General features: G+C 33.5%; 73 protein-coding genes, 2 long non-coding RNA genes and 3 other non-coding genes across 141 annotated transcripts; 44 read left to right on the forward strand and 34 right to left on the reverse strand.

Moving 5' to 3' along the window:
- Nucleotides 1–4381: 4381 nt before the first annotated feature.
- On the reverse strand, nt 4382–5156 carry LOC127150596 (uncharacterized). The gene is made up of 2 exons (XR_007823082.1): nt 4784–5156; nt 4382–4670 (listed from the first exon to the last, which is right to left on the reverse strand). It is a non-coding gene; the product is annotated as an uncharacterized LOC127150596 (long non-coding RNA).
- Nucleotides 5157–8039: 2883 nt separating this feature from the next.
- On the forward strand, nt 8040–11108 carry LOC103484438 (uncharacterized). 2 transcript variants are annotated; one of them, XM_008441502.3, is made up of 2 exons: nt 8040–10130; nt 10216–11108. In XM_008441502.3, the coding sequence occupies exon 2, from the start codon at nt 10254–10256 to the stop codon at nt 10890–10892; it is 639 nt and encodes a 212-aa protein (XP_008439724.1). In that variant the 5' UTR covers nt 8040–10130; nt 10216–10253; the 3' UTR covers nt 10893–11108. The 2 variants fall into 2 exon arrangements, with proteins under 2 accessions (XP_008439724.1, XP_050944526.1); XM_051088569.1 differs by having other exon boundaries at nt 8077–8395.
- On the forward strand, nt 8170–8280 carry MIR399A (microRNA MIR399a). The gene has a single exon (NR_120767.1). It is a non-coding gene; the product is annotated as a microRNA MIR399a (primary transcript).
- Nucleotides 11109–11767: 659 nt separating the features above from the next.
- On the forward strand, nt 11768–14379 carry LOC103484441 (receptor-like protein 51). The gene has a single exon (XM_008441504.3). It carries the CDS (start codon nt 12417–12419, stop codon nt 13713–13715), a length of 1299 nt encoding a protein of 432 aa, XP_008439726.1. The 5' UTR covers nt 11768–12416; the 3' UTR covers nt 13716–14379.
- A 799-nt stretch (nt 14380–15178) lies between these two features.
- Nucleotides 15179–17306, reverse strand: LOC103484439 (60S ribosomal protein L11-1-like). The gene is made up of 5 exons (XM_008441503.3): nt 17188–17306; nt 16975–17082; nt 16836–16878; nt 16553–16748; nt 15179–15556 (listed from the first exon to the last, which is right to left on the reverse strand). Exons 1-5 carry the CDS (start codon nt 17188–17190, stop codon nt 15361–15363), a joined length of 546 nt encoding a protein of 181 aa, XP_008439725.1. The 5' UTR covers nt 17191–17306; the 3' UTR covers nt 15179–15360.
- Nucleotides 17307–17381: 75 nt separating this feature from the next.
- TRNAE-CUC (transfer RNA glutamic acid (anticodon CUC)) lies at nt 17382–17454 on the reverse strand. Its single transcript has one exon. It is a non-coding gene; the product is annotated as a tRNA-Glu (tRNA).
- Nucleotides 17455–18689: 1235 nt separating this feature from the next.
- Nucleotides 18690–21602, reverse strand: LOC103484442 (uncharacterized). The gene is made up of 2 exons (XM_008441505.3): nt 20231–21602; nt 18690–19140 (listed from the first exon to the last, which is right to left on the reverse strand). The coding sequence occupies exons 1-2, from the start codon at nt 20833–20835 to the stop codon at nt 18921–18923; spliced, it is 825 nt and encodes a 274-aa protein (XP_008439727.1). The 5' UTR covers nt 20836–21602; the 3' UTR covers nt 18690–18920.
- A 2895-nt stretch (nt 21603–24497) lies between these two features.
- LOC103484443 (probable LRR receptor-like serine/threonine-protein kinase At5g45780) lies at nt 24498–29107 on the reverse strand. Of its 4 annotated transcripts, XM_051088570.1 has the most exons (13): nt 28901–29096; nt 28650–28777; nt 28256–28437; nt 28033–28165; nt 27826–27897; nt 27473–27616; nt 27292–27363; nt 27164–27223; nt 26850–26923; nt 26617–26763; nt 26155–26493; nt 25407–25798; nt 24498–25270 (listed from the first exon to the last, which is right to left on the reverse strand). In XM_051088570.1, the coding sequence occupies exons 3-13, from the start codon at nt 28350–28352 to the stop codon at nt 24950–24952; spliced, it is 1851 nt and encodes a 616-aa protein (XP_050944527.1). In that variant the 5' UTR covers nt 28353–28437; nt 28650–28777; nt 28901–29096; the 3' UTR covers nt 24498–24949. The 4 variants fall into 4 exon arrangements, with proteins under 4 accessions (XP_050944527.1, XP_050944528.1, XP_008439728.1 ...); XM_051088571.1 differs by having other exon boundaries at nt 24498–25283; nt 28256–28777; nt 28901–29107; XM_008441506.3 differs by having other exon boundaries at nt 28256–28777.
- Nucleotides 29108–29380: 273 nt separating this feature from the next.
- LOC103484444 (shaggy-related protein kinase eta) lies at nt 29381–34311 on the reverse strand. Its single transcript, XM_008441508.3, has 12 exons — nt 34047–34311; nt 33014–33106; nt 32804–32863; nt 32436–32708; nt 32279–32353; nt 32099–32155; nt 31136–31276; nt 31014–31064; nt 30839–30934; nt 30640–30723; nt 30357–30458; nt 29381–30006 (listed from the first exon to the last, which is right to left on the reverse strand). Exons 1-12 carry the CDS (start codon nt 34059–34061, stop codon nt 29914–29916), a joined length of 1140 nt encoding a protein of 379 aa, XP_008439730.1. The 5' UTR covers nt 34062–34311; the 3' UTR covers nt 29381–29913.
- Nucleotides 34312–41551: 7240 nt separating this feature from the next.
- On the forward strand, nt 41552–43807 carry LOC103484445 (CBL-interacting serine/threonine-protein kinase 12-like). The gene has a single exon (XM_008441509.3). It carries the CDS (start codon nt 41910–41912, stop codon nt 43311–43313), a length of 1404 nt encoding a protein of 467 aa, XP_008439731.1. The 5' UTR covers nt 41552–41909; the 3' UTR covers nt 43314–43807.
- Nucleotides 43808–47119: 3312 nt separating this feature from the next.
- LOC103484446 (protein DELAY OF GERMINATION 1) lies at nt 47120–49206 on the forward strand. Of its 4 annotated transcripts, none has more exons than XM_051088572.1 (3): nt 47120–47625; nt 47829–47880; nt 48118–49206. In XM_051088572.1, the coding sequence occupies exon 3, from the start codon at nt 48158–48160 to the stop codon at nt 48947–48949; it is 792 nt and encodes a 263-aa protein (XP_050944529.1). In that variant the 5' UTR covers nt 47120–47625; nt 47829–47880; nt 48118–48157; the 3' UTR covers nt 48950–49206. The 4 variants fall into 4 exon arrangements, with proteins under 4 accessions (XP_050944529.1, XP_050944530.1, XP_008439733.1 ...); XM_051088573.1 differs by having other exon boundaries at nt 47121–47625; nt 48158–49206; XM_008441511.3 differs by having other exon boundaries at nt 47122–47625; nt 48154–49206.
- Nucleotides 49207–55034: 5828 nt separating this feature from the next.
- Nucleotides 55035–57798, forward strand: LOC103484447 (transcription repressor KAN1-like). Of its 3 annotated transcripts, none has more exons than XM_008441515.3 (6): nt 55035–55398; nt 56050–56428; nt 56629–56705; nt 56802–56838; nt 56956–57181; nt 57264–57798. In XM_008441515.3, exons 1-6 carry the CDS (start codon nt 55369–55371, stop codon nt 57550–57552), a joined length of 1038 nt encoding a protein of 345 aa, XP_008439737.1. In that variant the 5' UTR covers nt 55035–55368; the 3' UTR covers nt 57553–57798. The 3 variants fall into 3 exon arrangements, with proteins under 3 accessions (XP_008439737.1, XP_008439740.1, XP_008439738.1); XM_008441518.3 differs by having other exon boundaries at nt 55150–55398; nt 57251–57798; XM_008441516.3 differs by having other exon boundaries at nt 55152–55398; nt 56088–56428.
- A 3190-nt stretch (nt 57799–60988) lies between these two features.
- On the reverse strand, nt 60989–62367 carry LOC103484448 (peroxisome biogenesis protein 7). Its single transcript, XM_008441519.3, has one exon. It carries the CDS (start codon nt 62169–62171, stop codon nt 61221–61223), a length of 951 nt encoding a protein of 316 aa, XP_008439741.1. The 5' UTR covers nt 62172–62367; the 3' UTR covers nt 60989–61220.
- Nucleotides 62368–65931: 3564 nt separating this feature from the next.
- LOC127150597 (uncharacterized) lies at nt 65932–67144 on the forward strand. Its single transcript, XM_051088574.1, has one exon. The coding sequence runs from the start codon at nt 66173–66175 to the stop codon at nt 66674–66676; it is 504 nt and encodes a 167-aa protein (XP_050944531.1). The 5' UTR covers nt 65932–66172; the 3' UTR covers nt 66677–67144.
- A 4274-nt stretch (nt 67145–71418) lies between these two features.
- On the reverse strand, nt 71419–75190 carry LOC103503153 (protein LIGHT-DEPENDENT SHORT HYPOCOTYLS 10-like). Its single transcript, XM_051088575.1, has 2 exons — nt 74330–75190; nt 71419–71674 (listed from the first exon to the last, which is right to left on the reverse strand). The coding sequence occupies exon 1, from the start codon at nt 74980–74982 to the stop codon at nt 74350–74352; it is 633 nt and encodes a 210-aa protein (XP_050944532.1). The 5' UTR covers nt 74983–75190; the 3' UTR covers nt 71419–71674; nt 74330–74349.
- A 10985-nt stretch (nt 75191–86175) lies between these two features.
- LOC103504446 (dof zinc finger protein DOF1.5) lies at nt 86176–87070 on the forward strand. The gene has a single exon (XM_008468802.3). The coding sequence runs from the start codon at nt 86409–86411 to the stop codon at nt 86928–86930; it is 522 nt and encodes a 173-aa protein (XP_008467024.1). The 5' UTR covers nt 86176–86408; the 3' UTR covers nt 86931–87070.
- Nucleotides 87071–88104: 1034 nt separating this feature from the next.
- On the reverse strand, nt 88105–91733 carry LOC103484449 (olee1-like protein). Of its 3 annotated transcripts, none has more exons than XM_008441522.3 (2): nt 91499–91733; nt 88105–88610 (listed from the first exon to the last, which is right to left on the reverse strand). In XM_008441522.3, the coding sequence occupies exons 1-2, from the start codon at nt 91656–91658 to the stop codon at nt 88264–88266; spliced, it is 507 nt and encodes a 168-aa protein (XP_008439744.1). In that variant the 5' UTR covers nt 91659–91733; the 3' UTR covers nt 88105–88263. The 3 variants fall into 3 exon arrangements, with proteins under 3 accessions (XP_008439744.1, XP_008439742.1, XP_008439743.1); XM_008441520.3 differs by lacking the exon at nt 91499–91733 and adding an exon at nt 88708–88904; XM_008441521.3 differs by lacking the exon at nt 88105–88610 and adding an exon at nt 90893–91407 and having other exon boundaries at nt 91499–91731.
- Nucleotides 91734–92465: 732 nt separating this feature from the next.
- On the forward strand, nt 92466–97020 carry LOC103484451 (ubiquitin-like modifier-activating enzyme atg7). The gene is made up of 14 exons (XM_008441524.3): nt 92466–92859; nt 93252–93469; nt 93573–93764; nt 93852–93906; nt 93995–94089; nt 94236–94425; nt 94523–94628; nt 94706–94850; nt 94915–95073; nt 95180–95368; nt 95449–95631; nt 95716–95831; nt 96004–96163; nt 96740–97020. Exons 1-14 carry the CDS (start codon nt 92724–92726, stop codon nt 96917–96919), a joined length of 2124 nt encoding a protein of 707 aa, XP_008439746.1. The 5' UTR covers nt 92466–92723; the 3' UTR covers nt 96920–97020.
- Nucleotides 97021–100219: 3199 nt separating this feature from the next.
- Nucleotides 100220–103387, forward strand: LOC103484450 (U-box domain-containing protein 7). The gene is made up of 2 exons (XM_008441523.3): nt 100220–101277; nt 101994–103387. The coding sequence occupies exons 1-2, from the start codon at nt 100787–100789 to the stop codon at nt 102844–102846; spliced, it is 1344 nt and encodes a 447-aa protein (XP_008439745.1). The 5' UTR covers nt 100220–100786; the 3' UTR covers nt 102847–103387.
- Nucleotides 103388–106235: 2848 nt separating this feature from the next.
- On the reverse strand, nt 106236–112340 carry LOC103484454 (uncharacterized). Its single transcript, XM_051088577.1, has 2 exons — nt 111450–112340; nt 106236–106678 (listed from the first exon to the last, which is right to left on the reverse strand). The coding sequence occupies exons 1-2, from the start codon at nt 111650–111652 to the stop codon at nt 106408–106410; spliced, it is 474 nt and encodes a 157-aa protein (XP_050944534.1). The 5' UTR covers nt 111653–112340; the 3' UTR covers nt 106236–106407.
- Nucleotides 112341–114769: 2429 nt separating this feature from the next.
- Nucleotides 114770–116046, reverse strand: LOC103484452 (50S ribosomal protein L34, chloroplastic). The gene is made up of 2 exons (XM_008441526.3): nt 115654–116046; nt 114770–115289 (listed from the first exon to the last, which is right to left on the reverse strand). Exons 1-2 carry the CDS (start codon nt 115862–115864, stop codon nt 115033–115035), a joined length of 468 nt encoding a protein of 155 aa, XP_008439748.1. The 5' UTR covers nt 115865–116046; the 3' UTR covers nt 114770–115032.
- A 4351-nt stretch (nt 116047–120397) lies between these two features.
- LOC103484456 (protein trichome birefringence-like 38) lies at nt 120398–123585 on the forward strand. 4 transcript variants are annotated; one of them, XM_051088578.1, is made up of 6 exons: nt 120398–121088; nt 121273–121444; nt 121852–122027; nt 122116–122274; nt 122411–122493; nt 122984–123123. In XM_051088578.1, the coding sequence occupies exons 1-5, from the start codon at nt 120796–120798 to the stop codon at nt 122454–122456; spliced, it is 846 nt and encodes a 281-aa protein (XP_050944535.1). In that variant the 5' UTR covers nt 120398–120795; the 3' UTR covers nt 122457–122493; nt 122984–123123. The 4 variants fall into 4 exon arrangements, with proteins under 4 accessions (XP_050944535.1, XP_008439751.1, XP_050944537.1 ...); XM_008441529.3 differs by lacking the exon at nt 122411–122493 and having other exon boundaries at nt 122984–123585; XM_051088580.1 differs by lacking the exon at nt 122411–122493 and having other exon boundaries at nt 122116–122315; nt 122984–123117.
- A 234-nt stretch (nt 123586–123819) lies between these two features.
- Nucleotides 123820–127001, reverse strand: LOC103484457 (uncharacterized). 5 transcript variants are annotated; one of them, XM_008441533.3, is made up of 5 exons: nt 126816–126983; nt 126606–126723; nt 126422–126498; nt 126049–126160; nt 123820–124191 (listed from the first exon to the last, which is right to left on the reverse strand). In XM_008441533.3, exons 2-5 carry the CDS (start codon nt 126704–126706, stop codon nt 124062–124064), a joined length of 420 nt encoding a protein of 139 aa, XP_008439755.1. In that variant the 5' UTR covers nt 126707–126723; nt 126816–126983; the 3' UTR covers nt 123820–124061. The 5 variants fall into 5 exon arrangements, 4 of the variants coding, with proteins under 4 accessions (XP_008439755.1, XP_008439752.1, XP_050944538.1 ...); XR_536746.3 differs by adding an exon at nt 124417–124555 and having other exon boundaries at nt 123939–124191; nt 126606–127001; XM_051088581.1 differs by adding an exon at nt 124924–124972 and having other exon boundaries at nt 123979–124191; nt 126606–127001.
- A 1004-nt stretch (nt 127002–128005) lies between these two features.
- Nucleotides 128006–132158, reverse strand: LOC103484458 (protein CHUP1, chloroplastic). Of its 2 annotated transcripts, XM_051088583.1 has the most exons (6): nt 131779–132158; nt 130338–131660; nt 129515–129828; nt 129314–129425; nt 128442–128576; nt 128006–128360 (listed from the first exon to the last, which is right to left on the reverse strand). In XM_051088583.1, the coding sequence occupies exons 2-6, from the start codon at nt 131496–131498 to the stop codon at nt 128226–128228; spliced, it is 1857 nt and encodes a 618-aa protein (XP_050944540.1). In that variant the 5' UTR covers nt 131499–131660; nt 131779–132158; the 3' UTR covers nt 128006–128225. The 2 variants fall into 2 exon arrangements, with proteins under 2 accessions (XP_050944540.1, XP_008439756.2); XM_008441534.3 differs by having other exon boundaries at nt 130338–131799.
- A 6633-nt stretch (nt 132159–138791) lies between these two features.
- On the forward strand, nt 138792–140848 carry LOC103484459 (phospholipase A1-IIgamma). Its single transcript, XM_008441535.3, has 2 exons — nt 138792–139774; nt 140018–140848. The coding sequence occupies exons 1-2, from the start codon at nt 139061–139063 to the stop codon at nt 140645–140647; spliced, it is 1344 nt and encodes a 447-aa protein (XP_008439757.1). The 5' UTR covers nt 138792–139060; the 3' UTR covers nt 140648–140848.
- A 4086-nt stretch (nt 140849–144934) lies between these two features.
- On the forward strand, nt 144935–146655 carry LOC103484460 (adenylate-forming reductase 06235). The gene has a single exon (XM_008441536.3). The coding sequence runs from the start codon at nt 144998–145000 to the stop codon at nt 146618–146620; it is 1623 nt and encodes a 540-aa protein (XP_008439758.2). The 5' UTR covers nt 144935–144997; the 3' UTR covers nt 146621–146655.
- A 1605-nt stretch (nt 146656–148260) lies between these two features.
- On the reverse strand, nt 148261–150259 carry LOC103484462 (GDSL esterase/lipase At1g28570-like). Its single transcript, XM_008441539.3, has 5 exons — nt 149910–150259; nt 149595–149828; nt 149171–149319; nt 148800–149079; nt 148261–148710 (listed from the first exon to the last, which is right to left on the reverse strand). Exons 1-5 carry the CDS (start codon nt 150145–150147, stop codon nt 148457–148459), a joined length of 1155 nt encoding a protein of 384 aa, XP_008439761.2. The 5' UTR covers nt 150148–150259; the 3' UTR covers nt 148261–148456.
- A 303-nt stretch (nt 150260–150562) lies between these two features.
- Nucleotides 150563–152476, forward strand: LOC103484461 (pentatricopeptide repeat-containing protein At4g21065-like). The gene has a single exon (XM_008441538.3). The coding sequence runs from the start codon at nt 150563–150565 to the stop codon at nt 152474–152476; it is 1914 nt and encodes a 637-aa protein (XP_008439760.2).
- A 2182-nt stretch (nt 152477–154658) lies between these two features.
- Nucleotides 154659–156771, reverse strand: LOC103484464 (GDSL esterase/lipase At1g28570-like). Its single transcript, XM_008441541.3, has 5 exons — nt 156185–156771; nt 155875–156111; nt 155469–155617; nt 155111–155378; nt 154659–155014 (listed from the first exon to the last, which is right to left on the reverse strand). Exons 1-5 carry the CDS (start codon nt 156444–156446, stop codon nt 154734–154736), a joined length of 1197 nt encoding a protein of 398 aa, XP_008439763.1. The 5' UTR covers nt 156447–156771; the 3' UTR covers nt 154659–154733.
- Nucleotides 156772–157006: 235 nt separating this feature from the next.
- PDC2 (pyruvate decarboxylase) lies at nt 157007–159598 on the reverse strand. Its single transcript, NM_001297477.1, is given in 7 exon segments — nt 157007–157177; nt 157262–157450; nt 157540–157660; nt 157856–157944; nt 158042–158603; nt 158782–158945; nt 159122–159598. Coding segments are annotated over 7 exon segments (1773 nt in total).
- A 1805-nt stretch (nt 159599–161403) lies between these two features.
- LOC103484466 (GDSL esterase/lipase At5g45920) lies at nt 161404–164872 on the forward strand. The gene is made up of 5 exons (XM_008441542.3): nt 161404–161713; nt 161846–162073; nt 162790–162857; nt 162974–163138; nt 164495–164872. The coding sequence occupies exons 1-5, from the start codon at nt 161615–161617 to the stop codon at nt 164655–164657; spliced, it is 723 nt and encodes a 240-aa protein (XP_008439764.1). The 5' UTR covers nt 161404–161614; the 3' UTR covers nt 164658–164872.
- A 3944-nt stretch (nt 164873–168816) lies between these two features.
- Nucleotides 168817–177157, reverse strand: LOC103484467 (uncharacterized protein At4g18490). Its single transcript, XM_051088371.1, has 14 exons — nt 177082–177157; nt 176825–176951; nt 176418–176606; nt 176006–176293; nt 175135–175881; nt 174663–174839; nt 174196–174285; nt 173871–174056; nt 173615–173780; nt 173402–173469; nt 173277–173313; nt 173032–173184; nt 172508–172790; nt 168817–169198 (listed from the first exon to the last, which is right to left on the reverse strand). Exons 1-13 carry the CDS (start codon nt 177143–177145, stop codon nt 172614–172616), a joined length of 2469 nt encoding a protein of 822 aa, XP_050944328.1. The 5' UTR covers nt 177146–177157; the 3' UTR covers nt 168817–169198; nt 172508–172613.
- Nucleotides 177158–178830: 1673 nt separating this feature from the next.
- LOC103484468 (spermidine coumaroyl-CoA acyltransferase) lies at nt 178831–180560 on the forward strand. The gene is made up of 2 exons (XM_008441546.3): nt 178831–179735; nt 179833–180560. The coding sequence occupies exons 1-2, from the start codon at nt 178930–178932 to the stop codon at nt 180380–180382; spliced, it is 1356 nt and encodes a 451-aa protein (XP_008439768.2). The 5' UTR covers nt 178831–178929; the 3' UTR covers nt 180383–180560.
- Nucleotides 180561–181586: 1026 nt separating this feature from the next.
- LOC103484469 (magnesium-chelatase subunit ChlI, chloroplastic-like) lies at nt 181587–183644 on the forward strand. The gene is made up of 3 exons (XM_008441547.3): nt 181587–181859; nt 182054–182160; nt 182479–183644. The coding sequence occupies exons 1-3, from the start codon at nt 181754–181756 to the stop codon at nt 183526–183528; spliced, it is 1263 nt and encodes a 420-aa protein (XP_008439769.1). The 5' UTR covers nt 181587–181753; the 3' UTR covers nt 183529–183644.
- A 178-nt stretch (nt 183645–183822) lies between these two features.
- LOC103484470 (nudix hydrolase 15, mitochondrial) lies at nt 183823–186534 on the reverse strand. Of its 3 annotated transcripts, none has more exons than XM_008441549.3 (6): nt 185949–186532; nt 185608–185750; nt 184759–184878; nt 184463–184648; nt 184172–184307; nt 183823–184072 (listed from the first exon to the last, which is right to left on the reverse strand). In XM_008441549.3, exons 1-6 carry the CDS (start codon nt 186307–186309, stop codon nt 183939–183941), a joined length of 1080 nt encoding a protein of 359 aa, XP_008439771.1. In that variant the 5' UTR covers nt 186310–186532; the 3' UTR covers nt 183823–183938. The 3 variants fall into 3 exon arrangements, with proteins under 3 accessions (XP_008439771.1, XP_008439772.1, XP_008439770.1); XM_008441550.3 differs by having other exon boundaries at nt 184155–184307; nt 185949–186529; XM_008441548.3 differs by having other exon boundaries at nt 183823–184307; nt 185949–186534.
- Nucleotides 186535–186783: 249 nt separating this feature from the next.
- LOC103484471 (protein IQ-DOMAIN 9) lies at nt 186784–191690 on the reverse strand. Of its 5 annotated transcripts, XM_051088585.1 has the most exons (7): nt 191267–191690; nt 190994–191139; nt 190265–190370; nt 189493–189627; nt 188274–188501; nt 187578–187691; nt 186784–187471 (listed from the first exon to the last, which is right to left on the reverse strand). In XM_051088585.1, the coding sequence occupies exons 3-7, from the start codon at nt 190337–190339 to the stop codon at nt 187091–187093; spliced, it is 933 nt and encodes a 310-aa protein (XP_050944542.1). In that variant the 5' UTR covers nt 190340–190370; nt 190994–191139; nt 191267–191690; the 3' UTR covers nt 186784–187090. The 5 variants fall into 5 exon arrangements, with proteins under 5 accessions (XP_050944542.1, XP_008439777.1, XP_008439774.1 ...); XM_008441555.3 differs by having other exon boundaries at nt 190265–190361; nt 190994–191690; XM_008441552.3 differs by having other exon boundaries at nt 190994–191690.
- A 2314-nt stretch (nt 191691–194004) lies between these two features.
- LOC103484472 (E3 ubiquitin-protein ligase ATL41-like) lies at nt 194005–195029 on the forward strand. The gene has a single exon (XM_008441558.3). The coding sequence runs from the start codon at nt 194171–194173 to the stop codon at nt 194906–194908; it is 738 nt and encodes a 245-aa protein (XP_008439780.1). The 5' UTR covers nt 194005–194170; the 3' UTR covers nt 194909–195029.
- A 1833-nt stretch (nt 195030–196862) lies between these two features.
- On the reverse strand, nt 196863–205206 carry LOC103484473 (apoptosis inhibitor 5-like protein API5). The gene is made up of 16 exons (XM_051088586.1): nt 204877–205206; nt 204606–204767; nt 204246–204345; nt 204089–204154; nt 203524–203621; nt 203342–203416; nt 203048–203197; nt 202039–202104; nt 201881–201946; nt 200585–200695; nt 198936–199025; nt 198696–198802; nt 198050–198164; nt 197903–197968; nt 197714–197817; nt 196863–197470 (listed from the first exon to the last, which is right to left on the reverse strand). Exons 1-16 carry the CDS (start codon nt 204961–204963, stop codon nt 197269–197271), a joined length of 1665 nt encoding a protein of 554 aa, XP_050944543.1. The 5' UTR covers nt 204964–205206; the 3' UTR covers nt 196863–197268.
- Nucleotides 205207–206361: 1155 nt separating this feature from the next.
- On the reverse strand, nt 206362–209908 carry LOC103484474 (uncharacterized). Its single transcript, XM_008441560.3, has 4 exons — nt 209357–209908; nt 208631–208710; nt 208494–208552; nt 206362–206997 (listed from the first exon to the last, which is right to left on the reverse strand). The coding sequence occupies exons 1-4, from the start codon at nt 209657–209659 to the stop codon at nt 206693–206695; spliced, it is 747 nt and encodes a 248-aa protein (XP_008439782.1). The 5' UTR covers nt 209660–209908; the 3' UTR covers nt 206362–206692.
- Nucleotides 209909–222167: 12259 nt separating this feature from the next.
- LOC103484475 (GDSL esterase/lipase At5g45950) lies at nt 222168–225291 on the forward strand. Its single transcript, XM_008441561.3, has 5 exons — nt 222168–222736; nt 222871–223001; nt 223111–223344; nt 224281–224530; nt 224954–225291. The coding sequence occupies exons 1-5, from the start codon at nt 222418–222420 to the stop codon at nt 225145–225147; spliced, it is 1128 nt and encodes a 375-aa protein (XP_008439783.1). The 5' UTR covers nt 222168–222417; the 3' UTR covers nt 225148–225291.
- A 653-nt stretch (nt 225292–225944) lies between these two features.
- On the reverse strand, nt 225945–229682 carry LOC103484476 (GDSL esterase/lipase At5g45960). Its single transcript, XM_008441563.3, has 5 exons — nt 229225–229682; nt 228968–229098; nt 228363–228596; nt 226834–227104; nt 225945–226398 (listed from the first exon to the last, which is right to left on the reverse strand). The coding sequence occupies exons 1-5, from the start codon at nt 229523–229525 to the stop codon at nt 226211–226213; spliced, it is 1125 nt and encodes a 374-aa protein (XP_008439785.1). The 5' UTR covers nt 229526–229682; the 3' UTR covers nt 225945–226210.
- A 3147-nt stretch (nt 229683–232829) lies between these two features.
- On the forward strand, nt 232830–234742 carry LOC103484477 (ethylene-response factor C3). The gene has a single exon (XM_008441564.3). It carries the CDS (start codon nt 233711–233713, stop codon nt 234554–234556), a length of 846 nt encoding a protein of 281 aa, XP_008439786.1. The 5' UTR covers nt 232830–233710; the 3' UTR covers nt 234557–234742.
- A 29-nt stretch (nt 234743–234771) lies between these two features.
- LOC103484478 (pathogenesis-related genes transcriptional activator PTI5-like) lies at nt 234772–235580 on the reverse strand. The gene has a single exon (XM_008441565.3). The coding sequence runs from the start codon at nt 235452–235454 to the stop codon at nt 234936–234938; it is 519 nt and encodes a 172-aa protein (XP_008439787.1). The 5' UTR covers nt 235455–235580; the 3' UTR covers nt 234772–234935.
- A 3783-nt stretch (nt 235581–239363) lies between these two features.
- LOC103484479 (rac-like GTP-binding protein RAC13) lies at nt 239364–241244 on the forward strand. The gene is made up of 7 exons (XM_008441566.3): nt 239364–239707; nt 239820–239907; nt 239994–240103; nt 240194–240257; nt 240362–240426; nt 240521–240586; nt 240907–241244. The coding sequence occupies exons 1-7, from the start codon at nt 239609–239611 to the stop codon at nt 241006–241008; spliced, it is 594 nt and encodes a 197-aa protein (XP_008439788.1). The 5' UTR covers nt 239364–239608; the 3' UTR covers nt 241009–241244.
- Nucleotides 241245–249680: 8436 nt separating this feature from the next.
- Nucleotides 249681–251815, forward strand: LOC103484481 (WUSCHEL-related homeobox 9-like). 2 transcript variants are annotated; one of them, XM_008441568.3, is made up of 5 exons: nt 249696–249916; nt 250009–250643; nt 250722–250779; nt 251122–251321; nt 251564–251815. In XM_008441568.3, exons 1-5 carry the CDS (start codon nt 249772–249774, stop codon nt 251567–251569), a joined length of 1044 nt encoding a protein of 347 aa, XP_008439790.1. In that variant the 5' UTR covers nt 249696–249771; the 3' UTR covers nt 251570–251815. The 2 variants fall into 2 exon arrangements, with proteins under 2 accessions (XP_008439789.1, XP_008439790.1); XM_008441567.3 differs by having other exon boundaries at nt 249681–249916; nt 250009–250779.
- A 4347-nt stretch (nt 251816–256162) lies between these two features.
- On the reverse strand, nt 256163–259270 carry LOC103484482 (uncharacterized). The gene is made up of 2 exons (XM_008441569.3): nt 257781–259270; nt 256163–256453 (listed from the first exon to the last, which is right to left on the reverse strand). The coding sequence occupies exon 1, from the start codon at nt 258149–258151 to the stop codon at nt 257801–257803; it is 351 nt and encodes a 116-aa protein (XP_008439791.1). The 5' UTR covers nt 258152–259270; the 3' UTR covers nt 256163–256453; nt 257781–257800.
- A 212-nt stretch (nt 259271–259482) lies between these two features.
- LOC103484483 (uncharacterized) lies at nt 259483–262450 on the reverse strand. The gene is made up of 8 exons (XM_008441571.3): nt 262089–262450; nt 261128–261165; nt 260825–260917; nt 260629–260709; nt 260510–260544; nt 260274–260359; nt 259829–259894; nt 259483–259730 (listed from the first exon to the last, which is right to left on the reverse strand). The coding sequence occupies exons 1-8, from the start codon at nt 262153–262155 to the stop codon at nt 259696–259698; spliced, it is 501 nt and encodes a 166-aa protein (XP_008439793.1). The 5' UTR covers nt 262156–262450; the 3' UTR covers nt 259483–259695.
- Nucleotides 262451–262609: 159 nt separating this feature from the next.
- On the forward strand, nt 262610–268486 carry LOC103484484 (uncharacterized). Of its 3 annotated transcripts, XR_001761941.2 has the most exons (9): nt 262610–263201; nt 263750–263953; nt 264101–264592; nt 265284–265394; nt 265582–265770; nt 265850–266074; nt 266405–266538; nt 267855–267975; nt 268060–268088. XR_001761941.2 is itself a non-coding variant. In XM_008441572.3 (8 exons), the coding sequence occupies exons 1-8, from the start codon at nt 262773–262775 to the stop codon at nt 268182–268184; spliced, it is 1896 nt and encodes a 631-aa protein (XP_008439794.1). In that variant the 5' UTR covers nt 262653–262772; the 3' UTR covers nt 268185–268486. The 3 variants fall into 3 exon arrangements, 2 of the variants coding, with proteins under 2 accessions (XP_008439794.1, XP_008439795.1); XM_008441572.3 differs by lacking the exon at nt 266405–266538 and having other exon boundaries at nt 262653–263201; nt 268060–268486; XM_008441573.3 differs by lacking the exon at nt 266405–266538 and having other exon boundaries at nt 262654–263201; nt 264104–264592; nt 268060–268486.
- A 1239-nt stretch (nt 268487–269725) lies between these two features.
- Nucleotides 269726–273652, reverse strand: LOC103484485 (transcription factor VOZ1). 2 transcript variants are annotated; one of them, XM_051088587.1, is made up of 6 exons: nt 273310–273622; nt 272585–272834; nt 272235–272384; nt 270999–271521; nt 270612–270858; nt 269726–270511 (listed from the first exon to the last, which is right to left on the reverse strand). In XM_051088587.1, the coding sequence occupies exons 2-6, from the start codon at nt 272810–272812 to the stop codon at nt 270493–270495; spliced, it is 1167 nt and encodes a 388-aa protein (XP_050944544.1). In that variant the 5' UTR covers nt 272813–272834; nt 273310–273622; the 3' UTR covers nt 269726–270492. The 2 variants fall into 2 exon arrangements, with proteins under 2 accessions (XP_050944544.1, XP_008439796.1); XM_008441574.3 differs by having other exon boundaries at nt 269726–270858; nt 273310–273652.
- A 940-nt stretch (nt 273653–274592) lies between these two features.
- Nucleotides 274593–280306, reverse strand: LOC103484486 (OPA3-like protein). 2 transcript variants are annotated; one of them, XR_536752.3, is made up of 5 exons: nt 279791–280296; nt 277382–277516; nt 276841–276927; nt 275509–275729; nt 274593–274855 (listed from the first exon to the last, which is right to left on the reverse strand). XR_536752.3 is itself a non-coding variant. In XM_008441575.3 (4 exons), exons 1-4 carry the CDS (start codon nt 279917–279919, stop codon nt 275571–275573), a joined length of 510 nt encoding a protein of 169 aa, XP_008439797.1. In that variant the 5' UTR covers nt 279920–280306; the 3' UTR covers nt 275323–275570. The 2 variants fall into 2 exon arrangements, 1 of the variants encoding a protein (XP_008439797.1); XM_008441575.3 differs by lacking the exon at nt 274593–274855 and having other exon boundaries at nt 275323–275729; nt 279791–280306.
- A 10531-nt stretch (nt 280307–290837) lies between these two features.
- Nucleotides 290838–296529, forward strand: LOC103484487 (auxin response factor 3). Of its 4 annotated transcripts, none has more exons than XM_008441576.3 (11): nt 290841–291982; nt 292184–292243; nt 292568–292747; nt 292908–292992; nt 293121–293211; nt 293291–293455; nt 293600–293719; nt 293804–293879; nt 294559–294718; nt 294807–295723; nt 295995–296529. In XM_008441576.3, exons 1-11 carry the CDS (start codon nt 291683–291685, stop codon nt 296037–296039), a joined length of 2199 nt encoding a protein of 732 aa, XP_008439798.1. In that variant the 5' UTR covers nt 290841–291682; the 3' UTR covers nt 296040–296529. The 4 variants fall into 4 exon arrangements, with proteins under 4 accessions (XP_016899371.1, XP_016899372.1, XP_008439798.1 ...); XM_051088588.1 differs by having other exon boundaries at nt 290842–291982; nt 292187–292243; XM_017043882.2 differs by having other exon boundaries at nt 290838–291982; nt 294807–296387.
- Nucleotides 296530–297773: 1244 nt separating this feature from the next.
- LOC103484488 (MLO-like protein 12) lies at nt 297774–302648 on the forward strand. Of its 2 annotated transcripts, XM_008441579.3 has the most exons (14): nt 297774–297998; nt 298087–298144; nt 298265–298425; nt 298531–298647; nt 299438–299498; nt 299716–299804; nt 299916–299990; nt 300082–300170; nt 300277–300326; nt 300441–300481; nt 300577–300750; nt 300856–300891; nt 300993–301121; nt 302056–302648. In XM_008441579.3, the coding sequence occupies exons 1-14, from the start codon at nt 297891–297893 to the stop codon at nt 302503–302505; spliced, it is 1638 nt and encodes a 545-aa protein (XP_008439801.1). In that variant the 5' UTR covers nt 297774–297890; the 3' UTR covers nt 302506–302648. The 2 variants fall into 2 exon arrangements, with proteins under 2 accessions (XP_008439801.1, XP_050944546.1); XM_051088589.1 differs by lacking the exon at nt 302056–302648 and having other exon boundaries at nt 300988–301123.
- Nucleotides 302649–307007: 4359 nt separating this feature from the next.
- Nucleotides 307008–307987, forward strand: LOC103484489 (glutaredoxin-C9). The gene has a single exon (XM_008441580.3). The coding sequence runs from the start codon at nt 307259–307261 to the stop codon at nt 307736–307738; it is 480 nt and encodes a 159-aa protein (XP_008439802.3). The 5' UTR covers nt 307008–307258; the 3' UTR covers nt 307739–307987.
- Nucleotides 307988–309764: 1777 nt separating this feature from the next.
- LOC103484490 (uncharacterized) lies at nt 309765–319424 on the forward strand. The gene is made up of 14 exons (XM_008441581.3): nt 309765–310419; nt 311429–311590; nt 311765–311830; nt 312020–312163; nt 313033–313146; nt 314219–314320; nt 314412–314597; nt 314871–314960; nt 315039–315173; nt 316268–316390; nt 316769–316854; nt 316940–317552; nt 317677–317754; nt 318056–319424. Exons 1-14 carry the CDS (start codon nt 310171–310173, stop codon nt 319097–319099), a joined length of 3192 nt encoding a protein of 1063 aa, XP_008439803.1. The 5' UTR covers nt 309765–310170; the 3' UTR covers nt 319100–319424.
- Nucleotides 319425–320168: 744 nt separating this feature from the next.
- On the reverse strand, nt 320169–322028 carry LOC103484491 (NAC domain-containing protein 10). 2 transcript variants are annotated; one of them, XM_017043738.2, is made up of 3 exons: nt 321488–322028; nt 320637–320804; nt 320169–320528 (listed from the first exon to the last, which is right to left on the reverse strand). In XM_017043738.2, exons 1-3 carry the CDS (start codon nt 321744–321746, stop codon nt 320401–320403), a joined length of 555 nt encoding a protein of 184 aa, XP_016899227.1. In that variant the 5' UTR covers nt 321747–322028; the 3' UTR covers nt 320169–320400. The 2 variants fall into 2 exon arrangements, with proteins under 2 accessions (XP_016899227.1, XP_008439804.1); XM_008441582.3 differs by having other exon boundaries at nt 320169–320804; nt 321488–322018.
- A 1963-nt stretch (nt 322029–323991) lies between these two features.
- On the reverse strand, nt 323992–326427 carry LOC103484492 (probable serine/threonine-protein kinase PBL7). The gene is made up of 2 exons (XM_008441583.3): nt 325240–326427; nt 323992–324658 (listed from the first exon to the last, which is right to left on the reverse strand). Exons 1-2 carry the CDS (start codon nt 326251–326253, stop codon nt 324653–324655), a joined length of 1020 nt encoding a protein of 339 aa, XP_008439805.2. The 5' UTR covers nt 326254–326427; the 3' UTR covers nt 323992–324652.
- Nucleotides 326428–327548: 1121 nt separating this feature from the next.
- LOC103484493 (receptor-like protein kinase HSL1) lies at nt 327549–331777 on the reverse strand. Its single transcript, XM_008441584.3, has 2 exons — nt 328510–331777; nt 327549–328362 (listed from the first exon to the last, which is right to left on the reverse strand). Exons 1-2 carry the CDS (start codon nt 331115–331117, stop codon nt 327980–327982), a joined length of 2991 nt encoding a protein of 996 aa, XP_008439806.2. The 5' UTR covers nt 331118–331777; the 3' UTR covers nt 327549–327979.
- LOC103484494 (protein DMP6) lies at nt 331737–333097 on the forward strand. Its single transcript, XM_008441585.3, has one exon. It carries the CDS (start codon nt 332205–332207, stop codon nt 332841–332843), a length of 639 nt encoding a protein of 212 aa, XP_008439807.1. The 5' UTR covers nt 331737–332204; the 3' UTR covers nt 332844–333097.
- Nucleotides 333098–336236: 3139 nt separating this feature from the next.
- On the forward strand, nt 336237–340334 carry LOC103484496 (triose phosphate/phosphate translocator, chloroplastic). 2 transcript variants are annotated; one of them, XM_008441587.3, is made up of 12 exons: nt 336237–336762; nt 336853–336927; nt 337046–337111; nt 337212–337290; nt 338192–338312; nt 338397–338492; nt 338632–338744; nt 338827–338904; nt 339344–339460; nt 339550–339649; nt 339730–339830; nt 340039–340334. In XM_008441587.3, the coding sequence occupies exons 1-12, from the start codon at nt 336491–336493 to the stop codon at nt 340054–340056; spliced, it is 1236 nt and encodes a 411-aa protein (XP_008439809.1). In that variant the 5' UTR covers nt 336237–336490; the 3' UTR covers nt 340057–340334. The 2 variants fall into 2 exon arrangements, with proteins under 2 accessions (XP_008439809.1, XP_016899378.1); XM_017043889.2 differs by having other exon boundaries at nt 336618–336767.
- Nucleotides 340335–342249: 1915 nt separating this feature from the next.
- LOC103484497 (homeobox-DDT domain protein RLT1) lies at nt 342250–353348 on the forward strand. Its single transcript, XM_008441588.3, has 18 exons — nt 342250–342857; nt 342988–343446; nt 345203–345273; nt 345782–346192; nt 346273–346362; nt 346515–346679; nt 346792–347014; nt 347584–347684; nt 347804–347890; nt 347979–348131; nt 348226–348381; nt 348725–348934; nt 349019–349687; nt 349796–350317; nt 350510–351142; nt 351255–351356; nt 351855–352118; nt 352232–353348. The coding sequence occupies exons 1-18, from the start codon at nt 342710–342712 to the stop codon at nt 353027–353029; spliced, it is 5262 nt and encodes a 1753-aa protein (XP_008439810.3). The 5' UTR covers nt 342250–342709; the 3' UTR covers nt 353030–353348.
- Nucleotides 353349–353397: 49 nt separating this feature from the next.
- LOC103484498 (uncharacterized) lies at nt 353398–356485 on the reverse strand. The gene is made up of 3 exons (XM_008441589.3): nt 354812–356485; nt 354200–354636; nt 353398–354105 (listed from the first exon to the last, which is right to left on the reverse strand). Exons 1-3 carry the CDS (start codon nt 354974–354976, stop codon nt 353667–353669), a joined length of 1041 nt encoding a protein of 346 aa, XP_008439811.1. The 5' UTR covers nt 354977–356485; the 3' UTR covers nt 353398–353666.
- Nucleotides 355985–356618, forward strand: LOC103484499 (uncharacterized). The gene has a single exon (XM_008441591.3). It carries the CDS (start codon nt 355985–355987, stop codon nt 356480–356482), a length of 498 nt encoding a protein of 165 aa, XP_008439813.1. The 3' UTR covers nt 356483–356618.
- A 5415-nt stretch (nt 356619–362033) lies between these two features.
- LOC103485307 (protein E6) lies at nt 362034–363325 on the forward strand. The gene has a single exon (XM_008442858.3). It carries the CDS (start codon nt 362179–362181, stop codon nt 363085–363087), a length of 909 nt encoding a protein of 302 aa, XP_008441080.1. The 5' UTR covers nt 362034–362178; the 3' UTR covers nt 363088–363325.
- Nucleotides 363326–369554: 6229 nt separating this feature from the next.
- Nucleotides 369555–370593, forward strand: LOC103484500 (uncharacterized). Its single transcript, XM_051088590.1, has 2 exons — nt 369555–370049; nt 370134–370593. The coding sequence occupies exons 1-2, from the start codon at nt 369921–369923 to the stop codon at nt 370383–370385; spliced, it is 381 nt and encodes a 126-aa protein (XP_050944547.1). The 5' UTR covers nt 369555–369920; the 3' UTR covers nt 370386–370593.
- Nucleotides 370594–372315: 1722 nt separating this feature from the next.
- On the forward strand, nt 372316–375329 carry LOC103485308 (protein NUCLEAR FUSION DEFECTIVE 6, mitochondrial). Of its 13 annotated transcripts, none has more exons than XM_051088593.1 (4): nt 372345–372597; nt 372680–372801; nt 373163–373201; nt 374980–375329. In XM_051088593.1, exons 1-3 carry the CDS (start codon nt 372434–372436, stop codon nt 373180–373182), a joined length of 306 nt encoding a protein of 101 aa, XP_050944550.1. In that variant the 5' UTR covers nt 372345–372433; the 3' UTR covers nt 373183–373201; nt 374980–375329. The 13 variants fall into 13 exon arrangements, 8 of the variants coding, with proteins under 8 accessions (XP_050944552.1, XP_050944550.1, XP_050944551.1 ...); XM_051088594.1 differs by lacking the exon at nt 374980–375329 and adding an exon at nt 373797–374139; XR_007823085.1 differs by having other exon boundaries at nt 372346–372597; nt 373163–373245.
- Nucleotides 375330–377178: 1849 nt separating this feature from the next.
- Nucleotides 377179–380010, forward strand: LOC103484501 (protein DEHYDRATION-INDUCED 19 homolog 4-like). Of its 6 annotated transcripts, none has more exons than XR_007823088.1 (7): nt 377180–377725; nt 377809–377948; nt 378447–378524; nt 378640–378923; nt 379085–379161; nt 379303–379419; nt 379645–380010. XR_007823088.1 is itself a non-coding variant. In XM_008441595.3 (6 exons), exons 1-5 carry the CDS (start codon nt 377641–377643, stop codon nt 379409–379411), a joined length of 696 nt encoding a protein of 231 aa, XP_008439817.1. In that variant the 5' UTR covers nt 377189–377640; the 3' UTR covers nt 379412–379419; nt 379645–380010. The 6 variants fall into 6 exon arrangements, 4 of the variants coding, with proteins under 4 accessions (XP_016899339.1, XP_008439817.1, XP_008439815.1 ...); XR_007823089.1 differs by having other exon boundaries at nt 379684–380010; XM_008441595.3 differs by lacking the exon at nt 379085–379161 and having other exon boundaries at nt 377189–377725.
- A 1365-nt stretch (nt 380011–381375) lies between these two features.
- On the forward strand, nt 381376–382445 carry LOC103484502 (uncharacterized). Its single transcript, XR_536753.3, has 2 exons — nt 381376–382113; nt 382264–382445. It is a non-coding gene; the product is annotated as an uncharacterized LOC103484502 (long non-coding RNA).
- A 5318-nt stretch (nt 382446–387763) lies between these two features.
- LOC103484503 (ethylene-responsive transcription factor 4-like) lies at nt 387764–389377 on the forward strand. The gene has a single exon (XM_008441597.3). It carries the CDS (start codon nt 388255–388257, stop codon nt 388993–388995), a length of 741 nt encoding a protein of 246 aa, XP_008439819.1. The 5' UTR covers nt 387764–388254; the 3' UTR covers nt 388996–389377.
- Nucleotides 389378–393868: 4491 nt separating this feature from the next.
- TRNAD-GUC (transfer RNA aspartic acid (anticodon GUC)) lies at nt 393869–393940 on the forward strand. Its single transcript has one exon. It is a non-coding gene; the product is annotated as a tRNA-Asp (tRNA).
- Nucleotides 393941–394604: 664 nt separating this feature from the next.
- Nucleotides 394605–401147, forward strand: LOC103484505 (protein FRIGIDA-ESSENTIAL 1). Of its 4 annotated transcripts, none has more exons than XM_051088600.1 (5): nt 394605–394836; nt 398342–398875; nt 399058–399287; nt 399366–400831; nt 400935–401147. In XM_051088600.1, the coding sequence occupies exons 2-5, from the start codon at nt 398388–398390 to the stop codon at nt 400962–400964; spliced, it is 2214 nt and encodes a 737-aa protein (XP_050944557.1). In that variant the 5' UTR covers nt 394605–394836; nt 398342–398387; the 3' UTR covers nt 400965–401147. The 4 variants fall into 4 exon arrangements, with proteins under 4 accessions (XP_050944557.1, XP_016899235.1, XP_050944559.1 ...); XM_017043746.2 differs by having other exon boundaries at nt 398360–398875; XM_051088602.1 differs by having other exon boundaries at nt 398374–398875.
- A 5666-nt stretch (nt 401148–406813) lies between these two features.
- LOC103484508 (dormancy-associated protein 1-like) lies at nt 406814–408156 on the forward strand. Of its 2 annotated transcripts, XM_008441609.2 has the most exons (3): nt 406814–407226; nt 407307–407526; nt 407821–408156. In XM_008441609.2, exons 1-3 carry the CDS (start codon nt 407121–407123, stop codon nt 407855–407857), a joined length of 363 nt encoding a protein of 120 aa, XP_008439831.1. In that variant the 5' UTR covers nt 406814–407120; the 3' UTR covers nt 407858–408156. The 2 variants fall into 2 exon arrangements, with proteins under 2 accessions (XP_008439831.1, XP_050944561.1); XM_051088604.1 differs by having other exon boundaries at nt 407007–407226; nt 407307–408156.
- A 566-nt stretch (nt 408157–408722) lies between these two features.
- Nucleotides 408723–413361, reverse strand: LOC103484507 (putative E3 ubiquitin-protein ligase RING1a). Of its 2 annotated transcripts, XM_008441608.3 has the most exons (10): nt 413026–413361; nt 412825–412867; nt 411905–411963; nt 411016–411097; nt 410772–410892; nt 410623–410664; nt 409782–410267; nt 409489–409593; nt 409204–409398; nt 408723–409124 (listed from the first exon to the last, which is right to left on the reverse strand). In XM_008441608.3, exons 1-10 carry the CDS (start codon nt 413129–413131, stop codon nt 409098–409100), a joined length of 1266 nt encoding a protein of 421 aa, XP_008439830.1. In that variant the 5' UTR covers nt 413132–413361; the 3' UTR covers nt 408723–409097. The 2 variants fall into 2 exon arrangements, with proteins under 2 accessions (XP_008439830.1, XP_050944562.1); XM_051088605.1 differs by lacking the exon at nt 409489–409593 and having other exon boundaries at nt 413026–413312.
- Nucleotides 413362–415608: 2247 nt separating this feature from the next.
- On the forward strand, nt 415609–416836 carry LOC103484506 (fe(2+) transport protein 1-like). The gene has a single exon (XM_008441606.3). The coding sequence runs from the start codon at nt 415621–415623 to the stop codon at nt 416662–416664; it is 1044 nt and encodes a 347-aa protein (XP_008439828.2). The 5' UTR covers nt 415609–415620; the 3' UTR covers nt 416665–416836.
- Nucleotides 416837–417690: 854 nt separating this feature from the next.
- LOC103484509 (glyoxysomal processing protease, glyoxysomal) lies at nt 417691–425641 on the forward strand. Of its 5 annotated transcripts, XM_008441612.3 has the most exons (16): nt 417696–417850; nt 418403–418473; nt 419390–419469; nt 419562–419608; nt 419705–419879; nt 420029–420076; nt 420190–420255; nt 420644–420787; nt 421522–421641; nt 421797–421900; nt 422320–422405; nt 422487–422581; nt 422671–423412; nt 424213–424402; nt 424887–424978; nt 425107–425641. In XM_008441612.3, the coding sequence occupies exons 3-16, from the start codon at nt 419404–419406 to the stop codon at nt 425370–425372; spliced, it is 2241 nt and encodes a 746-aa protein (XP_008439834.2). In that variant the 5' UTR covers nt 417696–417850; nt 418403–418473; nt 419390–419403; the 3' UTR covers nt 425373–425641. The 5 variants fall into 5 exon arrangements, with proteins under 5 accessions (XP_008439832.2, XP_008439834.2, XP_008439837.2 ...); XM_008441610.3 differs by lacking the exon at nt 418403–418473 and having other exon boundaries at nt 417691–417850; XM_008441615.3 differs by lacking the exon at nt 418403–418473 and having other exon boundaries at nt 417706–417850; nt 419394–419469.
- Nucleotides 425642–428163: 2522 nt separating this feature from the next.
- LOC103484510 (squamosa promoter-binding protein 1) lies at nt 428164–430698 on the reverse strand. Its single transcript, XM_008441620.3, has 2 exons — nt 430342–430698; nt 428164–428643 (listed from the first exon to the last, which is right to left on the reverse strand). Exons 1-2 carry the CDS (start codon nt 430647–430649, stop codon nt 428523–428525), a joined length of 429 nt encoding a protein of 142 aa, XP_008439842.1. The 5' UTR covers nt 430650–430698; the 3' UTR covers nt 428164–428522.
- An 8065-nt stretch (nt 430699–438763) lies between these two features.
- LOC103484511 (dof zinc finger protein DOF1.7-like) lies at nt 438764–440408 on the forward strand. Its single transcript, XM_008441621.3, has 3 exons — nt 438764–439320; nt 439423–439631; nt 439718–440408. The coding sequence occupies exons 1-3, from the start codon at nt 438916–438918 to the stop codon at nt 439863–439865; spliced, it is 762 nt and encodes a 253-aa protein (XP_008439843.1). The 5' UTR covers nt 438764–438915; the 3' UTR covers nt 439866–440408.
- A 5320-nt stretch (nt 440409–445728) lies between these two features.
- On the reverse strand, nt 445729–447725 carry LOC103484513 (dof zinc finger protein DOF1.4-like). Its single transcript, XM_008441622.3, has 2 exons — nt 446626–447725; nt 445729–446471 (listed from the first exon to the last, which is right to left on the reverse strand). Exons 1-2 carry the CDS (start codon nt 447035–447037, stop codon nt 446161–446163), a joined length of 723 nt encoding a protein of 240 aa, XP_008439844.1. The 5' UTR covers nt 447038–447725; the 3' UTR covers nt 445729–446160.
- An 8673-nt stretch (nt 447726–456398) lies between these two features.
- On the forward strand, nt 456399–458907 carry LOC103484514 (30S ribosomal protein S5, chloroplastic). Of its 2 annotated transcripts, XM_008441624.3 has the most exons (3): nt 456399–457154; nt 457892–458152; nt 458578–458907. In XM_008441624.3, exons 1-2 carry the CDS (start codon nt 456481–456483, stop codon nt 458139–458141), a joined length of 924 nt encoding a protein of 307 aa, XP_008439846.1. In that variant the 5' UTR covers nt 456399–456480; the 3' UTR covers nt 458142–458152; nt 458578–458907. The 2 variants fall into 2 exon arrangements, with proteins under 2 accessions (XP_008439846.1, XP_008439845.1); XM_008441623.3 differs by having other exon boundaries at nt 456412–457154; nt 457892–458907.
- Nucleotides 458908–460561: the final 1654 nt, after the last annotated feature.

A 460561-nucleotide genomic window follows, 5' to 3' on the forward strand; every position in this document is an offset into this window, starting at 1 on the left:
TGAAAGTGGGGAATGGCCTTTGAGGGTGATGAAATGCCAAAAATTGGAAAAGTAAAGAGAAAGGGCATTGCCACCTGAGCTTTCAAAATATAGTGATAGAATATTAATTCTAAATCAGCAGCAGCAACAGGGTCGAGTTTCTACAGTTTTCTTTAAAGCCCACTTTAATTTAATTGATCAATTCAGCAATATAATTGCAAACATAATATATATGCCTGATTACAGGTTTATAATTGTGAAATAATTATTATTATATTTATATAATGAGGATTGGAAGGATTGGAAATTGGAGTGTAGTAGTACACACTACTGCAGTTGCCATTACAGTGCCAAGTCTCTATGGGTCACATACATACATATATATTAACTCAATCGCCCACTTTTTATTTTATTTGTTGCTTCACTGTATATATGCTTTCTAGTTTCTGCCAAAGGAGATTTGCCCTGCACATGCAGCTTTGTTTCAATATAATAATATCCCCTACCTCCAATTTTATTCTTTAACTTATATTTTTATTATTTTAACATATATAAACTACCTGATCATGAGTTTTAACCTACTTTAATTGCACAGTCTTTTCTTTTTTATGCACTCTCTTGTATAATGATAATGCGTATTAATTTGGTTATTCTGATTATGGAAGTTAGGGTTTGCTTTCTAATCCTCTTTGGAAGCTGTTGTTGTCCTCATTGGACCTCCAACTATGTTCATGTCCTTGTTCGTGACCCACTTCTTCGTCCTCCATGTCCACAGCGTTTTTATCTTTGTTTGCTTCTATTATTGAGACTAACTTCTCCACTCTTGTTGAATCAACTCACAAATTGAACAATTGGTGTGCATGATTCCTTCCCTCTTCTTCTCTGTTTTTCATATGTTTGTATCGAACTCATAAGTTGCTCGATGATCATAACCTTCAAATCTTTTGTTTCTTCCGATATGTTCAAACTTTGGATCTAGATCTTTGTATTTTCTCCACGTTCTTATATCTTTAATTTTCTCGCCATTTTTCTTAAGTTGATTGACGAGAGTTAAGACTCGAAAGAAATAGTTTGAGATGGTTTTTTCTTCTTTCATACGTAAAGTTTCAAATTCAACTCGTAGAGTTTGAAGACATACTGTACCTTTTTTACGAGATCAGCTTCCCTGTATGATATATGTTTGCATCTTCTTCCATGCTTTTTCTTCACTATTTATATGCAAAGTTTGAAATGTACCTTCTTGGTGGGATTTGTTCTCTTGTACAATGTTTGAAGCTTTTTTCACACTTCTCTTGTCGTCGTCTCTACTTCTGAAATCTTTCCAAAAGCATCGTCATCTAACTATTTCTTGAATCTCTCTTTCTTGAATCTCTCAAACTATTCCTTTGTATTTGAGAAAAACCACCATCAATCTCAACTGATTCAATATATCCTCACTCTATGATCTCCCAAACATCTTGTGAGCCAAAAACAGCTTTCATCTCAATACTCAATTCTTGCAGTTGCTTTTGTTGAGCACTGGGACTTGGAATTGCCGGACCATACTTCTACTTGCCACCTTTTTAGAAACTATTTTGTATTATTGATGACTTACTAATTTTTTGGTTTGAGATAAATTTTAGGATATCCCTAGCTCCTATTCATCATAGTAATTGAAAATTTTGCCAACACATGGATATATAATAAGGAAGTAGAAGAGGAGAAGCACTCACCCAGTTTCAGCCATTCTTTTAGCAATAATAAGAAAAAATGTACTTGTTCGTGTGTGGTTGCAGAAGAGTTGAATGGCAGGGCAAGTCTCTTTTGGCAGATCAATTTTAATTTAGATGAATCCACCTGCCAAAAAAGATCCGCCCTCTCATTCTTCTCATTCCATTCACTAAAAAATATTAATCAGTGGTATATGATGTTTGTTGAGAGAGTTGGGTTGTGGAAGAGGCCTTATTTAAAGGCCTCTATGATTCGCATTTGAAGTTGAATATGCCTGACCCTCAGTCCGTACAGTTAGGGCATTTCTTCACATTGTGCTTTAATTTGGGATCATAATATTCTTGGGATATATGGAGTATAGTATATATATTTTTTACTTTTATGTATTATGTATATATGTTGCCATCCTATCTTCGTCGTCCATCGCCACTCGACTCCTCATTTTCAACTCTCAATTACTTTCTGAACATAACCCCACTAACTCAACTCAAAGCCTTTCAACCTCTTTTATTTCTTACTTTATAACTTAAACATTACACCAAAAAAAGAACCTTTCTTTTCTATATCTATATACTGTTAAGAGGGCAGTTCTGTTTTGGCACTTCATGAAAGTAAAGTTTGGTACTTAGGTGTGGAATTTAGAACATTATAAATATTCATTAATTATCTCTGCCAAAGGAGACTTGGTTGATCTGTTGTTTCAAGTCCATTATTTCCAAAAATTCCACATTTTAAGCATTTGAGGATTCGCACATTAAACTAGAATGTGCTTTCCTCCCCTATTCCACGTCCTTGGTAAAAGATAAGGTGTATATATATATATATATATATATATATATATATATATCACAATTCATGTTCTTCAGATATATATATCATTCTCAAAGGAATATATAATTCCTCAATGCCTATATTTTGTTGGGTTTCATATATGGATATGCAAATTCCTGCGGTAGATGCCCTTCATGTCAACTCTTTGCCACATCTACCATCCGCATATTACACATACAAAGCAGCCACACGCACCCATTTTCAACTATTCCTAATTTTTGTCTTCAAAAGTTAAAACCCATCTTCCTCGCAAAACCCTCGTAAAATGTTTTATGTGCGGTTCACTGTCTTTTATATTTTCTTCGATGATATGACCGATCTATTGTCTACTTCGAAGATAAATTCATACAAATTTATTTTTTATTTCATACATACGTCTTTTAGACTAAACTATTTTTTTTAGTGAAATTAGAAGAAAAGCTTGCCAATAAAACTTATAAGTAATTCAAGGTTCGAAATTACACTCCCAAAATTGCCACAAAATTTTAGAACTTGATCGTTACAATTAATAAAGAAGATGTGATTGTAAAAAATGAGTTTAGCTCGAATAAGTTAGTATGATCTTTCTTCTATCAAATAGAAAAATTTTTAAAAAATGTATTCGGCAATTTAATCTTAATTGCAATAATGCTACAAGCCTTACTTAGGTACACAAAACTAGATCTTCCTTAATAACATTGAAAAAGATTATAAAAACAAAAAAAAAAAAAAATTAATGTTGGAGGTATCAACAATAAAATGTACAATTTCGATGTTTATTTTTGAAAAATTAACATTAAAATATAATAAAAATATTGATTGAATAAGTCACGTAAAAAAATGGGGATGTCCATGAAAACTTAATAGACATTGGTAATGTGAAAAAGGTGGGAATTTTATTAGACAAAAATAAATAAAACCAAGTTTTTGCCATAATTATTGTAATGCATGGATAGGAATACTAAGTAGCTTTCACCTTTCAGACTTTGAGTTAAGTTGATTAACGACGACATGAGTAAGTCAACGTCCGTAATTAAGCAATTAGTTCCTTCAACGACTATTACTCTTTGTTATACAATTTCCTTTGTACACTGCACCTATTGATCATATACAATTTCCTCTTTTATTACATATAGAAAAACCATTAATTTATTTTTTCTTATAAAAAAAAAAAAAAACATACAACGACTATTACTCTTTGTTATATGTTGATGGGTGAAACTTTAGATGTATGTTTGATCCACACTCCAAAAAGTTCAAATTTGTGGACCATTATTATTGTTTGCTTTCTATACCCTAATTATAATGAGTTGTTCAAATAATTGTTCCAACTATTTAATTTAGAGTGTCACGTACTTTTTTATGAATATTATGACTCCCCTCTTATTTGCATTGATGGATTGCATTCTTTTTTTTTAATTTAAAAAGTTATACTTGATTGAGAGGTTGTGTGTATATATGTATGAGCTCAAATTAGGGAGGACAGTGTTGTTCTTTCTAGTCTTTTTTTTTTTACTACAATGATATGCTGGCATGCTTTTATATGTTAAATTGATTAAAATTCTGATAATATTTTAAGAAAAACACTTGAAAGAGTTTCAATTTAAATTTTAAAAAATAAAATTGAATTTGTTCGTTTTTGGTCCCATGCATGAGTTTCATAATTAAGATTCATTTTAGTTGTTCAGTTGATATCAAGGGTTCCATATATCTCTCTCTCACAGAGGACGATTATTCATTCTTTGTGTTGTAAAACCTACAACCTCTCTCCCAATTAAGGGAATGTTAAATAATACTGATTGTAATTATTTGTAATATCAAATATTTCATCTGGATTGAGAAAAATTCTTGGAGGAGATGGGAAGATATATTTGAGATCAGGTGATTCACTAACTCAAAAACAATTAATAATTAATAATAGTAATTAATGGACATTCCTTTGTGCCCCACGGCCATAGAATAGAATAACCCCAACAAACAGACAAAAACTTTGAAAGAGCAATATATATTCCTCTCTCTTTTAATTCAAAAGAGAGCTATATGTGACATACACTTCGCTTCTCCTTGCAGCAAACTTTTGGTCAATACGATTCCAATTCTCTCCTGTCCTTTTCCTCACATTTAATCCACCATTTTTCCAGAATAAATAAATCCATGGCTTCTCCGAAAATCTGTATAATCCATCGACGAAAAAACAATTCAAATTCAAACTTTTATTTCATATGGACATATATATATGTATTCATTATAAAAGAAAGATAAAGAGAAGGGAGAAATGAATTACTCTAAATTATAGCATTTAGCCGATGTTGAAGAAGGTCATGGGTGCGTGTGTGTGTGTGTAGCTGAATGGAATGGCAGGGCAAGTCTCTTTTGGCAGAAGAAGAAGAAGATCGAAAGAAGAAACAAAAACAAAAATACTTCTTTTTTTTTTTTTTTGAGATAATAATAAATCTCTGCCAATAGAGACTCGCACTGTTATTCTTGGCTACTTCTTCTGAAAAGTAACATTGGTGGTGTTCAAATTACAAGAGAGAGTTGGGAATTCCCAGAACACTCTCCACAATTATTTAAATGGTTTGGGATTCGCACAATATGTTGGATATGCTATTCAACATAACTCTACACTTTCTTCATACCCTATTATATATCCAAAGCATATTCAATAATTTTGTTGCAATATCAAAATTAGGTCCCCCCTCCCCCCTATTCTTTTTACTTTAGGGCCATATCGATCTCCTTTTTAACCCCAATTTCACTCTTCCTCATTTATATTTTATTTTTCAAACGAATATTAGAGATTTTCCATATTCTACATTTAGATCTGTATTCTCCATCCATTAACCACTGTCCCCTTCCCCCACATAAAATGAACTTATTGTGTTTAGTTTGAGATTTAAGTAAACCAGATTTATGTCTAATGGCTATAACTAAAAGCTACGCTATAGATTTAGAAAAATATGTTTTTTTAAACTTTAAGATTTGTATCTTATATAAGGAGATTCTCTTCGTTTTCAAGATTAAAATGTTCTAAAAAATTTTAACTTTCACTTTTGTGTTCAATAGGTTAAAAATCTATAAAAATTCACTAAAACACACATATTGTTATTGAATATTTTAATTTTCCGACAGTTTTTCACATTCTTATGAAAATGTTCAAATGTTACTCAAACTTATTTAGACATGAAATTAAACACACAAAAATAATAATAGATAAAGTTGCTTTAGTGTACTGGATGTTTTGAGGTCTATATCTAAATTTAAAGACAGTATACAGTGTTAAAAATTATTAAACAGGAGTTTACCTATTACTAACATGTTTGAAATGCTTCAATATAATCATATAAATAAAAATACTTCAATATAATGTAACTAACTATTTGCAATTGACTCTATTGTAATAATTACTAACAATGTTGCAACGTAAGGATTGCAGTAAATGTATTTATGACAATTAATAAATACGTCATTAGTAAACCGCTACATTTGAATACCTGACGCAACAATTTAGAAATTGTTGTAAACAAACTGCTTCAATGCCTATAAATAGCAACAGTTTGTTACGTGTGGTTAAAAGTTGCTGCAATTTTGTAAACCCTTACGTCGTTTAATTTCCAAACCGCTGCTAAAAGGAAAAAAACAATGCTAAAACAGACATTTTTTCGTACTGCTAAGTTCATTCTTGTATAAATCTTTTTTCAGAGAGTTGGATGGATTATTATAATACATATGATTTTGCAGGAAAAACTAGCTCGTAAAATGTCTTCAAATAACATGCGAAATGATGCCAACTTTTTGTGTTCTAATAAAAAACATTGAAAGTGTGTTGCAATAAATCTTCTCATTTTTGTAATTCTGATATTTATCCTTGTGTACTGTTTTTCTCCTTTCATTAATGCATCAAATATTTTTTTGATCTAAAATAAGATAAAAATGCTAAAAAAAGTTTAACTTATTTGAGATATTCCAGCGAACCAAATCTTTAAATTAGTTGTTCAAATAAACAAATAAATAAAGAACAGAAGAGTTGACCATTTTTTTTTATAATTATTATTATTCAAAATGAAAACCTAATGAACCTTTTTGTATAGGGATGAAGCATCGTAGAGTTGAAAGGTGAAGAAGAATTGGTGTGATTGGATATGCTTTGTTTAGTGAGAAAGAGTATATGCCACGGCCAGCTGCCAGCTGCCATTTCTTTTCAGCTTTGGCTTCTGATCTGATTCTCTGGTCCTCATTCCTTTTTCCTTTTTATGCCCTTTTAAGATAAACAAAAAATTTGACTCGTTTAAAACCTTATGATCAGAACAACACACTTTTTGTAAGATCACATTTCAACATTTTTAGAAAGATTATGTTTTACTACACTTCCTTGAAAACATCATTTTAATATAATTAATGTATCGATACCCATTAAAATACTTATTATCATTGTTAGTATGCTAGTCAAAATGGAATCAGCTAGAGCCATATTATTAGAACATTGTTTTAATTTAAAAACATTAATTGAAGTGTGATTAGTAGCTAGGAACTGGATGCATGGTTTCTAACAGATTTCGAAATTATATTCATTCTATATATATATTTGTTTTATGATTGATTCTGGGTTTTTAAAGATTTTCTAATTTATTTTCTTATCATTAAAATCATTGTGTAGATTAGCAAAATAAATTAAGTTGATGGTAAATAAAAATTGCTAGCACTTACATAAATATGATATGATTCATTTTGATGAAATTTAAGAGACCTTGATGTTCCCATCAATGAAAAATAATATATAACTATGATCTTGCATAAGTAGGTAATCATGGAGAAAACTAAGCTTCTCTCTAGCTCTCTTTGTATATTTCTTCTGTGATATACAACGGCACGGTGAGGATGCAGAAAACGTATCAATTTAATCAAGATATTCTAACGTATGCACCTACTGATATCTGTCTAAAGAAAAGCTAAGGGGAAGAAAAAGAAAGGAGTATTTTTATTTCTAAAAAAATTGACAGTTAGGATCAAATAAATCAAAAATTTCATTTTTCTAAGCCTAAGCGAAATGGTAGAAAAGCAGATCGAATATGCTCATTCCCTGTTTAATTCTATTTTCTTTCTGTGTGTTCTTTTCCTTTTTGTTAGGGAGGAGAGAACCACATTCTTGCGGACAGGGTTAATTTAATTTAAAATCTGCCTCTCTAATATTCTCTTTACATTTCTTCCTCATTTGAATACAAAACCGAATATTCAATGTAATTAGATGGATACAAATTAAAGGAAACGAACATAGTTTTTTTTAAAAAGTTATAAATTCAGTTGTATAAAGGAGTCAATTGATTAAGAATTGTAAAAATTGCAAAGGCAAAGGGGAATTTGAAAATGAAATAGATTCAATAGGGATGTGCTAATAATTGTTCATTGAGAATTTGGAGAGTATACGAGAAAAATCAAAACCCTAGTACTCAAAGAAACCACGAGCGCCATTCCCCTACAATACAGCCACTCAACAAAATGCAATCCGATGGCATATATGAGAAGGATGTACTGAGAATATACCTTCACCTCCACCTCCAGTTTCTCCTTATGTTATATATACACGAACAACACGCCCATCATTCCATATAACCTTACATTCTCATCCACATTTCTTTTGTCAAGAAAGGAGGGAGTTACGGTATGAGTCTAATTACTGGGCAATTACTCTTTTGGCAGATATGTTATGCATGCTCTTGATGACTTATGTGTCAAGAAGCATACTTGCTAACTGCCAAAGGAGATTTGCCCCGCAATATTCTCACCCGTTCCGTTTGAACGATGAACAATATTATATTATTGTGAAGAAGTTAAGTGCTGTCTTCACCTACATTATTCATCTATTATGCATCCATTCTTCCATGGAGTCAAATTCAAGGTAAAATCTCATCATCCGGAAATGGTCGGAAAAGTCTCTTCAATTTAGTTTGCAAAAAAAAAAAAATTGAATTGGTATTCAATGTTTAATTGTAGTCTAGCCAGGCCATTCCCATATCTCAAACTTAAACTGTGTAGTTAGTGTAATTAACCTTACCTGATAAGCTTAATTGCAAATTACAATGACTGACTATTGTTTGAATGTCACTGTATAACTATACATATATATATAAATAACGAATGAATGGATGAATAAAGTATGAAGTGGTAGTGTGTTATAATTTTGTGGTGTGAAAGTGTATGATGAAGGGCTGACCTTCCGCAGCCGCAGCGAGTAGAGAATTAAAGATAATTCCATTTATTCAAAGGGAAATTCAATATTGTATTTATTACAATTTAAAATTAGTAGCAATTAGTTCAATTAATTAATTCCCTACTATTATTTTTATCGTGAGACCCATGCACGTGTCAACTATATGTATTCCTAGAAAATATGAACACAATAATTTCTAATTCGAACTCTTTCTTCCTTTTTGCACAAATAATACAATTAATACAGTTCCCTCGTGAAACATCCATCTTTGATTATGATTTCGTTTCTCTTTTTAGTGGCTTTTAATAATCCTCTTAATTAGAATGATTGTTTTTCGCATCTTGTCCGGACTTTTAAAATAAATATTACTCACTTTCAACCTATGATTTTCTCGAATTTTTTTAATCTACTTTTAGTTGTTTTTTTTTTTTCGTTACTGGTGGAAGCCAATGTGACAATCTAAGCAGTGTTATGGCAGTTAAAAGGAGCAAAATGCTACGCCCAAGCTCAGATTAGTCTCACATGAGATGATTGTGAGATGGATCAATCATGATAATTATCTCCATTAGTTCAAAGCATTTGGAGTGAATGTAGAACAAAATAAATATGTATAAAAAATAATAATCATTCATTATTTTAGAGGGTATTTGGAACATGTAATGAAATGGGTTTATATTGTAATGTAGTAGTCCATGTGTTAGGTTTATTTTATAACATTAAACTTATTATGTATTCTCATAATTTTCAATTCAATTATCTTTTTTATCGTTCTCATGCTTTACATTTTTTTATGTTCATGTTTCCTTGATTATATTCCAACCTCCTAAATAACCTAGAAAAGCTTTCATACAAACTCTACTTATATATCTACATATTGTTTCCAATTATCAGGTGTTATGTTAGTTTTTAAAGTTAGGTTGTAATCTGGTGACATTAGTGTAAGGGTATAATAAATAGTAGTAAAAGAAAATTTATGATGGGAACAAAGAGCCTAATATACAAAAAGAAAGGCAAATTTGTAGACATAATAATAGAGAGCATTTATTTAGCAATAGATGGGTTGGGAGTGTGGTTGAAAGTTTGAATGATTGAAATTAAATATAAAGAAAGATTTAGATTAGACTACATCACTGCCTACTTCACCTAATATTTTTAATGTCTTTTTATATAAACGAGGAGTAAACAAAGTTAATTCCAAGGCTGCGGTTTTCAATTTCAGACCTCACTAGTTCACACGCCACACCACACCACAACCACACCACACACGCCTTTTCCTCGTTCACTTTCTTTTCATTACTCTTTTTTCTGAACCTTACACGTCCCTTAATGTGCGACCCAAAACACTGATTATTTATTTTTAATCACAATCACATCCAAACTAAAAACGTGCTCTATCTCTATGCAACAAGTAAAGCTATATCAGGTAGTTGTTTTGACTATTCTTTATGGTGTTCATATACATATATAAATTCCATCTACCAACTGATTATGTCAATTCTGAAAACCAGGTTTGATTTCAAGTTTGTTCTTCAATATTCCCCCACTCATGGAAGCAGAGAAGGTCTTGAATTCCTACGATTGGGTTTGGTTCCACCGCCAAATCTTCCAAAAGGAACCAACTTTTACAATTTTATCCAATTCTGAAGACCACCCAGATGATGAAGAGGGCTTAATCTCGAGTTCTGCTTCTCTTTCACCCAATTCAGTTCTCTCCAGTTCCAACCTCGGATCTCCATTCTCAGAAACAACAAACCCCAAAACGACACCCTTCAAAGAAGCATCGAAACCAGAGAGATCGAGGAGGAGGAAGTTGGAAAGAAAAAGCCTGTCAGAGCTTGAATTTGAAGAGGTGAAAGGATTTAAGGATTTGGGGTTTGTTTTTACAGAGGAAGATAGGAATTCAGAGTTGGCTTCAGTAATTCCAGGATTGAATAGGTTAGGATCGGAAGAAGAAGAAAAAGAAAAAGAAGAGAAGAGAACTTTGGATGATGACGATGATGAAGAATCAAGAGTCTCAAGACCTTATCTTTCAGAGGTATGGGAGGTCTTAGCAATGGATAGAAGAAGAGAAGAAATAATCAATCCATTATTAAAGAATTGGAAGCTGCCTTCTTTCAACAGTGAAATTGATATGAAACAAAATCTCAGGTGGTGGGCTCATACTGTTGCTTCCACTGTTAGATAACAACATTCATTCATTCTTTCTTTTATTTTTTGAAAGATTAAAATTGAGATCAAGTAATTTTGGTTTCAATGATGTTATTCTTTCTACTAATTTGTGTTTGTGGATGGGACTTAGCAGTACAGAGGAATGTAGATTATTAGGTGTTACTTCTCAAATTTTGTACATGAGTGAGAGATTTCATGTAAAACAATAAATTGGAATATAGATTGAAAGGCCTGAAAATTCTAAAATATGAACAACAGTGAAAGAAAATATGAAATAGATATAAACTACTGAAAATCTTGTGTACACAACCGGTAAAATGGAACATTGAGAAAAGGCTATTAAATTTAAACCAAAAATAATGCAAAGATCAGTTAGGCAGTGTTCAAGACCTTGTGTTATCAACTTCAAAATTAAAAGTTTGATTATTTATGCTTAAATATCATAAAAATAAAAAGACCATTTTTATACTAAAAAAATGTACATTTTTACCTTTCACTCCAATACAAACTAAGAGGACTAAAAAAGAGATATTTATGAAAAAGTTTGTTATTTGATAAACTGTAATGAACTAAAACAAATGCAAGATAAGCTTTTAAAAAAAAAAAAAAAAATACAAAGTGCATTTGTAGAATAGATATTGTTTTTATTTCTAAAAATAATTGAGGTAGCACTGAGAGAGATTGTGATGTGTAGAGACCTCAAACGAAAAAATTCAAGTCTTGGATAATTTTCAAAGAAAAAACAAGTTTTCAAGACTTCAACTAAGATATTTAAGAAAAAAGAGATATAACAAAAGAAAAGAAATTAAACTTATAACAAATGTTTAAAAAAACCAAATACATAAATTTTGAAACACATAGAAGAATTAAGTTAATAACATTAGTTTGAAAGTGCAAAAGTATAATAGAATATGGGGTTAAGTTTTTAGTATTTGCTTATTTAAAAAGCTAAATGGATATAAAACATAGCACATAAAGGAAAGGAGACTAATTTGGTTTGTTATTCTGCATGTTTGACCAAAGTACTACTTCCTATGTCTTTGGCATTTAGCTGTCGTAATCATTTTTACCAATCTACGCATGTGGCCTTCATTCCTAATTTATTTACATTACTGCCCTCTTACAATCTTCTTCTTCTTCTTTGCCTTCATTACGAACTTCAACGGTCAACGTACTCCTATTTATTTTAAATATATCTTTCTATAATTTCCTTTAAAAAAAAAAAAAACCCATACTCCTATTTCCAAATATTCTGTGAGTTAAGATGATCCCCATTTTCAAGACACGTTGAAAATACTAAAAAATATAACAAAAAATTAGGGGATTAATTTGTTTTTTTTTTCTGACATTGTGAACAGAGAGGCAATTTAGGACAAAGATGACACGTCCCCCAAAAGGTTTCGATTGGTGGGCCTTCTTCTTCTTCTTCTTCTTCTTCTTCTTCTTCTTCATTTTTTTTTTTGTTTCTCTTCTTCTATTTTATACCTCTCTCATTTTTCTTTAAAATCAAGCCTCTAAACGCTATACTCTACTAACTACCATGGCAGTGAAACCTATTCAACCCCCACCATTTTCATTCCCTTTCTTTCTCTTCCTCTTCCTTTTTCTCTTCCCCATTACATCCTCTGTTTCTCCCACCGCAGCCCCAACCTCCTTACCCTCGCCGTCCTCCTCCTCCACCCTCGACCCCAAGCAACTAAGAGCCCTTCAATCGCTTAACATTCCTACTTCTAGAGATCCATGTTTGCCGTCCTCCCTTCACAATGTCACTCTCTGCGACTCCTCTGCCCCCTTCCGCCACCTTCTTTCCCTTCGCCTCGTCAACTGCTCTGACGACGTCGCTTTGTCTTTCACTGCCCTCAAGTCCCTCTCCACTCTCCAATCTCTCCAGTTCCTCAACTGCCCCATTTCCCCCATTCACTTCCCCTCCGCTCTTGCGACTTCCCTCCGCTCCTTCACTTGCATTCGAAGTCTACGTAAGCTTACGGGAGTTTGGCTCAGCCGCCTCCGGAACCTCACTGAGCTCACTGTCTCTGATGTCTCTATTACTGCCTCCGGCCCTTATGTCATTCTTGGTAATATGAAATCGCTCAGGTCTCTTACTATTTCTCACGCCAATCTCACAGGTTTTGTACCTAAACACCTCAATCTCAACCTTACCCATATCGATTTTTCCGGCAATAAGCTCAGGGGAAAGATACCCACCTCCATTACATTGCTTGAAAATCTTGAAACCTTGAATTTGTCGTTAAATTGGCTCAAATATGAGATCCCCACTTCAATCGGAGACTTGATTTCGCTACGAAACTTGTCATTAGCTTCTAATTCACTTTCGGGACCAATCCCGGAGTCTTTTTCGGCCATTCCAGGGCTGGTTCATGTTGATTTGGGTTCGAACCAATTGAATGGGACGATTCCCAGGTTCATTTCCGACATGAAAAGCTTGAAGTACTTGAATCTAGAGAACAATATGTTTCATGGTGTAATTCCTTTCAATGAGTCGTTCATCAAGAGGTTGGAAGTGTTTAAGATTCAGGGGAATAACAACCTATGCTATAACCATTCGATATTATCGTCAAAGTTGAAGCTTGGCATTGCTCCATGTGATAAACACGGCTTGCCGATACCCCCACCGCCGGATAAAGACGCGGACGACGGCGATTCAGTGGCGGATGATAGTGGGAGTGATTATGATGGGAGTGATGAGAATGATGTTAGTCACAAGGAAAATAATCATCATCACGGGCCCAACAAGGTAGTTCTTGGAGTGGCAATTGGGCTATCTTCTTTAGTTTTTCTCATTGTTTTCTGGGTTCTCTTATCCAAGTGTTGTCGTTGAGATCACAGAGCTTTGGAATCGCCTTCATAAATTGGATTAGAGTAGAAGCATTAATTTGGAAACAGATTTGATCTCACACGTAAGTATGATATTACACTTGTCAATGAGAAAATTCTTTTTGTTTTTTGTTTTTTTTTTTTTTTTTTGAATTCAGGAGGGTGGAATTGCATTAAGGGCTACTGGTTCCATTTGTTGGGTTTGTAAGTTCAGTGATTTATTTTCTCAGCTTTGATGGTGAAATCTCTCTCTCTCCCTCTCTCTCTCTCTATATATATATATGCAATTCGTTATGAGAGACATATAATCTTGAGTATTGTACTTTCCTTCCATTCAAAGCATTTCTATTTGTATTATTAATAAAATATATGCTTAATTTAGTTAAGTAAGATAGTGAGCTGATGAAGCTAAAGAAAGATTCTGTTCTTAAACTATTTTGATTGGAATATATATAGCAGTCTAGTAGAAGCAAAGCAATGGGTAGAAGAAAAACAATATGTAGTTCATAAGACGGACTTGTTGACTGGGTAATGGGTAATGGGTAGGCAATTATAATGATGAAAAGTAATGGTTGATGATGGGATACAGTTTGTTTATGGAATTAATCTTTGCTTCAAACAACAAAAAAGTTGTCTGCTGTACATTTGGATGGGCCCCAAATATCTAATGATAAGCACCATTAAATCATGATCCCAAGTTTTTTTTTTCTTTTTCCTTTCTCTTTTGTCATCCTTTTTCCCATTCTAGCCTTGGTCCTCATTTTGCTACCACACGAACCCAAAAGGATACCATAGGCTAACACTTTAGTCTGATACATTATTTCATCAAAAGATAAATCCCTACAAACCTAAACCTTGTGTTATAGTTTACACATCCCTATTTTGTATTAAAAATATCTGTTTTCAATATTTGATTTACGTTCCTAGTTCTTAGAAAAACACAAACATCAGCATAGTGTTACCATCCTTAAAATTCTAAACTTCATAATCAATACGTAGAAAATTAAATACCGGTAAAACTTTTACATTTTAATTCAAACTTTTAGAGAATAAGTAAGAAACGGTTATTAGACAAAAAACGAAGAAACTATGATCAAATACGTTTTTCTTCTTTGTTATTTTATTTTTCATATGCCGCCGAAGATCATCCACGACAAGCTATTTTCAACAAACCAATAGGTGGGTTATAAATCACAATATCCAGTGAAGCAAAGATTAAGGGAAACACTTACTTAAAAAATAAAAAAAATTCACGGCTTTGAAATTCGGGGTGTTACGGAGTCGTGTTTGTATGTGGTTTTTTTTTTTTTTTTTTAATAAAATTGAAGGCCTGTCTTTGTCCTCACACACAAGGGAGGAAAAAAAAGTGGGGAATTTTAGTAAAAGAAAAACATCTTCGAGTGAGGAGACGAGGTTTCCTTTTCTTTTAAAGAACGAAATGCTTATATACACAAGTAGCTCACTAGGTCTTGGAAATTTTGCTTGTGTAGTATGGTTTAGTAACAAAACACAACTTACTGACATTGTGTATCAGCTAACAAAAACGCTCCTTAAACAAGATATTGAAGTTCTGATAAACAAAAATCTTAAAACAAGTAAACATATTGCCAAAATTTGAACATGCTATCAAAGAAAGTAGAGAACCTTTTCTAGGATATATTTTGAGACTTGTTGAGGATGACTCCTTCATATTTGACTTGGAACCACTTCATGGCATCCTCTTTAGTGACTCTATGCTGAATTCCAACAGTTGATTTGCATCTACGGCGCCGACCTACACGGTAACCTGGTCTTTCCAGAACAACATAGAAATCCATGCCATAAATACCAGTAGAAGGATCGTACCTGTAGAAAAAATAGAAAGAAGTTTAGAGTAAGAAGTGATCAGTTACTTGTCAGTTTAAACCATGTTTATGATAAGATTTCAACATAACATAACTCAAAGCTGCCAGCAATTGCATCTACAGAACTCTTCTTGTACAAGAAGATTAGTCAGAGATACGAAAATGTGGCATGGAGATGTAACTTGTATACTAGACAGTTATTTGAAGACAATGTATGTAAATCAGCAAAGAACTCACACAAGTTATAGCCTCAAGAAACCAAAGTTGAGCATGCATATGAATGTTTTCCTTGGTTTCAGTTCAAGTTCGACATAAATAAAGCACATTATATACATTGGACGTGATTTTACAAAAAAGTTAAGATGCTACCACTATAACTATGAGCAATGTTTTGGAACAAGGTTTTTCAACAGCATCAAATATGTTTACATTTATAGTTTGAATGCAACAAAAGCTAAGCATAAAACAAACAGATATCATGCCGCACAAATTATTTTTTCAGATAAGATTAAGCCTACGAATAGAACTCTTATTCATCAAACAAAATGATGACTGCCTCTCCAACATCACACAAGCTATGAACAAATCGTTTTGACGTGTATTAACCCCGGTTTAGGACAGGTGACAGGTCTATTACCCGGATTGAGTCTATAACAATAATTCTTGTGCACGAAGCAGTTCAAGAACTCATGTTCTGAACCTTGACACCGGTCAGATAACAGAAGCAAATGGAATTCTAAATGCAAAGTATGGTTATAGCCAATTGACGACACTAGTTTATTATGGTTCTAAAGAAATTAACATTTTCCAATTGTCCCTCTTCACTTCAGCATTTCACGAGGATTTAACATATCATAACCCGAAATCCAGATTCGTATGAAGTCTATATTTAGCAGCAACATCAACAAACAAAACCCGTTACAGGGGAAAATAAACAATAACAGAATGGTAAGAAAAAATAAACGAAAATTAAAAAGAGAAGGGTTTGACAACTCACTTAATTCCGAGATCAATATGCTCCTGAATTCCAAAACCAAAGCAGCCAGTATCACTGAAGTTACGACGCAAAAGCTCATACTCCTTAACCTTCAAACCACTCTCAAGAAGCTGCATTGCTTTGTCGCCCCTGACGGTCACATAACACGCAATCTTTTCGTTACGACGGATCCCAAACGACCGAACGGTGTACCGTGCTGTTCCAACCACAAAATTCAGATAATGAATGAAGCAGAAAGAAACGGGAATCGATAAAAGTGACAAAAAGGTAAAAGGAATTATACCCTTTGAGAAGACTGGAGATTGGCCACTGAGTTGTTCGAGCACCTAAAATACATAATGAAATACCACAATCCTTGTTAAGATTATACAAAAACTAAACAGAAGAGAAGCAACGGGAGAAGTTAGAGACGGGAAAGAAACCTTGGCGGCTCTGGTAAGACGATCGCCACTTTCGCCAACGGAGATGTTGAGGACAAGTTTTTGGACCTTGATATCGCGCATAGGATTAGATAGCTTCTTCTCTGAAGCCTGAAAAGCAATGAGTTAAACAAAATTAGAAATCTAAATACGTAAAATGTATGCGACACCTCAACTTCAATCCAAATTGAAATCAAACGAAAGAGGAAGAGATACCATTTTTGCCGTATCGAAGTTCAGAGCAGAAAACGAAGCTCGGCGGGTAAAGATGCGAGAAAGTGATATCTAGGGTTTTTAAAGCTATTAATATCTCTTAGACGGTAAATTGACGAAACTGCCCTTCATGAAGAGTCAAATTATTAAAAAATATATATATATATATATTAATTAACACAAAAAAAAAAAAAACATTCCGTTGCCGGGACTTGAACCCGGGTCTCTCGGGTGAGAGCCGAGTATCCTAACCAACTAGACTACAACGGATTTTGTTTTGTAGAATTTCATCTCTTTAATTTATACAAAATAAATAACATACCCATAATTTAATTTAGTTACATAAAAGATTAGTAATCTTCAAAAAAAAAATATAAAAATTCAAATATTATTATAGACAATAATTATTTTACATATTGAGGAGAAATAACCAACCCCATAATTATTCAAGAACCATACATGATTGAACAATTTTAGTCATATACTATGGGAACTATCTTCAAATGAAATGGGGAGGAATCTCTTCATCTTTTTAAAATATTTCGAAGTTCTTTTTTTTTTTTTTCCTTTTTATTCTTGATTAGTCAAGAAGTTTAAAAGAGAATTTATTTTGTCATTGTCACTTGAGAGAATAAAAATTTAGCTGTTGAATCATTGTTGGCATGTTTTGTATTTTAAATTGAACAAAAATGACCCAACTAGGTTATAGCTAACAAAAAAAAAAAAGATGCTCTACTGAACTTTAATATAGATTACATTGTTTTCAAGTAGGTTGAACAGTTTGCTTGTATTAGCTGTATTTATGTTATATTGTTCTCCTTTGTATACGAATTTCATGTACTATTTATGAGTTTGATGACTAATAAAATATATATATATATATATATATATATATATATATATATATATATATATATATATATATATATATATATTTGTCTGTGTATCATTATTATTATTATTATCAAGTATAACAAGGAGTGATCTGACTTCAACCTCATGAAATTGTGTACAAGTAAATAACTTTGTCGACTTTGGCTAATTAAATATAAAAAAATTGTAGAGACTCCCAAGTTTTTTCTTAGTATACAACAAATATTTTCATCACCAACCATTTTAATAAATTATCAACTTTCCTCGTTGTCTTGTTGAACTCTTGAATGAAGGGCGCCTTCCTGTCAAGTGTCACATGTTTATGCCTTCAAGGACAACCCATTCAAATTGAAAATGACCAAATCACTATAATAAGCAAGCTTGGTCAAACTATATTTTTCATTTTGGAATACTCAAATTCTTGGATTACATCAAGTAAATGATCCGACACGAAAACTGACTTGAAAATTTTTCGAAGTCCCAAGTCCGATGTGAGGAACTTATTGTAGTAACTAGCAACCTGCTATGTCATGTCCGTTTTCATTACACAGAAATGGATATTTTCCATCTTACAGAATCATCACAAACCCAAACATTGGTCATAATCATTCACAAAAGCTTTGCTAACAAGAAAAGCGAAGTTAGGATCAATATTCAAGCAATTCTCGACACAAAAGCTTCAGAAACTGCACTGAAAAAAAAAACAAAAAACAAAAAACAGCCACAAATTCATCTGTTTGGCAAGATCGTAAGATTTACAGGGTTTAACTAGCATTAGAACAAAGTTAAGTTGAAAACGTCAACCGTTCCATGGGAAAAGAAGAATTCTTCTTTTTTTTCTTTTTTTTTTCTTTTGACACTTGCTAGAAAATGTTTATACGAAAAAACCATGGAAGAACAAAAGCTATTACCAGACATGCCATCAAAAAGTTACAGAATGGCTGTCCCCTCCAACATCCCCCACCCCTGTTTGATGTGTTTCCATTGCTGTCTACTGATCTCCCCTCGTTCCACTCTTCCATAAATCTGTTGTCCCCAACTCCTTCGACGTTTTTAGCAGTCTCACCACAAATTTCGCACATTCTGTATTAACCAAAATGATAATGATTAAATGATCATCGGCTCATTTGACAATATGAAAGACAATGTAGTTTAAAAACAGGAGTTGCCAATTGGCAAGTCGTAGTTTTGGATTCTTTTCCTTTTATTTTCACATGTAAATGCACAGAAACAAGTAGTTGACTCTATCAATGTGATACCATTCAATACTCAATCTCTTGTGCGGCATATTTCAACTTCAAGGAAATTACTTCGTTTCAACTTGCTCTACAATCCATTTGGCAGTTTCTAAGTGAAATGCCAAAAGCTCTGAAAAAAAATTATCCTTAAATCTATCATTGAATTGTTCAAACACAATCAGCCATCAAATATCACTCCCCAAGTCTAGAATTAGTATCAAAGTCCTCTTGAAGAGGTTGAAGGGACACCTGGAAAAGGGAAGTTCAAAGTTTGAACCAAAAGAGGTGATAAAAATAAACATTTTATAACCATTTCATAATATTCTATAACCATATTCGAACCCCTTAGACACGTGATTGCAACTTTATGTCATGACTCCATTTCATTGATTGCATAACTGCTCATGCCACCTAGAAAAACGCTTTAGGGGAAGAGATAATTCGATGAACCCTTATTACAATTTTCCAATACTATACCTGAAGGACAAACCAAGTTGGTATAGCAGCGATAAATTTAACCTGATAGCACAAAACAAAATCAAGGGTAGACTAACTTTACAGGAGACTTTTATATAAGACAGAAACCAACAAAAGGATGGATACAGCCTTAAACTTTCTTCCTCCATATTCATTAACGCTCATTTTCCTTTGTGTGCCTACAGAAATGGAAGGGCTTACTATTTCTACAGGTCAGTAAACTCAATCGGGTAATCCTTTTGGAAGCAAAAGAGCCAAAAGAAGACTAGATATAAAACAAATGAGGAAAGATAAGAGTCAAAAGTATTCGTGAAATGGCCGGATTAGCAGCTAAAGCGATAGAACAAAAATAGATAACCAAAACCACAACACTTATCAAATGTCAAGCCAAATCCCAAGTAAAAGGTACTTAGCTTCATATCGAACTAGAAGAGAGAGAGAGAGAGAAAAGAAAGAACCTGTTTCCTTTGAGCTTGAACCATGCCTCAGCACAGTGACCATGCGCAATTCCCAGCTCATCTTTGCAGTCACAACCAAGTTGAATCAATTCCGAAGTACTGGTCCCAGTTTTAGCCTCTGAAGCTTGGTTGGAAGCCAAATGGCAGATCCTACAGACCCTTTCTCCATTCCAGTCATCTATAAACCCTTTACCCCCTTTTGGCTTGACATTTATCAACATCGGATTGTCCTTCGTTTCTGACATCTTTGATTTTACATTCAACTTTTCCAAATCCTTCCTCAACCCCATTTCACTGTTCTTCATAAGCGATTCTCCGTCTTCACCTCTAGATGCAGCACCATCCGAATCAATAACCAGTACAGTTTCTGAAGGATTCAGATTCGAACCCTCCCTTGTATCTATATTAACATTTGGTATAGCTTCTCCACCGAAGCCGTGAGCTTCCTTGTCGCCGCAGGCAGAGGCGGCGCTTTCTGGGATAATTACAATGGTAGCCTCGATCCTGTCGCCATTAACCAAATCATTTGTGGGTTTAGGCACCACTGTTTCTACTCGACTCGACACATCACCACCATCTTGGCGATTCCTTTCTTCGCGATCCATTTACCAAAATATATTTTCCTCGTAAACCCAGATTCCCGCAAAAGCTGTTCTGAAATACTTCGTTCGCAAAACTAGTATCTCGCCACAGTATCAGAATGCATCACTCAACTAATTGATACATAATGAAAATTTCAATCGAAAATCCAAGTGGGTAATCCCCCACGAAAAGGGAGAAAAATAAACTCAAAAGAATCGCCCCATCTTATAATCCAAAGACTTCACTGTTCATGAGAAACATCATTTGGTTACAACTTTGTTTCACCAATGAAAGATATAAATGCCTTGTTCCTGAGGAGAAACTCCAAAGAAGAAAATGAGTAGATAGTTTACTTTTAAATACAGAAATTTCTTCCAGGGAAAGCGTTTACTTCATAAATTGAAAACGAAAACAACAAAATAGAGAGATCTGGTCATCTGGGTCGGCTCCAATTGGCCTCCTCCAGGTGAAATACCTCTATTTCCTCCTGTCTCTCTCTCTCTCTCTCTCTCTCTGGCAGTAGTATCTGGATGTGACATTAAAAAAAAAAAAAAAGAAAAAAGAAGAAGAAGAAGAAGTAAAGGATAAACACCAATTTGATGGGAGAGTGTAAAATTAGGTATAAGTAAACGATTTAAGAAATAGTAAACAGAGGGAAATTGAATAGAATACAATTCATCTTTATGGGAAGCAAATTGGGTATGTACTGAAAGCAACTAAAAATGGAAGGATAAGTATCCCTCACTCTGATTCCATTGGAAACTTACGCCAAACCAACTTAGTCTTTATCGCAAATAAACGAAAACACGACAACTTGTGTTTTAAAAAAGAATTATATACATTTTCGAAACCAATCCACTATTTAAAACTCATTTCTATATCATTCTTTATGTTTACTTGGATTTTTGTACTAAATAATGTTGAGACTTTAGAATGGGTAAAAATAGCTGTTTTTGTGTAAGTAGATTGTGCCAAAATTCCCAAGCAAAACCAGACCCACATCAAATTATTGTCCATCAAATCCAACCTGTTTGCCTTTACACATTTTCATTTTCTTAAGGTTGAAATGAAATTGTCCTAAAAACCTTACTCTACGCTTTGTCGATGTTCTTGTTGATAAAGCCATCTTAATTCTATAATTTTTTAAAAAAAATTAAAAAATTTAACAGTTTTCTTCAAACTCAATTTTTTTAAAAATTTTCGATATTAAAAAAAATATATAAATAAAGTTAATTTCTACTTCGAAAGCCTATTATATCCAGAGAACTTTATATTTATTTTAGACTATAAGCATTTTAATATGGAGTGAACCAAAAAGTAGTTTCTATTCTACAATTAAAGTAAAGTTAAGATGGACTGTCCACTAAAAAGTAAAAAGTGAACAAAAGAAATCCTTAACAAAGATCTCTAGTCTTAGCATAGGACAAATTTAAAGATTGGGAAAAAACTTTTAAATTAACCAAATGTGATTACAAGACCTAATATTTTAATCTCATAATTCAATAAATCTTAAATTTAATATCTAATAATAATTTAATTTTGATTTTTAAAAAATAAATGGTTGTATAGTGTTTTGAAATGGAACAACAAAAAATAAATAGTATTTTAACTCATTTGTCCTTGTGCTCTCCTTTTAATTTCCTCTAATTTTGAGGATGGTTAAATATTATTCCAATCCTCCCCTCTTATTTTAATTGAATTTTTTTTATTATTATTTCAGATTTGTCATGTAATATTTTCGAACTATTAAAAATGATATTCATTGTAATAATTTATGAGGATTAAGTGGGAACCATGAAAAACCATGCCTTCTTTTAAAATGCAACATAATCTTAACTTGTGAGAAGATTTGAAAGAGGATACTTGCTCTAAGAAAAAAAAAAAAAAGAGAGAGAGAGAGAGAATAATTTAAAAGTATAGTCTTAAAATAAATAAAGATGCTATATTGCAGCACTTTGGTGAGATGCCCATGTAATACATTTAATCATGATTTTCAAACATTGACTGGTTATAATATTTGAAATGTTATTCTAATCATCGCCTGTTTCTCTCAAATATATATAAATGAGATGACACTTTTTTGCTTATAGATTTTTGTGGGAGGGGAAGATAAGTAATAGAAATCAATCAAACAGCCTAAGCACTGCAACATTATTTTAAAATCCTTAACTTTGATGTGACACTTCAACTTGTTATACTTACAAAAAGCAAAGGAATAAAGAAATGGATGCAATTGTACCAAAAAAATTAAAAAGAAGAAAAAGAAAAAGGGGAAATTGAAATAACATATTCATAATGGTGCTTATATCTTTGTTTCTGTGCTTACATCTATATCAGCCTTCCCAAGTTGGGCACTTTCTTAATTACTTACTAATTTCCATACACAAAACTTGGTGCTGCCTGCACCAACTAGGGACTGGGACCCTTTTTTGTCTCACTTTTATACATTATCTCTTCTATGTTTCTTCCTATAATTCCTTACATTCAAATGTTTTCTAAATAACAAAAGCTTACATAAACATGTATAACCTTTGCCCATCTCTCTTTTCCTCAGTTAGCACTTAAGATACTCTTCATAATTTTAACGATTCACACAAAATATCTCTCCCAACTTACCTCATCATCCACAAACTATTTTTAAACTGTATTTCACTGATTCTCTGCAGATATAATCCAATTAATATAAGTTTTGTTGTGAAAAGATATTTGTTTCTTTTCCTTGCACCAACCATTGTTATTATATTTCTTCTGTTTCAAGTCTGCACTAATCTCTCATTTTGGTTGTCGTTGCCCCCATACAAGCTCTAAAGCCTATTGTCGGGTCAAGCATAAGTGAAACTGGGAGGCAACGTGAAGAAATGCATGATCCAAAAAAGGAAAAGTCAAAGCCTCAAGTTTTGTGATAGACAGTCAAGCTAGTGAATATATACCAATCGAGAAATGACTTGGTCGTGTACCACAACATCAATCATCACAAACTACCATAACATCATCAGTGTTACACATAACCATAAGCAAGTAAAATCGTCTTTCAACAACCTCAAAGGGAGAAGAGCAAGTAATCTCCAAAAGAAAGTCAAGACCTTAGTTTTGTGTGTTTACTTGAACTATACCCTCTCCACACACCAACTTAGACATCAAAGTGTAGTAAGCTCGATATCACTCCGATGTAGGAAACTTTATGTAGGTCAACTTAAAAATGCAGGACCAAGCCAGAAAAAGCGAAGCGAAGGCCAAGCCTGTGACGGTAACAATTCTGTGAAAGTTTTCCACACCAATTGTTAGGATCAAGTTTTTGGGAGAAGAAATATGGACTCATTAAGATGGAGAACATCACGCAACTAATTTAGGATGTTGATATGAAGTTGGAAGATGAAGAGAGGATGTAGCTTAAATGTCCACCCTTGACTTGTTCTCTTCTAGTGGGAAAAATTGACATTATTAATATGAAATGACGACCCCTTGATCGCTCTTGCTCCAAAGGGGAAAAAGAGAAGAATGTATATTATGACTAATTTTGATTTTGTAATATACATGATGCTTAATTATTAGAGAAAGCTCCAATAAGAAAAGAGTTGAATGGACATTGAACCGAAATAATTTTTCTTGAAAGAAAAAGGGAAGTGGGGTCTTAGAATTGTCACAAGTCAGAAGGAACAGCGTGCCTTCCAAATAACAAAACAAATGGCAGGCAAGGAAAGAGGGTCCAAAAGACCATTCCCATGTTTTATTTTGCTTAGTGAAGGGGCAGAATGAAATAACCTTTTTTTCAAAGATGATTTACAGCCACATTTGGTTAACCTCTTCTTCTCCAAATACATCATGACAGTTCTTCTTTGTACTTTCTGTTTTGTCCCCAAAATAAAGAATCTCAAACCTCAATTTCTGCTAACATATTTAGTTTTTATATTTTACCATTTCAGGAACATTATTTGAAGTTAATTCCTTGATTTTGTGAACTTCTCGTGTGACTGTTTTTTTTTTTCCAACAAATCCTACAATACAAAAGGATAGACTTACATCAGTCATCATGAGGGTCTGTTGTTAGCATTCGGGAATTTGTGGAACATGTTACGGAGATAAGTGCTTTCCATCTCTTTGAGATGCAAAAATGTTTGTTTTTCTAAACTCTTGTTGTCACCGAGGTCCTGAAAGCTCCATGGCTTCGACCACAAATGAAGATTCTTCATGAATATCACTGTAATTTCTTGAGAAACTGTGAGCTCTATCTTCATAAAGACTTGCTCCAACTGGTGATTCCTCCATTTGGCTAGACTGTCCAACTAGACCTTCTAGAATCTTCAAGATGTCAGACATCTTTGGTCGAAGTTGTGGATGTGATTGAGTACACTGCAGAGCCAACTCAACACATTTTTCAAGCTCCATTGCATCAAAACATCCTTTAAGATCCCTGTCCACCAGCACATCTAACCTCTCCTCCTCATGTAATGTTCTAACCTGCTTATTTCACCTTTTTGTCAGAATCTCATTAGAGTGTGAAACAAAGGAACATTATGAAAAGAGAATAATACAGATAGTAAGTTTAATAAGAGTACCAAATGATAAGCAAACAACTCATCATAAGGAGACTTACCCATTCGAGGATCATTCCCTTTCGAATTTGACCATTACCAGCATCAAGTGCTTTTTGCCCTGTCAAGAGTTCAAGAACCAATATGCCAAATCCAAAAACATCAGTCTTTTCTGAAGATTGTCCAGTTGAAAGATATTCCGGGGCAATATGTCCCACTGTGCCTCTAACTGCAGTAGTAACATGTGAATCTCTCCTATCTAACATCTTTGCCAGACCAAAATCGCCGACCACAGCTTCAAAGCTTTCATCTAGAAGAATATTTGCAGCTTTCACATCCCGGTGAATAATTTTTGGGTTACACTGCTCATGTAGGTATAGAAGTCCACGTGCTGCGCCAAGGGCAATACGCAATCTTCTGTTCCAATTCAATGAAGGCTTCTCTTGGCCTGCATCTGAAAGTTGTTGGCATATAAACAATCATGAGGTTGAGAAAAAGTAGATCATCAAGAATAAGAACAGGAATTGAAATTTCACGAGCATGAGGTTGAACTCGCTTGATTCTCAAGTTGGCTGATGAGAATATTTGATAGTAAATTGATAAACTAAACCCCTATCCCTAAGAACTAGAAGGAGTTACTTCTTGTGTCATCTTAGTTGCATACTCTGCTCTCAAGCGAAGTATGATGATTTATGTTGACAGTATCCTAGTTTCAGCAGAGTTAATACTCAATGGAGATCATAAGAGAATCAGGGAAGGGGTAGGGTAGGCTAGCAATATAAAATTTTCATCATCGTTTGTTAAACAAACCTCTAAGACGGTCAGCAACACTCCCATTGGGCATAAAAGGATAAACCAGCAATCTCTCATCTGGGGTCATACAAAAGCCATACAAACGTAAGAGGTTGCGGTGCACTGCTAAACCAATCATTTCAACTTCAGTTTGAAACTGCACTTCTCCAGTGTAATTCGGATCTTTCAGTCTCTTGACAGCAACATACGTCCCATTTGGAAGACAAGCTTTATAAACTACTCCAAAACCACCCTGTCCCAGGATGTTTTGGGGACTAAAATTACTTGTCGCCTTTTGTAGCTCACGGAATGTAAACCTTTTCAGGTGACCTATATCAAATTCATAATCTTGCTGCACTGCAGATTTGAACCAACATAGAGCAGTGAAACAGAGTCAATCATTATACTCTAACAGAAAATAAAAAAGAAAGAAGAAAGAAGTAAAAGGACATCAAGTTCATCCAAAGTTCAGAAAAGTACCGTAGGATGTGAAGACAAGATGAGATCTATACCAATGCACCCAGCCAACAAGTAACACAACAGAAACCACAAATGTGAAACTAACAATTAGAGCTATGTAAAGAACCAAGTGATGGCGGCCATTATCTTTTTGAGACGAACCAGTTTCTACACAATAACAGTTATTAGTGAGTTTATACTATTAATATTCAAAATTGAAGATACAGCAATTATGGAGAATGAAGCTATATTACCATTAACTGGCTTCGGAACTGCACTACAAAATTTATATAACGAAGATGCACAAAGGAAGCTATTCCCTGCCACACTATAGAAAAAAGGCAATCACAGTCAAAAGGTGATAAAATGGCATTGGAGAAAAAAACAATTCCAGAATGGATCCGGAATCTTTACAAGTCATTCTCACGTTATACTCTACATAGTATACATTAGAGAATTGTGAAAGTACAATGAACTTAATTTATATTTCTGATCTTCATGAGTAAGCAACCACATTTGGCATCAGATCAAGTTTTCTGACTAATAAACTCAACATAAGAAATCTCACCTGTACTCTTTCGCAAGTATTCTTGGAGTTGGACCACTGAGATTATTATTCGATAAATCCCTAGCAAGCAAAGCAATTAGTCACTTATGTAAATAGCAAAACACAAGGAATTGAGACAGAACACTTACAAAAAGGAAAGGCCAGAGATATTTGCAACAGATTCCGGTATTGGTCCACTTAACTTGTTACTACTGAGCTTCCTGAAAACTTGGCAGGCAAAGGTTACACAACAACAATAAAATCAATAGTTAGAAAGTAGAAGAGCATGGAAGAAGGGGGAAAAAATCTTGCAATTCCAGTCATACTCACAAGTAATTTAAACGAGTAAGAAACCCCAAAGAACTTGGAATCCCGCCTACAAACTGGTTGTTAGAAAGGTCAAGAGTCTGAAGCTCTGAAAGAGCTCCTATATCATCGGGAATTGGACCAGATAACTCATTGTTTTGCAACAACCTACAATTATTTACATAAAATAAATTAAAACTTTCAAAGAAGCAAGTTAAAGCTTGAATGAGAGACATTCCAGCATTAGGGTATCTGAGTGCTGGGACAAGACAAGATGAATAAGAACAACCACTAAATTTTCACCTCAGAAAACAATAATTATAAACGCGTAACAGATGATTTCGATAAAATTAAGAAAAAGGAGGCTCACTGCTCACATTATCCTAAGATGACTCAGGTTCCCAATGCTAGGGGAAAGCGTTCCAGATAAACCCATATTTGGCATCTCGCTAGCAATAAGAACAATAATTAGTAACAAATTTCAGGTTTATCTATCATTTACTCCTACGCTATATCCAAATCATAAACCATGAAAGTAAAAAAAAAAACAAATGTTTAAGTAGGAAACAGATAGAGAAACATACAGAGAAATCACAAATCCCTCAGCAGAGCAAGCAACCATATTCCAGGTGCATGGATCAACCGAATTTATGTCCCATCCTTGCATCACTCTCCGCTCGTCCTTTATCCTGCTCTTCATTGACATCAAAGCCGCCACTGAGCACAGAGCAAAACATCAGAGAATGAGACCCAAACATTCAACCAACTTCAAATAACATCAAATGGGTATCCATAAAATGGCAAGACCTTCATAGTTTACTCCTTTGGGAGACAAATGACTGTCTGAGGCAGAGACCACCACGATGAAGAAGAATAGTAGCAGAGCTACTTTTACAACTTCCATTACCAAACAAGCAAGGGGAGGAAAAACGAAAGCTAGAGCTACCCAAGTATAAGAAGCAAAAACCCACTACAATCCGTAGAGTAAACTGCAGAATAATATGTTTAACTGAGTTTTTCGGGTCATAAAGTATACAGTCCATATCTCATTGAAAATAATGACAAGCTTGAAAAAAATCTTGACTCTCTAGAATTCCGACTAGGTAGTGCGTTGAAAAACAAACTAGAATTCAGGTACAAAAAGCGAAGAGGGGAAAAAAAACAAAAACTAGTGGCAGATTTAGAAAATCAAGCGCAAGACCAGGAAATCTCGAGATGTGGGTTAGGTTTAATGGGCTAGATTGTGAGTGAGGAAATCCTCGATGTGGTGAAGACCATAATTTCTCCATCTTGGCTGTGAACTGCAGATAATGATGAGCCGTTGGATTTCTGACATTTATGGACAGAAAATGAACAGGTTGGATTAAATTAGTTTAGAGGATTAATGGAAGTGGGGAACTTGAAATTAAAAAAAAAAAAAAAAAAAAAAAAGATGTTTAGGGCTCGATGTACCACTGAGCCCCAGTTGGGTGGCGCCAACATTAATGATTCCTTCCGGCTTTAACAATTTGGCGCAATCATCGGAGATAATGGACAGAGTTCATGTTCATGTTCCTCTTTCCTTTTAGAAAACTATTTATCAAAATCATGTTTAGTTTAAAAACGATTTATGAAAATAGCCTGGATTTTCTCTCTTTCCTTGGTCGAGTCTTCAAGACTTGGCCAAATTTATTTACTTTTCTGTTTTCGTTTACATTTTAACTTTTATTCTATTTGAATTTCATTTTCCTTTTATATTTCAATAAATCATCCGGACAATAAACTTTCAAGCGCCAAAAAAGAAAAAATTAAAACAAACCCCAATTTAATTCTTCACATGTTCAAGAGATATTGATATATTATTAGTTTCAATCCTATTAATAGACTAAATACTCAGAAAATTTGAAAGTTCTTTCGTCAACGTTGAAGGCGGAAAGGAAACATGGAAAGGTCTGAAGAACAAATAGATTCATGGTTTAATTTTAAGAGGGGAAAAGAGATTCGTAAAACACAATAATATTAACTACAAGTTTTATGCAAATTTAAAGTCGGCCATCTTGAAATCTTGAAACCACCCTGGAACAGGAAACAACGAAACTAACCAACTAGATTCCCTTCAGCCACATATAATAAAATTAGATACCCTCTTCCTAACTAAAGATGCACAATTTGCCCTACCACTATCCCTCTTCTAGCAGGTTTCTGCTAAGTCAAACTCTGGCTTTCTTCAATATACTATCAAACATATACAACAAGTTGAGGTATTATCTGAGATTGAGGGATGGGTTGAATATGGGTGGATAGATAGATCGAGGAAGACAACACGTCGAGGAAGAGTCGATATATGGTCCCTCGACCTGCAAGTCTCAGAGTAGAGCGATGTAAACAGCCCCAGTTTAATACAGGTGGAGTTGGAACTTAAAGCTGGTCAGTAGGCTTTGCACCACGCATGAACAAGAAGAACCCAACCGCACATATGCCTATATTTACGAAACGGCTAGATGCAAATTAAGACCCATTTGTCGCTTCACTTGATCAGGTATCAACTTGTTAACAAGCTCCGGAGAGGCCCCTGACAGCTGCAACAGAAACCTCAAATATCATCACATTTAATGAAATTAAAATGGTAATGGGCGAATAAACTTGTAAACTTCAAGTCATCAAAACAAATCACCAAATCAGTTGATTGGAATAGAATAGTTTCAGTTATTTTCAATCGTGATCAATGCAGACGCACAGCAGTATGCAATTGAATCGATATGAACCATTATTCTTACTCCGTAGAAACAGGCAAAATAAACTCATTTAAAAAGTCACTTCTTCGTCACAATTAGGACTTTTGTCCATCTAAGCACAAGACAAATGGCCATAAAATGTCTAAATTAAAGTTATCTTCAATTCAATATAGAATGTGAAATGGTAAACAAACCTCTTGTTTGAAGTTAAAGAGAGGTGGGAATGGTCGACCATTGGGGAGACGAGCATTGGGTTCTCGAAGTTCATCAAAGAAAGGATGTGTGCAAGCTTCCAGCTACAAGGAGAAAAGGATACTCTTAAGAAGAGCAAAATATATCATAGTTGCAGAGAAAAGCCAATATCCACTATTCCAATTCTTCAGTCAAGAATCAACAAAGAATAAGTTCTAGCATGGAGACGTATGGCTTCTTAAAAGAAGTCCACAGACAGATCCTGAGCATATTTATTGTACTTACTGCTGTGCAGCGTAGACTAGGTGAATACTGAAGCAATCGGGAAGCCAGATCTATTGCCTCAGGAGGCATCCGCTTGTGGAAAACCTGATCAGAACATAATGCAAGAGGAAAGGCTCAACAACTTCCCGTAGAAAAAGCTCAAAAGTAACAAGACCATGGGAGAGAAGAGGCCCTAGGATCAACTTGTATTGGTACAGACCTTGTGCCATGGGTGAGCTTTTATCTGTGGAAACCTATAGTCTGTATAACTTGGATTCATGCATCGAATTTCTTCACGAGTTGGTGTGCCAAGAACCTACAAGATAACCATCGCAAAAGTAAGTAAATTGTACCCAATCTGGAAATGGTAAGGAACTAATAATATCCCATAGTACCTTAATAATCTCTACAAGCTGGTCAACTGCATTCTCTCCGGGAAACAGTGGCTGCAGAAACATAATTAACGTTAAACTGGTTATGACAAAGTTTAAATTGAGAAATCATTGAAAATGCTTACCTGTCCCAAAAGTAGCTCTGCAAGGACACAGCCAGCAGACCAGATGTCGATTGAAGTTGTGTATTCTGTAGCTCCAAAGATGAGTTCTGGTGCTCTATAGAAGCGTGAACATATGTATGAAACATTGGCTTCACCTTTCATCTGGAGCACACGGAAAAGTATACAAGAATAAGACAATGCAGAAAATGGGGCAGAAAAAAATATAGTATCTGTTACTTTAAAGCCTTGGCAATTCACTAAATACTTTTTACTCATCCAAGTAGTAGCATAATCACATTTGATAGGAATATATGATACAGATATCAAACAAAATTCATTTATGATCCTTGTTTACGGTATCTTTTTTCTTTCCTAAGACAGTACTGAATAAACATCTCAGGATTGCAACTATTGGAATAATTGCAAAAGAAATAAATAACTACTTGGCCTCATGCAGCATTTAGAATTGAGAACCCCATAGACTATTAAAACTCTGAGCAGCTAGTTAGAATATCTGAAAATGCAACCCCAAAAACAGCTGTCTTTACAATATAATTAGTCCATCTGACCTTGCAATGTAACCACGGTGATTGATTCCCGGATTTGTTAATCAGATAGGCCCCACAAAAAGCTTTGTGAAAGTGCGTGACCACTAGCTAGTGAACTCTTATGATAAGGTAAACTAACATATGGACCCAAAGCCCAGACACCATACAACACAGAGAGAACTGCAATTGGTCCTAGTATGTTGTTTGAGCTCTAACTTATGAGCATGAAAAAGCCTTGCAAAATTTTATAAGTGCCACGTGCAATGTAACAAGCCAATCTTGAATCTAAGTGCCAATAGTAAATATGCTTTCTCAAGGAAAATTGGAGCTTTTAAGTTCTTTAACTAAGTAAATAGAAAGTTTGAGTGCTACACTCTAGAACTGTCAAAAACAATATAAGTGAAAGAAACAACATATTGAAAATTTATCGACATACAAGCATTTTTGCACTTCCAAAGTCGCATATTTTAACTTGGTGAGTAAGAGGATCCACCTGCAAAAACCAAGCAGGACATTAGACAGTCATCTAACACAAGTATAGGATTACAAATGTTCTTTCTAACAAAAAACGCATCCCAATTTCCAAATCCACTTTCCAATCATCAAAGAGCAATACCAAAATATTTTGAGGCTTCAAATCTCTGTGGCAAACTCCAGGAACTGTGTGGATATAGGCCAGGCCCCTAAAAACCTGGAAGAAAAAACAATTGACATGAGAAAAGGCCAATGCCTTGATCAAGAAAGTTGAGATTACAATGGAGAAATTATTATACCTGGTACATGTATAATTTGACATAGATGATTGGCATTCTTTGATTTGCATTACTGTAATGCTTCAAAACCCGAAACATGGTTTCGGGGACATATTCCATTACCAAGTTGAGAAAAAGTTCGTCTTTTGTAGTAGTGGAAAAGAAACAATGCTTTAAAGAAATGACATTTGGATGATCCATCACACGCATTAACTGGAGTTCACGATTCTTGTATCTTCTGTCCTGCAAAACCTTCTTTATAGCCACATTTTCACCAGTCTCCAAGCATTTGGCCTGAGAAAGAGAACGTTTACGCATCGTTACAATCTTATTTTATCAAGAAAACGTCAACAGAATCAAAATGCTAAAGGAATAAGATGTCCGAATACCTTGAAAACAATACCAAATGATCCAGTCCCAACAACACGTTCTGCCATGTAGCTTATGGTCTAAAGAATCAAGAAAAAGCAGATGAATAAGTTTGTGTAGAAGCATATAGACTGCTGGCCAGCAACATGGAAGTTCAAATCTCTATATTTTATAGCATAAACATGGGGAAAATAGAATGTAAGAGAAATGGGATTAACGTGAATGTTAACCTGTTTGGGCTCCCCATTCTTGCCTCCAATAGTCGTGGATATTATGTGACCAGTAACCGGATCATTTCCATCAATGACAGGGCCTGACATTTCCTGCAAAGTATATACTGTGTTATGAGGTTGGAAGGAATTGATTGGATAATTGGAACGGAATAGCTAATTGTTTAGAGTTGATTTATTACGTTGAAGATTACAAATCTTTGGATTGAAACTCAAAAAACAACTATCAAAATGAAGCCCTAACAAACGGAGCAAAGGTTTTGAATTTTTTTTCTAAAAAAAATTAATAGAAGAAGAAAGAAGGAACGACCAACAAACAGGGATCCCTTAAAAGTACTAAAAAATAAGGGGGGTAGGAAAATAAATCATCGATGAAAGGAAGTTGCTGAAAGCAAATAAAATATGAACAAAAATGCTTTGACCTCCGAAGGAAAATCTTCAATAGAAAATCAATTCACAGGCAAAGGAAGAAAGGTTTGAGCTATACCATGCAAGTAATTTAACAGATATCAATGTCAAACAAAGGGTAGCAAGCGCGATCTAGAAATTAAATTAGTTCACGTAGCATTAAAAAATATATGTGTGTTATATATCTTTAATAAAGTGAGTTAACGTAGATGCATCTGGTTAAGTTAAACTAAAAAAAGATCAGTAAACAAAAAAAAAAAAAATCTCGAGTACTGGAGAGAGATCAAACAGCTCAGAATCAGTCATAATCAGAAGCTCTCAGGAGTACAGAAATTAAAACAAAGACAGCCAAGAAAGTCTGCAGAAACAAAATCATCCAAATCTCAGATCAAAACAGACAAGACTACATTTACACAAGGTATTTTCTGATCCTGTTCTCACAATGCCGAACGAGATCACCGGCCTACTCCTAACAGCTTACAAAACTCAAGGGAAAACCCCGAACACTACTAACAATGCTCAGATATACATACATTCCCCGACTAATCTGACCCGTTATCCCACACCCCAGAAACCCAAGATTGAAATCGAAGAAGAAAGGGAAAAGGATAGGTAATAGGGGTACCTTATCGTCCGCCATGGCCGGAATCAGAGAAGGAAGGAAGAAAGAGAAGCGAGAAGTTGGTTGAGTTGGCAACTAAGAAGAAGAAGAAGAAGAAGAAGAAGAAGAAGAAGAAGAAGAAGGGGATTGCAGTAATGGGAAGGAAGAAGAAGAAAGGGAGAGGTGACAGGAAAACAAGGCCATGTGATTCCAGCACTCTCTATTCTCTCTCTCTCTCTCTCTCTCTTCTACAGTGAGAGGGAGAGAGAGAGAGAGAGAGATGAAAAAGGCTTTATTAAGGGAGAGGGGGTTAAAAAGACGGAAATAACCTTTGAAATACAAAGAGTGGCTGCCGACGTCCATATGACTAAAATGCCCTTAAAATATTGATACTGTCCATTCCCCAACTCCCAATAATTTCTCCACCTGCTGTGTTTCTCCTTCTCCCTTAATTATTGCTCTTTTTAAGTGCACTTCATAAAATATCAATTTCCACCCCTCCCTATTCTTTTTCTTTTTTCCAGATATCTTTTCTTATATCAATTCTTTGATTAATGAAATATGGGTCCATTGTCAAATCTGTACATTGGACTCACACTTTCATCATAATTTGTTGGTTTCTGGTTTTTTGTTCCAAAATTCATTTGTTTCTTTTACTTTCCTTTTCCCCTTAATTGAACTCGGAGTTTAGTATGAATCTAAGTCCAATGGTGGTTTGGTTTGATGCTCCTTTCATTTTTACCACTGCCAACAACTTGGTCCACATTTACCCTCTTCTTTAATCATTTTGTTATAAACATGTTCTTTCTTCTTTTTTAGAATCTCTACTGGTCACTCGATCAAAGGGCTTTATTTCCCTCCACCACCGACTATGAAATGGTAAAATTCTTTTATCTTACTCTGCTCCTTTCTTTTTCATTAAAATATCATCCTTCCTTCTCTTAGTCCATATACTATAAACGTCTCAAGTTTAAATAACCATTTGATTTTTAGTTTTTAGTTTTGAAAAAAAAAAGAGGTTGCTTAGAAATTAAATTGTTTATTTAAAATATGTGAAAACATAGATTAAAGTTAAATATTGCATTTATTTTTGGAGCAGTTGATTTAGTTAATTTTATGATTAAAAGTTGGGTTAGGCATATTTTGTTGGGAAGAATGAATATCACTTCCCATTATATATATATATATGTAGAAAGGGAGGGAGAGATGGAGGGGTGTAACTGGGGAAGGGTAAAAAGAGAAAATGGCAAAAGGAAGGAGAAACATTGGGATATAAAAGTCAAATTGTAATTAGGACGAAAGAAAATGACATTGAATTGGCAGGCAGAATAAAACATTGTGTACACTTCACCATCAAATTATTGTTATTACTATCACTACCAACAAAAGCTAAATGAAGAATTGAAAACATCAAACCCCCCCCCCCCCCCCCCCCCCAATATTTTTAGGGTATTTATATATATGTTTGATAAGCCAAACTAAAAAAATAAAATAAAATAAAAAAATGCTAAATTTGTAAATACAACATTACTTGGCCAAATTTTCAAAACAAATAAACAGTGGGAAAAAGTTATTATTCAAACATCATTAACTTTTGTAGGGTGAAAATTGTCAATGTGCCTACCTACCTACCTAGCTAATACCAAATTTGATTTTAAGTTGCAAATTCATTCTCCACTCGTCACCCACCCCCATACCAAACCAAACCCCCTCCCCCTCCCCCTAATAGTTTTCCCAATAACATCGTTTTGAACATGGCTATAGTAACACATTTATAAACATGTGATATGGGAAAGGGGGTGTTTGTGTTAAAAAGGGAATTTTTGAATTAGGAGTGAGTGAGTGAGTGGCAGTGGGGGTTAAAGTAACTTTGTGGATTTCAAGGGAGGGGGGGAAAAACTTTGACCATGCATCCACATTTTACTCATCCACCTTTCTTAATTCACAACGAGCACACACACTTGCCTGCCTTCTCAAAACCCCACTAATTCCCATCCAAATTTCCTACTTTTAATAAAAAGAAAATCAGGTCTCACTTTATGTGCAGCTGGAAAAAAAGGGAAAAAAAAAAAAGAAAGAAAGAAAGAAAAAGAAAACCCCCCCAGATTAATCATGATGATACCCCTTTGGCGTGCTCAATCTTCAAATCTTCTTATTTCTTTCTCTTTTTTCTCACATCATCCATCACCTTTTACTCAAAATTTGTATTTGTTGTTGTTGTTTTCTTTTTACCTTTTAGCCTTACACACCATGTATATCCTGGGGTTAGAAGAAAAAATAATCATCCATACAATTAAGGGAAGGTATCGAATTATAAATATAATTAAATTTATGGTAATATATGAGTTTAAGCTTTTGATATGTTGGGTGATCTGTGAGTTTGGTTAAATGGAAAAGAGTGGAAGTGAGGATTTGGAGTAGGGAATAGGGAAGGCACAACCAAAAGTAGGTAATGGTCAATTTTTCAAAATATGTTCTGACCCTAGATACCAAGAGTCAGCGTGGAGGAGTGACGAGCTTTGACTACTCAACGTTTATTCGGCTGCCACTAACACACCCGTATTTAATCATCGAGCCCATGGCCCAGCCAACATAGACACACTCAATCAGACCTGTCGCCTAGTTTTACTCTTTTGGGCATTCAGGCCTTAGCTATGGAAAGCCCAACGGGCTACAACCAAGCCCACCGATATTTTAGGGCTATTTATGCTCAAAAATGGAAAGAGATTTTAGGATGTTTTATTTCTTTTTTTTTTTTTTTAAGCACACTTTAAGAAATAAACTACAATATTTGTAAAAATAGTAGAATTTTTTAAAATGTCGGGATAGCAACTTATAACAGTTATAGCGTTATAGCTATCCAATTGATATAACGTTTCTTAAATTGAAAATTATCCTCTATTGGGACAGCAACTTATAACAGTTATACCTATAATGGTAACCTTTTAATTTGAGAAAATTGAAAATCAACGCTCAAATTATGCAAATTGAAAGTTTCACTTATAACTTAATTTGACAAATTGGGGAAGAAAAATTCAAATTGGTAGTTGCATGTAGATACTACTTTTTCTCTTATATATACAATTACTTTATCATTGTGATACATATTCTATTATCTTTGGCTTAAATGTCATTTAAGTGACTTCTTTTTTCTCAATAATTTGAAATCTCAAATATTACCAACTAAATTTTATACACTCGTCTTGCAAATTGTTTTACCATTTCATTCGTCGTACAACTTTTTTTTAGTAAAACGTATGCATGTAGAGGATTTGAATCAACAATCGAGAGTAAACAATTTTATGTCAGTTGAACTATGTTTATGTTGAACTTTTATATAGGCTATTTTTTTTTTTTTTTTTTTGGTATTGACAAATATTTTTGTCCACACCTAATTTTCTTCTTGTGATTATTTTGTAGAATCACATACAAATATTGTTATATTTTTCTATTTAAATCTTCATATTTTTGCTATCTAACCACATATCTTTACTATTTATTTGTCAAAATCTTCGTCTAGCAAATATACATAGTCATATTTTAAAAGCTTATACTGTACAACAAACAAATGAATCAAAATAGTTGCAATATCTTTAATTGAGTTTGTTAAAATGATTTATGCAAACATAACTTTGATGTCTTTACAAGAAAAAAAAAAGGCTTGCAAAACGTAGATTTAGAGATATAAGACATAAAAATAAACATCTATTTTAAGAATTAGATTAAAATTTTGTCACCTACCTATGTTAGACACAAACATAAATGTTCAAATACTTATTATAATCAGTTTAGATTTAACAATTGCATAGATAAGCTTAAAAAGAAAATGAGGATATTTAGAACAGTTTAAAATACTCAAACATATTTATTGGACACACAAGCTAAGTTTGAAAAAGCAAACCTGTACTGTGATCATATTAAATTAATAATGATAAAATATATTTCGTTATTTTAAAGTATACCATATAAATATTTTATCAAAAGTTTCTTATACAATTTTACTTTTTCTCCTATCTTAACGGATCTACATAGATATAATATAGACTAAAAAAAAAAAAAAAAACTAAGCTACAATAATATATGTATATTTCTATGTAATGTGTGTGTGTGTGTGTGTGTATGAGGAAGCTTAGTAATGTTCTTATCCAAACTACATTTGTTGTGAAAATGAATATAATATATTTATTTTTAACCCTGGCCAACTAAAACCCATCTGTCTCAGATTTAAGTTGACGATAATGGGGTTTTGATTAAGAATATTAATTTAAATGGACGAAATTCGTAACATTGTTGACCTAATTAGATTAATAATAAATTAAATAATTGGAAATATTGAAAAAGACATTAAAAATTGTGAAATAAAAGTACATATACGTATCCATCGTGGCATCCCTACCATTGATCTCATTAATTAATTAATTAATTGCAAATATAAGTTGATAAGTGGTTGGGCGGTTATATATGGGTTCCAACTTTCCAGTACTCTTCAATCTTCGCTTTAAAAAGAAGGCTAAATAAATTATTATATATTATATTATTTTTAATTACAACCATATTTATTTATAGATTTTTTTTTCTCATTTCTTAGATTACAAACTGATTGATTGAGAAAGGTTACTTTGTGCTTACGTGGAGTTTATTAGGACCCTATATACTATTTCAAAAGTATTTACTCCAATAACACTACCAAATTATTTTATTTTATTATTTAAATTTTATTTCACACTCAAGGAATGTTTATTTCTTTTCTCGTTTTCGATATTTCAAAGAGTAAATATTTAACTCTATTGTTATTTGTTAAAACTTATCTACATCTTACCAAGATTTATCTCTAAATTATAACTTCATTTGGTTTGTCTATAGAGTTTTGTGAATTATTAAAAGTGTTGCCGATGAATTCTTAAAGTTTCAATTTAGAAATTGAATTAATACGTCGTTAAAAAATAGGGAAAGCAACAAGTACATTAATTCTAATAACAGAAAGTATTTTTTTTTTATAAGTATATATATATATATATTCCATTTTGAGTTCAAACTATCCGTGAGATTGAGATTTTGGAAGTCTGACTTTTAAAAAGATTGGTTAATGAGTTTGACGTATTGGGTAAGTAAGCCCAAATTGAGACCTAAATCTATCCTAAGAATTATTTGAATTTTGTTTTAAGAAATCAACATAAAATAGTCCCTTAACGGGATATTTTGCATATTTGCAAAAGATATCTTCTTTCCACTTTTTTTTGGCAACAAAACTCATGATCTAAGAATATGGTTTTAATTTTCAAGAAATCATTCGAAAAAAAAAAAGAAGAAGAAGAAGAAAAGAAGAAGAAAGAAGCAAAGTGTGTCGGCCGTTTATGAGTTGGAAAATTGGAAATAAATAAATAAATAAAAAACAAAAAAAAGTAGTGGTGCCCCTAAAAGGAGTGGAGAGATCAATTTCTAATATTGAATTAGTTGCCATCTTTCACCGCCACGCGTCACCACCGCTTGACGTGCAAAAATCAAAAGCTCGAGGGTGCCATTCGACAATATCTGGAACTTGGTGTACCAGCATGCAACTTCCATACTGCGTGTCAACATATCACACACCGTCCATTAGGTTGACTCAACAATTTTCATCGACCTCTTTAGCCTTTCCTTTTCCCTTCTCAGACCCACCTTATCCGTTCTTATCTTTTAACATTTGAGATTTGACCACACCAGATTACATATTTCAACTCGGACCCCTCCCCGGACTACACTATTTAGTATTTAAATTTGGTTTAGAAATGTAGAATGTAAAATTATTGAGGGAGGGTGGTGCCAGGTAGGATGTGAGGAACCCTCCTTGAGGGGAGAGAGATTTTGTTTGGAGACGTGTGGGACACGAAGACACGTCAGCGCCATCTCAATGAAAACGTGTATTGGCCACACAAAATAGTTTACTGTTATTTGGCCCCACTTTCTCTCCCCCCCCCCCTTAATTTATTTCCCCTATTTCTTGATTCATTCAATTTTATTTTGTTCTAAGTTTTTTTTTTAATTCTCTCTAATAAACAAAAATTAAACATTTTCAAGTTGGTAAAACAAATGCAAGAAATTCACGACTGAATAAAAAAAAAAATTCAATTGACATATAAAGGAAAAGATTTATAATCAGATTACAAAAAAAGAAAAAAAAAAACAGAGAAGGAATAATTCAAATTTCATCTCTAAACATGGAAGGTCAAAAAGATAATTTTTAAAATGACTTGATAAATAATACACTGTATTTTTAATTGTGATTTGGATTTTGTTGGAAGGTATTTCAAATTTTATATTTAAATAATAAATTAAAATTCCAGCCAATTTTCAAAATTTCCTTTTAAAAAAAAATAATAATTAAGATCATAATTTAATTACTGTTTGATTATTATCATGGTTGGAGCAAAGGTATGTGAATTGGATAATTTTATAATATTAATTAAGGCAGGGTGACACAAAGAACTTTCTAATTGTGGCTTCTTTGAGATTTAGTCCTTAGTCCTACACCTAAGTCTTAACTGAGAAAAGATCCAACTGATAAAGTAGGCTAATTTAGAGAATTGACTCCTCTCATATGTGATGCCACTAAGAACCTCAATTTGAGGTTAGCGAAAATGATACCTCTCAAGTTAAAATTAATTTTGGCTTGGTAATATATCCTTATCAACCATTAAAATAATTACTGGAGTTAAAATATATTAACTAATTTAATTAACTTGTTTCAGTTGGCCACTCCATTGCAACAAAATTTACCATATAACCAATTTTAGATCAACCCTTCAATTTCATCCACGGATATAAGTTTTTGATGATAGAGTCATTGATAGATTTTTATCATTAACATAATTTTTTATCACAAAATAAATATTTATTTTAACATTGATAGACTCTATATGAATCTATAAGCTATATAACGATTCTATCACTAATTAGAATCTGTGACTTATAGATTTATACTGTTTGAAATCTATGAACATTAGCTAACTTATAATAGTTTAATTGTTTCTAGTTGTTATAAGAAAATATTGTGTTGATTCATCGGTTAAGGAGGTGGAGAAACCAAACCAAAACTGAACAAGGAAAGTGAGAAAGTGGGCAAGGGAAAAGAAAAATATTTGTTTAAGATATTTGAATGATAGAAGAATATAATATAGGTTGTGAAGTAAAAATTAATTAGTAATCAAAGAGATAAAATATTGAAAAAATGTAAGCGCCCTGTTATTCTATCGATTGATTTTATTTATAAACGTAGTTAAATTAGCATAAAACATATACGTTAGATTACAAAAAAAAAAAAAAAAAGTGGGATTAATCTTGAAGTATTTGTGGTTTTTTCTTTGTGAAAGAAAAGAAAGTTTTGATTTTAGAAGTAAGAAAAGGATGGATACAGTTGTGAAAAAGTAGGTGGCAATGAAGTTTGAGAGAATAAAAAACAACACAAAAACCCTAATAGCTAAAATTGATGGGTATGATGGATGTATAAGGGTATATACCCAAAGGCCACACCCACAACATAAACACAATAATAATTACATAAACATAAAAATAACATAACGCCTCCATTGCTTTCCAATCCTATATTTAAACCCACCTCCTCTCTTTCTCTCTTTCTCTCTCTCTCTCTCTTTCTCTTACCAAAATCAGGAAAATATATAATAAAAATAAAAACTTTATCGTTTCACAATCACCGCTTCCTCTCAATTCTCAATTCTCAATTCTCACTTCTCAATTCTCAAACCCCAAATCCAGCAAAATTCATCCCGAAAAAGCTGCCATCTATTTTAATGCTGCAGCATTTCCCTCCAAATTAATCTCTCACAGAATCCCACAATCCTTCCTCCACCGCCGCCTCTGCATTTTCCCCCAATTTTCTTCTCTTCATCAATGGCCGACCGGCCCGACCCTGACAAGAAAACCGAAACCACCAGGAAGGATATGCCCGCCCTTCTTCTTGGCCGATACGAGATCGGGAAGCTCCTTGGCCATGGCACCTTCGCTAAGGTCTACCATGCCCGAAACATCAAAACCAACGAAAGCGTAGCCATTAAAGTCATCGACAAGGAGAAGATCCTCAAGGGCGGTTTAATCGCTCACATCAAACGCGAGATCTCAATCCTCCGCCGTGTTCGGCACCCTAATATTGTGCAACTCTTCGAGGTTATGGCCACTAAGGCCAAGATCTACTTCGTTATGGAATACGTCCGCGGAGGTGAGCTTTTCAAGAAGGTCTCCAAGGGCCGATTGAAGGAAGAGGTCGCACGGAAGTACTTTCAGCAATTAATCTCCGCCGTTGCTTTCTGTCACGCGCGTGGTGTTTATCATCGCGACCTCAAACCGGAGAATTTACTGCTCGATGAGAATGGGAATCTCAAGGTCTCCGATTTTGGCCTCAGTGCCGTCTCCGATCAAATTCGACAAGATGGGTTGTTTCATACTTTTTGTGGTACTCCGGCGTATGTGGCTCCGGAGGTTTTGGCTCGGAAAGGCTACGAGGCTGCCAAGGTCGATATTTGGTCATGTGGGGTTATTCTGTTTGTTCTAATGGCAGGTTATTTACCCTTCCACGACCAAAACATTATGGCAATGTATAAGAAGATTTACAAAGGGGAGTTCCGTTGTCCGAGATGGTTCTCGCCGGAGCTAATTCGACTCCTAACACGTCTTTTAGATACAAATCCCGAAACTCGTTTCACAATTCCTGAAATCATGGAGAATAGATGGTTCAAAAAGGGGTATAAGCATATCAAATTCTACATCGAAGACGATAAGGTATGCAGCGTTGAGGATGACAACGATGATGTTGATTCCTTGTCGGATCAATCACAATCGGAATCGGATTCCGAAATAATTGAGACCAGACGAAAGGTTACCTCACTTCCAAGACCCGCGAGTTTGAATGCATTTGATATAATTTCGTTTTCTCCCGGATTTGATCTTTCTGGATTGTTTGAAGATGGAGGGGAAGAGGCGAGATTTGTGTCAAGTGCTCCAGTGTCGAAGATTATATCAAAATTGGAGGAGATTGCAAAATTGGTGAGTTTCACTGTGAGGAAGAAGGATTGCAGGGTTAGTTTAGAGGGGTCACGGGAAGGAGTGAAAGGGCCATTGACAATCGCAGCCGAGGTATTCGAGTTGACGCCGAAATTGGTGATGGTAGAGGTGAAGAGGAAAGGGGGAGATAAAGCAGAGTATGAGCAGTTCTGTAACAATGAATTGAAGCCAGCATTGTTGAATCTGAAAGTGGAAGATTCTGGTGATCCTTCACATATACCATCAGATACTGAATGAAGAAGTTTTCAGATAACAGATAAAAAAAGGGAAAGAAGAAAAGGGTATGCTTTTCTTTCACTCTCTTTGACTTCTTCTCCTCTGCTCTAACTTAAGCCCCAACCCCATTGTATGATAACTTCCTTCATTTTGTTTGTTTCTTTTGAGATTCTCTTTTTGTTTTTCTTTTTTGTTCATTGTGCTTCTCTGTAATTTGGTTGCCTCTCTAGAGTGGGGTTTTTAGATTCAATGCAAGGAGAACAAAAAAAGAAACAAAGAGAAGAAGAAAAAAAAAGTGCTGATTTATTAGATGTTAATATGTAATCTTCAAAAGGTGTGTGTGGTGTAATCTTGTTTTGACTTCGAGATGGCTAGCTTAGAGTGGAGACCGAGGGAGAGTAAAGTGAGAGTTGTGTATTTGGCACTGGCAGACATTTATAAGCTGTACGTATGAAGCATATGAAGAAATAAAAACAAAAAGGGGAAAAAAATCTAATATGATTATTGAACTTGCATATTGAAGTTTTGATTTTCTTGTGTAGTTACAATTTTTTGTTAATGATATTGGATAGATGAGATTGGTTTTGGTTTTGATCTGTGATTACTGATCTTACATAGTCAGAGAATGAATGTTTTGTTATGGAATGGTGGGATAGGTCCAAGGCAGTTTTGTGTTGGTGTTTAAATTGAGAAAAGAGAAGGGGGCTGTGTAATGTGTGTGGTGGCTTTAGGCTGTATTATGTGATAACTTACTCAATTTAAAAGACAAAATTTGAGTCATTCAATCATATTTCTCCACTACCAAACTAGGTGTCATTTCAATGAATTCAACGGTGGTTTCATAAGAGACACAAAGTTGGAGTTTGGAATTTTAAAAATAGCTTTTTCTTAAACGTTCAAAACTTTCTGTCTTGTAAGTTGACAATATTTAGGGGGTGTTTTTGTCTTGATTTATTGCAGTGCATATATATATAATGACAATACATAATAGAAAGAAATGATTTGCTTTAAAAAGAAAAGGACAAAGGATTAAAGAATGATTTGTTTTTGAGGAATGAGATATGTTAATTAAAAGAGTGTGGTGTATGGTGGGTGGGTGAGAGTTGAGTTGTTTATGGTTGCGACTTGGAACTCTTTTCCCTCTTCAAATGATACTCCTCGGAGGTATGATTGTATGAATATGATATGAGGAGCCAGGAGTGCATTGGCACGTCACCCGACTCTATATCTCTTTTTTCTTTCTTTTCTCCTTTCATAATCATTGGTTTTTCCTTCAAACTTCCTTTATTATTATTGTATTAATATAAAAAAAGAAGACATATTTTTGGCCTTTACCTAACATAAATTACAATTAATTGGAGAATCTGTAACATCCGTATCAACCATCTTTAATTTACCAAATTTAATTATAATATTGAATTCTGTAACGCCTCTCTCCCACAACTTGCTTACTCGGGTTTTTTTTTTTTCAAAACTAGTTTACTAACTTTGAATTTCAAAATTCATGCACATAGTAAAGAGATAAAGTCAACTGAACAAACAATAACTCAACCAGATGATTAAAGAAAACCCTTGAGAGGAAGCTAAAGATGCTAAAAAACACATATTTTGGTTTAAAGAACACTATTGAGAGGAAGTTAAAGATGCGATTAACATATGTATGAACAAAAACAATATAATAAAAGTTTGAATATTAAAAAGTAAAGAAACTACTCCATTAAGAAGTTTCAACCATAAGCAGCGAATTCATCCCAAGCAATTCTCGCTTAACAGCTAACAAACTTTCACCGTAACCTCAACTTCAAGAAGACAAAATATCCCATTTCTTCTCCAACAAAAAGCATCTACAATGATTTCTAACTAAACACCTAAGCAGCTCATCTTTACCCTTCTCACTGGCCCTCGCTGCATCAACAGTAAACTTCCAAAGACTAACAATAGATGAAGAAGAAGTGGAAGACAGAGAGGGGTTAAGGTTGAATCGAGATAGCCAATACACCCTTTTGCACCCCAGGTTGCCAACGAGTCATCCAAATCTGTCAAATAATAATAAAAAGAAACCTAAGATACTCCAATTTCTACTCTTTTTTCTTATAGTTTTGAACCACAGATCTCCGAACACTAAATATAATGTCAATTAAACTAAGATATTTCATATTAGATAGAACTCCTATTTCATGGAAGAAATGTCATTGTGATGTCTCCACAAAATCCAAAGGACAACTAGAGCACACATGATCCAAATCTTGTCCTAAACATGACACCCTCATTAGGTGATCTTAACAATCAACACCTACACCTACTCCTGTCCACACCAAACGAACCCACATGAGATGCTATACAACACATTCAAAATTCTTGGAGAATTTACACTTGCTCGCATAATAGGGCTTGTTGTTTCTACGTGGGATCTCTATCATAATAATTAAAAAAAAAAAAAAAAAAAAACAGAGCGAGGTAGAGCAGATTCCTTCAATCATTCAGTCCAAGTTTCTAAAGATGGGGTGGCAAGGATTTGAAAATTTGAATTCATGTAATTCATGATTTTTTCACACACTCTTTACATACTTCTTTTTTTCCCTCAAGTTCTTACATTGATGTGTATCATTCTTTACGTACAAAAGTTTAAATCTAAGTAAAATTCAAAAAAAGAAAAAAAAACCCCTTTTTCAACTTAAAAAAAAACTTGAATTTTGGAAAACATGAGTAAAAAGTAGATTATAAAACGAAAAATTTACGGATGTAATTAGTGGTGATAGATTTAATTATAAAAACTAAACAACAAAAAATCAAATAATCACTAACCGAGGTGTAAAAATCCAACTAGTATCCATTTCATAGTAGGGTGTGCTTTTCAAAAAAGAAAAAATGACTTGATTTCTCAAAAACAGTGTTGAATTCTGTGATAAAATTGTAAGTAGTGGTTTGATATATAGTTTAGGGTAGAGGTTGAATACAATAAATATGGATATGGAATGAGAAATAGAATGTAAAGCTGTGAAGTTGGACATCATACAAAAGAGAAGATGTTCCCTGTGGGTATGGCATGTTGGGTAGTGATCCCAAATGATATAGAGGATTATGGGCCACATTGTTGTCCAATGCTATGCTGATGGCCCAACTTTCTTTTTAATTTGACCTTTAATTTCCTCTTTCAATTATATGACTTCATATGATATAATAATGACGTCCTCTAAATTCATCATCAAATACACCTAAAAAGAAAAAAAAAAAAAAACATTTATTAAAAGGGTTGGTGATATGAATGAACAAATTCCTAAAAAGAATTTAGGAAAGCAATTGGTGCAACGCCTACCTTATAAACCGACCCAAAAAATGGGATTAATTTTTCCAGTACAGTGACAATCCAAGTTTTAAATGTACCGAGACACCAAAATTATTTATATATTATCTCAAGAAACCCCTATTTTGAGTTCGAATTTGTTGGTTGGAGCTTAGCTTTATTTGTCCAATGCTTCCACAAAAAGAGCAACTTTTGTTTTGGTACGGCCGTGCCGGTACTCAAACCTCGTATTCATTTGCAATCAATCATCTAATTTTGGTATCCTGTGTCGGATAGTAACTTTTGGAAGTTAGTAATTTAAAAATACATGTGGCTATGGCTCCCATTTTAGCATATATATATATATATATAGATAGATAGATAGGTAAGAAACTAAGAGTATCATTAATAAATAAATAAAATAATATGGATACACTCCGTAGCAAAACATCCCTCCACAAGAAGACTCTTTAAGCTACTAGCGGACCAATGCGATAAAGTTGAAGATAGAAAGGTAAAGTCACAAAATTTGGTCCCCTACGTTCAAGCTTTAAAACAAAGAAACATTTACCCATTTTCATCCTTTCTAAATTGTAACCCACTCTAGAGTTTACTATAAAACTCCCCCAAATAAATGATAAAATAATTCACAAGCTCTACTCATTTATGATGTGAAGAAGGAGAGAAAACAAAAGGTTTTCAAAACCGAGACGCCCACAATATAAACATATATACGTAATACATATACTAGATTGTTTAAAAATTTAACAAGGCCAATTTACGTTTTTTTAGAAATTAAAAAAGGGGAGGATGTAGCAAAATCAAGTTGGGTGTTGTTCGAACTTGCAAGTTGGCATAAATCTAGAGAAAAGAAGAAAAATGGTGATGAAATTAAGGGTATATTGTATCACTGTGGTGTGCATTTGTTGGGACATATTCATGGAATGAAACAGTGGACAGTGAAGAAGCAATAAAAATTTCTCCGACTTCGAATACGCCTCCTTGACTTCCTAAACGTCGTACCCATTCGACTGTTGCACCAAATCAAAGGTCCACTCTATCTCTCTCTCACTCTCTTATTTGTTTAATTTTCCCTTTTAGAGCACACCATAAATCAGAGCTATGACAATACCAAACCACTGGATTTGTTAATGTAGTTCTTGTTCTTTTTTTTTTTTTTTTTTTTTTTTTTTTTGTGTGTGTGTGTGTGTGTGTGTGTGTGTGTGTGTTTGTGTGTTTTAATGTATCATTAGATCTCTCCAGTCTCCACTACACACTCTCCTCTGTTTCCCTAGACGGCGACACGTAAGCTCTCTATATGTTCTCTTCTTAATTCTACTTCAATTCTATACAAATTTTAATTCAAATGTCGGATAGATATAGATAAGGTTGGAATTATTATTACTTTTAATTTCGTCTCAAAATAAGAACAAAAAAGAAAAAAACACACAACACTCAGTTTCTCAAACTTTGAACTTATGCCATGTTTTGTCGTTTTATACAATTTGCAATGTTGTATTGTATTTATATATGTATATATAGAGATGGAGAAGCTGATTAAGATTGGTAAAAAAAAAGTTAGATGGCGGAAAAGGGAAGTACCAGCGACCAAGCTGCATCGGAGCGGTGTTTTCTGGAGTGGATGAAGCTTCAAGAGGACAGCCAGAAGGAGCTTTTCCAAGCTCTTAGCGCCATCGAAAACAGAGTAAATTCAAACCATGAAGAAGCAGAGCGCCAACTCACCCAGCTTGTAGACAAGAGCATCGAGGAATTCCAAGACTACATTGATCGACGAATGCAGCTAGCCAAAAACGACGTGTCGCTATTCTTCGCCCCTGTTTGGTGTAGCACAAGAGAAGCTTCACTCCTCTGGATCGCCGGTTGCCGACCCACTATTTTCATCCGTTTAGCCTATTCCCTCACCGGGTACGAACTGGAAACCAGAATGGCGCAATTTCTTCAGGGGATGAAGTCGATGGAGGACATAGCTGGAGAGTTGACGCCGCAGCAAATGGAGCAGCTGGACAGTCTGCAGATGAGAACGATAAAGGAAGAGGAGAGACTGACGTCGGAGCTGGCGAGGGTTCAGGAGGAGATGGCGGATCAGACGGTGGTGGGAATTGCGATGAGATCAATGAAGGAGCAAATCGGGATTGAGGAATTGGAAAGGGCTTTGGAAAAGCAAGATGGGGAAATGGTGAGACTCATCCAACAAGCCGACAAATTGAGGATCCGTACGCTGAATGAGCTGACGGAGATACTCAGACCGTTACAAGCGGTGTTGTTCTTAGCATTCAGTAAGAAGCTCCATCTTAGCGTACGCGAATGGGGACAACGTAACGATCGAAGGCACGGCAGATTTCTCAATTCCTAAGAAGTTAAAATATCATATCAAACAAATTTTGGAACTTGCTTCACATTTCACAATACTTAAAAGGGAAACAAAAGAAACAAAAAACTAATTTTATGGTGTCTAGGTTTGTATTTGCTGTTCTTCTTTCACAGTATTAAATTTAAGTTGATATATATATATATATATATATGTTGCTGATCAATTAAAGATTGCATATCACTATGTGAGTGTTATTGGAATTGACAGAAATTAGATCTTGGGAATTTATTGTTTGAATAGAGTCAATAGAGTAGAGAGTTTGGCAACAACTCAGAAGAAAATACACACACACATATATATGATTAGGTGTCTTGCTCCCACCGATAAGGGTCAAAAATGAATTGCAAGACGCCCAAATATGAGGCGACCGCAATATTAACAATTGCCAACTTGCAACACAACTAAAACCTCGTCTTTGGGCTTTTAAGGGCAACAGGCAGAGGCGCAAACATTCATGCATGTAACTTTGCTTTTCTTCTTCTTCTTTTTGTTTTTCATTATCAGACACACCAATTCCAACTCAACTCCGACTCCGACTCCAAATCCCACTGCACACAAACTCATACACTCAATGCCTCTCTCTCTATTTCTTAACTATATATATGCTCTTCCAAATCCATATTTATTTCTTTATTTTTATACTATGTACGTATTCCATTTGTTGAACGTTAATCATGCACTCTCCCTGCTACGTGCCCTCACCTTCTTTCCCATCTTCCCACCACTTGACACCTATTATCCCCACCCCCCCCAAAAGAAAAAAAATCATTCTCAAACCTAATTCGAACTCTAACCTCTCTATGTTACATTTTCTCTTCACTCCAATTAAACCTAGACATTATTCAATTATTCACTGAGCTGTAACCTTTACGAACTTTCATGGAGAATTTATAAACTTTACCAAGGCTTTGCTCGACTAGAAAGAATGGTTCGGAGGCCAAGGTCATTAGGCAATCCAACAAAACTCCAACAGGGATGAAACTCGAGCGCCAACAAGGTTAATATTGCATACTCTTTGAACGGTTTATTGAAACTAGAGAAACTAACTAGTTTGAACCAACTTCAAAGCATGAGGCTAAAATAATCAGTAAATTTAGGTTGAAGTTCAAAATGATCAATAATTTTTAGGTTAAATGTGGAAGGGCCCTAACCGTATTTAACGTGAAAAATGTTAGTGAAAAGTTCACAGCAACATAAATGGCTGAATTTATGTTTAATACATTTAATAGCGTAAAACTACTCCTTAGACTATCCAGGCTACCTCCCATTATTTTTTCTAAACTAACTGTTCATACCTTTTTTTCTCTCTAAATTTTGAAATATACTTTTAATTTTTACATTTAATGCCAAAATGACCCATTCAATTTACATAATACTTTTTACTAGAGATAAAATTGCACTCTCTTATACAGTTTAAGGACATAAAATATTTAAAGTAAAGTACAAGTTTGTTTAGTAAATTACATACTTACCAAACATTTTTGGACTCAAATTTGTTATGGCAAGAAGAGTAGAGTGTAGTTAAAAATTTCTATAATTGAAGACATATAATATAATATATGTTAATGGTGAAGATGTGAAGTAGGAGAAATACAAGCGAGTGGGAAGATGGGCCGGGTGTCGTTGGCCCATTAGGAGGAGGAGTAAGGAAGGCGGAGGGAAACGGAACTGGGCCCTCTTCTTTGGACGTGATTTCTCCTACCGAAAATGCAAATATCAAAAGTATAGTTATCATAACTTCTTTTAGTCTTTGAATCGAATCGACTATTACAAAGAAAGAAAGATAGAAAAAGATGTCAAACAGAATAATGAAGTGGAATTCTTCAATGTAATTGATGCTTATATTGTTACTATCACCCATATAATTGTGAGATAGAAAGAGACTGAAAAATAGATGGTGGAGAAATGGTGATCATCGTGGTCATTTTGAATAATTTTGTAATGTAAAATACTTATATATGACTGTGATATAAGATTCTTAACGCTGGATTTGACTTTTATATCAAACATTAAATGTGATTAAATTGAAAATTGGAGTCACCCTAATACATAATAATTAAAGATATTGGAATAGAGTTAGGTTTTATAGGTACGTAGTGTAGGAGTTGAATGTAGTAGCTTAGCTTGGATGAATAATGGATATCCCCTCCCCCCCCCCCTCTTTACTCTGAAAGAAAGAAAGAAAGAAAGAAAGAAGCAACAGCTCCATCCATTTCAAACTCAAAACAGAACTATATCTTCACATTGATTGTATAGATTCATTACAATCCAGATTTATTACTCATGGCCCATTTCAAACGCACATTATGATTACAGTTGCAAATCCTTTTCATACCAAACTTACAGAAACTTTTATTTTAGTTTATTTTCCTTCGGTGTGGAATTCTACCAATTCAAATACATAATTGGAATATAATGTTAAGTACTGTCGTCACGTGGATTGATTTATTGAGATAGACCAAAATCGAGAATCTAAAATGGTAGGAGGTCCATATAAAAGCTGATCAACAAGTTAACAAACCAAAATTCACAAGACCCAACATTAATTCAACCCTCATGAGTTTAGGAGGTTAGTGTGAATGAAGGAACTGAAAAGTCATGGGGCAGACTAAAGTAAACCTAAAGAACCCATGAAAGCGAGCCTTGAGGATTATTTTCCTCCTAAAACTATATTGATTATTCAGTTTTTTCATTAAATTAATTAAGACTTACTGTGTTGTTCCATTTTTTGGCATCGACACAAATAATTAACTACTGCTAAGAGCATAGTAAGAGAGAACAAAAAAAAACTTCAGTAGTACTCTCATTGAGATGGATGGCATACGTCATTACACTTTTTGACCTATTTATAATTATAGATTTTTTTTCTCTATGTAACATTTAACGTTTAATGATGAGATAAAGTTTTATTATATACAACAAAAGAAGAAAAACTTTTGCCTGTGTAGTGGAACAAAACTTCATGTCTCAGTCTTTCTCTTAAAAGCTATGGTCAAACAATATTTTTTTCTTCTTTTGTAAAAAAGTACTACTTTACTTCACTGATTGCATTCAAACATTATTATAGAAAGTAATCATATATACTTTGAAATTGGATATCAATCTGTTTGAACTCTATGATCTGAAGAATAAAATGATAATAATTAAATTAAGGAAGCAACCAAATTGTGAAAAGTTTTCAAAACGTTAATGAAAGCTCAAAGTAATCAAATCTTTAATTATCTTGTCTTTTATCCCACTTTGTTAAGCTAATTAATTAATGACATTAGACCCTTTATTTAGTTGAATTATTTTGTTTTGTTTTTTGTTTTTATGGTAAAAACTATGATGTTTTGATGCCAAGATTGGATGGCTTCTTTGAATGAAAATAGTAAATAATAAAAGGAGTAACTTTATTGGAATTGAGAATTCCCTAGAAAGTCCAAAAACCAGAAAATGGAAAATGTCAAACAATCTCAACAATATAAGAAGACAAAATGCTTCACATTTCTTTCAAGTTAGGTCACCAAATAATTCAAATTTATGACTATACATGTTACATTGCATATATAATAATATAATAAATAATTCGTTTGCTTTTAATTCCAACAAAAATCTTGTTTCCCATTATTTATTTGTTTCATAATTTTGTCTTTAAGGAGTTATTAAGAAGAATGGTATAGAATTAAATCACACAATATAGAAATTAGTGATTAAACAAACAATTTATATCCACCAAAAATGTGATTGATCTAATAATAATTAAAATCATCGTCATAAGTGTTACATTGCCAATAATTTTATAAATAATCATAGGGAACAACTAATTAACATTCCTTGAACCGGTAGATGAAGAGAATAGGAAAGTTTTAGGTGTTAATCACTCCATTACAATTATTCAGCTAAGCTCTTACTAAAGGCCCCTACAATTTCTAAACCAAACAATTTAACACGATCCACATATAAATAATAGATACAAGTAAATAAATGATATCTTCTGAGGTTCCACATGGATCATTTTGATTTTGAGTATAAATTATGAATGATTGATGTATTTTTTTAGGGGGAAAAGTAGAACCCACATGCTAGCTAGAAATTAAAATTCATGTCATTCATAACACACATAGCCAATTCTTATATATATATATATATACACACATACATATATATATATATATATATATTACGGTACTCACACACTGCCATAAATAATGCTGCGGATTTTGCAGAATTATGTAAAGAATAGTTGCACCTTCTTAGTGGGGAGAATAAATTTAGGGACCCATTCAGTTCTATTTCCCCTCCAATTATTACCCTACGGAAACAAGTGCATATAATAATATATATTATTAGTCAATTGGGTAGGTGATGAAGCAAGCAAACCATAGCTCCTTTTTCCCAACTCACTCGTGTGGACTCATACTTCTACCGATAAATCACGTTTCGTTTCTATTCAAAAAATGTGGTAGATCATATTAGATTAGAATATATTTTTTATCCATTTTATTCTTAATCAATCATGTCTACTACTACTACTACTACCGATTCGCGTTCTGTCTTCATTGTAAATCTATCACAATATTCATCAAATTACTACCATTTTAGTTGTAGTAATTTTTGTTAGTTTATATATAATAAAGCATGAGGTAGGGAAATGAACGAAATGTGTTTTAGGTGTGTGCTTGTGGTTGGATGACACGTAAATGTGTGATGGTAACGCAAGAATTCTGATAGGAAATGTTAATGGAGAATTTGGGGGGTTGAAGTCATAGGTGTGGGGTTGCTACACTACACATTATATTATTTATAGACCATACCTTTAATTATTCTTTTACAAATTTATTATTAGGTTTTTGTTGGCTATGGAAGTTGGAACTTCTTAATTGTTTGCCTTTTTACACACTCCCACACGAAACCAATAAATAAGGCTAACCTTTAAGCTTCGGTTTTATTATACAGATACGTGTGCAACCACAAAATGGATTTTTCTTTATATTAATAATAATATTCATAAATCTGAACACATTGGAATTGGAATGTATGTATAATAACTTCTTGATAAAAGAAAAAAAAAAGTTTCTCAAGAAAAATGGAGTAAATGCATGTTTTTTTAGATATCACTTTCATTCTTTTTCTAACGTCACATTACATAACATATTGACACACACACACACGCACTATATATAAATATATATATATATATATATATATACCTAAAGTAAAGTCCAAAAAAATCTCACCTTTTTATTTTCAAATCGTCGAAGGCAGCTAATGGTTGCTGTTATATATATATGTTTGCAGAATAATAATTAAAACTGTGAATAACGTAGAGGAAAAACCGTGGCCTTCATATTTTGCAAATAAGAAAAGTCCAAAGTTTAGGTAGGAATTCATTGAAAAAAAGATGGATATAGACATTGGACCCCATGTATTTCGTTTTTCAATATCAAATCTATCCTATTCCTTGTGAAAAATTATTTAACAACCTCACTACATAGTTCTGATAGTCTCTTGAAAATATAAATTTAAAAAATAGATTGCATTTTTATAAAAAGAATCTTAATTAAGAAAAACATAAAAAAAATAGATCTACATTAAAAACCTTGTATTTTTTCTTTTGATTGATTATCTAACGAGAGAAAACTCTAAAGTCAAGTATGTGTTTAACTTAGAACAATTAGATATAAGACATTTTTTCGAAGAAGTATGTGTGGTTAAAGAACCATGTTGGCGTCGTTGAGGAGGATGATGTTGATTGTATAAGAAATGTTATAAAAGGTGAGAACCATTAGGTGCATAATCTAGATTCAAATAAGTCTAAGCATGTGTTAGCTACAGTAGTATATAATGTGTTGGAATAATTAATGGCTAATTAGAGGAAGTTTTTGTAGCATTGAGGCGAGGTACTAAGTCAATTAAGGTGAGAGAGAGACAACTGTCAAAGGAGAGAGAGAGGGGGGCCAGGAATGAAAGAAAAAGAGAGAAAGTCACATGAATATTTCCAACAGTTTTTGTGGAAATTAAACTCCATTGGTTAGCATTATTGGATTATCATTACAACCACAAGTGGTGAGACATCCAAAAATATGGTCATTTCTTATTTTTCTTTTCTTTTATTTTTTCTCCCATAAAAAAATGTGCATGAATGAATGGAAAAAAGTCCAAGAATATATATCTCTCATGAATCATGGTATATCTGATTCCAAATATTAAAACCAAGTTACTTTTAGATATATCAAAATATACTTCTCTCTCTCTCTCTTCTCTCTCTCTCTCCATATAAACATCAACCTGGAATTGAGTTCATATATGTTGATTATTTGAAGCTGTGGGGAAATCAGCTTTTTCTTTTGGTTCAAAGATTGAATCTTCAATTATTACCTACAAAGAGAGGAAGATCATATAAACTTCAGATATTCTGGATGAAGGAACCTCATCATTTTCAATTAATGGTTAGTATATATGTTTCTTTAATCCTTATTCTCTCTATTTCTCTAAAGAATTGACTTCAGATTATAGTTTGTGAGTTTGTGGTATATATTATTGATTTCTTTCTTTCTTTTTTTTTTTTTTTTTGGATTGAGTAGTCTTCCAATTGATGATCTTGAAAACACACTCTCCATTGTATTTTATGTATTGAAAATTAAACTATCTGTGAATGGATTCTACAATTATGACTAAATTGACCTTGAAGTTTTAGGTTTTGAAAGAAACCTAAATTTCATGGTTAATTAAGTCATCTGAATGGTGATCCTTTTGCAATTTTCCTTTGCACACATCTTAAATATTCTACAACAGAAATCATAAACAGTAAAGAATCGACACATATATCATTTCTTTGGTTGTTCGGACAGCAAGATAATAGATTTAGGGCATTTAAATGTCAAAATTTTACCCTTTTGAGAATTTGTTTAAAATAATATCCTAGTTTTTTATTCTCTCACCCATAACACTTGGGTTATAGCTATTGAAATACCACATATATGTTTGTGTAGTAATAAAATATGTAGTGTGGCAGTTGATATATATATATAACAAGTTAACAACACACATGCATATAAACTCATATACATATTTCCATATGGGCTTTTCTTGTCCCACAGTATTGCAGCAACTTATTATTGAATTTTCGAGACCGAAGGAAACGGAGTCGAAGTGATGAAAACGGAGCCGTTGAAGAGAAGTTGAATCCATTGATGCCGTCAAGAAAATGGTCATTATTTGATTTGAATGAAGAGGCAAGTGTTGAAGATGATGATGAAATGACAATAGAAGAAATAGAACAAAATGAAGAAAGAAAATATGAAAACAGTTCAGCAAATAATAATGAGAACAATAGTAATAATAATAATAACAACAATAATAATGGAAGAAGAACAGCAGTGAGGCAATATGTTAGATCAAAAGTGCCACGACTACGTTGGACACCTGAGCTTCATCTCAATTTTGTGCATGCTGTTCAAAGGCTTGGTGGACAAGAAAGTAATTATCCTTCCCTTATTCTTAATCCTTTTTAAACTAACTTATTGTTTTATCTTTTCATCTTTAACCTTTATAAGAGTTTATGCAATTATTGTAATGTTAGTTCTAGAAAAGGGTTAGAACTTTAATTTTATGTTTTATTTAATTTGAGTTTAGGTGATTTTATAAATAATGCATTTATATATAAAATATAATTGTAGGAGCAACACCCAAGTTGGTTCTTCAGTTGATGAATGTAAAAGGACTTAGCATTGCCCATGTTAAAAGCCATTTGCAGGTACTTCCAAATACTAATACTGATAATAATGTGATTAATTTTCGCTTTCCCAAACCCTAATTAACCCCACAAAATAAAAACATATTGCTTTTTCAGATGTATCGAAGTAAGAAGCTCGACCAATCAGGGCAAGGTACTAATTAATTAGGTTTTTTACTTCCTGTTCTTTTATTTATTTAATTTCAATCACTTTGAAATTGACAGTAGAAGTTTTATAATATATATTTTTCTTGGGTTAATTATATAATAGTTATAAGAGAAGCATGCGATGGGATGAGGATGGGGTTGATGCATGGAGGTGGCAGATACTACAATAGCAACAGTAATTGGGGGAGCAATATGAGCATGCTGCTTCAGCAAACAACTCACCAATATTCTCGTTGTTATCCATTCACAAGGCATCTACATACCCAATTTGGAACTCTTACAACACTTTTACACCCTCACTCACCTTATCATCCCACTCCTCCTTTCAGGTATTATATATATCGCTAGCTTAACTAAGATCTGTTTGGAATGCATCGAAACGCCTAATTGAAATGTAGATGTGGCATGCAGGCAAGTTTTGGAGCAAAAGAATAGATGGAGTACTAATTTGAATATGAGAAGAATGAATAATAACAATAATAATAATAATAATAATAATGGAAGCTGTGAATTGATGAGGAGAAGAGGAAATTATAATTGGGAAGATCAAGAGGGGAGTGATGTTGAGATGAAGAAGAAAGAGAAGAGATTATTGATGTTTGATGAAAAGAGAGAAGAATGGAATGAAGCAGAGCTGGAGTTAGGACTGAGGCATACAACAACTACTCAACAAATTACCACTGAGCTTTCACTTTCTTAAATGCCAACATATATAATATTAATTGTGTGTGTGATGTCATATATAGAGAGACAGAATAGGGCTACAACCATTACTTTTTTTTTTTTTGGTGATCAAGTGAAAGTTGGTTTATCAGTGCAGAGAGGAGAGATATGAGAATAATGTGTGCTCTCTTATTGCAAAATCACCCACCCCATAATTGTAAGGAATAATAATTATAGGGCAGGGAGATATTAAAGGAAATGAAGTTCTTTTTTAGTTGTTTGAGTTTGAGGTCATTTGGTTTGGGCATTCACATTCATTGCATACATAACCGAACACGTGCAGTACACACATCATTGAATCCCATGGAAGTAGAAAAACTCTTGTATAATTATAATGTGTATATACTTAGCTTTTTTCTTCACACTTATTGCATAATCATTCACTTTCATATATAAATGTTCACACTTTATTTCTATACGTCATGGGGGACTGCATATCCAACATCATCAATGTGGGATATCTCTATTTTCCTTTTACCACAAGATTACTTGAGTTCAGACAACAAATGTCTTTCACTTTTTGTGCTCCTCTATATATTAAGTGGCTTAACTTATCTTTAGATTTGCTATTAAATCCGTCATTCACTAACTTGCGTGAATTTCAACCAAGTTAAAGCGCATATATTTTTAAACATGAGGTTTTAAGAGAATATTTACCCTAGTTGCTGAGCTCAAAAAATAAATAAAATATAAAGGGTAGTCAGATACAATGCTCGCTCTCACAAAGAGTTATTAGTGACAAGTAATATGATCAAAGCTTTGAACCAAAAGTTTGAAGACTGTTAACCGAACATAATTTTATTAGTTAAGACATATACCATTAACCAAGATTTTGAGTCATCCTATGCAACCATATGCTTATTAACTAAAAAAGATTAATAAATATCACTTGAAAATTAAAGTTAAATAGTTAAGAACTCTTTTTTCTTTAAGAAAGGATGGTCTTTTTTTAAAACGTGGAGGAACAGTAATCATGCCTCAAAGTTATTGAAACGAAGAAGATTCATATTTTCTCCGTTCTGAAAATGATAAAAGAAAATTTAAAAAGAAAAAGAAAGAAAGGAAAGAAAAGAAAAGAAAAGGAGGGAGAGTAAAACAAGTAAAGCCCTTGGATATGTATATTTTTTAATTTTTTAAACAAAAGAAAAGGGTTTTTTTTTTTTTTTTTTTGTAAAATATAAAAGTTATCAATTGTGTATATATATTGTATTGGAATCAAAACACAGGTACTTCTAAAAAAAAAAGGGCTAATCTGAACTGAACCCCACTCCACCTTTGAACTTAGAGTGGAATTCATGAAACGTTGGGCAATTTTTCAAAAGGGCCATATAAAAACGAACAAAGTTGGGCTTAAATTAGACATGTAGGCCGAGCTTATGGGCATTTTGACGACACATAATACTATAATAGGGAAGGAGAGAGAGAGAGATAGAATACGAGGCAAAATGGCAATCAGAAGCCAGTGGTGCTCGTGTTTGCCTGAAGAAGGCAGTGCCAACTGCCAATCCCGACCTCTATTTATGTTTGCCTTCCTCTCTCTTTCCCTTCTGCTGGCTGCACTGGAATAAAATTGAGATAACGAGAAACAACACTCAACCAAATTATACAAAAACAGATCAGAATGTAACTACCATTGAATCAAAAAAATCAGGTCAATAAGGGCATTGACAATGCATCAAGGAATCACAAGCTATTTTATAAAACAAAATTAACTTATTCGAATTAACTTTTAAGATAAACTACTAACTGGCCCTACACATCCATTTACCGTAAGAAAGCAGGACATAGATTAAAATTTTTATCCCAAAGATGGGTAAAAAAAAGTGAAAGGTAAAGTGTTCACATGTATTAAATTCCTCGAGTTATATTATACAGACGAGAGTTTCGGTAGAATGATTCCATCTTCCTTATGTGCAAGTATGTGCTTGAGAATGTGTACGGTATAGATTCAAAGGTCCAGACATTGTGTAAGAATCAAGATGGTTACCATTCCGGATTCAAATAGACTGTGCGGTTGCAACCTTTTCAACATCCTACATCTACAGTTGGCAAGTCTTTTTGTGCATGAATTGGAAAGTGCCAACTTTCTAAGCATCTACTTATATAATAATCACAACCATACAACACACAGATACATTAGGGTAGGTAGATAAAGGCAATCGAGAATACTGTATGACTTTTCGTTTTTCTATGCAGCAGAACAACTTATGAATACTGCCCCACCAACGAAAGGTGATGCGCTTTCAAATTACTGTCTTTACTCCCATCCAAAACCAGTACATAGTTACTAAAAGGAGATCCCAAATACATGGGTGAAGAGTTAAAAAACCATTTAAGAAAAGTCCACACAGAGTTCTTATTGATTATAAATGGACCACACTAGTAAAGGTGGGTCAGGGATAAAATGCTTCCGACCAATCCAAAGCACTTTCCAACACATCCATGGTATTTAGAGGAAGCAGAACATTAGCTCCTCTTATAAAGGGTGGTTATAGAAAGAGTATTTTACAATGAAAATACTTGTCTCAACAGTCCTCATAAACTCATTCCAAAGCCTAAACACCAAAAGATAGTGGTAATTTTATGATCACTCACCAGCGAATTTGCCTATCTTGTTCTAGAATACCCTGAATTCTGCTAAGCTCCTAATCTAGTTTTCTAGTTTTGATCACTTCTGTTGAAATGATGCACTGGATAATACAATCAGGCAAATTTCAAGTGGGCATCTGTATAAGTTGTCTACGTCACGTTCAAACAAGCATGCATGCCTAGCAGCCTGTCATTCAGCAAAATATCTAACCATACGGTCAAGCAAAATATGGAGGGGAAAAATTCCTTGTAAAGCGTGTGCAAGGAATGAACATTCATTCCAGGATAACACACAGAGAGTATTTAAAGAAAGAAAAATATAAATTACAGAGCATGTCAAAAAAATGAAAAAAAAAAAAAAAAACTATCGATCTTACAAAAATGTAAGTAACAGCACAAAGCAAACAAATTATACTTACAATATCTCACAGGCCAACAACTCTACGGTAACAACTAAGATGGTCATAAAAGAGGAATCTTGCAAAAAGGCAAAGTTAACTTCGTACTCTAGGAGGAAGATAATGTAACTTAAAATTAGCAACTAAGATCGTCATAAAAGAGGAAACTTGCGAAAAGGCAAAGTTAACTTCATACTCTAGGAGGAAGATAGAGTAACTTAAAACTACAAATATGCTCACTATTACATACTCATACTGATTCCTTCATAATGTCATTAGCAGAAGCACTCAACAAAAGGAATAAGGATATGGGAAGTCGATAAGAGTTTTTGAGCACTAGCAGACATTCATTCAAGTGGATTTCTCAAGCAGATCATTTGAAAAAACGTACAGAGACAGCGTAGAAGACATTAGGTAGATCTCAAGTTTTTGAGAAAAATAAGTTTATATTCAATCTTGAACAAAGCAAATGACTATTATAACACACTCAGTTCAATTTTGACGAAAATATATTCTGCCAACAAGTAGCTCATTCTCTTTTTTTCTTTTTCTTTTTCTTCTTTTTTTTGTAACTAAAATGGCTTATTCACTTAAAACCTATGAACTGTAACATGAAAAATTCATAAATTTAAAGGAAGTAGCAAAATCTTTCCTTTTCTTAAGGGGCTCTTGGGTCCGTCCCATGCTGCCATACATAAACAAGCTCATCCCATCCAGTGCTGGCAAGCAGGCCCTCAACAAGCACACTCATATCTATTCCTACAGCGAATTCAGTGTGATGATCATATCTTCCAACAAGAGCGTCCTCCAGCATGTAATCCCACAAGCACACAGTCATATCGTAGGAGCATGAGGCTAGCAAACCCTGTCGATGAGGGGAGAATTTCACTTTCCTAACTGCATATCCATGGCCATTCAATACAGACACCGGGGTCCTGTAGCTCCTAACATCCCATACCCTAATTGATTTATCGACCGAAGCCGTAGCAATACAACAATCGTCGTACTTATTCCAATCGCAAGATAGAACTTCGAAATCATGAGCCGGAATTATCATAGTGGAGCCTGGTTCTCGCACATCCCAAATGCGAACGGTACAATCGCCAGATGCGGAAGCGAAGACATCGCCGTGACGAGGGTTCCAGACGGAGGAATAGACGCAATAGGCGTGCTCTTTGAACGTTCTGACACTGGTGGGGCGGTCTAGGGTCCAGAGCTTGCTGGTATCGTCCCAAGAGGAAGTCAAAAAGGAGTCGCGACGAACGGGGTTGTAGTCAGCAGAGTGAACCTCGCGAGTATGTTCGTGGAAGGATCGAATGGGATTAGAAGTGGGTGGAAGAGCGAGGTCGTAGAGCTTGACGGAGCCATCGGCGATGGCGGCGACGAGAAGGGAGTCGTGAGATTCGGACCAAGAGACGTCGTAAACTCCGTCGGCGGTGTCGAAGGCGATGTGTTCGGTTATGGGACCGGCGGGATTGAGATCGAGGACGTGGAGGCGACCATTGCCGAGGATTCCGAAATTTTGGGCGGTAGCGACGGCGATGCGGGATTCGTAGAAGGGGCTAAACTTGACGGAGTAGCCATTGAAGGGAGTCTTAAAGACGGGCATGGTTGAATGATAGGAGGAGGAAGTCTCTCTGTCTGATCTCACCCTCTCGGTTATTTCGAACTTCGAAGCTACACATCTCTTTTTCTTTTCTTTTCCTTTTTTTTTTTTTTTTTATTTATTTATTTATCCCACTACAACTACAACTACAACTACAACTACAACTACAACTACAACTACAACTACAACTACAACTACAACTACAACTACAACTACAACTACAACTACACACTTTCCTTCCCTATTTCTATCCTATCTAATCTTTTTTTATTTTGGTTAAACAAACAAACCTTACAACTTTTCTTTTTCTAAAATAATTTGCGTCGCTATGGGCCTCGAAATAATTGGGCCTAGACGTGACATCTGACTCTCTGTGTATCTTCACTTCACCTCCAATGGGCTCAAATAACATCCCCATAAACTATCACAATTCTCATTTTCTATTAATTAAGGATAACATTTTAAAATCTACATAAATTAATAAGGTTAGAGTTAGAAAAGAAAAGTAGTCCAAGATATAACAATACATGGTTCGATTTTATTAGATTAACTATTTTTAGTATGACAGTTATGGAAGATGAAAGATTAAACTCGTGACTACAAAATAGGAGGAATGACATGTCAACTACTATAATACATTTATTTTTAATTTAGTTTTTATCCCAAATAAAAGAAAATAAAGGATAGAATTTAATTTTTGGAGGAGTCCAATCAAATCCCAAAGGAAAGAATTTATCTGGGGCAGTACAATAATTTTGTAGCATAATAACATCAAGAAGAGACATACAAAAGAGGGGCATTCAAACACATGGATGATATTAAAAATTCTATTGTCGCAAAAACAATGAGGTGTATCCAAATTCAATTATATGTTGTTGTAGAGGGGAATAATGGTTTTAAAGACATGGTTAGTTATTGTGGATAAAATGTAGGCCATTTGGGAGAGATCCAATAGTGCTTTGTGTTTGATTTTTGGAGGTTTAAGTGAGAGAAAATAGAGATGTGTTTTGTGTACTTAGAGAGGTGAATATATACAATTTTGAGGCTATATGTTTACAATTTTTGTAATTCCATTCTCTCTCAATATTCTTTTTCAACTTTATAGTATAAACCTGCACCAAAACACATTCAAAAAAGTAAACTATAAAACCATGCAATATAATAGCATTTATATTTATTTAATTTCATCCTTCTTTATTTTGTTGCATTTTATGAGCTTAATTAACAAAATTTTCATATTTTTATATAATCAAAAGGGTGTTCTAGACATATATCGAAAAAAATACATAATTCTCCATTTCCTATTCTCTTTAAACGATTATGTTAACTTGATTTTTTTACTGTGTTGGCGACCAAACTCTACTAACTACATTAGTACGAGGTTTTCTGTCATGCAAATAGACGGCCACCTTCATATGTAGTTGGACAAAAGAAAAGTATGCATATCTTATATCAAATATCCAAAAGAGATTCTTTAAAGTTTGTATCAAATAACAACTCTGGCATTTGTTTTATTTATGGAGCTTTATGAAAAGAAAAGAAATTGTTGTACCAAAGACAACCATTCTTCTCATATAAATAGAAAATTTTCCATAAATAATGAAAGAAAAAAAAAAAAAAAGAAATTTAATGGACAGTGTGTTTGCTCAAAGGATCCGAGAGGGGAGCCTGCAAATTGAAAATTAATATGGAATAAAATATGAATTGTCATATCATATATATGTATTTATGCTTTTGATGCTTGTCACATCATATAATCCAAAGTGTTTTTAAGGATAAAACAATTAGACATAAAACCAAAACTTGATGATAAAATAACTGTTTGTCAATTTGTTCTGGAAAAAAAGGAAATTCAAAACTCTGTCATCAATTATAGCCTTATTATTATATCACATTTTAGCTCCATTTTTAATATTGAGGTTCCTATACTTAGAAAGAAAAAAAAATGTTATTATACAATAGAGCTTACTATATAATTATATTAAAAAAAGGTTTCTTTCTGTAAGTTTCTTTTGTAGTTTATTATATTTAACTTTACGCACTACTTGTACTTGTACTCCAAAGAAAGATTTAGTTCTAGTAAATCGTAATTTAATGTTTGACATAATTATTAGCAATTAGAGTAAAACATCATACAATATGACTTATTATCTTATGAGCACCAAACTAATTAACAAATCATGTTAGATTTAAATTATGCAGAACTTCAAATAAAAAAGTAATTATTATACAAGCTTCTATTTATAATATGGGTAAATTAGAGAGAGAGAGAGAGAGAGAGAGAAGAAAGGAAAAAGAAAAAGAAAAAGAAAGAAAGAAGTGTTGGATGGAGCCCTCTTCTCTCTTGATACCACAAAATCACATGCTGCCCACTAACAAATGGGCGGGGGCACATACATTTGATGGAACATTAACCCAAGATCAATAGGACATCCTTCCTTCAATTACAATTTAATTAATTAAATCTCTCTCTTTTTTCTTTTAAAGACGAAAGTTAGTGAATTCAAGAAAAGAAAGAAAGAAAAAAAGGATGTAATTATAATCTGTATTAAAATGAAAATGAATCAAATCAAGAATCGTTTATGGGTACAAATTCATTGTACAAAATGAGATGCTTTTTATATTATTATTCTGGCTTTTGGTTTTTGTGGATAAAGATGATGATGATGATGATGATGATGGTGATAATGGGGGGGTTTGTTTTATGTAATGATAATGTGTTTGAATTGAATAGGTTTGGGTTTTAGTTATGAAATATAATGAAAATGGGTGTGTGTGTGTGTGTGTGTGTATATGAAAGAAATTAGAGAAAAGGTAGTGTAAGTAGATACAACAACTCCACTGATATATGAAGTCAAAACAAAAGAGATAAACAAAAAAAGTAAATAAACAATGAAAGGACCTGACTTTCCATTGAAAGGAACAACAACCCACATGACATTTTGCTTTGGGGTTTAGGGGTACACAATGAAACCAAATGAATCTCTACCTCTAACCTCAAATTTCAAGATTTCCTGATCTTCCTCCCTAATTTCTTTCAAATTATACTCTTTAACCAAAGAAAAATGAATATATATGTGATGGGACCTACAACTACGACTACGACTATGACTACGACTACGACTACGACTACGCTACGACTACGCTACGACTACGACTACGACTACGACTACGACTACAACAGTGCTGCCTTTCCCTCTTCTTCACCTAATATTTGTTATGACGTTTCTTTCCTCTCCCCATCACGTGTTTTAAAAACAAAAATGGTATAATATTAAAAATTGTCAACCCAAGAGGGAAGGGTGTGTTCTCTTAGAACTCTAAGAGAGACCCTATCCCAAAATCAGAGCAACAATTAGGCGTGTTTCAACTGTACTCTTGAGGCAACAACTGAATGCAGATATATCATAAATGTGTAAGGTGCAAGATATAGGTGGATTGAAAAAATTGGAGAACCACTGGCCAATTAAACCTTATTGAAGGAGGTTAAGTGAAACGGATAGACAATTGGAATGAATAGAAAGGGGGGAAAAAGTAGCAGTAAAATTAACGAATTATTGAAGGGGAAAGGAGAGGGTGAGGAGGGGACCCTTTGTTGTGATGGATCCAAAGGGGAAAGTACAGGTGGAAGCTGCCAATTATTAATGCCATGAATTTCGTCCAATCCAAACCCATAACAAATTCTTTTTTTTTTTTTTTTTCTCTAAATGAAAAGGAAATTCTCTCTTCATACATACACATAACACAACACACAAACACACACTTTTGAGATGTAATTCTAAAGGAAGTGAAAGGCAAAGCTAAAAAGGTTGGTATTATAAATATATATAACTATGCATATAGACATCATTGGTAACACGGATTTTTGGAACCCAAAAGAAAAAGAAAAAAAAAAAACACTCTTTTCACTTTTGCTTTCAATATAATTTCCCTTCCAATTCTATTTCTATACATCTCTTTATGAGAAAACAGAACAACCAAAACAGAGGTTTAAATCCCCGCCCATGAAGAACGCCATTAGATGCTGCATCTCCTGCATACTCCCATGTGGCTCTCTCGACGTCATCAGAATCGTCCATTGCGACGGCCACGTCCAAGAAATCGCCGGCTCCATCCGCGCCAGTGATGTCATGAAGGCCAATCCTAAACACGTGCTCAAAAAACCCTCCTCCCCCACCTCCGACGACCGCGTCGTCCCTAAGATTGTGATCCTCCCCCCCGACGCCGAGCTCCAACGGGGAAAAATTTACTTTCTCATGCCCCTTCCTCCTGCCCCGGAAAAGCCCCGCTCCAAATCTCTGACCAAGAAGAAAAAGAAGGAATTACCATTACCCGGAACCGGCGTGGGTTCAAGTATATCGGTGACGAATTTAGTAGTTTCAGATCAGTACCTGAGTGAAATTCTGTCAGAGAAATTGACGACGGTTCAGAAGGACAAGCGGCGGGGGAGAGTCGGAGTGTGGAGGCCTCATTTAGAGAGCATTTCCGAGTTCCCAACTGATCTTTAAATGGAATTTGAGGGGAGTTTTTTCTTCTTCCCGAAATTGATTAATTTTCTTCAATAATTATTAAATCTCTATGTTTGATTATAATATATATATATATATATATATATATATATATATATATATATATATATATATATATATATATATATATATATGTACAAATGAAGTTGAGGAGGGAAATTATGATTTTTCTGCCGGTTGATTACAAAGGGAAGGATCGGATGTAAATTTGGAGGGTTGAGATCAGGATCGTTTCGGTTAGCAATTGAAAAGGGAATATATTATCTATGTATAATACATACATATATATATATATATATATATATATGTATGTATGTGTGTTTGTTTGTATTTTGATTTAGAAAATTGAGAGATGGTGGGAGACTTATTAATCTCTGGGAATTGTGTATCAGAATTCATAATTTTTCACTTTCTGTTTTGAATATATCTTTGTTATGGTGACTGTTATGTGATTCTTCTTTTAATTTGGACATGCTATATGCTCCCAATAATAATCTAATTACTTTTATACTTTAATTATCTCCCATTGTTACATTCACACTTTAATTGAGATGGATATTATTCTTTTTCTCTTTTTTTTTTTTTTTTTTTTTTGGAATACATGTATATATTTCGTTTAGTTGTTAAATCATTGTGGATTCTAATTCATCTCCCTCTTATAATTAGTTTAGTCATTATGAAAATTGCCTAAACTATTGAATTGCGTTGATGTTAAAATATAACTCCATATAATTTACCTCTGTGATTTTGATTACTTAGCTTGTATGGTTGGACCAATCATAAAATTTATATATTTAGAATTTGAATGATTAGGTGTTTGTTTAAAGAATAAGTGACACTTGGGGTGGCTATTCTTTTAATTGGTAAAGGTGAAAAGTATTTAAGTATAAAATAATATAAATTGGTGAAAGACTAAAGAGAGAAGAAAAGGGGATAAAATATAAATGATATAGTAGCTAAGGGTGGATAGGAAGATTTTTCCATATCTTGAGCAAGATGAGACACTAGGCCTGTACACCATTATTATTATTATTATTATTATTATTAATTTATATGTATTTATCATTCTCTTTATACATACAAATATTCAAAATCTAGGAATCATAATCTTCATTCTTATCTCCCAAAGTTTGGGGCTTTTTAGATTATATAAAAAAGGTATCACCACCAAATAAGTCATCACTTTAAAAGTCATTTAGAATGTTTTAATTTTTCTAACATCCCCCCACTAAACCTTAGATTTCCTATATTTTCTTTTTTTTTTTTCCCTTTTACAAATAAAAAATGTCATGTCCATGTTTTTTAAATTTTAATGCATTCTCAAAAAAAATTACAATCCTCTCTCTCCGGCCGAATCTTCAATTTTTTACAACAATATATTTATTTATTTATTAAATATCCTTTAAAATAGTTTTTTAAAAAAAAAAAAAAAAAAAAAAAGATATCACCTTCCTATTGTTCTTGGTTAGATGATGTCGTAAACATTAATTAAATTTGTAGTGTTTTCCCTATGGTACAAACTTGGATAATCAAAGTTTTATTTTAGTTTTATTTTGAAAGTGATTTTCCAAGTTTGTTTACTTACTATTAATTAGTAACATGGATAATATATACGTAGGATTTTAAACGATTTGGGAAAAGATAGATTAATACACTTGATCATTTGGACATATTATATTAGTTGTAATGAATTTTCCAAAAAGTGAAGAAAAAAATGAGAGTCCCCACAAAGCTTTTGTTGGAATTTCCACAAAAGAATAATGCAAAATGTTAGCTTTGCACTTACAAGTGGGGCATAATAATCTTATTCTTCACAATCACACCACATTATATATATCATATTCCAACTCTCCTGGTGGTCTTCTTCTCCAAGTCCAGATATGAAGTATTATGAAGGCATGAGAGATTGTGTGCCAAATTGCATTCTGTAAAGTTCTTTTTTTATATATATATATGTATATATATTATATACTTTGGATTTGACATTCACATTATGCTCCAAAGAACAACGCAGCTTGGTCCCTCTTAATTATACCCATCTTCTTTTTTTCTCCTTAAAAATCACTTTTCATTTCCATCCACATTTCCCTTTTTTTAAAAAAAGAAAAAATCACTAACAAGTCGTATATACTTTTCCCTGTAAAGGTAATTAATAATAATAACTATTATGGATATTTATTTAAATTTGTTCTTTGCGGCTGAGAGAAAAATGGAATTAAAAGGAGGGGAAAATGAAATTAGAGAATAATTTGAAGGGTCCCTTTTTGGTAGTTCCTATCCTATATGTATACACATTACTTTCCCTTGATTGGTAAGGTAAAGAGTCACTATCTTACTCTTTTATCTCTCCTTTCGCTCAATGCTCAATATGTCACATTATATTATTATTATTATTATTATTTCTACTTTTCCTAACATTTTTCCTTCCTACCTACATAATGCTAATCAAATAAATGGTTTATTTTGTGTCAATCTTCTCATCATATGTAACTTTCAAAGTTTAAGTGTCAACAAGCTTTTCTTTCAAAATAAAAAAAAAAAAATTTGAAATAATAACTTTTCATTTTAAGGTGGGTGGTTTTGAAATTCTATTCGACCCATGATATATAGGGTTATCTTTAAAATAACAATATTTTCATGTTTGGATTTACGATATATACAATTCTCATATCATTAAAAAATTAATTTTAAATTACTAAAAGCATATTCAAAAGTACTTCTCCCTATTTTAGAATAATTTGAAACATAGTTCTAAGGCTACAATTAATAGATGTGTGATTCATGAAGCAAATATTATCTCTTTTAATTTAAATGGAGGTTTCTTTTTCTTAAAAAATAATAAAAGAAAGGAAAAGAGGAAAAAGAAAAAAGTGAAAAGATATATATATATATATATATATATATATATATATATTTTTTTTTTTTTTTTTTTTTTTTTTTTTTTTGCAATGTGTAAAGGTGAAGTTAGATAAAATCTTTGGTTCGCCACAAAGATTTCATTATTCGGATAATTTGATCTCTTGGCCAAGAAAAAAAGGTCTCATGATCATAATGAAGATAATTTTTTTTTTTTATTTCATTAAACTTTAATATCTTTATCATAAATTAAGTTGTGCTGTGCCTCTTAGTTTCCATAAAATGCTTAAGGTTAATTCTTAATAAATTAAAGTAAATGCTGATTTATCTTTCAAAGTGATTTCTTGATTTTTATAAAACTTCCCATCTTTAGTTTTGTCAAATCTATATCTATACTCTTTAAAAAGCCAACCTTTTATAAAAACATTTTTGGACAAAATATCTTTCTAAATTGTGTTTAATTCGTTTGACACATGTCATGCATTAATCTTATTTTCAATTAAATAACTCTAATTCATGCAATAAATAATCCTAAGCACTACACATTTTAAATTAATGAACATGATATAAAAGTTATCGAAACATTGGAACTAAATTCAAAATGTTAAAATTATATAGACTAATTAAAAAAAAACATTTATAGACTAAAATACATAAGTTAATTAAAGAAGATTATATTATCAACTAAATATTCAAATATCAAGTAAACTTTTTACAACAGTCTTCAAAAATCAAAACCTTAATCTTGGATTAATTAACACAATAGATAGTTTTAGAGGTTATGGTCAACCAAAGGATTTAAAAATTTATATACTGAAGTAAGGAGTAAAAAGGGAGGGTTTATGAGGTGATTTGAGTCAGATCCTTAGAAGAGGAAGGTGGAGGTCTAGGCCCAGGCCCAGGCCCAATTCGAATAAGGAGATTGTAAGTTAGAGAAGGTGGGATAACGTGGGTGACGGAAACGTGACGGTGAACCCCCACCTTCAGTCACCCACCTCCGATCAAACCAAATCCCTTAACATTCAAATATCGAAAATAATGATAACGTCATTCCGTTGCACACTACCATTACTCATTCATTTTTCTGATACCATCGACCTCAGCCATTCCAACCTGTTTCCCTCACCGTTAATGCATCGACATCAATCTGTCACTTGGCTCTCCTCAAAACTAATTTAACTCTTACACTAATTAACATTAACTTCCATCATATAAGACTGAGGTATGAACCTCTCCACCTTTGATTACTATACATCATATAAAAGGACAGGTATGTAACTTTAAAAAATGTTATATTTATGCTATGCATCAATCTGTCACACTCTCGACACACATTCGACTAATGCGTCCCACTTTGTCCAACTTTTTTACCTCCATCCTCAACCCTATGCATATGAACCCTACCCTAACATTTAATTGAATGAAAAGTAGTCAAAATAAAACTAAACTTCCCAACTGGAAAGTGTTTGTTTCGTCTTTCACATGAAAGTGAAAACAAAACCAAATCTTCAATATTGACCATATCACGTTCTGTTGAACCCCTTTTTTATGTCTAACATTTGCAAATGGTTAAGGTTAGTTTAGTTTAATTTTTAAATATTTCACTTTACATAAAAAAACACATAAGCTTGCCTGAGGACAAAGAAAGTGACTATGAGACAATGTCCATAGCCTGTTATATCTGCACATAGATCCTCTCATTTGTCTTTATCTATAATTATATGTTAATATTTATCCCCTGGAAATATAAAATCATGATGTTCTTTCCCCTCTTCTAAATTGAAATTTTAATTAAATCAGTAAAAGACAATAGAAATTGTTTGTTTTACCCTAATAGAACAAAAGGTGCCTAAGATTGTATGACATTGCTACAAAATATATAGATATATGTATATAGAATTTAATAAGGGCCATCTAATTATAATTATGCTGCCTCAATATTATAGATTATTCATAACCAGAATTATAGCTAAGGCTACCCATATGAATTAAATCCTCTGCACAACTCCCAACACCGTATAAGCAATATTCCACATTTTTTCCCTTCAATTGCTCCAATATTCTCCATCTCTCTTCCCCTTCCATCAATCCATTAAATCCACATCTTCCTTTCTTCAATTCCTGCCAAGAAAAGAAGAAGGAAAAAAAAATCTCAATTCAGACTTTAATTTCATTACTAATTAACAAATAAAGATCATAAAGTGCTTTCATTGACTAAGGAAATATCCGGTAGCAATTGGGAATTGATAAATGATTTCATTTAATATAATTGCAATACAAAACTAGGAAGTGGCAAACAATTTCAAATGGCCATTTTATACACAATAACAAAATTTAGTTTGTGTTGATATTATTAGTGGATATGTGACAGCAAAAAGATTATATTAATACAACAACACTATATGATTTGTCAAATTCTCAATATGCCGCATTATATATAACAGAATTAATTCTTTTCAAATTCAGATCATATAGAAATATAACAAAGGACAAGTTTAGGTGTAGTGATGTTGTTAATTGATATCTTGAAAGTTATGTAATATTCTAACATTTTATTCGTAAATCTCCATTAGGTTATATAGCTTAATCATTAAACACAATCTTCTTAAAACACAGAAAAGAGCTAATTAGATGGGAAAATAGTATTATATATATAGAAAATTCAAGTTTTATAAGAAAATTAGAGTAGACAGTTTTTATACTATTAAGGGCCAACAAACATGAAGCCTTGAAGTATCAATTTGAGAAGAGAAATAAGAATAAAAAGATTAATTTCCTTCTCTTAAGCTATAAGCAGAGTAAAGTCGTCACAAACAAACCCCACGGTTGATAAATCAAATCCAAAGACACAAATGGCATATTTTTAAGAGGGATATTTTTACTTATTTTTACAAATTTATTTACATGAAATTTCTCGATTATGTAATCTACATTTTAGATATGTTTTCAAAATACTTTCCATTTCGTTAAAACTAAGAAAAAAGGGGGAAGAAAAAAGAAAAATAGTTTGAATTTCTATTGGACTCCTCATTCAACATCAAATAGAGAGAAATAGTAGAGGAGTTTGGATTCTCACCTACATAAATGAAGAGCTATAAATAGAAATTTAATTAATTTCGTTTGAAATTTGAAGATTGGTGAGAAAGTACACTAGTAATTAATTAGAGTAAACTCAAACAGACTAATTAAATTGTGTACGTAAATCAACTTGGACCTGTCCGACTAATTCAGTATATAATTACCAGAAAAAATCCCTATATTATTTTCAAACTTCAATATATTTACTTTTCTACAAAAAATTGGAAATGGTTTAACATTATAAACTTTACTTCCATATCTCCACATTGAGATCATTTACATATAGAGAACAGCAATATATATTATAACTTTGTCATAAAAATCCTATTGAACGTTTTGGAACTAAAAAAATTTCGGCAAACTGGTTTACAGTTTTGAATTAGAAATGCAAACAAGAGAGAGGGTGAACAAAATCAATTCAATATAATTTTCCAATACATAAGATCTAGTTTTATATCTATGTAGCTTTTTAGTTTTTCTTACCATTTCTCCGATAAACATTTTAATTTATTGTCAAAATTATAAAGGAGCATAAAATCTTCTTATGTATCAGTTATCAACCCAAAATTTTAAAAGAAAAAATTCTCTAAAAATTTGAAACTATATACAAAATATCGAAAAAAAATTAAATTTAATAGTCGTAAAATAGTTTTAATTATATATATATATATATATATATATATATATATATATATATATATATTGAAAATTGCCTATATTTGAATAAGGTCATATAGCATGTGTATATCTCGTTAATATGATTTTTTAAAACGAAAATGTCAATTAATATCAATGTAGTCCATTACATTACAGGCATATGAGACTAATGAATGCTTGTTTCATGAGATAAAATAACAAAAGAAAATGAAAATTTTATTAAGGGGTAGAGACATATATAATGTAATTAATTTATATAAGAAGTAATGAAGAAATAGGATAAAATTGATAAAGTACCAAATCAAAGAAGTAAGTGAGTAGGAAAACAACAATTATAAAAAATTAATTAATAAAATTGAAATTAATTTTGATAATGATATATAAAGAAATATTAAAAAGATGATGATGATGATGATGATGATGATGATGATGATGATGTAGAGATGGTGGGATGTGGGAATGTCCATGCATGGGGAGCAAAAAAATCGTATAGAATCGAAAAAGGCCCAAATCTATTGAAAAGTAAAACATTTTTGGTTACCTATTTTAATTATTTTATTTTATTTTATTTTATTAAACTAAGAGACATCAAACCAAACAGTGTTTTTTCCAGACACTGAATGGCACACCAATCAAAGCTATTTTTCTGATTCTTCACACACAAAATTAAAAGCATCAACATATGAACATATATCATCTCTTCTTAATCTTGACACTCAATCATTTCTCGTAAACATTCCTTTCCCATAATTCTATCATTTTCTAAATAATGTAAGTACAATCAAAATTAGGGTTTTGAGAAAACTTGGTCTAGGGTTTTCTTTTAGTGATGTTGATCGTGAATATCACTCATCATAATTCCCCAATCAACCCATCTTCTTAATATATAAAATATAATTATTCACTCATGAACTAACTGCTCATAATTCCAATTTGAAAATCATCCAACAGAAACAGTAATATATATAATCTCAATTCAAACAAGAGAAAAATAATAATAATATATAGAAGAATAAAAAGGAAGGGATTATAATTAATTACCATGGAGATGGATTGAAAAATCAAGGGATGTGAGTCAAAGGAGCGTTGGTATCATTATTATTATTGGGGAGTTGCTGCAGCTGCTGCTTGTTCATATTATTCATCATCATCGTCTGATTATTTCTCTTCTTCTTCTTCTTTTTGTAAGGAATTCCTCTGGCCTTCGCTTGGCTCTCCTTCACCTCCCTTAAATACGTTCTAATTGCTCCATTTCCAAAAGGGTTTCCTTCAGGGGAGCCACCATGCTCCTCGTAGGCGGCACGGAGGCGGCCGATGAGTGCGTCAAGGCTGCCCCAAGCTTGTTTCAAAGGGCAAGGGCAGGGGGCAGGAGGGTCAGGTTGCCCGAAAAACACACAACCATGTGAATGAACTCTTGTTTTACCAAATTGGTCAAGGTATCGAAGAAATTCAAGTACATGGTTACAGTTACAGTGGGATAGCGATACTGGGGGTGTTTGGTTTTTTAGATATTGCCCAAAAGTGTTCCAATCTCGCCGCTTTTGTGATTCGTAACGGCTCAACGGAACAACCGCACCCGGCTGTGCCTGCCCTGCTGCCTGTTGTTGTTGCTGCTGCTGCTGCTGATGCTGCTGATCGGCTGTGATGGCCAATCCAGATGACGACCCTTCACAAATTGCTCTCTCGCCTAACATGATTATGGAAGGAGGGAATTTTGGGGCAGATTTGGCAACCAAATAAAATCGAAACGACAACCCCAATTTTATTTTGTTTTATTAAAAACGTAAATAATAAAATCGAAAATTTAATTATGTTAGTGCAGTAGAAGAAAGATTAAAATCACATCTGGGGGTCTTTTGAGAGGACATTTTATGGGTCCCATTCGAGCTGCTTTTGTTCCTTTTTTTTTTTTTTTTTTTTTTTTTTTTTTTTTTTTCCTTCTCCCCCTCATTCGCCATTAAAATGAATAATTTGCACTAACTTTATAAAGTTTCCTCCTTTCTTTATTTTCTGTAGTTCAATGATTACGTAATATTTGTTATGTTTTTGTTTTTTCAAGGATTACGGTTTTTCAACTCAACTTTCAAATTGGTATTCATTAATTAAACCCTGAGAAGAAGATGTGACAATGAAGCTGCTTAAAAGGGTTTTCAATTAATTATTTCTTTTTCTAAGCTCCATTTTAATTAATTTCCACCGTTCACTTACTTAATGCCCAGGTTCATTTAATTAATTAAACTTTGTCAACTCATTTTTTTCTTCTTCTTGTTGTTGTTTTAAATGGAGAAGGCAATGAGCGAATTTTGTTTATATTTTCATTTTTTGTTGTGAATGGACATCATCGGCTTTCTGTCTCTTTCAATTTTTTACCAAAACGGGAATAGTTAGGTGTACAATTAAAACACTGTGCTCCTCTCCTCAATTTCATATCCCCTAAATTCTCACACCCTTTCCCCCCCCCCCCCCCCCCCTCTTTTTATTGATTTATGACATCCCCCATTACATCATAATTTCCAAATACCTGCCTGCCCTAATTTTTTATTTCTCTTTGCTCCAATTCTTTATGTCCTTGCTTTCAAATGTCATGACTCATGACATATCCCCCTTTCTTTTTCAAATGAAATAATTTAAATTAATTTCATATATATGTTTGTCTACCATTTTTCTTCTATATATATCTGTAATAGATTCTTTTTCATTGAAAATATTGTACCCATTTTAGTTTTGTGAATTTATTCCCTTTTGCTTTTATTTCTATTTTTTTAGCGTTATCCATTTCAAACACATGTGCTTTTACCTTTTTTTTTATGATTTTTCTATATATATAACATCTCATTATTCTATTTAAATAATACAAAATTATATAGCATATCTTTAAAAACCATGAATTTTATTAGTTTGATGATAGTTTTTCAAATGATTTTGCTTCTTACCATTTATTTCGCCTCTATTTAGTCCTTATATTTTAAAATATTAAAATTTGATTTAAGTTTAAAATATTATAATTAAAATTGAAAATTTGTTTTGATTTAGTCCATAGTTTTTAAGACTTTCATTCCTAATCTCAAGCTTTTACCAATTTGGACTTTAGTGTTAAATGTGAACAAATGTAATTTTAAAATTAATTTTAATAGTAAAGAAAAAAAACAATGAAACTTAATTGATTCTAAATTATTTATCTTTTTTTCCTTGCAAAAAATACCGTACATCTAAAGATAGGTGTAAGGCGAAAATATATTGAACAATCGATAATAAAAATGTACCGATCGAATTAAAACCATTAGAGTAACATTGAAAATCCAGTGAGCAGATAATATAGGCCAAAATGTAAATGACTCAAGCTAATAATACGTGTATAATTCACTTCAATTTAATAATCAACAATCTTTGTTTTTTCTTATTAATTATTATCGAGGAGAAAAAAAAAGTTTATATTCCTTGTCAACTTTTATAAAGATTGATCTCGTATAATTATTATGGACGTAGACAATAATATTTTATGTACCAAAGCACCAATATTTTATAAATAAAATAAAATGAATGTATATGTTAGCTGCCTCTCGAGTGAGTGGAGATGATCACACTGCCTCTACACCTATACCAAATAACCCATTCACTAATTTAATTATATGCTTTTCGATTCATTTTCAAATTATTAGAGGTAGATTTCTTACTCGGAATTTGTGCTCCTTGCTCTTACTCTTACTCTTACTCTTACTCTTTTAACCTAACCCGATCTTTAATACTTAAAAGAGGAAGCATTCTTAACCAATAATAGGGTTCTTTATACCGTTGTAATTAAGAGACACATGATTTGACTAATTACTATTTCCATCTTTTTTACTATTCACTCGATTTGTGCAACTAATGGCTCAAATTTGGATTTCATTACTCTTAATTAATGCATGTCATTTTTCAGGAATGCTTTCTCTTGCAACTTCTTTCGTACTATCACCATTCTATAAATCTACATTTAATATGGAGGAGTTTATAATTAAATTAGGAGGGCTTCTTTTGATAGGTCAGTGTGTCAATCTTCAACTATTCGGGTCATATTTTCTTACGTTAAGTACAATCATTTAAATGAATGAGGTAGTTTGTCATTTTATTGCATCTAAGTTCATTGACTCACTGGAAATATTTTATATTTTGTTATTGTACTTTAATTAAAAAAAATTAATAGGAATGGATGCAAAATATAGTAATAAATTCCAACCTAATTCGCAAATACGTACATGTAACACATAACAAGAAGTTTGAAGACATAATCAAATTTAGACCCAACTTAACTCTCTTGAAGCATATCCATCCGTAATAAAGTCTATCGTCAACATCTTTTGAATGTCTATATTTCCTTAAAATTGTTGCTATAATCTTAATTTTTAACCTTGAAAGTGCTACGTCCCCAAGAAATTAAATAAATGAACAAAACATAAATTATCGTTTGAAAAGTTGATGATTCAATCTTCCAATGTTGCTTTATTATTCTTGATACATTGTTGAACTACAATAAAATTTGAACATGAGTGGTGAAACTAATATCCCATTTTTGTCTAGTTAAGTTTTTTTTTTTTGAATATTTTATGGGTAGCTATGAAATTCCCTACATAATATTATTCTTGAGACATTGCTATAAACGTAACTGACATATAACAGCCCTTTTGAAAAGTATTGTAGTCACCAATTATTAGATGGAGGAATTCAATTGAGCAGATATAAGGTAAGAGGGAAAAAATGATTGGGGTATAATAATGAAAATATAAAGATCAGAAGAGTTGTGCAGTAAGAGAGTAAGTAGTAAGGAAGAAGAAAGCATATTTGGAGTTAAGAATAGTCAAAGTTATGGGGTTTGATTTTTGAAGTGAAAGTTGAAAGTGAAATTTGTATTATTGATTGAAGAAAAAAGAATAGGAGACAGAAAAGAGGAATGGGGAGCAAATTAAAACTGGGAGACATATCTCTGTGACATTGGGTCCGAACCTTAGGGTTATGTCCACGATGCAATTAAGTGCTTCTTTGCAATATACAACTCTTCTCTGCCTTTTCTTTTCCTTTTTTATTTTGTGGTGAGATTGATTATAATGCTTCTTCATATATATATATATATATATATATATACACACACACTATATGCTTCAGATGTGGATTCTAAGTCGCTAAAGCAAATGGGTCTATCTTCATCCTCACACATCTTGGAATAATTGGAATTCAATTTCCCCAGCGACCAATGATGGCACTATAAACGGAGGAATATAAATTACCCACGTCCCATCTATTTCTTGTTTTCAAAAATGTTTTTGTTAATAAATGATTTGGGTCACAAATTATGAGTAATTAGTTTCTACAATTATAAATAACAGAACAAAAAATTGTCTTGTCAACAAACTTATCCATTTGTTTTAAAAAAATGATGATGGGTAATTTTTTTTTAAACAGTTCATATTTTATTAAGTATGATGGGTTTTGTTTGTCAAAATTAGATAAGTGAATCAAGAAATCCTTTCTCGGATATCTTAAACTAACAGTTTCTTATTTCTTTTTTCAAAATGAGGAGATACATAAAAGAAATTTAACCATGGAGTTGGATTTGTTTGATGGGGAAGGTCGCTGACAATTAATTTAAGATTCTTTTTTTTTCTAAAAGAAGAAGGGTTATATATTTATATGTAGAAATATAAGAAATAATTTGTTGAATTAAAAATTTTTTAGAACTGGAAAAAGGAGGTGAAGAAAAGATGTCTGGTTCAGAAATGGAAAGCCATGTTACAAACAACCCTAAATTTTGGCACTTGAAAAAGCACAAATCCCCACTCACCATTTTGGTTAATAATTATTAATTAATCAACTCTACTTCTTGGTGTTTAATGAATACACCTGCACTCTCCACTCAGTTTTGTTTCCTAGTTTCCTCTTTATTCCTCTACTCAATTGTTAAATTAAATTCTGTAGCTATCTAAAAAGCCCAATATATTTTCTTTTCTTTTCTTTTTTTTTTTTCTATTTACATTGGTGGATTTATCTCTGCAAAGTGTATATTATTTGGTTGAATATAATTAACTTTGTTGACTTTTGGTAACGAGAGAATCTTTAACAATATGCTTGTTGTGAAAAGGATATATATTATTATCACTCTTAAATTAACCCTTTTAATTTAGGTTTAAATTGGGTTGGTCTCCTCTAATCTTGTCTCGCATTTATGGTACTCACACATAGAATAGCAGTAAAGTTCTCTCTTTCTAAACCCTAAAATAATAATTCTTTTTTATCTAAATGTCACAAGATCATCTAATTAATAAGAATTAATAACCGTAAACTGTGTGCGAACATGAATGATCATATATGTATGTATGTATATATGCAAGTATCCATCCAGGATCTACAAACGGGACAACTTTCTTTTCACTTTCTCATCTAATGTTTCTCAATCACACGTGGCCTTTCATATGCATTGCTGATGTGAAATAATAATAATAACAATAAAAAAGAAAAAGTAATTTTTTTTAAAAAAAGAATTAGTGATTTTAGAAAAACCATATTTAGTCCTTAAAATCTGGTACATATATATAGCCACATGTACAGTCTTGTACTTTAATTTCAATTCTCCGGTACTCTATTTGATTTTTGTAATTTAAAATTTGAAAGGCTTGATTAGCTCACATATTCCATATATTTAATTGAAGGAACAGCCCTTCAGAATAAAAATTAAAAAGAAAAATCAAAGGAACAGACTAGCTAATTCGTGTATTATATAGTTTGACAGTAATTATATATATATATAGAGTTGGAAGTTAATCTTTCTGCTAGGTGGGCATGTCCAAAAAAGTTTCTTGGTGTATGTTGGACCGTTTTGCAGTGTCCAATTTTTTTTAAAGGTACAAGCTTTAAAAACCTTGTACTATTAATTTTAATGACAACTTCACATTAAAATAAATATTAAAAAAAAGGGGGTAAAAGTACATCCGTCATATTTTACTGTATGCTATCGAATAAACTTTGTGTCATTTGCAACCTCCATTCGTACATATATATTTTTTCTTTTTTTTTTTTTATTTTGATGAACACTTATCAAATAAATGTTTCTTTGACTTGTTGCGTTAGGTAAAGTTTATTATTTCACAAGTGTTAAATTAGAGCATTCTCATAGCCATTTTTTCTCTATTTTTTGTTTTGAAAAAATAAGGTGGAATTATGGAAATTCTATACAAAGAATTAATAAAATATATTTATTAACAATATTATACAGTAGATTGTCTTAAAAGAAATAGTAAATCAAAAATTAAAATGAAATCAAATATTTAGTAAGCTTTTCACAATAATGTTAGATAAATGGGGTATTTTGATGGTCTCATTTTGGCTGTTTTAGCCAAATCACAAATGTTTGTTTTAAGTGTAATTTACATTATAATATTTAATACTTTTAAATTTTTTAAAAAATCATATCATTTAATTATCGTTGAATTATACTAACTTTATATATATTTTAGGTAAATCGTAATTTATATTTGAAAAATCTACCTGAAATAAATTATTTTGAAAAATTTTAAATCACGGGTGTCATGACTTTTTAAAAGTTATTATTTTTATTTATTAGAAAATTAATCGATATTTAATATTTTTCTAATATTGTTTGTTCTCTCGCTCATTAATTCATACATATGTTCCTTAAAATTGTAAAGCATAGATTATAATTGGCTTTATAAGTAGTTTTATTTTTCTTTTTATTAATTTTAAATGGCTTAGGGTTAACTTGGGTAGTTAACAAGAAAGTAATTAACACCTTCCATTCACAAATTCTTTCTTTTAAGACTTTGACTAAAGTTAATAGCATCCATACAAAATGATAACTTAAACTACAACTTGTATATGAGGTTTTATTTGAAACCTATTCCTTGCATCTTTTATTTTAATTACAATAGTTCAATTTTATTCAAATTCTACGATCCAAACTAAGGTGAAAACAAGAATTGTGACTTAACAAAAAATTGTATATTGTTGTAGTAACTAGGAACAACAATATTAATCAAATATAGACTTTCTTTAATTAAAAAAAAAAGAAATCTACTTAATTAATCACGATTCATTATCGAAGTTTCATTTAATTTAGTTTGAAAAAAGTAATAATTGTTACACTACAAAGTTACTTTATTTGAAGATCAATGATTGAAGTATATACATTGAGGGACTATATTAAGCATTTAGTTAGTACTCAATAACTTAAACAATTAAACTAAAATATAAAAGGAAAGAGTAAGTTAATGAATTTATTTTGGGTTAAAAAAATAATGTAAGTTGAAAATTGAAGGAAAGGGCAAAAAAGAAGGTAGGGAGATGGATTTTTGTGACCTAATTTACACATTGGAAAGAGAGAGAATATATTTGTAGTGAATGCAATGATAAATGGAGGGAGAGGTGGAATGTAGTGATTGGGTGAATAATTATATAAAGAGTGTCGATTGTAGAAGAATAATGCATATCCGTAATTAGATTAATTATAATTTAAACTAGAATTGGAAGGAAGGAATTTGGTGAGAGGAGGGACAGGTGGCGTGGCTACTGGCTAGGCTGCCTCTTCCCCCATTTTGCCATATTTTCGTATTCATTTACAATTTACAATTTACAAATTTTTTTAATTTTTTTTTTTTTTTTTTTTTTATAAAAAAAAAGTGGTTTTATATATGAAAATACAAACATATAAATAAATAATATGAAAAGAAAAAAGATTGTAATGAGGAGAGGGAATGCAGAGAATCTGAGTGATGAATGCAAAAAAGAAAAGAAAAGAAAAAAGAAGGGGAATTAGTACAACCAACTAAAAGCTGATCAAAATTCAGAGGTAATTTTTTGACATTGGATTTCCCAAAATGACACCCATTCTCTCTCTCTCTCTCTCTCTCTCTCTCTCTCTCTCTCTCTATATATATATATATATATATATATATGTCTACAAATAATAATAATAATAATAATAATAATAATAATAATAATAATAATAATAATAATAATAATAATAATAATAATAATAAATTGGATAATTTATCTGTCCCACGTGAAGTGGATCCCACTTTCTTTTCAATTTTCCTCTTCCAAACCCAAAACACAAAACACAACCGGTATGTTTATAATTTAATTCAATTAACACAACAATAAAACCAAACCCCAAATCAAGAAAATAATATGATTTAAGCTAAAGTCGACAATTTAAGACCATGATCAACAGAAAATAATGGGCTATCATGGGCTTTATCTAGAGCGCTCGACCTTAGTCGGCCTATATATATCAACCTAATGGGATGCATGCCGCCCTTGCTTAAGGGATCATATTAGCTCCATAATTTAGCTACATATAAAGGACTTCAACCTAATTGAATTTGATATTAGTAAAATACTAGGGCATGCTGATTCTTCCACATGCCCACCTTATTGACTTAAAAGAATAATCCAATGAAACTCAACAATCCCAAGGGCAAGGGACTAGGTCAACACAAATAAAAACACCATGATAATTCTGAGCCAAAATATTCACAAAACTTTCTTCTTGCTCTAGAGTTACACTTTTCGACCTAATCATCGGATCTAGAGTGATAAGAACTGCATGGATTTTATATATATATATATATATATATATATATATATATATATATATTTTTTAATCTTATAAATCGTTGTTACGTAAACGTTAGGTTTATAACCCATTTGATACTCTTCGACTTAGATCTGAAAAGTTAAAAAATGGGGGAGGGGAAGTAGTTGTGATCGAACTGTGATGATAGAGAAAAGAGGAAAAACTCGAGTGTGGAGAAATTTTTGAGAAGATAGTCTCGGTGTGATGGTTTAGCCCAATTTCATATTTGGGCCGACACATGAGGCCCGGTTTGCTTACACAATTTCACACCCCCCGCTGTTTTCTCTAAAACTAATCTTATTTCAATTTTCACCTTCTAATTTTATTTGTTATTTCATCTAATAGCACACTTTCATTTATCTTCTTTTATTAAAAGTATAGTTTTAATTATGTCAACTGATTTTGAACTATGTCAAGTCGGCATATGATATTAAATTAATATTGATTAATCATTTATGTCCACTAGCAAAATTCCAATTCGATCCTTCTTTGGCAGTTTATATTAAATGTTCCATATTCATTGCCGTGAATACAAGACAGATAATGTTACAAAAATATAAAATTTGACCAACTGAGTATAATTACACACTTTATATACAATTACAATTACAACCACCCCTTACTCCCCATCTAATTTGTTTGCTCTAAAATAAGAAAATGCATTTCTATCCAACAGATAGTGCAAAATGGAAATAAGTAGAGGTGGAAATTCTAGTAAACATGACGTTCCTTCAATTATTTTAAAATAAGATTCACATTTTTAACATTCATTTTTTTATTAAATATTTTAATCTGTCCACCTTTTTTTTTTTTTTTTTTTAATTGTCTATTGATTAATATATAATAATTATGAAGGGAGATGAAAAATAGTAAAATTTATTAATTATAATTCCTTTACACCGATTAATAGATATCATTATTAAAAAGAAAAGTGAGTATTTAATGAAATTTTAGTTAAAGATATAAATGTTGAAATTAAATTTCATTGGTGAAATTGTAATTTCGTGAGAGACTAATTATTTTATGATATGATGTTAACACGTGGTAGTATGATTTTAGTAGAAACAGATGAAAATAATTGATTGTTTAGCTTATTAATTTTCCATTTCCAAAGTTTTATTCCATCTAATCTTTAATCATTTATTGACAAAACATTTTAATTAAGTTCTTTTTTTAATTTGTCTCTTAAACATTATGACATGATTTTAGAGTCACTAAATGTAGCTCACGAGGATGGTTTTGCGTGTTAATTCTATATTCTATAGCATATAATACTCATACACTTTGGTCGTATGCGTGTGTATTAGGGTATTCATATAGAAGCAATTCATGTCTACTGTGATTAAGATAAGTGTTGAGCTTGGAGCATATATTATATGCTCTATCATAAATTTTGCTAGATTATGTTATTATTTTAAAGTTTTACTGCCAAAGACGATCGATTCTTTTATAATGTTTTAATAGCTTATCGATATGTATATCTATCTATTACCAATCTTATTAGAATAAATCATCTTTTAGGATTGTTTTGTACATGTATAGCACTTTGTTACCGTCTTTGTAAATTAATATTTTGGACTAGTACCAATCCTAATATGTTTATAATTAATGCCAAGTATATGTACTTCTGCATCATTGTATATTATTTTTTATACTATAAAATTAATTATAAATTTTCAAGTTTAGAACAACTCAAATCCTTGTATAGTGTGACTTTACTTAGGATAGTTGAGGGCTTATTGTAAGTATGAAAGATGGAATTTATTAGAAGGATGAAGTTTGGGTGTGAAATATATATTTGTATAAGAGAAGGTGCAAAAATGGAAAAGTTACTAAACAATGTAATAGAACTTTTAGTAAAGGGAATGTTGCTTTTAAAAATGTGAACTTTATGAATTGAATGGTTAATTAAGTTATGAATCACATCGAGACTACTGGATGATTCCTATGTTCGATTTAAATAAAATGAGAATGGGTTGGTTGGTAGGGTAATGTGGTTTTTACATTTTAAAATGCAATTAAAAGGGAAGCACTCAAAATAAAGGATGCCTTTTCTGTTCTTTTCTTCTCTTACTTTTTTCTCCCCAAAAAGGAAAAGGAAACTGCATCTTTTTTCCCAACTTTCCCAACAAAAACAAAGCAAGATATTACATTTATACATTTTTAGAATATATAAACATACATACATACATATATATATATATATATGTTTACTCTAATTTTTTAATTTATTATTTAAAAAAGACTTAATTTAAATAAATAAATAAATAAATAAATGAAAAGTCTTCTTCACTATATTTTTCTATAGGTCTTTTTATCTCTTGTTTCCTTAAGTCAAGGCCCCACTTTTCAAATTAAAATAAAGATGAAATTTTCAAGTTTCCCCAAAGCTGCGTTCCCATAGATAAAGAAGAATCTCTCTTATTTGTTAAAATATGTGTGTATATATATATATCCTCCATATCAAAGCTTGCTTTCTTTTCTTATCATATATTTGCAATATATGAAAGATACTTGTACACTTGTCCATAACACAAAATTCAAATTTAATATTAAAAAGGGAAAGAAAAACCCAATGAAAAGTTGATCAGCACCCATTAGATTTCAACCATAAAATGAGGCTTTTTGGAAGAGGAGGGATATATATCAACAAAGCCCTAACAAAAGCTCTCAACTTTAAGTATCAATGCAACTTTTTCACTACTTAAAAAAAAAAATTCAAAAAGTTGAGTCTTTAAAGACGAACAAACCAAAAGATAGATAGAGAGAGAGAGAGAGAGAGAGAGAGAGAGAGAGAGAGAGAGAGAGAGAGAGAGAGGGAAAAAAAAGGAAAGAAAGAAAGAAAGAAAGAAAGAAAGAAAGAAAGAATTATGTGAAACTTAAACAAGAAGAAGGAGACCAGATGCACTATTTATTCCTAAACTTCTGAATAGAATCTATTTTTTGATGCTCTCTTTTCTTTTTTCTTTCATAAAGAATGGAAGACTAATCAAGAGAGTGGAAATTTCCAATAAGAATAAGTTTTTGATCTCTTTAAGTTTCTACCAAAAGTACCCATTAACCAATATCACTCCTTAGATTAGGAACTACTTTTCAGATACTTTTTTTTTTCTTTCTAAAAAAATAAAAATTTCCCACTTCTTTTTCCTTTTCCTTTTTCTCTTTATTGATAGAGAATCTGATGATGACATGAAGCAAATGATGTATATATTTTAAAAGAAAGGGGGAAAAAAAGGCTCATACCCAGTCATTCACTCTTTCCCACCATATCAATTTGACTAATTGGCGTCTGTTTTGTCCCATTGATTCTCATGTTTTACTGCTTTTATAAATTATAAAGCATTTTCTTTTTAAGTACTTTTACCTCCATTATCTCAATTCATATATAAACCCATTTCCCTATATGTCTTCTCTACACCAATACACTCTTCCAAAAAACAGAATAATTTAGGGGGCAAAAAGTTCCTGAGTGGTCTCTGTTTCTCTCTGTTTTTACATATGGCTGAGGTTCATAGTAGCAACGCCGATGGAATTAAACTTTTTGGCACCATGATTCATTTACAAACACGAAAATTGAAGGAAGAACCGGAGAAAGGCGGACCGGTCGCCGGCGGTGGTGAAGGTGATGAAACAGAGATGAAGAGACCGGAAAAAATTATTCCATGTCCAAGATGTAAGAGTATGGACACCAAATTCTGTTACTTCAACAATTACAATGTTAATCAGCCCAGACATTTCTGCAAGGGTTGTCAAAGGTACTGGACGGCCGGTGGGGCGCTCCGGAACGTACCCATCGGAGCTGGTCGTCGTAGAGCCAAGCCGCCGCCTAATTGCCGGACCCTTTCCGGCGAGCTATCTGAGGATTATGGGCAGTATTACGATGCGGCTTCTGGGATTATTCATCAGCTTGAATTGGATGCGGTGGAGGGGTGGCATCTGACGGTGGCGGAACAGGATTTTACCAAAGTTTTTCCTTTCAAACGCCGGAAGATTATCGGTCAACACGGTCAAACGTCTTAACTTCTTCTTTTTTTTCTTTTTTTTGATGACTTTATGTGGAAATTAGAGATATAGAGTTTAAATTAATTACTGGAGATATGATAATGTAAATAAATATTTATCCGTGTGGTTAATCAAAGAGCTGATGATCCGATGATTCATATTGGGGGATGGATATATGGGATTGAGATGATGAGGATTAATTTTCAAATTTGCAAGGTTTCTAAAGTGGGAACCCGAATTAATGATAATTAATTTGAAAATATATATAGCGTGTGATGCACGTCGGTTGAAATTTCTACCTCTTTTTTTTTTTTTTTTTTTTTTTTTTTTTTTTATATATATATATATATATATATATATATATATATATAACATACAAACGTAAAGAAAATAAGCTATCGACTCTTTGATTAATTTCACCATTTTTTTCCAACTAAAGAACTGAGCTTTGACTATTAAGAAAATTAAGGCCCTTTTTTTTTAAATCTGTTTATTAATACCAAATTACAACTTTCTGTTGCATTTTATACTCCATTACATCTAATCAATAATAAAATACAATATATGATGAGATAATTCAATTATATACACACACACACAAGTCTAAATTTAGTGTTAAAAATGGATGGTGTCTTTTCTTTTTCTTTTTAAATTAAAAGTTGAATTTTTCAAAATCTAACTACTATGAGTTATATTGAGATAGAGTGTCAATCCAACCAATCAAATTATGCAACCCAAATCGTAAAGGTTTGATTGGGTTAGATTAATTTTATTCTTAAATTGGGTTAATTTCTTTAGTATTATTTTTGTAAGTTAAAGTTGAATCACAAATTAAACAAATGTATTGGGTTTTGGACTTAATTTCATAAGTTTAGCTTTATGTCGAATTTTTTAAGTTTTTGAATTTTTAATAGTGTGAGGATTTTTTCTTTTTGTCTAAATTAATCTTATGATAAATATCATGAACATTAATTTATACGAACTCAACCTCTCTATGAGATTTAGAGAAAGTATTTGGGATAATAACTATCTCAGAGATATAATAATCATGTTTTAATACCGTAAATATTGTTTTAAAATACCTAATTAGCTATAGCTATATTATTTGATAAGATTATTATTAGTTTTGGTAGAGTGTTTGTTGTGGTGAGAGCTAGAAGGAAAAAAAAGTAGAGGGAGCAGTTAAGAGATATTAAGGAAAAACCATGCGTGATTGAGTATTATAGTTTGTTAAATGAAACAACAGGGCTCCTCTCAACACAATACATTAATTAGGAGATCATCAATTAGGAGGGGATAAAACACATGGGAGATTGAAGTTAATTAGATGCATGAGTAGTGGTTCAAATAATTAAACGAGAATGCCTTCTTCATCAAAGCCAAGCTCACGAAGAACCTCTTTGCATTGTGGGAGAGCATCCTTCCTCAAAAACCCAAGTGGGTTGGCTTGACGAACAGGATTAGTAATACCATTGTTACCAGTAATGCTAACTCTGGCAAAATGTCCATAACCATCCGTAGGAATGCCACTGCATTCCTTATCCGCACTCTCCAACAACGACACTTCGCAAATCTCCTCCTCGTGGTCTCCGTCAACCTCTATCTTGTAAACTCCGTTCTTGTCCGTCACCGCCTCCCCGGTGAATGTCTCATTTCCGGCATTGGCCTCCTCCCGGCATACCAATTTCACCTTAGCCCCTGATTATATACATCTCATGTGATTACATATAATAGGAAAATTAATGTGTGAAATAATTAAAATAAAAGAGAGAAAGAAAGAAATAATTAAGTATACCGGGCAAGTATTTGCTGACGCGGGTGAAGAACTGGATGCGGCAAGTGTCACAATAGACCTTTCCCTCGATGAAGAAACGATCCTTGGAGGAGAGGGCGATGTCAAGAAAGGAGAGAAAGCAAAGGGCAGAAACAAGAATGATGGCGCATGATTTTGCCATTTCTTATTTATTTACTGTTTGTGCTCTCTGCTTTTCTGTTCTGATTTTGGTTGAGGGATAATGGAAGATGGGTTTTAATAGGGGATTTGATTGGTTGTTTATTTGTGGATGGTAGTTAATTTCGCGGGTTTTTGTGTTGGAGAATGGCTTCTTTGACCTCCTCCTTCTCTTGTTTTCTAACTGCCTCAGTGCTTCATCTTACAAACCATTTTTATCTACCTCTTACTTAGGTTCTCAAAAACCAAATCAAAACTTTAAAACTTAGAAATTTTATTTTTAGAATTTAACTACAAGTGCAACTTTTTTACTTAAATTGGTAGAAAAAGGTCAATAATGCTATATTTGCATTTTTAAAAAATATATTATTATATTCGTTAATTTAATATTAAGATTTATAATTAATTTCCAATTTTTAGGCATATATTATTTATTTTGTAGACATTGTACAACTGGAACAAATCAGATGCTTTAGAAAAGTAATAGATATAAAGGAACGCCAATTCAACGCAAACTTTTGAACCTTCATTATCATTAGTAACTTATAAAGCTACTAATAAATCTATAACAACACTTTATATATGTATTGCAAATATATAACAAACTCTAATGTTGATAGACTTTATTATTAATAATTTTTTTATCAACAATGTGATTTGCCCTAAACAAATTTTGAGAATTGGATCTTAATCTTACTATATTTATAAAACTTTTTTACGTTGTTATATTACAAATATTTTAAATATAATTACTATATAATTAGATTCAAAGTATTAGTATATATAACAATATTTTAAAAAATTACAAATATACCAAAATCTATTAGAGTTTATCACATCATTGATAGATCATATTACAAATATTAGTATAACACTAATATTCCATGAGAGTTAATAAGTGATAGAAGTTTATCGATAACGTATTTTATTATATTTAAAAAATTTTAAAAATGTTACTACACACTTAACTATTATCTCTTATATCAATACTCGTTATAATAATAAACTTTATTACATTTGTTACAAAGTTAACAAAAGACTTCATAAATTATAAGTAAAAATAATACAAACAAATGAAAAGGGTAGGTTCTAAATTTCAAATTTAACACTGAACCAACTAGTAGTATTAATACCATGTTAGTTTATATATACATATATTTAAATATATAAGTTGAAGGAAGCAAACTTCTTTAGTCATATAGTAAATTCGTGGGTATTATATTCCTATAGTAAATTACATGTTCATGCTTTTACTTATAATTACATGTTTTCATTGAAATCTAATAGAAGTAGCATTTTTCTGGTGTTCAAATCTCCAAATCCTAATCGTGGTATTAAAAATATGTATAGTTGGATCACATGAAATTAATAGCTAAATTATTTTGTTTTGTTTGAAACTTTAAGCAATTTCGATTTAAATTTATTTCTCCACATGAGTTAGCCATTTAAATGGTTTTTTAGTGCTTTTAAAAAAAACGAACTTTGTTTAGTGACTATTCAATTGATTTGATTATTTTTCTTATGTGTGTATATATATATATTCGCATGGATCAAAATGATAAAATTAATCTATAATTAATAAGCTGAAGAAAAGAACGACGACATTCATAAGTTGTTAGTATTATTTATTCTATTTGCAGTGTAAAAGATCCTGTAACAAAACTTTTCATATCTGGCCAAATTTGGAGGTTCAGTTTCCAAAAAAGCTGTTTTTTCTTTGGTGGATTGTATACGAGAACATGAGTTTTACAAAACTAGGTTCATATTTCACAATATTTCTAATCCAATCCATAAAATGTAAAAAAAGAATCGAGTTATTTTGTTGGTTCCTCAGTAATGAAAGGAGTTTATTATTTCGTTATCCTATAGTTATTGTCATATCAACTTATTATTCTTATAGCTAATCAAATGAGCCTGCGATGAGTTTTATATGAACGGCACAGACCTTGCAGTTTGGGTAATAACAGGTGCAACGGTAATGTAGAGTATGAAGTAGAATAGGATAAAAATGTAAAACATAGAATCCAAATTGAAGGTCGTCAAAAGGAATTGTTTTTTAGAGTAGTTAGAAAGAGGGCTTACAAGGGTATGTAACAAACCTTGCCAAACAACAGGCCTCACTCAATACAAAAACAAAAAGCAAAATGTATTTTGAAGAGTATGAATGAATTAATCAATTGGGTTTTAGGGTTGGAAATTAAACAAGAATGCCAGCATCATCAAAACCAAGCTCCCGAAGAACCTCTTTGCACTGTGGAAGAGCCTCCTTCTTCTTGAATCCAAGTGGGTTAGCTTGACGAACTGGATCGATAATACCATTGTTACCAGTAATGCTAACTCTCGCAAAATGTCCATAACCATCCGTAGGAATCTCACCGCATCCCTTATCCCCACTCTCCAACAATGACACTTCGCAAATCTCCTCCTCATGGTCTCCGTCCACCTCTATTTTGTAAACTCCGTTCTTGTCCGTCACCGCCTCCCCGGTGAATGTCTCGTTTCCGGCATTCGCCTCCTCCCGACATACCAACTTCACCTTAGCCCCTGATTATATCAAATCCATTACATATATAATAATTATAATATAATATGAATGTTTATGTGTTAAATTAATTAATTAATTAATTAAGTATACCGGGCAAGTATTTGCTGACGCGAGTGAAGAATTGGATTCGGCAAGTGTCGCAATACACCTTTCCCTCGATGAAGAAGCGATCCTTGGAGGAGAGGGCGATGTCGAGGAAGGACAGAAAGCAAAGGGCAGAAACAAGAATGATAGCACACGATTTTGCCATATTTTTATTTATATATTTGCCTGCCCTCTGTTTTCACCCCTTTGGGTTAGGAAGATGGAGGATTGAATTGAATGATGGGAAAGGAGAATGTGTTTTATAGGAGGGATTTGATTACTTTGTTTTTGTTTTTGGAGCTTTAGTTTGTTGGGTTTTTGTGGATCTAAGTTATTTTAGGTGGTTGTGGTGGAGAATATGTCGTCTTCTTCTTCTTCTTCTTTTTTCTTATTATTATTGATTTTAATTTTCGTAATTAGTATTTAATCCCTAATTGGCGCAATTAATTTTATATCGTTGTTTTCCAAATTTAGAACATAATCAGACACGTACACTAAAATGGGCTTAGGCATATAGTTTATAATTTATATATATATATATATATGACAAAGATTTAAGGAGTCTAACTATCCAAGTACGATTTTATAGATTTACACAAACCACCAAACACGTAATTGAGTATGGATTGCATATGCCATCTCCACTTGGAATTTAAAAGAAAAAAACTAATATTGTATTAAAAGTTATTAAATAGTGCAGTTTTGTTTGTTCTTGTATCTTCAAGAGATGAGAGATCAGATAACTTTCACCAATTGTTCTCCTTCTCCTCCCTTGTGAAAACATGCATAAATTTATTAAAAAAAAAAAAAAATAAGAATTTGAAAGTCATACGCACCTTTGTTTTGGAGGGTTTATTTAAAATTTTAATATATTTATAAATATTTCGAACAATTTTACTATTTACGAAAAGGTTTTTTTTTTTTTTTTTAAATATTTGCGAAGTAATCATTTTGAAGAGGAATGGAGAGGTAAAAAAAGAAAAAAGGATATTAAAATAAAGTCTCCTACATTGGGTGAAGCCATAAAAGAAATTGCCGTTTTTCAAAATAAAACAAAAAATACGGAGGTTAATTCTAACCTTCTCACTTTCTCCCCTCGTTTGTCCAATCTGTAGGACAAAATTGGAGGGTCAGACGGGAATCTACTTCTTCTTCTTCTTCTTCTTCTTCTTCTTCAAGAATTCCTCCTCATCGGCATCCACAAAGAAAATTGAGCGAGAAGAAGAAGACTATGGCCGCTAACGATAAGGGATCTATATTGCAATTCGCACCATTTCAAAGCGCAGTGGACGAAGGGTTCTGGCATAGACTCTCTTCCTTGAAGCTCAACCAGCTAGGCATCGACGATTCCCCTATCCCCATCACTGGTCTGTTTCTCTTTTTCTTTCCCTTTTCTTTCTTCTATGTGATTCACGATTACTAGCTACCACCAATTATCCTATCCTTGGTTTTGGATTTCTTTTACTACACGATCTTATGACCAAAATTAAGTTTCTCGCCGTCAGTGAAACTCAAACTCTTTAACCCGGAAAGAATGTTGGTGATCTAACGGAGTAACATAGTTAGTGTGTTTTGAGTTTGAATTTGTATACTTTGTTTTGGCATCCTAAAATTCTAACTCCTAAAATTCCTTGGTGGTTTTGTTTATATCTTGACATTTTTCTCTGCAATCAGAAACGTAAATAAAAGATGCATAACTATGATCACTATATGTGGTTCATGCGCATAAATAAAATAATCAAGAACCAACTCCTTGTAGGTTTCTTTGCTCCTTGTTCACATTCCCAAGTGTCCAATCATTTGACACTTCTATCTGAGTCATTGCCTACCGAAGTAAAGAGGGACTCATCGACACCATTAACTACTAAAGGCAACAGGAATAGGTGCGCTGTTCCTGGAATTTTATACAATACTAATACTGTGGAGAGCTTCCATGCTCTTGAAAAGCTTAGCTTACTAAAGTCTGAAGCAAAGAAGGTATATTACCTCAAATGATTTTCATATCTTGTTACAGTACACGGGCATTGGCAATTCCAATTTCTTGTTTATAGTAAGATCAGTTTTCCATTGTTCTGACTAGATTTGGGAGGATATTCTCAGCGGAAAAGCTTTAGAGGATAGTTCAGTACTTGCAAGGTTCCTTTTAATCTCATTCGCAGACTTGAAAAAATGGAACTTTCACTATTGGTTTGCTTTCCCTGCTCTTGTTCTTGATCCTCCAGCAACTGTAGTTGAACTGAAATCTGCTTCACAGTGGTTTAACTTGGAAGAGGTATGCTGGATTTTTATCTATATTCTGTTGTTTAAGAGTCGAAGAGATGTTTTGATTTTTCTCTCTAATTTTTGTTTCATTGCTTAGGCTGAATCATTGTCCACAGCTTTCGGTCAGTGGCGCAGCTCAGATCTAACTTCTGGTAGGCTTGCATTCCTTCACTGTTCAGAGTTTACTAAATTACAAGTCAATCTTTGGTTCTTTACAGTCTATTTTGCATCCTACTGCAGACATACCTTTTTTCTTGGTGATTATTGATTCAAATTCTCAAGCTAGCATTAAGCATCTGAGAGATTTTGAAACCTGCCAAAACAATGGGGAAAAGGTCTGTTGGGTTTACAATTCTAGTCAGTGAGGAATCTTTCAAGTCTACTGCAGAGATAGTTTGGTGATTCATAGTGTTATCCAGTCCCATGACCATAAAATTATTAATGAAACTTTCTTATAGCTAGTTTAGTCTTTTTTTTGCAGCTACTTTTTGGCTTTTATGACCCTTGTCATCTTCCAAGTAATCCTGGCTGGCCTCTTCGCAACTTCTTAGCTCTAATCTATTCAAGATGGAATCTGAAGTCAGTTAACTTTTTATGCTATAGAGAGAACCGTGGTTTTGCTGATCTTACTTTATCCCTTGTTGGTAAAGCCCTGATTGATGATCCTAAAGGTACTAGAAGAAATTTGTAACAGCACGAGCTTTTTCTCTACTCGTTTGCAAAGTAGCACGGCTAACTCTCTGTCTCTCTCTCTCTCTCTTTCTACAGGGTTGAGAGATCAATGCTGTATGCCTAATGCGGTTGGATGGGAACTGAATAAAGGGAAGAAATTCTACAAAACTATCAACCTTGCAAAATCGATGGACCCAACTCGGTATATTTTTATGCACCTTGCATTTTGATGGAGGAAGTTGAGGTCCAGTTATTCAGTAATATGTACATTGTTGACAGATTAGCTATATCAGCAGCAGATTTGAATTTGAGACTAATGAGGTGGCGTGCTTTGCCTTCTTTAAACATAAACATCTTGTCTTCTCTCAAGTGTCTCTTGCTAGGGGCAGGTACTCTTGGCTGTCAGGTTGCTCGTATGCTTATGGTGAGTGCCTTCTAGAAAGTTGTGGTTAAGTTTCAATCTATTCCTTAACAAAGGTAACTTGTAGGCATGGGGTGTACGAAAAATTACACTAGTTGACAGTGGAAGGGTAGCTATGTCTAATCCATTGAGGCAATCACTTTACACATTGGAGGACTGCCTTAATGGCGGTGACTTTAAAGCTGAAGCAGCAGTTAAAAGTCTCAATCGAATTTTTCCTGCCATGGTAATATTTGATGCATGAACCCAACACAGAGAAAACTGCCTCATTTTGTCTTTTATTTTATTTTTTTGCTTTTTTTTTATTTTAATTATTAATAAAAAATACCTAGGAAGCAGAAGGTGTTGTGATTTCCATACCAATGCCTGGGCATCCTGTTCCAGACCATGAAGCAGCCAGCACAATTGATGATTGTAGACGACTTGATGACTTAATTAACTCTCATGATGCAGTTTTCTTGTTGACTGATACTAGGGAAAGTAGGTGGCTTCCTACACTTCTATGTGCCAATGCAAACAAGGTATATTTTTTTCGTACAAGTTGTGTGCATAGGTTTCTCGTACTTGGTGTCTCAATTTAATGTCTGTTTATGATTTGAAGGTTACTATCACCGCAGCTTTGGGGTTTGACAGTTTCTTAGTTATGCGCCATGGAGCTGGTCCTTCTGGTTCCTGCCATGACTCCACATCTCAAACTAATATAGCTAACCTTTCCTTAAATGCTACAAACACCAGGCAGAGATTGGGCTGTTACTTCTGTAATGATGTTGTTGCGCCTATTGATGTAATATATCTAAAGCTCGCGTGATGTATTTTGGTTGATTTATTTGTTTTGTGTTTATTCTCGAGTTACATACTCTTCTTGCAGTCAACTGCCAACCGGACATTGGACCAGCAGTGCACTGTTACTCGCCCAGGGCTTGCTCCCATTGCGTCAGCCATTGCAGTCGAACTTCTTGTTGGAATTTTACATCATCCTGAAGGGTAAGTCCTCTCAGACAGTGGTGATAAAGGCTTGAGATTTCTTTTGTGGTTTGACTACTGAAAAGATGCTTGGGTGTGATAGTTGAAGTGGAGTTAGTGAGGGTTCAAAGTTCAAACTGAGTTTCAAAGGGGCTTGAGCATGTCTTATTGATCTTTACTCTAAACTGTGTAGAATATATGCTGAAGGTGAGCTTTTGAACTCTGGGATTGATGGAGCTTCTGAGCAGCCTCTTGGAATCTTGCCTCATCAAATTCGAGGTTTCCTCTCACAGTTTTCTCAGATGACACTTGTTGGCCGCTCATCAAATAGTTGTACAGCTTGCTCCAGCATGGTAAGTTATGCTGCTCATTTATCCCATATTTCTTATTTGTTCCTTTGCACTTAACATTTTTTTATTTAAATTTCTTATTTCAATTCGGGTTGAGCATTGACGTTTAACTATCCAACTTCATATTACTTCTAATACTTGATGGTTCAAACAATTTTATTCATTATTTTATTTTAATGAGTGTTTAATGCAAACGTCCATGTGAGAACTTCTTCAAACAATATCATTGCCCGCCTAAACTCTCCAATCGTACCTATTCAAAGAATTATTGAATTTATCGTAAGATGCAAGGGCTATAACTCAAGTCCTCCTGGAATACAGCCGTGTAGAAACAATGATATCAAATATGTAGAGTGTTTTAAGTTTCTGAACCGCCGAACTGTGCAATATGATCATTCAATAATGGTCTAGAAAAACGGGGAGAGGGTGTAAGCCTAAATCTGTTGGAAGTTTCTTCTCGCATTTTGCCTAACCTGTTTCGTTTTGATGAAGATTTAAGGTTAACCGGTTTATCCTTGAATTTTCTTGGGTTACTTTCCCCTCCTCCTTTTAATCTCAATATACGGTGAATTTCTGCAGGTTGTATCTGAATACCGAAATAGGGGGATGGATTTTATTCTTCAAGCGATTAACCATCCAACTTATCTGGAGGATTTGACCGGACTTACTGAGTTAATGAAATCAACTAGCTCTTTTCAATTGGATTGGGACAATGACACAGATGGTAGTGGTGATGATGATGGATGTATCGAAATTTGATACAAACTTCCACTTTGTATACAACTTGCATCAATTCAATAACATTTTTTTGTACATAAATACTGAACAAATGAAATTCCAAATTTGGTATTTGTCTTTCAGTTTTATTTGGTAGGTAGTTTGTGAAATCTGGTTGCTTCCAAATGAGTCATTTCTTGGTGGCTGAATACATAATTCTCTCTGGTATTTTATTTATTATCATTTTAAGATATCAAAGATGAAATTAATATTTAACATATTACATTAATAAACAGAACAACCCAACAGAACGAAATATCCAATTTTTACAATATCTTTTAGGTGGGATAGTTCTTTTGTCCATAAGGTTGAATTGATTATGAACGTATAATTAAAAAGTAACGTAACTGATATCGCAACTAGCACCAGTGGTCTAGTGGTAGAATAGTACCCTGCCACGGTACAGACCCGGGTTCGATTCCCGGCTGGTGCAATGCTTTTTTTCCTTTTTCTGTGGCTTCCTTCAACTATATTTTAATTCCTTTCGACGGTCCTTCGATATCCATTTTCTAGATTTCAATTTCAATTCCATATGGCTCTTTCTTACAACCAAACATATCGTGCAATTGGCCTAATAATGGGTTTGAATCTTTCTATTCTACTTTTTTTTTTTTTTTATCAAAATTTGAATTGCAAAGTCAAATTGGCTTTGCTCAAAACACAGAAAGGTTGAAAAGCAATATGAGGACATTTTGTGGAAAACTCGATCGTTCTTGGCCAAGTCTTCAAGTCTTTCTTGTGTTTGGATTAATCAATCGTTAGTGGGGCGTTATGTCTCACTTTCTGTTTCTTTTCATCCATCTGTTGTGCGTTATGAGACAATCGTCCCATTTCTACACTCCCAGTTTTGAATGGGTGAATTACATAAAGTAATGCTCAATTGGTATATGCCATCAATTAGTAGGCTATTGCAAAAATGCATTGATAAAATGATTGAGAAATTAAAATATAAAAATGGCAAATATTGCAAGAAATGCATTTATTTACTCTCAAAACTCTAAAATGATCAATAGACAAATCATAATCCACTTCAAAAGAAACTCCACTATGTATATAAAAAAGATTACTTCCATACAATTTTTTATTTCATTTCTCAATTACAAAACACATTCTCAAATCCTTTACCCACTCACAAACTTCATAATCTTTTAAGGTAAAATTGCAAAACTACTTCCAACTCAATAATAATTACAATTATACCTTCAAATTTATCTAAAATTTAAAAACGAAACTTATCTAATTGAATAAATTAAAATTTTTATCATTCGTGAATTTTAGTTTTACAACTATCGTAAGCTTGAGAGTCTAATTTTAATGGTTTTAGATGTTTAGAGATAAAATTGTTATTATTAAAAGTTTGATAATATTGCAGCTCCTATCTTAATTTCAAGAATGACTTTTGCAATTGACCAAATTTTTGTTTAAAATGAATTATGTTAGGAGAGAATTTTTGTATTATGGTATGTACATCTAAAGCAAATATCTTGAGATATTATTGTTTTTCCTTTTTATTGAGACTATACCAAATTCTAACTACCCATTACATAGAAATAGAAACTGGAAATTGATCTATATAGTGAACTCCAACACCAAACACTATTAATTTGACATTCTAAAATCAGACAGTTTTTTCTCTTTTTTTCCAAACATACATTGATTTTGTTATCTGGGTTGAAACTAAAATAATATTCGTAGATTAGGTCATTAGGTAATTTAAATATAATAATAAGAATAAGAAGAAGAAGAAGTAAAAACATTTATAACATGCATGTGTCATCATACAATAAGAAAAAATTGCACCCATTTTAATAGGTTGGTTGTGACTGTGGCACACCTCATAAAAGCACCATATTGCACTTTTCGGCCGTCCTTTTATTTCAAAATATCACTTATTAAGGATAAACATTACTGTTATAATGTAATTACAACATTATTCGATAAAACTGTCATAATATATCGATAAATATACATAAAAGATTATGTAAGAATACCTTTCACAATTAGAAAAAGATGTTTGAATTTCTAAATCTACCATCAACAGTAAGATTGTATTTCGTGATCATATATTAAAATCTATCTCCAACGATTATTTTAGGTGACGTATACGATTAAATATTTCTTCCTCTTCATATATTTGTTTGGCACCTGGACAACTTAGGAACCCTTCAAATGGGAATTATGCAGAAAAAAGAAGTGGAAATTAAATAAGGTAGTGGAAATATGATGTGGGGATAGGCATTGAAGTTTGCAAGAAAGAAGTGTATTTCTCTCTTTTCTCTCTATTGCAAGTCCACCCACATTCATACCAAACATTTTAGAGTGGTCAAAATTGGTGATTACAAAGTCAAACATTCTTCCCATTAGTGCCCTAATATCTACAAAAATCCATTATTTGAAGTTCTTTGTACATCTTTTATCATTAAAATATAATAATCTCAAAGTGTATTGAAAGCATGATTGAAATAAAAAATATGATATTCTCTCATCTGTAGACAAAGAGAAACGAGTTATTATTCTTTATATACTTAAGTTTTTTGCTTAGACATTGTATTTTTCAAGCGTCACTCGCTGGGGTATTTTTTTTTTAAATAAAAACAAAGTTTTCATTTTTAAAAAACCAAAATTTGGGTTTCAAATTTCTGGAGGACTTGCATTGTTTCTTTAGGCCGTGGTTTTATTTTTCAAACTTGACAAGTAGAATTTAAAGGAAGTCAAAGGACATTACATTTTAAAATCACACAAAGGTTAGTCCCATGAAAATTTTGGTTGTTTTTTCTTAAAAAAGAGTTGGAGGTATTGGTTGACTTATTTGATAGCATATGAGATATATTTAAATGAAATAAGAAAATAGAAAATGAGAAATACATTTAATGAACAAATAAGAAATGTGGGTGTTAAAGATAGGACGATCTCTTGGTATAGACTTTTGGGATTCATATTTCAGAATTTTGTTCCCATTTTAGCTGTACCCTTACCGACAAAATCTTTTATAACTTATTTAAGAAATTTAATTTACTTATTAACAATTAATATCAAGAGATCTGTTCTGGATGCCTCGATTATTACACTAATTCCTCCCACAAGCACCTCTTATTTTCTTGGTACATCAAAAATGGTTTCTTTAATCACGTCCGATCCACACCCCCACACAATAATTAACTATATATAAAACTTACAAAAAAAAAATATTATTATTTTTTCTTTTGTCATTGTAATTTTTGAAATCTGGTTTTAGTTCTGTAATTTTTGAAAGTAGATTATGACCCTGTTTGCAAAAATTTGACATAAAGTTATGAACAAGGACACATTTTAACAAATTGAATGCAGATTGTGACAATGCAATAATGGAGTAAAGTGGTTTAAAAAATTAACCAAACGGGGAAAAAACGAACCAAAGACAATTAGTTTTTTTTTTATTTTTATTATTATTATTATTTAAAAATCTTAATTTGAAAAGTATAAAAAGAGAGGTACATGAACCAAATTAGGAAAAGAAAAAAAGAAGGATAAATTAGTATAAGATCTCAATAATTAAGATAATTAGGTGATCTAAATAATAACGAAGAGAATATGTGGGGTTTGTGTTAAGGCTTAAGAGCGGTCTCCTTCGTACGTTATTTCTTTTTGGTGTTCTTTTTTCTTTTTTGGTTTTATTTAATTTGAATTGAATGGTTAATTTATTTAGAGGCATGGGATGATATTACTATTGGGTTGGGAGTTGTGAGTGCATGTGCCTAATTGCCTTTTCCCTTCCCTCTGTTTTCTTCAAGAATCATATCTCTCTCTCGATCTCTCTCTCACACACACACACACAATTCATCAAACTTCCGTTTGTTTCTTTCTCTCAACATGAATCCCATCTCCCCTCTTCCTTCTTCTTCTTCTTCTTCTTCTTCTTCTTCTTCTCAAACGCCCATTTGGGTATATTCATACATCAAGCTTCGATTTTTCAATCGAATCCGACGGTTCCTTCGTTCCAAAACGCCTAAGAAGCCATATGTCTCAACCAAGGAATCAATCAATGTTACACCAACTAGTAATGAAGTTATGCAAGTTGCAGATGCTGGTTGGGACTGTAATAGTAGAGTTGAAGGTGGCGCCGGTGTATCTGCGGCGGCGTTGCGGATGACAGTTAAGAAGCTTCACTTTGGGAGCTGGGAAGAGAAGGAGATTGCAGCCGAGATGATTGAGAAAATGTCTAAAGAGGACGTTGAGTTGAAAAAGTTAATGGTGGACCTCCGGGTTGTACCCGCCTTGGTTTCGATGGTGGCATCCGACGCCGTGGGGCGGCCGGAGGTGGCTGTTAAAGCGTTGCTTGAGCTTGCTAAAGGAAGCTTCGAGTAAGTTATTTAAAATCATTAAACAAAAAAAAACTGTCCTCTGTTTTACGTATTGCATCCGTCCATCTTTTGAGTAGGAACAACTGTCCCTAATGCTAAATAGAAGTAATTTGATGGGAAATTTCCTTTTTTTTTTTTTTTTTTTTGAGAGTTCTGATTTAGCTTTAAATTTCCTTTAAAGGGTCAGATTTAGTTTCACCATCATATGATATCAAAACAAATAAAAGTGAAAGTGAAACAGTAGTTTAGGCATGCAGAAGCCAATATTCAAATTGAAAATAGAACTTTACAGAAAGATGTGCAGTGGTTTGGATGTCCTCGATATTCCAAAATTTGAGAAAGGGTATACAAAAATAACAAAAAGCTCTAAGGAATTAATTAAGAGAGAGAAAGGGAAAACAATATAAATATTAAGCATATGGGTCAACTCTATATTCTGGCAAGATGGGCATGTGGTTAGTGCAGTGAAGTTTTGGATCTGTCTTAATTCAAATTATAAATTAAATGGTTAGTTACATCATACTAATAAAAAAGATTTTTAATTTTAGTTTATTTTTAGTGTGTTTGCGGGTTGGTATTTCATCTGCCCCTAAAGTCTGAGCAGTTCTGGCCAAAAGTCAGCATTTGCCATTTTGGCCCGACTCGAACTTGTGTTTTTTTTCAAGAATCTTAACCAAAAGTTGGACTTATTTTTCTCTGTCTGTACTATTCTTTAGGAACAAGGCCCTCATGGTGGAGGCAGGAATCTTACACAAACTTCCAAGTAATATCCAAGCCATGGATGAATCAGCAAAACATGACTTTGCAAGATTGCTGTTGTCACTGTCATCTCTGATCAATTCCCATTTCACAATTGCCTTACAGACGAATGAAAGAGGAATCCCCTTCCTTGTGGACATTCTTGATTCAACCTCAAATTTCGAGACCCAAAAATGCTGCCTTGAAACTCTCTATAACATCTCCACAGTGCTAGAAAATGTAGGACCTCTGGTCTCAAATGGTGTGGTGCACATCCTCTTGAAAATGTCCTCATCCAAAGGCCTTTCGGATCGAGCACTCGCAGCATTAGGGAACTTGGTGGTGACTTCACAGGGAAAAAGGGAAATGGAGAGCAGCCAAATGGTCCCGGATAGTCTTATAAAGATTATGACATGGGAGGACAGACCAAAATCTATAGAGTTATCTGCTTATATCTTAATGATGTTAGCACATCAGAGCTCAGAACAGAGAGAGAAGATGGCAAAATCTGGTATTGTCGCCGTGCTTCTTGAAGTGGCATTACTAGGTAGTCCATTAGCTCAAAAGAGGGCCCTAAAGCTATTACAATGGTTTAAGAATGAGAAGCAAGCAAAAATGGATCCACATTCTGGGCCACAGACAGGAAGAATAGTGATTGGGTCGCCTGTAAATCAAAGAGAAGTTCAGGAAGGGAGAAAAATGATGAAGAATTTGGTAAAACAAAGCTTGTATAAGAATATGGAGTTGATTACTGGGCGAGCTAGTGCGGGAGACCCAGCAAAGCTAAAGAACTTGGTTATTAGCACCAGTTCCAAAAGCTTACCTTTCTGATGTTAAATTTCTGTGCTCCACAACTTTTTTTCCCATCAGAAGCACAAAAATACTCTTCAGCAACGACCCTAAGATTGCAGAAGATGGTTAGAATTAGAAGAAAAGCGAGTGTTGTCTGGAGAAGCAAGAAAAGAATTTGCTTGAAGGAGCCTCTCATTTTTGTTGTACAGCTCTGATCACGTGGAAAAATAAATGACCCAAGAATTTTTTGGTTCCATTATTCTTTGTAAGAATTGAGCCGACAAAAACTCGACTTGAGTTTTTAATCTGTTGCTCTTCTTGATGTCAAAAAATTTGGTATTTTTAGGAATTTAGGTAGGTATTTTATGAACACTGCCTATTAAGAAAATCTTTGCGAACGTAGACAAATATTTTCTCTTAAGAATCTTGAGAAGTAGAAATATATTTTCTCTTAAAGAATCTTGAGAACCCTTCGGAAAGAGTTTCTTTTATTTTTTATGAAACAATTTGTCAATTTTCATTGAGAAAGAATGAAAGAAGTAGATGGGTTTGCTTTTACCCAGCTATAAAATTATTGATAGCTTGTGAAGTTTCTTTCTGCAGTGAATATTAACAATTACAAACAGATACCAATTCTACTTACTCAAGTTTATGTATCTTATTCTTCGAAATTCAAATTCAAATGGTTCACAAATCAGAGCATAACTTAGATAATAGAAGTGTAAACAGATTGGATTGGGTTGTGAGACATTCTCAATCCAATCCATATTTTTGGATTGGTTGGGTTGTATATTATTATTATTATTTCTAAATTTTAAAGTTTGTAAATGGAAACCATCAACTATAAATCGAATATGTTTTGTATCAGATCGATTGTTTAACTTTTATTAATAAATAAATAATAATAAAATATATATTATATATATTTATTTATATTTATATTTATTATATTAATTCGAATTGGATTGAGTTGAACTAAATTTTTCAACCCTCCAAACCGCAACCAGAAAAAAATCGATTGGGTAGTCGGGTTATCGGATTGCTAGGATTTCATCTCCTCCATATTTCTCTCTCGTTAAACTTTCAATCTCCAAATTTGTAAATCAAAACTTATTAAAATAAAAACCTAAGACATAACTTAAGATATATATTTGAGCTCCAAAAACTCACCGCATTATTACCTACACCTTCAATTCAATTGACATTATGATATTATTTTCTAAAGTGGTAACAGTTTTCATCCATCTCAAATGAATCAAATGGCAAAGCCAAACGTCTCTTTAAAATTTTAGGAAAGAAAAAATGATGATGAAATTGTCGTTTCGTCCTTTTTGGATACTCACTGCCAAGGCTTTCTCTTGAACCATTTTCTCTCTCAACCCGTTTTATGAAGTTTGTTTAGTAATAGTAGAAAGCAACTTCAGGATTTTACTTCTAACTTTACTTCTACTTCCAACTTCTTGCAATCAGGTTCATGGGTTTTTTTTCTTCTTCCTCTATTGCTGTCCATCTAAATTTAGCTTATTGGTTTACGTTGGAACCTTTTAATCACTTCAAGTTTTGGACATCAGTTTTAATCTCCTTCATCTAAACATGAGGCAAAACTCTAATGGCTTGGACTGGTTTGTTAATGTCTTCAACAAGATGGAGGGCAGGTGCTTGGAGATGTGTGATGTCTTGGAGAAGGTAAATGTAAAACTACTATGTCTTGTTCACTTCATATAGTTCCACAATTTCCCTACTCTGACTAGCAGTGACGTTCTTAAAAATTGGTAGTTCAACTTCACATTCTTGAAACAGGAATTGTTGAAGTATGCAAAAGGGCAACCAAATTCAGTTGGTAGTGAAGATCACTTCCAACAGCCACACTTGGGTCTTGGAGAAGATCAGTCTCCTGAGAAGGAACATAGGGCAAATCAAGATGCACCTTCTGCGGGTGCTCTTAGTAAAGCTACAAATAATTCTGATTGAAATTTATGAAATGGGTCTCACTCTTGGTTTTCTGCACCAGCTATCCCTCTGGTTGCATTATTATTTTCTAAATTAATAGTACATTGCAAATAAAGGAAAAAAATAATTCAAGTCCATAGAAGGTTAGGAGACGTGGATGTTTCACAATTAAATTAGGCTTAAGATGCAACAAATGGCACCATTTACTTCTTTTGCAAATTGGAAGGTGAAATTTCCAGTGAAAAGATGCAATTATTGTTATTGGGCTATGGTGTGATTAGTTTCGTATAAAATATTTTGAACCATACAAGAAAAATTGCCATAGAATCCGGGTGAATTGGACCAAGGATTATCTTAGTTATTGGTATGGTGTGATTGGTTTTGTATAAAGTTTGCTTCCGCTTGTGCAAAGATAGCACCGAGGCAACATCTTCCGCACATCATGTGCATGTTGCCTTGCTGCACGGCCTTGTGTGTGTGGCCAATACCCTTGCTCTTGCATTTTCTATGTTTTCTTTTCGAGAAAAAACAAAAACAAAATGGGAGACGGTTCCTAAAAAAAAATTGAAGCCACAAAACTTCTAGAAAATGTTTCCGGATACACCTTTTAGAAGAGAGATTTGCAAATATATATATATATATACATACACATAAATATACATATGTTCTGGAAAGTTTTTCTAGAAGAAAAGAAGAAAAGATGAAGATAAAAAAAAGCTTGACACAATTTTTTGTAAGGAGCTTTCTAAAGCTTGTGCAAAGAAAATATTTGAAAGAGATCAAAACTGCAAGAGAAAAATTTTAGAGAATGTTTTGGAAAGAGATTTAGAAGTCCTTTAAGCTTTTTGCAAAAACGAAATTGAAGAGAAGTTTAAGGAATGGTTTTCAAAAGTTTTACTTGATATTTTTGCAAAATCAAAATTGAAGAGGAAACTCTGGAATTTATCTTTTAAAATAGTTTGTAAATAAAATTTGAAGTGAAAAAAGTTTGGAAAGGTTTTTTGTTTAAAGAGAGTTATAGGCAGAGATAAAAGTTTGAGAAAATATTATGGAAAGAGATGTTGAAAGTTTTCTTTAAATCCATAAATAAACCAGAAAAAGTCTGCAAAAACAAATTTGAAGATAGAAAAGTTTCAAAGCAAAGAAAAACGGACAGAAAAAAAGATGTGAGAAAAATGTTTTGAAAAATATTTTGTAAAGAGTTTGTAAATATAACTTGCAGTGAGTCTTTGAAAAAATCTTCTGGAATGACTTTTTATAAAAATGTACTGTCATTATATGATTAGTAAGCCGGGAAAAAGATAGTGCAGACCTTCACAGAAAAGAACATCATTATGTGATCACATTAAATAAACAGTTGCGTAGTACTTCATCCTCCTAAAACCGCAATTACTCAGACAGTAACAAACCACCCCTTAATAAACTGGAAAACCAAAGAATGTTGTGTGGTTGTGATGGTTATGGACTTATCACGTATATGTCGGAAAGAGTATTTGATAATGATGTCAAAAGATACATTAGAAAAGTAAATTGGCATTACCTATAAAGTTCACATAAATGCAGGACTAAAAAGAATTGCATTTAACATAACCTAACCTAAAGCTCGCAAGCAAAAATTCGAAAGAGGAACAGTTTTACCTTTTGATTTGGTCAAGCCTTGCTCCAAAATTGAAAGCCACAGAGAGCAACCAAGAGATAGCCACAGGAATCACTATGTACAGCAACAAGAGATGGCCAATATTTTCTGATCATGCCATCTCTTGCAAGTTGGTAACGAAACCCTAGAAACCGAGAAATGAGATCCACATTGACTACCAGGGTCAAAAATATTTGATTTCCCGAGTTCACATCAATATGTGAAGCACTTGAAGCATAAAGGTTAAGCTGATTGTGCAGTTTTCTATTCTTTTCTACCATATAACTGGGTTCAGAGCAAAGTAGTTGAGGGAGAAATTTCAATAAAGACACCACATTAGTTTGAATCACAACATACCAAAAATCCTGAACGAATTAAGAAGCTAATCCTTTCATAACGCCCCTTCAAGACTCAAAAAATCACTTAAATTCATGTAGAATTAAGAAGCTAAAGTTACTAGAAAAACGGTAATTCAACTAACCAAACTTTCTTCCAAAGAGCAAAGGTGAAATTCAAATTACCGCCATTTTCCTTCCAATTTAACAATTAAAAACATGTCAAAAAGAAGAGGGAAAAAAAAAGAAGAAGAAAACCCTACAAAATCTGAATAGGGAGATTCGCGAGAGGATGAATCGGAATTGGCTCCCCATGCAACACCTAGGGTTTACTGATTGATCCGATTATTCTTGTTGCCACTGCTACCGGAAGGGTTCGACGGAGATACATTGTTGAGAATTCACTTGGATTTCTAGACGGAGGAATTAGCCAAGCGAAGGTAGAATGAGTATTTATAGACTTAATTTAAAGAAAATAAAAAAAGCAACCAAAGGGGGACCTCGAGATGGGGTGATGAATAGTAAAAACTGATTTCCGGACAATCAGCTTTTCTTTAATCGCCTCAGATTTTTCTAAATTGATAAATGTTATACAACAATTGCAATTTATATAAAAATTTATGAGAAAAGTTATAGAACAGACCCAATAATGAAGACATAAATGTAAGATATAGAATAATACAATAGTGAAAAATCAATCTTAAATAATATTTAAACACAGAATTCCTTTTGCAAAATCAAAAATGGAGAGAAGTTTAAAAATGTGTTCGGGAAAGGGTTCTTTAGAGGAAAAAAGAGAAGAAAAGTAACACAATAATTATTTTCACTGCTTGTGGAGTATTTTGAAAGTTCTTCAACATGTTTTTTTTTTAATTTGTACAAAAACTGAAGACGAAAGTTCAAGAAAATATTCAGAACCGAGTTTATAAACAAAATTTGCAGTGAAAAATACTTAGAGAACGTTTTTGGATAGACTTTTAAATAAGAGATTTTGTTAATATATGTATATATACACACAAACATATATACAACAAATGCTCTGGAAAGAGTTTCTAGAAGAAAAGAGGAAGAGAAAACGTTTGACAAAATTTCTAGCAAAGAGCTTTTTAAAAGTGTGCTTCCGCATGTGCAAAGACGGCACCAAGGCAACACCTTCCGCGCACAGTGTGCATGTTGCTTTGCTGCTCATTGGCTTGTGTGTGGCCAACAACCTTGCTCATGCAGTTTTTTGAAAGCGTTATAAAGTGTTCTGTTTCGAAAAAATAACAAACACAAAATGGAAGATGGATGTTCAAGAAAATATTATAGAAAAGGTTCGAAAATAGAATTTGAAACAAGAAAACATGAATAAAACGTTTTTGGATAGACCTTTTAAAAGAGAGATTTGCTAATATATACGTATATACACACACAAACATATGTCAAACATATATACATATGTTCTGGAAAGAATTTCTAGAAGAAAAGAGGAAGAGAAAAAGTTTGACAAAATTTCTAGCAAAGAGCTTTTTAAAAGTTTGCTTCCGCATGTGCAAAGATGGCACCAAGGCAACACCTTCCGCGCACAGTGTGCATGCTGCTTTGCTGCTCATTGGCATGTGTGTGGCCAACAACCTTGCTCATGCAGTTTTTTGAAAGCGTTATAAAGTGTTCTGTTTCGAAAAAATAACAAAACCAAAATGGAAGATGGATGTTCAAGAAAATATTATAGAAAAAGTTCGAAAATAGAATTTGAAACAAGAAAACACAAATAAAACGTTTTTGGATAGACCTTTTAAAAGAGAGATTTGCTAATATATATGTATATATACACACAAACATATATACATATGTTCTGGAAAGAATTTCTAGAAGAAAAGAGGAAGAGAAAACGTTTGACAAAATTTCTAGCAAAGAGCTTTTTAAAAGTTTGCTTCAGCATGTGCAAAGATGGCACCAAGGCAACACCTTCCGCACACAGTGTGCATGTGGCTTTGCTGCTCATTGGCTTGTCTGTGGCCAACAACCTTGCTCATTCAGTTTTTTGAAAGAGTTATAAAGTGTTCTGTTTCGAAAAAATAACAAAAACAAAATGGAAGATGGATGTTCAAGAAAATATTATAGAAAAAGTTCGAAAATAGAATTTGAAACAAGAAAACACGAATAAAACGTTTTTGGATAGACCTTTTAAACGAGAGATTTGCTAATATATATGTATATACACACACAAACATATATACATATGTTCTGGAAAGAATTTCTAAAAGAAAAGAGGAAGAGAAAAAGTTTGACAAAATTTGTAGCAAAGAGCTTTTTAAAAGTTTGCTTCCGCATGTGCAAAGATGGCACCAAGGCAACACCTTCCGCGCACAGTGTGCATGTTGCTTTGCTGCTCACTGGCTTGTGTGTGGCCAACAACCTTGCTCATGCAGTTTTTTGAAAGCGTTATAAAGTGTTCTGTTTCGAAGAAATAACAAAAACAAAATGGAAGATGGATGTTCAAGAAAATATTATAGAAAAAGTTCGAAAATAGAATTTGAAACAAGAAAACACGAATAAAATGTTTTTGGATAGACCTTTTAAAAGAGAGATTTGCTAATATATATGTATATACACACACAAACATATATACATATGTTCTGGAAAGAATTTCTAGAAGAAAAGAGGAAGAGAAAAAGTTTGACAAAATTTCTAGCAAAGAGCTTTTTAAAAGTTTGCTTCCGCATGTGCAAAGATGGCACCAAGGCAACACCTTCCGCGCACAGTGTGCATGTTGCTTTGCTGCTCATTGGCTTGTGTGTGGCCAACAACCTTGCTCATGCAGTTTTTTGAAAGCGTTATATAAAGTGTTCTGTTTCGAAAAAATAACAAAAACAAAATGGAAGATGGATGTTCAAGAAAATATTATAGAAAAAGTTCGAAAATAGAATTTGAAACAAGAAAACACGAATAAAACGTTTTTGGATGGACCTTTTAAAAGAGAGATTTGCTAATATATATGTATATACACACACAAACATATATACATATGTTCTGGAAAGACTTTCTAGAAGAAAAGAGGAAGAGAAAAAGTTTGACAAAATTTCTAGCAAAAAGCTTTTTAAAAGTTTGCTTCTGCATGTGCAAAGATGGCACCAAGGCAACACCTTCCGCGCACAGTGTGCATGTTGCTTTGCTGCTCATTGGCTTGTGTGTGGCCAACACCCTTGCTCATGCAGTTTTTTGAAAGTGTTATTGAGTGTTCTATTTCGGAAAAAAACAAAAACAAAATGGAAGACGGATGTTCAAGAAAATATTATAGAAAAAGTTCGAAAATAGAATTTGAAGCAAGAAAACACGAATAAAACGTTTTTGGATAAACCTTTTAGAAGAGAGATTTTGCTAATATATATGTATATACACACACCTATATACATATGTTCTGGAAAGAGTTTCTAGAAGAAAAGAGGAAGATAAAAATTTTGACAAAATTTCTTGCTAAGAGCTTTTTAAAAGTTTGCTTCCGCATGTGCAAAGATGGCACCAAGGCAACACCTTCCGCGCACAGTGTGTATGTTGCTTTGCTGCTCATCGGCTGGTGTGTGGCCAACACCCTTGCTCATGCAGTTTTTTGAAAGCGTTATAAAGTGTTCTATTTCGAAAAGAAAAAGAACAAAAACAAAATGGACGATGGATGTTCAAGAAAATATTATAGTAAAAGTTCGAAAATAGAATTTGAGGCAAGAAAACACGAATAAAACGTTTTTGGATAGACCTTTTAAAAGAGAGATTTTGCTAATATATATGTATACACACACAAATATATACATTTGTTCTGGAAAGAGTTTCTAGAAGAAAAGAGGAAGAGAAAAAGTTTGACAAAATTTCTAGCAAAGAGCTTTTTAAAAGTTTTCTTCCGCGTGTGCAAAGATGGCACCAAGGCAACACCTTCCGCGCACAGTGTGCATGTTGCTTTGCTGCTCATTGGCTTGTGTGTGGCCAACACCCTTGCTCGCGCAGTTTTTTTAAAAGCTTTATAAAATCTTCTGTTTAAATGAAAAAAAAAAAACAAAAACAAAAACAAAATGAAAGACGAAAGTTGAAGTAAATATTATGGAAAGAGTTCGTAAAAACAAATTGGAAGAGAGAAGTTTGAAAGCAATGATTAAACACTGAAAAAAGACGTGCGAAAAATATTTCTGAAAAATATTTTGTAAAGAGTTTGTAGATATAATTTGCATTGAATCTTTGAAAGTATCTTCTGGAAAGACAGTTTAGAAGAATGTTCTGTCATTATATGATTATTAAGATGGAAAAAGTTAATGCAGATCTTCACAGAAAAGAAAAACAGTTGCGTAATCCTTCATCCACCCAAAACAGCAATTATTCAGACATAACAACGTTATTGAAGGTAAATCAACCTTAATAAACTGGAAAACAAAAGAATGTTGTGTGGTTGTGATAGTTGGTTATGGACTTATAGCGTATATGTCCGAAAGAGTAATTGGTAATGATGTCAAAAGAAACATTAGAAAGGTAAACTGGCACTACCTATAAAAAATTCACATAAATGCAGGATTAAAAAGAATTGCATTTAACGGAACCCAATTTGAGGGAAAGCCAGCAGCTAAATAAACAAAGCCTCGAGAAGGCCGTTGCTAGCAGCTTTTAATTTTCTCCTCTCTCTACCGAACATGACATTAGAGAACTCCTGAAACCAATCACACCATCCATGATACGGGAAAGCTAAATAAAGAACTTACTTGATATAGACGCTCGCCAGGGTTGTGCAAAGCCTCCTCACGAAGGAACTGATCAACCGGATTGATAGCATCCTCGGAAACCCTATCGAGAGCAGAAGAAGCCGAAGCAACGAAGCGGATGAAAAATGATACGAAGGAGCAGCATCGGCAAGAGTGTAGTCCAAGGATTTGGAATTCTTCTTAGGGGGTGAAGAAGGGAGCATCAATCGACTCGTGACTACGTCAAAATCGGCGACCTCCCATGACTCCGGTGCTCCAAGACATGTAAGATAAGAGAATGAAGGTCCCCAGCACAAAGGAGAACGAGGTAGTAAGATAACTTGTGGATCGGAATTGCATTTTAGAAATTAGGGTTTGGAGATTGGACGGAGAGTGAAGAAGAAAACTGAAGAGAGAAATTGGCCAACGGCATTATTTTATTTTTGGAAAATTGTAGAGAGAAATTGGCCAACGGGATTATTTTATCTTTGGAAGGTTGAATTGTTCAAAGACGTTGCGTGCATGTGACGCCCACAATAAATATCCAATATATTTGAGATTCATTTTTGGTTCGTGGGTTGAAGTTGATGTCTCAAGGTCTTTGTTGGGCCTCGTGGGCCAAGATTCAATAATATTTTGAACCATCCAAGAAAAATTGCCGTAGAAGCCGGGTCAATTGGACCAAGCATTATCTTAGTTATTGGGCTGTTTTCGAACATGGGCTTTCGAACCTCAAGGTCCAATTTCTAATCTGTCGTTTCCCCAAAAGGTTTGGGGGGCAAAACAGACATTAAACTCGAATAAAACAGCGTAGATCGAAAGTGATGTGAGCCGTCGGATCAACATTCCCCGATTATATCTTTGATTCTTTTTTTTTTTTTTTTTTTGTTTATTTTCTCTGATGATTTTGTTGGATAGTTTTTTAGAATAGCGTGTTTGGTCTTGTTGTAGGCCATTTAGTGAGGAAGAGTTGCGAAGTAATGCACCGCAGGTAGTTACTTGTAATGATTATTCTAGGGAGGTGACTGTGTCTCAGAATATTGCCGGAAAGCATTTTGACAGAGTTTTCACTTTCGATAAGGTACTCATTTCGAAAGTGTTGATATTTTGCTTTGATTGTTTTTAACATTCAAGAAAGAAAACTCAGACAGATGAAATTATGGTTCTTGTTTTTTAATTGCTTTTGAGAGGAGCATTTCTTTGACTTGGTAAGTAGTCGGTACAACTTTAATCAATTTATGGTTCTTGTTTATTTGTTGGTTCAGGTTTTCGGTCCTTCAGCTAAGCAGAAAGACCTTTATGACCAAGCTGTAGTTCCCATAGTCAATGAAGTATTGGAAAGCTTTAATTGTACAATTTCTGCTTATGGACAAACTGGTACAGGGAAAACGTACACAATGGAAGGGGAATGCAAACGATCAAAGGTATTTTGTTGAGTCATCTGATCTTGGTGGTTTTGGTTTAATGCTCATTTTGGTTGATTTGAATTGTTAATTTGACTTCGTAATCTACCAGAGTGGTCCAAATGGAGAATTGCCTCCGGGAGCAGGAGTTATACCCAGAACCGTGCAGCAGATTTTTGACACCCTAGAGGGTCAGAATGCTGAGTACAGCGTGAAGGTGACTTTCTTGGAGCTCTACAATGAGGAGATTACGGACTTACTAGCTCAAGAGGAGATCCCGAAAGTTGCTTTGGAGGAGAAGCAGAAAAAGCAATTGCCCTAAATGGAGGACGGCAAAGCGGGGTGGGGTGTTCTCGTCAGAGGTCTGGAGTAGGAAATTGTTACTAATGCCGGTGACATCGTGTGTATGCTGTCTTGCTCGTGTATTTTGAAAGTTCTGTGAAATGATTTTTTTTTTTTTTTTTTTTTTTTTTTGTAAAAAAAAATTGAAGAGGAAGAGTTTATAACAAAATTTGACGCCAAAAAAACATTTAAAAATTGTTTCCATATAGACCTTTTAAAAGAGAGATTTTGCAAATATATACATACACACGTATATATACATATGTTTTGGAAAGAGTTTCTAGACAAAGACGAAAAAAAAAAAGTTTGCGACAATGTATTGTCAATGGCATTACAAAGTTTGCTTCCGCCCGTGCAAAGATGGCACTAAAGCACCCTTGCATTTGCATTTTCTGAAAGTTTAGAGAAATGTTTTCTTTTTTAGAAAAAAACAAAAACAAAATGGAAGACAAAAGTTCAAGAAATTGGAAGAGTTCGTAAAAAAATTGAAGCGACAAAACTTTTAGAAAATTTTGTTGGATAGACCTTTTAGAAGAGAGATTTTGCAAATATATATATACACACACACCCATATATATACATATGTTCTCGAAAGGGTTTCAAGAAGAAAAGAGGAAGAAAAAACAAGTCTGCCAGAATGTTCTGTAATTTAACATACCAGATTAGGCAATGTTTGGATTTCTCGAAAGAATCAAGATTTCAGATGCTTCTAGGATAATATGTTTTAATTCTTGAATGTCAGTCCTGTAAAGAAAGGAGATATAGGCATAGATATAAAAAACCTGTAAATGTACCTCAATCAGCTTCAGAGAAATAAGAAAAAGATCAACAGTATATGCTTTTGTTACATACATCATTCATATAATTGAATTTTACTGCTACAGAGGAGCATCTTGTAGACCAGGGTAGAATTCAATCATCCGATAAACAGAATCATCCTCCTATTGAACCAAACCATTTCTCAGCTAACCAAGAAGTATGTGGAGCTCTCAAGGTACTATCATTACCATCCATGAAGTTTGTGAAATTTGTTGTGCTTGGATTAACACATGAATGCTGGTTCGGTTTGGTCAAATTAGAAATCAAGATAGATTGTTTATAGACTTCAATTTCATGAATGCTTACATTTATGTTCTCTACCAACACATGGTACCAACTCATATTTCTTGCCCTCTTTGACATTCTTTCAGATCCAAAACAAGAATGCTAAAGCAAATATATCAAGGCCATCAAGGAAGCAGAGTCGAAAAGCAAAAGAAATTGTAAACTTTTCTCCATCCACCATTCGAAATGATGAATTTTCCGACTGGGAGATTATTTAAATCTATGAATTGCTTTCCTTCTAAAAGAAGAGGAGGTGAAACAGTAAAATTAGTGTTGATCCTCCCAAATACTACTCCTATAAAGAGTCATCCTGCAATCCTATACATATAGATTATTTAGATATATGTATTAGTATTACTTTCCTTCTAAAAGCAGAGGTAGTGCCCACCAGGCAATAAAACTCCAAATACTAAGCTACAAAGATTTATCCCATTTTGTTGCTTTCACTATTTTTCAGTTTCCTCAGCCTCTTAGCAATCACCAAGCCTGAAGGGAGTTTAATTTTCCTTCTATTATCAGGAAGATGTACATATTTCAGTTCAGAGGAGATTTCCAAATGAACAATACAAACGCATCAATCACATAAGCTTGTCCCGTCAGGACATTTGAATTTAACATTGACAATTAAGAAACTTTCAAATGAATCAATAACAAAGTATCATGTAATATAGTGAGAGCTACCTTGACCAGTCATTGGAAGAGAGAATTAGACAACATTGCCTAATTAACCTACAAATGGTTAAAGCGAGAAAAACTTAAGCACGCTTTCCACTGCTAGGGTTGGACTTTGTGCAGAGGACCTTCCTACCCTTGGCACGTCTGCGCTTGAGAACAGCTCTACCATTGGTGGTTCGCATTCGTCTGCGAAACCCATGAGTCCGAGCTAAGGATTTACGCGACCTGTTTCTTTTAGTCTGACATAGTGCAGCCTTGCCAGCCCTAACCACTAAGCTCCGACCCTTCCCTTGTCCGACCCCAACCTTAGAGCTCCAATCCAAACCCAAAGATAAACCTGCAAATAACGAGTACTGCCCCGTAAAGATAATGATACAAAATCTTGATCCATAGAATTAAGCAATGCAAGAGAAGCTCCGTAATATTGCAGGAGATGGTGCAAAAATATTCTTAGATATAAAAACGAGAGAAATAACATGTGAAACACAAATAATTATTAGATATAAAAACGAGAGAAGTAATAACAAATCGAATGCAAGTAGAAATCAGCCAGTCGTGAAATTATTAAGTCAAACGAAAGCAAACGAATTCTTCAGTGAACTACTATAAGACTCCATTACATAGGCAAATTGGAGAGAAATAGCGGGAAATAATTAAATCATTTGAACAGATAGAGAAATTTGAGAGTACAAATTCGTCACCTGAAAAAGATGAAGAGCAGGAGAGAGAGGAAGATGGAAGAAATGAACAATGGAGCAGTCCAGAACGGGCGGAAGTGTTGTTGGCGGTATTCAGAGATACGGAGCAGCTACCTCTAGAACCAGTGGAGATTACAAGAGAAGCTGAAGGAACGCGGACGGCAATGGCTCCGTTGGAAACCCATGGGGACGATAATACTGATATCGCTGCCATTGTTAGACTGTGTGTTTCCCCCTTTCAGCTAATTCTTCTAGCGGAGGATGAAGGAGGAGCCTTATCCATCCTCGTATGCTTCCAACTTAATCGGGTCGGGTTTCCATATCCAGCCTACCACTTGGGCCAGAATCCGGGAAAGCCCAATTCATAGTATGGACTCTTCGAAGCCCATGATCGTTGGGTCAAATTTCTTATCATTCTTTGCCTCTTTGGTCTAGATGGATGTGGAATATGAAATTAGGAATTTGTATTCGTACTTGGAATGTTGTAAGATAGAGTTCTTTGATAACGAGTAAAATTCTATTGAAGTTGAGTTGATTGGCCGAACATACTCTAAATACTATTTTATCTTCTCTCTTGTATATATTCTATATCTAAAGAATAGTTATATTGCCTAAAGTGAAATTTACTCACAAATATCTATTAATAATCAAGATATCTATGACTTTCAAAGCATTCCATCTTGTATTGTAGTTTAAAATATGTGTAGTGATGGTAACGGATCATAGGAAAAAATACATTAATTTAATAATTAGTTCATGTGTTGTGGTAAGTTGATAATAAATTATTGAAATGTATATAGTTGAACCAGCATTAAGTTTGATTTGTGTTTCCCCCACTCCTACTACAAGGAAAATGTACTTTTTCATGATACCCATAATCAAGCCAAAGATAAAGAGAAGGGAGAAAAATAGATAGGGTTGATAGGGTAGGTATAACCTCTTTTTAACACTTTCAATTCCTTCAAGTTTAAGATCATTCAATTGAATTTTGTCATGATCATTCTTGAATTATAGACTTTTATTTTTGGTTAATGATGGATTAACCTTCATTAACGTTGCACTCGATTGAAACTAAGAATATATACATGAAAAGTAAGCTGAAAAGATACAAATTTAAAAATAGCACAAGCATTTGCAATTACCCTCTGCCAAACTTGGCCATTGACAACAATGATGTGTGAGATTCAGCTAAACACGACGCAACTTGATGTTATATATATATATATTTATCTATATGGAAAGAAGTAGGAATGAATGAAAGAGAAATAAAACAACCATTGGGAAGCTGATGGGACTATGCATGCCTTTGCCGTAGATATTAATGATGATGTTGAGAGCTTAAAAGGATTGTCTGGTAAAGAAAAATTGGACAATTCCTCTTTGTGATTGGGAGAAGAAAAAAAAAACTAGAGGTGGTGCAACCAAATGGTTGGTGCACCAAAGCCTTTGCAGTTAGTTGCATATACCCTACATGTGCTCTAACTAACCTCATCACTCATCAACAAGGGCTTTGCATGATGAGAATAAAAATTATGTTATGAAACATTCTAGGCTAGAAAATTAGGATTTTTCTTTTCTTAATGGATCATTTTCAAAATTCAACCATTTTTATTCGTAGACATCTATTAAAAAATATGGTATTTTTGTATTACGAAAACGAAAAGATGCAACCGTGTTTAATGATTTATTGCCTTAGACGAGTTTAATAATTGAAATGTCTAAAATTAGATCTATTATGAGCGTAAAGACACGCCAGAAAAGTTTAGGTAAAAATGAGAGCGTTGAAAGAAAAATAATGCACAAAGAAAAGCTGCAATTGAAAAGAAAATTGATTGGATAAAGAAGTGCCCTTCACCAAATTCAACTTGCAAATGAGAATTAAATGATGATTGTGAGTGGGCCTTCACCATCAAATGAGGACAGCTAGCCCACCTAAGCAGCCTCATTTGAACATAAACCTTGATGGGTCTGGCTCTCGCTCTGGCCCTGGCCCTGGCCCATCCCATTTCTCTTTTCTCTCTAATTATGTTAAATTGGGATTAAATTGACCATTTTTAAAGGATAATGTCACAATTTTTTGTTTTTCATTAACGAAAATCTCCTCCACCCAAAATTAAAAAAAAAAAAAAAAAAGGGTCAACATACCATTTTCAGTCTTCGAATTTTGAAATTTATTCGATTCTTATCTTTATACTTTTAATGGTTTAATTTCAGTCTTCACATTTTTATTTAGTCCCTTAGAAATTGATTAAAAAATAACAATAATAATCTTGCATGTGCTGGGAAATACAATATGTGAATACATTTTCAAATTTTATGTTAAAAATGCTATATATAACAATGAAGCTTTTTTTTTTTAAAAAAAAAAATGAACATTATGCTTGTATTGGGAACTAAATATATTTATGATTTTTATTCACAATATGAAAACTAACATTGGACTATTGAAAGTATGAGAATTTATTATCATGGAGCTATTATGTATTATTCTTGGTTCAAAATAATTAAGAAGTAAACTATTCCAAAAGTTATTTTAATTTTGAAGAGTTTGAAATGAATAATTGAAACCCTAGATCTATGCCCTAACTATTAATTTAGATAAAAACTTTATAGACAGGACAAATGGGTTCAAACATGAATGTGATTCCGAGGAAGTTAATAAGTTAATTTAATGTGTGGGTAAATGACAGCAATAAAAATCAAACTTTTTGGAGCTATTGTTCTAGAGAAAGCAACTCCTCCACTTAGGCAAACTGCCAAAAGGACAAATTCATCAATGGAGGCGTAAAGTTTTAGTTAAATTGAAATAACCACTGAAACAATTATGAAAGAATACATTTTTTTCATTCCCCTTTTCACTTTTTCACCTAACTAATGATCATGGTTCATAATCACACCAAGATTTACAACCAATCTGCTAAAATTTAAAAATTAATTTATCGGAAAGAAAGAATTATGACCTGACAACTTCTGCTTTGTTTTGTTGTGAAGGTTCATTTGGTTTGGTGGTGGGGCTGGCGGCTTTGAGCCATTTTCTCACAATCCCAATCCTTTTTTTCTTTTTCTTTTTCTTTTTTTATAATTTTAAAATTGCATATTTTTTAAAAGAAAATTTCTTAAGTTATAATAACTTTGATATATATATATATATATATATATATATATAATATAAACACAAGGGGAAAAAGGTCACTATCCCAATTAATTGTTTTTAACTTTCACACGTTGGGAAAAGCAAAGGAATTGTCAGCGGGTTACGTATGTGGTGCTGAGTTCACTATTATTAATTTCTTCTTAGCTGTGTAACAAAGAAAGGACGTCCTGCATCATATTCTAATTTCATATTCATATACTGCCTGTTTAACTTACTCTCCCATTCAATCTCCAAGTATCTGAAAATATATCATAGCATGCATTTTCACAAGTTTTGTATTTTTATTTATGAGAATAAAAATAATCTAAAATGCCAAATGGGTTATTTGTCTGATGCTCACACAAAAGAAGAATGAGAGAAAGTGAGAGAGAAGTACAGAAAACAGGAGTTGTGTTTTGTTTTTCATGTGCATGGCTATTCCAAAATGAGGGCATTATTTAATAGTAAAACTATCTTATGATTCCAATGTGTGATAGAGGATTTTTCTTTTTCTTTTTCTTTTAAGGCCAAGGTTTTCTTCATACATGGGAATCAACAAAAGCTTTGGCAACACGTTAGTGTGATGGGACATACTTGATTCCGCCAAATCATTCAAACTTATATTTTAAATTTTAATGCCTGTAACTTTCAATGACTTCTTCAATCAAAAAAGGACATTAGTCAATTAAATAACTTTTGTCTTACTGAGGTTGATGTAATTTTTTGTAAATTAAAAAGAAAATATTTGTATATCATGACATGCAAAGATTTTGAACTTCTAACTTTAAAATTTATAAACTATTACCACTAAAAAAGTTTCTATAATCTATTATATGCAATTTATATGTGAGAGAGAAAAATAGTCGAGCATAATGAAAAATTGAAAAGAGTCAGAATCAAAGCAACTCAACTAAATCGAGCAACATTCAACATATTCAATACTTAGGAGTTAGAAAAAAAATACTTTAAAAAGCTAATTGCATCAATTTAATATGTGACAAGGATATCAAAATTTTCAAACCTTTTACTTATCTCGATTGTAGTATGTTATTAATCGTTTTATGCATAAACTATCATTGTTTCACTTTGAAACCATAAAAAAATGTCTCATACCAATAATGATGATTGTAGTCATTAACATACCTATGATTATTCTCTTTCTCTACCCATTGTGGGACTTAATTTACACTCCTAGCAATTCACCTTGGAACAAGGTACCACTTAAAATCTTCCCTCAAACAGATTCGTCCCCTCCCAACCACGAGAGATGACTTTAAATCACGAGATACCTCCAATTTCTTTCTAGGTCAACATTCAAATTGCGTCCTTGTTCAAACACAAATCACACTTATTCAAGATGTGAGGAAATTCACCCCTCTATTAGGTTTAGACCATGACGCTAATACCAATTGATGAAGACAAGAAAGTTTTCCTCTATATTCACAATTGTGTGATATTGTTCATGTTGGACACAAACTCTAAAACTTTATTTTAGAAACCATTCTAAAACCCTTAATATTAGTGTAGATAATCGTTTCTAATTGTATACTTTCTCAATTAACGTATAACTTTATTTTCACTCTTCACGATTTGAATATTTTAACATAGAAGCCAAAAAGTAGAACCATTTATATATATACAAAGGAAAAAAATGTTTGGTAGTTAGATAACCAACACATCATTGAGCCATGTGCAACATTGCTTGGTGGGCAATATGCGATGGCCCTTGATGTACAAAACAGCACACACTGCAACAACAACTCTCAATTTCAACTCCCCACAAACTCTTGTATTTCCCTTGATCAATCCAGCAAAAATAATTCAATTCCCAGCTCATGGCATAAATTTTCAAAGGATTAAAAAAGAGTGATAATAATAATAATCAGGGAAGGTTCTCTCTCTCTCCCTCCTCTCTCTTCCCACTTGTTTGTCTCTATATAGACCCACTTGCTTCTACCTATTTCTATTCCCCAAAGTCCTCCCTTCTTTTCAGTCAGAGCCCAAAATCTGAGATGGGTTTTCGAATCAGAGCTCTGTCCCGCCTGCTTTTACAAGTTCTGTTTTTCATTTCACTAGAAAGTGCAAAAGCTGAAGATTTCTACAACATAAGCAATGTGGGAAGTGGGAAGCAAGAGAGGACCTGTAATTTGTTTGAAGGCAAATGGGTTTTTGATCCTTCTTTACCTCTTTATGAATCTTCAAGCTGTCCCTTCATAGACCCCGAGTTTAACTGCCAAAAGTATGGCAGACCGGATCGATCCTACCTTAAGTACACTTGGAAACCTGACTTCTGTGATCTTCCAAGGTACTACTTCTCATTCATTTTTTCTTCCATTCTTTTGTTTCCAAAGGTTTTCCATTTTAGACGTATTCCTGCTTTCCTTCATGCGACATTGTTACGCAAATGTCAAGCTTTCTTCTCCGAAAATGAGTAAAACCAAAGCTGCAAGCCCTCTCTCTCAAAGAAAAATGTGTTCATTTGTTTGAAGGTTTGATGGGTTGGAACTTCTGAGGAGATGGAGAGGGAAGAAGATAATGTTTGTAGGTGACTCGCTGAGTCTTAACATGTGGCAGTCCTTAACATGTATGATTCGAGCTTCGGCCCCAAAAACCAAAACCTCCATAGTGAGGAGGGAGTCGGTCTCTACTGTGATTTTCCAGGCGAGTTCTTTCCCCTTTTGCTTTTCCTCGAACTTCCAGATTCAAAGTCTCCCACTTCACAGTATAATAATTGTCTGTTTCCTTTATTCTCTGTTCTTTGTTCACTTTTTCAAAAGCTGTTTTTTTGGGTTATCCTGCTGGGCTTGCTATCCTGAAACAGGACAAGACAAATAAGGCAAGAAAACCCATATAATTATAATAATAATAATAATAATAATAATAATAATAATAATAATAATAATAATAATAATAATAATAATAATAATAATAATAATAATAATAATAATAATAATAATAATAATAATAATAATAATAATATAATTAACACGAATAATAATTTTCGGTGTTCAATAATTTCTAATAATATACCAAACCAATGAAGAAGAGGAAAAATCGGGTGTGTGCAGGACTATGGAGTAAGCTTGCTTCTTTACAGAACGCCGTTCCTTGTGGACGTAGTGAAGGAGAGGATTGGAAGAGTACTAAAGCTTGATTCCATTGAAGGAGGCAGTGTGTGGAAGGGAATGGATGTGCTCATATTCAACTCATGGCACTGGTGGACCCACACAGGAAGATCCCAGCCGTATGATAAATCAATCTCTTATTTTCACGATCAATTCTGATGTGGTAGGTGATGGTAAAATCTGACGGTTGTGAGTGTTGTTGATCAGGTGGGATTATGTGCAAGTAGGAAATACAGTGAGGAAAGATATGGACCGTCTAGAGGCATTCTATCAAGGGTTGACCACCTGGGCGAGATGGGTCGAAATGAATGTTGATCCCACTAAAACCAGGGTCATTTTCCAGGGAATCTCCCCCACTCATTATGAGTAAGTACAGATCAATGGCTGCCATTCCTTCTTCTATCAAAGTAATTTTTTCTGAACTTTTAAACTTTCAAAATATATATTTGATAAATCTTCATTTCTATAAACAAAAGAAAACAAAACTTTTTTCCTCTACTAGGTTACGGACGAGGTGTGAATCACGACCCCACCCTTCCAAGTTGTGATATATATATATATATCCCCACACCATGAGAGGTTAAAGTAAAAATTTCGTCATTTGGCTATGTATCCATTTTAATACTTCTCCAGCATTTTGGCACGCTTAGAACATTTATAAACACTTCTGTCCACGGAGAAGGCAGCATTGTCACGTATCCATGTCGGATGGTGTGACATTAATTCCTTTAATAATCAATACCCTCATAGTGAAATTCACAGTAAATTTTATATTTTCTTTTGTAATTTTCTCATAGGTAGTCGGTAGCAATAAAATTGGTCAAACTGTACATTCGAAAGTGGAAATTGACGTGCAGTTCGAGGACAAAAAATTATTTTAACTGCTCTGCCGACGAAAAATAAGTTGTCCAAATTTTGTCCATCTATTTAATGCATTACTATTCTTCTTTTTCTTTTAACTATTTTCCAGTTGAGGAGTAATTTTGAGACCAGAAAACTAATTATCTGCACAATATAGGAATAAGACTGCGCATTTTCTTCTTAACTATAAAATCTTAAGTTTCTACCTTATCAGGGGAAAGGATTGGAACCAACCAAAGAGGAGTTGCAACGGAGAAAGTGTACCACTTTCGGGGTCACTGTATCCAGCAGGGACACCCCCCGCTGCAGAAATTTTAAAGAGAGTGCTCAGTAGAATGAGGAAGCCAGTTTTCTTGCTGGACATTACAACGTTGTCACAACTGCGGAAAGATGCTCATCCCTCTACTTACAGCGGCGAGCATGGGAGAGATTGCAGCCATTGGTGCCTTCCCGGTTTGCCCGACACTTGGAATGAGCTTCTCTACGCAGCTTTCACCATGTGAAGGCCAACCGCAAAACACTTGAAGCTCTTTTCGTCTCTGCGATTCCTCACAGGGAGTGTTAGATGATAGAACTTCATTCATTTGATTAACCACCTTAACGGTAATTGGAAGCAAGAAAGTAATGGCAACAAAGCAATTGTCCTAAAATTAATGTAATGGCAACAAAGCAATTGTATAAAGTATTTTAGTTGTTGGAGTTTCTTAAAATAGTTTCAAATCGACAAGGAAAGAAAGAATACTCGTGACTGGTGAGAGATTGTATGAAGATAAATGTTTGGAATTAAATTGGATAGACGGGTCCAATTGAAATTGAGTTTGGCTTTCAGAACAATTCAATATTTTCCACGAATCATATTATTGAGCTAAGTGCAGATCTTATAGGCCACCTATCCTTACACATACGGAACTAAATGAAACCAGAAAAATATACACACATGACCGAAGTACCTGATACAACTCCTTCACGTGCTCAAAGATCATTTGGATATTGAGAGTTCATTTAATGATCATAGATGCTGATAACTAAAATACCAGTTCTAACAGAAAATTACTGAATGTTGAATCACATAAAAAAATTAAAATTGAGTGCTTAATCAAGATAGGAAATAACCATGTGGTTGTCACGATAGTCTCGAGGAAACTGAAATGTCAATGTATACGGCAAGCTTAGCTAACTGTATAATTACAATCATAGATGACTAAGTACCTGGAGCATGCATGGTTTTACATTGTTTAGCAGTCTACAACGCGTAACCCCAAGATCCTCGAAGGGGAATGATGCAACGAAAATTAGTAGCCAACATATACAGCAGCATTTACTATGTAACAGTCATCATTTTTGTCTCCCATTTCTTCCACATGCACACCACTGGAGCATATTAAGCCACCATCGACGACCTCAACATTCAGAATTTTTCCACTGCAGTAAATCAAATGAAAGAAAGGTTCAATAAACTTTGAAAACAATAGTTTGGAGGAGTTCACTATCATCGTTGAAAGGTACTGCCAGTCAATACTAAATCGAAATGGAAGACCAACAGTCAAGCAAGCATTAGGATAGTTAATTATGACTTGATAATCAAATAGGAACATCCACACAGAAAAACAAACTTCGGAGCCAAATTGACAAAGTGAGTTACTAAACTAATGCTCAACTTCTCCTTGGTCGTTTAGTCCAATCACTCTGGAGGTTGCAGTATAAGTAGCCCAGAACATACGAAAACAATTGAAGGATCTTGTGGTGGTTAAAGTAAAGTCAAGGTGAGTAACTTGAGACATGAAATCTACATGAAAAAGAAAGAAGCATTAAGCAAATAGGTTAACATAATTGGAAAATCATGCCATAATAGTAAAAGGATCTCAACTGCAGACTGAATCATCTCCATTACAATCTACAGCTGGATTAGAGGCTGAGCACACTCCTACCACAGATCAATGCCTGAGACAGCTTTTACTACCCAGAGCCTAAATTTTAAAATAAATAAATGACCTAAATATCTAGCATCCATCTAGTCCTTTAAAACTGAGAAATGTCGTATGAGTGCCTATGACCCTAGATTAAAAAAAAAAAAAAAACCCTAGGAAGCTCTCTATTTTAACGTGTGATACGAATTTTCTGTTTGGAGATTAAGGATTATTTATATCATCTTACCCGACCATCAGAGAATAGTCACAGCATCAATCCCTTTGCTGTCGAACTCCTCCAAGATTCAAGTGATCAAGTCAGTTAAGTCTAAGTGCAGAAAGTTTAATAGAAAAAGTGAGGATAAAAGTATTCATTACAGATTTTGTTCTGACCTTCTCCCTTGATAGATGCTCAAGAATTAAAATGCATTTTGGTGGTGGAAGAAAGAAAAGAAACATTTCGATTAACCTAAAATGTGGTGAAAGCTTGTCAATAAGCAAGGAATTAAAAATTGCAAAAATGGATTGAAAAGTTATCTAACGATTATCAGTGCGATAGGGGGACTCTGCACGACTTATCATGCAGGAACCCAGCCAATACTTGCAAAGCCTGATCACTCGTCCTTGGCAAGGGGCAAGAAAAATCCTTGAATACTTGAAAGAGGTACACGAAATCAATCTCTATACAAAGCCTTGTAAAAATCATATTAGGTCTTTCTCAGTGAAATTTTAATTTCATGGGAGCCCAAGAAACAGAATTTTGTATTCAAATCAAGTGCAGAATCAGGGTGTAAAACTTTAGCTGATGTGATCAGCAATAGTGTCAATACTGCAGCTGCTAACCTTATTTGCCATGGAAGAACCAACATTTTAAGCAATCTTCACCTTGAAGCAAGAAAAACTAAAATTGAGAGCTTAATTTACTTTCTTTAGGGAAGCTTGGAGTGATTGAAACACCTACGAGTCTAGGGGGATGTGAAAGCAAGCCACTAAACAGGACGGCATCTTAATTTCATTAGTCTTCTTCTACAGCTCAGCAGCATCGAGAAATCTTTGTACAGCATCCCTTGGGTTTGACTTACATCACTTGCTTTCGTACCTTGTTACTTTTCCTCTCCTCTCCCTCTATTCAGTTATTTTGTTAAGATGGTCGAGTTAGTAGTATAATTTATCTCTCCGGTCATTAGGTTTATGGACACAATTGACCCAAAAGCTTAAACTAGTTGATAAAAGTAAATTTAATTATAAATCATCTAACAAGCATTAATAAGTCTGACTGCATACTCAATGTTAGGTGTTAACAAGACAGAGAGCTCTGCGTTTTTCCCAAAAAAAAGAAAAATAGTAAAACTTAAAATACTTCATCACTCACTATGGGAAGACGGACTTGACTTTTTCAATATCCAAAGATTGTTGAAGAGAATGTGGAACCCCAAGTTTGATCTGTAGTTTCATCTCTCCAAATGAGACTCCAGGAATGGAACCTACATAACACCTTGTCATTAGTCCTACTTAGAATATTATTAACATAATAAAAGCAGAAACGTCTTTCAATATAAACGCAATATGCAGAAGCCATAAGTAACCATAAAAGTGAGATTCTGAACTTGAAAATATATCCAGGACAGTGCCAGAACAACTGAACAAGGAGCTAATTTTAGAAACTCTTATCTTCTGTCAAACGTGATTAATTAAAGCAAATAACAAATAGCGCGAGATTCTACAACCCACTGGGATATATATACCTCTACGGAATGCTGGAATCGAATTGGAAGAGATTGCATCCCTGCAGGCTCGCATTGCAGCAGCCGTGATGTCTTGGCTGTGGCAAAATAGAAATCCATTCATTAATCTCATTGTTTACAATTCTATAACTGAAATCAACACTTAAAACAAGAAAAATTACAAGAGAAAGAGCTGAGAATTCACCCGTGTTGATCGTAGCCAACACCCATCTCGACGAACAAGAGCTTCATGGGAGGAACTGTGCTGTCAACAGGTGCAGATTCTCCACCTTGTTCCACCTCCATGGACGATACAGCAGTAACTTTGATAAGGCGAGAAATTCGAGGGCGTGTAAGAGAGCAGATCAAATGCGGAAATGAAGAAAGATGATTCGAGAAAGGGTAAGAACGAAACCTAGAATCAGTTAACGAAAGAAATTGCAGATTAAGAAGTATGGAGCCTGTCATCTGAGCTGCTAGATGCGTAAAAAAGAGCTACGAATCCATGTCCGTAGTTGGAAGGGAAATATGAAGCTTCCCTTAATTGGATTCAAATACCATTTTCGTATTAAAAATCGATTTCTTCTTTCTTTCTTTTTTTTAAGTAATTAAAATTGGAGCGATCCATTTCGGTTCATATAATTTTAACAAATCTTGCCGTTATTTTCTTAATAATTCATAGAAATGTATACATACAATTTCTTCATTGCTTAAAAATGTACATCTATTTCTATTTTTTTAAAAAAATTTTATTGACAATAACAAAAATATTTTATTTAATTTTGTTACATTAAAAAATTTTACTATTTAAAACATTGGACTTAGAATCATGTGTTTTCAAGAGTGAAAAACATTTGGGCTCAATCTTTAAGAAAACTCTTCAGATGACTCATTCTAAATTTAATTGAAAATAGGTAGCGGTATATATGAACTAAAATATAACTAAATCTAGAAATCTAAAACCAAAACAATATTTTAGCTTTGTAAATTTTATAGAATCAATAAAAAATGTTTGTTCTTGAACGAGAAATAAAAAGAATAAATTAATTTAAATCATAGTTATAATTCTAGTTCTAATTCACCTTTTTTTTTTTTTCCTTTCATATTTTGGAAATCACCATTAACTGGTACTTTATTTCCTTTTTGTCCATATTTTTGCAATATGTGAACTTAAAAGGAAAAAAAGAAAAATCTCAATCTCAATATTAGTTAAAAATTTATCAAATAGAGCCAATAATTGAACCTACAAAAAAAGGTAAATCATTTTGTATTGACATTTTTTTAATAATTTACTTATTGCTTAGGCCACACAAAAACTTACAAGTAGAGATCATATTCTGCATATAAATTTAATTAAAGTATATATCCACTGTGCAAATGATTTTATGAGAAAAATTGTTTTAGCTTCGAAATTATTTCCAGGCCAATTATTCCTGTAAAATTCTTTTTTTTTTTCTTTTTTCTCAACCCACCAAAGAAATTGGAAGAAGAATAAACAAAACACCCTTCCTTCATTCTGCATCAAGCCAGTGGAGAAGTCTTCAGAATATGGCAGTGGCAGTGCATATTTAAAGAGGAAGAGAAGCATGTAAAGTTGAATGCATATTTAATGAAGAAAATGGGTTCCCTTCCTTTTTCCAATATATTAATTAATCACCTCAGTTCGTTTTCTCTTAAATGAATAAATTGGTGTTCCATTCATTCCATCCCAAAGACAAGCCGCTGCCCATTAATATTCACAGACATGATAACAACAATCTATTCTTTACAAACCAAAAAAACAAGAGCCCTCCCTCCTCCCGACTGAAGCTGAGATTGCTGCAGATTAACAAGTTGTAGGCCTGCTACTCCACACGTACTTATGTTGTTGCTGGTTTTGGCATTGTACATGACATGAACTTGCCTTATCTCTCAGCTCTTGAAATGCCCTCATTGTTTCTACATCAAACCCTCCAGCAAACTGCACATTAACAAGTTCAAGAGCTTAACCACACAGTTCACTTGCCTACGTCAATAGGAAGGGTCACTCTCCAAACATTACCTGATGCACACGGAAGGCAAATCTAACGCCTTGAACAATCAGCTCTTCTTCTTCAGGTCCACCACCGACTGTTTCAAGCTCTGCGGATACTCTCTTCATGTACTTCATTGCTAATTTTACAGAGACAAGCTTGATCTGTACACATTAATTGAAGCACACAATTGCCTTGGATCAGAAACACATCAATCGAGTAACTATTACCACGTGAAAGTATTAAACCAACACCCAACTGGGCGCCTAGGGGACCATTGATACCACACCTTGAAGGCAAAACGATTTGTCCTTTTTAAATAATGCATTGCTTGAGAGAAATGATTCTTGGAGCTTCTTCCAAGGGGGTTTATTATTGGAGTTATGAAGTGAATGAATATTTATTAACAAACAAATCCCAGTGTGCTCATTTCTAAATAAACTTATAAAAAGTATCAAATTTGTATACAGCAAACAAGGGGAATCCGATTCTCTTGTTAGCCCTATAACTTAAAAGAGCTATAAAGCAGACAAGAAGATGTAGTTTAGAAATTTGGGAATTCCCATGTGCGCGTGCAGGTAAAGGGCAGAGGAAAACAAGGCTAAATCAAAACATCCTTTTTGTCATCTTCTTAACCATTCTCCGTTTTTATATTACATTGCTCTGTATACTTTGTCAGAGTTATTTCTCTGTCGCTTCAGAACGGATCCATTAAAAGGGACCACCTGAGAGACACACCTAAATGGAACAACTTAATTATTTTAATAATCGTTGCATTTCAAGTCAAGGAAATTATTATTAAATCAGCAATCTTCTCTTCTTGGATTCCTTCCCCCACCCGCCGAACTAATAAGCTAGAATTAAACTATATTTGTTAAATTGGCTTAGAGATGGAATTTACCTGACTCACAATTCCACTATCAAGCATCCATTCCACTGGAATTTGAAATGCTTTGTATCTCTTAGCGGCAGATTCACGCATTCTAGACAAATTGTATACGCCATGCTCCAACCTGATGCATCAAGAACAGATATTAGGAAATGAAACTAAAAGGCAAGGGAGAAATCAATTAGAATTAGGCACGAGAAAAATCTTGAATACTTTTCAAGCAAAGCTTGCATCTTCTTGAGAGCCGATCCGCAGGGCTGGCGGGCATCACCACGAAACGATGAGGCTTCGGATTCCAGCTTCTTTAGATCGCAATAGCCAAATGCAGCCTCACGCAGAGCATCGGCCTTTTGCTCCGGCCACTGGAAGTGTTTAAGCACGGCTCTTTCATCTACCAGATATGAAAGCTCATCATCCAACCATTTGACAAATGGTACAACGTCCTCAATGTCAGTAAATGAAGCATTTTCGACTTCTTTTATCAATAATCTTATGAAATCCCCCTGAGTTTCTACATCTGTCTTTATCTGCAAGTAACATGAGAGAATAACGAGAATAATAATTAAAGTAACTTTTTTTTATTATAGGTAATTAGATTTGATATTAAAGCAATTCATCATCAAGAGTTCGAAATCTTCCTCTCAAAATCAATCTTTAATTGCCTTCAAAGAAAATTTATTCTCCATGATTACTTTTTATGCTTTGGTTGTTTGTTTGTTTGTTTTTTTTCTTTTGAAAAAAACAAGAGGGAAGGGGGAGGGTAAATTTGAATTACTGAACCTCCTCCAAAAAGCCACGAATTTGAGTAAAAGGGATATGCAAAAAGACAGTTTTGAATCAGGAGGGCAACCCAATCAAAGGAAGCAATATTCCGATTTTGACAATAAAATCCAAATAAAACCAATAGGGGGCACCTAATAAAAACAATTGAGGACCAGTCAATTCTCACTGACAAAAAGCTCAGCCTAGTGGCATAATTGTAAATTATTTGACTGAACAAAAAATTAAGGGACACAGTACGTGACCGGTGACTTACAGCGAGTAAGTGAGCCGACCGGTTCTCAATCTCTCCGATCATGTCCCGAGCATTGGCGGTCGATGGCGGGTCCGTAACGCCGGAGCCCGAATCTCGCCGGGAATCTCTCCGCATTAATGAATGATAGAACTCAACAACCTCCGGTATTCGCCGTACCTTCGCCGGCATGGGCCTCTTACCCTTGGGAGGTGGTGGAGGGGGAGGGGGTGCGGATTTCGAAGGTGGCGGCGGAGGAGGCGGCATTGGCTTGGTTGGAACAGGGGGTGGGGCTGGGATCGCTTTCTCTATGTCAGCAGAAGAGCCAGTTGATGAGGAGGAGGTAGTGGCAGAAGAAGAGGAAGATGAAGAAGGTTTCGGAGGAGGTTTTGGAACCCTAGGTATTCTCGATTTTATGTTGGAGAGAGTGGACTCCGCAAGTTCTTCCGAGTTACAACGCGAGTGTCTCGGTCTCTCGGTTTCAACTTCTTCTTTCTTTACCTCTGGATGTTCAACCTTATGGTTGTCTTGGTTAACAACAGCATCCGAACATTTGGTCGCTCTCTTCAAGTTCCTGATTAGGTTAGACTTTCCCGAAACCTCCATTAATCCCTGAAACCTCTGTGACGCCGAAAGCTCATCGTTCTCCAAAATAAGCTCCATTCTGCTTCGATCCAACGCCATTTTCTTCAGCTCAGAGATTTCACCTTCCATTGCCTTTATTCTCTCTTGACTTTCTCTCCTCTCCTCCTCAACACTCTGTTTAACTTCCTCCACTTGAACTCTCAACCGCTCATTCTCCGCCTCCAAGAACAGTATCCGCTTAGACGCTCTTTCAATCTCCGCATCTTTCGTAGATATCTCATTCTCAAGCACAGGCACAATGGCGACAGATTCCTTCAACAACTTATGCTCCAATAGGTCAGTCTTCAGTCGCGCCTCTCTGTCACGCAACTCCTCAACCATACGAAGGAGCTCCGTGACGTCAGGCGGTCGAGGCTGAACCTGAGCAGAAGAACGAGGGAAATATACACCAAATGAGCGGGAGAAAACCGTTTTCTGGGAAACCTTACCGGAGCTCGGAGAAGGCTGCGCCGGCGTCGATGTCTTCGGTGAGCTCTCAACCTTTCTACTCGCCGGAGATTTCTGCAACCCCATTGCGACCTTCACCTTCCCAGCTACCATGTCTAAACTCTCACCGTGCGCGCGCGCGCGTGTGTGTGTGTGTCTCTCTCTCTCTCACCTCTCTCTATGCTTGGAGAGTAAGGTCGGGACTGAGTTTTTACAGTCCTCCAAAATTTCAATCAACTTTAGAGTGTGAACGAAACGTCTTTATCTTCGTCTCATCTGAGAGAGAAAAAAAGAGAAATGAAGAAAGTTGAAGTTTGTGAAAAATTAAAATTGAATAAATAATAATAAATAAATAAATAAATAAATAAAAAGTAGTAAGTAAGTAGTAGAGAACGTTTGAGTGGGAAGGGGAAGAGAAAGACGGAGGGAAGTGGCGTCCATCACGAGGAACGGTCGTATTTCTTTGGATCTTATTTTAGAAAAATAAAATAAGAATGGGGAAAAATATAAGAAAGTAAAATACACAAATCGCCTCGAGTATATAAATAGCAATACTCGCTCGGCATCACGGACAAGTATAGGCGTGATGGAAGGGGAAGGAATGAAGGCGTGAAAAGAGGAGACGCGTGAGTTGTTGGAATTTGGAGCGCGTGGGGGGTTTGAAGGTGAAGCAGGTACCAAAGTAATAAAAAGTTCACAGAGTAGAAATCCCCCAACGGTCAGCTCAATAATTTTTTCAACCAATTTCTCGCGATATTTTGGTACACATGAGTTCCTTTTGTTTCTTCTCCCCCATGTTGGTGTTTGACAATTGGTTTTTAAATACTTCTTTTTCCCCCATCTTTATGTTAAATTTATTAAATATAAATCCTGCTTCTTTCTCATTCCCCCCAGCTACCTTAGAGTTATTTTGTTTCATTTTCTGCCTCAAAGTAATAAATTTGAATTGAGTAATTGTTAAGATGCAGTCCAGTCAACACAAATAAAACAAAACATTAATTGCATTATAGTGTATTGAATGAGTAATGTAAATAATGGATAAACTTTGGAAGAGTTACCATTAATAATGTGTAGTGGAAGCAGTTTCAAATCTACAATGTATGTTGAAACCCAATAAAAGCAGATTAAATTAGTGGGAACAGCAAAATATAAAAAGGTTAAGAAAAGGCATATTCATTTCGTTAATTTCATATATCTTTGTTTTGAAATTTGTTTGAATAGTTATGGTAACTTGCCTTCTTACTAACATTTTAATCATTGCCAATTAAAACCCTCCCACTGATTTTTTAATTAAACTTTTGAGATTTCTTTAAATATCTTTTCCACCCCTTTTTCCATTATTAACACCCAACAACATTTTACTTTTATAAGAAAATAAAATATTCCAATTCTAAACTAAAATAAATTTAATATAATGTCAACCAAAATATTTATTCAAAACACACATTTTTTACATCAATTTTATTATATTTGTAAATTCTTTTATTAGATTTGTCAAATACTTTAAATTCGATTACTATATATATTTATAGATAACTCGATTTATATGGTGTATTTAAAAATTATGGTTATTATTAGGTGGAATTCCATATAAATTAACTTCGTACGATGGACAAAAATTAATTTTGAGATATATTCAAAAGTAAATTAAATTAGATTTAGATATTTAAAAGTGGAGATACTAAAATAAAATACCATGTTCGCTAAAACGTGCTTTCAAAAAAATCATAAAATACTTTAAAAAATCCATAATTGGTTTTATAAATGAAGTTGGTTTTTGGTCATAATATAAGTCGAATTTTAAGGTTTGAGATTTGATCTTAGATTTGATTCATATTTGTTGTTACTTGATTATTTTATATAAGTTGATCACACTTATATAATAAGTATTTTATTTTTTATTTGTATTGTGAATTGATACCTATTTTTAGGCATGTTTTTAATTACAAGTCAAGTTTTTAAAAGCGATAAAAGTAGATTTTAATTATTCTTTTTTCTTTTTATAGAATCAATTAGTTAGCCAAGAATTAATTAAACGTTTAGTTAGAAAACATAACTAAATCTTATAGTCATTAAACTGACTTTAATTGTCATGAAAGTTGTTGTGTACCGAATAATTAATTAATTTCCGAAAATAATCAAAACCAAATAATCTATTAAACAGCTACAACACATAGATCAAATCCACCAAACCTAAGTTATGATAATGCATGGGTCACGAGAAAGACAAATTTATATATTGATCGACACACATCTACACCTATACAGATCATTACCAACCAAATTAAACTTCAGTCGTACTAAAAAATTGAATCACACACAAAAAAGTTAAATATGAAGTTACATCTCCAAGAGGAAATCAGAGTGATCCAAATATGACAGCAAGTAGAGGAATAGCTCATTCAGGTTTGGGGGATATATAAAAATAATAATAATAATTGGTAGAGCCACATGCATGTGAGTGTTGAAATTAGAAAAGAGGCAAATGGGCTTTGTTTTTAGAGATTATATGGCTGATCGATCATTTTCACTTCCTCACTCAATGTCTCAACACTGACCATTAACTAACTTACTTCATAACCCCACCTTCTTGTGTTTTCTTTTTCACACACACATCACTTTGGCCTATTTCCATAAACTTCCAGAATTCCTTACACCCAAAAAAAAAAAAAAAAAAGATGATGAAGAAGAAGAAGAAAAGCTGCTCACTCAGCTAGCCCTCTGATGTTTCAAAATTCACATAAAGGTAGAGCCCTTTTCCACCGTCGACCATTTCTCGAAATTGACATAAAGCATAAGTGTAGCAGAGAAATGAATATTGAAATTTACTGTATTAGCTACATTCAAAAGAAGAGAAAAAGAGAGAGCTGCAATATATTTTTAGAGATAAATAATACCAATTGCGTATGAGATCTCGCAGTTTTCTTTTCTAATTTATGTTTTTTATTCTTTATTCATCAATTACGTAACAATTATGAAGACAAAAATAGGGTTAGATAGTTTATATATATCGTTGAAGGCCATTGTGGTTGATCATTAAGTGGATATGCATGAATAAGAGATTGAAATTAATCATTCTACTGCAGAAGATCTTCTTAAACAAAAGCTTCAAGTACGACAATATTTTCCTTCTTTTTCACGGGTATACAGAAAAATTAACACTTAGCTTTATTTGGGTTTAATGTTATTTCTACGCTTTGGAATATATAATTATTAGTATTTGTTATGTTGTTGTAGTACGTTTTTTATATGGTTGTCTATTTGTGGTTAATAAAGATGAATATGCCAACTTGGAAGTAAAGCATTACCATGTTTGAATATCCATAAATCATAACCTGAAAATACCATAGACGGATCCCACACCATACAACTTTTGGTTTTTTCTTTATAATGTTGTCTTATTAAAAGCTATTCAAGACCAAACACCACTCTAGTTCAGTCGTTTTAGGCATCTTACTTGTTTTCGAAGCTTTTTTTTTTTATTTTATTTTTTTAGTTATATATTAATGTTATATTAGGAAATAATATGTAAAGTTTTTTTTTTTTTTGTTCAACTCTTGATATATTTTTAAGTTTTTATTTAAAAAAAATAGCATAAGACTGCAATTAAAGTTCTCGTTGAGTGATGAAATATAAAGGAAAAAAATCATAGGCTATTTCTATAAATTCAGATTAAATATCTCTCTCTTTTTCCTTTTTCTTCTTATTATTGTTATTTTTATGAAGCAATGAGCTCATCATACTGTTAAATCCATCAGAAAACAACTCATAAGACAAAAGGGATAGAAGTCAAGACAATCTGTGTTTATAATGACAATGATGTTCTTTGGTCAAATATATATATCATTTCTCAATATTTCATTAGAATATACTTAATAATTGTATGCTTATTTATATGTGATATATATCCTTGCATCAAGTGTTCACTTTTTATTTTTGTGTGTGCTTATCTTAACTAGCATTACATATATTGCATCAAACTTATCCAAAATACTATATATCTAGAGAGAGAGAGAAAAAAAAAGGATAGAGATTAAATGCATTCATATGCACATTTAGTACTGAAAGAGGTGATACCATAGAGAATTGAGTGTGTAAAAGGTTAAAGAGTTTAAGAGGTTGAGAAAATAATAAAAATGAATGTGAGAAGTGAGAGAGGGGGGAGCGGTATGATCATGTGAGAATAGCTAGCATGAAAACGAATGGCACAAAGATACAATTAATATATAAATTTAAATCTACATTTAGATATCATATAGAATAGAAAGAGAAAGACATATAAGAATTGAAGAGGTGGGTATTGTGGTCCTTAGCCTTATTGTTCTTCAACAGCATGGTCTCTCATCATAATGTGCCAACCAAGCAATTGCCCAAATGTTCCAAAACCTTCCTAATCTATCTATCCTTCCTTCAAATTTTGTCTCTGTCTCTCCATTTGGGTTGGGGTTTACGGACTCTTTTTCTCTCTTTCCAATATATATTATTACTTTAGCCTCAACGTCGACCTCTTTGAATATATTAAAAGTTACATTTATCTTTGTACAGATCGTCCAAATACTTGATTATAAGCTAGCAACGTGACAAGTTTTCTTTTCAATACTTTTTGAACAAATGCATGGAAATAGATGTATAGTATGGGTTACAATCCAAGTATTGCTCTTTGTGTAATAAACATGTATTCCCATGATAATAATAATTATTGAAAAATCATAAATCAAAGTAACTTTGTTAATATAATCAATATTCTTCGAAAAAAATCAAGAGACTAAAAAGAATATATATTCCTGTAAATGAAGATTAAAAGATAAAAAGCTTAAAAACAAATTAAGAAAAACATTTACCAAACTTTGTTTGGACGCTCAACTAATTGCTTCTTCTGGAGTACACACAATGAGTATGCCATGCAACCCTAATATAGTATTAGCGCTACACAATTCCAAGCAATATTTTATTTCATACCTGTCTTTTCTTTTTAACACACCAAATACTTTGATCAAATGCAAATTTTTATGGTATTATTCTTTCGTTACGTACTATTCTCCTTCATTATTAAATTATTTATTGTTTTATTATTAGTATATTTTGTGGACCCAACAAAGATAAAATTTTGGATATTTTCTTGCCTTCACCTTTATTGGTGACGACGTTCAAGCAATTGTCTAATACAGTTTATACGTTGCACATGATCATTATCCATTCTTTAAACACTATTTTTGCGGTAAAATAATCTATACGAAGATAGAAAATTTGTGTGTAATACTTCCAAAATTTCTCTAACCAATACTGGACTCTACGGATTTATGTGGCTCATATTTAACTTTATTTTCCTTGGTAATATATAAATTAATTAAAATGCAAATTAAAAAAAAAATGGAAAGAAATTAAAGATATTAATTTGAAATAAAGTAAAAGGAGACTTGTAGATGTACAATGAATAATATTTTTTGATTCAAAAGAATCGAAGATATGTACCAAATTGAATTAATAGCACAAAAGCATAGAGCTATGTATCGAAGATGGAGGCATTAAAAAGAAAGGCTACACTGCAAAGCTATTGTTGTTTCCTCCTATCCGGCCACCTCGTCTTGAATATCCATCGTGGATCCTTATCATCAACACAAAAACCCTATTTAATTTCAAGCATTTTTTTTTTCTTTAAAAAAAATCATATTTTTTAAACACAATTTTGAAATAATGTTTAGAATTTCAAACAATTATTTGAAGATAATTAAAGCAAAATAAAAACAAATAGTAGTTAAAAACAGATCCAACAACCTACTTATATGTATATGGTAAAGTAGTACCTACTACTACTTAACAAAAAGTCGGTGTTTCTCAAAATTTCACCCACACGTGTTTTTTAAATAATTAAAAAAAAAAATTTGAAACTAAGAAGTAAAATGGAAAAGAAAAAGAAGAAGAAGATTTTAAGATAACCCTTGAAAATAAAATTAAAATAATATTGGAAAAATAAAGAATAGAGATTATATAAAGCCAAAAAAAAGAAGGCAAGTGTGGGAAAAGAGAGTCGAAGTTAGGGCCATGTCTCTCACTAAATGCCATTGCCAAAGCCATCAATGCTTTCTTCCCTTCCAAATCTCTTCTCCATTTCATTTCCCAATACAACCTTTTTCCATTCCTCTTCTCTCAATTTTGAATTTTGAAATCTCTTTCTCCCTTCCACTCCCACTTTCCATTATGTATTTTTTTTTTATTTGCTTTATATATGACATTTTCTTTTCTCTTTTACAATATTATATTATTTTAAAATATAAAAGATTTGGAGGGAATTTGAATAATCATCCCATCATAGGTTCAGAGAGAAATTGAATAAATGCTCATATCACTTAATATTAAATATTTCTAAAAGTCAAACTTAAGTTGTGAAAAGTTCATTTTTTTTCTTAGATTTGGCTAGAATTCCAAAGTTTTTTAAATAGAAGAAAATTATAATTAAAATATTGATATGAAATAAATATAAATTTTAAAATAAAACAAAAAATGTTGTTACTAAATAAACCATTAATAATATGAACTAAAAAAAAATATGTTTACCCAAAGAATCAAATAGTTTGCACAAATATCGATTTTAAGTAATATCGAATATGACCAAAACTAATAATTATATCAATGGTTTAAACTATGAATTTCTTTAAATATATCCATTTACATCCTTCTCAATTTTTGTTTGGCTAATATTATAAGAAACTTATCATTTGAATTATTAAAATTTTAAATTTGCATAAATCAATCGATTTACATATGAATCAAATTAGATTTTTTTTTTAAAAGTTGGTTTTCCAAAATAGAAAATGGAAAAAAAAAGTAAATGCATGAGAAATTTTGTGGGGGAGTACAGCAAAAGTAAGTTGGGCTGTGATGGGATGCAGGGCCCAATTTATGAAGTCTAGTGGACCGTGGGAAGACAATCCGGCTGGTCGCTCAAAAAGAGAAAGGGCCATATGCATTGGAGCAAAGGATAAAAGAGAACCTCTTTAAAAAGAAACATTTTTATTTTTTAGTGTGTGTGGATGATAATTGGGATGCTTAAACATATATGGATTCAACTCTTTTTCAATGTTTAAAATTAGTAAGTGAAACACCTAGATGTTGCCTACGCTTTACCCATGTTCATGCTATGCAATACCTTTATCTAGCAAATAAAAAATAAAAAATGTATACTTATGTAGTGCATACTACTTCTATTGATTATTTGACACGTCATTAAATGATTTATTAATTTATCAAATATTTATTGCATGTATTCCACATAATTCTTCCTAGTTACTTAGGTGATCTAAAGAAAATAAAATTTTCAAATATTTATAACATAATTAATTAAAATAAAAACAAAATATTTAGTAATATAAAGAAAAACAAAAGAGAATGAAGGACAAAGGAAAGTGTAGGACGTGGGGGTGATACTTGCCTTGACAAGCTCGCAAGCACCTTCCATACCTTCCATTTTCATGGTACAACTTTATGACTTCAAAGCCAAGCATATCTTTGTCAATATTCCCAAAACGATCTTCATTTTTCAGCTAACCAACCTTCATTCAATTTAATCTCTCGTAAGTTGTAAGTTGTAAGTTATAAGACGTTGTTGGGAATTAAACCCACTCCCCAGCCTCTCTAATTCTCTGCACACCAAAAATTTTAATTAATGTATGGTATAAATGAATTGCAATTCGCAAATCAAAAGAGCAGTAGTGGGATTCAAGTGTGGCAGAAAAAGTATACGATTGTGGAAATGTTTTGGTAAGAAAAAGAAGACAACAAAGACTGCGGCAATGGATCATAAGACCGGAAAATCAGAGAATAATTGGAAACAATTGATGGGGTCCGACAATTGGAAAGGCCTTCTGGAGCCTCTTCATATCGACCTCCGTCGCTACTTGATTCACTACGGCCAAATGGCTCAGGCAACTTACGACACATTCAACACCGAAAAGGTTTCAAAATTCGCCGGAAGCAGCCGGTATTCGAAGCAAGATTTCTTCGCCAAAATTGGGCTAGGGAAAGGGAAGACTGGCCCATATAAATACAGAGTGACCAAATTCTTGTACGCAACATCGCAAGTCCAAGTGCCTGATGCTTTTATTGTGAGGTCGTTGTCGAGGGAGGCTTGGAGCAAAGAGTCGAATTGGATTGGGTATGTGGCGGTGAGTACCGATGAAGGCGCGGCGGAATTGGGGCGGCGTGATGTTGTGATTGCTTGGAGAGGGACTGTGAGAAGCTTGGAGTGGATTGATGATTTTGAGTTTGGTTTGGTTTCGGCTCCGCAAATATTTGGGGAATCTAGCGATGTGAAGATTCATCAGGGTTGGTATTCTATTTACACTTCTGACGATCGACGATCACCGTTTACCAATAACAGCGTCAGAAATCAGGCGAGTCCTTTCTTCCCATTAAATCTTTCTTTCATCACTTTTTCTATCATAGCCTTTTCTTGATTTATTATCTAAAATGATTTTATTTCTATGAATTATTATTGAGATATTAACCATCTCAATGCCTTTTCAAAATCTAAACCAATAGATATGGAGAATAGACATGTTTTTTATCGTTGAAAATAATTTTGCAAATGAATATTTAGCTAGAATAATAATACCAAATCATGGGTGATCGATCAGGTTATAGGCGAAGTAAAAAGATTGGTAGAGGAATACAAGAACGAAGAAATTAGCATAGTTACAACAGGCCACAGTCTTGGCGCAGCACTAGCAACGCTGAACGCCGTTGACATAGCAGCAAATAAACTCAACATTGCAGCCGCAACAGGGCAAGCCTATCCAGTGACATCCTTCGTTTTTGCATGCCCCAGAGTAGGGGATTCAGAGTTCAAAAGAGCGTTTTCAGAGTACAAAGACGTGCATGTGTTACGAGTAAAAAACGCCATGGACGTGGTCCCTAATTACCCCATGTTCATCGGGTACTCGGAGGTGGGGGAGGAACTAGAAATCGATACTCGTAAATCGAAGTACTTGAAGAGCCCAGGGAGCTTGAGCAGTTGGCATAATTTGGAAGGGTACTTGCATGGGGTTGCAGGGACACAAGGGAAGAATAAAGGAGGATTTAGGCTGGAGATTGAGAGGGATATTGCGTTGTTAAACAAAAGCCTTGATGCATTGAAGGATGAGTATCTTGTGCCTGTGGCATGGCGGTGTCTGCAAAATAAGGGTATGGTTCAACAGACTGATGGGTCTTGGAAGTTGATGGATCATGAGGAGGATGATGAGTTTCCATCGTTAATATATTCTTAGTTCATTATTTATTATATTATTGTTCTGGTTGATTTATTAATTTGGGTTTGTTGATTATGCGTAAATATAGACTGAACATTATTTTTTGTATTTGTTAATTGTGTGTTTTTCTGCTACAGTCTTGTCATTTCGTTTGTGAGGGTCGGTACTTAGGATAAAGCATTTATCTTTTCGTTTGCAAGTTCATTGATGATTCTTTTAGAACTTTGGTTTCTTCCATTCCTTTTTTACTGGTATAGTTAATATCTTTCTAAAACAATAAATGATAAAACGGCCGTGAGATCATAAGATTACCATACAATTAATATAACTCATGTCTTAAGCTTTCATCCAAACTTTAACCAACAAGAAAAACCTAAATGCTTAGACTTATGCATTCAACGATAGCTAGATTGACTCTATCAAATCTCAAAGAGTTCGTGTAAAATATAACAATTAGCTTATATAGCAAAATTTTGAAAAAAAATTATAAATATAACAAAATATCAGTTAAAGTTGGAATCTATCAATAGTAGAAGCCGACTATAAACTATATTGCAAATATTGATTTATTACTAATAAACCACAAGACTTGAGCAACGGTAGAATGATAAACTTTGTTATATTTACAAACTTTTAAAATTATTGCTATACACCAAATAATAATTGTTATCCATTGTAATTAGTCAAACTCATATAATATCTTAATTTGAAAACCCAGCTTGAGCCTTTTATGTCAGGGTTGAGGTGCATCATGCCGATCTGATGAAGAAGGGTGAATGTTTCTTATAATATAGCATGAAAGATGATCATGTAGTGATAAACTGCATAGTCAATGTGTGTTTGTGGGATCTCACTATTATTGTAGAGGACACATGCCATGGTCAACTCCCAGGGCTGCACGCATATCCACTTTAATCATATATATACCAAATAAAATTGATCTTTCAAAACGAAAAATTTACCCAAAAGAATATTTGATTATTGTTAGTTAAACATGCACATTCCATGAATTAATATACATTATTTCTTCTTTTGAGAATTTATAGCATTCCCACAGACATATAAAAGTAGAATTTACCCCAATTACGTCAATTCTACGATCCAATTTTGTAAAACATTATACAATCTTGTGACCATTTTTTTGTTGTGCTATTCTAAATGTATCTTCTATCCTAAATAATTATCACAAATACGATAAAATTCAAAGAAAATATTTAGAGAAAATTTTAGATTATATCAATCATAAATATTAATTAATAAGCACTAATATTTATCAACATAGATAGATATATAACTTTGCTACGTTTTTTTTTATAAATATTTTGGTTCATTTTATTATATTTAAAAATATCTTAATTATAAAATAATATTTATATAACTTTTGTCAAATTTTAGTAATTAATTACCATTCATGATCCCTACAGTACAAGCAACCGAGATTTGTATTTTCTAATAATATCCGGTACTATTGCAATTCTATTTATTTAGGTTCCAAAAAAGAACCTTTTAACATACTAAACTCATTGCTCTTTCATATGTTTTTTAATTTCAAATAAGAAACCACACATCAAAATTCCTTTTCCAAAATTGAAAATTTCTTTCATCGATCATAATTTTGTTGAAATCAACATATTCCAACTTTCTATTTGGAAAAGAATACATAAATTATTCATTTATCTATTTGAATATTTAACATTACATACTTTGTACTTTTCAACGGTTTCGTTCTAATGAATAAATTGCTCTTATTTGCTTCTGAAATAAATCTATGAGTTTTGTCTTGATGTGAGATACCGGTCTTGGCCGTTATATTTTAGCTTTGACAAATTTATGTATATGATTGATCTTCAAATTCAACCCCATTATGTATAGCGCCGACATATATATATATATATATATATATATATATATATATATATATATATATATATATATATCTTCTTCTTTCAAATGCGTTGCATATTTTGAATTACTATTCATGCCCATGAACTACAGCTTGATTAATCCACTTTTCTTGACCACTGATGATTCGCTTTTGGCCTTGACCATATCAACCTCTGGCTGCACACTTGAAAGTTCATCGCCCAACTTGGCTATTCAAATAATCCCAAAACTAAGAAGCTTCCCAATTTATTCTATTTGTGTAACTGAAACATTCAAGTCCGATCCACTTGTGTCGTTCATGAAGACCTTCTTCTTATTATTGTTAATAATTAATATTATCTCTGTTAAGTCACTTTGAAAGTATATTTGATTAAATATGGAGTTGACAAGCGGAATGCTTATGTCGACATGTCGTGATCTTAACATATGTATATTTCTTTGTTGTTAATTTGATGATCTTTGATTTTTGAATTATTCATTTCTTAATTATTCCGGCCTCGGTCCATAACCATTTTTTTAAAATAAAATTTCACTGATTTTTTTATTTATTTACATTTTCGTGTTTTAGAAAAAAAAAATTAAAAATATTTTTTGAAATTTTGTTTTTTGTTTTTAAAAATTGATTAATAAATGAAATTAGTTTGGTGAGAAAGTATGAAGATCAAAATATGGGAAATAAAATAGGAAGTCAAATGGTGAAGCCTCTTATTTTGTATTAGTTAGTGTAAATTGTACGTAACAAATAGTTATCATGTTGTTCTTAATTATATATAATATGTCCACTAAAAGTACTGTATGTTTAAGTTCATCAATGTGTACCATACCCCATTGGCTAGGTTCCGACTCCCCTACAAATTATATGCTAGAAAAAGAAAGTTATTTGGATTTATATGTTACCATTCCATAAATTAATCCGGAACTTACCTATACCTAAATTCATCCTTACATAAGCAAGTTTAAGAAATCAATCTGTCCTAAAAAAAAAACAAAAAAAGGGTCAAAATTATAGGCAATTTTAAACGTGAAAGAGTAATATATATATATATTTGAATAATATAGGTCAGAATATATGAGTTGGATCCTTGAAGTAAGAGTTGGATAGCGTCTTATATAAAAAACAATTGCATGAAATTATATAGAGTATATACTTGTGTATATTCAATATATCATAAACAGTGTTGTTTCAAGAAAAAATGCATTAAAGACAAATAATAATCAAATTAAAGCACAATAAGGCACTGTTTAGACGTATTGGTGCATGGGTTGTGTTTACTTTGAATTCAACACTTCCCTAAGAAAATTGAAGAAGGATCCGTTGTTCAAACATGTTGAGAAATTACTGCTGTAATTGTTTTTCATTAATGTATAATATGGAAGAAAATCTACTTTCAATTATTTAAAACCCTAGACAAAAAAAATCAACAAATAATGACCTATTATTGAAAACAAATTTCCATCAAATCGTACAACCAGCTGGTAATTTAAAACTAGAGTTCCAAATTTTTATTGAGATAATTGAGTAGAGATCAGAGTCGAAAATCTATATATAGTATTATGAAACCCCTTTCAAAGTTTTTGTCACTTTACAATACATTACTAGGATAATGGGCCAATACAAATTTTGATTAAAATAGTGATAATTAATCAATAATTGATTTAATTAAGTTCAATTTACTATCATTTTAATTAACATTAGTTTTTTTTTTAAAAAACTTTTAATAATTTATTTTAATATTAAAAAACAATAACTTCCGTACACGTTTTAAAAAATAATAATTTATATTTAACAATTTAATTAAATATTGTAAATAAAAGAGAGATAAAAAGTTTTAAAAAATAATTTTTTTGAGGAACGTATACAAAAATAATTAATCTAAGATATTGTGGGTGGAGAGAAAAATAGTAAAAGTGTAAAGTATAATTAATTAAAGTTGTGAAGCTCAAACAATAAGTATTAACCACTACTTAAAAAGATACGTGTTAATTTCTTTGATAATGAGAGAAAAAAAAAAATCTAGTATGGAACATTTTTCATATACCATCATGCTATTAGAAAATTCTTATATATGTATAAAATTTTCTTTGTTTTTATTTTTTTAGTTACAAATTATGGAGAAGATTTTAAACGTACTGAAATATTAATACAAAATTATGCGAGAAACAAGACTATCTTCTTCATTATTTGATAGGAAATTCTCAAATTGATCACACACACACACACATATATATATATAATTTTTTTTTTAAAAAAAGCTGAATTTGGATAATACTAACTTTGACATTTGAATAGTCAACACATAACATATAATTAATAAAAGATAATATCCACAAAGCCAAACTTGAAAAGCCTATAAATCCACCTGTATCCTGTTATCCCCTTAATATTCATTTCTCTTCCTTCCTCCCATTTCCATTATTCTTTCTTCCAAAACGAAAGATTGAATATAATTTACCAAAAACCACATCAAACTTAACAATAACATAATGCAAACGCCTGTAAGGTTCTCGAGCTGCAGAGGCGTTGCCTTTGAAGTGAAGCCTCACGAGCATCACTTCTCCATCTCAAAACCCATTTCCCCATTACACCCAAGCGCAAGCAGCAACATCACCACCAACACCTTCTGGCCCCGCCCCAACTCTTTTCAAATATTCCCTTCCCCATCCCCTTCTTCAATTCTAAGATCACTAAGCAGACCCAGCAGCCATTTCTGTGACGTCTCCGACGATCAAGAAGAACAAGAATACGACCTTGAAGAAGGTGATCCACACACCCCACAAAACCCTAAACCCTCTCACCCTCCGAAGAACAACCCAAAATCCAGACTTTCAGTCATTCTCCTCGACCAAGGCCTCTTCACCGTCTACAAACGGCTCTTTCTCCTCTCTCTTGCATTAAACATTACCGCCCTCATTCTCGCCGCCAATGGGTATTTCCCATATGCAAGAGCAAACCCGACTTTGTTTTCAATCGGCAACATATTCGCCTTGTCGGTTTGCCGTAGCGAGGCATTTCTGCGTGTACTCTTTTGGTTAGCCGTAACTGTCTTAGGCAGATCATGGGTCCCATTAGCTTTGAAGACCGCCGTAACTTCCCTCCTACAGAGTCTTGGCGGGGTCCACAGCGGCTGTGGAGTTTCGTCCATCGCGTGGCTTGTTTACTCTTTGGTCCTCGCTCTAAGGGACCCACTCAAAAGATCCACACCCATCATTGCCGTTGCGTCCGCAATTCTAGCCCTTCTTTGTCTCTCTTCATTGGCTGCATTCCCTCTTGTACGCCACCTCCACCACAATGTCTTCGAGCGTATCCACCGTTTCGCTGGATGGACCGCTCTCGCCCTCCTCTGGGCTTTCCTAATTCTAACGCTCACTTACGATCCCATCACCAATTCTCACAATAAACACCTCGTTTCACGTTTGTTCCAAACACAGGAATTTTGGTTCACAACAGCAATCACTTTCCTAATCATTCTCCCATGGGTTACGGTCAGGCGTGTTCCTGTTCGAATCTCTGCCCCCTCTGGTCATGCCTCCATTATCAAATTCAGCGGCGGGGTAAAGCCCGGGTTATTGGGTCGGATCAGCCCATCGCCATTATCTGAGTGGCATGCCTTTGGTATCATTTCCGACGGCGAAAAAGAGCACATGATGTTAGCCGGAGCGGTTGGGGATTTCACGAAATCCTTGGTGTCAAACCCACCTAGTCACTTGTGGGTACGGGGGGTTCACTTTGCCGGACTTCCATATTTGGTGAATATGTACGAGAGAGCTCTGGTGGTGGCGACGGGATCTGGGATTTGTGTGTTTTTGTCGTTTCTGCTGCAGAGAAGTAGGGCTGACGTGTATTTGGTATGGGTGGCGAAAGGGATTGAGGAGAACTTCGGGAAAGAGATTAAGGGGATGGTGAATGGGTATCCCAAGGAGAAGGTAGTAGTTCATGATACGGCGGTTTTGGGGCGGCCGAATGTGGCGGAGCTGACTGTGAAGGCGGCAGGAGAGTGGAAAACGGAGGTGGTGATTGTTACAAGTAATCCGGAAGGGAGTAGAGATGTGGTGAATGCATGCAAAAGCTCTGGAATTGCAGCTTTCGGTCCGATTTGGGACTCTTGAAAAAACATACAAATTAAACTGAATTAATGATGCCATATATTAATTACTATTACTGTTACTTATTCATTTAGTAACCAAAAAGAAAACTGTGTTTTGGTGTGTGAATTTGGATGAGTAAGATAATATATAGTTGCCATGGCGTTTGCCGTTTGATTGGACTTTTGAATATCATGCAAATAGTCAACGATGAAGGAATTCTCTGCCACTCTAACTGCTTTTATACATCTATAGTTTTAGATTTTCACATCAATCTGGCAATAGTCTCCGATACTCTTTAGGAATAGGTTATTGATTGTTGGGTTGCACCCCACCTCTCCTTCCTTTCTAGTTAGTGCTTCAAATTTTGTGATATAATACTCCCCATTAAAATTCATAAAACTACTCCTTTTTTTTTTTTTTTAACTTATCTTTCTTTATTCAGTTTGGTTAAATAATAACTTCTATTTTTCTTTAGCAAAGACACCATAAAATACGTTTTCAGAATTTATACACACATACCAACCTCAACCCTCAACATAGGCATACGCATACTATACATCAATCAATTTGATCTAAGAGATCCATCAAACTTCTAGTCTCACCTTCGATACCATGATGTAAAACCGAAAGAATTATAATAACAATAAAAACCTAATGAAGATTATTTTATTAAAAAATAACAATAAATTAATAATGTATATTATTTTAAGATTTAATCAAAGAACAAAAATTAGGCCGGGTCTTACCACCTTCGAAACATTTTCAAATATAACAAGATGAATCAAAGTATTTATTACTAATAAACTTGATGTTTAGAATTTTAAATTTTGTTATATTTTGTAAATATTTTCAACAATTTTATTGACAATTTTTCAAAACTAAATTTAGAGAGTTTAAAATAACATAACCTAAAATAAGTGAATATGTTAGAGTGATTTTAAACCAATTTTTGTCGTCACCTCAAAATACAACTGAGCTTAGGACTAATTACTAAATATATATTATTTAAAAAGTATGTGTGAAGAAAGGAGACAAGCAATATATATAGTTTTAGTTAAAGTACTCTTGTAATTAGTGCAAAACACAAACAAAAAATACTCAAATTGAAACCGAAATCTATTATTAATTGTGAAATTGAGACCACTTACTTGAAAAACATTTTTTCTTAATTTAATCATAAGTTTCCTTCCCATTTTATTAAACATAGCCATGAAATGTGTTTTAATCGTAATTTTCTAAATAAAATTTATGACGCCCATTTATATATTTTAGGCCTGATTTAATTAATAGCATATACCCCAATAATAGACACCTTTAATTGATATATCAATGATATTATTATATGATATATTTTCTATTGTTTTGACCATACTGCTGCATCATCATATCACATTGAATGTAAAACTACCCCTATAAATTTAAATGGAGTCATATAATCAAAAAATTATCAGGTTAAATAGCTAATTATTGTCCTACCTCACAATCCAAATAACCAAGAAAGTATGCAATAAATTTTCTAAATAAATGAATTTAGAAGAATTATACGATTATGATATAAAAACTAAAATTTCATAACAAAATTATGATATTTAAGATTAACTTATAGAGCCATGAATACTTTTTTTTTTAATTGCATACTACCTTTATATAAGAGTTATGGATCATATAAGGCCTACTGGATATAAATTTCAAACCATAGAGAATCTATCAAACACATAGTTAATAAAAAGATTTTAGAGATCTAAATTCCAAAACCATACGTAGAAACAAATTTAGAACGAGTGACGTCTAATTTTATGCATCCTAACATAAAATTCAGGCTACCACTCCTCCATACACGTGGAAAGAAATAGAAAGTTATTGCAACTGAAGCAGCTGGGTTGAGGTATTTCGTTGAAGACATGAAATACTGAATTGAGGAAAGGTGAATTCACCGTTTATTATACTAGTCGCCATCAATTCATAAGCTGCTTCTGTTAAATGAAGCCCATCCCAACTAGCATATTTCGAAGGATCATCACACACAATCGTCCCTGCCCCTCCACATGGCGGTGGAAAGTAGTATGATCCATTCTTATCCACACAACAAACTTGCAGCGGCTCTACCAATCCTACATAAAAGTGAAATTTAGAACCCAAAAATTGTCTTTCTGTTTCCCAGCTCCTGATTTAAGTATGAAAAGAAAAGACAGATACATACCAAAATCTTTTGGAGCATTGTAGATACGCATAGCAGCATTGAAGTAATCAACATATATGAGATGGACATGAGGGTGGAGAACTCGAATTCGTTTGAGTTGTTCTTGGAGTTGTTGGTTATGGTACTCAGAAAATTGATTCAACCATTTCAAACAACCATTTTGAGGGTCAAATTGGCTCTCATTGGATGTCGTCTTATAAAATTCAAGATATACTGGAAGACATCCAATGGGAAGGTTTGATGGAACCATCAAAGTCTCAACACCTAACTCAATCAATTCCTAAAATGTAAAATAAATGGTTTTATTATTAGTGTTTAAAATATAATTGGTTTTTTAATAAATTAAGTAGAAGCAGAAATTAAAGACATACCAGAATGACCGAAGCAATTTTGTTGACCACCAATAAAACAAGAGACTCCAATTCTTCAATGTTGCGTCCATCAAAGAAGAGGTAATTGTAATCATTTCCTCCTATTTCTCCCATGATGAATAGCGAACTTTTGAAGATATCTTTACACTCTGCATACCAAAATAACTAACTCTCTCAACTCAGATGTTCAAAATATCATCTACATCTCAAACAAATCTTAAATCTCAGGTTCAACTCAAAAAGTTAAGTAAAAATCAATACCGAATGGAAAGGAAACAATATTACTTTAAGTGAAAAAGATTATTGCTTATTCTATCACCGACAAACCCGAGTAGCCTGTCATCTGAATTTTGCTATAACTGTGATTCATATTATCCTACAGTAAATTGAGAGTGGATAGAAGAAGAAGAAGAATAGAGCATACTTGGAGGGGAAGAGGTGCAAATGGAAGAGTAAGATTGGTTGAAGGAATTGAATTGATTCCCGAGGGAATCGACGGTAGGAGGTAAATTGGGGATTCCCCTTTGTTCAAAAAACGACAAATCGAGTGCAGTTGCTCCACCAACCGCGAAATTCAAGCCCTTCTGAAAATCCTCAGCGGTAATCCCCTTTTCCACACCCTGATATGGTTGTACCGGTGGAAGCCCCAAGGACATGGCTGCAAATGCAAAAGGGAAGATATTAAACAGAGGAAAAAGAGGAATGAATTAATTGAGGAAGAAGGAGGGAAAATTGAGACCAAGGAAATCGAGAACAAGACGGCCGTCGGAGAATCGGCCAGTGGGACGATGGAAGAAGGTCTCGCCGTAAGGAAAGAAGCAAACATTGGGAGGATTGGGAAAAGAACAGGTGTAATAGAGATTTCCGGTATCAGAAAGGGAATCTCCGAAGTTGAAGATGGAAGTGTAACATCCAAAAACAGAGGGAAGGAAGGAGATAAGAAAAGGAAGATGAAGAAGAATGAAGGATAGATCCATTTTTATGGTAAAGAGCAGGGAAAAATGGAAATGGATTGTTTTTTTTTTACTATTATTATAAGTGGAAGAGAGAGATTTGGCAGTTGAAATGGGAGGTCGTTTTTGTTTCTTCCCGTCTATCTACTTCCTCACTGTTTGGGGGGGGGGACACAATTCAATTAATTCGGGGAAAAATTCGAAGACTGTCCTATTGTTTTATTTTTTTTTTAAAAAAAAATATCTTAATTATTTTTGTTTTGAAAAATTGTCAAAACAAAATAATAGCACCGACTATTTAGACGTAGGAATCGGAGCATCGGGATCAGGACGTGTTGTAGGGCACCCAGAATTGGATTTTAGCGTCTATTACACCAATTGCATCTTATTGAGGCCATTGAACAAAAACTTCCGAATCTGCCACTGGCCATCGTTCTTTATGCTACTCTGTAGGCCTAATTTCTTCTTCTGGACTTCAAAACAGAGATTGAATTTCCACCTCTTCTCCACTGTTCCCAACCCTCGCTTACCTTCGCCTCTTTCTTCTCTTCCACCAACACCTGGGATCACCCAAATTAAGCAAGCTCATGCCCGTACTATCGTCTTTGGCCTTGCTAACGATGGACGCATCACCCCTCACCTCCTCGCTTTTCTTGCTATTTCTTCCTCTTCACTTCCCTCTGACTACGCCCTATCTATTTATAATTCTATTCCTCATCCAAGTGTTTTTGCCACCAATAACATGATACGCTGCTTCGTAAAAGGGGACTTACCTCGCCACTCCATTTCTCTTTACTCACACATGTGCCGAAGTTTTGAAGTGGCGCCTAATAAGCATACGCTCACCTTTGTTTTACAAGCTTGCAGTAACGCTTTGGCCATTCGCGAAGGGGCCCAAGTTCAAACCCATGTGATTAAACTTGGTTTTGTCAAAGACGTTTTCGTTCGAAATGCGTTGATTCACTTGTATTGTACTTGTTGCAGAGTTGAGTCTGCTAAACAGGTGTTTGATGAAGTTCCTAGTAGTCGAGATGTAGTATCATGGAATTCGATGATAGCAGGTTTTGTTAGACATGGACAAATCAGTGATGCACAGAAACTGTTTGTTGAAATGCCTGAGAAAGATGTGATTTCATGGGGCACAATAATATCTGGGTGTGTTCAAAATGGGGAATTGGAAAAGGCGTTAGATTACTTTAAAGAGTTGGGAGAACAAAAACTGAGGCCGAATGAGGCAATATTGGTGTCCTTGCTCGCAGCAGCAGCCCAACTTGGTACGCTTGAGTATGGGAAAATGATCCATTCCATTGCAGACTCGTTGAGATTCCCAATGACTGCTTCTCTTGGCACAGCACTAGTTGACATGTATGCTAAGTGCGGCTGTATTGATGAGTCCAGATTCTTGTTTGACAGAATGCCTGAAAAGGATAAATGGTCTTGGAATGTTATGATTTGTGGGCTAGCAACTCATGGTCTTGGGCAAGAAGCCCTTGCATTATTTGAAAAGTTTCTTACACAGGGTTTCCACCCAATCAATGTGACATTCATTGGAGTCTTGACTGCGTGTAGCAGAGCTGGTTTAGTTAGTGAGGGAAGACATTTCTTTAAGCTAATGACGGACACATATGGCATTGAACCTGAGATGGAACACTATGGTTGCATGGTTGATCTCTTAAGCCGAGCCGGGTTTGTTTATGATGCTGTAGAAATGATTAACAGAATGCCTGCTCCTCCGGACCCTGTCTTGTGGGCATCGGTGCTTGGTTCTTGCCAAGTTCACGGGTTCGCAGAACTGGGTGAAGAAATTGGAAACAAGTTGATTCAAATGGATCCCACTCACAATGGGCATTATGTTCAGTTGGCTCGTATCTTTGCCAGACTAAGAAAGTGGGAAGACGTAAGCAAAGTTAGAAGGCTAATGGCTGAAAGAAACTCTAACAAAGTTGCAGGCTGGAGCTTGATTGAAGCAGAAGGGAGAGTTCACCAATTTGTTGCCGGAGATAAGGAACATGAGCGAACTACTGAGATCTACAAGATGTTGGAGATAATAGGAGTAAGAATAGCAGCGGCAGGATACTCGGCAAATGTTACATCAGTTCTTCATGACATTGAGGAAGAAGAAAAAGAAAATGCCATTAAAGAGCACAGTGAAAGATTGGCGATTGCCTTTGGCTTACTGGTGACTAAAGTTGGGGATTGTATTCGTATTATCAAGAATTTAAGAGTTTGTGGCGATTGCCACGAGGTAAGCAAGATAATTTCTCAAGTGTTTGAAAGAGAGATCATTGTTAGAGATGGCAGTAGATTTCACCATTTTAAGAATGGTAGTTGTTCTTGTCAAGATTATTGGTGAAAGATGATTTAACCCATCCAAATTCTAAACACCAAATATTAAAAAAAAAAAAAAAAAGGAAGAGAAAAAAGGTCCAACAATTGTGGAAATGAGGATCCATTCACCTGCAACAGGAACTGTGGAAGTTAGATGGAGTTTTTGAAGATAAAAATTCTATATTCAATGCTCAGGTTCAAAAGTTATGGGAGAATAAAGAAACAATGATTAAGTAAGTGGCACCTTCAATCATTCAAGGGCTTGTTTGGTACAAGATTTCTAGATTTGGCATGAGAATTCTGCATTCACATGTTAATTTCTCATAGATAAGGCCTACGGCCTATGTCATGGTCTTACAAAAGGTGGCATTTCTCTTTTCCCACTCAATTCATTAAATCTCTGTGATTTCATCTTTCTTTTGCTTGAAATTTTCTGCGATTGCTCCTGTCGAATTTGATTTTTAATAAAGAGAGAGAATTATTATAACTTTTCTGTGGGCAAAGAAAGCCTCTGGTTGAAAGAAAGAAATAAAAAGACTTAGTTAATTCTTTTCTTTTTCTCACCTAATAAAGTAGTTGACTATCTGGTCAACGTGCTTCCTTTCTTTTTTGGAAAAATGTAGTTGATTTTATAGCAAATAGAGTTCCTTATTTTAGAATTTCGTAAATATGATAAAATTCTATTTTTTAAAAATACTATCGATTTTAAATTTTTTTTATTATTCTCATATTATCTTTTAATAACTTTTTTTCTTTTTTAAATGTTCTAATCATCTCTTATTTTTTCTTCATTTTTTAATCTCTTGTTTTCTTTTCTCACTTTTTAAGGTCTCAGTAATTCCTTCTGATTTGAAAAACTATTTCTTCTTTCTTTTTAAGGTCTTAATCATTTTTTTATAAGAAAAAAACAATTTGTTCTTCCTAAGATATCAATGACACATTATTTCCAAAGTGAAATATAATGATTGTTAGTTGAAGTATAGAAATATCAAAGGATATTTATGTGTACCACGTATATATCAAGTTTATTAAATGTGTATTAGTAATAAGACTATTTTTGCAAACAATAAATTGTGTGTTATAAACTTAGTCATTATAAATTTTTTTACTTTTTTTTGGCAAGTGACCCTTCTTTCTTCTTTGTATAAAGCCGTAGGGAATAACAATAATAAATAAAAGTTTATAGGCAATTAATTAATTTATTATATAATATGCTACCTTTTACAAAATCGATTTGTAGGTATTTAAATTCTTAATTATTATTCGTTTTTAATAATTTCTAGATATTGGTTTTTAAAATTTCATGAATAATTTTATTTTATTACTATTCTAAAAATGGTTCTTAAATTCTTAATCAACCCAAAAAAAAGGTTGTCCTTTAGCTTTATTTGAAGGGTAAGGATTAAATCATATGTTTTAAAATCTTTATTTTTATGCCTTTTTTATAATTTATTTTATTTTATTTTTAATCTCCACATTCTTTTATTTCAGCTTTTAAATGTTTTCAAAGACTCTCTGGTTCATAACTGAAAGTTGTAATATTAAATTTATTTGTTATTTGGTTCTCTTAATTTTATTAACATATCGACCAAATGTCAATTTCAAAAGATTTTATAAAGATAAATTTAAAAAATGAAGGATAAGTTGAAATGTTTATTACCATCTACATTTTATTTTTTAGAAGTGATGTTTTTCTGAATGCATTTTTAATATCACTTATTTGTACGCATCTAATTTAATTAAATTATATACTTATAATTTTCCATGAGTGGAGTACCATTCGTTTTAAATGCATAAAGCATTGAATATTATAAAAAAACATCGATCTGCGCTCAAATATTATCTAATTTAAATGTGTTAAAAGTGAAATGCATAAAACATCGATCTGCACTCAAATATTATCTTAACGAGACGTTGATTTATTCTCTGAAGTGTTTGTTGACTTGTAATGAGATGGATCCAAAATGTAATATAATTCAAAACTCAGGTTCGAATTGAATATTTTTTATCCAATTTGTAATATACAATTCATTTAAGTCTCAACAAAATTTCAATCTAAACTCTATTTTTCATTGTTTTCATCTTTTACGATCTCATTTTCCCTTTTGTATTCAATTATTCATGTTGATCCAAAGTTGCAATAATTCACGCTAAAAGAGGCTATTCAAATATAGAAATCAAATCAAATATATATCTGAAAGGGAAGGTTTATTTATTAGGAAGAAATGGAGCAATTTTTGTCCACATAAACACACAATTCAGATAAGAAAACAAATTAGAGTTCATTGCAATTGAAGTAAGTTGGTAGGGAGATTGTGTGACATAATGCATGAGGTAGTGAATTTAGGATGAGTATATGGACCTTGTAATATAGCATTGGCAATTAACCTATATGCTGCTTCTGTTAAGTGAACACCATCCCAACTAACATATTTGGAAGGATCATCACATTCCTTTTTTGTTTTTGTTTTTGTTTTTGCTTTTGATCTCAATCCATAGTTCCCATCTTTCTTCAATGTCTCATTTTTATCCACCAAACAAGCCTCCAAGGTATTTGCCAATCCTGCGTTACACATTCAAAACACTTTCTTACAAGGAGGAAAAAAAAATTTATATATATATTTTTCTTGAAAACTTAGAAAGCAGATCTATTTCGTACCAAAATTTTCTGGGTGATTGTAGAATTGCATGGCAGAATTGTGGTAATCTGCATATATGATTTGTACATTGGGATGTTGAGATCGAATTCGGTTCAATTCTTCTTGAAGATGTTTGTTGTGATATTCAGAAAATTGATTCAGCCAATCCAAACAACCATTTTTAGAGTCTTGGATTGAAGTTGAATAAATTTTGAGATATTTTGGACAACACCCAATTGGAAGATTTCCAGGAACTATTAAACTCTGTGCACCCAATTGAATCAATTCCTATAGCAATCAAAATCGTAAACATTTGGTCATTATAATTGGGTCAGCATTTGGCTAAACTTAAGGAGTGGGACTATTATATATTCATACTGTAATTGCTGAACCAATTGATTTAACCACCACTGGTACGAGTGATTTAATTTCTTCAAAGCTATGTTGTTTGAAAAATGGATAATTGTAATCATTGCCTCCTATTTCTCCCACCACAAATAGCGATTTTTTCAGGATTTTTGTGCATCCTGTGAATCAAAATCAAAATATCAGTCTTTCATGGGAGAAAATTAAGGGAAAAGGTTGGCTTCAAAATCTTCCCACCCAACTTTTTTTGAAAATTACATCCAATCTTCTACCTTATTTCTCCCAACCATTTTGTTTCAACAAGTCTTTCACTTTAAAAAAATATAAATTTATACAAACTACAAAGAAGCAAAGTATGCGATAGTCTATTATTACTAGGAGGGAATATAGTGAGACATGAAAAGTGAAAGAGACGTACTTGTAGAGGAAGAGGACGGACAAGCCAAAGAATAAGCCTTCTTGAACCATTCCAACTGAACAGACAGAGAGTAATTCGTGGGTACTTCAACAAACGCCTTTTCTCGAAGATATGATGCATCGAGGGCTGTCGCTCCCGCAACCGCAAAATTCAACCCCTTCTCAAATTCAGCAACGCTCATCCTCTGTGTTTCTACACCCAGATATGGCTGTAGCAACGGAAGCCCCAGTGATTGAGCTGTAAAGAGCAAATTGAAAACAGACAAAAACACAGCAAAACAGAGTGTCATGGATCAAGAAAAGGAAATTACCAATGAAGTCTATAATTAGACGTCCGTCGGAGAATCGGCCGGTGGGATGACGGAAGAAGGTGTCTCCATATGGAGTAAAGCAAGACTTGGGAGGCTTGTTAGAATTACAATTGTTGAAGAGATTTCCAGTATCGGAAAGGGAATCTCCGAAGTTGAAGATGGAGTTGAAGCAATTGCCCAACACATTTGTGGATGGACTCAAGGCTGTTGCCACAAAAAATATGATCAACCATCGATTCAAGGATAAATTTGATGAATCCATGGAAGAACAAAATGCTTTGATTGACTTTTAGAAATGGGATGGAAGGAAGGAAAGTGGAGTATTTTGGTTTTGGTGGGTGGAAGGTGGCCTACACAAATTGAGGCAATCATATATTAACAGTGCTAGATTATTTATGGCTACATTTAAATATGTTTTGTGCATATAAACTTGGTAAATTAAGTACCTGGATTAATAATATATTTAATACCGATGTCCATAAAAAAAAAAAATTCAAATCCAATAGGATGATTAGAGAAAAAACTCCGTAATAATATATTCTTCTTCTTCTGTGTGCATGCGAGGAAAGGGTAAGCAAAATTGTTTATTTAAACACGATTTAATTAATTATATTTTCAATGCCTCCATGTGAAACACTCATACTCATGGTTTATTATTTTTATTATTCTTTGTTCCGATGCGGTAATCATCATGTGGATGACAACAAGAGAAGTCAAATGGATAATATAAACTCTTCATTTGAACACAGCATACAATGAATGAAAAACTTTGCTATTTTTATTCTCTTTATTCACCCTTTGATGTTACTCTACAACAACCACTTATTGAGGATTTGGAGGGCGACCGTTGGCAGAAGCCACACGAGAGCCCCATTCTAGTAGTTCTTTACTCGTGTCATCTTTGTGTACCAAAACTTCAATGAAACACAAAGATTTTTCGTGTTCATTGTTCGCTGTCGCAATTGCTTCTATTAGTTCTTGCTCTGTTCGTACCTGCAAGGATCAAGTAGAAGTTGAATCAACAATCAACTCAAAAGTTTAAACCGACGGATGTTTGAGTAAAAATTTTGGGCTAACCTTGGCAGTCCAGCATTTTCCTTCACCATTGTGGATGGCGTCAACCAAACCTGTATAATTCCAGTTCTTGATAACGTTATATGGACCATCGTGAATTTCTACTTCAATTGTATATCCGCCATTGTTGATGAGGAAGATGATGTTCCTTTGCCCACATCTAATCATCGTTGAAATATCTTGAGCCGTAACCTGACAAATCCCAAAAGTTTAGCATAGATTCCAGGTTCTCAAGTTAGAGTTCATACAAATCAAACGCATTCATCTACCTAATCACAAACCTGGAAACTCCCGTCACCAATACAGGCGATTATACGCTTATTATCTTTAGTGGCCTGAGCGTATCCCAAAGTGGCTCCAACTGACCATCCAATCGATCCATATTGCATTTGGAATTCATAGCTGAACACAGCCACACCAAAGGGTTACAACTCTAACCATATTATAAAATTGACAAATAAAAGAAATCGAGAAAACTAAATAGTAAAAATCAACCTAGCTTGAGTTAGCAATGTCCACAAGCAAAATGGAAGAGATCAACTTATTATAAGTGAAACCACAAATTCAAGACATTCCAAACTAAAAAACGAAGCTCACCCGCAATTTTCGGGGAGACGAAGCTTCTGACAGTTGAACCATGAATCACCAGTTTCAGCGATTACCGCAGTGTTACCGGACAACATTTGCTATTGGAAAGTAAGAATGAATAAAAACCCATTGTCAAAAAAGTTGAAATTTTATCTTCTAATCATTCAAAATTTTGATTTTTATTCAATGGCTAACCTGAATATGTTTGAAGAGAACGTTGACTCGTAAAGGTTCGTCCTTCGCATAGTTGAGAGGCAGTCCAGGAGGGACATATATTCGGTGATGATTCTCAAGAGCAGTGGGGTTTTTCTTCAACCTTTTGGCCAATGCAGTTAGAAAATCAGCCATGAAAACCCAGCCAAATGATGGCCCATTGCCGATGGTCACGCGGTTCACATTCACCATCACAGCTTTCTCCTTTTTGACAAGTAAAGAGTACCCAACAGAGCTATAATCATTGAAAATTGGCCCAACGAAGACATAAGCATCAGCTGATTCAACTATCTCCCCACAGAAACTGGAGCTCACAGCGCCCCAATACGTCCCTATAAACTGTGGATGGTGCTCTGGCACCAGCCCTTTCCCAGACGGCATAACGGCGATCGGATATCCACTTGCATCCGCAAGCTCGACGAACGCCCGTTGTGCCTTTGCCACTCTAAGCCTGGGACCTCCCACAATCACTGGCTTCACTGCATTGTTCAGAAAATTTGCAGTTGCTTCAACTGCTGCTTCCAACCCCCATTGGTTACTTACCCTGTGAGTGGCGAATCCATAATTTTATGTGAGATCACACGAATTCTCAAACTTAATGTACACTTACAAATGTATTGGTATCGAATACAACATTCAATTAAAGCAATGCTATTAATCAGACTATAACCAATCATCATTGAAAAGGAAGGGGAGATATAATTGAAGAAGAATGATCATACTTCGGCGCAAGAAAGAAGGGAACAGGATCCCTAGCAAAAGTTGGATGAGAGATTCCAGGAAGATTGCAACTTATGCTGATATAAACAGGTTTACTTTCCTTTAAAGCAGTTGAAATCGCAGTATCTATCTGTTCGTGCGCATCATCCAAATCATTCACAATTGCCTGCCATAGTACCATTTAATAAACTTAACTACACCAAATTGGAAAAACATTGGATACTTATTTACTCTTGTCGAGTTTAATGCCAGACTTTACACTTATTCAGCTTCCAAAGTAAAACCCAAAAGCAGATTTCCATTTTTTTTAAAAAAAAACCTTTGAATTATCAATAGAGTTACCTGGTAACAGGTGACTGTTTGAAAGCATCGAAGCTCTTGGGTGAAATCAGGAAGCCCAATTGTGTGATGCAAGATCCTGTTAGTACCATAATCGTTCGAATTTGGGCCACCCACAATGCAAATCACAGGCAAATTCTCACTATAAGCACCAGCAATAGCGTTCAACACGCTAAGACCACCGACAGTGAAAGTGACGACACATGCACCCACGCCCTTGGCACGAGCATAGCCATCGGCAGCGTAGCCGGCGTTGAGCTCGTTACAGCAGCCGATCAAGTTGAGTTGGGGCTCGGAGATCAAGTGATCCAAAAGGGTCAAATTGAAATCCCCAGGAACAGAGAACACATCGCTTGCTCCAATCTCGACGAGCCGCCGAGCAAGGTGACTGCCTAGCGTGCCGCTTGAAGCATTGGGAGCCACCGGCACTGAAACTGAAGTGGGAGGAGCCCCTGAGCCAATCGAATTAGCAGATTCCATATGTATAGGTTCCGATTTGAAGTTACTATTTGTGGGTTTTGGTGCTCTTATTATAGGATCATTGGAGAATGTGGAAAGCTTGAAACTTGAGATGGTTTTCTGAAAACTATGGGCGTCCTAATGATTCTTACTTAATTTATAAAGTGAAACTCCAACATTTGTCTTCGTTTAAAAACAGCCCAACTTTACAACCGTTGGATTCTTTTGAAACAAAACCACGATCGACCAGTTTACCACCTTTTTGTCAGCACTGGTAGTTTCCTTAAGTATTTTTCTTTAAAATAATCCCACTATTCATGTACCTAATAGCAATAACCGATTTTCAATTGGAGTGGAAACCGACATGGAAAGAAAGATTTTGATCTAATCTGGTGCAGGGTGGATCTGATTATTCCTCAAAATCTCTTTTTATAATAGTAGATAAAATTTCCTTGTATTATTGTTGACTGTTTTGGTCATGGACTCATGAGGTTTGACCTCTGTTTCAAACCCGAAACCATATGTTATTCCGCTGTTTATGACGACTTGCATAGGAAGTTCTCGCCTGTTCTTGTGCTTTTGTCAAAAAAAAAAAAAAAAAAAAAAAAGAAAAAGAAAAAGAAGCTTCTCGATGGTCAGAAATGGTGATATAGTTCTTTACATAGCTAATGTTTCCGCCATGGATGAGCCATCAAAAGAACAGCCTTTCGGGATTAATTGCCCTTTAGTTTGGGTAAGTAAAAAAAGGAAAAGTTGATGGAATTTTGTTTAGATGTCAGGTGATAGAAACAAATTCTAAATTTGTGGGAATTTCCCGTTGATTTTAACAAGTTTCATGTTCCATACTGACTGTTGATCGAATTGATGCACAACAGTTTTTTGAGGCAATACATCCATCAGTTGAGCGACAGAATAAGGATAGTGGGACAGAATTGTCAACTCCATTTCCAACCCGGTTTTCGGAGTTTTGGGTGCAAACTTTCATTCAAAATATTTCACTCCACAATTTTGTTAAGTTTGTGATTTTGAAAAGGTTGGATAATTTGTATTCTTCAAAAGCAAACTATTTTTGTACTCATGATGATCCAATTATTTTGCTCTATCACTTCATTAATTGTCCACCAACTTTTTATGTACTTACCAAACTTATTGCATAATAGTTATCCTAAAATCATGATTCAATACATATTTGCCCATCCAACCAACTAAAACCATACCTACCTTCGGCTATAGCAACTAAAAACTTACCTTTCATAACAATTTTGTTTTTTATTTTTTTGAAATTAAATCTATAAGTACATCTTTTACGTTTAATTCTCTTGTTTTAATATTAATTTTATTTTTCTAAACAAGTGAGAATATGAAAACTAATAAAAAAAAGTATCTTTAAAATTATTTTTTTTAATTTAGCTAAAATACATCTCTCGTACTTAAAATTGATGTAAAAATAAAAGAAAAAAAGTTTGATTTTAGAAAAACCAAAGAAGGAAGAACTAAATGATTAACAAACAAACCTAAATATTATCAAAGTAAGTTTATTTGTCCCTTCCTCCTTGATCTTCATATCTAGATTGTTGTATTAACAGAAATTAGAAACTTAAAAAAAGTATCAAATTTTACTTTTTATACCATTTCTTGGTTGATTAGACCTTTCATTTTTTAAAAAAGACAAAAACTATATTTTTGTTCAAGTAAAATCTAAATATATTAGTAATAGACTTGAATACGGATTCAATCTATTATTAATGGTCTATTGGTTAATGATTTGGAGATTCTGACGTTTGTCTAAACGTTGCTATCTTCTTCTTAAAAACTACCGTACTTCGAAAAAGAATAGGTCGAGAAGTATATGCTTTTTCGTAAGCATCTAAAATTTACGACATTAAAAAAATGTCGAAAAACATTTGGAGCTGGAATTTCCTGATTATAGTAATGTGGGGAGATTCAATATTTGGAAGTGCTAATCTTCGGGCATTGATTTATCCTAAAGTTTTCATTTAAATTTGGATGCTTCTGAGCAAACAACCCATTTGAAAGATGAGACCAAAGATCTATCTTTTTGGCGATTCCATTACAGAATTTTCTTTCGCTGATGGCGGCTGGGGATCCGCTCTAACCAATCATTTCACTCGCAAGGTTCGGCTGCTTTTCCTTTTTTTCACTGTTTGCGTTAACCTGCTATAAAAATTTGATTCCCTATTTCCCTTTCATCATCTGTTTCGAGTCTGAAATTTTTTGGGTGTTTTTCATTTGTTTGAATGCGATTAGGCCGATGTGGTGGTTAGAGGATACAGTGGCTACAACACGAGATGGGCGCTTAAGGTCATTGAACGAGTCTTCCCACCTTCAGAAGAACGCGAAGCTGCCTCGCCGCTTGCCGTGACGGTGTTCTTTGGAGCTAATGACGCTTGTCTTCCAGATAGATATGGCGCCTTCCAACATGTGCCCCTTCATGAATACAAGCAAAACCTCATTTCAATCGTCACCTTTCTCAAGGTATATTCTTGCTTCACGGCTGTAATTTTGTTTCCCCACATATGTAAAATCTGTCGTTGCCAAAGTATAAACTATTTTTCGTTACCTGGTTATTCTTTATTGATTTAGCCAAGGATCTGTTGAAAAGGCCCTCCGGTTCATCCCCAAAATTTTGGATTTATTGTGTTGGAATTTGAACATTGGCTAGAAGTGGAGAAGATGTTAGATTGGATATGGAATGAATGGGGATGAATTTTGAAGTAAAACAATGTGAGCTTTGGGTCCAAAGGAATCAGGGGATGGTGTTATACTGTTTAAAGATGTGATTAATATGTGTTGGCTTAATAATTTTTTCCGAAGGAAAATTAGCAGCTTTTTTTCTCACAATAGCTTTTTGGGAAAGACACCCTTTTGGTTGGCTTGAATAAGGGGATCACTTTCAATTGGCTTTTCTTTCAATGGTTAGATTTTTTTTTCTTTTTTTTTTGTTGGATTCTCTTACTGTAATGGTAAATGGTTAGTAAGTAAAGTTTTACTTTATAACTGGACTGCACTTTTATTCTAAATCTTCTTGTGAAAACTTTTTGTTATTGAAATTAAGTTTAGTGATTCGGTTGTGGTGCCTACATGTTCTACTATTCACAAACAAAACAAAAAACACAATAATTTTTGTCCATTGAACTTATCTTTTCTAGCAATTCAAATCGAGTCTGAGTTTGTTTCTACTGGATTTTCAGAAGAAATGGCCTGCAACACGTATTTTGCTTATCACTCCTCCTCCTATTGATGAAGAAGGGCGTTTACAGTATGGTTATCTATGTCTCCTACTTTCTTTGTTTGGCACAATTTTATTTTGAGAGATCTCGAGTCTGAGTTTTTGAATTGTAGTTCTGATAATGGGAAATGGTACAATCTCTGCAGGAACCCTTACGTTCCAAATCCACTAAATGAGCCTGAGAGGACTAACGATGCTGCTGGTGCTTATGCTAACGCTTGCATTGCTGTTGCTAAAGAATGTGGGGTTTCTGTTATTGATATTTGGACTAAGATGCAGCAAGTTCCTGGCTGGGAAAAGGCTTGTTTAAGGTATTCACAGATTTACTCTTATGTTTCTGATATTTTTTACATAAGCAATTGGTTCGTATATTCTGCTTGCATCATGACCATCTATTAGTATGTTTTGTTGAACTCTGATTATGTATAGATTTTTCCAGAAATAACAAGATGTGGAATGCTTTCAGTATATTAGAATTTGTGAACTTGGACAAGAGTGCATTTTTGCCACATCACGTGGCCATAAAATTAAATGTAATAGATTGCTTAATCTTAAGTCGCCCTCTTCCCCTCCTCGTTGGTGGACAGTTAGGAGCTGTCAAAACTCTTTATCTTTCCTAACAATTTCGTTCTGCATGCTCTTAAGTATCTTGCCATTGAAAAGCTTGAGGCTATTGTTCAGATTGCTAAAACAAAACAAAAGTGGGGCTACTCAGTATAAAACGCTTAGTTAGAGAGGACTAATACTTCACTCGCAAGTCACATTTTACCTTTGCGTGAATATTCCCCTTGGCTAATGTGATACTATATCTCTGCTTTGCCTTTCAACAAGCTACTTTAAATTATTTAGGGTCTATTTGGTAACTTTTTGTTTCTGTTTCAGTTTTTTACAATGAAATTTTTTTTTATCATTATTTCTTTATGATGATTTTATTCTTAAAGGAATCATTTGAACATTTTGAATTTGAAAAACCAGAACAAGTTTTTGAAGACTAATTTTTCAGTTTTCAAATTTTCGTTTGGATTCTGAAAGCATTGGTAAAACTTAGATAACAAAAAAAAATATAAGTAGAAGTAATTTTCATAAGCCATAAACCACAAGCTAAATGGTTATCAAAAGAGGGTGTTAGTTAATCTTTGCATGTGCTGGTGATGGCTTCTACTCCCCGGTTTTCCCCTTCACTCTTCTCGAAGAGGCTTACCAAACGGGAGAGATTGAGACTGAGCAAAACTACCTAGCTCAGAGCAGCATGCCAGCACCAAATGGACTCTAATGTGCTTGCTCAGACATTTGGTGCTGGCATGCTGCTCTGAGCTTATATTAAGAGCCTATAGCATGCATATCTGTTTCTCATGGTTCTGCTTAAGGTGCTGTCTGAGTGTCTTTTCTTCAGATATTTAGAAATTTCTTTATGATCATGTTTATCATTAATGTGCATTTATCTATAGTATTTCTGCCTTGTGTTTTCTCTCATCCTTACTCCTTCTCGAGTTAAAAAGACCTTTAGAAACAAACTTGATAGAAAAATAACTTGGAAAGATTATCTATCGAATCAGATTTTTGTGTTATAAGTATCTTGATTTCATAGAAATTAGGACAACTTATTATTAGAAACCTTCACTCTTTGCGCTACAAGATCTGAACCTAATCTATCCATTTGCTTGCAGTGATGGACTGCACCTGACTCGAAATGGAAACACGATTGTGTTCGAGGAAGTTGTTAAGAGGCTGGAAGAAGAAGGATTGAGTCCAGAAACGTTGCCTGCTGATCTTCCACTTTTTTCAGAAATGGACTCTACTAATCCACTGAAAGCTTTCGAAAAATTATGATAATGAGTTAACTGAAACTGAGGATGCCATCGAGGAGCACTGCAACTTATTCACAACCATTGAGATGTGAGAATGAAATTGAAACTCCTCTACAAACGATAATAATGCTTAATTACCGTTAAGAGTTGGATTTCATTCTTTCAAAACTGCTTTATTAGACATCTATGGGATTACGAGCATGCAGATTTGTCATTAAATAAATGGTCTTTCTCCAATCATACAACTTACAATTGGATGGATAATTGGTATGATATTAACTAAATAGGAAACGGAGTTTTATTAACCAAAGAGGGATAAAAGTCAATCATAAGATGACTACGTGCACAAGCTTTACACTTTTATACGATTCAATAGGTGGGGCAGAGAAAATGCTGCTACCAATTATTATAATTCTATTTTTTTATATTATAGGAAGTTTAACCATGAATTCAAATTACTGGCAGACAACTAAAAAGAAAAATTTAAAAAAAAAAATTCTGAGTTAAGTATGTTGATAATGACATAACAAATAAAATTAAGTCTCGTAATATTATTGGCTACGCATGATAGACTTTACTTATACGTTGTATTTCAACGTTCAAAGAATATTGATATCCATCTATGAAATTTGAAGGGATTGTCATTCCATCAATGAAAAAGAGATGATATTCTTATATAAAATGACAATAAAATATCATAGTATGACTTTGATATATTGTCGTTCACAAAATGATACCATATATGAATATCAATCAATCGTAAATTATGATTAGAAAAAAATTGAAATTACTGAAAAAAGAATACTAATTTATTATATACCCACAACATTTTTATAACACTTGCTATATTTATAAATATTTTGTCTTAAACTATATTATATATCGACATCAACCACCATTGACTTGTCATTAATATAAATGAGATTATAATAATAAAAAAGAAAAAAGAGAAATTACAAATCATACTTTTAACATAATGGCATTCGGAGATTTTAATGAGATTATATATGTATATATATAATAACTACAACTTTAAAATATGGACATGTAAATCATACTTTATAACATAATGGAATTAGGACTTTGTTTTTTTTCGAGTACAGAGAATGGAACTTTGTTATGTAAAAATAATACAGCCAAAATGAAATTTTGTTTGTTCCTTAAAAAAGATGATGCACAAATCTTAGGATGAATAAATGAAAAGAAAAACATCTCTGTGACGTCGCCTAAATTTCTACATCATATCACTACGGACAAAAATATGAATCACCATTCTATACATATATATATATATATATATATATATATATATATATATATATATATATATATATATATATATATATATAGTACTAATCTGTAACTATATGAAGAAATTAAAATATTAAGTTTGAAATTAAAAGAATGATTTAGTTGAACTACCATAAATACATTTATGCATGTATCATCAACCAATATGTCAATATGGTTAAACTTTCCCGTATTAAAAAAAGAAAAAAGGAGAAGCCCTTTTGGAACACTTGGAATTAAAAAAAATTACTTCACAATTTTAATCATTTTTAATATAGGAATTGTGAAGATATGAATTGAACCTCAAATCTCTATAAAAGAATGAAATATTTGGTGGATGATGAAGAAATTTTGTTGACAAGGGTTTTATAATTGAATTATAAATATTAGATAGGTAAAAGTGGTTTCAGAGTATGAGCAAAAGTGAATTGATCCTTTATTTTGCAAATAATATAGAGTTGAAAATGAATGGTAAATGAGAATGATGTGGCAGCCAGGTGGAGATGCATTTTGAAAAATGGAGTTTTATTTTGAATGCGCAGCCCAAATGTGGAAAACCAACTCAGACTTATACACTTTACATGCAATTATTTGGACGCAATACTCTTTTTAGTTTTAAACTACAACTATACACAATCACTTAAACAAACCCTTCTATATTTTCTTTTATATATATATATATGTTTTAGTATATTTTTTTTTAAAAGCAAAAAAGAATAAAATTAATAAAATCAGAAGCCAGATTCCAACCTTTTGTCTTTGCTCATCACTTTTCTTTCTCTTTTACTTTCCATTTAATTGCAAGTATCGTTTAAAATATACTTTCCCTACTAAAAGAATAAAAATAAAATATTATTTTGATCCCTATATGCTAAAATTATTTTGAGAACTACCCTACTCATGCTAGAATATCTCAGAGATTAAACAAGGTTTTCACTCCAATCTTTAGAATTAAGGTTTGGGTTAGACTAATTATATATATATATAATTTGAAACACTTGGAGTTATATAATTTTTAAGTTGAATTGGGTTCGATCATGTTGGAAAAAAGAAATTTAGGATCCAGTTAACCAATTGGACAAAAGATTTAATCCATCTAAAGTTAATTTTAAATATATTTTTTAAACAACAAGAAATGAACAAAGGTTAAAATAATATCTAAAACTCAATTTTCTTTTAATAATATATAGTGAACTAGTTGATTTGAAATTGTTTAGAATTTGAAATCGTTTAAAATATTAACATTAAAAGAGGCAAAATAGAAAAAAAAAAAAAAAAAAAAAAAGAAGAAGACAAAAGGAAGAAGAAGAAAAGACGGCTTCACATTTTAGCTTTGTGGTTGTCTTCTTCCTTTGTTTTTGTCGGTTTTGTATTTATGGCCATCTCAGTGGCGGCTGCTTTCACACTATTTAATTTACAAAGAACATATAGACAAAACAAAAAGGTAACAAGAAGGGTGTGGATGTGCAATGTGCATTATCATTATTTGTACGAATAAGGACGTCAACATATTCTTGTATAGTTTATTCTAGATTTTCCATCGTTTGAATTATTCTGTCGTTATTTCAATTCTTATGTTCTAAGTTTTTTTTTTCTTTTCTAAATAAAAATATAATTCTAACTAAAAGTGTGTTTTTAATTTGTAATGTATTGTCAGACGCTAAGAATATGTCATGTCACAAAATTGGGGAGGAACATTTATGATTTGGTACTCACCGTTTATACGAAACATCTTCTTAATGTCCCAAATCACAGGTACTCACGCTAAGAATGCCACCTCACGTCGATGAATGGTTCAAAAATCTTCGGCGACGGCCACAAGGGAAAGTTGAAAGTTGCCTTTGGAACCCAACGGAGCTGGCTTATGCGACTTAGCCGCAAAATCTGGTTGGAAGTAGTCGAAAAGGCTAAAAAATAGTAGGAGACTAACAAAATGGGGCAAACCCACAGCCTAAACTTGGCCATATTACTTATTATTAATATTAAGGAAATTTGTATTTGAATTTGAATATCAATTAGCAATAGTTTCTGTAGCAACGTGTTAATCAGTAGTGTGTTGAGATGTGGCAGGTTTTTATAGTACTTAGTGCCAAAACCATCTTTGCATTTTTTAATCCTACTATTCCGTACTGGATTTGTTGGTTCAACTTAAACAATTAGTAGAATTAATATGATGTGATCTTGACCGATTGCCAACCTCTCACATATAATATGTGTGTATGAAGTAGAGTGGTATTTAATTCCATACCTCTTTTTTAGCACAGAAGAGAATTAAAATTAATACATATATATTGAAGAAAAAACGGTTACATATTAATTTTTTAATGGATGACTCAATAGACTCACAAAGATAAGTAAAGAACGAATCTAAATATTTTTCTATATAATATGATACGATAACATATCTAGCCAATGAAACAAGAATTTTAAGAGCTTTAGAGTTTTATATTCTTGTAAATGTGGTTTAATTTGTATCAAGAAAAATAATGTAATTCCATGGTAGACTAAGGAATACTTTTGAAGGTACACTCTTAGAATTTTGATACTTATTGGCGTTTGTGTGAAGAAAAAAGAAAGTTGATACACTTTCCATTTCCATTTTAAAACAAATTATTGATTACGTGGCAAAAACTTGTAAAAATACTAAAAATATTTCCACGTCATCGAAGGATCATCCAAGAATCGAAGAGAAGGATTTTGAACGGGGAATATTCTTGTCCAAGAGACCGGATGTTATGTGGATCGGTGCTAGTAAGATATGAATATGTATGTCTACTGCAATAACATTTCGGAAGGGAACTAAAACAGGCTACATGAGGCAAACAAAACATTCTTCAAATCCTCCAAGGTTCAATATTGAAATAATTACTTTTGAAACTTCAAAACGGCACAAAATTGTGAGGTGATAAGGCAAAGTCAAACAAAAAGAAAAAGGAAAAATTTGGCATTACTGTCAAAAAGACGAAAAGTAATTCAATCATGAAATCCGAATACCAATTTTTTCAGTTTCAGATCTCCTACATCAAACGGTTATAACAGAATCGGAGCTTGCTAGACTAACTTCTCTTACACCACACATGGAGAAGGATTCTAAAGATCAATGGTGGCGGGGGTCAGGGCCTCCCGGTGACAGGCGAGCCACCCCTCGTTGAGGAATGCTTTCGGAGCCTTCGACAGCTACCAGTCCAATGTGAAAGTTGTCTCTGGAACCCAACAGCGCTGGCCGATGTGACCTAGCCGCCAATTTTGGTTCGAGTAGTCGGGATTCAGACCCTGCAAAACAGTAGGAGGCCAACAAGATGAGGCAGACCCACAAGCTAATCTTGGCCATTGCTATTTAATATCTGTTTGTATTTGAAGCAATAGTTTGTAGCGATGTGTTAAGTAGTCTTGGGATATGGCAGCTTTTTATACTCGAGCCAAAACCATCTTTAAGTTTTTTAATCTAATTATTCCTAACTGAATTTATTGGCTCAACTTAAAGAATTCATATTTTGTCCTCTTACATAGCTTTAATATGATATCTATCTATCGGGCCAATAAACCAGAAATTTTTTTAGATCTTTAAACTGTTGTGAAAAGTCTTTGATCAATACTTCACTCACTAAAGTAGGGAAATGTAATTTAAACTTGGGATTAGCGAGGCAAATAAACGAATGACTCGAGGTGAAGCCTAACAGGTAAAAAAAAATGATCTACACAGGAATTCCTCCTAATTAATTTTTAAGACTTCATTCTGATTTTTTTTTTTTTTTTTTTTGAAGGAAGAGGCCTTTGGATACACATGAAAACTCAATCCTAGTTAAAATTATATGGAAAAATGAGGGAGTTTTGAGGTTTATGCATTTTCTTTATAGAAGACGAACTAAAGGAGCAACTGTCGGTCGGCTCCTTATCTCTATCTAGATCACCAAGCTCCCATAATCCCAAAAATAAAATATTTTTGGTACATAATAATGTGAAAATTATTATTTTTTTTCGATTATTGCTTTTGGTTCAAAATTTCAACGTCTAACCTTTTGGACAGAATTATATTACTTTAACTAATTAGTTGATAGGTGTCTCAAAACTCTCTAGTTGACTATAATTGTATCTATTTAGTCTCTAAACCTATACTTTTAAATATTGATCGAGTACAATACTTAAGGATACTACATGGCAAGTAGATTTTAAGGGACTTGACATTTTTTAAAACTAAGTGTAGGAATGACAGATCTATTAAACAAAGAAAATTTTATAGGCTAAATTATTTAGAAACTTTTTCGAAGTATGAAAATCATATGGCTAATTCTAAACGTTTAGGAAATCACAAATTAAATAAACACATACAAGTGTTAAAGTTTCAAAAAGAAGCTTATAATAACCTAAAATCAAATATTAAAACAACTAATAATGTAATTAAATATGAATAGAAATCAATCACTAGCCAGTGTAAGCATCCCATACTACCATAGTGCTAGAACTTTTCTCCTCAATCCTAGTCAGGGACGATTGTTTTTGTATCCTCGAATGAGATGAATACATGGTATTTTCAAGAGGTAGTGGTTTTAGTGATACTGCAATTCAAATTTCCATTTCCTAATACTTCGACAGGGTTGGTTGGTGGCAATTTGGCATCTATTTACACTCCTCTAATATTATTCATGCTAAATCATTCGTTTAATTCTTTAAGACAGTTAGGGGAAGCCTGGACTGGAACGAGGCATGAAACAGAGGAGACAAGGGAATCATATGATCGTAAAGAAAAGAGCCTGCGGCAAATGAAAATATCCAAAGTAATGGAAGCTTCTGAAATTAGCTGGTATCCATCCTCTGCTTCATCTAAGGAACACTACCTTGTTTTCACAAAAAAAAAAAAAAAAAAAAAAAAAAAAAAAAAAAATCCTTTAGATCCTCCTTTAACAGAATTTGCTTTACAGCCTACTATGACCTAATATTCTGCAATAAATGGTCCCGAGAAATTGATAATACTCTAGAGGCTGAACCTAATTGACAACTTGAAGTAAATGATATAATACGGTTCCAAGTACCAATTCAATGCCGTACATAAAGCATCCATAAACTGCCATAAAATTTCCAGCTATTTCTTGAGGCACTGCTAGAGGATTTGAGGCCAACAGAAGAGAAATAGTAAAAAGAAACAAGGATATAGTTGTTTTATCTATATCTTCGTCTCTTTTTTTTTCAAGACCATTGCGGCTTTTTCTTATTAACGTTCTTCACTCTTTCTTTTAATTATTTGGGCGTGTTTTTTAGTTATCTCTTGACGATGTCCCAAGGATAAACATGAGGAGGTTTAGATTGTCTTATGAAGCTACTCTGAATATTACTTTTATATAAAATCAGATCCAATATGTCCCAAAGAGATTTCATTTGAATAAATAAATATATCCCAAAGAGAAATCCGGTACCACGACTCTTACATAGGTTGTTATGAGGTTGGTGTACGTAGATGTGATAGAGTGCTGAGTGATAATTGGATTTGCCTATCTGGCTAGACAAAGCTGAAAAGATGGTCCTCATGGCCCAGCTCATTTGTAGTTCAGCAAATAGTCAGCCTAACTTCCCCTTTCTTTGTTTGTCTGGTTTTGTTTTGTTTTGTTTTTTTCTTCTTTTTTTTTCCGCCCAGAGTCTCAATTTTATCCAACTTATCAACGTAAAGAACTAATAGAAATCAAATATATGTCAGTGGTAGTTTACCATTTTCTATTTTTGTTTTTTGGTTAAGACTTTTTCGATGTTGACTAGCATTTTACCAAAAATAAAAAATCTGTCTTTTAATTCCCTGTGGCCACGTTTTGATATCGTATACATGTGCAGATTTGTGGAATGCAGTCAAAAAGAGTTGGACAGTTTAAAGAGGAAAAGAATTGTAGACATTGGATGAGGTTTAAAGAAGAAGCGGCCACTGAAGTTAATGCTAATTCTAGCAATGGGAATTTGGCCACTGACAAATTGTCCGCCACAACAAATTGACCAAATGACAAACTGGAGCTTATTTTAGGTGTACTCTGGGAGCAAGTCATATTTCCTCTTTTCATAACTGAAAATTGAAGTTGGTATCTAATTCGTCCCTAGTGAATGAAGGTGAACTCATGAGCTTGTTCCAAACCCAACTTCTGTAGTTTTGAGCTAATCTGAATGTAGTTTAAAAGTCATTAAGATAAAACACCCATCTTAAACGCTTTCCAAATCCACTATTTGTAAAGTTAATCTGCAAAGTCCAAATCTCTATTGAATCGATTTTCTTCAGTCTTTTATCTTAAAAATAAGATCTACCTAGAACCCAAGTTTTCACTCTTGATCTGCAATCCCATCTGCTATTTAAACAGCAGAAAAGAAAGAGATAAAAAGATGTATAATAACTAAAGTTTTCACTCCATTTCTTTAGGTGTGTAGACATTATTCATTGTGCTAGAAAATTATAGCTCCTTAATCTGTCGCTTAGGAAAATGAGAACCCAACATTCCCAACATGATATACATTTTAGTTCTCCATTTACTCCTGTCAATGCAAAAAAATGCCTAATGAACCCAACAAAATGTGTGCAGACAGTCTTGAATTGATTAGATATTTGCATACCTGTAAAATGGAATTAAGGCTCAAGCTGCTTTTGTCTGAAGCTTCTTGGACAACAGTTGGCTAGCAAATTTCTGAACCTTCATAATGTTCAAACTCGTGAAGGAATTCAGAGTTGGGCTTCCGATAAGGAAATGAGAAAAATTTTACTAATGAAAATGCCATGGAAGGATATCTTTTCCTCATAGTTGGGATGATTGAGCATGAGTAGATTATTGTTGTTAACAAGAGCTCGGACTAATATATCCTTGGCCTCATTTTGCTTCTTTTTTAGCATATTGCACATCTGGTAAAAAATTAAAACAATAGATTCATCAGGTCTCTACATTAGGTTACTCTAAAAGTGTAAAGTTTGTATTTGCAACATTACTGAAAGCATTTAATTTTCTGATACAAGGTTGTTTTCATGTTTTCATTTTGTCAATTCATTGGTGGTCTTTGTACGTCTTAGCTCCTTTTTCCAAATGAAAATCATCAGAATATTACTTTTCAATCTGACAAAGTGCAAAATATTCTACAGTTCTTACATCTTCAAGCTGCTGTGAATAGGCTTCTGCTTTTTCAACATTTCGATCATTTTCCAAAACCAAAGATACTTCCAATTCCATCACATTTGGCACACGAGTGTCTTCGATACTGTCGGCTAATTGGTCATGGGAGGCAGTGGTCATTCGTTCAACCTGATTTCACCAAAAATGGAAAACGGAATGGAAATTTAACAGACATTGGCTCGTATTTTTATTTCTTAAATCCATTCAACCAATTGCCGAACCTGTTCTATCTTTTTCACCAATGGATCTTTGGAGTGTCTGCAAGTGATTTGGGAAAGCAACTAATTAATCAAGAGAATCATCCAATGAATAAAAAAGATGAATGAGATTAATGATATGCTGTCACCTAAATCCACCAGGTGATACACAAAAGAGCTTCAGGGGTTTTAACAATATCGAATCTGCATTTGGTCCCTGTAAATAGGTTTGGAGTAAAAAATCTGTAATGACTACTTGAATCTTAGGGAAAGAATTTTTTGAGGTCTTGGGACTAAAAAGCAAAATTATTCTAAACACCTCAGTGACGTGGACTTATCACTTATGAGCTAAAGATATAAACCTCTAGTGCTTTACGCTTAAGTTTTTGTTTCTCCTGGTTTTCAGCACAGTAGCCAATGTCAAAGCTTTTACTTCTTTGTCTTGCTTCCGTATCTAGTTCTGATTCTCTTAATTTCTTTTCTTGCACACCTCCAGTCCTCGAGAGGACTTGCTTTCCTCCAAATCCCCTAAACAAAAAAGAATGAGGTGATCTTACAAATATTAATCAGTATAATTTGAAGGTTCGAGAAAAAAAAAAAAGCATACGAACACCATACCTAGAAGTCTTCAAGCTGGAAGGATTCGGAAATATTAAGCTAGCTTTAATAGAACATAGTTTATTCCCTTGAGCTGAAATGGTCTTCGCGTTTTGACTATGTATCATTGATGATTTTTGTGGTTCCATACTGCAATGTGTTTGAGTAGTTTTTCTTGCACACGAATTGCTAGGATTAACTCTGGTACTGCAAGAATAAGCAATAACATAAAAAAAGAAAACATATACTATTCTGCACATCCTTGTTAGGTTTAGGCAATTCCACCTCAAAATGAAGTTTAAGACATAGTCCAAGCGTAAAATAAAACACCCATAGTATGCCAAACCTTAAAGTACCAAGCTTTCCTAAGCTTTTTTCACGTTGTACTGCAACTGGCGGAGCTGTCTTTGCTCCTTTATTATGTGGTCGAGAGTCTCTGCAGAGGTTCCTGTGATTTGTTAATAAACAGAAGAAAAACATCGGGGCCATATTATTGAATGGAATGGCCATTGCCAAATCATGGGAAAAGTGCAATTTCCAACTGTCATGAACTCTGAATTTCAAACGTCTATGGTATAATGACATTTAACAAAGCCAATATGAAGCTGTAGAGGCTCGAACTGAAAAGTTCATATTAAGAACCCTAGCTTAGGCTGCTATTACAGTCTTTCCATGGTCATATACTGCAATCATCGTGTTTGTTGTTTGTCAACCATCAAATGTCATACCATATAGTTGATCAAATGCCAATAGTGCGATTGTAATATAAAGCACATTTTCATAAGGGGCATTTGTTATTAGAAAACAGCGTACCCGTCTCCAGCTGCCGGAATTTGACTTGGAGCATCAGTTCTATTCGTGCCTAAAGAGAAAAGTTTTGTACTAATAGATGATGGTTGTAGCTGAGATTTGCTAACATCTGTCCTTGACATCGATGAATTCCCACCCATTTCTTTTTCTTTAACTGTCACTTCATTTATTGGCCGTCCTCTGCATCAGGAATTTGCAAAAGAAAAATAAAATTTATGAGATTCTATCATGCATTTCTTTGAAAGCTCAAATCATGGATGTGCTATTCATAATTGCACAACATCTCTAGCACAGTAATTCGTTAAACATGAGTTTGTGCAAATACACGAGGCAAATAATTTCCAGCTGTGTATTTCTATTCAACGATTTTCACATTTCCAATGGAAAACATCAGAATTAATTAATCTAAGTAAACTTTTGTACTAAAATATTTTGTTTATCTAATGCTGTAATATGATAAAGCATAATATTTAACCTGCTTAAGGGAACTGTAGACAATTTCAATTTCAAATTTTGGTTTTCTCTGATTTCCTGCGTGTCAAGCAGAAGCTTCCTCGGGACATCTGAATTTGAAAAATCTTTGACATCTAAATGAACTTCAGCCAGTTGAACATTATCGATAAATTTATTCAGATCGTTGCATTCTGACTTATTCTTTTCTGATGCAGGGATATTTATTGGAGACAAATAGCTTTGAGGCAATTTTCTAGAGCAAGTTACATCAGAATCTATGTTTTCATCAGTGACATTTCTAGTTCCACCTGAAACTAATGTTAGTTCTACTCTTTCCGAACAAATTTCAGACTGTGGTTCTGAAGTACTTTCAGGTGCATTTCTGGCAACACAGTTGACAGGTACATCATGAATGACTTGATGACTATTCTTTGCCACTTCTTTTTCAGACAAGCAACCTTTTTCAAATTGCTCCTCTTTATTTGTAGTTGGTGTTGTAGTTCTTGCTTCATGTGATGTACCATCCACTTCTTCTGACTCTAGCTCACCACAATCTTCCTGAAAATTCTCAACTGTAGAACTAGTCTCGTTTCCTGATGCTGGAAGTCTCTTGGCTATACTACTATCAATTGCAGTATTTTCTTCAGCTATGTGGATATTAGAAGCTTCACACTCAACTCTAGAAGAAGAAACTGCCTTGGAATCTTGCTGTCGTATACCACTCTTTTCTCCATTTTGTAAGCTTTTATCAACATCAAAGCCATCCAATCTTATTCCAGACATAAGTAAAAATGAGAAGTTGTAAGTTAGGGTTCAATCGCATGGCTGTCTAAAATTCAAAAGACAGTTCTTGAGTAATAAGAAACGTTTCTCTAATTGTGTTTTCCACTTACTCTTTAAAATCAAAAGAGAAATTTAAGTTGTCTATATCTTTTTGATTATTTCCAATGGATGATCCTTCTTTACCGCTACTCCTAGCCTTTTCAATCTTTTTCTTCTCGTTTCCTGATGCCGGAAGTCTCTTGGCTATACTATTATCAATTGCAGTATTTTCTTCAGCTATGTGGATATTAGAAGCTTCACACTCAACTCTAGAAGAAGAAACTGCCTTGGAATCTTGCTGTTGTATACAACTCTTTTCTCCATTTTGTAAGCTTTTATCAATATCAAAGCTATCCAATCTTATTCCAGACATAAGTAAAAATGAGAAGTTGTAAGTTAGAGTTTAATTGCATGGCTGTCTAAAATTCAAAAGACAGTTCTTGAGTAATAAGAAATGTTTCTCTAATTGTGTTCTCCACTTACTCTTTAAAATCAAAAGAGAAATTTAAGTTGTCTATATCTTTTTGAATATTTCCATTGGATGATCCTTCTTTACCGCTACTCCTAGCCTTTTCAATCTTTTTGGGTGGGGATGAAAAGTCGAGATCTGGCATGTCAATCTTGAATGATGATAACTTTTCAAAACTTCCATCCAGATTGAAATCATCATCCCTGAAGAAAAGAAATAATATTTTTCAATGACATGAAGCATCCATTGATAATTTTCTGCCATAGAGTTTGAGATCCCACATCGCTGGATCTTTTAATGCATGAACATGAAAATGGCACTGTGGCAAGAAAAATATCCATAAGTGAGACTGATGAGGCTTGGAATATGATTGAAGGTGATCTATCCAAAAGACTTCAAATTTCTAGTTGGCAATACTTACAAAGTTCCAAAATCAAAGGCCTTAATCTTCCCTTTCGAGGCTGTACTAAAACTGAAGTCCACCATGTCATCCTCTGTCACTGATATTGATTTCCAGGACTTCATAAATTCGTTGCCAATGTCCTCATCTGTGTCAAGGAGAGTAGAGGTTCCATTACCTTTTTTTAGGACCTTACAATAAAAAATTCAGCCATGTTTACATTAATTGCAGTTTGAACACGACATCTGAAAATAGATATGAAAGCTAAAAGTGCATACCAAGAAGGGAATCCTTTTTACTAAGATCAGTAGCTGAAGATGCTCCTTTCCTTGATTCTGCCATCCGCTTCTGCTGCACTCGTTTAGACCCCTAGAAACAGTGATCAGACGAGGTGATGTTTCCATAGAGAATAAACTATTTGAAGATGGTGTTCCCACTAAGCATTCGCCTAAATTTCTCAACATTTTCTATTCCTATCGAGAAATAAAAAATAAACTCTACGGCTAAATCATGGTAAAGTAATGAAATAATCTATATTCTTTTGCCTGATTGGCTAGATTGTAGATTCGACTAATATATAAAGGAAACAGGATGCTAAATTAAACAAATCTGTTCTTTGGAAACATAGTGAAAATCTTTAAAAATGAACAAGCTGCAGAGCTGTAGTAACCTGTAATTAAGGATTAAACACACAAAAAGTACAAAATAGCCCTCGATAAATCTTCTTATGGGGATCGAGAAGCTCCAGCACTTGGTCTACACCAAATCGCTTGAGAACGTGTTCCAGAGAGAACTTGTCTAAAGTTGAAACGAAAGCATGAACTCAGATCACTGTGAATGATGATCCAGAACAAGATGAGTTATAATGCAAGCAAGATTAAACATAGTTTGATAATGTACCATGTACAACAAGCACCTACACTGAGACGCATTAAAAGATGATAAACTAACAAATTCCAACGAACTATTAAATGAATCAATCAGCGAAAATTATTGACTAAAAAAAAATCAAGCACAGAAAGAAAGCAAATTATTCCGACAAATACAAAATACCAAGAATGCAGAAACGAAGATCTCCAAAGAATGACAGATAAACTTCAAAAGAAATTAACGGAAACTAATCATGCAGAACCAAAGGACAACAGGTTCAGCGAACAACAGCTTTACTTCGCATTTTCCTTTTTCCACTGCACATTGAACGGTAATGAAAAGATCCAAAAACTATTGCTATAAGAAGCAAAATGAGCGATGAGGTTTTCGCAAACAACAATATCTTCGAGTTAGATAGAATGTCAAAGAGATAGAGATAGAGGGAGACCTGGAATTTCAGCGATAGAATAGAGATGCGAACAATGCCTGTGTTTCGTCGGAAGTGGCTGAGGCCAGAGAAGGCTCTCGTCGAGAACGGAACATGGAGAACTTTATTCAAATGTCTTCTATTTATATGCAATTTTTGTGTTGAGGGCGCGCAAGGATCATCACCGCAGCGGTTACATTGATTGACCGCGCAAGCCATTACACAAGTGCGTTGATTTCAACTCCTTCTCTTTTTCTTTTTTCAATTGCAAATATGACAATTTTAATTATAAATTATAGTAAATTTGGCACAATCTGAAATTATTTGATTACGACAGAAAAATTTCTGATACATATCACTAAGTAAGACATGTCGATTCATATCATATGAATATATTATTCTACTTCATTTACTCGTTTCATATTATGTTTGTTGCTATCCATTACGAGAGTAATATTTAATGTAGTTTAGGTTCAAATAATTATTTACTCTAACTCTAAAAACATATACCATTGTTCGAGACAACTAAAAACAAGTTTGCAAATTATCTCTCCAAATTTATAAAATAAATGGAATTAAATTTTATTGTTATATTATATTAAGTGGAACAAGAAATATAAATGTTTTTTCTTTTATTTTGAGAGTCTATTAGAGAAGCAGTATGCTCCACGTCGCACCCATTGGCATTCACCACTCAGCAAAAAGCAGCGTACCCCTGGCCCCAACCCCCACCAACCACCTTGCCGAGTTTCGTTGCGAAAGCGAAAACGTACTACAAAATCAATGGACAGGATGCACCTTCAGCAACCTCAACTCGAACAAGACAACCATGCGAGTCACAGTATCAGCAACCACTCCGATTTTTCCTTCTCGCCCCGCCTTCGCTCACAACCATGTCCTCTCTCTTTCTCCTCTCGACACAGATCCCAATCTCCGTGTCAATTTCCGATACCTTCGGGCCTATGTCTCCACCAACGCCACCCAATCTCCTTCCCCCGATCCCTTCGACGTCATTGCCACCGCCCTCTCCTCCGCCCTTCTCCATTACTATCCCCTCGCCGGAACTATTCGTCGTCACAGCCACCGTCTCGAGGTGTTCTGTACACACGTCCAAGGCGTGCCTCTCATTCGCGCCACTGTGGACTGTGAACTTGCGTCCGTCGATTACCTCGATAACCCGGATGAAACTTTTGTGGAGCAGTTGGTGCCCGATCCGGACGAGAATGAGGGGCTGAATCACCCTTGTATTCTACAAGTTACGCTCTTCGAATGTGGTGGGTTCACTCTTGGAGCTTCCATTCATCATTCTGTGTGCGACGGACTTGGAGCAACTCAGTTTTTCAATGCTGTGGCTGAATTGGCTCGTGGGGCGAGGACGGTCTCAATCGAGCCAGTCTGGGATAGGGCTAATTTGTTGGCCCCGAGGAATCTGCCCCGAATTGAGACACCAATCGGGGAGTTTTTGAGTTTAGAACATGGAAATTTACCCTACAGTCAAAAAGTTGGAGCGGTGGTGAGAGAATGCTTCCCTGTTACGGACGATCAATTGGAGAAGTTTAAAAGCATTTTGTTCAAACAGTCTGGTTCTCGATTCACCGCCTTTGAAGCCTTAGGTGCATATATATGGCGGGCCAAGTGAGTTGAATTTTAGAATTTCTGTTAATTTGATGTCCCTGGTGTCTGATCTTTAATTGTTCTTACTTTTTGTTTGGGGTTTCTTTCCATTTTTCAGAGTTAAAGCCTCGAAAATTGCAGGGAATGAGAAAGTGAAATTCGTGTATTCGACGAACATCCGTAAACAACTAAAACCGCCATTGCCGGTGGGTTACTGGGGGAATGGTTGTGTTCCAATTTACGTTACAGTCACTGCGGAGGAGCTGAGAGAGCAGCCCATTTGGGAGACGGCGAAGAAGATCCAGAAGAGCAAAATCAATATAAACGATGAGTATGTTCGGTCGTTCGTGGACTTTCAAGAGATTCATCGTGGGGATGGAATCACGGCAGGGAAAGAGGTGAGTGCGTTCACAGACTGGAGACATTTGGGGCATTCGACGGTGGATTTTGGCTGGGGAGGTCCGGTTGCGGTGTTGCCGGTTTCTCGCTTCCTTCTTGGAAGCGTAGAGCCTTGCTTTTTCTTGCCTCATTCTTCTGCAGCTGCGAGTGAGGCTGGGTTTAAGGTCTCCGTCACTTTGAGAAAAACCGCGATGCCTGCTTTCAGAGAGGAGATGAAGAGATTTGGTGATGATCATTTCGGGGTTGTTGAGCAAAATTCGCAACACTAAATTAAGGGAATTTATTACAAACTGCTAAACCACTAAAAATATATATTTTTATAAATATAAAAAATTTCAGAATAAAAATTTTATTTTGATTTATTTTTCTGTATGGGAAATTAATCCTATTTAATAAATTGGAAATGTGTAATTAGAATTTGTTAAATTTTCATGATATTGTTCTACATTTATTAGTATAATTATTCAAAAATTAAAAGAAAATACTTTTAAGGGTTCAATAAAAAAAAATTAGATGTTTACCATAATTATTTAGTTAAATAATTAATTTTTTAGTTAAATATTAGAGATATTTTTTCGTCAAATTGCAAATTCAAATTCTATTTAGTCTTTAGGGTATGTTTGGGGTGGGATTTTAGGGGAAAAAAATTAAGAAATTGAGTCAAACCGTGTTTGACCCAAGGAATATGATAAATAATCCTAATCTCTAAATAACCATATCTTATCCTATCTTTACTTTCTTACAACCTTACATTACCCTACCCAAATAACCTAATCTAAATTATATTATTATTTTTTAAATTACTACAATCATAATCTTTCCCCCAAACACATGTTATTATAACACTACTATCATAATCCCTTCCTCAAACACATACTATTATAATACTATCTTTTATATTCTTTCCCTAGACACATATTATCATAACACTAGGATTATCATAATCCTAGGATTGTTATAATCATTTTCCCCTATAACTCTTTCTCTCCCCAAACGCACTCTTATAGTTTTAAAAAGAAAATTTTGAAGGCTAAAACTGGATGAAAACTCATTAATAATTTATACGGATTAAGATTTAATTTTCTCTCCTGGACTAAAAATTATTATTTGACCTATTTTTATCTAATTTATTCTTATGAGTATTGGTATGAAGAAATTTTTAATATTATAAATCTATGAAAAAGTTTTTCATACTACCTTAATTTATGGTTAACTACCTAAATAATTATTAAAAATTGTCTTCGATCCACTTAATATTTAAGAATTTTTTTCAAAAACAGAAAAAAAATGATAAATTTATTACACTTGTTTTTTTTTTTTTTTTTTGCGTAAATATTTGGTTAAATGTTATATATTTTTTTTTATACAGTTTTACTATTTAATAAATTAATAAATCAAATTTAGTGACATGTAAAATAATCAACGTAGAAAACACATGGCATGGGCTACCGTGGCACTAAAAAATTCCATATTTGTATAGTAAGAGTAGGCTAGGAAGTTACACGAGAAGCAAAAGGCAGAAGTTTGTAGTGAAATCTATCCTCTCTTATCCGCAACCTAACAAACCAATACAAACCATTTATTAAAGTTGGGAACGAATCACCAAGGATTCCCACCCCATAGCAGCGCACAATTCAGCCATGGCGTTCGCTCTCGGAGGATCTTCCTCAACTGCGATCTTGGCCTCTCGATCCCTCTCTTCTCCCTCCCCTAGGCAGTTCCTGCCTCTTCTCTCTCTGACCCCAGGTACATTTCCTTATAAATTAATCAATCTCTTCTTTCTTTACTCTTCCCTTTCTTGCTTATTGCCGTCTTTTAATTCCTCTTTTATGTCTCCGGTTTCATTTTTAATTTCTTTTACTCGTCTCTTGAAGCCTAATATTTGAAATTTTCTGTTCTCATCGAATTTTGGAGTTGTAAAGCATTTGGTAATTTTGCAGCTCATGGTAATGGGAAGAAATCTTTTGGGAGTATTAGGATTCAGGGGAAGAAGGGAAGGCCTCAGGTCAAATGCAATGTTGCGACTGAAATAAACACCGTTGAGCAGGTTCATTATTCCCCACCTGGAATTTAGTTTGTTTCTGTGTATACAAGCTGCATTCATGAAGCTGTTTAAAACTTTTAATTTCTTTTCGCGTTCCAGTTCCAGTAATATAATGTATACTGCATTGTGAAAGCTAACTGAAGAAAACTGATATCTTTACTGGTCAATGAACTAAATGGATCTTGATTTAAACGATTCTTTTACAGTTTCTTTAAGAGTGAAAAAGAAAGGGGAAAAATCTACCAGTGAAAAAAGGAAGTAGAAAATTGCTGGATTTGTTTCAAGGTCATACGAGTGAATAATATATTACTGATTTTTCAGGCTGTGAATATCTCAAAAGAGAGTCAGAGGCCAGTTTATCCTTTTGCTGCTATAGTAGGGCAGGATGAGATGAAACTATGTCTTCTACTGAACGTTATTGACCCAAAAATCGGAGGTGTCATGATCATGGGTGATAGAGGAACAGGAAAATCAACCACAGTTAGGTCTTTGGTTGATTTGCTTCCTGAAATCAGGGTTGTGTTTGGAGATCCCTACAATTCTGACCCTGAGGACCCTGAATCAATGGGTATTGAAGTGAGGGAAAGTCTGGGGAAAGGAGAGCAACTGTCAGTGGTGATGACCAAAATTAATATGGTTGATCTGCCATTGGGTGCTACTGAAGACAGGGTTTGTGGGACTATTGACATTGAAAAAGCACTTACTGAAGGTGTGAAGGCATTCGAGCCAGGCCTTCTTGCTAAAGCTAACAGAGGTATTCTCTATGTGGATGAAGTAAATCTTTTGGATGATCATTTAGTTGATGTCCTACTGGATTCGGCTGCCTCTGGTTGGAACACAGTTGAGAGAGAGGGCATTTCCATTTCCCATCCTGCTCGATTCATTTTGATTGGTTCGGGAAATCCAGAAGAGGGGGAGCTTAGGCCACAGTTACTCGATCGGTTTGGAATGCATGCTCAAGTTGGTACTGTAAGGGATGCAGAGTTGAGAGTGAAGATTGTCGAGGAGAGGGCCCGGTTTGACCAGAATCCTAAGGAATTCCGTGAATCTTATAAGGCAGAGCAAGAAAAGTTGCAGCAACAAATTTCGTCCGCTAGGTGTTCCCTTTCTTCTGTTCAGATAGATCAGGATCTGAAGGTGAAAATCTCCCGGGTTTGTGCCGAGTTGAATGTCGATGGATTGAGAGGAGACATAGTGACAAATAGAGCTGCTAAGGCTCTTGCAGCTCTAAAGGGAAGGGATAAAGTTGCTGCTGAGGACATAGCTACCGTCATTCCCAACTGCTTAAGACATCGTCTTAGAAAGGATCCATTGGAGTCTATTGATTCTGGTTTACTTGTCATTGAGAAATTTTATGAGGTATTTAGCTGAGAAAGGTGAAATAAATAGCCTTCTCTTTGCAACTCTTTTTGTAAGTTGTAACAAAGTGACACCAGTGTGCTTTTTGTCATGTTTCCCCTTCCGTTTATATGAGCAGAATTTACAGATTTCCAATGCACAGATAATTTAATACTTACTATATGGAGAGAAATTTATGATATCTACTTTGCTGTAAAACAAGGTCCAATTATATCCCCTTGGAACTTCATGCATCCCATCAATCATTTGAGTATCTCCATTTCAATCCAACAGTAAAATGAATGTTGTCTACAAGAAAAGCTCAAGTTGAAGAATATATTTACATTGAAGGAACATCTAGATTAGCAGTGAAGTTTCTGCAGCACAAGCAATCGGTTTTTCATTTACAATAGTTTGTCTTTGCTACTAATCAAATTAGCCACTTAGATCAACATCAATATAGACGGTGGTAAAGTAATGTTATCGTCTAAAAGAACGAATGAGCTCTGAACCCACGTAGACCTGCCAGCCCTGTTAACGGACAGCTGCTTAAGCTCTCCATGCCGTGAATCATTTTCTGCAATTTCAATGTCAGATGCCTGAAAGTTAAGGAGAGTTCTGCACCAAGGATAGAGCAAAAAGAGAAGAGAGAGAGATACCATTGAAAACGATATACCAGAAACTGCAGGAAGTTTGTTCCTAGCATTCACTCTCAAAGATATTTTTCTCAGCACATTATACCGGTGGCTTCCGCTACTCTGGAATTTTATTTTTGGCTCCAAATGAGTGCAATAATCTTTGGAATCTTCTACCTTTTTATTCATATCAAACATTAACATCAAAATCCTATTTCAGTTAATGTCCGACTTTGAAAACATACCAACACAGGACTGTAATGTAGTCTACACCCCCAACAACAATCTCAACTCTAAGGCATAATAGTATCTTTAGCTACAACTCTTGGAACCTTGAAGATAGGGTTTTGCTCCAGAAAAGATGGTGAGCTTTGGAGTACTATTGATGCAGCCCTTATTAAGATCCCAGCAGTTAAACCCCATATCACAAATTTCTTGTTCTCAGTCTCATAATCAAAGAAATGAACAAGGTATTTGCATCCCATCCACTCTCTTTCCTCCGATCTCCGATTTTCATCCTGCGTCAGATGTTTAAGAGAACATTAACATCAAGAATTCAATAAAGGGTTCAAGAAAAATTATAGAAGATAGTTGTACTTTTAATTATCCGCCAAATGAAGATAATAACCTTAAGAAACATATCAAGTGGAGCATCAAATACTTCATCCACTTCAGCAGGATTCGGCCTGGGAATGAATGCATTTCTTTCATTCATAATGCCGATTACAGGAACCACTCTCAGTAGATGCTGCAAAGAAAAAGAGAAGGTTAACATGTATTGAGCGCTGATCATCACATCCCTAGTAAGTATATGCTTCTTGCTGCAGTCAAAACTACTAAAATTCCGCAGGTTAGCCTCTGGAGTCTAACGAAGCTTATAAACTCAGATGAAACGATGCTGGTGAATCCTGGACAAGGTTACACGATGTTTTTCCACTGAAAGAAGTGAGATTTCTTAAAGAAACTTGAGTTCTTCGAGTCCCAAAGGAACAAAAGAATAATTGCTATTGGTGTTTCTATAAAGGCCAAGTGTCGTTACCTAATCATACAAAGCATTGGAAACGTCTTCGAGTCTCCATAGCTCAACGTTAAGAGGCCCTAAAAGTGATGGAACCAAACTCTAAATCATCAGAAAACCCCAACGTACCAGCAAATAAACCTTCTGACATTCCCTAAATCCTCATTTTTTATTTGACATTAGTTATTTATAGTTGGGATTAGCTGAGATTTACCTAGAAATCTGCACTAAGGTAGAGAGAATTTTCACAAAAACTCTTGAAGTAGAATTGTTTCATGCATTAGGGTACCAAAATTTGCAGCTTTTACTTAATTTGATCTTAAATATAAACCAATTATTTCCTATGATTTAAGAATTGAGTCTGTTTTGCACCACACCAGAAGGGTGCCTCAATGATCAATCAAATAGTCGTCAGTTATCCCAAGTCCAGAAATTTTGTGGAAGAAGTAGAGTAAATACCTTAGACAAGAATGGTTCGAGAACAGTAACAACATTTACGAGCGAAGGATCCAATCCAATCTCCTCCTTTGCTTCTCTCGTCGCAGTGGCCCCATCGTCCTCATCTCCTTCCTCTGCTTTTCCTCCAGGCAATGCAACTTCACCTGCAAACAAATTCCTCCCAAATTATAGCTTAACCGACTAATAACAGGAAAATTGCAACATGGTTCGGGTTGACTTGATATGTAGTCAATAGATACACGAATCCTTTTCCATTTTCGGGCAAAAGATCAAAGTAAATTCTAATTTCCTTGTTCTTAGATTCAATCGAAATCAAAAGGGGTAACCAAAACTGCACTGACCCGAGTGAGTAGACAACCTCGAGGATCGTTTGGTGAGAATGACCCGCAGATCCCCATCATTCCCTTCAAAAAGGCAAATCAACACAGCCGCTCTCTTGGGTCTGAATCTTTCTGGGTCTCGAGGAATTGGAGTGGTTGATTCAGGAAAACCCACTTGAGAAACAACCTTTCCATTGCTCTCCTCACTGCTTGGCTCCTCTATGTCGTCCAACAATGGAGGCGGCTTGTAAAGGCGGAGTTGCTGTGCCAAAACGACTAATCTTCTTGAGCCCCCAGAAGAGTCCGCAGAAGAATCCATGAGTTTTGAGACACGAGTAGTGCACAACAATGGTTTCGATAGCCTTCTAAATATTGAAATCATGAATTTGAAGCCCTTCAAATTTCTTCACAAATAAATGAGACACCGACAATAGTTGGTGGGCTTTTGGCCTTCTCTAGCTTTAGGCATTGGTTTGTATGAGGAGTTTAATTCTGGCCTCTGCGATTGGAAGAAAGAACGTGGAAACTCAAAAGCTTTCCTTGTTCATCTCTTGCGCGAAAAAAAGTTTATAAATAGCTATTAAAATGGCTATTTTCACTGTTTACGTGACACGTTAAAATACCTACCATGAACCATGAATATTCAAAAGGCAACTCTGAGAATTGGCTCACTATCCACTTTATTGCATCGTCACGAACATGGATCGCAAAGGAGGAGAACAGGTGTTGTAACAGATCGTAACTTTACACGGAGGAATGTGAACGTGACAAGATTACCATACAAAAGTTTCGTTGTTTTCATTGTGGTCGTTTAGATACAGGGAAAGAAAGTAAGATTTGAAACCATTTATGGAGGTTATATAACAATCTCAAGCTACCAAATAATATCAAAATCATCAACACTGTTCATATCATATACATTATAACTTAGGTAATACTTTCTTTTTCTTTCAAATATACATAACAAGAAAAGGAAAGGACATAAGAAATAATGACATGGGGGTCAGTCTGCATGCCAATAATATATTACCTCACACCACTCAATGAATGAACATCATCAGAAATGACATACAGAAAACAAATGGCTTCTACATTTTTTATTTTCTTCTCTGGCTTTCTTTGATAAAATATGAACACGTTTTGCATTCTATAAATGGCATCCATTAGGATGTTGTTTCTTCTTTCTTGGTGTTCCCTTTGTCATTCTTGTCATTTTTAATGCTTTCTTTGACACCTTTTTCTTGTGTAGGCAGTTTCTCGGTTTTCTCGGTTGCTGGATAAGACAATCTCCGAGCCTTTACAGATGATTTCCCATTCGGGGAAGGAGGCTTAACTGGACCTCGTGCTTTAGGGGATGGTGAGTTTCTCTTACTGACTTTGCTTGATTGTCTGATTGTAGATTTCTTTGGACTAACAAACTGAGATGGTACACGGCTTTCCCATGGACGAGCAGCTATCCATCGTTCTTTCCAGCTCCAACCCCAATCGGCTTTACCAAGTTCATCTTTACCCAACCCATACATCTCATTAGAGTTTGCTCTCCACTGAAAATTTTAGGGCATTATGAAATAAACCCTTTGTTAGATTGCATAAATGGAGATTATGGTCACTGTGATGTACAAAATGTAACGTTTTAAGGGATTACCATACCTGATGTGAGAATGCATATGCCAAAGCACGCTCGCGCTTAACAGCTGCTTCTTCTCTATCATGTATCCTTGAAAGAATCCCGTCCATGGAGTCTGCACCGCCACACCACTCCACCTGCAATCCATTCAAACTACTGCTTAATAGAACCAATATGACTACGATCATTTTACGCTTTGTGCAAGAAAAATGGAAAAGGTAACTAATTGCAATTTTCAAACGTCATTCCTTTTTTTTTCAACCAATTGCATAAAGAGTCGTTTATTCTTAAAATATCGTTTTAGCAAGCCATTTTGTAGTCGCAAGCTTTTCTCAACTTCAATTGGCGCAAGTTCTCTACACCAATAGCCTCTCCTCACATTTGCTCTCGATGGTCATCTGGGGAAATAGGGGAGGGAAGTCTGTAGTTACAGCTTATTTGAATTTCTTTTGGCATATATGGCTTGAACAAGCTTTCTGTAACTATAAGCTTAGTTTTCCTTGTGCCATTTCAAAGACCTTTTCCTGGTCTAACTCAGCTAGAGAGAGAGAGAGAGAATAATCATTAAGCCACGTGAAAAAGAAAACGATCAAGAAAAGCCTTAGTTGAATGGTTAACTGCAGGATGCGAAAAACAAAATAGAAAACAAAACTGTATATCAAGAGTAAAATCAAGTAGATGTGAGAACTTAAAACACATAAAAGAAGAGGCAGACTGACCTCTATATCATGAAGCTTAGCTTCAAGTTTTCGTTGATTTTCTAATCTTTTTTGTCTCTGTCGTCCTTCTGTCACCATACAAAGTCGACGAGCCCTAATTTGAGCCTGTATATGGCTCCATGAATGAAGATAACCTAGTGTAGATGTAGCATGCTTTCTAACGGAATGACCTTGAGTCAGATTCTGCAGTCTGAAGGCCCCTTTCAAGAGACGTAAATTTTTCCTGGCCTATAATATATAAAAATATAAAAAGCATTAACAACTACGTGAACACACAAGATAATAAAATCCTGCCCGCAGCCTACTATGCTTGTTTATAACACATAATAATTTAGCTCTCCTATTATTGCAAGATCCGAGGAAGCAAAACTTTATCTCCCTTCATACGGACATGGAGAGACTTCATCTGCTTCTGATCCTATAACTTCCATATCCAGGGGATGTTACACTCACCCTTTGGTTACATAAAATCCCAAACCAGCATATATTTTCAGAAAAAAAAAAGAAGGAAAAAAAAGGCTTACGTTTCTCCATTAGATAATGATAACAAAATATAATTTTAAGAATCAGTTTTTATGTTATTTGCTTATTTAAATTAAGTTTCCAATTACAACCATGTATTAAAAGGTAATTGGGACTTTCTGACGTTGAAATAATGCCAGCCACACAGCTGGAGCTAGTCAAAAGATTGTCTCGTTGGAAGGAAGTGAGGCAAATCCTTCTTCCTCAAAACCATTACCTACTAAAGCTCGAAGTTCTGGTTGAGGTTATGATTGAATTATTTTCAAGTTGGCCTCCTTCTATATCTCTTTGTTAAGCTGTAAGTTGCCGCATTAACATGTTCCCCATTTCATGAGATATATAAACAAGTTCTCTCACACATTCAACAATACCTAAATGTGGAGATTCAAACCTCCAACCTTTTGACTGAGATTATAGTATCTTAACACTTGAGTTATGCTCAAGTTGGCCTATATCAGTCCATCTCTTCCTCACTTGGTAAGATTACTGCATTTACAAATTCCTCATTTCCTGAGATTCACAAACAGCCAGGGTTTCTAAATGTTTGCATGTCCCAACAATCCTGGTTATGAAATCTAGAAATGATAACACCGTTTTTAAAAGCATATGGGTAACAAACAAACGAAGCATGTGAGATTAATAAACCCATCTTGGAGTATATATTTTAGATGGGAAGAAGGTAGAAAGAGTAACTCACACGATATGCTCGGTATGCTGTCTGAATTCGAACTGCAGCTACATCTTCAATCGGCATCCCAAAAGACTTACTCTTCCCATTAGCACCATCATTTTTAAACCTTGGGGAATCTTTTTGCAAATCATCCAATTTCTCCTGACATGATAATTTCCATATCAAAAAAGAGTACTAAGACAGGAGTATATTAACAGTTGAACACCAATCTGTAAAATCCAGTTATTTTTCAAGCAGCTAGCAGGACTGGAAGACCAACTATCAAAAGGGGGAAACGGCTTGTATGACTATTCAACCAAAGGAAATAACCCTAACTGGTACTATGAAATCGCTAGGAAAGACTAACTCTGGCAAAAAATCATGAATCCCAATTAGTTGTTTTTTTCTCGCAAAAAAATTTATCATATACTAATGACTAATGAGAATTGAGTTCTACCCAAGTTTTTTTCCTCCAAGTGATCCCTTAGAGTATCAAGTCAGCCTTTGAGTTTGAGGTTAACAAAAGCATACAGATGAAAAGATCGAGCTACAGCAAGCTTAAAGAAGACCGGTCCTAACTATAACAGAATACCCAAACCTTATAAAACATGGAAGACATGTACACGAGAGTGAAAGAATGAGAACTAATGAATTGAAGTTTGAAACTTCTCCATTTCATTTTCCTTTTTTCCATACTGAAGAGCCAAATTTGAACATGAATTAAAACAGCCTTAATTTGAACAAAGAAAAATGAATTAAAATAGCCATAATCTAAGCACAAGAAACGGCATTGCCATACCTTAGTTTGTTTCGAACTGCTGGTTTTCACTTTTTTTAAGCGAATTACTGCCTTAAACCAACGTCCAGAACCCATCTTTAAACGAAGTGCTTGTATCCTAAACAAGCTAGAAACAGTTTTACGTTAATCAAATGTCACTACTATCATCAGTAAGCAAGCGTTGACTAAGCCTTGTCTGCTTCAATAATATTCCACTATTAAGTCTCCCCTTAAAAACTTCTTATTTGACCAGAGAATCGCTTAAACCAAATTTTAAATGCAGATCCCACAGTAAACACAGAATTGAACTTGAAACAAGCCAATCACGAAAGAAACAGAGATAAGATGTTACCAATTGAACATTTGCCTAACAAACATACTACGCATTTCAAAACCATCAATCTCAGATAATAGAATTTTCAACGGTCACTCAAGATCACGCAATTCATTAAAAAGCAACACAGATATTATGTTCCTCCGACCCTCCAAAGAAGAGCGAAAACCAGAATATAAGTTCTACTATCACAGTCATCACCACAGAAGATATGGAAACTCCCAAAAAGAATCACAAAACATAGTCAATATTTACCGCAACAAGCACTAGAACTTATAAATTTCCCCATCAGTAAGCTTCTAAGACTTCCAGATCTACCATTTCTTACCCAATACAATATTCCATACCTCAAATGTCAACATAGAAATGTAAGTGATATTAAAAGGGAAAAAATGGAGGGTGAAGAATAGATATACCAGAGAAAAGGAAAAGGCTGGAGAAGAAATCAATGAAGAAACAGTTCTAAACTTCTAAAGCATAGCCATTCCAATTTTGAAAGAGAAGGGCAGTCGACAACTGGTCCAGCTTTGTGAAGTCGTAGTAGTAAAGATGAAGGCAAATCCTGAGAGAATAAAAGTGGTTGTTGCAATGTGGATTGGCCATGGCCCATCACCAGCCTTTTTTCTCCCAAAAATTCCCAATGAAAATAATTTTAAAGAGACAAATAAAAAAAAAAAAAAAAAAAAAACCCTTAAAATATTCTTCCCGCCCTCAATCAGAGGCTCAACCAACGCAACAGCTCATGAGAAGGAAGATCGTACGGTCACCATTAAAGGGTTGGTGGATTTCTCTATAACGACGTGTGAACGAACTCTTTGATCGAGAAATGGGTCGGCTTTCATCTCCCTCGGCGGACGAAAATTTCAGGTGTAATTTGTGGATTACTGAGAATGAAGAAGCCATGGAATTATTGAAATAAGCAGAACGTTACAAAATTGGTATTTCACCGGCACTCCTTTGCGACATCTGTACATTACGCAAATCTTGTCGGCCGTCATATTCTTTTTTTCTTTCTTCTTTTCTCTTTTTTAAGCAATCAATCAATCGATGACAATTTCTTTTTCTTTATTGTTATTATCCTTTTTTTGAGATAGACAAATTTAAAAAGAATGAAAATTCTTATCTTCTAATAAATGAACAGAGCCCTAAATTTCTTTATTTTTGATTTCTTTGCTTCCGTTTAGAACACGAAGTTTGATGTCAAGTTTTTCCCTTTTTTGTATTTAATGAAGTTACAAATTATTTTAAATATAAAATGTTTTTAATCAAACATAAAAATTAAAATTTTCAAAAAGTTCAGAAAAATCTTTTTTTAGAGTTTAAAAAATTTATCCACAATTTTTTATAAATTTCTTTATCTTATATCTACTTTTTTTCTTTTAATCAAGTGCATGTCAAATTTGACAAAATAGAAAACATAAATGATTAGAATTAAAATGTATTTTTAAGGGAATTGAAAAGCCTGTCAACATATGATGAAGATTGAGGGGAACTTAATCTTAACCTAATTGATCAATTACCATTAAAAATGGCCGATTAACTAAAAAGACTAAAAAATGTCAATTAAAGAAACGAAAACTTTAACTCAAACATAAATTTAGAAAAATGGAATATAGTTTTCCTAGACCTTATACATCATTTCACAGTCATATGAATGAGAAACCAACGTAGAACAAAACCAAATTTTTTGTCACAGCTAAAGTCTTCATCTTTATTTGGTTTTTTTTTCTTTTTCCAGAATTATTATTTTTGTGTCTCTTTATTTAAGCTCCCAGCTTCCAACGATGTTTAAAAGTCAACGATATGAGCTTGGGATGGCCATTTTGTTTTAAAGAAAACGAAAAGGAAGTTGGGGACTGAGATCCAAACTTCAAACCCAAAGTCCCTATTCATCTTCCCCAATAAAATCCCAAACTAAACGAATATATATATACTGTCATGGAATTTTAAGCATTATTGTAATTTTAATTTAGTAAGATCGTAATCTTTGAACATTTTAAAAAATATTTAGAACATATACCATAATTTTAAATTTTAGAATTGTTCCTTGTTTTGTTATATTTAAGAATGTTTCTTAATTTTTTTAGTTTATTATAAGATTAAATATCTAATTTCTCTAATTTTACATATTGAAAATAATAATAATAATTTGGAGTTGACACTTTCAAATATCTTATTTATCTGATAATGATTATAGCTTAATTTAATAAAGAATGACAATTAAATTGTTACAAAGAAAAAAAAAATCTAGGGAAAAACAAAATAAAATGGGGAAGCGACCATTGAAATTATGTGTCACATTTTCCACCAAATTGTGGTGGACCTGAAAATAGTGATATCTATGTGTACTCATATGGAACCCTTTTTTCAAAGTTTGAGACTAAGGTGTAGGCCAATCCTGATCAAATGAAAATTATAATTTGATTGATATTAATAAAATGAGGACCCCATAATGTTTGAAATCAAACCATTTCTTTTTGACACTCATTCACATACAACCTTCCCTCTCTTTTCTTATTATTTTTTATTTCAACGTGTTTCGCTTTCAAATATTCTATATTACATCATAAATTGTTATGAACAATGAAAAAACAAATATTACTGTTATTATTTATTTATTTATTTTTTTTAGAATGTAGAATTAGTTTTTTAAAATTATACTGTATATTCCTTAGTCCAAAAAGAAAAAAGAAAAATAAAATTTGTAGGAATGAAGAACCCACAAAAGATGATGAGTTAAATTGGAAAAAGGTTAGTGAGTTTGTAGTAGGGTACTGCCTCAATTTTGAATTTATCTAAAGTGCACATAATGCATTCTTTCTTTATTTATCATTTATTAACAATATTTGAAGTTATTTAAGGACATTATGCAATACATTAAAAATCAAAATAAAAACAAAAGAAAATCCATTTAAAATTGAATCATCCAAACAAATAATTATAATTAAATATGTATCTTTTTAGGTTATAAGCTCTTTGGTAACTGCCCCATTAATTTTCTTGGAAAAAATTTACTTATATAGTAAATAATTAAAAAATTTCGTAACTCAACCTGATATGCTATTCTAATGAATTAACACAGTTTTTTTTATTATTATTATTATTAAATAACAAAATTCACTTTCAATTATTCCAAAGTATTCAATATATATTACAGAGAAATTTAATTGTCAAATTCTCAAATAATTTAACGTCCAGAGAGTGTGTCTAAACTTTATTTTAGAAATATTTAACATTAATTCCAATTGAAATGTAAACGTCCCACCTTAAATTTCAATATGAATACTCTGTATTTATTTTGAATTTCAGTATGAGACTTAAAGATATTATTCTTAGATTTTTTTTTTTTTTTAAATTGTTAGATTCTAATTAGGATGATTTTGTACTAGTTTTATTTATGTAGGCTCTATCAATTTAAATACATATTGTTATGGTTTTTTTTGTTTATTGTTAATTTAAATAAAGTCAATATGGAAAACAACTCTCAAAGACCATTAGTCATATTTAGCCAAATAAATGTGGAATAGCCAAATTTCTATATTTCTAATTCATTTATATATTTTCCCTCTCACACCTCTCCGATTCATTCAATCATGGGCTCCGACGACGAAGATCATCATCTCCGGAAGTTCGGAACCCGCCACAAGGTTATGGTCTCTGCAATTTTCAGTCTATTCATCGTCGTTATTATCATTCTTTTCCTCCATTTTTACCTCCGATATCTCCAAAGGCGCCGAAGACAATCCAGATTAATCAATCTCGAACAGCAGATTTCACGAGCCGAACGCCAAATTCACACCGCATCGGCTACGGCGACGGCGCCTCCTAAGGCCGGGCTAGACCCTCTCCTTATAGCCAGAGTTCTGCCGGAATCAATCTTCAAGCAAGCTGATCATCGCGGCGAAATCGTAGAGTGCTCGATTTGCTTGAGCAACATCGAAGAGAAAGCCACCGTTAGGATTCTCCCAAATTGCAAGCATATATTCCATGTGGAGTGTATCGATATGTGGCTTTTTTCAAATACAACCTGTCCGGTCTGCCGGACGGCGGTGGAGCCAATAGTTATAGCTGCTACAGAGCACGGGGAGGTTCCGACGGCTCCGCCGTTGGTGGAGGAGCAATCGGGGTCTAGGTTAAGTTCGTTTAGAAGGACAATGAGCAGAGAGAGGTCTCAGACGGTTCATGCGACGGCTCCGCCGTTGACGGAGGAGCAACCGAGCTCTCGACTGAGCTCTTTTAGAAGAATGATGAGTAGAGACAGAGAGAGATCGTTTAGGGTTCACAGTTGTGGAGAAGCATCGGTTCGGTCCGGAGACTTAGAGAGGCAATGATTTTAAATTTTTCTATCTACTTTTCAAATCTTCAATTGGTTTATAATTTCTCTGCTGTTTGTACATATAAATTTTATCAAGAATCATTAGTGGTTCTGTTTTTTGTTTTTCATTATTTCAATATGGTTTTGGAGATTTAAATAATTATATAACATAGGTTTGATAATTATAAAAATATATCTTCTATATTCTTACCATTCTTAAACCATATTAACCATTAACTTATACTCATCTGGATTCACATATCCAATTTCAGAGGTCATTTGTAAAAAATCACGAAATATATAATCGTAAACAACTAACATAAACTTATTCGTCTGACTCTTTCCTATAAGATATTTTTAAAATAAACTAAAATATTTACAAATATAACAAATTTTAGATTTTGTCAAACGATAGACATTTATGGATTTATATTATTATCTATCAATATGACTGATAAAATTATATTGACATCTATCATTGATAGATTGATAAAATCTGATATTTTACTATATTTTTTTAAATTTTTTATTTTTTACAATTCTTCCGTTTCTATTTATTTGATCTCTTCCTTTTTTTTTTCTAGATGGAGGATTACATTTGCATTTTCAACTAGGGAAAATGGTCTATAAAAGGTTTTGGTTGGTGTGTATTAGTTGTGAAGATTAAGTTAAGAAATATAATAATGTATAGAAGAGTATATAATGAGGTGAAAGTCCAAATCAAATGATTTCTAGAGGAAGTTGTTAATTAAGATTTTTCAAAGCCGTGTAAGAACCTAATTAAATTAGGTACTTTATTGAATTATTAATAATGTATGAATATTTTACATCTCTGGTAGATATGAAAAGAGTTTGAATCTGTGTTGTTCTGAGTTTGATTTTAATAACAAAAGTTTGGTCAAAACTGACGTATGAATATATTTCACCTGCTTAATATTTGAATCCAGTTTCATTCTTTTATTATTATTATTATTATTATTTTAAATTATTGTTCTAAGTGTGGTTGGTAATTTTCTTGTTCATGAACCAACCAACCAGACTAGGAGAAGACGTAAAAATGATAGTTTTTTTTTTTTTTTTCCTTTCTTTCTTAAATCCAGAACTTGTTGAATAAAATAATCAGATAATATCGTAGTACGTAGATATCATACACGTTCGTCACAGCCGCCTTGGAGTTCTTCTCCTCATATGGTATTGCTTTTTGAGTCCACTTGTATAAAAAGATTCTTGCATCAATAATGTGATGTTAAGTCTACTTCACTTTAATATCTATTTTAACCATTCTTGTTTTAACAGTTGGACTTGCAACTTTGATACATGAGGTTTTGACGTTTTTCCTTAAGACGTGTGTTTCTAATCGTGACAGTTGCCAATTTTCCTTAAGACTTAAACCCATTTGTGGGCTTTGGGCCTCATTGGAATTGGAAGAAACCCTCAACTCAAGGTTCATACGCAAACACACTCACATACACATATAAATAAACAATAGCCACGCGTTTGTAACATCCAAGAAAATAAAACCTCTAGCTATTGTATTAAGTTTGAAAATAAGAGCACTTTGTGAACACGACTTTTTCTATTTCAGAAGATAACGTGATTTTTTCTCTCTTAGGAAGGTGACATGACGGGTTTCAATGGGTTAATGATAATTGACATATAGAAGGTTTCAAATTTTTATAATCCAAATAATAATAATAATAATAAAATAATCCAAAAATTGAATGCATTGCAAAATGAAGAGAAGACCATACACGTGTTTCTCACCAGTAGGCCTGATGCCTTGCCAAAGTTTAACGCGAAAAATATCCCTTTTTATCTTTTGGATGGAAAACATGGTCGTTGACTTTTGTTGAGTGTTTTTTTCTTTACTAATCCGAATTACCATTGGCGTAAAGGAACCAAGTTCAGATCAAGTCTTAATCTGCGGGAGGAAAAGAGAAGAGGGAGGGAAAAGGAAATAAAATAGAATATAAAGAGAGGAAAATAAATATTTGAATATAACCATAAACATTCTAATGTTAAAGTGAGTTGTCGTTAAAATACATTGAAAGTCAGCAAATATAGTAATAGTAGTAACATCCACATTTAAAGAGTGTCTAATTACTCATCTCGTTGTTTCTGTCACTAAATCGGGAAGGAATGATGACCCAAAGCCTGAAACCAAATCTAATGTTTTCCTTTTACAATCTCCTAAGACTTCAATCTCGTTAGCATTTTACACCATGAATCTGCAAACTCTTCAGAATTATAAATTCAATACAAAACTTCTTCAGCAGATGAACTCGTTTCACTCATGCCTCCTCCTCTTCTATCATCTATTTCTTCTCCATGTGAATTTTCAACGTTTTCCATCTTTTTAGTTGTGAAAATAAAACTTTAACGGAAACCTCTTCCTCTTCCTCTTCCCCGTCCACCCCAACCTCTTCCTCTCCCACCTCTCATCCCTCCTCCACGTCCACCATAAGATAACCCTTCCAATGCCCTATTAACAAGCTGATTTTGTAAACCACCAGATCCACGACCTTTCTTTGATGGCATGTTGTTCGATCCATTAGCTGCAATAGCAGGCCGTTTTCCCCTGTACAGAGTCGCATTTTATTTTTGTAAGGGAGACGTCGCTCTTTTTTCTTTTTTAATGAAACATTATACAAAAAATAAAGCAAATATATGAAGCTTATCGTCCAAAGGTCATTAAAGTCGAGACACTTTAAAAACATACATTGAGGACCAAATAGTTAAAATCTACTCATCCAAGGAACAGAGAATCTAGTAAGGAAAGACAATAACTGACGGAAGGGCCTAAATTACTAGTTTAACTTACCCAGCTGCAGAAGTGGTAGTGGGTACTTGAGTTTTTGTTACTTCCTTCCAAGATAGGTTGATGCTATTATCCCCAATAAATGTGGGTGCCTTTGCGTGCAAGGGCTGAAAATTAAAAATAAAGATTAACTAAGATGAATGAAATATTAAAATTACTACAACTATGTTACAAAGCTTGCTACATCCTCACCTTTCCCATCGCTAGAATATTATTGCAGGTCCGCAAGCCAGTTTTAGCATTTTGTTGTTGGGTTTTCTACAAAATTGAAAATGAACAGTGATCACAAGCTAGCAAAGCTATGTGAAAGACCATGGGTTTAATGAGAGGAGAACTCACAATGTTACTTTTTGCTTCATCTGACTTGGCTGCTGCCATCGCCTTGTTGTGTTCATCCATCCCTTGAGTTAACTTCTTAATAGTAGCTCTAGTTAAATCCTCGACATTAGTTAACCTGTAGGGTCAGAAATTTTATCAACCATGGATCCAGATGGAAAGAATAGATTGCGAGTGGGGAAGATTCAGCAAGGCTTTCAAGAGGAAAAAGACAGAAAATGAGGCATCTACTGACCAACCACTCAATGACAAAACAATCAGATCAATAACTGAAACCAAAGGAAAAAAGAGTCAATCGTTGAAGTTGCAAATTCATTTGAAGAGCTACTAATTTTTAGAACATCACAATCTAGAAAGGCTTGCAAGAGGGATGAGTTTTCCATGAATGGAGAAAGCAGAATTGCTCAAACGGAGAAAAAGAGATGATTACATGAAAAAAGAAATCGGTGGAGAATAAAGAGATAACAAGAAAATTTTGAAGGTTAGACACTAACTAGATTAGATTAGTCCCTTGAGGACCAATGATAACATTTATCACAGTGATCCGTCTCATAAGCAAGAGGAGAAAGGATATCTTCAATTCTATTTTTCTGAAGTAAAAAGAAACGAAATTTAAGCAAAAATTACAAACTACATAAAGCAAGAATACCTTTCTGTAAAATCCTTGTAATTATCCGAGAAGTCCTCACCCAATCTATCTGAAGGCTGGCCAGTAACAATCTTGTAACCACATAAGCTATTTGTAGCATTGGGGACCTATAGTATGAATATTGCATAAGTGATAAGAATGTCACACCAATGACTCGCATAAGATTCTACCACTATAACTTGGTTACTAGTTCAAGGACAAAGATCACTGCTTTTCTACTACAAAAAGAGAATAGCTAACCTTGTGAGCCAAATGATGAAACGTGTATAGCAGGCACTCAACATAAGTAAAGTTCATCTCTTCTCCTGTCTTTCTCCCAGGCATATACTTCTGAGAATAATAGGGTCCAAAGATTATAAGCAAAATAAGCAAGATATTTGTTTAACTAACTGATATTTGACAAGAACATAGAAATTAAAAGTAGTCCAAGATTCTTCCAAGTAGCATAAACTAATTATTGCAGACAGACATATCTCATAAATATATTTAGTAAGAGTGTTCAAAAAATCCAAAAAACTGACGAGACCAACCCTGATACGGGTTGGGTTGGGTAAGCAACTCTTCGGGGTGCCTCTCAACTTACATGTTTTGTTGTTTTTTTCTTTTAGGTTTCTATTTTGAGGTCTTGAATCTAATGCGAAGTTGAATAGTAATGTGGACCTGATACAGTAATGATTGTGATTCTTGATGGGTTCATGGTCCAAATCCTGCCCCTTTTTGCTAATTTTTTCTTCCGAGAATTTTGGATGCTTATTATTTATTTTTTATTTTATATTAGGGTTTTAGAGTCTTCAGTCCTATTTTGTTCTGTGGACCAATTTTCAAGTTTTGGTTTCTTATCTTAGTGGGATTTGTTGTTGCTTTTCTTAGGGTTCATTCATTCTTCAACATTGGATCATGACCATGGGTGATTGCTCCAATTATTTAGCCTTGTGAAGGCCTGAGGATAGAACACAACCCAACCAGGAAATATGGGTTGGGTTTCCCTCACTAATTTGATTGGTTGGCTGGGGAATTGATCACTCAAAATTTAAGGTTGATCCAAAATATACTCCCAAACCCAACTCAATCCGTGTACACCCCTTTATATGGGATAAGAAGCAAGTTGACAGTAAAATCTAGTGGAAAAAAAGAACTTGAACGACTTGAGGATTGCATAAGTGCTGCCCGGTAGCCACAATGTATAAGGATAATACTAAAAAATCTTGTTGATCTTAACAGCTCATAGGCATCGTTATTTAACAGTGCACCTGGGGTATTAAAGTGCAATACTCTGAGAACTGATGGTGGATTTTTTCTTTGGGGTGGAGCGAAGTGCATAACATAACGTATGTATATCTGCTAACATATGAAAAAGAAAAAAGGGTATTATGTCTTTTAGAACTTAAAGACACAGTTGCAAAACCCGTAAAAGAAATCCTATTTAAGGAAAAGTCATTAGAAAATATGGTATTACTAATAATAGGATAATTAAATGTTTAAAAAGCTTCGTATAATATTAATATTAGAAGCAAGAGATTTTGGAACCCTTTTTTAATTACTTTATCAAAAGAATTAAAAAAAAACAAAACAGGTGCACCGTGGACCACAAAGCACATCTGAGTGAAGACACCTTCACTTGCTTCTTCTTTTTCCAACTCAATAAAATGTTACCAAGGGAATAATTACAAAAAGAACTTTGAAATCGAAGTCCAAAGAGAAACTTGGAGGAACCTCACAAAAGACCAAACATAGAACCTTCACTTACTTCATAAAGCAAAACACCATTTTGGGTCTTTCTCTATAGAGATATGCTTTTCCAAACATTGATATCTATCCTCCCCACACATGCCCAGATCTCCTATAAAAACATTATTTAAAAGTTAAAACAGATGGGAGTGTGGAGTTACCTTCAATAGCTGAACAACCGAAGGAAGGAATTGACGTGAATCTTGAGGCGTTGTATATGGTGAAAATTCTGCAAGGGCTTTAAGTAAATCCAGCTTGCGTTCCTCAGGCAGCTGAAAAGCAGAAAGGAAAAGGAACTAAGAACATTAAGGCCTGTTTGACAACAATTTTATTTTTAATTTTCTATTTTTAAAATTTATGCTTGTTTGCTCCAAATTTCTTTATTATGATTTCCACATATTAACGAGACATTTCAATTCCGTGTCAAATTCTAAGAAAAAAAAAATATTTTCTTAAAAGCTATTTTTTTATTTTTCAAAACTTGTGTTTGGCTTTCGAAAACATGAATACAAAGTACATATGTAGTGTTTATAAGCTCAATTTTCAAAAACAAAACAGTATTTAGAGAGGGCTTAAATTTTTGGCCTAGGGTATTGACACAAATTTTGGACATCAACTTCAGAGCAAGGATTATAATTGCATTGTGAAGATTTCTTATACATCAGAAGGAAGCCATTCACTCGGAACAAGACATCTTAAAAATGTTCTACTTTTCATTTAAAATAGATAATTCAAAAAATAATTAGGAAATACATTTTATGCATATCCTTAAATTCCTTGATGCCTTTGTTAAAATCCTTAGCCCCCTAGGATATCAGCATCTATAATTCTGCTCTAAAGGATAACAACGGAAAAGTTATATTTCAAAGACTATTTCCTCAGCAATTTATCCCTTGTGTATTTTCTTAGCTCTATACCAACAACCACGTTAAAAAAGTCTCATTCGGTGACGGCATCTTAGTGAAGATATTATACTGACTGAAGCTGAGATAACAACAAGTTCTTATCTCAGCTTCAGTCAGACCCTAGAGTAACAGAGTAAGGTGACTACGGAACTAATATCCACTTTTTTGACATTGACGTGCATTTTTTTTTATTTATGAGCAGCCAAACCAACATATTCACACCTCAAGACAACCAACTAAACCTACTACACCTAGCTACATTTTGTTGCCAAAGAAACTCATAGGATTTTAAATCTGAGGAAGGTGACCACGGAACTAATTTCTTTTACGCGCATTTATCTTTCAAAACTTTACTAGCTATAATCCATTGGGGTTATCATTTTCCAATTAAGAAACTCATATCCCAAATTTAGTAACACGAGGAAGGAGCCTTAAAATAAAATGTGATTGCCTAATAGATCAGGGCTGGAACTTAGATGATTTATTTAACTATAAAGAACCTTTAGTTTGTTTTTCAAGAAAAAGAAAAAGAAATAGAGAAATTATCATTACCTTCTCAAAAACTGGAATAACATGTTTGTTCAAGTAGCTGAGGAACTTGCAACTCGAGGCACCTCTCTGAGTATGAGCACGGAATGTAAGCAGTCTCACAAAAATTTGAAACGTGGTCAAATTATTGATCATTTATATACAGGGTATAATGTACGTACCACGACAAAAGGGATAGCCATAAAAAGACATGATATCAACCTGTCAATATGATCTGCATCTGAAACCTGCATAAAAACCCCATTTGATGGAATGTAACTAATAGAAATAATAGTAGAAATGACGGGCAGCTTGATAAGGGCCTATCACAAAAAGTTGAAATAATAGTAGCAATGGAAAAGGAATGGAGGAAATTATGTTTGGCAGTCAACATCAAAAAGACAAATTTTGATACTAACTCAGTGACGTGACAGTGAAAGATAATAATTTAACTCAGACAAAGATATATTACAAATACTGTAGCATGTCCAAAGCATTCACAAGACAGACGCTGTGTTTCTCTTCCTCTTCCTATATTCCATTTTTCATATAGAACTTCATTTCTCATTTCAGGCCTAAAATCAACTAATCTAATTAATAGTGCAGTGCAGTAGACTTATAGTTGTGAAACATTTACACTACGCTCAATCTGTCATGAAGCTATTTAATAGACAACTAAGTACTGAAGAATCCCACCCTCAACTGGCTAATGAAAAATCACACCGTTCTTCAAGTTTCAAAAGAAAATACTGTTCAGACTAAATTATTTCACCTCCACTTTGGTATCTAGGCCATCTGTTTTTCGATCTGAACAAAATAAAGCCAAACATCACTTTATACATATAGTGTGTGACTATGTGTTGTAGTCTAGGCACAATTCCTCTCAACATGAAAATTCCAACCAGAATGTTTAAACATCAGATGGAAAACATAATACTGCCACATTTTCCTCAAATAGAATAATTACATGATAAAGGAATCAATATAAACAAAAAATTAATAATAAAACAAACCAACGTAGTAAGCAATCATGAAAGTTAGACGGATTTAACTATAAAGTGATACATGATGGAAATGTAATGAAATAGAACACATAAATGTAGATCTATTTGCATTACTATACATTATGTTAGGAAATATCATTTGCAAATGTGAAAATATTATCATAATTCATAAGCAACAGATACTCACATTAAACTGAGCATCTAAATCAGCTTGCCCTTCAATGATTCCAATAAGCTCTTTCAATCGCTCTGGTGGGGCTTTCTCTCCAAATATACTCAAGCTTTTCAAGAAGTCCATAAACATTCTAAATTCGGCTCCAGTCACATCTTCCAAACTCTGAAATAAGCTGAATAACATTACTTGCTCATCCTCTACTAGAACAATAAAATTAAACCTGAGTTGTATAACTCAGAATAAATCAACAGCCAAAGGGGAAAATGTTTTAGATAGATTAAAATGTAAATATTTTCATAAAATTACCTTTTTTATCAAATCTGTTATGTGTCTTTCCATTTCCTCTTGGGGCTTCAAGATTTCAGATTTGATGGGAAAAACCTACAGATATAAACAGAAGAACGAGATCCACATCCACCTACTGGTAAGTTGTACCAACAAATAACAAATATTAACTGCAAAGCACATTGCCCATATCTCCCTCTCACCTTCTCTCTGATAAAGCTTAAGACCTTCTCACGGATAACTTCATCAGTAGTTGGTTCATCTACGCTTCCAATGTGCTTAAACAAGGCTGACAATGAAGCTGCAACATTGCACAGATGATGAGGCTGTTAAAAATTAGTAACAGAAACGTTCCTAATCTCAATAGGAATGGCAGGCAAATACATTAATGAAACAAAAGAACCATGGGCACTTTATGCATGATTATTTTAAAATTTTCATAATGAGGGAACTTCACAAAATTCCAATCAGAAAAGGAAACAGAAATGCAAAGGACCTCATTAAATCCGTCATTTATACACAGAAGAAGAAAATACCCCAATAGTTATACTGGCAATTAATATTTAATATCACCAATCTAGCTTGACTTTTATTTGATTAAAAGTTAACTGTGTATGTATCATTGTTCTTTTGTTTTTATTTTTAATTTCCTCTTTGAGTTCGAGGGGCTGGGCACTCAAAACTCTAACATTGGATATAATATAATGGACATATCTTCACGTACTCTAGGAAAACAATGGACATCATATCGTAATATTTAGAATCTACCTTTAACATCCTGCCTCAAGAGAGCCATTAGAGCTTTATGAACAGCATCACGCTCCACAAATTCCTCTGAATCATTACAGGTAACTAAAATCAGTTTTTCAATTAAATAAGAGTATAGTAATCTGTAACATCTTTTAGAAAGTGAACAATAATTTACCCGATGCTAGGATTTGAACAAGAATGTCAACAATTTTGCCAATATTTTCTGGTGTATCCTTGCAGAAAAGAGGAAGTCCTCGAATAGCCTGAACTCGTATCTGCATAGTCATAACTCATATATAAACAGAAGAAACCTTGCAAATAAAAAAACGTAGAAAAAAACAACTAAAAAATGTATAAAAAGTTCATTCCGATGAGAGCGAATAAGTGCCCTAGAAACGCCCGATTACCAATCAACCAGGCAATTATAGAAACTATATGGTACTCCATCCCATCTTTCTATAACTTCCTTCTTTTACAAAGTCAGTCAGCTATACAGGATAAGTAAAGTGGATTGTAAAGTCCGAAATATACGAACCGCAAGCTCTTCTTCTTCAATCAGATCAATATGGGCGTCGATTGCAGGACCAGAAAGGCTGGGGAAGAACTTGAAGAACCTAGGAATGAGTTGAGCGGCCAATTGCTTGGCTTTTGTACTCGTTTTAGCTGCGTCTATTATTCCTTGATAGTCCTTTACATTCTAAAATAACAACCAACGGAGTTAATCCCAAAATCAAAACCCGCGACCACATATTGAAAATCTGTAAAAGAAGGAGAAGGAGAAGTGAGAGTGAAAATGAGGAGGAAACCTGAGACTTGTCCTCCGCCTCATTGAGACGTTCGCCGAACTCATAGAGCTTCTCGATGTGCTGGGCATCTTCAGAAGGCTCAGTCATTGGTGCTAATTTGGGAATTGAAAGTGCAATTGGAGAAGAATGAAAAAAAATGGCAGCGAGAGGAATAGGGAGAGAGTGTAGAGTTGCAGAAACGGGGAACTGAAAATACGAGGAGAAGCCTGTGGAAAGAAGAAGAAGAAGAAGAAGAAGAAGAAGAAGTAGGGAGGGAGCTTCGAAGGGCTAGTGAAAGAGTTCGACTCAGGGTTTTGAAGGGTTGAGAACTAAGGCAGTGAAAGGGGGGCTGTCAGTTTCTTTTAAGATCGCGTCCAAGACATATTGATCTCTTTCATACCTGCGTTTTGCGAAACGACGGCGTCTTACCCACCTAAACGCACCGTTTCACGTCCAAATAATTGACCGCGGTTTGAGTCTTTGTCCAGAAATAACGATCGGGTTAGTAAATTTTTTTTCTTTATTTTGCTCTCTTCCCTCCTTAGTTCTTTACGTTTTATTTTAAGAATTCCCTTTTTTAGATAATTTAGGAATTCCTTTTGCTATTTAATTATACATTTTATTTATTTGTATTATGGAAAGAAAGAACGCGGTAAAACAAATTGTATGGCAGTGATTTTCTTCTTTCCATTCAGCGATCTCTTTTAGGAAATTATATCATCCCTTAATACGATATGTATTTACATGCACCGAGTCACATTTAGTACATGATAAAATATATTGAAAATATTCATGAAATATAGTAAAATTTTAGATTACAGTAATATTTTGACTCGTTTAACTATATTTAAAAATATTTCATTAAATTAAATTGGAAAGTGAGATTTTATTTGTTGATTTTAATATTCAACGTGCTCCCTTCCCAGTTCACAAGTATTTGTTACGTCTCAAAATACAAAGATTTTTACCTATCAGAAAATTTTGGATCTCCGTAGAGAATGAAGAAAACTCAGGGTGCGTTTGGGAGAGGGAAAGAGTTATAGGAAAAAAGATTATGATAATCCTAGTGTTATGATAATATGTGTTTGGAAGAAAGAATATAAAAGGTAGTATTATAATAGTATGTGTTTGTATGAGAAATTACGATAGTATTATTATAATAATATGTGTTTGGGAGAAGGATTATGATTATAGTAATTTAAAAAATAATAATAGAATTTAGATTAAGTTATTTGGATAGGGTAATGTAGGATTGTAAGAAAGTAAAGAGAGGATAAGATATGGTTATTTAAGGATTAATATCATTTATCATATTCCTTGGGCCAAACCTAATCTTTTTCCCCCTAAAACCACACTCCAAACACACCCTTAATAATTCATAACTCATGAAATTGAATTTAAAAGAAAACAGGAATCTCCGTTTCCAATTTTCATTAACAGACAAATTTTGGGCATTCAAATTTATAACTCCGTAGTTATCAAAAATCAAATTCGTACATCAAAACCTTAAATAGTAAACCATCCTGAATTAATAACCAACAACTCGTTTTTCAGTCCATAAGTAAAGAAGTTAGAAAAGAAATGTCAACCCAGGATCCAAAAGAAACTCCGTTCCCATTATTTGGGATGAGGCATAAATCAATATTTCTGTCGACCGAAGGATTTGATACGAACATACCAAAAATAAACGATTTTATCATTCTTTCTACAGGTCAAAACGGCCTATTCAAAGTAAGGCGGAACTATGTATAATAGCCCTATAAACGCTTGGCATGTTTGCTAAATTTCTTATTATTACCTCTTAGAGGGCACCATTGCCTGCAGCGTTCCGCAGAAATCATAAAATGGGCATATCCAGTGCTTGTAAGACATCCTTGAACTCAAAATCACGTGTTTGTCTGTTGAACCGTTCAACCAGCTTGTACCGAACATCGTTCAGATAGAAGGATTGGGTGGTCTCTAAAAGCCATTCTGCTTCCTCATCGGTGAGCTTACTTGTAAACACAATATCGCCTCGAATAAGCACCAAATCCTTGCTCTCTGCAAATTCTTTGTAATAGGACACGGTGAAGTAGGGAGCTGCTTGGGTTCCTCTAGCCTTATAATCTTCAAGGCCAGTGAAAATGATATGCGGCATTTGTACTGCAAAATGAATTACATATATAACTGAGGAGTTTAGATTGAACTATAAGCATCACTGGCAGAATTGCATTATTATATTTCATTTCCCACAATCCAAAATATACTTAAGATCTCGTTCTACAACAATTTTCCAGCACAACCACCGTTTTGAGTAAGCAAGAATTCAAACTATTAAAATAAAAGCCATAAAATGAGCAAAGATAAGAAAAAACAATTGTTTCGTCCAGATGTAAGACCCTCTCCCATACAAACCCAAAGTTCCTTGTTGTGGAATAAACCTGATTTCTAGATGGATTGAACGTAATTCACAAATCAGGCTTCTGGGATGAAAGGTCGGTTTATCTTTCTAGAGGTGTCTTATTTACCTTAGATTTTCTTTTTCCCTCCAGATTTTCTTTTCCAACAATACAATAAGAGCAACAACTTGCAAATGTATGTCAAGCATATAGAGAAACGTAAAATGTTACTAGGCAATTAAGTTGAAGGTTATTTTAAGGAACACCTAGGTAGAAAGGGAGCAAGGAATCTTAGAGAAGTGGCAGATGTCTGGAAGGTAGCTCCTAACTATCATAGTTCCAACGAAATCTTGTGTACTTGTGTGTATTGTTGGCATTTGTGGACCTTCTTTGTGAGCTTTGGTCTGTTTATAGCTGATTAATTATACCCGGGGTTGATATATAATATTCATTTATCATAACACACCAACTTAAGCTTTTGGGTTAAATTGTGACTTAACGACGTGTTTGATGATATCAATGCAGGAGTTTCTAATTTTGCAATCGTGCAGAATCATTTTTCTAATTAATATTGAATTCCACAAATTTAAACCTTCAACAAATTTTCAAACCAGTAAGTGAGCGAGCAGGTTAGAGTGTTGATATAATATTAAATTTATAAGAACCCAACAGCTTAATCAAAAGGAGAAAAAGTAAATGGCGCCAGACAATCAATACCTCACATCTGAGTTGCAAAAGCATGGTTTTACCAGATGCATCACTATAGATATAGTGACAGCATCAATACTCAAAATGTTCTAAGAAATTCTAGGCTTCATTAACAGCTCGAGAGATTTGTTCTCAATTACTAAAAAATTTAAATTTTATCAATTTTGTGTACCAACTACCACCTGTATTAGACTATAGTCTATAACAAACCAAATGATGGATGATTCATAAGAGAGTTATTCTAATTTTATAAATATTTAGTTGTTCTTAGAGTCTTGTTCTAATTTCTAATAAAAGGAAGAGAGAGAGAAAACAAAATACACATCAGAAGATTAAGTAACAGCATCATATTATACACCTCTGGGGGCGTTTGGGGCAATGAGTGATTTATGATAGGGTTAGTGCTATGATAATCCTAATATTATAATAGTCCTAATGTTATGACAGTATGCATTTGGGGAAACGATTATGATAGGTAGTGTTCAGATAAGGAACCTTTTTTTTTCATTTTATATAAACCGATAATTTAAAGCCACGAGTTAAAGACCAAACCTTGAACAAACATGGTAGTATAGCCACTTCCACGCCACAAAGGAATAACAAAGTAGCGGCTGCAAGAACGTACTATTTAGAACAGCAAAATACTGGAAATGACTGAAAGAAGGATTCACAAAATGTTTGATGATTACCAATCTGCTGCTCGATGTTCCAATAAATGATATAGTTTAGCTTTCATCGATATCCCAATATGGCCTCTTCCCAAATGATACTGGTAGAACAGAAGCCGGAAAAAGAATGTGAGAATAACAGCACATATTGGTGAAAAGGACAGCAACGAAATCATCCACGGTTTCTCAAGTTACCAATATTGATAACATTTAACCAAGGTTTGAGTTGGGAAATATTAACTCCTCCGTTAAAGAACTTTTAAATTAAAAAAAAGGACATTGAAGAAGACTTTTTCGAAGCCGTTGTCCATGTCTTAATAAATGGATTATCCATCCAAAGTGAATTTGAGGAACGCATTCTGCTTCTGTGCTCTCAAAGCTACATTTACTAGTCTCTCGGTCCTAAATTTTGGAAATTTTGCAAATACTTTGAGAAAGTGGAGTATACAAATTTATTTCATCTGGAATTCATGAACAGCAGGTGACTAAAAGTTTAAATTCAAAACATTGCTCCCTAACTCGTGACTACAAACTGCAAAGGTTCCGCCGATTTTAAATTCAAACATTGCTCCGGAGTACCCATATTCATGAAACCTGTCTATTCTCGCACATTAATCTCTTCTAACAAATTACCCGATCCTAGAGACTACACAGTTCGACTATAAAGTATTTTAGAATTTTAGAAACAGAAACAAATAAAATTAAACAATTACAAAAAAAAAAAAAAAAAAAAAAAAGAAATGTTACATCATCCCAGATGGAAGCGAGGTCCTCCGGTGACCGATCTTTCACCCTCTCCATATCAATGATCGAATTCAGCGGCTTTGGTTGCAATGGGGTGAACCCAGTAGCGAATTTTGAAGTCCGAAAGAAACCAAGCGAAGACCATTTGAGGAAATCACTAGGATTAGCTTCCTTTTGCAGTTTCCCAAGACTCAGATTAGCAAAATAAGAACGAGAAGATTGCCGAACCACTGGCGAAGAACTGGCGAGAACAGTTTTCACAGAACCAGCAATGGTCCTCAATGTCCGTAACGAAGAGCTTCGCATCGCAGAGAAAGGAGATTCAACAATCAATTGAGGGAACAGTTTTTCGATCGCATCGCCCGTTCACACTTTCACCTACGAGGAAGAAGAACGACGATGACAAACAAGTCCTTGCTGTGGAAACCTGTTCACTGTTCCGAGCTTATGCCATGTAAACTCTAGGTCGAAACTGAAACTAGCAAATATGTGGAGTAGACACCTGAGAAATTCTATCAAACAGTTTGTGTGCTGTTCGAACACTAACACCGCTTAGACTGAAGGAATGGAATTCCTAAAGCGAAAGCTTATGAACGCCCGTGCGAGTGAAATTCAATTTATGAAACCAATAAATTCAAAGAAAAATAATAAACATGCTTTTCATGGAAAAGGTGAAAATAAACTGACCTTTGTAGAACCAATTCTTCTTCCAAGCTTCGTGGCACCACAAAATCTTCCTCGTTATTCTCCAAGTAAAGAATCACAGAGAGTTGTGGGCTTCTGTAATTTTGGTGAGGGAAGAAGCTTTTGAGAGAATTTTGTTTTGTTGGGATACTGAGAGATCGTAAGATTGTGTTCCGCTGTTAAAAAAGAAACCTTTCTTTTTATTTTCTTTTAAAACAAATCTCAACAATGGAGGGGGAAGTTATCAAATAACTTCCCCATCCTTCCCACGTAGAATAACTCCCAAGGGAGTTATTCTATTCTATTTAAATATATTAATATATATATATATATATATATATATATTAATTAAATTAAATAAAATCAATATAAATTTAATTAATATATATTATATCTCATATAACATAAAATTAATATAAATTTAATTACAAATATATTATATCTCATATAATATAAACTTTATATTATATCATATATAATATAACCAATGATTTAGATCTCTCATATAATCTATAGTTCTAATATGAATCGAATTCAATTTTAACCTATAGTTTATTTATGAATCTCATTCATATTACTATTATTATTTGAATCATATTCAAATATTAACTTCTCTCATAAAAAACTTTACATTATAATGTATCAAATAAATTATATTAATTGTATCATATACAATTTATTCCCTTTAATCAATTTGAACAATTCAAATTAAACCAAAATAAATTTGATTCTCATTTATCCTTATTGAGCTAACAAGGGGACCTTATGGACCTACAGATTGAAGCTCTAATGAAATGAGATTAATTAATTAAACTCTTTAATTAAATTTAATCTATATTCATTAACTATTAGTCATTCCACTAAAGACTAATAGTTGCACTCTTCTAACTGTAGATATATTTTTGTGTCCATTAGATATAACCAATCAACAGTGCAATGACCCTTCACAAATTGCTCGTAAGTACAGCTAGGCCAAAAATTACCGTTTTGCCCCTGTAGTTACATCTAACTCCTTAAGTACCATTGATTCCTCTAATGAACAATAATTATAGTCCTACTATAACTGAACTCCTCTCAGGCCAAGAGAGGGTGTGGCGCCACATTGTTCAAGCCCTGAAATCAACCCTTAAGAGAGCAAATTCTCTACTTACTCCATCTATAGAGAAGGAGTGAATTCCTTCTTGTGTAGCTGCGTTCCCAGCTCCCCAATCAGACGAATCCCCAAAATGGTAGGCATATTGAGTCGGCTACATAGGCCACTCTCACCCATACAAATCAAAGGATCGCCTACATAGGCAGGAGTTCACAACTCACTCAAGATTCAGGTCAAGTCACCTATAGTCATCCTGGTGAAATGTAGTCTCAGCTAGTAACGGTGTTAATAAGAGAGACTATTCATTTCATGGTCCGGTCTTATACAAACTCTTTGTATAGAATACCCCCGCTCTAATGTCTCGACATAAATGATTAGGATCAAATCATTTGTAGCACTTTAGAACAATTGTAACAACTACAAAGCAGACCGTATTCGTAGTGTCACCAGGATAAGGTATCCAGCCTTATCCATTTACTACAGACCATTTAGGTTATCACTTAAACATGATCCACTTGTATGTCTCTACATACATGTTTAGGTTACAGAAGATAACCTTGGATGTTAGTTTATTGGTTTTGTGAGTTAATGCAACTAAATATCAAATAAAATAAAACACTTTATTTTATTAGATAAATAAAAAGTTTGTATTATATATACAATTACAAACTACAAGACCACGAGATTTAGGGCATCAACCCCAACAATCTCCCACTTGTCCTAAAGCTAGTGGGGTGTACAAAATAAAAAATAAAATACTATAATAGTACACAAAACAAGAAACTAGGGCATACAATATGCACCCAGTAAATCTCCCACTTGCCCTAGGTTAAATGTGGCATGTCACGTAGACCCAGACTCTCTAGGTGACCCTCAAACACCTTAGCCGTGAGGGGCTTTGTAAACGGATCAGCAACATTGTGTGTCGAAGCTATCTGTGTGACGATCACGTCCCCTCGATGCACTATCTCTCGAATCAAGTGATACTTGCGCTCAATATGCTTTCCACGCTTGTGGCTTCTGGGCTCCCTAGAATTAGCCACAGCCCCACTATTATCACAGTAAAGAGTAATTGGCTTTGACATGTTTGGAACTACTTCCAAATCAATCAAGAAATTTCTAAGCCAAACAGCCTCTTTGGCAGCTTCACAAGCTGCAACGTACTCTGCCTCCATAGTGGAGTCAGCAATACATCCTTGCTTGATACTTCTCCAAACTACAGCTCCTCCGTTAAGAGTGAACACTGAACCTGAAGTAGATTTCCTAGAATCTCTATCAGTCTGAAAGTCAGAGTCTGTGTATCCTGTAAGAATCAAATCCTTAGAACCATACACAAGCGTGTAGTCCCTCGTTCTCCTAAGATACTTGAGGATAGTTTTAACGGCAGTCCAATGAGCTAATCCTGGATTAGATTGATATCTACTGACTATCCCCACCGCATAACAAATGTCAGGTCTAGTACATAACATCGCATACATCAAGCTGCCAACAGCTGATGCATAGGGGATATGTCTCATTTCCTCAACGTCTTGAGGTGTCTTAGGACACTGTTCCTTAGACAAAGTAACTCCATGCCTGAAAGGTAGTAAGCCTCTCTTGGAGTTTTGCATTGAATATTTAACAACTATTTTGTCAATATACGATGCTTGAGACAAAACTAGCATTTTGTTCTTACGATCTCTAAAGATCTGAATACCTAGAACAAATTGTGCCTCTCCCAAATCTTTCATTTGAAATTGGGTTGCTAGCCATTGTTTGATGTCAGTTAGTAAACTTATATCATTCCCAATGAGTAGGATATCATCTACGTACAAAACTAAGAAAGCTACTGATTTGTTGATGATTCTTTTGTAGACACAAGGTTCATCAACGATTTGATCAAATCCATAAGATTTTATTGCGGTATCAAATCTTATGTTCCAAGATCGAGAAGCTTGTTTTAATCCATAAATAGAACGATTAAGCTTGCAAATCTTTTGCTCTTGACCTGGAATTATGAATCCTTCTGGTTGTTGCATATAGATGGTCTCCTCAAGATTGCCATTCAAAAAGGCAGTCTTTACATCCATTTGCCAAATCTCATAGTCAAAATATGCAGCAATGGACAAAAGTATTCGAATAGACTTTAACATGGCAACAGGTGAGAAAGTCTCCTCATAGTCAACTCCCTCAACTTGGGTATAACCCTTTGCCACTAGTCTAGCTTTAAAAGTTTGTACCTTACCATCTGCACCTCTTTTTCTCTTGTAGATCCATTTACAACCTATAGGTTTTACCCCATCAGGTTGATCTACAAGATCCCAGACCGAATTGAAGTACATAGACTCCAATTCAAGATTCATAGCTTTGATCCATTCATCTTTATCCACATCCTCCATTGCCTTCTTAAAAGTCAATGGATCCTCAATGTCGCCATCAGATATGACAGTTAAGGTTTCAGTTAAACTCATATAACGAATAGGTAAGTTTGTAACCCTCCCACTTCGTCGAGGTTCCCTCAACGATTGAGGTTGATGTGTCCTAGTAGATGAACCGACATGAACAACTCTTGTTAATGCACTAGGCTCTTCAACAACTCTTGTTGAAGGTTCAGTAGTTTCTTTGGAAAGTTCATTTAATACTATCTTACTACGCGGTTTGTGCTCCCTTATGTGGTCCTCTTCTAAAAATGTAGCATTTGTCGATACAAACACTTTATTATCTTTAGGATCATAGAAGTAACCACCTCTAGTTCCTTTGGGGTAGCCTACAAATAAACATAATTTTGAACGAGGTTCCAATTTCTTAGGGTTATTCTCAAGCACGTGTGCTGGACAACCCCAAATTCTGAAATGACGTAAACTACCTTTACGACCATTCCATAATTTTAAAGGTGTTTCAGAAACACTTTTAGATGGAACACAATTCAAAATATAGACTGCAGTTTGCACTGCATAACCCCAAAACGAATTAGGTAAGTGAGCGTAACTCATCATAGACCGAACCATGTCCAACAAGGTTCGATTTCTCCTTTCTGATACACCATTCTGTTGAGGTGTACCAGGTGCTGAGAGTTGAGATACAATTCCACATTCCATCAAATAGTTTTGGAATTTCAAATCCATATACTCTCCACCTCGATCCGATCGAAATGTTTTAATAGTTTTACTTAATGCGTTTTCAACTTCAGCCTTGTATTCCTTGAACTTTTCAAGGGCTTCAGACTTATGTTGCATTAAATAAACATACCCATATCTTGAATAATCATCAGTAAAAGTGATGAAATATTCAAATCCTCCTCTTGCTTTAACATTCATAGGACCACATAGATCTGAATGTACAAGTTCTAGAGGTTCTTTGGCCCTATGACCTTTTCCAGTAAAAGGTCTTTTGGTCATCTTACCTTCAAGGCATGACTCACATACAGGTAAAGAATTTTCTTCTAACTCACTTAGAAGTCCATTCTTTACTAATCTCTCAATCCTATTGAGATTTATATGCCCTAATCTTAGGTGCCAAAGATGAGCATTTTCTTTTGGAGAAATTTTAAGTCTTTTATTTTGAGTTATTGCAGTTTTGAACATTTCAGTATTAAGAAGAGCTTTAGATGTTAATGATCTTAACACATAAAGATTATTTTCTAACTTTGCAGAACAAATCTCAACACCATTTTTGTAAATAAACACTTTATTTACATTAAAAGTTAACGAGTAAGATTGTTCTAGTAAGCACTTTACAGAAATCAAATTCCTTTTTAAATCAGGAACAACATATACATTTTCTAATAAAAGAAAAGATTTCTGTAAACAAAGTCGAAGCCCTCCCACTGCAATTGCTGAGACGACATGCCCAGTTCCAACTCGCATCGTCATCTCTCCAGTCTCCAACTGCCGCCAGGAACTAATTCCCTGAAATGAAGAACAAACATGATTAGTGGCACCTGAATCTATTATCCAGGCTGAATCATCATTTTCCACTAAACAAGTCTCTAGCACTAGTAAATCATATTTACCTTGTTTAGCCTTCTTCTTTTCTGCCAAGTACTTGGGACAGTTTCTCTTCCAATGTCCCTCTTGGTTGCAATGGAAACATATTCCCTTTGCAGCTTTGGCTTTCTTGGTCGTTTTAGCAGCAGCGAGGTTAGCTTTATTTCCTTGGCCACCCTTCTTCTTCTTCCACTTCTTATTGCCAGATGAAGAAGGCATAGACTTAGTTCCTGAGGTCGAACCCCTATGGAACTTTCTTGTGGAAGTAGCAACATTTGCCTCTCCCTTCTGTCCCTTGATTTTCATCAGAGACTCAAAAGTCTGTAGCTCGTTGAGAAGGGTGGTAAGGGTATAAGCAATCTTATTCATAACAGCATTGCTTCTAAATTGCAGGAAACTCTCTGGCAGAGATTCCAAAATAAAGCTAACCTGACTGGCTTCATCGATGACAGCCCCATTCATTTCTGCCACGTTGAAATGAACCATCATATTGAGAACATGTTCTCGCACTGAGGCTCCCTCATTCATACGGGCATTATAAATGTATTTCAGAGCATCATGCTTGATCTGATAAGAGGCCTGACCAAACATCTCCTGCAAGGAGTCCATAATCTCACGAGCAGTGAGCATTGATTCATGTTTCTTGGCCAATACTTCAGATAAGCTTGCCAAGATGTATGCTCGGGCTTTTTCATTTGCCTTGGCCCAACGCTCATATGGTTCTCGAACAGTTCGAGTTGCATTAGCAGCTGGGACTTGAGGACACTCCTCAACTAGGACAAATCTAAGGTCATCGATGATTAGCACAGTGTTGATAGTATTTTTCCAAGATGCATAATTATTGCCATTAAGTTTATCAGCAGCCAGCATATTCAAAGTAGCACTCGTCATTATCAAATTACTGAAAACATACAATTTATTTATATTAGTTATACTAGCATTTTCCATATAAAACCAATCAATTTAGCAAAATTTTAATGTATCCTAAGTGATATCTATTTTGCAATGATGCTTCAGTGAGGTAGGATAAAAATCTCCGTAGGGTGATTAATTATCCCTTCACTAAATTGAGACAATCTCAACTAAATATTACACTAGAATAACTCTTATTCCTATAATAGTTAGTCATCATTGTTTAGTCAAGAAATGATTAACTTACTTAAAAATTTCTTGTAAGTGTAACCTTTCATTTTAGATTCTAGAGTTCCGCCCCAATAAGTAATCCGTAGGGAAAAAAAAACGATTGGAGCAAAAACTAAAGAAATCTTATCCATTTCTGGAGTTTGAGTAAAATCTAATGCAAACACCTTCCGTAGGGGAACACAAGCAAAGGTGCCTCAAGGCCAAGCATGAGAATTTACTAAAAACTAATGAAAGAGACCGCGGGATGTGTTGACACACATCCCTCTCCCACTTACTATAAACACTATCTCCATTCACCTTGTTATTGACTTACACAAACACCATCCGTAGGGGGACACAAGCAAAGGTGCCTCGAGGCCGAGCATAAGTCTCACGGTGTGAATGTTTAAGGAGAAACATGAAAAGAAAAATGAAGTATCATATACCTCATTTCCTCCCACTTAGTGTTTTACTTAAAAAAAAAACAACTTAGAAAATACGGCTAATTATTTATCTAAGTCCATTGTTAAATTGGCCCAATATTACTCTTATATTGGATAGTTTAACAATATATGATTATTGTTCATCAAACACTTTGATAAATATAATCATGTATTGCATGCTTATAAAATGTTTGACTAATTCACCTTCCAGGTCAGTTCCCAGGTAGGGGTGTTCCGTTACCGTCAGCTTAAGTACCCCAGCCTAGACAGAACCTTCCTTAGACAAAGGTCCCTTATAGACAAATATTTTATAAATTTAATCTTTTATTGATATCATTTTAATCCTAATAAAACGAGAAAAGATTAACCCTATTTCTAATCTCATTAGAAATATTATTCATTAAGGTCTAGGTGAATTAATTTTAAACTATTTAAAACTAATTGTGACCTTATGTTAGCATGCAACTCTTTATTATAGATTTTAATTCTGAATTCATAAACTTATAACACTTATAAGGAAAGAAAATAATTAAAATCTATAAACATGCAATTCTAATGTCATTTAATATATATATTCTCTAAGTAATGACATGCTCAATGCATTTTCATTTTCATCACACAATACAACAATTATATTAATGCAATGAAAATAAAAACATCCATCAATCAAACTATATAATACAACATGTTAAATTATAGGATGATGCATGGATATATTAATTATACATGCTATCATATAATATAACAATTATATTAAATATGATGCATGAGCATGCTTAGAAAATCATGCAACTAAAATACAACACTTATATTTAAGTATGATGCATGATAATTATAATCCTAAGGTGGGATTTTAAACTATATGACATACATTATGTATATAATTAGTTTAATAAAACATCACATGCAGTAAAATATTAAAAGCAAAATAGACCGAATTTGGCACTCCTAAAAAAAATAATCAAATTAATATAATCAAATTATATTAATTTAATTAATTGAAACAAAAAAAAATGAAAAACCGCACGATCTGGAACTCGAAGCCACGACCTCTTGCAACAGAAATGGACAACAAGCCACTGCACCAGGAAGCAATCCACGATGTTTGGAAGACGCGCATAATAAATATATTTGTTTTTTTTTTTTTTTTAATAACAAAATCTGCTGCAACTCTGTACAGATTTGAATCTGTACGAACTGGAAAAAAAAAACTCCGTAATGCCTCCGAAAATCGTTCATCAACCCAGCAACACTTGCCTCGAACGACATGGACTTACAGACTCGATTACAGAATTAAAATGGCCAAAACAACAGCCCCTTACATCAATCAAATTAATGAAAAATAAAAAAAAACTGTAATCTAAGGTGCCAAAATCGAAAACATCTATTTTGCAAACCCACATACAACAATGCAGAGAAAAAATACCCACCTTTTCTTTGAATTTTGTTTCAAAAAAAATTGAAAAAACAATTGCACGATTTGGCTCTGATACCAATTGAAGGAATGGAATTCCTAAAGCGAAAGCTTATGAACGCCCGTGCGAGTGAAATTCAATTTATGAAACCAATAAATTCAAAGAAAAATAATAAACATGCTTTTCATGGAAAAGGTGAAAATAAACTGACCTTTGTAGAACCAATTCTTCTTCCAAGCTTCGTGGCACCACAAAATCTTCCTCGTTATTCTCCAAGTAAAGAATCACAGAGAGTTGTGGGCTTCTGTAATTTTGGTGAGGGAAGAAGCTTTTGAGAGAATTTTGTTTTGTTGGGATACTGAGAGATCGTAAGATTGTGTTCCGCTGTTAAAAAAGAAACCTTTCTTTTTATTTTCTTTTAAAACAAATCTCAACAATGGAGGGGGAAGTTATCAAATAACTTCCCCATCCTTCCCACGTAGAATAACTCCCAAGGGAGTTATTCTATTCTATTTAAATATATTAATATATATATATATATATATATATATTAATTAAATTAAATAAAATCAATATAAATTTAATTAATATATATTATATCTCATATAACATAAAATTAATATAAATTTAATTACAAATATATTATATCTCATATAATATAAACTTTATATTATATCATATATAATATAACCAATGATTTAGATCTCTCATATAATCTATAGTTCTAATATGAATCGAATTCAATTTTAACCTATAGTTTATTTATGAATCTCATTCATATTACTATTATTATTTGAATCATATTCAAATATTAACTTCTCTCATAAAAAACTTTACATTATAATGTATCAAATAAATTATATTAATTGTATCATATACAATTTATTCCCTTTAATCAATTTGAACAATTCAAATTAAACCAAAATAAATTTGATTCTCATTTATCCTTATTGAGCTAACAAGGGGACCTTATGGACCTACAGATTGAAGCTCTAATGAAATGAGATTAATTAATTAAACTCTTTAATTAAATTTAATCTATATTCATTAACTATTAGTCATTCCACTAAAGACTAATAGTTGCACTCTTCTAACTGTAGATATATTTTTGTGTCCATTAGATATAACCAATCAACAGTGCAATGACCCTTCACAAATTGCTCGTAAGTACAGCTAGGCCAAAAATTACCGTTTTGCCCCTGTAGTTACATCTAACTCCTTAAGTACCATTGATTCCTCTAATGAACAATAATTATAGTCCTACTATAACTGAACTCCTCTCAGGCCAAGAGAGGGTGTGGCGCCACATTGTTCAAGCCCTGAAATCAACCCTTAAGAGAGCAAATTCTCTACTTACTCCATCTATAGAGAAGGAGTGAATTCCTTCTTGTGTAGCTGCGTTCCCAGCTCCCCAATCAGACGAATCCCCAAAATGGTAGGCATATTGAGTCGGCTACATAGGCCACTCTCACCCATACAAATCAAAGGATCGCCTACATAGGCAGGAGTTCACAACTCACTCAAGATTCAGGTCAAGTCACCTATAGTCATCCTGGTGAAATGTAGTCTCAGCTAGTAACGGTGTTAATAAGAGAGACTATTCATTTCATGGTCCGGTCTTATACAAACTCTTTGTATAGAATACCCCCGCTCTAATGTCTCGACATAAATGATTAGGATCAAATCATTTGTAGCACTTTAGAACAATTGTAACAACTACAAAGCAGACCGTATTCGTAGTGTCACCAGGATAAGGTATCCAGCCTTATCCATTTACTACAGACCATTTAGGTTATCACTTAAACATGATCCACTTGTATGTCTCTACATACATGTTTAGGTTACAGAAGATAACCTTGGATGTTAGTTTATTGGTTTTGTGAGTTAATGCAACTAAATATCAAATAAAATAAAACACTTTATTTTATTAGATAAATAAAAAGTTTGTATTATATATACAATTACAAACTACAAGACCACGAGATTTAGGGCATCAACCCCAACATAGACATCATCGTCTCGAGGCTGGCGAGAAAGAGCGGCCCGTCGACTATCGGGCGGGAAAGGGCTGCCCGAACACTTAATCCGGAGAACGGAGATTTGAGTACCAAACCCGAAACGTGCCCGGGTCAAGGATTGGGCTGGACCGAGTCCGCCATTTGCATACGGTTAGGGTTAGCCCCGGCCACTAGCCCTAGCCCATGGCCCCATCATATTCCGAATGTTTTCATCGTTTGAATAAGGGTAATTATAATAGGTAGCAATTTTTAGAATAGTTATTAAGTATGTAGCAATATTTTACAAAAATTGCAAATATAGCAAAATCTATCAGTGATACACTTCTATCGTTGATAGACTCTTATGGTTTATCAGTGATAGACCAACATTTGCTACATAGTCTATCCGTGATAGACTCCTATCATCGATAGATTTTGACAGATTTTGCTATATTTGCAATTTTTTTAAAATGTTTCTATATACTTAATTATTTTGAATATAATTGCTAAATTTGCAACTATCCCTTTGAATAATCGTAAAATTTTGAAGTAATTGGTTGTGAAACATTAGGTTAAGAGTGAATTTACCTAACATGAGTCGATAGGTCCACTGACAATTTTTATGTATTGTTGACTATAAAGTTGAAGATTCAACTATTTTGATTTTGTTTTATTGAATATAAATTAAATTACATCTATTAGAGATTGTTCAAGGCAAGACTCAAAATCCACGAGTAAGCTTGAATTTAGATAAAATTGAAAAGCGACATAGGAAAATACACGTCCCATAAGAAAAAGTTCAAAGTTTTGGGTTCTTGATTGACTTGCAAAGCGGATGAATATATATCAACTAGAAAATATAATTGTGTTGTACCACTTGATTTAGCACTATACAATCTCTAATGTGGTAAATTAACATGAGATTGCTAGAGTTATATGTGACTTCAAATGAGCGACAGAGGAATAACATTATGAATAGCTCCATTCAATAATCTAAAAAAGGAAAAATAAATATTTCCAAAGGAGAGTTATAACCTTATCGATGCGTGTTTAGCTAAAAGCGGCATAAATACTTTAAAGTTGCTAAAGTTACATTTAATATATTTGACATACGAATTTCAAAGGAGATGAATTATAAATAATCTCATTTGAGAACTTCGTAAGAAATAATCTCTACATAAAAGCTGTAACTTTACAATGGCACAGAGCTCCAAACAACAATAAAGAACCAAAATTAAAATGGTTCAATCAATATAAAAAAGAAAAAAGAAAAAAAAACCAATACAACACACCAATTGTCAACCATGTTGATCCAATCTTGAATGTTCACAAATATTTATGATATACACCAAAAATATCAACAAATAAATTTTAGAATTGGAGAATTTAAAGTCGCATCTTAAACAGATCCACGAAGGGGATCTAAGACAATTATCCATCTACTTATGTGGACTGGACACATGGGCACACAGACCTAGAAAATGTATGATTAAACCTGGAGCTCATGTAATATTATTTTCTTTGTTCAAATTATATGTTGATCTTCATAAATGTTGCTCAACCTTGTATTAATGTCAACACATCTATATTTTTAAAGTATAACAATTCAAATATAAAAGAGCTCAAATATAAAAATACAAAAGAAAAAGAAATTGAAACGTGGAGAAAATCCATCACTAGAGAGTGATCATCAAATCACGCAATAAAATGCTAAAGTCTAGGGATATATATATATAAAAGATACTAAAACATGAATAACAAAATCATAACACTAATTTGACTAAAGAAAACAAAAAATGAATATGCCAATCAGGTTTGCTTTCATTCTATTTTTAAAAGTATACGATTGTGACACACGATATATAAATATTTCCCATAATGGAGTGATGGGTGTGGCCTAAGATTGAGTGGTTATTTTAATGGCGGTGTTATGAAGATAAGAAAAACAGGGGGAGGGGGGCAGCCTCAATAAATGGAGCCTCACTCAACTGCTTTTCCACATCCGCTTTTCACCTAAAAATTAATGCATGCTCTGCCACAAACGAGCCAGAAAATTTGGCCCAAATTTCAATCAAACACACAAATTAAGCACATGCCATTGCCCCTACTCATTTTGGACCAACCTCTACCAATTAAGTACTTAAAGACCATAGCATTTTCAAAAACACAATTCCTTTCTTAAATCCCTCTTTAACCAATCTCTACCTAAAAATACCAAAACTCAACATCTCATCTCATCTACTCAAATCTTGTTCCCATTGCGCTCCATTTTCCCTATTTAAACAACACCTAACTCAAGTCTCACTCCACAAAAACCACTGTCCTATACTACTGCTAAATCGAAGATGGCGATGAGGCAGCTGGAGAAACTTTTGTTGCTGATTACTCTTATGGGGCTGGGTTTTTGTCCGTCACTGATGGAGGGGAAGAAGGAAAATAGTAATGATTTTATCGGAGACGTCAATGTGAAGCAACTAAGGAAAATGGCATGGAAGTACAATGTGACAAGTTTGTTAGTGTTTGGAGACTCAAGTGTTGATCCTGGGAATAACAATTTTCTTCCCACGACAATGAAGAGCAATTTCCCTCCTTATGGCAAGGACTTCTTTAATGCCCGTCCTACTGGCAGGTTTTGTGATGGAAGGCTTGCCACCGACTTTATTGGTAAATTTAGTACATGTTTGTATTAACTTTTTAAATGTTTATAAGCATTTAGAAAGGGTTTTACTACCCGTGGGTATATATATTTTTTGATTGAACATTAATTTTGACATAACGTGTGGTGTTCAATTGAACAGCTGAGGCCTTGGGGTTTGGAGAGACAGTGCCAGCATTTCTTGATAGAACATTGAAGCCAATAGAGCTTTTGCATGGCGTTAGCTTTGCTTCTGCATCTTCAGGATACGATGATCTCACCGCCAACTACTCCGTAAAATACCAAAAATTAAAACACTATTGTTTCTTTTTTCTCACTGTAATACGTTTTTTTTTTCAATTAATAAGTAATCTGTATTTATTGTGTGTGTGTATCGTTACAGAACGTGCTGTCACTTCCAAAGCAATTGGAGTATTTGATGCATTATAAGCTTCATTTAAAACGACAAGTCGGGGGTGAGAAAGCAGAGAAGATAATAAGAAACGCCATTGTTGTGATCAGTATGGGAACAAATGACTTCCTAGAAAACTACTTCTTGGAACCACTCCGACCAAAGCAATTTACCTTGGATCAATACCAGAATTTCTTGGTCTCTTCCATGTACCGTAATGTTCAGGTAATCACTCGTCTGCCCCCTTCCTAATTTTGTTTCGAAATTTAAATACAACTTAAGTTATTAGTTTGTTAAGGTTAAGGACTTCGGTATATATATATGCATTATGCAAATTGAAAATTAAGAACAACCTGTAAGATAGGTTTTAAATTAAAATTTAAGTACAGTTTTGACATAAAAGAATGAAAAGTTGGAAGATTTATAATATAAACTTTCTAAAAAGTACACAATTAGTTTACTAAATAAAACCTTAAGAAATGACACCTCGTTTGATATTATTTTTGTTTTCTTTTTAAAGAAAACTAACCTCATAAATACTTATACATGTGTTTTTTTATCTTAAATTACATAATTAAAATACAAATACATTTTAAAGTCAAACTTTGAAAACAAAAAATTGATACATTCTTTAGCTAATGATTTAGTTTTCTACTTTTTGAAACGTATATTTATTTTATCCTACTTTTCCAATTTTGTTTTCACCTGATTTCTTAATCCATTCAATTCCTAAAATCAAAATTACTTTGTTTATAAGTTTTCATAACTTGATTAGGGTTTTCCAAAATGTAGTTGAGAAAGTGCACGTATAACAAAAAACTTGGAAAACTTATTGGTCAATGTATATATAATGTGTATATGGTTACACAATCAAATGTAGCCATAGTTTTTAAATTTGAACTTCTGAACTTGGAATTCAAATGTATTTTTAATTTTTTTGTGAATTAACAAGTATAATTTTTTAAAAAAGAAACCATATAATCAAAACTAAATAATTATAACCAACTTTAAACATGCATGGTGGCTTTGCTGATGGAGTTCGAAAATAACGAGGACATTAAGGTCCCCTGCGAGGAATTACAAGTATATAGAATTAATTAGTACATAGATAGCTCTAAATGTACCACTAACATAATCGTATATGTTGGGGCTTGGTTTTAGGTGATGCATAGGTTGGGAGTTAGAAGGTTAGTAGTTGTGGGAGTACCGCCATTGGGATGCATGCCAGTTGTGAGAACAATAACCAATCAGAATACGACATGTTCCAAAGTCTTCAACCAAGCTGCCTACGCATTCAATGCAAAGATGAAGCTGAAATTGGCAGGCATTAAGGCAAGCTTGGGTATGCTCACCAGCTTTGTAGATGCTTATGCCATCGTCCAAGCCGCTGTCCAAAACCCCACCGCCTACGGTACCACTCTCAATTTTTCTCTATCCCACCTCCAACAACATAACAAAACCAAACTAATTATATCTGTACATAAGCATGAAAAAGAATAATTTCTAATAACATTTTTAAAAAGCCTAAACTGCCAGGTGACAATTTAACATTGGGTGTAGAAGAGGGCTGCATTGCAAACTCGCTGAACTCAAGTTCTTTCTATAATATAATATAGTGAATATGTTATCTAATACTTGGAATAATGGTTTAAATACGAAATCTCATCTTTATGCAAACTAATTATATATGTTATAATATATTCAATCTATGATCTAGTACTCTAAATACATATGAATGTACTATATGTGGAAATTCTTTAACTCTCAAAACGTCTTTACAGTTTGTATATTATCTGATATTTCTTTCTTGTTAATAATTGGTGGGGCTATATAGGTTTAAGAGAGACAGCAAGGGGGTGTTGCGGGACGGGATTGGTTGAGTATGGGGAGACATGCAAGGGCTCACCCACCTGCACTGACCCTCAAAACTACGTGTTTTGGGATGCTGTTCATCCTTCCCAAAAGATGTACAAAATCTTAGCTGCCCAAGCCATTCAATCTGTTCAACATGACATTTTATCCAGTTAATTTTTCTTCTTTTTTCTTTTACAGATTTATGCATTTTTCTTTTCTTTTGAGTACAAATTAATTCACGACGGTAAACATTTTATTCACATCTATCTTATTTTCAATTTGATTAACTATATGACAGATGAATGAGTTATTGAGATATGATTTAATTTATGGCATTTTTCAGATGAAGATACGTAACTTAATTTATGGCATTATATTATATGATTTAACTCTTCTCTCTTCCTTGTTTTTTTCTTCAAAATAACAACACGCTTACATATGCATAATAATAGATGTCATTGTAGGCTACGTATTAATAGTTTATAACATATTATTTACAATGGCTTGAAAACATGACGAATTCAATCATTGTAAGTGGATAGGTTAATGAACTATAAAATTGATACTATTCTAAGATAAATTAATAGAGATTCAAATTAAGTTCATAAGTAATAACAAGAGAGTATGAGTTCTTTGATAGATACATTTGGTATAGTGAGGTATTTAGCAATTGTATAACTAACTCGATTATTGTATATAAATTACTATATATCTTGGACTGATATATCAAATATAAAACATATTAGTTAACCGATACATAAAAAATATAAAGTATATGGATATATTATTGAGGTAAAAGTTCTGCACAAAAAAAAAAAAAAAAAAAAGATAAAAATTAGAACAACAAAAAAGAAAAACCAATATTTGTAAATGTTATATTTGTAAAATAAAAATAAACCTACGACTTAACTCTTATAAACTGATGCGACAATTAATGCGTTAAATTTTATCTTGTGGTTGTCGAAATGAATGGTAGGAATGATTTTAATATCTCACACAATTCTATCATTTCAATAAATAGAAAATATCTGACAATAACTTTTATTGGAACATATTTCAAAATTTAAGAGTTCAAAATATTAAAAAAATAAAATATCGTCTACATTTCATGGGTATTTTTGTACAATCAAGCTTTATTTATACAAAGTGAATTTATCATTCCTCGCTTTTAATAGATGGAAAGCTATATATTTGAAATGAGAGAGTTATATATATATAATTAGGGTTTGTTATTATATTATATTATAGCATCGACGAGTGGACGGGCAGCGAGAAATAAATTGTAATAGGCCTTCTGGGTTGGATGAATGGAATCCCAAAATACGTATTTAGAAGCATCAGGACACGTCTCAGTTTTGGTATTGCATAAGAACCCTGCTTCCACGTATCCATTCCCGCAGCATCCATTTCCAACCTCTTCAAACCCTATCGCACATCAACCATTTTGATCATATGTAGTTCATCATTCCCAAGTAGTCAAATTTTATCGAACAATTTAACGAGACATATAAATGATGTCTGTGATACTTTTAAGGGTATATATATATATATATATTCTTAACTTTTCTGTGAGTTAACAGGAAGGGATGGTATTTTTAAAAATATTAAAATAAATTAAAATATTTATAAGCAAAATTTTTGGAATATGGATGATAGAAATTGTTATTGATAGAATCTCAAATAGATATTTATCATCTTAAAGGTAAATATGATATTTTTAATCTGTTGCAGATGAAAAAGTAAGATAATAATTGAATTACTGACCCAGAGATGTTCAGGTTTCAATCATCGTATATATTCAATAATCAATTGTACGTACGCGAAGAAAGTAACGGTAGATAGGGTTGATTATTGGCTCACCGTATTTGTGAGAGCCGGCAATCATGTCGGAAAGTGGGGCATAAGAGTCAACGTAGTAAAATTTAGCGCCGGATTCGGCTAACTTTGACTGCATAGATTGCAATTCTTTTTGAAGGATTTGATTGAAGGTTCTTGCCGCGGAGGAATATGCCTCCACGCAACCCCGTCGGACTAACGTGTCGTCGGAATTCAACGTGATGACCGCCGGCAAGCACCCCATCGGCGGCAGCCCAACCACCGCAATTTTCCTGCCACCTTCCACCCATAATCCCTATAAATTCCAGTCCCCAAAAGCCCATTCCCTCAGTTATATATTACCACATATATTGTTTAATGAAAAGCTGCCAAGGCCAACAACTGACATATCTTTATTATTATTATTTCTTTTTTAATGTAAGGGATTGGATTATTAAAAATAGGGAAAATGTATATTTAATGAAAAGCTGCCAAGTTTTAATTTGTTGTTTTTTAGATTTCAAAATCTGACATTTTAAGTTCGTTTAAATATTGTACACTAAATAACCACTATCAATTTTTTGCATTCTTGTTTATTAACTAATTTTAAATACTATGAATTGAAATTTTAAATATAATTAGTGATTGAAAAGGGTGCAATTTAGTTATCTAGGATTATTTCAATCCTTTTAAATTAATAAATTAGAATTTAAATTGAGGACAATAAGTGAGAATTTAGTTTAAAAGCATAAAATTAAAGGTTCAAATCTAAGATTCGATCAAAGTTCAAATCTCCACTAAAATTGTAACATTTAGAAATTTATAGATAAATTTAAACTAAACTCAAAACTTAATAAAACTATATCATTTTAAAATTGAATTATATCCAAAAATCTAGGAATCAAAATATATAGTTTTCTTATAAAAAATACTTTAACAATAACATACATTGACACGTACTTCCTTTGATGTTCAAATTGTGATATCGTGACGTATATGTACTTATTTTTATGACTCTCGCAATTTACTTTTAAAAAATTAAATATTTCAAAAGAAAAAATATAAATTTTTTGATTTCAATGTACACCTAAATATTCTTTTCATCGCACCACAAACTAAATAAATATGGTTAGTTGTATGGAAACTTCATCCAAATGCACAAAATAGGAATGACTTGTGATAAGGTGTGTATGAAAATGGTAGGTAAAAGTTCTGATTCTAAAAGGGTAGGTTTTATATACCAAATTCAAACACACAATCTCTCAAATGGGGACGAAACAAAATGGGTTTATCTTATTGTAGCAAGCGGGGGTGATGAATTATGATCAAGATATATAGACACACCAACTCTACTTTAATTTTCCCCCACCTTTAGATACACTTTTCTTTTAATTAAAAAAAAATTATGTGAGGTCCACTTATTTATTAAAATTTTGGGTTATACAAACCTACTTCTTCTTCTTTTTTTTTTTTTTTTTTTTTTTTTTTTGTGGAAATGTAAAACGAGAAATTAAGGATTTAGGGTAAATTTAAAAAGGGATGAAAACGGTGAGGTTAAAAAGAGAGAAATAAACCTGAAGGAAGTGGAGGAGAAGTTGAATAATGAAGTGTTGGTAAGAAGAAAGAGAGTAAGTTTTGCGTCGAAATGGAAGAAGAAAATAGTTGACTACAAAGTCATTTGTTCCTGCACTAACTACATATACTGCCTTCTTCATGTGTGCTTCCGTTCTGTTCTTTCCAATCCCCGACTCTATCTGTTTCTTGTACTCTTTCAATAATTCCAATTGAGAGCTCATTGAAATTACATTCTGCCAAAGATGAAAAAAAAGAAAACAACAACCCTTTAATACTTTTGTACATCCCAACCAACCGTGATTTTTAAAAAGTCTAATTAACATGCGACTATATTTCACTGGGTACAGCCTATGATGTATAGAGAATGAATTCAAGTTTTTGAAAACAATCCATTTTAATTAATTACATAGTGAAAAAGAGATTTAAAAGTATTAATAAAAATTAAATTTGACACGTGATAAATTATGATTGAGTTGAAATTAGGTGTGACATTTTCATTATAATAATCCAAATTATATGGATTTATTCTTTTTTATCTGTAGAACATTATATATTATTGTGTGGAAAATTGAAAAGAAAAAGGATGAAAGAAGAAATTACGTACGGTAATGGTAGAAGTAAGTGGGTCGAATCCAGAACCAGCGGAAGCAAAACTGACACCACTCAACAGCTCCTTCATCTCAAGATTTGGGTCTAAATATGGAGGAACATACTCCTTGATACCCGCATATGAAGCTGCTCAAACAAAACAATAACACATCACAAAATTAAATTCAAAATAATTAATCTTTGGAAAAAGTAGATATAAAGAAGGGAAGAAATTTGAATACATTTTAAATTGTGGTAGAGAGTTAAAATTACCGATATAGTCAGTGGTGAGGCGGCCGTTGGTGAACCTTCCGGTGGGTTGGTGGTCGAGAAAATCCCTTCCATAAGGAGGAAAGTTGCTCCGAAACAGAGTAGGAATGTAGTTGTTATTACCAGGATCAACCGTGGAGTCTCCAAAAACTAAAATAGTGTTCAACGATGACGTCGACGAGGAATAATGTTGATGCTCCGTCGACAAGGGGCGACCATGGGAAAGGAAGAACAGTTGAATTAGTACGACGAAAAAGCAATCCAGAAGGTTAAGTGTCATAGATGACGACGACGACGACAACATATTTTACGTGTGGGCGAAGGTCAGGAATTGGAAATAACAAAAGAGAGAGTAATGATGTTGAGCTGTGTTTGGATTTTAATGTTCATCGACAGAAACGGTGATGGTTTGGTTGGATAATTTATAGTACCTGAGTACTCATCATCAAAATCTGCGGTTTTCTTTATCCCAAGTAATATTAATTATTGATAATATGATCGGTAGAGCTGTGTCATGGGGTTTACAATATGGCTTACTTCTTCATAAAAAATTATTAGGCTCTCTCTCTCTAAAAAAGAACTAACACTATTAGGCCGGATTTTCCTTCCTTCTTTTTCTACTTCAATTGGTGGAACTGAGTAAAGAATTTCAATTGGTATTACTTTTAGGATAAATTTGATAGCACTGTACTTGAATAGAAATTAGGCTATGATAAAATTAAGTATTCAAACTGTTACCTACTTTGTTTTTTGGGGTCAAAATCACATGAAATGAATAGGTCATTTTGTTGATTTAGAACTTTACGCTGGACATTACATCTTATTTAAAATTTGCTCGTGTAGAAATTTTGCAAAAGAAACATGTCATATAAAGCAAAAATTAGAAAAAAGTAGTTTTGAAAACATATTTGTTTTCGAAATATGACTAAAGAATTCAAGTATTTCTTCGAAATATGGAAATCATAGTTGAAATTTTCCAAGAAAATGAACATAAATTTCGATCTAAACATAAATATTCATACAAAATTGTAGAAATTTTCCTACAATACAATTTTTTTTTAGAAACCATTAAACAAAATTCGTCATCTAAAGATGCGTCATATATTTATATTTCCATAATTTTGATATTCTTGTTTCCGATTTAAAAAATAAAGTATCATTTCCTTGATATTGGAGATCGAAAGTTCATATACCTCATATTTATGTCGTAGTTTTTTTTTCAAAAATTCAGTCCAACATTTATGCGGTAAAAATTGATCAAACTACTAATCTTTTATACGTACGTGTGTGTATATAACAAATATATAGTTATCTAACAAAGGCTTAATTCAATACACTAATAATATAATATAGTTTTTCTTTTTCTATATAATTTATTATTATTATTTTTTGTAGGTTAATATAAATTTCGTGGGTTTAATTTTGATTTATTCCCATCTGTAAATACATTATTCAAAATCTAGAGTTTTCCTTCGAATTCTTAGGTCCCAAACGGACCACCTCAAGTTTGTGAATGGGGTTGGTTGGTTGAGAATTGAATTCTCTACACCTATATGGATCCCTTAATAGTTTTTTCCACTATTAAATGCTCAATGATAATCTTCGACTGTTCTCTTACATACTATATTATTAATTAATTGTATTCCCATGCTTCTATTTTTAAACTAATAAAAAAAAATTTGGTTCAATCAAGACAACACCCAATATAAAAAAAATTCTCTCATGGATAACCACAAACCATGGGATAGAGCTTCTCTGAGTTCCTAACCTAAGCTTAGGTCCTCCAATGTCAAGATCAGCGTACGGATTAGGTTATTGATTACAACAAATAACAAAATACACACTGCTAATTCGCCTAATTAAAATCTTGTGGATGTAATTATAACAAACCAAATTTAACATTGTAATTTTTACTAAAGTCATAATCTATACAATATTTTTTAAAAATTGTAAATATTGCAAAATTTATCGATAATAGATTTTCTATAAGTGACATATATGATAGACTTTGACATATTTTTTAAAATTATTATCATGTATTCTAATATTTTGAACCCTAATTACTATATTTACAACTAAACTAATTTTTATTATTTATAATACACATTTGAATTCACATATAAACTTTAAACTGTTCTTTATAAAAAATAAAATAAAAAAACAAATATCTTCGAATATAACAAAATAAATAAAAAAAATTATTTACGAATATAACAAAATTTCAAAATTTATAATAACAAATTGGTAGATAGATGATAAATTATAAAAATTTGTTACATATGTAAACGTTTTCGGCTATCTTTACCGTTCAAAATAAGAGAGTTTTAAACAAGTTAGTTGACAATCATAAATAACAAATGGTGCATTTGCAAGTCATATTCATGAATTAAATTGGACACTAATGGCATCATATTTTGCTGGGTAACATTCTAGTTTCATTACCCTTTTAGAGAAGGAAAAAATAGCATGGACATGTTCAAGCACATGCAACCTTTTTTTCAGAACAACTATGTGTGTGGAGGTAGAACAACACAAAACTCTTAGGCTCGTTCTTTTCTTTTTATTTAAGCTTATATAAACATCATTACCACTAATGGTTGATTTTTATTTTTTGTTGCGTACATTTTAAGAGTGTTTTTTAAATCGGTACCAAATTTGAAAAGTTAAAACATAATAGTGTTGGTCCCATCGACCCAAATTCACAAGTTTATGCATTTCTATATTTTAAATGTGTGCAAAGTTGTCTTAACTATTGGTAAAATTTTGGTTTTGGAGTAATTGTAAATATAACAATTAATTGTAAATATTATTTTAAAATTTAAATATAGCAAACTATGTCAAAGTTTATAACTGATAGACTATGTCGTAAATATTGGTCTATCACTGATAAACCATAAGAGTATCAACAATAAAAATCTATCACCAATAGACTTTACTATGCATCCAATACTTTTCTAAATGCTGCTATATACTAAATTACTTTTATCGAATCGTTAACCCTTGGTAATTACTTTGTGCATTTTTCAGTTGGTAAAATATATGGACTGGGCCGTAAGAAGTGAAAGCCCATGTAAAGCAATCGTGTTGAAGCCCAAAGAAGGCCCACGGTTCCCTTGAAAATTCAACGCGGCGTCGAATGTATGTATGGGTTCAGTTCACCAAAACACAAATGTGGAAGTCAACCCGTTCGTCCACAACAAGAAGTGTTCTTCTAATCTGTTGTGCAAATTACATAACTTGTCTTCATTTCTTTAATCGTGCATTGAATTCACAACTCAACATTCCATTTCTTTATTATATGTTCTTCTTCTTTTGATGCCTTCACACTCGAGAAATTTGTTTCACAACGCACCCAATTTCACGTTTTCATAAATGTCAAAAGTTACCAACATTTCACTTTTTATAATAAGCAGAGTATCAGAGTTTCAAGTTTGAACCATCCACCTCGAAACATAATATTTACAATATTTCACTTATTTTATTTCTGTGAATGTTTACCAACACAAACCTATATGAGGGTTTTCTTAAATGTAAGATACGAAAATGAAATCCAAAGTGCATAAGAACACAGAATTTGTATTCAATGTAATAGTAGTAATATTGTTAATGAGAGCCTACAGAGCATCAAAGCAGCTGATTACATTATTCGTAACATAACAACAGATTGTTTACACAATGGATGCGCAGCAATTTTGTGTTGTGTAATTGAAAATTATAAGAAACATGTCTTGCAAATTTTAAATTCTTCGAAAAAGGAATGTCTGAGTCTGAAAGGGGTTTTTCCTTTTTCATTTTTTGTTTTAGAAATTGTACCTTCGAGTTTAAGAATCCCAATGATAATGTCAACTCGCTTATTCCTTTGTTACGAAATGGCAAACAAGAGTATAAATTAATTTTAAAAACAAACACCTTCCAATTTCAAATGCTCCTCTTTTTCAAAGCTACATAAAGCATTTAAATTCTCTTCCAAATTCAGCTACCTAAAGGGACAGGTCAAAACCAAATCTCTACACCGACTCTTGTTTAAACTTGAGCCACTATATTTCAAACATTTTTTTTTTCTTTCTAGATGGATTCGAGCATCCAATTATTAGAATCTTCATCATACACACTGTATCCAGCTTTATTTTTCTGGGTTGCTTCTCTGTTTTATGATGAGCTGAATCTTGAGTTCCAGAAGGGATTTTTCAATTGTATAATGAGATGGTACAACAAATTTAAATGGATAAAACCTAATTCAATGATTAGATGTAAACCACAGAAGTCAAATGAAGGAGCTTTAGAATAATCAAAAACCCCAAATTACTTCTCCATTAATTTAGGTGATTAGTGGATTGAAGAGCAAGTTACCTTTTGTGTTTGTGATGGAATGGAGTGAGATTGCACATATGCTGAGCTGTATCAGTTTCACATGGATTATGCTTTATTATTTATATATATATAGCTCAATTGCCAATGGCTTTATCTTCTTCTCTTACTTCATTAATTCATGTGGGAATTAATGGCTATCCAACAGGATCAATCTGAAGCAATCTTAGAGAATGTTTGGGCGAATTATATTGGTGAAAAAGGACTGGATGGGAATGGAGCAACAAAAAGTGTTTCAGGATTAAACAAAACTTGGACAGAGCTACCAAGTCTTTGTTATAGAAATGGATCCATGGAGGTTCTCGAAAGGCTACCGAGTCTTGGAAGATGGGTATCCATGGGAGCTGAAGCATGGGAGGAGCTTCTTGATGGGATTGTTCCTGTTAACAATACAGAGCAATCTGTTCATGAGGACTTGAAGAACACCCCAACTAGTCATTCTGGTTTCAATGTTAATACAAGACGAGCGGAAAAGGTAGTGGCGACAAGACACTACCGTGGTGTGAGGAGACGACCATGGGGGAAATATGCAGCGGAAATTCGAGATTCGTCAAGGAAAGGTGCTCGAGTTTGGCTTGGGACTTTCAACACAGCAGAAGAAGCTGCACTGGCTTATGACAAAGCTGCACTGAGAATTAGAGGTCCAAAGGCGCATCTCAATTTCCCTATTGAGACTGTTACTGAGGCTACGGGAATCCACTTGTCAACAAGAAATGATCATTTGAATAGTCTCATGCCTTCTTCTTTTCAAGGGCATGACTCTAGCAGCCATGGAAATTCGTCAATCACAGGTAAACGATTGACGCGGGAATGGGAAGACAATTTCGATTTCAACATCATGGAATTTGAACAGCCAATGTTGAAGAGAAAGACCAGCATCAATAACATGTTCTATGACGATTTCGACGTGTTCGAGTTTCAAGATTTGGGGAGTGGTTATTTAGATAACTTGTTGTCTTCTTTATGATATATGATCTTGTCCAAAAACTCCAACATATGGGATTGGTAACGGCAAGGTTTCGTCATTAAAGAGACCAGCAGAGAAGGAAACAAAAGAAACAAAATCCCTCAGAAAACATATATCAGTTCGTGATTCATTGTTGTTTTTATGACAACCATCATTCACTTTTAATCTATAATATAGTTGATTGAATTCGTTCTTCCCAAACCAAAACACCATAATTTCCAATCAAATTTGTGTCTACTTGTGTTCTATTTCCCAAAGCATAATTAACAATCAAAACGTCAAATATATATACACATAAAAATTAAAAAGAGAGAGAGAAAAGAAAAACAGACAATAATGGATGGCAATTAGCAAGTAACATAACAAATTTTAGCGAATTCTATTCAGGGGCGCTGCAATCTGATTCTGATCTTGAAGTCGCCAAAGAAATGGTGCTAGAGCTACTACCCCAAGGTTCAGCGTTAGGCTTCCTCTTCGACGGTGGGGAAGTCGTAGTGGTCTTCGCCGCCGCCGCCGCCGCCACCACCTCCGGGGGGAAATTGAGAAGGGCTTTAGGGCCTCTCATTCTGAAAGCGGCAGTATCATAAGCCAAAGCAGCCTCCTCGGCGGTGGCGAAGGTGCCAAGCCAGACGCGAGCGCCGTGTCGGGTGGAGTCACGTATCTCGGCAGCGTATTTGCCCCAGGGGCGCTGGCGGACCCCTCTGTAATGCTTCTTGGCAATGGTTCGAGCCGGGGGATTGAGGCGGCGGGAGGAGTTGGCGTTGGGTTGGTCGTCGGCGGGGGGAAGGGTAGAGTGGGAAGACATGGGGGAGTTTAGAACTTGGTAAATGACCATATCCTGAGAATCGTTCTCATTAAAAGGCAAGCCGGCCTGGGGAGTGTGGGAGCCTAAAACCATCGCTCTTTTTGGTTTGGTTTGGTTCTTGGAGGCGATTTCGAGTGAAACAAAAACGCAAAACACAATTTGGGTTTACAAAATTAAAGCCCACTTGCCTCTGTTTGGCCTTTCTTTGTTTTACCAATTTTATTCCTTTTCCTTTCCACAACAATTCCAACCTCTATCCAATTTGAATTACCTTTCCAAATTGGCTGCTTTTTCTACTAAATTTCACTCCCTCTTTTGCCCTTACTCTTTCATTCTATTATCTAACCTATCTTCTCTATTTTTTCTTTATTACATTCTACTTCTTCAAATATTCTCTTATTAACGTTTTAATTTTACAAAAATGTATATTAAAAATAAAAATTAAATATAAACATATATACAAATTATTGAAACTAGGAGTGAGCATGATAGACAGAAAAACCGAACCGACTGACCAAACCAAAGTTAGTAGGTCGAAAAATGAAAGAGTCGATTTCGAAATGTTTCAAATCGAAAATTTCAAAAAATACGTTTAAGTGTTAAACCAATATGACCCGACAAAAACCAACCAACTAATCCTTACTTATTGACTATGGTTGGTTCGGGATCAGTTTTGTCAAAAAACCGACTTTGGTTGATCGATGATCATCACTATTCGAAACCATATAAAATATATACATATATATTATATTATATTAGAAAATAAACAAGTTAATTTGAACTTAGAATTAAATTGATGAAAACCTAAAATATATGTGCTTGTTTTGAAATTGGAGGTGGGGCAACTTGGGAAATTCACACAAAATAGTTTGACGAAGGAAATGAGGAGTGGCAAGAGGACACGCCTCTTCAGCAAGCGACTACGTCTACAACGATTTTTCTTTTCCTTTTTCTTTTCTTCTCTCTTTTATATCTTCCGGTATATACCTTTTTTTCTTTTTCTTTTTCTTTTTTTTTCTTTTTAGAGAAAAAAATAAATCTAACGGGCTTTCATTTATGAAACAATAATAAGTTGTATTGTATTCCAACGCACATAATTTATCCAAAATTAATTACCAAAGTTTGGAAATTAGAGGGATATCCTGATTAATATTTGGATTAATTATAGTTTTAAATTATTAAGTCAGTCTAACCATTTGACTCATTCTTTAGTATTGATCAAGAAATGAAAAATTAGACAAGAGTAAAGTAAATCAACCACACGAGGAAGAAATCCTAAACGTTCATTAACAACGAAAAGGTATAATGGATTCTGTCCCAAGACCATTATTGCACGTGCTTTGACCTAATTCAAATCTCACTACTTTCCTAATCCTTCATAACTCATATATATTTCTTTTTTCTGCCTAATAACTAAAATCACATTGGTTAAACTTAATTTCAAGTTTATAATGACAAAAAAGTATTGTTCGAAATATTGCAAATTAGTATAAATTTCATATTACATAAGAGTTGTTCCAGACGAAATTCAAAGTTTATAATTTGACTCAAACCTAAGAAAAACTAAAATTCTAGAAGGTACGTAGTACGAAAAGATGTGATTCCTACCACAAGAAAATTGTCAAGGTCTCAAATTTCAAATCAATAAGTATTTACCAATTGAAAAATAATTAAATTATGCTCGATTTGGCGTCCTATAATTTTGCACGTTGCAAATTACCTTCACACCATTTTAGGTAACCTCAAACGAATATTAGAACAAAGGCATAACAAATAATAACCTTATTCAACAACCCTAAGGAAAGAGATCGTAAGTAATTTCATAGGAGATCGTATAATCTTTACCTATCCTTTTTGTGTTTAGTTGAGATATATACACTCAATGTACTATTATACATTAAGCATCGGGTGTGGTAGATTGTTATTATACTAGTGTATCAAATGAATTTTCACATAGGTTAACTTAAAAAAAAAGTGAGAGTAGACTAAAGTAAGGGGTTGGTGAACACAAGAGTCTCAACGACAAATACATGCTACTATGTTTCTAAGCCAACAAAGACATTATGAAAATACAAAGGTTCGGTCAAAAAAAGTAAATTTATATAAACTTAAATTAACTAACCAATGGGATTATATTAATTATTTTGATGATGTAATAATAATAAAAGAAGATGGTAAAACATGGTAGGCTAAGGCTTGATGGTGCAAACACAACAAAAATGGTGCTTTTGGGGGATTGGTGAAAATGAATAATAAAGAAAGCAAAGAAGCTGTAGATTATTTTATTTTGTTTAAAAGAAAAAGAAAAAGAAAAAGAAAAAGAAAAAGGAGAGAAGATGGCTTTAGAGAAGTGGAATGGATATTATATGTAAATAGATGCAAAAAGTGAGTGTCCTTTTGGCAAATAGTGAACAACCACCCCCTCCTAATTCTAAACCATATGATATATGCATTATGATTCACTACAAAATTAAAATTAAAGAACATGGACACAGGGCTTGGGTATTTCTTCATCATTTCATTCAAAAAAAAAAACAAAAAAAAGAGAGAGAGAGAAAAATATGCCTAAAAAAGGGAAATAGTATTATGAAAAACAGTAAAATAATGAATATTTTGGGTCTACTTATTAAATTTAATTTAATTTAATTTTAAAACTTTAAAAGGAGTGGTGCTCTCTTAAATTGGTTCTTTGAGTGTCTTGAAAAGAAGGGAAAGGGAAATAGACTTGTGGATGTCTGGAAGATTGAAAAGTAGTTGAAAGCTAAAACTAATTAAGCTTTGTTAATTTGTGATTAAAAACGTGGAGGGAGGAGGCCCTTTGTGAAAAACGACTTCTACAACAAAATAAATGTTTTGTTGGATTAATTAACTTTTTTTTAACTTCTTTAATTATTCTTTCTACTACTTCAACTATTTACACTACACCTATGATCTTATATATTTTTCACATCTTTCAAGTACAAAATTATAATTGCTTACTTAATTATCATCTAAATACATGGTTTATTTACATTTTCTCTATACCCTAAACAAATAATATCTTGCCTTTGAAGTCACTCATGGAACCGCTTTTCTTTTCTTTATACATGAACCTCCCTATTTTCTTTTCCAAAAATTCTCATAATTATTCAAGATAAATTCTCATCGGAATCTCTATTAAAGACACATGAATTTGATCGATAAATAGTATGATAAAGGTGTGAAGGATATAATCACAATTGTTTTCAAAATAAGTTTAAAATGTATAATCTTCTCTTTTTTTTTTCAATCCTAAGGATGGTATGGTAATCGCAAATGTTTACTTCCATTACAAGCATTAGTGTAAACCAATCGAATAACGATTTTGAAAATTACCTATGTAAATAGGTTTAAAGTAATTCTAATTTTTTTTACCAGTGAAATCTATCATAAATGAATTTAACCCATCGAGATTGCATCAATTTCGATTACAAATTAATAAATATAAACTTGAATCTAAACCAAATCAAACCAACTTAAGTGAAATGAGATTTAAAAGTTATATAATTTGTATTACTTCCGAACTAAACGAAACAAAGTTACAATACCGCTAACTTCCAATTTCCAAACTTTGAGAAAAGAAAATGTGATTGAGGAGGCCAAATGGACATTCCTTAGAGAAACAAGAAAGTGGGTGGAAGAGCCTAAAAGACCAAAACCTCCATAGCCCAGACAGATGAACTTCACCTAACTCTTTAACATCCAATTCCCCAAATCCCATTCTAAACCCTTTAACTAATCCCTATATCCCTTTCACTCCAACATCTACTTTCTGAAATTTTGATGTTGATTCTTCATTTTTTTGTTCAATTAATTAATCCCTTAATCCTTCTCTAATACATTACCCAATTCCCACTTAATTAACCACCTCCACTCCACCCTTCACCTAACAGCAACTTTCTCTTTCCCCAAATTCCATCTCATCTTCCTTCCACTTCAAGAAAAAGAAAACCCCCAGATATCAAAACAAAACAAAACTAAACTAAACTAAACTAAAAAGCCTTCTCCCCTCTTTTGCAATCATCATTTCCCTTCCTTTCTGTTCCAAGTGGTTGGATTTTAGAGTTTGTTTGTTCCAACTTACAAAACCTCCAACCCCACATTTTACTCTCTGCTTTTTGTCTTCTTCCATTCTTCTACAAATTTGTATGTTGTTTAAAACCCTGTCTTCTTATTAACCAACAACAACCATTACAAAAACATAAACACAGAGGACCCCTTCCTAAGTTATGAGCACAGCCAGGTTTATCAAATGTGTCACAGTCGGCGACGGCGCCGTCGGGAAGACTTGTATGCTCATTTCTTACACTAGCAACACTTTTCCCACGGTACCCATTTTACAATTTCCCTAATTTCAATTGAATTCAACACCTGTTTTTTTTTTCTTTCCCTTCTTGGGTGTTGATTTTTTCATTTGGTCTTTTTGTTGTATTGTGATAGGATTATGTTCCGACTGTGTTTGATAACTTCAGTGCCAATGTAGTAGTCGATGGCAGCACTGTCAATCTTGGCTTATGGGACACTGCTGGTAATTCAATTAATCAAATAGTAAATACGGTTTTCTTGTTTTGAAATTCTTCGGTCTTTTTTAAGAATTTGGTTGTGGAAATACAGGACAGGAAGATTACAACAGATTGAGGCCTCTGAGCTACAGAGGAGCTGATGTTTTTCTATTGGCATTTTCTCTTATAAGCAAAGCTAGTTATGAGAACATCTTCAAGAAGGTGATTTGAATTCTTTCTGACATAATATTAAATATTATGTCGTGGATGTCACGGTAATGATTCTTGTTTTTGTTTTTGTTTTCTTTGCAGTGGCTTCCTGAACTTAAACATTATGCTCCAAATGTACCCATTGTTCTGGTTGGAACTAAGCTTGGTAATTAAAGAAGTGATCTTTTTTTAAAATCATCGCACTAAAAGACCAAAGTTTGAGTTTTACGAACAGTTTTAACGAAGTAAAAGATATTGAAATTGTTGTAGATCTACGAGAGGACAGAGAGTATTTGATTGATCATCCTGGAGCAACTCCCATAACAGCAGCTCAGGTAACGAAATTAAACTAAAGAAAAGAGTTGATAAAAAAAGGCAGATTTATGTATGTTGTTGGGTTGGATTGGATTCAAGGTTTTTTATCTTTAGGGGGAGGAACTGAGGAAGATGATTGGGGCAATTACATACATAGAATGCAGCTCCAAAACCCAAAAGGTACACCATTTTTCCATAATATTAGAAGTATATTAATTGGGTTTAGTTCTTCTGTTGTAACCATATTGGCTGTTCTTTTCTATCGGCAGTTTTTCCTCTCTCCACATCTTTAAATACCACTGGTATATTGGAGAGTAATTTACTAAGTTTAATATGATATCAGTCAGCTCTTAATAACGTTACATACACAAAGTTTGATAAGTGTGACAACTATCTCTATGGTATGAACCCTTTTGGAGTGATACTAAAGGTATAACAGAGAAGATATCATATCTAGAGATATTTGAGAGTGTTGGGGTGTTTTTTTTCTTTGGGTGCAGAATGTTAAAAATGTGTTTGATGCGGCAATAAAGGTAGCGTTGAGGCCTCCAAGACCAAAGAAAAAGGCTCGCAAGCAAAGGACAACTTGTGCTTTACTTTGAAACTTCACAACCCATCCCTAATCACTTTTAATGGAAAAATTATTCCCTATGGTTAAATAATTTCTACGCTGAAATCACACATTTATTGGATGACCATATTCAATAATTTTTCTATTTCTTTGTTATATATATATATATATGTTCCCATTTGTAAGAATTGTGGAGGTATTTTCACTCCATCTAAAAACTCTCCATGTAAGAGAAACTTATTAGAAGGTTTTGTTTTGATCGAAAAATTTACTTTTATGTTGTACCTAATTATTACTCTAATTTAAAAGGAAAAAAAAAAAAGAATTTGGGTTCTTTGATAGTGATGAGCCCAAAGGGATTGGGTTGGGCCGTATCATGGCCCATCGAACTATTTGGACCGTGTTTGGACTAATGGGTGGTAGCCCACTAGTTGATGGTAGGCGAATAACACAAAACAAAAAAACGAACCCATCTACTAGTCTTTATATATGTTCCTTTAAACTTAAATGAATATTATATTATTTTGTTATGTTTGGATGAACGATGAAACTATTCTACTATTTTTATTTTCAGTATTTTAATTATTATGATGTATGTTTGTTATTTTCAGATTACAATTCCTAGTTGATTGAGAAGATAAATCATTAAAAATACTTTTATTGCAACTTTTGACTTTTGAATAGAGATATGTATCGATTTAATATATGTGTCTTAAACCAACAACTTAGAAGTTTTAATTAATCAATTGTTTATTAATTTTAGTTTATTTTCGTTGAGTAATAAAATTAGAAAAAATAATTCAAGAATTTAGATTACCTTTAAACCCACTTCTTAAATATTTAACTGAAAAGTTTATAAATATAAAAAAAAAAAATGTTTATAAAAATTCGATACAAATACATTCTCTTGTATCAATTCCAATTTCATCGAAGAAATAAATTAATCAGTGTCAAAAACTATATATTATATCAAATCCATCTCAAAAACAAACAAACAAAACATTGTAAATAATAAGATCGAAGTGTCACATTTTTCAATAAGTTAGGGTACACATTTTGTTTACGTACGAAGCTGTACTAATTTAGTTTAGAGAATGATATTTCCAACCCTCTTTTTGAATTAAGAATGTATAGCCATCTCTATTGATTTAAAAAAAAAAAAAATTCATTAATCCCAATACAAAAACATGAATTCTTTCATGTTAGAAGAAGCTTGGTTTTCGTTTTTATATTGACCACTGCCTTTTCATTTTCCCCTTCTAATTGATTAATAGTTTAATGGTTTATTAGAACTAGAAAAAATAAAAAATAAATAAAAACAGATACAATTAAAAAGGTATTTAAGAAGATCGTTACCCTTTAACTTCCCAAGGTGATACCCCCTTGATTCGCGCGGATATATATGGTTATCAATTCAATATCATTTTTAGTTTTTTATTTTCATATACAATTTTATATATTATAGTAAGAAAAAAGTCTTCGGGAGGTAGTTGATAATTAATTAAACACACGTTTTTGTTTATTATAATATAATTATGTTTTCTTTTTAGTTCATATAATACAGTACAATACAATTATTCTCTCTTTTATATATACACACACACACATAAAGATGGTATGGGCCATATTATTTGTTTCTATTCCTTGGGACAAATTTTTAGTCATTACTAATTGGTAGTTCATTTTGAATATATATGTTTTGTCGATTGGACAACAAAACTATAAGAGAGAATGAAGAAATGTATGTATGCATACATGCTTGGGAACAAAATCTAACATTCATCTTTAATGTTTTTGTTTGACACATTTACTAGTGTGTGTACTCATACATGGCATCTTGTGAGTTGTGAATATTAAAAAATGAGAAGAAAAAAAAATTAAGCCCAAGAAATAATATATAAATAATGCAATCAAAATTTGAACCATAAAAAATAATTTTCATTTCTATTATCTATAAAGATACATGCATTACTTTGTGTAGCATATTTGTATTAATAAAATATAAGTATAAAATATTGGACAAGAATTGCTACCTTACGAAATAAATATAGTTCAATTAACTTAAAGTTATATTTTATTATTGATTTTTCTTGATCAATGTTATAAATTTTTCAACAATAACTTAACTCAACTGACATGCCGACTTATGTATATGCAAAGAACAAAAAATTTATAGAGTTCAAAGTCCCCCAATAACTTGTACTAGAAAAAAACATTAGAAATGCAATATTCTTATTAATGCTAAAAAAATCGCAACTTGTCATACTATATAAATACCGTTCAAATAACACAATCAAAAGGATAATTTACTAAAATAAAGTATTTTCGCAAACTTATTAAAAAATAATGTTATTTCGGAATTTATTACGAAAATAGGGTTGATTTTGGAAGAGATAAAGTCGAGCGTTGAATAACAAGATGCTTCAAAGAAGCTAAATTGAATGATGTCACGATAAAACAAACTTAATTCACAGTACACCCATGTAAATCAAAATGTTATTTCATAAACAATAACTAAAGCCACATATCATTAAAAGTGAGATAAAACTTTTTAAACGACTACTTTTAGTTGAAAACTAGGAAGATGATACAATTTTTTATAGTACAATAAGATATATGAAGGATGAAAATGAAGAGACATTTTAGGTAATTACTAACACATTTATACATATGTATTTTGTTTTAGGGTATCGAAATATTCAAAATAAAACGACAAAAATTAACGTAATTAAGATGTGTTTTATGTAATGGGTGTGGCTTAATTAGCTTGGTTTGTCTCCCAAAAAATTCAGTGCCAGAAAGAAAGAAAAAAGAAAAAGGTACGTATAAGAGAGCAGTTGGTGTAGAAAATGGAGAAGATTAATTAGGGTAATATTACTATATTATATAAGAGAAGAGAGAGAGAGAGAGAGAGAGAGAGAGAGAGAGAGAGAGAGAGAGAGAGAGAGAGAGAGAGAGAGAGAGAGAGAGAGAGAGAGAGAGAGAGATACGAAGAGTGAATGAGTGCATGTGGATGTGGATGTGGAGTGAAGAAAAAAAGCAATTAATTATTAAATATGATATAGCTAGAGAGGCATGTTATGTGTATTTACTGCATGCACGTTAGCATTTACTGACTTCTGTTGCCGCAAATTTAGCTTATACACACATATCCACTTCTTCTTTCACCCTTAATATTTTAACAATAATAATAATAATAATAATAATAATAATAATAATAATAATAATAATAATAATAATAATAATAATAATAATAATAATAATAATAATAATAATAATAATAATCACCCTCTCCCCTTTTTCTTTATATTTTAACTTCAAACCCCCTCCATTTATTGTAATCATGTGCATGCAACTCTCTCATCCCAAATTCCTTTTCTTTTTCATATATCTATATATTATTCTCCCCTTCTTCCATTATAATCTACCTAATATTGCATGTACTTGAAGCAACTATTACAATTTAAACAATAAAAAAACTCACAAAAGCATTTCATACTAATAGTATACTTTCCTTCCAGTATTTAGATTTGGATTCACTTACTCGACTGTGATCGCTTGAATTTTCTTTATTTGGAATTGGACAAATGGTCGAGGAAGGTAGAGATCACAAATTATAAACACAAACAAATTTAGGAGATTTTTATAATATAAATTGGGTAGGAGATTCGAATCGAAACTTTTTTATCCTTAGATGTATACGAATGCTAGTTGTTTGTAAGATTCAAGGCTTTTTGATATTACGAAACCTTTTGTGTATTTTATTAAATGATCAAAATAGTTAGCATAATCTCACTTTCATTAGAACGAGTGAGATTAGATACACACCGAGAATATAGAAAAGAAAAATACAAGTATTAGTTAACTAAACTACAGCTCATAAACACAAAATCATAATTTACACTTCTTATATTAATACCTCATTCGGGTACATGTAATAACAAAACTGATGAATAAAAAATATAAAATAGAGAAGAATCGAAAAAGAGAATGTTATAGAAAATACATAACGGTCGACCCCTTTAATGTCAGAAAGTTTATACCAACGTACTTTATTTTAAAACATAAAGTAACAATCGAAATATTTAAATATGTTAAATAAGAATTCTACACGAAAGGGAGAAGCTAAGCGTGGTTTAAGAGATTATGAATATGTGTATATATATATATATATATATATATATATATATATATATATATATATATATAATGGATGAATGGTTAGATTCACGTGAAGGAATGTAGGAGGGAGGAATTGATGGGAGAGTGAAGAAATTACTATATAAGGAGGAGGCAAATGAAGGGGAAGATATGAGAAGGAAAAGATGAAAGAAAGAAAGAAAAAAGGAAAAAAACAATAACGTGTAGAAATGGGGTTAATAAAAGAAGAGTGGGTTTAGGGTTTTTCCATTGTACGGATTGAGAAAAAAAATTAAATGAAAAGTGGAGAAAGAGCAAAACAATTAGTACACTTTAAAGTCCACTTCCAGTTGCTAAAATTGTTTTGTCCTTAGTTTCTGCTAACCTACTCTTTGTCTGCCCCAAACATAGACAAAAAAACAAACCCCCTTTTCATCAACACACTCTCCCTGGCCCCCAACTCATCACAAAATCCCCCATCTTTCCCCCATTCATATGCATATATCATCTCATTCATTCCATATCTATAGGACCAACCCCTTCAAATTAAGGGCTCTCGTCTTGTGAAGAGGGAATAAATTTTGTAAGAGGGAATGTTTCTCTAAGCTCGGTTGTATTGTGTGTATATATAATAGTAATTAATTTTGTTTTCTTTTTCTTTTTGGTACGAAAGATAATATAATATTTTGGGTCCGATCCAAAATTGATTTTATTAAGAATATTAGGAGAAAGTTGATGTTAGCATGAAAATTATTTATTAACTTAGGATAGATTGTAATATGACATTGGAGGTTTTGGGATTGGGTAGAATTTGGAGTGTAGTTGTTATTTTGGGTGAATCTAGGATTCTTAAAAAGTTATGTTTTGGGTTTTATGTAAGCTTTTTCTTCAATATTGTAATACAATTTTAGTATATTTTTTTCTTATTAGATTTTGAAAGATTAACGAATAACAATGATTGACTATATATATCATCATGTTCAAATAAATTTAATTCAGTCAAAATAAATAAAGATCACGTTTTGTTTATTTATTTATTTAGAGCTCATATCACGATGTTAATTAAATGCAAATTGTCTAAGATAGGTATATTTAGTTGCCTTGGGTATGTCATCACATAATACAGTAGAGCACAAAATCCTTCCTAAAATCCATAATTGAATAAATTCATGAAGAAGGAAAAGAAATGCAATTATTATCATACTTTTAACATTCATCATCAATAGTGAACTTGCAAGTCTAGAAAAAGTTGGTAGGAAAAGACGCAATAAAAGGACTTAAATTTGAAATTCAAAATGCAATTTTTCCATCTTTGGTTTTGACCCATCAAACATTATGCAAGGAAAACGAACCAAGTGAGAGGTACAAATTTTGAATCATGAGTTGAGCTAAACTAATCAACATTTAATGTACTTTCTCTTGTGAGCTTAAAGAGAAAATAATATTGTTGTAGCGAGTGGTTTGATTAGCACGGATATTTCAAAAGACCATCTGCTATTGATATCATCTTAAAAATTATTGATTGTTTCGAAAGTTTAAGTCGATAAGTTGGGCTAAGTTTAAATTGTTCAAAATTACGATATGACTCGAGGATGAAGGAGATAAATGGACCCCACTAATGATGAAATGCAGAGATATAGATAAATGAACAGTAACATAAACATAGCATCTAAAAGGAGAGTGGAAGAGAAAGGGATATAGGGGTAGGAGGATATGTTAACAAAGTGACACTTCAGAGAAGAAATTGGAGAGATTAATCATAAAGAAAATAGATTCTGGTTTTGACAGAAGCATTTGGCATCAGAGTAAGTATATATACAGAATATAGGCACCCAGGGCCCCTCCCACTAGGCCCCCCTCACTCACTCACTGTCATTGCCATTACATTGATTGATGGCTATATAAAACAAACCATTTCTCTACACAATACATGTTTGACCAATCTCACTTTCTTCACATTTTTAACTCTAATCCCCTAACTAATTACCCCTTTTTTTAAATTAAATATTGGTTAAATTAGCTTGTTTGCTCCCTCTAAACTTCGACTTAACCTTTAAATTAGAAAGTCTATTAGTTTACCCCTAGTTGGGTAATGATTTGGGTTCTTAGTTTTACATTTCGAAAATATATAATTCCTCCGCAATTTATTTGGTGTATATATAAATTCTTCAACATTTAAATTATTACGAAATATCAATACTATTATTATTATTATTGTTATTACTGTTATGATGGTGAGGTAATGAGATGGCAGCCACCGGCGGGATGAAGGTGAGGTTAGCATGTCGGAATTGCGCCGACATAAAGACTTCATTTGCATGGGAAGTTGAAAATTTTGCAAACAAACACACACACACACGCATGTGGAGATTAGAGTTTGGAGACACGAATTGATATCAAAATATCCCTAACCTTTTTCTTTTCTTCTTTTTTTTTTTTTGCGTTACTCACCATTAACATAATAATATATATAAATAACTCTCACCATGCATCTTATTCCATTTATATATATATATATTCCTAATATTAATAAACTATAATATTTGGCATTGCCTCTATTATATGGTCAATTATAATGCGTCCAAAATATTCCATTTACTCCTTTTGTTTTTGTTATAATATGTGGAATAATGGTACTGCTATCGAAGAAAAGAAGTAAGATCAGAAACTAAATCATTAAGCAGCCGTATAGCCCATAACTTCTCTTTGGCTTCAACTGAAAGCCTTCATTTTTATATTTATTTTTTATATATATATAATATGATATGTATGATTCTGTATAACTGGCACCGCCACTGTGTGTGTTGCGTGCAAGGCTTTGATAGTGAAAACTCTCTTTCAATTTTATGGTACGGTTTTTACTACTCCTACTTACTCAACCCCCCTATACTATTATACCCATTCCAACTATCTCCTCTAATTTATTTAACCAAACCCCTCCTTTCCTTCTATCTTCCTCTTCCTTTTTCCTACTAATTTCCCCCAAAAATTCACTTCGTTTTTTTCTTTTACTTATTACTGTTGGGGTTAACTGAGACTTCGTAACTAAGAACATTTCAATTGCATGCGCTCTTTCCTTGTTACTGTTAGTTCAAGATTTTAGATTGATTGATAATTTAAGATGATATTAAAAACAATGTGATCCGATGCTTTTAATATGTTTCGTGGAAAATTCACTTTCCTCATTTAGTATTTGTGTATGTATGATGAAGTTGCAATACATGAAAATGGGTGTAAATTATTACTCTTTCATTTTCTTTAGACAATGATTAGATACTTTCTATGATACGTCCATCTTAGAGATTCTTCATCTATCCGTCACATATAAATAAAATTTAAAATTAATTTTCAATGTTTTTAATTTATCTTTTTTAATAAAAAGGTCAAACACTTAAAGTACACTCTCCTATTTTTTCTAAACAATACCTGGTTGAACTTAAACTTACACTCTCTACGTTGTTGAACTTAAAAAGCTTTGAAAGGTTTTGACAGTGTGAAAAAAAGTAGTTTCACACTGTTAAATAAGGAGAAGACGAGAAAAAAAAAGAGTCAATAGGGTTAATTAAGTTCATAAGTATGAAATTTTGAAATGGCCTAGAGAAATGAAATGAGTTGGTTTTTATCTTTTTTATTTTTTTCCTAAAAAACGGTAACTTTTTATTTATGTGAAGACTTAATTAAAAAGATAAAAAGAGGCACAATAAATATTAATCCCTCGAGTCAATCCAAAAACTCCATCTTATTTCTCCCAATATAACATAAAGCTTTGCAATTACTATCCCCCCATCACCATTTTCCAATCAAAATTAAACCTTCATTTCATATTCCTATTGACTTTCACAAAAAAAAAAAAAAAAAAAAAAACCCTTGGTCTCTACTACTTCTCACCCCCTATTTATGTTTTGCAACAACCTTTTGTATTAGAATAATCCCAATGTCGTATTTTCTCTTCCCCCCTATTTAATATCCTTCTATTTAAAACCCTAGAAAAAATAAGAAGAAAAAACCTCAACTTAATCTCCTTCTCTCTTTCTCCATTTAAAAAAGAAAAAGAAAAAGAAAAAACCCACTTCACTTTTGTGTAAAGCAAGGTTTGGCATTAAGAGGGGTTCTTCTGTGACTCAGTGAGAAAGATTTCTAATTTAGCCCCCAACAACCAATTCCCTTTTCATTTTTCTATTTTGCTTCTCATGATCTCTCACCCACGAATAACTTTTTCTTCTACTTTTCGATTCCTATCTAGTTATAGTGAGTTCATCAAAAAGTGTTCTCACTTTTTAACAAGTCATCAAAAGAAAAGTTCAAAGTACTCTTTTTAATTTTCTTTTTCTTTTAAATTATTATTATTATTAATCTCCTTTTACAGTGGATTCCTGTTGTTTGTGGGGTTTTGAAAATATATATATATATATATATATATATATATATATATATTTTTTTTTTGATCAGTACTGATCTCAAATTAAAGATGGGACTTATTTTTTTTTTTAATAATAATTAAAAAAGAGAGGTGGGGTAGTTGAATAGGGCTATAAAGTTGAGATTTTTGGGTGTAGGTTTTGAAGAGAGGTAGTAGTATTGAGAGAGTGAGTGAGAGTGAAATTATAATATATCATAAGGAAACAAAAAGGGCAGCAGCATATCATATATTTTCATGGCTTCCTCTAACAGACACTGGCCTAGCATGTTCAAGTCCAAACCTTGCAATTCTCATCACCAATGGCAACATGACATCAATACTACTAGTCTCTCTTCTTCCGCTCCCAATTCCTGCCTTAGATCTGCCCCTTACACTACAGGTTCTTCTTCTAATTACACAAAATCTCTCTCTTTTCCTTTTGTAGTTTTATATATTTGATATGATCAAAATTTGTGTTTTTTTTTTCTATAGCTGGTGGGTGTGAAGAGAGGAGTCCAGAACCAAAACCAAGATGGAATCCAAAACCTGAACAAATTAGGATTCTTGAAGCAATTTTCAATTCTGGGATGGTGAATCCTCCCCGAGATGAAATTCGAAAAATTAGAGCTCAATTACAAGAATACGGACAAGTGGGTGATGCGAATGTGTTTTATTGGTTTCAAAACAGGAAATCCAGAAGCAAGAACAAACTCCGCCATATCCAAAACTCCAAATCCAATCATAATTCCCAAACCACTACAACAACCGCCACCACCGCCACCGCCACCGCCACTTGTTCTTCCTCTTCATCCTCTGACAAATCTTCTCCCCAAAAACCTCCAATTAAGACTCTTACCTCCAATAATTCAGTGACTCAAAACTACCTTCAACAACCCACCAACGAGATTTTGCCTGATCCCTTTTTCTTCCCAGTGTCCTCGACACAGACCGGGAGCGGCGGTGGAAGCTGTAATTTGAGTCAAGGGTTTTGCTTCTCGGAGCTGTGTAGTGTAGTGCAGCCAGTTGCTGAACATGGAGTTGGGCCTTGCACAAGCCTGTTGTTGAGTGAAATTATGAGCCCAACTGAAACCTTAAAGAAAGATTTGGATCAAGACAAGATTAATATGGTGAAATTACAGCCACAATTTATGAATTTTCATCCTTCTAATTTGACTACCTCTATTACTGATCACACTCTTCCCCAGACCACGATTTCCACCCCTCTCACCACTCTTCCGTCTCCTACCAATACAATTCCTCAAGGTAACATAATTATATTAAACAAAAATTTAACTTAGATTTCGTTTTGTTGTTCATGCTTTAACAGGTTGAGTTATGTGATTGAATATATAACAATCAAGGGTTTTTAGATTGTGGATCAATGACCTTTTTACTTCATTGATTTAATTAAAGGAAGGATTTTGAGAAATGGGTTGAAGAGAATAGAAAGAAATGGATTTAAAATTTAGGATTTGAAGAAAAAGGGTTTTAAGGGTCCGAGATTTAGGTTATGATGAATAATAATGTAGCGTTAGATGGACGTGTGCATGGGTTTTTGAGGCCCCCTTGACCTAGAAAAGGGAATAATGATCGTATGTGATGCAGGTGTAGGAGAAGTTTGTGGCGTAGGAAAATCAACCGTATTCATCAATGGTGTGGGTTTCGAGGTGAATTCTGGACCGTTCAATGTTCGCGAGGCTTTTGGTGATGAAGCCGTTTTGATTCACTCAAACGGTCAGCCTGTTCTCACCAATGACTGGGGTCTCACTCTCCACTCACTCCAACATGGTTCTTACTATTATCTGGTAATTAGTCCCTTCTCATTTACTTTTAATGTCTACTAATCCATCTTAAGTTTTAAACCCGAAAAGTCAAATCTTAAATGGCTGAAATCTAATTGAAACATTTTGCCATACCTTCTGATTTCTCTCATCTTACTCGCTAAAATTGTAGAACTAGGGAGATGAAAGACATTTATTTGTTAAATATCATGATCTTTTTTCTCTTTTCTTTTATTATTATTTATTTATTGGGTTTTCATATGCAGATATAGAAGAATGGAAGAATGTGGAGGGATGTACTAGGGGAATAATGAATTAAGCTGCATGTGTTTCCTGTGCCTGTGCCTCTGATATATATCTCTCTCTATCTATGAGTAGCTAGGGTTTAGATTTTACTGTTTGTGACCAAGCTCTATGTATGGGAGGAGATTATTAATGAACAATATAAATCCTTGGGGCATTATGTAATTTGTATTTTTTTTTTCTTAATGGACTTTTTATATCAATCTCCATTTTAACTTGGGTTGGACTGGACGTTTTCATTTTAACTCAACCATGTGGATGGAGTTGCTTGAGTTTTAACAAAAATTAGTTAAAATCAACACCGCCACTTAAAGTGAAATATTAATCGATTGTTTAAATCATTTGTCCAAATGGGAAAGAGATGTCTCATCCATTGAATGATGTCATTGGAGAGATTTTGTAAGATTCTTGGAATAGTTAATTGAGATTGAATTAGGGCAATTATACGTAGTAATGTTATAAGAAAGGCGAATGAGAGTTTGCAGTTAATGAGGAGAGGAGGATGCAGAGCCAAATTAGATGATATCATTTGTCTTAAACTCTGCCAGCTTTTTAGGATTTCTTTTGGTTTTGCAGTTTCTTTCTCAAACAAAACCCTAATTTCAGTTCAAGTTGCCAACTTTGTTCCCAGTCAAAAAAGATTTTACTTTTGCACTTTCAGTTTTACCTTTTAATTAATAACCAGCATCTTCTTTTAGTAACTCCTCCACTTAATTAATTTTTCCCTTTTTCATTAAATTCATTAACTTTTTTTGTGTTTTCAAATTCCTGGATTTAAATTTCCTTATTGCCCTTTCATTATGAAACTGTCATTTGGTGATCATTACAAAATGAGACTGGTGATTACTAAATATGGACTTTAATGAAATCTTGACTGATTTAGTCCGTTCAATTAATGTGGTTTGTTTTATGACTTTTGTTCTTCTCTATTATTTTGATTTTTTTTTTACTAAAACCATTGTAAGAAGAGAGATAGAACGTAACCCACCTATTAAAAAAAGTAAACAATTTAATATTTGTAAACTAGAATTGAAGAGTCTTAAAAAAATGTTGGGAAGAATTTACAAATATGCTACAGTAGATGTATGGAGACATTAGTGTTGACTTGGTAATCGAAGCGTGTACACCAATCTTGAATGTTCCTGCACATGAACATTTCTAAAGCTGTATACATCCTTGCCTTTAGAAGTCAACATTAAATTTCCTACAAACTATATAGTTCAAGTTATTTATTCAACTTTTATTAGTGGACATTGGTTCCTTGTATCAAATATCGCTATGTATTTTTCTTAAGAAGAAAGATGATGACAATTATCATCAAACTTAAGATCCTAAAAAATATTTGAAGTCGGTATACGTTTTGGTAGGATGGAGAGTAATCCTTTCTTGGTATTGTTTTTAGTACGTTACAAGCCAAATTCTTGCATATTCGAAGTTCCACGTAAAAGAAAGAAAAAACAGATAAACTCAACTACATTATACTCAGACAAACCAATAAAATAAGTACGAATTAAAGAATTGAGGATTTCATAGTAAAATTAATTTAAATTACAAACTTTTTATAGTGCCTATTTTTCCAAGATAAAGGTGAATTAAATTTGACTATTTAACGATTGAGCTTTAGTACGGTGGGTTTAATAATTGTTATTATTTTTTATTGAGTCAATTGCAAAAAAAAAAAAAAAAAAAAAAAAAAAAAAGAATTATACAAGTGAAGAAATTTCTGCCTCCTTAAAACTAAAATTGAAAGTTAGTACATGCATTGAGCAATAAATCATACAAGATAAATAAAAAGTCTCTTCAAAACATGCCAAAAAATTATTTTTGAAAAATCATCAAAATTAAATTTTGATACCTAATTAACTGAAAATTTGAGCAGATAAAAATCCCCAAAATTAAATAAAATAGTATCCTAATCCAACTAATTGAAAACTAAAACCAAATCGACACTTGCAAAGTATATGGTCACTTTGCTACTAAAACGCTTATAATTAATATAGATCGATCATTGTTCAAGGAAAAAAAATTGAAATACTAATAATAATTAAGGATATTAATTACGTACTCAATGTATAGAACTTGAATATCAATATATAGAACTTGAATAACAATTTGCAAAATATTCTCATGTATGTATGTATATTTGCCGATGAGAATTAAAATTTTATTGACAAAATTTGAATTTAACATCATATCAATATGGTATGTAAATAAGTATTTCCATAAATATATATCACAAAACGAACGTTCAACCATCGCAAAGAGTTCTAACTATCAATGTTTGAGATGATAATTACCGATACTCAAATTTACTGTTAAAAACTTTACAATTTCCCATTTTTATTCTTGTTAAATTTTGTATAAACTTAGTTTTCAATAATAAATTAAAAAGTAAATAGATATTAGTTTTAAGAAACCTGATGTCAAAAGACATTATTATGATGTTCACATTTGTAACATGTGTGAAGAACTTAAACGTGACATGACATATATTCCGATTCCCACATGGTAAAGTAAGAAGAAACATATGAAACTCAAAATATTCAATTGGCTACTATTAAACTCCACAAGGAAAATAATTAAAGGTTGGAAAAATGTTGAAAAAAGTTAGGAGGAAAAGGAATCAGAAGAATTGTCTTCAAAAGGAAAAGAATTAATGTTTTGAAGAAATGAAAGATGGAATGGAACACTGCTAGATTTCAAGATATAGAATACAACAAGAAAAAATGTTTAAATAAACAAAATTGAAAAGAGAAAACTGTTTGTTTATGTGCTGATTTGAACCACCAGTTGGATGACATATATTACACACAGGATTTCATTTGGAACATTTGTTACGTGCACACACCTTCCAACAGTTGAAGGACTGATTTTGATTTTACACAAAACCCCAAATTCTCCTGCTTTATTATTATTATTATTATTACTACTATTTTACCTTTTAGGAATATTGAATGAACTATCATGTTCGATCTTCATCATCAACAATGCATATTGCTGATTTGTACGTACAATGTCCATACCATAACTGATAAATCTCTTCTCAACAGCTACAGTGAAATATAACATCGTCAGAGCAACTTATTTTGATTTATTTGGTTGTTTATTTTCATGGGTTATTTTGATATTTGAGAAGTGAGAGAATAGTATAAGAAATGTGCAGCTTTTATTTTGTATAAAATGCCAAAAAGCCTACAAACGAGGATGTGGTTTTAGATTTTGGCAGTAGTGGAAACAGTTGAAGTGATTAGATTGTTCTTCCATTTTCTGCCACCAACCTTTGGAACCCTTTTTTCTTTCTCCTACCCTTTGTCTTCTTCCTCATCCCTCCTTTATTCTGTTTTCTACCACTTTTATTTATTTATTTATTTATTTATTATTATTTCAATAGAATTTGAGAATATATATTTTGTAAACTTCTACTTTAGGGTTAATTGTTCTTTTTAAATATATACAGTTGATATGACATATTTAATTTTATTGGATGTAGATTCGATTAGATTGGATTGGCTCACCTGCATCCAAGTATTTTTGTGTATAGATATGATTTTCTTTTAAAAAGTTTAGCTTTAGAAATTTTTCAATACATTCATCATTGGAGTTTCACCCAAGTCTCATTTGGTAAAACTTAAAAAGTTGACTTATAGTGAACCTGTAATGCACAATACATTCGCACTTTAAACCTGTGTTTATTATTTTATAATAACCACCCCTAAACACACATTACAATAATAACCAACACCCCTAAACGCCACCAGGAAAAACCAACCCATGAAGTTTGAAGCCTATTAAGATGAAAAAGGGTAATGTTGTTCCAGTTGCTTGTCTGTGGGTGTCTACACTGCATGCAAATAATTGTACAAGTTTGTGAACGGATGCTCCTATGGCAGCTATACATAATGAAATTAAATTAATACTAATTAACACAGTACCAAAAAAAAAATGTCCAACTTTTCATTGTGTAAAAATACCTCTCAACTTCAAAAATTTTCAAAAATATCCTCAAACTTTCAAAAAGGGATTCAAAACTTAATCGTTTGTTTTGGATATAAATCGTTAAATTTTTATTAAGTTATTGAAAAGTTTCAAAAATACTCTTAAGCTTAAAAAAGTGAAAAAAGAATTACTTTCCCATTTAGTTATGAACTAAAACGGTTAACATCACATTGAAATGACAACAACTCTAAATCGAAATTGTCTCTATCGTTTGTATATAGATAAATTAATTTGAATTTGTTAGATTTTTATGAGATTGGAAAGAACTTCAACTTGGAGTAATACCCTGCAGCCATGCCTAAAAGATAGAGGTTTGATCTGTTTGTATGTTCTACTAGGTTGGCATGTTTAAATTATCCTAGAGAACAGGGATGACAGAAAACAAGAATCATAACGGTGATTTGAGTAGATTTTCTTAACACAAACGTAACAGTTAAACTTTTGTTCTGAAGTACTAGAAACTACTTCCGAAATCAGGTTCCAAACAGCCTTTGAGTTTTCTATCTTTTTCCCTCAATATGGCAAGCTACTGATCTACAGGGAAAGGGATGGATGCTCAAACTAGCTACCAAAGTGATTCAGAAGATGCTATTATATTTTCCATGTTATGTAGTGTAAACAATTACTAAAATAAATGTCCAACCATATATTATAAACTTCACACTTCCTATCCAACCGCGTATGAAAAAGGTTAACTTTACAAAATGGAAAAATCAAAACCATGAAAAATGAAAGCAAGACGCATAGTTGCAGAAATGATGACAGTCAAGTACCGAAGCTTTCTGAAGATTAAAAACGTCCAAACTCCAAGCACAGTCATCGATCCAGCGGCAGTGAGCAAAGATGGGTTTATTTTTCTGAAGACAACAATGAAAGCGTTATTCATAGTGCCATAACCCAAATCAACAAAGTTATTCCTTGGGCCTCAATTATGCTAGAAGCGTTATTCAATGAATTTGCATCAAAATCTGATGACAATTAAGCTGACGCATTCCTCAAAGTCCTGGATTTCAGTGCATAAAACATAACATCCAGTAGTGGCTAATTGCACAGGAAATTAAAAGCGAAACTACCATTAAGCACAACCACGCTTCAAGAGCATTGCTAAAACACATGGATCATATTGATCACCAAATAAATTAAACCACTTGCTGCCCAAAAAGACCTAACGAAAAACTCATCTCGAGACCTAATTCATGTTATAACATCTTTCATAAGAATTAAACTTCATTGATAAATGTCAAATGAAACAAACAAATGCACAAATGCACAAATGCACAAGAAAGCCTATAAGAGAAAGGATAGTCGCAAAAAGGACTTTACAGAGATGCTCTATAGGAATCTATAAAAATATCAAGTCTTAAACATCTCCTTTAGAAGATTTTATACCACAATTTCGGAAATTTTTTTGCTTCTTTCTAACCAGATCTCCTAATGGACATCTACAAACCACTGTCTCGAGAGAACCCTCTTGTTATCCTTAAACTTCTGGCCATCACACATTTGAGGAGAAAAGAAATAAATACCCAACCCGACAGACATAGCAAGAGCCCAAAAGTTCAAAAAGCTCCCATCATAATCTTCTAGAGAACCAACAATGTGAATGAATGCTAGTTGGTAAAGTATAAAAGAAGCAATTGCTTATTTGAATAAACTAACTTTGTATTTATCTGTCGAAGATAGACTGAAATAGATATAAAGGAAAAATTAAGAATCCCTCATATCGTTCTATGATTGCTTAGCGTATCCAAAATAAATGAAGAAAACTTATCTTTAACTACAAATTAAGAAGACTCTGTTAATAGAACGATGGAAGCTACAAATTTTCCATTCATAGATAAGTCCCCATTAGATAACAATCATGCTTCAGTATTAGACCTCCTTCACAATCAAACTTTGTACTAATTGGCATCACAAGAGCACGTCAAACTGTTTAAAAAAAAAGAAAAAATTGTCTGGATGCATACTATAGTGTCAAGAGAAACCATCTCCAGGAATTCAGAGCTTAAACGGGGAAACCCCTCCTCACTCAAAAGCTTCAAAATTCATTCTTAGCAATCAAATAATAACATAAATTCGAGAATCATCCCACCTGAAGTGCCATTTTTTTTTTCTCTTTTATGGAAAACCCGACATCAAGTATTCGATAAAAAGGAATTAATACGAATGAAAGAAGATACTCACCTAAACCCAAAGTCAGAAATTCAAGGGCGAGCTTCAGGTGCGCTAGTGGAAGCAGAGGAGGAAGGCGAATTGGAATCATCTTGGCGAGAGGGAAGAGGATTGGAGCCTTTAATAACCCAACCGAGAGCGAAGAAGGAGATTCCAGCAAGTATAGCAGTACCCCAAGCGTGTGAGTACCATTTACTGTACTGTCTAATGGCAAATCTCCATTGATCTCGAAGAGTTGCAGGGTCGGGATTTTGTATCTCCGGTGGGTTCGGAAACCGGACCCTCTGGCCTGTGAACTCGGACTTAGGGGCACCGGTACCGACTTCATTCGACATTTTAGGATGAGAAGGAGAAGGATCGTTGGGAAGATTGGATTCAGTCATGGTGATCGGCAGCAATTTTACTGAGCAAAAGTTTCAGCTCTCAATGCCGAGATATCTTCTAATTACAATTACAGCATCAACAGAATCGTCCAAGTCGGTTTGCCTGAGCCACGTTCGGTGGCCTATGGGACGCTTGATTTACAATTATATCAACACTAGTTTAGGGGTGCGTTAATTTTCTGAGTACCATATCCAAAATAGTTCGAGATTAGGAGATGAAGGCAACTTTGTTGCTAGAAAAAATATAATAAATAAAAATATATGTTAATCAAGCTTCAAAATACAACTGACAATAGGAAGACTATTATTTTCCACAATTTGCGATTTAAGATGGTCGGTTGAAAATATTTTAGGTTTAAACCTCTCAGTTGAAGATTTGCTTTAATCTATTAGTTGGAGATATGTTTGAACTAGTTAATTTACTATTTCATTGCTAATTAGGTTTATTAACAGAACTAAAATTTGAGCTGAGAAACTTTTACTCAAATTTTCTAGAAATTTAAATGAATCTAGTGAAAATCGAACATGAGATTTTAAAAAAATTGTCAAATCGTAAGTTTAGGGTTTAATAAGACGTATTATTGAGGGAAAAAAAGGAGAAGATTACCAGAATGGTAATTGAGCCCTAGAAAATTTAAATGTAAATCCCAAGTTTAGTTTTAAGAGGGTCACAACAAACGGTATACGACCAAACGAGGGGAGACAAAAACGACAATTATGTATGTAGCCATACCGATATATATAAGCATAAGATGGAAATATATTTCCACCCATCGTCTTGAATTTCTTTTGGTATAAAAATATATGCTTTTACCTAACCTTCACTCAAATACGTATGGCTTCTCGTTTACAAATTCTTCAGATAAATCAAATCAACATACAGATGAGAAAACGAGTTTTGAAGAGCAATAAGGCAAAGAAATCCCCATGCCATTAAAACGTCCGGGTAATACCGTATTTCTCCAAAATGAGAATCCTGAGAGAATAGAGATCCCTCCACAAAAAATAAAAAATAGCACATCATAAGATTGCATCCCAGTGATGTGGTCTAATCTTATTTTCCTTTCTTTTATCTCCAAGTCGCGTGAAGAAGCAGCAGGAGGTATAAAAAAGGGGTCCATCAATGTATATCCCTTCCCAGAAACAAATAGACTAATAATTTATTCTTTACGCTGATTCTGACAATTTCAGCCATCCAAAGCAAATCATCCCACTAGTAATCTAGACCAATATTTGAAGAAGAGAACAGAAATATATTCTAAATTGATAGGGTATAAAGGCGTAGAGAATAAAGGTTAACCTAATATTAAAGTCAGAATGAATGGAACCTCTTATGCTGAAGAAGATATAAGAAGTTTACTTGCATAAAATATAAATGTGAACGGCATAATACTATGGTCACTTCTGAGCCAAAGGGAATATTACTTGGTTGCACGGCCACACAGACATAGAATGATAATATTTGTCTAGGCAAACTAGAAAGTAAAATTGTAGAGATTACATATTGTTCGTCCCAGTAAAAGAGCTCGGAGGGTCCACAGAGCTCATTTCCGAGCTTCTGCTTTCTTCTGTTCTCTGGCTGAAAGTGAGGGAAAGAGGGAGAGTGAATATCAGTTCAATTCAATGTTAAAAGGGAATGGTACTATAAGAGCTTTTGTGTACTGTTGTATATATTACCAGCCTTTTCTTCTTCTCTTTTTTTAGCAGCTTCTTCCCTTTGTTGACGAATAAGACTCAAACGTTCTGCATAGCATACCGTGAAACAAAATTTCAATATTGGACAGTCCAAACGAAAGTTCTTCCTTCAAATTTGTTCATGACATTCACCAGCTAACATTAGTACACAAGATAATAGTTGTTCCAGGACTTAGCATGGGTTACCATGATATTATCAAAAGTGCATTTTGAACCAAATTTATATTATACGATTTAATACAAAAGAAAGTGTGGCATGCAGGTGATCATTTTGAGAGCTCCTATAAGTTTTTCCCTTTTAACTCAGAACAAGAATAAAAAGAAAGCGCAAATACTAATCTTGGATGACAGAATGATGATTAAAAGGACTCCATTCTCAGAAACATAGAAGGCACACTTAAATCATTGATCATTGAAAAAGGATTACCTAAATCTTTCCTAGCTTGTTCAGTTTTCCCTTGTTCTTGAAGCCTCATGAATCGTTCGTGAGCCTTTTGTTTCTCTATCTCTTCCCTGGTAAAAAGAATAAATACAATTTCGTAAACTGTGAGAAAAGCATTCCTAAATCTATATAATGACATGTCTGAATCTAGAACAATAATCATAGAAATTAAATAAATGTTCAATATCTGTTAAAACAAACAAAATAGAACTTATAACAACCTTTCACGCCTTGAAAGTTCAGTTGTTTTCCCAATCTGCAACGTGAAGTGAAGTTACACATCAACTCTATATCAATGTTCAAATCGTAAAACCATATGTAAGGATGAATATTAACTTACATCAATATCTCTAGCTTTCAAGGTTTTTGGCTTGACCAAGTTAGGATTTTCGATCTCAATAATACCTTGAGTGCCTTTCCTCTGGCAGAATTTGACAACAAAATAAAGAAGACTTAGTCTTGCCCGGCTCAAATGGAAAATAACAAGACATGCAGAAAATTAGATTTATGTATAAAGAAGGTCACTGAATACAAACTCTAGGTTTATCTCCCTGATCATCAGATTCATCCCCAGATTCTTGTTCAGATCCTTCCTCAGATTCTTCCTCCTCCTTGTGCTCAGCTTCTACCTGTAATACTAGATTAAATACCTCGTGTGCACAAAAGTAAGTAAAAAGAAAGAGCAAAACCATGCAGTTGAAGAACCAACTGCTGGGGAAAGTTGCAACACATCAGGGTATTATCTATTCTCAATTGACAAAAACAACTGTGGGGCACTGTAGGACTTGTGCATAATGGCAGTGAGAACACACACAAAGAGGGGGAGGGGGAGAGAGAACCTGTTTAAACGTGCGTGGACGTGTGGAGGTCCCAGCAACTACAATTAATTCAGAAACTGAAGTTAGCAACTCGAATTTCACCCATCTTAAAGTCTAAAAAATGAGACTACAAATTGCAGAACCATATGTAAGGATGATAAAAAAAGGTTAATTCCCCCACACCATCCATCTCTCCTATCTTTTCTAGTTCTAAGAACCAATTCCAAAGCAAAAACCATAGAACTAGCTATATTACCAAGACGCTTTATTAGATTACAAAAGTTTCAGATTCCACAATAAAAAGGTAAAATTCTATCCACTATCAACTACGCCTAGATCTCACCACCAACCACACTTCCTCATAGTTGCTGAAACTGATCTAAAAACAATTAAGCAACGCCTAAAACAGCTTAAGTCGCTGAATATCCAGCACCATTCTTCTAGACTCTCCATGTCAAGCACGAAACAACTTTAATTTCAACACTCGAAGAAAAAGAACTCGTAACCTTCAATTTCTCAATAATCGAGCGAACGTGGTTAAAAAAAAGAGAAACTATTACAGCAACTCCAAAACAAAACGCATTCTACTCTGCAGTCGAAGTAACTCGTGCACATAACCAATAAACTTCCTTAAGATTACGAAAATTCTACACTCCATAATACAAAAGTGAAACTATTTCCGAATCAACTAAGCCTAGATCTCGACACCAACCATCTCCTCGTAGTCGCAGAAACTGATCTATAAATAAGTAAGTAAAATATAAAACAGCCTAAATCACTGGTATATCCAGCATCATTCCAAACACTGAACTCTCCATGACAATCACCAGCTCGTATCCTTGAAAAACAACTAGAATTCATCACCTCAAATATATAAAATGAAAACAATAGGCAGGGAAATGATAACAATGATATAAAAATATGTCGTGATCTTCAATAATCAAACGAAGGTGGTGGAAAAAGAGAGAGAATTATTGCTCACGCATGTCTTCAGGGGTAGAGAATTGGCGCCGACCGGTGGGCTTGCTCTTGTACTTTCCTCTTCCCATCGTCGACAAAAAGCAGAAGGGAAAAAGTAGAAGAGGAGCAGAATCGACGTAGAATGGAAGCCCCCTCTTAGTTAATTTTGTGAAAGGCGAAGTTGGACGCTGCTCCGCCTTTCCGCCGAGAGGAGAATTTATAGTTGTGTTGGCCTTTATTTCTTCCCGTCCCGTTTACATCTCTCTGTGCTCAAAAAACGCCAACCGGATTCCCCCAAACCCTACCCGAACCGGTACCCAAGAATCAGTTGGATATCTTTTCACTATTATTTTACTTTTACCCTCATCTTTGATATTAGGGCTAATATCAACTTACACCTTATTTCATATTTCATTTAATCAATGTTATATAAAACATAATCTAAATTAATTAAACTTTTAAATTTTGGATTCCCTTTAGAAACCATCCATGAAGTAATCATTTCTTTAAAAGTAGATTGAGAAATAATTTTTTATTATTTTTTTAACAAAATGGAACTGTTAATTGTAATTTTGGGAGGGTATATAGAGAAATAACCCCGAAAAGAAATGGAGGGAAAAAGATGTGGGCACGAGACATCGCTTCTCCGGCGACGCACAGCTAGTAGCACTATAAAACGAAAACCCTAGCACTCGCTCAGAGGTTTATGGCCATTTCTCCAATGGCGTTGAGTTTGTCTTTTATCCATTATTCTCCTATACAGGCTATACCAGCTCGCCGACTGTTTGCTATACCCTTAATTTATACTCCCAAAATTGTTCTGAAAAACTCAAGGCATTGCTTTTCTACCTTCTCTTGCTCTGCTGGGAGGCCAATTCCGACGACCGAGGAAGAGGTTCTTCAAGCTGTGCTGGAGTCCGATGAGAAGATTCTTCCCTGTGTCCGGACGTACGAGAATGACTTGTCTCGGCTTTCTCTGGTCGGAGGCGTCGATTTCCGGCAGTCTGTTACTGCGGCTGCGGCTGATGGCGGTGAAACCGCCACTGAGCACCTTGATTCTGGGATGCCTGCAATGGTTGTGGAGACTGTATTTCCGGGAATTTCTGATGAACACAGCACTGTCTCGACCCGGCTGGTTAGTTATTTTTTAACCTGACTGCGTAATTTGGTGCTCGTTTTAGCTCGCATTCGACGGTGGTGTATTATGGAACCGATTTCCGTGACTAACAACTATGAATATTTTTCGTCATTGCTACAATTTCCATTTATGAGACTGAATTCGAATATTGACGTGAACGCGTTCTCCCAAACTTTTGCACCTGGCATGTTAGCTTCAGGAGCCTCCATTTTAATTTTTATTCTTAAAATAAAAATCTATGACCGATTTTGAATTCCGCCATCGGAACAATTAACTCCATGATTGATGAATGAGATTGATTTGATGGCGTTCCCATCTCTGGTTCAAGGCTACCTTTAAGAGCTCCTTCACTAATATGTCCGTTTCTAGTATTATTTGATGTTCTCTTAGAATTTCGTTTGACTGTCGTGCGATGTTGTCATCTCATGAAATTGGGAGTCTTGTTATAAAACAATGTGTCTCTCTCCCCTCTCTGGAATATTGTCGTTAGATAAAATTTAGCTATCCGATTGTATTTGTCATTCCTAAGTTGACTGTGTTAACAGTTTTTACCTGCCAGAGAAGTCAAGGAAAAGGCCACGAAGCTCAGAAAGTCTCTCGCTCAAGATTTCCATTCAAGTACCTCGTCCAAAAATATACTTGCTATGACGTTTAGACAAGTAGTATTGCAACAGCTTTGGAACTTCGAACTGGTTGTCTTTACACCCGGATCTGAGAGGAATATGGAAGATCTTGAAAATCCTAGAGAGGTTTGTAATTTCGCCTTATTTTCCTCTATTTTGTGTGTTTTTGGATATTTTGTTTGCTTGAAAAATTGAAACATCACGGTAGTATGTCTATGCTGCAGGTTTCGCATGATACTGATAGGTTCAGTTCTCTTATGCATTTCATATCAGCAGGTTCCAATTTCTTTCACTCTCAGTTCATCCGAGGAACGAGCCATCTCTGTTCTTGCAGAAACTGTTTGCATGTGTGCTCTTCAAAATACAGAAGGAAAATTTGTCAATGGAACATCTAGTGGAACTTCAACTAGACTTTTTGGTTGGTTTCGGAAGTCTACGATAGTTGCATCAGAGGATTCTTCAGTTGTTATCCACAAGTTATTTGACAACGAGGTGGCTGATCCTAAGAGTCTATTACAAAAATTTAATTCAAATAAGGAGAGCTGGAAACATAGGAATTTTAAATCGATGAACTATTGGTGGATGCCCTCTGAACTCACTAAGCTAGAAAAATTTGGTGGATCTGAATTCTGTGCATGGGTTAGCGAGCATGTACCTGCTTACAGGCTACAAATCGATGCTCATCAGTTCAATGACATAAAACTTGGAGGCTGGAGAGAATTTGTTGAGAATAGGTGGGAAGTCCTTTTGACCCACTCCCAAATGGTATTTTAATCTTTCCTTTTCTGCAGTTCTCAATCTGTATATTTTAATGTGTCCTGTCCTGTGATTGTATTTTCTCTCTTTAGCCTAGATCAAGAGTTGCCTTCTTGAAGATGCTCCTTTTGCCAAGGACAATAGTTACTGTAAATGTGTATATTCCCTATATGAGATTGAGGCACAGCGAGTGCTCAACAAAAGCTTATCTTTATGTATTTTTGCACTTTAAGAATTTCACATTTAATGTTTGAGTGGTGTTAAGAATTAAGGATACAAACTTTTATTCACGCCTATTCAGTTTTAAGAAAATTTATAACTGAGATATATATCTCCACGGATATAAAATTGAAACATGTATTCTATGAGATTAGTCAAAGTGCGCGTAAGCTAGCTTGGACACACATGGATATAAAGAAAAAAGTATATATCATGTAATATTTGCAACGTATTTATTAAATTTTATCCAGTAAAATTTATTATTATCCTTGTTATTTTAGCTTCTCTATGTTCTTCTTGTGTATTTTTTTATGTATATCTCAAGTTCCATATTTAAATATTCTTTCATTTTAGTGTCTATGTCTTCCGTGTGTCTAGTGAATCCAAGGCATAGGAAAAAGTCTAACACTTAAGGGTACGTCTGACATTAACATGTCTATACTTCCTATTCTAAAATATTCTCTGACCAATTGTCATGCAGGTAGGATTGGCTAACATATTAGACATTTTCTATGAAGATGTATATTCTCTCCCCGATAAACAACTGCAATGTGGTGCAAATGTGCTTTCTGCTAACTTGTTAAGCAAAAAGGTATCTGCTTGTATATACATGTTTTATATAATTATAAATTAATGTTCTTGTGCATTCTGCTAACTTTTGTGTGTGTATTTGACTTTGCATTGGGTTCTTTGCAAACCTTAATCAAAGTTGTTGCTTCTTCTTTCTTCTTGGAGCAAAAAGTTGTTTTCTATTGAAGTATGTGCTCAACATGTTTCAGCGAAACTATTCCTCCTGGGGATTGCTATCCAAGACTTTAGCTGGTGGAGTTTTTTTTGTTGCTATTGGTGCTATTGGTCAACGATTTATGTCTCGAGTTCGTTTGCCTGGACGGTATAGTGTAGAACAGCCCATTACATCACTTGATGGACTTAGCTCTGTGAAAAATCAAGCTATGGAAGCTGCAAAGGTATTCACCAATATTTTCTCACTCGATCATATATTTATATTGAGATATAAAGTTTAATATACCAACCTTTTATTTATAGTTGGAAGACTACTGCATCTCAGTTGTAAAAATTATAAAAGATGCATTTGGTTGGCATGGTGATGTACACATGGATAAGAGAGTTGGTGCGTGGATTGGGGAAGCTCCTGATTACTTGACTGTGGTTGAATCTGATATTGGAAGTGAAGATGCTCCATCGGGTATGATTGGAGAAGAAAATATTGATGAAGTAAAAGCTTCTGCTCAGGATATTGCTAGTTATCAGGTGATTTTAAAATTTTCTCTTCTTTTGCTTTACAGCCTCCTAATGGGGTGATTTAGGGTATGTCTGCTTACAATGTTTCACAATATGTTAGAAAGTGTGCAAAGACTGAAGGACCTGAGTATTTGGTTTCTCAAATGCTAGTAGTGAAACTTAAGCACAATGATAAAAACTTTCTTTCTTTCCATATTTTCTTAAGCGCCGTGGTTAACTGAAGTTTGCGTTATTTTATTTATACGCCTGGATTTTTTTTATCCTCTGAAAAGGTAGTTATTCAGGTCTAGTTTTCAAGTTGAATTCACTCGCAGTTCCACTACATTCAAACTTCTTCAGGACTTGGTTTCCTCTTCTCAGCCTCACTGATGAGTGACTGAAATCTCCTGTGAGGTTGTGTCAGCAAAAGCAGGGAATTTCTGCATCTGTGCTTGTTCAGTCTGCCATGAGTGCCATCAGCCCTTCCAAATCAGGTTCATTACCATTTTCTAGTCTGAGCTGTTATCATACCCCAGGATTTGATATATATACGTTAAGGACTGGAGCAGCCTCCCCTTTTAGTTCTCCTATAAACTACTCCCATCTTTCTTTTATATACAGAAAAGATATGATTTTCTGTCAAAGTTCAAGGTTTGTCCTGAGATTTTCGCATCACTTTGACATCACATCAGTGCTAGGTTCTCTTTGTCAAATTCCCAGTACAAAACTTTACTGAATCAAAGGGACAAAAATAGTGTTCAAGCCAACCCGATGGCCAACCATTCCAATCGTTTAATGACCCTATAATGCCCTCCATATTTTTAGCAGTTTTTCCGCCATTCTCGTATTCTTCTTCCAAAATGATGGGCATACAAATCTTGGATTCCTCTTCTATAATGGTGGAAAATGTCAACTGCAACCCCTTTTTGTGGACACATATTCATCCTGTTCTCCAGTTCTCTTTCTGCCAGCTTCCAAGACTTGGCTTACAGGTAATGCCCTCCATATTTTAAGCAGTTTTTCCGCCATGCCTTTCCTATCAAAATAGAATTGTCATTTGCAAGGTGCAATGGTCTTCTATTTAACCGACATAGCAATATGATAGTGTCCTACTTTGCATGTCTCTCACTAGGATAAATAAGGAGAGAAAAGCAAACCTCTTGTCTTAAACTTCTCCCTACTTCAAGGTAGAATTCTAAATCTAGATTTTCCGTAAGAAGGCTCAACCAACACCAATTCAAGTTTTAGCTGACTGCAGACCAAAGATCCCTCTCTAAAAGGGTTTTTTATTCTACTTAGTTGTAAGCTTTCTCTGGGTCGAATTTGAAAATCCTTCCGCTTTCCTTCCTCATCCTTTCCTCAATGGCCTCATTTTTTTATCTCAACATAACACATCGTTTGTCTCCCTTTGAAATGATTTGAATGATCTTCTTTCATCAAGTTAATAGGTCAGAAGTCTAATCCCTAATTGTACTTTTGTAATTTAGTTTATCCCTTTTTAACTGGGCAAATTATGTTTTCTCCAAGCGAAATATGATGTTTCCATTCCTTAAGTATTTGTAAAATGATCCTCAAAATTCTGGTTCGAAGATGTATCAAGATTTTAGAAGATTGTTGGTACCTTTACCTTTGCAAATTGCAATAATATTCCGTTTAAACAGAACCTTCTAGGTTGCAAGCTCAAGATTCTGTATAAGACATGTTCAACTTCAAAAGTTCTCATACTAGAGTAAAATGACTATTAAGTACCCCTTTTGTTTACTTAATATTTATAGATAACGTGTTTGCTCACCTGCTTATTAAAACTTAGGTGGTCCTGACGACTGAAGGAAAGATTGTAGGATTCCAACCAACCAGTCGGGTTGCTGTTAACTATTGGGCCGCAAATCCTTTAGCAAAGCAATTATACGGTGGGAAGAATTTGTCCCCGGGTAAGCTAAATCATTCTTCGTGTAAAATCCATTTTTTATTAACTCCTATCAACTTGTGCATTTATTCTTCTTTGTATCAAGCAGGCCTTCTCGAAACTGGGTTAAGGATCAAGCGCCCAAATGATGTTGTTGTAATAGAGTTGCTCATGTCGGTGAAGACTGATACTTTCTTTGCTTTGGCAAGGCCCGTATATTACTCAACACCCTGAGTTCGCAGCAGGCTCAATTTATGGAAACGCCATCCTTGGAGTGAAATTGGATATTTAGATACTAGTACAGCTCTGGTTAGTTTTATAGGCTTCCAGTCTCCCCTAATGGAACCGTCATCCCGTGCATTTCGCGTAATTCACCTCCATGCTGTTGGAGTCATATAGATGGTTATTCGAATAACATAGGAAATTTTGTATTGATGATGTTCAAATAAGCTTTCATGGTTTGTAATATAAACGCTACGAGGAACAGTTTATATTGATTTAGTATGCATTTGTGCATATTGCTTTTAGGCGATTCATACTGTTACTATCTCATCTCTTGATAGTATCTGTTCTATTTCTCTATTTTCAATGATCATGTATAATAGCCACGATTTTCAAGTCATGGCGATCTCTAGACCATGTCATAGGTTGAAAAGCTTTTCAAGTACTTAAATGAATATTATTTTGTTATCAGTAATGCACTTCAGTAATCACGAATTTTTGTAATTGGTTTTTTAAGTTCTCAACTTGTGAAATTCTCTGGAACACTATAAAAGGGTTACAACTTTGTTTTGAATATTGTATTATAAACTACTAAAAGTATTTTATACGTTATTGCCTTCCAGAAATGAGATTCTATCAGAAGTGGTACTGCTCTTTTCCCTCATGGATCCTCTGTCGGAAAACCATACATCTCTTTTCCCTCATGGATCCACTGTCGTAAAACCATTCCCTTTCCACCAAAGCAACATTACAGGTTGATCGTATACTGCGATGGTTGATTAGCTTTGATTTTGCATCTTTCAGAATATATATATATATATACAGAGAGAGAGAGAGTAATAACCCTAAAAATGGTCGTCAATCCAAATTCAGCTGACTTCGTAAATGAGATATGAGTAAAATTAAATGGTTCACCTGTAATTTTTAAAAGGCAACACAATGATTGGACAGCGAACAGCCAAATTGACGAGTAACCTTACTTGTGTAGCTGTAAATGATTACTAATGCAACTCTTGTAATCTACATTTGCAGATTGATACTTCATAACCTCTTTTAGAACACTAGACCACTACACAATGGGAAATTAGAGATCTAAATCTTTCATTTTAAGGTCCATAAACACAAGCTAACGCAGCCATAGTACCTATTCAAACCTAATCCATAACCCAAAAACATCGTAGTCAGGAAAGTGAAGTGAAGACTTTATATAGTGGCAGATATTTTTTCTTTTGAAAGGATGGTTGGACATCGTGAGTTCTTCCCAAAAAGGGGGGAGAGAGAGAGAGAGAGAGAGAAGCTTGTATTGCGTCAGTCTCAAGAATTAAATTCAATGCAAGAAATTCCCCGGTAATGGAAGAGATTGTTACATCTGATCTTGGTGAAAGCATCATCACAATGGATATCAAAGACGGTTGGGTCCAGTGAGAGCATCAGACAAGTAAAGATAGATTGGCCAATTTGCAAATGAACCTACAAATATTCTGTCCCCTTGTTCTTCAATAATTTCAATCCACTTGCATTCAAAGTATCAAAGCCAGGATAGTTGAGGAAGATTCAACAGGAAATAATTCAGTAAATCTACATTTCTGATAATGGTTAACAAGTCGTAACCTTCGAGCAATATACATTTCAATATCTTGAGAGATGACCGAAAAGATCACTCAAGATGTGTATGTTGACAATTGACAGGGAATAAAATAAAAACTAGTATTATCCGCCACATAACATAACATAATGTAAGCGGATTACATATCACTAAACCATTATTGGAGTTTGTAACACCAGCGGAAACAAATATACATCAATACTAAGGCTTCAGCTGAGTTTCAGGTGACTAATCTCCCTCTAGAATCTACCAAATGCAAATTGTAACCCAAAATATTAGGGAAACAACCAGCCTTACCGTTTCCAGAAGTTAGAAGCTCCATATGAGGGTGTAATCGTCGCAGCTCCCATGACATAAGTATTAGATAGTATACCATGAGAGAGAAAAGAAAAAAGAAAGAAGTTATTTATGTTATTTGAGGCCAAAAAGAAAAACCGAATTATGAAAGAATGAACCGTAAACTCGATCCCATCATATTCCGATGGAAACCACGAGAGCATGCAATTCATTCGACAACTGAGCTTCTTAACTATGTAAGGTAATATTCACTCAAATTCTCCACAAGGTAATCATATTGGGCATGAAGCATATAGTCATAAGTTCCACTGGGCGGCATGACTCTATTTGCTGAGGGGTAAACATTTCCAAGACCAACTTTTGTGTTAATTCTGGTCCTCCCCTTAACAAAGCGTTTATTATCAGGAAATTCGGCAGTCAGTCTCCCCATTTGCCTCTGTAAATCAGCAACTGAATCATTAGATACCTTTGCCTTAGAACCTTTTTTCCCATCAACAAGTTTCAGCTCCAATCTATACAAAGCGCAAGCGTCATACTTGTTAATTTCATATTCATAAAGATGCCACTCAAAGTGGTTCAATGGCTGAGGATCCATGTAATAAGATCTTTTCAGCCCTCCAAACTCATTCATCACTTGCTTTCTTGACTCATGCCAACCGCGTCCACTGTAATCAGGCAGTGACCTCTGCTTTCTATTACCACTCTCAAATGCTCTACGAGGCTTATCAAAGAAAAGCCACTCCCTAATCATCTCACCCTCCAATATTGACAGATCAAAAAGCTCTGCAATATAAGAAAAAGACGTTGGGTAAAATTAATTTCACAAAAGCATATTTGGGAATAGAATACAACCAATTTCAACTATGATTTATAGTATGTGCACTTCCCATTATAGCAAACATATAGGAGATGCAATAGTTTACCAGGAGCGTTCCATGGGGACTTTGCGGTGGCAGCTCCTTCACATTCAGGGATACCAACATCTTTCCCTTGTGCCTTTGCACTAAGAGCAGCAAAAAGCAAACCATCTTTCAGACCAATTCCACCAGGCCGTAAAACTGGACCCATTCCAGGAGGACCTTCATTCAATGCTAAGGCAGCATGGAAGCTGCTACAGTAGTCCTCACACCAATCCATCCCTTGGGCAGGTCGTGGGCAATCCCAAAGTGCACATTTTGGACCTAAAAAAGCAGCAGGTGGAGGGAAAATACTGGGACAGTAGCTAGAAACATGAGGAATTGCACCCTCCCCACACAATCCTCTACCATTAAGGACAGAGTAAAAGTTGTGCTCAAAACCCTGATGCAAATCAAGCTGATGACACTCCAAATGTGTAGGTCCTTCCAAGTTATTCATAGCCATACCATGAACTCCTGAAGGGGAGTTCTTGCGTTGATCCACTAGAGGGAAGCCTTGTTCTTGGTGTACACGATTCACATTAAATCCCTGAAGTAGGTTAATAGTGATACTAAGAACCTATAATAAAATGTATGAAAGGCAGTAGATTCACAAATTTATGAGGCATATTTTCTTAAAATAAAGACACAACAAACTAGAACAGCAGGGAAGGAACCAACTTCCCGAATAAAATTCATATTCATGCAACTTTTAGAGTTTAAACACATTGCATGGTCAAAGTCCGGGTCATGGGGCAAGAGATAGAAAATCCCATGAAGGGCATGTATCAATAACTCCATGCTTGTATCCCAATGTTCATCTGTGTTAGAGAAAGGGATGGTCAGGCAAATGTCGTGCTGGAAGCAAAATTTGTAATTTCACCAACTATCATAGCTGACATGCATGGCGTGACTGCATAACAAGGGCATAGATGCAAATAAGGGAGTTCATTTTTTTGCTATGATTCCCATATCCAATCTAATTGGAAGTTAAAAACTGATTTTGGCCAAGTGATAAATTCATTTTCAAATCCTGCATCTCTGTTTGCAGTTTTTTTTTTCTCAGTATCTTTTGTAAAAGGCAGAATCAACGAAAAAACAGCATTAGAAGTTCTAACAAGTCAGAGCTTTCCTCTTTTGTTTGAACATACTCCATCACATACAACTGTCAAAGGGCCACGGTTACAAAGGAAAGAGGAGAAAAGACGAAGTGCGATAAAATGTAACATCTGTACATAATATAAACATAAAAGGACATCCCACCTCTTGAAGTGCCATAGTATCTCCAACCTGCAAATTTTGTTCATTAGGTTCAGGCTTAGGAGCAGCTAATGGACTAGACGCATCATCATCCTCCTCGCAAAGTTGTAACAATCGACAAATGTCCGATGAAAACGACCCAAGACTTCCACCCTAAGTCAAACATACACTAAAAATCATTATCCAAAAATCCATGCCTTTTCATTGAAGCTATCGTAATTCACCACTTAAATCCAATCATGCTAGCTGTCATCCTCAATACCACATAATAAACTATGCAGATTATCATATTTATTGATACTCTTCATCTTAACTCTTAAGCACTGAAAAGGAATTCGATATATTGTGCTTACTTGTTGCAAAGAGGATGCTGGAGAAGGCTCGTTCAGCTCAGCTTTCCACTCACGAAGCATCTGATGGACTTGTTCCTCGAGAACCGTCACATCAACTGTGCGGCTCTCTTTCCTTGCATACTGCAAATCTACAAATATACTTTGCAGATCATCAACCCGGTTCTTTGCCTTATCCTTAAATAGCTTGTGGGAGGCCGACTTGCAACTGGTCTTCGAATGTTTTCCCATTACAGAATTTTTCTCCTAGCCCCTAGGAGTCCACCCAAAGAAGTGCATGTTAGATAAAAGACATGAAAATTATCCATCAAATTTATGGAGAGAGGCAGCAAAACAAACCAACTGGTCCATCAAAGGAGAAGCGATATCAGCGGTGAGAACTATAAACAAATGGCCTTTGCACAAACCCATTAAAAAAATTTAAATAAAATCATACTAATGTGCAAATCGCCTTCAAAGATAAAATCCTTTTGAAGCAACTTCGATTCAGCTTGCTCAAGCAGAGATCAACTTCACAAACAATCGAAATCAAGCAGATCCCACATGAGTACGAGCATCAAGAAACTAAATTTCCCTCTGTGGGGCTAAATTAAACTAATGGGCACGAAGAAAAAGAACTAGAAGAAACGGAAAAAGAAGAAGAAGAAGAAGAAGAAGAAGAAGAAGAAGAAGAAGAAGAAGCAAATTTCATATCAGATCAAAACCAATAAAGCTCGACATTAACTTACCGAGGAACTTCCAGCAAAATCGGTAGCAGATGAATGGCAAGCCCTAATTCTGAACAGGGCTTGAACCTCCCACAATATGGAGCAAGAAAGTGGAAGGACACCTGGTGGAACAAGATAAAAGAAACAAGAAAAATGAAAAGTGAAATATTCGCGATGAAGGGACTGATTGAAAAGCAGATGCTCTTCACTTCAACAGTTCAATCCCTTTGATGCCCCAATTTTTCATTCCAATTTTCTTCTCTTTAAATTCCTTAATTTTGTAGGTGCGAGAAAGAGTTACAGTTACGGATGACTTTTGCTTTTGAGAGCCGTCTAAGCATTTTCGTCGTCTTTCCCACCGCCTCTTATATATCTTACCAACAAATTACAAATTTTAAATTCCATAGATATATATTAATGACACTTTTTTACTCTTTTACTCTCATTTACTTTTTAATATCAATTCATTAAGCTTAATTTCTCAATTAAGACTTTGCTTTTTTGGGGGAGAGATTCTCTATTAAGGCATAAGCATCCATTTCGGTTATCAATTTCATTGGTTCTTGGAAATATTACGGTCTAACTTTCCCACGTGGAATCCAATTTATTACTAACAGAATATTGTTTCTCTCTCTCTCTCTCTCTCTCTCTCTCTCTCTCTAGCTTTCCAAATTTTAGAGACCTTTTTTTTTAATTTCTCAATTACATAAAAATAGAAATAAAAGAGTATATTTTAGAATACAAAAGAAAAAAAAAAACATCTGTTTAAATTATAGCTCAAAATATATTCATTTCTTTCCTTGTACTTTTTTTTTTTAATCTTTTGTACTTCCATACACTTATATACGAAATTTGCAAAATATTGTTATATAAACTACTATTCTTCAATTTATTATAAAAAATAAACCTTGAGAACTTATTTATTAAAAAACATAATTTTAATTTCTTCTATGCCGGTATGAATGTCAGTGTAAAACATCATTGTTGAAATAACAAAAGAAGTTGTAACAAGTTTTAGGGTGATTAGAAAAACAATTCATCTAAAAGAAAGGCTAAAAAAAGTGATAAGATCTCCAAAAGAAAAGGGCTAAACATTTTCTACCAAAAAAAAAATGATAGGTTGAGATAAATAGAAGAAGAAAGGAATAAAGGACATTTCCACTATCCTATTCCTATCTCTTAGATTCCCATGTTATCTCTACACCATAGTTGTCCTTTCAAAACACTATCTCACCTCACCATTTCATTTATTATTCATATCATATCATTCATATCGTATTCTCGAACAATTTATAGTAAAAAAATTTAAGAAATCGGTAAATTTGAATCTTCATCTCTACATGTATGAAATACTTTTAACGCGAAAAGTTAGAATCTTAGCTCTATCTACATATTTAAAATATCAATATTATTAGAATTTTATTTAAAAAATATATGTTCATGAAAATATAAAAAGGTATGAAGGTCTTGTTTTTCCTGTGAAAATGGTGCAAAAATTCATACCAAACAAGTGGTGGGATGCATGAGTCTTGAAATTGAAGTCAACGGGTCCTTATCCAGAGTAGAGCTACACAGAGAAGTAGCCAATCAAAATTTGAAAAGTAAAGATCCACATGGTTCTTTGTGTTAATAATGACTACTTTTTTCAAGGAATAATAACTAATGGACAAGAATAATGTGATAAAATCAGTTCACAATATGTCACTATAGTCAATAAAGTGTGTAAATGTTCAAAATTTATCTTTCCCATCGGAAAAAGAAGTGATGCTAATCACTACAGAATTCATAAATCCCCTTTTTGAGACCAACAAGAAAACACTTGAAAGAAGAGTAGAAATATAGAAAACACTTAAAAGAAGAGTAGTAATATTTAACACTTAAAAAGAAGAGTAGTAATATTGAAGCACCTCCTCTAGCAAAAGAGAAGAAAAAGGATATTTTCATGGAAAGATGGGTTAGCTTATGTGAGAAGGCAGAGTTTAGAGTCATAAGTCAAATTATATTATTTGATTTTGGAAGCATAAAAGCAGCTGATTAGGAGGCATCATAGCCAAAGTTTTTCATTTACCAGATACTTTGAACAGTTTTATACCCCATTATCGCAGGGGGGACAGAAAGAATTTTATTCGAATAATATTCATGTACAGATATAAAAACAACTAATATCAAAAGCGAACGGTTCAAAAATGGTGTAATCTCAAAAGAATTAGGAGAATACACCTTCATTTTTCAAAAGCAAGTTGATGAAATCACATCCTTTAGTGGACAAACTGGCAACATGATCAAGCGGGCTTTGCTGAATTCCCACTTTCTGAATTAGCATGTTTGAAGTTCAAAATACTACCAAGACCTCGCCCTTTGGCTGCTTGTTCCAATTCTACAAGTTTATGCTTCAAAAGTTCCACTTCTGCCGATAAGCTTTCGTCTCTTTGCCTCAATGCCTACACATATTAAACCAAATGTGACGAACTAACTCAAAGAAGATTTGTTCTATAGGTTGGACAACTATCTATGACCTTAGCTCTAAATATAATAAACCAAATGAGAAAGAAATTACAAAACGAAAAACCTGAAATTTAAGACTACTTTCTAGATTTATTCATAATTTTGTTTCTTGAGAGGAGCTGGTGTTTGATTGGCCAAAGAATTACACAATTGGATTGGTGAAGCTAGAAGTGGTGAGAAATACAGTAGTTGAGTTCCTATGGGAATAAATTCAGTTTGTCGCCAACCCCTGATCAGTCATTCCGACAGTAATATTTCTTACGGTCGAAGGATTAATTCCTATATCCCTTACATCATAACCTTACCTCACCTCAACTCCTCCATTCAAGTGGTTACCATAGAAAGAGAACAAGTATAGCACTATTTTTCTCAGGTTCATATTCTAGATTCCAATAAATAGTAACAGATACATATATATATAGCTTCTTAATTTCATGAATTTTGTTATTGATCATCATCAAATTTGTTATAGCAAGTCCCAACCAACTCCACAATGCATAGAAAAAGATACAAGTGTAGCACTATTTTTCTCAGCTTCATATTTTAGGAAGGGGTAATAGATATATATAGCTTCTTAATTTCATGAATTTTGTTATTGATGTTCATCGAAATAATTCTTGTAAGTCCCAACTAACTATAGAGAGCAATCCCGTGGGGAAGCAAACTCATTTCTGCTTGTTCATATTTTCAGCCAGACTTGCCATCACCATGGTCTGTCTGACGAACCTAAAAGGCTTGATTGAAAACTGTTCAAAGAAGTTTTGTTTAAAAGCTACTTTTAAGAATTGTGATTCAAAGAACTTGTAAAAGATAATGTTATTATATATAGGTTGAATTGTTGAAATTATTAATCTTAAACTAAACCTTGGAAAGGGAAAATAATATTGTACATGTTCAAGAAAAACTAACTGTGAGAACACAATCTTATTCCTTAAAACCAATTCTCAATCGAGCTATCATGAAGCAATTCAAACAGCCATACTACTAAAGAGCAAAATGTGATTTACGAGTTTTGTTCTTTTATGCCAATGAAGAAAATATCATTACCTCAATTTCTTGTTTGCGTACTTCTTCTTTTCTGGCTTCTGACCTTGCACTTCTTTGAACCTCAAATATCACTACTGCTCCTGCTACCTATAAACTTCCAAAAAAATTAAAACGTGAAAGAACTATCATTGAGATAAAGAGGTGAGAAGTTCACAGGCGACCAAAACATGAATTATAAGTCTCAACTCTCAAACAGCAAATATGTCCTATACACTCCTCTTCTTTTGTATCGTTTTTTCAAAGGATTGTATTCCCGATAATTTGGAATGTAAGAGCAAATTATCAAGCATAATTCTCTAGAAGGTAAATGAACCCAAATAAGCATGACACTTCAACATTTACTTATAATAATAAATATGCACAATGCTTCACAAATGAGCTCCTTAGTTTCCGATATAACACTAAATACCCCTAGAATATTTAGTTGATCAATACTTGCTGTGAAAGGTCAAAAGCACATACATGGTATATAGTACGTTTCAGTTTAGACATTGTAAGCAAAAGAAAATAAAGTGATTCAAATTTGAAAATCAATATTTACCGAGAATACAAAAACCTCGCCAATCAGGTCTACAGCAGCCTGAACAGCCTTCTCCTCATCCAAGGGGCGAATTTCTACATCAGTTGCATGACTATATATGCGTCTTTGCATTTGTGTTGACATCCGATGGTTCATCTGTCAGTTACAGCATTGAAGAAATGCAGTCTTAAGAATAATTCATAAAGTACCACTTGCAGTACAAACTTTCATTCAAACATGAGTTCTGATATTTGAGTGTCTCCCTGGATAATCAATGCAAACAAACCCTTTGAAGATTATACTTTCTTAAGCATTTACAAGCAGATAGACTAAAAATGATTGCTTCTATGGGAATGTTTGGTCCAAAAAGTTGAGAAGTAGGAATTATCAACTCCATCCCTTGTTTGGCCCAAAAAGTTTGTGGACAGATAATAATAATCAATTTTATATCTCATCAACTACTTACACCATCGGGTTTAGAAGTTCACAACTCCATAGACTTCTTGGCTCTTTTGAGTTCACTACTTCCCTCTTGTTCTTTAATGATGAAGCCCAAGTTAGTAAAGGAGAAGACAACACCTGGATAGAATATTTGGAAGTGTTCAATCAACTCTACTTCACAAGTTTCTTCCCTAGGCTGAGTAGATATTACTATAATATACGTCTCAAAGTTTATTAAGGCATAGTTACAGGGGATTACAGGGACTTTTCGATATAAAAGATGCATTATGGCACCACAAGGTTCAGCTGCACCCTTTGAAGCAGGTGAAAGAGAACTCTACGCTTTCTATAGAAGTTTTTCAAGTAGGAATAGGAATAATAATAATATTTTATTCTTTCCAAAAATAATTCTAACAATTTTATATATTAAAAAAAAAAAAAAACTCTTCTCTATCATCATTTCATCGAATTTTGGCATAGTTTGGAAAATCAAATTATTACAAGTTGTTTACTTATTCTAACGCTTGTTCTAGAGGAAAGACTTCTGCCTGATGGATTGGATTTGAGGTTCTGGTATCAATGAAATTTGTATGACCTACAAGGCTTACAACCTATTTGTGTAAAATTTTCCTAGTGTTTTAGCCAATACAATGATAACAGTTCTGCCTTGCATTCCGTCAGAAGCTTAGTTTGAATCTGAAGGTCACTGTCAAATAATTGCTACCCTCTTGATAGCTAATAACACAGTGGCTAAGTGGTTTAGGAAGAAAATAGCTGGTTTTCTAACTAGATACTGAAAAAGCTCATTGACGCTAAGATGGAGAAAAATAAGACAGAACTTGGGTGGAAAAACTATATTAGTAGTAGTTGGTGAGTTAATTAAATAAGTTCTTTAGAGCATGATATCAGTGGTGAATCAAGTCAAAAGTGGGTTTTCTCAAATTTTCAAAGGAAACCCTTCAAGCTAACCGCCAGAACTCCATGGGCAGACATGTAACATAAAGCTTTCCAAAATCAGCTTGAAGCTTGAGAAAGCACTAAAACGACACTGTACACGGAAAAAGCTAATGCAACAAGATATTTCTGGCTAGTTGAATATTCTCTACAGACAGCTCTTTATTTTGCTATTACCCAATCCGATTGGTGAAAGAAAACTACCCCAGTTCAAAGAAGACTGGAAAGACAAAGGATGAGTTTTATCATACAAAGAAAGAATTTGAAGATAATTTGCACAGGGAAGTTTTCTCCTACTTTTTGTCCAATTTCCAAATAATTCACTAAATACATATAAGTGTCTTTATGTGATCAATCTTTTCATATTAAATAATTAAGCTCGCTACAGGTTGCAAGTTTAATATTTTGAGTTTAGTGATCAAAATAGAGTAGGTTTCTAAATGACATCTTCTCTCGATTTCATATTAATATTCCTTGAGTTGACTCATGGAGAAGAGTATTGAAATTACTCATGAATGATTAAAAGTACCTTCCTTTTAGAACTGGTGACCATTTCCAGAGAACCCTCGGAAATTTTAATGCATAGAAGTTGCTTTCAGTGGAATATAGTTATAAATTTACAGTATAACTTTGGTGTCTAAAGTTTACCGCTAAAAATTAAAATTAAGTGAGGATAAGTCGAAGAGCATCTAAACTACACTCAAGATGAGGATTCATCATCGCGCAGGGTACAGGTGCAACGTTAATTTCATTTGGCAAGGGAAACATTTTGAAGAGCTTCTTAACCCCAACTAGCACGACTCCTTCGGGAGACGTTAACGCATAAATGAATTATCAAAACCAATCAAATCAGAGGAGAAAAGCTAGAAAGTAGACCATGATCACTTGTTATAAAACAACAATAGCTCAACGACACGTGCTCTTGTATAGATCAGTAAAGAATAATCAATCGTAACCAAACTATCAAGAACCCATGAGAGCTAAACCCAGGTAAAAATGGAAAAATGAGCAGACGCACGGGTAAACTATAAATACCTGGGCCACATTAATGATGAACTGCCTAAATCTGGGGTGCAACGCAGCTTGTTTCTTGAGTCTGTTACCGAGTGGCTTGCTCAGAGTTTTCAAAGCCAGGGTTCCAAGCTTCAATAACGGGAGTACCATTTCCTACAGCTAAGATGGGTGATCGGATTTGAAATCTAAAAGGGTCAAAGTAAATGAAGATCAATGAATCAAAAATTGTCAAAGAAGATGAAGATGGGTCATTGATGACCAGTTGAGTTTCTTGGGGAAGAAGGAGAGGCGGGACATTCGCAAACGCGGAATTATGGGAGGAAAGTCGCCAAACGAGGAAGAGTTTGGGTTCCCCGCTAACAAATTTTACGAATTTCCGATTAGCTAATTGGAGTGTGGGACCGACGCCGAGAAGACGGAGTCGAGTCGAGCCGATGACTTTTCATTCTATTGGTTGCCGCCTTCGTCTCCTCGACCGGTTTGAAGGAAGTGTAGAGTGAAGAGGCCATTGGAGCTTACAATTTTTTAATCGAAGTCAGATCTGGAAAAGCAAATAAAATAAAATAATAGTGTTAAAATTCAAATTATGCCCTCCAAACCTCACTGTTTCCATTTTGAACTTTAATTTCATCAAAGGGTTGCGTTACGACGTAAATTTGATTGAAATCAAGAGTAATATTATTAACATTTAACATGATTCACCTAACCTAACCAAGTGACTAATCTAACAAAAATATCGAAGTTACATCAGATTCAATCACATCTTTAAAAATAATATAAATTAAACTCACCTTAAATACAATCTTCTTCTCCAAAGGAAAATATATTACTTTTAACCCAAAAATCAGATTTCTAATGCGTAGAAAAATCTAGTTGGGGATTAAGAACACAAAGACAAAACAATTAATCAATATTGGTCCCATTTCATATTTTCTAAAAATACATGAATATTAATTTGTTGGATAATTGTAATAGATAACAATTGTATGAGTCATGATCAAATGTATAGATCATTTAAGAAAAAGGTAAATGTAGCAAACTATATAGCTAGTAAACTCTTATGATCTATCAATAATAAATCATCGCGATTTGATAGAATCTATCGCTAATAAGCCATGAGATATGGTTTATCAACGATAAAAGTCTAATAAACTTATTTATATTTGTAAATTTATTAAAATGTTGGCTTTTATTTTGTAATATTCTCTAGAACAGTTGTAAATATAGAAATTACAATCAAAATATGGAAGAATTTATCTATAATAGAAAGTCTACCACAGATATGGTTTGTTAAACACTTTATTAGTAGAGTAACCCTAATTCTTTGTCATTTTAGCAAATTAAATTGTTGGGATATCACATTTGATATCCAATTTATGTTTATGACGACCCAATGGCCCAAAAAGGAGTTATGGGCAGAACAAGCAACGGCTAAACAGGCCATGACTCGGCAGGCCCAAACACAGATTAACTAGACAAAAAGCCCAAATTAAAGACTTGAAAAGATAACAATCCATGAATCCAATAAAAAGGAGCACACGGATGCATACACGGGAGCCAATCAGCCGGCGGGGCGCCTTTCGGGTCGGGTATTTGGATCGGACACATAAAAGGAGAATTCTAAGGGGGGAAAGGGGGTAATTATGGACCGTACGATCCATCCGAATGGCGAGAGAGACGAGAGAGAGACCTTAGAAGTAGCCGACAAGTTCTGTTACGACAAAGACCGGTCTAGTTCCTTTTGGCAAGTCGTATGTGGGTCTGCTTCTCCACACAGTTCTAGCCACGTGTACCAATCACAAACCGATACGAGTCGACGGCGGTGTTTTCGAGGAAGTTGAGCTATTTGCCACGGTGGCGCGTGTGTTGCAGGTGAGATGATTGAAGTTTGAAGGGAAACGGGGGTGGGGGGGAAGGGAAAAGAAAGGGAAATGAAAGAAAAGGAGGGGTGTAAAGTACGATGAAAGGCTGAGACGACAAGGAGCAGCAGCACCCGCGTAAAAGTCGAGGGTTCTCTCTGCCAACTGCTTTTTCTGATCCTTTCGTTTTCCTCCTTTTTTATTTTATTTTTTTGTCCTTCACATCTAATCTCTTCCCACGTTCCTCAACGGCCGTGGTACTCAAACCCCCCCTCCCCCAACCTTCCTTTCTTCTACACGCGCGGCATTTCTAAAGTGATTGCCTGCCTCCCCTCCCTGCTTATATCTACAAAATAATATATAATTTGTTCCTACTACTTTTCTTACCATTTTTAATTTCTCCTCTCCAAACATCTCTCATTCTCTTCTTATTACTTATCCTAACCCTAATCCTAATCTATGTCACGTATGCGTCTTATGTTTAATTCTCAAATTTTTACTGAACTTTTACTTATACCATATACTACTTTTAAAAATTACAAATTGTCTTTTATTTTAATTTAAAACCTATAATTGTAATTTGAAAAAGACAAATCCTTGAAATAAAAGAAAAATTTTAGAAAATGGCATAAAACCGCACATATATGAATATTGAGTATGGAACATAACTACTAAATTAGTCTAAATATAAACAGGAATGGTTAAAGAACTCATCCAACAAAAACAAAAATTTTTCTGGAAGCAAAATTAATTCGTGGTTGTTCATGAGTCTTTGAGAGAAAAGTTTGTGACTTTAATCCTTTGAGTGCATGGGTTTTTCTTTTTGGAAAATATATATAAATGGGTATAGTAAATGCTATGAAATTGGAAAGTTTGGTATAAAAATGTCGATACTATAGATTTTGGTAGATATATGTTCCTTAATAAAGACAGAAAAGATGGGGAGGCAGAAAAGCTAAAGACAAATAGATTTAAACATAGAAAATGATGAGTTGGAGGATATAATACTTATGGTGGTTGGTGCCTTTTTATTTAAAAAAGTTAAGGTTTGTTTTTGCAAATGGTGGAGAGCTTAAGGTTAGTCAAATTATTATTATTTTAATATCGACACATAACGAGACAGATAACGTAAAAGTTATTATTTTTTTTTTCTTTCTTTTCATTTTTAGATGGCTTCTAAGTGATTTTAAAAATATTAGAATTATATTTTTTTTTATTATCAAAATGCTTTTTTTTTTTTCAAATGATTTGGAATGAGCTTGATTATAAATATATATATATATATATAGTTATTTTGAAACAAAAGATGGCATGTTGTTACACTCGGTTATTAATAAAACAAAGAAATAGGTATTTACATTTTCCAAATAGAAATTAAAATACGACTACTAATTAAATAACTATAACTTAATTTTTGCATATCCAAGCATAATGATTAAAGATCAATTCTAAATATATAAAAGTAATTTTTAAGAGCTATCATACCAAACATAAATTTGATTGTTTAATTTGGAAATCAATTTTACAAAATCAATTGAACTTAATTTTTTTTTTCAAAAATCACTGTCCAACTACCACTTCCAAACATGTCATTAGTTCTCTTAACTTAGTAACATTTTAACACCATTTTTCAAGTTAAAATTAGTATGTAAAAAGAAATGCTATAGAGTGAGTACAATAATTTCACAAAAATTAGTAAGAAAAAGTAAAGAACATGAAACTTTAGTACCATATCCTCATTGATGAATTGTGTCACAATGGTCCACGTCTTAATTTGCAAAAGATAAAAGAGAATTAAATGATTGTTTACCCTTAGTTTTCATCACAAGCACTTATTTATTTAGCAACCGCCATTAACTTTATTCACATTCTCCACCATATTTCTCTATTTCCATACCATGCATGGCGTGATCATTTCTCATATAGAATCATCATGTAATTAACTATTTGATAAATATGTTAGTTGGCCTTAATGATTATTAGCTATCTATCTATTAAGTATAAGCAATCATGAAAAATTGCTTAGAATTAACAATTATACCATTTTATGTTATATGTGTTCGGGTTGAATTTAAACTTGACAAAATAAGTCAAAAATCGTACACATGTGCACACATTCCGTATATATACATACAAGATAAAGTGAATTTTGTTTCAAATAAATTCAGTTGTCAACTAATTATTGATGCAGTTAGATTTAATCTTACCTTATACATGATAAGGAAAAATTCATTTGATGAGGCAATGATAAACTTCATGTCATTTACTGATCCATATATACTGAGCCATATATACATTATTATAACTTTACGTACGGTAACTAAATTCTATATTCAAACTCCTTGCCTTTCTATATATCTTTTCATTCCTCGGCTTAAAGCATTCACATCAACGGTATATGTTTTCTCATTTATGTACTACAAATTTTCATGGGATTTAAAGTTATAATCATTGAAATCATGCTCAGGGTTAGACCATTATTTGAAAGATGAGACAAACAATAAATAGTTTCTGTTTTTCTCTTTTCTTTTTCAAATATATATATATATATATATATATATATATAATAGGAATCAAAGTGTGGCGTGTAGTAATAATTAAGAAACTAAGCAAAAGCAAATTCTACTGTATCTGGTAGGGCCATTGCATCTCTTTGATCAATTTCAACAAAGTAGAAAGTACTTTGATTATGGTCAAATATTTTACATCTGAATCCAATCTCAAAGCGCTTTCGGAAAAAGTGGGGAAAATAAAATAAAAATAAAGGTTACTTTTTGGTGTGTGTTATATTTTCCAATTCTCGAGTGATTCAAGCCTGGTGTTCGTGCAAATTTACTTTATATTGATTATCAATTATAATCTATAGTTTTGACCTGGAAGATTATTATAGTTACCAAAGTCACCTAATTGACCTTGATTACATCCATGGACGGTGGGTCAAAGATTAAATTAACGCAATGGTTTGAACTTGATTAATGGGGGGAGGGCTTTTGAATATCATTATAATCACGAATTGAAGATGCGTCACCGGAGAGGGCTAACATTTGAATTTTCCTTTTTTTCTTTTTTTCCCTTTCTTATCCTTTTCCCCTATGTGGCTTGCACGTGAGCATTATTCCATGGTGTACACACACATTAATTGACAACACAAAACCTATCATTTTGGCTTCTTTCATGAACATTTGGGTTAAATTCTCCTACCTATAATATTATATATTTTTTCTATAAAAAAAAAAATGTCACTAGCTCTAACTCCACGACCTATGTGATTCTTTTTATTAGAAGTTGAGATCTCGAATTCTATAGCTGTACTAAAACAATTTAAATAAACCACCCCTAAATTATATGGTATGGTAGTGGTATCAATTGTATTTCTAAACTTTCGATTTTAAAAGTTTAACTTTCAAACTTTTGTGCATTCTAAAGATATGTCAATTAAAAGACTGGAATGTGATAGTTTTGTACTTTTGTAAAAGAATTATTTTTCATTTTTTTTTCTTTTTATATATAAAAAAAAAAGGCAGAAAGTGTGAAATTAAATGGGACAGTGATTAATTATATCTCAATGTTTATACCCCAAAAGATAAATCAAAAGTTGCTTTTAACTCATTTTAATTTGATTTTTACGTATCGGAGAAATTAGGAAGCACATAGACAGTTTTATTTCCAAAATAATAGGATGTTTGAATTCAAATCCACCCTCGATGGAGGTAATTAAAACGGGCTTATCATTAACTTGCTGTTATATATACACAAAAGAGCACTTCCAAGAAACAAAAAAAAGTTGTCTTTAATCGAGAACAACGTTAAAGAAAAGCATTTAATTAAATGGAGGATTTTGTCGGCTTATTGTAATGAATGATGTTGGTATTGATTACAAGAATAATAATTATATTATAATATAGAAATAAATGAATTAAAAAGGAGGGGAGGGGAGGGGAGGTAGGGCCTAAAGTTTAAGGGTAGAGAGGGAGGGAGGGAGGGAGGGAGCCGTAGATGTAGAGAGTACAAAAAAAGCTTATTATAAAAATAGTAAGAGTAATAATGTGTTGGTAATACCAAATATAAATAGGTTTCTGACCAATACCCAATAGCTATGGTCTATTCTAATAGCAAAACCCTCATGCATCTGTCGTACAAACAATTTTTACTAATTATCTAAATAAAAATTTTAAAGTACATTTTGTTTATTGTTTTGTTTCTATCATCTCCATATTTCTTTTTTTCTTCTGTATCAAGAAACAAAAACAAAAAGCATACAATTTGAAATTTTAGCTTTAATTATGTTTTGTTGTACGGTGGACTTTAACCTGTATTTTCACCCCCCCATCAAATTTCTCAATTACTTTTGTGGGTTTAAATTCTCAACCATGTTGGGGCTCAACATCTTAGCTAAAAAGGTCTGCTTTAGTTTTTTGCTATTTACTGTACTTTTTTTCTATATATAAAAAAAATGGTATTGTTTGTTAAACATTTTTATATTATCTTTTTTTAAATTAAATTGTCAAATATTTCCCATCGTTTACTTTTTAACGTGATATTGTTGTTAAAAAAATATTAAATTTGATTGACGATGAATTTACATAATTTGTAAAATAGCAAAAAAAAATATATCTTTTGAGAAAATTGAAGTTTGTTTAACGACAGTGCCATAACTTAAAAGATTAATTTAAACAATCGATAATTTTCTTCTATTTAAATATTTATTTAAGAAAGATAAAAATCATATTGAAAAAATAGTGAACAAACATAAATGTAAAAAAAAAAAAAACTAAAAAGCAACCAAAATATATAATAGTTATCAAATACTTTTTATTTTTTAACGACAAGTATACTTGTTTATGGTCTTATTAATTTTTAATATATACATTTTTTGGGTCACCTCATAATGACTTAATTGAACCATACTAAGAGGCAAGAGCCACGTGATTGGTGGCTAAAATAATAGAGAGAAGCATTAATTATGCAAAAAATAACACAACATAATTGAAATATATAATACATGTTTTCAACAAATACACAAATTGAAATAAATACATATATTAATCAAAACTTTATAATTAAAAACAAAAAAACATAAATATCTCATTATTACATTACATCATGACTCATTGTTCATTACCTGATCTCATTGATGAGGATTTGCCTCTATAAACAACCAGACCCTCTTTCTTTTGAACAAACACAGAATGACACATTGGTTTTACTTCATTACAACTCTTGAAAGAAAAACAAAATTTATTTTGTCAGTAGTTTGACTCATAAATAATTAATGTGATGCTTCCATTTATATGTATGTTAAAATAATTTATTGGTATTTTTCAAATTATATATAGATAAATAAAGGAAGATGAGGAAATTTGAGAATGTAGTCAAAACCAAGTATGGTGTGTTTTTGAGAGAATTGAATGAAGAAATTGTATTTTAATTTGAAGAAATGTATTGAAATTTGGAGCTTAGTCCAGTTTTGGGTATAAACTTTAAGAGAGAAAGAGGGAAAAGCATGGAGTAGTGTTTAAAATTAGGCAAAGGCTCTCTCATCAACTTTTATGTCTTGTCTAGTTGTTCACTTATGAGAGTAGAAAAAATAGGAATCAGAATGTTTGCATAATTCCCATCTTCCTCTCATTTCTCGTCTTTTCAAATATTATTTTAGTAATAACAAAGTATATGAAAACATTTTTAAAAAATCGTAAAGATTGTAAATATTGATATTTTTCTTAAATTTTTATTATATGTCAATGTTTTGAATATAATTGTTATATTTACAACTATCTTTATAATATATGCCATGATATTCTACTAATATTCCATTGTTATGAATTAAACAAATTATAAACATTAAAAAAACATTTCATTCTTATTTGCCTATTGATCTTATATTTTATAATCCTTTATTTATATGTATAGTTCATAATGATTGTGAAAGAAAGAAAAGAAAAAACTATATACACAAAAACAATTTAGTTTTGACATTTTACATTATTATACTATACTTTAGAGGAAGAGTTAGAATGGATTTAGCAATTTAGTATAAGAATGTGATCTTCATTTTCATTCAAATTATTTAGGTATTGTCTGATAATTATTGTTTTTTTTTAATTTAAATTTTCTATGTTGTTCTTTTAATAAAATTTATTTGTTTAACCAAAGCAAAAAATTTCCAAAAGAAAATAGAAGAGAAAAACATTATGACAATCAAATAGAGTTGTAAGACAATAAAAATGTCCATTACGGAAAGAAAATCACTTTTTTGTTATCTCTAAATTGAAGATTCCAAGATACTAAGATAGATGATTATTAACCTCAAATTTGTAGTAAACTGTGAGTTTTAATAATGTGCATTAATATCTAAAATGATGTCCGTTGGAAAAATAGGAGATTGTTGAAGGTAGCAAAAGAGAAAGGTAGAAAAAGATGAGTGGTGTAAGCAGTAGAGAGTGGAGGTGGGGGGAGGGCGCGCGTGGGGGTAAAGGGGGGGGGGGGGGGTTTCCAGTAAAGGATAAAAGCAGAGACTGAGAGATGACCAATTGGGCATTGAGTTGTAACCCGTTTTGTCCGGGTTATGGAGCTACCTATCTATCTTTTATCTATCTATCTATCTATATCTATCTTTCCCTCTAATCTAACCTATTCCAATCTTTTCTTTTCGAAATTCTATTAATTCAAAAATAAAAAGGTTGTGGTGTGGGTAGGCAGCCCTGTGGTTTGGGTTTATTGCAATTGATGGCTCTGAAAGGGACCTGCCATTCTCATATTACTGTTGACACATTTGTCCACACCTTCTCTCATTTTACAAATTTGCCCCTTTTTTCCTTTTGGGGAAAAAAGATTCCCACCTTCATAATCAACATCAATTTTGCTAATTATAATGTCTACAAACTACAACCCCCTTTTTTTCCTTTTACTTTCCCATTTCTTCTCTCTTCCCCCTTTTCTTTTTTATTAATTCCTTCCCCCTTCCCCCCCAATAATTCCCCTCATTTTTTACAACTACATCTTAGTGTTTTAATTTGTTACAAGATTTGACATTTTGATTTTGAATTTGGCAAAATGTGGGGTTGTTTTGGAGGACTCTATAAAGACAGCAAAAGGCCAACTTTCATACTGCATGAAATAAAAGTGTAAAAAAAAAAAAAAGAGTGGACAAGAGAGAGGTGGTTAAGCGAACAAAGTTCTATTGAAGATTTGGAATTTGATCCTAGTAATGACATTTTCTCATCACTTTCTGTTTGTTTTTTTCTTCACTTTTTCAAAGTTTTTTAAAAAACAATATATATATACATACATACATACAGTCATTTAAGCTTTGTGCCCCACTGGTTTATTTATGGGATTATTGTGTCACCTCTTATAAACATTCCATTTAATAATCACAGGTTTGTTTTTAATAATTGAAAATTTAAAGGTACCCTGCTTAACCATTTCAAGAAATAAAACAAACAAATCAAATACTGAAGGCCCCCGATAATTTTTCTGATTAAACAACACTTCAATCCATGACTTTGTTAATGACTTTTAAGCTTCAAGACAAGTTTTTAGAACTACAATTAAAAATATATATAGTTTCGAAATTATTGTTTTTTTTTATATATATAAAAATACTATGCTAAAATTACAAAGGTTTCTCTAGTACTTAAGAAAATAAATTAATGCTAATTAATGGGCAGTAAAAGCTAAATTAACCTCATTCATTCAGAAATTAATCCCCTATTGTAATAATGACAATTTGGTGTAAGCAAAATAGCAAAAGAATCTTAGAAAGAAGTTTAAATAAGTTCGTAACTAACAAACATCAATATTGTCTCAACCACTAATTAATTATATTGTCCCCTAATTGGATAGAAATGATTACGCTGTTTTATATATAGTCCATTGCTTTTTGTCAAAGGAAATCATAACACATGACATTTCTAGCTACAATTTTGTTTTTTTTTTAAAAAAAAATTAAGTTCAAAGTCATGAATTCTGAAGTTACATACATGTTATAGAGTAACAAAATAAAATTGGTAACATGTAATAATTAATCACGTCCAATCAATTAAAGCATCAATTACTATACATAATTTTCTATGTTACCGTAATACACATTTTTTCATTGATCATTTGATACATATAAAGTTTGAAAAATGAACCATTCAAAATTACTTTTATACCCAATATGTAGAAGACAGAGTAGATTATCCAACAAATCTAATCAATTTGCATATAAATAAAGTCTTGACTTTATACCAAGAATAGAAAAATCACGTACAAGAAACATTCTTTTAAACACTAACAAAAATAAAATTACTTTTTGTACTTCAGGAGGCATAAAATTGATTTTAAGGAAACATGCTACGAATTCAACAAAATAGAAGCTTACTGATACAAAATCAACCTTACAATACAAATTGTTTTTTAATTTGAAAAGAAAAAACTGCACTTGATTTCTGAAATTCAATCAAGCCAATGGGAAGAAGAAACATATAATTTCATATTCTTTTATTTGTTTTTTGTTCAACCAACATGGTAGAGTGTAAAAGTATGCATTTAAAACTTTTAACTTTTTTTTTTTTGTTGAGAATAAAATATGTTTTGATGTTAATTTGATGGACCTAAAAGGCAAGTTGAAAAGTTATGATCCGTTATTAATTGTATAAAAAATTTAATAGTTATAGCTTATCGTGGGAGAATAGTTTTTAACCAAAGAAAAGTTTGGTTTTGTATTACAAATACTACCGTTCTCCAAGATGAATTCGACGCTTTTAATTAAGGAGTAAAACTTCTCAAAAGAAGATTAAAGAGCAAATGACATTGAAAACAAAAATCTTTTAGTTTAGACAAAAAAAAAAAAAAATTAAAGTAATTAAACTGTGTTAAAAATTATTAATTATAACAAGCAGTTTAACATTGTTGAAATAAAGACTACGAGAAGTAAGATAGCAGTGTCTAACAAGGACTTAGTGTGAAATACACACAAAAAAAAAAAAAAAAAGTATTTGTTTTGCCTAATTGAAGGATGGAAGGGTTGAATAACAAAGATGTAATTACAGAAAGAAGGAAAGTAAAAATAGAAAGAGAATGATAGGGGAGAAGTTAGTGAATGTAAAATAAGGATGATGATTAAGGGGGAGGGAAGAGAAAGGTAGAAGCTTGATTAGTAATGATTAAGAAATAGAATGAAAGATTTTTAAAAGTGTGAGAAGAGAGAAAGAGAGAGAAGAAAAGGAATGGAATGGTGATGGGATGAGGGATATGAGAGAGATTTGTGGAGGTAGAAAGGGACAGGATAGACATCCCACCGGAAATACGGGCGAGCCGTACACAAATCGCTGTTTATTCAGTTTCTGATATTTTAATGGTGGAATTTAACTAACCAATGCCCTCACTCACTCCTACTTTCTTTTTTCTTTTTCTTTTTCTTTTTCTTTTCTCTTTCTTCTTCTTCGTCTTTCTGCCATACATCACTCCTTGCAGTCGCAGTATTGCAGCCGCTGCAGTACTGCTCCAGTTCAGTCTCTCTCTCTCTCTCCCTCTCTCTTTTTTTTCTCTCTGCACAACCACACACACACAGAGAAACAACAAAGAAAAGGGGAGGTCAAAATTATATCAATTCCCCCATTTTCTCTTTTCAATTTCCTTTCTTTACTTTTCTTTTAATTAACCCATCAAATCTTGATTTGATTTTGATTTCCCTCAAAACCCCATTTCTCTATCTAAAGGGAAATACGAAAGAAGGGGTCGAGAGTAACAGAGGTGTTTGTGTTTCTATGTGTGTGTGAGAGAGAGAAAGAGAGAAGGGGTCTGGTCTTTCTCTGTGTGTAGTGTGTTGTTTTTTGAGCGGAAGACCCTCTTTTAGCATTAGCGAAGGTGCACCCATTTCTAAAAATGCAGGCATGAGCTCCACCTCCTCTTACCTCGCACTCTTTCTTCTTCCGTTCCTGAAACTCTCTGAAACCCTTCATCTTTTCAGGCTTCTATTTAACCACTTCTTTCTTCTTCTTATTATTATTATTCTTCTACTTTCATTGCTGCACCCCTCCTCTTCTTTCTTCTAGGGCTTACCTTTCAAATGGGTGCTCTCATCGATCTAAATACTACTGAAGAAGATGAATCTCCCTCTCCCGCTGGTTCCTCTGTTTCTTCTTCCTCCGCTTCTGCTTTAACTTCCTCTCCTTCGCCTTCTGTTACTTCCTCAATTTGCTTGGAGTTATGGCATGCTTGTGCTGGCCCTCTCACGTCTTTGCCCAAGAAAGGGAGTTTGGTTGTCTACTTGCCGCAGGGTCACTTCGAACAGATGCAAGAATTTCCGCCTACGCCTTATGATCTCCCTCCTCACATCCTCTGCCGCGTCATTGATGTTCAGCTTCATGTAAGACTATTTTGTTTGCTTCTCTGTCTTTCTGGGCGTGGGTTTTGTGTAATGTTGATGATCTGTTTATGTCATTTTCCTGATTGTGTCTGATTTCTTGCAATTGAATTGGGATGAGTTTCTATTTATGGAATTTTGCTTTCTCAACTTGAGTGGGTTTTTGGTAAATCGCTTACGGTATGAGAAATGTGGTTTTAAAAGCAGGCTGAAGCTGGGAGTGACGAGGTTTATGCTCAGGTTTCGTTGTTTCCTGAAAACGAGGTGAGTTTCTCTTTCCGCATTTTTTATGTATCGTTTGCAGTCCGAGGGAAAAAAAAAAGAAAGGAAAAGAAAGAAGCTTGAAGGGGTTGATTTTGATGTCATTTGAGAATGTTTTCTGGTAAAAGAAATGGGAGTTAATTGAAGCTCCCTTAGCAAGACTGTAGCACTTGGTCATGTTAATACTTCCTTTACCATTCAGCTTCAATGAACTCTCTGGGGCACAGTACAAGTTTTATCTTTAATTTTTTTTCTTCTTCCTGCACTTTCTGCTCCTGTGAATCAGATGAGATTTTTCTGTTTTTGAATGCCATTATTGTTTTACAGCAAATGGAGCACAAGATGCAGGAAGAGATGAATAATGACAGCGAGGAGGAGGATGTTGAAGAAGGTGAAAAGGCTACAACACCCCACATGTTCTGTAAGACTCTTACTGCTTCCGACACTAGTACTCATGGAGGCTTCTCTGTCCCTAGACGTGCAGCTGAGGATTGCTTCCCGCCATTGGTAATTGTTAAGCTCAAGCATATATGTCTATCTATGTTTTTTCCCCCACATTCTGTATTGTTTACAACTTTTTTTTTAAAACATCTATAGTTTATTCAATATGCTTCGTTGGTTACTTCGTTTGATTATTTAACAATCTCGAGTGGTGTGAATTCTTCAGGATTATAATCAACAAAGGCCTTCACAAGAGCTTGTAGCCAAGGATCTCCTTGGGCTAAAATGGAAGTTCAGGCACATATATCGCGGTATAACTTAGAATTCTCAGATATTTGGCCTTTTACTTTCAAAGTCCAATCCTTTTGCTCGATTACTTGACTACAGCAGTTTTTTTTCCCTAGTATTTTTTTCTGAGTTAACTATCTGGTTTGAGCAGGGCAGCCTAGAAGGCATTTGCTGACCACTGGATGGAGTGCTTTTGTGAACAAGAAAAGGCTTGTTTCTGGAGATGCAGTGCTTTTTCTTAGGTATTTAGGACTTTGGTAAAATTTCAAGCCGAGAAAACCCTGTGCCTTGTGTATGATTATCACATGATTTCACTCACAGGGGTGATGATGGTGAATTAAGACTGGGGATTCGAAGAGCTGCGCAGCTTAAAAGTGGTTCTGCCTTTTCTAATATTTGCAGTCAGCAGCTCAACTCTAGTAGTATTATGGATGTGGTTAATGCGATATCCTCAAAAAGTTCCTTTAGCGTATGCTACAATCCGAGGTATCTTAACCACTTGATTTTTTTAATTCATAAAACTGTGCTCTGTTAGTTCTCGCCAAAATAATATAGAGATTCTATAGAAAGCGGAAGATCTTTCATCATGCATGATTCTAATGAATTTTGTCTCATTGCTTTTCTATGCAGAGCTGCATCTTCACAGTTTGTCTTGCCTTTTCACAAGTTCTTGAAGAGCATTAACCATTCTTTCTCTGTTGGAATGAGGTTTAGGCTGAGTTTTGAAACCGATGATGGGGCAGATCGAAGGTTTGCTATTAATGGTTTGGTGCTTTGGAGTTAATGTATGGTGGTTGAAACCTTTACTAATATTTTTTTCATACTTATCCACAGACACACTGGACATATAACTGGAGTTGGCGATGTGGATTCTATCAGATGGCCAGGATCAAGGTGGAGGTCCCTTATGGTAGGAAACATTCCCAAGTTTTCCTTTTACATAGGAGTTTGAGTTCAAATATATTAAATTTTCTTTGAGTTTATTAAAATTCAAATGGTCGTTATCACATTGGAAATGCTTGTAACCAGTGTCAGTCTACTTTGGCATACCAATGCATCTCTCTAATGAAACTTAGACTCTCCTAGGCTGTTTATTGTCAGAGATAAATGCATTTGTTTTTCTAGTATCTTATTTTTATCTGCTAGTATTATCTGGACTTCATAATTATCTTGGCCGTACAGAGAAGGTTAGCCTTGGCTTTTCTATATTCGATTTATCCATTTGTAAATAGATTAACTTTTGTACATTAATTGAAAAGATAAATAGATGTTTGACTGAAGAAGAATACGTATTCACTTGGCAATTCTTGTGTCTAATTTGTGGCATCAGAAGGATTTAACCGGGTTCTGGTGCTTTACAGCCTTGCTTGAATTGCTTTAGCCGAAAAAAATCACTTCTTCATTAATGTGAATATTTAGTCTGTATTTGATTTTTGTTTTTGGAGCTATTGCAGTTTGTATAGAAGTGAAATTCTTGCATTTCTCACTATATGGTTTTGCATGCTCTCTCCTGGGTTTTCTATTGAGTTTTGATAATTGCAAAGGCTCAACATTGATGCTCTATATGGTCAAATCTGATTTCTTCTCAGGTGAGGTGGGACGATGGCGAAACTAACAGGCATGGAAGGGTTTCCCCTTGGGAGATCGAGCCGTCTGGTTCTGTTTCTTTGTCCAGCAACTTGGTTCCACCTGGTCTGAAAAGAACCAGAATTGGGCTCTCTTCCACAAAACTAGAGTTTCCAGTTCCAAGTGAGTCTGTCATGCACACTACTTTATATAAGCTTAATCAGTCATCCTCTCACCTACCATCCTTTGTTCTTTCTGTTGCTTCTTGCAGATGGGATTGGAGCATCAGACTTTGGGGAATCTTTAAGGTTCCAGAAGGTCTTGCAAGGTCAAGAAATTTTAGGTTACAGTACTCCCCCTGACGGTGACAATAACAATTGTTGTCCACCTGAAAAGAGGAGATTGATCCCTGGTTTACATGGTTCTGGGATAGCTCTGATGAGAAATGGTTCAAGAAACCCACTTATCAACTCCGAAACTTCCTCCCGGGGTATCGTGTTTGATGAATCCTTCCAATACCATAAGGTCTTGCAAGGTCAAGAAATATTTCCAAGTCCCTATTATGGTAGGGCCGTGGCCACCAATGAAGTTAAGGCAACTGGTGGTTGTGGTCCTGCCAACGGCATTCGATTGCCTAGGACTAAAGATGGATGGCCCATGGCAATGCAGTGTGAAAATTTCCTCACTCGGTCTTCCATTCCTTCTGTACAAGTCTCATCACCATCTTCCGTGTTCATGTTTCAGCAGTCAATGGTTCCTGTTCAAAGCTTTAATTCACATGACCGTGGCAATTTCACAGAACAGAGGATTATGAACAAAAGTACATCCCATCATTCTGGGACAACATTTATGACCGACCATAGCTTGAACACTGAATTCATCCCACAAGGCACGTGTCCCACTTCATTGGGAGAGCAGAATCAGCTCGGCCTATCACATCCTTCAACAACGACAGCATCAGCAGCGTTTACAGTCAGTAAAGATCTGCCTTCAACTTGCAAAGCTGGCTGTAGATTGTTTGGTTTTTCATTGACAGAGGAGAAGAATGTTGGGAATACAGACGACAAAGGTTCTCCAGCTACAGCTCCCATCAATGCAGGAACAACCACTGTTCTTTCCAATATGGGAGTACAATGTTCTTTGAAGTCTCCTCTGATGAACAAGGTGGTTGGAAGCAACTGCACCAAAGTAAGTAACTTATCTGCTCGTGCCGTAGAGGCGATATATTTTGCATAAACATATTTGATGCTTGAATCTTCAAGATCGCTACTTGACATCAACATTTAATACCTGAATTCTGAAAGGTGTCCCCTCTGCAATCAGGCTATTGTAGATAACTCAGCTTCTAATTATCTTTTTTGTTTCTTAAAGAAAGAAAGGTGGGATAAAAAAGTAAAAGCATTAGCCACTGAAAAAAGCTTGTCACAGCCTGATAAATCTGATCTGCATTGTGATGCAGGGGGCTTTTCAGTACCACCTTGCAAATTACAATACCTACTACTGAATGGGTCTGACTTATTTGTGGGGGCAGCAAAGAACATTTGGGGTTAACAAAAAAAGAAGAAAAAAAATGGAAAGAAGACTACTGCCTGATTTTGTTGTTTTGAATTACAAGCAACGTTTGTGCAGTTGCTGAACACCTTTGAAATCCTCTAGTTTTTCGGCGTCGATTCGGATTGTGTCATCAAACGAAAAGAACACCCGGTGGTTTGTGTTGATTGTAATGATATCCATTTGTTGTTATTTATCTTGTACCTCAGATTGTAATTTGTGTATTGTTTAATGTTTAGACTGACTGTTCTAAGAAGTAAAAGTTATGGCAGTTAAGTTATGGAGAAATATTATGATGGAAGGAGGGTGTAATGATATGATTTTGCCCCCACGAATATTGCCATAAACTTTAGAGGCAAAACTTGTTGGCATGAAAAGACCTATAATCTGTAAAAACCCACTTTATGTTATGTTAGAGATTTGGTTATAGCTTTTTAAGGAAAGTTGAGATGCTTCAATCATTATAAAGGAAAATTACACGTAATATTAAAAGAAACGAAGAATCTTGCCCATGTTTTTTTTAAATAATTAATTTTCTTCATTTCAAACCTCAAAGTGAGTTTAGAAGTTTGATTTCTTAACCTCGGAGTTAGGACTAAAAAAAATCATCATTTTGGACGTCAAAATCTGCATTATACTCTCTATAAAAACATTAAGAAAGAAATAAATGGAAGGAAAGGGATGCCATTAACTCATAAGTTGAAGAAAAGATGATGGGAAAATGGAAATAGGGTTGGAATTGATAAGTTTAACAAAAAGTGAGGGGTCGTTGTATGACAATTAGTGGAAGTAGACAGACTCCGTAGTCCGTACGAGAAAAAAAACGCTGTGAACGACGCCCCGCTCAATTCGCTACCTCTTTCCCCTTAACTCTCTGAGTATTCCACAAGTCACCCCCTTCATTTTCATTCCTATTTCTTTTCTTCACGTCATCCTCTTTTTTCTTTCTTTCTTAATTATCCTTTTTCGTATTATTCCATTTCACACTCATCATTTGAAAATATAAATATATATCTAAATTACACATTTAGTCTTCTCAACTCTCAAAATGGTAAAATTACTCTAATCATATAAGAAAATACTCCATAATGTTCTCATTTATTCTTTTTCATAAAAGGGAAATTGCTATTTTTTTTCAAAAGTTGGTAAATTGTAATACTATTTTCGATTGGTCGTTTCCAAGGTTGTTTTAAAAGTCGGACAAATATCGAAATTACAAGAATGAGGATGCCACTTAAATCCATGTGACCATTCAAATTTCTATTTTGGACTAATAATAAATTACTATTTAAGTTACAAGGTTCATTCAAAAATATTATAAAATTACAATTTTTTTTTCAAACTAAGTTAACTAGAAACTAAAACAAACTTGATTAATATGCATATTTTTCTTTGATTGATAAATCAGAGGTTCAATTCATCGACCTCAAATATTATAACATAAACCTTATGAACTATGTAAAATATATTATGACAGTATAAAATGGAGAAGTGAAATAACCTTCAATCAACTCTTCTACCTCAGGAACGAAATAATTAAGATTTAATTAATTTTTCATCATATCTCCAAAATATAAGTTTTTTAGCATTCAATTTTAGAAAATATTAAAAAAGGTTAATAAACAAAAAGGAGAGGGTATTTGAGACAATTTGTCATATATATTACACACATATATTCCATATTGCATTTGCTTGTCTGTGGAAGGTGTGGTGTGGTATATGGATTATACTAAAGCCGAGTCCAGTTTGTTTGAATTAGGAGCTGTGTGGTGAGAGAAGAGAGCAGAGAGAAGAAAGGAAAGAAATGGCGAGTTTGGAACGAACCCCTACATGGGCAGTGGCCACTGTCTGTTTTCTATTGATTCTCATTTCCATTTCCACAGAATATTTGCTTCACTTTCTTGTCAAACGGGTACTATACTACGCCCAACAACCGAATCAAATTAAACCTGATCTCTATTTCTTCTTCTTCTTCTTTCTTCACGTTATTTCATTTTCAGTTTTTCAGCATCAAAAGAAGGAAATCCCTCAGGCAAGCTCTCGACAATATCAAATCCGGTGTGCTCTCTAAATTGAATAATATATTTATTATTACTAACCAGCTAGTTAATTAACTACCTTAATTCTCTGTATAAGAAAAGTTATGTGGTTGATATGTTTGTGTATATATTTGTATAGAATTGATGCTTTTGGGATTTGTATCGCTGTTATTGACGGTGAGCGAGAAAGGAATTGCTAACATTTGCATTCCTAAGAGTTTGAATCACAAATTTCTGCCCTGTCCCACTATCAACTTCAATTCCACTTACTTCTTGGAAGAACCCAAGTGTGATTCACAGGTAAATTAATTTAACTAAAATTCATACACAACACAAAGACATTAGTATTATAATATAATGTAAATTTGAAATTATATTGTGCTGTTTTAATTTGGTAATTTGCAGGGGAAAGCTTCATTGCTGTCCAGAGATGGTGCCAAGCAAGTTAAGTATTTGATCATTTGTTTAGCCTTTGTTCATATCTTCTCCAGTCTCCTCACCTATAGTCTTGGAATCGCCAAGGTACCTATTTTCCTTTCCTCTCTTTTTCTTTTCATTATTACAAACAAAACAACTTTCTTAAGTCTTCCTATTTTCACACTTCCATTTAGAAGAACACACACACACATATATATTTAGTTTATATACAAACAAATTGAAACATTGCCTACAAAAATAACACATACGGCATTTGTGAACCATACATATGTGTTGATTTGTCCACATAACCAATATATAAGTAAACATAAATTTTTCACAAGAACTTCATTGTAAAAGATTTCAACGATGAAACAAACTTTCATCGTGACAAAACTTTTTAAAATTCATGGTTCAGAAACAAATGTCATAGTTTTAGAGATATTTAATAAAAATTAATACAGAAAGAAGAATCGAAACATAATTCAATTAATTTAGCCATTGAATGAAAGAAAAGAAAAAAAAATGGATATATAGGTCATTGAAGAAGATGTGAAAGAAAATATGGTTGACGATAGACTTGATCTCAAATGAGAAAGTTACGCGTAGTGTAGGGTAGTATTAAGAATTTTACATAAATTTCTTTGGGCCAAGACTTTTGAGATGGCTACACATAAAACTTCGCTATCCTCAATTATGTTTCTTCATTAAATCCTCTGACTACTTCTTCAAATTCCATTTTATTGGACTAATTACATACTTTTTTCAACTTGCATGCCAACTTTAAATGCAATCCATATTATTGTTTATACTTAAATAACTAATCATTAAGTTAAACTCTTATCGCTTAGAATTTGGAATTTAAGTTAATAAATGATGTTTTTTTTTATTGCAGATGAGGAGATGGCAGTCTTGGGAAGCAAAAACCAGAACTTTAGAATATCAATTTACAACTGGTAAACATATAATTAACTTTTGCCCAATAATTAATTCTAATGTTTTAGCATTTTATGAACCAAAATATTTGTCATATATTATTCTATTGTAGAATAATAGATTGTAATTTTAGTTGCAAAATGGAGAGAGAAAAGGAAGATTAAATGGTGGTGGACCATGGCCATTGACAAATGACAATTGTTTTTCGTTTTGTGTGGGACAATAATTAATTACTAGATCCAAGAAGATTTCAATTTGCTCGTCAAACATCCTTTGGCAAGAGGCATCTCAAATTCTGGAGTGACCATCACATTTTTCGATGGCCGGTAATTAACCCCCCCTTTTTTTTTGTTTCTAATAATCAATCAATTAAATCATCTTGTTTTCCACATTAAAAATAAGATGTTGTTTTAATTATAATATTTGGAATAATGTAGGCCTGTTTTGTTAGACAATTTTACGAATCTGTCTCCGCAGCTGATTATCTCACTCTTAGACATGGTTTCATTACGGTAATTAACTTGGATTGTATTAAGTTAATCAAGTAATTTGAATTCCTAATAATCTCTCAAAATTAAACATTCTCTATTGTGATCAGAACAGGCTCATCTTGGAGAAGGAACCAACTTTGACTTCCAAAAGTATATAAGAAGAGCTCTAGACAATGATTTCAGTGTGGTCGTGGGAATCAGGTGAATGAATCAATTTGTAATAAATGGCTTTACCCTTTTATGTGAATATATTATCTTGGAAATATTACTAATTCTAAAAATGGGTGGATTTTACTTGTTGTTGTAGTTGGTGGGTTTGGGTGTTTTCTGTAATCTTCATATTCTTCAGTGCACATGGTAACACTCAAAATATCCTCTTTCTTACTCTCTTCCAAACAAGAGATTGAATTATTTTATAGTGCAAGAAGCTAATAATGATAAAGGTTCATTATTCAATTTGATGGCATGCAGGGTTTCACAGCTATCTATGGCTTCCCTTTATTCCATTATTAGTAAGAAAAACAGTATATTCAACTTCTTACGTAACCTTTGTAAGGTTTGAATTTGAATTTGTGTAATCGTTTTCTTTTCTTAATGAACTTTTCAGATGCTTTTGTTGGTTGGGACAAAATTACAAGGGATTATGACGGAGATGTGTTTGGAGAGCAATGGGAAGTCTCATGTCGTACGAGGAACTCTGCTTGTTAGGCCCAGTGACCATTATTTTTGGTTGGGCCGTCCCAAATTGCTTCTCTATTTCATACACTTCATTTTCTTCCAGGCAATAAGAATAATAATACTAATAATCAATCTTTTTCTTTTTTTCTAAAAGTTTTTAATTATTTATGAAACATTTTGAGAAATGTTTTGTTGATTGTTTTTGCAGAACTCATTTCAATTAGCGTTTTTTTCATGGGCATGGGTAAGTACTAAGTATGATTAATTATAGCTTAATTTTCTGGGAAGATTAATTATTAGAAGAGGAGTATGGTATAACGACTAATAGACTTGAATTTAGTGCAGCTGAAATTTGGGCTGAGATCGTGCTTTCAAAGAGAGATAGCAGATTTGGTAATAGGAGTTTCTGTGGGGGTGTTGGTGCAGTTCATTTGTGGTTATGTTACTCTCCCTCTCTATGCACTTGTAGCTCAGGCAAGTACGCTAAATTGTTCCTCACCTTTCATCAACCAATTTGGTTACATTAAAAAAAAAAAAAAAAAAAAAAAAAAGGCTTTTAAAACTTTTCTTAAATTTTAATTGTGGTCTTCATATAATGATCCAATATTTGTTCTGAGAATGCTTTTAAAAATGATATATCATTTCAATAATTTAAAAATACATCTAATTAGAATCAATACATGTTTAACAAGTATCGAATGCTGAACTGTTTCAATTAGAGTCAAACATGAATGCATTACCTAGGCTAAAGTGTAGAGCTTTTCGTGAGTATGATCCAATTACATGATTCCTTAACAGTTAACAGTTATAACCTTTTTACTTATGTCATGTACTACCTTAGATTGTAATCTTACTTTCTTTGTCCCTCTCGATTGAGCTCCTTTCTTTCCTTCACACTCTCGTTGTGTTCTTTCCTCATTTTCTCCCTCCCGTGCTTGTAGCCACTGTCTGACCATTCATCATCGATTTTTATAGTCGATTGTGCTTGTACTTTAGACCACCAACTGGGTAGACATCGTCTACATTATTGAACCCTTGAACCCCGTGCTTCTAGCCTTGCCTTGTACCCATTTATCTCGAGTGCGAGAATCGCCAAGGGAGAAACATGAGAATTTGCTCAGCTTCTAATGCTGGAAAATGAGGGGAAAAAAAATAGAAACACGATGATATGAGAAGGTAGTGCGAACAAGAGGGACAAATAAAATATGTATATCGAGTATTATCTAAATCCTTTATAATGCGAGCCATTAGTTTTCATTATATTTTTTAGTTTCGTTGGTCTATAATCATCAAAATTAATTTGCAAATGAACAGTTCATAAATTTTACATAAAATATTAAAAAAAAAAAAAAATAAACAAATATGGTTGGCCAGTACAGTTACTTATCATAATATTTGTTTAAAAAAGATGGGGAGTTCGATGAAGAAAACGGTATTCACGGAGGGGGTGGTTGAAGGCCTGAGGAAATGGCAAGGAAGAGCGAAGAAAAAGGTTGCTCGAAGGCGAAGATCAGGCCAACATGGCTGCGACTACAACTTCTCATCACAGTCGCCGCCGCGTACATCAGTTGACGCCGGCGTTGACTCGCCGCCATCTTTCAGACTGGAGGCGGCGCCGCCCATGGCATCAGTGGATTATTATAATGGTCGTTTACAAGGGGCGGGTGCCAATAATAACAAACAATATAATAATAACAACACCACCACTTGTTCGGCTGCTGTTTCAGTTAGTGGCGATGAGGATAAACTAAAAGGCAAAAAACCAATCGAGGAGGAGGCGGATCACAAACCCATCTCATTGGATGCCTTTGATTGGGCTACCAAAATACACCGTAATTTTTCAAGACATGCAATGTAGTGTGTTTTTATACATTATATATGTTTCTTTTGCTTCATAGAATATGATCTGTATTATATCTTATATGTTTTTGTACATTAATTATATTCTAGTAATATTGGTTTGAATAAATAAATCAATTGCACTAGTGTAAATTTACATCATATTTTCTTCTCTCGGTAGTCATAATCGTAGATAAAAATTTTCAAATGTGGCAGCTCTAGCCTCTAGTAAATCTTTCGAGATAAAATTATAATTGTTAATTACCAAATTTATGATCAATTGGATTAAAGATGCAGCCAACTTTTGGTTGGGTAGAAAATGAAAGTCTAATCCCAATTAAACATGGAAATCTTTAGTGGATACCAACACCACAAATTGTCATTTTGAAGATCAGTTGAAGTTGTTTAACTAAGAAAATTTTAATTCTACAATTTTGGTAATACGCTTTGGTCAAATGATGCACGATGTTGATATCTTTCCATATTGATGTATATTTTTTTAAAAAATAAAATATTCATTGACAGATAATTTTTAACCTCTAAATTTTCGCTTACTAAGTGATACCAATAAATCAAAGGAGATTTGTAAAAAATAATAAAATATTTACAAAATTTTAAATTATATCACATATAGACATTAATATGCTTCTATCAATCATATTGGTAAACAAATGATAAAAGTTTATTGATGTCTGTCGTTGATATAATTCAAAATTTTGTTATATGTTATAAATATTTTGGTTTATTTTACTATACTTAAATATTTTCTTAATTAAACCGTGGAAAATGATTTGATACAGGAGTTCTCTACCATTTTAAAAGCAACTCTAAGGGACCGTTTGGAAGAAGGGTTGAGTTATGAAGAGTTAGTGTTATGATAAACCTAGTTTTATGGGTTTAGAAAGTTAGTTTATGGGAGAGTTGAAGAGACACGATTATGAGGAGTAGAAAAGTTGAAAAGGGTTTAAGAAGAAGAGAGAGAGTGAAGAGGGGTTATGAATATAATAACCCTAAAACAAGGGTTTATAATAATCCTTCCCCAAACAAGGGTTGGGTTACCATAATCCAATCTAATAGTGATGACTCTTGGGCCAAACAGCCCCTAAGATACATGTTGGATGAATTGATATAAAGAATATGTAGTTTTGGTTAGGCTTTGGCTTCTTATACAATTAATGGATTATCTTAACACAAAATTAGTGAGCAATATTACAGCATTGTAAAAATATGAAGCTATATGATACATTGCAACAAACAAAACATGTACACTCTCGGCACACAGGAAAAAAAGAAACAGCTCTAACTCTTGGCTGAACAAAAAAAAAAGAAAACCAAAAGATGTGATTGTGATGATAAATAAAACATAGTTAAATGGAAAGTTTTGAGGTGGGAAAAAGGTGAAGTAGCAAAAGAAGATTGAATTGAGAGAGGGAAACGTAGGCAATGACGTGGGTGGTCATGTCATGTGCATTAGGGGGAAAAAAAAGGTGTTTGTTTGGTGTCTTTTTCGGACCCAACCGAGTGGACAAAGCGCCCCATTCTCTCCCACTCGGTTCCGCGTTAAAACTCATCACTTCTCAACCTAAACCCAATTTCTCAAATTTTCCTATTAATCTCAAAAACAGCTCTGCCAAATTATCATATTAAACAATGTAAATACAAAATTCTCTAACTAATATTAAAATAAAGGTCACACCTCAAACCACCTTCTAACAACCAACGTTTTAATTATGCCAAAATTAGATCTGAGTTGACTCAAAAAGTAGAATGTTTAAAAGAAAAATAGAGATTAGTGGTGTTTTTTTGTAAATCCAAAGAGAAAAGAGAAAAAGAAGAGAAAATTAGGAACGGTAGTTGAACGCAGGGAGAGCAACAAACGTTGACTCGATTGTATGGGAAAATTGGGTGCACCCGCGCTGTACGTAGCTATTATAACGAGTGTGGTCGAATCAAATGGGATTTTCATGAAATACTGTTTGGGTAATAATGCTGTTGGGATGTCATTAATGATGTAATCAAGTTACTTTTTAACTATTTGAATTAAGGAGGTATTTAATTTGGTTATTTATGATTCCATGAAAATGAAATTATGGATGTGTACGAAGGGTACGCATTACAACACGTTGTTTGCAAAATCAATCTTTAAAATTCAAGTGGATGAATATGCACATCTAGCTCTTTGCTTACGTGGATCTATAAAGTCTACAACTTCTTTTTTTCTTTTTCTTTTTTTTTTGTCAATTTAATTTAAGTTTACAACTATTTCTCCAATGTCTGAAGAGACATTGTGCAATTATTTGATTTCTTATTTTCTTTATATCCCTTAAATTGATCTAAATAAAACTGCTCAATCTAATTGCGACTGAAAATTACATCGTAACATAACTATTATAGCTATATTTATCATTATTAATATTGTTTCAATTGAAATTTTGTTAATTTGATACCTTACTATATTATTGTTATTGTTTGATCATCACGGATAGAGGCAAAGGTAATGATAATTGTAAATTTTACATATTAATTGTTACCCTTTGACCTTTGATAATATAAGTAAACATTATCAATAAGTTTTTTTGATTTTAAGTAAATACGGTCAAAAGCAGTCAAATTACATTTACGAATTAAGTTTATTATAATTGGTCAATAAATGAAATTCTTTATGATTACATTCGAGCGTATTGGTAACCACGAGGTTTGTGGTTTGAACCCTCTACTCTAATTATTGTTGTTGTATTAAAAAAAACTTTATAGATTTGATCATATCTCAATTAAGTAAAAGTATATTATTGGAGAAGATGTTCGAATCTTCTACCTTTCACCTTGCTAAACTAAGAAAATCAATTCGGGTAGTTTTTTTTTTTATTTTATTGTATTTTAGTTGATTAGTTACATATTAAATCAATTGAATCATATAAAAACAAGTTAACATATTTACTAATATAAACTTGTATAACGCACCATATTGGACCACCGACGATGGATGAATATAATCGAGGGGGCAATTAGTCATGCCATGTCTTATATGAAAATTGTGGTTAACAAATTATTGGATGAGCTAGCTAGTTTGAGTAGTTCAACTACGAATAATGACTCTATTTAATAACATCATGGCCCACACCACATGTCTCCATCTAGAAGTTCTTTATGCATGGAGTATACACTAATAGAGATCAACTTGAAAACTTATCATATGGGGTGTGGTTTTCTTATTATACAAAATTTTATTTTTGTTGATATGTTTTTTTATCAATGTTTGGTTTTAATTCTATAACAAAATCACATTTGGTATTAATAGTAATATGACTTAACACATTGATTTGATTGATGTTAGTTTACAGAGAGGTAGCTTGATAATGCAACTACGTACACGCCGAATAATGTAACTATACTATTTGATATTATTAATAAGAGAGAAAAGATGTAGTACAGTTTACAGTGGATGAACAGATTCCAATCACTTGCTGCCGTTACTCTTCAGTTTTCTGTTGAGGTCTATCCGGTGGAGGTACTCAAATTGGATATCACATTTGAGGATCTTATAATTCAATGGTTGATGATATGTCTCTCATAAAGAAAAACAGTCTCGTTGTTGGTGGGATGATTTTCCTAATTAACTTTGTCTTTTGATGCAAACTTAATCTCATTATTTGTCATTTGTTCTAAAAAAAAAAGTAATCACATTTCGAACTCATAAAGTAGGCTTTATTTTATCTAATTAACCTGCTAGCATATCACATTTATCATCGATTAATCCAACCAATAATTCATGTAAACATTTTTGGTTGATATAATTACATGCTTTTCGAAAACAAACCAATTGTAATATTAAAAAGGTAAAATTTTATTAAAGTGAAATATGAAAATCAAGAATAATTAAATCGACATTATTACTCTTTCATTTCTCTGTATGTACACAAAATTCAAAGAGCATAATATTTGAGTGTAGGTTACACATAGGTGACGATGCATCCACATATATTTTTATTTTGTATTGTCCGGCCGAAAGCAAGAAAAGATAGGTGAGTCAAAGCTAGCGTGAGCCACGAGTATTCCATAATCACATTTACACACAAACATATATACTTAGCTTAAACTTAAAAAACAATTACAGCCCTTTAATGAATCACATAAGAACATTCCGCCACCTGGAATTTCCAACTACTTTACATGTCACCCATATCTCAGCAAACCAAACCAAACCAAACCAAACCAAAGAAACCCCACATCATCAATTCGTCCCCAAATTTCCACAATTACCAATTAATCCAACCACGTCGCTATCATCTATAAATTTCCACCTCATAAACCCTTTGCCTTCCATTTCACATTTCTATAATATCTCATATTTCAATGCCAAATATATACGTCAACTTGAATTCAGTATTTTAATTCTAATATTTATCTAAATCTAGAGATGGGAATTTGAAAACCGTAAAATGTCCCCATCCATAAGATATCTTTGCTTATATATGCTTTGTGTGTAATAATCATCATTATATAGCACCTAATCAACACCCGATATTTTATTTTATTTTTGTAAATACTAATAAATCTTAAATTACTATACTGAAAAAATTTCAATTAAGAAAGTAATTAAACAATCCCGTCAGCGATGAAACGTAGGTAAATGGAATCTGTCTGACCGAGTAAGCTGTGACGCAATTAGTCGTCACCTACGGTTTGTATTACGTCCTAGATTGCGTTACCCGTGTTGACGTTTAACTTTTTCAAGGCCCAATCGGCAGCTGCCTAATATAAATAAATGCCGAATGTCATTATTCCAATACCGCAATTACCCTCCATTATCTCTCTCTCAAAATTGGATCTTTTTCTTTACCAAATTTGCAATAATAATGCACCAAGCAATTCCGTACCGGACGTGGATTCCGGCCGCCGCTTCCTCCTCCCGCAAGGCGCACGAGCCTTCCGGCGATGGGGTTGAAAAATTAGTGTCCAAAAACGCCGTTGTGGTTCTTGCGAGGCGTGGGTGTTGTATGAGCCATGTTTTGAAACTGTTGTTGTTGGGCCACGGTACGAACCCGGCCGTTGTCGTGGTTGGTGAAGAAGATGAAGTCGATACTACCGGGGAGATTGGAAATTTTGCCTCCGCCGCTGGAGATGGAAGAGTGCAGTTTCCGGTGGTGTTTATTGGAGGGAAGATGTTTGGTGGGTTGGAAAAAGTGATGGCGGCTCATATTTCCGGTGAATTGGTACCGGCGTTAAAAGATGCCGGTGCTTTGTGGCTGTGATTTTGAATAAAAAAACAAAATCTAGTAAAGTATATTGCCGATGGCTTAAATTAAATTTCGATCTCAGATACCCTCCGAGAGTGGATGCAGAGGAGAATTTTTTAAAGTTTATCACATATGAAATTTTTCTTTGAAATTTGATCCTAGAGGAGAGGCAGATTTGGTAGCTGAGATTTAAAAAAATCTTGTAAATTATTTTGAGTTTTCATTTAATAATTATTAATAGCCCACTAAACTTTTTTTTAATCACTACATTTGAGAATATATATATATATATATTTGTCTAATTTATAGATTTGTCGATGTAAAAATAAATTGATTACTTATCTTTTTCTCCTACGTGACATTAGAGGGACCGGCCATATCAATCAAAATATTGTTGTGTGTGTGTGACTCATCATTTTGAATATTAAATAATGAAGACATAATATTTGTGTATTCGTTTATCAAAATGTTTGTTTCCTAAAAAGCAATAGAAGGGTCAAACAATATCATTATACGAAAGGTTCACATTCTACAAATTTATGGTTATAATCCAAAAAAAAAAAAAAATTGTTTGCTGAACCTTGTCAAGGTTGCTTAAAAAATAAAAGGACAAAAAATAATCCATGCATTTAAAAAATGGTGTATTCAATGGTAACATAATGATAAATGACCATCTACATATATCCTTATAGTGTAATGAAATTGCCTTACCAATTTTGAGTAAAAATATTTATAATTTACTTTTGAAACCACCCAAGTATCTCGTACAAATAAAAATAATTCTTTTTCACTTACATATTACAAACATCTCGTTTCATCCCTGATGGATATAGACTTTTGTTTTTCACCCAACTCAATTATTTTTAAAATATAATTCATATGGTTTGTATGTTAATTTCATTTTGATGGGGACAGTGAATAAATCCAAAGCATGAATGACAAAAATCGATTTGATGATGGTGGTAGTGCATTAATTTTCATGCAATGAATAATAAAACATTGACACCTTAACCAACACATACCACTCCTTTGGGACTTCTAACTTCTGTGTTTTGTTTGGTTGAAGTAATAATTAGTTATATATGCAGGTCTAAGAACCAAAGAAAAGACCAAGGGCTATGTGCATTCTATTACTTTACTTCTGCAACATGTGTATCACATGTATTCAACATATTCAAATCACTCGTCCATCTATGCTATCAAACGGTTTCACAATTTTTTTACTTATATCAACATCATCCCGAATCGTAATAACTTGATTGAAAAAAATAGTTAGCTACATTATACGAGTACTCGTATGCATTTGTACTCTACTTAAGTTGTCTATAAGACAAGTTATTTTAATTTTTTTAATTTTGAAAATTTGTGATTTATAATTTTGTAACAAATTTTAAGTTGACAGTTAAAATTTAGCAAGATATATGTTTTACATTAAGATAGCAAACATGCTATTAAACATGTGATCTATAGATATATTTTTATTATTTTTGAATCATCCTTAATTAACTTTCTTGTAGTAGATATTTCAAAAGCCACATTTTAATTTGATTGGTCGAATCGATTTTGAGGGCTTTTATCTATTAATGATAAACTTTATTGGTCAGTAGACTTCTGTTAGAGATATAACATCACTAAATTCAAAATTTGTTATGTTTATTAATTCTTTTGTATTGTACCTCTTATCCACTAATATTTTAAATTTGATTGCTATATTTGTTTGGAATAAAATCGAACTAAGCAGGTAAAGAGACGACATTGTTGATGAGTAACAATGGGGGAGATGTTGGAGTTTTGAACATTCTACATTCGCAACTTTTGTCTCTTTTATTTTGGACGAAGGCTGAAGGGCTGGGCCTTCAGCTGACCACGGTGCTCGAGGAACGTTTAATTGGGCCTTTTCGCCTGGGCCGATGGCATAAATGGGCTGTTAAACGGGCCGTTGAATTTTCATCGCGTGGTGGGCTTTAGATAAGGAAAGGATATATCGAATCCGGAAATTAAGTTCGAGAAAAGGTAAAAAAAGGAGCAAAGTTGCAAATAAAAAAAGACACAATGTGAGAAGCAATTACGGACAGCTGCCAGCCTAGCCTTGCCTTATAACCACGCTGTCTCAGCGGCTTGAAGGACGGTTGCACTGAAATGACTGAAAAGCCCTCACCCTTCGTCTAAAGTTTCTGGGCTTGATGGTAATTTCACTTCTTCAACAAAGAAAGTCTGGGAAAAACCTCAGGGGCTGCTGCTTTTCCCTCCCCGATTTCAAACGTTTCCGATTCCACTCTTTCACTCACTCACACAAAATCAAGCTCATAGAAAAGGCTAATTCTCATTCCTTTGGTAGTGAAAGGTTTGCATTTTTGTTGTTGTTGTTCGAAGATTGTTTTCGTAGGGTTCAGGGCGGGAAATTTGATCTCAAGAGGCGGAAAAGGAAGCAAGGGTTGTAGAAGAAGATGATCAGCTTTTTAAGAGGGAAGGGAAATTCCGCCGATGTTTCAACTCCGCAGTCTGCTTCTTCGCTGTCTTCGTCCTCGACGGGGACTGGTCCGGCGAGGCCAATTCGTCTTGTTTACTGCGATGAGAAAGGAAAGTTTCGGATGGATCCTGAAGCTGTTGCTACCTTACAGCTTGTAAAAGAGCCAATTGGTGTCGTCTCCGTTTGTGGCCGTGCTCGTCAAGGAAAGAGCTTCATTTTAAATCAAGTTAGTCTCTTCTGCTCTTTATTTTCTATAGGACATCCTCTCGAAATTAGCTTTTGTCATTTGGTGGGTTCTTTCAAAATCTAGGGTTTTGGAGTTTTAGCTAACTCAAAATGCTGGGAGGAGTTGTACTTGTTTAGTGGTTGCCATTTGTAAATAAGCTAGCTCTGAAGCGAGACGGCTCTGAGCTGGAATTCAAGTTTATCACTGTGTAGGTGGGAGGAAGTGGTATATGTGTACATCGACGGGCTGTAGAACATGGAAGGAGTTCATTTTTCTTTTGAACTGCGGGTAGTCGAGTGGGTGATGTGGGCCTTTGTCTTCTTTTACTTGTTTAGGACTATGCTAGATAAATGAAAACTCTGAGACTTGGTTGCTAAGGTGCGATATTATGTGTGTGCATTTGTTTAACGGGCTTGGAAAATCTAGGATTGTGAAACTTGTAGATTGTGAAAGGAAATGTGTTTTGAAGCTAGAGTTTATCGTTTTTTTCTTTTTTGTAATTTGTGAACGTAAGGATGTAGTTCGTAGTAATAATTTATATTGGTTAGGGTATCGGCAAAGTCATAGCATTGGATTAGCAAATCTAGTACTATGGGGTTTGCTCTTCAACTTCAAGTTGTACAAACTCAGTTTTGGCATTAAATGCCCCTTGAAATTCTTATATTTTGTTTGCGTTATTTTTGGGGGTCCTTGTAGACGCATTCAATTTGATTTTTTCTGGTTATTCTCTATTCACTTGGTTTTGTTCTCACAACTCATAGGCTTGTACTTTGAGTATTTTAGTTTGCATGAAATGGGATATATCCGTAAGGATTCAAGTGCTTGTGTCTTTATTTGTTTATTTATTTCTTTTTTGGTTGGGGGTTTCAGGGTTTGATTTTATGCAGAGATAATTTGCATACAGTTGTGATTGTTACGCAGAACATTCATGAAATTTTGTGGAGCACTTAGCTTCTCCACGTTTGTAGTGTGATTTTGTGGTCTTACAATCAACTCTTTTCTTTTGAAGCTTCTTGGGAGGAGTAGTGGGTTTCAAGTAGCATCTACCCATCGACCTTGTACTAAAGGGCTATGGCTCTGGAGTACACCCTTGAAAAGAACTGCCCTTGATGGTACTGAGTACAATCTTTTACTATTAGATAGCGAAGGAATTGATGCATATGATCAAACGGTAAGACTCCAGTCCACTACTCGAATTGGAATTGAACTTCTTTCCTGTCACTTCAAATTTGCTTCTTTTCAATTAATAGTATGTTTGCCTCATTTGAAGGTTTAATATTATAAATTTATTTTACTATTTAATTTGTTCCATCTATTTCTTATTTATTCCTCAATTTTTTTACAGGGAACATACAGCACCCAGATTTTTTCTCTAGCCGTTCTCTTATCTAGCATGTTTGTCTATAATCAGGTAGGGGCAACTAATGTTGATCTTTATCCTTTAGAAACCTGCATTTTCTGAACACAATGAATTGCACATTTCTTCTGTTTTATCTTTCTTCAATTTGAACAATGATGTTTTCTTTTTGCCCTATAATTTGTGCCATTTTCACAATTTCATTTTTCTTCATGGAACTTTTTTTTTTTTGTTTCTGTTTAGATGGGTGGAATAGATGAAGCTGCACTCGATCGTTTATCTCTTGTCACTCAAATGACTAAACATATTCGTGTTAGGGCTGCTGGGGGCAGAACTACATCTGCTGAACTTGGCCAATTCTCTCCAATCTTTGTTTGGCTTCTAAGGGTACAATGCATTTCTCTACCATTAATGTCCATAAATTTATTTCAGAGTGCGGTCAGACATTTGGCCATGTTTTTTTTTTCATTTATTTCTGCAATGTGCACTTTTTTTCCTAATGGCATGAGTTTTCAATGTATGACCCATGTATTCCTTATTACGTTCGACCCTCTATTTAGTGCTTATTTTTCCTTTTTGCTATTGTATTTGATTTGTATAGTCGACTTTAAAATTCTCATTCTCAATGAAAGTTTGTCTTTTAATTTTAAACAAGAGAGAATTACTTCTTTGGTTGGATCGCTTTGAAGTTGCCCGTAAGAATGCCTCCTTGTGGTGTTCCTTCTGTAGCCTTTTGAAAGCTACAGCATTCAAGAAATCTACTCAAATCAGAGAGTTTCTATCTTCTCAGCTTAATTCACTCGTTTTGAGTTTCATCTCTTTCTGCACTTTTGTCTTAGGTCTTCTGTTCGCTTTTTGTTGAAACCTTTGAAAGGATAGTGATTTATAGCATTTTTTTCCTTTTTGTAATGGCTGAACTTATTAGCCTCGGCCTATTTTTGTTGTAATCTTTTTTCCTAATGGCCTATTTTTGTTGTAACCTAGATGTTTGGGTGTGCATGCTAATCCTAGTTATGCTTTATGCTTTATGTTCTTTGAATAACCCTCGTGTACTTAGAACATTAGTCTCTTTCATTTTACATCTATATGAATAAAAGAGTCCTCTTTTCTTAAAAAAAAGAGAGAGAGAGAGAGAGAGAGAATTACTTCACCCCTACGTTCTTACTGTGTTTGATTCTCTACCTGCACTAACTTTATCTATATTTGGTCATAATATTTGGTTGTAACTTGTCTCTAAAATGAGAATTTACTTGCAGGACTTCTATTTGGATCTAGTTGAGGACAATAGGAGAATAACACCTCGGGACTATCTGGAGCTTGCTTTGAGACCAGTTCAAGGAAGTGGAAGAGACATAGCTGCTAAGAATGAGGTATTAGATGGACGTCTATACTTCTTTTGTGGTTTGGTGAATTTGTTTCCTTTATTATTTGGAGTCATACTATCTAGGTCTAGAAAAGAGAGAAAAAGCTACTCTTGTTGCACAAATCATTTTAGAAGTTGCTTATTAAGGTGGTGTTTGGTGCAAGAAGGGCAGTTGTTTACTCTGGAGAATTGTTTAGTTGTGTGGTCTACAGTGTAAGGATAAGGTGTTAATAAGTTGAGGGGCCCATATTGGTTTTAAGAGCTTCAAGGCCAAACAAGGAGTAGTTCCATTCCTGCCACCCAACTCCTCCCCCAAACACCTCCTAAGTTCATAGTTGTTTTTAACTCAAAAATTCCTTTATGGAAAATCCAAAACTCTTTTTATTCCTTTAGTTTCAAATTATCATAGTTTTTATGCTTAAACCGCTGTTGGGATTGGATATATGTATGTTGAAGAGAGGATAGTTTTCCTTGGTTCTAGATGGATATCACGTGTTCTAGGATTTAGGCAACATACTTCTTTCTTACCTCCTAGATTTTCTGCTTGAGAGTTTAGTAGTTATTCTTCTTTAGTTATGGCACAGATTTAAGAGTTTTTTTAAGACTTCTTATACTCTTTCTCAATATTTGAGTTGAGTTGTATTCTCGACGTTTTCATGATATTTATATTGCTTGGGGTGCCTTTATTCACCTTTCTTAGGTTCATTTGTTTTTGTTTCTTTACGTTTCCCCCTTCTTTTCACTCCTTTTTGAGTTTATTCTTGAGCATATGATCATTGCCACTAATCAATGGGACTTTTGTTTGTTTCTTGTCTGGAAAATAATATCATTTAAGGGCCTAGGGAAAGGTGAGGATTCCCAATTGTTTAGATTATAAGATTTGTTGTTTTTGCAATGGCTTCTGATATTTACTCTGGATGTTCACTCTCTGTTTGCTCGTGAACATAGAACTTTGAGTCTGTGTTTTATGACTTTGGGACACGTTGAACTAGGGTCATTTTCTCTTGTATGTTGTTGTAAATTGAATATGTTTGTTTGCATTGATGGTCTGATTCGTAATTTCATTCATTTACTGTCAGATTCGTGATTCAATTAGAGCATTGTTTCCTGATAGAGACTGCTTTACTCTTGTGCGTCCTCTAAATGATGAAAATGATCTCCAAAGACTTGATCAAATATCTGTAAGTAACTTAAACTTGTGGATTTTCTTTAAATTTTTCTTCTTCTTTTGAAGCCAAATTTAATCAAACTTAATATTCTGTGGTTCTGCAGTTGGATAAACTAAGGCCTGAATTTAGGTCCGGACTTGATGCATTTACTAAATTTGTTTTTGAGAGGACAAGGCCTAAGCAAGTTGGAGCAACTGTTATGACAGGTCCAATACTGGTCGGTATTACAGAGTCTTACCTTGATGCTCTAAACCATGGTGCAGTGCCTACAATAACCTCCTCTTGGCAGGTTGGTACATCTTATTGAACATGTTTTCCCAGCAAACACATATCTTGTGAGATTTTGTTTTTAGGTACTTTATGTAGATGCTTATTAGGAATTCTTTTTTCTTATTTCGTAATTTGAATGTTTAGATATCTGCACAAACATTTCTCTCCTTTCAAATAGAGTGATTTAATCTGTCATGTAGCGTGCAATCATGTGGGGATTGTTGCCTCTTTTAGTGAATTGGGAATTTAACAATGAATTGAAATAATTTTCATCCATATCATTAATTTGCAGAGTGTTGAAGAAGCTGAGTGTAGAAGGGCGTATGATTATGCTGCTGAAGTGTATATGTCTACTTTTGACCGGTCGAAGCCACCAGAAGAAGTGAGTGCAAATTCTCTTCTACATCTTTGGTAGAGATGTTTTTTTATTCTTTTTCTTGCTGACGTTGTTTTTCTGTAGGCAGCATTGAGGGAAGCACATGAAACTGCTGTTCAAAAATCACTTGCTGCATTTAATTCGAGTGCTGTAGGTGCTGGTCCAGTGAGGAAAAAATACGAGGGACTACTTGAGAAATTTTATAGAAAAGCGTTTGAGGTAAAGGAATATAATGAATCTGTTAATTCTATGTTTTTCTTGAAATGTGTATGGTCAATTGGACAATTTGTTTGAGGTGGTCCAATTGGGAATGAAAATTGTGATGCTTTAGATGGTAAATTCACAATATGCCTTTTTGTGAAAGGGAAGAATCTGGAGAATTTTATTAAGTGTATGGGAATTTTTGGAGAAACTGCAAACTGACTCGTTTCAGTGCATTCCTTGAGTTTCTATCCCAATTTTTTTTATAATAACTTTATATTTCCTTTTCTTTAAAGAATGGGAACCTCTTGTAGTAAATGTCAATATGCGTTTTGTTACTCCTTTTTGCATCCTAGCTTTTATACTTTCATTTGTCCAGAGGAATGTTCGGGTTCATGTTAAAAATGGGGGGAGGGGGGATTTTCCTTTACTCTTGTATTTAGTTAAAATTTCAGGTCATTAATTCTTTCAAAATGAACCTTGAACTTAAGGTGATGAAATTAATACTCATTAGTGGGTTTACCATTTTGTTATTTGTGGCTAAATGTTTGTATTGTTATGGCTCGATAAGACTTTATTTTCGGGTATTATTCCTTGTTGCTTTGGATGTTTCTTTAGCTTGTTTTTCTTTAGATGTTTATTTTGGGCCTTCCCACCCGTTTCAAATTTGTAGCTAGGTTCTATATATTTTTGGATTAATTTAGGAATTTTTGGGGGGCTTGATATTATGTGTTTTGTTGGTGGACTTTTCTATGATTTATTATTATTTCACAAGAAATTTTTATTTTGTTTTAAGCAGGTATATATTTCTTAAGTTTTTCGGTTTTAGGATTTAATTTGACAAGGTTAATATTGAATTGACTATCAAGTAAAGAGTGAACATTAACTTACCTCTATAAATTAGTACGAACTGTGTTGTAGAGTTGTTCATACACATGTCGTGGGACATTCCATCTTCTCCTTGGAGTTTGGTGTTCACTCGACAAGATTAAGCAATTTTACTTATATGAAAATCTCTATTTTTTTCCAACTTTTTTTTGGAAGTTATCTTTAGAAAGAATTATTTTCTGCTCTTTGTTTTATTTACTTGAGTTGGTGATTTTCTAATGCAGGATTACAAAAGAAATGCTTATGCAGAAGCAGACTTGCAATGCACGAATGCTATACAAAGCATGGAGAAGAGATTGAGAGTTGCTTGCCATGCTTCTGATGCAAATATCAATAATGTCGTGAAGGTAATTTAGATTTTATTTGTCTGTCATGGGTTAAGGACTATTTTTGTGGTCAGTTTCTGACAGGCACAGTTTCGTCTATTAAAAAACAATGTGAAGTATTAATGATCAGCTATGTTGATGATTCTGGTGGTATGGAAGCAACTTTAGGCATTAAATTCATTATGTTTGTTGGAGAATAGAAACTGTTATTTTATTTGTGTAGTATGATCAGCTTATTCTTAATGGTTGTTAGTTGATTTCTGTGACTGAATAAGCTGAACATACTTCCATCTGCATTTATTGAATTTCAACCTTCTTATTAATGTCTCTTCCATCGGGTACTTGTTGATTTATAATTGAATTCCCCATTTGCTTTTGGTTGTTTACACATCCGTGCAGGTTCTTGGTGCTCTTCTGTGCGAGTATGAAGCATCATCCCACGGTCCTGGAAAGTGGCAGAAGCTGGCAACATTTTTACACCAGAGGTTAATATTAGAATTTGTCCCTCATATTATTTGCTGGGTTATTTTTGAATCAATATGAGCTAACATGTACCATCGAAATTTGCAGTTTGGATGGTCCAGTACTTGACCTTATAAAAAGACTCATAGATCAAGTTGGATCAGAGAAGAATTCCCTCGCTTTGAAATGTCGCTCAATTGAAGACCAGCTGAATTTGCTTAAGAAGCAGCTGGAAGCCAGTGAGAAGTATAAGTCTGAATATCTGAAGCGATATGAGGATGCCATCAATGATAAGAAAAAGCTTGCTGATGACTACATGAACCGAATAACTAATCTACAGGGTGACTGCAGTTCTCTTGATGAGAGATGCTCTAGCCTGAAGAAAACAGTGGAGCAAGCAAAGCAAGAATCATTGGATTGGAAAAGAAAATATGAAACTGTCTTGTCAAAGTTGAAAGCTGAGGAAGATCAAGCTAATTCAGAAATTGCTGTTTTGAAGTCCAGGAGTAGTGCTGCTGAAGCAAGGCTGGCTGCTGCTCGGGAACAATCTCAGTCTGCACAAGAAGAGGCAGAAGAGTGGAAGAGGAAATTTGACATTGCTTTAAGAGATACTAAAGCTGCTCTTGAAAAAGCAGCACTTGCAGAAGAACGCTCAAATAAGCAAACAAGGCTTAGAGAAGATGGTTTGAGGAAAGAATTCTCCAATATTTTGTCTGAGAAGGTAAACCTTCATCACCCACCATACTCACATCATTTGGAAGCATATTCTATTTTGTCACTCGAATATTTGAATTGCTATAATGAGAAGTATCCTTTTTTGTTTGTTTGTTTGTCCCATGATGCAGGAAGATGAATTAAAGGACAAGGCAGCAAAAATTAAGCAAGCTGAGGAGCATTTGACAACTTTAGGGCTTGAGCTGAAGGTAAACTTCATAGATCTTTAAAGATGTTGGTGGGTCATTTTTTAACTCATTTATTTATAATTTGTGTTTCCTGAGTCGGTATCGTGGCGCAGTTGATGGTTTGGTATTCAAAATTCATTTTTTAGGACCTCAATAAAAAAATTAAATAAATAAAACGATCATGGTATATTACTACATGTTTCAAGGTGATTTTCAACATTTTCAACTTTTATGTGTTAACATATCACAACACATGGATATCACTTTCTATCTCAATGATGAAAAGAATATCATTCTTATAAAATAAATGTTTCTTCTGCAGGTTGCTGAGTCAAAAATTGGGAGTTACGATGTGGAAGTATCTTCTTTGAGACATGAAATAAAAGAGCTAAAGGGGAGGTTGGAAAAAGCAAATGAAAGGGCTCAATCGTTTGAGAAAGAAGCAAGAATTTTGCAACAAGAAAAGGTTCATTTGGATCAGAAGTACCTATCTGAATTCCAAAGGTTTGATGAAGTTCAGGAAAGGTGTAAACTTGCTGAACATGACGCTAAGAAGGCTACGGAAATTGCTGATAAAGCTAGAAATGAAGCTAGTGCTGCCCAAGAGGGAAAGAACGAGATGCAGAGGTTGGCAATGGAGCGTTTGGCCCAAATAGAGAGGGCCGAAAGGCAAATTGAAAATCTGGAAAGGCAGAAGAAAGATTTGGTGGAAGATTTGCAACGAATTCGGGATTCAGAGTTGGAAGCTGTGTCAAGAGTTGCGACATTGGAAGCCAGAGTTGAAGAAAGGGAAAAAGAAATAGAGTCTCTATTGAAGTCGAACAATGAGCAGCGTACTAGCACTGTTCAAGTTCTTCAGGGCCTTCTGGATTCAGAACGTTCTGCACATGCAGAGGCCAATAATAGGGCTGAGGCTCTCTCTCTTCAGTTGCAATCTGCTCATGCAAAAATCGATCTACTCCAACAACAATTAACTGAAGTCCGTCTTAATGAGTCAGCTTTGGATGGTAGGCTGAAGACTGCTTCTCATGGGAAACGTCCAAGGGTGGATGATGGTGAGATGGGCATGGAATCCGTTCAGGACATGGACACAAGTGAGAGAATTTTAAGAGTTAATAAAAGATCTAGAAGCACAAGTAGTCCTATGAAGTACACTCAGTCAGAGGATGGTGGGTCAATTTTCAAAGGCGATGAAGATAATAACCATAGCCAGCAAACAAATCAGGAGGATTATACAAAGTTCACAGTTCAGAAGCTTAAGCAAGAACTCACAAAACATAACTTTGGTGCCGAACTGCTTCAGTTGAAAAATCCCAACAAAAAAGACATTCTTTCGCTCTATGAGAAATGTGTACTCAAACTATGATAACTAGATTTGTTTAGGACTTGTATAGTTTGATGAATGTAACCCTATGTGGAGATGAAATTGTCGATCTATAGAACTAGAGAGGGTTTTCAAGTCTGTTTATGGATTTTGGCGCTGATTTTTTTGGCAGTCTGCTTTCTAGAATGTGTTGCTTGAATCTTTTGTGTATTCTGTGTTTGACCTTGTGTGAGTCAATTGTTTCAAGAAAAAGAAATTGTGGGTCTCGTATTTATATAGGTGTGCATTTGTTAGTAGGGAACAAGAGATGTATCTAACTTGACAGCGAAGAATGTGTTCAGCTATGGGTTCACTTCATTTGTTTTCAGTGCCTATCTTCTACACTTCTCTACTGTGCCATCTTTTCTTTGAAAGAATTTTAGCTTTGAGACTCTTAAATCCTTGTTTATTGGACTACCGTGATTCATTTGCATCTTGTAGGCTTTTACATGTGTATTCTAGGAGGATTGTACGTATGTAGATATTTTGATATGTATGTATCTGTACGAAATTGGAAGGAGGGGTTATTTCAAATGTCATGTAAACATTGAAAAATTGATGGTGGTGAAGAAGAGCGGTTACTATATATATATATATATATATATATATATGGTAGGATGGAACTTGAAATTTGGAGAAAATGAACAAAGAAAAGCAACCACAAAACGACAAGATTAAAAAAAATGTGGAAAACTATAAAATCGGTCACCTGGCTGAATTTCAAGAATGACTTATTTTTTCATATTTTCTTATTAAATCTATATGGTTGGAGTTTTTGTTTTAGTCACACAGTGTTAGCTCACTTTGTCCAAATACATTCCTTTAGACTCAAAATTTCTTAGGTATTTTTATACCTCAAGAATGTTAGATTCTTAGTATTATTAGCCCAAGAATCATTCTAGTAGTTATTACTAAATTTTATCATCTCCATCTCTTCCAGCTTTGAATGGAAAGAGAATTGGACAGCCTCCACAAAATCCTATATTACATTTAACAAAAATATAAATTATTCTTTCATCACATCAATTACTTTTTTGATTTTGCCACCAACAATTTCTTTCACTCAGAACCAGGGGATGAACGTCTCATAAAATTCGCTAGTTTCGATAATATCGAATGTTTTCATTGTCATTATTAAATAAATAATTTAATTAAATTACAGACATTCTTTCGAAGTATCGATAGTTTTTTTGAAAACCTATTGCGAAGCAACCTTATTAATCAATAAATTAAAAGGTGACAAAATAGTATTATTCAGTTCTATTACAAATCATTTAAGCTTAATGGGTTGAACGTATGGGCATTCAAACAAGAGAAGAGGCTTCTCCTCCCCTTATTTGATGCATAGAATTAGAAGAGATGATTGAGGTTTGACGAGGCTGTAACTGGAAGAACACTTTTGAAGCCACCCATTGCCCATCTTTCTCCTCTTCTGTAACACCCAAATGGTATTGATGCATTATCCAGTTAGTTTTTTTAGGCTTCTTTTGGTTCCCATAATTTGAATACAAAACTAAAATCTTCTTGAAACCTATCTTACCACCGCTGCCGTCGCTCACTGCTCTTGTCTTACCAGTTTTGTGCCATCTTGTGTCGGTGCCTTCTTCTTCATCTGCTGTTTTAACTTTCCTGCGTTTTCTTGTGCCTGATGTGTATGCTTTTGGTGACCTATGGAAATAGTGTCGGATTTCCCCATCTTTCCTCATTCCTGCACTCTTCCAAATAACAAAATTAAACCATTTCTCAAACCTCCTTTGATACCATGCATTTTATTGTTTAACAAATCCAAGAAAGCTTTGAGATCATTCTGAATCGATTTTCAAATGTTAGACATTAAAAGCGATTGTTACGTTATCAATGGTAATTCTTAAAACTATGATATATTTGGTTTACAAAACAAATGATAGAAAATATACCTTTAAAGATAGCACCAAAAATGGAAAGAAGAAAATAGGTAGGAATTAGATTAAAATTTTTTGAAATTAGATACATATACTTAATGTTTGAAAAGAAAATTAATCTATTTTTTTAAACAAAAATTCAAAACAAATGTAATAGAGATAATTTAGGAGAAAATTAAGTTTGTATTAAAAAATTTTGCTATAATAATATCCTCACAAATTTTTTTCTCTTACCATATATATTCAAATGAAACCTTAACTTTGCCATAAACCCTAATTTTTTCAACAACAGCAAACAAAAAGTATAACAAGTGGAAATTGAGTAAACGTTGTAAAGATTGAACTAATATATTCATCTTTATCTTAAAAGAACATATATCTCGAAATTACAAAAAACAGAGAAAACAAGTTTTGGTGATTTTCAAAATTAGGGTTTAATTATGAGTGAAATTAAAGAGAGAGACAGAAAAGATATATGGGATATATATACCAGGAAGATACTGAGGATGAGTGTAACAAATGCCATCATCTCCATCCAATGTGAGAATGAAATGATGAATGAGAGGATGAAGCTTTTGTTTATCTTCTTTCACTTTTGCCTCTAAATGTTCCAAAATTTGTTGATCACTTGGATCAAATTTTATTCCCGCTGGTAGCTTTCCCCAATCTTCAACTAACGATCTATTTACCTCATCAATCTCAAGAGGATATGCACAAGATGGACAAATTATGCTTCCATATGCTTCCATTTTTAATTATCATACAAATCTCTTTTAGTTTCTCTATATTTGTATAATTTTCCTAATATTATGAATCCCATACCAGAACCAACTAAATTGGCTTAAATAGATGAAGAAATTAATGGGTTACGCTTAGCTTGGATAACAAGTTGTTCATTCTCATCATGTGGGTCGTCTTCTATGTATTTTCTTCTCTTTGACTTAAAAAGTATGGAAGCTAAGATTGGTTTTCTAGTCCAATACATATATATAATATCAGTAATAATGAAAGTCACGAAACTTGTTCACCAAGCTTATATTGTAATGCAATGCAGGGCCACACTAGACGTAGACAAAGCAAAGCAAAAAGAAAAAAAAGAAAAGTGTGCTAAGAAATTAATAATTAAACATTCAGCAGTGATACCCTATACTTATGCTCGCTAATAAATGAAGCTGTACGAGAGAACTTTTTTATGAATTACAAAGAAAATTTTAGATTATAGAGTCGAAACTATCAATTTAATATTACAAAACTTGTACTGTGTAGTCCCCTAGGGCCTAGATTATAAAGTCAAAATCATAATTAAGTCAAGCAAATAACAATTAAGTCAAATACGAATATACGAATTAGGTTAGAGTTTGTTAATTTTTCTCTCCACTAGTAGACTAATTGATTCAGCAGTGAGATCCTCTTACTCAAACATTATATTTCAAACAGTAGACAAGAAATTTATAATTAATGCGTATTTGATATTAATGGTAATTGATTCTTTAGTCTCGGCTTAAAATGATAAAGATATGGAAATATCAATTTTATGAAAGTGTGATCAATGGATGATACTCATATTTTTAAGAAGATTAATAAAATAAATAAACCATGTAAGTTTTGAAATAAATGAAAATGCTCGATTAATAATTATATTATATTCACATTACTAATTAAGGTAATTGTTTTTGTTCTTTTTATAATTCATCTTTTTATAATTCGTCATTTACTTTAACCCTCTAGATGTGAGAAAAAGTGGTTGTTTTGTTAAAAGATTGGAAACACCTTTCAAGTGTGGCCTCACCTAGAATATCACATATTATATAACTCATAGTTAAAAGCATTGAAATTTTTTTAATACACATTAAGATATTAACTTTACAATAATAATAATAACTCTATAATCCTAACTATTTTACTGTATTTACAAATTCCAGTCTATATATAATTCAGTGAATAACTTACTTTACTATCGGTATCTTTTGGAAATTCGATACCTTTATATTTGCCAAAAGGAAATCTTTTGAATCCATTTTTTACAAAATTTTGTATTGTGTTAGAGCTTAAATTGATTTTGGTGTTAACTTTAAGTATATATATAGGGCCAAACTTGAAAATGGCAATTAAGAAATGTTTAATTTTGATGATTCAACCACATCATATGGTTCTTGCATAAATAAATAAAAAAGGTGGTAAGGATAATATTTCTATCAAACAAGATTTATAAGAAACAATTTGCACATGCTCAAAAGATCATTAGAATTTTGATTATTAGAAAAATATCTATTTGGGTGTTTCTCTTCTTATCATATGCATATTTTTGTTTAAAAGTACCCCTTAACAAGTAAACGATAATTAACACGGTCTTTTATTAAAGATCGAAAGTTTGATTTCTTTTGTTGAAAAATAAATCAACCATTTTTTTTATTTAAGATTTTAGTTTTAGAGTGTATATTCTTAATTCCGATGAGGATATCCATGTGGTAATTGGTAATTTTGACCATGTTAACTTGATTACCATTTTACTATATGTACATATGCTACGTTTTTTAGTCTATACTTAATTATTTCTATAGGTGCGGTTGAACATTTTCATGTGTTTTTTTTTCTTTGTAATTTATTGCTTAGCTCAAGATAGTTTTTTATCAAGAAAATTGTTATACAAACGTTTTAATTACTAAGAATTTTTTGTTTTATAGAGAAAAAAAAAAGAAAAGAAAAAGTAAGGAAGGATAGGTGGATTTGAATATTTGCTTTTATAGTTACTACTCAAATTTGGGTGTGCTCCATTTTTGAAGTCAGCAAAGAAGTAATTAACCAAGCCTAGCTAAATTGGCATCTCGTACCTTCCATCTAACTTTTGATTGTAATAAAAAAGAAATACATATCTTATTTGGTGTCGAAAACCAAAGAGAAAAATCCAACCACCATATCCAACTTTGGTAATTCTTTATACATTATATCATTTATTCTATATATTTATTTGGAAATTATTTGTCATTGTTGTAATGATACAATAATAAGAATTCCCAATTAACACGAAATTTGACAAATACAAATGTCCAACACAATTAATATATAACTTTATTGTTGCCCTCAATGTAATTAATTTGCATTATAGGACGTCCCTTTTAATGGTGGAAACACAAAAATTTGTTACTAATTAATTAACTTGGAGGGATCTTTGATGCTCAACACATAGCTAAGTTATGGTTGGCAAACACTTGGCCACGAGTCAAGTAGGGAACCCCCATTTTGGTCAAATGGGAAACAAAGATTGGTTGAAGGAGTGGGTCGTCCTTCTCTCTCACCGCCAAACAAATCCTCCATTTTTAATTTATACATAAGAAAATTCCAAGTAAATACCACATTTTTATTTCAAAGTTGCAACCAAAGTCCCTTTCCAATTATAATTAATTTTGCTGAGTCAAAGAATTCTGATATTTTGTTTGGTTTTCTTGGGAATTGAATGAAGATTAGGTTTGAGGTGAAGTATATGAACTTCTTGAAACCCACTTTTCTTTTTATATCTAAAAGTCAATTTCTCAAACTCTTTTCTAATTTCATCGATTAATTTGTCCAACTATGCATATTTTTCTCAGCTTCAATCCTTTTCCTTCCAACTTCAATGTACTTTTCAACCATATGAGATGGGAATTGTTGGCCAACGTTACAACTGAATATAGCAAACATTTTTTAAAAATTAGCTTAAATGAATTACTTTTTTGAGAATAATCAATTTTTTTAAAAAAAAAATGGTTTTTTTTTTACATATATATATAATTTGAGTCAAAAGGTTTATATTATCTATAATTTAATAACATATTGATATTAGTTATATTTTGTTATTTTTTTTTTTTTATGTTTCTATTGAAATTTTTAGTAGAATCGTCCCCAGGACATGAAAATATATGGATGAAAATGTAATCAATGCTATGAAACATAAATCTATTTTCAAGTTTAAGAATGAATTTTAAAATCTAGAAATCGAATGAATACATTATTTTACTTAACCTTTTTTTATTTAAAAAAAAAAATATATATTTATTTACCTGTAGGCTACAACTACAAGAACTATGGAGAAGATAGGACTATAAACAATAGATATTATTTTGTTCATTGGAGAGATTCATATGAATTATGTAATTAAATGTATGATATCTACATTAAAAAAAGAAAGAAGGAATTTTGGAGAGGAGACAATTTCAAATTTGTTTCAATCCATAATTCAAACAAAAAAAAAATTCAAATACATACCTGAGTTTCCAAATTATTCAAAATGGCAACCACTTGACCAATCACCGGTCTGCTCTTTCTACAATTCCCCACACAAGCCAACGCCACCTTCCCCATTCTCATCAATGGCTTCAAATCAGATGGATATTCAATTCTCGGATCCAAGACTTCACTGAATCTCATCTCTTTTATCAAGGGCAGCGCCCATTTCACCAACCATCCTTCTTCACAACCCCTTCCACTCAAAAGCTCCAACAACACAACCCCATATCCGTACACATCGTTCTCCTTGCAATTCCCCTGTCCGCTCTTTCCTTTCCAGTACTCATCGTCCACATAACCCACCAACCCCCTTTTCTCTCTCGCCGCCAAGTAATTCAGCCCGTAATCGCTGAGTTTCGGGATGAATTCGGCATCGATTAGTATGTTTGATGGCTTCACGCACCCATGGATCACGCTCGGCGCCATCGATTCGTGTAAGTATTGAAGTCCTCTGGCTGCCCCTGCTGCGATTTTCACACGATGTTTCCAATTCAAAAGAAATGCCCCATCTGGGTTTTGATGTAAGTACATGTCTAAATTCACGGCGCCGGCGTACTCCATAACGATGATTCGTTCACCGGGGGCTTCTGAGTAGCCAGTGATGGAGACAAGATTTGGGTGTTGAGCGGAAGAGAGGGATTTGATTACTGAAGAGAACCCAAATCCAGCATTATTATTGCTTAAAACCAACCATGGGTAGATTCTTTTGACGGCGATGAGTTCCCCTGTTTCCGATAAGGCAGCATAGACTGTGCCTAATCGGCCTTCACCAATGACGCGGCGGTGGGTGAAACCTTCGGTGGCGGTGTAGATGTCGATTAGCGTGTGAGGTCGAGCAGAGGGCTTTGCAGGCGGTGGCGGGGACTCGTCGGAGAGTTGACGATGAGAGTGGTTTCTACATAGGAAGAAGAGGAGAACAGAGAGAAGAGCGATGAAAGATGAAGAACAGAGTGCTAAGATGAAGTAATAAGCAAGTTTCTGGTGTTGATTCATTTTTGTTTATTGTTTGTTAGAAAAAGAGAAGAATTGGGGATTGGGCCATGAAAAAGATGAGAGAATTTTGAGAAGGGAAAACAGAGAGATTGAGGATGTTCAAAGGGTTTGAAAATTGGGTGAGAAAAGTTGAAGTTTTTGTAGTTTAGTTGTGGTTGTTCATAGTTGGCTGCTTCCGCTACTTAATCAAATGCAAAATGTCAAACTTTTTTTTTTTTTTTTTTTTTGTTCTTTCCTTTTTAAATTTATGGTGTGTGATGTCATAAATTGAAAATAGATGACCCAAGTTTAACTTAACTTCATCCTCTCCAAGGTGATCGAATCCCCTAAATATGAGATTTGATTAAATCGAGTAAGTAATATTTTTGTTATTGACAGATGCAATGGGAAGAAATGTGTTGTTGCATGGCACCGACGTGGCCATGGGGTTTATTATTTGATTTTCTTTTGTGGGACAATGTGTTTGACTTTGAGTTGATGATACCTCAAAGCATTTAATTATGCTATACTTTTTATAAAAAGTGCATGTGTTTTGGTTTTGGTTTAATAACAAACTTTTAGTACTCAATTTTAATTATTCCACTTATTAATTTGTCTAACCACATTTCTAAAATTTAACTACACCTAATTCAATAATCATTCATATTGGTTCAGCTAGTTTGAGTCCTTTAATAATTATTTCTTTATTTTCTTTACAAAAATAGTTCACATACTTTAGAGTTTTTATATTTGTATTTATTTTTCCTATTTAACTTTCGAAAAGTTTCTAATAATTTTCTTTGGTAAAAATTTTAATTTTGTGTTCCATAAATTTCAAATTTTATTTTATATTTGATAAAACTTTAAAGTCCTAATTTTGTGTTTAGTGAATTAATAAATTTTACCGAGCCCTAAGTTTAAGAATTAAATAATGTAATTTAAGTTTAAATTTTATATTTTATTAATTAGATAAAGATTTTATATATTATTGATACAATATGAAATTTGTTATATTTATGAATATTTTTAATAATTTTTTTATTTAAAATATTTTTTCTTTAATGAATTTAATTTAATGTTTTAATTAGAATATCTCAACCGGACTAATCTATAGACTAATTTAGAAACTCAAATTTTCTTACTTAAAAATATTAAAGAATGACTAGAGTTATAAAAAACGTACGAAACTAAATATTATATAAGATCGATTAGAAGTTCGATTTAGCACGTATTCTAAAATTAAAAAAAATGTTGATTTAAGGTTTGAATGAAAGAATAATAGAATAAAAGAATTTGCTTTCAAATACAAAAGAAACTAAAATGAAGTAATTATGGCTTGGAGCATAAACTAAAAAATATTCCCCTAGACATATTTGGCAGAAAACCATATTGTTCTTGAGAGAATAGACATTTCACAGAAAGAAAGAAAGAAAAATGATGAGCCTACCAAAAAGAATATTTGAAGAAGGGAAGGAGAATTCTCATTTCTCAGCACAAGGAGAAAAGAATATGTTGAAGCATTGGTCTAAAGATAAGAGCAGCAACCCAGTTGATCAAGAGACTTGAAAGCCTTATGTACATCAAAAATCATGAGACCTTTATGAGCCATCAAATATTTTTGCAAGAACACATTGCAGAATGTGAAAAGCTCAAGGTAATTATGAACTTCACTGCACTTTTTTCTTTGCCAGTGTTTGCCTCCATTCTCTGCCTTTACTTTTTAAAATGACGATGTTCGACTTAAGAACTATACCACATTTTCACTATCCTCGAAATCATATGGAGTCATTCTTCCTTTTCTTCTTGCAATAATCGAATTGCAATCCATACGAACTTCTAACAACATTGTAACCACTCGTCTCATGGGTGGGCGGTTGATAGGTAGAGGGTCGGTGCATAGGAGGCCAATTTTGAGGACCTTCAACATTTCCTCCCGGTGTGAGGAATCCAATTTGGGGTCTAAAATATGGTTGAGGCCTTCCCCTTCTAAATTGGTGGATACCCATTTGACCAAGTTGTTTTCTTCGCATTCGAGGTCAGTTGGCCGCCTCCCTGTTATCAATTCAAGGATTACCATCCCGTAGCTAAAGATGTCGCTCTTTTCGTTTACATTCAATGTATAAGCATACTCTGCAAAGCACAAGTAGTACAAGGTCAATAAATTTGATGCCTTAAATGAAATCACGTTATCATTCATGAGAAGTGATTAGTTCTCAATTGTAAAACTAACGAAATCATAATAGTTGAATGATTGACATGTAGATGAGAGAAACGCACCTGGGGCAATATAACCACAAGAACCAACAATCACTGACGTGGATTTATCCTTAGATATATCGACGGTCACAGCTATTCCGAAATCTGCTATCTTTGCTCCAAATTCGGCATCCAACAAGATGTTATTGGACTTGACATCTCTGTGTACAATTGGAGGAACACAATCATGATGAAGATAAGAAAGCCCCTCAGCAGCATCCAAGGCTATCTTGTATCTTGTTTGCCAATCCAATAACTCACGTTTACTGCCATGAAGCATATCACCTAAGCTCCCATTAGGCATGTATTCATAGACCAAAAGCTTGCATTCTCCATTAGTACAACAACACAAAAGTTTCACTATGTTTTTATGCCTGATTTCACCCAAAGTCATTATTTCTGCATCAAAAACATTAACTTCACTCCAATTATTCTCGAGATCAGTGCTGTTGCGATCGTCAGGCAACTCAGACCAAAGTTTTTTAACCGCAATGGTTTCGCCATTGGAGAGAACGATCTTGTAAACTAAGCCAGAGCCTCCACTGCCTATCACATTGTCTTCATCCAGGGAACCCACAAAGTCGTCATAGTCAAAAGAAAGCTTTTGGAACGATGTCATTGTCCACTTTGATTTGATGTCGAGACTTCTTGTCTTGTACTTGACATGGAATAAGATCGCTCCCACAAAGAGAGTCACACCTACAAATACAAAGATAGATCGCTGTAGCCAAACGCAACCTCCTTCCTCATCGCATTCTTCTTTTCCTCTACCTCTTCCTCCACTTCTTGAAGAATGAATTTGATCACACGCATCATTTTCCCCCTTACACAATCCAGGATTACCCAGAAAGCTATTTTTGTACATTGTTCTCTCAAAATAGGAAGGAAGTATTCCAGTTAAGTGGTTGTATGATAAATTTAGAACATTGAGGTTCAAATTCTGTAAGCCATGTGGGATTTCTCCAGAAAACTGATTGCCTGAAAGATCAAGGTAATTAAGCACTGGCAAGAAAGCAATTTCCGGGGGAATTTTCCCAGAGAAGTTATTATTGGCCAAATTGAGTTCACTCAACCTCCTCCAGGCATCAAGCCTGTGGTCGAGCAACCCGGAAAGCTTGTTGTTTTGAAGATCTAACTTAGCTAGCCGATCCAATTTCATAATGCTGTTAGGGATATTTCCGATGAATTTGTTATGATCAGCAGAAAACTCGACCAGATTCTTCAAAGAACCAATCTCCTTTGGAATTGTTCCTGAGAAATTGTTATTAGAAATAAGAATCATACTCAACATCTTGGAATTGCCTATTTTCTTTGAGATTGTGCCCGAGAAGGTGTTGTTTGCAAGTTCGAGAAGAGAAACATCTGGAAGTCCCCATATGTTTTCTGGTACAGGACCAGTAAAATTGTTGTTCCCTAATCGGATCCTGGTCAGACTGTGGCAATTGCCGAGACTTGATGGGAGTTCGCCGGAAAATCGGTTGTTGATCACCATTATCTCCGTCAATGCTCCCTTTTGGCACAAGCCCTCGGGAATACTGCCGGAAAAGAAGTTGTCCGAAATGTCCAACGATTCCAGAGCCGAATATTTTCCCAAATCCGCTGGTAAAGACCCCGTGAATTTGTTCGCAAATAGCTTCATCTCTATCAAGGACCTCGACTTCGCCATGCTTTCCGGCAAGCTACCCTCGAAATTATTCTTAAACACATTAAGACTTTCAAGCGGCAACTCAAACAAGCTACTTGGAATTGGCCCGGAAAAATTATTCATTGAGACGTCGAACATACGCAACGCCTGGAGTTTCGAAAACGTATCTGGTAACGCGCCGGACAAAGAATTGCCAAACAACTCAATCTGGGTCACATGGGTTAACTCCGTTAGCGCTATCGGGAACGCCCCAGTAAGATTGTTACTGCTCAAATCCAGAAGAACGAGGTTCTTGAGCCCGCTAAACGTGTCGGGAATTTCCCCTCGTAATTTACAACCCGTCAACCAAAGAACCTCAAGATTCACCAGATTACCCAACTCCGGTGGGATTCTCCCAGGGTCAAACGAGTTGTAAGACAAATTCATCATCCTAAGAGAAGTAATGTTCCCAAGAAACGGAGGAATGGTACCACCCACAAGATTCGAAATAAGCGAAAACGCCTCTAGTTGCTGAAACCGACCGAAAGTGGCAGGTATTCGGCCGGAGAAATTGTTGCCGGACAAATCCAAGTAACGAAGATTACGCAAATCAGCAATTGAGGGAGGGATAGGACCGGTGAGGAGATTTTGGCCAAGGTCAAGAAACTCAAGAGTACTACAGTTGGAAATGGCAGGAGGAAGAATGGAATGGAAGGTATTATTGTAAAGAGAAAGGTAAAGAAGATGTGGAAGCTTACAGAGTTGAAGAGGGAAAGTAGAAGAAATAGCAGAGCTGATGAGCTCGAGGGAAATGACTTGACGACGATCATCACATGTGACACCATTCCATGAACAGGGATCAGGGTCAGTTGCATTCCAGGAAGTGAAGACATGGTTACGATCCTCTATAGAGCGCTTAAAGGCCTGAAGAATATGACCCTCTTGATTGAGGGCGAAGGAAAACAGAGGAAAACAGAGGAGGAAAAGGAAGGAACAGAAAGGCATGGGAGGCAGAGAAGAAGATCAAGTTTTTGAATTACAATGGTGAAAAGAGTCAGAATGGGAGTTGAATGAAACAGTAACTTAGCAGGAAATCCTGGTCGCTGTTGAAGAAGATTATGATAAAATCATTCAAAAAAACAAAAACAAAAACAAAAACAAAAACAAAAACCTCAAAATCTGTATAACATTCCAAGTTCCTTCAAAATCCCATGCATACCAACCTTTTAATGTTTTTTAGTTGAATTTTACAAAAATAACCATACTTCAATAATTCCCCTAATTTTTTGTTACTTTTTGAACTTCCTTTGACTCATATTTCTCAACAACAACAACCAAAGATCGTTAAATTATTTTACAATTAATTCTAAAGGTGTGACAGTTTTTTAAATGTGAGGACTAAATTGTTTACAATTTTTTTTTTCTTTCAGTTTGCAAACGTAGTCTTTTTATGGTAAACTTCTGTTACTTTCAAACTTTCTTGTCTAAAAATTCTCAGCTTGCCAAGTTTTCAAAGCCACCTTGTTATGGTAAATTAACACAGCATGGAAACGAGTCAACAACAGCCAAAGATAACAAAATCATTTGAATTACAACTAGACTCTAAAGGTCATACCATTTTTGAAATGTGAAGACGAAGACTGACCCAAGTATTATAGAAAATTTATTTTAACTTCAAAGGAAAATAATATGATTAATCAATTGATATATAATGTTCCTAATTATTTGGAAAGCTCAGAATGAATTAAGAAGAAAATCAAAATTCTGTATATATTCCTTACAAGTTTGAACAATCCCAATACCTAACAAAATCATACAACTCCACTGCTCAAAATGTGTGAAGCAACAAAACTCCTTTACCCAAATCTTACTCCATCTTTCTTTCTATTTTCAAAATCCCCCCTTCTTTCTTTCTTTCTTTCTACAATCCCAATTTTCTATTGTCTTTATTGCTTTGAAGCCATCATTAACCTCCCTTTTCCCACACTCATCTTCTACTTCTTCCTTCGTATTAATACACTTCAAACTCTTCAATTTTTCATCAACTACTGAACCCTTTTACTGATTGTATTCCAATTTCAACCTCTCACCCATGGAGATCAAAACCGCCGATGAAGAAACCCAATCTCGTATTGATCAGAAACAACCCCTTTTGCGAGAAACCACGTTCATCCCATCGAGAGATGAAAAAACCCTCATCCAAAAAGCCATTTCTCAAACCTTTCGAAGCACTGCTAATCTGGCTAATCTTCTACCTACTGGAACTGTCCTCGCATTTCAACTTCTTTCCCCCATTTTCACCAATCAAGGCAACTGCGACTCAATTTCTCGCTACCTCACCGCCGGCCTCGTTGCTCTCTGTGGATTGTCTTGTTTTCTTCAGAGTTTCACGGATAGTTTCAGAGACAGTCAGGGGAATGTTTCCTATGGATTCGCCACTTTCAGAGGCTTGTGGGTCATCGACGGCTCCGTGGAACTTCCGCCGACCGTCGCGGCTAAGTATCGGCTGAGGTTTATTGATTTCCTGCATGCTTTCATGTCGATTCTGGTTTTCTCGGCTGTTGCTCTGTTTGATGAGAATGTGGTGAACTGTTTCTACCCGACGCCGTCGGATCAGGCGGAGGAGATTTTGACGTCTTTGCCGGTTGCCATTGGGGTGTTTTGTAGTATGTTGTTTGTTGTTTTTCCGACCAAACGCCATGGAATTGGTTTCCCTGTCTCTGCTAATTAGCGGCGAAGTTACTATGTGATTCACCGAAATTCCTCTCCGTTGCCACTAACGTGGAGTCGTAGATACTTTGTGTCTTTGTGTGATTCTGATGATTCTTTTTATTAGTATTAATCATTTTGATATTTCTCGAATTCATCAATTTGGAGAAATGATTCCTTTGAAATTCTACATTAACAAAATATGCATACATACATGTATATATATATATATATATATATATATATATATGAAGGATTAAATTACTATTTGGTACACATTACATTCCACTACAACTGAAGCAAATGGGTCCATTTTTCTTTCCCTTAATAAGAAAAAGACAATAGGATGTTGATAGAACGTATTTCAATAAAATATTATTCTCAAGTTTAATGCCTTTTTAACCAAAAAATAATAATTGTGATATCTCCTGTTAGAGTTTGTTGAAATATGGATCATTTGCATAATTCTAAATTTTATATCATGCATGGATAGGTTTTTGACCAATTAGGAAGCATTTGTTCTTATCTTAAACCTAAAGGTTTGAATTATTCAAAATACGTCTATTACTTCGTTCAAATAAACAATAATAGATTTTAAAAACTTGTTCATACTTCTAATGGAAAACAAAAATATGATCACACGTTTAGTTTTAATCTAGGATAATATTTCACATCAACACTGGGGTATCAAATTCTATTAGAATACTTCAGTGTTTTGAGTGAGAATAATTTTGAATTAGGATGATTTTTACATGTAAAATTCCCATAAAATATATTGATAGTTGGAACTTGAAGTGTTTTTTTTAGTATAATTAGAGAAGGGGATTCAACCATACATATCTCATAATTATCGCTTATTAAAATATGTTCGGTTTGACATTGAAATTTCAAATAATATCTACTTGTGAGATGTGAGACTTAAGCTATTTAAGCTTGTTCATTTGGCCAAACAATAATTTAATGAGCAAACAGTATATTGTAACAGTAGCGACACTTTAAAGTTAATTTAGGATAAGGATTATGTCTACAATAAATATTGTTTAAAAATTTCGGATTAGTTATGGCACACGATGTTTTAAAAACCTTATTTATTTACTATTTGACATTCATCATTTTTTTATTATTTGTTACGCTATTTACTATTTCATTATCAAATTAAAATAACTTACATCATAAAAACATACTATTATAACCACTACAATAATCTACGCCTCTCGTATAAACTATTATAACTCATCTATAGTAATATATGATTACAATAACTCACTTTTTACCCCAAACATACCCTAAAAAAATTAGATGAGTCCATAGTAATTTTGAAGTTTATATTTCATTTGTTTTTTTCTTCTTAATTTTCTAGTATTCATAAATAGTATCGAGTTTTGTTTTCAAATGCAACAAAATGAACAAAACTATCTACAAACATAGTAAAATTTTACTTTATATCAACAATAAACCACGATAAACTAACACATATATCAATAAGATGCGATATTTTACTATATTATAAATATATTTAATATTTTACCATTTAAAACAATATCTCTATATATATTAAATGTATTTAATTCAAATATGATGCAACTTTAATAGTTATGAATGAGAATGATTATTTTTATTACATTAAATACGGTATTTACTAAGAAAAGAAATTGTTGCTGAGAGTATTCAAAAACAATTAAATAACTTTTTATAAATAAAAATAAAAGAAATACAGTAGAAAAATTGATAAAATATTTACCTAAATAATTTTGTCTTTTTTATTTTTTTTAAAAAAACCTCTAAAATAATAATAATAATGAAGTTATTTTCAAAAGTTTTTAATTATAGTTTCTAGTTGAATGGTCTGTATATGTTCATTTGGCCCCTTCATTTTAAAATGTTATTTTATTTCAATTATGTTTTACTTTTAAGTTTCTATTTAATTTGAATAGCTCACCTTGGTTTTAAATGTTAATTTTAGTTAATTAATTATTATCATGTAAATGCTTTCGATTAATTTAAAGTGATGGGAAATGAGTATAGATTAATTTTATTATATTCAATTATTATTTTAGTTAATTAATAAACATTATATTAATCCAAAAATTAAAAATAAATATTTAAATTAAGACTATGAGTGTAAATTCAAAATTTTAGGAAAAAAAAGAGGAGAAAAATTATTAAAAATGACAAAATATTTACGATATATTACAAATTTTCAAATTCTATTGATGATAGAAACTGATATGCTTCCGTTAGTCATATTGATAGATAATAATATAAGTCTATCAGTGTCTATCGTCGATAAAATTCAAAATTTTGTTAACATTGTGTAAATATTTTAATTTATTTTACTATATTTAAAAAAAATTCCCACAAAAAATTGACCTTTAAAAATTTTAATATTTGTATACTAAATAAAAAGTAAACAATCTCTCAAATTACTATATATTCACTTTGGTTTTATGATCTCTCCCCATTTTCTGCATCACAAAAAAATAATATAGTTTGTTAATCATTTTAATTTTTGTTTCTATTTTTTCTTCTTTTAAATTCTATTTTTATACTTTTTTTTGTTTGTAAAAAGCAAAAACCATATATGTTTTTTAACATTTTGTTTCTAAAAGACAAATTGTGTTTTTTGGAATTTTGTTTTTTCGTAATTTAAAAATTAAGTTTCTTTTGAAAAAAAAAAAGAAAACAAATTTGATTACTTTCTTTTATTCTTATTTTATTAATTAAAACAAACATCCTTCCCTCTCATCACTTGAAATGTAGATAGACTATGCAGTATGGAGATTATTTTTCAACAAAACCTGACAACAAGATTACTAGTTTCTTGGAGTGATAAATTTTTTTCATTTTTTTATTTAGAAGTATATAATTAAATTTATAAAAAATATTAAAAGATATATTTGGAATAAAAGAAACTTTTAATACACAATTATAGCATTTCGAGAATTTATTGAGTGTAGTATATATATTAAACTCCTGATCAAATAAACAACATAAATAAACAAATAACAATTTTTTAAATCGGAGAAGTTCAAAATAAGATATTTTTAAAAACACAAAGTTGGAAGTGAGCAAAAATAGTAAATAGAAGGATAAAACAAAAAAAGAGAAAACCCTAAGCCGTTTTTGCTAAGTATATAGTATATTATAATCAATCATTTTGATATTGATATTGATATTTTTGGTTTATTTATTTGGATTTAGTGATGAATTTATATGATAAAAGTAAAACCACAGAAAGAAAGACATTGGAAGTGGAAACGATAAGGAGATATCTGAAGGGAAAACAACCCTCCTTCACATTTTGACAACTCAGCTCCATCCCTTCTCTCATTCGCTCTCTTTCCCGATAACTGGACCCCACCACATCCCCACTCCCCTCCACACAAATACGAAATATCCACACTCCCTCTCTCTCTCTCCCTTCATCTCACTCTCCCATCTTCCGCCACCTCAACCCTCCCTCCCCACCATCAACCCTTTCAACAGCCGCTTTCACGGTCTCTTACTCTACTCCTGCATCCACCCAATCCAACAGTACAATAATACTGACTTCTCATGGAATTACCGCCAGAAATTGGTTCGCGATAAGCCCCCTCCTGAATAAATCCTCGCCTTACCCAACCAAACCACATTTCCTACTCTTTCTCTCTCTGTGCTTCTCCTGAAGTTATGGAGTCCCAGTTTCTCTCACGCGCCACCTCCTTCGCCGGCGGCATTCCCTCCCTCCGCAAGTTGCACAGAGACGCCACCACTAACAGCCACCATGTCGCCTTCGTTCACACTAGGCCCATCGCCGAGGGAGCCAACTTGATCTGGGGAAGACAACTCCGCCCCTCTTTGCTCCTCGATACGCCGCATCTTGTCTCGGCTAAACGTGAGACTATTCGCCCTACCTTTGCGGCGGCCTCCTCTTCTCCAGCCGGAGGTAGCGATTCCGCCGGGTGAGGTTCGTCTCCTCCGTTATGAACCGGACCGGCTCCCAGATTCATCTTTCAACTCATTTTTTGTTTTCTTTTTTAAAATTCTTGCAGAGAGGCGAAGGTTGCTCCGGTAGGTTTCCTCGAGAAGTACCCGGCGTTGGTCACCGGATTTTTCTTCTTCATGTGGTGGGTTTAATTGTTGGTCACGTGTTTTGCACGGCGAAGGCCGGGTGGTAATTATTACGTTGCGGCAAGTTTGAGCTTGGTTGTGTGAAATTACCGTGTTGTCCTTTCTGTTTTGTAGGTACTTTTTGAACGTGATTTTCAATATCCTCAATAAGAAGATATATAATTACTTCCCCTATCCATAGTATGTATTTCCAATTTACATTTTCATCCCTGTATTTTTCTTCTTCTTCTTCTTCTTTTTTTTTTTTTAATATTGTTATTAATATTTGTTTACGTTCCAGTTTTGTGTCGGTGATCCATTTAGTTGTTGGGGTTGTGTACTGTTTGATAAGCTGGGCAGTGGGTCTTCCTAAGCGAGCAGTAAGTCAACTCTTTCTATAGCCCAATATGCCAATTTTGTCTTTTTCTTTCATTAAAATTGTTATTTTTAACTTTTTCATACCCAATTTAGTTTTTTTAGTCTGTTTATTAGTCTTGTTTTCTTCAAATTTAGTAGTATTGGTAGTCTAATTGGTAGGGCTGTTTTGAAAGTAATTACCTAATATAATGAGTATTTAGATTGAGACAGTACTATAGTCTAAACGATGTCATTGCAGTTTTGATTGAAATTTTTTTCTCCTTTATTTATTTCGAAAATGACAATATAACTTCTGTAATCTTTGTAACCATGTTTATTTGAAGCTACGTTGTAAAGGGGAAAAAAAGAAAAGGAAAGTGTAAAATGGTCAAATAAATTATATTTTTAAGTGAATAGATTATATAATGTGCGGTAAAATATAGCACTCACAAGTAAATGCAACTTAGTAATCTAAAGATTGAACTATCAATTCATGAATTTTTTTATAATTAGCATGGTTTTCTATAGTTTTTGGGAGTCTGTTTTTCAATGAAAATATTGCCAGTATGGTAATCTTGTATGACAATGTATTTTCTAAAGTATGGATATAATTAAATTTTCTTTAATTTATCGGCTTAAACTTTTCGTTGTACTAAAAATCTAGGATAGGACGTTTAATATTTGAACCTTTGTAATGCCATTTAATCACCGATTAATATAGATCTAACTATTGAAACTTCTTCAAAAGTTTTAATCCAACGGATGGCTAAGAGTGTTAAAATATTGATACAATTAAATTTATCGTAGCTTAAGCTTTGACAGTGTCAAAAGCTAATTCAGTTATTTTCTCTGCCCTTGGTATAAGGGTAACTCTGTTCTCTCTATTTCACACAAGTGATTGCTAACATGTGTTTTGGCTTGCAGCCTATTGATTCAACCCTCCTGAAGTTGCTGATCCCTGTAGCTTTCTGTCATGCACTTGGCCATGTCACTAGCAATGTCTCATTCGCAGCTGTTGCTGTCTCATTCACTCACACGATCAAAGGTAAACTACCAAATTTACTGATGAACCAGATCACGTTCCTGGATTTTGTTGTTTTCATGAAAATTTTGTTGATTCATTTTTCAGCTCTGGAACCATTCTTTAACGCTGCCGCTTCTCAATTTATTTTGGGGCAATCCATTCCCATTACCTTGTGGCTTTCATTGGCTCCTGTTGTCATTGGTAAAACCCTTTTCCCTTTAGCTGCATTTTGATGCATAATATGAACCCATAAAACTACTTTGCGGTTGAGGTTCCTTGTGTTGTCATATAGATTTGGTTTCATGTGATGATACTTTTGCTTGGATTTTGATCAATGCAGGTGTGTCAATGGCATCCTTGACTGAGCTTTCATTTAACTGGACTGGTTTCATTAGTGCTATGATTTCCAATATTTCCTTTACCTACAGAAGCATTTATTCAAAGAAAGCCATGGTTATCTTCGACCTAACTTCCCTTTGATTCTTTTAGACTCTGACTTTTTTAACTGGAACTAATCTATATGGTTTGTTGACAGACTGACATGGACAGCACGAACGTCTATGCCTATATTTCCATTATTGCTCTCCTTTTCTGCATTCCACCTGCTGTGATCGTAAGTTTCTCTCTGCTACGATGCTGATGCATTGATCAAATTAAATTTACAATATGATTGAAGATGGGTGATTTAACATGGTATTAGTGCAGCGTATTTGTGTTACATTTGCTCCCAAATCAATATTGCCCTCTCGATTGACATTTTACAAACTTTTAAGCTGAAGTGAAGTGAGGGAGAGTGTTGATTGACTATTTACCATTAAAATTCTTTGTTTTGTTATCCATTTTTCTACCCTGTTTCTAAAACCATTCCAAAAATTGAAAACTAAAAAAAAAAAATTTTTTTTGGTTTTTAGAATCTGACTTAGAAGACCATAATAAGAAAATAGGAAGAGAAGAAACATAAAGTTTAGAAACAGATAATTAAAAAATGAAATGGTTTTCAACGAAACCTAATAGACATCATTTTTCACAATCTTACATGTGGTTCTTGATAGGTGGAAGGACCTCAACTGCTAAAGTTTGGTTTCAATGATGCCATAGCCAAAGTTGGTCTAACCAAATTCGTCTCAGATCTCTTCTGGGTAGGAATGTTTTATCACCTTTACAATCAGGTACGTTGCCTAATTTCATTTTATATCTAAGAGAGACAGTGTATTTCCATTGTTTTAAGAGAATAATATTGCTTTGGATAACTTGACAGTTAGCAACCAACACCTTGGAGAGGGTAGCACCACTTACTCATGCAGTTGGAAATGTGCTGAAACGTGTATTTGTGATTGGATTCTCCATCATTGTCTTTGGTAATACTTCATTTTTTTAGTTTGTATATATATTTCAGTTTTCTACTTTCAGTTGCTGCAATGACAATTTCTGCTTGCAGGTAACAAAATCTCTACACAGACTGGTATTGGAACCTGCATTGCAATTGCAGGAGTAGCTCTTTACTCTTACATCAAGGCTAAGATGGAAGAAGAGAAACGAGTGAGTCCTATTTTTTTAATGATATAATATTCAATTTGTCATCCCTCGTTAATTTAAACATTTGAATCGGTCGATGATTTAAGATAGTATGTTGTTGAATGGTTCAAGGAGGCCCTATGCTCAAAACATGAAAAGAGTTGATATACTGTCTAAATCAATATTATTTGCTTCTTTCTGCTCTCTGAATGAAGTTTTGTCGTTTGGACAGCGAACAAAGGTGGCTTGAAGAAGCATTGGATGGAGGAGATGGGAAGCTTGGAAATGAGGGGAGGATTTGGTGTTGTAAATTTTAAAATAATAATTCCATCAACGTGAAAACGAAAAAAAAGAAGTTATTTTGGAAGTATTCGATCAATTTTTATTGATTCTGAGCTCAGACATTTGTTGATTTTGTAATTATCCAACGTTGTCTCATTTTAAAGCCTTTTTAATTTTAAAACTATGTCGCTTCTCGGCACATTGCAAGAACCTTTGCTTTCAATAACATCCCAAAAATTAGTCAAACTATTCCGGATTTTTTAGTTAGCCGAATATGTTTATGTGATGCGATCATGAGTTCGATGGTTCACAAAATTGAATTGACGGATTAAGACTAATTTACTCTTATTTGAGTTTGATATGGACAACAAGATAACTATATTTGTTTAACTCTTTCTTTTTTTTTGTAATTCCATTCACTTGGAAAGACATGTTTTGTTTTGTTAATTTTTCCTTTAGTATTATTGACGTTGTACGGAGTGGTTTGAAATAGTATTTATTCTAACTAATTATAAACTTTTAAATACATTTTTTATAGCTAGGGGTGGTTATTATAGTTTTAGATAATTCTTGCCTCAAACATCTAAGGATGGGTTGACTTCTATCTTGTTTTACCGTTTTTGTGCATGCATGCAGGTTATTAAGATCTTTTGAACTTGGGGAGAATTTTTCTTTTTTCTTTTTTTTTTTTTACTTACTTACTTTTGTGTGGTGTGTGTTTAATTAACTTTGGTCTTGCTGGCTTTGAATTCCATTGTTGTTTTCATCTATAAATATATGTTATCGAAAATCAAGCTTAATTGATTTAAATGAATCGAAGTTATGTTTAATTTTATTGCCATAAAAAGTATTAATTCTCCGACAAAATGACTACCATGACGGGTAAATATATGCAAATACTTTTAAACTAAATGAATAAAAAATAATTGAGTCATGTTCAAGATGTCAATATAAGTTTAACTAACATAGTTTCCTTTCTTTGCAATTGTTAGTTCAAATATTTGACAATACAATGTGGTGTGTATTATGGTTGGGTAAATTATTTGGTCAAGTATCTAACTTGGAGGATATGTGCCAATCAATCATTCTAAAGAGGGAACGTTTATTGAATACATACTCATAAAATCATCACCAGGCTACAAATAGAAGAAATGAGGTCAACCTGTAGGTCCAAAATGAGCATGTGAGAACGCTTTTATGAGTCAACCAACATAAAATTCTATTAGGATTTTTGCTTAGATCCACAAACAAAGTTGTTTCAATAACTTATGACATAGTGTACAACGAGAGTACGATTAATGACCGAGTTAATTAGTTGAACAACCATTACATACCAATGTTTTTTATAATCAAGATAATATATCACGTTCAAGTTACACCATAAATATTATGAGCTCTTTATCTGACTAGTTCTCTAAAATCATCATTGACACAATCGTTAAAGTGTTAATAAAATGTCAAACCATGACACTAAGCACCATATACTGGTACAAGAAGTAAATAAATTACGGTTAATAAATCAAGGACATCACTTTTATTAGAAGATATTATATTATTGGTTCTAACGCATTAAAAATCACTTGAAAAAATTCAAAATTAAAAATTGATTGAAGGATAAATAAAATGGAACTAAGAAATAAATAATATTTAAGAGTGGCATGCCCATCTATTTAACTTTGTTAACAGCGGAACAAACCAAGGGTGAATAATTTTTTTTTGATGTGGTGTGTAAGGTGTTTGGTTGTGATGTGGGATGTGCAAAGGGTTTGTGTTATATGACGTGGATATATAAACATCACTTTGATATAAACCCACCAATCACCAATCACCAATCATCAATCAGCAATCAAGCAATCAGCGTTGGGGAGGTAAAGGGGTGGGTCAAAAACACAAGTTCATAAACTTGGAGCCCCTTTTTGCAATCTAAAGTTCATGGAAGAAGGAAATTGGGCATAGAAATAAGAAACTCCTTCTCGTTCACCACATTAAAATTTAAATAAAAAATAAAAACTAAAAAAGTAAATGGTGGGAAGAAGAAGAAGAAAAAAAAAATAAAAAAAAATATATACGGAAGAAAGAAGCTAACTTAAAAGTTCACCAAATTCAGAAGAAGCACATGGGAAGAGGAGCAGTGAGTGGTGGTAAATTTTAATTTATTTAAAGAAAGAAAAAAAAAAAAAAAGAAGAAGAGAGAAAAGAAAGTAAGAAACAAAATAAAAAGAAAAAGTATTGTTTTGACATTCATTAAAAAGCGTTTTTAAGCAAAGAAATTAAAGAAATTAAAGAGAATTAGGGAAGGATGGATTAGAGTTGGAAGAGACTGTTGGTTATTTGTTCCTGAATTTGCCTTTTCCTATAATTTCTTCTTTCTTTTCTCTCATCATTTATTATTCTTTTATTATTTTTATTTTTTGTTATTCCATATCATGATAATTATTCTATACTGCTTTTCTGTTCCTTGACTATTACGGTATTTAGGTTAAGTGGGCAAACGGGAATTCGTAGTTTCATTGCTTCGGGTTTTTCAATTTTGTTTTTGGATGAGTATTTTTCGTTTTTGATTCTAGGGTTTCCTTTTTTTTTCCTTCTTCTTCTTCCTTCGATCTTCATCTTCGATTTCGATGGAAGCTGCTGCCTCCGACGGCGAGAATCACAACCTCAATAATGATAATATTAACAAAATTAGTAACTCAAGTGAGGGTCTTAGCAAGCCCAAGCGCCAGATGAAGACTCCCTTTCAGCTTGAAACCCTCGAGAAAGCCTATGCTTGTTCGTCCATATACTTTTTCTTTTTCTTCTTCTTCTTCTTCTTTTAATTTTGTGAATTTGTTTTTGTCTTCTTTCCTCGTTTTCTTACTGGGTTTTTTTTCTTCTTCTTCTTTTTGGTTGATTTGATCAGTGGAGACTTACCCATCGGAGTCCACAAGGGCTGAACTTTCGGAGAAATTGGGCCTCACCGATCGGCAATTGCAGATGTGGTTTTGTCACAGGAGGTTGAAGGACAAGAAGGAACCGGCCAAGAAACCCAGAAAGGTGCTACCTGCTCCCCCCTTGGCGTTGCCTGATTCTCCCATTGACGAATTGAGAGTAGTGGCTGAGCCGGGTAGTGATTATGCTTCAGGGTCGGGGTCGGGTTCGAGTCCATTTGGTGATGTTGGGTTGCGTAATGCGGTACCTAGAAGTGTTGGAGATGATATGCCAATGATGAGAAGGTATTATGAAACTTCACGTTCTGCTATGGAACTTAGAGCTATTGCTTGTGTGGAGTCGCAGTTAGGTGAGCCATTGAGGGAGGACGGACCTATTCTTGGGATTGAATTTGATCCATTACCACCTGATGCTTTCGGAGCACCTATAGGTATGGCCGATTATTATTATTATTATTTATTTTCTTATGAAACCTTTCTTAAAAGTTTAAAACTTGCGGCTTCATGTATATGGACATCTTATTTATTTTTAATTTTAGAAATGAGTTTATATATGTTTATATGAAGATACATAGGACAAAAGCTCTAGAATTACCTAAGGAGTTACTTAAAGAACTTCAATTGCCATAATCATGAATCAGGAGTGTAGGACGAGGACGAAGAGAAGAGGCATGCATTTTAATTTCTCGTGCTGGTCGAGTATTGGTTTAATAGTTTGAAAGAGAGACGTGTCCTACTTAAAGTACTATTTCTGATGATGCAGTATGTTTAGGTGCTCCTGCATTAGACGCAGCCCATCGAATGTTGTGGTAAGTCGAATAGCATTTTGATAAGCAATGAGAATCAAGCACCTGGCCCTGAAGGTTGAATTATAATTAACAGTTTTTGGTTGAGGAGTTCCTTAAAGTTCTCCAAGGATTTTGTTTTTGGAAGAGGACTTAGTTTGAGTTCTTCAAGAATTTTATAAGAGGGGCCTCATTGATTCATCTATGAATGGAATGTTTATTACTCTTCCCAAAGAAGTCTGGTACATCTTATTTGAAGGATTTTGGGATGATTAGTTTAGTTACCGGCCTTTATAAGAGTGTTTCTTATGAGTTGCCCAACCGACTGAGAGTGGTATGAGGGGTCTTTGTGGCTTGGAGGTAGACTCTTGATCAAGTTTTCATTATTGAAATGGTGCTGATGATTGTTGATCTTATAAGGAAGAAGGGGTTTGCTTGCATAATTTTTCTCTAAAGGACCTATGATTAGTTAGGATTGAACTTTCTTAACAAGGTCATTCTGAAAAAATGGCATGGGCATTGACGGCATTTGAGTAGGTGGTTTGCTTGAAATTTATTTGATCTTCATTTCTTGACATCAGTAACCTGAGCGAAATAGTTACATTACCTGATGAAAGACATTATGTTGGATCGGAGGGATCTGAGGAGGGAGGGTCGTGCATGGTTAATTGAAGTGATGTATCAACAGAGATGAGCCTAAGAGGGTCATGTTCTTAGGAAACCCAGTTGAACAGAACAGTGCTTTCTTGGCTTAATGTTTTCACTCAGTGTTTTCCTTTAGAACCTGAATCTTGTGGTATAAGGTACTTGCGACTTGTTGAGTACGATTATTAACTTGCTGGTGGCCGGAGGGACTCCAAGACGGCGCAAAGTGGAACTCTTGAAAAATTAGTTTCTCAAATGGTCTCTATTGGTTAGATGGGTTGTTTTTCTGATATCTCGCTCTCTCTTTTTCTTGGGATAGGAATCATTTGTTGTGGCTTCATCCTTTTTTTGGTTTTGATGTGAGGGGCCTTACAGGAAAGCTCTTTGTGTTACTTTTTAGCTTACTCCTTGTCAAAAAATTGAGGAGTGTTTAACATTAGTAAAAAAGCATCTCTCCAGTTCAAACGCATTTTTATTTTTGCAAGTAAAGATAGACTACCATCTGATGCTGTAAAGTTCAATTGTGGTTTTGATTTATTTGGTGAGAATTTTTTTTTTATAAAAATTTGTGTGATGGATAAGTATATTTAAAAAATCTATTTGTTTGCATTAGTCATGTTCTGTTATGTTTAGATTTCCTCCTAAAATGTTGTTTTGTTATCTTCTTGAGTATGACCCTATGACTTGATGCTAAACTCCAACAGTATTCTCGATGATAACAGTATTTTGCAGCTCATATTTTTACATGTGATTACAGTGGCAGAACAGCAGAAGCGATCTGGACATTATGGGGACAAATATGAACAACGGGATGCAAAATCAAATAAAGTTAGTCTATTTTGTTAATTGAATATGCTGTTTTATTACACTTCAGCATTTCTAACCAATAATGACATGACGTATACTCCATCTATCAATGAAATTGTCTCTTGTTAAAAAAAAAACCCCAACAATGACATGGTGATTCATCCTGATCTAAATCTTTTGCTCATGGTTTTTCTATTTTTTCCATCTCAATTATTCATTATGATAAGTTTTTCTATATCTAAAACTACCTCTAACTGCTACCATTATGTGCCTCTTAAATAAAATATACGTCATGTTTGAATGTATATTATCTCTTAACAAAATGGAAGAATACACATTAAGAAACAAGTAGTCCATCTCAAAGGAGCTTAAAAACAGAAAATGGAAACGAAGTAGTCATTTTAATTAATTTTGTATACAATCTGATCGATCTCATTGAGTTAATATATTTACTAGGCAATGATTTCACTGTGTTCCTTCTAATTTTTCTGGTTTATCATGTTTTGAAATGGATTGAATTCTCATGCAGGTGACTGCAAGAGGATTCCCTGAATATCCATTTATGCCTGACCAGGCTAATATTAGAGCTGATGCCTATGGTCCAGTTTCCCAATTGCATTATCCAGATTCTTTAGGTGAGGTTTCAGCAGCCAGGACACCATCATTTGTGCATGGTCATGAACAGCTGAACAGGAGCCATAATTACCACAGTCAGGTCTCAAGGGTTCGTCACATGTCCCAACAGGAGAAGCAGGGAGTTACAATTTCATCTCCTGCTGAAGAAAATGTATTTCCCCCTCCAAGGGATTCTTATCCAAGTATCAGAATGAATTCTCAGTTCACTGAACACACAATTGTTGGACAAGAAAATTCCTATGTGTTGCCTGATGGGCATGCTTTTCCAAACGATGTCATGATTAGGATGGAAAGGAAACGCAAGGTATTCCTAAGCATTCAAAAGATACTGCAATACTTGAACGTGGATTCAAATTATCTTATTTCTTTTGGTTTCCTTCATAGAGTGAAGAAGCCCGTTTGAGTAAAGAAGCTGAAGCCCACGAAATAAGAATGCGGAAAGAGCTTGAAAAACAAGATATTTTGAGGAAAAAGGTTTCTATTCTTTCATCTATTCTTTTTTTTTTTTGTAAAATAATTATGCTATTATTTTATTTTGTAGTATAGACTTTTTTTACAATATGTACCCTGTGTTTACTAAGAAAAACTGAAAGAAACTTACCAACAATAATTTTCATTGTTGGTAGAATGAAGAACGAATGAGGAAAGAAATGGAAAAGCAAGATCGCGAAAGAAGAAGAGAAGAGGAGAGGTTACTGCGAGAAAAGCAACGTGAAGCTGAGAGATTGAAGCGTGAGGAAAGACGTGAACATGAACGAAGGGAAAAGTTTCTGCAGAGGGAGTATTTGAGGGTAGGTTAAGCATGTTCAAGTGTTTGTTTCTCCTTAGCTAATGGGTTCTTACAGAAATTACTAAAATAGGTAACTATTTATCCTTGCTAACTATTATTTACTTTAACTTTAGGCTGAGAAGAGGAAACAAAAAGAAGCTATTCGCAAAGAAAAGGAAGCTGTGAGGCGCAAAGCTGCTATTGAGAAGGCTACTGCTCGTAGAATTGCCCGCGAGTCTATGGAGCTTATTGAGGATGAACAGCTTGAACTGATGGAACTAGCTGCTGCGAACAAAGGATTATCCTCCATATTAAGTCTTGATCACGACACTTTGCAGAACCTTGAATCTTTCCGAGGTTTGCATTGTTTTTTAGCTTCAAATATTGTAAGATTAGGTCATACTTGGTTGCCAGTCATGTGAACTTAATGGCGCTGCTTGTTTGGTAGTTCAAATGCTTGTATTTATTAAGAATATCAATTCCTTTTCCATGTATTTCTTTGTATGTCCAAAATGAGTGAAGTATATATTCAAAGCCCAATTAATTCGTATTTTTGAAACTAGCATACCCATTACTTCATCAAAATAACAAATCAGATTGATTGCTCCTGTTCGTACACAAATAAGAACTACGTAAATAATAGAGGGCTTAGAAGGACATGATTCAAACCTTGATGGCCGCCTACCTAGAGTTTGATGTTCTATGAGTTTTCTTAGCAACTATTCCCATTAGGGATAGTCAAAGGTGCATGCAAGCTCAAAGTAAAAAGATAATTTTTGTTCTTATGATATGTGACATTTAGGACTCTTAATCTTGTCAGCCTTGACTTTTCTATTAATACCATTGTTACTATCATTATTGTCATTTTTTCTCTATCTTGTAAATTTCTGAATCTGACAGTCAGCTGTTGACATCTTGTTTTCCAGATTATCTTGGTGCATTTCCACCCAAGTCTGTGCAACTGAAGAAACCTTTCGGCATTCAGCCTTGGGTCAATTCAGAGGAGAACATTGGTAACCTTCTCATGGTACATCTCAAAGCCTCCTTTTTATAATTCAATGAGCACTTTAAGAGGCATGGTAGTGTTGTTGGAACATCTTTTCGATAGGAGAAATGTGACCTAAATATCTTGAGTTTGTTTCTTAGGTCTGGAGATTTTTTATTACATTTTCCGATGTTCTAGAGCTGTGGCCCTTTACTCTAGATGAGTTTGTTCAAGCTCTTCATGATTATGTAAGTGATCAGGGCATTTTCTCCCCGGTTAAATATTTTTAAGTTCACTTCCTATCCACTTTGACACCCTTCTTAAATTCAATACTAGGATTCGAGATTGCTGGCTGAGATTCACATTTCCCTTCTGAGACTGATTGTAAAAGATATTGAAGATGTTGCAAGAACACCTTCTGCTGGAATGGGAATGAACCAGAACGGTGTTGCCAACTCTGGAGGTGGACATCCGCAGATTGTTGAAGGGGTAATCATTTGAATAATAATAATCATTTGTATATTATAAGATGGGTCTCTCTGAATCTTATCGGAACCATCTGACCTTTATTCTTTTGTGTCAGGCATATGCGTGGGGGTTTGACATTTGCAACTGGCAGAAGCATTTAAACCCACTAACATGGCCAGAAATATTTCGACAATTAGCACTATCAGCTGGACATGGACCTCAGTTGAAAAAGAGGAGTTTGGCAATGTCTGAAATGCGTAGCAAAGATGAGGTCTACTTTTCAATTCTTTAGCAATGGGCAATTACTTCTATTACATAGAACTCTCTAATTTTTGTACTTAATTACTAGAAAATGCATTGTCCCAAATTAACAATGTTAACAATGAAGTTGGGAGATGCTACTGTAGATAGTGAAGGAGCTATTCTGTTTATTGTTAATATCTAAAATCAATCCTTTGGATCAGCTGCATGTTCTAGATCCAAGGCAATGCCTGTTCGTAGATACAACTCCTGCATTATTATTAATTTTGACCTTCCTTTAGTACATGCAAGAACATTCATATTCAAATAAGACTATCATTCTTTTCTTTTATTGAGTTATTTTTGTTTTGTAGGCTAAATGCGGTGAGGACGTAGTTTCTACTCTACGCAATGGTTCAGCAGCTGAAAATGCATTTGCTATCATGCAAGAAAAAGGTTTGTTAGCTCCTCGGAGATCTAGGCATCGGCTAACTCCTGGAACTGTCAAGTTTGCTGCTTTTCATGTCCTTTCCCTAGAAGGCAGCGAGGGGCTAACAGTACTAGAACTTGCAGAGAAGATACAGGTGAGCCTAATATTAAAGTTAACTGAGAATATTGATGATATACTTTGTTATGCTGTCGAATCTTAATACAAGTCAATTATGTAGAGATCAGGACTTAGAGATCTGTCTACAAGCAAAACACCGGAGGCTTCCATTTCTGTTGCTTTGACAAGGGATACTAAGCTTTTTGAAAGAATAGCTCCTTCCACATATCGGGTACGAGCTCCCTATAGGAAGGATCCAGATGATGCTGAGGAGATACTTTCTGTAGCCAGAAAGAAAATTCAGGTATTTCAGAATGGGTTCTTGGCTGGAGAAGATGCTGATGATGTTGAAAGAGATGAAGAATCTGAATGTGATGATGTTGATGAAGATCCTGAAGTTGATGATATAGCGACGACTTCCTTGGTGAATGAAGATGTTAACAAAGGAGATGTGAACTTAGGAGTTGAGAATGAGAACTTATGTCATGATATTGCTGGAAATTTACAAAATGATATTACCAAAGATGTATTGCCATTCCCTCTAAGTGGCTCTAAGGACACAAAATATTTAAGCATACCTACAGAGCAGTATGCTGCTGTTGATGAGACTGCTATCAGTGACCTTGATCAAGAAAATATGGAGATCGATGAAAGCAAGGAAGGTGAATCATGGATCCAAGGACTTACAGAAGGTGAATATCATGATCTTAGTGTTGAGGAGCGCTTGAATGCCCTTGTTGTCTTGACCAGCATTGCAAATGAAGGAAACTCTATTCGCCTTGTCCTTGAGGTAAACTTACTTCTGGATTGTTGATATATGGAACTTCATGATAGTTATTAAATGTTTTCAATTCATTTCTATTGGAGGATTTTGATTTGGGTAACAATGGTTCTATAGGATCGCTTGGAAGCTGCAAATGCTGTTAAGAAGCAAATGTTGACTGAGGCTCAGATTGATAAATCTCGCCTAAAAGAAGAGATCATTACTAAATCTGATTTTCCAATTCATATAGTAAGCAAGGTGGAAATTGAACTCAACGGTTCAACTATGGATGGCGGGCAAAGCCCTTTTCCTGTTGCTGACAATAAGAACAATGAAACAACCCCAAGCACTGCAGAAAACCTCAGTAGTGTGCCTAATGAGAGGGGTACTTTAGTGCCAGATCTTTTCCCAGGTCCAGATAACTTCTTGGCTCAGCAATGTGGACATGCTTCAAAGAGGTCACGTTCACAGTTAAAATCTTATATTGCCCATAGAGCTGAAGAAATGTACACATACAGATCTTTGCCTCTTGGTCGAGATCGTAGGCGTAATCGGTATTGGCAATTTGTTGCATCTTCTTCAAGCAATGATCCTGGTTCTGGGAGAATCTTTGTCGAAATGTACGATGGAAAGTGGAGGCTTATTGATTCTGAAGAGGTAGACATAATGTCTTTTTGGTGTTTGGTTTATCTTATATAAGATCCTGCTTTTCTTGTTTGTAGCTCTCAAAAGGTGGTGTTTATTTTATTTGTTGTTCATTGTTTTTTTTTTGGCTCAACCCTTTGTGTTTTGATTCTGACATCCTCCATACTTTGAATTTTGAAATTAATTGCTCCCTCTTATTTGTAGGGTTTTGATGCTCTTTCGTTGGCTTTGGACACACGTGGGATTAGAGAATCACACTTACGCATAATGTTGCAAATGATAGAGACATCATTTAAGGAAAATGTTCGGAGGAATCTGCAGTGTGCCAATGAGATGGTTCAGAGTGGAATTACTCCTAAAAATGAAAATGATTATTCAAGTTCTAGTCCTGATTGCACCACTGGTTTTAACAGTCCTAGCAGTACTGTTTGCGGATTAAATTTGGATACAATGGTAACATCATCTTCATTCAGAATTGAGCTTGGGAGAAATGAAAACGAAAAGAAGACTGCATTTAGACGGTATCAAGACTTGCAGAGGTGGATGTTAAGAGAGTGCTTTAGCACATCAACGCTATGTGCCATGAAATTTGGAGAAAAAAGATGCACTTCACTGTTTGACATTTGTGATTCTTGTCTGTGCTTGTTTGATTCTCAACGTTCTCACTGTCCTTCGTGCCATCAAACTTTTGGCGTTGGTGGGAATGATATTAATTTTCTAGAACATAAACGTCACTGTGAGAGGGAAAGGAAGTCTAGCCCTTTGGATACACACTTTTTAGATGCATCTCTTCCCCTCAAAAGTAGGTTGCTCAAGGCTTTCCTAGCTTTCATTGAGGTAAGCAGTAACCATTCGTATTTTTCTTTTAGATTTAAAGGCTAATGCCTGCAGTTTGGTTGCCTCTACTGCTTACGGGACCTGCATATCATTGAGAGTTGCTTTTTCACAGGTACATGTTCCGTTAGAAGCTTTTCAATCAATTTGGACGGAACATAGGGAAGAGTGGGGTGCCAGGATGAAATTATCATCATCTATTGAGGAGCTTCTACAGGTATTTCTGCATTTTCAAATGCTGAGCTCACGATACAATTGTTATATGCCTACCTCCAACCCTTGGATCTTCTAAACTGGTTGTCTTTTACTTCCATAAACCACCGCCAGCATCTTAAATCTGGGTTACTCGTGTCACGACCATCTTCCTCCACCTACTAAAGTAATTTGTTACCATATGCTCGAGACAATAGGAACTTATGTTAACATTTCTGAGTTGTATTTTTAACATCAACTAAACGCTTGAATTTACTGGTTGATTGATTTTTCATCACTCTACATCCATGTTTATTTTTTGAACTTGAAATTGCTATCTAAATTCTGGTTTAGGGTTTAACATGCACCCTGCAATATGCATTCCTAAAGGCTGCCTGCGTCTAATCTTTGTATTTGATTCTGAACTATATCAAATCTTCTAATTGTTTCTAGTTTTCTGTTTCACAATTTTTCGGGTGGATGACGCTTTAACACCACCATCTCCTGTTGCTGAACTTTACAGATATTGACCCTGTTTGAAAGTGTAATTAAGCGAGACTTTCTAAAATCAGACTTCACTACAACTGACGAGCACCTAAGTTCATGTTCCATCTCTGGGAATGCTATACGGGATCCCGCAGATATTGGATCAGTACTTACATTACCATGGATTCCACGGACTAGTGCAGCTGTTGGTTTAAGGCTTTGTGAGGTAGATGCTTCAATTTATTATATTGGATGCGAGAAACCAGAGCCTGACCAGGACAAGGAACTTGGAGAACATATAGTAAGTTGCATTCTCTTATTGCTTCCTTATTAGGGAGTTTATAACAGCAAGTTATATTTTCTTTTATTGCTTCCTTGTTGGACTTTAGAACTTATGTACTTGTCTCCTTGCAGAACTTTTCCAGCAGATATGCCCAGGTTAAGAATGACGAACGGACTAAACTAAATGACTTGGATTACGATGATCTGATGAAGAACGAAAACTCAGCCGATCCAAAAGGTTTGAGGAACAGCTATAAACGCGGTCGAGGAAGTAGAGATTATGGACGCCGTAGGAAGTGGCAGAAAAAAGTTAATGGATCCAGATCTGGCCGGGTCCGGCAAAATGTTAAGAGTAATGAGAAGATGAATCAAGGACAGGGAGAGCTGGGACAAGGAACTCAGCTTATGGGCATACGTGGCCGCCGTACGGTAAGGAAAAGAAGGGCTGAGAAGAGCGTTCCAGATGAAGGATTGTCAGGGCTAGTGCCTAGTAGTAGTACTCAGAACATAGATGAATCCCCAAAAGATTATCTTGGGGAATGGGAGGATGAAAAAATGGATAGGTTTGTCGACATGGAAGACGAAGAGAATGTGATGGAAGACGAAGAGAATATGATGGAAGATGAGGAGAATGAAGAGAATGTAAACAACGTAGAACAGATGGACTCCGACGATGGCCAGGAAGTTGGATATGAGCAAGGGGGCTGGGAGTTTGGATTTGAAGGTACTTCCAACAGATGGAATGGTGATATAGGGATAGGTAGTGATGAGGATGTGGATTTATCCGACTACAATGGCACCGAAGAGGGAGGAAATGATGATATAGAGGAATTAGATGTTGATAGCAGCGAGGAGTCGGATTGTTCACCAAATAGGATAGGCAACAATGGTGGAGGAGAATCCGCTGTTTCAGACGACTATAGTGATTAAATAAAATATCAGACATTAAGAAGCTGCATAATTTTGATACCCTTCACTAGCGGCTGAATTTGTGTACAGGGGAACAAAATAGCAGTTTTCCCCAAACCAAATATATTTTAGTTTTAGATCCCCCATGACTGACGTTATCTAGAAGATCCTTAGCCTAATTTATTACTGGAAAATGTATCATCCTATCTTTAGATTATTTGATAATAAAAATTTGTAAAGTTATAGTTGCTACAAGATGTTCTACGTGGGGGGAAAGAACTTATGACTTGATCACACTGCAGAATCGTTGAAATTTTACTTGGCCCTGTTTTATTTCCAAGAGCCATTCTGTATTTATTAAATTTTCTATTTATTTCACGCATACAATATGAACTATCAAAATTTAATCATTATACTCAAAAAAAATTACCAACAGAAACATTACTAACAGCAAAGACACAGCTCAACACCTATAATAAGCTCAAATTCAGCTTTTCGTGCTCAAGTATGCACATTTATAGTTATTTCGTGTTGCCATACCTCAAACACGAGGAAGCGTCGAGTACAGCGTTTAAACAGATTTGCATTACGATTACAATTACAGACCCTTAAGGATACTTCTTTTTTTTTTTACAATAGTGAAGCAAGCGGCAGAGTCTTAGGACGCCAGAAGTTTCTTAATCCCCGATTTCTGATCTGAAGTCAAGTATGTGGGAAATTTGATATCGAACTTGATCTTCAAGTTCCCCTTTTTGGAGGGTTCTTTTGGTATTGGCATGCCCTCCCTTGGTACAACCTCCACATAATCTGGATGAATGACATTGTTAATTGGGATGGTTAGGCTCCTTCCATCTAGTGTGGTTATATGAGCTGTGTAACCTGTTAAGGCTTCGGCAAGAGAGATTTTTCTTGTAACGACCAAGTCATTTCCATCCCTTGTGAATGTGCTGTGTGGCTTTTCATCTATAATGAAAACAAGGTCTGCTGGTATCACGTTTGGTTGCTCATTCCCTTTCTCTGGGAATGTTATTTTCGTACCCTTTTTCCAACCAGGCTTGATTTCTATCGTTAGAATCTCTTCCACAGGCAATGTCTTCCTGCATATAGAGTAAAAAAGAGGAGTTATTCATGGAGCTGCTTCAACTCAAAACCATGGAAAAACAAGCGAAGAATGGAGATGAAAGCACATACCCACTAGCATCAGCTATTTCTCTAGAGATTTTCATCTTCTTGGTGGTGCCTTTGTAGAGATCTTCAAGGCTACATGGCAATCTCCTTTCAATTGGAGCAGCTTTTCGTGGTCCTTGACTCATCGGCTGGCCATCACCGAATGAAGCGAACATATCATCCCCAAACATGCCACCACCAAATGACCTGGGACCGCCCCTCATGCCCATACCACTGCCGCCGCCGCCGCCCATTCCTCCAAACGGAGTCGAAAATCCAAAGAACTCTGCAAAGATATCGTTGGCATTTCTAGGGTTGAATCTGAACACCGTTGGTCCATCCCCAGTTTGGAAAAACGATGCTCCACCTGGACCACCGGCGCCTGGAGGAGGTACCTGACCTTTCAAACCTTCTTCACCATATTGATCGTAGATCGCTCTCTTCTGTGGATCACTCAAAACCTGCCACAAATTTCAACACAATTGAATATATTAGCATTCGAGACAACGACCAGAACAATTATCAATTCCTACAACAAACTCGTTTCATTGATCGACAAAAAATCTTCAGAACCCAAAAACCGAAACAATAAATTAATCTATCGAAAGAGAGAGATAGAAACAAGGGAAACTTTACCTCATAAGCCTCAGAGATCTGTTTGAATTTAGACTCGGCTTCTTTCTTATTGTTGGGATTCTTATCGGGATGCCATTTCATGGCAAGTTTCCTGTAAGCCTTCTTCAAATCATCGTCTTTAGCGTTCTTGTCTACCTGCAAAATTTTGTAATAATCTACACCCATGTGAACCTGCACCTCCTTCGACTTCTTGTTGATCTAAATCTGCAAAAAGTTCGAAGCTAGAATTGTAGAGTTGTTAAAGCTTTGAGAGAATCGTAATTGGAGTTGGGAAAATTGGAGTGGAGAGGAGAAGCGTTGGGGCGTAGAAAAGGGGTTCAGAAGGATGAGTCTGGAAGAACAACAGAGATCCAGAACACTGTGGAAGCTTCCAGATGGAATTCCATCATTTCATTCTGGAAAGCCACGTCACACAATTTCTATTCTTCTTCTTCTTCTTTTTTTTTTTTTTTTTTTTTCTATTTCTTTATCAAATTGGTTTGCATTTTGCAATGGCTTTGATTCATTTTTCTTCTCCAAAATATTGTTGTCTATTTAACAGACCAATATAAAAACAACTCAACCATAAAATCATCTACTTGCTTTTTTTAAGTTCAAAGCTTTAAGTGAAACAAAAGGGTATTAACTATTTCTATCTTAAAACTTAAATTCTTAATCTCTCTCTCTCTCTTTCTTTTTATCTACTCTAGAGTAGAAAGAAAGTGCATACAGATTACAACTCAGCTAAACATGTTTTTAATATATGTTTATATGATTTCAATGCTAGATTCAAATTAAGAATTAATTGTTTTCTTAATCACCACGCGAGTTACTAGTCACAAGTCATGGGGTTCTTTTTCTTTTGAAGTAAGATGGGGTCATCTTTCCAAATAAAAATCCATGAAAATGGGAAATCATAGATTTTATTTTAATGTCTAAATTTTGATCTCATAACTTTACATAAAAATTCGTTTGTGGGCTATGGTTTGTTCCAAAATCGGTGGCCTGTCCTCTTCTCCTCCGGATCCAAAACTGTGAAAGCCCAAGACAAAAAACTGAAGCTAAGTCATTAAGCCCAAAAATAATAGGGTCATAGGCCCAATAAGAACCAAGTATCACATAGGCCCAATAAGCCCCAAGTCTCGAAGCCTTCTCTCAACAATATTTCCAATCTCCATCTCTAATCCTCATCTGATGCAGTCAATTCTTCTTTCGATGAAGAAAACAATGGAAGAAACACCGTGGTCTCAAAAGCTTCAAGCCCTAACCCACATACTACTCTGCCCCGACACCGCTCCGCCTCTCGCTTCTCAATTCTTCATCGCCACCAAGATCCCCTGTTACCTCAATTGGGACTACCCTCCTCTCCTCTGCCCTAAATCTTCGATTTTCCCCTTTCTCTCACTTCACCTCCAATGGGGTTTCTCCCTCTTCCTCAAAAAACTCTCCCGATTCGGCCTCCCCAAAACCTCCTGGCGATCCAAATGCCCTTATCAACTCCCCCCGCCTTTGATTCTCGCTAAGGGCGTCCACCCTGCTCAGTGGGACGATGAACAGAGGATAAACTACGCCAGAATGAGGCTCAGAAGAAAACGTCTCGGCAGCGATGTTCATCCCTTAATCCCTATTATGATTCCAAATATGTTGCTGTTTACTCTACTTCTGTGGAATCCATTCTCTTCCACTGATTGAGACAAATCTGAAATTTTTGTTGTAAATTGATTGTTTGGGCCCTCTGTTTTTTAGTAACTTATTAATTGCTGAATAATGTAGAGCGTTTAAGTAAAAGAGAAGTTGGGATATAAAGTTCTGGGTTTCTTTGTTTTCATTAATGCGTGTGGCTGAAAAGTAATTGAGGCTGAGAAATGCAAGAAACAATAACTAGAGAAGACAACAAATCGTGTTTCGAGTTTGCTGTGAATTCGTGTCTGTTTGGAAGCACAAGGAAGGGATAATGGAATTTGAAGAGAGACCCACAAAGCTAAAGAAAGCTTTCAATTTGGGCTGCAATGGCAGCGACGAGAGGGATTCAAAGGAACCATAAAACTTTGAATGCAAACTAACGTGTTTGTGTGGTTATTCTGAACTTCCATAATTGTGCGTGATTGCAACTGCTATTTATTTTTTGGATTGTTCACAACGCTACAACACTAAATATAATATATATATCCATCTGCAAGAAAACCTTATCCACAATTGAATGGTTAAATCCCCAAGTCTAAGATCAAGACAAGAGCCAAAGAAAATAACTTTTCATCCCATATAAGCAATAAGTTCAATTTCCTAATTGGGTCAAATCACTCTTCAACATTTTCTCAAAAAAAGAGAAAGGAAAAGGAAAGAAACAACAACAAAAGGAATAAGTGGATAAATTACTAGATAATTTCGATAATATCCATATGCTTTAACAAGTAGTTCCTCGCGTTGCTTCATAAACTTTTCAATTTTGTTTCCATGTCCTTAGTTCTTGGAAAAAATTAATTTAGAGTTATTTTTATCTTTTTGGTTTTACAAAATTACTAATCCTTAATTAGCTTGCTTTTTTTTTTCCTTCATTTTTTTCTTTCTCTGGTTCTAGTTTTAGTTCATTTTCTCAGTGTAGTTGTTTTCTTAGTAGCTCACTATCTTATTCGTGTTTCCTTTTTAGTTCAATTCAACCTACTTTTTTAACTCTTGCTCAGTTCCTTCTAGCTTTTTTGTTTTTATTCTTATTCTGCCCCACTTTTCTCTTCTAGTTCCAATCTTAATTCACTTTCTCATTCTTACTCTTTACATTTAGCTGGTGCTGGTACTGGTACTGTTTTTGAAAGACTATTTATCTTCACTAACTACCATGCAAAGAATAAAAACAACTTCATACATTGTCATTGTCGCCATCACTAGCAATGAAATGCAAAGAAGAAAGGATAAAACAATTGTTGTAAGAGAAAGAAAGAAAGAAAGAAAGAAAAAAAGAAACAAACAAACAGTGTGTCTCAATTTCACAGGTAAACACGTAAATGTATGAAACAGTGCTTAAAAATGAGACATATTTTAATTGGGGGTGGGGTGGGGGTGGGGTGGGGGTTGGGTTAGCCACCGGAAGGCTAGAGATTGACCGAAGAAGGCAAGTGCCAAAGTAGGCATATGGAGAGGTGGAATTTGAACCCAAATTTAACCTTCTCATTGGATACTTTTATTTTGTTTCACTTTAAAACTTTATTTTATTGTTTTTTTCACTTTATTCCTTATTGCCAATAATAAGAAAAGAAAAAGACTAATATCTAACTTTTCATTTTCTTTAATGTTTCTATTAATTTCCAAACAAAGTGGTTTACCAATCACCGCTAATCACGCACATTATTTCATTTAATTAATTCTCAAGAAAACAACAAACTCCATTTAATTTGTCAAACTACTAACTTTGACAATCACATCCTAATTCTCAATACACTACACCCCCAATTTTTAAAATAAAAAAAAAAAAAAAACAAAACAAAAGCATACATTTTTCTTTGTGTCTATGGATATTTTTTCCTCACTTTATTTAATGTAAAGTTAAAGTATAATAAATACATTCAATTATATATTTACAATATTATTTACTAACAATTTAATGTTCAATATACGAAAGACGTGTGCACCCATTTAAAGTCCAATCACATTCAAACATGAAAGTCGTTAAAAATGCATAGGTAATGCTGCAAACTATTTTCTTTTTTTTTTTTTCTCTCTCTGAAGAATTTTAAATGATGAATTTAGTGCAAAGTTTATGACAGAAACATCTTTGTTTTACATAAAGCTTTCTTTTAAGTAAAATTTAGTATATTTTTGTTGTTCATAAGTTAGCCTTAAAGATTTTGTCTATTTGATAATAGCTTCCATTATACTGATTATTCAAAAGGTAAATTCATTCAGATTTGATTCTCTCTTTTCCTTTCTTTTTTTTTTTTTCTCTCTAAACAATTTATTTATCTTTGAAAGGGCTGATTTAAGTTTAGAGTAGCAGTTGGAGCTTTACCTTTAATAAAATATATCTTTAAACCTTTTTTTTTCTTTCACTTTCTCTTTATTTTTAATTTAATTTTCTATTCTTAATTTTTCTTCTTTTCGATTCTTTTTTTTTTCTTTTGGTATTACGAAGTATTGACTCAGTTGTACAAAGCCTCTGGAACTTTCCTTTGTACTCACTCCCCAGCTTTTTCCCTTTTGAACACTTCAATTCTGTTTTCATATTAGGTTTGAAAATATTATGAGAAAATATCCCTTTCTTTTTCTTCATTGGATACGAGGTCAATTGAGGATGTCATTGAGCTTTTCTAAATTAATTAAAACTGTAACGTGAGATATAAAAAATAAAATAGTACGTGTGTTTATTTTGATCGATGATCGTACTATTTATGAATAATCTAAAATTATTAAGAAAATACTATAGTTCATCGTAAGTAGATCGTATTATTTTGTAATATTAATAAATAATTTAATTTATTTGGTTGTATTTAAAAATAGAGGGAGAAAGGAAAAAGAATTTAGGGAGAATTTTGGATGGTGTGTTGGAGAAATTAGGGATGAATGTGGCGAAGGTGGAAAAGGTCAAAAGATTAGGTGGTGGGGGCGGGAGATTGGGTTTGGGGGTATAATACAAAACGGGAGTCGCGCATGAGAAGGTGGAGGGCGCGTGGGTGTGGGACCTGATCGCACAGTGAGCTGTTTGATAAGGCCAAGCCAATGGGTATCTTAGCCTTAGCCATAGCCAAGGCCATCCTTTTGGTCTCTTCTGGAATTAAAGGGCACATGATCCTTTCACTAAATGCCATTATTATTTTGTTTGTCCCACAATCCCCACATCATTACTCCTTTTCTCTCTTCCCAAATCCTACTTCTTAATCTACCACACATTTCCTTTTTCAATCTACTTCTATATATACCCACACGTATAATCATCCGTATTTCTTTGTATTTTAAACTTATATTAGTTGTAAGATACATATACTTGAGTCGATTTTCATCTTTTAAGTAGTCAATATCTTATAATATTGAACATTTTATTCTAAATGTTTAGAATCTTAATGTAAATTAGTTTATATAATTAAATATACCAAGTGAGATAATCGGGTTTGAACCAACATTTATCAAATTTTTAATATAAATTGTCGAAAGTCAAATGACATGATGACTTATCGTTTTAACCCATTAGACCTAAAAAGAGAATGCAAGTTCCTAAGGACGATCGATAAAACATATTACCCAAAGGATAATAAAACTCCAAGCATACTACTTGATCGACAACATCTCTCTTATCAACGGTGCAATTACTCTAACTCGGTATTAGCTTAAATATTCGTAGACAAAACATGATATGAGATTCTATTTTGTATGTCTCTCATACACACACTTAACCAAAATCATACAACATCCTTATGGATTTTTTCAATATATTCAAACAACATTTGTATTTATTAAATATTTGATATTGTATTAATGAATGAAGATCTTTTGAAGATTGATGATGGTTAGAATTGGTAAGAAGTTAAACTAGCACCCTGAACACCTCACTTTTAGGTGTAGTTAAAAAGAGGTAGCATTTGGTATTAGTGTAGTTGTAGCAAATAAAAATGAAAGCTTTATTGAACAACTCTATTATTATTATTATTATTATTATTATTATTATTATTATTATTATTATTATTATTATTATTATTATTATTATTATTATTATTTAGGTTCCAACATTTTTCAACACCCAAACATCAATTACTTCACCTAAATCCCACTTTATTTCTTTCCAATCTATCCACCTTTTGAAAAACCAATTCAATTTCCTTTTTTCTTTTTCTTTTTCCACATAAAAATTAGCCCATATTCATTTAAAATATTACATAAAAATAGAGAGACAAAAGTGTAAGGTTCTACCCCTTCCCTCAATTTAAATATTCATTTGGTCTTTGCTTCCAAGGGTAGCAAAAAAAGGAATCACCGCACGGCCTAATAATTAATTTCCCTTCCACTCTTTCTTATATCCAAATATCTATGAACTTATTGTTTATTAATCATAATAATTCATTAGTGTCTCAACATTTGTGCATATTCAATTTAATCAAACTTTAATTTGGTTTTAAAAGGCGTATAACACAACCATTCATAAAACCATAATTTCATCTTTCCTTATTAATTAATCAACGAATAATCACAATTTTTCAATTCATAATCAACAATAATTACGTTGCCCACTCAGAATTTTCGGTTACCTTTCAACTATGCATTACTTTATTTGCACACCAAACTTAAAACTTACCTCCACACTGTTGCTTTGGTTTTTCACTCACCACAATTAAAATTTTTAATGGTTATTATTCTTTGCTTCGTACATATATATTAATTGAGTTAGGTTTGCTAAATATAAAAATGTATAGTAATAATTAGTTTAAATAAAATATAAAAAATATTTCAAACAAAATATATCTACTTATGTAATTACCATCTAATATTAAATATATATATATATCATATTGCTACAACTATTAAAAAAAATTCCAGCTGTTTAAAAAAGAAAATGTAGTTGTTTTGTTTATGGACATTATCACATGACTTTACAATTTCCTCTTCGTATCCGAACCTTCTTTTGATAGAAATTAATCTTAGCACTTCTTTATAATATTTTGTTTGAGCTTACAAGATTTAATTATATTAATCTCAAAATCATATTAGTCATTTTAAACTCATCTTCGCTTGTCAAACTCCTTCTTTGTGACTTAAACATGCAGGTTTAATATTTCTTCTAATCATGCTTTAACTTTGACTTAACACTTAACTTGTTGACTAATCCAGATTAATGCTCAACTTTCTTTCCTTTTCTTGATCAAGACTCAGCTTTTTTTCCTCGCGTTGTCTAACAAGAACGCGTAACTACTTCTTCCTCTTGTCACATAGGTAGCACGTAGTACTCTTTCTTCAAAACGTGTAAAAACTATACTTAGTACTTACAATCTAGTTTAAAATCTTTTACGAAATGCTAAATCTCGAGCATATTATATTTTGAAATTATTCAATTAAAATAATTTATCCATTTATAAACTTATCGATTGAAGATTGGAATTTATGACCTAAACAAAATACAAATGACAGAAAGGAAATTAAGATAATGGAAATGGTAATTAAAACAACGACTTTTTCAAGTAGCTGTAAAGAGTAGGGTCCACCAACATCAAAATTTCCCCCAACCCACTTGTACCTAATGAGTAGAGAAGCAAAAGGCCTATAAAATAAAATGTTACCCTTCCCAACTCTCCTTCACTATACACACAACACAATACAACACAACACAACACACAGTTGAAACAACACTCACACAATACCTTTTATCCCTCTCTTAGCTTGTCCTTAGCTTCTTCTTTCAAGCCAAGCCATTCATGGCTTCCTCACCCAAATTATTCACTTCTATTCTCATTCTCACTCTTCTATTCATTCAAATCCATGCAAGAGAAAGCAAGTACTTCTTCAGCAAAATACCCAACAACAATGTTGACAACAACAACAACAACAACTTTGATGCCAAAGAAACCCAAATCCCCAACGACGAGAATGTTGATCCTTTAACAAATCCAGAAAAAACCACCACTTCCCCACAAGATCAGCAGCCAAATTTCATCCCTCAAACCCAAGACAACGGCTACGGTCTATACGGTCATGAATCCGGTCAGCTCCCCCCTAATTCCGACAGCAAATTCTTCTCCGACAATAGCCGCGAAAACGGCCGCTCTTTTACCACTACCACCACCTACGACAACAACGATAACAAATTCAGAAACGATGTCGTTTCTAATTACAAATCTGAGTCAGAAGAGTACTACAACTACGAGGACAACAACAACAACAACAATTTCCAAACTTTTGAAAATAGCAACTCGAAGCCATACGAGAATTCGTTTTACTACAACAAGGATCTTTACGACAACGGACGACAAAGCTTCCAAAACACCCGCCTTTCCCGAGATGATTACACTACAACTCCTCTGTACGACCAGGGAAAATACGACAACTTCTACAACAGCAACAATGGCGGCGGCGACAACAACAACAATGGGAATAATATGGTACGACAAGGAATGAGCGACACGAGATTCATGGAGAATGGAAAGTACTATTATGACCTCGACAGGGAGCCACACCATTACAGCAGATCCAGGGGCTATTTCGGGAACAACATCAACAACAACAACAACAGGAATTCATACGAGTACGGTAATTCCATGGGAAGGTATCAGAATCAAAATGATGAAGCAGAATTTCAGGAGGAACCCGATGAGTTCGTGCCATAAATGTTCGTTCCACTTCTAAATTAAGAGAAAAAAAAATCATATATTTAATTTAGTTGTGCATGCAAACTCTATATCTCCTTCTCTCCTAGTTTTACGTTTGCTTAATTCACTTCATATTTAATTGTGCTTCTTTTTCACAAAACCAAAAACCTCAGTCCACCAAAGATTAAATTATATATCTTTAGTGTCTGCTTTTTACTTTTATATATAAATATATATTTGTGGGTTAAAGTGGTAACTTGCTTATCTTTTATGTTTTTGAGGTCTGGAACAATATGATATATAAAATGATATACAAAATGTTTTTGGCTTCCATTATATCAATGGGTTGTTGCAATAAAATAAATGTACATTGTTCGTTTCGTAGCTTCTTGTTTATGTTTCCTTGATTCTTACGCTAATAATCTCTTAGAAATAATTAGATGATAGTTTATTATAACCATAACTGATCGATAATTGAGATATATTTATTCCTTGTTTTAATTATCATGTGTTCCTACCTCTATTATTGACGCAGAGAGTAATTGTACGTTTCTTCCATCTGAATCTCATAAACCATATTCAATTTTGTTTTTTCTAGATATTTTCAAAAATCTCTTAAATTTAATCCTTACTCTTTCTTTATTGTTGATCTTTAAATTTATTTTTACTTTAGAATATATGAAAACACGAATTCACATGTTATATTTCTTTTAATAAAAGTTACTATTATTGTTATTGAACCAATTTTTATGAAAACAAACTAACTTTGAAAGGGACTGAAATTTGAGATTTATTGGAGTATAACAATAACTAAAATGGAAGAAAAAGAAACCAAAATGGTATATTTTTAATAGAAAAGCTTAATCTTCTAATTTTTAGATGTAGACAAATGAAAAGGAAATATTGTTAGTGAGTAGCGAAAGGTGTCCCTAGAAACCGATACTTTGGGAAGAGTTATTGAGTCATATGATGCAATGAATGCATATGTCCAAAATTTACAAAGTGTATATATATATATATATATATATGGGGGGTTTGGTGGTCCATATTGCTGCTTAAAACATACCTACTCAAAAGCTTATACCATAAATTAGTCGAGATAAGGGGACGCACCGCACCGCACCATATCCGTGACTCCATTTTCGTCTCTTTCGCCAAGCTGTTTGATATATACTCAAAGGGAATGGTAACAAATAATGACAGATCATATTTCTCTTGTCTTCCATTTAATTTGTGGCTTGGATCAACGTCAAAATTAACCCCCATAACATGAATAGAATAGATCGTTTCATGCATTTTGGGCAATTGCATTTCTCCCGCATAAAAAATGTTACCATCTATGAAAAGTTGTGTTTTTCCGATTTCATTGGGGTAATTGGAGAAGATGATGGGGAGGGTGAGTGATAAATTCAATGGGGCCGCCGGACACTTAACGGTGGTGGTCCAATTGTAGGCAGTGGAGGAGAAATGGGAACAGCCAGAATTGCACTTTTTTTTTAATTTCTTTTTCTTTAGGGATATTGTGGGGATTGAAATATATGTTATCAAATTTGATAATTGATGGGAGAGAATATGGGTGCAAAATATTTTCTCTTTTGATATCTTTTGTTTGCTTTTTCTTTCAACTCAATAAACCTTGCACTAGTTTTAATGATTAGGGTTTTTGAAATTAGTGTGCGTGGACAAATCCCATATAATATATATATATGTGTATGTATGTATGTATGTCACAAATATCTCAACCCTGTTTTGGAAATTAATTTTGCATCTTTATATTAACTGTCAACTTTACTATTTTTCTTGATTTGATTTTCTTTGGAGATGGTCCATTATCTAAGACAATCATTTGATAAATTTGTATTTTCCTTACCAAAATTATAAGTTTTTATATCTTCTTTTTCTAAATGTTTGGTTTCATTTATTTCGATAAAATATTGTACTTTTATATCAAGTGATGCTTAATCAGTCTAAATAATTCTATGTGGGACAACAACTAGAGAGCCTAATAAAAGAACACTAAAAATACTCAAATAATTTTTTGTTCTCTTAGAAATATATATATATCAAGTCAACATAACTAGTATAGCAAACCACATTCATATTTTGTTCAAATATGAATAACAAGCAATGCATGTTCTAAATTTCTTTTCTTTTGGCTGATTTATTTCATTTTTATTATATAAAACTTTTCTTGAAATGGGTGGCTGTGATTGATTGAGAGTGTTGGCGTGAATGGCGGATTTTCTACTCACTTTATTTTCCATTCTTTTTTAAAGTTTAGACAAAATTAAAATAGGGTACGAAAACGAAAGAAGCAGATTGCTTTGGGTTTTGTGGGGCTTTTTGTGGATCTGAAAAATTAATAATGAATGAAACAAATACGAAGCAGTCAAAAAAGAAGAAACATTAAAGTCTATCACTATAATGTATAATGTATTAATACATATATATATATATGTGGTCTTCAATTTCCGGTAGAATAAGTGGCGTATTATTCTACTGCGTGTCCCATCCTACTTTTTGAAATTAATTCCAAGAACATTATTAATTCACACACATCAAATTTATATTTCCATACTAAATGCATCTATTACAATTTACATATACACATTCAACATAGTGCGATATGGTCAATTTATGGATGTTACTTAATGCAATTCATCCAACATTATTATTTACTCCTCAAAATTAGACAATTTCACTTTTTTCCCCCAAAAACTAAATGCATTTCTATTACCAAATACCAAACCCACTCATTAGGAAAAAAAGAAAAGGGTAGACATTCAAGATGATACGACGACGTTACTTATTTATGAATGTTACCCAAATCAATTCCATCAACCATATTATTATCTACACCCTAAAAACTCTCATCATCTTTTTAACTTCTTCACATGCATTGTATTATTTCTATACTAATCTTTGCTTTGCATTATTTTGGTTCAACTAATTGTATGAATCAAAAGTAGGGTCGTGATTAAAACTGATTACCAATGTTGAAATTATATCCAATGATTAACATTTGTTCACAAGAACAGAAAATTATATCTAACATTCATGGACTCTCTTACGTTTATGATTTTAAATAATATATTATATGGTATTTAATTAAATTAATTATATATTAAGTGGTTATTAACATCGCTAAAAATATGTTTGGATCCATTTTTTAAGTGTTTATAAGTCTTACAATATCATGTAAATAGTTAAAACACACATTGAAAATCACTAATTATAATAATGTTATTGAAGGGTTCCATTCCATGCATTATGGCATATTGGATTGATCATGTCACAACGTTATCATTCAATGTGATGTCTTATAAAGTATGTACCTAACCTAGATAGATAGCTTGGGTCAAACATGCAGAGGTATTAACGCCCAAGTTTTATCCATTTTAGGTAAGCAATAAAAGAGTCAGTTAAGGCTACTTTTCTTCTTCTTTTATTTGATACCTAATGTCATCTTTAACTAATTCAAAAATCACCGGTCACCTAAGTCCTCCAATTTTGAATTTGGATGAAACAAAGGATTCAAATGATACATTTATTTTTACTTTGCTAAAAAATCTCCAACCCCAAAACAGATATAATGACATGAACACAGCATTTAAAGAAAATGAAGATATGGGGATTCAGAAATAATAAAGGAAAACATAAATTTCGATCAACATATAATAATTAAAATGTTTGAGAAGTGTTCGTGGATTGGCGTAATGTGTTATACATATTATATAATTGGCGACATGGCGTGGAATTGAAGAGACAATAATTATAGATTGTTGTGTGGAATTTCAGGTGTGTGTGTGTGTGTGTGTGTGTTGCCGACACAACTCATTACTTCAACATGAAATCCATACGTTTCAATTTCCATTCAAATCTCTCAAAACTCTTAATTCATTTTTTTGTGTAATAATTACTACCACTTGCTACTCAAATTTGAATAGGTTTTTAAGAAAATTACTAGTTTAAGTTCAGCAACATATAATACTTAAAATTTAACCTTTTACTACAACCATCTCTAAAATTAGATGTTTAATAGATTTTTGATTGGGGGAGAAAACATAAACATCATAAGTATAAATCTTGCAAGTTTTTGAATCTAACTATTGGAGAATGATTTGTGGGATTAGTCAAGACTAAAATTGTTTAGAAAATATTGGTTTAGATACGAAAGTTTGTCATTAGAAAAGCACAACCGACGGACAAAAGGCCCAAACTCACAACTGAAATGAAAATAAGTGGCCCAATAAAAGACAAAGCAGAAGCTCCAAAACCACTACACCTCAACACAATTTTTTTTTTTTAATATAACATTTACATTTAAAATATTATTATTTAGAAAAATATTTAAAAAAATGTAAATATAGTAAAATTTGTTGGACTATATTAATAAAATTTGTCTAATTTTTTATATTTATTTCCAAATTTAAAATTTATAAACTTAGACAACGTTTATCGATTTTGACCCTTTGCTTAGTATTCCCTTTTTTTCGGTCTAATTTATCTCTAATCTTCATATACTTCAAAAAAAAAAATTGTAGATTTAAGAAAGAAATAAAGGTGGCATAAGTACTTGATCACGTTGGTAGTACTACTGCATAATGTATGAATTAAACGATTAATTAGAAGGGAAGTGTTTGCGAATTTGAAAGTGATTCATAAGTTAAGAATGTGGCAAACAAGGAAGTCTTTCACCCTATGGTTCAAGCAAATTAGATGTGGACATTTACACATCACTTTAATGAAAATGAATGCTATATTAAGTAGGAAAAGGAAAATGTGTTGGGCCATTGTGACAATAACCCTTTCATGGATTGTTTGTTATGATTTTGTATTGCTTACCACACTACAGACTTCTACCAATTGGTCTTCTAAAACTCTCTTTAAACCTTTTACTGCCCCTTCAAAGTAACTCTTATTGCTTACATAAATTGGATGAATTTTTTAAGAATATTATGCATATTATATTCTATTGATTGAAAAAGTTTCCGCAATTGAAACTATACCTTTTCTAGTCTTCAGAGTTATTAATAACTGTTCAAAGGATATTTTGGGGGTGAAAGAAGATGAGTTTTGATTGGGTATTACTTTTATTTTTTTTCTTTTAATGCAATTTGATTCATTTACTTATTATTCTTTTGGAGTATTACTTACTTAACAATTAGAAAACAATATAACGTTTAGGAATTTGTTAATGTGCGAAGATTTAAAGGTTGGAGATTGGAGTTTAGGGTCAATGCTAAGTTTTAATTTGATTATAAATTTGGGCCACAATAAATGCCATGCCAGCAAACCCCTTCCCTTGCAGCTTGTATTTAAGGCTAAAATAATTAATGCTATAACAATAGGAAAAAGAAAAAAGGAAAGGTTTCCAATCAATTGGTCCAAGTCTATCGAAGTCGGTGAATCAATTTATATATTTATATGCTCTTTCATATTTTATAACACCAATTATCTATTTCTTGAATTCTTTAAAACCTATTTTTGTTTAATAGTACACAATCGAAAGGAAAATATTTAAACTTAAAATCTTTTGGTTCTCGGTATATATCGATGAAAACGTTTACCTTATTTCATATTATTACAATAAATGGAAGTAACGACATTGTTTCTCTCTTAATTTCTTTTTCCTATGTAGTCTTTCTTTACTTTGAAGGTTATTACAAATATAGTCAATAATTCACTCACATCAGAAGATATCGACAAACTGCTTTTGAGATCGTTCAAATATGTAAAACAGATCCAAAATGTCCTCTTCATATTGAACACCATTGACATACAAAGGTGTCTAAGTGGAGTATTGAGTTTGAAGTTTTGAGTTGAGCACCCATGAGCAATTATTGGTTGTTGTAAATATCCATATTTGCATGCACCTTTTTTACAACTCTTCACCTGCCCCAGCTTCCATTGTCAATTCTTTACCCTATAATACAATATGCCTAAGCTTCTTCACACAAAGAAAGGTGGTTGTAGCAAACTTTTTGCTTAAATTAAAAACCTAATTTTCTTTCTTCACTAAATGGTCAGGAAATGCAACCAAACTTTCATATACATCACAGGTATTTCAAACTTTCAAAACCCATAATATGTCGTTTAATTAAGTTGCACCTAATTATTGACAAAAAATTAACAAGTTTTTCAAAAATATATTCTTTTTTTAACAAAAACTTTTATTTGTGTGGTGAAGAGAAAAGAGAGCATAGAATGCTAAATATATATTATCAAATCACACATGTAATACAATTAACTAAAACTATGGTGTGACGGATTATTTTGTTTTTAAAAATCCTGTTGTGTGTTTCCAAGTTTTTGTTTTATCATATTAAGGGATAATATCATATATATCATTGTGTTTGGGAACTGAATTTTAAGTTTAAAAAAAGAAGAGAGGATCATTATGAAAGTCATAAATAAAGGAACTACTTATTAGGTTGCAATTACTATCTTGTATCGTTTGTAGCTTTTTGGACGCAATAGAAAAAGTAGAACGCACCCTATTTTGTATTCCAAACAAAACCAAATGGTCTTCTAAGTTCTAACCCTTCCTTTGTTTGTTCAATCTCGTCATTGATATCTACAACCCCCCCTCGTGATTTTCACATTCAATATATATACATATACTAATCACATTTCCTGCAATATCTCCTGATCTGTTAGTTCTCACCAAACAATTCATTCCAAAACCGGCCGCCATGTTTAACCAATCTGTGTGCCTCCTTTCCCCTTTCACTCTCTTTCAACTAATATTAACGCTTCACCCTTCTTTCTTAAATTCTAATTATTGTAATTCTTTGTAGGATCATCATCATCAAGATCTTCTTAATGGTTGGCCCCTTGGACTTCAGGTGATGAACACCACACTTCGATTAATGGCTGATTCAGGAACACACAGATTACCATCTACCGATCCTTCCCCTGATGTGCTCATTCCTTCGTTCAGTTTCTCCTCTCTCTCTTCCTCTGAACTCGACACTCTGGTTTACTTTTCTCTCTATTTCATTTTTATCTATTTAAGCTAACTCTTCTTTCTTACTTACTCACATGCACTTGGTTTTTCACAGTCAACGGCCTCCTTCTTTCAAGACCACAGCGTATCGCTTGGACGGCTGATTGGACTAAAGCCGGCCGACAAGAAGTGGTTGTACATCCCGACCGAGGAGAAAAAGAGTGTGACGGCTAATTCTGCTGGCCGCCTAGATGATTCCAAAACGAAGGCCGGTGAACATGAAATATCGGGACGAATAATCTGCATTCCGATTGTGATTGGTGTGATATTGAAGATGATTAGAAGTCGGAGAAATTCCAGCAGTTGAAGTGTAGTGTTGGATAAATTATTCCTTAGCTTCGACCTGATTTTTCAGAAATTTGTTATGATAGGAAGATTATTGATTCTAGTAAATCTTTTTTTTTTTTTTTTTGCGTTCGTTAATTTTCTTGGATTTTGAAACCTGCGTAGAACAGTTTCAAAGTCTAATCTACCTCAAGAGTATAAAACAAAATACGGAAGCGTTTGAGATTTCATTTTCCCGAGAAACAAACAGAAACCACATTTCGAAGGCTAATTCAAAATTTATTTGATGAATTTCGAACGTAAATTTACTTGATGACTTTCATTCGTAAATTTTTATAATGTATGTAGTAATAATGTAATGTAATGGGTTTCTCTTTTTCTTTTTTACAAAAATACCCTCTTCTAAGATTTTGGTTTTTTTTTTCAACTCACTCAATAAATAAAGATAACAAATAAACAAAATATAAACAGATATCAAATAATTTATTTAGAGTAAATATATTCTATTTCAAATTATTTAGGTCAGTTGGACTCCCAACTTTTTAAGTTGGGTTTTTTACGTTATTATCAGTGACTCATGGACGCCGGTATATTTATTTAGAAGTTAGCGGAACAAGTGTCCCTCTCATCAATTTTTCATATTATAATATATATTAAACAAGTACGCGTTCTGAATAATTATTTTAAAAAACAAGTTGATAGAAAAAAGATACATCTTTCTTCATAAATTTGGCATTTAGTTTGATTAGGTTATTAAGTTAGAGTTTAGTTTAAATCATATAATCAAAGAATAGATTTTATTATTTTTCGAATTTCTTGATTCACATTTTTAACCTTAATTTTTAACTAAATACTTTAAAATATTAAATAAATTACAATTGATTAAGGATGAAGATAATTTAAATTTATCTTTCCTTTCTTCTAATCACATTACTTCCTAATCATTTAAAATTAATTAATAGTATTTAAGGATCTAAATCTTAATCTTAATTAAATGGAAGGACCAGTAACTATTAATGACAATAATAAATAGATAAATAAAAGAAACCCGAATGTTTAAGAAGGCCCATTCGAAAAAGGCCCATATGAAAAAAAACCCAACATAAAAAGTCAATCCTCCACCTTCATAACTTTCAACTCTTCCCCACGCTAATTTGATAAAGATGAAGATTTTAGAAAAATTGCATCACTTATTGCCCAATAAGAAGTGGAGATTGAAGAATGGATATTTTGTGATGTACCAACGCTACGTCGTTTCGTTAAAGTTTTTATCCTCTGTCACTTTTCAAGAACTATTGAATCAATTCGAAGATGAAATACATTCTGAATAAGATGAAAAAATTATGTTACCATGTTCCACTCAATTATTTGAAAGGATCTTGAATTTGACTAATCTTAAATAGGTTGTACACTTAATTCTTAAATTTACATGTTAACAAGAGTCTAAAAATTTGAATTATCTACCGTATGAGAGTTTTCCATTATAACTATGTGGATATATCATGTTTTAGTGAAAGAAAAAACATGAAGAACTCTATGAACTTACTAATTTCAACCAACTTTGCACAAATTTAAGATTGACCTACTTACAAATTAGCCTTGTCAATAACCAATCTAAGAGCTCAAACCAAACAAATTAATTATGTCTATAGCTTTGACACTTATCTTCACTCTATAAGTTAATAAAATCAATATTAATTATAGATAAAGTAGATAATATCAATAATTCAACAAAGACCAACTATAAAGCTTTTACCTTTACTTATATGCAATGATTAGGTATATATTTTAATCAATGGAACTATATGGTAATATATATTTTTTCTTTCCATAAGTCTAAATTCTATTATATATTCTAAAAATTTGATTTTAAAACTTGATTTAAGTAAAAATCAATATGTTAAAATTACATATCATTTTTATAGTGAGATTAGTATCGTTAAGGTTGAAGTGTGTTTGTAGGGTGCACGCGCATACACAGGATTAGCTAATGCTAAAAGGAAAGGGCTAAACCCTTGAGAAAACCCAAAGAAGGAGATTTCCGACTTCCTTTGCCAAATACTTGAAACCATGTCCTCCGCCGCTGCCATGGCTGCTAGGTCAGCCTTCAGATCAACCATAGCCCGAGCACCTATCTCCGCCAGGCTTTCCAACGGTGCTAAAATGAAACCGGCTCCATCTCCGTTTGCCATCCCTAAGCAGAACCCACTCTCCCAATCCCTTCGCATTTTGAGGTAATACTTCGACCAAACTTATCTTTTTTTTTTTTTTTTTTTTTTTATGTTATGCGTCTGATGATTTTTTTTTTTTTTGAAGGTCACCTGTTGAATTGAGTTGCTGTGTGGAATCTTTGCTTCCTTACCACTCTGCTACTGCCTCTGCATTGCTTACTTCTATGCTTTCCGTCTCTCGTCGAAGCTACGGTTGGACTCCTGAAGGTATTTTCCTCCTCTTATTACCGAATTTCTCTACGAATTGAATTGATTTTTTTTTTTTTTTTAATTTCTTTGAATTGAGTTTCCCATCTCGTCCTGTATGGCTTTAGCTATGGGTGTTGGTGATTTATCTTCCTTTAGTGGCTAATAAGTTGGTTGGTTCTTGTGGTTCTCCAATTCCCTAATACAAGGTCGGGGGTTTATATTTTAGGTGCGTTTAAAATGTGGTTGAGTGAACTGTTCTTTGAGAATTTGAAAGAACAAATTTGTTCGTCTGGCTGGATAATTTTAATTTGCATTTACGTCAACCCATCTTTTACTCTCTTGCGCGATGAAAGAGTGCACATTGCTTTTCCTTTTGTAGGGCAAGACGATACTATTTGAGGTCTAAGCATCAACGATGGTATGACTGGATTTATTTTTGTCGTCGACGTTTTGGAAATTGTGGTAAAATATTACTCGAGTAGATTATGTTTTTTTTAAAAAAAATCATTCTTTTTTGTGATGAATTTGAGCTGAGAGATTCAGTCCTTTTGTTCCCATGACTTTAAGGAGTTGTTGATCATTCATAGCTGATGAAATTCCAAACTAAGTATGAAGTTCAGATGTTGTTATTTCACACCTTTATGTGGAAAATTTTATGTGTGTTCTATTTATCAATTGAATCATTGGGGCTTAGACCAATATGATATTCCAGTTTCATGTTTTGTGGTCAAAGAATTTGAATTTACTTGTGATGTTTTGAAATCTTTATCCTCTCAATGCTCTATGGTATTACTGTCTAGTCATTGTCTGAACTGAATTTTCAATAATTAGACTGTAAAGAGCTCAATCTTGATTATTTTATTGGGGATGTTGAATTAATAATAGACCATAAGAACGAGTCGGCTGTGTGAAAAAGGTCAGGTTACTTGTGAATTTTCATTTTATTTTGTTCATTGATGGCCTTAATTTTAGTAATACGGCAAGTATGATATTTGATTTCTTCTACCACTCAGATTGCAATGATGATGTATGATGAATATCGGATGGTTCGAGCACTTGCCCTCAAAAGACAAGATACTGAAATAAAGTCATGTGTTGCTTGTTTTTCGTGTGCAAGTAGTTCAGTGACATTGGGTTTTTTATAGCAGTAGGAAGAAACAAACTCATAACTGAGTTTGCGTAGATTTATATGAGTTGGCGAGGCATGATTTTGTTGTATTCACCATTCTTGATGACAGTTCAAATCCTTGAGTTATCCCTACTGTATAAATGTTCTTTGTCTTTAAACTTTGGGGACTTTAATTGAGTTCGTATCCTTTCAATGTTACTTTCTATAAAATGGTGTTATTACATCAATTGTCACCCTGAAACGTGAAACTTCTACGTTTATGTTGTAGATTCTTGATTGATGAATGCATACTACTCAGCAGGACTTACCTAAGGTAATCAATTCTAGGTTAGCATCCAAGCCTTCCTCCTGCAACTAAAAGATTATTATGAAGTATCATACAAACATTAACAAGATCAAAATTTTAGTGTGGTGCACTAAATGGACCCAATAAATTACAATGTAGTTGAAATGAGTCGTAGTTCTAAGAGAAAGCAAAGGGAAGTAGTTTCTGGGTTTATAGAACATATAGAAGGTCCTGTGCCGGTACTTCTCGAAACAGGTGTTATTTAACTGGTTTACACACCTTCAATTATATCGAAGAATCAGCCTTTGAAAGAATTTAGTTCTCCTATAGCTGTTCCAATGACTGATTCCTCATAGCCATCACCTTTCGTGGTGGCTTTCCTCCTCCAAATTTGCTATCAGCCTCTCTTCAAGTCTGTCCCCATCTTCAAACTCATTGTCTAAAATAGGTTTCAAATGTATAATTTCATGAATGTAACCTTGCATCCATCAACACCGATCTATATATCTAACTCCACATGTTTCTTTCTCTAGGATCGTGAGAGATTGCGTATTGCTGAACTTGGCTAAGCGACTTGCTGTGTGATTCTTTACCGCTTACATGCCTTTAGAAGCCCTAGGGGTGGACACCTTTACAATTTTCATGTTGGAGGATAACAATTTACATGATTGTTAATCACGATGTTTTAGGCATAAAAATTGAACTTTAGATGAGTTGGTTATGCAGTTTTTAGACAATGTTTATAATCTATCTACATTTTCTCCTTTTTGTTGTATTGTAGATGGATGATTACTGTCTGTTGAGATGCGGTCCATTGATCATAGTTTCGAGAATTTGATTGGAGAGACTGTAAGAATTTTTTTTTTTTTTTTTTTAAATAATTAAAGATCATAGAAGTCTTGGTTGATTATTTTAGATTTCCAATTGTAGAATAATGTTTTATGATTCCATGCAACGGGTAAGTACTTCATGTTGCCCTTTTTCTTCCTACAAGAGTTAGAACTCTTCTTCTGCAACCTCTCTCCAAGTTCATAGGAAATGCTGTCTACTAAAATTTTGTTGCAGATCTTCATATTTATTTCTTTTTTGAGTATTTAAGACCTAAAAGTAGAAAGTTGTATAACTTGTTAATGATCTCTTGTTTTCATTCAAAAACTAGAAACTAAGTTTTGGTTTGATGTTTGTTGTTCCAACCAAAAAAAATTGTTCATAACTAGACATGCTTTTTTAGATACAGAAATAACAATTAAAAATTTTAAACTAGAAAACTCTTTTGAATGGATTAATTAATGGATTGAAGGTAATAGTAAGCCTAATAATAGAGAAAATTCTAAGTTTGAGAGATCGACTTTTATACACACAAATTTAGCCACTTAGGGTTAATAAAAAGAATCAAAATAGTATATGTGACTAAGAATAAAATTCGTTTTAATGGAATACAATTAATTTTCTTGAGAACTTTTGAAACCATCAATATCTATTCTTTTTTTAACTGGGTTACTTTATTTTACATTGAAAATCCATTCATGAATTTATAGCATGGTGTACGAAGAATTCTACTATAGGTATTGTTAAAGATATTTTTTTCTATTATTTCATATTTTTGTAGATAGACGTTGCGATATCATGGTCTGTGGACGCCTTTGAGAAATAACAATTTATGTGCTTATTAATCATGTTGTTTATGATACATGACTTCTCGATGGTTTGAGAATTTTCAACTTTACAATAATGTTTTTATCATTCCCTATTTTCATTTTGCCATTTTTCCAACCATAGATTAATGATTTTATTGAGTTCAAGTACAAAAAAGAAAAAATGGGAGCCTCTAACTTTTGGATGATAATGACTTCATTAGTTAGTGTCGTTCTGAATGATTTACGAAAATTGCTTCTTCTTTTTTCTTTCTTTCTTTCTTTTGCCTTTGTTAGTTTTATTGTTATTTTTTTCATGGGGAACTAATAACATTGCATTTGTTTTTTTCTATTAATGAAAAAAATTGATTTTATATTTTATTAACTTATAAATAAATTTTTAAAAATAAAACCTATTTCCTCCTATATGTTTTACGATGACCATCATTTTCAATACAAATGTTAGAAATCTTAATCAAATTAAAAAAAAAAAATGATTATTTTAAATTTACTTTTTAGTTTTTAAATTGAAAAACTAAATTTTGGTTTGCTTTTTAAAACACTCCTAAAACATAGGCAACAAAACTCCAAAAACAATTGCAATTTGCTGTCTTAATTTTTTTTAAAAAAAAACAAAGGGTGACCAAATAAGACTTAATATTCTTGTTCACTTCTTTTTTTTTTTTTTTTTTTCTGTGACCCCATTTCATTCCATTCTTATCCTCTCTCCCATTATCAATAATTGTATATCTGCTTCATTTCAATAGTATTTATTTTTCTATACTTTAAAGCTATAACTTTTAAAGAAAACAACAACATGAATTCTTATTGGTGCTAGTAAAAACACACAACATTTCAAACTATATAGTAAAAGAACATTAGTCTAATTTAACTTTTCTATCATTTTTTTTGTCGAGCTTTTGAAAAAAGAAGAAAAAAACCATTTTATTCTTATTGTTAATGTCACATAATAAATAGAAATCTTTTTGAGGAGACCTAACTAAAAATCACTTCAACCAAATTATGGGGCTTGAAATCATATTTAGGTGTTATTTTTAATGAATGCACATACCTAAAACGCTCAAATGGCATTGGTATTTTAAGCCATGGGCGAGAAAATAAAGACCTAAACTATACATATTTTAAAAACAAAATCTAAAACCAACCTTTTTTAAAAAAAGTCATACATCTAAAATATTGAGAAAATATATTAAAATAAAAAGTTGATAGAAACAAGAAGAATAAAGAGATTAAAACAGAGCATTTGTATAAAAGAAATGGTGAAAAGAAAAAAGTGGAAAAAACAAGAACCACCAAAACAAAAAGGACATGTGGAGAAAAAAGAAATAAATTAGAAAAAGAAAAAAAAAAAAAAAAAAAAGGGAATTGGAAGAAGAAGAAGAAAGGAAATTTGGTGGCATGGAGATGGAGAGTGGAAAGGTGAGGCAGAGCCATCTGTGTGTTGGTTAGTTTTTTTACAGAAACGCCTTTCTTTCGTTAACTTCAAACTTCAAAATCTAATCTCAGGAAAAGGTCAAATCAATTCCACCCTTCCAATTCTTCTTTCTTTCTTTCTTTCTTTCTTTCTTTCTTCTTTTTTTTTTCCAATCAATCATTCCTTCATTTTTCATCCCCAACCATACCCTATTTCCGGCCCTTTTCTTTTCTGTCTTTCTTTTATCCTCCATTTCTCACCTCCCAATCCTGTAGTTTCTTGCTTTCGGCTACTCGGCAACCCCTTCTGCTCTTCTCTCTTCTTCTTGTTCTTATTTTTCATCCATTTTTTTCGGAGCTCTCTCTCCTGGAAAATGGATTCCGATTTCTGGACTTCTCGTCTTGCCGCTGCTAAACGCCAGTATATGTTGCAGCATCATCACCAAGCTTCCAACTTAGGTTTTCCCTTCTCTTCTGTTTGGTTTTTCTGATCTCCCCTTTTTCTCTTTTGTTCTAATTTGTTGATTTGGTTTGGTTTTTAGATCTGTTGGGAATCGATGATTTGGAGATGGATGATGATGCCCGTCCCCATTTTCCCTGCCCTTTTTGTTATGAGAATTTTGACGTTATGTCCCTTTGTTCGCATCTGGAAGACGAACACTCTTGCGAGACAAGAGTCACGGTATTTATTTCCCCTTTCTGTTACCTGGGTGCAACCAAACTTTTATTTACTATTCACCTAAGATTGGGAAGATGCTTTTTTTCTTTTTATTTTTTTTTTTTTTTTTCTTAATGCTGTAACTATTGTTTCCATCTGCTTTTTCAATTTATTCCCTTGTTTCATGTTCAGAGAGATTGTAGCAATTGTTGTGTTTGGACATTCTTTGATTATAGTTCTGCCAATCCTATGTAGTAGTTGTATGCAAGAATTGTTTTTTTAACTTTTAGGTTAATATTCTATTTTGTCCAAAAGTTCCATTTGCTTGTGAAATTGATTTTCTCCTTACCCATTCTGTGTTGAGATCCCCAAAGTAATTTGATGAAACTGTGAGGAGAAAGAAACTTGTTCCACATCAACTTTTATAAGCTCTTGCTGTTTCTTTTGCTTTTTCCCCCTGCACTTTTAGGTTATTGGTTTATAAGAAATTTTGTTTCTGCTTAATTTGTATGTTATTTGCAGGTTTGCCCCATATGCTCAGTTAAAGTCATGGGGGACATGTTAAGTCATATAACGTTGCACCATGGGCACTTGTACAAGATATCCTTTTAAATTTACTTGTATTTACTGATTACTGTCATTTAAGTGGTTTATTTTGAGAAAAGAGAACTATTTGTTTTACCATATTCATCCTGTTTGCTTAACAAAAGATCACCTTCAGAGGCGTCGCAGGTTGCGTAAGATTTCCATCCCCAACAGTCAAGCATTGTCCCTCTTGAGCCGGGACCTTCGCGAGGCTCATCTGCAGGTTCTTTTAGGGAGCAGTGGGTACCGTACAAGCACCACTAACGTGCCTAGTGCAACTCAGGATCCGTTTTTATCATCACTTATTTTAAATTATCCTGCATCTGATGTTGAAGATATCTCAAAATCCATGCTAACGAGTACCGAAGATGTGTCTTCAGAGAACGTGGCACCATCACCAATTTGGAAATCAAGGTAATCGTTCAAATCCATCCCTTTCTTCTGCTTTCGTTTTCCTCTTATGGTATTGGATTTCTCTCTAATTGTTAATGTCTCGAGCTAGTGTTTTGTTTGTTCTTCCAAAAAGGTTTGGTTAGATAAGAAACTGTATACCTTTCCATTTCCTTATATGCCAGGACTGAAAAGTCCCTATGCTTTAATCCAATCCAAGTAATTCCATCAGCCTTTACAACTACCGGTCTTTGGTCATAAGGTAAGAGAAATTTTCCTTGATGACCATAGTCAAGTAACAGAGATCATCTGTATTGCATTGACCGAGGAATTGCTCTGGTTGTACGCCCTCTGATTATCTCTTCCTGTTGTTTAGTATTAACACTTCTCTTCTTCTCCCCAGTTTTGATCCTTCTTTGAGCCAGGAAGAGCGGGAAAAAAGGATGAGACAAGCTATTGGGAGAGCAGGCTTTATGCGAGATATGCTTTTCTCAACTCTCTTAGAGCATTAATGAAAGCAGTAAGTTATCGCCAAAGTGATGCGAAAAATGAATAAATGAACAGACGTTAAATTGATTTTTATGGCTTTATTTGTTGTCGACCCAATAACAAACTCGTTGAGATCAAACACTCTTTGAGTACGGTTGATGACAATATCCTTCATTACAACCAGTGAATGGATTACAGTTGAATATAAAGTCTGTCTGTTTATTTATTTGATAATTTAACTGTACCATATTTGTAGTTGTGTTGCAAGAAGAATTTGAATGTAAAAAAATTTCAGAATAGTGAACGACAGAAGGGGAGCATTATGCTCGTTGGCGCTCGAAGGTCAGCCGAGCAGGACAAGGAGCCAGACCATACATCCATACAAGAAGAAATTTGAAGAGAAACCAACATGGTCAACACAGCGTAAAAATCTCCAATTAAATGGCAACTATTGGGACTGTGCCTACAGCTACTTCCAAGGAAATCATCAATGCTTTTTGTTTTTAAAACCTTCTCGTTTCATTATGACACAACACAACTAGGTTGAATTATCATTCTGAAATTGAGACGCTGCAATTTATTATAGCTTGATAATGAATTGGAATTTGCTGTTTTATCTGAAGATCAAGTATCCAATGTTCGTGGAAGAGAACATTGCATATCTGACACTGCTTATTGCCTTTTATCAATTTTCAACTCATTTCAGCTTATCTTTTTAGGATTGTTCATGTTTTTACATCACCTTGAGCTTAAATCAATTACTACAGGCCATTCTCAATAGGTTATAATGGTAATTTTGGTATGGAGATGTTGTCGCTAGGAACCAACTTGATTTTTGGATTCAAATTGCCCCCTCGTTTTAAACGAATATTGTTGTTAAATTGGTTTTTATTTAATTATTTGAGTCTGAGCTGTTCTATGATATTATATTTAAATTATTATACATTTTATTTTGATCATTATTGAACTTGGGAATTGAAAGCGGTTATTTTAAATAATTTCGGATTGCAAACTCCAATGTTTCTCTTATTATTGTATTATTGTTGTTATAGAGATATTGGATGACCATCATTGATTATAACCCACAAGCCCCAGAGTCAAATTCCCAATAATTATAGTACACATCAAGTTCATATAAAAATATTTGGAAACGATTTTCTCCAAGTTCAACACTTGTGTGAGTGAATTATTAAATCATTGACTTGAAGTGGTGTGTTCAGTTCGTTAAATAAGAATTATTATGAAAATAAGTAATTGTAGATTAGGGGTATTACTAGAATATTAAGCTAAAACTACATCTTTTAAGTTGTCTAAAAAAGAGGGGAAAAGATTTATATCTCATCAAAAAGCTTATATATATATATATATATAGATATCTTTCACTACCAAAAAAGCTTATCAATTTACATCTCATCAACTACTTAAATATTCGCAACTCACTACAACTTCTTACTCGTTATTCCACTACCCAAACAAATACCTTATGAATGCTTGCTTAGCTTTTGTGTTGCATATATATATATATATATATAATGTGGGCTGGGGGGGGGGCGGTGCGGCGGTGCGGCGGTGGGGATTGCGATAAAATGGACCACTTGAAACAACAAAAAGTGGGCGCCATTACCACCACTTCCACAGACAAAGATGCTGCCACGTGGGGCTTTCCCCATTATATCCACATTTATGCTTATTAACCACTCTCCTTTACCACTTCCTCTCCACCCTACGTATCTCTTTTTTCAACATCCGACGCTTTCCTTTCAACCACACCCTCCGAAACTGCAAAAATATATTATTTCCTCTTTTTTCTTCACAAAAACAAATAACATTTTTATTGCATTTTTTCATTGTCTTCGTCTATAATCTTTAATCTGTTTAATTCTAATCTCGAATGATCTGTTTCCATTCATTTCCATACTTGTTGATAATATTATTTTTTAAGTTTGTTGATAAACTTAAGAACGTAATCATTTAATCTTAGTTTGAGATTGTTGCTCTTTTAAAACAATTTTGTAAGAAAAACAGCAAGCTAAGAGTGTGTTTTATAAATTTTAGCTTCAAACTAAAAAGGGAAAAAAAAAAAAACAATTATAGTGTTTGATAAGTAATTATTATATTGTTGAGGTTTAGGTTGTAATAATTACTATCACCAGATTCACAACTACTAACATAAACTAAGACATAATAATGTTGTGGTACTTTTTAGTTTGTTTGAGAATGGATTATTATTCAAATATGTGAAGTTTTAGTAGGAGAAAACCCACCATGGAATTTTTCTTTGGCTCTAAATTGGTTTGTTACAGCTTAAAATGAAACTATACTTAGGAAAAGAAAACTGAAGTTAGAGAAATAAATGGAATAAAAAGTAAAAAAATAGAAAAGAAAGAGAAAAGGGTGCTGATTTCCACGTAAGAAGTAACGTAAAGGAACGGAAGCAATCAGCACTGTGGATAAGAACGTGGAGTGTGACGTCACCAACTTCTGCAACATCCGATTAATCCTTTTTCACTCTCTTTCTTTATGTCTTTAACCCTAAACTCCAAATTCCAAATTCCAAATCCTACCCCTAAAATAAACCACTTTGTTTATTGATCTTCTTCTTCCCATTTCCAATGACGTTGGAGCTTTTCGTCTTGTGCTGCACTGCCGTTGTGGTCTTCCTCCATGGAGCTAATTTCTTCTTCCACGCTCTCTTCCACCATTTCACCGTCCTCCGATCTCTCAGGTATCCCCCACCCCTTTCCATTTCTTCTGCCATTGATTTAGGGCATTCCCCTCTTTCTAAATTCCTTCTCATGCGATGATCCTGTTGAACCTAATTACTACAATTTTGATGTGTAAATTTTAACAACTTTTTTTTTTTTCGTGATTTCAGTTTCTTGGGTGCGATTGGAATGTGGTAGGAATTGGAGAAGGGGAGTGGTGGATCGTTTAATCGGAGATTGAACGCCAGATTGGACTCTGTATATATCCGACATTCTGATTTTTAATTTGTTATCTAGATTTACTCTTTGATCATAATTTAATTCCCATGAATAAATTAATTAATTAATTAAATCTATTGATTATCATTAGTATTGTATCACAAAATAGTCTCGTTTTCCTTTTATGGACTGTAGTTATTGCATCCCATTCATCAACTTGTTTTTGCATATTTTAGTCATATTCCATTTCCATCTTTGTGGAGTGGATAATGGATTGCAAGTAGTCCATTACCTTTACTTTATCATAAATATTGTGCAGTTTTGAGAAACTGAGAATTTCATTATCAGAATCTCATGTCTGCCTTTGCTTTTCTTATTGGGGTGAGGGTGAAATTTCCAGCCTCGTGGATTTAAATGTCTCGACCTGCCTGCCATACTCTGACTTTGGCACGGATGGTTAAGTTTGATTCTAGTGGTTGGGAAAGGATTTATTATAAATAAAACTATTTCAAATCACTGTCAGTAACAGTAGGTATTCTGTGTCAAAATGACTATAATTTAAATTTTATGCATTCAAGCATAGCTCAACCCATTAATTGCATCTCTATCTTAAAGTCAAGGTAGTCTGATGGTAATTGACATCAAACTTTTGTGTTTGAGATGGTAGATTGATCTCCATCTTATTGTTATACTAAAAGAGATTATATGATTCAATTTTGTATTTCCACAAGATTTAAGTTAGTATATCATTTATTCTATGAGCCTCAAAGGATATATGAAATGGCTTACTCATTTAAACACAAGAATTAATTTTAAAAATACGTTGCTTTCATGAGGAGGGTGTTTGAGATATAATCGCTTTTCAGTGTGAACCCAAATTTGGGATGATTAATTGCTCAAAAGTAGGGATATACTTGGATTGATTCGGTTAGGCTTGGCTTTTTGTAAGGTGGTCAAGTTGGCCATCTAAATTATTTGAATATGTGTTCTCCCTTCCAACTAAACCCTTAGAACTTAGATTTATCGTAGAAGTCTTTAATATTTATTACAAAAACCTTACGTGAAGACAAACATTCTAAACAAAAACATGGAAGTGTTTGTTTTGTTCTTTTTTTTTTCTAAAACAATCAGGCTTTGTTAATTCTTCTTATGAATTTTGTTATGAAGTTCAACTGCTCCCAATTATCCTAGATCGATATGAAAAATCTAATGACAAAAAATTGATATATGCATGGGACAAATTGTAAAATTCAATGATAAAAATTAATTGTCTTCTAAGATACCTCTTGAATTAAAGAAAACTTTTTTGAGGATTTTTTATTATGTGATTATTTGTATCTCTTAACTAATTAAACTATAATTAGCTATTGCTAAACTAAAATACTTGAGTCAAAACTGAAAGCCTCCACTAAAATCGTCATAACTCATAGGTTTAGCATTATTCATCTTTTGTAAGGAACTGATAAATAAATCTAACGACTATCAAGGGGGTTGACTTTGGCGTTTTTTGTAAGCAAATATTTCCAACCCCATTACTTAATTATTATTAGAACTTAAAAGTCTGTTATTAAAGAATACCTAAAAATGAAAATTAAGAACAATAAGAAAAATAAAATAAAATATATATTATTTAAGAAAACAGAATGTAGAAGCAGATTATTAGGTAGGGAGAGTAATAGATGATGATGATGATGATGATATGAGAGACAGGAAATGACAAAAGCAATTGTTATTGGCCACAAAGTCTTGCATTCTGAGGCATTGCCATTTCCACCTCTCAACTTCACTCCTTTCTCTTCTCTCTTTAAGTCTCACTTAAAAGGTTTTGCCAAAGTCAAAGTCTTGTTTTTCACTCCCACTCTCAACCTCCCCTTTGATCTTTCAAACTAATCTATGCTTGGGGGAAAAGGGACCAAAAACAAGTTATTTTTACAAATAAATACTAACCCACAATTTTTTTTTCGACTTTTTAGCTTGATCACCCTCGAAGCATCACAATTACAAATTCTTGTTTGTTTTTCTATTTTTCAAAATCTCGAACGTTAATCTAATAAATTTTCAATTCATCTAACTAAAAGTAAAAACTAGCTAGTAAACAAATATACCTCAATCAATCAACAATTTGTTAGATCAAGTAATTACCAAATGGGTGTAGGAACCATTTAGAACTTATATATACTAAAATATATCCTTCATAAAATTTCAAAAATCAAATAGACAATTACTTGTTGAAAGACAAAAAATTGTAAACCTTCCTATAATATAATGACTATTTATTTAAAATCATATAACAGATAAAAAAAAAAAGAGAATTAATTTGTATTTAGTGAATAAAAAATAATTTTGAATATATTTGTTAAAAACAAAGTGTGACCTAATTGGGATGAATTTGTGTACTAGTCATAGAAAATTATAGTGAAAATTTAATCAAAACTATATGTATAATTTTGAGCATAGAAAAACAAAAACTTCCTTATTTCCTTTCCAAAATTTGAAGAAGAAGTTCTACCCTACATTCATTCATTATGATATACAAATACATACATATGTTGTATATATAGAATTAAATAATAAGTAAATTAAATAGGGTTGAAAATAGAAATAGAAATAGAAATAGAAAGTGGAAAGGGAAGAGGGGGTGGAAGCATTTAATTAAATTAAAATTAATTTGGGTGCTTCCGAAGTAAAAGAAACGGACACGCCCCGTCACGGGTCAAACTGACATCAAACACGCTATACCCTTTTCTTTTCTTTTCTTTTCTTTTCTTTTTTTATTTTGTCAACGTTTTCCATGTTCAGGTCTTTCCGTTAAAACTAACTCTCTCTCTCTCTCTCTTTTTCCATTTTTATGTTGCTTTTATTATTTGCTGCCACGAAAGCAACCGCATCCAACATCCCAATTTATTATTATTTTAGCCATTTGGTTGATTCGTAAATTTGGACCCAACAAACGCATCTATCTCTCTACCTTTCTATCCTTTCTCCCTCCAAATTTATAATTTAGAAGTCAATTGAAGTCGCATTTGCATTTGCATTTGCATTTACCATAATCTCATCTCATGGGCGTCAACATTCCGGCACTTCCTCCGCCGGCTTTCCGACAATTATCCGCCGGCTTTTCCGCCTCAAATATTGACCCCCCCCCCCCCCCCTTTTTTTTAATCCCTACTTTTGTCCTTTCCCCCCCACATACACTTATTAGTGGGCTGCCATTTCGTTTCTTATTATCTCTTCCCTTTTTTTTTTTCTTTTCTGTTTTTCTCTTTCTAAAAATGCAACAAAGCAACGGTTTGAGATTCACTCTCTATATAATTCTCTAAACTTTTCTTCTAGACGGATAAAAGCATATGACGTTTCTACAATTTCATCCTTTTTATTTTATATATTAGCTAAGTGTAATGTGACCTAATTAATTTAATAATGCTTTGAATACTTCAAAGTATTGTGAAAAGAAAAGAAAAAAAAAATCAATGAATCAAATAAAACTCATTGTCATAAAATTTGTTTTCAAATAAAAAAAAATAAAAGGTAATTGGTTTATGGTAAAGAGTAACATCGAGGTTTTGTCTTTTTGAGTGTTTAATTTACCATTTTTAAGGAGGTTGTTTCCTTTCAAAGAGTTTGATCTTTTCTTTTATGGAATAGGTGTGTATGGTTTTCAATTATATTATGAATTTTATTTCAATTTCTTCGATTATCTCGATGCAATTATTAGTCTTAATTGAGCCAAATTCTCATATAGCATCATTGTATTTTTATAAAACGTGACATTTTAATGGACGTTTGTTTGTCTTAACTTGGATCACTATCGACTTTATGAATTCCAACTTAGAACATGATAACACATTCTTGCTTCACATATCACAACAACCTCCTTAAATTAAGGCATGATGGAACACCCATGACCTCATCTTATTTAAGATTATTAACCTCGCCCAGGAATCATATACTTGTAATTTGTATAGATCGATGTACAAAATCTTTAGCTTTCAAAATTTTAGTAGAAATTGAACATGATAACTACTCCTTCTAAATTTTATAAATTTTCAAATTGGGCAATAAAAAAAACCTAACCTTTTACATCTTAGAAATAAAAAAGAAATTAGGTTAAATTTATTGTTGTTGTAGTAGTCACTAAATAACATGCAACAATCGTTTAGTTAACTAAAATAGAAAGAAAGAAAAAGCCATAAATTAAAACGTTATTAACTCAAAAAGTTATAGTTGTTCTTCCTCCCACAGGGAATTGAAACTCATTTTTCATTTAAATTTAGAATTTAATTAATTGGATTGAAACATATATAATACATTCAATAACAACATTGGCACATAGTTGGTATTTATCTTTAATTGTCTCTTAAATTAAATAGGTAGATTAGTGCCGCGACTTATAATAATTGATTTACAAACAACTTTGAGAATTCGAGGTTTGTAACATAGAATTGAAAGAAGGTAAAAAATATAACAAGCAAAGGCTTGTAACATAATTCATAAGATATTATAACAAAACAAATATAACTGGATAAACCAATTGACATATGATATATTATAAAGATTCATATATGTTGTGGTAAATTTCTTGATCTTACAACGAAGCTATCGAATTTAAAGGGGAAAAAGAAAAGGAATAGGAAAATGTGGAGTTATGAGTAATTAAAAATGGAGGTGGGAGGGGCGTGAGATAAAAGGTGTGAAGAGAGGAGCGTGTGATATAGAAGAAAGCGGTGGCGTCAGAAGGCGCGGGCCATGGTTCCTAATCGTGGCTGGCTGCGGAACCCGCCAACGCGTTATTAGGCAATTCCTATTCCCTTAGCACGTGTCTTCCGGTCATTGGTTCCATCCCTGGGACATCGCACCCACATGGTCAATGGACCGCTTCAAACCCCTTCTCTCTCTCTCTCTCTCTCTGTGTATAGCAGAAGCAGCCCCCTTTTCATTTCTTTATTTCTTTCTTTCTTTTTATCGTAAAAAGAAAAAAAAAAAAAAAAAAACACGTAATTGCTGGAGTTTTTTTTTTATAAAAAAAAATTAATTAAATCCTAGTCACGAGGCGAAGGATTGCCAGAATATGCCGACAAAACTTTTTCCCACCTGCTGCCCCTCCCCCCTTACACGCCCTCTTTTTTTTTTTTTCTTTATTATTTCCCCTTCTCTATTTTGTCTCCGGATTTTTCGTGATTTTCCCCCTCCCCCCCCCTCACTATTTAATTTATTTACCACTCCAACATTATGTTTATTGATTTATTTCAATTAATGTCCCACACCCTAAACGTCAAATCCCAGACTTAATTAGAGATAACTAAGTTTATTACACAATTTTAAACGTTAAAAATTAATGTAAAATGAATGGGAGTGCGTGGAATGTACGTGATGGGTAGTGAAGGAGAGAGAGAGAGAGAGAGAGAGAGAGAGAGAGAGAGAGAGAGAGAGAGTTGATGGTGAAAAGGAAGGCAAACGTAATCAACAGTAATGCAAAACGCGCCCTTCCCCTGTGGATCTGCTGTATTGACAACCCCACATGACACATAATTCGGGGACTGGATTCGGAAATTACCACCACGCCCTTCGGACTAGCCGCCCCTTTCTCAGTCAAACCTCTTGTTGACTGTGCCCCTCCTTTTTCTCTCTCTCTATCCACACCCTTCCTTTCTCTCTTTTCATCTTCTTAAATCAATTACTCGCCGATTCCCTCCCCGATTTTCTCACCCCTTCTATAAATTCCCACCATCCCATCCCCACTCCTCGGCATCTCGACCCATTTGCCCCCTTTTCCCCTCCCACCCTTCTCTCCCCTCTCTCACCCAATTACCCAGAAGAAAAAGAAATTGATAACACAACCGAAATTGTTTTCTCGAGGTGGAAGAAACCCAACGGACACGCAGATCGTCCTCTTTTTTCATTTCTTGTGATTTGATTTGCTTTGATCTGGATTATCGGGATTAATGGCACCGAGGGAGAAGGCAGTTGCCGTCAAGCCTAACGTCGGTAACGTGAAGGAAGTGCATTTTAGAGGAGTGAGGAAGCGGCCATGGGGGAGATATGCCGCTGAGATCAGAGATCCCAGCAAGAAAAGCCGTGTTTGGCTTGGAACCTTTGATACGGCGGAGGAGGCGGCTCGAGCCTACGACAACGCCGCTAGAGAGTTTCGCGGCGTTAAGGCCAAGACCAATTTCCCTTTGCCCTCCGACGATAAGCTTCTTAACCTTAACAATAAGATTAACAACATCAACAATAATCAGAGCCCGAGTCAGAGTAGCACGGTTGAGTCCTCTAGCCGGGAGCAAGCTCTGATGGTTGATTCCTCCCCTTTGGATCTCAATCTAGGTCACGGTATTGGCGGACTCACGACCGCTGGACCCATCAGTTTCCCATTTCAGCGTTACCAAATTCCCATGATCGGAGAAGTTTTTACCCGCGGCATACCGCCTTCGAATCACGTTCTGTATTTCGATGCGGCTCTACGTACTGGAATGATCAACAGTCATCCGAACCAACGGCTACACTTCGACCGTATTCGTGAAGCGGTGAGTGATTTCCGACGCGATTTCGCCGGCAGCGGTGTTCAGAGCGACTCCGATTCCTCCTCCGTTGTGGACATGAACGGTCAAGACCTCAAGCCACGAGGAGGAAGCGGCGGCCGCCTGGATTTGGATCTCAACTTTCCCCCACCAGAATCCGCCTGAATTTTTTTTCCCTAAGCGAAGATCGGCTGGGATTTATCATAAATTAGGTCCCCACTTTTTTTTTTCTTAATTTTTGGGTTTGTGAAAATAACTTAAATACGAAATATTACGATCAGGGAAGATATTATGAATATGATTGTGAATATAAATCTGATCTCCTCATTTTTTTCAACACAGAGAGAAAATGAAAAATCCATATATGGAGTTTTTGTCCTCCTTCTGATGTTGTTGGTTGACGAGGGATCATTTTGCAATTTTCCTCTTTTTTTTTTTTTTTTCTTTCCCATGAATTAATTTTTGATGGTAGTTGAAAAATTGTAATGATGATCTAAATGGATTTTTTTACTTGATGAATCACAATGGAAAACAAGAATTAAGAGCAGAAGATGCATGACGATGATGATTATTATGATGATGAACACGTAATATTTCAATCTGGAATCAAAGTCCAAGTAGGAAATGGGTGGACACGTGGGAGGAAAGAGTGTTCCAAAAATGGGAAGACTGATGGAATAGTTGTTGTGGATGGAGAAAACAGAGAGGACACGTGTAGTGAAATCCGCCGGCGGCTTTGCCACGGTGGTTGCGTTTCATACACTGCACCACTTTGCTTTGCTTTCGTTTCATTGTCTTTTATTTTCTTTCTTTATCTTTAATTTACAAAAATTAAAAGGAAATTATTGATTGATTAGATGTGGGCACACGTATGGGGTAGGGGGGGGGGCACGTGCGTGGCGGCCACTGGGAGTAGAGAGTGTGAAAGGTTTGAAGGGGGTTTTATTTTAAGAAGGAGAGACTACGCCAAAAGGGGAGGGGGTGGGGGTCCACGTTGGAAAGGGAGAACTGAGGATGCGCGTCCTCCCCCTCCCCCTCCCCCTCTCTCCCCATTTCCTTATTTTTAATTTTATATTATAATATGATTATTCAAATTAAGTGGTGGAGTGGGCCCATATTTAGGGGTAGTGTGGTCAATTTAATCTATAACGAGGGGGATTTTGGTTTTCCCATATATGGGTTCTCGTTAGAATTGGGGATTTTGGAAACCCACCCTCTCCTCCAACCTAACATTTCCTCCCATCATTTGAAATTAATTATACTTATAATTATCTTCGATTATTCTTTTTTATTATAAATATTTTGATTCCTTTCCTATATTTCAAAATGGCTTCTATTTACTAAACTAAAAAAATTGAAGGAGTACGCCTTCAGTTTAGTACTTACAACATGATGCTCCCATAGTTGAGATGACAAATGTTTGTTTGATTGGTTTTGAAGTCTTTTTTGTGTAACGGTATCAAAGCTGCGATGGTTTGATTAGCATTTTGTCGAGCATCGTGAGGTCATTAATCTCTTCCAACGGAAGATTTGTTTCCTTAAAGTGAAATTTTGGCTAGTATGTTTCTTATACTGTCTTTAAAGTATTTGTTAGGGATTATGAGTTTTCGAATTTATAATATATATTATTAACTCCAATTGAGATGTGTTGTATGGGTTAATTATATTGTAATGACTTAATCTTTTTAAAAAAGATGTTTTTATTAATTAGACGTATAGTTTTCTTTAAATTATAGTACAACATAATAACAAGTTTATTATTCAGCCAAACATAGAACACAAAAGCAAACATTATTTGAAGATCTTTTAACTTTGGAGGAGACGCACTTATTTCCTGGTCAATGTTGGCATTATTTCAACCTCTTTTCATTTATTTTGAATTTTTCATAACTTGGTTACCAAGGAAAACATTCATATCCAAATTTCTAACGCAAAATGGAGAAACCCCAAATTTAAAACAGTTTGAAACATAATTAAGTATGTCAAAAAGTTATTGACCTATATTCTAATATTATTTTCTATGTGGACAAAAACGTAGATAATTGCACAATATCTAAGAGCGTTATAAGTACTTTAGTTCAACCAATACCATGATACTTTATTATTAACCTCGAAGTCATAGATTCAATTCCCTCACTCTACATAATATATATGATAGAAAAACAAATGATTAAATTCAACTAATTAAGTTGTGTACCTTTCTATCATTAAAGGGGCGCCGTGGCCAAAGAGTTATAGTTGTAGAGTATAGTTAACCTTACTCTTTCTTTGGTGTAAAGAATTTATGTTATATTTTGTTACACTGTGATCCCCACAACGTAACTTACTTGGAAAAAAAAATGACATTCTACTCTATATTTGGATTTCACAAGCTCACTTTTTATATTATAAAATTAACTCAAATCTAATCTTTCTACTTTCTAAAGTGGGAGATTGTATTTCTTTGGCATCTTAACCGTTAAACTATACTCAAAATGAATTTTCATAAATGGATCAAAAAGAAAAACAAATCGGCCTACAAAATTCCTTTACAAGACATGAAAATACCTATGTGTATATCGCAAAATCTTGGCTATATCTTGAAAAGGCGTGTTGTATTGACATCAAAATCCAATGAAGATCATATATCAAAAGAAGCTAAGTCTAAGACTATGATAAAGTATTTTCACCGCACCGCACCCCTCTCTTCTCAAAATATTCCCTTTCACTTTAATTAGACATTGGTTAATATATTAGGTGGGCATTAATTAATCAAAAGAAGGAGAAAGAGAAAAAAAAACTTACATCGAATAAGAATTCACAAGAATGGTGATTGGAAGATTCATTTTACCAAACCAAACCAAATATCAATATTATATCGTTTGCATATAAAAATAATAAAACGTAGAAAGAGAGAGAGAGAGAGAGAGAGAAAAGTCAATATAATTGTATTTGTAGGACTTAAAAGCAACCTTTTCGCAGAAGATTAATGTGTATAATTATATATATATATATATATATATATATATATATATATAAAAGGATTAAAAATATGTTATTGGAAATTAGGTCCGCCGCACTCAACCCGTTTAGGCGTATCATTAAAAGTCGTGTTATTCTTTGTAAAAACCATCGGCAATCAAATCTTTAGGCAAAATGCAAAAATAGGTTAAATTACTAAAAAAGAAATAATCTCAACCTTTAGATGTTTAGTTAAGTCTAAGGAATTGTTGGTGAAAAGACCAAATTACAAGTATGTTAATTAACGAAATGAAGAAGAAAAAGTTGATTCATTAAAAGTTTTAATAAAATGTAGAATAAATAAGATGGGGTGGATTTTTTTCTGAATAATCGTATTAGTGAAAAGAAGATGTTAAATTGGTCCACTTGAAAACGCCCACATGTGAAAATGAAGAAATGGAAATAAAATTGTAATTTAGGTAAAGGAAAAAAGTATAGAATGGGAATATAAAAAGAGAAGTTAGAGGAGCAACGTACGGCGCGGGGAAGAGGTGAGAACGTGTTGACGTGTTGGATAGAGACAGAGAGACAGATGGTCACACCGGCAAGTTGGCGTGTTCACCAACGCCACTCGGACCCACTAATTCCCTTTTTTATTCCTCCAAAATAAAATAAAATTAAATTTATTGTAAAAGCGGCCGAAATTTGAAAGGGAGATGCTCTATGTCTACATGATGTGCCACGTTTGGCACCCTAATCTATAACACTGCTATGCCCACCTCACAATTTCACAACAATTTTAAAATTAAATTAAAATTTTGTTATTATTATTTTGATGAACCGACTAAACCATTATTCTAATAATATATTATAATAAACATTAAATGAGTGTGGTGGCGGCGGCGGCGGCTGCTGCTGCTGCTGCTGCTTCCGACGTGGACGTTGCTGCATTTTGAGGCGACACTTCACGCCAGGCTACGCTCCCACACGACGACGTTAAAAGTGATTATGGGCCGGAGAGTCGAAGAGGCCCAATAGGAGGGGGGGAGGGAGAGTGGAGGGCACGTGATGAAAGAGAGCGTGGATTGGGGTGCTTTGTGATGAAATATTGAGAAAGGGGATTTTGTATCCCACAAGGGGAAAATGTGATGGACAGAAGAAAGTGTGAGGGTTAGGCTTTGATTTGATGAAGAACGTGGCATTCATGGCGAATCTGGACCCACACCCCTTTTGTACGGATTTGTGTTGCTTCCCCCCCCCCCCCCCACCACCTGGCTTGATTTCGCCACGTGGCTACTTCTCATCGAATCAAATATTAGGTCTTGTTTTGTTACCCCAATCAATGTAATTTCATACATTAGGTCCCATTTCCATTAATGTTGTAATATATTCATAATAATAAAACGTGGGATCTACGCTTACATTTGTAACAATATTCAAAATCATTCTTACTGCCTTTCAATTATTACTCTATTTTATTTATCTATCTTTTAACAATATCCATACCCATCATTTGTATTACTTCAATTTTGTTTGTTAGTAATTAATATTTATACCCTTAGTTGATCATAGTATAGATGTCAAATGCTAATCATCTTCTAACTCTAGTTTTTATTTGGAGTATAGTATTTGAAACAGAAAAACTGTAGCACGGATATTAAGAAACAATTTAAATTTTAATAATGTGATAGGTACACCGATGTTATACACGAATGTTTCTTATAGTGAAGTAACTTGGAGTGAATTAGGAAAAAGTTATTACACATGGAGATAATTTTATCTTGTGGAAATGAACTTGGTTAATTATTTGCATTACAACCGTTGTTGTTTTTCGTTTTTTTAATATGATTCGTGAACTCTAATCCTTGTATTTGTTGACGTGTTCAAATGATTGTTTTATGAGCTCGACGTTTAGACTTGTTTTTTTTAGATGTCCAACTCTTGAACTTTTTTACTATCTTTGTCAAAATGAACACGAGTCACTGAAGTCCTTCATTTGTCAAAACAATAATCAAAAGATATTTAATTCAGGTAGAGGGACGGATCGAAAGTTATGAAAAATGTTAAATAACGGTAACCTTATCTAGTTTTCAAACATGTCGTTGTAGTATAGTGGTAAGTATTCCCGCCTGTCACGCGGGTGACCCGGGTTCGATCCCCGGCAACGGCGTTTTATTTTTAAATATATATTTTATAATTATTTTAAAACATAATCTAATTCCAACTGTATAATTATTCATATATTTATCATTTCCTTTGTGAATTACAAAGGCTGTTTTGTGCTAGTCGATAGAGAGTTATTCATCAACATTAAATGAGATATCATTGTATCTGCAAGTCATGTTAAAAGTTACTTTGAAACACTAGCACATAATCAACCAAAAGTCATATGATTAAATAAGTTAACAACACATTAATTCAAATAGAGTAATACTCTGGTGCATTTATTTCAAATAAGGTTGATCATATCTTAGTGGTCGAGGCTACAATTTCATCGAGCACTTGAAATCTGTCTAATTAATTGTGGGCTGTTGACTGAAAAAGATCAATTTGATCGTGAACTTTGATTTTATCGATGTTATTTGATTCTAAATTTAAATAATAACGACAGTTTTTATCATATTTAAATCTTTTTTAATTCATATAATTTTTTAATATAAATTAAGAGGAGAGATTTAAAACTTTTGGTCTTCTACTTATACAACGTCAATCGAACAAAGTTTTAACCAAAGTTATGTTTACATTTTTAGTAACAACTAAAAATTGAGACTTATACACAAAAAAACCCAAAGATTATAACAACGTATTTTAAAATGTTAGGATTAAGATCGAAAGTTTTGGGTTATGTGAAAAATTGAATTTTGTTTTTCCCATTACTGTCAAAAAGAACAGAAAGTACCCCCGAAACCACATTTCTTCGTTTACCTGTTTACTCGATTTCTAGCACTGAAAGTTGTACGGAGAAGCTTTTCCCTGCCGAACCCAGAGACCGGAGACCGGAGGCCGGAAGCCCTAGCTTTCGATTTTAGCGTTATCGTCTTCCCAGTAGCTTTAAATATTGAATACGTACGTTGCTCCCTTCTCCTCTTTCTATGTGTCTATCTGACTGTATTTGCCATTTAGTACCTGGGTTTTGAATCGTTTAATGTAAAGATGCATATTTAGTTCAAATATTAGATCTTTAGCTATCAATTTGATTTCTAGGGTTTATTTTTTTTTCGCTAATCTATGTTTTTCTTATTCTGAAATTAGAAAGACAGTGGATTGAGTTGAATATAGTTGTTTTTGGGTTAGTAATTGAAAGTAAGGTAGGAGCGGTGAGTAATGCGTGGAAATTATCATCGAGCTTGCTGGACACAAGGGGGCGTGTCCAGGTTCCTCGAAAGACGTGGAATTTTAGGCTCCTTCCTGCATTTTCTTACTGAAGGAGTTGCTTAGCTACACGTTTCATGTTAAAATGCTGGCTTGAAAAATTCTACTTACTTTGAGAAGTTGGTAATGTTTGGTTTCCCATTTCGGCCTTCATTTTCTTGCCCAACAACATGTTGGCTTGAGAAAATACTAGTACATCAAGGATTTAAGTAACATTTGGTTTTCTACCTACCTTCACAATTTGTCCATGTCTGCAATAGCATATGGCAGTAGCACGGTATACCCACCCTGAATCGACACACAGACTTTGGACTTATTCAGCACGAAAGAATCTGCGCTCTTTCCCAGTTTCCTCTGTTCCAAGACTGTCCACATTTATTTTCTAAAGAAAAACTACATAAATAGCCGAACTTTCTTTGAGACAAGGATAAACCAAAACACAAGGTCACACAGAAGCAAAACCCACAAAAATAGAAATTTAGGCAAATTGCAAAATGGTCTCCAATCAAGTATAACATGGGACTAAGTTTTGATTGATCCACTCATGCCATACAAGGATTTACTTAGTTTCAAGGGTGTAAAGTCAACAAAGTCTCTAGAATCACGAAGGAAAATGGAAGCTCTATGGTGATTTTCATTTGCATACTGAAAAGTGGTATTGAGAAGAACACAATCGTTCGGGTTTGATTGAAGATCATGGTGGGTGGATCATCATGAAGACTTTGCCTCTAACCTATTGAGATTGTAGCCCATTCGAGGCTATCAATAATACTTTGGTGGTCTTGAGAATATTTCTTCTCGAACTCTCAGTACGTTGGATTGCACTAAGGCTCATACACCAACAGAAATCAAGTAGAATTTGTAGTTCTCTTGCAACCGCAAAAATCAATGATAAAAAAAGAGAGAATGCTTCATAGATTTGGTTGCTGCCTTAGATCCTCCAAATATCATCAACGACGTTCTTTTCTAAAAATAATTTTCCAATTTTTTGGATTCTCATTGTTTAGACCAAGTCATGGGGGACAAAGGAATTTTTAATGCGAATGATGATGTAATCAATCGTTTAGCTTTAGTTATAGCGATAGGGAAGATGGTATTTGCTTAACCAGGCATTCATGTTTGTTCCGTGTCTAGCCTGCACGATCATCAACAACCTGACCTAAATCTTCAATATCTTTGGAAAACTTTTGAGCCACTCGTCATTAATAGCTACCAATTTTCCATGCGACACCTATTGAGATATCCATTAAAGCACTGAAGTCCTCAAAGCCCTTGAGTGCCAAAAAGATTATAAATAATTGCATCGAAGCTTATCCCTTGTACCACACTTGGAAAAGGGAACCTGTCATTTCTCCTTATTTGCTCAGTGAAGATATAGGTATAGGTAATACTATGAATCTTGATTTAATTGAAGAAAATTGTTTAGGTCTCTTGATCCCCTCTGTATGACAAGTGGGTAATATGAACTTATCTACAATAGCTCCATCAAAGCTTGCAATTCTTAATCCTTGCAGCCATAAGGATTTCTCTTCAAAAGATATTGTTTTGATTCATGACATCATCCATTCAACAGAAGATATTACAACTCCTCTTTCTCCCTCTCAGTGTGATGACTTTGATGCCGAATTTAAAGTTAGCGCAAGCAATGTGGAATCTCTTATGCATCCCATGAACGATCACTTTGATGATATGGCGATCGTAGTATTCCTTTCTGACACTTCTTTATTTTAAGAAAATGGTAAAGCGAAATAAATCAAACAACATAAAATGTAAAAAATAAAGTTGAGAAACCTAAGAATTAAATTTTAGAACCATCATGGGTTGGTCTAATGGTAAAAAAGGAAACATAGTCTCAACAATTAACTAAGAGGTAAGGGGTTCAATCCATGGTGACCACCCAACTAGGAATTAATTTATTACGAGTTTTCTTGACACCCAAATATTGTAGGATCAGACCAGTTGCCCTGTGAGATTATTTGAGGTGCATGTAAGCTGACCCTGACACTTACGGATATATAAAAAAAGAATCGAATTTTAGAATATTTTTTTCATCTCTTCAACTTCAAAAGCACGCCTTTGTTTTTCTCTCGTTTTTTTTCCTTCTTCTTCTTTTCTTTGTTTCTTCGACCTTCCAACTTCAACTTCCAACTTCATTTCATTCCATTTCTATACTTCAACCCACACTGACAATTTGCCGCACCAACGCTATGTTGTTGACCATCTATTGCACCTCAGGCTTGGCGATGCTGTTGGTTTGCCTTCTCTCTCTTTGACCTTTGTTATCTCCTCAAATCTCCCAAATTTTAACTTAAAATTTGTATTACAACAAATTAACAGGGCCGTGGGCTGGGCATTATCATTCCATGCTTTGTATTGAAAACTTTGTTTTGATTTGTTGAATCATGAATGCTTTGGTGGATAAATGTAATATGTATTTAGGCAAGTTGCTAAATTGGCATTATATGCTTTTTAGTGGATTATGTTTAGTATCTTGAGGTATCTTCAACATACTCGTATTTTAATTTTTTAGAAATTAGTGTATTTCATATCCTATTGTATTAGTATCCTGTATCCGTATCTGTGCCTCATCGTTTGTCGTCTTAGAGTGCACCTTGTTGAAAACACTAGGTGGGTATGAGCTCGAGCCTTAATGAGCGTAAGTTATCTCTGCTTGTACTCGTGGATGGATGTGAGAACTAAGCATGTCCGTCAACAGTGTAACCCAAGCCTAACAACCAAGCGCCTAATATTTTGTTGGGTTCTAGACGTAAAAAATGCATGTGGAATTAAATGTGAACGAAAATGACCAGACTAAACCGACAAAACTATCAATTGATCAGTTTGGGCAGGCTGGCTCGAGTTTTCTATTTTCGATGTATATTTCTAGTGGTTCTTTTTAGGTTTGGCTCCCAAACTAAGCCGATATGAACCATTTACACCACTAGTGTATTTTACAAAATAAAGAAGCCTCACAGTGAGATCTATATGGCGCATTATGAGAATGATTATGAATACAACTAGAAGATGATGAAGCAATGACTTCCGGTTGAAATTTCAAGAACACCATTTCTACGTAGCTAGTTTTGTATTCTGTTTGGTTAGTTTTCTCAAGTGTATAGTCACTTCGTCTTCTTTCTACCAAATGCTGGTTCTTTTGTCCTGTCGATACTACATATAAAAATCTTCTTTTCTCACATAGGTGACATTTTTTCCTCGGTGTGTACCTTGTAGATGCTTGCAATGATATGGACACCAAGAGGCATGACAAGCACTTGAGATCAGAAACTGTTAGTACCACCGAAAATTCTGAAGTCAATAAACTGTCCTTTGTAGGGGAAACTGAAAATAGTGGCAATATTGAATTTTCCCGTCCATCAGGTAAGCCATTGGAAAAAAAGGAGGAACAATCACATGGAGAGTGCACAAAAGTTGAATCACCGAAGTGTCTGAAGGATAAGGGGACAGAAGATCAAGAACATACTGTTGGTGATAAGGATGTAGAGGCTTTGAGAAATAAAGATTTTGGTGGCTCGAATTATAATAAAGTTCCATTATGCGATAGTGAGGTTATGGTTGCTACAGCTACCAATGGATCAAGTGCCACCTTAGAGGATTCTGACATTGGATCAAAAAATCACTCGGCTGGACGGAGTATTGGTAGTAAGAATCCTGAGATAGAAAGTGAGCAAGCGGGCATGCAACTAGAGAATGGAGAAAACCAAATGGCACCAAGGTACTGATGAGGGCGGTTCTAAAACTTCCTTTATTACTTGTCAAAGTTCCATATTAACATTTCTATTAAAAAGAAAAGGCCACCTACATCTTTTGCAGCTAATGCATACTGGTTATTTTGTTACCTTGTCAAGTGTCAAGGATAGTTCTTGATTAGCTCTTCCTAACAATTAGAATTTCCAGATCAGCTGCTTCTAAAAAGAGGTCAAGAAGTTTGTCCCCCGTTGCTGATGTTAATGGTGAAGAAAAACATCCTGCTGCAGCTATCTGTGACTTCTATGCTAAAGGATGGTGCATAAAAGGTAGCTCTTGCAGCTTTCTGCATATAAAAAATAATGCATTTGATAGTGACCAGCATTCTGAGGAACGTGCTGGTGTTGCATGCTTGAAAAAACATGCTCAGCTCAATGAAGGTGAGATAAAGTAGCTTATGCAGATTCCGATATCCCTTCTCTATCATCAAATTTTAATAGTACTTTCAAATGGCACAGGTTTGCAATACAATGCAGATGTGTTGAAATCACCAGTCATTCGTCATCCACCAAATTCTTCTCTTCTAAAGGACTCTTCACTTTCTCTGAAATTTGGTCTTTCTTCAGAAATACCGAGGGACTTCTCCCAAAGCCAAGGATGGGATGGGTTGCATGAGATAAACAAAATTTTATTGCATCAGAGGGAGGATTCACTTTTGAGTGCACTTCCTGACTGCCAGAAATTGCCTTCTACTAATTTTGGTGCATCATTTCCCATTAGTAGAGGACTTTCTGCATCGAGGCATGAGTTGCCTCCTGAGTTTGGACTCTCTTCAGATGGCTTCACCCAATTGGGTGTCATGGAGGAACCCGCTAATGTTGCATGCCCACGTTTGCTGAACGATCACCTTTCTCCAGTTCGGAGAACTTCTCTGAATTCAAATCCCACTCTTCCAACGGATGCTATTTTAGCTTCTCGTTTCACTACCTCTAATGCTTCTTTGTTTCCTTTTACATCTTCCTCAAGTGCAAGCCTCCTTGGTGCTCATAAGATGTCCATTATTGACAGAGAACATCATGTTTCTACACCAGCCTCCTCGTTGATGAGAAGTTCCCCCTTTTCTGCCTCTGGATCAGATAATTCATTCACTCATGTGCCAAAGAATCCTTCAGAATACAAAACGAAATATTCGTTGGACGATTGGGAACCGTCTGTACCTTTTAGACCATCATTTTTCATTCCTTCAATAACTACGGCGAGCCAGTACGATCCTTTCTTGGATAGCATGGATGTACCGAGAATAGTGGGTGGTTCTTATAATGTTACTCTTGATCGTCAAGGACACAAAGAAGCATCACCTCTTAGTACTTTACAGAGGGCATCGGGTAATTTTGTGGTTCCTGGGAGCTCAAAGCCAGAATTTAATGATGATACAAGTTCCTTATCCTCTCACAATAAAGCTGCGGATAAGAATGAAAAGGTTGGCCATCTACAAGGCAAAGATTCAATTTTGTTGGAACCAGAAATACGAGGACGTTTTGGTATTGATGGCCGTAATGGTTCTAGGACTAGAGAGGATGATCACATAGGCCTCACTCGTGAAAAAGATGTTAACAAAAAGAAGAAAATGGGTACCGGTGGTGAACTAAAGCTTCCAAATATTTCATTACATGAAAAGGACTCTGAAGCAGATAGTGATAGGCAACTTGGTGATATGGATGGTAAGCATCTCTTGGATGGAAATGCTCCCAAAGAATCAAAAGCAACTAGGCACTTCCGTTCTGCTCTCATAGAATTGGTGAAAGAAATATTGAAACCTAAGTGGCGTGAGGGTCATCTAAAAAAGGATGTGCATAACACTGTTGTTAAGAAAACATTTGATAAGGTTCTTGGTGCTCTACAATCTCACCAAGTTCCAACTACAGCGGAATCAGTTAAGCAGTATCTTTCTTCATCTCGTCCGAAGATCGAGAAGCTTGTTGAGGTAGGTATATTTATTAGAAAGATGAGTATACTCTGAATGATGGTGATCGTGGGATCTTCATAGAATCTTTGTCTTACTGACAATGATCAACATTTATATGCAGGGTTATGTTAGTAAATATGGAAAATCTTGAGATGGCAGGCTAGCACATTTTTTCTTTGGGTAAGTTTTCTAAGGATTCTACAATTTAGAAGCCTTGAAGAGTTTGTCGGAGGTTGTTTTGCAATCTTGATTATTGGAAACAACTTGAAACTAGTTATGATGGTCGTTATTCAACACATTGTGATATTTACCTTTCATAAACATCTGTTCTCCACTCCTTTTGTTCTGTTTAATTTTTCTTGCTAGTTCTATCACAAAATAACTATTTATCACCATATAACCTGTATATCTGCTCTTGATTGTAAATAATAAGGCCCATCCTTCATTTATTCACGTGACATTGCCCCCTCAATCAAACAAAATAATAGTAATGGATATAAACCTAGAAATAAAAAAAATGCTAAATTTATAGTTAAATAACACTTCCAACTTGATTTATTCTAGCTTTCAGTCTCACTGATCATTCTGGTATTATTTTCATGTAGCAGTAGGGAATGGTGTAGACTTGGTTTAGATTTACGCATTTGTGCAATCTAGAGCTTAACAACTATAGATCAGATTTCCTTTTTGGGCTTGTACTGGTATCTTTATTCTGATTGATTTTTATGATGAAGCATTTTTTTTTAATTTTATTTTTATTATTATTAAAGTTAAGCGAGCTGGGGCAACAATTTGTGAGCTTCTTCTGTTTTGGAAAACTAATACCATATATTCCCATGTCTGTATCTGTCTTTGTTGGTTGGTGAATTCTCTTGTTTTCGGTTGAAAGATAAAAGATAAGTTTTTGTTATTAGCTGCAGTGCTTCTGAGCCAGTTTTTAGAAGGTAAGCAAAGTTATCTCGTTATCGTCAGTTGCCGTATCTAATTTCTGATTTGTTATTCTTATCGATGTATGGACTTGTTGAAATTTTGAGATACATTTATTCTAATACATTTATTCTAATACTGGAATATAAATGACAAAAACTTAAATGAGAGGAACTGGGACCCTCCCCTCTTGAGATCTTTCACGCCCTAAGTCACCAAAAGTATTACCTTGCTTCTCTTTGGTCTCTCTCTTTTTAGGCATAACCAAATATCATAACGACCTGCCTAACTAGGTACGTTAATATCCTAATATCACCCTAATACCATTCCTGTTAAACTAATTGTTTGTTATTTATTTATTTTGAGTCCCTCAACTGTGCTTATCTTATTGTTAACTTTAATTTTATAATAAAATCTTGATTAATTGTGAAACATATACGCAGGCTTTAAAACTTATTCACATATTTTGAAGAAAAAGAACAACTTTCATGGAAAGAATACACAGGGCCAGGGAGCCGATTCAAAAGGAGCGGGAAAAGAGTCACAACAAGGGTTCAAGTTCAAAATAATAAGAGAAAAGATAATCACAAGTCCTTAGTCACGGATTACCAAAGGGACACCTTGAACGTGACTAAACCCCAAATCTCCCCAAGGAGTGTCCTTATTACTAAGGACTCCTATTTTTCTAAAGGCAAATGTTCATATAGCTGCAAAGAAGCCTGCCTGCCATAAAAATGCCCCTCTATCACGAGGGGGAAGGGGAGATGCGATAACATCTCCATCACCATCATTGCCATGTACAATCTGCTGGGAGCCATCTTAAGAAAACTCCAGGAATTTAACTCCAATATCGTGGTCCAGACTTTTCCTAACCTCCAGTATCTGTCAAATTTAGCAAGAAGTGATATATTCTTGCATTTAAGGTTTTCAATACTAAGACCAACTTTTCCACAAAGAAAGACTAAAATTTCTATTTCATCACATGGGGCTTACCAGCCAAACTTGACCCTTCACAGAGGAAGTCCATTACCATCTTCCAAGTTCACCATCTACCTGGCTTACACTTTGAGGAGGCTTCTGGTCCAAATTTAAATTGTTTCAGAACTTAGATTTTGGGTATTTAACTCTACACTCGAGGGAATTGGACTGGTTGCAAGGTAGGCTACTGGCATGACATATATCTTGGCTTGCCATGAGGCTTGATCGTTATCATTTTGAATTTCTATTTTTGATAAAGTTGACAGAAGGTTACAGTCTTGAAATCATTCACACATTTCCAAGGGCAGTGGTTTTACCTTCTACAAGGAACTTTATCAAACCTCCCCCACCTATTACTTATCCATACATAAGATCCCACCCAAGGTCATTTTCCTCATTGAAAAATTTTACAGAAATTTTCTGTGGAAAGGGGGCACTTTACATTCTCGGATGCATCTTGTTAGATGAGACAAAATTATTAAGCCTCTTTAACATGGAGGCCATAGTATACAAGGCTTGGGTGACAAGAACCAGGCTCTCCTTGCTAAGTGGATTTAGAGATATTATCCTGAAGAATAGGTATTCTGGAGACAATAGAATTGAGAAACAACTTAGACTCTGGGATTTGATATGTACCTAAAACTCTCAACCCCACTCTACTCTCTTCTAGGAATGTTCAAAAGACTGGTGACCCGACAAACCCTCAACCCAACCTAGCCCGTTCTCATTTTTAGTGCTAAATTAATATAAGCTGCGGTTGGCATCTATTGCTGAAGTTAGGGAATGGAAGAAAGCCATTGGCGAGTTCAAAAGCCGTTCCTATCAACCACGAAACCTTTGTCAAAATCAGATTGAGAAGCTTGTTTGAGCAGTCAGCTAAGACAATTCAGAAACCCAAATAAGCGGAAAGGATCACATTGATGAAGCAACATTGCTTCTAATCCACATTTCTATCTAGAGTGAAAGCTCTTAGACTACAGAACTGCTAAAGGAAATCCCAACAAAGCCTCATTAGATCTAGCGTAGATATCAGCCCTTTCTTTTTTTCTTGTCTTCCAATCTTGAGGATCAATAATTTATCTCTAACCATTTAATTGCCAGAATCTATTATTTGGCTCTGACCAAAAAATGCAGCTGAGCAAGGAGAGATTGTACCAGGCAAACAAAGGCAGCTTCACTTAGCCTCAATCTTCTACCTGCAATTGATATCTTCTAGGTTTGTTTTTTTGCTAGTGTTACAACTCTAGCAATTGCATATGTTTAGGAGATGGATATGACGGTAGTAAGTTTTCGTTTTTTCTTCAATCTGTGTGGTTTGTAAAGTACAGTGGAAATGGGGCAGTTTTTGCAGATATGCTGATCACAGTAACACTGAAGAGTCTAAAGTTTATTGAAGGAATGTTTATCCAAGTTAAGATTGATCGATCAATTGATTTGGTAGATGATTTTCTTGTCCCCAACCTAAGCCAGTGAAATAATCCACAGTATGAAGGTAGTCCGGATTGGTGAAGTTTATGGAGGGATAGTATATATTGGTTGTCACTTTACCCATTGGAAGAGGATGTCTTGGAAATTTTTTGTTCTTTTGGGATTTTAAGCTTGAAATCTTCAAGTATCTTAAACAATTTAAACATTATACGTTCCATTAGCTGTTCAACTATGTCCTTGAATTCTCCTCTATCCCACTTTTCAGGATTGTTTTTGCGTTAAGTTGAGATTTTTGCTATTTTGAATGGGTATATGGAGTAGAAAAAATAATATATTCTTCTGGGGAAAGAGTGTTTTCCGATGATATTTGGTCCTTTATTAGATTCTCGGTTATCTGCGGGCCTCAGTTGCTTGACCTTTTTTCCTTTATTGGTACAATCTTTTCGTACTTGACTGGAGTTTTTTTTCTTGTTAATTTCCTTCTCTCTCGCTCTATTTTATTTAAAATTCTAAGGAAATGATGGCTATAAGGTCTTGTGGTGATCCTATTGGTGTCCTATATTGTTGTCTATAGCCACGACATCTTTCATGGGGAGGAGAAATGACTCGAAATAGTGCAAATTGCAAAAAAAAAAAAAAAAGAAGAAGGATTTGAAAGAAGATGCGAACAAGATTTATTATAACTTCTCCGATTTATGTTTTCATTAATGCAAATCACTATGTACCATTACAACATCGTAGTCCTTTTAGCCCTTCCATCGAAGAATGGTATTAGATTTAGGTGACTGAACTGAAAGCATTTAACTATTAGATAAGACATGTCATATATATTAGCTATAAACATTGCTGCTGCAAGGATAAGGTAAAGAGAGCTTAGAGCATCGAATCAAGGAGTTAATTCATGCCTTTTGGCTTTGACTTTTGCCTCATGTCTCTCTTTTTGTTTGCTTTACGACATGCTTCTTTGGAAGGGCATATCACTAAGGTTAGTTTGTCCCCGGTTCATAGTTCTATACATTGTGATTTGATTTTTTATAAACTTTTTCTGCCAATCTTATCTGTTGCTGCAACGACAACAACTTTCTTGTCAATTGAATTGTTGGAATGGACACATATATAGTTTTAATCCTAACTAATACAAGTGTTTAGTGAGTACTTGTTTGTTAGTCATCAAAATGTAATTTAGTGTCGAAGTACATTGTTCTCCCTTGTGTTATTTGTTTATTGCTTTAGTTGAAAAACGATGAAAAATGTAAATGGTAAATTAATTCCATTATCCACATCTATTAGCTACTTTAAAGTCTAATCCTACTACACCAACCAGAAGCTTACCCCCACAAATTATGGCGTACTGTGAGCCTTAGTGTGACATATAATATAACCCAACATTTTTTAAAAATATTTTTTCAAGGCAAGAAGATAAAACCTTTCCATCCTAACGTGGCATTTGCTTATTGGATAGTGGGTATGGAGAGTGGATATGGCAATTCATCCAAGGTTTTGTACTGTCAATAATGGAGAAATAAACATCCATTTTCCTTAATTGGATCAATGGATTTAGATGATGAAATTCATCAACCACATTATATTTATGGAACCCATAAACCTTAAGGAAAAAAAAAAAAAAGATTAAATTTAGATATCCACCAAAGCAAAGTCCAGATTCTTCCGGTGGCATCTGATTCTGAACATGGGACATTAAATTTCATTTACATCCATTTGACAACTTAAAACAAAATCTGAGCCGTTAATAATTGAAGAACAAAATGAAGATATCCACGCGTGAGCTCTGGATTTGTGTTGAATCATGTGACCAATGAGCAATATATATATAATATATATACACATACATATTATAATTATTATTAAAGTAGGAGACAGTATTCCACATGTAAAGCAACCCATAACCTGCTCTGTATCACTCGAGAGATATTTTCCGGTTTGTCACCATGTTTACTCAGTCTTCATCCTTATCCATTTCAATATATATATATATATATATATATATATATATATATATATATATATATATATATATATATATGTTTCTCTTTTTAGTTCCAGTCTATCATACACCTTTTAATTTTACTGCACCAATTGCTGACAATTTTTGTAATAAATTTTAAAATAAAAATAAACTTTTTAAAGCCAAAAGCTCCGGAGTGGTTTATGTGTGAAATTTGGAAAAATTTTAAATATAGCAAAAAAGAACATTAAAAATATTTATAAATATAAAAAAGTCTATCCAATTTTCATTTTTTTGGTTATGTGTGATGATAGTTTATTTTTCTGTTTATACCAATTTCTCTTAGAATTGTTCTTAAAAATATTATAACTAATGAACTTTTTTATATTGTTAATTCAAGTGGTTAGAATTATTTCAATTAAAAAAAGCCAAAAAGAAAAAAAGATATATCACTTTGACTTGAATGTTTATTACATGACAAAATAACTTCACAATTTAGTCAAACATCCCTCTTCCCTTATCTATGATTTAGATCATACAAGCAAACAATAAGATTAACTACTTTAACATGAATAACTTACTATTGACAAAAAACATAAATATTAAAATTAGAAGTTAGATATTTCAAATATCAATAGTTAACTTAAAAAAATATAATACAGGGTAAATAAGTGATTTATTAAACATACTTCACGTAGAAGTTTGAAAAAAATAATTGAAGATTGTAGCCTACTTACTGTACCATACTAAGATCATGGCTCAACAGTGATAAGTATATAAAAAGGAATTTTAACCAACTCAAGAAGCTAAGTTAACCTTGGTTTTTCCTAACCCCCATTTTCTATCTGTTGTTTAGTTAAGAGTGGAGTGAAAAAGACATAGGACGTAGGTAAATATTGGTGAAAAAAAAAATAATGGCCCAAGGTCTATTTATAAAAGCATACACAAGACTATAGAATTGGGTTCTAAACGAAGGTTGGAACTTGGAAGTGAAGAAGTTGAAAAACAATGGTTCTGCTTGAGAAACTTTGGGATGATGTTGTGGCTGGACCTCAGCCTGTCCGTGGCCTCGGCAAGCTCAGAAAAGTCAGTACTAAGCCCTTGATCGTTAAAGGTAATTCATTCATAATCTTCTCTTCATTCTAATTAGTTAGTTTTGTTCATTTGGTACAAATTATTTCTTGTTGGTTTTAGATTTGGAAGGAGATGGAAGCAAATACCAAAGATCCATGTCTATGCCAGCTAGTCCGGGGACACCCACCACTCCGGTCACACCTACCACGCCGTTAACGGCGGCGCGTAAGGATAATGTTTGGAGAAGCGTCTTCAACCCTGGTAGAAACTTTGCTACCAAGACTATTGGTGCTGAAGTCTTCGACAAGCCTCAACCCAATTCTCCAACTGTTTACGACTGGTACGTACATCCACTTTTCACTGCAGCGACTGAAATTCACGCGCCGCCGTGTAGAATAAAATTGTGGTGATGGTGAAGTGAAATTAGATTGTGGGGTATCTTGCTTGTCCTTAATATTCCCAACAGTTGGTGGATGATAAGAAAAGATTCGAAGTTTTGATTCTTCCAAGTGAGATCCAAGCCCGTCAGATCTGTTGACTTTGTCATAGTCCTGACATCTGAGGGCTTGGATGAGTCCTCTATTTTGTCTTTAGATTAGTCTGACATGAAAAACTCTTTGTTTTGCGGTTTCAGGCTCTACAGCGGTGACACCAAGAGCGAGCACCGTTAAGTGGCGGCTACGACGGCGGTTGAATGTAAATAGTGTCGTAAAAGGGTCGTGTTTGGTGACGTTGACCGGTGGGTTTTGGATGTTTATGTGATATTACATGTTCTAACTAGGTTTTTTAGCATCCGAGTTGTCCAAGCAAGTTTTTATATTGTAGTGTTGAATTTGTGTGAGTCTGTAATTAATTAGGGTTTAAGTCTGCTGACACAGCCAATGATCGGATGACTACTTCATATGGTTCGCCGTGCACGGCGGTGATAAGTGGCTCATGATTGTCGTTTAAATAAATATGGTTTCTCTTCCTTTTTTTTTTTTCTTTCCTTCTAATGAGTCGATATTTTATGATGTTGATAGCCATTAAATTGTGATAATCCAATCTTGATTACAAAGAGTGTAATGAAATGTTAGTAATGGAATGGACCCACCACGCTTAAAAAAGATCTATAGTGGGCCTATGTATTTCCAGCTAGGGCCCACAAATGTGTTAAAAGTTTGAGAAAATCCAAAAGGAATAATAACAATACAAGCGGTTTATGGATAAGCATAGAGTCGTAATCAGTGAGCTACGTTGAAGGTTTAGAATTATTTCAATATTTATTTTATTCAATCTACTATCATGGATTTAATTTTAATTCCATAACATCAACCTTTATTACACTTAATTATCGGGCCAATTTTTAATTAGCAGTTGAGAGATCAATTTCAAATGGTTTTTGAAGAATCAATCAACCACAAAACTAAATTTGACTAAAATTTTGCACCATCTCTCGGCAAAGTTCAACTGATTTAAGTTTACAATTCATTACTCCTAGAGCAACATGAGCATTTATACATAAATTATTAAAAGAAAATCATAAAAACTCGACAATTCAATAATAAACTATCACGAAGATGGATTGTAATCCATATTCCATGGTATATATATTCACATATCAAAACTTTTATCTGTTTAAATCAGTTAAATACTGCAAGGTTGATGGAAATGGCAAATATACATGGAGAAATGGAGAAAGCAGTAGCAAGAAACTAATGGGGACGTTGTTAAAACAACACATTCAGATGGGGGGAAATAGACATGTAGTTGGAACTTCTTATAGCCCTTGGTATCTTGAGTTGATATACACGTATGGAGATTTACCTAAATCTTCAAGGATGAATTGCTAGTAAGCACAAGTGTGTCTGCATATAGAGATTTGATGTTTTTTCTTCCTAGCCAAACAAATTCCTCTTCATCAGCAGAACTCTAGCCCTTTTTCTTATATGCCAAAAGCTGGAATCAAGGGAACAAACTTAAAATGTGGTACAAAAGGTTTATACGATTGGTTATAAATGTAGTGTGCAACTTTTACCAGATAGCCACAAGCTAGCCTATGTGCTTTGAGTTTGGCTGTCGATAGCGTCTCTTGCTCATTTAGTATCTGTACACTTTCTTTACTTGGGTTCTTTATCGCTTCGGAGGTGGAAGGATCAAGTTTCATCTGAAGCTCATTTGCCACGCATATTTCAACAACATCGACTGAAAGTGCGGTTTCAAGAGCAACGTACTGTGGAAGAAAGGAAGTTCAAGAATTAACTAAATAAATGAAGAAAGACTTTAAACAGATAAAGTGCAGCTCCATTTAATGACTGATTACTTGACTTAGGTGTCCAATCATCACTGAAGGCCTGCAGCAAATATATGGTCTTTGCAATGCAGGTATACTTCTATCCATGGAAACGAGCAAAACGTGGATGTCCAACTAAAGTCAGGAAGAATAGGCAAAAGTCATTGATGAATAGAAACAATAAAAGATTGTTGAGCTTTTAAGCAGCAGCTAAAAGAGGCATAGCAGCATGCATGTGATTAGTAGGCGAGCCATTTCTACATAAACATGTCCTCAGTTTATTCGTAAGGAAGTTTAGTAACACGTCAAATAGTTGTCTTTACCTCCTCCTCACTGACATTTTCTGAGTTTCGAACATAATCCGACAGCTTTGCGATGCGGTTATTCCTGGAATTTTTACCAGCCCCCCCATTTGTACCCCCATATCTAGTGTGACTTCTTATTCCACCTTTGCCCCAAGAAAGTTTTTCTGAGCTACCAACAAGCCCTAAAGATGCACCAACATATTCATGTTCAATACCACCAACATCTGCTCCGTCTGCTCCGGTAGCTGAAGAGGACTGTGAAAATCTAACAGGACCACCTCTCCTGGGTCTTTTAGGTCTAGTGTCCATGCGCTCATCAGCAGAAGATGAATTTTTGCTGACATCATAATCATTTTCGTCCTCATTCTCATCAAAGCATAGACTCTCAATATGATTTTGGAAGCTTTTGGGTCCTCTAGAACTTAATCTCCTCGAAGGTTTAGAACGTTTCCTACCCAAAGATTCAGTTTGTCGTTGAAGTGTCTGAGCTATGGAAGTTTGGATCTGTAGCATAATCAAAAAGTAACATTTTAAACCAAACATGAAGATAAAGGATCAAGTAAGCATGATCATATATACCCGATACAAGTACAATCTATAATAGCCATTTTGATGTTCAGGCCGAGATGTTTCCAAGTTAAATGGAATAGAAAAGCACAACAACGAAGAAAAACATGCTCTATTTCATGTCCCGATTCCCCCCACAACTTTTCATTGCATATCGAATAATGACTTAAATAATTCCTCTCCCTCTCTTGGTCAATTTTAGCACAACAAAATATGTGGTTTAATGTAAATTGAACAATGTAAAATGAGCTTATAACTCTGGAAACAAAGTCGCAGAGCTTAGCCTTCTCACCTGCTTATTACGAGCTTTCTCTTCTTCTTGGAAAGCCAGTTCCTATCCATAAAAGAGATAAATTAACAAAATTGGAGCATGCAGAAATGACGATATCAATAATCATTTATCAAACACCAAGCTTACAAGCTAAAACAAAATATTCCCACCTCTTCCTCATATTTTTCAATATCTGGATACAACACAGCAATCAAGGTATCATAATTTGGATCATCTCTCAGAGAGCGTCGACTGGCACAATGGGTGCGGCAAGCAGGGCACTCCTTGTTACTGCAGCAAATTTCAGTACAAGTTTAGTGGAAGGTAGAAAGAAATTGTGCAACGATACTTGTTTATTTTCTTGAGCTGTACAGAAATTAGCAAAATCAAAATAAAAATTACATAAGGGCATACCCTAGACGCATCGATTTGTCTATGCATTCCCTGCAGAAGCGGTGCAGACATTCCATCACTGTTCTGGTCTTTTTTATGATTCCTGCACGTTATGAATTGAAAAACTTTTATCAACCACCTTAAGAAAACTACTCATGCATCAACATCCAAAGTGAGCTCTGAGGTAACCTCACCAAATCCACCTAAATATATTTTCCAAACATGCTAAGACTTAGAATGTAACGGCTCATAGTACTTGCATACAACCACTAAAAAATGTCAAATTTTAGGAATGTTTTGATTTGGAATTTAGTTATTGTCTTATGATAAGGAAGATGTTTTGGTGTCAGCTATAAGTGCATAAACTGAAAGCAAGGAACAACAATCTTAACAAAACGGGCATAAATTTACAAATTGTTGTGTGCAAACATGTAACAACATCACAAACCAGCGGCTCCAAATGAACTTATATGTAGCCTGAAATGGTAAGGTTCGAAAAGGAATATTGAACACCAAAAGAAATGAAAACCAAATCCCATAGCCTCATATGTGACATAATTCAATCACTCGGAGGTGGAAAAATTAATCCTCTCCTCCTTTGCATTTAATCCCGGGCTTAATCATTTGAAATAGCCTTATAGATTGGTTAGTATACAAACTGACAAAAATAAGTTAATTATATATGATGATTGATTTTCAGTATGTGACAACAATCTTGTTAAAGTCAGTAAAGACCTGGATGACACATTGAAACCTATATTAAACAGCTAGACCGTTTCAAGAAGTAAGCATGTTTATGCACTTGGAGAACGCGAATTGTATAAGTATTAAAACCAGATGTTCGAATCAATAGAAATCTTTTTTTACGTGAGACAAATATGTTCAACAAGAAGGGATTAATCAAACATACCTAAGCAGATAGGACATTGAACTTCTTTCCGAATGTCTGACAGTTTCACGGCGATAAATCTGGAAAAGAAAACCAGACAGAGATTTAGGATGCCGGAACAATCGCAAAACACATAAGATCGTGTTAATTGTTCAGGGAATTCTACTGTTCACCATGCAATTATAGAACCGATAAACAACTTTCTGTTCATAGTCTCAAACACAAATATTCTATAACACGACCCAAACCCAAATAGTTCGTTCATCGCGTGAGCGAAAGGGCACCGCTCAAGCTGTCAAAAATTTAGGTAACTCGTTCCTAATGAAATGCCGGGTTTTCCAGTCGTTATCTTATTGGAAATTGCGTAAAATTGGATCCGATAATCAATGGCGGGAACCAGCAAAATTTTCCCGTGAACGCTTCAGTTATAGTAAGCTTGATTCCACGTTGAGTGAATACTTGATCTCGAATCATGTGAGCTTTAACATCATAGAGAAGCTAAAACCATGTGAGCTCCATCGTCATTACCCACCCAGCAACTCGTAGCATATGTAAAAACAGATTGATCGCACATACAACCTCGAGAACTCACTTCTCCCACAAGATCCAGCTCCCAATTCCACTAACCATAATCGGAAAAGAAACTCAAAACTTGAAACTAAGGAAAACTCCGGTGCAGGAAAAAAATCGACGAGTGCCTCGGCACGTGAAGCGTACACAGCTGGTCTTCGAATACGGTCACAGCAAGACCTCAACGAACAATACCACGAGGCACACCATGCAGATCCCAAATCAATCCCAAGCAGTTAGCCACGAAAGAAACTCCATAACCAACCAGACGAAACAAATCAAAAGAGTAAATAGAGTAAAAGGGAACAACACGGAAAAGAAGACGAACAAAAAGAAGCAAACTCAAAACAGAGCTCATAAACGGAACATACTCGTCCTCATCTCCTTGACTGGACGAAGAGCTTCGATCGGATTCTGGGAAAAGAAGGAACAACAAAGAACACCACGAACTCAGTACAAACACAAAGAAAATAATTAAAGAAAGAAATAATAAGATATATGAAATGCAGGAAGATCAAAGAATAGGGTACATCGTGAAAATTAAGGTTGGTGAAGAGAAAAAAGAAGCGTACCCTGAGATTGTTCGTCTTGAGAGCGTTCATTATTGAAGGTATTATGGAGTCGCGGCGGCAAAAGATCAACATCGAGAGAGTCGTAAGCGCGCTTTCGAGCCGGCATTGCTTCGTTCTGAAGCAAAATAAGTTGAAGAAAGGAAGAAAAGAAGTTGTAAGTTGAGAAAAATTGAGGTTCGTAGAGGACGATGAAGGGGGCGGTGGAGCAAAATATCAGAGCCGAGAGGGAGGGAGCCTCGTTTTCGTGGTTTTACGAAATTTCCACGGCATCAGATTTTGATTAAACAAAGAAAACAAAAAAAAAAAAAAAAAAAAAAAAAAGCACACAACACCAAAGAATTTTGGAACGCTCTTTCATCTAAATGCAATTTACATAATATACCAATTTGCATACTGTACCCAATAACTCAATCTACGGTATTTTAGTAATTTTGCATACAAACATCTTTTTTCTTTTTATTTTTCCTTATTTGTTCGTAATTTGTAAATTTGTTCTACGAATTGAACAAAGTTTGCGGCTTAAGGCCACATTTTAAAAAAATAAAAATAAAAAAGTCAATGGGTCGTTTATCTACACACTCTCTACCTCTCTTAAATACAATGAAATAAACTTTAATTTCAGATCCTCAAAGCAGCAGAGAGAATTCATTTACATACACAATCATTTTCATGGCTGTTCCCAATGCAATCACTTCTCTATTTACCCACCTACCTATTTCTTATTCTATGAGATCAACCATTTTATACTTAAATGTGTTTTATCCCCTCATTTTTCTCCATTCTAATGTTGTTCTAAAAAATTATGTCTGTTTCTTGAAGTTGTTTAGGATAAATCAAGTCAGAGTTATAAAACCATAAGATAATATAAATTTATATACTATATCATCTAACGTTTTTCACATTTGTTTTTATATCATCTTAAAATTATCAATTAACTCACAATTTTAAGTAGGAACAAAATAAATTAATATTCAATTATCTAATAATATTATCACTCGTTAAATGCTAGTAACAAATTTAGTGGATGAGTTTAGTTAATGATGATCCATTATGTAAGGTTCGTTTAAGACAAATAAAAAAAAAAAAAATATTGATATGAAACATGTAATGATAGTTTTTGTTTAGATTACATGTCATTGGACGTTATATTCATATTGTTTTAACTTGTGGCTGAAAGTGAAAGATGGCTTGGTTTTGATTAATTTCTCATACATCGAAGTTTGGAATGGTCTCTAATGACCTTTTGGCAGAGATACTTGAAGTTAAAGGCCAACTGATTTCACTACTAAACTAAAATCCAAACTATTTTAACCTTTTTTCACATTGTATAAGTTGCATAATTTAGTTATATCATTTTTATTTTATATTATTTAATAATTAATTAGATGATTGAGTGCTGTGTTTTTTGTTTTTTTTTTTTTTTTGATAATGATAGACCTTAGAAGAAGCTTGATAGTATAGTCTACTTGTAGAGATATTACATGAGAAATTAAATTCATGGATTCATCGGATGTTCTTTGGAGGCTTATAAGTCACTACTGTGTATATGTATATACTTTTCCTTGTTATTTATTTTTAACATTTGCCTTATTTATAATAACAAAATATTGTTTTAGTTGTTCATTCATTAAAATTTAATCTATGGATTTTTAAAAATCTAATTTTAATACATGTATTTTCAATATTAAATTGAGTTGTTGGTTATTGTTTTTTAGAATTGTTAACTATGAGAATTTTCAATATAAATATGTTTAATTTCCATACTGTATTTTCTTACATGGTTGTTGTTGTTATTATTTGGTCAAATTATTACTATTAGATTTGAAACCATCAATTGAATTAAGAATATGTGTTTTTCTAGAGTAATTTAGAATATTCAATATATTTTGAATACTTTAATCAATCAAAATTGGTTAAATTTGAAAACAATGTAATAGTTATTGTGAAGCCCCAACAATTGCTTGGTATTGTGCTAGCTTATCATACAAGTTAATTTATTATCGTTCATATTGTAGCATAATTACATATTAATTACTATTGAACTAAACAAATTTCTATAAAAAAAGATGAATGTTGTGATATTTTTCTTTTGAAAATATTAATCAAATAGGTAAAGTTTAAAAACTATGAAAGAAAAAGAAAACTTCATTTATTAAATTAAATAGGATATAAACATGATTGAGAACTAAGTAGAGTAACACTGCTTATTTTAGGATAAGATGTGAATTAAAAGTGGTTTAATTATTAAATTGAAAACACCCTATAGAGAGGGAGATATAATCTACGTGGCATTGTTACACATGGTAAAAGTAAATAATCGATGCCACGTCAGCTGTAGAGAGTGAATCTCCTCGACGAAAGTCTAGTCATACTGTGTGTACGTCACAACTTCCACACGCCCACCTCAAGTTTTACAATTCCATGTCAATTTATCGAAATACCCTTCATTTCACCTCTAGTTTAGAATCTGACTCCACTTTTTTCTTTCAACCAATGGAGGCTATTACCGCCATTTCAACGACAGTTTGAATCCTTTAAATCTCAACAGAAATCAGTTAAAAACTCAAACCTTCTTCGGTTAATTTTAACACAGCCATGGCTCGTAATCTCATATTCCTTCTCCTTCTCTTCTCCTTCAGTTCTCCATCGCTTTCAGCTTCAATTCCATCTCCCAATTCCGAATGTGAAGCTCAGCTTCAACAAGGCTGCCATGACAGAGCCGAGTCTCTCAAACTCAAGCTCATCGCCATTGCTACAATTTTAGTCGCGAGCATGATCGGCGTTTCTCTTCCCCTCTTCTCCCGCGCCATGCCAGTTCTTCAACCAGAGGGAAAAACCTTTGCAATTGTCAAGGCATTTGCCTCCGGTGTGATTCTAGCAACTGGTTATATGCACGTTCTCCCTGATTCCTTCAATTTCTTAACATCCCCCTGTTTGCCAGAGAATCCATGGCGGAAATTCCCTTTCCCCACATTCATAGCAATGCTATCCGCTATCATGACTCTAATGTTGGACTCTTTTACGTTGAGCCACTACAATAAACAGTCGGTGCAGGATCAATTATCAGAAGAGGCGGAGATCAAGAATGAGAACCGCAAGGAAATGAGTGAAAATTTGGGTAAAGAAGAAGGAACCGGAAAAAAACTCGATTCGCAATTGCTACGACACCGTGTTATTGCGCAATTACTAGAAGCTGGGATTCTAGTGCATTCGGTAGTGATAGGGCTTTCACTAGGGGCTTCGGAGAATCCGTGCACCATAAGACCGCTCATCGCTGCGCTGTGCTTTCATCAACTGTTTGAAGGGATGGGGCTTGGAGGGTGCATTCTACAGGCGGAATACAGGATAAAGATGAAGGCGATAATGGTGTTTTTCTTCTCGGTTACGACGCCGTTTGGAATAGGATTGGGGATTGGGTTGTCGAATGTGTACAGTGAGAATAGTCCGACGGCGCTAATAGTAGTGGGGATTTTGAATGCTTTATCGGCTGGGTTGCTGAATTACATGGCGTTGGTTGATTTATTGGCGCATGATTTCATGGGGCCTAAATTACAAGCCAATCTCAAGCTGCATATATGGGCTTATGTTGCTGTTTTGTTGGGAGTTGGAGGCATGTCTTTGTTGGCAAAATGGGCTTAGTTTTGAGACAGCAGAAGAGTTAAGAGTTACTTTTTTTTTTTTTTTTTTATTCTTTTTTGTTATATATTGCTTTATTCTTTTATTTTTTATGCGTAGTGTTTTGATTCTTTTTCCCACTGGGAAGATTATTGGTTAGTACCCGCAGCCATTGTTGACAATTTCATTATAATCATGGCAGTGAACATTAACAACACTTTTAGAAGATTCTTCCTGGAAAGAATTTAGATAGAAAATACAACCTTTTAACTTAAAACACACGACTCCACTTGCTTCTACTTCTCTATCACATAAAAAAAATAGAAAAAAACACACTTTTTAAAAAATAAAAACGAATATGCAACACAGCTTAGGGAACTATACCGAGATTCATCAAGATAAATGTATCCAAGTTCTTTCTAACGTGAATACCTATGTTAATTAATATTTTTTATTTTTATAATTAGTCCTCCGTAATTTAACAAGTTAATTCTATTGGACACATAATTACACAATTAGAAAATCTTACTATGACATTAATAAATATAAATTTAATTACAAATTTAGTAAAAATCAAAATTATAGATCTAATTCTTACTCTTTAAAAAAAATTAAAATTTAGTCTATGTAAATTAGAACTATAGTTTTACCCTAGAGAGTATTTTATGAGCATATAAATATTCTATGCTATTCAGGGAGTTTTATCTAAACTAAATTATAACTGTGGACAAAATTGATTTACTAAACATAAAATTTGAATTAACATCAATTAAAATTTTAAAAAATTCAAAATTCTAGACCTCAACACAAAATTGGAAGTAGAATCAATTATATATATATATATATATATATATATATATATATATATAATTAATTCTAAAAAAAAAACTTGCCAAAACTTTATAGTTCTATTTTTATTTTTATTTTTATTTCCTTAATTATTTTTTCCTAGCAAAAAAATTTTAATTACTATCTTTCATTTATAGCAAAGACACACACACCCAGATAGACCCATGACCCAACCGTATATATACAATATTAAAATCTATTAATATTATAAATAGGCGTGCCGTTAGATAACGTATCTCATTTCGCGTAGCATCTTACCCGCGCGTGCCCCGTAGAAGAAGGTCTACTGCTGATTGTGTCAACCTAAGCTGCTATCCTCCACACCGTCTTCCTCATCTTCCTTTCTCACACTACTTCACCGGTAACACATTCCCCACAATTTTTCTTCAATCTTCTTCTAACTATTTTTAGATTTATCACGAACTTACCTTCAATTTGTTCTTTTTTCTTTTCTATTTCATTCCTCATTTTCTTCGTCTTTGTTTACCGTTATCTTCTATCCTTTCGTTCACCGCATGTGAAGCTGATTTGAATCTCTTGGAAATTAGAATCCAAACCGGTTGATTGCATGCGATTATTATAGATAAGGTCGTTCGGCGGATCATAATCTTGAATCTGCTAGTACAGTATTTACTAATAATTTTTTAGAGGAACATAGAAGATACTTTCGGTTGGTCGTGTTTTTCTTGGTTGAATAAATATCCGTAAATTTGTGGTGTGTCATTAAGTTCTTCAATGTGTTTCAACGTACAATTAAGATTAATCGTTGAAGTTATTTTGATTGATTATGATTTTCGACTTTCCCCAATTTGATTCCTGCTTGAGAAGTCAAGTAATCACGTGCTTTGGTTGTGGATTGTATATTGACATACAGTCAATGTAATTAACTTAACTATCTTCATATTCCGTTCAGTTATCGTATTCAGTGATTAATATTAAAGTTCAAATTAAGACGGAAGGGACACAACTAGAAAGTTTAGTAAGGTAAGTGCTTGATGACTTTGGTTTTTGTGGATAATGCACTGAATGTAACACCTTGCCCTAACGAGGATAAATACGGAACGAAGACTTTTTAGATGTTTTGATTGGTTAAAGTTTCGAACAAGAAACCTTTAGTCTATAATACAATGGCTTGGGAAAAAAACTTTTGATTTTTTGTTTTTATCCATTCTTAGTTTGTATAGTAAATAATGTAATTTTGTGTTTTTATTCTCATTTTAATTTAGTTATTAATAAATATTATTGTTTTACGATAAGAACGTAGAGTAATAATGTATCTGTAATTGATATTTAACGGAAGTTGAGGTTTTATGAAATAGCAGCAATAGTGATTTTATTGAGATTTAAATGATAAAAAAATAAAGAGACTAATAATTCTATTTAGATTTAAAACAATCAAGGACTTTAATTTAGTTTTTTTATGTGAACGTTGATTTTTATGACAAAAATAAAGATTATAATCCTATGTGTAAAGGATCTTTTTTGCATTTTCTTCTAAATTGTACAATCCTATGTGTTATGGATGAGAAATCCTCTCATGATATGCTAATGGCTTGAGGGGTTGAGTTTAGGTTGTAGGAGAAACGAGTGAACTTCTAGTTGTAGAAAACACCTTTCTTAATGCAAAGTTAAGACCAGAAAATTCAGATCAGTGAATTCATCAAGGAAAGTGTAGAATATCTTTTTGTTTACTTGGTATAAGTATTAGAATGTGGATGCTTGGCTGGGCTAATGTGGTTTCGCAAATCGTAAGCTTCTACCTGAAGCAAATAGCAGAATCATTTCATTATCTCGCCTTTGAATTTTAAGTTTATTTTCATGGGAATGATGGAAACAGTGCATAATTGTTTTTCAATTGAGCTTATTTTTATTTTGAACTTGTACTCTTTCTCTAAACCAGCCAGTCTTCCAGTCATGGCGAAACGTGAAATTGTGGATCACGCTAGAAATTTTGCCATCATGGTCAGAGTCCAAGGCCCTGTGAGTCACTATCTTCCTTGCCCCTTTTCCATGTTCCCATGCTTCAATTTCCGTTGAGATGGTGAAAAATCAGTGCGAGCCTTATGATTTAGGACCCGAAGGGCCTGAAGATGCAAAAACATGCATTCCATCAGTATCAGTGAGAATTTCTTATCTGATAGATTGTTTTAGTTGTTGTATGTCTTTGACTTGGAAAATAATTAATGGATTCCCTCTACTTATTTGGCATGTGAAGTTCTGGGAGGACAACTCTTTCAGCATCTGGAATGATATTACCTGAAACCCTTTATGACAGCAGGGCCACTAAGCATCTTGGTAATTATAAGGATCAATTTGCAACATTGGTTCTTACTGTTTCCTCCATTTTTGAGCCTTTTATGCCACTTCAACACAGAGATACTATTCACAAGGTTAACTTCACTTACAATGCTGCAGAAGGGGGGAATTGTAACTGTTCTGGGTTTTGTTGTAGTTATAAAATTATCATTTTCCGCTTGTTAGATTTATATATGTGATTAACTGGATCAATTTATTTGATTAGCCTTTTTACTATCTGCAGGGAAAGCCTGAGTTAATTCCTGGTGTTCAGATTGACATTATGGTTGAGGTATAATTTATAAGATTGTAAATTGTAATTGTATATTTGATAAGTTCACAAGTTTTCTTGAATGGTTAATTTAGCAGTCAAAACTCACATATGAATAATCCCTTGCGACACAGGGTATCTCGAGAGATTCTGATGTTAGCAAAACTCCTCACTGGCATGCTGCGCACTTGTTGGCTTTGGTAGGCAATCATTTTTCTCACTATTTAGATGGGATTCCAACAGTTTCATGAAATCCAAATTAGACTTCTATTTTTCTATGGTGATGTTTAACTCACAGGGTAAATTTCTGTAATCATGGATTAGGTTCAGCCTTTATTTTTTATGTCAGTTTATTTTAAGGTATAAGTTTTTCTGATCCCACTGCCGTAGAAAACAACGTTACATAAATTTAGGAGTATGTGTTCTTTCCAATAACACCTTGTTTACTCGCTACTCTGCCTCTGATAGTAAGCATTTGCACATTTTGTTTTAATAATATATTATGTGTTTGAATTTATTTAGCTGGCATGCAATTGTTTTTTTTTTTTTTTTTTTTTTTTTGTCAATTTAGATAACTGTATTTTGCAGTATGATATACCTACATCTGCCACTGCTCTTCAATCAGTCATGGATGCATCCTTAGATTCATTACATCAGAGATGGGAGGTCGGCTGGTCTTTGGCCTCATATACAAATGGTTCTCCATCTTTTAGGGATTCTCTTCGGGGACAGGTTTTAATATCTGCTGTCTTTTATTTATGAACTAAAACAATACTCATTTGAAGAAATGAACCTAACTCTTGATAAATGAAATTTGAAGGTTGTTCGAGTTAATATTCTATTAAACAAATTTTCTCTAGGAAGAGCTATCATACCACATATGTAAGAGTTTAGCATGGTGAGTGGTCCTTTGGTTGATAAAATAGTTGAATTACCATACATACTTCCCTTTCTCTTGTAATCTATATATCACGAGACAACAAAGGTAATAATTATATAAAACTGTAAAAGGTTAACTTGCCAATGTAGGTAGAATCATGTATGGCCACCTAGAAGAAGCTACAGCATTAACACATTGTCAAATTGAATTTGCTTGTAACAACTAACTGGATCGATACCCATTTAACCAAAAAAAAAAAAAAAAAGAAAAGGAAAAAAAAACCTTTTATTAATTTGGTGGGAAGTGCAACAAAAGGGGACACAAACCAGGGTTAGGATGAAGCCAAATATAATGCTCAAATGAGGCACCCACCTAGATCAAAACTGAGTGTTCCATTGTGCTTCACAGAGTGTCCCAAGTTGTTTTAACTCTATTTGGGAAACAATAGATAAAGAAGGAGAGCCAGCAATAAATTTAATATAATTGCACTTCTTTTGTTTTGCCACCATATTTATGGCCCTCCCTCCCTCCCTCCCTCTCTCTCTCGTTTTAAGTCTCCTTAGTGTAGTTTCTGGTTCATTTTCAGATTGAGAATGAAAAGAGGACTATTGTTGGTAGCCAGAGATTTTTGGATTTGGAAGGATCTAACAAGAACAATGACTTAACAATAAGAATCGCCATTCTTGGTGTTACCTCACTCTCAAAGGTGATTTCCTACCTCTCCTTGCCTGCCATTCATTAGAAAATTTCACTTCTATGGATTGCAGGATAGGTTAGGCATTTCATGAATGTCCAAAGCGTTAGCTTTGTCTTTTTTACTTGTAATGTCTAGTGCTAGTTACTAATATTTGAGTTCTTTAGGACATGCCAAACATAAATATATCTCCCTCAAGGCAGAGAGGATCCTTTCTTCTTGCTGTTGGTTCTCCTTTTGGTGTTCTATCACCGGTGCATTTCCTTAACAGGTATATCTGTTATATAGTTCATACAATTTTACCCTTGAGTTCTCAAACAGTTCCAGTCTAGCAAATGTTTAGGACTCTATTCACATTGAAATTTTGTATAATCCTAGATGCTCTTGTTCCTCTCTTGTTTTTCTAGTTCAGTTAGTATCGGTTTCAGCATGACTAAATGGAATACTGGAATGTCACTGGAGATGTTAGTAGTTGATTGATAACAGATTCTGCAGATGGCTGTAGAAGATTTTCTTTTCTTTCATATTTATCAATAGTGACATGTTTCTGAATTTACATATCTATTTTCTGTTTGCCAATCCTAATTGCTTTCAAGGGGGAAATATACTGTCAAATAATTCAGATTGAGTCTGTTATTGCATCTGGTGTTTGTTGTGTGACTAGTAGCCTTTGATTTTTGACCAAATTAGCATATCGGTTGGATCAATTTCCAATTGCTACCCTCCTAGCTCATTGAGCAAGTCATTACTGATGGCTGACATGCGGTGTCTTCCTGGTATGTTTATCTTTCTGCTCTATTGTATTCTGTTTTCTTCTGGTGGTTTCTTTCTTACAATTATGATACTCCGTCTGGTAGGAATGGAAGGCTGTCCAGTTTTTGATGAAAAAGCACGTCTCATTGGTGTTCTGATTAGGCCACTTGTGCATTATATGACTGGTGCTGAGATTCAGGTATGATGAAATTGTTTGCTTTTAACGTATTATTAATTTAATTGCACTTGGAGTTATTGCATTGTGTGAGACTCTAGCCTTGGTAACAGCTGTTGATTCCATGGGGAGCCATCGCAACTGCTTCCAGTGGTCTACTGCTAGGACCTTGTAATGCTGGAGAAAGGATTGACAACGACAATGGGTGTATTAGTGCTGTGGGGAATTTGGCAGTGAATAAGGAACAAAAATTTGAGGAAGGCTTCAGCAGTATTCAAGAAAGTTCTGCTTGTTCTCGTCCTTTCCCATTTAAAATTGAGAAGGCAGTGGCTTCTGTTTGTCTTGTTACAATGGGCGAAGGAATATGGGCATCTGGCGTTTTGCTCAACAGCCAAGGCCTAATACTCACGAATGCCCACTTGATAGAGCCATGGAGATTTGGGAAAACAAATGTTAGTGGAGAAAAATCAATTGAAAATTCCAAGCTGCTGCAGTCCCGCACTGAGCATTCTCCGTGTTCAATGAATAATGGTGTTTTTGGCCAAAAGAGTGGAAATATAGAACCAAATGCCTCTAAAAATGGAAATATTCTTCTCCACAACCAACTTGAGGATAATAAGTTAAGTTTTGCTAACTATGGCCGTAGAAACTTGCGTGTTCGCTTGAGTCATGCAGAGCCTTGGATATGGTGTGATGCTAAATTGTTATACATCTGCAAGGGACCTTGGGATGTTGCCCTCTTGCAGCTCGAACGAATACCAGAGCAGCTCTCCCCTATTATAATGGATTGTTCTTGCCCATCCTCAGGGTCAAAGATACATGTTATTGGACATGGACTGTTGGGACCGAAATCTGGTATCTCTTTCATCAAATTTATTGGTCTATTATTATTGTTGTCTGATCTTTTAGTTTGCCATGGTTCATGTTGGTGTTAGAAAAAGTTCTGTTCCAGGACTAGGGATGAACCGGATGAAGGAGCCTTTCTTTCTTATCCAGTTTAGGACCATTTAAATAGTTTTAATAGTCATTCTGCAGTCATCATCATTATTCTTTGATGGATTACTTGATTGCCTAAAAGGATTCCTTGAAAGAAAAAGAACGTGTTATTTCCAATTAATACAGATGAAGTGGTGTCCCACTGAATAATGGTTCTCTACCTTTTCATCTGGACAGGATAACTAATTTTCTAGTGTTCCTTTTTTTTCTATTGGGAAAATATCAATTTATACCCATAAACGAGACTTGTATCAATTTAAACAGAACTAATAATTGTATTAATTTAAAACCCTGAACTTTTTTTATTGTATCAATTTAAATCTTAAGTGTTGTATCAATTTATAGCCTCCATTACATTTCATTTGGACAAACATAATATTATTAATTAAACTCCTAAATGTTATAAAACAAATGTTGTCCATGTGTGCAAGAATTGATGCAATGAAGATTTTCATAGGTAATCTTAAGAATGCGCCATCCTAAACTTTAGGAGTTTATGGATAGAAGTATATGTTTCACATGATATTTTAAAAACAAATTATGCAAGTTGATATTTTCCTTTTTTCTTTTTTCCACAAATTAATTTGCCAATGCCTCGTGAAACATATGCCTAAATATTTATATTTTACATTATCTGACTCTAGTTTGAATTTTGTTAGGCTTGTCCCCTTCTGTTTGCTCTGGTGTGGTGTCTAATGTGGTGAAAGCAAAGATTCCCTCATCTTATCACAAAGGAGATTCATTAGAATATCTTCCTGCGATGCTTGAAACAACCGCTGCTGTGCACCCTGGTGGTAGTGGGGGTGCTGTTGTCAATTCAGAAGGCCATATGATTGGACTTGTTACAAGGTACGGTGCAATAAATAAAGATCAATCTGTCCATATTAGGTTTAGCTTGTTAGAGGCTGCTTCTGACTATTTAAAGGGAACTGGTGAACTTATGGGGTAATATAAGTTTCCAGATATGTTGAAGTATTCAGTATATTAGGGTAAAAAAATGAACTATTCGTTGTGTTTGAAATAGAAACAAGGAATCAATTTTCCATTTAAATTTCTATTGACTTGAGAATTGAAATGGCAAAATATAAGGAAACCTATTCGTTAGTTTTGTTTGTGGGCGGCTATTCTTAGGTAGATTGTTCGGTTTTATTTGGGCGATGCTTTCAGTTTTCTTCAATTTTTTGATTGGTATCTCTTTATCCATATGCAAATAAGAGGGGAACAAGTTAACAATTTGCTTTGTTTAGTGATGTTATTTCGCATAAAACAATTTGCTCAGTTTTATGGCGGATTTCTACTGGAAATTAATAATTTCTTTGAAATGTTGATACAGCAATGCAAGGCATGGGCGAGGAGTTATTATTCCACACTTGAACTTCAGCATACCATGTGCAGCTTTGGAACCCATCCATAGGTTCTCCAAAGGTTGACCAGCTGAATTTAATCGTATTGTGTGGCTTGACCAACTTTTGTCATTTACGATCTACGAACATAAATTACCACAGCATGAGTCCTATTTCTAATTTTAGCGGTTCGTTTTTTTTCACTTACAGACATGGAGGACCTCTCAGTTTTAAAAGTTCTGGATGAACCAAATGAGCAGCTTTCTTCTATATGGGCATTGATGTCACAGCGATCTCCCAAGCCCTCTCCTCTGCCAGATCTGCCTGAATTGCTAGGTGAAGACCATGGATCAAAAGGGAAAGGTTCTCGATTTGCAAAGTTCATCGCCGAACGGCGTGAAGTACTCCGAAAGCCAACTCTTCATAACGAGGGGGAAAGGCTGCTTCCATCTGATATAACCCGTAGCAAGTTATGACCATTGTTAAAACAAGGTGCATTGTTCAATATCTTTTTATGGGAACTGCTGGTTCAGCGTTGCTTTTGGTTTCGGGTATTGAGGTATAATTTTATTCTTTATCTTGATATGGACATTACACCTTAGAGATGAAAGACATCTAATCAATTATTTTTTTTAGGGATAGTTGCAACTATAGCAAGTAGATTCGAAATAATCAAACATATAGTGATATTTTATAAACATTATTTGCAAAGTCTAATAATATTTTGAAAAATTGTTGTATACTTGTTATTATTTCTAAAATTGTTATCCATTATAATTATGTTATTTTTTATAAATAAAATAACAATGTCATATAAAATGTGGTAAATTAAATATTTGAAATATCTATTTTCTTTTTCTTTGAATGACATCTTGTTGAACTTTTATTCGATCTCACTAAAATGTGAAACCTTGTCTATAGATTACATAACAACAAACTAAAACGAGTAACACTTTTTTGACATATCTACGATACAATTTACCTATTTAACTAATAAAGTAGTTGGTAAGCTTTCTAGGCCACTTCAATTTAGAAATTTGAAAAATAAAGGATTCAATATAGTTATTTGTGCTTCTAGGCTTTTAGATGTGTTTGGGTGTAAGATTCAAATATTTAAATTTAGTTTAAACAAATGCATTTGACAATATATTTAGAAGAAAAACTAATTATAGTTCTCAACAAGTATTGAGATATTCTTCTTTTAATATAACTATGTATTTCAAAATCTAAATGTAACAATACATAAAAATCTATATGATCTATCAAAAGTCTATGCACTGAGCTGCCTACCAAACATATTTTACGAATTTAACCATTTGAGTAGGCTGCCAATTTGACTTCAATTTAGTTATAATGCCCTTCAAAAATTTTATTATCGTCTCCCTATTATTCATTTGTTTAGGTAGTTATCGGAGAATTCGAACCTTCAACCTTGAGATAACGAATTTCAATCCTGAAAGAAGAAATAAATGTTATTATAATTTATTCTCATTTTAGCTCTTAATCTCTTACCAAAAACTTTCCTGCATTATTACCATTTAAAATAAGTATGTACTAACCTATTTATTATAACGAGTAAATATATAATATATAATAAATCAACGAAAAATGAAGCTCACACCAAAGGAAAATATATAAGAGATACAAGTAGAGTTTATTTTATAGAAAAAAAAATTGAGTCCCCTATATTTTATTATCGATAATATATCTTTATGTCAATTAGGTTACGTGACCCTCTCTATATATTGTTAAATTAGACACAAACAACTAATAGTATTTCCTCTACCATTAAAGGTAGTGTTGAAGGGAATTGCTATGTTCATCTTCTCTTCTCAAGTTTATGACAGAGTCGTCTCAACTATTGATTGTCTAATTTGATTCCGTTGATATTTCCGTTAAAGCAAAGTTAATGTGTTTTTGTTTATAAATTAAATTTATTTTTTGTAGATTTAAACTAACGAAATAAGCAACCTAAAAAATACCTAAGAAAACGGTTGAATATTTTAACCTTCTTAAATCGTTAAAAAGTATGTCAGGTTAATTTTCACACATAAAATTTATCTTTTAAATCATCTTTTGGGTCATAACCTCTTCATTTGATATCTAATTTGAGTGATTCAAAATGTATTGGTTGTTTTTTTGTGTTCTACAATATGGACTTCTAACTTCTAGTTTAGAAGATTGGAGGGTTGTTGGAATCCTACTTACTCAAATCGGGTGTCCTCTCTTCTTCATTATGAATACTTCGTCTGTTGATTCTTTTACATGATGGTATGTTTTTCAAAAATATATATAAAAAACAAACTTCGTCTCAAACCTGAAAAAGAGAAGCAGTTTTTCTTTAAACAAAAAACTTAGGAAACAGTTTAAAGATTGCAAAGGTTAAAATTGTATCACTTATCTAAGTTCAAGATGAAATTGCGAAAATGGATGGAAGTTTCACGTTAAATCGAATACAAGATTTTGGATTTTACATCACCTACTAATTTTAACTTATTATATATAATAATAGGTAAATGTATCCCAAAACTGAGCCCTAATTATTTCAATGCAAAACCAAAGGCTTCCCACTAATTTAATATCATCATTTCAAAATACAAATTTCAACAAAAGTCGGTTTTAATTTCTCACAAATGATAGTTAGATAATCGAGAAAAAAAAAGTACATTTTAGTCCAAATTTTTTTTTGGTTTAGTTTCTATTTTGTTTAATCATATCATTAAAACGTTACATTCTAACCCATAAGTTTAGGATTAATAAAAAACTATTTGATCTCTGTATTTCATAATGTTACATTTTGATTTCATAGTTTTAAGTTTTTATTTCCACTTTACCTCTAAATTTCAAAATGTTCACTTTTTAATACTTATTTATTTTTTTAATAAATACTCTCTTAATTAATTTATAAGAATGAAACAATTTTTACTAATTTAATTTTCATATCACATAGTATATATAGGCCAAAGTTAAGTAAAATTGAAAGTTTAAAAGAGTAAGATTATACATGATACTTTTTGGTTGCCCTAGCCTCTAGGTAATTTCTTTTAAACACATAGGCCGGCTTCCATACATAAGATATATATAGCTACAACGTTCAAGAAACAAAAAACAAAGATATCCCACACAGATTTTGGTGATGTGACCGATCCAAAAAGTAGCAAACCATCTATCTCTTTATTATTTATTTACTTATTATCATTATATTATATGATGTTATTTTATAGGCTAATAACCATTTCTGTGTTTATATAAATATACAAGGAGTGGTGGATAGAGATATAATAATATATATAGTGTAACTTAAGTAAATATAATGAAAAGTTTTGGTCTAATAATGAAGAGACAACTTCAAATTATATTACAAAGAGGGCTATAAATTGGGTTTTCTTTTGATGACAGAAGAGAGGAAGCATAACAGTTCATTTTTTCATCGCGGTGGCCGGACCGCCGGTGACTCTCTCAAAACAAAATTAACTCCAATGACGCGTAGCTCTTTCTTTCTTTCTTTCTTTCTTTCTTTCATTCTTTCTTGATCTTCTTCTTCATTAGTAATGAGTGTATCATTATTGTTATTTATTATTATTAATTATGGTAATTAGTGGACACAGTGAGGAGTGTTGTGTGGTTCAATTAGTGGAGGATTGGCCATGAAAATCCGGTAAGATTTTACGGCGGCGTTCATTGTGACCAGCCAAACGACTCCGGCAGCTTCTCTTTGTGTCATCGAATTCCGATACTGCATGAAACCTGTGTTCATCATAATACAACTAAACAATTTCCCTTTTCCATTTCCCATCTAATATATTTACTTCACATTTAATGCGCATTTAATCAATCCTTCACACCTTTCTAATTTTCAATTTTTACTTCCCTCTCATTTATTTTTCCATTATTGTTGTTAATAGCTACTGACAAATATTCCTATGAATACTAAAAATATAATAAATAAATAAAAACTAAAAAACTCAATAGGTTACAAAATATTTAATTGATTTTATCCAATTTTAAAATGTCATTGGTTATATTAAAACTTCTAGATCACCGTTAAATTAACTTCGAACTAAATTTAAGATTTATTTAAAATATGAAACTAAAATAAAATAAGTTTACGAAGTAACGAAAACAAAATAAGTTTATGAAGATATGCTAAAATAATATTTTATCACCTTAATAAATATATATATATATATAATAAACTAATTAATTAAGTGTAGTTATTTTTAAATGGTAAAACTACACCAGATATAAGCAAAAAAAATATTAGTGTCTAGTTAATTAGTGATAGATAGACCTTTATAAACTACTAACGATATCTATTATCGAAGATAGATGATATCACGGTATCACTAAACCACACTATTATTGATAGAAAATAATATTTTATTATAATTTTAAATATTTTGATTTGTTTTATTATATTTAAAAACAATTTTTTTAATAAAGCATACCAAAAAAACTAAAATCAAAATAGTAGCTTATTAATTATGTTAAATGAATTTTTTTTGGAAGAAGAAAAAACAGCCTTCTAAATTAATCTTTAAAAACAAATGGATAAAAAGATGCGTAAACTTAATTAATTAGAATTCCAAATCAAACTATTTTAAGTGTCCAACATAATTAAAAGTGTTAACACTAAAATGAATCCAATCACACAAAAACGCTATGTCACAATTGTTCTCTAATTTTAAGAAAGCGATCGAAAGCTTAAAATCACTGTGAGAATATAACATTAATTGTATCACTCACTCTCAAACCCACTTTGAATTAAAAAGTTATTACAACTAAAATTGATTCATTTAGTCTTAACTATAAAAAAGAAAAAAAGAAGAGCCAATTTTAATTAAACTTGTAGTAATGCACTAAAACCTCGATCTCAATCTCTATTCAAGAAAAAAAAATTCAATTTACCACCTTTAGACAAACTTAATTAACTATTAATATAACAATTCTTAATCTATTAGTTTGTTAAAAATTTAAGACCTTAAAAACGAATTAGGTCAATACTTTTTTAAAAAAATAAAATTGATAGTCAATATATAACTATTATATTAATGGGCATTTTACTATCTTGATTGAAAATTAATTACTATAGGTAATAAAACCATTTGGGGTGGTGACATATATCACTATCAAAACACAATTTTTTTTTTAAAAAAAAGAGATAATATTAAGATATACATGTTTAATATTCAATAGAAAATTCAAAAAAGGATTGACTCAACTGTATTGTATAAATGGAAAAATGTCTTTCCCCCTAATAGAATACCCTTTGAATATTAAATTTATTCCATAGTTAGTGAAACATTTTGGTAAAGATTAACAAAAGTAATACTCAAAAGTAATAATTTGACAGATCCAGATTAGGGTTTTCTAAAAAGAAAATCATTTGAACAAAAAAAAAGGAAAAAAAAAAAAAAAGAAAAAAGAGTAAGCTTTCTTTCTTACCTACTACACTGCTGGCAAAATCGTTGTTCCAATCCGGCCAGAATCACCACGGCTGCCTTGGCGTGGAACTCGCAGACCTTGTGGCGGCGGTGGTACGGTCTCGCACCAGTCAGATCAGCATTGCAGCCATCGGCTTGGCAACGTGCCACCGTTGACCTTCCCCCTCCGCCGCCACCACGACCAGTGGTTAAACCAGATCTCCTCCTCCTCTCATTATCTACAAACCCTACTTCTTCGGTGTCGTTATCGTCGTCGTCATCGTCATCTAAAATCATGTCCTCCCAACTGTGATCGTTTGAGTTTGCCATTTTCCTAAGAGAAGTCTTATATGTATAGAACAAATTAGAAGAACCACATGACTATATATATAATATAAACTATAATGGAAACGAAAGTGAATGAAAGAGACCACACCTTGTATTTTTTTTCTTTGTTTTTTGTTCTTTTTTATTTTTTATTTTTTACTATAATAGGTTTCTAGACTTTTAATTTCTTTTGAGCAAATATATAGCTCAGTTAGAAAATTAGATGTTTAAAAATCTATTAAATACTTTTTTTCATTTCATACAAAATTAAAAAGAAACATATATATTAAAAAGTTCAAACTTATAATTTAATCCATTAATTAATGATTATATATATTTCTATATATTTGGTGTCCTTGTCCAAGTGCTATTCTTTTCTTTCACTTGTGTGGTTGCTGCTTCTTCAAGAATTAAAGATTTGCTTTTTAAGTTTGGAGGATTCTCTTTTGGGTCTTATTCAATCATTCAATTCATTAAGCTATTAAACTTATTAATGAACCTGTAGTATTCTTTGGTGGAGATGGAGATTTGAACTTGAATCTCTAACCCTCTTGGTGCAATTGGTAATATTCCTTCGTGATAATAATGTGTGTAGTGTGACATGATATATATGTATCTCTACCTTTTGGTTTTGTTATTATAAATTTGCTTTATGAACAAAATTAATGTTTGTGTTTAATATAGGTCTCTGATAACTTTCAATTTTGTTTTAATAGATGGGTGATAGGTTCAAACATTTTTAAAACAAACGAACATATTGTATATGTAGTATTAAATTTAATGTCTAATAATTCTTTTTAAACAAAATCTAATAAAGATTTTTGTTGTTTTTTTAAAGATTATTAATGGTGTCTAATTATTAATTGGATGGATGAATTTTAGAAAATTTATGATAGTTAACTGATTTTTATTAGACACAAGATAAAAAAAAAATCAATAATTTATATTTAGACACATAATAGTAATTCAAAGATTAGTTTAAAAGTTCTTAAAGAATTTAGAACATGCTTGACACAAATTTAAAAATTGATTGATAGAGTAAAGTTGTAACGTAACCTAAAATTCTATATGTATCACATCAAGAATAAAACAATATTTCATGAGAGTGACTTAGTGTAGCTTGTGTTCCATCTCAACATTATATAAAAATTCTTCAGCTTTGTTATTGGACAAATCGAAGGTAAAATTTACCATCACAGTCCAACTTCATCCTACGAATTGCTAAAAACAATATGAAAAGAACAAAAGGTTGAGTAGTTTTAACTTTACCATATATGTATATAACTTTTCTAAACATGAAATTTGCAATTAATTAAACTATGCTCTCTTAATAAATTTCAATAGATTAGACACCAACAAACATATAAATTAAACCGACATAAAATATCAATAGTAAATCAAGAAAATAGTGATAATTAATGGGGTTTTAAAATATGTAACTAAAAAATTTGATACAAGTATATACTTTGGATTAAAAGAAGTAAAATTAAGGGGGGGGAATAAGAGAAATATGTCACATGGTGAAATGTATAGTATCGTATGGGAAAAGCGTATAGGAAGAGTCGTTGTCGGTATAATAGTTGAGCGTCATTTTCTGATTGGGCAGGACGATTCCATTTGTATTATTAATAACCCTGGCCCAAAGGCTGACAGCCATGTGTCAGCCAAGCTTTCGCCACTATCCTCCTATACACATCCACCACGTGTCTCCATAAGGTGACCGCTTGTGCATGTTAGGGTATGCCCATTTTTTTAATTTTTTGTATAGTTTTTGATGTGCAAGATTTGAGACGATTTTTGGTTTTGTGAGCGCCAATTGATATGGAGATAAGTGGGCAAGTGTGCTTTATTCTTTTATGCTTTTAACATTAATATTTCTGGGCAATTATCGGGTACACCAAGGACCACAATTATGCAGCTGTACCCATTCCTTTTGGTCCACTCATCTATCCCAAAATCAATTCAGAACCTCATTCTCCTTTGCCAACTGTCTCCCTCCACCTTCCAAATCATATATATATATATATATATATTATTCATTCAATTTCCCCCCCTCTTTGAATTTTTATTTTTCAAAATTAAAACTTTCAAGGATAATCGAATTATATGACATAATGTTTAATTACGTAAGCATCCTTATCGTATTAGAATGTAGTTTCTTTAGCATGCCAAAAAGTTGGATTCTTTCAAAATAAAAGCTTCCTTCATGGGTATCCTTTGATGTCTTTTTATTACTATAGTAACTTGGGATTTTAATTCTTTTACGACTTTTAATATTTATATTTTTATTGTTTGAATTAATATCAACAATGACACATTCATTATATTAGCTCAATAGGTGACGAAAAGAGACAATATAGTCCCAACAAACAAACAAATAATACCAATCGGATTGGATGATATATAAAATAACTAGTAATAAATTTTGGTTAAAATATATTGTAGACTGTACTCGTCTATTCTATTAAATATATATATATATATATATATATATATATATATATATATATATATATATATATATATTTAGACATATATTTGTCATTATATAATAATGAACTATTTTTTTCCCCTCGTGCCATACCAAATTATTAATTATTAGTCAAATTAACGCAACTTATGAATATTTAAATTTAAAATGATGCAGAATATTTAAAAAAATCATCAAGAAAGAAACAACTATTTAAGTCTATATTTTGGATCAATTATTTTTCTCATTTATAAAAAAAGAATAAATAACATAAACACAACATGACGTGAAATGAGGAGTAGAGATATTGGGCCGGGAAGGGAGGTCGAGCCCATTTAGGAAGTTTCTGGAGGGGGAAAAGCCCAGAGGCCCAAGTTTCATTCTTCAACGGAAACTGTGACAAAACTAAAGTTTATTTTTTAAAACCAACAAAAGAACAAAGCAGAAATGACAACGACAAACCTCATTTAATCATAATATTTATTCAAATTTATTTTAAAAACTAAAATTTCCAAACTTTTTAAAATTTAGTTAATCACAAACAAATTTTATATTCTCAAAATTTTATAACCTAAATTCCAATCTAGGTAAAACTGGATAATTGGATAACGTCTTTTTCTCTTCATCTATATCTGTTTAGATTCTTTAAAATTTCATACTGCCAAATCCATCATAATTCAATTCTAGCACGTTATTGTATGACACACTTGAATAATACTTTTCTTTCACTGCAAACATTAAGTAAATAGTAATGAAATTTTCATATTTTGTTCTAATTTCTCTATTTTTCACAACAAATTATTTTATTTTATTTTATTAAAATAAAACTTCACAAATAACTTGGGTACACAATAAATCCTCTTCAAGAGAATAGAGGCAAACCACTAGAGAAAAAAACCACCTTCTTCCTCTATTTTTCTCAACTTATTTAGTGTAAATTAGTTAACAAATTTTGTACTTGAATTTTTTTTTGGGTCAAATGAGTTTATTAAAATATTTATTTTCCTATATTATTATTAGAGTGATTAACCATTTTGTCGAGGTTAATTAGTTAAGATATATAAACTCTCAACCAAGAGATCAAAATGTGTTTAGATACTCCACTATGACTATGCTATGGATTATAAATAAAATATTTTCATATATAATTGAAGACAATTGGGGAGATCATTAATTACGTGATTACTAGATCAGTAAGTTTTTAAGTACATTGTTGCAAATAATAAAAACAGTGCAAGAAAATGGAAGAAGAAAAAGAGAAGCAAAATTACAAATAATTAAGGGGAAATTGTGATCAAGAAGAAACATTCTTGAGGGCCCAAAGGATCGTTGAAGGGTTGAAAGTGCCATAAACAACAGTCCAAAATAGCTTTTAAAAACCCATAATCAGACACCCTACCATTTACAAATACTGAATACTTCCCTTCTTCTTACTTTCACCATCCAACGTTCCATTTTTAACAAACGCCCTTTCCCCTTCTATCCCATCAAATCAGTTTCTCTATCTTTTTCCTTTTAATAATATAGACAAATTAACTTTAACTAACCTGTCCTCATTACAAATTAATCCAAGTAATTAGAGTCTCAACGGATTTCTAAAAAGACGTACCCTTAGAGAGAGGGAGCCTTGTGTCATGCAAAACAAAACAAAAAAGAAAATCACCACATGAAAAAGAATGACCAACTGAATTACATTTACACTTGCAACGAACAAAATTAATTATTATTATGATGAGGATGATGGATGTGAAGGAAGAAAGAGGGGGGATTGATTGTAAATTTGTAAAAAAGGGAAAGTGGATGTGTGAGTATTTTGCATGGAAATTGAAGGAAGGGAGGTTTGACAATGACCGATCGATACTCATAATTTGTATATATCATCTCAAGCCGCGTCCGGAAGACATTGTATTGGCCTATTGGGTCATTTTGGAACTTCCCAACCAATTTAAATCAATCACATACTCCAAACTCCAAATTCATCTATGTATATATATATATATGTTTCTCCACTAATAACTCATTTGTATCTACTTGTCATGATCTTCTCAGTTTTATCCAACTTTGACACTCTATGTATTTCTATCCATTCGCTGGCACGTATACTCATCCAAAATATCTGTAGTTAGATTTGTTTCAATTTCTTAAATGGTTATCCAACGCTCGAAATGGTAGGTAATGTATGTATATTCATATATTTTGTGTTCTATATTTACTATTTTATAGTCCATCTTCTTTTCTCATTTGTAATACAAACTGTTATGATTTATTTTCTAAAACAATCAATTTAGCCCTCGGAATAATCTAAGAACTCCTGTTTAGAAATATTGGAGTAACACAGGTTACAATAAAATAGTAGCTCAACTTTTTAACGCAAGAGAATAGGAATATTGCAAGTGATTATCATATGTTTTAATTTAATTTAATTATTGGTTTAAAAATGAGAAATAAAAAGATGGAGAAGTGAGTGGGCTTGTTTTTATTACACATAAAAGTGTGATAATGAATCAAAGGATAGAGATCTTTGTCGCTGCAAGTTGGGTTGTGGTCAGCCATTGATGGCTACACCTCTCTCTCTCTCTCTCTCTCTCTCTCTCTCTCTCTCTCTCTCTCTCTCTCCCTCACTACATTTCTTTTTTATAAAAGAAATCTATTTCTATTTGGTATCTCTTGATTGATAGGGACGGCGGTGGTGGCGATGGTGGTGGCGGTGGTGGCAAGGAAAAAATTGAACTTCTGGTTGTCCTCTCCTATACTTATGGTTATGGTCTCTATGGACCCCCCTCCTACTAATTCCAAAATTCCACATTCTTACTTCTCTTTTACGACAATATTCTAATTCCTATTGTTTAATTTCATGGTACACAAAATTCAAAGTTGAAACATTTTCCATCCACTGCTCAACGTTACTTCTTACATCCATTACCTACTCCATGCATGGAGTTCTATATTAATACACAATTTTTTAGCCTATGGCTTTAGAATTCAAAATTTCTTCTTCTTCTTCTTCTTCTTCTTCTTCTTCTTCTTCTTCTTTTTAATTTAAGTGAAAAGACAACCCAAATAAATTGTGAACAAACAACAAAGTAATTTTAAAAACATATATAAAACAAGAACAAAAATGATGTTATGTTACCAAATAAACTTTTGGTTCTTGTTTTTGTATATATATACAATGATATGTTATTTGTGTATTTGAAAAGTATATAAATAAGCATAATTAAAATTTGTTTGTTACTCAAGTGTTCCAAATTCCAAATTATTATAAACCAAGGTTTGGAAAGAGATAGGTAGTTCCAAGCTAAGAGGCGTCCCATTTTGATGTTGTAAGTGCTGCATTTTGGACAGTGGGGCTGATATAGCTGATCTAGGAGTAGGGAAAATAAAGTGGAAAGCTTTTGGCAGTGTATTCTTTTATAGAACAAAGCAAAGATTCTTTCAACAGGCCAGGATAATATAGATGCTAATTATTCATAATTAATCTATATATGTAATATTCTAATCTATCAACCCTTATATATCGAGGCAAAAGATAAATTAATTACAAAGAAGTTACATGTTACTTTAAACTCATATCGATTAATTTAAATTTACAAAAAAGTGAGAGGGGTAGTAAAGGGCAGTGTGTGTATTGTAACAATATTTAAATATATATATATATATATATATATACATATAAAAACTTTATCCAAAACAAAGCTTTTATTAAACAAAAAAAAAATTCATTTTAAAATTAGAAGACCAAAGTAAGGGCTGCTGTGAAAGAATAATATTGATGGAGGCAGAATTTTAAGGAAGAAAATCCCTTGGAGCCCTACAAAATCCATTAGTTCTCTCTAAGCTCTGATTTGCTTTTTTTGTTTTGAGAGAGAGAGAGATAAACAATGAGCTGCCTTCCACATGGCTCGCAGCATCTCCCTTTGCATCCTCTCTCCTCCATTAACACCCAAAGAAACAGAAATAAAACAAACAGCCACACAGAATTTCAGTCTCCAATGGCCTTCTCTTTCCCCTCTGATCCCTTTCATTTCTGACTCTCAACTTTACCATTTACATTATTTGAATCAAAATGGAAGGAGAAGATCTCCTTTGCATTATATTCCCTATATTTTAACTTAAATAGTAATCCACCACAAACTTAATTAAACAAATAGATTATGAAGGACTGGAAAATAATTACATTGCAAAGATTTAAACACATAGAACTTCATGTTCTGATATTATGATTGATATCTTGTTAGATCTCTAACTGAACTAAAAGTTTAAATTGAGAAATTTATTGTCCTATCTTAAAATCAATGAATAATAATCTCATGAAATGTTTTGTTGAAAATATTGTTTGAAGCTGGCTCCTACTCCATTCATAAGTAATTAATATGAAGTTTAGTTTATCTCTTTGTCTTTTCCTTCCCTTCCGAATTTTCCCATCTGTATGTTTTCGGGTTTTTAATCATAAAGTATTCGAAAATTTTGGGGGTTTTTCAATTTCTTTTTTAAAAAATTGAGACCCACCACGTGAAATTTCATTACAAAATTGTAAATTAAAAGATGAAGCTGTAATTTTTCGTTCATTGTTACAGTCTTTTTGTCTTTCTCTTTTTCACTTTTTGTTAAAGTGTTTTAACATTTATCACAATTCTTAATTCTCTCTTTTGTCCTCTTACCACTCTCTTTTTACCATTTATTTTAATTATTTCTTACCAAAAAAATTGTAAAAAATATCATTTCGCAATTTTAAAATACAACATGTTTAGTTCTTGAGCTTTAGGGTTTGATTGTAATTATGTATATAGGATTTACACTATTATTGTTATCTTTAAGATTTGATCTTTTTTTTTTCAATTTGACAACTCAATTTCAAGATCTATACTTCCTTAGCTAAGTTTTACTATTTTTTCCATCACAATTCAAGTAAAATTAATTTTACAAAAAAAAAAACCAGATTTATAAGTATTTTAAATTAATTAATTAATAGAATTGGGCACATCAAAATGACTGAAAAATGGCCCTTTAATGAGAAAATTAATGAAGGTTATAAAAGTTTAAAATGGGGAATTGAAACAAAGCTCAAATATCAAAAATAAAATTGTAACATTTTGAAATCTAGAAACCAAAAAAATAAAAAGGTGATCTAAAATTTATAGATCAAAAGTGTATTTAATTTCTCTCAATTTTAAGCATAAAAAAAGTTGGTAAACTTCTTTCAACTTTCAAATTTGTATCTAAATTTAAAAAAAAAAAGAAAAAGAAAAAATAGGTATACATTTTTGCACAAAAATAAATGCAATCTAAGAGAGTTAAAGGGAAGGTATAGGTTGAAGTACATTCATTAATCTCTTTGAATATTAGAATCCCATGAGAACATGGAGAGTTCTTTTTGTATATTTTAGAAACTGTTCTTTTTAAAAAAGAAAAAAAAAAGAATTAAAGGGATTTTTGGTTTTGAGTGGAGAAAGTGTGTAGGAACTGCAAGAATATTTCTTTCTTCAACTGTATTAACAAAATAGCCACAAGTTTCTCTCTTTCCCCTTCTCTATCTCTCTCCAATTATTATACTCAACATCACCCTCCCTCTCCCCCCCTCCATTTTTTGTTTCTTAGCTTTTGGAAGAGAATATCTAATTCTTCTCTCTTATTTTAACCTAATTCAAAACATCTTATACTCTCTCTCTCTCTCTCTCTCTCTCTCTCTCTCTCTCTCTCTCTCTCTCTCTCTCTCTCTCTCTCTCTTCTTTCTTCTCTTCTTCTTTTTCAACCTCTTTCCTTTAGAATCTGTTTCATGATAAAAAGGGTTGATCCCTAATGGCTTCATCTTCTAGGATTATGGACAAACCCCGTCACCACCAACAACAACAATCGTCATCAGGTACTCTAAAGTGCCCTCGTTGCGATTCTTCCAACACCAAATTTTGTTACTACAACAACTACAGCCTCTCTCAACCAAGGCACTTTTGCAAAGCTTGCAAACGCTATTGGACTCGCGGTGGAACCCTAAGAAATGTCCCTGTCGGTGGCGGTTGTCGAAAGAATAAGCGCCTTAAAACTTCTTCCTCCTCCTCCTCCTCCTCTTTAGTCAACGCTAATTCTACGTCAACTCCAAGTCAAAACCCTCGCCTTCTTCTTCACACCTCCATCAATTCTACTACTGCTCCTAATATTGTTTCTTCATCAGCTTTAAATCATACCAATAGCTCAATGTTCTTTGGGGTACATAACACTAACCCTTCTCTTTCAAATTTTCACTTTTTCAAGTTTTGATTTTTCTGTTTCTAATGGTTTGATTTTCTTCTTGAATTTTCCTTCTTGCAGTTGGATTCCATTGGTGGTGGTGGTGGTGGTTTAGGGTTTTCTTCTTCTGGCCTTCTCTCGCACTTCAATAATCCACATCAACAACCCTTCAATTCAAATCATTTCCATCACCCCACCATCTCCTTTGACCGAAATTCCCACCTTTTAGGTAATATCGATCCAAATTTGATGACTTCGATGAAGGAAATCAAGATAGAGGATTTGAACAGGTTAATTATTGTTCTAACTCAAAAGCTTATGTTGGTGGACGATACACGTAATTTATATTAATTATTTGTTTGTGTTTATTTATTAGGTTGTGCCAGAATCAAACGGAACAAATTGATCTATCGAATTTCTCCGACCCGTCTTCGATCTATTGGAACTCGGGAACGACGACAGCGACGGGGAACTGGCACGATCCGACAAACTATAATGGGTCGTCAGTTGCTTCTCTATTCTAGCAAGTATGTGTATTTGTATCTCCCTCTCTATTTTTAAGGGAAAAAAGAATAAAGGTTGAGGAGCAAAGACGAGAGGAGTGGGATCGGTGCGATCATGTCAGCTGCAAACAAAAGCTCTCAAAATCCTTCAAAAATTTATCGACGTGGGTTTGAGAATTTTATAGGTAATTGCGCTGAGAGGAACCTCGGATCCTCTTTCATTTCGTCACTTTATAAAAACATGTCTTTTTTTCTTTTTACTTTTGAACAACAACTTTCTTCATATCCTTAGTTCCATTCAATTTCAACATATAGAAATTAGATGAGACCTAATTAGCTCATTCGGGGTGTGTATTTTAATGAATTACATGCATGCGTTTCAAAGGATTGGATACTTTTTTTCTTTTTTTTTTTTTTTTTGGGGGGGGGGGGGGGGTATATATAGTTAAGGGTATAGGGAGAGATGATTAGAGGGAGATTTGTTATTTTGTAATGGTGATTAATTATGGGATTTAGATTTGGTTAAATTAATTATATCTATGTTATATTATTATTCCTTTTTAATTATTTTCCTCCTTTGTTATATATGGTAGGGAAAACATGTATTTGTGTTCATTATCCAATTTTTTCTTTGTGATGTGAGAAATTTGTTGGTTAATTTGGAGAATCTCTCCTTCCTCTAAAAGTTTGATTTTCTTTTTTACAATAATTTGGTGTGTTTTATCATTTGAATTTTTGTTCCCTCCCTTTGTTTTCAAAATTAAACAGACCGTTCAAATTAAAGCTAAGATGTTTGAGAATAATTAATTAATATATAATTTAAGTTCTTTTTGGGATGTGGGATAATTATGGTTTTCAGCTAATGATGAAGCTGTCCCTTAAACTACAATGAATTTCCATTTAAGTTTGGGTCCCAAAGAAAGGGTATAACTGCATCATGGAGGATAAAATGGAGACAATAGATTCAGTGACTTTATATCTTGAAATTTTAAAGCCATTTTCTTTTGGCTTTTGGCTTTTATCTTGTCATTTTTCTTCACTTCTATTCAAACTGAGCTTTCCCCTTCTATCTGATCATCTCGTAGGCCTTTGAATAGAATACAGACATAGAAACAAACAAATTCAATAATGAAAGTTAAAATGGGATACTTTTGTTTCGTCAATCCAAACATAGCTAAAGCTAAATCAATAAAACAATAATATACGATTTGGCTTGAGCATTATGTTATTTAATTTGGTTATGGACTTAGTAATGTATATCTTTCAAAATCGAAGTTATGAATCCTCTAATATACTAAAAATTTCATGAAGTTCTAAAATGAGTTTTTTTCTTCTTTCTTAAATTAAGTAACAAGTACATTTAATTCATTGATCAAAGTTTTATAGAGTTTACATTAATAATAATCCTTCCTCCATCTCACTTAATCTTGCTGCTTTTATATAGTTTTGCTTCTCTCTGGCTCATCTCCTTTGTTTGGATTGTTTATTTCTTCTGTTTTTATTCGTATATTAATGAATAGGACGTTGGATACATGATAGGAGTATTATGAATATGCCGAACATGTTAAGATATTTTAATTAGTGCACTTTATTGATTCACACGGTTCTATGTAATTCAATTTTATAACCATTTAGTACATGCGTTGATTTATTGTTACTACACATATCAATAAATTGATTAGAGATTAAATATTTATAAAGTATAGGGTAAGAATGAATAAACTATTATAAATTTGAAAGTAGAAATGCAAAATAATACAAATGAAAATTAATACTTTCATAAAATAGAAGACAAAAAGAAGTAAAGGGATCTAAATGGGCTGACGTGATTAGAATCAAGTCAGTATCGTGCCATATTGTCTTTATTAGTTGGCCCAAAAGTACACTACCATACACAAACACACACCACCCAACTGAATCCAATCAACCCACATATAGTTGCTTCTCCTCTTCTTTCAATCAATTTCATCACGTAAAAATTAAAGTACACATATTCAAACATTTCAATTATCTAATTACTACCATAAATTCCCCAACTAATTCAAATCAATTTCCTAACAATTCACTTAATTAATTATTATAACCCAACATTTTGTGCGTTGATGCCAAAACCACATTTGGTTTCTTCTAATATATTAATTAAATTGGAAGACAAATATATATATATATATATATATATATAATAAGAATAAAAGGAAGACCCTCTCAATTACGCCAAATTAGACCAAAGATGGAAAAATAAAATAACATAAACTTAGGTTTGGAAAATTATTAAAAAATGAGTGTGAAAGGGAGTTCGTATGGGGAAGGTGATGTTAATGTAATCTTAGTCGGAATGTTTTTAAATGACAACAATATACATTATGACAAAAACATTCTATTAACATTAAAGAAACACAACACGACAAATATATAGTCCAATGTAGAATGAGAAGAAGACATTCTAGCAGTGGTTGTGTTTTTCTTTTATATATATATATATTAATTATTATGCTGACTCATGCTTCACCGACAATATAGTTTTATTTTTGCTCTTAATTTTTTTTTGTCCCTTCCTATACACTATACATATATGTATTATTGTGATTTGAACCAATACATTAAATTATCTACTAAGGTCGTTTTATTTGGTTGCCTTCGAAGCAACCTCGAACCTATTCAACATGTTCTTTCCCGTGAAAATTTGTACTACACAAAATCAGGAGATATATATATATATATATATATAATATTCCATTCTTGAGTCTCGATCCATATTTTTTGTTTGATTTGAAATGTCTACTATGCAATATTTAAAATGATTTTTTTTTCTTTTTGAATTTTTACTGAATGTTGTTTTCTATATGCATTTATTTTTCATACCAAAAGAAGAAAAAGTATAGTTAATTTATATTTGCAATGAGAATGTAAACCTAAAGCCATCTCCTTGGCTACAAAAGGAAATGATTATCTCTGCCCAATAGAAATAAGAATAAAAAAAAGGGAAAAAGGGGGAAAAAAAGTTCAATATGCCATGTCAAAATTGAAAAAGCCTAAACGAGCATTCGATGTTTAAAAAATCTAATACAAAAATGGTATATCCAAATCTTAAAATATCAATTCACCTGACAACTTAAACCGAATAGGTGATGGTATATTTAATATAACACCAAACGTTAAAAAAAAAAATCACTATCTTAAGAAGACATGTTAAAGATCTCACATTAAAATAAAATCAATAATAGAACCTCACAATCTTTACTACATTTACCTATTTAAAATTTATCAAACTTTTTTTGTTCACGGTGTGAGTGAGACAATGAATGTATCGAATTTTTAAATTTAAAATTGAAATAACAAATTTAATATTAATTGAGTTATATGTGTGGATGGATGATGTTGACCTATTTGAAGACTCTAATTTGGTTCGTGGTACTATACGTTGCAACTCAAATGAATGGTATAGGATAAACGGTTGAATATTGCAAGTGAGAAGTAGAATGATAGTGAAAAGAGAAGGGTTAGAAGAAAGGAAGTGGGTACGGTAATGATGGAATGATGGGAGGGAAGAAGGGGGTGAACGTGAAGGTGGCCATTTTAGTTCAACAAATATGGGTTTTTATAATCAAAAGCTGCTGGGGATCATCAACAAACGCATTCATGCTGAAGACACACACAATTCCATGCAATCATACCAAAATGTGTGGGGGGGAAAATAGACAACCATATATTAATAAATAAAAAATGGTCATTTTGAGTCAACAATATATATTAAATTGGAAGAGAGAAAAAAAAAAAAAAAGTTAATTATTATGTGATGTGGGCAAAGGGGCAGCTGTGTGTGTGCTGGGTGACCAAATGATGGGTGGCAGTGGCAGGGTACCCGCTGAGTCATAGGGCCAATGTGATGTGTTTCTTTGTATTATATGTATGTGTGTGTGTGTGTGTGGGTGGGTCCTTCACTCCACTCGTGCATGCCTTTGATTTAACTACTCCAATTGCCTCTACCCTCCTATCTTCATCTACAAATATCTATTTTAATGATGAATCACACAGCTTTCACCATAATTTAGTAAACTATGAAATATTTCGATATCGTTTGAGCTCACAACTTGGATTATATGAGTTACGGTAGGATATATTCTAACACATTCAATCTTAAATGTTTCCTTGTTTGTTTTTTATAAACGTGTAGTTCGTTAAGTTTCTAAATATCGAATTTTAAAAGTCGCAAATTAATTAGATGTCAATTTAAAGATTATGAATTGAGTTTGAATTATTTTTTGATCGAAAATCATGAGACGAACTCCTTTCCTAGATTCACTTTAAACACTCCACAAATAAGTTAAAAGAGAACTGCTAAAACGATTTAAGATGCAGTGCACCAAAATGCAAGAACATAAGAGTAGAGTAATGATGTTCTCCCATCACAAAAGCAATGAGTCAACACATTTGAAGATATGATGATTGCGCCCCTGCTTCAGCTTAAAGCACAGCCAAATCCCCCAATTAAATTGCCCCATCGATTTGTTGAACTAAAAAAATTGTGTCCTACAAATTAAAACACTGATTATATAAATCTTTCCACTGAGAGGTCAATATTTTACTTTCCTTTTCATAATCATTTTGTAACTTTCAAATTCCCTTTACAATTTTTTTTTTCTATTTAATCTTTTTACATATATATAATTTTGAATATTTTTTGCTAAATTTCAAAGTTATCTTTTTAAGGTACTTTCCAAATTAACAAAAGGAGTTTGCTATAACTTTTTAAGGTAACTCTTTAAAATTTTCAATTTCACTTTTTATGAAGAGAGTTTTTCTTCCATTATCTTCTTATTGCCATTCCACTAAACACTTTAAAAATAATAATGTTGAATTTACAAATATTAAGTTTTATGAGGTGGTGTGTTAGTTATAGTTACATTTTAATAGGTCTATTTTTTTTTTATTTGGTAATAAAAAAAAAACACATTTTGAGCTAGTTAAAATATTGTTGGGAGTATGTCATGTAAACATGGTAATTGGTTTTAGAAAATACATGTTATCTTACAGATAGGTGTGTCTGTATACGTACTCAATTGAAACAAAATCATAAATTTTAAAAACAAAATTAAAAATTATTTATGTTGTACGATGATATTTTTGCATTGCTACATATAGGAAAAGTGAAAAATGTTTACTTTTACTCGCTTAGAATACATGGATCATTAGAAGTAATTATTGCTCTTTAGATCACGGTCTTTAGGACAAAGAATGAATAATTATAGTTGGATTATAATAATTTATGTTTGATGTGTTTATTATTTTATTTTAAGTTATAGTAGTATAAAATGTGGTATATAGTTCAATAAATTACTCATCGTCTAACCGAATAAATGAATATCACAACACATTCCCTTCCTTCCCAAATAACAATAAAAAGAATTACCCCATATGCCTATCATTGCTGCACACAATAACATATACTAAAAATTGAAAAGGCTGCATTTTTATGCACAATCCAACTACAAAATACAAAAACAATCTTCCAACTATCATAATTAACCAAAGCTTAATAAGCTCTACTTCCACCCTTTATGTACTTTTTCCAAAATTCAAATGTTACCTAAAAAGATATATATAGGAGCACTATTTAAACAAAAAAAAAAAACCGAATCACAAAAGGAAAAAAAAAAACTTGTGCAGCCAACTTTTACAGAGAGCCACATTCATTTGTCTGCCTCGATTATCATCACGAAGAAGAAGAAGAAGAAGAAGCATATTTATTCTCTTCTTTTAAGGGTCGTCTCTCACCTCAGTCTCAAAGCACTTTGGCATGCAGTACCATTTAATAATCTCTATACACATTTTCAAAAAGCTAAGGGTCTCCAATCTCAAACAAAAAGTACTACAAAACCATACATACCATAATCATAACACTCTCTTTAATCAAACCAATAAAGTGTTGAAGAAGAAAAAAAACCTAACCCAACCAAGTTGTTCCTTTTCTTTGCCTGTATTAATACACACATTGACATTACAACAAAACCTATGTTTAGTTTAGCTCCCCTAGGCTCTTGTTCCTACTTATACAACATCTCATCAAATTTAATTAATTATATACCTTCAAATTCCATATAATTTTCCTCACAAGAGCTGGCTCTATGGAATTTCATACAACACATATCTACCCCAGTTCTAACTCACTTCAAACCAAATGAATGATTTCAAAGCATATGATCATATATATAATATCAAAGGTAAGATCTTTCAGGGTTTTTTTTTCCTCAAAAAAAAAAAAGAATCCAAATTCCTCAGATTTGTGATCTTTGGTATCTGCTGCCTTTAAATCATGTCATGGAGGAGGACAAAATCCCGGCATATAATCAGGCCATTGGTTAATTGTAGCATTGTTGGTGGAGGTGGCCGCCGCGAGGGTGGCGTTGTTCTCGCCAGCTGGCCAGACAACCGCGTCTCCGGTGGCAGCCATAGGGTTAGAAATAGAATTATTGTTGATGTAGCTTTCTGACCACCCTGCCGCCGGAGATGACGAATTTGCATCGGCCTTTCCCGACGACTGATCCATCATGTCATAGATTATTTCTGGGCCTTGTGAAGATGATCCAAATGAATTAATCCAGCTTGAAGATGACAATAACTCCCCACCTGCTCCATCAAAAAACCCCATCATAAAAATTGCATCTTTCAATTAATCCAAGAAGAAAGGGAAGAAAGATTTAATTACAATCAAAACAAAGGTTAAATTTTATTATCCTCTCTATCAAAATTTCTAGCTTCCACACCTCCTATTAATACTCACCCGAATTGAAAAACGACGGCGGCGTGATAACAGGAGTACCCGAAAAGATTACGTGTTGTGAAGTTGTTGTTGATAAACTCAACGGGACTATCTGCGGCGGCGGTAGTACTGGTGACGCGGAAGTTTGTACCAACGACGACTTTACAGAACTATTGTTATTGGATGATTGTGAGGATTGCTTCAGTCGTTTCCCCTTGCGACAACCACCGCCGACGGGGACGTTCCGTAGAGTGCCACCGTGAGTCCAATACCTTCTACAAGTCTTGCAAAGATAACGAGGCTGAGACAAACTGTAGTTATTGTAATAACAAAACTTAGTATTTAGAGAATCACAACGAGGACATTTTTGAGGCTGTGGTTGAACTTGATCTTGCACTTGTACACTCTTCAATCTCCGATCTTGATACTGCATATTATCTCTCAACCAAATTCCGCTTCTCTTTTTTGGGAGGGGAGGGAAATAATTCAGGTTTTTTTGGGGGATTTCAGAGAAATAAACGGAGAGAATTTTAGTTTCAAGAAACTAAAGGTACAAACTTGCCACTTCTATGCATGAATCAGCAGCAGCTAGCTAGGGTTTTTCTTTCTTTCTTTTTTTTTTAAGATGGGAATTTGAATTTAATTTGTGAAGGGAAAACAAAGAATCTGAAATTTTGCAAAATGATGTTGAATTTCAGAGACACAGAAGTACGGCATGTATTATTGGAGAGAAAAAAATGATGGTCTGAATAAGAAAAGAAAATCCAGCCAAAAATATCATCACATAGCTTTAAACAATAACCCAAAAGATCTAATTTTGCTAAGTAGAAGGATATTTACACACACACATATATATAATGGAGAATCTGAGAACTTGGCGGCGATCAACGACACGGCGGCGTGGGTGGTGGCTGCTGATAGATCGGAGGTGGAAGGAGTTGATGTATAATAATTAATTCTCTTTGTGTCTCTTGAGAAGTTTTGCTTTCTGAGAATTGTTTTTTTTTTTTTTTTTTTTTTTTGAGTTGTGCTAAATCTTCTCTCTATTTTTTTTTTTTTTTGGTGACATCATTTCAACAAATTGGATATTTGACATTTATATCTTATCATCCATTGGAGTGGGACTGGTAGGGTGTATGACCTTTCATTCTAAGGGCTTCTTAATTGAATTAGACCTTATTTTGTGACTTAAATAATTAAATATTAAAATTCAAAATTTTTAATTATCTTAAATGGACCCAATTTCCAATTAAAAGTCTCCACTTCCATAATCATTTTGTCCCAACTTCAAGTCAATCTCTAATCCCACCTTTTAAATTGTCCATCCTCTTATAACCTTTTACAACCCCCACAAATTTATTGGTTTACAGTTTACACAATAAAGTTCAAAGTCAGATTAAAAGAATATAATAACAACACTCCTTAATTTTAAGGATATGATATAGGTTGAGAGATTTGAACCTTATTTATTGTTAATACCATATATTTAAATTAGGTTAGCTAAGCCTTGTTTAGCATGAATTTTATACTTTGAACTTCTCTACTAATTGTGTCTTTTTGTTTCTTACTCTTAATAAGCTTTTCATTTCTGAGAGATTTGAAAAAACCATTGTGATTGACTTCTTCGTTGGTGTGACATGCAATTGTTTAAGTGATAAAAATTTTTATGGTATAGGAAAAAATTAAAGTTATTATAGACCAGAGTGTTTCAAATTTGAATCTCTAAACCTATGTTGAACTAAAAAAACTATGAAATCAAATTGTTTTAAATTGCAAATTCTATTGTGATTAATATTCTTTTGAAATTATACTTAACCCAAGTGTCTAATAATTCTGTAAAATTTAAATTTTAAGTCAAACAACAAGTTTCCAAACTTTCAAATAATTCTTTTGTTTAAAGGTCAAATAACTACTAAACATGAAATTAATAAATCAAGAGTATTATTAGCTATAAAACACATTTTTAGTTTTGAAAAGATTTATCAGGTACAAATACAACATTTTGAAATTTCATATATATTTTTATAGACAAAACTTATTTTTTAATAATAAATTCTTTTCATTTTTTAAAACATAATTGGAATTGGTAAAACTTTTAAGAGGTGTTTGACCACCAAGTTGGTTTGGGTTTGGTGGATAGAAAAACTTTGTTCTATCATTTGATTCATCAATAATTATAGTAATTTAATATCTCGTTATTTCGATTAACTCATATATTTTTATTTTGTTATTCGCATTAACTCCACTGATTAATCTCTCCTAAAAAAGAAGAAGAAATGTTGAATGATATTGATGCAATGTAGATGACAAATTAAAGGGAAGGGTGAATTTTAGAATGAGATAAAAAGGAAGAAAAAGAAAGAAAGGAGATGTTATTGGAAGGGGAAGGGGAGTACGAAGGTACGAGGAGGAACACACAAGGAATGGGCTGTGAGTTGTGAGTGTGAGGAATAGGAAAGTGACACGTGGGATAAGAGAAGGTGACAGACAGTCACAGTAGGTGAGATGACGTTCGTGTCCGTTAGCGGTTTCAACTGCTCCATTGGAGTCTCCAGATTTTGACGTCCTCAACGTTCCTTCCAACTCCACGACGGACTCCTTCCCCTCTTCACACTTTTCATCCTTGTGGGACCCCTACCCCTTACACCTAATCGTTTACTTAAAAGGACCCTTATTGGCCCATTTTTCCTTATTTTTTGGCCCATTTCAAGGGAAACGGCCGGCCCATTTTTCCATCCCCGACCCACGCATTTGTTCCGGGAAACTAAACATAACTGCCGTGCGTTACTTTGGTATTTGTAATTTCCAAATACCAAATAATAACAAAATTAAATATTAAATGAAAAAATATTGTGGACATATATAATTCACTTTAAATATTTGTTGTTTTTTTCTTTCCTTTAGAATCGATTTTTCAAAGTTAATTAAGCAATAATGGGTAAAGGTTTACCTCCTCATTTTGGGCCGTTTGATGGGCCTCTTCCCTAATACAAGATCCAGTTCATTACTCTAATGAGTTTACCTTAATATAGCAAGTTCAGGGAGTGCATATAATATTATGAATTTAATTGTTATGTCTAATTTCTTAATTAAGAAAAAAAAAACTATTCAATTACATGAATTGAAAATTTCAAAAAAGTATGTATGAAATTTAAAAAAATAAAAATAAAAATGTTGTGAGCTCCATCCCATATCAAGATTTTGACACGAATTTGCTTTAATTAGTTGAATTATTTTCCCTTCACTCAATGTTATGTTTTAGATGACATGAAATATTTGAAGAGTGTTTGAATTACATTTTGAAGTGCTTAAATAAAAAAATAATTTATTTTAAAAAAATTATAAACATATTTTCTTAAATAATAATAAAAAAGAAAAAGAAGCAAAAAGAAGAAAGAAAGAAAAAACACAACCTGTAACTTCCTATTAAAAACGTACATTACACGTAACAAAAGAGCAGCGTCAAATACTTTGGCACTTTCCTTCTATTGACTCTCCCCATTAACACTAAAAAATGAACATTATTCAATTTACAAGAAATTGATTTTAATTGCATATAAAAAAGAAATAAAAATGCTTTGCTCGAGCTTCAATAAATGTTGAAGAAGAAAGTCATCGTCCATTGGAAAATGACAAAAGTAAAGAATTTCAGTTAAAGTATACAAACCCCTAATTTCTTAATTTCTCTCCTCCTATGGGAATCTTCATTCCAATAGCCTCTTTTACACTTTTTTTTCTTTTCTTCCTGATATTAATAATACGTTAAAGTGAATAATATTATACATATAGTATTTTTCACTGTAAATATCTACTTAATAATTCCTTTACTCTCGGTACCAATGAAAATCATTCTTAGGCATAGAAAATCTACGACGTTGTTACTTATATCACGACACGACAATTTATTTTTGTTTTTTTTCCTTAAAAGTACATATTGTGCATCGAAACTATAATTCAATCTTGTACGTATATCTTAATTACGATCTATTCCAAAAGTTTTATCTTAAAAGTTAATCGTTTACTAACATTCATTTTAGGAAAGATTCGGATTTGTCGTTATACTTAATTTGATAAGTCAACTTCATCCAAATATTTGATTCGATTTTCATTTATATAAATTGTCATGCTTTATTAATTTTGATTTGTAAAAATTTAAATACCAATTAGATGCAAAATTAGAAATTTAGATTTCACTTTCACTTAAGATTCAAATTTATATAATTTATAAAGATACCAATATTTTAAAAAAAACCTACCAAACGCAAAGGCAAAAGTTTATGCTTATGATAACAATAACTTCATTTTAGGCCGCATTTAAGCTTATTTGTTTTCCAAAATTTTCATAATTATTTGCATATATGTTTAAATAAATATGTTGGATATTATTGAGTTTAAAAGCTGTTCTTTTAGTTTCCAAACCCGGTTTATAAAACAAAAGAATTTAAATTTTTGGTAGAACAAATATTTATAATCTTAATTTTTAAAAATCAAGAGCATACAAATTGAAAGGATAATTATCGAACCAATTTTTAGAAACCTAATTTTCTTTTTCAAACTAAGAGACAAAAAATTCAAAAATAATAGACAGACACAAACGTCTAGTAAAATTGTACAGATGTATAAAACTTAGGGTTTGGCCTATGTTTGTGTGAGTTAAATATGGTATGCAGTTTCCATTGGAAAGGAAAGTGGAAGAGAAAGAAGAAGCAAAAGAAAACGATATATCCTCTTACTATTATCCAATGGTGAATTTGATTTTTGGATAGACATTAAAGTGAAAGAGAGAGATGAACCTTAGATGATAGATGAATTGTGTGTTTGCCCAATCCAGGAGTTGCATGGTGTTCCGTGCTTAAAGTTTAACTACATTACTTAGATTTCGATTTCAATTAAGTTTATAAATTTTAAAGTGTTAGGTTCTTTTGGTTTTAATTTAGTTTCTAGATTCTAAGATATATGATTTTAATAACTTTGAGTTTTAATAAATAATTAACTTTTAATCATTCAAGTTAATATCTATTAATAAATTTGAAATGAAAACGAAAGAATAGAAGCAATAATGTTAAAGCATTAGAGGCGCCACCAGCCCCAAACTTAAAAAAGAAAGCACACAACTCTTTGTTCATAATCTTGACCTTTTGGCTCACATCAAAACAATGTGGTTCCCAAAATCCACCCCGTTTGTCCCACTTGTCACTCTCTCCCCGGCCTCGGACCGCTCATTTCCCCTTCTAACTCCCTCCCTTTTTAAACCCCCGTTAACCCTTAATGCAACATTCACTCTCCTTACCTATAACCCTAATATACCATATTTTTAAACTCTTTCCTTTTTCTTTCTTCTTTTTTTATATATATGGATGACCACCACAACCCCAACCCCAACCACCACCACCACCACCACGAACTCCCTCCACTCCCCACCGCCGCCGTCACCACCCCCACCATTCTCCACTCTCCTCCACAAAATTCATGTTATCTCCCACCTATTCTCTCCCAGACTTGCTTGGGGTCCTTTTCCTCCTCAGCCCCACAATCATTTTTTTCTTCACATGAACCACAACTACTCACTCCCGGCCATTTTCCTCATTCTCCCACCTTCCTTAGCTATGGGTTCGATGACCCAAACATTCATTCTGTTTTTCCTAAAGATGATGGAAAAAAGGCTTTGGATGCCTGGAGTACTAAAGTGGCTCGAACTAATAGAAGACTTGCTCGTCAAAGAACCATTACTTCTTCTTTCACTACTCGTACCTCTTCTTCTTCTTCTTGTGGTTATAATGATGATTATTCCAAGGGTTTAACTGTAACCCATTTCCCTAATACTGATTCTTCACATAATAATCGCAATCTTTTCACCTTTTGTACTCCTGACAATAAGGTTTATGATGTTTAATCAAAGTTTCCATTTATATATATATATATATATATCGATTGCTTTTCCTTTAATTGTTGTTTTTTTTTTTTCTCTTAAGATTTTGAGAATGCTACTGAAGAAGGAGCTGAAGAACAGTGATGTTGGATCTTTGGGCAGGATTGTCCTCCCCAAGGTTTGTATTTTTCTTACCCTTATTTTAGATCTCTCACTCACACTTTCTCCCCCTATTTCAATAGAACAGTGAAAATAAGATAAAACTTTGTCTAAAAAAACATGCAAATGGGAAAAAAAGAAGAGGAATGGATAACTACAAATCAAAATTACAAACTCATATTTACCCACAATCCCTCACCCCCCCCCCCCCCCCCCCCCCTTTTTTCAACACCTACACACAACAAAATAGGAAAAATTTAACACTAAAAAAGAAACCCTATTATTGTTTTTTTTTTCTTTTTTTGGTGTATTGAAAAATGAATAAATACAAAACTTTAATCAAATTTCAAACTTTTTTTTTATAATTATTTTCTTATTGTTTTCCACAGAGATTAATTTCTACCTTATTTGTACACAACTTTAAGATCTGGAACTAATTAATTACAGCACTAATTATGTATATCATCGATCGCAAATTGATCCAATCCCAAACCCTGAATAAATAGAAAAGAGAAATTAAAAATTAGCTTACTAGAATCTTGATTTTCCTAATAGACACACTATTTTGTTTAATTTGCTGAGAATTTGCAAATGTTGTGCACATATATATATATATGCATCACAGAGAGAGGCAGAAGAGAACCTTCCATTTCTCACTGATAAAGAAGGTCTCCAAATTGTGGTGAGAGATGTGAACTCAAACAGAAGATGGACAATGAAATACAAGTAAGCCCCTCCCCCCAAAAAAAAAAAAAAATTTAATTGCTGTTTTAATTAATTAATGGATTCATTGGAAATTTAACTCTTTTTTCTCACAATTAATGAATTGATTAACCCCTTGAAATTGTTGTTGAGTTTGATTAATATAGGTACTGGGCAAACAACAGAAGTAGAATGTATGTTCTGGAGAACACAGGTTTCAATTCTACAAATTAAACCAATTACCCTAATCCATTTAGTTCTTAATTTTCTGAATAATGAATTTACTTATTTCCAAAAAAAAATTTATTTTATTTTTAGGGGATTTTGTTAGACAAAATGGTCTTTTGATGGGAGACTCAATGACCCTATACGAGGATGACTGCAAGAACCTCGTGAGTATTCTTTCTTTTTTTCTCTCTCCCTCAAAAATTGACTTTTGATTGATTTATAAATTTTGTTAAAATTAGTAAGAAAATAATGATGTGTTGGGTTTCCTAATTTGGTGGTTTAGTAACGCTTGGAAATATGCGTATTAGAGAGATAATAATAATAATAGTTAGTAATACGGACAAAAAAACAACAGTGGTTTTTGACACGTAAGATATGATGTTTTATTTCTTGTTCGTATAATTACTTTGTCTTTGACAGATAGGATTTCCCATTTCGTGGGGCCATCCAAGTCGTCTCTTACCATTTTCCCTCCTCAATCAAAACTCAAACATCCTCTTCTTTTTTTATTTTTTATTTTTTATTTTTATATTTGGGATTAGATTTACCATTTAACTTCAATTAAATCATATAAAAGTAGTAATTTTCATTAAAAGAAAACAATGTTAAAATATATGTTTCTATATTTTATATAGAATAATTGACAGTAGACTTTTTCTACCATTAGATTTTAACATTTTTTTGTTGTTAAGTAGAACTAAATTTAGACATTTAAAAACTATAATAACCAAAATAAAATAAAATAAAAGATAAATGATCAAAATAAAATTTTAGCCTAATTTAAATTGAACTAGAGTAAATCTGTTCATAAATTCCAAGGTTTATTTTAATAATTTCTGTATCAATTAAAACATTTCACTCAATAAAATTCATAATTGGATACAAATAATATATTTTACAATTTTGTAGTTAATATATGTATATATATATGTGTGTATCTATGTATGGGTATTTATTTGGAAAATTGACAAGATTATTTAGTTATAAATTGAATAAGAACATAACAGAGATGATTCTTAAGAGAAAAAATCATAAAGATTATGTTAAAAGGACTAACATAAACACGATAATTATCATTGATAAACACTATAATTATCATTGATAATAATCAGAGATGAGTGACAACTATGAAACATGAAGAAACGTGTTAATGGATTATATAATTTGTTTAGATGTGTGTATCTGAATGTGAATTAATTTAATTAAAACGATGAGTTAAAGTATATTTTACATGGATTGTTGTATATGAGAACAGTATGTGGCGGTTGAAAAAAGTGAAAATCATTCAAGAATGGAAGAAAATTACAAGCAGAAGCAGCTGCAACAATTTAGTTTGTCGTCAAATATAGATGATCAGGTTAAAGACGAAGAAGAAGATGCTTCTTTGGCTTTGTTGATCGAAGAGCTTAAACACAAAGCTGAAGACCACCACAGCCATCCCCCGCCCTATTTCGCTACTAATCTACCCAACAATGCTATGATTCATTCCACAAATAATATCAATTATAAGGAACAAGTAATATTAGATGATTTCCAAGGGATTAATAATGGTAATAATAATGGTAATGTGGGGTTTGAAGATTGCTTTGGAGGCCTTGATACTCTTCCTGAAGTCAGTGGATTCAAGTTCCCTCTTTTTGACTATTTCCCCGGTAATAATGGCACAACCTGACTCTTCCCCATCACATTACTACTTTTAATTGTATTCTTATTATAAATCAATCTCTATTACCTTACCATTACCCTTTATTTTCATATATTTGTATTCTTAATTTATCAATTGTTGTTTACTCTTTATTCTACATACATACTTTAATCTATGTCTCCTCTTCATTCTTCTTTTTTATTTCTTTCGTGTTCCAAAGTTAGAATTTTTCTTTTGGCATAAATTATGCTTATTCCTTAATTTGGTTGTCATGGCTAACTAAGCTTGTTTTCGTATGGTTTAATTATATAAGCACCAAATGACTAATTACATTTTATTTTGAGGTTTTTTTTATAAATAGAAAAAGAACATTTACACTCAAAAATCACTAAAAAAGACAAAAATTGAGTGAATATTTTGTTATAATGTTGATTTTTTCCATTTTTAAGTAGCTTATATTTTTTTCATCATTTTGCTATGTTACATTAGGTTTTGGTCGAAGGTTACTTAAAGCAATGTGTTTAAGTTGCTTAGAAGTTTTTAAAGTTTTACCAATAATTGAATTAATTAGCTTTGAGCTTTTTTTTTCAAGTCTATTAAGAGACCTTTTTCAATTTTGTTATTTGTGGGTTTGAGTTGTATGCCAAGAACATTCACACAAAGTGATTGAGAATTAGGGTTTCTCATTAAAAAAAAGCTCTTAATTTCAATGCACCAAGGATTTTGTACTGATGCATATTTTGTTTTTTAAATTTATTTTATATGTTATTAACTTAAGACATGAAAATTTAATATTTTTCATTAACCTATACTAAATATAGTTATTGATATTGATAAAAGATAATGTTTGTATGTATGTACATGCATGCATATATTAAACGTATGCTGGTCTGCTAATAGGAGCCGTACCCCAACCTCTAGGGATTCGACTGTAATTAAATTCACATATTTCGTATATTGTAAATATAACTTAAAATATATTGAAAGTTAGGAGAAAAGATGGATAAAATGAAATGAAAAGTAAAAATATTGAAAGTTATAATCTTTTATTTTGTTAACATTCTCGAAGATAGTCAAAGTATATATATATATATTTAATTAAAAATAATAAGAAAATAAATAGAATTATCCATTTATTCACTTGACGACAAGGAACGACGTCGTTTGGATGTAGTTTCTTCGCACATAATTCCTTGCCTTACCCGTGTAGAGTAGAGTCCATTGGGATAAGCCTCCATCTCTGAACCCACAAGCCTTCTCAATCCTTCCTTCAATGGCTTCTTCAACTCTCGTCCCCATTTCCTCTATTTCCCTTCGTTCTTCTCCTTCCCACCGCCTCTCAATTCCACTTTTCAAGCCTTTCCCCCTCCTCCATTCCCCTGTTTCCGTACTCTCAATCTCCTCCTCCTCCTCTTCCTCCATTCTCTCTGCAACTCGAGCCAAATCCTCTGACACCGACACCACCTTCTTCGACAACGTCAATCCCGATGAAGACATCGCTTTTGACCCTCCCGAAGTCCCCGAAGGCTTCGTCCCTCCACCCTCCTTCGACGAGGGCCCTATGGAAACCGAGGAAGAAATTGCCGCTGCTTACGAGGAGATCTATGGCCCCGCTTACAGTGGAGTCAGTGTTCTTGGAAACGACATTTATGTAATGGATTCTAAGGTCAAGAAAGCGGGCGGGTTTGGCTCCAAGGCCAAGAAGGAGAAGCCGCGAGATGGGTTCGATGAGCGGGTTGTCCAAGTTCGGAGGGTTACTAAAGTGGTTAAAGGTGGGAAACAGTTGCATTTTAGGGCAATTGTTGTTGTGGGTGATAAACAGGGCCAAGTTGGTGTTGGTGTTGGTAAAGCTAAAGAAGTCATCGCCGCTGTTCAGAAATCGGCAGTTAATGCTCGCCGGAATATTGTCACTGTTCCCATGACCAAGTATCTAACATTTCCCCACAGGTTTGTGACTATTTTCGATTTACAAACTGGAATTGTTAGATTGGAGTTTCTGTAGTTGCTCTATTGTTTAGCTTTTGGTTTGCTGATAATGGGAATGCATTCAATTAGGAATATGAACTTAAACCTAATGAGTTGATAAGTTAATCATTACCCTTTGAAAGTTGGATGGTTCAATCCCATCTCTGCAATGGGATTTAAGGAAGAGTAGAATTGGATGAGTATTTTGATTTATAGGAATCCTTTACTTGATTGTTCAACCGTTAATTGGCACTTTTTTTTTGTTAGTTAATACGAATTCCGTAATCTGTAGGCAGTTTAAACTTTGAATCCTCTTTGCAAGTTGGTCATTGGAGGTATTTGCTGCTTCTGTGGCAGAATTTTGTAGATGTTTTTAGTTGTCTGTTGTAGATACTAGATGGTCTATTTCACAGTTTTGTTTAGACTCTGCTATAATTAAACTGTGGAGAACTTGTTGTTTCGACCGATCTTCCAGTGTTTCTATGGCTGAAAGAATCAGTACCCAATAAGCATATGGACAGCAAGAGATATATACAATGATTTCCTTTTTAGACGTAAATTTAAAGAGTTAAAATTATAGCAGATTCCAGGAAGTGAGAACCTAAATCAAAGGAAGCTTCAAGTTATGTATGCTAGTGAAGTAATAATTTAGTCACATTCACATCTTGAGTTGCTGTGTGTTACTTTAAGTGTTGGCTAAGGAGAGTGGAAAATTGTAGGTCGGAGGGAGATTATGGAGCAGCAAAAGTAATGCTAAGACCTGCTTCTCCTGGTACTGGTGTGATTGCTGGTGGAGCAGTGAGAATCGTCCTTGAAATGGCTGGTGTTGAGAATGCTTTAGGGAAGCAACTTGGGAGTAATAATGCCCTCAACAATGCTAGAGCGACAGTGGTCGCCGTGCAGAAGATGAAACAGTTTAGGGACGTTGCACAAGAGCGTGGCATCCCCATGGAAGAGTTGTGGAAGTGAAGAGGGAAATGGTGAGGCTTCATTTTTCTTTTGTCTCATTTTTTTTTCTTTGACGTATATTAGTGCATCTATTCTTGTAACTCGGTGTTGTAAAAACGACAGTCAGGCTTCATTCCTTTTGTTTCTTACCTCATCTCTTTACAACATATATAAGTTGACCACCTAGTCTTGTAAAGGAAGTGAGTTTATTTTTCTGTTGCTTCATTCTCTAAATGGGTATTATTAAAATTTTAAGGATCTTGAAGGAATAAGAACATTGTCCTAAGTTCTCAAGTGTTCAGCTATCTAAAAATGTTGTACAAGTCAACCCAACGTAATTCATGATTTACGAATTTGACTAATTTCTGTAATCTAAAATAAACATTTTTGTTTTAATAATAATATTTTAGAATATATTATCCTCTATAATATTTCTAAAACTCTTCCATTCCTTCAGTAATGGTGTCTGCAGAGATCTTGAGGAAGCAGAATCTTCACAACATCAGAGAAAAGAGAAGCTTTTTTTGTAGACATCTTTATTCTATAACATTTTTGTACTCTAATAAATTAAAACTCAATTTTGTATTTAATACGTTTAAGAAAATCCATTGTCCAAATTGAATCTAAACTCAAAATCTGTAGAGCAGATTGATATTTTCCTAAAATCATTGAAGTGACCACTTGGATTGGTATGGTTGGGAAATTATTGTACAGCCCATGGGGCTTGAAATTTTCAACTTTTTTTGAAGTGTAATATTACTCTCTTGTCTCTCCACACATTTTGGAACCCCACGTCCACTCTACATTTACTCTCTTTAAAATTTTCAAAATAGCTTTTATTAGTTCTTCGAATCAATCATTTCATCCACAGATACTTTCATTATCGAACTCCCATACCTTTGAGTTAAAATCGATCAAAAATGACGATGAACCAATGCCCAAATCGACCCTCCCAATATGATATTAAATTCTTCATTTTCTTAAGTGTTTTTAATTTATTAATTCTATAGCTTTTGTCTTATAAATGATATTACAAGTTGATCTACGTAGCATGAGGAGACTTATATATCTACACTGTGTATGAACAAATTTAACCATACATATAATTTAATGCAATTATATGCATGTTTGTTCTCACTTTTCACTCACTATGAACCATTTTGACATTACTAAATATATGTTTTAAAGTCAAATATTTTGATATATATATATATGTATGTATGTATGTGTTTGTGTTTCATAATTCGCTTAAAAAAAATTTGTTCATAAACTTTGAGAAAGTTCATGTACTAGTTTGTAGTAATTTTGTTTATGCACTTTGAATTTTTTAATAATTCAATTCTTAAATTTAATAGGTAACAATTTAGCCTTTATTTTGTCGATATTGAGCTAATTTAGTTCTCGATGTACGAAAAAAACAATTAAAATTGGATGTCAAATTTTATTGTTTTATGACAGATTTTGTATTATAAAAATATCGAGTCTCTAATTAGTTGATCCGTTTATTTATCCAATAAATTTCATTAAATATTAAATCTAATTTGGATGATAGTGATTAAATTGTTACAAATTTTAAGATTAAATTGTTGTAAAATTAAAAACACATCTAAATTTAGGGAATGAATTGATATTTATTCAAATGGACTACAAGGTAATTTTTAATCTTCAAAACACATTGACGAGCGTTCCTTCGTTAAAACTTTGTCCTTAATAATATATATGAAGAAAAACAAGATAATTTCATAAAATCAATTGAAAATTAAAGTGAATGTGTTAGGAGACCGTTATGCATGAGATTCTAATCCACACCTTCAATAGATTTTTCCACTACAATGTAGCAATCAAAATTAAAAAAAAAAAAAATTAGCATATAGTATTAAAAAGTTTATAAATATATTAATGTCTACCATCGACTTTCATAATCTACTAGTGATAAACTTTGTTATTTGATGTATCATCCGTGTACAATATAATAATTAATATTTTTTACAAGAGTTGACTGATAGAGAAAAGTCCAAGAAAGATGTAGATGACATAGACAGAGAGCACATGAAAATTTGTGAATAATAAGGTCCACCAACACCATATTGGTTCCCCACACACACATATAATTAAAAGGAACAATTACACAAACATCTTCGATGCTTCTCTACTCCATCTTTATTCTCCTTTCTTCCCATTTATATATGATTTACTTCCCTTTTTCTTTTTCCTTCCAAATTTGTTTCTGCCATTTTGGTGGCACTATTTTCAATCCTCCATTTTATTTAATGGTCAACTTGTACAGTTGAGATGTACAAGTACTTCAACTCATAAAAAATATATATATGTTTACATGAAATCATAATTTTATAATTTTGCTTGAAAGATTAGTAGTAAATTAGAGTGATTGTGAAACCTAATTTTAATTCATTTAAGAATGAAGAAAGGTTAGGCTCAAA

Source organism: Cucumis melo, chromosome 8 (assembly GCF_025177605.1).
Source record: "Cucumis melo cultivar AY chromosome 8, USDA_Cmelo_AY_1.0, whole genome shotgun sequence".
In the NCBI taxonomy this organism is placed as follows: Eukaryota; Viridiplantae; Streptophyta; class Magnoliopsida; order Cucurbitales; family Cucurbitaceae; genus Cucumis; species Cucumis melo.

Bases quoted from the DNA above. Each gene is read 5' to 3' on its own strand.
- LOC103484438 (XM_008441502.3), top strand. From the start codon at position 10,254: ATGGAAGCAGAGAAGGTCTTGAATTCCTACGATTGGGTTTGGTTCCAC.
- LOC103484441 (XM_008441504.3), top strand. From the start codon at position 12,417: ATGGCAGTGAAACCTATTCAACCCCCACCATTTTCATTCCCTTTCTTT.
- LOC103484439 (XM_008441503.3), bottom strand. The intron at 16,879-16,974 runs GTTTCTTTCCCG...TATGTATTTTAG, and splicing joins GTCTTACCAGAGCCGCCAAG to GTGCTCGAACAACTCAGTGG. The intron at 16,749-16,835 runs GTATAATTCCTT...TGGTTGGAACAG, and splicing joins ATCTCCAGTCTTCTCAAAGG to CACGGTACACCGTTCGGTCG.
- LOC103484442 (XM_008441505.3), bottom strand. From the start codon at position 20,835: ATGGATCGCGAAGAAAGGAATCGCCAAGATGGTGGTGATGTGTCGAGT. The intron at 19,141-20,230 runs GTTCTTTCTTTT...TGGTTAATACAG, and splicing joins TTCAAGCTCAAAGGAAACAG to AATGTGCGAAATTTGTGGTG.
- LOC103484443 (XM_051088570.1), bottom strand. From the start codon at position 28,352: ATGGAAGTTGTAAAAGTAGCTCTGCTACTATTCTTCTTCATCGTGGTG. The intron at 26,764-26,849 runs GTAATATAGCTT...GTTATTGTGTAG, and splicing joins AGTTCCGAAGCCAGTTAATG to AAACTGGTTCGTCTCAAAAA. The intron at 25,799-26,154 runs GTTTGTTTAACA...AACAACTTTCAG, and splicing joins TGTTGCTGACCGTCTTAGAG to ATGCAGGCCAAGAGAAGCCT.
- LOC103484444 (XM_008441508.3), bottom strand. The intron at 32,156-32,278 runs GTATTGCTCTTT...TGGTTTTTGCAG, and splicing joins TGAAGCCTCAAAATATTTTG to GTGGATCCTCTTACTCACCA. The intron at 30,007-30,356 runs GTTTGTTTACCA...TTTCTGTTGCAG, and splicing joins TCTTTAACTTCAAACAAGAG to CTGTCAGGGGCCTCTCCGGA.
- LOC103484445 (XM_008441509.3), top strand. From the start codon at position 41,910: ATGGCCGACCGGCCCGACCCTGACAAGAAAACCGAAACCACCAGGAAG.
- LOC103484446 (XM_051088572.1), top strand. From the start codon at position 48,158: ATGGCGGAAAAGGGAAGTACCAGCGACCAAGCTGCATCGGAGCGGTGT.
- LOC103484447 (XM_008441515.3), top strand. From the start codon at position 55,369: ATGAAGGAACCTCATCATTTTCAATTAATG. The intron at 56,429-56,628 runs GTAATTATCCTT...ATATAATTGTAG, and splicing joins AAGGCTTGGTGGACAAGAAA to GAGCAACACCCAAGTTGGTT. The intron at 56,839-56,955 runs GTACTAATTAAT...ATTATATAATAG, and splicing joins GCTCGACCAATCAGGGCAAG to TTATAAGAGAAGCATGCGAT.
- LOC103484448 (XM_008441519.3), bottom strand. From the start codon at position 62,171: ATGCCCGTCTTTAAGACTCCCTTCAATGGCTACTCCGTCAAGTTTAGC.
- LOC127150597 (XM_051088574.1), top strand. From the start codon at position 66,173: ATGAAGAACGCCATTAGATGCTGCATCTCCTGCATACTCCCATGTGGC.
- LOC103503153 (XM_051088575.1), bottom strand. From the start codon at position 74,982: ATGTTAGGCGAGAGAGCAATTTGTGAAGGGTCGTCATCTGGATTGGCC.
- LOC103504446 (XM_008468802.3), top strand. From the start codon at position 86,409: ATGGCTGAGGTTCATAGTAGCAACGCCGATGGAATTAAACTTTTTGGC.
- LOC103484449 (XM_008441522.3), bottom strand. From the start codon at position 91,658: ATGGCAAAATCGTGTGCTATCATTCTTGTTTCTGCCCTTTGCTTTCTG. The intron at 88,611-91,498 runs GTATACTTAATT...GTATATAATCAG, and splicing joins CGTCAGCAAATACTTGCCCG to GGGCTAAGGTGAAATTGGTA.
- LOC103484451 (XM_008441524.3), top strand. From the start codon at position 92,724: ATGGCCGCTAACGATAAGGGATCTATATTGCAATTCGCACCATTTCAA. The intron at 93,765-93,851 runs GTATGCTGGATT...TTCATTGCTTAG, and splicing joins AGTGGTTTAACTTGGAAGAG to GCTGAATCATTGTCCACAGC. The intron at 94,851-94,914 runs GTGAGTGCCTTC...GGTAACTTGTAG, and splicing joins AGGTTGCTCGTATGCTTATG to GCATGGGGTGTACGAAAAAT.
- LOC103484450 (XM_008441523.3), top strand. From the start codon at position 100,787: ATGAATCCCATCTCCCCTCTTCCTTCTTCTTCTTCTTCTTCTTCTTCT. The intron at 101,278-101,993 runs GTAAGTTATTTA...ACTATTCTTTAG, and splicing joins CTTGCTAAAGGAAGCTTCGA to GAACAAGGCCCTCATGGTGG.
- LOC103484454 (XM_051088577.1), bottom strand. From the start codon at position 111,652: ATGCTCCCTTCTTCACCCCCTAAGAAGAATTCCAAATCCTTGGACTAC. The intron at 106,679-111,449 runs GTAAGTTCTTTA...CTCTGAACCCAG, and splicing joins CTGGCGAGCGTCTATATCAA to TTATATGGTAGAAAAGAATA.
- LOC103484452 (XM_008441526.3), bottom strand. From the start codon at position 115,864: ATGGCAGCGATATCAGTATTATCGTCCCCATGGGTTTCCAACGGAGCC. The intron at 115,290-115,653 runs GTGACGAATTTG...CGTTATTTGCAG, and splicing joins CTGCTCTTCATCTTTTTCAG to GTTTATCTTTGGGTTTGGAT.
- LOC103484456 (XM_008441529.3), top strand. From the start codon at position 120,796: ATGGGTTTTCGAATCAGAGCTCTGTCCCGCCTGCTTTTACAAGTTCTG. The intron at 121,089-121,272 runs GTACTACTTCTC...ATTTGTTTGAAG, and splicing joins GACTTCTGTGATCTTCCAAG to GTTTGATGGGTTGGAACTTC. The intron at 122,028-122,115 runs GTATGATAAATC...GTTGTTGATCAG, and splicing joins CACACAGGAAGATCCCAGCC to GTGGGATTATGTGCAAGTAG.
- LOC103484457 (XM_008441530.2), bottom strand. From the start codon at position 126,868: ATGACAGGCTCCATACTTCTTAATCTGCAATTTCTTTCGTTAACTGAT. The intron at 126,161-126,421 runs GTATATATATCC...GGTGTTATGTAG, and splicing joins GATTCCAGCATTCCGTAGAG to GTTCCATTCCTGGAGTCTCA. The intron at 124,192-126,048 runs GTGAGTGATGAA...GATTTACTGCAG, and splicing joins GTCAAGTCCGTCTTCCCATA to TGGAAAAATTCTGAATGTTG.
- LOC103484458 (XM_051088583.1), bottom strand. From the start codon at position 131,498: ATGGTAGCTGGGAAGGTGAAGGTCGCAATGGGGTTGCAGAAATCTCCG. The intron at 129,829-130,337 runs GTAAGTCACCGG...TGTTACTTGCAG, and splicing joins GGTCGGCTCACTTACTCGCT to ATAAAGACAGATGTAGAAAC. The intron at 128,361-128,441 runs GTAATGTTTGGA...GTTAATGTGCAG, and splicing joins TTGCCTTCCGTGTGCATCAG to TTTGCTGGAGGGTTTGATGT.
- LOC103484459 (XM_008441535.3), top strand. From the start codon at position 139,061: ATGAATTGCAATTCGCAAATCAAAAGAGCAGTAGTGGGATTCAAGTGT. The intron at 139,775-140,017 runs GCGAGTCCTTTC...GTGATCGATCAG, and splicing joins ATAACAGCGTCAGAAATCAG to GTTATAGGCGAAGTAAAAAG.
- LOC103484460 (XM_008441536.3), top strand. From the start codon at position 144,998: ATGCAAACGCCTGTAAGGTTCTCGAGCTGCAGAGGCGTTGCCTTTGAA.
- LOC103484462 (XM_008441539.3), bottom strand. From the start codon at position 150,147: ATGGATCTATCCTTCATTCTTCTTCATCTTCCTTTTCTTATCTCCTTC. The intron at 149,829-149,909 runs GTCTCAATTTTC...TTGCATTTGCAG, and splicing joins TCTTGTTCTCGATTTCCTTG to CCATGTCCTTGGGGCTTCCA. The intron at 149,320-149,594 runs GTATGCTCTATT...TTTGGTATGCAG, and splicing joins TTGCACCTCTTCCCCTCCAA to AGTGTAAAGATATCTTCAAA.
- LOC103484461 (XM_008441538.3), top strand. From the start codon at position 150,563: ATGCTACTCTGTAGGCCTAATTTCTTCTTCTGGACTTCAAAACAGAGA.
- LOC103484464 (XM_008441541.3), bottom strand. From the start codon at position 156,446: ATGGATTCATCAAATTTATCCTTGAATCGATGGTTGATCATATTTTTT. The intron at 156,112-156,184 runs GTAATTTCCTTT...TGCTCTTTACAG, and splicing joins TCTAATTATAGACTTCATTG to CTCAATCACTGGGGCTTCCG. The intron at 155,618-155,874 runs GTACGTCTCTTT...TTTGATTCACAG, and splicing joins TCCGTCCTCTTCCTCTACAA to GATGCACAAAAATCCTGAAA.
- LOC103484466 (XM_008441542.3), top strand. From the start codon at position 161,615: ATGAGACCAAAGATCTATCTTTTTGGCGATTCCATTACAGAATTTTCT. The intron at 161,714-161,845 runs GTTCGGCTGCTT...GAATGCGATTAG, and splicing joins CCAATCATTTCACTCGCAAG to GCCGATGTGGTGGTTAGAGG. The intron at 162,858-162,973 runs GTATGGTTATCT...CAATCTCTGCAG, and splicing joins GATGAAGAAGGGCGTTTACA to GAACCCTTACGTTCCAAATC.
- LOC103484467 (XM_051088371.1), bottom strand. From the start codon at position 177,145: ATGGCAGAATCAAGGAAAGGAGCATCTTCAGCTACTGATCTTAGTAAA. The intron at 174,057-174,195 runs GTTTGGCATACT...TTATTCTTGCAG, and splicing joins GGAAAGCTTGGTACTTTAAG to TACCAGAGTTAATCCTAGCA. The intron at 173,314-173,401 runs GTGACAGCATAT...AATCACTTGCAG, and splicing joins GTATCACCTGGTGGATTTAG to ACACTCCAAAGATCCATTGG.
- LOC103484468 (XM_008441546.3), top strand. From the start codon at position 178,930: ATGCGAGTCACAGTATCAGCAACCACTCCGATTTTTCCTTCTCGCCCC. The intron at 179,736-179,832 runs GTGAGTTGAATT...TCCATTTTTCAG, and splicing joins GCATATATATGGCGGGCCAA to AGTTAAAGCCTCGAAAATTG.
- LOC103484469 (XM_008441547.3), top strand. From the start codon at position 181,754: ATGGCGTTCGCTCTCGGAGGATCTTCCTCAACTGCGATCTTGGCCTCT. The intron at 181,860-182,053 runs GTACATTTCCTT...GTAATTTTGCAG, and splicing joins TCTTCTCTCTCTGACCCCAG to CTCATGGTAATGGGAAGAAA. The intron at 182,161-182,478 runs GTTCATTATTCC...CTGATTTTTCAG, and splicing joins AAATAAACACCGTTGAGCAG to GCTGTGAATATCTCAAAAGA.
- LOC103484470 (XM_008441548.3), bottom strand. From the start codon at position 186,309: ATGATTTCAATATTTAGAAGGCTATCGAAACCATTGTTGTGCACTACT. The intron at 184,879-185,607 runs GTATTTACTCTA...TTTTCTTTGCAG, and splicing joins TCGAACCATTCTTGTCTAAG to CATCTACTGAGAGTGGTTCC. The intron at 184,308-184,462 runs GTTCCAAGAGTT...ATGAATAAAAAG, and splicing joins AGCAAAACCCTATCTTCAAG to GTAGAAGATTCCAAAGATTA.
- LOC103484471 (XM_051088585.1), bottom strand. From the start codon at position 190,339: ATGGGTTCTGGACGTTGGTTTAAGGCAGTAATTCGCTTAAAAAAAGTG. The intron at 187,692-188,273 runs GTCAGTCTGCCT...AATGGATTGCAG, and splicing joins CTAAGCTTCATGATATAGAG to GTGGAGTGGTGTGGCGGTGC. The intron at 187,472-187,577 runs GTATGGTAATCC...TAAAATTTTCAG, and splicing joins CATATGCATTCTCACATCAG to TGGAGAGCAAACTCTAATGA.
- LOC103484472 (XM_008441558.3), top strand. From the start codon at position 194,171: ATGGGCTCCGACGACGAAGATCATCATCTCCGGAAGTTCGGAACCCGC.
- LOC103484473 (XM_051088586.1), bottom strand. From the start codon at position 204,963: ATGACTGAGCCTTCTGAAGATGCCCAGCACATCGAGAAGCTCTATGAG. The intron at 203,622-204,088 runs GTAGATTCTAAA...GCAATGTTGCAG, and splicing joins CTTGAGGCAGGATGTTAAAG to CTTCATTGTCAGCCTTGTTT. The intron at 199,026-200,584 runs GTAACTCCACAC...TATTATTCTCAG, and splicing joins CGGTTGTTCAGCTATTGAAG to AAGTATATGCCTGGGAGAAA.
- LOC103484474 (XM_008441560.3), bottom strand. From the start codon at position 209,659: ATGCGAAGCTCTTCGTTACGGACATTGAGGACCATTGCTGGTTCTGTG. The intron at 208,711-209,356 runs GTAACATTTCTT...CTGTTCTACCAG, and splicing joins TCGCTTCCATCTGGGATGAT to TATCATTTGGGAAGAGGCCA. The intron at 208,553-208,630 runs GTAATCATCAAA...ACGTTCTTGCAG, and splicing joins GAACATCGAGCAGCAGATTG to CCGCTACTTTGTTATTCCTT.
- LOC103484475 (XM_008441561.3), top strand. From the start codon at position 222,418: ATGGCGATGAGGCAGCTGGAGAAACTTTTGTTGCTGATTACTCTTATG. The intron at 222,737-222,870 runs GTAAATTTAGTA...TCAATTGAACAG, and splicing joins GCTTGCCACCGACTTTATTG to CTGAGGCCTTGGGGTTTGGA. The intron at 223,002-223,110 runs GTAAAATACCAA...GTATCGTTACAG, and splicing joins ATCTCACCGCCAACTACTCC to AACGTGCTGTCACTTCCAAA.
- LOC103484476 (XM_008441563.3), bottom strand. From the start codon at position 229,525: ATGTTGTCGTCGTCGTCGTCATCTATGACACTTAACCTTCTGGATTGC. The intron at 229,099-229,224 runs GTAATTTTAACT...TTGTTTGAGCAG, and splicing joins CCTCACCACTGACTATATCG to CTTCATATGCGGGTATCAAG. The intron at 226,399-226,833 runs GTGAGCCAATAA...GATGTGCGATAG, and splicing joins TGCCGGCTCTCACAAATACG to GGTTTGAAGAGGTTGGAAAT.
- LOC103484477 (XM_008441564.3), top strand. From the start codon at position 233,711: ATGTGGGAATTAATGGCTATCCAACAGGATCAATCTGAAGCAATCTTA.
- LOC103484478 (XM_008441565.3), bottom strand. From the start codon at position 235,454: ATGGTTTTAGGCTCCCACACTCCCCAGGCCGGCTTGCCTTTTAATGAG.
- LOC103484479 (XM_008441566.3), top strand. From the start codon at position 239,609: ATGAGCACAGCCAGGTTTATCAAATGTGTCACAGTCGGCGACGGCGCC. The intron at 239,908-239,993 runs GTAATTCAATTA...GTGGAAATACAG, and splicing joins TGGCTTATGGGACACTGCTG to GACAGGAAGATTACAACAGA. The intron at 240,104-240,193 runs GTGATTTGAATT...TTTTCTTTGCAG, and splicing joins ATGAGAACATCTTCAAGAAG to TGGCTTCCTGAACTTAAACA.
- LOC103484481 (XM_008441567.3), top strand. From the start codon at position 249,772: ATGGCTTCCTCTAACAGACACTGGCCTAGCATGTTCAAGTCCAAACCT. The intron at 249,917-250,008 runs GTTCTTCTTCTA...TTTTTTCTATAG, and splicing joins ATCTGCCCCTTACACTACAG to CTGGTGGGTGTGAAGAGAGG. The intron at 250,780-251,121 runs GTAACATAATTA...TATGTGATGCAG, and splicing joins TACCAATACAATTCCTCAAG to GTGTAGGAGAAGTTTGTGGC.
- LOC103484482 (XM_008441569.3), bottom strand. From the start codon at position 258,151: ATGACTGAATCCAATCTTCCCAACGATCCTTCTCCTTCTCATCCTAAA.
- LOC103484483 (XM_008441571.3), bottom strand. From the start codon at position 262,155: ATGGGAAGAGGAAAGTACAAGAGCAAGCCCACCGGTCGGCGCCAATTC. The intron at 261,166-262,088 runs GTGAGCAATAAT...AATTAATTGTAG, and splicing joins CTCTACCCCTGAAGACATGC to TTGCTGGGACCTCCACACGT. The intron at 259,731-259,828 runs GTAATATATACA...CCTCACTTTCAG, and splicing joins AAGAGAAGAAGAAAAGGCTG to CCAGAGAACAGAAGAAAGCA.
- LOC103484484 (XM_008441572.3), top strand. From the start codon at position 262,773: ATGGCCATTTCTCCAATGGCGTTGAGTTTGTCTTTTATCCATTATTCT. The intron at 263,202-263,749 runs GTTAGTTATTTT...CTGTGTTAACAG, and splicing joins GCACTGTCTCGACCCGGCTG to TTTTTACCTGCCAGAGAAGT. The intron at 263,954-264,100 runs GTTTGTAATTTC...ATTTCATATCAG, and splicing joins ATCTTGAAAATCCTAGAGAG to CAGGTTCCAATTTCTTTCAC.
- LOC103484485 (XM_008441574.3), bottom strand. From the start codon at position 272,812: ATGGGAAAACATTCGAAGACCAGTTGCAAGTCGGCCTCCCACAAGCTA. The intron at 272,385-272,584 runs GTAAGCACAATA...TGTTTGACTTAG, and splicing joins CAGCATCCTCTTTGCAACAA to GGTGGAAGTCTTGGGTCGTT. The intron at 270,859-270,998 runs GTAAACTATTGC...CTTATATTGCAG, and splicing joins GTCCCCATGGAACGCTCCTG to AGCTTTTTGATCTGTCAATA.
- LOC103484486 (XM_008441575.3), bottom strand. From the start codon at position 279,919: ATGGTACTCCCGTTATTGAAGCTTGGAACCCTGGCTTTGAAAACTCTG. The intron at 277,517-279,790 runs GTATTTATAGTT...TGTAACTGACAG, and splicing joins TCATCATTAATGTGGCCCAG to ATGAACCATCGGATGTCAAC. The intron at 275,730-276,840 runs GTAATGATATTT...TAATATGTGTAG, and splicing joins TACGCAAACAAGAAATTGAG to GCATTGAGGCAAAGAGACGA.
- LOC103484487 (XM_017043882.2), top strand. From the start codon at position 291,683: ATGGGTGCTCTCATCGATCTAAATACTACTGAAGAAGATGAATCTCCC. The intron at 293,456-293,599 runs GTATCTTAACCA...TTTTCTATGCAG, and splicing joins AGCGTATGCTACAATCCGAG to AGCTGCATCTTCACAGTTTG. The intron at 293,880-294,558 runs GTAGGAAACATT...ATTTCTTCTCAG, and splicing joins CAAGGTGGAGGTCCCTTATG to GTGAGGTGGGACGATGGCGA.
- LOC103484488 (XM_008441579.3), top strand. From the start codon at position 297,891: ATGGCGAGTTTGGAACGAACCCCTACATGGGCAGTGGCCACTGTCTGT. The intron at 300,327-300,440 runs GTAACACTCAAA...GATGGCATGCAG, and splicing joins CATATTCTTCAGTGCACATG to GGTTTCACAGCTATCTATGG. The intron at 300,751-300,855 runs GCAATAAGAATA...TTGTTTTTGCAG, and splicing joins TACACTTCATTTTCTTCCAG to AACTCATTTCAATTAGCGTT.
- LOC103484489 (XM_008441580.3), top strand. From the start codon at position 307,259: ATGTCATTATTCCAATACCGCAATTACCCTCCATTATCTCTCTCTCAA.
- LOC103484490 (XM_008441581.3), top strand. From the start codon at position 310,171: ATGATCAGCTTTTTAAGAGGGAAGGGAAATTCCGCCGATGTTTCAACT. The intron at 311,831-312,019 runs GTAGGGGCAACT...GTTTCTGTTTAG, and splicing joins GCATGTTTGTCTATAATCAG to ATGGGTGGAATAGATGAAGC. The intron at 317,553-317,676 runs GTAAACCTTCAT...CCCATGATGCAG, and splicing joins CCAATATTTTGTCTGAGAAG to GAAGATGAATTAAAGGACAA.
- LOC103484491 (XM_008441582.3), bottom strand. From the start codon at position 321,746: ATGGAAGCATATGGAAGCATAATTTGTCCATCTTGTGCATATCCTCTT. The intron at 320,805-321,487 runs GTATATATATCC...GGAAGAGTGCAG, and splicing joins TCATCCTCAGTATCTTCCTG to GAATGAGGAAAGATGGGGAA.
- LOC103484492 (XM_008441583.3), bottom strand. From the start codon at position 326,253: ATGAATCAACACCAGAAACTTGCTTATTACTTCATCTTAGCACTCTGT.
- LOC103484493 (XM_008441584.3), bottom strand. From the start codon at position 331,117: ATGCCTTTCTGTTCCTTCCTTTTCCTCCTCTGTTTTCCTCTGTTTTCC. The intron at 328,363-328,509 runs GTGCGTTTCTCT...TGTGCTTTGCAG, and splicing joins TTGTGGTTATATTGCCCCAG to AGTATGCTTATACATTGAAT.
- LOC103484494 (XM_008441585.3), top strand. From the start codon at position 332,205: ATGGAGATCAAAACCGCCGATGAAGAAACCCAATCTCGTATTGATCAG.
- LOC103484496 (XM_008441587.3), top strand. From the start codon at position 336,491: ATGGAGTCCCAGTTTCTCTCACGCGCCACCTCCTTCGCCGGCGGCATT. The intron at 339,461-339,549 runs GTACGTTGCCTA...ATAACTTGACAG, and splicing joins TTTATCACCTTTACAATCAG to TTAGCAACCAACACCTTGGA. The intron at 339,650-339,729 runs GTAATACTTCAT...TTCTGCTTGCAG, and splicing joins ATTCTCCATCATTGTCTTTG to GTAACAAAATCTCTACACAG.
- LOC103484497 (XM_008441588.3), top strand. From the start codon at position 342,710: ATGGAAGCTGCTGCCTCCGACGGCGAGAATCACAACCTCAATAATGAT. The intron at 346,680-346,791 runs GTAGGTTAAGCA...CTTTAACTTTAG, and splicing joins TGCAGAGGGAGTATTTGAGG to GCTGAGAAGAGGAAACAAAA. The intron at 348,382-348,724 runs GTCTACTTTTCA...TTTGTTTTGTAG, and splicing joins AAATGCGTAGCAAAGATGAG to GCTAAATGCGGTGAGGACGT.
- LOC103484498 (XM_008441589.3), bottom strand. From the start codon at position 354,976: ATGGGTGTAGATTATTACAAAATTTTGCAGGTAGACAAGAACGCTAAA. The intron at 354,637-354,811 runs GTAAAGTTTCCC...AATTTGTGGCAG, and splicing joins AGATCTCTGAGGCTTATGAG to GTTTTGAGTGATCCACAGAA. The intron at 354,106-354,199 runs GTATGTGCTTTC...CTCTATATGCAG, and splicing joins GAAATAGCTGATGCTAGTGG to GAAGACATTGCCTGTGGAAG.
- LOC103484499 (XM_008441591.3), top strand. From the start codon at position 355,985: ATGCAGTCAATTCTTCTTTCGATGAAGAAAACAATGGAAGAAACACCG.
- LOC103485307 (XM_008442858.3), top strand. From the start codon at position 362,179: ATGGCTTCCTCACCCAAATTATTCACTTCTATTCTCATTCTCACTCTT.
- LOC103484500 (XM_051088590.1), top strand. From the start codon at position 369,921: ATGAACACCACACTTCGATTAATGGCTGATTCAGGAACACACAGATTA. The intron at 370,050-370,133 runs GTTTACTTTTCT...GGTTTTTCACAG, and splicing joins CCTCTGAACTCGACACTCTG to TCAACGGCCTCCTTCTTTCA.
- LOC103485308 (XM_051088593.1), top strand. From the start codon at position 372,434: ATGTCCTCCGCCGCTGCCATGGCTGCTAGGTCAGCCTTCAGATCAACC. The intron at 372,598-372,679 runs GTAATACTTCGA...TTTTTTTTGAAG, and splicing joins CAATCCCTTCGCATTTTGAG to GTCACCTGTTGAATTGAGTT. The intron at 372,802-373,162 runs GTATTTTCCTCC...TTCCTTTTGTAG, and splicing joins CTACGGTTGGACTCCTGAAG to GGCAAGACGATACTATTTGA.
- LOC103484501 (XM_008441595.3), top strand. From the start codon at position 377,641: ATGGATTCCGATTTCTGGACTTCTCGTCTTGCCGCTGCTAAACGCCAG. The intron at 377,726-377,808 runs GTTTTCCCTTCT...TTTGGTTTTTAG, and splicing joins TCACCAAGCTTCCAACTTAG to ATCTGTTGGGAATCGATGAT. The intron at 378,525-378,639 runs ATATCCTTTTAA...ACAAAAGATCAC, and splicing joins ACCATGGGCACTTGTACAAG to CTTCAGAGGCGTCGCAGGTT.
- LOC103484503 (XM_008441597.3), top strand. From the start codon at position 388,255: ATGGCACCGAGGGAGAAGGCAGTTGCCGTCAAGCCTAACGTCGGTAAC.
- LOC103484505 (XM_051088600.1), top strand. From the start codon at position 398,388: ATGGACACCAAGAGGCATGACAAGCACTTGAGATCAGAAACTGTTAGT. The intron at 399,288-399,365 runs GTGAGATAAAGT...CAAATGGCACAG, and splicing joins ACATGCTCAGCTCAATGAAG to GTTTGCAATACAATGCAGAT. The intron at 400,832-400,934 runs GTAGGTATATTT...ATTTATATGCAG, and splicing joins AGATCGAGAAGCTTGTTGAG to GGTTATGTTAGTAAATATGG.
- LOC103484508 (XM_051088604.1), top strand. From the start codon at position 407,121: ATGGTTCTGCTTGAGAAACTTTGGGATGATGTTGTGGCTGGACCTCAG. The intron at 407,227-407,306 runs GTAATTCATTCA...TGTTGGTTTTAG, and splicing joins TAAGCCCTTGATCGTTAAAG to ATTTGGAAGGAGATGGAAGC.
- LOC103484507 (XM_008441608.3), bottom strand. From the start codon at position 413,131: ATGCCGGCTCGAAAGCGCGCTTACGACTCTCTCGATGTTGATCTTTTG. The intron at 410,665-410,771 runs GTGGGAATATTT...TTTTATGGATAG, and splicing joins TTGAAAAATATGAGGAAGAG to GAACTGGCTTTCCAAGAAGA. The intron at 409,399-409,488 runs GTAATCAGTCAT...TTTCTTCCACAG, and splicing joins TGATTGGACACCTAAGTCAA to TACGTTGCTCTTGAAACCGC.
- LOC103484506 (XM_008441606.3), top strand. From the start codon at position 415,621: ATGGCTCGTAATCTCATATTCCTTCTCCTTCTCTTCTCCTTCAGTTCT.
- LOC103484509 (XM_008441610.3), top strand. From the start codon at position 419,404: ATGGCGAAACGTGAAATTGTGGATCACGCTAGAAATTTTGCCATCATG. The intron at 423,413-424,212 runs GTATCTCTTTCA...GAATTTTGTTAG, and splicing joins ACTGTTGGGACCGAAATCTG to GCTTGTCCCCTTCTGTTTGC. The intron at 424,979-425,106 runs GTTGACCAGCTG...TTTCACTTACAG, and splicing joins CATCCATAGGTTCTCCAAAG to ACATGGAGGACCTCTCAGTT.
- LOC103484510 (XM_008441620.3), bottom strand. From the start codon at position 430,649: ATGGCAAACTCAAACGATCACAGTTGGGAGGACATGATTTTAGATGAC. The intron at 428,644-430,341 runs GTAAGAAAGAAA...TGATGAACACAG, and splicing joins TTTTGCCAGCAGTGTAGTAG to GTTTCATGCAGTATCGGAAT.
- LOC103484511 (XM_008441621.3), top strand. From the start codon at position 438,916: ATGGCTTCATCTTCTAGGATTATGGACAAACCCCGTCACCACCAACAA. The intron at 439,321-439,422 runs GTACATAACACT...TCCTTCTTGCAG, and splicing joins ATAGCTCAATGTTCTTTGGG to TTGGATTCCATTGGTGGTGG. The intron at 439,632-439,717 runs GTTAATTATTGT...TTTATTTATTAG, and splicing joins AAGATAGAGGATTTGAACAG to GTTGTGCCAGAATCAAACGG.
- LOC103484513 (XM_008441622.3), bottom strand. From the start codon at position 447,037: ATGCAGTATCAAGATCGGAGATTGAAGAGTGTACAAGTGCAAGATCAA. The intron at 446,472-446,625 runs GTGAGTATTAAT...TTGATGGAGCAG, and splicing joins GCCGTCGTTTTTCAATTCGG to GTGGGGAGTTATTGTCATCT.
- LOC103484514 (XM_008441624.3), top strand. From the start codon at position 456,481: ATGGCTTCTTCAACTCTCGTCCCCATTTCCTCTATTTCCCTTCGTTCT. The intron at 457,155-457,891 runs GTTTGTGACTAT...GGAAAATTGTAG, and splicing joins TATCTAACATTTCCCCACAG to GTCGGAGGGAGATTATGGAG.